At 40.4% G+C, this 452586-nt stretch overlaps 3 protein-coding genes across 3 annotated transcripts; all 3 read left to right on the forward strand.

Annotated features, from left to right (window-relative positions):
- Positions 1-13467: 13467 nt before the first annotated feature.
- Positions 13468-14364, forward strand: LOC134222275 (ras-related protein RabX-like). The gene is made up of 2 exons (XM_062701419.1): positions 13468-13799; positions 13971-14364. Exons 1-2 carry the CDS (start codon positions 13468-13470, stop codon positions 14362-14364), a joined length of 726 nt encoding a protein of 241 aa, XP_062557403.1.
- Positions 14365-87424: 73060 nt separating this feature from the next.
- LOC134219175 (potassium channel subfamily K member 10-like) lies at positions 87425-437962 on the forward strand. Its single transcript, XM_062697880.1, has 8 exons — positions 87425-88424; positions 191844-191869; positions 316508-316746; positions 378541-379178; positions 387209-387365; positions 388289-388385; positions 394761-394890; positions 434775-437962. The coding sequence occupies exons 4-8, from the start codon at positions 379004-379006 to the stop codon at positions 435521-435523; spliced, it is 1308 nt and encodes a 435-aa protein (XP_062553864.1). The 5' UTR covers positions 87425-88424; positions 191844-191869; positions 316508-316746; positions 378541-379003; the 3' UTR covers positions 435524-437962.
- On the forward strand, positions 127225-131097 carry LOC134222276 (uncharacterized). Its single transcript, XM_062701420.1, has one exon. The coding sequence runs from the start codon at positions 127225-127227 to the stop codon at positions 131095-131097; it is 3873 nt and encodes a 1290-aa protein (XP_062557404.1).
- Positions 437963-452586: the final 14624 nt, after the last annotated feature.

Below are 452586 nucleotides of genomic sequence, written 5' to 3' on the forward strand. Positions count from 1 at the left end.
TATGTCGACTTCATTTCTAGACCAACATTTGAAAAGGGCGTAACAGCCAAAATTCATTCCTTCTGATTATTTATCTACTTATATAGCTGTACATGTAGACGAGGAATCAAAAGGAATAGATTTTGGCTGTTACGCCCTTCTCAAACGTTGGTCCAGATTTGTAACTTAAGATGGGTTGCAGCAGGGCGATGTAGTCTCGGTACTTATTCAAAAGGACGTATGTGATTTTGTAAACAAAGAATCAATCGTCGATTTGTCCAATCTGATAGCACTACCACGCAAACCATTACCACATACAGGTAGGGAAAAGCTTCGGCTACCTGTTGGTGGTGTTTGTTTGCGTGGGAGTGCCATCAGATTGGACAAATCGACGTTTGAATCTTTGTTTACAAAATCACATACGTCCTTTTTAATAAGTACCCGAGTAATATCGAATTTAATTTTCAATATAGCGCTCGAGAGAGCTATTGATGATGATGATGATGATGATGATGGTCCCGCCACATACCCCTACAAAGGTTTGAGCTAGACGATTTATCTTTAAGATAATTAATAATGATCAATTTTAATCAGATTTGGCAAACAATAAACGATCCGATTATTTCCACAGATATAAATAACATTAACATATAACATCGCTATACAGCAAAAAACATAAGTTAGTAAAAAGAAACAGTTGAATTCCACCACAGAGTTTTGCAAGCATCATCAGTGGTACAACGAGTCCGATTAAGATACAAAACTTGTGATACCTCTCGCATGATGCCAAAAGTTTCGTCAAGAAGCGCGTACTCAAACTATTCTCGCTAGTACCAATCAATTTAATTTACTCGAAAAAAATCAAAACTTGTGTTACCTCTCCGTAGATACCAAAAGTCTCGATAAAATCGCGTTCTATCTGAGAGCTCACTACTTTTCATAGTATCCTTCAAACAGTTCCAAATGTTTCAAGTATTGATTATAAAATCGTAAAAAGTCATTTATACCTGTATTTCGCGCGCGATTCTCAAACATTTGTAGACTACACAAAAGAATGTAAAAATACAACTCAATAAATAAAATACCATCATCATCATCGAGGCGAACAAAATAGTCTATAAGCGCCCTAATGAAATAACAAATCATTTACATTGTTCAAGAAAAGATATCCGTTATCACAAACTTCGTCAAGATACACAATTAGTCAATACCAAAAACTTAAATATATGACTGTTTAAAAAACAGCTTTTACGTGTGAAATACAAAGTCTCTTGAACTGTGATAGTGTCCTTGCACGCTTGATGTGTATAGGCATCGAATTGAATACGTTTATTCCTTTATAAAACAATGAATTTTGTGAAGCTCCATACAAAAAATAAGGTGTTCTTATTTCATCCGCGTTTCTAGTATTATATCTATGAATGTCACTTCCTCTTTCAATTCGATTACACAAATATCGGGGTAGCAATCCATTTATTATTTTGAAAATGAACACCATAGTCAAATAAACAATTCTCTGCTTCACTGATAACCATTGTAAAGCGTCCAACAAAAAGGAGGAGGAAGTGAATCTATTACATCTCAAAATCAAACGCATAACTTTATTTTGCAAACGCTGTAACCTCGATATTTGTGTTTCATTGGCCAGAAATAAAATGGAGGCGCAAAAGTCCAGGTGAGGAGAGATGATTGATTTGTACAACTGTATTTTACTCGCAACAGTTAATTCGTTTTTTAATCGACATAAAATTCCATACTTCTTGGCTTTTTTTATGATATTGTTGATATGAGAATCAAATTTCAATTCATCATTAATAATCACGCCAAGATATTTAATTTTCCGAATGCCGCAAAGTGTTTCATCATCAATTCTAACAGAAACATTATCAATGAATCGATTTCGCGAAATTACCATGTATTTAGTTTTACTTATATTCAATTTCAACTGTTTGTACTTCAACCATCTACTTAGAGAATGCAAATCTGTATTCAAGCGTGAAACAACATCATCGATATTTCTAGCAGCAATGAATAATACTGTGTCATCCGCGAAAAGATTAATGTTGCAAAAACGTAAGACCCGTCCCATGTCATTAATATACATAATAAATAAAACGGGCCCAAATACACTTCCCTGTGGAACACCAAGATTACTCTCCATGGGATTTGAAACACAATCATTAAAAACAGTCCTTTGGATTCTGTCAAATAAATAGCTTCTGAACCATTCATACGCAGAACCCGAAATTCCAAAGTGCTTGATTTTTTCCAACAATAAGGGCCTAGAGATTGTTTCAAAGGCGCGTTTAAGATCTTTACACTCCATGTTTTCTTTCCATTTGGCTAACACTAAGTTCAATGCGGTTTCACAAGAATGTCCTTCTCGATATCCCGATTGCTCTTGTATTAACAAGTTATTATTATTCAAATATGTTACTAACTGGCCTTTCACAACAAGTTCTAATATTTTATCTAATGTGTGCAACATGTTGATGGGACGAAACTCTTCGGCTTTAATCGTTCCAGCAACTTTTTGAATAGGAATTATAAGAGATTCCTTCCAAACCTGCGGCACGTGCCCGGTTCTCAAAGATTCATTAATAAGGTCCAGCAGTTTGTGTCCAATGACATGAAAACAATCTTGTATAACTCTAGCGTTAACGTCAATTCCAGCCGTTTTGCCAAAGAAAAGCATATATTTTTAAGTTTATCAAGAGTAATTGGGTGAAAACAATCAAATCTTCATGTACTATTAACCGGCTGTTTTATTTCATCAGGCTCATCAACCAAATCGATAGACCGATTAATCGATGAAACACTATTAGGAGAGCTGGTGTGCAAAGAAGCGGTACCATTATCACGAGATCGCATATGCTCCTGAACTTTGCGGATGATATCGATATCATCGGCAGAGAACCCGGAAGTGGCCGTAGGTTTCGTATTATCGCGTACACGATGGCCTGAGGGTGACTTTTACTGAACTTCAGGGTGACTAGATAGTAATTGGGCCAGAATCGAATCCAGTGAAGAAGGATACTAGAAGGAAGGTAGGCTCATCGAAGATGAGCTGTAGCCCATCAAGTATCAAGTACCACGAGTATACTTTTTTTGGGGTCTGTGTCATTTGGCATAAAGCCATTTGGCATAACGCCATTTGGCATAAGGTCATTTAGAATACAGACCATTTGGCATAATTTAGAAGTGTGTGTGAGTGTTCTGGTAGATTTAGACTTCTGGTAGACATTTTCAAAAGGTCGGACAAACGAAACGGCAGCACTCCTTCTGAAAAAGGGATCACATCTGTCATCGCCTTATTCCAGTTAAACGCTTATATCCAAAAAAAGAATCTTAATTCCCGTTGCCTGATGCCAGACAAACACCTGCTTTCAAAGAAGGAATCACATCACCATTGCCTATATCTCTGTCCAACACCTATTTTATTTATTTATTTATTCAGACTAAGGCCGAAGTGGCCTGTGCGGTATATAAGAGTCTTCTCCATTCGGCTCGGTCCATGGCTACACGTCGCCAACCACGCAGTCTACGGAGGGTCCGCAAGTCATCTTCCACCTGATCAATCCACCTTGCCCGGTGCGCACCTCGCCTTCTTGTTCCCGTCGGATCGTTGTCGAGAACCATTTTCACCGGGTTACTGTCCGACATTCTGGCTACGTGCCCGGCCCACCGCAGTCGTCCGATTTTCGCGGTGTGAACGATGGATGGTTCTCCCAACAGCTGATGCAACTCGTGGTTCATTCGCCTCCTCCACGTACCGTCCGCCATCTGCACTCCACCATAGATGGTACGCAACACTTTCCTTTCGAAAACTCTAAGTGCGCGTTGGTCCTCCACGAGCATCGTCCAGGTCTCGTGTCCGTAGAGGACTACCGGTCTAATGAGTGTTTTGTAGATTGTCAGTTTGGTACGGCGGCGAACTCTATTCGATCCACTAAACGATTCCAGCCACTATGCGCCTATTTTAAAAGAGAGGATTAAATTCACCACAGTATTCCCGTAAAACGTCTACATCCAAAGGGTGAATTACGTCCACCATTGGCTTATTGTAGACAAACTTCTATTTTCATAAAAGGAATTACATTTACTTTTCAAGAAGGGATCAAATCCACCATTGCCTTATTCCGGGCAAACGCCAACTTTTGAAGAAGGGGTTACATCCACCATTGCCTGAATTCGGGCAAGTGCTAACTTTTAAAAAAGGGACAAATCCACCATTGCCTTCATCCGGACGAGTACCTACTTCTTAAGAAGGGATCACATCAACCATCGCCTTGATGGCCGAGCAAACACCTTCATTTAAAGAAGGGATCACACCCATTATACTTTTGAAGAAAGGATCACATTCACCATGGTCTTAATCCATGCGAGCGCCTACTTTCAAAGAAGGGATCATATCCACCATCGCCTTATGTCAGGGAAACGTCTTCTTTCTTTCTTTGCTCACATCCGCCATTGCCTTAATCCGAGCAATCGCCTATTTTTGAAAGAAGGGCTTGCATACATCATTTCCTTAATCCGTGCAATTCTAATGCACACGTTTCGGAGGCTCACATATTTTCAGTCGATTACGGCGAAGTTACGTCCTTATGGTCATGTAGGAAGAGGATGATTGTTAGTCCGAATCTCGTTGCTAGAGACCGAGTACACCCCTGCACCTCCACAATTGTCTTGGGATAGGTTATTGTTATTGTTACAGCAATGCTATCTATGGAATGAGATATAAATATGACTAATTATTATGGGATAATTTCGAATGATCGTTCGATCGTTCTGCATACTTCACGAAAACACGAACAATAAGATGATCATTATGTATGCTGGACGAAGCACGTTTGGACGTGAAATCTTTACTCACTGACCGGACAAAGCACAGCTACAAACTCGAATTTCGCGAATATTTCGCATCCCATCTGAAACACGTCCGATCGCGCACCAATCAATTAACTCACTCGAAATGTACAAAATTGTGGTGAACGAGTGAATTTTTTTTATAATACTGTTGGATTATCGAAACGCAAACTTGCCTCGTGCCTCATGGAACCACCACAACCACTAAACACAGTCCTACCAATCCTGCCAGCGATTTACAGCCGTCTCAATTTGTGTTTAAGGCCGAAAACGGGGTCTTCTGAAATCTATTCTAAAATAATTTGCCCTCTAAATCATCCTCCTTTTCTAAAAAAAGTTAAAAAAAGTCTTGCAGTGTGAAAGTGAACGAATTGTTTCTAGGCATCAATCAGAGAAAAAAAATTGAAACATTTTATTGCAATTTTTGCGCCGTATTTGACTCCCGTTCAAAATATATTGTCCCACCAAATATGTTCCCACCAGTTGCTCCATATATGAATGACGTCTCAACTGCAGGAAATGATGCTTTGGATTGCGTTTTGGCTAATTTCTATACAATTGGACGTGTGAGTATTTGTTTTGGTACTTGGACAAAATTGCACGGAAGTCTATTCTTCGGTAAAAAAAAAGCAATAATGTTGGGATAAGAGTGCCATCCAAATGTTCGATCTGTTTTTCGAACGCGAATCTGTCAAAAACGTAACAGTGTTTTGTTCACAACAGTGATGCCAGATTTGAAGAAATTTGAATCTCTGTGAAGACACTTATTTCATGAAGACATTTTGAAGACTTTCCAAAATATTTGAAAACATAAACTACTTATTTAAAGATACTTGAAGAAAATCAATAATCCAGTGAAAAGAAAATATGATTTGCGTTGCGTTGTAACGGAGTATTTCGTAAATTGCATGTTGATAGCTGTTTGATATATTCTTAAACTTCATTACCCCAATTGCTTATGGATTGCTATTTGGGATTTAATAGCAACCCAATTGGAGGTCCAAAAAGATAAAACATGAAAGCTTTGCTGAGCGAATAGAAAATAATACTTGACTACTAACTTATAAACTGCAACTTTTATTGTCTTTATTAGACTAGGTTGGTTCGTCTCGTAATTGCAACTTCTGTATGCAGATTACATAAATATTACAAAAGTTATAGATAATAGACTATTGTCTTGGGCTTAAAATCTCAAACGTAAACATATTTTCACTAAGTTTTGATTGTAGTTCCGTGGCACAGATACTGTCTCTGTTATTGTGTTTACTGTCTACGGAACTGTCACCGTGGAATGCATCTACCTCTTTCCTTCCCGTATTACTGATATGGCTGTCAGTGATGAATTTCCAATGCATTTTGAATACATCAGCATTTCCAGTAAACATTACTCCGAGTACCCGTCGAGAATTAAAATAGATTTTGAGGATCTCTTTGAATTTCCATGTATTACAAAAATAATTTTCAGTAAAAATAAAAATAAAATCGTGCAAAATAAGGAGAATTTCCCATGAAACTTCTAAGGAATTTCATTTTTCAAAATAATTTATGATAATTTTTGTATGGACAAATAAAGGAATCATGAAATTCCTCCAAACTTTTAACGGACAATTTACCGGATTTATATTTGAAATTTTTGGGATGTCTCTTCTGAATTTCCACGTAGGTACCATATTTTCAGGTAAAGTTCTATATTTCAGGAAATCATTTTCTATTTCTTCAGAAAATTTCCTTAAATTTCCTTAGAAAATTCTTATTCTTGTTCTGGTGTTAAATAGATATTTCTCAAAAAATAACATGGTAAATTCTTTTGAATTTCTACAAGAAAATCTTCTAAAAAGGAATTTAGAGCAATTCCATTATCAAATCTACTGGAACTATCATTAAAGACTCAGTAGAAAATTCAGGAGAAACTTGTTACACTTTAGTATTTTTTTTCTAGAAATACCTTTGGACACTCTTCCAGCATTTATCTGGGAATCACTCTAAGAATTTCTCCAGTAAATGCTTCTGGAACTCTTTCTGAAATTCCTCCTAAATTTCCTCCAGGAATTCGTTCGGAAATTCCTCCAGAATTTCCTTTGGATGTACCTCTAGTAGCTCATCCAAAAATTCCTTCGGAAGTTCCTCCAGCCGTTCCTACAGAAATTCCATCGATTGTTTCTTTCTCAACTCCCTCCAGCAATTCTTCCAGGAATCCCTCCGGAAGCTCCTCCAGGGATTCCTCCGAAAGCTCATCCAGTAATTCGTTCGGAAATTCCTCCAAGAATCCCATTGGAATTTTCTCCTGGAATTCCTCTTGATGATTCTCCAAGAATGTTGCCGAAAGATTCTCTATTAATGCCTCTGAAATGTCTCTATTCTTTCCTTTAGGAATTCTTTCGGAAGTCACCCAGAAGTTCCTTCAAGAACTCCTCCAGAAGTTTCTTCAGATATTTCTTCAGGAGCTCCACCGGAAATCGCTTCAGTTATTCTTTAGGAAAATACTTCAGAAATTCCTCAGGAAAATCCTCCAGCAATTTCTCCAGAATATCCCTCCGGAATTCATCCTGAAATTTCTCCAGGAATTCCTCTTAAAATTCCTCCGGAAATTCCATCAGAATTTCCCGCGGAAACTCCCTCAGAAAATCCTGTGGAAGTTTCTTTAGGTATTTTGTGGTAAATTCTTCCGAATCCTTACAGGGAATTCTTCTAAAAAGAAATTCAAAAGAATTCCGCGTGGAAATTCAGTTGAAAAATTCCGTTGGAGTTTTAATTAATTAATTGTGAAAATTTAAAAGAATATTCTCATGAATTCTAACAATTTAAGTGTTAAAGTCGGGATTCGCTGGTTGGGATCTTAATACTTGGGTCGCTTTTTAGTTGGGCCTCCGCTGGTTGGGTCATGGCCCAACTAAAAAGCAACCGAACGTCAAAATTCAATGTAAACACAGAAAACGGGATTGGGCGTCACTGGACATCATTTGTGTTGTTCAAGTAGAAATACACGTGTTCAAATGGCTATCAGTTGACCCAACTAAAACCAGAATTCGTCAGTTGGGCCGAGGTCGTGGCCCAACCAGCGAATCGCGACTGTAGTTCAACCAAGATAATGGCAGACAAAAGGAAACAAATACAAGCTGCCAGGGCAACTCCTTAAAACTTGGTTTGTGACTGTAGATCAATTTTGAGGCTATGAACAGTAAGAAACTGTAATATATTAACACATGAACATCGAACGTTAGTGTGCGCACGCCACTCATGTCAATATAGAGAAGGCGCATTCACTAGAGTGAAAGAAACAACTTTTACTCTCCGTATTATATTTTTTTGTTTTTTTTTACGGTTTTCAGGAGCCTGTTTGTAACAAAACTTACTTGATACTTGATGGGCTACAACTCTTCGATGAACCGACGCCGAATGGAGTATCCTTTTCTACTGGACTCGATGCTGGGCCAATCGCTTCCAGTTGCCCTGAACATTGAGCGCCCTCAGGTCCTCTTCAACTGCACAAAGCTATCGTGTGTACGCGGCCTTCCACGAAGCCTGTGGCCTCTTCCGGGTTCTCTACTGAACATTATCTTCACTCGACGTTCTTCCAGCATACGAACGACGTGTCCAGCCCACCGTAGTCTGCCGTGTTGTATAAGCTTAACAATATCCAGCCCTTTGTAACAATAGGGAGATTATAAAGATTAAGCGATATTGAATGACTACAACGCCACCTAGTGATAAAACAATGGAAGGGATTCATTTTCCCACATATTCAGTCGGTTTTTCCAGCTTTTCTCATGTAAACTTCATATCCGTTATGCACCCACTTTAACTTGACGGATCTGAAAAAGATCGATTATTACTGAACAAATTATTCGGCTTTAAATGATTTTGCAAGTAGAACCCCGGGTTTGAATATGTATTGAAGGTACTTTAAAAGCAAGACACGGATGCGGCTAGGGCTCCGATGTATGGCTAAATAACAGTAGGTAAGGCAGTATAATGCGCCGCACCTGGCAAAAACGCCCCTGATTGATTTCTTTAAAACTATAACTAAGGTTTTAAAATCAGTTGATAGCTTTGAATATTTGTAGGAACATCATACTATGCGAATGAAATATTTTTGTATCACATAATGGAAAAATAGCAAAATTCTAAAAGCTAAGGATTTGATGTAATTTTTAATGTTTGGCTACTTAGTATTCTCGAGCGACGCTGCTATACTGTGCGCAAAATTTGCACTGGAGCACTCAGTTAGGCAACAAAAAATCTTGCCTCAGTGGTTAATATAATATTAAAATTGCTTCCATCTCTAAAAAATGTAGCGTTTTTGAAAATATATTCCACTGGTCATTTCGCCCAATGTAGGCAGTTAACGCTTCAAAAAACATTATTCTGCCATTTTCATGATATAACAAACAAAAGAATCTCATCCTGGACACATGAACCCTGTATCACCAACGATGAAAATGACGACGACGATGGACTGGGTGGCAAGAGTCAGAAAGCAATAAGTTTGTTTACATTGTGGTTCTCTATGTGGGTTGACAAGTTCTATCTTCTCCTGGCGCCTTGAACAGCTACGTACGATAAAAACTAACATCAAAGCATAACAAACAACTGCCAACAAAACACCGCATTCAGTATGCATAGGGGTGTGGATATGAACATATTTACGGTTATAAGAGATATTTTTTCCTCTGTATTCACGTCGATACTTCGCGGTATGGCATATTCTGCAAGTGGGCAAAATCAGATTTATGATTACGAATATAATTGAATATTAATTATTTTTTAACGAATATGCTGTTTTTCCAAAATTGTGGCAACTTTTTAGTATTGAATGACAAAGTTCAACTACCAGTAATGGCAGAGATCTTGGGCCTTTTCATCTCTTGTAGACGGGACAGCCGATTCGTGATAACGTCGACTAGGTCCTGTTTCGGGATGGCAACTTTGGGTTCGCCAAAAAGAAAGTGGTCAGAAGTTTAAGCCAAACAATCGTCAGGAGACGACCGGTAGCACTGTACTACTACACGAACCAGCTAGGCAATGTCCTAAAATTGATCGAAGAAATAGATTGTTGAGTGGGCGTTAATGCTGTGCATAGAAAGGACCCCCTAGTAACATTTTGGTTGAAGAGTAAATTATGGTTTTCAAGAGCGTTATAAAACTTAAAATGTTACTTGGGCCGGGCAAGCTTCTTGCCGGCGTCAAAACCACACTAAGGCAACTGTCAACAGGACCTTTGAAGAAAATCGAACCATGTCACAACACATTGTCTTACGAGATCTGACTTGCCATCATTCCTCGAGAAATTCTATCAGCTGAATTCAGTTCCGACCTTGGTGTCATTGGACTTACACTACATCAGACATTCGACTGGGACTTCAGTCGAAACATCTGTTGTCCGTCGAAGACTGGCAGTCTGCTGACTGCCGAGCGAATCGGTACACAGCTCAAGTCGAGAATTGATGAAGATTTGAATGAAGTAGTGGAGCGACACGATATTTGGCTGTCAGTATATGACTGGGAAGCTGTTTAAATTCGTCAGTTTAGGTGACGTAGATGCAGCAGCTGTAAGCTGCTTTCGTTACATTGCAGAAGCGACGAAAGCTTTATTGCTGATTTTGAACTGCTCTGCGTACTACTGACAGGATGGATTATTTGCCAGGAGGGTGCATGTTCCTCGAATATCTGGTCTTCATAAGGTCAATATGGCCAAGGTCTTGGACAATCATTTTAGCTTTGACTTATACAGGGCCCAGAGGATCTTACAATGGCGACATTTCGGATACGACGACACGTTTAGCAAGGACATGCTGGTGCGGTATATAGAGTTGGAATCCTAAACCGGAATCGTTATTCGATCGGCTTACAAGTTATTGTTGCTCCTTATCCTTTATTGGCAGAACACAATTGAATCAAACGCTCACTAATTTACATTTTACATTTTTATCGATATGTAATTCTTTAATTAGCAGGTGCAGCTGAGCTGCATCATTGGAAAATAAAGATAGGGTAAGACGGTAAAAAGCCCCCCTTTGATTTCTAGAAATCTATATCTAACTAAGGGTAAAGATCAGTTAGTACCTTTACATATTTGTAAAACCATCATACTATGTGGGCTGCGAAATGGTGAGTTGACATCCGGGAAGGGGCGCCTAACATAGCTCTGGTCCTCACAAGTTCCAATGCTCACGCTTCCATGGGTCTTCCGATGACAATTGACCGCCAGCTAAGGGTTGCGTACTTAGCTGGTAGTGCAGCCTGGGCACTGTTGTCCTTCTGACATCCGCTAGAGTGAGAGGGTGCGTCCTGTGGGGTCTGCCTAGGATGTGGTGGGGTTCGACAGTGGGCTCTGTTGAACTTCTATAAAAAGCTGCATGTGTCCCCAAGCAGGCCCTATCAAAGCCACCGTGTGCCGCTCAAAGCGCACTAGCCTAGTCCTGGTGTTGGGTGGGACTTTAAACAAATTTGACCCGACTGATCGAGCATCTGTTCACCAAGGAGGTGCGGTTCCAACAGCGTCTGTTCTGGCATCCAGCGGCTGAGTATGAAATGCTGTTCCCCGGAAGCTATACCTAAGATGGCAGCCCCATCCCGGTGGATAGGGAACATTAGGCTAACAACCTACTGTTCCCGAAACATCAATTTGTTCGATAATCCGATAATGAAAGAATACGGACTGATTTTACGGCGACGACTCTTAGCGCGAAACAACGGACAAGAATAGGAACATGGAACGTTTTAACCCTAGCCCAGCAGGGTAAATTGGCACAACTTGCTAATGAGGCACGCCGCATGAAGCTTGAGATCCTGGGACTGAGTGAAGTCCGTTGGCCAAACTTTGGAGAACACAGAACGCCGTCGGGACAAGTTCTGCTATACTCTGGTTTACGAGGTGAACACGCTCCCCGGCATCGCGGAGTTGGCTTCCTACTAAGCGCTCAGGCACACTCTGCGCTTATGAAGTGGGAACCTATAAGTGAAAGGATAATCGTTGCCAGATTTAGGGCACGGGTCCGAAACCTTACTATAATCCAATGTTTTGCGCCAACCGATGCTGCCGATCTGCAAGACAAAGAGAACTTCTACAGTCAACTCAATGCCGTCGTGGATAGAATTCCGAAGGGTGATATCAAGATCTGTTTGGGCGACCTCAATGCGAAGATCGGATCCGACAACTCGAACCATGAGCGCATTATGGGACGCCATGGTCTCGGAGAAATGAGCGAAAACGGAGAGCTTTTCGCAAAATTTTGTGGTAATAACGACATGGTGATCGGGGGATCGCTCTTCCCTCATCGACCGGTTCACAAGGTCACGTGGGTCTCCCGTGACGGCTTTAAAGAAATTTAAATAGACCACATCTGCATCAGCCGAAAATGGAAACGCAGCCTTCTTGATGTACGGAATAAACGTAGTGCCCATATCGCGTCTGATCATCACCTCCTCATCGGCGTAATACGCCTGCGCATTGCGCGGATTCGTCGGCAGGAGGAAAGAGTTGGACGACGATTCAACACACGCCGACTGGAAGATGCCACGGTGAAACGGTCCTTCGTTGAAGAACTGGAGACGCGTGCTGCAGATATTCCGGAAGGTTAGCGTAGAAGACCAATGGACCGCCATCAAGAATGCCTTCATCACTACCAGCGAGAACAATCTGGGCGAACTACGCACTCAGAGAAAACAATGGATCACCGATGAGACCAGGAGGAAGATAGAGGAGCGAAGAGAAGCCAAAGCCGCAATAGAGCGATCGAAAACCAGAGGAGCCAAAGTCTTAGCCCGTCAACGATACGCGGTTCTTGAGAAGGAAGTAAAACGCTCATGTCGACGGGACAAGCGAGCGTGGGCAGACTCTCTGGCCGACGAAGGAGAGAGAGCCGCCGCTACCGGGGACATTTGCCTCCTCTACGATATCTCACGAAGCTTAAGCGAGGCGAAGATGAATGCAACGATGCCTGTGAAAGACGCGAATGATCAGATATTGACTGACCCAACTGACCAGCTGAAACGCTGGTTCGAGCACTTTGAACAACTTTTTCAAGTGCCAGCCAGGCCATCACCACCTCGGCATGAATTTCTTAATTAGTCACCGGCTGGGTAGCACGTATATTAATTTTGCTCCGCTTAAGTGAACCGCGCGCGTTTTAAGTAGTGTCGATTTGTTATTGCTACGTAAGTGAATCATGCCGTGCGATATCAATAACTGTACCGTGAGTGACGATAAACACGTATGGTGTTGTTTCGGGTCGTGTGGTAGAAAGTTTCACGCTGCATGCGTAGGTACCCAGAGGAATTATGAGCAACACATTCTTGCTTATATGCTGCCATTGTGCTACGAATGCCGAAAGCGCTTCGTATTGGAAGTTAATTTTGAAAAACTTCTGAGTCAGCAGCAAGAGGCGATTAAGCACAATAAGTCCCTTATGGATGCTAATCACAAGTTAGCATCCGTTCTCAACCAGCTAAACATTACTGGATGCTTTGAGAACATTGAAATGGACATTAATGAGTTAAAGAAGGAAATACAATCTTCTACTCAATATCAAAGCAATATGGGCAAAAAACTCCTGATGTTGATGAGCTAAAAATCACATCACGTCACTGATCGATTCGTCATTGCAGTCGACGAAGGAAAATATGGCCGACTATGCAAAAACACTGTCAACCGACTTCACCAAAGAATTGAACCGAATATGTAATGAATTCGATAAAGTGAGTTCGCTAACAATTGGAATGGCCAACCATTGCGAGGAACACAATTCAAGCCAGAGTGAATCTACCTCAACCGACGCCATCATGAATGAATTGAAGTTGCTATCCAGCACAGTCAACGCTCTGAAAAGTGACTTGACTCCTACGGTATCAACTCCAAATTTAATGGACGAACTGAGTTCAGAGACAGTGATACACCCGGAGCTGACTCGCAATGATCTAGATGAAGCTTCAGCTGAAAACGACACAGCAACCTGGCGTGTAATGGGGCCAAACAAAGTGTTGTGCTCTGAGTCTGAATACGTAGAACTCAAAAGAGCACAGGAGCAAAAAGCGATGTGGCGTAAAAATAAGAATAGCAACAATACAAACAATAACAAATACAAAAACAAAAACAACAATAATTTCAACAACCAAAACAAAAATAGCAACTTCAATATCAACAGAAGATACAACAACAATAATTTCAACAACAAAAACAATAATACCAGCAACAATAACTTCATCAACAAAAGACACAACAACAACGACATAAGCAGAAAAATGGTCAACAGAAGCAGAAACAACAATTTCAATGGAAACAGCGACAATAATCACAACCATAATCGCATGAACCACAATGATCGGAACAGCTTTATGAACCGGAATAAATGCGGAAATAATAGCAACAAGAATGTCAACCATAACGCGCACAACCATAATCACAATCGTAATGGATTTCTCCCCCCGGATAAGGATTTGCTTACAGCAGCAAAAGCCATGTTTTCGGGACCAGTTAAAAACCGCGGCATAAATTTTCAACGAGGAGAAACACTGAACTGAACAGAATGTGACCAACAAATAGTACTTCCGATCAACTTAACGCACTCATTGGAGGAAGTCGTAGAAAATTGTAATGGTATTGACGAACTACCAAAAACTTCATCAAACGCACAGGCAACAGAACTACTTGTATACTGTCAGAACTTCAATCGTATGAAAAGTGCTATCAAAATGAACGAAATACATAAACAAATTTTGAGTTCCTCTTTCTCGGTTATTTTAGGAACTGAAACAAGTTGGTCAGAAAGCGTTAAAAGCGAGGAAGTTTTTGGTAGTGATTATAATTTTTTAGAGATGACCGAGATCTCGTCTTAGCGCAAAGAATGTCTGGCGGAGGTGTTCTCATCGCAATTTCCTCAAAACATAATTCGGAGCTCATTGATTCTACCAAATTTAATGAATTTGAGCATGTGTGGGTAAAAACGCATATTGATGGTGAAACTCATATTTTTGCAACAGTGTACTTTCCTCCAGATCAAGCTTGTAAATCCTCATATGAAAAGTTCTTCCATAATGCCGATGAAATTATTTCCCATTTTCCTCCTGAATTCAAAGTTCACATTTACGGCGATTTCAACCAACGTAATGCAGACTTCATTCCAGATTCTGAGAATGAAAGTATTTTGCTGCCAGTTGTCGGTGAAAATGAGACTTTACAATTTATTTTTGAAAAAACTGCATGTTTAGGCTTGAATCAAATCAATCATGTGAAAAATCGACAAAATTGCTATTTGGACTTTTTATTCACTCTCGATGATTTCTGTGTAAATGAGTCTCTATCGCCGTTATGGAAAAATGAAGCATTTCACACAGCAATAGAATACTCTGTATTTGTGCATCGGAACCATGATCCTTATGGGTATGATTTCGAAAATATTCTCGATTATAAAAATGCAAATTTTGACAACATTAAACAAAAATTGAACAGAGCTAATTGGCAACAAATTTTACAAAATCAAACTGACATTGAATGTGCTGTTACAGACTTTTATGCAATTTTATTAGACATTGTTCGAAATGAAGTACCACTCGTGAGGAAACGTCGCAATTATAACTCAAAAAACCCAATATGGTTCAACAAATTAATCAAAAATTTGAAAAACCGAAAGCAAAAGGCTCATAAACTTTATAAACAATACACAAGTCAAGAAAATTTAGAAAACTATTTGAATATTTGCGATCAACTTAGTTTAGCCATGTCTTCGGCTCTTACGGAGTATAATGCTAAAACCGAAAATGAAATCAAATCATGTCCAAAAAACTTTTTCAAGTAAGCCAAAACCAAGCTAAAATCCAGCAATTTTCCATCGAAAATGACTTTAGATGAAAAATTAGGAGATAAAGCTGATGTTGGTGTAAACCAAATTAATGCAACGGAGATTTTGGCAGCTCTACAGAATTTGGATGCCTCAAAAGGATCCGGACCAGATGGAATTCCACCTATGTTTTTGAAAAAGTTGGCAAGCGAATTACGACACCTTTATTTTGGTTATTCAAGTTATCTTTAGAAACCAGTAGCTTTCCAAAAGAATGGAAGAAGTCTTTTCTAATACCAATTTTTAAATCGGGGAAAAAATCTGATATTAGAAATTATCGTGGAGTGGCCATTATTTCATGTATTCCTAAACTTTTTGAATCAATCATCAATAGAAGGATGTTCAACCAAATAAAACATATAATAACAGATGCACAACACGGGTTCTTTAAAGGACGTTCGACTACTACCAATCTTTTAGAATTTGTAAATTACTCATTGAATGCTATGGACAAAGGTAGTCATGTTGAGGCGCTTTACACAGACTTTAGCAAAGCATTTGATAGACTCGATATTCCTATGATGATTTTCAAGCTTGAGAAATTGGGAATTGAGATGAGACTCCTTAAATGGATTAAATCGTATTTAACTGACCGCCATTAAATAGTACGATTTGAAGGGAAACAGTCGCTTCCAGTCAATGTAACATCTGGAGTTCCCCAAGGCTCGCATATAGGGCCTCTTCTATTCATATTGTTTGTAAACGATATATCACTCATTCTTAAGCATCTTAAAATCCTTATTTATGCGGACGATATGAAACTATTTATGGAAATCGAAAATACTGTTGACAATGACATCTACTTGAACGAAATACGCATATTTGATAACTGGTGTAACAAAACTTACTACAACTTAATGTCAAGAAATGTAATTTGATCACTTTCAGTAGAAAACGGAGCACACCATCGATAACTGTAACTCTAGGAAATCAACCAGTAAAAAATGTGAAAGGGTTAGAGATTTGGGTGTAATCTTAGATGCTAAGCTAACCTTTACTGACCACTACAACACCATTATCCATAGAGCAACAAATATGCTCAGTTTTATTAAAAGATTTAGTTATAACTTTCAAGATCCTTATACAATTAAAACTTTGTACGTTGCGTATGTCAGATCAATTATAGAATATTGTAGTATTGTATGGTCTCCGTATATGAAATCACATGATGATCGAATAGAATCAATTCAAAAGCAATTCCTTTTATATGCCTTACGCAAATTAGGGTGGACAACATTCCCACTTCCGTCGTACGAGGCGCGATGTATGCTTATAGATATCCAATCATTGAAAAAGCGTCGTGAGTTTGCCATGATCTCATTTGTGAATGATATTGTTTCGCACCGCATTGATTCCACCAAACTATTGTCTTGTTTAAATTTTTACACTCCAACTCGGCAATTGAGAAATCGAAACTTGTTTGCCACCCGTCATCAACGAACAAATTATGCAAAATTTAGTCCAATGAATCAAATGATGTCTGTTTACAATCAGTATTGTGAAGCAATTGATTTAGCCTTGCCTCGTATGAGCCTAAGAAAATATTTTAGGAACATTAGTTACAATAGAACATAGTTATAAGTTTTTTAATGTAGTCTCATTATGTTTGACGAAATAAATAAATAAATAAGATCCGACGTATAACACGCGTCAATACCGAAGCTCCATCACTGCTAGAAATTCAAACAGCCATCCAAAGCATGAAATCGAATAAAGTCCCAGGGGTCGACTGCATATCAGCCGAGATGCTCAAAGCTGACCCCATGACATCCGCTCAACTACTGCATCGTTTATTTCGTAATATCTGGACACCGCAACTTTCCCGGTCGACTGGATGCAAGGTATCTTAGTGAAGGTGCCCAAAAGGGTGACCTGACTGTATGCGATAACTGGCAAGACATTATGTTGCTGTGTACCGTTCTCAAAGTTCTGTACAAAATTATCCTAGCCCGGATTCAGGAGAAGATCGATGCGACTCTCCGGCGGCAGCAAGCCGGATTCCGTGCCGGAAGATCCTGTGTGGACCATATTGTCACGATCCGAATCATTCTGGAGCAGGTCAACGAATTCCAAGAGGTATTCATTGACTACGAAAAAGCTTTCGACCGTCTCAATCACGAGAATATGTGGGGCGCCCTGAGACGCAAGGGAGTTCCTGAGAAAATCATCGGCCTCATCGAGGCACAGTACGAGGCCTTCTCGTGTAGAGTGCTGCACAATGGGGTCTTGTCCGACCCTATCCGGGTCGTAGCTAGTGTGAGGCAAGGATGTATTCTATCACCGTTACTGTTCCTCGTCGTAATCGACGAGATTCTGGTAGATGCGATTGACCGTGAACCAAACCGCGGTCTGTTATGGCAGCCTATAAACATGGAGCACTTAAATGACTTCGAATTGGCGGATGATGTTGCACTCCTCGCGCAACGGCGCTCTGATATGCAGAGTAAGCTCAACGACCTTGCCGAGCGCTCCTCTTCGGCAGGTTTAGTCATCAACGTCAACAAAACCAAATCGTTGGATGTAAACACGGTGACTTCTTCCAGTTTCACAGTAGCCGGGCAACCAGTGGAGAATGTTGAAAGCTTCCAATATCTTGGTAGCCAGATGGCGTCAGACGGCGGTACCAAGATCGACATAGGCGCACGGATCAAGAAAGCAAGGGCTGCCTTTGTGAGTTTAAGAAATATCTGAAAAACAGGCAGATAAGTAAACGCACCAAAATACGAATTTTCAACTCTAACGTGAAATCTGTGCTGTTATACGCTAGCGAAACATGGTGTGTATCAGTGGAAAACACTCAACGGCTGCAGGTGTTCATTAACAGATGCCTGCGGTATATAATTCGGGCCTGGTGGCCTCACAACTGGATCTCAAACAACGAGCTCCATCGTCGTTGTCACCAGAGGCCGATAGTTTCACTTTTCAAAAAAGCTTTATTACGTGTTTTGTAACATTTTTATATGACTACTCAAAGGCAATGCATTTGCGACATTTTTGGACTTCCAAAAAAACAGTTTGCAAAAATTGCGTTGAAAAGTAAAAAGTTATCATAGGCATTCCCGGGTAGAGGTGAATAACAAACAAATAACATAATAATAACTAATTTTGCTATGATATCAGATTTAGTTATTCTTATGTTATTCAAAAAAAGCATAAAATAGCATCCCAACTACAAGTTTTGTTGTAATAGTAAAATTAGTTATTCATATGTTTTTGTAAGAAAGAGCAGAATAACAAATGAAGAACACATTTTGCAATCATAGCAAAGTTTGTTATTCATTTATCTTTTGCATTTTCAGCATATCAATAATAACTGATATTGATATTTTCTTTTCTTCGAATTTTTTGCTATTGGTTTGTTATTATAATAGCAAAATGAGTTATTCGCTAGAGCAATGTCTGTTATTATTTTTACTATTTTAGCAACTATTTCAAACAAACTAATATCAGATTTTGCTATTCAGTTATTCATATATTAATAGTAAAATTTGATATTATTTTGCTGTTTTTTTCTACCCGGGTTGCCTTATGGGGGGCATATTATACCGTCTTACCCTAAATGTACGTTGTTTGTTTTGATTTATTTTTTAATTTCAATCTCATCACATATTTTCCTACTCTCATTCTTAGAAGCTCAAAATTATGTTTGTATAGTGCTAAAACTAAAGTCGATTGCTCAGCATAATTAAACAACTAATTTTTCAATGTTCACCCTCATACACGTTGTGGTTTTCTTGGCTCGAGCACTAAAAATGACTGAAAAAGCATGACCAAGATTATTGATTTGTGGCTTTGTTGTATAAGGTAACCTTAACTATATCGTAATTCAAAATTTCATCGAAGTAGAATGCGTCGTAAAATAGTAAATAGCTGATACTAAATATTTTTTTTGCAATTCCTGATCATAATACCTGGTTTACAGTTGGTGTTTGAGTGATAAAACGGCCTACTTTTCCATACCAACGATATGGGTGCTTTAATGAACATTATGCAACTCAAATGGGTTGCATAATAGTAGTTTGTGCAAAAAGATGATTTTTTCAGCACGAGTTGTACATTTATCCAACGAGGCTTGCCGAGTTGGATAAATACTACGAGTGCTGAAAAAATCGAGTTTTGCAACGAGTTGCACACGCTATTTTTTGCAATGATGAAAAATGGGCTTGAATATGATAAATCTGTACAATAATGGTACAATTTTATTTACTCAACATGATCAATCTTACCAAAAAATCATGCTGCTGCAGAAAACAAACAGATTCCATATTATCGTGCCCCATTGTGTGTTCGACAGACCATAAAGCGATAGATAAATCTGCCTTTGGAAAATTGGATGTCATGCGCATAAAATTATTTTCGATAAACGTACAACTCGTGCTGAAAAAATCATCTTTTTGCAACCAGTTACACAAACTACTATTTTTAGTTTTAGTTAAACGTCAACATTTGAATGCGAATTACAAATACGAACATTTATTACCATCCAAATTCGATCTGGATCACGGAATAACATAATCCGAAGTTTCATCATAATTAAGCTTGTCGTTGAGTAGTAGTTAATGAACATACAAACATTAATTCTAAGAAAGAGCAAGAGTGAAGAAGAAGGAAAGATTTATCAATTATATTTATTTTATGATTATTTTATGGAACGTCTGTTTCCAAAGCAATTCATCAACTCATCCTATTGTCAAGATAATGATGTCGCTCGTATTCATTGTGGGAGGCACTGTAATGAGGGTTTTCTCCTGAAAAAAGAATACCAATGATATACTACACCACAATGAGATAAGTTGAACACAATGAAAACACATACATATCTCTGAATCCAGCGACATCAACAACTTTAACGAATGTCAGCAGCTCTATCTCGTGACTCCGTGCTTGGAAGGATGGTTTGGCACCAGGAAAGCGAAAAACCGCTGCCGCCAGGGACCCAAAATCAGCCTAATAATGTTATTACCGCCTTTCCTTATTATTAAAATATTTTCGCATATCATAATGAGCTTTCCGCATGGTATTCCGCCTCGCGCGAGTACCAGCTCCATACTCGGCGCTCTGGAAAATCCTTATTTGCCCCCATACATTTGTGGTTGTCCCGCATATATGAAGGGTAGACGCACACGCAGTGGAACTTACATGCACCCAAAGTGAGTGAGTTTTATTCTCAGTTTGATAAATGTTAAATATATTTTTTCTGAAAAAAATCCAGTGAAATTTTTTTATCGCAGGAATACTTTTTCTAATAAAGCATAGCTATCACGTCATAGCTGAGTCATTAGCTGGACTCACATTGGTATCGTATTTTCGTTCTTAAATATTTATTATGATCACTTTATTAAAATCACGATTTCCTTCTGTTATATTATCGTTTTTGTATAAACTTCATTTTTAAGATACAAGATTTCAGATATTTCCATATTTAATATAATAACCCTAAATCCGTTTTCATCTAGATTCCAGTAGCACATCGCTCTGACTACATTTTGATAATGCGCATACAAGCTGAAAGAATTTTGGCGGGTTGCCTCGGTTGACGAAAACATTCGCCACCAGGAACAATCACCAGAATGTGAGTTTTTCTGCTCGTGTAGAAATATGCAAAAACTGCATCTAGCATTACGTTAAGGATGCAGCCTAATTGATCTAATTGCTTTGTACATTATTATTTTTTAGACTAAGGCCGGAATGGCCAAGTAAATAAATGTCTTCTCCATTCAAATAAATCCATGGCCCCGCAGTCTGAGGAGGGTACGCAAATCGTCTTTCACCTGATTGATCCACTTTGCTCACTGCGCACCTTCCTGTGCCCGTTGGATCGTTGCCGGAAACCATTTTCATGTTCACCCTGAGACAAATCCTTGATAAATTTCGGGAGTACAACTTGCAGACACCTCATCTGTTTATTCATTTCAAGGAGGCGTACAATTTAGTGAAACGGAATGAATTATGGTAAATTATGCTTGAACATGGTTTTCCGGCGAAACTGATACGGCTGATTCGTATAACGTTGGACGGATCGAAATCAAGTGTAAGGGTTGCGGGTGAAATATCGACGTCATTTGTTACTTTAGATGGATTAAAACATTACTATTATCACCGCGAGGTGAAAAGGCGTATTGCAGCTGCAAATACGGCTTATTATGGACTTCGTAACCAGCCGTAGTTCCGTAGTCTGCAAACTAAAACAAAACTCGCGCTGTATACTACAGTAGACGTTCGATAACTGCAAGTAATTTAACTGCAAAGCTTTTTAACTGAAATTCGATAGTTGCAATAGTTTTGCAGTTATCGGACAGCTAAACTTCAAACTGATGTCAAACTCAATGACAGCTGCATTGCGTTGCACATTTAGATGCACTGTTTTGCATCTGACGTCGATTGACAACCGTTTGACGTCTAGAATGTGTTGCAGTTATCGAACGGCATTCGTTAACTGAAAAGTAAACATTTTGCAGTTATCGAACGGCTACTGTACTCTGATTCTTCCGTTGGCTTTATACGGCCATGAAACATGGACGTTAAAGGAGGCTGAGCGGAGTGCTTTCGGAGTGTTTTAGCGTAAGGTGCTGCGGACAATACTCGGCGGTAAACAGGAGAACGGTATCTGTCAGCGTCGCATGAATCACGAATTGTACCAGGTGTATAAGGGTTGGATATTATTAAGCTTATAAAATACGGCAGACTACGGTGGGCAGGTCGCGTTGTTCGTATGCCAGAAGAACATCAAACGAAGATAATATTTAGTAGAAAACCCCGAAGAGGCCGCAGGCTTCGTGAAACGCCGCGTACACGATGGCTTTTTGCAGTTCAAGAGGACCTGAGGGCGCTCAATGTCCAGGGCGACTGGAAGCGATTGGCCCAGAATCGAGTCCAGTGGAGAAGGATACTCCATTCGGCATAGGTTCATCGAAGAGCTGTAGCCCATCAAGCCCAGTAAGTATTGTATTACATTCTGGTTTTGTGCCCGGCCCACCGCAGTCTTCCGGTTTTCGTAGTGTGAACGATGGATAGTTCTCCAAACAGCTGTTGCAACTCGTGGTTCATTCGCTTTCTCCATGTACCATTTTCCAGCTGCACCCATAGACAGTACGCAACACATTCCAACAAGTGCGCGTAGGTCCTCCACGAGCCCGCAGAGGACTACCGGTCCAATGGACGTTTTGTGAACAGTCAGTTTAGTGCGGCGGCGAACTCTATTTGATCGGAGCGTTTTGCGGAGTCTAAAGTATGTAAGATATCCTGCCATGATGCGTTTCCGTATTTCTCTGTTGGTATCAGATAGCCTTTCACGGAGATTTTCAGAAATGCCCACAGGTAATTATTGGGGAAGTAATACGGAACTTCTTCGGGATATTTTTCTTATTTTCCTAAAAAAAACCCGAAATTTCTCCAAGACATTCTATGGGAAATCTTCTGGAAAATCTTCGGAATTACCTCAGGAAATTCTCGGAATTACCTCAGGAAAATTCTAGGAATTTCCTCTGGAAATTCTCCAGGTCTTCCTTGCTGAAAATGTTTAAGATTTCCTCGGAAAATTACTCGAAATTTTCTTATAAAGTTCTTCGGGAGACCTTCGGAATTTTTTCGGGAAAGTCTTCGGAACTTCCTCGCGAAATTCTTGGGACTTTTTTTTCCTAAGCAACTCTTTGCAATTACTTCGCAGTCAGTATTTTGGAATTCCCCAGGGAAACTCTCCTAAATTTCTTCAAAAAAAAAAGTGTCGCTGAAAAATGCAAAAAACAAGCAACAAAAGAGAATAAATTCTTGTCCTCATCTGCAAAAGATAAAGACAATGTTGCGTTCCATTTTATCTGCTACAAAGTAATTGTTGTGAACTTTTCGAATTGCGATAATTTATATATTTCAGAAGTTAAATACAATTTCTGTCAACATATGACTAAGTTTATTAGACCGCTTCATGTTTTCAAAAAGTATCGAAAATTCAACTGGTCTAAAATAAGCATGCTGTCAAATTTTCAGCTCATTCGGATAAAATTCGGAGGTGGCTCAAGTCAATTTAGTGATTTTGGGCTATTTTCAATTTTGAAAAAAATCTAACAAGAGATATAAACGTCAAAAATCATCCCAACAACCTCTAAACGGAAGCTTTTGTTGTTCCGTTCACGTTTTGACCATGTTAAAGTGATTTTCAAGCATTTAAGTGCATAAAAACCTTGTTTCCCCTAAAACTTGTTTTTCTACAAAATTCCTAAATTAATTTCAAATCATTGCTAGGTATTATCCCTCTTTTTTCCCTGGACATTTGAGTAATATGGTTGCCAATGTGCAACTTACCATTAAATTCTTAACCAGAAGCTGAATTTTTGTCATAAATTTGCACGTTACGATTTCTTCATTTCTTTTTCAAAGAAGCTTTGTTTTCACTTGTAACTACGATGCACTCAATGGCAAAAACATACGTACATGTGGTGCAATAAACTAAATTTGGAAGTCGTTTGCTGCAAGCATCAAATACCATTTATGATTTATGTTTTGTTCTAATAACTTGTTTGAAGAAATCCTAAAGTGCAAATTTATGACAAATGTTCAGCTTCTGATTTTTAAGAATTTAATGGTAAGTCGCACATTGGCAATTATAATACTAAAATGTCCAGAGAAAAAGGAGAAATAACAATATAATAAATAAGCAATGATTTGTAATAAATTCAAGAACATTGTAGAACAACGACCTTCAGGGGAGACAGTATTTGTATGCACCTAAAAGCTCGAAAATCGCTTTAACATGGTCTCAAGTCGATTTAGTGATTTTGGGTTATTTTCAATTTTGAAAAAAAATCTAACAAGAGATATAAACGTCAAAAACCATCCTGTCGACGCCACCGTTCTCCTAAGGCCTTTGATTCCGTTCCTCTGGGGATGACAAGGCCTATCGAAGCTCCTGGGCCAACGTTTGTCGCCGAATGATCTCGAGTAGTTACTTGGTTTCCAAAGGAGAACACTTTCGCTACCGGCGACCTTTTGAATTGCTTTCAGCTACTTTTTTCTCCAGTCAAGGAGAGAAGTTTTCACTGACAGCAATGAACTAATTACCTTCTATTAACACTGAACTATTTACCTGCACTTAGTCGGGAGTTGTTCGGATTCATTCACGAGAACCCTGGAGTGAGTTTTGAACTTGATTTATTTGAGGCAATATGTACAATATGGGTCTTAATACTACATGGTGTAACATCGATATGTATATTAAATAATGAGTTTTATTTCAGCTGGTATTTTCCGAATCCTTTCAATACCAGCTTTTTAGTCTATTTCCTACTGTAATCTAAAAATAATACTATGGCCTCATAAGGGCTAAATTTTATTATCATTTTCCTATTTGCTTATGGCATTTCCAGATCAGGAGAAGATTGCAACACATTTGTAGAGCTTAACGTATCCTTGCTAAAGGATAAAGAGAGATGGATAATTTATGCACGCGTGTGTATTGCGTGGGCGTGTTTTCTTATCTCATGCGCTGTCTCAAACTAACATCTGCTTAGCATAGAAAATGTTATGCAAAGGAGAGGGTTCGTTTTTTCTCTACTTTTCATTTCATTTTCTTAAGAATTGTATCTGCATCTAGTCCGGACCAGAACTTGCCAGTTCGTTCTGATTTTCATTCGAAATTAATTACCTCGCGTCTACATCCCGGAGCCCGTAAACACCTAGTTTACTCAAACCCTTTCGTCAGTACGCGAGTATAATTGTGGATATAACGGTGCTAAAGGTTCCACTACTTGCGAAAGTTCTTCATCCTGATTCGGAGATTGTATATTATTTTCATGTTGCGTTGATCTTTGCATATTATTTCTATGCGAAAGAAAATTAGTTATTGAGTCCCAAAACGACGCTAGTAATTGCCAACCCAAACCATATATATCGTACAAAATGCGTCCATGTATTATTGTGTCGATCGCGAATTTTATAATCCGACCAATCATATAGATACCTATGAATGTTGACGTTATGTTTCCCAAACGCGCCGACCACGACATAAATTTATCCCAGTATTTGTCTATGACGTCTTCGACTAATTTATTGGATACAAGTGCGTCGAAACGGAAGCCTTGAAATTCTGGTTGTTGTCCAATCAAGATTTTATGCAAGACATTGGACGCAACGCGTCTGTCTCCTTGCTCGTATATCATATTCCTCATTTTATGACACTATCTGCGTCGTATACCCCACTTTGCATTAGATTAGGTAAATGTGTATATGTCCAGGAAGTTAGTATATCTGTCGAAAGTTTTAATGGTGAAGTGGTTTCCCTGATACGACTATCTGTTGTATACCATCTTCCACCTATTTGGAATTTTGCTGGTAACAGAGGTGTACAGTCAATTTGCGTACCTCTTGTCTGTAATATATGAGTTACTGGGGCAATATACACGGATTGATTATTATAGTTAACAGGTATCTCCTGATAACAATTATCATCGGATCTTGGTGTTACATATACAGGTTTACATTCTAGGATGTGTAACACCTCTCCTGCTACTACCGCTGTATATCCTGATCTCTTAATTATGCTGGTCACAAATTCCGTTGGATTGAGACGCGCCAACGTGAGTTTCGTCTCCATTAATGTCTTATCGACTTTGCACATTTCTGTCATAACTGTATTATAGAGCTCTGACATACTTTGGCCGATATAATTTTCTACAAGGGTAATTTTAGAGTTAAAATATGTGAACAAGTCAAAGTTTCTTCCTGTTATGGATTTTCTTCTAAATGGAGAATTGAAACCTATGACTTCGACAATAAGAATTCGAGGATGGTCGGTCGTAAATCCTACATGGCCACAAATTTTTGTCGGTTCTCTTGCTCGAATTGAAAACAGATGTGTATTAGAAACTGTGCTATAAACCACATTAGATTTTCTACCGTTCTCTTTGCTGTTTTCATTTTTGTCTTGTTTACTATACCCTCAAAAATTACTTCATATTCGGTATCTTCGCATTTATTATTCGGGACTATATTCCAAGTTATATACCCATCTTCTGAGTCTAGACATCTCCCTTGAGAATGAACACAAGTCAATCCATTTTTTAAATGAATTATATCATTTTCATAGTCTACAGTTGCAATGTAATCTCGAAGTGTTATTTCATATTCGTAGAACACAAGGGCGTCAACCCATGTATATACTGGTGTTCTGTATGTCCCTCCTTTGCAGTTACTTCCCCAGACTGATCCTACAATCAAAGTTTCGCCACGGGTGGTTCCATTGCGTTTTAGTTCTCGCAATTGATGATCGTGTGTCAACTTTACTATTCCTAGTTGGTGCGACAGACGACACTCTTCAGATGTAAAGTCTTTTACGATATATTCGTAACTTCTTTCATATTCTGAAGTATGAGAGTGCATCCCACAATGTTGTATACGTCGCTTTATTATTACTTTACATTGAAAGGCTGGTATTTCATTTTGACACTTCGTTGTAGAACCTGTATTTGGATCTCACTAGTAGAGAGATTATTAGTTGGGGGAATGCATGATGCAACATCCAACAATGAATAACTTGTAAGATTTACTTCAGGGTTTCCGCAATCATATGCAATCAGTCCGGATCCTTCAAATGATAATGCACTTCCAAATATTGCGCATGCTATATACAATATCGCCATCCAGTTAAACCAGTTTACTGGTCTTATCCGTGGTCCTTTCTTTATGGGCTTCGGTCTAGCCAGGGATGCGGCAATTTGCTTTACTTTATCTATGTCAATGCGTTGTCGTTTACCGTATTCGTATATTTGAACATTCCTTCTGTCTTCTTCTCGTACCATTCCCACAAAATTATTTGGTTTTGGTTCAGTGGTATTTTACCTTGTAGGTTCATCCTTCGTTTTATGGCACCGCTTTGTTTGTTAATGTTAGGCTCATGCTCTTTGCTTTTTTCCTGCTGCTTTATTTGTTTATTTTGGCTTTGGTTTTGGGAATTACCATTCTGTTGACTCAAGGCTTGTTTTATTCTACATGTTTGGTCATTAGTGCTTGCTTCCAAATCTTCATACTTCATTGGTTTTACATCCAAAACAGCTAACTTAACAACCGGACGAGTATATTCTCCGGTAGCTGTTTTTACAACAGCTGATCTTACCTGACCATCTTTTGATAAGTGTGTTTTGGTTAAAATACCCTTTTTCCATTTAGCTTTCTGATCGTCATCAGCAATCATAACGATATCTCCTTCTTTGATGTTCTTAACTTTATCATACCATTTCGATCTTTTGGCTTGAGATGGAAGATATTCATGCAACCACCGATCCCAATAATTTTTTGCCATGGATTGAACCCTTTTCCACTGATGTCTATTGGCTTCTGTTTTGGAGACATCATTCAATGATGGTTCTGCTCCTCCGGAACAACCGATCAAAAAGTGATTAGGAGTGAGTGGTTCGTCGTCCGTAGCATCTAGCGATATAGAGGTAAGTGGTCTACTGTTAATTATATTTTCGATCTCTGTTAGCAATGACCTTAGAGTATGTTCGGGTACAGTTTGGTTGGGTAATAAGCTCTTAACTTCTTGAACTAGCCTTTCCCATGCGCCTCCAAAGTGTGGTGCTGCAGGAGGATTGAAGTGCCATTCGATTCCACGTGACGCTAACCGATGTTCAATTTTCTGTAGCTCATTGTTCGCTCCTACGAAATTCGTACCGTTATCGCTATATAGGTGTTTAATTCTACCTCGCCTATTTTGTACAGAGTTCAGGCATAACAAGAACGCATCAGCACTCAAATCATGGGCTAACTCCAAATAGATTGCTCTCGTCGTCATGCAGGTGAACAGAGCCCCCCAACGTTTTTCGGTACGCCTACCGATCGAAACGTTGTATGGTCCAAAATAATCTACACCAGTATGTGTAAATGGTTTTACATATGGCTGTAGCCTACATTCGGGTAGAGGAGCCATTTTCGGAATGTTTGCCTTGGCACTCTCATTTTTACAATATTGACATGCTTTCCTAATTCGTTTCATTCCGGCATCTATATTTAATACATGATATTTCTGTTGAACCGCTGCTATCGCTGCCTTCAACTTTTTGTGTTTATATTGTTCATGTTGATTTTTTAAAATGAGATTAGTCAAGTGGTGCCGTGCTGGAAGTATATATGGATAACGTGCAGCATAAGGAACACATTTTGCATCCTTGTATCTGGTTTCTGATTTGAGCGTACCATTTGAGTCCAAAAAGGGTGTAAGTGTTCGTATTCTACTGGTTTTGTCTACCTGACGTTTAACGAGCAGTTCTGTCATTTCATCCGGAAATTCTTCCCATTGCGCCTTTTGGATCAATAGATTTTCAGCATTTTCCATGTCAATTGCGGTTACTCTCATGTCGAACGATTTATTGTTTACTTTTGCCTTAAGTTTCCTCACATAATTTACAACTAGGCTAACGGCTCTTTTAGGCGTGTCCAATCTGAACACCATTCGATGTTCATCCATTCCAGATTAGGTTTATTAATTTTCTTTATGGAGAACACAGGACGAAGCTCTTCGTGGTTACGATCTGAGACATCCTTTTCCTTTTCCATTTGTGGCCACTCCTTTTCAGGTAGTCTTAAAACGCAGGGCCTTGTATCCATATGGATTTAGTGTTGATGACTTTGGTTCCTTCATCAGCTGGATTTAATGCTGTATTTATATAGCGCCATTGAGACTGTAAGGTGCTATCAAGTATTTCACTTACTCGATATTGAACGAACTGTTTGTACTTCCTTAGCTCTGACGTAATCCAACTCAACACTGTTTTCGAGTCAGACCAGTATGTCACCTGATCTATTTTTAGTCTTAATTCTTGTTGAATCGTGTTTGACAATCTAGTCCCTAATACAGCGGCTTGCAGTTCCAAGCGAGGTATTGATATAATTTTGGTTGGAGCAACTTTTGATTTTGCGGCTACGATCGTGACATCAATACTCTTTTCACTTAGCGTCCTCATGTATATAACAGCAGCAAATGCATTTAACGAAGCATCACAGAATACGTGAATCTCCCTTTTGTCACCGCTTTCAAATAGGAATAGCATCTCGGTACTTCGAGGTAATTGAGATAATAAAGTTTTCCTATCCATTTTTCCCATCTCTCAGCTATGGCTTTGGGGATCTTCGTGTCCCAGTCTATTCCCAACCGCCAAATATCCTGCATAATGATTTTTGACTCGATCGTGAGGTGAGCGATCAATCCTAAGGGATCATAAATACTCATTATGAAAGAAAGAGCTTGTCTTTTGTAGGTGGTATTGTTATTTCATCCAAACTATTTGTTTTAAATATGAATTGATCGTTCAGAGTATTCCAATGCATTCCTAGAACCTTATGGTAAGATTCGTCTTCGTCATCAAGACTAACTTCCGATAGCAAAGAGATTCTGTCATTCGGTATTTGTTTCAGTAACGATTTGGAGTTTGAGATAAAGTTTCTCATCCTAAAGTTACCTGCATCATGTATTTGTATGACGTCCGTTGTCACCTTGATTGCTTTATCCAGATCATGAAAACTATCTAGGTAATCATCTACATAATGATTCTTGATAATTGCTTCTACTGCATCTGGGCTATCATTTCTGTATTTCTCTGCATGTGAGTTTTTCACAAACTGTGCGCAGGCTGGTGAGCATGTAGCTCCAAATGACATGACCTGCATTTCATATATATCTACTCGAATATTGGGTTGTTTCCTGTAGACGATTCTTTGCGCGAACCTGTCTTCCTCTTTAATGGCTACCCGGTGAAACATTTCCTGGATGTCTCCGGTTACTGCTATTGGGCCTTCCCGAAATCTAATTTTGATTCCTAATGATGATTCAGTCATATCTGGTCCCGAAAGCAATTGTGAATTCAATGATATTCCGTTTATTTTAGCAGCTGCATCGAACACCATTCTTGGTTTTTGCTTATTCTTGTTTATCGTTATGAAGTGTGGCAAGTAGAACGTTTTGAGGTTCTCAACCATATATTCCTCAGGGCTTAGTTTCTTTAAGTATCCTTTTGCTACGTACTCATCGATTTTATCATGATACCATTTTTCAAGTCATTCTGCTTTTCTAGCTTCTTTTCCTGCATCAAAAACCGACTTAATGCGGTTTGAAAGCTGTTAGGGAGTTCCACTTTATCATTTTTCCAAAGCAAACCTATTTCATATCCTTTCTCCTTTGGTTTCCAAGTGTCTTTCATGATTGCTAAAGCACGTTCATCAACCTTTGATATTAATTCGTTCTGAGGTATTTTAACTCCGAATGCTTCTGTGGAGAAGTAATCTGACATAATTTGTCTTATAGATTTCTCCTCGCTAACATCTTCCATTACAACCAGCAACCGTTCTGGTCGTCCGAATGGATTAGGTGGAGCTCGACTATTGCCAAACAATACCCAACCTAGTCGAGTTTTTGAAGCTATTGGTTCATTAAAACCTCTCGACCTCTCTTCTAAGCTTTTGAATAAATATGCATGCGGCAGTCCTAACAATATCGTAGGACTTGCCTCTTCGTAAGACTCCAACTCAATCCCGTCAAGATAAGGATATTGCCTTTTCAATGATTGGTAATCAATTGTTTGGGAAGGTAACGAAAGTTCTTTCATTGTACACAAATCTTTCAACTTAAATGACTTTCCTTCCGTGCTGCATATTTTCACCTCAATTGATTTGCTATTCTCCTCTTGAATGTCTCCATTCGTCCAAGCTAGGGTCAAGGATTTGTTAGTTCCAGATGCATTAAGCTGTTCCGACATATTTTATCAATCAAACTTACAGATGACCCAGAGTCAAGAAACATGTGTGTTCTTACTCGTCGATTGCCATTAATTAATGTAATGGGTAAGATTTGATAATAAACTTTGTTACAACCTTGCGAATGGTAATTAACGTTACCAGTTATTACCTTCACTTCTGACTTTTTACTTTCCCCAGAATTGGAATGTAATAAGCGATTGTGATGGTTATTACAACCTTCAATATTACAAGGTCTTTTTTCCCGACAAGTTTTCAGCGAATGATTTGGTTTGCAACACGAGAAACAAAGCTGTTTATCGGCAACAAATTGTCTTCGTTTCTCAACAGTCATTTTTCTAAATTCAAAACAAGTCGATAATTTATGGTCTTTACCACACTTCAGACACTTTCTTCGTCTTTCGTTAAGGAAGTTTTACTCTGTTTGGTTTATCATATCTTGTTGTTCTTTCGATTGGTTTACCTTTCTCTGCCAACAACATTGTTGCTAATTTTTGTTGTGGCTTCAACCAGTCGTAGAAGTCTCCTATTGTTGGTGCTCTAAATGGATTTGCTAAAGAGGAAAGTTCCTTTTGTTCGTGTAAGTTAGTTAGCCAGTTCTGATGCAAACTAGGTGGTAACTTACAAGCAAGATCTTTGAGCAATCTGGGGTCGTTTAAATATTCCTCATGGTCGAGGCATCTCATATTTATGACCAAGTTTTCAATCCCAGAAATAAAATCTATCATAGTTTGAGGAAAATCAAACTTTGGGTTTTTTAAAGCTAGAACATCTTGTAAAAGACCCGCGTATATTAACTCAATGTTACCAAATTGGTCTTCTAGTCTTTCCATAATTGAATGCACGTTACAAGAATCTATAAGGAGTGCATTCACTGAACGCAATGCTTCTCCTTTAAGACTCTTCTGTAGTCTGTTCAAATTTTCTAAATCTGAGAAATTTCCTTGCTTAGTTGTTTCGAGAAAAATCTGTTTGAATCTAGACCACACTCTGTAATTTCCGTCAAAGTAAGGCAAGTCCATTAAAGACTGTCTTACCATGTGTCTTTCCACAGTGACGTTCCCTGTTTTATCTATACTATTAACTTTGTTCACAATAGCATCTAGAGCCTTTATTTGCGAAGTTTGAGGGTCGTCGTTTGATTTAGTACTCAATAATGCGACCTTTTGTGTAAGTGCCTGATAGTCGGCTTTAATTTTACCACATTTGAAACATGTCCATGGCTCTTCTGCTGTTGGACGATGTTTTAGATTAACACAGTGTAGGTGAAACCAGCGATCACAATCATCGCAGGCCACCATACAACTCTTGTCATCTTTGTCCTGGCAAAGACGACAATGCCCATTTTGTTGATGGTAAATTTAAAATCCATCTTCTCTAAGGATACACAAACTCTAAACCAAAATGTAATTTTGTTATTCCTGATCTGGATTGAACGTGTTTGGAAACCCTATCAATTAACTTTCTTTGTGAAAAGGAAAATTTGACTATTATTCACTAGTGCTTCTCTCAAATTTTGAATATTCACAAAATATGCATAAATATATATTTTTGGAATTTTTGTTACGACTTACTTTTGTTGCATCGGCTTACGATCTCCCGGAAATGTTAACCGTGTCTGCAGCAGCGGATATTCCTCCAGATGATAGTCACCAGTTCCAGAATTTTCTCCACTTCGTCGGTGCTCGTTCCTCTGACCTCTGTGGACGCTGGTTATTTTAGCGAACCATGCGCAATCACTTTTCTCCTTCCCTTTTGTTTTCGTGAGTTGATTTTTTTTTTTCACAAGACTTCTTCTTCGTGAACTATTTTCGCGATTATTCCACGAAACAAAATCCTTCGCAAAGTTCACGCGATTTTCACTATTTGGTTTGAAGCTACACTAGAACAGTCAGATTTCAACTGACTCTGAGATCGCAATTGTTCACGCGGCTTTCACTAACTTCTTGAAGCCACACTAGAACAGTCAGATTTCTACTGACTCGAAGTTCGCGATTGTTCACGCGATTTTCACTAACAGCTTAAGCCACACTAGAACAGTCAGATTTCTACTGACTCGAAGTTCGCGATTGTTCACGCGATTTTCACTAACAGCTTAAGCCACACTAGAACAGTCAGATTTCTACTGACTCGAAGATCGCAATTGTTCACGCGATTTTCACTAACAGCTTAAGCCACACTAGAACAGTCAGATTTCTACTGACTCGAAGATCGCAATTGTTCACGCGATTTTCACTAACAGCTTAAGCCACACTAGAACAGTCAGATTTCTACTGACTCGAAGATCGCAATTGTTCACGCGATTTTCACTAACAGCTTAAGCCACACTAGAACAGTCAGATTTCTACTGACTCGAAGTTCGCGATTGTTCACGCGATTTTCACTAACAGCTTAAGCCACACTATAACAGTCAGATTTCAACTGACTGGAAGCTCGCAACTCCTAGACGGACCTCTCCTTTCGTTAATGACCGTCCTCCAAAGGTTCCTCTGCTGGAGCCACCAAAATGTCGACGCCACCGTTCTCCTAAGGCCTTTGATTCCGTTCCTCTGGGGATGACAAGGCCTATCGAAGCTCCTGGGCCAACGTTTGTCGCCGAATGATCTCGAGTAGTTACTTGGTTTCCAAAGGAGAACACTTTCGCTACCGGCGACCTTTTGAATTGCTTTCAGCTACTTTTTTCTCCAGTCAAGGAGAGAAGTTTTCACTGACAGCAATGAACTAATTACCTTCTATTAACACTGAACTATTTACCTGCACTTAGTCGGGAGTTGTTCGGATTCATTCACGAGAACCCTGGAGTGAGTTTTGAACTTGATTTATTTGAGGCAATATGTACAATATGGGTCTTAATACTACATGGTGTAACATCGATATGTATATTAAATAATGGTTTTATTTCAGCTGGTATTTTCCGAATCCCTTTCAATACCAGCTTTTTAGTCTATTTCCTACTGTAATCTAAAAATAATACTATGGCCTCATAAGGGCTAAATTTTATTATCATTTTCCTATTTGCTTATGGCATTTCCAGATCAGGAGAAGATTGCAACACATTTGTAGAGCTTAACGTATCCTTGCTAAAGGATAAAGAGAGATGGATAATTTATGCACGCGTGTGTATTGCGTGGGCGTGTTTTTCTTATCTCATGCGCTGTCTCAAACTAACATCTGCTTAGCATAGAAAATGTTATGCAAAGGAGAGGGTTCGTTTTTTCTCTACTTTTCATTTCATTTTCTTAAGAATTGTATCTTCATCTAGTCCGGACCAGAACTTGCCAGTTCGTTCTGATTTTCATTCGAAATTAATTACCTCGCGTCTACACATCCCAACAACCTCTAAACGGAAGCTTTTGGTGTGCTCTACAAGCCTTGTAAACATTGCGATTCCGTTCAACGAATCCTGATGAAATATAGTTTTTTTTTTTCAAAATTGATGTAGCCCAAAATCACTAAATCGACTTGAGCCACCTCAAAATTGTATTTGAATTAGCTGAAAATTTGACAGGAGGCTTATTTTAGCAAAAGAATTGTGATTCTGGGCTGACCGGTTGAAATTACTTTTTGAAAACATGAATAGATTTACTGGTTATGTCTAAACATTTATAACTGACACTATTTTAACCAAAAACATAATCGAAAACCGACTATTTAGATTTAAAAACAACCAAGATGTTGTATATTTAATATTTATGTATCGATCAACCAATTTTGGTGCCATAAATGTATCGACCACAAAGAGAGATCCTCTGGGAAATACCATGGTTGTCGTAATAAGACAATTGTCTTTCAATGTAGTGAACATGATCAGCATTCAGGCTTTGTTGTTGAAGCAGAAATTCTATGTGTCACTGTTTCTCTATTCGAGAACCAAAATACTTGACTTACCAACAATATTTCAATTTTGCACGACTGTTTTCACGTTATACTATAAAGAATTGTAAGGATTTGAAATTAAACCAATTTGGCTATTCATCAGACTTGAAAGAAAATATATTCAGTTCATGAAAGGATCAAATGATGTTTTTGAATTACTTATGAATTTGTTCATCAAGTCTATCTTAAATCGTATAAATCGAGAAACATCCGAAACAAAATGCTATACTAATAAAAATTGTAAATCTAATATGAATTCTAAAATAGTGTAATCCGTTTATCAAATGTGCGAAAATAGGTAAGTCCACTTAGAAAACTACTTTATTGTGCAAAAAAACTCTTACACAGCCTGCCTGCTTGAGTGGCTTCTAAAAAATCGAGTCAAAGTGATTTTTCACGTAAGTTTATTGCGTTTATGTTGAAGTGCATGAATTTATCGTAATGTAACTAAAATATGCTGCATACCCTTCTTTAAAGACGCAGACAACAACAAAACAATGTATTATCGCTGAACTATTGTTCAATTTGCCTGATAAACCAATGTTACATCGAAGGCTAACATCACCTCCCGTTATGAAATTCTAATGAAAGAAAAATTCAAGCTAAGATACCAACAACGACTAAATTGCCAAGATGTCGGTGATTGGTGACTTTGTTCTCCATGAACGACCAATAAATGATCCAGCGATAATTGACTCACCGAGCCCCAGAACCAATGTTATGAAGCACCGTGGCCCGAACGGTAGCAGTAATGGAATTGTGTTGACGAAACAAATAAAATCAAAGAGGGAGGAAAAATATGCCTAAAGGTGTCATGTTTCTCTACACAACCGTCGTCGCTCGTCGATCACTGATATGTGTGCACATTTGTTCGGGACAGATGCAAAGACAAGTCACATCAAATCCCACAAAAGTAGCATTTTATTATAACGATTTATCGAGCATCGAGTGGGCAGACGGGAAATATAATGATCGTCTTGATTGAACTGACTCAGCCGGGCTGCTGACTCTGTCGGAAATTGATACCGACGTCGCATGCGATGTAGTAAGTGGGATGATGTCCTGCTTGGTCGAGCATTTGATTCTGCCTTCACTTGTCCATTGTTGCGGACTGAAATATATGAGCATTATTGTATTATACGAATTTTCCATGAAAATTTTAAGCGGATTTCTACTGAACATAATATGCTACTGAATATAATATGTTGCAAACTGCTTACAAATCAAATATTGTTGATGTTGTCAAAATATACTGCAATGCATGGCAGCGCTAAACTCATTATCAGAAATTTCCGATGAGCAAAACTATTTTACTTAGGGACACGGTAAGTATTTCCATCCATCGTATTAGGGCAGGGTTTGCAGAAATCGCTCTCAATAGATAACGAACAACGATAAAAGAGAGGCAAAAACTGTTCCGAATCATAACAAGCCATGATAACAAATTTATCAAACTTTTATACAAGTGCGAAAAAAACAGAATCGGATAGGCAGCCCCCACAGAGAAACCGTGATTCTCGCTTTGTTTTCGCTCATTTCGTGTTGGTTACTGCAAAGCTGTGTAGAACAAGTTGAAATGCATCATCAGAACCAGTGCTCCCCGTATTTGGAGCTTTCTAAAAGAAATTTATCATGGGGTATAGCCTCCCGAATCAGTTCTTTATCATGACGACTTTTGGAAAAAAAAAGTCTCTCTTGGGATGCTACATTTCGTATATGTATACAGAGATGATAAGTGAGAGACTTGCTCATTCTCTTTAGGATTTAATCCCTGTCTTAGGGGCTAGAACCGCTAGAACCAACGCAAGCAACTCCACTATAGTAGAACGTTTCTCCTAAGCTTACGATTTGGTACGGATGAGTTTGGTAACGAAAATGCTAGCCTTATCCCTATTCAATACTCTATCAATCTATTTTCCCATTTTTGGGCAAGGAGGGGCAATATACCCTAGCAAAGCAAATCCTGCTTTAATGTCTTAGCTGTAACGATTTTCATGGGTATTTTCACCTCATGCAACAGTTAAACAATATAGCCAACTGATGCCATCTATAAATTGTAGAATAATTCAATCAAATTGATAATATTCACATTTCAAAAAAGTGGTGATATTTCGCTGCCGGAAAACTCATGAGGCAAAACGCATTCTTGTTGGCAGCTATTAAGGAACAACGCACCTCGCGTCGGTGAATCAGCATTTTGGTATGGACAATGCGTGGAGACGCGTAGTACATTGTAGGTTAGTCCTCCTAGGGCGTTTCGCCTCGCCGAAATGTTTCGAAATGTTTCATCAAAATGCGAAAAATTTCGGTTTTTCCAACCTTTCTATCTTTTATGTTGACACTTTTTTGGCCTAACCTACATAATTTTAGGTCTAGTTTTGTTGCGGGCATGCCAAATCCCGTAAATATGAGGGATTACCCGAAAGGCGTTTTGCCTCGGGGGACGTTTTGGGGCCTCTTCCCCTAACCGTATCGATATGTATGATATCAACGGGAAGATCAGATAGGACTGGAAATGGAGAACAGTTTTGTGGCAACAAAAACATGATGGTGAAGAATTCGTTTTTTTGCCGTCGACCGGTTAACAAGATTACATAAGTCTCATGTGACAGGTTCAGCAAAAATTATGCCGACCACTTTGCTAAAACGAAAAGGGAGCGTCCTTCATGTGCCGAATAAATGCCTTATCGAATATCGCGTTCGATCAACAACTCCTCATCGTTCAAAAATCTCTATTCGCTGCATGTAACTGCATTTGCTGACAGAAAGAGAGTCGGACGACGATTCACCAAACGCCGACTGCAAGCTTCCTTTTTCGATCAACAGCAAAAATGCAAACAAGACTTTCCCAGATCACTATTAAACAAGATATGTTTTGACAGTGTCTTCTTTATTTATTTTTGTTGTCTCCTTTTCTTATTGACGCCATCGTAGCAATAAGTTTGCAGCAGCCGCCTCGTCCACTCTCCATGAAATAACATTCAAACTGAGGATAAGAACCAAATCGGGAAACTGCACAATTTTAATGCCTGTACTTGCGATGGGGCCCTCCTTAGCCGTGCGGTAAGATGCGCGGCTACAAAGCAAGACCATGCTGAGGGTGGCTGGGTTCGATTCCCGGTGCCGGTCTAGACAATTTTCGGATTGGAAATTGTCTCGACTTCCCTGGGCATAAAAGTATCATCGTGTTAGCCTCATGATATACGAATGCAGAAATGGTAACTTGGCTTAGAAACCTCGCAGTTAATAACTGGAAGTGCTGAATGAACACTAAGCTGCGAGGCGGCAATGTCCCAGTGGGGGATGTAATGCCAATGAAGAAGAAGAAGAAGAAGTACTTGCGATGCACCAATGGTACATGATTAAAAACAAATATTTCAATACGTTGAAATAGATACATTGACGCTTGCTCGATCGAATCGTCTAAGAAAATTGAAATTCCATCGATAAACGACTGAGATATTAACGTTGGAATTCATATTTTCGTGACGCATTTTGGTTTTAGCAAGTGTCGTCGTCAAAAGAAAAAAAATGAAATGTGTAAAAAAGAGCGTGTGACTTACGTAATGGATCCAAATTACCAGTAATAAGTGAAGTGACTTTTTATAGTAATTGAAAAATCTCCAGTTTTCGGCATTAACGTATCCTTCTTATGTGATACGTCGGTAATAAACGATCAAACAAAACACAATAATAAAATAGTCAATCCTTTAAAATATTAACTTTATTATGGCGGATTTCAATGACTACCGTTGTTGAAAAGATAGATTTCTGGATGATTCCTTCTGATCATTTCAAGTTTGCTACCTCACTTGAGTTTCCATTCGGTTGGTCAGCAAACTTGATTATTTTGATACAGTTATTCAATGTTTCCAATCGTTTTGAGAGAATTCCCCAACAATAATGGCATGTACGATGCTGTACGATGATGATGGCATTGAATAAAAAAGCTGCTTTTCTACAAGTCCTCCCCTCGAAGGCAAGGCAAGTAGGAGAATTGAAAATTATGAGCACTGCCACCGTTCATTCATTCCTTTTCCATAATTTTTGTCACCAACCAATGTAGGAACCCGTCGCCTGTGGACCATCAACTAGCGGTATATTGCTGTCTAAGTTCTTCATACACATAGATAAAGTGTGAAGGAATGATACATTAAACTTGCAACTTTCCTGTCACATGGGAAATTAGCTTTCAGCAGAACAGAGCCCCTCATACGTCAAACGACGGCGAAAGCCACGGTTCGCGCTCTAATTTTCCTGAAATGTGTGTCGAGTGGGAAGCAAGCTGTAACTAAGCCATTTTGCACCGGCTGTAACTTACCATGTTAGCACATTCGAACATATTTCGCTACATCGGGGATTGAAAGTTTTGCGGGCCAAGATTGAATTAATTAAGCGCAGACGGTTGGGGAGAATTGATAAGCTCCACGCGGTTAAGATGGACCACATACCCAACAGCCGCCGCGTGGCGGTACTTGTTCGATGCGGCTGATTTACATGAGACCCTGTTGAGGTAACGTCTTATTCGAATATATTATTTCCTTAATTAACAGCATTAGTTTAAATCCTAGAATGAAGGGAGGATTATGAGTGAATTGAATTTTGGTATGCTACGATTTTCCGAGTCCAAGAAATTGGATGGAAGACTAAATCATAGTTTGTGAAAGATATTTGACTATGGAAAGGGTAGCAAGTTATCCATGTAGATGGATCTGGTATGAATGGGCTGACTTTATAGTAGATAAAGTCATATTAGACGGCGGTATTAGCCTGATCTATGGTATCTGGAGCCACCTCAAAGATGCTTGTGGATAACAGCTGATATCTTGCCTTGGATCAGTTAACTAAGAAGGTCATCGTCTTTGGAGTGTCGATGTTACTTTTTCATTTGAGTAATGCTGACGTTCAACCTAAAATATTGAATACTGTGATTTGCACTTTTTTTTACTAAAATCAAGAAAATTTAGCATGAAATGGGGTTAACACATAATAAGTATCATCCGATTACAGTTTTTCTTCACAAAGTAATATATAATTTCGCTAATGCATTATTAGAGATGTGCGTCTCGTGAAATTTGCAGAAAATGCACTTACATATATAAGTATACGGTAAATTTGAAGTTATTCAAATTGCATTGGGAGGGTTACTTGCAATGATAAACATATGTTCTCTCAAAAGGCAGTTTTAGATTTGTGTTTCTAACAGTTATATAATTCGAACTACCTTCCTTCTGCTTAACTTCTATTGTGAAAAGGAAAGAAACTTGGCAGAAGGAAGGTCGAAGGTAATTTTTCCTTGTTTTCCTGTTGGCAAGTATTCACACACAATATTTAGGGTTCCCCCAAACACACGCGACGCGACTCTGTCGCTTAGCGATTGTGATTTTGTCATCGTTGGTACAGAAGCGTAAATGGAATATTGCCTGCGGCGACCCAACGATAAAATCGCGGAAATTAATTGTCGCCGACGCGGCGATGAAATCGCTTAGGTATGGGGGAGCCTTTATTCATGATAGAGTGACGAGTGGTAAGCTCGTGACAAGTGAGAGCCGGCTTGCCGGATAATTTAATTTTGATCCTTCAAATTCTTCTTTTCGTAACTTCTCCAGATAAACAAGCCCATTCACAAAAATATATGGCCGCGACGGGATTTGAACCTTAACAGTTTCAGAATGTTAGAACACCCACTGTAAACACACCACCACATGAACTGATGAACAACAAAGATAAAAACTGCCGTATTGAATCTACTACCTATCGTGACACGACACATCTTCTGATTCAATTTGTTTGAAGAGGCAAAATAAGCGACATATGATTCTCGCGAAACATGGGAAGAAAGATAACAAATTTTCGCACCATCGCTGGTCACGGTGTGTTTGTTCGAAGAGGGTTATTTTCAAAAAAATCAGTATCTCTAAAACACTTACTACACGGAAGTATAGGTTTTCCTTTTTCACGTAGGTGCATTGTTAACCTTTTGTCTGTGCTCAAAAAAACTTACGTTGTCTGTGCTCTGGGGTCAAATTGACCCCAAGTTAAAATTGCTATAACTTTTTTATTGTTTGGCCGATTTTGGATTTTTGGGGCTGTTTCGAAAGATAATTTAATCATCCTCCAGGTCGTAATCAAATATTGACTAAAGGTTGGCGGGTACATCACGGGGAGGGGTTTTAGTGAACAAGAGTACAAAAACAGTGATTTTTCATGATTATTTTACTTATATCCGAAAATCCTATCGATTTTGAACTGCACCTTTTTAAAAAAGGTTATGCAGGAAGGCGAGTGCTTTGCCATGAGGCGTTGATAAGTTAAGAACTTGGTCGCCAAGTGGTGGTATATTTGAATTCATTATTTCAGACTACTCAAGATATTGAGGTATATTGGATTCTCCTCAGTGTAAATATTCTTATCGCACAAACTTGAAAGTTGTTAAAATGGCGTAATGATCAAAGGTCGTCTAGTGGGAATGGACTATCTTGTGATGGAAATAATAATTAGGGATTTTACAAATAGGCGGCAAATTGGCTGATCTTTGGTTACGCATGTAAACCTAAAGGCCTTGATTCCAGAGTTTTCTTGGATGACCTAAAACATATTCTGTGAACACATTCTATTGTTTGCAGCATCGCTGGAGCAGGTTGAATACAAAGGAAACTTTTGATGAACTCTACCACAACATTCACGTTTGCAAAAAATGGTACAAATCAAAATACATCAGATCTCACATGGAACAATACACTCAAATATAACAGCTCACTAGCGTCGCATCTTGGAAGAAGTGCTCATATAGAGCACCGCTTTGTAGTCCTGGACATCCTGAACAATGTTGCCGAATACAACTTGGATGTAGGTATTAGGGATGTCAAGCTAAAGCTTTCCTAATTATTTATTCCGTCACATGACAGTCCATTCCCATCAGACGAACTTTGTTAAAGACGTCATCTTTACAAATTTCAAATTTGTGCGATAAGAATATTTACACTGTGCAAAATTCCATATATCGGAGTTACTTGAGTAGACTAAAATAATGAATTCAAATATACCGCCACCTAGCGACTCTGATCCAAACTAATCAATGCCTCATGTGAAATCACACGCCTTCAAAAGGTGCAGTTCAAAATGGGTAGGATTTTCAGATATAAGTAATATAAGCATTAAAAATCACTGTTTTTGTACCCTTTTTTACAATCCTTTTCTCACAATCCAATCCAAATCCCTCCCCGTTATGTCCTGAAAGATGATTGAATTATCTTTCGAAACAGCCCCAAAAATCCAAAATCGGCCAAACATTAAAAAAGTTATAACAATTTCAATTTGGGGTCAATTTGACACCAGAGCACAGACAACGTAAGTTTTTCTTGAAAATAGTACACTGTAGCGCGTATTTTCAAGATTTTTCAAACAAATTTGCACCTAGGAGACAGATCTCGGCGAGTTTTACCAAACTACCAAAAATTAGGAGAATCATATTGACCCCAGAGCACAGACAAAAGGTTAAAATGTTCTATCGGGGTTAATTTTTCAATACATTTTCGGGGGGGGGGGGCCTAAATCGGCAATCATTTGAGATTTTTATGGAATTTGCACCAAAAATAGTGAAAAAAATAAAAAATAAAAATTGTTCTAGATCCCCCGATAGAACAATTTAGTTTACCCACCATATGAAAGAGGAGAGCATATACTTTCACGTGGTAGGTGTTTCAGAGATACTGATTTTTGAAAAATAATAATGTTTACCCATATACACCGTGTGGAGTCGGATTTTATAGCACTGTAAGCTTTCCGGATAAAGTGGATGGTAAAGAATTCTGTTGTAAGTGAGAAATTCAAACCCTGCCCGTGGGCATTTTTAAATCTTCGTATGGAATCTGTAAACATATCCTAATCATTAGATTGCTGATAAAGGTAAAGAACCTCCTACTGATTATGGATCGACTGTACGTTTTAATTTAATCCTTCTCCTTCTCCCCCCTTCCATCTTCCGTTTTCGTCCTCCCTTCTTCCTTCTCCCATCTTCCTTCTTCTTTCTTTCTTCTTCCTTCTTCCTTTCTTTTTTGTTCATTCTTCTTTCATAGATGTTCTTGCTCATCTATCAAATCTCACAATACCCATTTCTTATTTATCTCTTCTCACTTCTTGCTTTCCACGGAGGTAGGTCATTGGACATAACGCCGTTTGGCATGAGGCCGTTTGGTACGACGGCTGTTTGGCATAATGGTCATTTGGCATAATTGTTATGTAATTACCAATTTCGGAACTTATGCATAATATGTTCAATTATTTATAACTATCATCGCTTGAACATTATAACAGAAATTTTTTGAATTGTTTTGTTTAGAATTAAAGATTGTATCCTTTTACCTCTGGGTCAGTAATTAGATCATCGTTAACTAAGACAAACTACAAAAGAAGGAAACTCGAATAGCAAAATTGTATGTGCTCAAGAACGCTTCCTTCTTCAAAGGATGTATTGTCTCATATGACAAAGGAAGATACGATTCCTTTTTTCAAGTAATGCATTTGCCTTGCACAAAACACGGGGGAATATGTATGGTTCTTAATCTCAATGTATGCATTTATTCAGTTAAAGGAATAGGAAGATATAATTCCTTCTTTCAAAGGATGCATTTACTCGGCAAAAGGCATGAGAGGATATGATTCATTTGTTAAATAATGACAATTTCTCGGTTTATGGCAAAGGAAGATATGAGCTCTTCTTTCAAAGGATGCATTTGCCCATCAGAAGGCAAAAGACTATATGGTTCTTTCTTCTAGTTCAGGAATTTGCACGGTTCATGGCGAGGGAAGATAATGCATTTTTCCTCTCTTTGATTCTTTATTTTAAAGCATGCATCAGTCCGGCCTAGGAAGAGAACGTATGGCCTAGTCCATAGTTTCCCAAAATGGTGGGTCGTGACCCCCCAGCCTGTGTAAATCTTAAGGAGGGGGGTTGCGACCCACATCTTTGGGAAGCTATGGTCTAGTAGAAGGCTTGGAGTTTCATAATGCTATATGTCAATAGACCTAGCTTGACAAATTGTGATATCTGCATGTATGAGCGTTTTGGGAGAGCGTGAAAATATGATTTCTGTTTTCATTTTTTTTATCTTCATAGCAAATGAGGTAACTCGTACTTTCATAATAAAAGGGAGAAATGGGCAAGTTTTCTGGCATACCGTTACATGAAATACAAAACTTGCTGGTAGGGGTCAACATTTGAAACTTTCCCGTTTTTACAGGAAGCTTCTTTATTCTTAACTAGCTGACCCGTCGAGCTTGAGCTTGATTGAATGCCCGTAGTTGCTAGCTGACCCGCCGAGCACAATAATCTGTCTTGTATTCACAATTTAAGTTTTAATGTTTGCTCTGCAATTTGATTTCGTTTGGCATAGTAAACGTTAAAACTTCTTTTTTCCACATTCCAAATTGGGTTCCATTTACTTGCGGATGGGCAGAGTGCGTGTTGGCTCTTGTTTCGGACAGCAGAACGATCACAAGATTTGCCGAAATTTTGTGTTTTGCATTGCGCGGCCGTCAGTGCTTGTTTTGTCGTGTTTCTGCTCAGTAAGCAGATTGTTTGCGCGGCCGAGTGAGTAAACAATTGGTGCGTGATCGGACGTGTTTCAGGTAGGATTTAGAGCATTCGGAAAATCCGAGTTTTTGGTTCTGATTATAATGTTCGGAGAATAAGTGTGCGTGTTTTGTATATAATGCGAAACATTTGTAAAATCCAGGTTACTTTGTCCTCCTTTGGACGGTTCGTCAGTAAATTGATGAATATGTTTTATTATTTTTTCGGCATATACTGTTATTGACAAACGCTCTATATTGTCGAATAGAGCTCCCTATTATTCACCTTACACACTAACACAAATTTTCCTTCCCGAGACATCTATGAAGGTAGTATGAATTCCCTGCATCTTTACTAGTAGATGTTGAACTAACATTCCTTCCCTTCCTTCCGTGATTGTAAGGACGTGGCCAGGTATACAACTGCTACTGTATAGCAAAAGGTACTAATCTCAAGTACCAATTTGCGACAATATACAGTAGATTGCTCAATTGAGCATTGTATAGCCACCCACGATTTGTACAATCACATATGCTATTAGGGGTTCCATTCCCGGAAATGATTTCCCGGGAAATCAATTTTCCCGGGATTCCCGATTCCCGGGATGCGCACTTTAGTTTCCCGAATTTCCCGGGAAATTAATATGTTAAAGTATTTACCAATTTTTGGAGCCGACTGTGATCGGTTAAAGTATTTGGAAATCCTTTTCTTATTTTGCAAATTTGATGAGGGAGTATCAATTATATTCTTGATTAACTAACTGTTCCCATAATGAAATTTCTATTTAATAGTATATTTCGCTTTCAAAGTAGATTACTCCTCATATTATAAACAATAATTAAGTTTTAACTGTAGATGCTACAGTATTGTACGGTTCAACTCTAATGCGCGTTGAAGGTAGGCGAATCAAAGCATAACCCAAGTAACAATCTCAATGCTTCGAAGATTTTTGCTAGTTTTATAGAGGTTTTATTACGGCATGTAGAAATGCTTAAAGTTTTATTTTGGTTTTATTCAGTTGTCATTTAATTAGATCCGCAAGAGTACTTGAGAACTACGTTTTGAATTCCAATATAAAACCACAGCTCTTTATGTTTTATAATGCTCCTGTGTTCCTCCTCAGAGCTAAAAAATGGAACTGACATAAAGCCAGCAGTTAAGTTATATGTTGGTTTTGATCAAGACTTATAAAAGCTGCCAAGCTTCGTAGAGTCCTGTATAAAACCCACATATAACCTTTACTCCTGAAGAAGACCTGCATAGGAATACGAAGCTTGAAACTACTACTATGGATAGAAACTAAATTTTCAGCACAAATTGTTTGACCCACGAAAGTTTTTTCATTTTGCCTTCAGTCGAAAATGAAAAAAAAACATTAGCAGTTTTTTCTATGTCGTGAATTATGTAGGGGAACTGTTCCGATTTCCATCTCACACACTGAAAATACATTCATCTTTTCGGGAAGTAAAGAAATACGGCACCAATTTCTTCGCTTCTTTTTGTCAACATGCGAGCTCCTGCTGAAAAAAATCACAAATCCATTTACCTTTCCATTGCTCTGCTTTCAATGGGATGAACATCGGAGCCATGAGTTGAAATCCAGGAGCAGTTCCCTTATATATTCAAGTCGTTGAAAAAACTGTTCAAACAGCATTTCCTCATGAGGGGTATGAAAATATGTATTTCATCCATACATGCTTTGCCAATTTAACATGAGTAAAACACTTTGACGGTACAAAATATACCACTTAACAATTGCCACTATATGCTTTTTAATTGAAATACTTATTTTTAAAAGTACTTACATTCGATGCCGAGGGCAGAAAAAGTTTGTTTATGATTTTTTTATATCTGTCTACATTGTCATGTTGTCATTATATATAAAACTACCAAGCTTTAGGTTTGACCAAGATAAAACTTGCTAGTCGTAACATGGTCTTGAAAAAGGCCAAGATAAAACCACTAGGTGTTTGAAATGCCCAGATAGGGCCAGTTCAGGAGTGATGGTTATATAGAGGCATTTTCTATGCAATCAAAATTTTATTCGAAAAAATGTCGCCGATATGAAAAAAATAATGAATTTCATAATCTAAATATCATGCAAATTTCTGTTTCACCTTTTAAACGGTAAAATTGGACATTCTAATAAGTTTTAGGAACAATGCTTTGATTATTTGATCAACCAAAGTGGTTATTCATGGAAATTATTTTTAAAGTAATTAACTAAGGCAATTAATTGAACTTGAAAAATTCTAAATAATAACAAATTAACGAAGCGCATTGTTAAAATACTGATTATTTAGCATGGTTTCACCATAAAAAATCCCTGGCATGCCTTCAAACATGCATAGAACACTCAAAGCCAGATATGAACTTTTATTGAACTGGCTGATAATAATTCTTTTATTTTTGTTGTTGACATGTAATCCATGTATTGCAGGAAGAAAAGCATATTTTTTTTCGAGTACAAACAATAAACAAATAAGCAACTTGAGAGTTGACAACTGTTTCATTATCGGCTTATTTGTTGTTGTATCATAGTCATGAAGTGGTTGTATCATGGTTATATAGTGGTTCTCAAAACCACCAAGTCTAGAGGAGGTTTTATGTTGCATGTTTTATGTGAGACTTGAAGTATATTATAAAATCGTTGGTTCTGAACTGGAACGCATATTAGGTTTTAATGATTGCAATAAAACTGGGCCAACTAGCTGTAACATGGTTTTAGAGAAATCTACAGGAGGTTGTGAAAATTGCGAGGACTGCATGGAAGGTTTTGAGATTAGGTTTTGAAGAACGCTATAAAACTCTGATACAACCTTAATTGTTACTTGGGAAGTTTCCATCGGTCGTTTATTTATTTAGTATTTTACGGGCATTACGAAGTCGAAATAAAAATCGAGTATTTAATGAAATTTCCCAATAACAAGAATAAAGTTATTTAATTATACAGAGCGACAAATTTTCTCCAGATCGCAGATATTTAAGCAAGGGCAGTGACGGCTTTGGTAGGTTTATTGTCAGATGCTTATTTTTAAGACTTTCAATACTTTTTGATTCAAACCCCGATACGTGTACCAAACAGACTCATGTTCCGAACAATCGTTTTTGTTTGGAGAATCTCCAATGGAGTTAGTTTTTCTAAATTATTGAGAATTTTCTGTCTGGATATGTCAGAGTACCTACAAAAGTTTACATATTTTAGGTCTTTACTATAAGGTCATTACATCAGTCTAATAACAAAAACTCGCCAAACTTATGCAATTTTATGCGTTTCTGGTGCTGCTCGGAATTTCAAACAAAGTTTGACAGAAAGATTCATTTAATACTAGCAGACCCGACGAACTTCGTTTCGCCTAAAATTGATTAGTTCTCGAGTTATGCAGAAATTTCGGTTTTATTTGTATGGGAGCCCCCCTTTCTAAAGGAGGGAGGGGTCTCGAACCATCTTAAGAACCTTCCCCGACCCCAAAAACCTCTGAATATAAATTTTCACGCCGATCGGTTCAGTAGTTTCGGAGTCCATAAGGTTCAGACAGACAGAAATTCATTTTTATGTATATAGATTGAATAATGATTTGTAAGGTACGACCATGAAACGCTCGTCTGAACGTTTTTTTTTCGGTTTTGAAAAAAAAACATTCATTGCTTACATACTTCAAATGCAAAGGCGATATGTGCTCAAGTGTTCGTATCATGGTTCTTATTATACATCAGATTTGACCAGAATATTGTTTGCATTAATAAAATATACGGACGAGTACCAGAATGGTTGATGTTAGAAATCTTCCGGCAATAACAGGACAAATTCTGTCAAAGCCGTCTTCTCCTCCATATCAAGGAAGAATCGAATAATCTGGACACAGCAGATCTTTCTCTCTAATGAGGGTATATGCTGAAACTTAGCTATCTGATGCTCATGACATAGACATGACATAGACATAGACCTATGTAACGCTCTCGAACTAAACAGAGACAATTTTTCAGACTTTTCAACAACTCTTTAATCATTTTTGCACAATGTATCAAGTATCAATCCCTTGAGGTCGAGAGTATATTTCAATCTTTATTATCATAGTTATTATTTCACGTTACGATTTTGAGTTTCGCAAAATTGTTTTATTTCCCGGGATCCCGGGAAATCCCGGGAAGTTAAGGTTTTATTTCCCGTTTCCCGGGAAGTTGATTCCCGGGAAAAATGGAACCCCTATATGCTATGCTATGCTATGCTTTTCCAAATTGGGTTCCATTTACTTGATTAATTTTCAAGATATGCAGCAAAAAATAGAGTTTTACTTGTATAGGGTTTAGAACTAGCATAGAAACATTTCTTGTCTTCAAAAACCTCCACATGCCAAATTGGTTTCAGTTATGCAGAAATATGTTTTTCATTTGTATGGGAGCCCCCACTTATAGAGCAAAGAGGGGCATCGAACTATCTTAAGAACGTTCCCGGCCCCAAAAACCTCCGCATATTATCACATCGATCGGTTCTGTTGTTTCCGAGTCCAAAAGGGTCAGACAGACAGAAATTCATTTTTACGTAGGGGAACTATTCGGCACTTCATCTCATAACTCCCATTTCCATCCCATCAAAAACAAAGCAATGAAAAGGTTTTTGATTTATTATTTATTTTTGGGATTTTTTTCAGCAGAAAGCACGCATGTTAGCAAAAAGATGCGACAAGATTGGTGCTGTATTTCTCTGTTTTGTAATGAGATGAATATATGTTTAGTGAGATGGAAAACGGAACAGTTCCCTTATATAGATTTATCACGCCCTATTATCATGTATTGCCCATATGGTTGAAACAACGTAGCTGAATGGCTCGACAAATCTTACTTATTTATTAATCACACAGTTCAAATAACAAACGTCCGTTATGCCAAACGACCATTATGCCGAACGACTCTATGCCAAACGGGGTACAATCGCTTCCCACTACAAACACTTCTTACTCACACATTTAAAAAGGGATCGTATTTCAAAACCAAACGGGATTCGGCCAAATGGCGTTCGACCAAATGGCGCTGTCGACCAAATGGCATTCGGCCAAACGACATTCAGCCAAATGACCCTAAAGTCTAAACCCATTTTAGCAAGGTACATAATCACTTCTCATCGTATATTCAACAGTTCACCATTTTCCCCATTGAAATCTCCTCTTATAAGTTTCTGGTTGTCTGTTATCATGTAATTTTTGTTTCTTTATTAATGCAAATAAAGGGTCCTTTGGAATTTGGTCGCCCGACAGGTGACAGAAAGTGTCCAAAAATAAAAATTCCACAGTTTTCAAATAACTTTTTAAATAATTTTTTCACTTTTTCTTGGATCCTTGTAACCAGATCCGGAAGTCTCCGAGAAACAGAAATATCATTGACATTGAACAATTCGCACACATTCGTAGGTGCTACAAGTCTTGACTATTCATGAGAGTACAATCACTTTCATCCGTTTCCACAGATATTGATTTGGGAATAATCACTATCTCTTAGATGAAAGCTGCTCTCTAATAGACAAGATCTTTTTTGGCCACGTCCTTGTGCATGCTGAGAAACGGCAAGGATGGTTAGTGGAACACCTAGTTAAGAAAAATGCAGAGAACTCTACGACCTCTCATAGGTGCCACGGGAGGTTTGGTACCATTTTTTTCATCTGGCGATTTTTCAATAATCAATAATCGGTGTTCCTTACACGCCGTTTTTTTTTTTCTTCTGCGGTTGAGAAAATATTCCAGGTTTTATCTCTTTAACTAGCGGTATTCTTTACACGTCTTTGCTTTCCTCAACGATTTTCATTACTCGTCATTTTTTAGCGGTGTTTTTTACACGCCGGTGGTTTTCATTACCCATATTTTACATGGCGGTTTTCTAGGCTGACCATACGTACCGTATTTAACGGGACAGTCCCGTTTTTTAGGCCTTATTGTGCTGTCCCGTCGTAATCTTAAAAATTCTCAATTTGTCCCGTTTTTTCATTGATTCTTCCAAAGATTTTTGAAAACTTTATTTTCGTGATTTTTTATGGGTATAAGTAGGGTATATTCCAAAGAGATCCAAAATATTATTCCAACCAAATTCAATATTTTAGGCAGGAAATAAAACTAAATACGAAGAAAGTGGACGCAACCCATCAAAAAAGTGTGAGATGTTAAGTGTTGCTTTTAAAAGAATGCTATTTATGCCGTTATTTATTTTGCATGGATCAACTTTTCTCAAGGTTTTAGACAGTTAATGACAACGGGAGATTTTTTCATACAGTTTCATTTCAATTACTTTTTTCTGCTTATTTCGAATGCGTTAAAATTTGGCCAATTTCATGAGTGGATTGAATGCAACCAGTAACTTGGTAGGAAAGTATATCCTGAAAATCAGGTCAAATTGCGCATTGACAGACATTCTAATTTTCGAATAATTCTGAATATTTTAAAATAATTCACTGTAAAAAAACGAAGACATTCCAAAATAATGTATAGGTGAATCAGCTGAATAAAATCGTGTTTAAGGCAGTTTCACACCGAAGGAAAATTTGTTCGGATTTCGGACCTTACGTACTTTGAGGCTTAGTTTACAGATCAAGAGCTTGTCTGCAAATTTGCTTCCATATGTGTGTGCGGGATTTATTGGATTCCGTTGTAGGAAATTAGAATTTCGGCCCGATTTAAAATACAATCCGGTGGAAATCTCCGAAAGACCGAGCTGTAAACCCGTCTTTAAATTAGCCACGACTTGTTTTACTTTTCACCTCGAAATTGCACGAGTCATGCCTTTTTGGAAGCACATGAGAACAAAATCAATGGACAAAATTCCCGCGGAGTGAGGCTACTTTTAGCGTCATTTAAATTAATTTCGATCAAAAAGGACTTAGAATTGATTAGATTTGACATGTGCCAACCATATTCATGGAAATAAATAGAATTACATTTTATTAAAGTTCTTTCCTTGTTGAGATTCTTGTTATTCTTACCCGTAGATTTTACCGCACTTATATATAATTCATGAAGAAGGGTTTCAGCACGGGAAATCAATATTCCACCCTATTGCTTGTCTCGCATTTGCCTTTTGACATTTTTTCTTTTTTAAAATTATTTTTTCTTATCTCTCTAATGTCCAGACCGGCTTTAAACAGAGTTACTTTGACTTTTTTTTGTCATTTTCAATTGTTTAGAATTGGAAAAGTTTTATATTGTTCAGTTATAAAATCCATGTTTAAAAAAGAATAAATTAAAATATTTCAGAATACGGGGGATGACGACTTTGGCAGATTTTGTTCTATTATTGGCAGGGGGTTTTTATGACTGACTATGCTCAAATTTGGCCTTAACATTCTTTGCATATCAAAGAGTATTGTGGCCAAATTTCATAAAATTTGGTTGACAAAAAGCCCCCTGACAATAATAGAACAAAACCTGCCAAAGCCGTCTTTCCCCCTACCACATTTGTTTACAATTTTTTGAAAAATGCTTAATATGTTGTTTCTTTGTGTTTTTTCCGCGCCATTTTGAAGAGTGCAATATTTGTAGTTTAGAATTTTTCCACAACTGACTTAACCCTCAATTCACTCTAAAAAACTTCTTACACGAAAACTGAAAATCGAGCTCATAAGTTTTGAAATTTCTACAGCTCTTGAATTTTGTCACAAGGTTTTTTGGCATGTCCCGTTTTGCAAGTGTGTTTTGTCCCGTTTTTTCGCCGAAATGATCTGGTCAGCCTACGGTTTTCATTACTCCCCGTTTTCAATTTTTCTTTTTACCTGCTGTATTGACAGTCCCGTTTCACCCAGTTGTCCCATTGAACCATATTGCTGTTCGCCAAAAAAACACTTTAAAAATCTCCCATGTTGTCACGGTCGCCAATGTAAATATTAAGCTATGCTGAGGAATCACTCAAAATGATAAGGCACTGGACTACCAAGCGTCTGTTCTGCTAGAAAGATCTGCACTGACTGAGTGGATGCTGATGCACCCTTGAAGCTTGTCCGTGCTGACGTTTTGACGAAGAAGTATAATGACACCGTTACAATCAATCTGTCATCATCGTCATTATGTATCATTCGCGAGGGATAGGACGGCATAACAGTGAAAACCTTGTATGCACTATAAATAGTGGAAAACATAGATAAATCCTATGTCTCCAAATGAACTGTCAAACGTGTCTCCAAACGAGCATGACGTCACGATGTCAATGAAAATATTAAGGGGTGTGACGTCATATGTGCCTGGTACACGGTTAAAAAAACGCTTATCTATTCGCGAAGTCGAAGCAAATTCTGCTCTTCCCTCCTATGGGAAACCCCATTGCTATCTGTCAGAGGTTAAGTGAAACATGGCCGCCATCTCCTCCTCTCTGTTGCTCTACTGTCCCTGGTTGTGTGAAGAATTTTGCTTCGACTTCGCGAATAGATTCTACTGTCTATAGTATGCACGGTAATATTGGAATACTCATTTTAGGAGTACTTTTTAATCACTCATGAGAATATTGCCTATACGTCACATTATGCGTAATTTTTGGGAGTACTTTTTACACTTTTTCTAGTATGTGGATGAATGGGAAAATGCGTAAAAAGTAGCTTATTGCGAGAAAAGAAAATTTCCATTCTGCTGACATTAGCGAGTACGGAAATTGTTCGTAATTAAATTTAAAATTGAATTTTTAAAGGTTAATGTTATTTAATCTGAAGTTAATGAAGTTCGGGTGAGGACATTTAGCTAAACTGGTAAGTATACTCATAAAAACAAACATTTTTTTATCCGTTTTTTGCTAAATAATATTTACCTAATAGGTATTTGATTGTTATGAACGGCAATATCAGCCTGCAGACCCCCTTGTCGCCGTACCCTATTCATGGCATCAGCGACAGCGAGCTGATGTCGATATCAGTTAGAGACTTCCTCGGGAGGAGATTATCCGGAAGATGAAACGGAGTCGAACGTTAAAGAACCATGAGTACGACTCAACTTGTCGGATCAATCAGATCGAAAACAACCATTATAACCATTTTAGTTTCAAATTGATAGGATAAAAACAATCTTTGCGATGTAATTATTTAAAATTGGCAAACATAAAAAAAATACCTCGAAATCGAAAAACTGTTTACTTCTTCAGTGAGTAAAGTTCATACATATAACTAATATTAAGTTAGGGGTAAAAAGTATACATTTTTTATTTTTGTGTGAGTAAAATATACGCACTTTTTACTTTGCGAAAAGGAGTAAAAAGTATGCCTATTTTGACGTATGGGCAATATACTCATAAATGAGTAAACGAAATATACTCCTTTTAGGCGTAGTTCCACTTTTCTAGGATTATGCGTACTTTATAGTTCTAAAAGATTATATTCTGGTTACCGTGTGCACCTCACATTGTGGAGAGGGTATAACAGTAGGAATCGTTTTGATGGCACGTGATACACAGAAATACTTAGGAATTGAACCCACAAGCTCCAGCAGAAGCGGTAGCCACTATTGATAGTGGAATATGTAGATTAGCGAAGATGTTTCCAAACGAGCATGACGTCACGATTTCTATGGAAATGTTAAGGGCTGTGACGTCATACGCGCGTGTGCACGGTCAAATAAAACCGACTCAGCCATGCCTTGGCTCATCTATGGATTCTACTATCTGTAGTAGCCACTAGACCACCGTGTAACCGAAATAGCTCTCAAATAGTCTCAAATTATTTGAGATAAAATTAATATTCTGTAACTAATAAAATTGTTCTGTTTCTCATACCGTAATTCTTAGGACCCCTGAGGGTTGGCGCACTTGCCGGGGGCCAACTAGGTCAACCACATGTTACGGCGTTGCATGTAGACCACAACGGATAATTATAATATGCAGGAAAGAAAAACGACGAGAATGACAGCTTCTCATTTTTAATACGGTAGAAAATGAAAAAAAAATTTAAAGACATTTTTACGGGCCCTCCCAACTGAAATACATGCGTAAGTTGCACACCGAAATTCAAACCCTTGCCAGTCATCCATTCCTCTATGGAATCAGTAAATGACCCTATCCATCATCCGAAAGATAGCTCAGGTCAAAGAACTATTTAGTAGATTGGGTCCACCTAGCAGCCGAAGCCATTGATGAATGTATTCCTGGCTAATGAAAAAAGTCACAGCAAAATGGATCTGTTTACATAAGCAAATTGCTCCAACGAAACAGCTGACTTTGCGACGATGTCGGCGCTGCTGATAAAGGCCTCGCCTGCCTCTACGAGAAGGGTCGCCAACAACCTGGGGTGGTGCGAAACTTACCATGGCCGCCAGTGCCTTTACTGCAGCACAGCCTTTAGAGAAATCAACACAGGATGGCAATTCACCGTGATGTGTATGTTTTCCTTCACTCAGTCAGCCAAGAGCACGGCGACAGAATGGAGCATCGTTTGGAAAGTGGACGTTGACTGGTTGTTTATATTCTACAGACGCTGGGCCCTGAGGTGTGGAGATTTACCTTCGCACATTGAAACAGATGTGTTTCTAGAAACGAAACATACCGAATGGACTCATTTCAAGTACCTACATAGCAACGAGAATTGGATACAAAAACCAAATGCTGTTTAGAACAAAACAACAACAAAATGAACTGAGATGCAGTAGATGACCTAAATGGATAAACATTCTACGAACGGTTTATTTAAACGGTTTTTGCGAGGCAAAAAGATGTTTAACGATTTGGTTCAATTACACTACGTCTTGACAGGCAAGTTCAAGAACAAATTTTTAACACGACTTATCTTACACCAAAGGTGCTGATAGTTTACTTTAGAGTGAAGCAAAAGGCCTCAAAACGCCACCAGGTGAAAAACTCTTTTTCGATATTCCCTCATGTATATCGAGTTTGGGGAAGATGTAACAAAACAGAGGCTTGAATTGTGGTCAACAGTTGGAAAAAAATGGAATAACAAACAGGGAAATTGGTGAAAACCCGAAAAATTCAATATTTCATTGACTTAGATAGAAAAACCCCTCCACGGCAGTAACCATGCATCCACAACGCTTTCGCTTTCCATACCGAAATGGAAACCGAACGCGTGGTGACTTGTTCTCAAAAAGATGCTAGCTAGCAGGCGTATTGCTTTCATGAGCTTTCTTAAAATGGAACATCATCGCATTTTTACATGCTTTTGTTAGCAATATAATTGCGAATTTCAGCCATTTTGAGTTAGCTATATTTGTTAATTGTCGCATGATGTAGAAACAATCTTGAAAATTGTATTAGCTACCGGAGGAGTGACAGGAAGATGCTTTTTTTATGGATCCTGTACACCTCCGGTAGTGCAAAGGGCTGACTTGAAAGATCTCCATCCTGAGCGATGTCCAGCTATCGCTTTAACCTGTTGCCAGGTTAGATTTCGGTCGACTTCTTTTATTTCTTTATTGAGGCTTCGCCGCCATGAGCCTCTGGGTCCACCTCTGCTGCGATGTCGCGCTGGATTCCAGTCTAATGCTTGTTTACAGATTTCGTTTCCGTCCCTACGTAGAGTGTGGCCGACCCAGCCCCACTTCTGATCCCGAATTTCTGTTGCTATCGGCCTCTGGTGACAACGACGATGGAGCTCATAGTTTGAAATCCAGTTGTGAGGCCACCAGGTCTGAATTATATACCGCAGGCATCTGTTGATGAACACCTGCAGCCGTTGTTTCGCTAGCGTATAACAGCACAGATTTCACGTTAGAGTTGAAAATTCGTAGTTTGGTGCATTCACTTATCTGCCTGTTTTTCCAGATATTTCTTAAACTCGCAAAGGCAGCCCATGCTTTCCTGATCCGTGCGCCTATGTCGATCTTGGTACCGCCGTCTGACACCATCTGGCTACCAAGATATTGGAAGCATTAAACATTCTCCACTGATTGCCCGGCTACTGTGAAACTGGAAGGGGTCACCGTGTTTACATCCAACGAAACGGTTTTTTTTTACGTCGATGACTAAACCTGCCGAAGAGGAGCGCTCGGCAAGGTCGTTGAGCTTACTCTGCATATCAGAGCGCCGTTGAGCGAGGTGTGCAACGTCATCAACCAGCCCGTCAGCCCGTGGATTGGTTCACGGTCAATCGCACCTACCAGAATCTCGTCGATTACGATTACATTACATCGATACATCCTTGCCTCACACCAGCTACGACCCGGATAGGCTTAGACAAGACCCCGTTGTGCAGCACTCTACACTAGAAGGCCTCATGCTGTGCCTCGATGAGGCTGATGATTTTCTCAGGAACTTCCTTGCGTCTCAGGGCGCCCCACATATTCTCATGTTTGAGACGGTCGAAAGCTTTTTCGTAGTCAATGAATCCGTAAAACCAGTCCGCAGGGTTTGCAGAAATGGCTCTCAATAGATAATGAACAACGATAAAAGAGAGGCAAAAACTGTTCCGAATCATAACAAGCCATGACAACAAATTTATCAAACTTGTAAACAAAAAAAAGACAGGAACACCGTCTTCGACCAGAGGTCGTACAGATTGAACACTTAACACCTAGCATTAGACAACGGACAGGACACACATAACATGATAGCGATGAATGTTTAGAAAAAGCAAAGAACATGAATATTTGTAACATATTTATCCAGCAGTGAATTTAGCACAAACTTTATATTATAAAAAAAAAACTGGAACTTATTTTTGTAGAAATTTATCTTCTTTCGTTTTGAACAATGGCTGGTTTTGCTGATGAACTCTAAGTAAACTGTTGAATCCATAACACCACAATTTTCCATAATCCATAACACCAAAGTACTGCTAGAATTATAAGCTTTTGTTTAAGTCAAGTATGAAAATCAAACTGGTTGAATCAATAGGAGCAATGGTCAGATGTACTTCTGAAATAACAGATGTGCTGTTTGAACATGGCTGTTACATGACTTTCTTGCATAGGCTCGGAATTTCAAGCTTCCCGGACTATACGGAATACTTAGGTGACGTCTGAAGTAGAATCGGCGAAGCGCGCCATATCAGCATGCCCGCGATCTCAAAATTATTGAAATGCCATGCTACTTGTTAGCGGCATAGATACGACCTCGGACAAACCAGTAGAGAGGATGCAATGGACGCAAAACACACCACACACAAGAAACATACGCGGATAATCTTAGACTATTCAGTATAGTCGTAAGGAGGTCATCTCGGCTCATGGACGGCGATTGCTGCCTGAGCGCTTTCCGACCCCACACGATCTGAGATGTTTTCTCGGGCGTCTGGTTGCAGATTTTCTTTCACCTTACTCCAAGCAAAGGTACGATACACTGAAAATAACCTCGCTTATTGAGAGTTCCAGTTCCAATTGATTTTTGAAAAATTAAACATTCTTCCAAACAGTTTCAAAATAAATCTGTATTGCTTTGTGAAAATAGCTGATCGCACTACATAGGTTATATGGCAGCAAATACGAGCACGCTAGCGAGGAGAGAAGCTTTTTCACAGACGGGTCAAAAATGGATGACTCCACTGGTTTCGGTGTTTTTAACGTTTTTCATAGCGCCTACTTTAAGCTCAAAGAGCCTAGTTCCGTGTATACTGCTGAGCTAGCAGCTATACACTATTCTCTCGAGCAAATCGCATCCCTTGTTGGGTAGATGGCTGTATTCAATTCGCCCACAGGTGTCGAAGCGTCCATGGTTCAAACAATTGAATATGGGACGAGACTTCATTCGAACCATGTGTCGTCTAATGTCCAATCACTACATTTTAAATGCACACCTTTTCAGAGTGGGGCTCTCGGAAGGCAATCTCTGTGTTTGCGGCGATGATTATCAGGATATCGATCATGTCGTGTGGGCCTGCGAGGAGCACCGTGGCCCCAGATCTGCGCTAACTGAACATCTCCGGGTCCGAGGAAAACAACCGAAGCCTATTAGGGAAGTGTTGGCGGACCTTGATCTCGAATACATGTCCCTTGTACATCGATTTTTAAAAGTTGCTGATGTAAAACTGTAATCATAGTCCGCCCAGTTGTCTGTCAAACCCCATTATGAATGTCTTCCTCTTGTTGTCCATTTCAATGTCTGTCGTAATCCCTTTTGTATGTCTTCCTCTCGTTGTTATCTCCCAAGAAAAAGTTTGCTTGTCCCGTTACAGATGCGAAACATCACCAAGAATGTCAACTATGTGAACATCAGCATCGTAATTACTTATAGGGTGCTTAATTCCCTTCCTTTCCTTTACCCGTAATGCTGGGTAGACACCTTTACGTGGTGTGTTACGGGGTAAGATCTACCACGGTTACATTGCCAGCTACAGGCAAATCCTGCCCCAACGAATACCTTCCTCATTATCCAACTCCGTGGTACTTATGAGGGTGTCGCTAAGTCGGTGGCCTCTCGTTAAGTAAGTACTACATCAACACTTCCTTCCTCTCCCTAGTTACGGTGAAGATGGGCGTGGCCAGGAGTAGTAATCCTCATGCTTTTGTTATTTTTGTTTAAGACTGGAATCAAGGACCACTCCCCTTCTTGATTTCTGATAGCATTCTAGATAAGGATCTCAAAAGTAAAACATGAGTATCACTAGTGTCCAATCTACGAATTACACCGTAACAATGCTAATGCTAATGCTAATGCTAATGCTTAATTCCCTTCCTTTCCTTCTGTATTATTATATTCCCTAACCTCGACCAAACCGCGTGTCTTTCGGTTCCCCAATACTAACATTAGTGTATAAGAATCATGAAAAACTGCATGATTTCGGCTCCGTAACGCTTCACGGCAAATGAGCCTCCCAAATAAAAGTTAGATAAAAAAATAGGTTATATGGCACATTCGTTTCTGATTTTGTCGATTACTGGGCAACAAAAACAGAGACATAATACATCCAGTCTTGCCTCACTAAAGCGATTATATTGTGCTAGACTCTGGATTTTGTCTAGGCCTCCCTTGCTTCTAAGGGCGCCCCTCGATCAGTACCAAATGGAGGGACTCTTGAAATTTATTGACCTCCTCCAGGATAATGCAAAACATGACAGTATGGTTTTCACATGATCATCCGGGCGGAATCTTGCCAGTTGCCGACGGAGAATTGTCAATCTTTCCCTATATCTGAATTAGGATAAGTCGTCAAAACTCGAAGAAGTCGTTGTAAGTCAACGTTTCAGCTGATCAGTTGGATCGGTAAGTGATTGGCATGTCGCGTCTTTCTCTGGCATCCACGGATTTGTCCTTGCTCCAATCAGACATCGTGAAATATCGTAGAGGAGGCGATTATCGCCGGTTGTTGCGGCTTTCCTACCATCGTTGACCGGGGAGTCCACCCGCCCCCGCTTCTCCCGTCTGCAGCCAACAACTTCTCTAGAGCCGCTTTTAGTTGTCAGGACTAGTATTTGGCTCCTCTGGAAATGGATCACCTGAAAATGGAGACGGTGACTACTTGATTCCGTAATAAACGTGATGACATCGCGTTTGACTATCATCTTTTAATTGGCAAGAAATGACCACGCATTTCCAGAACTCAGCGGTGGGAGAATTCACTCTGGTGTCGATTCACCATAGACCGACCATAAGATCCAGCTGTGAAGAGATCGTTAGTTGAAGAATATGGAACCAGGTAGTGGATGTTCTGGAAGGTGGCAGCGTAGAATAGGAATGGTCGGCGAAGAATACTTTTATCGAAACCGGCGAGTTCAACCTGGATGAGCTGCGCACTCAGCGAATAGAATGAATTACAGATATAACCCGACTGGAGATTGAGAAGCGTATAGAATCAAAGGCTGAGGAATGGGAAGAATCAGAGGAGTAAAGTACGAGCTCCATCTACGGTATGTATCTCTGTAAGTGGGAGTCGGACGTTGCTGAAGACAGGACAGGCTGGCGTGAGTGGACATCCTGGCCGACGAAGAAAACATGGCTGCAACAACCGAAGATTATCGCCTCAATAACTCACTGACAGGTTGGATTACTTCCAACAGCATCTTCAAGTCTCAGTCAGCATTCTTCAAAAAGCAGCCATCCGAAGCAGGAAATCTAAAGGGTTCCCCAAGGTCAATCGGCAGTCGGCGGAGAAGACCCTATGCTGTCTGTTTTGTCTGTCTGAATCACAAAAATCTGTTTGGCGCCCAGGGATATAATGTATTTTCAAATAGGGTCACAGCTTTGTCTGACCTCATTCGGGTAGTCGCTGATGTGAGGCAAGGATACATTTCATCTACACTGTTACTTCTCAACGTAATTGAAAAAATCTTGGTTGGTGCGATTGGCCGTGTACCATACCTTGAGCTGCTTTGGCAGTTTATTGTTGTGGAACATCTAGACGGCTTGGCTAATGAACACGAAACACCATATTAGTACTGCGATGCTCTTTTGTGTGTGCTTAACGAGCTGACCGTATGCGGCGGGTCATCAACCCCCACAGGACCAGGTAACCACCGAGAAAAGTGTTAACGAGAAAAGCCCCTCAAACTTTGCAGTAGCCGGACCATCGGAGGACTTCAATATCTTGATAGTCTGATATCATCAGATGACGAAATTGGGAATAACATGGAACCATGAGTCAGAAAGGCTGGGGCTACCTTCGCAAGTTTTCGAAATATTTGGATTTGAATAGAAATGGGTCGGCCATATATTGCAAGGGAACTTAGACGGAATCTGTAAGGATAGGATATAGAATATTTATGCCGATAGAGATATATGCCCGTATTTTCATTTAAAATACTCTTGGGGCACATTTACAGTCTATAAATGATATATTGACTGTTTCCTTGGTAACAAAACGCGCCGACCATTTTTTAGGCACTATCAAAATCGTCGCCAACATCTTTATTCTAAAATTATGTTAGTTTTATTAGTAAATAATGTCAATCTGCATTAAAAACAGGACTCAATTTTGGGAAATAATGTGATTATTGAGTATATAAAATTTTGTTCACAGTTGATTTGGCAGATCTTATGGCCATTTCTGCTGGCGACGATTTTGGCGTCAATTTGTTTTGCGACGATTTTAAATCGTCGCAGCTGATAAGGTGGGAAATTGATAATATTTCGCATCAAGATAAAAACAGTGATGCTTAAAGTTCAAAATTTATCATTTTAAAATTTAACAAAATAAAACATAAAAAAAAAATTTTTCGCCCCCTCAATTTTTTAAAAAAAGTTGAAGGGGGGGGGGTACATAAAACAAATTTAATATTTGTATCGGTCTAATTTGAATCGATGAAAATACTGTCATGATTTATATTTTCTGGCTGCAAAACTGGAAAAAAAAATCTGTAGCGGCCAAAAAAATTCGTGTATTATCGAACTCAAAAGTTCAAAATTACATTTTCCTATTCAGAAGTAAAGGTTATATGTGGGATTGACTCTATAAAGCTTAACAGCTTATGTAAGTCTTGATCAAACCAACATATAACTTACTCGTTTGTTTTATATTAGTCTATGGATCAACGTTTAAATAAATCGATGCCACGTCCACGTCTGAAGGAAGTCTGAAGGAAGATAAGGACCAGCTCCCAAACAATATTAGTTCTATTTTAAAGTTCTGAAGAGGAATACAAGAGCATTATAGAGGCTAGAAACCGAGGTTGTATATTGGAAGTCAAAACACGGTTCTCTAGTATCTTGCGGATCTAATTAAATTACAATTGTATAAAACCTTAAGCTTTTGAGCATGCTATTATAAAACCTCCATATAACTAGCATAATGATATTTGCAGAGGATCTCAAATTATACCTCGTTATTCGAAATCTGGCGGACTGCCAAGAATTGCAGAAGCTCTTGGATTTATTCAAATGTTGGTGTGAGCGTAATATGATGGTCCTGGCTATTTCAAAGTGCTACGTAATAAACTTTCATCGCACTGGCGAAACCGTGGTTTTCGATTACAGTATCGCAGGTACAACTTTACAACGTGTGAATCATGTTAAAGATCTAGGCGTCATGTTGGATGACAGGCTAACTTTCAAACGTCATTTTTCAACTACGACGACAAAGCGAATCGCCAGCTTGGTTTTATTTTTAAAATCTCGAATGAATTCAGCGATCTTTTATGCTACAAAGCCTTATACTGCTCATTAATACGCTCTCAACTCGAATTTGCATCTGCTGTCTTGAATCCATATCAAGCTATTCGGACTGCTCGGTTTGAAGCTGTGCAACGCAAGTTCGTACGATATGCCCTGCGCCATCTTCCATGGACGAACCCGCTGAATTTACCACCGTATGCTAATCGCTGCAGTCTGCTGCAGCTAGATACTCTTGATAAGCGGATAAATATGGTGCAAGCAATTTTCATCGCCAAACTTCTGTTATTCGATTACGACGTGCCAGATTTGTTGACAAAAATTCCATTGTATGCACCCTCACGATCCCTTCGACCTCGAGATTTGCTCTTCGAAGAAAGGTATAACACCAATTATGCTGCCAATAGCTGCTTTGTCGCTATGATCCGCCATTTCAACGAGGCGTCGGACCAATTCGATTTCAACATCAGCTCATCCGAGTTTCGTCAACGGCCAAACAGATATTTCATCAACTGACCTTTAGTTTTAAGTTTTCATGTAGACGACACAATCAGTTGCAATAAGCGAAATAAATAAGTCTTCGAAGCATTGCAATTGTTACTTGGGTTACAACCGTCCACAGTGGTCTGATTCGTCGAATTTCACGACATAATTCGATAGCTCGAAAACCACCAGCACTAGAGCTTTGACGTCTTCAGATGAAATGATCTACAAGAGAAGATCTATTATTAGTGTAAGTTTTAATTAGGGTGGCCCTTTTGTGACAAATTTTGCGAAAAGATATTGTTCATTCTTTTGAGTTAGGGGATCGTACTAATGTTTAAAGTTGTAGAGAATTAATTCTAAGCATGTTTGCGTCAAAACATTAATTTTATCTCATAAAGGTAATGTTTTATGACAAAATTACTAAATTTGGATAGAACAGCAAAAAAAAACAGTTTTTAGCTTCTATGTTCTATCTACAACTTAAATTACTTTCGAAAATTGTCTTGGCATCGCTTTAGGGTCTTTGGATAGCGCATCTTTTGGTTACACAAGATGGTTGATAGCTTCATTTTCAAACATATGTTATGAACGTTTTTTTTAGTTATGTATTAGCAGAGATAAACAGACGTCTCACTCAACACATGTTCTATCGACTACTGTAGATTAATGTTTTTGTGGTAGGTCAATTGGCCACCGATGGTGCTTCAATCGATTTTGTTTGTATTGACATTTTCCCTCTACCACCGCTTATCTGCAAACAGTGATTTTAGCACTGGGCGATAATGTTTCCGTGACGGTGATTTTGATTACATTCTGTTTTAAGTAAGACGTCGGTTTCTCTGTGGTATAGCGTACCGGTCGCCTAACTCGAAAAAAAAATTAAACTTTCAAAAATGTATCACAAAATGGTTATCCTAATGGCAACTTACACCAAAAATAGATCTTCTTTTGTAGATCATTTCTTCTGACGCTAATGGTTTTTAAGCTATCGAATTATCTCGTGAAATTCGATGATTCTGACCATTGTCTGTTATGTAAATATCAATTCATTTTTATTCAAGTTTCAATGAAATCCTCTTTATTTTCACACGATCGTGTATTTTTTGATTTTATTTATAGTCAAAACTATAGCGTGATCTTTTATTTTTGTGTTTATTTTCATGCTTCAAATATGTTCATCTAAATAATCGTAAATTAACAATTCAATTTGCGATTTGGGCGCAGTCTTCAAAGAGCATCCTCTTTTGAGAATGATTCGCAAAAGCATGCTTTGAAAAAATGATTTAAATTGGGATAAATTTGCATCCTCGGTGTCAATTGCTCCTTTGCAGACTTGATTGGAAATATCGCATCATTGATTCAAATCATTTCAGGCGATGATCTACCGAATTGTGAAACGAAGCATCAAATTGCCCTTTGAAAGCTTGGAACTCAAAGGTGGCTATGTGGTTATATGGCTAGTGGTGTCAGAATTCAATTGTGTCAATCTCTTGAGTGAGAGTTTGATTCTCCCGTCGAACTTTCTCATTTTTTATACTTTATTATATGGATATGAATCGAGTGTTAGGATACACATAGTTATGCTGGGTAATGAGGGTAATAACTTTTTATTTTGACGAACAAAACTACTTGATACTGGTGATTCTATCTGTTGCATGAAATCTAATATGTAATATTTATTTTGAAACTTTCATCATGTTAGAATTGTGGCTGGGAATCGACAAAACTTAGGGAAAAATCTGGAATTACGCAAATTCATGAAAAACGGGATAGTTCGAGTGGAAAGTAATGGAATGGAATTATGTTTGACTGGTTTGAAATGCTAGTCGGCACCTGATGTACTAAATATGTTTATATTCGGGAAAATAATATCGGAAGCACCAGCAGCATATATGGAAGCTTCATATAATGTAAAATAAGTAGGGAAATTCATTTCTCAACACAATTGATTGAAGTTTTGATCTTCGAACTTCTCACTTTGCTTCTACAACCGTATGAGTTTCAAATGTAATACAAAAGCAAAATATGACATAACATCCAGTTGCTAACAACAATCGTCTTCGCGGCGTAACAACGAAGTGGAAAGCAAACTGGTTACTAATAATACGCACCACGTGTTTGCCTTTGCCTAGAATCCAATGAAAGGATTCAAATCAATGATGCAGTATTTTCCAAAATGATGCAAGTGCATCAAAGCAATGATCACTTGACAAATGGGGAGCATTAATTCTCCTGCTCCTTGGATTTTGCATCAATGCAACGAATTGCAAAAGAACTTTTGAAGACTGTATTGGGCGAACATGATTTAGTAAACGAACATTTTTAAGACAAGCTTCAAGCATTTTCTAAGAAAACTACGGTGTGTATCCAACAAAATATTCTTTCGTATATCGGATAAGGGAATCCGTTTCGGAGAAAACGCTTGCATTCTACGTAATCTTTAAACCAATGTTTGTTTACAAAATTAGTTACGCCCAAATTGCTAATCGGTCCCGATTTTTCACAACGGCAGTTTACAATGAGTTCCATGTTTTTCACTGCATTGACTTTGAAACATTTCTACCCTGGTTAGCAAACAGCGGCCGTCGTGATCGGGAGAAATTATTCCAAATTAACCGTTCACTAAAAATAGAACGGTAAAAAATCTAGTGTTAATTAAGTTGAGTGGTTTTAATTAAGAAAGTGATTTTTTATTCCACTTTGCACCAAACCGCCGATACAGTCCGCTACTCGACAGTTGAAAGGACAATAAAAAATCAAAGTTGATTTTTTTAATGCGGTTTGGCCTGAGTACAATGCTACAATTGTGACCAAATTTACTCCTACATTTTGATCGGAATGTCATAAAATAAAAAAAAATAAAAATAAAAAATTGACTTCCTTGCGCCTATTGTAAAACAAATTCAAATTAGTTAATTAAAGACAATTTCATTTCCTTTTTAAAATTCAATAGAGTACCTATCCGTCATCGAATTATACTAGTACTTTCCGCCTTATAACAATTTTTCAAAATTACAGCCCTAGGAATCGTAAGGTTACATGGATTTTTTTATAACCCGAACGTGTGAAACATTCTAGAAATTGTTTGAAATCAAAGTCAGTTCCAAAAGGTACGTACAATATGCAGGAAATCACCGGTACTTTTTGGATATATTAACGTAGAGATATTCATTCTAAACTTTCTGAAAGTATGCCACCGACCGGCAGAATTATATAAATGAATGCGCCTAACCACCAAACACTGGATGGAAAATTGAGTGAAAATGCTGATTTTATTCGCCGTTAGCTTACGCGCTAATACCAATAGCATTCACACACATACCACGACAAACAAAGCTGCACCCCTATCTGCTAGCATTATTCGCTTGATGACTTTTGCTGTTTCCAAATAGAAAAGCATATCTCTGCCCCGCTGTCATTCCATGCGATCTCAGCTGCTCTACCCGTAGGCAGCATCCAGGACACTTTCCCAAGCGCACACATGTGTGCATTTTCCGACCAGACTCCTCATCCTCCCTTTTCCGTCAACACAGAGCACACAGTCTGATTCTTCGTTGACGCTGGCCATTCTCACTAAAATAATCACCTTGTTCTTTCGCGTCCCATTATTGTGTGTTCTCTCATAGTAATTTTCTCTCACTTTCACTGAGCATAATGACTTTCTCTCACATTTTCTCAGCATGTTGCCTTTCTCTTCAGCACCGAATGATTTCCATCAGCAATGACGATTATCGCCACCAGCATCGCACCACCCACCGAGAGCTTTACATTCTGAGTACCACCGTCGAAGCGACAATGATTCAGTCATTCATGGGAAATCATCGGAAATGCCAGCAGCCAACTGAAACGTCGGTTCTCAGGCGGGGATTCATAAAGCTTTCACAGTCGGATCTTTTTGCAGCTTCCTATTTTTCACTGCATTTGGTCCGGTTGTAATTTTACCCTCATCGCCGTTTCCACTGCTTTACAGATTAGATTTTGCCCGATGACTCCGTGGCGTATAAAAATAGGACCTACGGCTGACAAAAACCATGCATACTGTATTCGCTGATATGAATGCCTGGGAACGACAAAAAAACAAACATGTAGAAGTGATTCGTATTTCGTTTGGGAAAAAATGAAGGATAATAGCTGCAGCTTGATCTATTTTCTTTTAATCGAACACAGATGCTCGTAATGGACTGAATTCTTCAAATTTGTGCTTTTTCTAGCAGATTGTGGAAACAAAAGAAGATAATGGGTTGATCTCAATCAACATAAATATTAGATTTCCTTCATAAAAACTTTATGTTCTTTGAGTTGCAAAGGTTATGGAGCGGCGTAAGGCTAAGATTTAAATATAAAGATTTAGATTTATTCCTTTGACCAAATCTTATATCAATCATGGTTCGTCTTGCCAGTATGGCAATCGTTTTGGATATCAATAGCCATATGGATTCTGCTTTGTATATGTGCAGAGACTGGAAGTCTAGACTAAGGCATTTTTCTCTTACTGATCTTACACGCATGATACCGCCATCAGAGTGATAACAGATCACAGGGATGAGAAAGGACCAAAGAAATAAAAATTAATGGTTGTCGACATCCAGAATTTTCACGAGAGATTGTATGATGCTGAGCAGCTGGACCCATTATCTCCACGATAACAGCAAATATTGCTTTCATGGGAGAGCTAAACCACGTAAATATTTTTCCCTAAAAGAAGTTGATGAACTTTAAAAAATAACTTTGAAATATTTGAGGTTTTGCGAATATTTTTACTGTAGCGAATGCAGATAAAAAGATGTTGTTCGAGATACCCTTCGTTTCAGTACAACTGTCTGCAGATGATGATGCATGACGCATCATGATGAGCCAAATACCCGATTCCTTGCTGGCAAATCTCAACCGGCAGCAAAGTTGAAAATAAAGTGAATTAACTAGCATTTGCGAGTACTATATCTTGCATTCTTCTTTATTAAATACCACGTAAAAATGGAAAATTAAAGTGAATTCATATATGTCGAGTGTAGCAATTCTTAGTATAAAACATGATCTTTTACTGTCCGTGATCTAATACTTACCTATTTCGTAGTATTGCATTGTTTCAGTAGATTACACTGGAGTTATCCTTTTATGATGAGATAGAAAATACTGAATAAGTTAATGATTAGTATTCTTACCGTTGAATGTGTATGTATGTATGTATGTAGTTAGCCACCATCCTGGCTAGAGTCTTGCTCTGCATGCGGTCCACTTGACAGTAAGGTCAAATTTCAATATGATTTTGCATTCAACACACTGCTGTATGAAGGGCTAAAAATGGGGGTGGTGGATTTTTTTTTCTTCCTAAGCAATGGAGGGGGAATCTGCTCAACAGACATCCTGGGTTGTCCAGGAAGTGCGGGGTTAGGGATCACCGAGGAAGGCAGGACTACATCCCCGACCCGCTAAACCGTTTCCATTGCCGCCAAGCCCATGCACAATAGTGCACAACGCACCCTCGGAATAAACTACGTGTCCTTGCAGCACCGAACATCGTAACGCGCTTTTTTAGAAGAACACCATGGTATCGTGCCGCGCGTTGCCGGCTTTCCAGGTGGCCTTACCACGCCGTATGTCCTCGGAAGGTGGGAAGGGTCGACTTCGCGCCTGCTTCCCTCTGCACGACTGGTATCAAGAATGATGATGCCGCGTGCACCCCAAATTGACCTTTCTGCGATAGGGCCTATTCGCCAGCACACAGAGGGACTTGCCGACGCGGTGCCTACGTCTGCCCCAGCCTTGACGAGGACCCCTTTCCGTCCTCGGGCTCGGAACCCGCCCGGTTGACCAACGCCGCGAAAGCGACGATACCATGTTGTTCTTCGCGCGGCCACTTGTTCGATAAAAGGATCGAATTCGACCACAGAGCATGACCACCGGTATGACCCATGAAGCTGACTCCGATCCCTTGGACCACCTCTTAATTGCGCCTGAACTTGATCTCGTCCAGGTCTTTAACCCTTAGATTCTCCTCCGTAGTGAGTGCGCTCACCTTGACCGTCTCGCCTAGAACTTCCTCCGCCAACTTCTTGTAGGCGGCGCCCTTGCGCAAGACGCCCCGCTTCAGCTAGAGGATCATCTCGCCCATCCGGGTACGTCTTATTCGACGTACGTCGGCGCCGAGCTCACCGAGCTTATCGTCACTCCTCATCCCCTTCAAAACGTCCGAGTACTTAGCCTCGTCCGCCGTGATGACTATGGCATCACCCCTGGAGCGTTTGGCGCCTACCCTAGACTCGTCCCTTTACGTCTTCGGTTTCCTCTTGTTCTTGACCAGGGTCCAGGAGGCGTCATCCCCTTCTATTTCCCTGGTCTGGTGCGGCTGAGAACTTTCAGCCTGCCGTAACCCCTTACCACCGTCTTTCCTGAGTGGACGGACCTTTCCAGGTCCTTCCTCCCCCGGTTTTGGAGGTACCTGGCCGGGGTTCAGCTTTCCAGCCCCACTACCCTTGTTCGGGGTAGTAACCCTCCGCGTTTTGGAGCGGCCCCCAGGGAGCTCATCCCCTGGAGACTGTCTCCCCCGTTTTTGTGTCTGCTCCGTTGGAGCAGTCACCCCCGACGTACCCGCAAATACTTGAGCCTCAGTCTGGGTAGACTTTGGCACCACCGTCCTCGCTGGCACGCCCTCGGTCGATTCGACCTTGCCCGAGTCCGGGAATCCTTGAGCCTCAGTCTGGGTAGACCTCGACTCCACCGATTTCACGGGTTTTCACTTGGCCGTCCCGACCGCCCTCTCCAGCTTAGCGTCCAGCATCGGCTTTCGAAGTTTCGGCAAGGTCCTCTTGAGGTCCTTGCTGATATTATGCTTCGATGACGCAAAGTCGATGATGGCGTCCAGTTGTTTCGTCGCCACCTCGAAGGCCGAAAGCCCATCGCGTTTGCGGTTCATCGCCTCCACAAGCCATGGGCCGTCAATAACCCCTACCGTCGTTTTTTTTTGCCGAGATGAGGGTTAAGTGACCCACGCTAGCGCTGCGCACTGAGCTGCCGACTATTGCCTTTGGCATCCTAGGCGGAGACCTGAACAACCCACCTCTTGCGAAGGGGTTGTCGCCTACACTACTAACACTAATTGAAGAATTGACTTGGTTTTCCATTTTGGTCCCACGAGTTGCTCGGGAAAAGAGGTCCACCACGCCAGAGCCCAGCATGACGCGGTAAGGGACAATTACTGTGGAGGGTGCCCAGGTACCCCACAGACTCCGTTAAAGGCCTAGCTTATTATTTCACCCCCCTGGCTATGCATCCCCTCGGCACGGGTCGCTTGACGCCTTGGGATTAGGGGTCTAACTCGCAGTGGCCATGGGGAGGGGTCGTGGACCTGTAAGCAGAGACACTTACACGAAACCCACGGGAAAATGAGAATCTCCTTCCAGCAGAATGATCCTACAAAAAGAATAATTAAATTTGCAATAATTGTCTAGCTTTCCACGGGATGGTTTGTTTGAAGAAGGGCGCGTCAACTGGTTAACAACTGTTGGAGATAAAAGTAATAGGCGCGAACGACTTATACTTTCCTTCTTTGACTCCGATTGGCTACCACTTCATTGTCCAGTTGTAACTTTCTTTGATGCCCTGATGCACCCTCCCAACCCCATCTCATATATTTACAGTCAAACCAAAAATATTGTAATTTAGGAAATTTAGGCATATGTAGAGAATGTATGAAATATTGATCTGGCAAAAATCCTGTAAAGCTACTGTGCTCCAACACTTTATTCTGAAATATCCATTTCATCGTAAATTCAGGTTATAACTACTTCCTGTAAGCACAACGTAATACGGTGGAGTTTTAGTTGAAGATCACTGGACCTCGGCCTATATCGAATTATTCCTGACGGCATACAAAGTCGTTAATCCACTGAAAAAAAATGTTTATAGTTACCTACATACAACGTATAATATAGCATATGTATTATAACTAAAATAAAATATAAAATAATAATACATATTTGGAATATAATGTATTCAATATATTTGCGACCAAAAACATAAAATGACCATTCTAATGAGTTTGATTGTTGGTCCTATGTTTGATTTATTAATTGTATATTAGGGAAAATAAGAATGATACAAGTCATCTGATGAAGCAAATAAATATGTATATGATTAAATGATTAAATATTATTATTTGTTGTTCTTCGTATCCAGACAGAAATGTATTTGGAAGCTAAAAATCTTTAAATGAGGGTAGAATGGCCGGGTTTTTGTTAAATCACATCAAGTATCGACAAAAACAACGCAAGTTTTCAAACAGTAGTTTTTGTTAATCACAATTGTTTTTCAACTCAGTAATAGCCTAATTAGATTATGAACATTTACGAGATACATTCCGAGATTTCATATGTAATAAAATTAAGATAAGTGACGTCAAGCTGCTCTTTATCATGTCGTTAAGCTCGTGATCTGAAAAGGCTATAGCAGAAGACACTTACACCCGGTTCTTTTTTTACAAGGGTTGGTTTTAGTTGATTACGACCTTCAGCGTTGATGAAACTATGAGTTAACCCCATGCAAAAAATCGAAGAAAATTCGGTTGGTATTTGAAAAGCTGTGGAAAATCGGGTTAACCGGGAAATTGAAGAATACCAACCGTGTAAAAAAATATTGGGTGTATTCTATAATAGATTTAAACATGAAAAGATATCAATATCACAAGTGAATCATAAAGGCGTTTGCTCTCGCGTTTGCTACGGTTTCACAAAACCCATACCATACATTATTTATGTTATATTTTTTGTATGACAAGGTTTGCTTTGTTAAGTATTAGCCGGTCAACGCGTCGAATCCTTATTAACTGTGGAGAAAATATTCCTTCGCAACTTCGTGATGCTTTTTCCCGAGACCTGTTTTCCAACCCAATAATATATGTATATTTATTTATATGTATGCCTAAATATAATAGAGTACAATATGATGACCAATGTAAAATATTATTATCGATTATCTAGAGTGATGATTTATTATATATGTATATAATATATAGTTCTAAATATTAGATGTTTAACAACTAGATTTGGCAATAATAATATAAAGATATCAGAAATAACATAATAAGTATAATAACAATGATGATTATGATCCATATAAGTAATACTACCAGCTGAATTGCAATGCCAAAACTGTCGACGTGTTGTTTGCTTGGTGAAAGCAGAAGATGAAAAGCACATTTATGAAACTCAGTCTACATTGCATATATTTCCTTAAAAAAGTTCAAGAAAATTGTATCGTAAAATTGTACGTTATTGTAAATATCTCGCTATCATCCTACCACGTCTCCATGAGTCCATTAAAACTGAAAAAAAAAAATGTCGTTATGTTATTTATTCTATCGAAGCCGAACACTATGCATATATGTAAGTGTCAAATAAGTAAGTTTTTCATAGCGATTCCCCATGATAACATGAATACGTGGCTGCTGATAAATTTGCGAGAATATTATGACCTCGATGCAAATTGATGGTCTCAAAGCGCATCGCATATGTTAGCCTCATGATATACGAATGCAAAAATGGTAACTTGGCTTAGAAACCTCGCAGTTAATAACTGTGGAAGTGCTTAATTAGCACTAAGCTGCGAGGCGGCTCTGTACCAGTGTGGGGATGCAATGCCAATAAGAAGAAGAAGAAAGCGCATATGGATAAATTCCTGATAATACGGGCTTCTTCTTTTATTCTTCAGCACAAGATTATTTGTCAGCAAAGTATTGTTGTAGTCCCATAGCCAACAACTCTATGTTGGTGCCGATCTACCGAACAGACGTTGATGCGAACGCCTCCGATATCATTGAAACCGGTGAAATGTAGAAAATATTCTACAAGTCTTTACTTGAAATATGGACACAAACACATGGAGACAACATAGAGTCAGCCCTTGCAACCACCGAGCGGCAATATACGCATTGCATACACCATTCATACAATGTCATATAAACAATCTCCTAAGCTCACAAAAAAAATAGAAAAAAAAATGTGCAAAACTGGTACCCAATTTTTCAAATTACGATAAAAATACATATTTAGTTGCTGAATAGTAATATGAAGATGATGAAAATGAGTTATAAGGGTCTAATTGGTTGGATCTTACTTGAATAGTCCAATTGTTGCCGTCCACTCCTCGAACGATGGTGTAGACTTGCATGGGATTCAAACAGCATCACTTCGCTTCACCGTCGGCTGCTCTTGAATAAGGCGACTCAGTTCCACAACGTAGAATCCCGCTAGATACCTCCTTAACCTTTCCCAGTACATATATGTCTCATCAATTTCGCTGAATCTTGGGCTGCATGAAATTTTTGGAATAGGTCCCTAGGGTGAGCTGATCCTTGTCTCCCATCGTTCAAAACAAATGTCGCTCGTCGCTATACTTTTTGTCCAGTTCATTTATTTTCTGAGTATTCTTACCGTTGAATGTGATCTAAACATGAATGCAATAAATTACACCTTCGTAGCATGGCAACTAACGAAACGGTGTTAGTTTCTATTACGAGAACATTCTACGCAGTTGTTCATCTTAAGTTGGATGAATGATTGTTGCAAGTTGGAAGTTCCTGCAACAGAGATGCACTTGAGAGACTGGTGCCCAACGTGGGAATCCAATCTTGAAGACGACTATTGGGATGCAGTGCGAGGTTCAAGGGTGCATTTACATCAACTAGTCTAGTAAGAATATAGTAATTGTAAATAGTCAGTCCTTCCGAAATCGTTTCATAAACTTCTTCGCGATTTTTTTTGTTAAATATCTTGGCTGTGCATATGCACAGCACATGTTTCGAAATGGACAAATTGATATGAAATTTGCGAAAAAGAATCCACGTGTCTCTGGATAGGCGTGATAACAAGGCCATTTAAAGGTCGCGTTTGCGGAAAAGCCATCAGAATCCGAGTACCAACCTCCACCGGGGTTAGCTCCTTTTTGCAAATTGAAGATCTTTCGTATACTTGATTTGTCCAATCTTCACATGTGCTTTACTGTTGTATATCCACAGTTAAGCGAGTGCACCTTGTTTATTATTCGAGAGCATCTCACTCGATGCCCCCAACAACGGGCTGGGCGGATTTGTATAGAGTGCGAATCAATCACACTCTGCTGTGCTTGGCTTGCTTGGCTATCCGAGCAACACTACAACGGGAATGATTAAAAGGAATCGGGAATCGTGGGTACACTTTCAGTGCACGGGTGGCGGTGAATCCATGTTTGGCAGATTGGGAGAACGCATTAAAGTAGAATGTATCATTCCATGAATCGTCTGTCAGTGAAAGTAGCCGTGACCGGCAGAAATTACAGTAAAGCCTAAAATGGAAGATCAATGGAAAAGAGGCGCGCGAAAAAGAAAAAAAAACAAGAAAACGAGAAGAAGCAGCCAAGCTGAAAAAAAATTGATGAAGATTAGGAGTATTTGTGTCGATGATACTGATTGCTGACGAAGCTGGGCGAAGAGGATAAGTCATCTACCAGAAAAAGAGGAGTCAGTGTGAAGAGCAGGTGCGGGTCTACGGGTATACGGACGCCGAGAACTTGGCCAGACTGCAAAGTTGCTTACTAGGTTCAGCAGTATAGCAGTTGAGGCAGTTAAAAGTTGCCTCCTTTTACCGGCATAGGTATCGTCCGCTATGGAAACACTGCATGAACTCTACGGAAGGCCAAATATACTGATAAGCTCCCTCCAAAAAGGGTAAGGAACGCTCAGCCTCCGAAATCCGATAATCTGAACACCATAGTGGTATGTTGTCCAATCAGCAACCGCATTCATCCAATCCGATGGTGGAGTTAAATTACCAACCTCTCTGAAGATGCAGTGGGGAGCCTTCTAACAAGTGTTTGAAAAGTCTAAGCAGAAAAAGAAGCTCTTCTATCACACAAAAACTTCGCCTAACGTATGAAAGCAGGGTACATTGAAAAGGTGTTCCTATTGCAACCGCGGTTCTACCCTGATTGTTATTAAATCTCCATCAAAACAAATACCTGGAACTGAATTCTGGGGATGTACTGCATCTGTGGACTCTGGTGTTGAAGTTACGCCCTTTTTAAGACGTAACTGCATGATATCGAAGAATATTAATATAATATCTCGTCAAATGCATATTTCTCAACTTCCAATGAGTCGTCAGCATTAAAAGTAGTATGCTGATATAGCACTTGTATACTGCAATCATGTACCAGCTTTTATTCAATGTATCAAAAGCTGTAGGCAAATCCTCGACGAAAATGTGTTTATTAAAATTATTATCGATAACGGAGAGAGATTATCAAAATAACACTCTCTTGGTTACAAAAATTTCAGAATAAACCAGAATTTCAAAATCTGAAACTCGTAAATTTAAGGCTAGTGGCGACAATCGGCTACAAGTGCTGTTTTTAGATCCACACTTGCCTGAAAAATTCGAACCGTTTTGATATGGAACAGCTTGTTGAAGTTGAACGATTTTAAGTACATTATTATAGATGAATTTAAGATTATAAACCTGATAATAGGAATAATGACCGAGAGAAACTCGTGAGCGGCGTTTTCAGGACTATTAGAAATATTCGTGATAACTGCGGCCACGATACAAAATGCGTCTCATTCATCTCATTCCCGGCAACGACAGTGATTCAATATTGTTGAAGTGTCTTTCACTTCACGTGAACTCTTTATTCATTAACGTCATATAAGAAGCAGTGTAAAAACGAGCTGTACAGATTTATGGATTTGTGGAGTAGAGTTATGTCTGACACCTTGAAGGTGCCTGCGTACAAACGACTTTACTGGGCATACCACTATCTTCTCGATGCTGCGCACATTACTCTTAACATTTGAGATAGTTTGTTAACGTAAGTACGGAAGGAGCTTTAGTAAAGCACAAATTGGGTCACTGCTCCTTGAACTTATTACATGAACCTATTGATATCAATCAAAAACAAAGGATTGGAGTGCAAATAGCGTTGTTTCTTATTTTTGAATTTTTTCAGCAGTAAGCATGCACAAGAGCATTAAAAAATGACACAAATCAAGTCGAAAACATCCATTTCAAGAAAGTTTTTGGTATATGAGCAGTGACGGGAAATATCATTTCGGTGTCATTGGACTAATTTGTAAATAAGTTTTTTCACATATTATGTACAAACTTTTTCTTGATTGATGACTAGTGAGGAAAGTCAGATTTTTTCTTCTTTTTTTTTGGAAAAGATGTTTAATTTTGATACACATAGTTAAATTTGCCATGCGAAAAAAGATTCGGCTGCCGGTGGGACTTGAACCCACACTATTCCATTTAGTACACGGACGTATTACCAATTAAACAACAGCTGCCCTTGCGAGAAGTTGTTCCATAACCAGCAAATAACGATGGGATATCAGTCAATTCCATAACCAGCTAATAACGATGGGATATCAGTCAATTCCCCGAATCTATCGAATCTGCTTTGACAACATTTCACACCCTTTTCTTTCTACCCAACTATGTGTATCAGAATTGATACGCAATATCTCATAAAAATACACCTTTAATGGCAAACTGAACTATGTGTATCAAAATTGAACATCTTTTCCAAAAAAGAAAAAAAACCTGACTTCCCTCAAAAGTCATCAATCAAGAAAAAGAGAAACGATGATTCCCTGCAGCAGTATCACACACCGCAGCTGGTCGGACGCTCGGTGGCAAACGAGCCTCTATTGTCGTTGCAGAAGCAAACCCGCCTCAATACGACAAATAGAAGCACATGTTTGTGATTCAAACGCAACCGACTGTTGTTCAATTCTGATACACATAGTTGGGTAGAGAGAACAGGGTGTGAAATGTTGCCAAAGCAGATTCAATAGATACGGGGAATTGACTGATATCCCATCGTTATTAGCTGGTTATGGAACAACTTCTCGCAAGGGCAGCTGTTGTATAATTGGTAATACGTCCGTGTACTAAATGGAATAGTGTGGGTTCAAGTCCCACCGGCAGCCGAATCTTTTTTCGCAATATCTCATAAAAACACCCTAAAATGGCAAACTTAACTATGTGTATCAAAATTAAACATCTTTACCAAAAAAAAATATGGTGGGGGAAATGACGGCTTTGGCAGGTTTTGTTCTATTATTATATTGGCAGGGGGGGGTTTTATGACTGACTAGGCTCAAATTTGGCCTAAACATTCTTTGCATATAAAAAAATATTGTGGCCAAATTTCATAAAATTCAGTCGACAAAAACCCCCCTGCCAATAATAGAACAAAACCTGCCAAAGCCGTCTTTCCCCCTATAAATTTGTTTTTAATATAAACATGTAGCCCTTATAGGACCTTAATTTTTTGTCTAATAGGTCATTTCTCTAAATCTAAAATTGGAGCATGTTACTAATAATGGAACAAATACCCTATGTGAATAACATCTTTATTTAAAGAGCATGTTTGCAATTCTTGCTTTTCTAATAAACTTTCACCTGGATTCTATGATATTAATTAGTTCGATGTCCCCTGGGAAAGCTTGGATCTGCCGAGGACCTTCAAATATCATATCACAATGTGCATTTAATATTTTCCATTTAATTTAAACACAAATTCATTCATTTCATTTATTTAGTTAACATCTAAACAGATAACACTGAATCAACAATTTGACGCCACAATGCACGGTTCGAGGCCGCATCTCTCCATCCTCGGATACGCCCCACGCTCGCCAAGTCGTTCTGCACCTGGTCTGCCCATCTCGCTCGCTGCGCTCCTCGCCGTCTCGTACCTGCCGGATCGGAAGCGAACACCATCTTTGCAGGGTTGCTGTCCGGCATTCTTGCAACATGTCCTGCCCATCGTACCCTTCCGGCTTTAGCTACCTTCTGGATACTGGGTTCGCCGTAGAGTTGGGCGAGCTCATGGTTCATTCTTCGCCGCCACACACCGTCTTCTTGCACACCGCCAAAGATGGTCCTAAGCACCCGTCTCTCGAATACTCCGAGTGCTTGCAAGTCCTCCTCGAGCATTGTCCATGTTTCATGTCCGTAGAGGACTACCGGTCTTATTAACGTCTTGTACATGACACATTTGGTGCGGTGGCGAATCTTTTTCGACCGCAGTTTCTTCTGGAGCCCGTAGTAGGCCCGACTTCCACAGATGATGCGCCTTCGTATTTCACGATTAACGTTGTTGTCAGCCGTTAGCAAGGATCCGAGGTAGACGAATTTCTCGACCACCTCGAAGGTATCCCCGTCTATCGTAACACTGCTTCCCAGGCGGGCCCTGTCGCGCTCAGTTCCGCCCACAAGCATGTACTTTGTCTTTGACGCATTCACCACCAGTCCAACTTTTGTTGCTTCACGTTTCAGGCGGGTGTACAGTTCTGCCACGTTTGCAAATGTTCGGCCGACAATGTCCATGTCATCCGCGAAGCAAATAAATTGACTGGATCTGTTGAAAATCGTACCCCGGCTGTTACACCCGGCTCTCCGCATGACACCTTCTATCGCAATGCTGAACAACAGGCACGAAAGTCCGTCACCTTGTCTTAGTCCCCGGCGCGATTCGAACGAACTGGAGTGTTCGCCCGAAATCTTCACACAGTTTTGCACACCATCCACCGTTGCTTTGATCAGTCTGGTAAGCTTCCCAGGGAAGCTGTTCTCGTCCATAATTTTCCATAGCTCTACGCGGTCTATACTGTCGTATGCCGCCTTGAAATCAACGAACAGATGGTGCGTTGGGACCTGGTATTCACGGCATTTTGAAGGATTTGCCGTACAGTAAAGATCTGGTCCGTTGTCGAGCGGCCGTCAACGAAGCCGGCTTGATAACTTCCCACGAACTCGTTCACTAATGGTGACATACGACGGAAGATGATCTGGGATATCACTTTGTAGGCGGCATTAAGGATGGTGATCGCTCGAAAGTTCTCACACTCCAGTTTGTCGCCTTTCTTGTAGATGGGGCATATAACCCCTTCCTTCCACTCCTCCGGTAGCTGTTCGGTTTCCCAGATTCTGACTATCAGTTTGTGCAGGCAAGTGGCCAGCTTTTCCGGGCCCATCTTGATGAGCTCAGCTCCGATACCATCCTTACCAGCTGCTTTATTGGTCTTTAGCTGTTGAATGGCATCCTTAACTTCCCTCAAGGTGGGGGCTGGTTGGCTTCCATCGTCCGCTGAACTGACGTAGTCATCTCCTCCGCTGCCTTGACTTTCACTGCCTGTACTCTCAGCGCCATTCAGATGTTCCTCGTAGTGCTGCTTCCACCTTTCGATCACCACACGTTCGTCCGTCAAGATGCTCCCATCCTTATCCCGGCACATTTCGGCTCGCGGCACGAAGCCTTTGCGGGATGCGTTGAGCTTCTGATAGAACTTGCGTGTATTTTGAGAACGGCACAGCTGTTCCATCTCCTCGCACTCCGCTTCTTCCAGGCGGCGTTTCTTCTCCTGAAAAAGGCGGGTCTGCTGTCTCCGCTTCCGTCTATAACGTTCCACGTTCTGCCGGGTACCTTGCTGCAGCGCGACCGCCCGCGCTGCGTCCTTCTCCTCCAGAATCTGTCTGCACTCTTCGTCGAACCAATCGTTCCGTCGACTTCGACCCATATACCCGATGTTGTTCTCCGCTGCGTCGTTAATGGCTGCTTTAACTGTACTCCAGCAGTCCTCAAGAGGGGCCCCATCGAGCTCACCCTCTTCCGGCAACGCTGCCTCGAGATGCTGCGCGTATGCAGTGGCGACATCAGGTTGCTTCAGTCGTTCTAGGTCGTACCGCGGCGGTCGTCGGTACCGAACATTGTTGATGACGGATAGTTTTGGGCGCAGTTTAACCATCACCAGATAGTGGTCAGAGTCGATGTTAGCGCCACGATATGTCCTGACGTCGATAATGTCGGAGAAGTGCCGTCCATCAATCAGAACGTGGTCGATTTGTGATTCTGTCTGCAGTGGTGATCTCCAGGTGTACCGATACGGGAGGCTGTGTTGGAAGTAGGTGCTACGAATGGCCATATTCTTGGAGGCGGCGAAATCAATTAGTCGTAGGCCGTTTTCGTTCGTCAGCCGGTGAGCGCTGAACTTTCCAATAGTCGGTCTAATCTCCTCCTCTTAGCCAACCTGAGCGTTCAAATCTCCTATGATGATTTTGACGTCGTGGCTTGGGCAGCTGTCGTACTCACGTTCCAGCTGCGCGTAGAATGCGTCCTTATCATCATCAGTGCTTCCGGAGTGTGGGCTGTGGACGATGATTATGCTGAAGTTGAAGAACCGGCCTTTGATCCTCAACCTGCACATTCTTTCATTGATCGGCCACCACCCGATCACGCGCCTTTGCATATCGCCCATTACTATGAAAGCTGTTCCCAGCTCGTGTGTGTTGCCGCAGCTCTGGTAGATGGTATGATTACCTCTAAACGTTCACACCATTGATCCCTTCCAACAAACCTCCTGCAGCGCTACGATGCCGAATCCACGGTCCTTGAGCACATCGGCGAGTATGCGTGTGCTCCCGATGAAGTTGAGAGATTTGCAGTTCCACGAACCGAGTTTCCAATCGCTAGTCCCTTTTCGTCGCAGTGGTCTTCGCCGATGGTTCCGGTCCGTACTCTCTTGTTGATTGTTCGTTGCTTATGATTTTTTAAAGGCTGGCTTGCAGGGCCTGACACCAAACCCCCTAAATTTCCGGAGGACCATGATCGTGTGGCTTCAATTTACGACCAAAATGTATGTAACATGTTCCTAAAACCCCTAAATAATCCAGATAAAAGTCAAATGATTATTCATATACGATAAACAATTTAGATAGGGGCAAAACTGAGAAAATGTAAATCGTGTTGAAACAGAATCCTGTGCATTTCTTCAATATATGTATATCAGTTTGTAGTCGGCGCTGGCCGATACTCACAAAATCGTGCAGCTTAAGCGACACTCCATTTTGGAGATCGCACGACGCGTTAAAATTGCCCGGTTGAGACTGCCTCTGCCGAGTCCATTTGAAAAACTCCGAAGAGGAGATCCGCCGACTAACTACGCAAAAACTCGAAATACTACACCCGACCAGAGATTGCAACATTTTATTGCAATCTCGCATTAGTTTCGTGTACAGTTAGTTTGCCATAATTTGCGACATATGCACAGATTTTATTAAGTAAACGACAGGCCCTTGCATTAGGTCTCCGGTCACGAGAAAATAAGAACTGGTTATGGGATAGTGTCTACATTGAATCTAATTTTACCTTACCCCAATCGAGAAGTGAAATGCTGTAAACTTTGACAACCTCAGCAACCATACAAAAAAATCGGTCAAAGACGGGAATTGAACCCGGACCCTCCACACTTAGCACATCTAGACTGACGCGCTAACCATCTGGACTATTTACCAGATGAGGAACGACGCGACCAAAGGCAATCATAATCCACGTTTCATGCTATGCGGATGTGACAAGTGGAAGGGTAACAGGGATAGCAATGAGTGATACGAGTGGAATAAGCACCATGCATATTTGTGTCCTTTTCCGTTATCAAGCTAAATGGAATCGGGAAGATTGTGTGGGTTAAAGTTATACTGCTGTACGGAATTCATATACTTGTTCTAGGAGGAGCCAACAAGATTCGTTTGGATGTATTGATTGAAACCAAATAAACCAACTTAATACAATGAGCCGTATTAACAAGTATGACATTCTCTGATCGGTTTGAATGCGAGAGTTGATACAAAATGCTTAATACAAAGAATGTCACACAATATTGTTTTGGGTGTACCACACATCAGCATAAATCTCAGAACTTTCAAACGATAAACGACCATTAATCATGTCACGAGTGCACCTTCCGTCAATTCCACATCTAAATTTCATGAACGCGTCCAAATTAATGATTCAGTCAGTCATCGACCTACGGTCGCCACAAAAAATGCTCCGAGGCGTCCTCACCGAACTCAACGAAAATAAGAGAAATCGCGTAGATGGCGTGGCCAATTAAACCACGTGGAGGTTTTCGGCGGTTTGGCAAACGCTGATTCCTCTCAGCGACAGTGTGTGCCACTTGGCGATCACGATCGGAAATGAGACCAACGTGTTGACGGTTGGCCTCCTTCCAGCAACGGATGCCGGGAATCTTTCGTCCCAACGATGCCGGTGTGACGCAGTTGCCAGAGTCAAACGTAGTGGGTTGCATAAAGGACAATTAATTACACATAATGCACGGGAAACAACGAGCACGCGGAGCGCATTGCCTGGAAAATTTCTTTGAGAAACGCACTAAACTGATCCTAACGCACATACTACGTTTGTTAAGCAAACTTTGTTAAACAAACTGCTTAACAAAAAGAAAAATAATTAAATTAGGAAAATCTAGCACGTTGCTTAACTTACACTTTAACAAGAAATGAACCACGCACAAAAAAATGGCGCGACACTTCTGCTTCAGTTGGCGGTTAATTGAAGCCGTTACCCTCAGATTAAGGACGGTAACCTCGGCCGAAGAGGAATTCGGCAATTCCCGCGAACTTCATTGAAATAGTTCGGAAGTCTGGAAGCTTACGCTGAGGCGTTCGCTAATGTTTCGGGTTCCGCCGCGATCTTTTCTCTGTCAACATCTTCGTCGGATTTTAGTTGAACTTGACCTTCAGAGCTGTTGGCTGAGTACTTTAGTGACACAGGTGCTTAATGACACTGCAAAATTTGTGATAACCCTCAAAATAGAATAATCCATAATAGGAACGCATGCACCAGTTGTGGCACTATTCTTAATTTTGTTTCCTTATTTGGCAAATCCCATTGGTTTCTTATGGGATTGGCCAAATTGGGACCACCACAACTGGTGCCACAACTGGTGCAAAGGACGTCAAAAATTAAGCAAAATCAATTTTTACAATTATGCTTTGCTTGTTTTGGAGGAGATCAAAGGTGTTATCGTATCATATCAATATGCTTTATCGATATCAACTTGGTTTGCAGTGATTTGATTGGCTATTTGGCATATAAAGCACTAGCGACAACTGGTGCTATAGCCACAACTGGTACATCTAGCCTAAAAGTCTGAGATCATTCGCAATTAGCTTCATAATAATGATTTTTTATCTCACCAATGAAGCGAAGGCTACAAGTTACGACTTAAAAAGGGAGTAACTCCAAAACAGGCCCTACGTTTTTTTTAATTCCGCCCAGAGATGCAGTATAGCCCCAGAATTCAGCTCCTGGTATTAGTTTCGATGGAGATCTTTTTTGTTAATAACGGTCAGAGGAGCACCGAGGCGATGAAACTAGTAATCAGATTCTGCTTGAAGTAGCTTGAAGTCGCTGAACATAGCTAGCCGATGGAAAGCAATGTGTTCGACGTGGAAAATGCTCTGCCAGTTGACTCTCCGTCAGCTTCTCGATGTACCCGCTGCGTTCGTAGTTTCAAATCTTCTGCTTCAACTCTACTGTCTACAAATGGAAACTGTGGTGTCCTGTGGAGTCCATCACTGCTTGAGCTGCTGTACAACAATGCCCGAACACAATCCAACTTAGACGGATTCTGGTAGCGAGTGATTTGCTGTCTTCTCCTTCTCTGCTATCTAGTGCATGACCCAATCGACAGTTATCCATTCCTTGACAGTTAATTTTTGATCTAGCATAAGCCCTAAATATTTAGCTTCGCCAGATCAATTAATTAAAACCCCATTCATAGTGACAATATGTCTGCTAGAATATTCAAATAAAAACCTCTCGATTATGTGGAAAAATTATAAGCTGAGTTTTAGAAGCATTCGGGGAAGTTTTCCGACAATCACTTTTTCGTCTATGCTGCGCTGCTGTATAATAAACTGTTATATTAACTGTATTAAATTGCACGACGACACACCACATCGTCCCCGACGCCAAATGACCGGATGAGCTGCTGAAATTCCTTGATTATGATGATTCCCTGATTCCCGAATCCTAATCCCCGTCCATCCTTAAACATTGTAAACCTAACCTCGAGTCACCACGAGTACGTTGGCTTATTTCCCTCTCTTACTAATTTAATAATAAGATTATGTCGATTGTACATATCTCAAAGAAACGTGGCTCCGTAAAGTGTTATACACGCCTGAGCCTACCAAATAAACGAAATTGGAACTGTATTAAATATTAAGTGAGTTACACTATGATTTTGAATATTATGAGTCCAAACACTTCAGGTTTACTTTGTCTATTAGAAATGAAATGCTTTTTCGAATATATTACCGTTACATATAGGGTAACGGTACCATGAGTGTAGGTATTATTATTATTATTATTCCTTTCTTTATTTGGTAGGCACTCTGTATTACTTAACCGCTACTGTGCCGAGATCTACTGTGGTATTCTGCTGCCAGAATCCACACAGAATCTATTTTTAGATTTTCCATTATTCATTGTTGTGGTCGTTGCTGGTCCATCTCAACGTGAGTCCATTGTGTTCATTTGTCCGTGTCGTAAATCCAATGATCGTTGCATTGTTCGGTTGCCATTTATTCGGGTAACATCCGAGAAGAACAAGTTGTCAGTCGTCAACAGGCAGCCGTGAGGATAAGGCGCGTACCCCAAACGCCACTGTATGGGCTGCAAATCCGGCGACTGACGAGGGTTTGGTGGAGGGGCTGGGAATCGAAACCATGACCATCCGCTTGTAAGGCGAACGTGTAGCCAACTACGCAACGGGACTCTCTAGAGTGTAGGTATTAGTAGATACACAAGAGATTTTTTTAATATCGATAATTATGGGAAATTTACAGTTATAATAAATTTTACTCAACAGACACACTAATAAATTTGCTAACAAAACTTAGATTGAAGTTATTCAACATTAACAACTTTCAAACATTGCTTGCGCTACTAATTGGCACACTGTTCCTTTAGGGGTGGTGAGAATTAATTTTGTTTTCCATAGTGGTGCTATCCATTGATTTCTTATGAGACTCGCTACTTTTGGTACAGTTGCAACGGTATGGATGCAAAGAAGTCAATTTTATTAAGAAAAAACCCTGATTAATCCACCTAGCGGTGTTAATGCCTTTCTTGTGCAAAAAAATACTAAAAAATATGAGTAAGTGTTTTTAGCGTGTTTTGCGCAGAATAGTATTTTGGCCATAACTTCTGATCCCATGGTCCAATCTGGCCAATTTTCAATAGCAAACAATGGGACAGGATTCTCAGTCGAATGGACTTGTTGCGAGTAATTCGGCCAATGCTAAGTTCCAAAAAATGTGTCTACAAAATTTTGTACACATACACACATACACACACATACATACCTACAAACAAACAGACATCACCCCAATTCGTCGAGCTAAGTCGATTGGTATATAACACTATGGGTCTCCGAGCCTTCTATCAAAAGTTTGGTTTTCGAGTGATCATATAGCCTTTACGTTTACTTAGTATAAGAGAAAGGCAAAAATCATTATTTTCAATAGTTTTTCAAGCGAAATCTTAGGATAAGCACGATGCATCGACTGAGCCCATCATGAAGTGTATAATTATGAAAACATCTCATCTGCTGCTACCTCTACTAAGGTTACGGTTACCCTATTCTGAAGTAGTTGAAGTATGTCTTTTAAGGTGCCAATGAAAATGATATTTTCGAATTTCAAAAAATGACATTGCTCACAAGTTTCATTAGGGGTCATCCACAAAGTACGTCACGCTCTTAGGGGGGAGGGGGGGTTCCGAGCAGCGTGACGACTCATACAAAAATTTTAGAGGTTTAATAAAAAAAGTGTGACGAAGGGGGGAGGGGGGGTCAAAAATCGCCGATTTTTGCGTGACGTACTTTATGGATCTTCCCTTACCGAAAAATATGACCCCATGCAAAATTTGAGCTCAATCGGACATGATTTAGGGGTGTCTAAAATTCTCCAAAGTTTTGAAATTTTTACCCATGAATTTTTTTCCAAGGGAGGGCTAAACGAAAAATCGAATTTTTGTTTTTGATGATTTTGAGCTCTGATGTCACCTCGAAAACATTTTTTTTTTAAACGTTTCATGCATTTTTAAGTCATCTGGCATCAAAAACAAAAATTCGATTTTCGACTCCCTTGGGAAAATTTTCATGGGTAAAAATTTCAAAACTTTAACGAATTTTAGGCACCCCTAAATCATGTCCGATTGGCTCATATTTTGCATGGGGTCATATTTTGGGGTAATGAAACTTGCAATGTCGTTTTTTGAAATTCGATGACAATTTTTTTTCCCATACATTCCATTGGCACCCTAATGTCTTTGCTTCTTTTTTGTAATCATTATCCCCTACTGAAAAGGCACATCACATTTGCAACAACACAGCTTCATAAGGATTTAGGATGCGGTTTGATTGAAAAACTGTTTACTATTTTTTTCTACGAAAGTTTAATCCACTGATTGTCCAAACCAGGGCACGAAAAAAGTTGCGTTTGGCCGAACGCCATAACTGTAGATAACATTCCGCAAAGGAGTTTCCTTTCACGGAGTTTTACGTCCATTGCAAGCGCGGTTTATTATTCAAGGACTATCAGTTGGCATGCCACGTGTTCTAGTCTTCCATAAAGGAAATATATGCTCACCGATAAACTTACGTTGGTGAATAATTCTGTGTGATATGTAAGTATGTATAGTCTTCATCTCAAGATACAATGCCGGTTTCTATTACCTTCGCAATTCAATCTAGAAAACTTCAACGAAAACAATAACTTTGAATGGCTGTTAGACTGCTGTTTCGTGTTTTTTTTTTGTAATTAGATTAAAAGGAAGCATGCGGTTGATATGATGAAAAGAATTAATGTTAGTTATTTCAACGCTGAAATCTTCCGCGAAGGACCGGCTATCTTGTCATGAATCATCTTCCACTCATTGCCTAAGTTCTTCTCCGTCACTTTCCGGCAGTAGGTAATGTAGGCCACTCGTGGTAGAATAGGGCACCGAGTCAGTGGTATGTAACCAGAAGCCTTATCGTATCTGTGAAGCATCTCATGCACAACAGCAGGGTGTCATTCCAGAACAATGCGTGTATTCAGCAGTTTTTCTCCCAATTCAGAAGGATCTCGGTGGCACTCTTGTTATGGCTCATGCGCACTTCGGATGGCTCTCCTACTCCTGGTTTGCCCATCTGGCCCAATATCAGATCCTGAATAGGCAGATAATTTTCTCACTGCATCCATTTTCCATCCTCAGTGAACCGCGAGACGTCAACCGAGAAGTAGTGTCAGGCTCTTGAAGGCTGGCCATTTCTGTCGCCGAATAGTGTTATATAGTGCTTCACAGTGTAAGCTACCATTCGATGTCAGAGGACTAGCATCTCCTATTCTGTGTGACGGATACGGCTTCTGCTGGTGGATTTTTGGTGCTTTTTTCCGGCTTTCGGGATGGTCGATTTAGCGTTTGGTAGGGGATAAATTGTGCGGCTTCTGACCTATGGTAATTGGGAGGTGTTCAATCCCGATAACCCATTTCCACGTGTGAGTGAACTACAGCGCTCGGATGCTGGGGGGAAACCTTTGAGTTTGGAATGTTTTGGAGTGAATTCAGGATCGATTCTCGCAAAATTCGGGTGATAAAAAGGTGGTCATAATAATAATAGTTCTGCATTTATGTACATAACCCCAGTCTGCACAATTCGAAAATTTGTTGTCAGTTTGGTAGCAGCGCCACCAGATGTACAAGGTGTGATTATGGAATGAGAGTTATATGCATCCCGTTGGATTATTTGTTTGCTCCAGTGCACCAGCAGCAGATGAAATAGTGAAAATCGATTCGACCGTATGTTGATCCTTGGCCACTGAACAAACACGATACCGAGTATCGCTAATTTCACGAGGCTTTAAATGTAATCCTAGTCTCGGCTGGTCTGATGCAGTAGAATGCGTATCTTGGTGATGGATCGTAAAGTGGAACAGTGTTATTAGCACTCATCGTCGGAAAGCTGTAAATGTGATTGATTATAGATAGCAGCCGCGAACGAGGGATAAATTATTAATCTTTTGGTACCAGACCGTGTGGCGACCGTGCTTTCAAAGTGTATTACATAGCGCAGTGTAACTGAGCATAGTGTTGATGTGGTGCAAGAGCGACCGAGAACTGCTTCTGGATGCTGTTTTATGGGCCACTGTCCCAGTTTGACATCGCCGGATAGCGCGGTGTGATGGTTATTTAATAGATGGGAGCTCTCTAATAAACGGCAGTGGCTAACCGAGCAGCAGGTACGAGGTAATTTATTATTTAGTAGCTTGGATTTAGTATGTTGTGAGGCCTTGAAATATATTCAAATCGCCAATATAATTGATATTCTGAGAAAAAGTAAAGAAATCATTCGGATTTTGATGATGAGAAGCAGAGATAAAGTGTTATTAAAGAAATTTGCTTGAAGAGATGTAGCATTTTTTTATTTTTACTGATGTATTTCGACTGGATAAGTTGTTTCTTGAATGTTTGACAACAATTAGTTTTGTTTTGTGCAACAACTTCTGCTTTTATGTTTGTGTTTCTCAAGGCTGTACTAAAAGGATGTAGTGTTGTCTTGGTGATTTAATTGAATAACCAATTTACCAAAATTGTATTTCCGATATTCAAAAGCACACTGTAAGTCCGAGAGTAAATATAAGGACTGTTAAGTTTATGTATGAAGAGGACACTTAGTATCGACGATATTCTTTTTAAAAACAAATAAATTTAATCTCTTTTTAGTAGAATGCATTCAACCGTCTAAGACAAGTTTAGGACTTTCCATGTTATTCCACTACGTTTTGTTATCTTTACAGATACGTATTTCGACCTCAACTGTGAGGTCGTCTTCAGTGTCTCGTACTTGACTCGACAAAGTCGAGAAAAATACTAAACTCGTCTTAGACGGTTGGATATTCTTTTTTGTTATAATCCTATTTGAAATTGCTTTTTTTTGCGATTATTAGGGAAGGTGGTTCGGTTGTGGGCATCCCCACGTATCTTTTGACAGAAAGCAGATGCTATTATTCTGACATCTGTCATTCATTTGCTATCGAAACACGATGTTTTGTGCAGACTACCGAACTAGATAGACACCTCTACCTCGAACTATGAACAATTTTTTTTCTACATAAAAATCCAAACGAAAATTTTGTTTGACCTTTTTTAAAGTGTCATAAAATGGTGTGATTGAATTAAAAAAGTGAGTTCTAATGCGCATTCATACGGTAAATTTAGTCTATTTTGTGATTCAATACCGATTGCCATCAAAACTTCAGCTCGAACATTGTTTCATCACTTTCCTGAAACGCTGCTAAATTCGGTTGTGTGCACCCTCTTTTTTATTGACAAATCGTTCAATATCACTGAGTTTATCAACAAACTTATTTTTATGCTATTTTTATGCATTTTCTTCGAATTATTCAGTCATAATTTATTGTAATAAAAAGTTTTATTATTTATTTGTTTTCTTTTTTAATTTTATTTTTTTATTTTGGCGCATCTAACCATTGTATATGCGCTTTTTGGAACTAAGCGATGACCGATTTACGCGCAACAAGTTGCATTCTACAGGGAATTGAGTCTTATTGTTTGCCATTTAAAATTGGATATTTTGGACATTGCCTTCCGAAGTTGTTGACAAATTATCATTTATTTTCATTGGGACCCCTCATTGAAAAAAAGCGAAATTTTAAAAAAATATTTTTTTGCCTGCGATGTATATAAATGAATGCAATATATGTAAATTGATGGAAAAAGTTAAATCCAACTTCCCGAAGTGCTATTTTTGACCTTTCTTAAGTGATTGTTTTCGTTACCCATGCATTGAAATAAAAAGGCATCATCATCATGAATTATTCTAGGTTTTTATTGTTTCATGACAATTAAAACTAATAAAATACTCTTTTTCTTTGAAACTGGGTGGATTTCATTTGTTATTCTTCACTATAGCCGGATTTTCAAGGGTGCCCACAACCGAACCACAAAACTAAAATGTCCAAAAATTCCAAATTTGCGAAATTGACAAAATGTGTCAAATCTATGAAATCAAACCAATTTCTTTTCTAGCAGTAAGGTTGTATGTCTAGCTTTCCATTGGTATAAAAATGTGAACATAATACCAACTAGAACCAAAGTTATGGACAAAATTCAAAAGGGTGCCCACAACCGAACCTCCTCCCCTAATCTGACTTCTATAGAAATAAAAGCCAATTATTGAAAACAGAAATCAAATTATGAAAATGATAAGTTTTACAATAATTTCAAATCAGTAATTATTTAAAAGCTTTGCAATTCGCCTATAAAATATGTTATTGTAGTTTTTTTTGTTTATTCGAAATTCTAGAAGCTTTATCCAAACGTGCCTTTTTGTTGAGTTCAACCTATGTATGCTGCGATAAAAATGGCAGTTGAATGGAAACCGTTGTCATGTTGGATATAGGCTAAAGTACGTACACTAATTACGTAACAGTTTTTAGAGAGTTTCTTCATCTTCTCCCTCCCTATAATTAAAGATTTTTTATCAAACAATTTTTTTTTCTCATTAGTAGCGTGCAAAAAATTCATCCTGAGCATGCCTCTTGCATCGAAAATGATTAAGCATTGAATCAAATCACGCATGCAAACCACTCAGAGAATGTTACATTTGTTATGCCAGCTATATGTTGTTTTATTTGCTTACACTCAATACATCTAATCAACTCTCGCTGGTTCCTCAACCAACAAGTATATGCGTCGTGTACAGCCATATAACTTTGACGACTAACACATTCTTCACGATTCCGTTCTGCTTGGTGACGGAAAAGGGCACAATAAGCATGGTGCTAATTCTACGAACATCATCCATTGCTATCTCAGTTACTCATCTACTTGAGATTGTTTGATAATTATCACATTCACATAACATATAACGTGGCATTCCACGTTTACATACTGAAACTGAAGTACTAGAGTGAAAGTGTGCTTATTTGAAGTAATCATTTGAAATGTTTTCGTCGTTTTTCGCAAAAACAGACTTTTTTTGCAAAACTCATCGGCGTCCTTCGTCACGCAGACGAAGTCTTCAACGCCGAAAGCCGACAGTCCCACCACCATCACCACTGATCGTGCGCCTCCACCAACACAGGTGCTGTTGTCCCGACATCCGCAGCTGTAGCTTCGATCGCGGCATGGGCAAGAGGCAAGGTCGGAGAAACCGAAAATTTCCACATTTTGAAGAAACATCTAACATTTTGGGGAGTCAAAACGCCCTAGTGGCAATAGCCTACAAAGTACTTGCGTCTCCACGGACTATCCATACTAGAATGCTGATTCGCCGACGCGTGGTAGGGGAAGAGGCCCCAAAACGCCCCCCCGAGGCAAAACGCCTTTTGAGGTTTCCCTCATATTTACCGTCATTAAGATGGCCGTAACAAAACTAGATTTAAAATTATGTAGGGGAAGAGGCCCCAAACCCAATTTTGAAGAAACATCTAACATTTTGGCGAGGCAAAACGTCCTAGTGACAATAACCTACAAAGTACTTGCGTCTCCACGGACTATCCATACTAGAATGCTAATTCGCCGACGCGTGGTACTTTGTTCCCTAGGAGCTGCCAGCTAAAAGGCGTTTTGCCTCATGAGTTTTCCGACAACAGAATATCACCACTTTTTTGAAATGTGAATATTATCAATATGATTGAGATTTTTAACAATTTTTGAATGGCATCAACTAGCTAAGGACTGTTCATTAAAGTAAGTGGACACCTTTTTATGAATGGTTTAAGGTTAAAACTTAACGAAAAATTGGTAATTTTCGCTCTGTGTGTAAAGAAATTGCTTACTTTTGCAGCACACCTGAACAATTTAGAAAAACCTTAGAAATTCCGAACGATAGGTCGGATCAGTTTATCAAGTCGCAGATTAATTCTGCCAAATTGGTACAGTGCATTTTGATGGACGACGAGATATACGTCAAATTGGACACCAGTACACTTCCAGGGCCACATTTTTTCAACGCTGAACAGAGGACAGATGTGCCTGATGACGTATGATATATCCGAACCGAAAAAAATTGGGAAATGTTTTGGTATGGCAAGCAATTTGCTAATGTGACTCCGTATTTCACAAACAACGGTGAAAATTGAAGAAAATAATGTATCAAAAACGACTTCTAACCATCTACCGAAAGCATGCGGATCCTCTATTGTTCTGGCCGGATCTGGCATCGGCTCACTACGTTTCTGCTACGTTGGAGATGCTGAAGAAGGAAAAAGTCGATCTTGTCGAAAAATGCCTGAATACACCACCTGCCCTGAACTGCGTCCTATCGAAAATACAGGGCAATAATTACGCGGCATCTTAAGGTAGATGGGAGAGAAGCAAGCTCTGATGACTGCTTCAAGAAAATTTGGTCTGCCGCTTGTTGATTGTCATTTATATAACGCAACCTTATGAATTTGTTCCAAAATAAACATGTTCCTTTGAAAAACCGGTGTCCACTTTCTTTAATGAACAGTCCTTATCTTGTTTAACTGATGCATAATGTAAAAATACCCATGAATAGCGTTACAAATAAGACAATAGAGCAGTGTTTGCTTAGCTAGGGCATATTCCCCCTTCCCTAGGTCAGGCGAAACAAGTTTCAAAATAGTGTATGGGAAGGATGGAAAAACCGAAAATTTCCACATTATGAAGAAACATCTAACATTTTGGCGAGGCAAAACGCCCTAGTGGCACTAACCTACAATGTACTTGCGTCTCCACGCACTATCCATACCAGAATGCTGATTCGCCGACGCATGGTGCTTTGTTCCCTAGGAGCTGCCAACTAAAAGGCGTTTTGCCTCATGAGTTTTCCGGCAACAGAATATCACCACTTTTTTGAAATGTGAATATTATCAATATGATTTAGATTTTTGACAATTTTTGAATGGCATCAACTAGCTATCTTGTTTAACTGATGCATAATGTAAAAATACCCATGAATAGCTTTACAAATAAGACAATAGAGCAGTGTTTGCTTAGCTAGGGCATATTGACCCCCCCCCCCCTTCCCCTATGTTTGATCTCTCTCTCGGTGTAACTCCTTTCTTTCCCTCTTTTGATAATTTGAACCACGTCTGTTTTTGATAATCCGTTTTCCCTGTTGTTTGTTAATTAGTTTTGTGTTTTTGTTTCCCCTGTGATAACACATTCAAAGTCGGCTCTGGACTGTCAATCTTCAGTTGAATATTAGTCATTGAATATTTATGCACATTCTACAAATTGATAAATTATCTGAAATCTGAACAGGTTTTGAATGAGTAAAGTAATTTATCATATAGAACTGAATCCCCAAATTTACCTTTCTGCGATAGGGCCTATTCGCCAGCACACAGAGGGACTTGCCGACGCGAGGCCTACGCCTGTCCCAGCCTTGACGAGGACCCCTTCCGTCCTCGGGCTCGGAACCCGCCCGGTTGACCGACGCCGCGGAAGCGACGATACCATGTTGTTCTTCGCGCGGCCACTTGTTCGATAAAAGGATCGAGTTCGACCACAGAGCATGACCACCGGTATGACCCATGAAGCCGACTCCGATCCCTTGGACCACCTCTTATTTGCGCCTGAACTAGCCATCCTTGAGTCCACGCGCCACCTTCTGTGTAGCTCCGAGACGATTTGGGCGATAGCCGATAAAACGGCATTCCAGCCAACTTCGTCTTTACACATCCTCCGAACTAGGTTGTCCGGGGTAGTGTCCAGACCACATGTGGCAAGCATGTGGTCACGCATTGCGCGAAAACGTGAGCACACGAACAACACGTGTTCCGCCGTTTCCTCTAAACCTGCGCACACCAAACCCTCGGGAGAAGCCGAGCAAGCCAGCTGCTTTACCTGCACTTTGATTTTGCAGCACGCTTAAACGCCGGGCACATTGAACCCCCCATGGGTGCTTGCTGTTCACAGCTTTGCTGGAACAAATCAAACAATTGGGAGGGTTCGTACAGCATTATGCCTTATGTCCCTCCAATCCGCAGCGTCGGCAGAGATTGCTTCTGTCAGGGCCTTTGCAGTCCCATTGCTTGTGCCCCGGTTCCAGGCACTTGAAGCAAACTGCGGGTTGCTCGTATATGCGCACAGAACACATCGACCATCCCACCTTGACGCTCCCTAACTTGACTACCTTGGAGGCGTCCGCTGCAGATAGCCGAACCAATGCTACCTGCGTCCCTGCCGGGCCTTTCCGTAGCCGAACGGCTGCGGTAGGCGTCTCCACTTCACACTGTCGCCGCAGTGCCGTGACGAGCTCTTCGACTTCAGTGATCTCGTCCAGGTCTTTAACCCTTAGATTCACCTCCGTCGTGAGTGCCCTCACCTTGACCGTCTCGCCTAGGACCTCCTCCGCCAACTTCTTGTAGGCGGCGCCCTTTTGCGAGACGCCCCGCTTCAGCTCGAGTATCATCTCGCCCATCCGGGTACGTCTTATTCGACGTACGTCGGCGCCGAGTTCACCGAGCTTGACGTCACTCCTCATCGCCTTCAAAACATCCGAGTACTTAGCCTCGCCCGCCGTGATGACTAGAGCATCGCCCCTGGAGCGATTGGCGCCTACCCTAGACTTCTTGCTACCCTCATTCGCCTGGGCCTTCTTTTCGGCCCTTGACGTCTTCGGTTTCCTCTTGTTCTTGACCAGGGTCCAGGAGGCGTCATTCCCCTCTATTTCCCTGGTCTGGTGCGGCTGAGAACTTTCAGCCTGCCGTAACCCCTTACCACCGTCTTTCCTGAGTGGACGGACCTTTCCAGGTCTTTCCTCCCCCGGTTTTGGAGGTACCTGACCGGGGTTCAGCTTCCCAGACCCACTACCCTTGTTCGGGGTAGTAACCCTCCGCGTTTTGGAGCGGCCCCCAGGGAGCTCATCCCCTGGAGACTGTCTCCCCCGATTTTGTGTCTGCTCCGTTGGAGCAGTCACCCCCGACGTACCCGCAAATACTTGAGCCTCAGTCTGGGTAGACTTTGGCACCACCGTCTTAGCTGGCACGCCTTCGGTCGATTCGACCTTGCCCGAGTCCGCGAATCCTTGGGCCTCAGTCTGGGTAGACCTCGACTCCACCGATTTCACGGGTTTACACTTGGCCGTCCCGACCGCCCTCTCCAGCTTGGCGTCCAGCATCGACTTTCGAAGTTTCTGCAAGCTCCTCTTGAGGTCCTTGCTGATATTATGCTTCGATGACGCAAAGTCGATGATGGCGTCCAGCTGTTCCGTCGCCACCTCGAAGGCCGAAAGCCCATCGCGTTTGCGGTTCATCGCCTCCACAAGCATGGGCCATCAATAACCCCTACCGGCGTTTTTATAGCCGAGAGGAAGGTTGAGTGACCCACGCTGGCGCTGCGCACTGAGCTGCCGACTATTGCCTCTGGCCTCCTAGGCGGAGACCTGAACAACCCACCTCTTGCGAAGGGGTTGTCGCCTACACTACTACCACTAATTGAAGAATTGACTTGGTTTTCCATTTTGGTCCCACGAGTTGCTCGGGAAAAGAGGTCCACCACGCCAGAGCCCAGCATAACGCGGTAAGGGACAATTACTGTGGAGGGTGCCCAGTAGGGTGGTTCAAAAAATCGATTTTGCTCCACAGTGCTCATCTGATTCTTTACCATGTTCTGAGTGTCCTCTGAAAATTTGAGCTCATTTGAATTAAAACTGGTTTAGCACAAGCCGTTGCAAGTTTGCATGCAAATTAGTATGGGGAAATTAATTTTTTCATTAAACTGTTAATGACGCTTCCCCATCAAGAGTATGTTAAAAGAAAACCTACATAGCTAAAAGGAATACTCAACAGCTTTCACTCAGTGAAAACCGCGTCTTAATTAATCGTTCCAATAATTAGTAATCGAATTTAATCTATACCGTGGTTTTCTGGAGCTAATTACATAACTCATCAACAGGCAACATTGCTGCTCGTGGCGCGAAAGATAGCACACAAAAATTCAGGCTACTATGTTGCACTGCACATTTCAGTGATGCCCTCAAAGAAGTTTAACGATCATGACTAAAGATTCGCAACCTGTCTTAAAATCGATTACTAATTATTGGGGCGATTAATCAACATGCGGTTTTCGTTGAGTGAAAGCTGTTGAGTATTCCTTTTAGCTATGTAGGTTTTCTTTTAACCTGCGCTTAATGGGGAAACGTCATTAACAGTATAATGGAAAAATAAATTTCATCATACTAATTTGCATGCAAACTTGAAACGGCTTGTGCTAAATCAGTTTTAATCCAAATGAGCTCAAATTTTCAGAGGACACTCAGAACATGGTAAAGAATCAGATGAGCACTGTGGAGCAAAATCGATTTTTTGAACCACCCTAGTGCCCAGGTACCCCACAGGCTCCGTTAAAGGCCTAGCTTATTATTTCACCCCCCTGGCCATGCATCCCCTCGGCACGGGTCGCTTGACGCCTTGGGATTAGGGGTTAGGGACGATGGTCCTGGACTAACTCGCAGTGGCCATGGGGAGGGTTCGTCAAGCCCTTGGACAAAGTCCCTGCTGCCCCCACATTACTGTCTGTTCTCGTTCATTAGGTTGTATCACACAGTATTTATTCCTATATATCTTTTTCAGAAGTTAACCATATTTTTACTGCCGAGTCACACTATTCAAGCAACTTATTTACAAAATTCCGAAGCATTTATCGAAAGAGCGTTGTCTTCGATCATAACTTATTACATAATACAAGAATTTGTGCTTTTTGTTTCAGGGCAGAGCTCAACCAAAATGATCTATAGAATATGCAATGCCTTATCATTTTAATTCATTTCGATTTCATCCATTTATAACGATCAAGGTCGCGGTCAAGGTGTAAGGCTACCAAACATACAGCAAACATTAGTGAGAAGAAAATTAAGTGACTTCAAATCTATTCCCCATCAAACTTCATGTACAGGTTGATTCGTTCCGCAGTGCATTTTAACACATCTCGGTTCTTTGCAATTAACATGTTTTTTTCGAATTCTAAAGGTCAAGAGCCAGCCTCAAATTTTCTGCAAGGATGGGAACTTTATTGAGTGCTTCCACAAGATCGCTTAAACTTAATTTTCCATAATCTGAACGTTTACTAATATCTGTTCATTTCAAGATGAACTTAAAATTGTGAGCTGTGCTGAGCTGAATCAACTTGACTGCAGCAGCCAGCACAGCAGAGATGGGCAAAACGGATCACTTTGATGAACGGATCAGATCTGGATCATTCATTCTACGGATCCGGATCTTTCAACCGGATCGGATCCGTAGAACAAAATGCAAGGAGAATGCGAAATAATGAAGCGTTAGTCATTCATTCTCATACTTTTGAACCGTATTGAAAATATATTTACCCTTTCTTGTTTACAAGCGTATGGAATACAAACAATGAACTTTTTATTTTGTCATTCACTTACAAATGATCAAATAATTTGCTAAACTGGTGAACCGGATCTTTTAAAAAATGATCCACGAATCATTCACTCACTTCAGAGATCCGGATCTTTTTAACGGTTCCGGATCTGAATGCCCATCTCTACAGCACAGTAACAGCTACCGGAAGCTGATAACCCCACAGGAAATTTGGTAGCCGTCACGTGGTTACCACGTTTTCATTGGAAGCAAAGGAGAATAACAAGTGCAAAACTTTAGGAAATTATGTGGTCTCTTCGGATATCTTTGGTGTTTGCTGTTCAAAATTGGAGCTCTTTTAAACAATCTCAATTGGTGAGCACGTTCCAGCTCATTACTTTTCTTTCTTTCATTGCTTGACCAATCTATAAAAAATATGCACTAAATACTTACAGGGCATCGTTTGTTGCTATTGCCGCGGATATTGTGGGACTCCCAGGTATCCGGTTCACGCTTTAGTTAGCAACGGTGGCTCTTCTTGACCTTCTACTCCCTGAGTAGTTAGTATGAATAAGGGCGTCCTTGAGAAGTTTTGCTGTACCTGTTATGAACAACTAGTACATCCCTTTCCCTCCACAGCCTGAACAAACTTTTCTTGCTTCAGATGTGATTCCTATTTGTCGTACTAGCTGTCATAACAAGAAGGGCACCATTAAGGAGCATGAGATCTGTTAAAATTATTCATAGTACTACGAGTACGGTTGGGTGAGGGATAGAGGATGACGCACACACACACAATCTTATTATATGTGATAAATTAGTAAAACTCATTGAGGTCGTATGTTGAATCGCGATCCAATCCTTCGGAATAACCGAATATTTTGACATCCGAACATCCGCCTCTTCAAATTTTTTAAAGTGGTTATAGACTTCATATCAACACACTCTAAGATAGAGCTTATGCAGCACGGCCGTTGCAGGTAAACTAGAAACTTTCATAGCAATAGGCGATGTTGTTTCGATAAGTTCAAATTCTAACTATGTTTCAGATTCGTTTACTACACACAACCCCATTCTTCGAGTAGGTGTTTATAGTCAGTTCTCGGTATGTTTGGTAGAGTTTGCAAAATAGACAAACGATACACTACCGGCGGCATTTTTTTACGTGCACATGTGATGCTTGGTTGTCTTGTACAACATGTAATCATTTTTTTATGTTTGTCCCGAACAACACGTGAAATCATCTCTTCGATCGAATTGATACAAAGCATGGTCGTCCCGAACAACATGCAAACGTTTTTCATGCGTGGCCGTCCCGAACATCACGCGGATTCGTCAGAACATATTGGTAAGAACTCACAATGCCATTAAATTCACAATCAAGAAACTGAAAAAATACCAAGTGCATATGAATGTTGTATTTTTAAAACTATCTCGCTGTGTATCGAAGCTATTCCGCTCGAGAAAAAAGTAAATCAGCCCGTCGTTTCCAACCAACAACTCCAACCAACAGAACTATTTCGTTTACACTTGATATTCGTTCTATCACTTACTCAGTTACCAGTTCGCCTGTTTGTTTTGTTACCAATAGAGCAACAAAACCTGGCAGGATCGCCATTGTGGGAAACTATAATGCCACTTTCGGAGAGCACTGATACTTGACGCTAACGAGATGGCTACTGCTTTCGATGTCTGTCCACTGCGCGTGTCGGTTCGACTGATGAGAGGGTTGAGAAATCCGTTGGACCCAGCCTGCTACGATAGGCTTGGAACCGACCGGTGAATGACTGCCTGTTCATTCATCCATCAGTTGGGGGATAGGACCTCATGGCTTGCATTATATGCATTACACACACTGAGGACTATGATACTAAATTATGCCTACCACACAGCGTCCCTAAAAAAAGCCTAGAAAACAGCCTCAAAGTGAGCCCCATTCCAACATGGCGGAATCAAACGCAGGTGGAACTCAAAAACGTTCAACTTTTGTGGTTTCACATCAGGATGAACAAGAGTTTCCACCGCTTTCGGGGACATCTTAAATCCCAGATGCCCCAATTTTTGCGATTAAGATTACGATTACTGCAATGCGACTCATGCAAAGAAATAGCAAAAATTATAACTGTCAAATTGCACTGTCGCATCGCATCGCATCGCGTCTATTCTGGCCTCACCCTTAGGAGCAAGCCAGAGTGAAAGCGATGAATGATGCGACGCAACGCGACTCACGGAAAAGAATAATCAATATCAACAGGCTGTAAAACTGCTCTATTTTTATTTATTTTTATTTCCACATTCATTTAACAATCTCTGTTTCAAGTGAAGACATTCCACTAAAAAGCTCAAAATAATTTTCTTATCAATCTCTGTTTGATTTACAATTTAACTGTTTTACATAAGCTTTCATTAGTTCCCTTACATTCATGAAATTAAGTTTTTCATTTTGTCATTGATTCAATTTACTGCAATCAAATTACTCGAATCATCCCGTGGTTTTCAGCATAACATTTTCCATTTAGTTCCGCAACTACTGAATAAGTATCTAAGTTCTTCACGGTGAATTGCGCCGTCTAACTGGAAATAACCCAGAAGAAATATTTTAAGCTCTTTTTAGTGGAATGTATTCAATTATTTCGATATCTTTGCAGATACGTATTTCGAGTCAAGTACGGGACACTGAAGACGACCACACAGTTATGGTTGAAATGCGTATCTGCAAAGATATCGAAATAAGTGGTGGAATTAAATGGAGTTACTTAACTCGTCTTTGACGATTGGAAAAAAAAAACTGTCACATATCTTGGCTTGCGTATGCACAGCACATGTTTCGAAATGGACAAATTGATATGCAATTTGCGAAAAATAATTCACGTGTCTTGGAGGGTCTCGAACCCTCAACCTCCTACTATCTAGATAGGCGTGATCACCCCTACACAACGCAAATTGAATATCTTTCGGATGCTTGATTTGTCCAATCTCTATTACGATGTGAACTCTTTTACATAGAAATATTTCGTTTTCGTGATAATTGTTTTCTGTTTCTGCATAAAGCTATGTCCATTTAGAATCTGGAATCATTTATTGTATTGCAGCGGCACAGCGGCACGGAAAGTGACCGCTGCAAGAATTCTTTTACAGCGGTTTGTCTACCTAGGCTCCCACTTGCTTTGATATAAATTTAAGGATGTTTCGTGAAACTTTCGTGTTACTTTCCATAAAGCCCATAAAGATCCCGTTAAGTTTTGGCCAGATTTGGCGAGTTGCCACTACAGTCGGGAAGTCATCCAGTGGTACCCCGGTAATAACGAACATTTCATCGATAAAATCCACGCTACTGCTCACAGCTCCGGCCCATCGAGACATTTTGGGCAGTAATGAAGCGGAAGCTTAAGAAAAGTGGAAAAACAGCTCGGGACGCGACTCAGAAGACAAAAATGTGGAACAAATGTGTCAAGGAAGGGTTGCACACCTTTGATGAGAGGAAAAAAGAAGAAGGTGCAAATTTTCACTAGAAACAAGAAGAAATTATTTGTATCAATAATTTTCCCTTAAAGTACAGTGAATTACCCTTGTTTTGATGTATTAACCTTATTTGTACGTCAATCCGTTACCGAGATACAGATGATTTTATTATTTCGGATTCTAAATGGACATAGCTTTACAGATTAGAAAAATATTGCAGTGCATGACTTTCAATTTGTTAGGAGCTCTCCAGAAGCTCTGCATGCTCGTTTTGCAGGCGGCTTATCGTAGATTTCTTCTTTCTCCTCTCGCCGAGCTGGAATGCCGATAGAAGTTCTCCTGCGACAAACGTTTCGTTCATTTGTGTCAACTGTGTGGGGACGAAGTGACCAAAAACCTCTGCCGTTCGGCCGTCCGAGGGTTTGCAAGCATTGTAACCGCCTTATGATTCGTAAAAGAGCAAACAAAACAAAACAAACATGGGTTTCAATAGTTCTCAATTGCCTATGAACTCCTTGATCGACGTAGAACCGATCTAGTCTGGATTCCGAATTATGCGTTATATACGTAGGGCCGTGCGTTCTCGGCTTTAGTGTCTCCCACACTACAGCTAGCTGTAGCTGTCATATGGTTGCTTGTAGAGAAGGGCTCATATTGTAGCCTGTTGCATTACATTGACGGAGTACACGATTCAAGTATCCTCTGAATATCACGTGATCGGTTCTATGCCGGAGATAGTACTTAGGCAAGTGTGCCGTGAAAAAAACGTTCTCTCTCAGCCCCCCGGCACTGCCCCGCCCCGAAGGGGCGTATATACAGGCTAGAGTGGTGTTGTTAACCCGAAGAGACGTTATTCGGCTATCCAGGCTCTTTTCTACGTGGCTGAACTGTATTGAGGGCAATCGCTGTCCCCTTTCTCGTCAGTTCGAGCTCCCGAGTAGACGAAAATAGCTAAATAATATCAAATGTTGATAAGATAGCAAAATAAGATATGGACATGATTGATATAAGAGATAAAAGATCAGACGACAATATCAATATTTTGCACTTAAATATCATGAGGAGATCAAGTTATGCTATTTGTAAGAAGTGATCAATATTATGTGCCATTAGTTTGTTCTTATTCATAGCATATCTTGCAAATTTTTGATATTGTTGCCTTTAATCTCTTATATCAATCAAATCCATATCATGTTTTGTTATTCTGTTCATGGCTTCTGCCCGGGTGGTTTGTCAAACAAGATCGTGGTTGATTCGGTAGACTATTTGATTCAAACTCCAGGACAATTTGGAAATCCTACAACATCTCATATGCCAGGATTTGAGACACAAATCGAAGGCTAATACTCGGAGGACACGATTGGATTGATTCCGGGGCTTGGAACATCATAGAATTCTTTTTCTTTTCTTTTTTTTTCTTTTCATCATAGACATCATAGAAGTCGTGCAACGCCGCACAAGGGCGAACAAGGCACGATACAAACGGGCACGGAACAGACAAAACTCGATTTTCCGGAGGAAGAAGCGCCAGCAGGTAGATCGAGGCCGTGAAGAGACAAAGCAACTATTCAGTTTTATGGTTTGAAGAAACGTGCGTTCAGTTTATTCGTGTTCGTGATAGGGTTTATATTTATTGTGGCAAGGTTGTAGCTATGATTATCCATTAGAGATTATTGTTATCAATAGTCACTCCTTCGCCGTCGTCGGGCCGCATTTTTTCCAGGATCTTCGTGTGCGTCTGCTGCTTGATGATGATGTGGAGTCGTCTGTTTCTCCACCATCATGCTTTCGGTTTGGCAGCGGTGCCGATGTTATGTCGTCGATCACTGGTTGAGGGAAAGGAAGCTGTGGTTATTTGAAGTGAGATTCGTTGTCTGCTTGCTTGCAGTGCCACCGGAGTGCGAACGTAGCTGTGATGTGATCGTCGTTGTTTTCATGGTTACTGTTTGCCACGAAGAGGAAGCCGCTAGGTCATTCGTATTCGCAGTTTGTTTGGTATCTCGTTTCTGCATCTACTCAGTATGCTTCGGTCCTAATGGTTGTCGTGTTGGTTTGGTACTTTCGGTCCAGGCGATTGTCGCGTCACGGTCGCGTACGATTTTTCATTTTGATCCGACGAAAGTTTCTGGAGCAGAAGCTTTTTGTTTTGTATACATGATATACCGGAATGTACGAACTCGGAGCAATGACGGCACCATAAAACGACGCTTTTTAGTTTTGCCATCAATTGTGATATACGTTGCGGAATATTTTGTTTCACCATCATTTTAACTCCAGTCGGGTACCCACCGAACAGGTAAGTTTCTCCCCACATTTGTTCGCGAATTGAGAGCACTTCTCCATAGTCTCTTAGGAAGTTCTCAATTTGATCGTCGGTTATGTCTATAGGGAGATCGTAGAGCTTGACATCGATAGCTCCGCCCTCCATCTTTAGCTTTAACCTGTATTTTTTATCGCATTCGATATCGTGCTTATCATCGTGTTGTTCAACCACTCTTTGTGCAACCGATAAGTCGCTAGCCGTGACGAAAGCACAACCCAGTGTCCTACTGCATTGAATACGTTTCACTTCATCACACATCCACTCGGTTTGGAAATTCAACACTAACTGTTGTGAACTAACGGGCGTCCTTTCTTAGATCCCTGAATAGTAGTGCTGTCTGGTACTGTGGATAATACTGTAATTTGCACATCACGTACATTAAGAAGCCATCCTTAATATTTGTATTAGGATGATCACGAATTATTAACATTAGGGGGCAGTTCGCAACAATTATTTTTAGAACAGCCAAAAGAAATTATGTACTAAATTGAGCTTGTAAAATGGTGTTTGCGGGGTTACGTAATGTTTTTGATTTTTGTCATTTAAAGTTTGAGGCCTACTTTCTATTTCTGAAGCAGAGAAACATTGCACCAAGCACATGCACATGATAAGTTAACAAGTTTATTGCAAATTAATCATTTCTAAACTCTTTGAATTTAATCATAAATCATCAAGTGGACAGATTTCGGTAAAAATATTTCTACTCTCCAATGGAGAGTACTAAACTCGTCTTAGACGGTCGGATTTCGGTGCTGTACGGATTTCAGTCCCTCACGGTAGGACTCTTTCTCAGTGATAATGATATTGGATCTGTGCTTGACAGCAAAACCCTCTCTTTTACGTTCGCTTAAATGATGAGCCGTTTCCGCGCTTACATCTTGCTTGCTACGTATTTGATAAACAATGTAAACAATGTGTTCAAGAAATTCGATGATATTCGGCTGGATTCACTGAGTAGTAGTTTTTCAAAACTAGAATCCTGGCCTAGAATTGATTAAGTAATGCACCATGCGTCTCCATATGCTGTGATGGACATATTGAAAGCTTGTTGACGTTAAACGCAATAAATCTCAAAATTTAACGGAACAACATTCTTGGCACTTTCGACAAAGTTTTTCAGGGGAACTTTTGCTTCATCTTTTGTGAAAACACAACCTTGTATGGTGTAAAGCGGAACATTTTTGCACTTTAGAGGGATATGTCATTGAGCCGAATGCCTCTAAATAAGCGCAATAACTTATTGATAACAGATCTGGAAAACACTATTTATCACACATGTAAGCCAACGTGCAGCAAATCTACTATTAGGGTAAAATACCCAATAGTGGACCCCCTAGTAGCGAAATTTTGCTCTTTTCGTCACAAGGAGTAGAAATTTTCAACATATTAATTCTGCTTGACATCTAACACCAAGTTCTGCATCTCCTCTTCACGATACATACATAAAACACTCAAATACACGACGTTATTCGTTGAAATTAACATTTTAAAGTCTGACTGAATTCGCCCTATAGTAGACCCCCTGGGGGTCCCTAATAGGAATTTGCTTCCCTATAGTCGACACTTCATTTGATTTTTATGTTCCGTTTCGGGACGTTCTTCTTCCCTATTATGGACCCCCCAAAATATTCCTATAATGGACACTCTCGTGTTTATTTTTTATAGAATTGCAAAAAATCATTTAAATTTACTTTCCATAGCATTTCCAATGCAAGTAATCGAATCATAGGACTGTAAGGTAGGTTCTCCCGATTGAATTTTATAGCAAAATGTTTACATTGTGCTGAAATAATGCAAAAATGGCTGGAGGGTCCACTATTGGTTGGGGGTCCACTATTGGGCACTTTACCCTATTTTTTACAATTGTGGAATGGCATCAGCTTATTATGTTTTAGCCTTTCTCGTTAACAAAGTGTACGTAATGGCTTTAAAAACACTCCAAGAACGAGCCATAAAAATAGGATGCCCGGAGATCTTCAGTGTTATATATTATTCAACTCAGCTCTACGATCTGAGGTGATGTCTTGTGGATTTCAAAGATTTTCGATGATACTCATTGTCATTGTCACTACCGTATTGTTCTGTAGTAAAATCAATAACAATATAGTTCTGAATTTTTCTTCCTTTTTATTTATTTTATTAAATCTTACGCTTCGCTTTATAGTAAGTTCCATGGTGAAAGCCTTCCAACTCACCAAGCTATGACGGCTATTTCAAACGGGTTAATTTAGATCTGCTATCCACCCGTCATATTATTTTTCGGGCGATAGTCGTTGGAGATAATGATTTCTACTGGTTTTCTAGCTAATTTTCCGTGTGGGCATTAGGACCATTTGAACATGTGTTTCTTTGTTGTTCAAGACGCACGAACAAATTATCGTAATTTGCTATCATGTGTCGTATGTGTTACAGCGTAATTTGTCATATGTTGAGATATTGAATAATCCTCAGCCTAAAGTTAGTCCTTAAGGTGAAGGTGGGTTGAGTACAAAAACAAAGCTTTGAAGGTATTGCTACAATAAAAACTGTCATATACTGTAGTAGTATTGGTGTAGTATTTAAAAAAAAGCAAAGAATATTAGTAGGGTGGTTAAAAAAACGGCCCAGCTCCACCACGCTCAATCGATTCCGTCCCATGCTCCGAGTGTCCTCCAAAAGCCAATTTGAACAAAAACTGATTGGACATAAGCCGGTTCAAGTTTGTATGAAAGCTAGTATGGGAAACTAAATCTTTCATTACACTGACTACAGTGCCTCTCCTCCAAACGCTGGCGAAAAGAGAACCCACATAGCTGAATGAAAACCGCACCTTGGGAAAGATCCATTGATTACGTAACGCAAAAATTTCATTTTATACCCCGCTCACTCCTTGGCTCACTCCCATGTCACACTTTTTGTATGAAGTATCTACTAGACTACTAGACTATTTTGTTGAACTACAAGTTTCACTGATGCTTTCTGAGAAGCCTAATTATCATGCTAAGGACTGGCAACCTCGAATAAAATCGACTCACAACTATCGGAACAACAATGCATTGTCTATGGAGTCAAAGCTCTTGAATATTTCATCCAGTCATATGGTATCCTCCCTCGCCAGGGCCCAACGACGAAGCGCCACAATCAGAATAATGTAAAATTCAACCACGCCATATCAACTGTCATACAAACCTGAAACGACCTGTACACTGTAAGCCCCAGCTTAAACCATCGGAAGACACCCAGAATATGAAACATATTCGACTGAGCGTGGCGGAGCAAAATAATTTTTGAGCCACCCTAAATATTAGTTTGCTGCTGCCGCTGCCGGTGTTTACATTCGCTCCGCGATCCGTTTTTAGTGTTTTTTTTTTCGATCAAAAATAGCAGTTTTTATTAAGTTTTCGCTTCAAACAAGTGACTGATTTCAAAAAGTGATGTTTAATTGGCATTCCATCAACATTTCGGGCTGCTCATGTGCGGAGAAGTGTGTGAAAACTTGATTCTTTCAATGCCCTTTGAGAGGAAATGAAGTGCAGTATTCAGCCCACCAAATCGCGAACGGCTATTAAATTGGCACGAAGCTGCTGATTTATGCAATAATTCAAGCCGAAATGCATAGGACTCTTTGAAGAAACATGTTAATTATCACAGGAAGTAAATAAATATGCTATGAGCAGGTTAGTAATTTGAATAATAAACTTTTGTTCAATGCTGTTCGATGCATTCGAGTGTTGGTAGGAGAGGAGTGCGGGAGGTGTGGTTACGACCCGTGGAAGGTCCGGTGCCATATTGACTGCCATCGTGGTACTCTTCCAACTATGTCCTTAACGTACCTTGAAATGGTACAATTTGGATTTTTGTACTTTGCTGCGCTAAGAATTACTCAACTCAAACCGACATTTCCCTGGTCCCATCAAAAAGCGTAAAACAATCCAGAACGATATTTACTCCATAACTCCGAAAAAATAAAATTATTGTTTTGATCCACTGAGAATTTTCGCTACGACGCGAAAGTTCGTTACCCCGTCCTGAAAGCACCTCGAGCGTTCCATTCAAATTCCGCCATAAATATTCATGCTTCCAAAGAAAATTATGAAAGTCATCAATTCTCTTCAAACGTGGTTAGTCACTGCGGATCCGCTTCGTAGCTTCTAATTAAAAACATAACCAGGAAAAATTGGGCTTCCTAATTAGAGCACCCAATGTGGTGTATAAAATCCGGTGCAGCGGAACTGGAGTGAATTTCGGCACGATACGCGAATGTTCGCCGAAGTGGCAAAAATTCCAATTTATCTTCGTTATGTACCCCCCGGCACAAAAGACACAAACGCCTGAGCAGCTTTGTGCTGATTTGGCTCCCGTGGCGATGCCATCATATAGCCTAACCGCTTTATTTACCTCATAATTTAATCATCTTCGGTTGCCGACGATCTCGTCATCATGCCCCAGTTGAAACTCGAATTCGAGCAACATCGAGCTCCATGCCACCCGGAAAGATTTGTTGGTCTTGGCTTCTGACGAAACAGCGGAATCTCCCAGGATGACAATCATTGCGCTGTTCTGAGCCTCGTGATGAAATCCGCCGAAAACAAGGTAGCAGCAAATGCACATACCATAGCGAACGACAACTGGAAAACAACCCGCGCTCTCCGGTAAGCACTTTGGAACTGTGTCACCCAACCGTGCCCCGCACATAGAGCGCGGAAGTGGCAGACTTTGAAATCGGCGACGCAACGGAAAAACAGCGGAAATTTATAATTCTGCGGTGTCATGTTCTTAATGAGTACATGGGAAGGAACTGTAAGTGCATGGGCGTGCACCGGCTTCGTTTCTTGATGATAATGACTTTTTATTGAATATAATTGAATAATCAAAATCTAACTATATTTTGAAAATCTCTTAGTGATAAACACCTTTTCAAAACAATATTCATTCAGTTTTCTAAAATAAAAATAGGAGACATTCGCTAGACATTCAAGCAAGACATTTGCACAGAACAAACGTTAGCTTAAACTATTTGCATATATCTCTGGTAGTATAACAAAATCTATGCTATAACAAGTTGACTGTATTCACACAAATAGATTTGAAGACAACGATAAAAATATTCATCTAATACTGTGGAAATCTAATCCCATTTCTCGGTTAAGGCATGTAAACATTATTATAGAATTATACAAATCGTTTATACCGTAACGACCCTTCAATCACATATTTAGTACAATGCGTGGATGAATGAAACGAGTCCTTGAATACGCTCCTGTATGCTGGCCACACAAAAAAAAGTACAAAAAGCCAGAAAAGCGTCCCGGCCCGTTAGTCTCGGTTGGTTGCGTTTTTATTTCCGCCGTTGAGCTTCAGCTCGGTGGTTCACAAAGATTCAATAAATAATACAAGAACAAAATAGAATATAATCTTTCACGCTCAGTCATCTTCCGGAGGGACCTTGTTCACAATATAGGAACAGCGCCTGAAGTACTGTCGATCCGATGTCAAAATGATGCTTACTTAACCGGAAGGAAAACATTTGAGCGTGGCCCGTACATTCCGCATCTCATCGCCTTTGAGCACAGGCCATCAGATACAAGACAAATACCGAACCGATTCCACGCCAACTCGTCTTCAGGATTGACAACACCCTCTCAAATTGTATTAAACTTTCGTAAGTAAGAAATAATTGGTGTTTTAAGCAACGTTGCCTACACGAAACAGCTCATTGAGTTTATTTTTTTTTTTTGCTCATCGTTCATTACACCCAAGTGTGAAATGAATGGAAACTTATGATTTTTATAGCAAATTCATCTGTATATATAAAAACCAATGTATGTATGTTCGTAAGCTACTTCTGAGCCGCTTGACCAATTACAATCAAATTTGATACACATTGTTTTCTATTCTACGGCGAAGATCGCAAATGGAGTAGGAAAATTGTTTGAAAAGGTTTATTCAAAGTGTGTCAACACAAGCACAAACCATAAAAATTGTTGTGTGTCAACATTCTGTTAGATAATCACCTGAATTCAGAGATTTGAAGTGGTGTTGGTTTTATCCACAGAGTCGGTTTTACCCACAGGGTCGGTTTTACCCGCAGTGTCGGTTTTACCACAATTCCCCTACTATAATCCAATGTTATGTGCTAACCAACCCCGTGGCAAGCGATATCTCTCAGCGTAGCGAACATCCTTGACAATGCATGCCAGCATACATTTTAAAAAGCGCTGCACAGAAATCGCGTGTTTACAAGCAACTAATGTTTACTACATAACACAATGCAATGGTCGGATTCGTCAAATTTCACGACATAAATCGATAACTCGAAAACTATCAGTGTCAGAGTTTTGACATCTTCAGAAGAAATGATCTGCAAGAAAAGATCTATTTTTGGTGTGAGTTGCCATTAGGGTGGCCCTTTTATGAAATTTTTTTGTAGATGTATTTTTTTAATCTTTTGAGTTAGGAGATCATATTATTCTACAAAGTTGTAGAGAATTCAATTCTAAGCATTAGACTGGCCCAGATTACTATGGGGAGAAAAAAATGTTGTCGAATTCCAAGGGGCACCCCCCAGAATTATGTCTTTGGGTGAGAAAATCAATCTCTTAAAATTTCAGCTCAATCGCTTGTTGCATAAGCTGGCGCATTTGATTTGAAGTTTGTATGGGGATTTCAGCCAAAATGTATAGGAAAATACACTTCCGTCACTCATTCGATGTATATTCTGGTTCTGATTGCTCGATTGACCTCAGAATTGCAAAAACGGCAGTTGGTATGCTACAGAACAATTTCACAGAACATTGCATGATGATTAAATGAACTTTCATATAATTTTCGGTTGATTTATTAGGAGCTGATTTGTGTATTTTTGGGTTTTTTGATCGAATCGCATCAGCCGAAACCTATATAAAAGTTCATTTAATCATCATACAATGTTCTGTGAAATTGTTCTGTAGCATACCAACTGCCGTTTTTGCAATTCTGAGGTCAATCGAGCAATCAGAACCAGAATATACATCGAATGAGTGACGGAGGTGTATTTTCCTATACATTTTGGCTGAAATCCCCATACAAACTTCAAATCAAATGCGCCAGCTTATGCTACAAGCGATTGAGCTGTAGTTTTCAGAGATTGATTTTCTCACCCAAAGACACAATCCTGGGGGGTGCCCCGTGGAATTAGACAACTTTTTGTTTCATGGCCCAGTCTACTAAGCATTTTTGCTTAATAAACATTTATTTTATCTCAGTTTACACCAAAAATAGATTTTTTCTTGCAGATCATTTCTTCTGAAGACTTCAAAACTCTAGCACTGATGGTTTTCGAGTTATCGATTTATGTCGTGAAATTTGACGAATCCGACCATTGTGCATAGGCTAGATGTACCAGTTGTGGCTATAGTACCAGTTGTCGCACTAGTGCTCTATATGCCAAATGGCAAATTAAATCACTGCAAACTAAGTTCATATCGATAAAGCATATTCATATGATACGATAACACCTTTGATTTCCTCCAAAACAAGCAAAGCATAATTGTAAAAAAAAGCATAATTGGCCAATTTGGCCAATCCCATAAGAAAACAATGGGATTTGCCAAATAAGGAACCAAAATTAAGAATAGTGCCACAACTGATGCATGCGTTCCTATTATGGATTAATCAATTTTAAGGATAATAACAAATTTTATTGTGGTTTTCACAGCTGTTCTATGGAGCAGGAAGTAAATCCTCTCGCTTGATATATAAAGTCCACCAAGAATAATCCACCTAGCATGGGGGGTCCCGTAGCGTAGTTGGTTACACGTTCGTCTTACAAACGGATGATCATGGGTTCGATTCCCAGTCCCTCCACCAAACTCTCGTCAGTCGCCGGATCCGCAGCCCATACGGTGGCGTTTAGGGTACGCGCCTTGCCGTCACGGCTGCCTGATGACGACTGACAACTTGTTCTTCTCGGAGGCAACAATGCAACGATCATTGGATGCACGGCATGGACAAACGGGCACAATGGACTCACGATGAAATGGACTGGGAACGATAACACTACATGAGTAATGGAAATCTAAGAACAGAGTCTGTGTGGATTCTGTACAGCAGAATACCACAGTATATCTCGGCATAGTAGTGGTTAAGTAACACAGAGTGCCTATCAAATAAAGAAAGGAAGACTTTCTCGTGTATTATAAAAAATAGTATTTTGGCCATAACTTTTGAGCCCATAGTCCGATACGGCCAATTTTCAAAAAGAAACAATGGGACAAGATTCTGCGTCGAATGAAACTTGTTGAGGGGCAAATCGGTTAATGATAAGTGCCTGTAAAATGAGTAAGAATTTTGTACGCGTTTCTCCGGGGCGGTAGAACAAGCAATAAAATTTGATTTTTTTGAAATTTGATTTCACCTGCCAAGTCACTCCAATTCGTTCATGCTGTCGTAGACAAAATTCCAAAGAGTGATTTCAAGACCTATATGGACGACTTCAATGCGAAGATCGGATTCGACAACTCGAACCACAAGCGCCATGATCTTGGAAACATCGCTCTTCCCCCATCGACCGGCTACGTGGGTCTCCCGCGACGTAGAAAATCAAATAGACCACATCTGTGTCAGAAGAAAATCAAAACGGAGTCTTCTTGATGTACGGAACAAACGTAGTGCTGATATCGTGTCTGATCATCACCTCCTTATCGGCGAAATACGCCTGCGCATTGCACGGATTCGTTGGCATGAGGAGAGAGATGGACGACGGTTCAACAGACGCCGACTAGCAGATGTCACGGTGAAAAGGTCGTACGACAGAAGTTCAATGGACCGCCATCAAGAACGCCTTCATCGCCACCAGCTTGAATGGTCTGGGTGAACTGCGCACCCAGAGAAATCAATGGATCACTGATGAGTAAGGCAGCGGGGAGAAGCCAAAGCCGCGATAAAGCGAACAAAAAACAGAGGAGCCAGTGACTTAGCCCGTCAACTATACTCGGCTCTGTAGAAGGAAGTGAAACGCTCATCTCGAGCACTTCGAACACCTTTTTTAGGCTGTGAACCATTCCACCGATTCATTTAACTTTTAGTTAGAATTTGACACTTCGATGGTTATTTTCCCATCGTGGTTAAAATTTTACTCCGAAGCCGACCCATTTGAGTTTTGACAGATTGATAGTTATTCGGAACAAAATGGATTTGGCGCCAATTTTCTCGCGAACAAATTTTAACTATTGAACTGTCAAATCTAACCATGCTCCGGAGCAGGGTTATTTTTAACCACGACGAAATAACCATCGAACTGTCAAAATTTAACTAAAAGTTAAACGAATCGGTGGAATGGTTCACAGCCTAAAAAAGCTGTTCGAAGTGTTCGAGATAAGCGTTTCACTTCCTTCTACAGAGCCGAGTATAGTTGACGGGCTAAGTCCTCCAATAACTCTCCAATAACTTTTTAATGCTCTTGTGATCCATAGAAAAAAAAATTAACCAAAGAAAAAATGGAAACATCATTTCAGTTCATCCAAGAATTCCCTGAAGTTAAGGTCTTAAGCTCATTGAGAGCTGATAACCTTTTTATAGTCGTTCATTCCGATTGTATTCCATAGAATTGAATTGAATGATCAACAATTGTTTACGGATACAAATTTCATCCATTTGATTCAAAAATATTCATGTTTATTCACAAACTGATAATATGTTCGAATCTTACGTAGGGGAACAGACGGCTTTGGCAGGTTTTGTTCTATTATTGGCAGGGGGGTTTTTGTCGACCGAATTTTATGAAATTTGGCCACAATATTCTTTGATATGCAAAGTATGTTTGGGCCAAATTTGAGCATAATCAGTCATAAAAAAACCCCCTGCCAATAATAGAACAAAACCTGCCAAAGCCGTCATTACCCCTATTTATTTTTAAAATAAAATTGAATGTCTGTTTGTTTTATGCGTGCACTAGTGTGTAGCTCCTCGCTCGATATTGCAAAGGTAAACAAAACCTTCAGTTCGGGTCTAGATCTGATTGGAAGCCAGCAAAGAAATGGAAGCAAGTTTTTTCTTGCTTCCAAATTGATGATGAGGATGTTTTCAGCTACAAAAAGGTGAATAAATGATGTATGAACGTTAGCAATTGTGGAATCTGTTAGTCAAATGCTACCAGAATATGAATATTGCAATAATTGATAAGAAATTTGATTTAAAAATAGTTTTCGTTTGCTTCAAATGTAACAATATTTGATTCAAACGTATTTTTGTTTGGTGCTAGAACAAATTGAACTTTTGTTTGAGTTTACCTCAAATATGTTTGTATGAAACGTTCTTTTTTCTGCGTTTTCCATTTCAGTCCATTAACAAATTTCCTGGAGTTTAGGTCCTAAGGTCTTCAGGTACTCCAAGGGCTGTTATACCTTTTTTAAAATGATCCAAGCATTTTGTAATCCATAGAACTAAAATGTCTATACTCTAAAAATTCCATTCCAGTTAATTGCATATAATTCGGAATCTAGGCCGCAAGAAAATATTTTTTTAGATATCTTGTCTTGGAGGGATTCGAACCCCGAAGTAGGAGGTTGAGGGTTCGAACACGTGGATTTTTTTTTTTCGGAATCCTCATATCAATTTGTCCATTTCGAGATATTTGCTGGGCATGTGCACAGCCAAGATATTTAATCCAAACCAGGTCATCTAACCATTGTCTTGGATTCAACGCCTTAATGATCTTTACATCTGAATAAGCATTGATTGAATAAGCATTGATTGAATAAGCATTAAACAAGTAATCCAATCCTATTTGATTCAAATCTCTATATACAGTGGGTCCAAAAAGTATTCGTCTAGCTGCATATTTTTTAGTAAAACATTCTTCTAAATTAGGTAGAAAACTTATCAGTACATGATTATTATTCAAAAACACATAAAAATTTCAATTACTTTTGTTGGCATGTAGAAAATATCAAATTTTCGTCAATTTAGCTCGCTCAAAATGTATTCGGCTATTCAAAAAATAATCGAGTAAAACACGAATATAATAGTTTTATTCGCATGTAGTTACACTAGCACACTCTAGATGTATCTAGCAACATTTTTGTCAACATTCAATGAAAGATCAAATAATGTTTTTGTTTTGTTTGAACTTGGCGTGGAAAATAGAGGCACCATTGCATTGGTGGGAAATGTAAAAAGATGAGTTTCAATGAAAGAAAAACTTATCCTTCGCCTACATAAAAGTGCAAGTTGACAAATCAAAACCTATCAAAACAAATAACGGAGTGGTCGTCCGTGATGGTAAACTGCTAATGATGAGCGATTTATTGTGCGGAAAGTCAAAAAGAAATTCTTAAAACGAATGCACCCATATAGGCAAGTGAGTTGGAGAGAAGAAGTGCTAAGATATGAATTAGTACAAACAGAAATACCTGTGAAAAGTATGGGTATAACAGGCGAGTATCACGGAAGAAATTTCAAGTGAGCCATCAAATTATCAAAAAAGGCTCGATTTTACCAAAAACTATCGCTGTAAGAAGGATGATTTTCGGATTCAAGTCATGCTATCTGACGAAAGCAAGTACAGCATATTCGGATCAAATGGCCGATGTATAAAATGGTGGGAGAGGAATATTGAGATACATCCGCAGAACCTCTTTTTAGCAGTAAAGCATGGCGGGGGCTCCGTTATGATCTCTGAGGTGCATGAGCGCAACAACAGGTGTGGGAAAATTTCACATTATTGAAGAAATTATGTATCACACAATCCGCATTTTAAACGAAAATTTGAACGCCAGTGCTGAGAAATTAGGCTTACAGGGAACATACATCTTTCGGTATGGTAATTACCCCAAGCACACAGCCCAAAATACTAAGCTGTAGCTACTCTATAATACCTCAATCAACTCAAAATGCCTCCTCAGAGCCCATATATGAATCCAATTTAACACCATTGGAAGGTGCTGGACGATAAAATTCGCAAAAGTCAAAATTCTAACAACAATGAATTGAAATTAGTGTTGAAAGAAGGATGGGAGCAAATTCTGTCCTCCGTCACGGCTAATTTGATCAGTTCCATGCCACAAGAACTACAAGCCGTCATAGATACACAGAGGAATCCAACGAAATATTGAATTCCATTCTACAACTCCAGTTTTCGTTTCAAAAGTGCGCCAAACCTGAATAGACGAATACTTTTTGAGCCCATATTTAATGAATTGTTATGTTTTGTTACCTTTGTTTTTCTTACTGTTTTGATTTTCTGTTTGATTTCTAATAATAAAGATGAATTGATTAATTCGCTACACAATGTAATCAACAGTTTTTTTTGAGCTTACTAGATTCTATCTCTGACATTTTCTACAAAACACACAACTAGACGAATACTTTTTGGACTCACTGTATATATATATAAACCAATCTATTCATTTTTGACAATGATGCCTGATAATGATTAACGATTATGAATAAAGAAAAAACCGTTGGAGTATGATTAACGATTACCGATCGTGATTAAATGTATCCTTTATTTCAAATTGGGTTATTAAAAGGTATAAAAATTATATGATTATGATTATTGAATAATTATTAAATAAACCATTATCATGATTACATCTATGATCTATCACTAATGCTCCGATATATAACTCAATGTTTGTATGTTTGTGTGTATGTTCCAGCAAAACTACTGAACCCCTTGACCGATTTCAACCAAGTTTGGAATACACATTCTTTATCTTCTTTATCTTCAGGAGATGCTCTTTGGAAATAAGGGATGGTGTGTGCTCTTTAAAAATAGACGTTTGCCCGGAATAAGACATCGGTGGATGTTTTTCCTTCTTTAGAAATAGGCATTTGCCCGGAATAAGACGATTTTGGGTTTGATCCCTTGATAAAGATGATGAATGGTAAAGTATCAATAAGAAAACACAATTATCCTGTTGACCAATTGCTTTATTCATTTTTCGATTGTGAAAAAACTGCGAATCAAACTGGCAACCTCGAGCAAGGTCGGGTACATACAGCTCGTGATCAACAAAACATGTTTAATTACTAAGAGGAGCAAATAGTTACGTTACGTAGGGTATCTGTTCCATTATTAATAACATGCTCCTATATCAATAACATTCGCAAAACAGGCAATTTAGGCTCAATTTGTGTCGTGTTTTGTTGTTTTCCGACGTGCTCACTGCTGAAAAAATCACAAAAATGAGAAACAAAACAAATAGCGCACCAATTCTTTGTTTTCGAATGGTATTGATTTGGGTACATGGTATGAATTCAAGGAGCAGTTCCCCTATATTGCGCTTTTTGCACTTTATAAGAGTTCTGCGAGATTTTTTTCTCACAGTCATCTTTTTCTCACACTCAATACACTCAAAAAAGTTTGATTTTCCGTGTATAATATTTGTGTGTGAGTGCTCAATCTGAAAACAAATAGACGTCAAATCATGGCGGGAATCGATTTAGTGTATACGCTTACATGTGACTAACGAGTAATGGGTTATAATTGGGTAAATTTCAGTAACAAAAATCGATCAACCCGAAATGAGAGTGAGTGTGAGAAAAAGAAGCGGGCAAATCACAATCTACACATAACTCTTCAAATTGGTGAAATCGGCAATATTAACCTGTACTCTAATTCTTGGAGTTCTTCAATTACCAGGAATGGAATACATGTTGAAGGCGTGCCCAATTTGGTTCAAGAATCGTTAGGAATATTAACGTATGAAACGCAGGGAGCATGTATGGTGCCAAAAGGCCGATAGATGTTAGTTTACGCGTAAATGCCTGAAAGCCTACACTCCAGCTAATTCTTGGAAGACCTAGAACATGTAATAATAACATATCCAATTTGTGTACTTGGATTGCTATGATTATGTTTCGTATTTATGAATAAAAGTGGAAAACTAGTAATTTAAGCAATTTTTTCCCAGATTCTGTTTTACTTCCTCCCAATCAGGGATTGAATCATAAAAAGAAAGAGCAAGTCTTTTACTTATCATCTCTGTATACATATACGATACAGGGGATGTCCAAAATAACTGGGATAGGCAAATTTTGGGCATAATGAGATGTGTTGTAACTATGTCAAGTATTATCCGATTTTGACAAATCAGGGATGCCTGAACTAGAAATTTAATGTAGTTTCATCATATGTCCATGGCCGACCGTGGCCATCGGATACCGGAGATATTCCGGGTTTTTCGAAGGTAGGTTTAGAACCGTGAATTTGTGGTGGGTATTAGGATAAGTTGTGGTTAAAAACAGAATAATATTAGTAACTACAAATAAGGTAGGGCTCTTTCTGATTGGAACCATATGTTGAAATTCGAAATCGGACCAGAATTAAGTGAGATATGGCCGTTTGTTTAGAATCGGTGCCGATCTGGAGTTTTAAGAGGGACCAGGCCACAAATTCATTTGAATCAAGTTTTTTGTCCGATCTTCCATTAGGATTACATTCCTAAAGTCTTCTGATACGTCAATAATGAAATACCAATTAAAAAGACAGATCCTAAAGTTGCTGGGGTGCCCCCGGGGAACCTGTAGAAGGGGACATTTCAGTTTTAGCGCCAAAACTGGTCATTCGACGGTTCGTTATCTTGGTTTTCTATCAGGAAGTGAGGTATGAATATAAAATGAACCATTGATGGCTTTTGCCGCTTCCGGGACCTACGTATTGTCCCCGGGGAACCTGTAGAAGGGGACATTTCAGTTTTAGCGCCAAAACTGGCGACTCGACGGTTCGTTTTTCATGGTTTTCTATCAGGAAGCGAGGTATGAATATAAAATGGACCACTGTCAGCGTTGACCGCTTTCGGAACCTACGGATTGTCCCCGGGGAACCTGTAGAAGGGGACATTTCAGTTTTAGCGCCAAAACTGGCCATTCAACAGTTCGTTTATTATGGTTTTCTATCAGGAAGTGAAGAATGAATATAAAATGGACCACTGACGGCTTTGAGCGCTTCTGGGGCCTACAGATTGTCCTCGGGGAACTTGTAAAAGAGGACATTTTAGTTTAAGCATCAAAGCTAATCATTCAACGGCTCGTTCCTTATGGTTTTCGATCGGGAAGCGAGGTATGAATATAAAATTGACCATTGACGACTCTGGCCACTTCCGGAACCTACGGATTGTTCGCCAGGGAACCTGTAGAAGGGGACATTTCTGTTTTAGCACCAAGGTTAATTATTCGACGCAGGGACGGGAACGGTTGGCATTTCTTTTTATCATTCAATCTGCCACGAAGTAAAAGAAAAACAAAAACACGGCAGCCGCAGCAGCAGCCACGACCAAGCAGACGACAGTCAGCATATGATTTTATTATTTTCTCTCCCCACAATTAATGTTTCTGTACGCTCATTTCACGACGTATGACCGTTTTTGGTGGTAAATGATTATTTCTTTACTACTTGCTCATTTTAAAGATTTCGAGACTAGGCTTTTCGCCACAGGAAATTAAACTCGATTCTGTTAAGTTTGCGCTGCGCACGAACCGAAACAAGAAATCTGCTGACTGCACCGACGGCTCGACTCTCACGCAGCAGCAGGCAGGAACATACAAACAGTTTGCCTCATCGGTAAAAAAAATGTCATAATGAGGCGTACATTTTTTTTTGGAAAACTGTTTCGGTTTGTGTGGTGCGTGAAATTTGACCGGATAAAATGTAAACATTCGCATAATCACAGTGTTTTACTGTACATTTCCCAACACTGATTCGACGGCTCGTAGTTCATGGTTCTCGAATAGGAAGCAAGGTATGACTATCAAATAGATCATTCACTACTTTGATTGCCCCCGGAACCAACAGATTACCCAAGGGATACCTGGGAAAGGATGAATTTTCGTTTCTTCGCCAAAGCTAGTCATTCGACGTTTCTTTTCTAATAGTTTTCTATCAGGAATCGAGGTATGAATATGCTTCTTCCGGGACCAACTGTTTTAGCGCCAAATAAAGTATGACTGACTTTACTGCTAAAGCTGAAATATCCTTTTATACAGGTTTCCCTGGGTCAATCCATAAGTCACGGAAGCGGTCAGAATCGTAAATCGTCCATTTTATATTCATACCTCGCTTGCTGATCAAAAACCATGAAAAAAAGATCCGTCGAATGATTAGTTTTGGCGTCAAAACTGAAATGTCCCCGTCTATAAGTTCACCTGGAGCAATACGGAACCCATAGTATATTATCAGAATCGCTTAAACTCCATTTTATGTTTATTCCTCGCTTCATGATCGCAAAGCATGAAAAAAGAGTCGTCGAATGACTTTTTTTGGCACTCAAACTGAAATGTCCTCTTCTACAGGCTCTCCTGGAACAATCCGTAGGTCCCGTAAGCGGTCAGAATCGTCAGTAGTCCATCTTATATTCAAACATCGCTTCCTGATCGAAAACCATGAAAAACAGCGCAAACTGGAATGCTTTCTTCTATAGGTTCCCCTGGGGCAGTTGGTAGGTCCTAGAAGTGGTCAGAGTCGTCAGTGGTCCATTTTATATTCATACTGCGCTTCCTGATAGAAAACCATGAAAAACGAACCGTCGAATGACCAGTTTTGGCGCTAAAGCTGAAATGTCCCCTTCTACAGGTTCCCCGTAATCCTAATGGAAGATCGGTCAAAAAGCTTGATTCAAATGAATTTGTGGCCTGGTCCCTTTTAAAACTCCCGATCGGCACCGATTCTAAACAAACGGCCATATCTCACTTAATTCTGGTCCGATTTCGAATTTCAACATATGGTTCCAATCAGAAAGAGCCCTACTTTATTTGTATTCACTAATATTATTTTGTTTTTAACCACAACTTATCCTAATACCCACCACAAATTCACGGTTCTAAGCCTTCCTTCGAAAACCCGGAATATCTCCGGTATACGATGGCCATGGTCGATTCCATGGACATATGATGAAACTACATTAAATTTCTAGTTCAGGCATCCCTGAATTGTCAAAATCGGATAATAATTGACATAGTTACAACACATCTAATTATGCCCAAAATTTGCATATCCCAGTTATTTTGGACATCCCCTGTATGTAGCATTTCGCAAGCTGTCATGATAGAGAACTGATTCGGGATGCTATACCTCATGATAAATTTCTTTTAGAAAGCTCCAACCAGTACTGGAATTTCTCATTTCCAATGAGAGATGTCACGCGATGTTTACATATCTACCCCTTTCAATATCTATAGAAACGTGAAGGATGAATGGCATGCTACAAAAATCTCAAAAAATATTTGTCCCGTGACAGGGCATGAAAGTGTGCAATATCTGCTTTATTTTTGTGTTTATTACGACTTTCAACCCGGTGAATTAAAGGAATATGATTCATTTATCGACTAGTCACTATTCTTTGCATATATCTATAAAAATAATTTAGAAATTTGAATTTTAAAATAAAGCACAACATTCTTTCATGACTGCCTTTCATGCGAAATTGATCAAAGAACCCACGATTCTTTCATTTGGTCGCCTGAAATAGAAAAAGGCACTTTGCTCTCTGTCTTATGACGATCACGACTTATTCCAGTACTGGCTCCAACTGCGGGTAGCACTGGCTCCGATGATGCATTTCAACTTGTTCTACACACCTGTGCAGTAACCAACACGAAAGAAGCGAAAACAAAGCAAGAATCACCATTTTCGGCTGCCTATCCGGTTCTGTTTTTTCGCACTTGTATACAAGTTTGATAAATTTGTTATCATGGCTTGTTATGATCCGGAACAGTTTTTGCCTCTCTTTTATCGTTGTTCGTTATCTATTGAGAGCGATTTCTGCAAACCCTGCTCCCAATAAGTGACGTCAAAAGAGGGTTGAGTGCAGAGCATGAAATATTCACTTTCATGAAGCACATTCACTCCTACTTTTGACATTCGTGTTTTGATTATTCAGAACATAGAATGACTTACGCAGTTTACTTCTTAATAAATTCATTCAATTGATTATCACTTAGTATGGTAACTGCGCGCGAAAAAAAAAACATAATTAGCCTTGATTATACTGACATTTGGCGCTAAGAATGCCCTCAATTGAACGTCGGGATTAGATCTATGCGTTTATTTATCTAAATCATCAGACATGTGTTCAGTTTGACGATTATTTAATAATTTGTGATATTCAAATAAATACTCACTGACCCATATTCATTCCGAAATTTGGCGGTGCAGAGCCGAATATGAATATGTTTAGAAGTGAAGTGACAAAGAAGGCCGATGGGCTTCATAAAAAAATAATCGAATATTTAAAGCTCTGGTTGAGTGTAAAAGGTGAACTGTATACAAGGACAATTCAAAATAAAATTGCATTTTATTCTAAGAATCGGTAGTACAAACATTTTAACAGAAAAAAATATCTAGGCAGTGCATATGCACAGCACATGTTTCCGAAATGGACAAATTGATACCAATTTTGCGAAAAAAATCCACGTATCTTGCAGGGACTCGAACTCCTAAAAAGCTCTTTTTTTGGAAATTGAATATCTTTTGTATGCTTGATTTGCCCAATCGTCAAGTGTGCTTCACTGTTGTATATTCACAGTCGAGCGAGCACACATTGTTTATTGTTGAGAATTTCACAGAACCCCCAGTAAGAAATGTTACATATTGTTAAGTATTCACATGTCAAAAAAACAAAAGTAATGATGTTCTGTTTCCGGAAAACTAACGGAAAAAAAGTTTTCCCCTTGGCAACTCTGAGGGAGTCATCTTTTATGGTATGGACATTGCGGAGGAGGGCGTGGAGGCGAGTGGTACATCGTAGGTTGTAGCGCTAGAGCGTTTTGCTTCGCCAAAACGTTAGATGTTTCATTCAATTAAAAAAAATCAGTTTTCACACCTTTCTGTCTATTATGTTAATACCATTTTTACCTAATCTACATACCTAGTTTTGATCCTAGTTTCGTGCCGTCCATCTCAATCACGATGAATACGAGGAAATTTCCGAAAAGGCATTTTGCCTAGGGCGGTGTTATGCAGCCTATTCTCCTGTTATGTTTCCCAGGTTGATTTGTAAGCATTTCAAGAATGTTGGAAATTATGGAGCAGCATGGTTGTGCACAGAAAACTTTCAAATTGCATAAATTAGAAGGCATTTTGTCTATCGTTATGGTTTCTTAGACTCACGTTTTAGGAATTGTTGGCGCAGAAACGTTGAAACAAATATTTAGAGGAGATGTTGCACATTATATTGTTCTCTTCTGTTATGGAAGAAATTTTCATTGCAAAAGCAATAAAATAGCTAGTCATAAAATACAAGCAGCATTAGATGCTTGGAACAATGGTTTGGAATGGTGTAGAGAAACGAAAGCATTTTTGACATGCCCTCGTCTTCTATTTAGATATGATGCCAGGTCGATGAATATTTCAATTCAATTAATCATCACTGCGCTGAAGTTGAAGTGAGTCAAAGGGTAAATTTTACACACAACAACAGACATCACCTGATACAACAGTGCCTAAAGGTATAACGTATCCCTGTCACTACTGCTTGTGATGAGTTAGACTGGAGGGATTTCATTTCAATCAGGCAGTCTTTTACAATAGTAATCCATAACGCTGTCCTTATTACCCATACATGATGTGTTATGAAGTCAGATTTGTCAAACAGAAACATAGTCCATTTTCGACCTAGAGAATAAGTCAAGACAAAATTTTCAAAACGAATTAGGGTAAAAGACCCAATAGTGGAGGAACTAAGCGCGTTCCACCACTGTTTCTTCGCTCACACCACATCTATATTTCATGTCGCTTACTTTAATTACTGATTCAACAGCTCATCAATTATATTTCAAACAAAAAGTATTCCAAACGCTGCAGAAACCATTATTGTTACCTAAAATGATACCTCCAATTATTGGTGCAGTGTTCCAATAGTTGTGGTATTTTTTAATTTGTGTTCCTGTAGTTGCGAATCCCATTGTTCTCTTATGGGACTTGCAACTATTGGAACACTACCGCAACTATTGGTGCAAAGCCGAGAAAAAAAAGGTAATTTAGTGATAGTTTACCTATTTGGATTTTCTAATCTGTTTTCTTTTATTTCGAGTAACGACAGGTCAACAAATTGATAGACAATATGGGTTGCTGCGTTAAATACGTAGATTTTGTTAAAGTAACACTACCGCAACTATAGGAACACCCACGACTATCGGATCATTTGCCCTATCTGCTTTTGTAAACAAAGATTCAAACGACGATTTAACGAATCTGATAGCACTCCCACGCAAACCAACACCACCAATAGGTAGGTGAAGGTTTCCGCTACCTGTTGATGGCATTGATTTGCGTGGGAGAGCTATCAGATTCGTCAAATCGTCGTTTGAATCCTTGTTTACAAAAGCAGATAAGTCGTTTGAAAATTTTGTCTTGAAGTGAATTAGGATCTAATTGCAGCTTCTAAGCATTCCCTGACTTAAGTCTTTTTGCACTTGGGCACTGTAGCCATCCTTAGTCTCAAGTATCAATATTTTTTTTCACTTCATTTCATTTATTCAGCTTATATCTAAACAGATAACACTGAATCAACGATTTGACGCCATAATACACGGTTCGAGGCCGCATCTCTCCATCCTCTAATACGCCTCTTCGATGCATTCACCACCAGTCCAACTTTTGTTGCTTCACGTTTTAGGCGGGTGTACAGTTTTGCCACCTTTACAAATGTTTGGCCGACAATGTCCATATCACCCGCGAAACAAATAAATTGACTGCATCTGTTGAAAATTGTACTCCGTCTGTTACACCCGGCTCTTCGCATCACATCACACAAAATCTTCACACAGTTTTACATAGTCGTCCATAATTTTCCATAGCTCTACGCGGTCTATACTGTCGTATGCCGCCTTGAAATCAATGAACAGATTTGCCCTACAGTAAAGATCTGGTCAGTTGTCGAGCGGCCGTCAACAAAGCCGGCTTGATAACCGACAACGAACTCGTTCACTAATGGTGGAAGACGACTAAAGATGATCTGGGATATCACTTTGTAGGCGGCATTAAGGATGGTGATCGCTCTAAAGTTCTCACACTCCAGCTTGTCGCCTTTTTTTTGTAGATGGGGCATATAACCCCTTCCTTCCACTTCTCCGGGAGCTGTCCAGTTTCCCAGATTCTGACTATCAGTTTGTGCAGGAGAGTGACCAGTGGAAGTAACTAAAATCAATAGGAGTATTCACGGTCAAAATAGGCAGTTACCCCATTCCGTTATGAAGCTGATGAGGCAGCTCCATTGCGGTAAACATTGAAGCAATAAACAAAACATTGCTCAAAACCATCAAATCGACAGGAAATATGCCCCCACGGACCAAATGGGTGGCATCACGCCAACCCGATATATGCAAGCGCATAGTCAGCAACAAATGTGCGCCCAGCAACATTGAGTTCGAAAAGAGTCAACTTCGATCGTACCGCCACTTGGGTGGTATCAGTTATCGTTAACCAACAACTAAGTAACAATGTGGCCGTTCTCAGACAGCAACCCAGAAGTGGAAGTGGAGAACAACATCTCCACGCACGAGGCGACCGGGTACGCGGTCGACGTACTCTTTGTAATAGCAATTGTATTAGCCTTCATTGTGTGGAAATGGAGGCGTAATGCGAGACGGCTCAAATCACTGGAGACGTCGACGAGGCTAAACAACCTCAGCGTTTGAACGGGCACCACCCGATGCCCGCTGAATCAGCGATTCCGGTGCAGCCCGCACCAGGAGGGACAAGCATGGATTGGTGCACACGGCACCACAACTCTAAAATTTCTTACCTAAACTCTGTACATGTTGAAAAATAAAAATTCAGTTCAAGTCGAAAACTTAACGAGTTCGGTCGTTATTTTATATCACTTCCCTGTATGAGGAAGTTTACAACTTACATTTGGTGACCCCGACGTGATTCGCGCCGCGCGCGAGCGATCACGGTTGCTGGTAGTTTTCTAGTGTTATTTGTGCGCTCGGAAGTGAATCCGCATGAAAAATGATCAGAAGTGAACCCCCAGAAGCATAGAAATGCCAGCAGAACATAGTGATTTGTGCGCTCGGAAGTGAATCCGCATGAAAAATGATCAGAAGTGAAACCCCAGAAGCATAGAAATGCCAGCAGAACATAGTGATTTTGTGCGCTCGGAAGTGAATCCGCATGAAAAACATCAAGAGAGGTTTGAATAAGAAAGTGATCGTCGCCTGAGACCAGCTACGACGAACAGTGCCTAAACGGGAGCGCATATAAATTACCAATTGAACAGCCACCGCGCGCGACCGTACGAAAGTGATGTGCTCGTGTGGGGGGAAAAGTGAATATGTGACGGGCAGTGTGACACATTAAAATGGAAATCGCGGATCGACAATTTGTTGATGAAACTCTATTCTAATTTGCCTTCGTAACTAGCGCCAGTAGGTGACGAATTGCTGTGTGGAGAATTCAAGTAAGTAATTAACCAACAATGCCCGACGATACAGAAGATTTAGTGGAGTCCTGGCTCCGTCAGCTGACGGCGTTAGAGGGCTCCATCAGTGAAATTGCTACATATGCCGAGGAACACGATGACGAAAATGATCCTCCCGCGCCGGAGGCCATTCTGGTCCGAAGAGAGACATTGCAGCTCCTCTTCGATCAAGCGACGAATGTACTGCTAAAAATCGAAGGCGCATCCGGCCCTTCCGCACGAAGAGCACCTCTACTAAACAAAGTAATGGGAACACAAACCAAATTGTACCGCTGGATCCGACGACGTGACGAAACGATGGAATCGCCTCCACCCCCTCAAAACGACGTGCTATTGGATGCTACCATAGCAGCTGGTACGGTGCGCGCTGACCACTTACCCCGGCTGGAATTGCCAAGATTTCATGGCAGTGTAACAGAGTGGGTGAGTTTTAAAGCACGATTCGAGAAACGAATCGCTACATTGACCGAAGATACCGAAAGGTTCGCTTTTCTCCTCAAGTGCCTGGAGAAATACGAGCCAGCACACAACATGTGCGAAGTGCTCGAAAATTCAGGTGTCTCTTTTGCTACCGTATGGCAAAAGCTTGAGGAGCGCTTCTACAAGAAGCGATTGGCCTTCGAAGGCCACTTCTCAAAGGCGTTTAGAATGAAGAAAAGCGCCAAAGCTTCGGCTAAATCGATACTAACAATTATCGATTCAATTGACAACATGAACAACTCAGCTAGGAAAATTTCAGGCGAGGAACCGCAATCGCTGAAATGCATTGCAAATGGATTACTTGTGGGCCTCGCCAAAGATAAGCTCGACGAAGTGACGCTAGGAAAAATGGAGGAAAAAATGGACCTCCAAAAAATATACTCCTGGGAGGAGTTTAAAACCGCGCTTGAGAAGTATGCCAATCAACTGGCCTGCTTAAACACAAACGAGTCCAAACCAGTTCATGCAAAAACAATGAGCGTCGCTACCCATGTGAAAAATCCCACACAGAAATCCAACAAATGCGCCGTGTGCGTTAAAGAAGGCCATAAGGTTTTTGGCTGCCCCGATTTCACGGCGCTCCCAGCCAAACAAAGGCAAGAAAAGGCTAAGTCGAACGGACTTTGTTTCAATTGTTTGCAAAAGGGACACGGAGTCTCCTCTTGCAAATCGACCTACACCTGTCGTACTTGCGCAGGAAAGCACCACTCGTTGCTACACGAGGACCGTCAGTCGGATGTTACTCCGCAAACAGTGGCCACCGCCTCCGCTTCTCCACAGCCATCAACTAGTCGCACCAATTGACTATCGCCGGGCTACGTGTTCCTGGCTACGGCAATAGTTCACATTCACACAGCCAAGGGAGGCCTCCAGCCAGTCCGTTGCCTATTGGACTCTGGGAGCCAAATTGAAACGATGACGGAAGACACTTTTAAACGATTAAAGGTGCCGCATTCTTCCGAACAAACTGTAATTCTCGGGATCGGAGGACTCGTTCAATCCAAAAGGAAAGCTAAAGTAGTACTAAGCTCAGCTAATATCAAAGCTGTTGGCAGACCAACCCACTCAATCCATCGAAATGCAAGACATGGATGTCCCACATAATATTCAACTAGCAGATCCAACGTTCAACGTGAAAGGCCCTATCGAGCTGCTTTTGGGAGCACGGATATTTTATCAGGTGATAGAGGCGCAACAGAAAAGATTTGGAAGGGGACCCACCTTCCAGAATTCCAAGTTTGGGTGGCTGGCATGTGGACTGCTTCAACAAAAGGAAAATGACTCCTGTGGCAGTCCAATATTTCAAGAATCGACTCTAGGGTGGATAGCGCAAACCCCGTCCAGCCATACGGACCCAACCACCACAACATTGAAAACGGATGACAGTGAACCAGACGAATCAACGTATCCGGAAGATGAGCTCGATAAGCTTATCAAAAAATTCTGGCAGCTGGAAGAAGCTGCAGAACCAGAATCCCAAACTACAGCATTAAATATTAACGAAGTGGAAAACCATTTCCGCAGCACAATGAAAGTGAAAACCGACGGCAGATACGTGGTACGAATACCGCTACGGGGGGAGATATCCTCTCTAGGTGAATCTCATTCGCAAGCCCATCGTAGGTTTCTTGGTCTCGAACGAAGACTTGTACGGAATCAAGAGATATATCAAGAATACAGGAAATTCATGCAGGAATACGAGAGCATGGGCCATTTGGAGCCCATTAGCGATGAAGACTTCAACAGGGCGAAGTACTTCATACCTCATTCCTGTGTCATAAAGCCTGACTCAACATCCACCAAACTAAGGGTAGTGTTTGACGCCAGCGCAAAAACGTCAAGTGGAGTGTCCCTCAATGGCATTCAAGTCATAGGACCCACGATACAAAAGGACCTGTTCGATCAGCTAATCGAATTCAAAACACACAACAAAGTGCTGATGGGAGATATTGCAAAGATGTATCGCCAGGTGGAAGTAGCTGAGGAGGACACTTGGCTACAATGTATTCTCTGGCGGAACCAGCCAAGCGAACCGATCAAAGCGTTCAGACTCACAACGGTAACATATGGGGAAGCCGCTTCCTCATTTCTGGCCTGCCGGGCCCTATATGAAGCTGGAGAAGACTATAGGGATACCGACCCTGAGATTGCAGATCTCATTCAACGCTCGTTCTATGTCGACAATTTGATGATAGGAGCCTCCACCACAGAGGAACTTCAACGAATGAAAGGAGGAATTCAAGACGCTCTCTTACGCCACGGATTCCCTCTTCGGAAATGGGCGTCCAACGACCTCGCAGTACTTGACGGAATTCCACCACAGGATCTAGAACCATTGATTCAAATGGGAGATCAAGAGATCATCAAGACGCTTGGGGTAGCATGGAACCCCACTCACGACGTGTTCCAGTTCATCAGTAGCGAGAAGGAAAGGGGCTCACCCAGAGCCCTAACCAAAAGACAAATGGTGTCAAAGGTTTTGCGCCTTTATGACCCACTCGGCCTAGTACAACCGGTAATTGTGACGGCCAAAATTCTGGTGCAGCAGTTGTGGAACTATCGATTGAATTGGGACGACGAAGTCCCAAGTGAAGCAATAAAGTCATGGAATGAGTTCGAGTCATCATTAACAGAGCTCCAATCAATTGGATTCCCAAGGATGACGACACCCAGTAGAACAATCGTATTGGATCTACATGGGTTCAGTGACGCCTCCGGCAAGGCATACGGATGTGTAATATATTTACACGCTATCAATCTTAAGGGAAATGAAAGCACAACGCTATTGTGCTCCAAATCACGCGTGGCCCCACTGAAAGGCACTACGCTTCCTCGTCTCGAGCTGCAAGCAGCCGTGCTGTTGGCAGAACTAAGTAATAGAATCAAAGGTATCTTGGAAAAAAGAATCACTTCGGAACACTACTACAGTGACTCGCAGGTAACCCTTAGTTGGATCAAATCCCACAGCTCCCGATGGGACACATTCATTAAGAATCGAGTGAACAAGATTCACAATTACACAAACCCGAACGATTGGGACTACGTATCAACGAAGGAAAATCCTGCTGACATGGTATCCAGAGGAATACCTGTCAAAAAGCTCATAAACAGCAAGCTAGACTTCTGGTTGCATGGACCAGCATACATCCAACACAGAGAATGGTATCCTCGCAACGGTTATCAATACGATGCCGCTGCGGAAACAGAACAGAAGAAAAGATCGGCAACAGCACTTGTCATATCACAAGGATCGGAATACACAGATTATATTACCGAATACCCTCACCACAACTCGTATCACAGGACGGTGAGACATTTCGCTTGGTTGTCTAGAGCAATCAACAATCTGAGGACGATAGACGCTAACACAGGCATAAACCACAGAAGGTCAGGCCCTCTGACCAAACTTGATCTTGACCAAGGTTTGGAACTCGTAATCCAAACGATGCAGAACACAATCTACCCAAATGAAATGAGAGATCTAAGAAAAACCGGAGTGATACCCACTAGAGGAGCTTTTGAACATCTTAAAGTCAAAGCTGAACGTGGGATTTTACGTGTGACAGGGCGACTTCAAAACGCCGCGATATCAGATTCAGAGAAAACTCCGATGTTGGTGCCGAAGTCGCACCCATTCGCCAGAGTGATCATAAGAAACATACATGAAAAGCGTTTTCACGCCGGAATGAATCTCGTCATGAATGAATTCCGGCTGCAATTCTGGATGCGCGACCTTCGGCGCACGGTTCAGGGAGTGATACAGCATTGTGTCTCCTGTGCGCGGGCACGACCAAGAAAACTATATCAAGAAACGGGACAACTACCAACCCCAAGAGTCAACGAATCAGCAGCATTCACCCACACCGGAGTGGACTTGTGCGGTCCATTCACAGTACTATTAAATCAACGATCGAAGTGCAAGGTCAACGCTTACGCTTGCATTTTCGTCTGCTTCGCAACGAAAGCAGTACACTTAGAAGTCGTGGAAGATCAATCTGCAGCAGCCTTCATCTCAGCACTACTCAGATTCACCTCTATACGAGGAGTACCAGAGGTCGTGTACTCCGACAACGGAAGGAACTTCGTAGGAGCCAGTAGTGAACTGAATCGCCTACGAAAGGCCTACAACAACCAAAATTTCCAAAATAAAATCATCGACACAGCAGCGAAGAATGGGATCCACTTCTCATTCATTCCCCCACGGAGCCCAAATTTTGGAGGGCTGTGGGAATCAAACATAAAAGTCGCAAAGCGACTGTTTAGTGCAGCAGCCAGAGGAGCTCAACTGAACATAATGGAACTCCAAACATTGTTTTATCAAGTCGCCGCGATAATGAATTCCCGACCCCTGACCGCAATATATGCGGCAGCAGAGATTCCGACACCACTGACACCAGGGCATTTTCTGATCGGTAGGCCCATGCAGGCAATACCAATGCCCACCCAGCCTGAAAACACCGTTAACCTCACCACAAGGTGGAAGCGCGTGCAGCATCAACTTGAACAGTTTTGGCGGAGGTGGCGTGACGAATACCTCCACCAATTGAGAGACTACGCAAAATGGACAAAGCAACAGACCAATGTTAAAATTGGTCAAATCGTACTTATCGGCGACGACCACGTCCCCATAGCAAGATGGCCCATGGGAACCGTCACGCAGGTCTATCCAGGAGAGGATGGGATCGTTCGAGTAGCAGTTGTACGAACGGCTGCTGGAGTATACAAACGCAACGTACGCACACTAGCACCTCTACCTATAGAGCATGAGGCGAACAGGGAAGATGTCAACACTATACCTACAAACGAAGAACGTAGCCGCACGGCTGACAATGAATCTCAATTGACTCCAGAAACCAATGAATGCGAAGAGGATCCCCCGCCTCAAGCACCAGCAATGATTTGGGACGGTCGACTTCGCCCTCGTCCCAAAGGGGGGAGAAAATGGAAGTAACTAAAATCAATAGGAGTATTCACGGTCAAAATAGGCAGTTACCCCATTCCGTTATGAAGCTGATGAGGCAGCTCCATTGCGGTAAACATTGAAGCAATAAACAAAACATTGCTCAAAACCATCAAATCGACAGGAAATATGCCCCCACGGACCAAATGGGTGGCATCACGCCACCGATATATGCAAGCGCATAGTCAGCAACAAATGTGCGCCCAGCAACATTGAGTTCGAAAAGAGTCAACTTCGATCGTACCGCCACTTGGGTGGTATCAGTTATCGTTAACCAACAACTAAGTAACAATGTGGCCGTTCTCAGACAGCAACCCAGAAGTGGAAGTGGAGAACAACATCTCCACGCACGAGGCGACCGGGTACGCGGTCGACGTACTCTTTGTAATAGCAATTGTATTAGCCTTCATTGTGTGGAAATGGAGGCGTAATGCGAGACAGCTCAAATCACTGGAGACGTCGACGAGGCTAAACAACCTCAGCGTTTGAACGGGCACCACCCGATGCCCGCTGAATCAGCGATTCCGGTGCAGCCCGCACCAGGAGGGACAAGCATGGATTGGTGCACACGGCACCACAAATCTAAAATTTCTTACCTAAACTCTGTGCATGTTGAAAAATAAAAATTCAGTTCAAGTCGAAAACTTAACGAGTTCGGTCGTTATTTTATATCACTTCCCTGTATGAGGAAGTTTACAACTTACAACCAGCTTTTCCGGGCCCATCTTGATGAGCTCAGCTCCGATACAATCCTTACCAGCTGCTTTATTGGGCTTTATCCATGTGTCCATAAGAACATTGAAACTGCCTCTATTGAGCATATTTTGCGTAATCATGAAATGTTACAAAATTGATCCCAGACCAGATTAAAATATGACCTTTTTTCGAGGAAACCTGGCTCCTATAGAAACGCGGAACATTCTCTACACCTTTCAAGAACTATAAAAAAGTAATATGGATTGCGTTTCTTGATATCATGAAAGATGGCACGTCGCGTCACAAGATGTTTTTCAGATTACATCAAAAAGTGGCACCTTCCCTGCCACAGCTTTAGTGGCACGCCACAAGATGAGTTTCAAAACTTCCTCTGCTTCAAAGAAAACTCACTCCGTTACACTCCGGGATTATTCTGAAACCATATGTCCAATTCCAATTTTCTCCCCAGATTTGGGAACTAGTTTTCAGAGAGATTTGACCAACAGATTTAATTGTCATGTTCATAATATTATATTATCATAATATTATATTATCATATCATAATATTATTGTGCTCTTGGAAAATACGTGTTACTATTATAGGATCTTCTTCTCATCATTAGAAGGAATAAGCCAGACACCGCATTCAATTTTACCGTAAAGACATTATTATTATTTATTTAATCAGACTAAGGCCGAAGTGGCCTGTGCGGTATATAAGAGTCTTCGCCATTCAGCTCGGTCCATGGCTGCACGTCGCCAACCACGCAGTCTACGGAGGGTCCGCAAGTTATCTTCCACCTGATCGATCCACCTTGCCCGCTGATCGTCGGATCGTTGTCGAGAACCATTTTCACCGGGTTACTGTCCGACATTCTGGCTACGTGCCCGGCCCATCGCAGTCGTCCGATTTTCGCGGTGTGAACGATGGGTGGTTCTCCCAACAGCTGATGCAATTCGTGGTTCATTCGCCTCCTCCACGTACCGTCCGCCATCTGCACCCCACCATAGATGGTACGCAGCACTTTCCTTTCGAAAACTCCAAGTGCGCGTTGGTCCTCCACGAGCATCGTCCAGGTCTCGTGTCCGTAGAGGACTACCGGTCTAATTAGCGTTTTGTAGATTGTCAGTTTGGTACGGCGGCGAATTCTATTCGATCGGAGCGTCTTGCGGAGTCCAAAGTACGTACGATTTCCAGCCACTATGCGTCTCCGAATTTCTCTGCTGGTGTCATTTTCGGCAGTCACCAGTGAGCCCAAGTACACAAATTCTTCTACCACCTCGATTTCGTCACCACCGATGCAAACTCGCGGTGGGTGGCTCACATTGTCTTCTTTTGAACCTCTTCCTATCATGTACTTCGTCTTCGACGTGTTGATGACTAGTCCGATCCGCTTAGCTTCCCTCTTTAGTCTGATGTAGGCTTCCTCCATCTTCTCAAAGTTACGTGCCATAATATCTATGTCGTCGGCGAAACCAAATAGCTGGACGGACTTATTGAAAATTGTACCACTCGTGTTAATCCCTGCTCTTCGTATTACCCCTTCCAAAGCGATGTTGAATAGCAAACACGAAAGACCATCACCTTGCCGTAACCCTCTGCGGGTTTCGAAGGGACTCGAGAATGCCCCTGAAACTCGAACTACGCACATCACCCGATCCATCGTCGCTTTGATCAACCGTGTCAGTTTATCCGGAAAACCATGTTCGTGCATTAGCTGCCATAGCTGGTCCCGATCGATTGTATCATATGCGGCTTTGAAGTCGATGAATAGATGATCTGTGGGCACGTTGTATTCGCGGCATTTCTGCAGTACTTGGCGAATGGCGAACACCTGGTCCGTGGTGTAGCGTTCGCCCATAAAACCCGCCTGGTACTGCCCCACGAACTCCCTTGCAGTTGGTGCTAGTCGACGGCATAAAATTTGGGAGAGTACCTTGTTGGCGGCGTTCAGCAATGTGATTGCGCGGTAGTTGCTACAATCCAGCTTATCGCCCCGACACCTTCCATCCACTCCTGCGGCAAAACTTCCTCCTCCCAAATCTTGGTAATGACCCAGTGCAGCGCTCTAGCCAGTGCCTCACCACCGTGTTTAAATAGCTCTCCTGGTAGTTGGTCAACCCCAGGGGCTTTGTTGTTCTTCAGCCGGCCAATCTCCTCCTGGATTTCCTGGAGATCCGGAGCCGGTAAAATTATGTCCTGCGCGCGTTCTCCCAGGTCCATCACCATACCGCCATCTTCGTCTGCCACATCGCCATTCAGGTGTTCTTCGTAGTGCTGCCGCCACCTTTGGATCACCTCACGCTCGTTCGTAAGAAGGTTCCCGTTTATGTCCTTACACATATCAGGCTGTGGCACGTGGCCCTTACGTGAACGGTTTAACTTCTTATAGAACTTTCGTGTGTTATTAGCGCGGTACAGTTGCTCCGTCTCTTCACGGTCTCGATCTTCCTGCTGGCGCTTTTTCCTCCGGAAAATCGAGTTTTGTCTGTTCCGCGCCTGTTTATATCGTGCCTCGTTCGCCCTCGTGCGGTGTTGCAGCAATCTCGCCCATGCTGCATTCTTCTCTTCCACTAACTGCTCACATTCTCCGTCATACCAGTCGTTTCTCTGATCCGGGGGCACCGTGCCAAGTGCAGCGGTTGCGGTGCTACCAATGGCGGATCGAATATCTCTCCAGCCATCTTCAAGAGACGCTGCGCCTAGCTGCTCTTCCGTTGGAAGTGCCACTTCCAGCTGCTGCGCGTATTCTTGGGCTAGTCTACCATCTTGTAGCCGCCCAATGTTAAGCCGCGGCGTCCGACTTCGACGCGTGTTGTACACCGTCGAGAGTTTTGAGCGCAGGCATACTGCAACGAGGTAGTGGTCGGATTCAATATTCGCACTACGGTAAGTGCGGATGTTCGTGATGTCGGAGAAGAATTTACCGTCGATTAGAACGTGGTCGATTTGGTTTTCCGTTTCTTGGTTAGGTGATCTCCATGTGGCCTTGTGGATATTTTTGCGGGGGAAGAAGGTGCTTCGGACTACCATTCCGCGGGAGGCTGCGAAGTTTATGCATCGTTGGCCGTTGTCATTCGATACGGTGTGCAGACTATCCGGTCCGATGACCGGTCTATACATTTCCTCCCTTCCTACCTGTGCGTTCATGTCACCGATGACGATTTTAACGTCCCGCAGTGGGCATCCATCGTATGTCTGCTCCAGCTGTGCGTAGAACGCTTCTTTCTCGTCGTCGGGTCTCCCTTCGTGTGGGCAGTGCACGTTGATGATGCTATAGTTGAAGAAACGGCCTTTAATCCTCAGCTTGCACATCCTTGCGTTGATTGGCTGCCACCCAATCACGCGTTGGCGCATCTTACCCAGCACTATGAAGCCGGTTCCCAGCTCGTTGGTGGTGCCACAGCTTTAGTAGAAGGTAGCCGCTCGATGCCCGCTTTTCCACACTTTCTGTCCTGTCCAGCAAATCTCCTGCAGCGCCACGACGTCGAAGTTGCGGGTATGTAATTCATCGTAGATCATCCTGTCGCAACCTGCGAAACCTAGCGACTTGCAATTCCATGTTCCAAGCTTCCAATCGTGATCCTGTATTCGTCGCCTAGGTCTTTGCCGATTATATCGAGTCGCATTATCTCTTATATTGTTCGTAATGATTGGTTTTCTAGGCGGCTTATTGGGCCTGCGCAAACCTCCTGTCTCGTCGGAGGGCCGTCGTGTCAGGGCTGTTTAACGTCCCACCTAACACCAGGACTTGGGCTTGTGCGCTTTGAGCGGCACACGGTCGCTTTGGTGGGGCCTACTTGCGGATACATGCAGCTTTTATAGAGGTTTAACAGGGCCCACTGTCAAACCCCACCACATCCTAGGCAAGCCCCACAACTCGCAGATGGCCTGGGGAGGGATCGTCAAGCCCTTGGACATAGTACCTGCTGCCCTCCGTAAAGACATATTAACACCGACTAATCTAGCCAAAGAATATGATGACTAAACCAAATTGAAGTGAATACGATTTTATATATGTATGTTGCGAAATATTGTCCGATTATCAATATGTATTGCAAACGTTGGAAAAAACAAATAAATCACCTCACATATGTGATACTTATCACGAAGCATGACGATCCACTTAAATGTACGGTGTTCCTATACTAAAACAAGACTGCCACATTTGGTACGACGTGACGTAATTTATTGGTATTCTCTTTATAGATGTTTTTTTTGGTTGAATCCTAGAAGTCAACGATCCTAATAACAAACCACAAAAATATATGCCTGACTTGACACACAAACAAATACGCAATTTGTCATGTTTAGTCGATTGGTAAATCAAATTAACTCAAGACATTAATCAAAAATTCGTTTAGGAGTGAACATATAGTCTTTCAGTGCCCCTCGGTGTAATAGAATGGCAATAAGATACGACAAATGGGATTTAACCCCAACATGCTCATCGTCGGGGGTGCCATTAAATATTGTCACCATCAGAAACAATCACCAGACGATATCAGCAACGCACATCGAAGGTCGATGTTAAGTACGAAATCAATCATAATTCAGAGATCAAGTCCACCAAGAGAAAAACTCATCTGAAGGGTTGTTAAAAGGATTCCATTCTCAATGAATGAATCATCGATTTTCCCATCCCTTAGGTGCTTGGTCCCTTGATTACGATGATGGCTGAAATACATCTGCACGTTTCGGTCCTAGTTAACGCGTCATTACACTCGCATTAATGAGCCAGAGGGCTGACCAAACCGCTGGCTGTGAGTAATCGGTGCGGCGGCGGCAGTTGTCGGTGTATTCGCCGATGGGAAACTTTGGTGCTAATTTGATTAGCACGGACTTCCGCACATTCGAACCACATTGTGGTTCCGAATCCGAAACGAAAAGGCTTTCCCGTCGAGAACCAAGCAACAGAGGTTCGCAAAACGTGATTGAAATAAAAAATACAATGTTGTGCTAATTTAGACGACCATCGGGTCTGAATTTGTTTTTGTTACTTATTGGGAAGGATCTCAATCAGCATGAATTATTATTTATTAAACGCATAAGTCAGAGGAATGCAATGAGCATGAAAATCACTAGAAAATCATGAGGTTCTGAAATGTTTCCTGATTGAAACGCTGAAAACCCCTCCGTACGGAAAATAATAGAGAAAGAAAAAGTGCTTTCATCCTTACAACAATAGAATGCGAACACGTTTTGTTTTACTGTCGACCAGATCGACAGTCCGTTCAGCAAAAACAGACGATAATGGAACTGAAAGCCAAAGACTCTGACAAACTGCCGGTTCCAGTCCAGCGGACGAAAGAAACTTCGAACGATAAGTGGTGCGAGTTTGTTTCAATTAGGTCCTGTGATTCCTGCATCAAAATTACCTTGTTCCATTTTGAAATATGCTGGCAAATGTCCCATGTTACCTAAGCACAATACAAAAATAATCCTAAGTAATCGCTTTGCTGATATGTTTTCTCTCCCCATCAGCAAGCCAATCATCGTACCAATACAAGATGAGATCTCGGTTCTGCCGGAAAATATACTAAAATCTCTTCGACTTCTTTTCATAGAAGGACGGACGGACGGCCACCGCAGTGGGATAGAGGACAAACATAAACATAGCTAGAAAACCGAAACTAACGACCAAAAGTTTGGTGAAAAGTGTTCCCTTATGGGACCCATATATTTTCTGGTATGAGTCTGGATAGAACAACAGCCGGAAGGAGGACCAGGTTTGTTGGAGATGTCGTTACGACTTTTGTGTCCTAGTTGTGGGGGAAAGAAATCTTAGTTTGTACTATTTTTATCTTGGAGAACGCTTTTATCCCGTAATTCCCAACGGCGCATGACCAACGGATTCCTTTCTTCCCGCTTTTGTTGCCTGTTCTATTCTATTAGTGATCAACATCCAAATCGGAAGGTTTACGAACACCACAGCAAAAGCGAGTAATAAAACAGTAAACTTTGACAATGTCACCGTCCGAATAAATCGATCCCCCACAGCAGAAAAGCCGTAAACGAGGTGATACTTTTTGCATTGGCAGTGCCGTTGTTCAACAAAATGCATTGGGGAGTGCTTAGTTTTGCTATCACGCACTAAACGAATTTATTCAACAATTTGATTACTTGCGCAACTCTTCTCAGTATTTGCTTGCTGCTATTTTAGCAAAGGCGCAACCGATGAGGATAGTGCTCTGTGAAGACCTTTTCTGTTTCGAAAATATAGATTTGAAGATTGAGAATATAATTTGATTTTTTATTGGTTAAATAACACGGATTATTTAAGCTCCATGCATAAGGAAGCAACCTGAATAAAAAAAGAATAGAATCAAGTTAGTGAGCGACACTATAAAGTTTTTGTCGAATGGAAGGTAAAAGTATGCCGAGAGCGAACAGATATTTGATTTAAGAATTATGGTTTATTTTCAGAAGCTTCTAAACATTTCTAAGCGTATTTTTTGATGAAAATCAGTTAGGTGCATAATCAATAAACAGCTAGCCTAGATGTCTAGAGTTATGGAACAAAAAGACGTAGTCAAAAGGTTCAGCCCTTGGAGACACAGAAATAAATAATGCCCAATCAGTATTACGTAGAATAATTTAAAACGACTACTTTATTCTATTCTTCTTCTTCTTCTTTTTATTGGCATTACATCCCCACACTGGGACAGAGCCGCCTCGCAGCTTAGTGTTCATTAAGCACTAAGCAGTTTTAACTGTGAGGTTTCTAATAGCCAAGTCATTTTTGCAATCGTATATTATGAGGCTAACAGAATGATACTTCTATGCCCAAGGAAGTCGAGACAATTTCCAATCCGAAAATTGCCTAGACCGGCACCGGCAATCGAACCCAGCCACCCTCAGCATTGGCTTGCTTTGTAGCCGCGTGTCTTACCGCACGACTACGGAGGGTTCCCTTTATTATATTACATAACTCTTAAAATAAGCCCAATAGGAAGTCTGTCTCCATAAACACTAGGGTGCCAATGGAAATGACAATTTTGAATTTCTGCAACCAAGCGGCTTGACTTCCGCCAATAAATATTTTCACTATTTAATTTCAAAAGTAACTACATTATCTAAGAGAGCCCCAAAATTTCAGGTCCCTACGAGTTGTAGTTACTAAGATATTTTGTATCAAAGCTGGAAAAGCAAATTATTTTGTAAAAAATATAGCTTGGAAACCGATCTTTGCACGAAACAATTATCTGAGGACGAATTGTATGGGACTAAAAAAGCCTTATGGAGAAAATATTACATTGGAAGCAATTCATGACTCGTTTTTTTTTAAATATTGACTATTTTCAAGACAACACATATATTTGACGCTGAATTTTGATTCCTTGGTCAATTTTGAACAAAAAATGTTGTTGTTTATTTTATTCCTAAATATTACCGTCTTCGATATATTTAATTTTTAAAACTGAAAATAAAATGAATTCTGCCCTTCTCAAAACTCACTCGCGATTCTTCATCACAAACACTAGTACATGAAATTGCCAAAAAATGTACAAACAAACATTTAGATGAACTGTTTGAGAGTTACATTTGAATGAATTACTGTTATTAAGCCATGAAAGGTACATATTAAAATGTTTATTATCAATTTTTATTTGTTCATGATGTATACCTGAATTACAATCATGTTAGAGGACTGCTAAAACAAGTGACTGTAAATGTTTATGGTGATGTGCAATCAGTGGAGGAGCAACAACCACCGTTATCCGAATCACACCCACCAGTAGCTGAACCAAACCCACCAGTATACCAGTATTTTATGATGGCCTTCCACGAGATGTTGAAGTCACTGGCTCTGGCTCAGCATGATAAAATTCTTCTAATTCAAATTCTGTGTCAAGCCATTCCTCATTATATGAGTCAAAGTAAGTTTTGGACCGGGATGCGGGCTGCCATTTTTTTTTTCAAATTTCAAATGCAGATTTTTCAATTTTGTATGGAGTTGACTCTTTTTTTGCTTATCCACAGCGAAGCTTTGGCAGATATAATCCAAAGCTTTTTCAACGCGATCTACCTGACGTCCCTCGTGAGCTCTAAATACTTCAATGAGTTGCCTATAATTCATGATTCACCAAATAATAAGTACAAACACTTCACACGATTTACCTTCGCAATCACAGCTCACTATGCACTCAGATAGACATTCATAAATGTTCTGTTTATTTATTTCACCTAGGTACATACCAATAATTATCGAAAGATGTCCTTAGGTACAGACATTTTTGCTTCTTGTATTCACATATTGGATTTTAATTAATATCAAAATTTTACTTTTTATGAAATAATTTCAAATGAAGCCTAGAGTATTTTCGTAACCCTCAAGAGTATATTGTTTTTTTTTCATATTTATTTGCTTGATACTTGATAGATAATGAGTTGCCTCCTCTTGGTGAGCCTACGCCAAATGGAGTATCATATAGCTGCATAAGCTATCGTGTACACGGCCTACCACGAAGCCTACGACACTTTTCGTGTTATCTACTATCTCTATTTTAACTGTTCTTGATGCTCTTTTGTCATACGCATGGGATTTGTATCCAGCCCATCACAGTCTGCCGTGTATTATGAGAATAATTACATTTAATGTTTCAAAATTAATGACTTTTTTTCGAAAAAGTGATCGGAATCGCAGATTTGCAGCCATAAGCAGCTGGAATTTGTTTTTATGCCTTCTGGGAGGTCCAAAGAAAGTCGTAGTGGTAGTCGCTAAGCGAAACTTTGAGAAACTTTTTTTGTATGGAACTTTTTGTATGAAAAAAATTTTTTTTTTTTCTTCGTGTCATTTTCGGATGTTTCACTACCTATTTTCCCATAACTAACCCGTTCTTCGCAAGTCCATGAAACAAGCTTTCAGAAACTTTTTAAAGAGTTGGAAAAGAGCTACTGTAGCCGAAGATATTGACAATTGAATAATGCATTGATTTTTCAAGAACTAAAAAGTGTCTGGCTCTAATGCCTATATCTTGATAACCATATGGCTTAGAGTGCTGATATGATGGGGTTTAATGCTCCAAAGCATTAGCATTTAGTAGGTCAACTTGAATTACGAATCAGAGAAAGTCGATTTTTTTTATTTTGGCTACCTGGTTTCCCATAGTGCAGTAGCTGAGCCACAGCCATCTGGATCAAAGAACTGTCTTGAAGAAGTACCGTCAGCAACATCAGTAGCATCAGCTTCATCTCAGGAAAGCGTTACACCGGAGCAGGGATTGAACTTATCATTTATATATCAATTAGTATTCAGCCAATAACTCATTCCAGAGGTAGTATTCCGAAAAGCGTTGTATGACAAGACATTCATAAAACGTGTCCTTCACGTCGTCGTCTCCAGTATCTATAAGAAACCTAAAAATGCAGGCTACCCCAAACGGAAATATTTGGACATACAAAAAAGTCTTCGAAAGCATATATTCGATTTTGAATCAGATGAAGATCTTGACTAATTGAAGCGCAAGGCTGCCAATTTCGATGAGATGATATCGCAGCTCCAAGAAAAGTGGCATTTGATGGCAGCTAAGCTGTTTTCAAATGACGATACCTCAATCATTTATAATGTATATGAAAAAAAAACAAACAGTGAAATAATTTGATGAATAATGTGATGTTATTTTTTTAATTTAAAGGTCAACAATTAAGGACTGAATTGGTTGATATCTTTTTATATTTGAAGGACAAAATAGGTTTGGAGAAATACTATACAATCATAGAAAATGATTATTCAACGTTGAGAATAGGTTGTATGTGCAAAAGAGAGTCTTTATTTGCACCCTTTCTTTTTCGATTATCACAAACTAAAGTTTACTTCGGATTTCTTGTTGGATATTTAAAGACAATAGCTTTGACTAGCGTGCTGAAGTGACGAAGTAGCAAAAAATCCATATCACTGGCCTATCGTGAACAAAGAGAGCCTCTCTTTTGCACATACGACCAATTCTCAAAGTAATCTAGAATTCCTTTAAGCTGATTCATTTTTTTTATCTGAGGTTTATGTTTTCAAGACCATACAGGAAACAGTGTGTACACAATTGTCTTGATGTTGATGTATGAATTTTACAAATTTCATGTAAGAATCAGGAAACTAAGTGCTGGTAATGGAGTAATCGCTAGTAAGGCTTGAAAAGGGCGGAATGCAAACTTTTTTACAGTTTTCGAAAATTCAAATTGAAATATCTCAAAAACGGCAATACTTAGGAAAAAAATAAACCACACCTTTTTTGTTCAAAATTGACCCAGGAATCATAATTCGGCGTCAAATACATGTGTTTTCTTGTAAATAGTCAATGTTTCAAAAATAAACCAAAAATAGCTTCCACTAAAACTTTTTTATTTTTAACTTCTCTATGGACCTGATGTCGTTTAAATGTGTGTTTTGCAGTCAAGTTTTTGTTGTAAAAATGGGATGGGTTTTTGGAATATATAAATTTTTACATTGAATATAAATTTTTCTTAATGAAAATATTTTTTTTGATCAGTGTAATATTTTTTTCCATAAACCCCTATTAGTTCCCTCAGTTCGTTCTCAAACAGGTTTTCTAACAATAAACACCCAAACTGCACAATCAAAGCAAATTTGGATGCTGCGACTCAATTGTAACTGAATCTGGTCAAATAACAGTTGCAGCGATCAATTTGAAACATGTGTGCTGGTCGGGCGGTTATCGAGTTGCAATTTTTGCCTTTCTCATACACTAAGTACGAGTAAAGGCTATATATTCGCTCTAAAAACAAACTTTTCATAGAAGGCCCGGAGACGCTTAGTGTTATTCGTGATTTGCCGGACAGTGCTGAGCGAATGTTAGTGATTTGCCGGAACATCTTCTCGACATCGCCTTATGAGTTCTACTTCGAAGGATGATCGACCCGAGATCTTGCTTTTCTACGAGTACAGCGTACAGCAGATCTTTGAGGGATGCTCCGAAAGAAACCTTACAGCAGGCATCGAATACCTTGGTCGTGGTGCTGTACTCCTTTATCACCGGATGACATGACAGGAAACACCATTAGGCTGCCATATCAGTGGCGTAGCCACGGGGGTGGGAATTTCAAGGTGAAACATATACGATCTTTTGTTGACTCGGGGCGAGCTTGCCGTAAGGCTACAATCAAATTGTGGAATAAGCATAGCATAGCATAGCATAGCATAGCATATGTGATTGTACAAATCGTGGGTGGCTATACAATGCTCAATTTAGCAATCTACTGTATATTGCCGCTAATTGGTACTTGGGATTAGTACCTTTTCCTATACAGTAGCAGTTGTATACCTGGCCACGTCCTTACAATCACGGAAGGAAGAGAAGAAATGTTAGTTCAACATCTACTAGTGAAGATGCAGGGAACCCATACTACCTTCATAGATGTCTCGGGAAGGAAAATATGTGTTAGTGGGTAAGGTGAATAATAGGGAGGTCTATTCGACAATTTAGAGCGTTTGTCAATAACAGTATATACTGAAAAAATATTAAAATATATTTATCAATTTACTTACGAACCGTCCAAAGGAGGACAAAGTAACCTGGATTTTACAAATGTTTCGCATTAATGCAAAACACGTTTAACTGCTCACTTATTCACCGAACATTAAAATCAGAACCAAAAACTCGGATTTTACGAATGTTCTGAATCCTACCTGAAACACGTCCGATCACGCACCAATTGTTTACTTACTCGGCCGCGCGAACTATCTGCTTACTGAGCAGAAACACGACAAAACAAGCACTGACGGCCACGCAACGCAGAACACAATATTTCGGCAAACCGCACAATCGTTCTGCTGTCCGAAACAAGAGCCAACACGCACTGAACTGATTAACTTTATTACCGGCCGCGCAATCGCTACAATCAAATTGTAGAATTAAACAAAAAAATTAATGTGCGATCTTGATTTGATTGAGTGAATTTGACCTTCAGGAACTCGCAAGATATAAAGTATCGTATGCTGGCCAATGTTGTGCCAAACAAATGCTTTTTCCGATGATGTACTTTTTTCACCGCATTGTAATGGTTCAGTTGGTTTAAATTAAAATTCACTGTAAATTTGATTTAGTTTTGCCTTAATACTGTCATGTTTCAAACATTTTTGGTGAGTGAGGGAGAAACTCGATGAAATGAAAAGAATTAATGACATTTTGATCGAAAACAAGGAATCAGGGGAAACGAATCACATACGCTCGCCTACTTTGAGCGTATGTGATTCGTTTCCCCTGATTCCTTGCAAAACTTTTCAAAAATGGGCAACTGCGGTTTCACGAATAAATAATTCAGTATGTATTAAAGTCTTAAAAAATCTCACATTCTTCATAATCAAAGGATGTAACCGTTCATCAAAAGCTCTAAATGAATTGCCGCAAACTCAGTGACTTATGCGCCACTCTCAACGTTGAGAGACCACGTGCGGTCGTGTTGTTATAAGTTGCCCGACTTAGCTTTAGGAAGCATGAGCGCAATCTACTAGGGGTTTTAGAACGGTTCCAAAGCTAGACAACGAAAATTCAGAGGTGAAGGTTTCCTGAGGTGAACGCACCGAAGCAGTAAAGTGAACGTAGGCAAAAACGCACTCTATCTGTAGCGCATGAAACGTAAACTCAACACATTACCGGGCAGACTAACACACCACAGGGCTTAGCGAGATAAATAAATTAACGCAATGAAAATTTGATTGAATTTATTTATGTGTACACTGGATTTTGTTTTTACGCGATTTACATTTTCTCAATTTTCCACTCATCCTAAATGTTTAACGTATAGGTATTAATTAGCATGTGATTTTTCTTTGATTTATTCTGGATTTTTTGAAACATGTTGCGAAGAATTTGGTGGCAAATTGAAGTCACACGATCAAAAATACGCGCCAAAAAAAATCGTGTAAAAACAAAATCCTGTGTATTCATTTTTCCAAATATTCATTTTGTGCAGTGTGAGTGTTGTTGTGTGTGTGACATGGCCATGATTAACGGCATACTTGATCAGGGTTTATGCTCTATGCTGGCAGCTGGGTACACCGGCAGGACTGTGTCGTCATCAAGCGATGATGAGGACGGCGTAAGCTACAGGGGATGTCTAATCAGTAGTGCGACGGAACACCAGAGCTCTTCGGCAGACGCATCGCCGAAATGGACACACGTGCGTTGATGGCCGATTTAGAGTTGCGAGAAGGGGCAGTGGCTGATGGTCGGATACTCTGCCGTCTCCTCTTCTCGGGAAGCGTCACGGGTCTCCAATTGGCCTTCGTCTGCGGGACACCAAACCATCGGGACTAGGGGATACTTTTCATCGGAGATTCTCGGTAGGTCGGAAGGCCTCACTTTTCGTTTGGCTACCGTAATGGCGAGTCCGCACGGCACGCGGGGTTCACACCGCGGGAACGGGAAAAAGAAAATCCATACAAAAAGCGTTGTTCGGACGCTGCTGTCCGACGTGAATTTTGGTTAGATGTTAAATTAGATAAATGAATTCAATTACGAAATTACCTTTATGTACTTTTAGAAAATGCACGAGAGTAGAGCGTTTGCTCCGTGCGATACAGAAGATTCTCGAACTATTCATATCAATAAATTGATTAAAAATAGAAAAAATCATACAATCAATCTTTTAACACGACATCAGAAGTAACGCTTTCTTCTAATTCACTTTTGGGTACACACCTTAGAAAAAATTAAATTCGCCAAGTTTCAGAAGCACATATTAGTTCCTCATAGCTTTAGAATAATTGAAATCACAAATACATTGAGGAAAGACATTTAGACGAGTTTTATAGGAAAAGTTAAAGTATGCTAAATAATTTCTCTCAAGACTCATTAATATTTAATCTGACTAAATTCCAAGCTCTGGGGCCCTCCTTAGCCGTGCGGTAAGACGCGTGGCTACAAAGCAAGACCATGCTGAGGGTGGCTGGGTTCGATTCCCGGTGCCGGTCTAGGAAATTTTCGGATTGGAAATTGTCTCGACTTCCCTGGGCATAAAAGTATCATCGTGCTAGCCTCATGATATACGAATGCAAAAATGGTAACCTGGCTTAGAAACCTCGCAGTTAATAACTGTGGAAGTGCTTAATGAACACTAAGCTGCGAGGCGGCTCTGTCCCCAGTGTGGGGACGTAATGCCAATAAGAAGAAGAAAAAGAAATTCCAAGCTTTGTCCTTAACAGCATATGAGAAATAGCAGTTTTTTATTACACAACTTTATGGCAAGCGGCAGTTGTGCAAATGGTTCATGAAATATTTAATATTCATTTAATTAATGAAAGTTATTATAATTTATTTATATAGTAGAAAGTAAACAGCTAATAGAAAGAAATTTATTTACTGAAATACTAGATAACGTTACAAGGAGAACATATGAAATTATTTATTTTCAATTTATAGCATTTTAATAAAACAGCGATGATCTTTCAGTAGGAAGAAGTGTGTCTGAGTCAGGGTTTGTAGAAATCGCTCTCAATGAATTGTTGGCAGTGGTTGATTTTCAACCCGCCGCTACCATATCCAGGCACTATCATATATAACCAATACCGCCAGAAATGTGTATGGCGAAAGACATCTATCGCGGATTTTCTCAAATTTTTTCATGAAAAACTATTTGGTACCGGTTATGTAGGAAGGCGATAGCGACTGTCCGGCGTCAGCAAGCCGGATTCCGTGCCGGAAGATCCTGTGTGGACCATATTGTCACGCTCCGCATTATTCTGGAGCAGGTCAACGAATTCCAAGAGTCCCTTTACTTGGTATTCATTAACTACGAAAAAGCTTTCGACCGTCTCAATCACGAGAATATGTGGGAAGCCCTGAGACGCAAGGGAGTTCCTGAGAAAATCATCGGTCTCATCGAGGCACAGTACGAGGCCTTCTCGTGTAGAGTGCTGCACAATGGGGTCTTGTCCGACCCTATCCGGGTCGTAGCTGGTGTGAGGCAAGGATGTATTCTATCACCGTTACTGTTCCTCATCGTAATCGACGAGATTCTGGTAGATGCGATTGACCGTGAACCAAACCGCGGGCTGTTATGGCAGCCTATAACCATGGAGCACCTAAACGACTTCGAATTGGCTGATGATGTTGCACTCCTCGCGCAACGGCGCTCTGATATGCAGAGTAAGCTCAACGACCTTGCCGAGCGCTCCTCTTCGGCAGGTTTAGTCATCAACGTCAACAAAACCAAATCGTTGGATGTAAACACGGTGACTCCTTCCAGTTTCACAGTAACCGGGCAACCAGTGGAGAATGTTGAAAGCTTCCAATATCTTGGTAGCCAAATGGCGTCAGACGGTAGTACCAAGATCGACATAGGCGCACGGATCAAGAAAGCAGGGGCTGCCTTTGCGAGTTTAAGGAATATCTGTAAAAACAGGCAGATAAGTGAACGCACCAAAATATGAATTTTCAACTCTAACGTGAAATCTGTGCTGTTATACGCTAGCGAAACATGATGTGTATCAGTGGAAAACACTCAACGGCTGCAGGTGTTCATTAACAGATGCCTGCGGTATATAATTCGGGCCTGGTGGCCTCACAACTGGATCTCAAACAACGAGCTCCATCGTCGTTGTCACCAGAGACCGATAGTAACAGAAATTCGGGATCGGAAGTGGGGCTGGGTCGGCCACACTCTACGTAGGGGCGGAAACGAAATCTGTAAACAAGCATTAGACTGGAACCCAGCGGGACATCGCAGCAGAGGCAGACCCAGAGGCTCATGGCGGCGAAGCCTCAATAAATAAATAAAAGAAGTCGACCGAAATCTAACCTGGCAACAGGTTAAAGCGATAGCCGGGCAACGCTCAGGATGGAGATCTTTCAAGTCGGCCCTTTGCACCACCGGAGGTGTACAGGATCCATAAGAAAGTAAGTATGTAGGAAGGCGTCCACTACTACGCCCACCAAATATTATTTCGATGAAGGTGCTTAATGAAAAACATGCAGTGGTTGGTTTCCTACCCGCCACTGCCGTATCCAGGCGCTAACGTATATGTAAAAATAGCCAGCATGAGTTAACTGCTTGAAGTTTGTATGGCAAAACACATCTAACGCAGGTTTTCTCAACAGCAGGAACTTTTCACGAAAATCTATTTGGTACCAGTTATGTAGGAAGGTGTCTGCTACTACGCCTACCAAATATTTTTTCGATTAAGGTGATTATTTTCGAGATATTAAACTTTAGATGCCTTTCGCCATACTGATTTCTGAAAGTTAACTCCTAGTGTGCCGCTCAAAGTAGGCGATTCATTTTGAGAAATCGAACCTTAGATGTCTTTTGCCATACTGAAAAGTTGACTCCTAGTGTGCCTCTGTAAGCACGCTCAAAGCAGGCGAGTCATAAATAACGAACAACGATAAGAGAGTTGCGAAAACCTCTTCGAATCATAACAAGCCATGAGAACAAAACTATCGCACTTGTATACAAGTTGGAAAAAAATTATTCTGATAGGCGGCCTCTACTGAGGGCTTTTGATAAAACGCTTGTTCTCGTTCATTTTATGTAGGGGACCATATTTTTTTCGCACCGCTGTGTAAAACAAGTTGAAATGCACAATCAGAACCGGTTCCCTCGCAATTGGGGCTTATTAAAATAAATTTTTCATGGGTTGTAGCCCCCCGAATCAGTTTATTGTCGTAACAGCTACCGAAAAACGTCTCTCACGGTATGCTACCTATCGAGAGTGTATACAGACATGATAAGTGAGAGATTTTCTCATTCTCGTTTAGATTCAAACCCTGGTCTGAGCTTTAAATATTCGTGAAAATTGGCACACGTTCTATGGCGTGTCATTTTACTTTCTAGAAGAAAGCTGAGAATCTGTGTCATACACAGGAGGTCGTGGGTTCAATCCCAGGCACATGCCATTCTTCTAATTTGTATCTTCCTCTATATATCTCATATTCTAGCAAGCCTTAGAACTGAAAATGGTCTTCCATACGGCTTCCATTTCTATCATCTATACTAGCAGTAACCGCTGAAGCATTCGTTGCTCTGGGCCTTGCGCTTGTGCTACTCTAGGATAGGATGTGACAACTCAATTTTGACTGCCTTGTTGTTTCCTCAGGCGGTTGCTTCAACGAGGTGGTGGCCAGTGCTTCCAAATCATTTTTATGCAAAATCCTCCGAATAATTTGTTATTAAATTTGATGCTTTCTCGTTAATTTCTTTCATCATTCATCGTAAAAGATAGTACAAACTAACAGAAACAAGTTTTTACGTGGAATTAGATGCGTTTCAGAGTAAAAATGATTAAAATGTGGTCAATGATGCTTCAAAACGTGCTTTAAATTAGCATAACATTTGAGAATCATGCATACATCATTTGCAGTCTAGCATAACTTCAATTTACCCAAAAAAAATCAAAAACAAACATTTGAATTTTATCGGTAACAACAAGCTGCCATTTTGAAAATGTGATACCGCCGATCGAAGTAATCGATTGTCATTTTCACCCAATCAGCAGCCGGTACGATTTTGACAGAAAATCGGTACGATTTTTAATGACTAATTGGCACATCCTATCCTAGGTGCTACTTAGTTTAGAGCTCCCTCCTGAAGTTGATCTCCATTTTCCTCGCTTAAAGCACAGCAAAGCGAAGCAAATTCTTGACCCCGCCAGGAAAATTTCAAGGTGCTTTCTCGAACTAAATGACCACCTTTGGGATAATTGTGGAAGAGGGATTCTGCGCACAAGAAAGACAGTCAGCTGTACATCGACATGCTCAGGTCGGCCGGCTATGTCCGAGACGAGTCACTATATGAAATTTCCCTACATCGAATAGTTCTAGCTTCTTGTGAATCAGAAATTCGTACACGTCAAAAAAATTAATGTTATTTATTATTAAGGTTTCTAATACTTTTTTGCCAAAGCAGGTGCTTAAAGATATGTATAAGAAAAAACTTATACATCGCATTAGTCACATACATTCCGAAACTTATACTTTTCATTAACTTATGAATGTTATTAGCTTTTTGATATGGGATCATTCATTAGGTGGCATAATGAAGAGTATAAGTATTTTCGAATGTTTTTTTGCCATAACATATAAGGTTATTTTTTTACGTGTATAGATCCCTGAATTTGTGCCACACAGTACTGATGAGATCAACTGATCTGCGGAGGACGACTTCGTTTACAGATAAAAAGAGATGTTGAAGTTTACACGAAAAATAATGAACATACACGCTAAAATGTACTACTCAAAATTGAGTCGAATCCGACTCATTTTCATTAGAAACGGGACACCTCCAGATTTGAGTAATATATACTACTTCGATAAAATAATGATTTCGCGAAAGTTTAGCTTGGCCTTCCATCAATTTTTAATACGACAGATGCGAATCAAGTTTATCTATCTGTCTAAATGCATTTTACGACAAACAGACTCCTAGTTTAAGTGCAATCATCATTTTATTGAAGTAGTATCTTTTACTCAAATTTTTAGTTGTCCCGTTTTTAATGAAAATGAGTGGGATTCGACTCAATTTTAAGTAGTTCATTTTTAGCGTGTAAAGAAAATGTGAGCGTAAATTAAAACAATATTATCGCCTAAATATATTCTATTTTTATTGCACTATGTCACTTTTTGTACGATTTAGTGACATAAAGCTATAGAAATTGCATATAGGACAGGGACGAACTTGTCTGAAAAGATTATTGTACGCCCAGAATACAGTAATTTTGCGCGTTTTCTTTGAGATGTGCTCGTTTAACCGAAGCTTACTGTCCAAGGTAAGGCCAATATCCTTTATGGAGATAACTCTCCTAAACGGTAACTGGTCCATCGAATAGTAAAATCTGATTGGTGAGTGAACACGGGAAAAAGTAATTACTCTGCATTTGACGGCATTGGCTTGCATTCCGTTTATCTGACACCACGATGATAAGCGCACAATGTCGACTTGAAATGCACAGCAATCTAAAATCGACTTCACGGCTAGGTAAATGTTCAGGTCATCCACAAAAAGCAGCTTGCACGAGTGTAATTTGGTGAAGTTCATCAAATTAGAGATCGTCGAATGTTTTTGCATGAATTCATACTGGAATTCTGATATAATGGAATTAACGGCTGGATAAAGCTTATCATGCAACAGTCTTTCGAGTACTTTGGCCAAACAGCTCAGGATCGAAATGGGTCGATAATTTTCCACGCTATGTATGTTGCCGGATTTGAAGATCGGTGTAATTGATGCGAGCCTCCAGGCATCAGGAAAAATTTTGAAGACATTCTTCGGGTTTTCAGCGGGACATAGTCACGAATTACATGGTAAACATAGTCATGAAAAACAGTCACAGCATCATACACACATTATGCGCGAGAAAGGCACCACACAAGCTGGGTGGATTAATCTGGGTTTTCTGTGTAGAGAAATCACCTGTCTAGCGTATTGGGGTCATGGGATCAAACCCCACCAAAGTGTTTACCGTCCAATTTATTTTTTGGACTCAGTTTTTCACATGTTGTGCTTATGCACATCGAGTTTCAGACAAACAAATTAAATGTTTATCTTGAGCATGATTTTCAGATTCACTGACCCAAATTTGGAGTTAGGCGAGCGTGGTGCGCCTTAATTTCAGTGAGATTCTCCAGTGATAGTTATAAGCAAACAGAAAATGGCACCAATACATTTCCAGAATTCAACTTTATTGGTTGGATGCTGATAAAAACATTTTCATTGCGAACAGTAGAAACTGCTATGCTCATGAAATGAATGTGATATGTTACTTTTGAATTGAAATTCCAAACTTTGTGATAACAGCTCTTATATTTAGTGAGCACCAATCATTAAGAAAGAGTGTAGAAATGTATACCCTTTGAACTTCATCCGTAAATATTGATTATTTTAGTATTTCTATCTGATAAACGATTTACATTGTTAAGAATTAGTATTTTCTCCTGATATTAACGCTTAATTTACTACTAACACCAACCAAACCTCAAGTCGCATAAGAACAGCTCCCTTGCAGCAATTTCATGCAGTATATTTGATGTAGATTTAGGAAATGCAATTATAGTAGCCTTATAAAATCGTACCGCATAAATACTTCCCGCAGTTTAATGTTCCGTGACCTACGGAGCCAGGAAAAAGTAGTGTCAATGTTCCCATGCTCGTTTGAGTTGCTCCACTACACCCCCATGGATTTTATGGGTCAATTTGCATGTAAATCAGAAGCACGTCCGACCACAAACTTCTCCCATTTGCCCAACCAAATTGATGGAACCCTTTTAATTCTCATTAGAGTTGAAATTAGTTGCACAGTAGCTGCCTGGCTGTGGGAGGTGTATTTTGGCATAGCAGGAGGTCTATAAGTCGTCGTGTCCAATTATGGTAATGTGATAGCCATGAGCTCTGATTTTATTTGGGGCTTCGGTCATATTTGTATAGGTCGAACGCATGGCGTATGTCTAGACAACTCTGAACGATGGCGAATAATTGCGTGCGTTGTTTTGTAATTTTAAGGCGTTTTGAAATCAACCTGATTTGACAAAAGCATACGGAAGATTACATTGCGGTCGCTTTATTGTTCACTTTTGTACGGTTTACTAAATCGAAGGGGACCTTCCAATATAACACTTCCGTGTGCAAATAACAATTCTGCAAAGCCAATTTAGAACTGCCACGCTCCAATTTTTAGTAACTAATAGTATCAAATATGTAACCTAACAGCATTGTTCTGTTGCATTCTTTATCAAGATGAAGTATTTGACATCGCTAATAAAATATATGCAGATTTGTAATACGGGATACTTACAGAAGATAAATCTGAACCACGTAGCCACTGGCAAAATGCGTTTCAGAAATTCCTTCAAATTTGCCATCAATATTCACGCAACAAAACTAATCCTGGAATCAAGTCATGTGTAAATTTGGCGAGAAAAACGTCTAAATTGCGATGCAAAATGCTGCCACAACACTAATTAACGACACACCACGCGTCTCCACTCTCCACACGACCTCATAGACTGGCGTTTGTGAATAGCAGAAAACGAATCACGGATGCGTTATGCGTTATCCCCTAAGAGCATTCGGTTGAAAAACGTTTACGTAAGCATATCTTTAAAAATAGCAAAGTACTATCAGCTTATCTAGGGCGTATTGCCTTGCTTTCCCCATGCAATGCTCATCTCAGTTATAGCCAAATCGATATGAAAAAGAAACATGATTTATTATCGCATTTGATCGATGCCTTCACGTGCCGGCCATGTTTATAAATGAGGTCCCCCTGTGCGGATGATGGCGATCCAATGGAGAATGAGCACATTTCAATATCGCCTGTGCGTTGGACGCAATCAATTGAGTTCCAGCCCGGATAAAGATACTGATGGATATGTTTTTCTCTGGCTGATTTACGGATCAGTGAAAACTGATGTTTCGCGATTATGCTGGGGATATAATGTTCAATATCCTTGGCATAATCACGTACAATATCATCGGCTTAATCCTGTAAGTGCTTTATTTTATCCTTGAAATCCTTTATTTTTGTACAATTAAAAGAAAATTGTAAACGATCCAGCAAGTGGTGTGAGTGCCTTTCTTGTGAATAATGAAATGAAAACGCCACTTAAATAAATGAAAATTGCACTACAAGGCTGTTAGGTTTGAGAATAATTCATAAATCATATTTATTTGTATTCCCTGCCGAGAACACAATTTTGCAAAGAAAGGTTTGAACATTCTTTTTAAATTTCACTTCGAAATGAAAAAAATGGTTTTTTACCTCTCTATCATTTCACTCTAAAAAATAAGTTTTTTTAGAAGGTTCCACGTACTGTTATATATCAATCGACTCAGCTCGACGAATTAAGCAATTGTCTGTCTGTCCGAGTATATGTGTTTATATGTGCATGCGTGTGTGATTTTCTTTTTTATAAGAGAGAATGCATCTGCACACTACTTAGCACACATGCTACCATACGTGAATGTACTGGAGAGTCGGACTCAAACAGTGACAGGTAATACCGACTACACTCAACTTGAGCTCCGCCATCATTTCCCCTAGGAACTGCCTTCCAGCATAAGACGCTCCGATCGAATAGAGTTCGCCGCCGTACCAAACTGACTATCTACAAAACGCTTATAAGACCGGTAGTTCTCTACGGACACGAGACTTGGACGATGCTCGTGGATTACCAACGCGCACTAGGAGTTTTTGAAAGGAAAGTGTTGCGTACCATCTATGGTGGGATGCAGATGGCGGACGGTACGTGGAGGAGGCGAATGAACCACGAGTTGCATCAGCTGTTGGGAGAACCATCCATCGTTCACACCGCGAAAATCGGAAGACTGCGGTGGGCCGGGCACGTAGCCAGAATGTCGGACAGTAATCCGGTGAAAATGATTCTCAACAACGATCCGACGGGAACAAGAAGGCGAGGTGCACAGCGGGCAAGGTGGATCGATCAGGTGGAGGACGATTTGCGGACCCTCAGCCACGGAAGTTGTCTGGGGCGAGTTACAAACAACTCTTTTCCCAGGGTCAGCTCTTCGCTATTCTGCTAGTCAGAGAACAAAGGAACACAACACCGTCGCCGAGATGTTCTAGTTCGAATGGGTTGGGCGGACGGATTGCTCTTCGGGTGCACTGAAGATGAAATGGCGAGGTCCTTTCGGCTAAGATGGCTGCCGGTGGACGATGTCGCTCTATGATGTGGTGTTTGCCGATTCGGTAGATGGCGACTCACCAGCGAGTGAATAGCTATGCGGGTATTACCTCTGGCGTTAACGGATAATTCACACCTCCGTACTAAGCACTGATGGGTCCTAATAAATGTTGGACAGGGCATTAAGGGTAAACGTGGCAGAGACTCAGCAGCTTACTCACAGGCTTAACTTTACTAAGCTGGTTTTTAGAACTTTCTTTAACTTTTGCGTAGCTTTGATCTGATCACTATGGCGGTTGAAGATGGAAAAAAATGATCTTCTTACCCAGTAGCTAAGACTCTTCTTCCCTTCTGCAATCTCAGCTCTCTGCATTATCTAGCTCTAGACTCAGGAAATAGAGTGAACGCACCAAAATGGTAACAGGTGCTCGTCCTTAACATACCATGTGAGGCTGACTGGGGCGCTCACTCTATACTCCTCTGCCATGCCTCGAGGTATCGATAACGATAGATACTTACAGTTCTACACTACGACCCTCTTACCTCGGCATGAGCAGTAGTTAAACCTATGCCCTCACATTTTTACCATGCCTGAAGGTGACGATCGCGGTTGCCACCCGTACAAACCACTCACTCACTTCTTCGCGCTCTTCTTTTGCTCTAACTTACCAATCACAAGTTAGTCATGCTTGTCGACTGCTGTTCGGTGCGCCTGATTATCTGCAAACTGCAGGTAATTTGACCTCAAACGTCGAAACGAGGTCATACGAACAGTATGTGCTCTGCAGTTTTGTCAACACCTAGGCAGTCTGGGCAAATATGGGACCCTCCGCGTGCCCAAACCTGTTGAGGTACTGCCGAAAGCAGCCATGGCCTGACAGGAATTGAGTAAGATGGAAGTGATCTTCTCCATGAGGTCTCCTTACCCAGCTCGATATGTTAAGGATCAGCCGGTGAGCAGACATCTTGCACGCGTACAAAAAGGATGAGATTGAGCAAAGACTGCTACGCGTACATCAAATTTAGTGCAATATTAAGGCCATCATTATGGTGCTATCAAAAAAAAAAGGTAGCCCATCATATAAAAAAATTGATTTTTTTTTATTTCTCGGAATACTGACATGTTATGTTCTACAAAGTTGTAGCGCAGCTTATTCCAATAAATTTAGCTAAAAAAGCTTTTTCTGTAGTTCTTAAGTTGGCTGATTTAGAGCAATTTTACCCAATTGGATTAGGGTGTACCTCAAAAAAAACAGTATTTTTGATCTACTTTTTTGTTTTAGATTTCTCGAAAAAGTCGTCTTCGTGTGACTTTTAGAGCTAAAGAAAATGCAACTTTTGATGGGTAAATATACTTAATATTTTTTTCCAATCAAAAGTTATAATCGTTTTCTGTCGAAATTAAATTTTTTCATAAGTTGCTATCTCCGGTTAGGGCAAACAAAAAAATATATTTATATGGCATTTGAAAGAGCAATTAATATTCTTTATTATGTCAAAAAATTGAATTATTTTTTTTATATTTTAAGTTTTACTAATTTCACTAAAATCAAAAATGTTTTTCAGGAAAATTGATATAAATCGACAATACAAGAAGTTACAGACGATATTATAATGGCAAAACACGCGTTTTGAAAAGCCAGAAGGTGACATTCATGAAAAATAAAAAATCTACATCTCCAACACTTTTTAAAGTTTTATCATTATCACCGTATTACAAGATTAACGAGGAATAACAAGATTAAAGATGTATTTTCGGCCTAAAGTATACTTTTAAGAAAAAACTCAAAGGTGCAGCCCAATCGGGTTGTACGCAAAGGTGACGTAGAACTACGTAGCTATACGAAATGGAGGGTATTTTTCATCATAATTTGTATCAATTTATTAGCATTGTGCAAACTGCTCGGAGGTCAACCGAATCAAGAAACTGAAAGTAGCTCCCAGTTGGATGAACCAGCCGTAGAAAAGGAACGACTCATCGGCCGCATAGCCACTGAAGCCACTCGTCTATCTTTCAGTGGATATCATCAGAATCCTAGAAGACATTATGCTCAAAAATGTCCGAAATAAAGGAAAAATAAGCAGAATCGGGGTGGCGCGAAACCAAACACAAATATATTAATTTGCAACGTTCGACTTCCGCCGGCGATGGAAGCGTACATGCATCGTTTTCTATAGCGCTGGTGGCAAAGTGAGCGGGACTTGAAGAATAAATTACAAACAGTCCTTTTCATGACTTAAACTATTTATCCAAGAAGAGGTTTTGACCTTTGGGAGAATTATTTACCCAGACAAACAGACTGTTCGGCTGTTTAAACGACAATGACGATTTTGGAAAGATTTATTGTTTTTAATAATGCGCCATTTAAAAAACTAAGGCAGCTAATAGTAGTTTGTGCAACAAGTTGCGAAAAAATCGAGTTTTGCAACGAGTTGCACACGCTATTTTTTGCAATGAATTTGATAAATTTGTTCCAAAATTGTAGTCTAATTTTCTCCACATGATCATTCTTGCCAATAAATTGTGTTGCTGCGGAAAAGATTCAGATTCCATGTTACCGTGCCGCATTGCAAAGTTCAATGAACCGAGAAGCGATAGATGTACTTGCCTTTGGAAATTTTGAATATCATGACCGCCAAACTATTTAATTTATCACGAAGCGCATAGAATACACTATTTAAGCACTTACCCAAGCTAATTTAGCAAAATTTAGTCACGTAACGACTGTTCTGGTGTTGGTTTTTCATTATAGCACCCAAATGAGTGTTATAATGAATATTATGCAACCCATTTGAGTTGCATAATGTTCATTAAAGCATCCATTTCGTTGGTATGGAAAAGTATGCCGTTTCATTAAACTCAAAAACGAACTGTAACCCAGCTATTATGATCAGGAATTTCAAAAACTTCATTTTTCACTAAGGTGGCGTCTTCATCGATTTGGCGGTCTTTGACGAAAAGTGAAATTTTCTGGCAAGATTCTTTGGTTTTGTTTCGTTAGTCATTAGAAATGATATCGATTTTTTCCGGGTTACCATCGTTTGGTGACGACAGAAAGTTGCTCTTTTTTAGCACAACCACAAGCGCGCGTCGGAGGGAGATGATGCAATGAGTTTGTTCAAATGGATGGCGTCAGTAGCAGTCAAATGGAATTTCCTCACAAGATTTTGATTATGTTTTGTTGTAGTTGAGGATTGAAAAGCTCCATTATTGGAAAAATATCGGTTCTTTACAGTACCATTATTTTACACAAGGGTAGTTTAATCAAAGCCCAAAATTAATAGTTTGGCGTTGGCAGAAAGTTACCTTTCGATAGCAGAATCATAAGCGCGCATCGGTGAGTTACAACGCAACAAATTTGTTTGAATGAATGGATTCGCTTACAGCAACCGAACTATCACGCCAAACGCCGATTCCACCGAAACAGTCCATTTTGCAATCAACCCTTTCTGTTCAGAAGATACTGGTCCTGAGAAGGACCAATTTTATGTCCCCAATGCACCTTTCCAATAACTAACTGCAACCCAATGCTTGTCGAAACTTTAGGGTTAGAATTCTACTTCGTGTTGTTATTGTTCGACGACCACTCGATGAGTTTTCGCTAAGACGCCACTCATCGCCAGACTAAGATCGCCACTGCATAGCACGGGATCGAAATAGACGTCATTTTTGTAATCAACCCTTTCTTCACATAAAATGCTGGTTTGTTGAAGTTGAATGACGACCATCAACGCAGACTTTCACCACCAATTCGATGATTTTCCTGCATCGGCTCTGTGTAAAATTTTATTTAACCGCTCTTTGCGAAATCCCGATCAAAATGGCTCGCGCGCGCTGGAAAGCAGCTTTCTTGTGTTCAATAAATTAAGCCCGTTAGCTCCCCCCCTTTGTGGTCTGATATAGGTGTAAATATAATGTGCACTCATAACGATTAATGAAGGGGCGGGGCTAACGGAATTACTTCATTAGATATAAGAAAGCTGCTTCTCGGCGCGCGCGAGCCATTTCGATCGGGATACCGCAGACAACGTTCGGAGAATGACAAATTCTAAGAATCCTATGAAATTTTCTCGCAAGATTCTGAATTTTGTTATGAGATGTTGTTTATTTTAGATGCGTATTGTTGCGAGGAATAACAACAGAAATTTGACACAAGACGAAGTTTCTCCGAGCGACGTTCACCGATGGGTGGTTGCTGTAGAAAGTTTCCACTGAGGTGGCGTCTTCATTGATTTTATACAAAAGAAGGTTGATCCGACTATCCGAAATAAACTTTCTTCAAAGTGCAAAACTCAATCGTAAATAGCGAATTTGATAGCGCGTCGGAGGGAGCAACCAAGGAGCAACAGCAACCAAGCTACCACGCCAAACCCAATGCCACCGAAACAGTCCATTTTCGCAATTAGCTCTTTCTTTTCGTAAATTGTTGGTCCTGAGAAAAACCAATTTTATTTTCCCAATGTTCCTTTCCAACTAACTGACACCACAATTTGTAATAAATTTTCAGCATCGGCACTGGCGGTGCGTGATCGCCACAGTGCTATTTTTATGGTCAACCTTTTCTTCATATGAAATTCTGGTTCGTTGAGGTTGAATGATCTGCAGCAACACATCGAGCACCACCACCAATGCGATGGATTTTCTTTGAAAATGTTATTAGCGCCTCCGTGATGCTGTGCCCGCTCCGCTACGATCGCTTTGATGCATCTGCTATGCGTAAAACCTTTTTCAAACTGAGGATTAGATCCAAACCCGCAAGTGATTGATTTTTTATGTCTGTGCTAGTGATGCATGTACGTCATTGGTTAATTTACCTATTTTCAAACTTTTAATCAATTATCGATGATAAATAGTTAAAAATCAGTATTTTCAAATTAATAAAATGAAGTCATCCTTGATCGAATGGTCCAAAAAAATTAAAAATCCGTCGAGAAACGGCTTAGATATTAAAGTTTAAAGTCTATCATATTTTCGTAACGGTCTCCGATTTTCGCAATCGTAAAGTGTACCCCAATATAGAAAACACAGACGTAGTCCTACGTCAAAAAAATTGTTCTACAAAGTTGTTCTGGATACTTGGGCCCTTATTATAGAGTTATCGAAAAATAAGGTGAGCCATTTTATAAAAATGTGATTGTTTTTTTTATTTTGCGGAATATTGTACAAAACTGTAGCGCAGCTTTTCCCAATCAATTTTGCTATATAAACTTTTAATGTAGCTCTTAAGCTCACTTGTTTACATACCAGGATTAGGGTGTCCCTCAAAAAACAATATTTATGATCTGCTCATTTCATTTTTATATTTCACGAATGTCACTTTCCGAAGAATTTTGGAGCTTTTCAAAACGCTTGTTTTGCTATAATAACATCGTCTGTATCTTCTTCCGTTGTTGAGTTATATCAATTTACTTGAACAAACATGGCTTTAGTAAAATTGGTGAAACTTGAGATAAAAAAATAACATATCTCCAATTTTTCGACACAATAAAAAATATTAATTGCTCTTTCAAATGCCGTGTAAACATATTTTTTTGGTCTGCCCTAACCGGAGATATCAACTTATGAAAGTTCAATCAAAGTTAATTGCCTATTTCCGGGGATTAAACCACCCGACTTGGACATTAATTTACAATGTTGTGAAAACTCATATGTGAATATGTACGTTATGTGGAAGATATTGATTTGGAAAATGTATTGGAGGTAACCACTTTCCCTTCGATGGGACTCGAACCCAACTGTAGGGTCAAGGGTTCGAGTCCCATCAAAGGGAAAGTGGTTACCTCCAATACATTTTCCAAATCAATATCTTCCACATAACGTACATATTCACATATGAGTTTTCACAACATTGTAAACTTATGAAAAAAATGTAATTATGACAGAAAAACAATTATAACTTCGGAAAAAGATATTAAGCATATTTACCCATCAAAGGTTGCATTTTTTGAGCTCTAAAGGTCACCCAAAGACGACTTTTTCGAGAAATCTAAAACAAAAAAAAAGTAGATTAAAAATACTGTTTTTTAATACTTAATACTGTTTTTTTGAGGTACACCCTAATCCAATTAGGTAAAATTGCTCTAAATCAGCTAACTTAAGAGCTACAGCAAAAGCTTCTTTAGCTAAATTTATTGGAATAAGCTGCGCTACAACTATTTTTTTTATATGATGGGCCACCCTATTTTTTGATAGCACCATAATTATGGCCTTACTATTTCTAACAATTTTGTAGAACAACATTTTTTTCTGAAAAATATCTTTCCGCGTAAATCTGTATCCTGAACCATAGTGCACTGCCCCACCACCGGCTTTACCCTAGCAGCACACTTGTTCCACATGGGTCATTGCAACTTATATGTGACCAGATTCAGTCACAATCAAGTTGCTGCAACCATTTTTGTCTGGCTTGTGCTGCTCGGGTATTGTTTTTCAGCCAGCTGATCTCCTCCTGGATTTTCTGGAGATTCGGGGCCGGAAGTCGTATGTCCTACGCACGTGCTCCCAGGTTCATTACCATGCTGCCACCATTGTCTGCAACATCGCCATTCAAGTTCCCTTCGTAGTGCTGCCGCCATCTTTGGATCACCTCACGCTTGTTCGTAAGAAGGTTCCCGTTTATGTCCTTACACATATTGGGCTGTGGCACGTGGCCCTTTCGTAAACGGTTCAACTCCTCATAAAACTTTCGTGCGTTATTAGTGCGGTACCTACAGTTTCTCCGTCTCTTCACGGTCTCGATCTTCCTGCTGGCGCTCTTTCCTCCGCCTCGTTCACCCTCGTCCGGTGTTGCAGCAATCTCGCCCATGCTGCATTCTTCTCCTCAACTAAGTGCTCACAATCGTCGTAATACCAGTCGTTTCTCTGATCCGGGGGCATAGTGCCTAGTGGAGTGGTTGCGGTCTTTCCAATGCAATGGCGGATCGAATATGTCTCCAGCCATCTTCAAGAGACGCTGTGCCTAGCTGCTCTTCCATTGGGAATGCCACTCCTTGTCTTCCCGGATGATCAGCCCGGCTGGCATCATGCTCGCTATCACGCAGGCTGCATCGTGTCATATCCTGCGTAAGCAGATAAACTTCAAGAAACATCCAGCGGTACGTGTTCTCCAACTTCCGTGCATACCTCGATCATGCGACGCAACAGCAGTCGGAACCCTCTTGCACGCATAGTCGAAGATCAATTATGACCCCAAGGAGCTTCAAACTCCGCTTTGATGTGATCGCGACTTCATCCGAGTCACTGCATGTTGTACCGACTTGCGGCTGTTGACGATAACCACCTCCGTCTTATGTTGAGCGAGCTTCAGGCATCTCCAGGCCTCCGTCAAAGTGCTGATCGCGTGTGAGGCGGTCAGTTCTACCTCAGGAATTGACTCCCCGTAGACCTGCAAGTTTACGTCATCGTCGAAGCCGACGATCTTGACACCAGCAGGGAACTTTGGTTTCAAAACCCCATCGTACATAAGGTTCCATAATACTGGGCCCAGTATTGAACCTTGGAGGACCTTGTGGAAATAGAAACCTTGTGGAAATAGCTTTCCAAAATCCAATACAGGCCATCCGGTACGCCAAGCCGATGTAACGAGAGCACGCTGGCATCCCAGCTTGCGCTGTAGAATGCATTCTTCATATCCAGTGTTCCTAACGCATAGTGTCGAATACCTCGCCTTTTTCCGTTGGATCGCTATCTCAACAGTCTTTACCACTGAGTTGATAGCATTTCACCTATGAAAACCGAACTAATTATATGTATATATATTTGTACTAGTCTACGTTGGTTGACGAAAAAAAAAGATTGCTTTACAGGCCGTCCGTACCCTCTGAGCATAGGGACAGCCTGTTAATGACGATCCTCTCCAGTAACTTGCCCGTCGTGTCAATTAGACAGATTGGCCAGTGCGCCTGGCGGCTTCCCAGCCATCGGCAACAGAACCAACTTCTGTCTTTTCCATTTATCGAGAAATCTACACTCATCGAAGCATCTCTGCATTTAAAAATAAATTTAAAAATCGTTTAAAAATCGCAGGACAGGCTTTAACAATAACTGAGGAAATGCCAATAGAATACTACGTTGACGAAGAAGAAGAAGAAGATGAAGAAGAAAAAGAAGAAGAAAATTGCGTCTTGAAGTTGGTAACCGGAATTTCAAAACACTTACAGCTACCATTCTACATGCTACCATTCTACCGTTCTACATTTATAACCACAACGGGACTCGAACCTAGAACATCAACACAAATGGCGATGGGATGCGGTCACATCGACTGCATGTAACGAATAGGTTGTTTGTTCCATAAAGGCTAATCTTTTCACAATTGATGATGGCACGAAAAGGAAAAAAGGGGTGAGAGAACGAGCAAATCAACTTTTCGCGGCACAGTTAGTGAGGGAGAAATATTTATCTCTCATCAGACCTTTTTTTCTTTTCCCGCAAAACGATTTTTCGTCGAAAATCAGAGTGGGAGAGCATTCCCTGCTGGTGGTAATGAGTGAGAATTACGATCCCTGGTATTGTAGGTAACCACTATTTAGTTAAATAATGTCTACTCAGTGATATCATTCAAGTTAGTTGCTTTTACTATTCTCGTTTATCCTACAGCCACTACCATTAAAGTTTCTGTGTAATCATTTCGGTTTCCAATGATTACAACAGCGCAGAACGGAAAGATGCCATTTCCCTTAAATGGAATTAATTTGCCTTCAGTAAACATTGGGGCTGTTTCGGCCGTAATCGAATGCCGGAAATGGAATGAGGCCAACGTTGACCCAGCGTAAACATTTCTACGAACTCCATTGTGCATTGGTATCAAAGGATCTACGCATGTGTCTCGCCAAGGGAACAGCATCGTACGCCATTTGGTCTTAACGGATCGTATTACATGTGCTGAATTTGCATTTTCGGAATTTGCATTTTCATACATACAATGATAAAGGTTCATCATTTGTCATTTTTGGGGATTTTGTGAGTCCCTGATAGCAATCCGTTTTACGAAAAATGAAACCCTTGTATTTGTGCGGAGAGCTTATTCATTTGTTTGCAACCAGCAGTTGTGAAAAAGGTAAGACACTTGACATAATTACTTTAAGCTTTGACGCAGATTTGGGTACAGTTTGGGTCGTGAATCGTGGACTGAAGAATAAAAATCTGTAATAAAGGAGGAGCACGTACCGAGAGCGAAACGCTATTTATAGATGTTTACATGTTTGTCACATTTGATCTATATGTAGCCAAACCGAATCTACATGGAAGAATAGTAAACAATCATTTTTGATAATCTCTCAATTTAAACTCAAAAATCGCCCATTTCAATATGCTAATACACAATACTAAAAACAAACATGTTTTCATAACTTCTTTTCCCTTAAGCGGCTTTGCACAGCGCGTACTTGCATTTCCTGCTTGATGACATGATTGTTTTTTTTTTCAACTTATTCCTTATATAAAATCATAAAGAAATAAAAGCGGATTATAGTTAAAGTTGCTGTTTCCCGGCAGCTTGCATGAATGTTCCCAACCTGGTTGTGATTTGCTAGTGACGGACTTTGAGGAACTCAGCACATTAGAAATTGCGCACCTTCGACCAGGGGTTTTTGAAGATGTGTACATTTTCCTACCTTGCCCTGTGGGATGCACCACAAAGATTTACCTGTGTATTTTGATTGATTGCATTTTCCTCAGAAGCTTTAGTATGATAATGCAGCAAAATAAGATTGTATTGTGATACATGGTAGCCATGCGCATCAAATCCTCTTAGTGCATGATTGTGGACATGTATCTCGAAGGATTCGAACTGGTACTTCACATGAATCTGCTTCCACAATGACTTCATTGGTATTAAAGTATACAAACATACTAAAAATAGGTCGCGTTTGTTACTGGGAATTCTGCATTGCATGAACCACAACTGCAGCATCAAAAGCTTTCCACCTTATGCAGTTTTTCTCAGCATGATTTTTTTTCCCTCTTTATTATTGTAATTTTTAAAACTCATATCGTAGGCTAGCATCGCATCTTCATCATATTTCAAAATGTATTTTCAAAAGTGTGTGTACATCAATCGCTAATTTAATTATTGAGACCATTTAAAAACAGATGTTTCTATGTCAGCCAAATATCTCGCCTGTTCATACCTACACTGGATGAAAATACTAAATAGTGATCGAATTGCTCATGTTTTACCATCAAAATAAACTATACAAAGTGTTCTTTTCCACTGTAAAATCGACTGGAGTTGTTTTTTGTGGCATTCTAAAATATCTGGATACCTAAGTAAGAATTGTTTAATTATTCCCAGCGAAATTTTAGAGCGATACCTTTCGAATGCATATTGGATGCATTTTTTTAAGAGAATAATCCCTTCAGGACACTTCCGGTATTAGAACAAACAAGGAAGCTGCATTAATTATTATGATTTACCTACCTAAAATCCTGTTCTACGCATTCGTCGAAAAATAAATTGAGCGTAATAAAATCCGTGGCTTGATTTATTGGCTCGCTATACATAATCACTCTTGGCGCATTTCCCGGCATTAGCAGCGGGATATTTTCATTCCGAAAGTTAGCTAACATGTCGCCGTCCCCAATGCATATATTGATTCCCTTTTATTAAATGTTAATTCCACTGTAAATTCCATCGGCATTGGCCCCATATACTCTCCATCGTACGTTGGCACTGGCCGATAAAATGAATTGCAATTAGAGGATTGCAGTTAGCAATCGAACAGCGTGAGTAGTTTGACAAAAAGTTTGGTTTACTACATTATTACATTTTGTGCCCATGAATACGATTATTTTTAAGAATTTGTGATTTGTACCGAAAACTGTTTCTAATTGAATTTAAACTTCATTAAGACATGGGTCAGATGAAGGTGTATACTAAAATAAATAAATCAATAAAAAAATTATCGCTCCGCTTCTGAAGATCAAATATGATATGATCATTTTACAAAACTTATTCACTGAAAATAATGTTAGATTTAGAAAACTTGTCCTGAAATTATGATCATTAATTAAACCGAGGATCCTATCTAAAGGCAGTCTGTCGGCTTCTATTTCATTCCATCCAGGCGAAATTACTCCTCATGGATGTTAAGCCCTCAGCAATATGCTCACGTGTCCCAGCATTCACTTTTACTATTTGGTAGGTACATTCGGAGTGAACACTCGTGCGTTCCATCGGTGGTGTTTGCAGAGCGAGGTTTGAATAAATGAAGCTTTCATCAAAATATGCAGAACATTGCACGGATGAATGCGTAAACACGCTTTAAGCCTATCTGCACATAAATGGTAATAAGGTTACACAACTGTGACACACATGCAGCATACGGGAAGGCCGGTCACAACTTCAATCCTGCAGGCAATGCTGACAGTAAGAGCAGCTGGTACTCGAGCGAGAGTCATATTTCAACACCGAATATGAGAAGTGAGTACGGACGAGCACGACTCGAGTACGTTTGCGGTCCGTAAGCATTGGTTGGGGGCATTTGTCTTATAAACGGCTTATTGTCCCAGCATATTTTAGCTTAGATAATAAAACAAAGCTATACGACTGGCATGTGCTGTACCACATGATTGGAAAATTATTCATGAAAAACGAAATATATTGTGCATGCGAAAATAACTGTTTTAAATATCAATCTAGCATTAGAGAGTTTCCAAATTAAATATTTTCATGTCAAATTTCAGACAGTTAAATACAACAAACCAACGGATGGTAGAAGTTATTTGAGGTTATGACGTCAGATAAAAATATAAAACCCGTTTTTGAGCATAAGAAGCCCGAAAGACATCAATTTGAACAATGATTCTACATGTCAAATGAAGTGGAAAGCTTTTGCAATCATGTTGCTGAAATATCAGAAAAATACATATAATGGAATATAGATGCAAGTTCGGAAAACTTTTTTAAAACTTTGTTTGTAGCTAATTTTTTAATTAATTTATTACCGCGATTTTTTGTTTATAAAAACTCACTACGAAAAAGTTTGCAGTTGAGAGGGCCTGCAGTTGAGAATTTGGAAAAGAATTCTAGCTTAACTTTGCAAAAGGACCTAAGTAACATTTTTATAATGAATTTATTTGAGTACTGCAATCACAATCTTTCAAGTTTTTCTGTTGATTGCGCTATTCAAATTAATTCATGAAAAAATATCACTTAGGTCCTTTTGAAAAGCTAAGCGAGAATTACTATTTAGCTAAAAACTGTGACTGATGCGACATCTGCAGTACTTGTACATAGAAGTCATATTAATTCCACTCGAACTACATATTCATATCTGGTAAAACGACTCTTCGGTGTTAATTCTTACTTATTTATTATTACTTACTTACTTATCAGGCCCAAATTTTTCTAAGCTGTATTACGCAGTAAATTTGATATGTTCCATTTGTTTTCGTGATTTATAATGGAAAACTGACAAAACAAGTTGAAAAATATTTCTTCGGGATATACAGTTTGGATGATACTGTCCTTGAGTCCGAAACTTGTGATCTACAGTTACGAGTTTTTTCGTCACTCTAGACTTGGATATGTATTCAACCATATCCATAACGTAATCCTAAGGATCAAAAGACATGGTCAGATGGTTTTAGAATATCCTGGATCATCAAAACTGTCCTTGAGTACAGAATTTGCGATCTACAGTTCCGAAACTAGATATTTTCGCCACTAGAAGCTTGGATATGTATTCAACCATGTCCATAACACACTCCAGAAGACCATGTGACATGATAAGATGGTTTTAGGATGTCCCTGGTTATCCAAACAGTTCATGAGTTCAAAACTTACGATGTACAGCCACCACTCTAGCTTTTTTCGTCGCTTCAAGCTTGGATATGTATTCAACTATATCAATAAATTACCGAAACCGTCGGATGCAGAAGTAAACTTGTTTTCGCTGCGTTACAAGACTGCTACAGCCGGAAAACTACTCGTTCCGTTATATCAATAATATATTTGTGAACATCAAGAGACATAGTTAGATGGTTTTGGGATATCCTGGGTCATCCAAACTATCCTTTAAGTCAGAACTTGCGATCAACAACCACCACTCTAACTTTTTTCGTCGCTCCACTACAGCTACGACACTAGCTTTTCTCGTCACTAGAAACTTGGATATGTATTCAAGCATATCCATCACATATTCCAGAAGACCAGGAAACATGGTAAGTTGAATGTTGGACATCCTGGGTTATCCAAACCGTCCTTGAATTCAGAGCTGTGATCTACAGCCACCACTCGAGCTTTTTTCGTCGCTTCAAGCTTAGATATGAATGTATCCATATCCATAATACATTCCTGAAAATCAAGCGACATGTTTAGATGATTTTGGGATATCTTGGGTCATCAAAACCGTCTTTGAGTTCAGAATATGCGATCTACAGGCACAGCAGTACATTTTCCAGCTAACCGTAAGCATTTAAAAATCCGTGCGTGCGACTATAACGCTGTCACAGTGCAAATATGCTTTATACTGGCTTATAGAGCCTGGCTTTAATAGTTTCATATTGCCGAAAAGGAAAAATGTAGTACTTTGGGTGTCCGTCGCTCAAAGCTCCAATATATCGGCAACAACATTTCAAATTTTCTCAAAGTTACTATATGCATGTGATTTTTATAGTTGAATATACCAGCACCAACATTTCAAAACATTTTTTTTTGCAGCTTTAGATCTCAATGACGGTTTGGATTATCCAAAATATCTCAAAACTATATTACGATATCCGTTTACCTCCCGGGGAGTGTAATGGATGTAATGGAATTCATATTGAAGCTTTGCGTACCGAAAAGAGCTTCTTGGCAGCTGTAGATCTTAAGTCCCAAACTCAATGACAGTTTGGATTGCCCAGAATATCTCATAACTATCTTACCATATCCGTGACCTCCCGAGAGGTGTAATGGATATAATTGAACGGATATTGAAGCTTTGCGTACCGAAAAAAAACTTCAGAGCAGCTGTTCTCGAACTCAAGGACACTTTGGATTGCCCAGAATATCTCAAAGCTATCTTACCATATTCGTTGTTCTCCCGAGTGGTGTAATGGGTATAATTGAATGGATATTGAAGCTTTGAGTACCGAAAAGAGCTTCTTAGCAGCTGTAGATCTCAAGTCCCAAACTCAATGACAGTTTGGATTGCCCAGAATATCTCATAACTATCTTACCATATCCGTTGACCTCCCGGGAGGTGTAATGGATATAATTGAACGGATATTGAAGCTTTGGGTATCGAAAAGAGCTTCTAAGCAGCTGTAGATCTCAAGTCCTGAACTCAAGGACAATTTGGATTGCCCAGAATAGCTCGTGACTATTTCATCATATCCGTTGACTTCCCGGGAGGTGTAATGGTTATATCTGGACGGATATTGAAGCTTTGAGTACCGAAAAGAGCTTCAGAGCAGCTGTAGATCTCAAGTCCCGAACTCAAGGATACTTTGGATTGCCCAGAATATCTCGTGACTATTTCACCATATCCGTTGACCTCCAGGGAGGTGTAATGGATATAACTGAACAGATATTGAAGCTTTGCGTACCGAAAAAAAAACTTTAGAGCAGCTGTTCTCGAACTCAAGGACTTTTTGGATTGCCCACAACATCTCATAACTATCTTACCATATCCGTTGACCTCCCGGGTATGGGTATAATTGACAGAAAATATTAAAGCTTTGAGTACCGAAAAGAGCTTCTAATCAGCTGTAGAACTTAATTCCCGAACTCAAGGCCAGTTTGGGTTGCCCAGAACATCTCAAAACTATCCTACGATATCATTTGTCCTCCCGGGAGGTGTAATGGATATAATTGAGTGCATATTGAAGCTTTCAGTACTGAAAAACGATTTTCTTGCAGCTGTAGTTTTCAAGTTCTAAATATACTCAAGAAATGTTTGAATGACATAGGACGTCCAAGGAACTTAAAATAGTAGTTTGTGCAACTAGTTGCAAAAAGATGATTTTTTCAGCACGAGTTGTACGTTTATCCAACGAGGCTTGACGAGTTGGATAAATACTTCGAGTGCTGAAAAAATCGAGTTTTGCAACGAGTTGCACACGCTATTTTTTGCAATGACGAAAAATGGGCTTTAATATGATAAATCTATACCAAAATTGTACAATCGAATCTACTCCACATGATCATTCATGCCAATAAATTATGTTGCGGCAGAGAACAATAAGATTCCATCTTATCGTGCCAAATTGCATAGCTTGAAAAGCTATGAAGCGATGGATGCAATTGCCTTTGGAAAATTGTGATGTTATGTCCAACAAACCATTTCATTTATTACGAGACGCTTAGAGTACACTATTTAAACACTCACCCAAACTAATTCAACTAAATGTAGTCAAGTAACTACTGTCCCAATGTGGGTTTTTCATTATAGCACCCAAATGAGTGCTATAATCAATATTATGCAACCCATTTGAGTTGCATAATAATCATTAAAGCACCTATTCTGTTGGTATGGAAAAGTAGGCCGTTTTATCACTCAAATGACAACTGTAAACCAGGTATTATGATCAGGAATTGCAAAAAATAGTTTTTTGTACCTCACAGTAACTCTACGGATACGTTTGAATAAAAATGTTATTTTGAAACAATACAATCCGCTGCCAATACACCTAAAATTTTCTCTTTCGTAACTTTACCGTGTTCATGACGTTCTAGGTTGTTGTAGGGTCTTGATCGCCCATGTCTGATATTTTTTCGTGATAGGGGAGTTAAATTCATGCAATTTTGCTGAAGAGAGTATTCATTTTTATCCATCGTGCGATTTTATACATCCATTTTTCTGTTGAGGTCGTATATGACCCCGTGGGCCGGACCTAAAAATGGGTAGAAAAGTTATTGAAATAACAGACAACGACAGGTGCGAAAAACTAAGATTTTCCACATTTGAGTTAGAAATGCAAAGTAACGATTTTGGGAAATAGAACGCCCGCAGTGGCGGCCCCTATACCAATGCCAGACAAAATAAGTAATTTTGGAATGCTGAATTAGTTTTAAAGTTAATATTGTTATCCGACTTATGCTATGCTATCAAAGGACTTTCGGAAGCCCGGGCCTTATTATCTGCTGCTGTAACAGCAACTTCATTCTAATTTTGAAACAAGCAATTTCCAGCATTGATACAGCTAGGCGCAATTCAACACGCGCACCACCGGAGAATAGATAAAACATCCAATAAATATTTGTTCAGGAGACTCTTTACAGTATCAACTTCAACAAGTCACTGGAAATTAAATTTAAAAGCTACAATCAACAATAGCTCTTTCAATATAAAGAAAATAAACAATAAAATTTGAAAAATATGATATTAGGTTTTGTCCGAGCTTCCGCCGCTGTACGCCCTAGGGACAGCCACCTATGATGTACCATGCGCCTCCACCCACACGCACTGTCCATATCAAAACGGGAGAAACGAAAGCGTAGATGTCATTTCCCGAAAAAATGTCCAGGTAATAGGCTGACAATGAAACAATAAAGAGATTATAGCTGCATTCGCTTTTAGTAGAATGTTTTTACTTGTCAAAAGACGAGTTCGTACAATTCCATTGAATTCCGCCACTTGAATGATAGAAACGTATTTCGATTTCAAAAGTTAGGCCGTCTTCAGTGTCTCCTATTATGTCGAGTCAAGTACGAGACATTGAAACTGGCCTTACTGTTTAGGTCGAAATTAATATTATTATTTATCCATATTCCATACTAAGGCCGAATGAGGGGCCTCTGCAGTATAAAAAAACCGTTTCGGTTCACTTCTATAACTGCACGTCGCAAATTACGCATTCTACAAAGGGTCGACAAATAATCTTGTGCCTGGTCGATCCACCTTGCTTACTGCGCAGTTCGCATTCTCATACTCGTTAAGACGCTCTCAAAAACCTTTTCCTACGGGTAGCTATCAGACATTCTGGCTACGTGCCCAGCCTACCGCCGTCGTTCAATTTTCCCGGTGAGAATGATGGATGGTTTCACAATCTAGTGCAATCCATCGCGAGCAGACGAAAACAGCTCAATAATAACAAATCGTGATTTAATAGCATAATGAGATGTGGACATGATTGATATGCGAGATAAAAGATCAGACGACAGTATCAATGTTTTTCACTGAAATATCATGAGGATATCATATTATGCTATTTGTAAGAAGATCAATCCATTCTTTCCTTCTTCTAGATATCAAGGTATTAGCTATCTTTATATTTAAATGGGAGAAGGGCCGTTCGGTCGAAAGCCATTCGGCTAAATCCCATTTTGCTGGAGGTCACTATGGCGAATATTGTTTGGCCGAAAAAACCTTAGGCCGAAACTTATTTGACCAAAATGGACACACGGTTGAAAATGTCATTCGGCCGAACTGGTAATCCGAAAATTACGTTTGGCCGAAAAGGCCATAAGTCCCGTTCTGCCCAATGATAAATTCGGTGAATTGACATTTGCCCGGCTTAACGACATTTTCGGCAAATGTGTTCCATCATCTGTGGAAGTCGGGCCTACTACGGGCTTCAGAAGAAACTGCGGTCAAGAAGGATTCATCACCGCATTTATTTCTCCAATATTTTCCACGTGCGACATCTCTTCCGTAGCGTATCACCCGAATCTGACTTATTTTTACGTAAGCTACGTCTAGGAGGAAGGCTCTGATACAGGGTGTAAAATGATAGGAATGGGCATTTGCCGGGAAAATATCGATACTGCCGAATATTTATTGTAAAAATTTCGATGCCGAAAAATATCGGCGTTGAAACATCGATATTCCGATATATCGATACTCCTGAAAAATTAAAAGCATGAGCAAAAAAAAAATGGGGAAACTTTAGATTTTACATTTCAGGTTATCGAATCACACATCAAAGTTTCGCTGCTTTTAACCGATTGTGCATAATATGCTATATCTTTATTTTTAAAATATTACGGATAATGTTTCGGAATTTAAAAAAAATCGAAATCCGATATCAGCTACAAAAAATCGATACGGTCAAATATCGAACATTAAAAAATCGATAAAAAATATCGATTAATCGGAGCGAAAATATCGATTCCCGATATATCGTATCGGCATCGCCCATTCCTAAAATGAAAATTTCCAAATTGGGTACGGTCACGTAATCATGTAATATTTTGAACTAACGACTTTATCTTTTGATGGATTTCAAGATTTATGTAAGTTGGTAAGAAAATAGATCAGAGTGCGTTTTTATTAGAATGCAGATTGTTAGCGAGAATCAGAAGCTTTTGATGTGCTTGTGTGGTCAATATGTGAATAGATTTAACTAATCGCAATGTTGTACTTGAAAACATGCCTCAGAGACGTTTAGTTAGGAGTATCAAATTTTCTGTCGGAATTGAGTGAAAAAAGTAGATGTTTGTTTGTTGCATGAAAGACAAATGTACAGCATTCAGAGTTCACTTACAGTCGTGATTTATTTAGTAGGCAGAATGATCGGCCGGTCATCACATAATTTGTTCTGCTTTGTGCGGTTAGCAGAACGATCGCCTGATCATCAAAATGTTGTTCTGCTTTGTGCAGGTGAGTAAATTAATTAGAAAGTGAAGATTCAGTTCGCGTCAGTAAGCAGAACGATCGGTCGGTCATCGAAAATGTTGTTCTGCTTTGTGCGGTTAGCAGAAAGATCGGCTGGTCATCGACAATTTTGTTCTGCTTAGTGCGGTCGGTAATTAAAATAATTAGTGTTCGTTCGACTGTGTTTTGAATTGATCAAACTACACGCTATACACGGCATACCGTTTACCAAAACGAACCCTGCCACAATACCTACCCCATATATCCAACATCCCAGTGATTTCTCGTGGAAGTGCAGATGACTCGTCGGCTTCTATCAAAGCGAGTATCACGTCAACAATTTCCTACTTATTCCTTAATTGACCTGCATTCGGACACGGCCGGCGCTGGTATTGCTTAGTTTAAAGCCACCAGTTCTTACACATTGAAGATGATGTTAGTCCCAAACTTCATCTGTTGGTTCTCTGTGTAATTACAGCTGACCTGGCAATAACGGAGTAGCAACCATGGGCGGTCAATCATGCTCATGCTCATGCTCATGGATTTCAAGATTTATATATGTATCAAACGCTTCGGAAACTCTCCACCAATTTGCAAATTTTATTGAATTTAATTGAATTGAATTTAATTAACTATTGAATCTTTTAATTCTGTCCAAACCCAGTAAAAAATCAGAACCAACCAATCCTGTTCAAGTATCCCCACCACGGACATCAGTTAGATATAAGAATATGCGGTATTTCGAAAAATTTCGTTACAGGTGGTTCGAAACGAAATTCCGCGGAATTTGGCGGAATTTGAGCATGGCGAAATCTGGTTTCTTGATTTCGTTTCAATTACAAAAATTTCGCTAGAAAAAAACTAGCTTCTAACGAAATTTAACGGAATTCCGCGGAATTTCGAAACAAATTTTAACTTAAACCATACTTTATATGATTAAAAATTTAGGCAGCACCGCTGAACTATATCGTAAAGTTGTTTTCAAAACTTTAGGTTATACATTTTTTTCTATTAACGCTTACTACATAACCCCATTGGTTCATCCCTTGTCCTGTGTGTTTTCTGCGTGACCCTCTATCTGTTTCTGCTAAATTGCATTTAAAATCAAGTAATACTGTGAGCTATCGTCGATTTTATTACATTGTTTTGTGATCTCGTATGCATCAACCATCATTGATCGTATGTTAGTTTTCGGATGCATTGTTGGCCGGTGTTTTGAGCCAGAAAAAGCAAATTGAAAATTTGCCATTGTACAGTGATTCAATCTACATACTGTCTTCATTACGATCATCTGTAAGGGATTACGTCATATGCAATGGTCTGTATCTGTAAGAGTTGCTTGATGACACCAAACTTTGGAGAAGCGGTCGTTGTATGTGAAGGATTTTGTGCCAGCACATACCATTCCAAATGTGTCGGATTGTCCACCGAAGAAACTAACAGCTATAAATTAAACCGTCATATGTTCTGGATTTGTGTTGATTGTAGCAGCTTACTGCGTGATATCCGATATAGTGATAGTATGCAAGATGAGCTCCGAAAGCGTAAACCAAATTTAGAAACTCACAAAGACAACCAAACGACCTCAAGTAATGTGCATGATGTGAGAAACGATATTGTCGATATTAAACAACAGATTGCTAAAATTCACAACAGCTTAGCTGATCTCGCCGCTCAGCGCTCTCGTGAATCCATCTCTTCTGTAGTAGATCAACCGCTAGCACATTCATCTCCTACATCGTCGTACAAACTCATTCGTGGATGCCGCAAAGTTGAAAATCGCATGAATTCTGCAGGAGGACCGACTACGGAAAATGCAACTGAAAAATTTCGGATGTTTTTTACACGATGTCACCGAACATGAAGTCTATGATATGGTGTCCGACTTGCTTGGTACTGATAGCAACATTATAGTAAAGAAACTAGTTCCTGACTGGAAGGATACATCACTAATGCCATTCGTCTCGTTCAAAATTGGAATCGATAACACCTTTCGTGATCGTGCAATGCGTTCGTCGACTTGGCCAACTGGCATTTGTTTCCGCACACTTAAATCATTTCACAGATTTCGGTGAATTTTGCTCAATTTACCGAAATCTCAACTCACAACAACAACAGCAGAACTGTTCGGTAATTATTTCACCAAATTTTCTGCGATTTTTCCTTTGTTCAACTGTCAAAACCACCGAAAATCTGTAAAACAGTTCTGCTGTTGAGATTTCGGACACACATTCTCATATGCCAAGGACACACAGACAATAGCTCAGTTCGTCGATTTGATTGTATCCAGTTTTCCGCGACCGGTAATAACCGGTCTAGCTTGCCTGCCGGTTAGTCTCTGATTTGACGTTTCTGGACTGCAGAGCATTTTGATCAATATGGTATATGAGAAGGCTTAAATTCACTGAATCAGCACCTTCTTATATGTCACATTGGTCAGAATGTTCGGAGCAGGAAAGGTATTCTACCAGGATTTGCGTAACAAATGTTTCATGTACGGAGCGGAAGGTCACCGGAAGGATGCGTGTCCATAAACGAAAAAAAATGAACGACCAAAAGGAACGATCAATCGGAAAGAAAAAGACGAATATGGCAACGCAAGGTAGGCAACCGAAATCGTATTCCGGTATCGTTATCGGATTTGATACAGCAACCCGTCAAACATCATCGGATGCAGCGCAGAACGGCGTAATTGAAGTGTCTGAGAAAGAAGTGGTTAGATTGGATACCGATTCAACTGAACGGATGGAACAATTGGAAATTCCCGATTTAATGGTGGAACGCGAAAAACTAGCAGAAACTATGACAATCAAGAATAATACAGATCGGATGTGGTTCTTGAAGAAGGGAATCATGGGCTACATGGACTCCTACAGAAAAATGAGAGAGGAAGAGGATAAAAAACAACTAGCGCAGTCTACGAGTCAGCGACGGGATCGTTTGGTTACTGAAGGATCAATGGACCAATCCCCACCAAAGAAGACCTCGCGCAAAAATGTTTCTGAAACTTCTTCGGAAAAAAAATATTCTATTATTTCTCATGTTTTCGCTCTGTAGGGTTTATTATTAAACATTCCCGATATATCGTATCGGCATCGCCCATTCCTAAAATGAAAATTTCCAAATTGAGTACGGTCACGTAATCATGTAATATTTTGAACTAACGACTTTATCTTTTGATGGATTTCAAGATTTATGTAAGTTGGTAAGAAAATAGATCAGAGTGCGTTTTTATTAGAATGCAGATTGTTTGCGAGAATCAGAAGCTTTTGATGTGCTTGTGTGGTCAATATGTGAATAGATTATATAGGTTTATTATTAAACATCTGAGCCTCATAAATAAACAGATTGGTAAAAAAAAGAGTGTGCTATATATATATATAGACGAAGAATAAGAATGAATAACTTTTGGCTGTTATGCCCTTTTCAAATATTGGGCTGATAATATCAATTCCCTATCTGCATATACGCTTGGCAGATGTGGATACATACTTAACTGAGTATACCACCAAATGAAAAAAAAACTAATCTAAGCATTAATTTCCTAATTTTGACTTAGCACGATGCTATATAACCAGACTGACAAGACAATATGAAGTATGCTTCAGCATAATTACATAATTCTTAAGTGAACTAAGGTTTTAAACGAAATTTGAATCCGTATATGAAAAATCCCACAATTTCTATATTTTTATGTACTTACTGATATAAAATTTATCAGATTCAGTATTGCTTATCGCCAATGTAATATGCGGCGAGAATGCGGCGATTTATCACAGACTGCCTCTTCTGTTATTATAACTCTAAAAACAGTTATTTGACTTCGAAAAAGTAAAATCAGAATTGCGTAAAACTATTTTAATAAAAATTCCGCGGAAAAAAAAATAAAATTTCGTTTCGAAAAATTTCGAAATAAATGAACCTTGATTTCGTTTCGTTTCGATCCGAATTAATATAGACATTTTATATTTCGTTTCGTTTCGTTAGGAAAAACTGTTTTATCGCATACCCCTAGTTAGATATAATTTACGGTCTTTTTGGAAAATCGCTCAATTACTCTAGATGAGCAATTCTCTGTGAAATCGAAGGTCGATTTATTTTTGTATTTTTTGGTTTCTCTGAAATTATGCATATAGGGGGAATGACGGCTTTGGCAGGTTTTGTTCTATTATTGGCAGGGGGTTTTTTATGACTGACTAGGCTCAAATTTGGCCTAAACATTCTTTGCATATCAAAGAATATTGTGGCCAAAATTCATAAAATTTGGTCGACAAAAACCCCCTGCCAATAATAGAACAAAACCTGCCAAAGCCGTCTTTCCCCCTTCCTTTTTTGTGATCAAAAAACATGATTTGCATCATTGGTTTCCATTTTGACTCTAGCCCAACTTTTGACAAGGGCCTAAGCCAAAACACATTGAACACTTTGAAAAAAATATGCAAATTATTTGTTTTTTTTACATATGTAAAGTATTTTATCGACAAATGCCATACCATGAAAATGACCAACCACTGCTCAATTACTAGCATTTGTCAATAAATATTAAACAAAAAATTATTCTGGGTTGAATAGAATCGAAAAATATTCGGAAAAGACTGAAAATTTTAATAAATCGGTATATTTTATCTTATAAAAGCTAAATCGAAAGTTCAAGTTTACATTATTGTAAAACCAGTTTATATGATTTAAATGTTTGTTTTGCCTGCTCCAACACTAAGTGTACGTAAAATCTATATGTTCGCCCCAAAAATTAACTTTTTATTGAAAAAATGGAACTTACAGTGTTATAAACTAATCGATATATATAAAATACAAAATTGAAATCTCGAAAAAAAACATAATTTCACAGAGCATTGTTCAGATGCATAAAAATTTTCATTTTCGTTCGAGCATTCCCGGAGAGCAAACACGATGCTCCATCGCACAGTGGTTAAAATCGTGTTTTGAGCGCGATTATTTAATAGCACCTTTATTATGTGATTTAGCGTAATGGCGTCTTCGAGACAATTTATCAGTAAGTCGACGCGCTTCTTTGGAGGTATTCAGCCTTATGATAAAACCCCCTAAAAGTGAGATGACATTTTTTTTCACTTTATTCGTGAACCAGCAAAAATACACCGTGATTCAACTTATGGATTCGGGAACACCAGTCACGTTTTCCAGAACGTTCCAGAAAACGTTCCTTAATCCGTGAATGTTATTCCCAAAAAAATACACCGTGAACTCGTTAGTTCACGAATTCTTGAACGCTTTTTTTGCGTGTATATGTCTTCGCGAGAGTTGTAGCAAAAGGTTCTCCTGAAAAACTTTGTCCAAGACACCAAGTTCACCATTTCATTACTTTTAAAGATTTATTGCATTTTATGTCAACAAGTTTTGAACATGTAACATGTTCGATGTATAACCATACAATCATATGGAGACGCATGGTACATTGGTTCATCAACTCCCTGTGGTGGGTGATTTCTACCTTGCAAAGTAGGAAATAATTTTTAATGAAACATTACTTACATTCGTTTACAACTCTACAGTTCAGGTATTAATTTAAAGTTCATTACTTGTACTGAAGCTATGCGTATGAGATTGACTGCCACAATTCGCCCGGTGTCAAGTAGCAGTTAAATCAAATATGAATACAATATCCAATAGAACTGTTATAACTTTTTTATTTTTAAGTTTTAAGTCACAATTGCCCCCAACGGCATATTTAAATATTATCTAAAAATTTAGAAATGAAAATGAAATAGATATGATAAAAAACCCTTTTTACTAATGTACAAAATTTTTACAAATGCAAATGTAACCGAAATAAAAGGTTACAATTTGCTGTAAAACCACAAAAAATCTAAAGCTGGCATCTTTCTTCTTGTCTGTCTCGAGCAACCCTTTTTCTTCTCGGGTACATTTTCGGTGTCCCTAAAAAGGGCCGTTGAATTATTGTTGGGTGGTGTGGACGAGCGCGCTCAACCTCCGAAGCCATAGAGCGTGCGACCCTGGCGCTCCAGTGTGTAGACGACATCCATGGCGTTGACCGTTTTGCGCTTGGAGTGCTCCGTGTAGATGATAGCGTCCCGGATCCCGGACCCCTCTTTTGTCGAGTCCCTTGCCTCCTTTGCCAAGGCCGGTCATTATGACTGTGCTGGACTGGTGGGTGTACGTGTGTGCTTCTATGTGTCTGGTCTATCTCTCAGACTGCCTGCCGTCCGCACGCGACGCTAGTGCGAACCGAAAAAGCGCGCGCTAGACAGCAGCTTACTTGTATCCAATAAAGTAAAACGTTACCGTCCCAGCGACAACGGTTGCCACAGTGATAGGGTTCGTGGCGTCATCGATGGTGGAATGACGCGCGCGGTGCTGATAGTTATTGGAGACATTGAGAATAAATTGGTTCTTTTCAGGACCATCATTATATAGGAAAGAAAGATAAGTTGAGAGGATTTTTCCAAGATGCGACCGCGAGTGACCAGAAAATTAAGGCGTAGCGATGGCGGTTGAACTGTAATCGAAACGATACCGTCGGTAGCGAAATCACCAGTGCGCTTAGGCGGGTGGTCGCTGCAAAATAAAATCGTTCACCATGGTGCGTCTCTAACGATTTGACGGTAATTATCATTGATTTCTGAAATTTTAATAGGTAAATACAGTAAAGAGTGCACTTTAACCTGACAAATTAAAATTTGCAAAAGAAATGTTTTATTTTGCGATAAATTCGAAAAACAACAATGAAATTGAAATTTTGAATGGAATTTTCATTAAACAAACAACACTAAACCACTCATATTATACGAAACAAAAGGATTCAACAAATTTAGCTTAATTACATAAATATATCAGTTACTTTTCAAATGTAAATTTTGAATTGTTGTGTCGAAAAAATTTCATATTTTGAATATTGCTCGAAACCAGTGTCATAAGAAATCAAAAGAGTAATTTTGTAACATTCATGCATGGATGCGATCTATGTGTGGCTAACGTCTCTTAATGAAGAGTAGATTGTAGAAGAATTTTGCAACAAATAAATATGAACCTCGACATTTTACTGCGGAACAATATAATGCTGAGCTGAGGCTTCCCTTTGTCACACTATTATATACGGCCTCCTAAAAATGTGTTTTTTTACTAGACTCCAACTTGAAATAGGAAGGGCTTAACCATGCCTATTGTAGCAAATTTTGGTTAAGGCTCTGACATTTAACCTCTATGGTTCATCCAAAATGCAAGAATTTTTTTATCGTTCCTTTGACAATCATTGCGGAAGTTTTCTTTCAAGCTGAAACTTCTCCAGGCAGATTTATTTGGCATTTTGGAAGGAAAAAAGAATTAAACGAACCGGTGAACTTGAAAATATTAAAGAAAGTGGTAGTAACTCTACTTTACATAGAAGCGATGGAAGACAGCAGTGCCTTATCTTGAAGCCGTTGTGTTCTATTTGCAATGAACAACCACAGTAGAAAATCCCAGGATAATTGACCCACACCCAGAGATAAAATTCAATTCATTCCTCCCACTTTATCTGCCTATATGTCTACAAAATAGAAAAGAAAGTAAAATTTACAATTTCCAAACACACATATGTCTTCATTTCTTCCTCACTGACACAACTTCCCGCAACTTTTGACGCTCGCTCCAGTGTTTCAAGAAGACACCACTTGTCTAGGATAGCTGGGGAGCACCATTAGCCATATACGTAATGAACACAGTTGAGCAGGAAAGAGGCAGAACCGCCTTTCCACTGGCAACGCAGAATGCTCCCATAAACCACAGGGTCCGATAAATCAACAAGACGTAGGGATACCAGCTTTAACTGTGGATACACGTTTTACCGAATGAAGCTTAAATCTAACGAAACCAACCAGCAGCGTCTTCGTTAATGGTTAGGTACACGGTGAAGGCAAGTGCAGGTGCTGGTCAAATATTGGCAACATTTGGTGCCAGCAAGCAGTACACAAAATTAAATATTTCATTCAATTTGTTACGATTCACGTCACATGGAAGGGACAACAGAATGTACTGTTATTTGACTCCAAAAATAATATGAACAGACGACAAACATTGCAAGGAGAAAAGGGCAAATGAAACGCAGGAAGTTGGCTTTTTTTTCTCACTTCTGAAGTGGAAGGATAGCAACCATGCATAATTTATCCTTGGCGATATTGATGTGCTTTGCCATTCTTCTTTTCGGATTTGGACAAAATGTCACCTTCTTGGAAGCCGGCGCTCCGGGCACCCCAATCTATCGGTTAGCAGGAATGTAGATACCTATAAAACGTCCCATCTATATCCATGCTTATTTTTTTCCGAACTTTTGCAAAAACGATTATGCTGAATGGAAAACAATTTGCTTTCAATAAAATGGATTTACAATTTCCTTGTTTCCGAAGGATAAAAGGATAATGCCTCGCCAGCTGAAATGTCCGCCATTAAGTTTTGTTTCAACGTCAATTCTGAAACAATGGCTATTGATTCGCATTTGAACATTTGAACGATGACATTAGTCAAATGTGACAATAAAAGGAATAGTGAAGGGTGGCAATTGGGTGCAGTTCAAATCATTCCAAATCCTAGTTTATTGCAAATTCACGATGGTGAACTGAAAAAAAAACAGATGCCATGCCTGTTGGAGGATTTATATCGAAAAAAAATCATGCCTTTATCAGTTGATGTCGTTGTTTTTTTTTTCCAAAGAGCCTTTTATTTTTTTAACTTTTATATTTACGATATTTACGGAAAAATAATTGCTACACAAGGATTTGAAAGGGGAAAAGGTAAGCTATTTAATGGAAATGATATTGAATTGTTGACGACCTAGCAACATGAAAATATATTTTGGAAATAAATCAGTAAACTGGTCAAAATTCGCGAAAATTAGTGTGACTCCGATCATATTTTTAATGGTTTATTTTTAATGAACCACTTGTATACATGTTGCACCTACTGTTCGATTGACTAATATAGCGGTTCTCAACCTTATTCTTAAAAAAAAATACACGGCTCAACTTTCTCTTCCCTAGAATTGTGGTTATGAAAAGAATCGAATCAATTTCCATAATGCGCCTTTCCAATCACAAACAACAACAAAACCAAAATCAGAATCTTGAAAGAAAATCTCACTTCGCAATGTGTAACTCGCCAGCTCAGGGATTGGGGATCTCGGGGTCGTTCGGAACTGACTTGTCTCTCAAATCTCGAGCTGAGGACAAACCTATTGTGCAGGACCTTTTTTGGTACACTTACTCACTGATGTTTCGCTAATAGGTCGGCTGTTTAGTACGGAAAGCATAATCATAATTTTACGTTGGGGGAGATTACCAGAAAGGCGAGGCCTGATAGCTCCGTTTGAGCTCGACAAAGCGGAATAATAACAAAAGTGGTGGAAATAGTTTAACCAAGGGCCATGCTCTTCAAATAAGCTACCACTGTGGTTGGTAGCCTTGTAGTAGAAACGGTAGGTACGATCCGACAACGAATGCCGAACTACGATGGTTTGGTGATCGGCGCCAGGCTCAACGGCGGATTACCGCAGTCGGCGATAACAAGACGCGATCAGGCGAGATTCTGCGGATTCCAACGGCGAACCTGCAGCTTTTACAATGGCGGATGGCTGCAGAGGAGCATGTCGCCGGGTGATGGGGTTCATAGACGTTCGAACCGTGGGATGCCATCGACAATGGCGCCTGGTTGCTGTCGTTGGCTTTGGTTTGTCGCTAGAGGTGGCTCGTCGTCGCTTTTTCCGGCCATTTGCTGTGAAAAAGCCCAAATAAAAGAAAAAGGCCCTTGCCTCGAACCTAACCACACATTAGACCCCTGTGACGTCACTAACACTTGTTCCACAATTTTCACAATATTACAATTAATTTTTAACTGTTTCTTATAGTTTTGTCTTTTTTGTCGATGTTTGTGCTTGAACAATTAACTTTTAATAATCGGACTGTAATATACAATTAGTTTTAGGACAATTTCAACGCTTACTAACACTGTACATACTTTTTACAATGATAACTTTTACTAACACAATTTAATTCAACGTACTACGTTTAGCCGTTTTAACTAACCGACTAACACCTAATTAAAGAAACAAAAACACAAAGTTAAAACAATTCAAGCACACGAGGATTTACTTTCTAACCTCTATTTAATAAAAAGCTATACACGCGGGCACTTCTAGACCGTTCTAGTTTCACCAGCCAAAAAGAGAGCGATTCTTAAATTTAGCGATTAAATCAATTTATGCATTTCGCATTTCCGCGGCCTGTATTTTCGCTATGACCGCTCCACCAGTGGGCTTGAACCATCATTGGCTGATGAAGGCCGGTTCACACCACACGAATAGGGGAGATGCGGTCAATATGCGCCCCCTAAGCTAATCACTTAATTTAATGATGATTTTCTCAGAAAACATGTATTTTCGAAGTGTTTATCAATAGTCTAACATATCAGTCATTATATGGTCCTAAAATTTCCATGTAAAACCAGCAATATTGCAACAAAACGATTTTATTCCAAAATTGAGAATTTTAATCCAAAATGAACGATGCAGGGCAATATGCGCCACCCAAAAATTAAAATCAAAATATTCCAATATTTTTCACCAAAATTTTCAAACTATTCCGCACAAAAAACTCTATCCTTTCAGTTAGTCAATGTCTCAGACTGATGGTAATGATGCGGAAATATTTGTTGTATCTACAGGAAAGCACTGAGGACAGAAACGCCCAAATTGCGTTGGAATGCGCCAAAATAATGTTTTATTTTTAAAAAATTTAATACAGAATTGTTGACTGAGTTTTTTGTTTGACGGTATACAAATTTGTTTTGGCTTCAGCTGCCTACGTTTTTGAGACAAAATTTTGGATAACCAAGAAAAGGGGGTGGCGCATTTTACCCAACCGGCGCATTTTATACATATCTCCCCTATGCGTTGTCACTCTAGCATGACAGATTGCCGTGAGAGTGAGATAGGCTCAGCTCACACACCAAGTCACTGCGTGAGTGTCAACAGTATCATTCGGGTGGGATATTTATTTTGATTGAGTTGTATATTGTTTTGGGGATTGAAGTGTTTTGGAATTGTGGAGGAGCCACAAGTATATAATGGAACCGACGGTTCATTTCATTTATTTAGTTAACATCTAAACAGATAACACTGAATCAACAATTTGACGCCACAATGCACGGTTCGAGGCCGCATCTCTCCATCCTCGGATATGCCCCACGCTCGCCAAGTCGTTCTGCACCTGGTCTGCCCATCTCGCTCGCTGCGCTCCACGCCGTCTCGTACCTGCCGGATCGGAAGCGAACACCATCTTTGCAGGGTTGCTGTCCGGCATTCTTGCAACATGTCCTGCCCATCGTACCCTTCCGGCTTTAGCTACCTTCTGGATACTGGGTTCGCCGTAGAGTTGGGCGAGCTCATGGTTCATTCTTCGCCGCCACACACCGTCTTCTTGCACACCGCCAAAGATGGTCCTAAGCACCCGTCTCTCGAATACTCCGAGTGCTTGCAAGTCCTCCTCGAGCATTGCCCATGTTTCATGTCCGTAGAGGACAACCGGTCTTATAAGCGTCTTGTACATGACACATTTGGTGCGGTGGCGAATCTTTTTCGACCGCAGTTTCTTCTGGAGCCCGTAGTAGGCCCGACTTCCTCAGATGATGCGCCTTCGTATTTCACGACTAACGTTGTTGTCAGCCGTTAGCAAGGATCCGAGGTAGACGAATTCCTCGACCACCTCGAAGGTATCCCCGTCTATCGTAACACTGCTTCCCAGGCGGGCCCTGTCGCGCTCGGTTCCGCCCACAAGCATGTACATTGTCTTTGACGCATTCACCACCAGTCCAGCTTTTGTTGCTTCACGTTTCAGGCGGGTGTACAGTTCTGCCACCTTTGCAAATGTTCGGCCGACAATGTCCATGTCATCCGCGAAGCAAATAAATTGACTGGATCTGTTGAAAATCGTACCCCGGCTGTTACACCCGGCTCTCCGCATGACACCTTCTAGCGCAATGTTGAACAACAGGCACGAAAGTCCATCACCTTGTCTTAGTCCCCGGCGCGATTCGAACGAACTGGAGTGTTTGCCCGAAATCTTCACACAGTTTTGCACACCATCCACCGTTGCTTTGATCAGTCTGGTAAGCTTCCCAGGGAAGCTGTTCTCGTCCATAATTTTCCATAGCTCTACGCGATCTATACTGTCGTATGCCGCCTTGAAATCTACGAACAGATGGTGCGTTGGGACCTGGTATTCACGGCATTTTTGAAGGATTTGCCGTACAGTAAAGATCTGGTCCGTTGTCGAGCGGCCGTCAACGAAGCCGGCTTGATAACTTCCCACGAACTCGTTCACTAATGGTGACAGACGACGGAAGATGATCTGGGATATCACTTTGTAGGCGGCATTAAGGATGGTGATCGCTCGAAAGTTCTCACACTCCAGTTTGTCGCCTTTCTTGTAGATGGGGCATATAACCCCTTCCTTCCACTCCTTCGGTAGCTGTTCGGTTTTCCAGATTCTGACTATCAGTTTGTACAGGCAAGTGGCCAGCTTTTCCGGGCCCATCTTGATGAGCTCAGCTCCGATACCATCCTTACCAGCTGCTTTAACCGACGGTTACAAATGCAATAAATATTTGTAGCATCTCAATACGATGCGCGCTCGTGATTCTGCCGACGACGACCACACGACCCACGCCATGAGCTGGAAATCAATTCGCTCCAGCAACTCCGCCAATGTTGAGACCGCTATCTGCTCTCCGCGACATTTCAAATGTAATGCCACGCGCGTGGGGGAAAGCAGTTTTCTTTTAATCATTAAAGAAGGTCCATTAGTCCCGCCTCTTTGTTGATCGATATGAGTGCAAATATTATGTAACCGTAGCACTCACCAAAAGGGCGTGGCTACAGGGTTAACTTTACTGATTACGATAAAGAAGCTTTTCCGCGCACAAGAGCCATTTCGATCCAGATAAATGAGGGCCAAAGAGCAGATCGCGGTCCCACTGTCGGCATCATCGGAATTCATGCCGGATATTTAATTTCAACCGATATGGTGTGAGTCATGTGGTCGTCGTCGTCGTTGTCAGCATTAGCAGCGTTCAGGATAAATTATCTTATCTGAAGTACTAACGATTGCCTATTATCAGTGAAAGCAGCTATTAAGCCACAATTTGGGGCGAGATGAATTTTCATCAAAGTACAATTTAGTCGCTTGGTGATGGCAGATAGTTTCCGTCGGTAGCAGAATCACAAGCGCGCGTCAGACAGAGACAAAGCAGAAAATTATTCACATGGATAGCAGTAGCAGTCGTAAATAGCAGTAACAGTGAAATTTCCACACAAGATTATAATTTTAGTAGGTAGTTTGCTACTTGTTTCATGTTTTATATCCATCAATGCGAATACATTTTTGCAGCTTCTGCCTCTGACGCGCGCTCGTGTTTCTATTACAGACGGCAACATTTTGCTGTCGCCAAGCGATTATAATTTGGACTTTGAACAAAATTTGTCTCGGCTAAATTTTCGCTTCTACAAAATTGTGGTCCATGAGAGAACCGATTAATTTTCAATAATCCGCCTTCCCAATCACAAACCGCAACAAAACCAAACAAAAATCTTGGGAAAATTTCATTTGGCTGCCACCAGGGTTTGCAGAAATCGCTCTCAATAGATAACGAGCAATGATAAAAGAGAGGCAATAACTGTTCCGAATCATAACAAGCCATGATAACTAATTTATCAAACTTGTATACAAATGCGAAAAAACAAATTCGAATTGGCAGCACCCACAGAAAAATGGTGATTCTCGCTTTGTTTTTGCTCATTTCGTGTTGGTTACTGCACAGCTGTGTAGAACAAGTTGAAATGCATCATCAGAACCAGTGCTCACCGCGTTTGGAGCTTTTTATAAGAAATCTATCATGAGGTATTGTACTTTGAACAAAATTCTTCACACAACAACCTTCCCTTGTATAAAATGGTGGTCCTGAATAGAGCCAATTAATTGGTCCTATAACAAAACCAGATCCACAACCATGTAAGAAAATTTCACTGGAGTGCTGACGGCGACGATATCCGCTCGATAGTTTGCCGCTAAACCGCTACAGATACAGAAACCACCATCATCGATGTAAGGAACGTTACCAACGGTATCGTTCTGTGCGTTTTTCGTTCCCGCTCTATGTGACCACTCACCGTGGACCATCAGAAATGACGCGCGAGCTCAAATGGGCCTTTTTATACCCAGAGAAATAGAAACGGTGGGTCACAAGACCCGTAACTTACATCATTTTGATATCCGTGTTGGAAATGCATGAACATAAATAATCAAAACTTTCAATAAAATTGGCAAATTGCTGGAGAGTTTCCGATATAAGTCTCGAAAATTCATATAAAAAAAAAGGTTCAAAATTTTCAAAATTTTACTTGATTTCGTGACGTTCCCCAATTTTAGATTCTGATTTGACACCCAGTACCTTCGGGTAAAACGTTGTCCAACGTCAAAAGTGCTGCAACGGTGAACCGGCCTGAAGAATTGGTCTAATGTTAGACCAGAATAAATCGGGCAAATATTAGTCTAAAATAAACAAAAATAAGGTAAGTAAAAAAAAATAAGGGTTCTTTGGGAAAGTTGACCTTAAAGAAATTAATTAATCGATTGAGCGAATATAAACTTTTGGCGCAGCTGTTGCTGCCAGGCGCGAGTGCGATTACAACGATGAGAGGATTGAATTTGCGCGATGGATACTCGAGAATGGCCGAATAGATCAACTCGTCGAGTGCAGGAACGCGGTTCTTCTTCGACAGGGACCTGGTTGGACCTGGTCAAGAACAAGAGGAAACCGAAGACGTCAAGGGCCGAAAAGAAGGGCCAGGCGAATGAGGGTAGCAAGAAATCTAGGGTAGGCGCCAATCGCTCCAGGGGCGATGCCCTAGTAATCAAAACGGACGAGGCTAAGTACTCGGACGTCTTGAAGGCGATGAGGAGTGACGTCAAGCTCGGTGAACTCGGCGCTGACGTACGTCGAATAAGACGTACCCGGATGGGCGAGATGATCCTCGAGCTAAAGCGGGACGTCTCGCAAAAGGGCACTGCCTACAAGAAGTTGGCAGAGGAAGTCCTAGGCGAGACGGTCAAGGTGAGGGCACTCACGACGTAAGTGAATCTAAGGGTTAAAGACCTGGACGAGATCACCGCCTGCCTGGAACCGGGGCACAAGCAATGGGACTGCCCTGACAGAAGCAGGCTCTGTTGACGCTGCGGATTGGAGGAACATAAGGCACAATGCTGCACGAACCCTCCCAACTGTTTGATCTGTTCCAGCAAAGCTGCGAACAGCAAGCACCCCATGGAGGGTTCAAAGTGCCCAGCGTTTAAGCGTGCTGCAAAATCACAGTGCAGGTAACGCAGCTAAACCAGAACCACTGTGATGCAGCCCAGCAACTGCTATGTCAGACAATTGCTGAATGGGGGACGGATCCTTACCGGGTACCCGCCAGGAACGGTAATTGGGTCACCGATGGGTCTAAAATGGCGGCGATATGGACAACGGGGAAATACCCAGTCCAAGAGTTGGTGTCTTCGACATACGAGGGCTTCGTCATTGCCAAAATCAACGGGGTCTTCTTCTGCAGCTGCTATGCGCCTCCTAGATGGTCGATCGAGCAGTTTGGTCGAATGCTAGATTGTTTGACGGCTAACTTGATGGGGCGTAGGCCGGTGGTGATAGCGGGGGACTTCAACGCTTGGGCCGTGGAATGGGGAAGCCGATCCACGAATCAACGGGGGCAGATCCTGCTGGAATCACTGGCCATTTTGGATGTGGACTTGGCTAATGTCGGTACCAAAAGTACCTACAGCTGGAACGGGGCCAAGTCGATTATCGACCAGACGTTCTGGAGCCCTGGCCAAACGAGTAGTTCGAACTGGAGGGTAGATGATGGCTACACTCACAGCGACCACCTGGCGGTTCGCTACAGCATCGACTATACGACCAGCATTCAGTGGACGGAAGAAGGGGCGAGGCCCAGCCCTCGTATGTGGAAGACATCATACTTCGACGACGAGGTGTTTAAGGAAGCGCTGTGCCGCGAGCACAATACTCTCGGTCTGAGCGGCGAGCAGCTGGTAACAGTACTCTCGCGTGCATGCGATGCAACCATGCCTAGGAAAATCCACCCGAGGAATGGGAGGCAACCGGCTTACTGGTGGACTCAAGCAAATGCGAACCTGCGCCGCGCTTTCCTTCGGGCAAGGAGGCGGATGCAGCGAGCACGCACAGAGGAGGAGCGTGTTGAACGACGGGTGGCGGTGGAAAAGGCAGAGCTTGCTCCTATTGCCAAAGGCGGGAAAACCACCGGGGATCCGTCGGCATATAGACCAATATCCAATACAATCTCCAAAGCCAACACTATGCTTGGCTTCCTGCGCCGCAACTCTGCACAATTCGATGATGTTTATGCTCTGAAAACATTATACTGCTCATTGGTCCGAAGCATTCTTGAGTACGGAGTTCAAATATGGGCTCCTTACCATGCGATTCATGCATCACGCATAGAAAGCATCCAGAAACGTTTCGTCAGATTCGCATTACGACAGCTGCCATGGACCAATCCCGATAACCTGCCACCGTATGAGCACAGATGTACGCTCATTGGCTTGCAAACACTCTCCAAACGCCGAACGTATTTACAACGACTTTACATTTTTGACATGATCCGTGATAACATTGACTGCAGTAGCGTGCTCCGGGAAATCAATTTTCACGCACCTAGCCGCCGATTACGCAATCCCCAATTGCTTTGGACCCCGGCGCACCGCACTGCTTACGGTTATAATAAACCACTTGACAGATGTTGTAGATTGTTTAACGATGTATGTGATATGTTTGATTATAATGTTAGTAAGCTTGTCTTCAAAAATAGGATTAAGATACTGTAGTCTGTGTGGTTTTGAACCAAAGATGAAATAAATAAATAAAAACATAAAAATAAAATATGCCTGCTTGATACGGCGGGGAAGGTGCTCGAGAAGATCGTCACCAACAGGTTGTTGATACGCATGGAGGGTGCGGATGGTCTATCGGGTAACCAGTTTGGCTCCCGAAAGGGTAAGTCGACCGTAGACGCTATCTTGTCGGTTACCAAATCCGCGGAGATAGCTATCCAGCGTAAGAGGAGGGGAGTTCGCTATTGTGCAGTAGTGACTCTCGACGTGAGGAATACTTTCAATAGTGCCAGTTGGGCAGCTATTGCAGATGCGCTCCTGCGTCTTGGAATTCCCCAGTACCTGTACAAGATTCTCGGAAGCTACTTCCAGAATCGAGTACTGGTATACGACACGGAGGCGGGTCGGAAGTGCGTTGACATAACCTCAGGGGTTCCGCAAGTTTCCATACTGGGTCCGGTGTTATGGAACGTCATGTACGACGTCATGTACGACGGTGTCTCGAGGTTGAAGTTCCCGGTGGGCGTGGTAATCGTCGGCTTCGCTGACGATATTACGCTGGAGGTCTACGGCGAATCGATCGAAGAGGTGGAGTTGACTGCAGCCCACTCGATCGCAATTGTGGAGGAGTGGATGAGTTCCAGGAAGTTAGAACTGGCTCACCACAAGACTGAGGTGGTTGTTGTTAGTTTGGTTGTTGGAGCAACAAGCGGTGATAAGGGCAGGCAACTGCACGGTCATCTCTGAACGCTCCATCAATCTCTTGGGGGTAAGGATCGACGATAAGCTCACCTTTGATAGCCACGTCAATTACGCCTGCAAGCCTGCCTCCACAGCTATAGTGGCATTGTCCCGGATGATGTCCAATAGCTCTGCGGTTTATGCCAGCAAGCGCAAGCTTCTGGCTAGCGTCGCTCTGTCCATACTGAGATATGGGGGGCCACCTTGGGACACGGCCCTGCGTATTAACTGCTACAGAACGAAGTTAGAAAGTACGTATAGGCTCACCTTTAGAGCTCAAAAAAATGCAACTTTTGATGGGTAAATATGCTCAATACCTTTTTCCGATCAAAAGTTATAATCGTTTTTCTGACAAAATTAAAAGAGAAATCTAAAACAAAAAAAGTAGATCAAAAATACTGTTTTTTTGAGGTACACCATAATCTTATTAGGTGAAGTTGCTCTAAGTCAACCAACTTAAGAGCTACAAAAAAAGCTTTTATAGCAAAATTTATTGGAATAAGCTGCGCTACAACTTTGAAGAAGATAACATGTCAGAATTCCGAGAAATAAAAAAAAAATCTATTCTTTTTTATATGATGGGCCACCCTATTTTTTGGTAGCACCATAATGATGGCCTGACCATTTCGAACAATTTTGTAGAACAACTTTTTTTTCTAAGAAATATAGTTTTGCCGTAAAATGCATCTTTCCGTGTAAATCTGTATCCTGGACCATAGTGCATTGTAGCTTAGTTCCACTAGGGCGTTTTGCCTCGCCAAAATGTTAGATGTTTCAGCAAAATGTGGAAAATTTCGGTTTTTCCTACCTTCCTATTTATTATTTTAACACTTTTTTCGCCTAACCTATTCAATTTTAGGTCTAGTTTTGTTTCAACTATTCTAAACACGGTAAATATTGAGGAATTCCCTTTGGGGGGAGTGCGTTTTGGTGTCTCTTCAACTACTACCTCTGATTTCGTTACTTTTTCCTTATCGTAAAGTTCGATTGTTCCATAAGTTTTACTGATGTTTTCAAAACAGAATAGATCTTTTATTCGACAGATATGCCTGTCATTCTGCCCGTCGGCATCGTTATTTTTTCGAATTTGTTTATCTTCTGCGGTAGAAATCTATTCCGAGTCGCCTAGCAGCACTCAGCATTGAAAGGGAAGCAACAATATTAATCATTTCAGTATCTTGTTCTAAACAAGTTTATTTTAGGCATTCCATCTAATTTCCCTCTTCACTCATTTATTTACAGACCGAGCACTGCTGTCCGCAAAACAGGTAATTTGTCATCTGATCAATATTGTTAATTAATTTCATGAAGGCGTTGCTACATCGGAGCCAAGATATGCACACAGATCCTAAGAGTGGCTTAGTAGAAAATGAGGAATTATCTCATCCGCTGAAATAAAATAACACAATTAGATTGTGTCTATCGCCTTGTCGGAAATGAACGAAATTGGAATTTGCCCCACTCACTCAAGTTTTGGAGAGCAGCTGAGCTTCGCAAAAGTGAAAAGCTTATTTTTCTCTGTAACGGCTCGGTATCTATAACGAATAGGAAACGATTTACCAACCTACCGAAAGTTGGGGGTCGACTCAGTGTTCATTGCGGAGGCTATAGGTTTTGCTTTCCACCCTGGGGAAAAGTGTACCTTGCTCAAGAGCTCGAAACAAAATATAATTAATTGTAGCGCTAAAGGTAAACATTATGTTTAGGGTTGACGGGAAACCGTTTTGAAGCTGTTAGGGCACTTGTGAAAAAATAGGGTACGTTTCGCTCAAACGGTTTCCGGTCGCTTCTTAAGTATTGATTTAATTGAGCGAAATTTTAGCCGTGATTTGAGAGCAAGTATCCCTTTTTCGAGTGAAAGCGATAATCATAGTACAATTAATCATTGCGAAAATTCATTTAAAACAGTACAACAGGTTTTACACTAGATTTGTTCCCACCCTAATCCCGCAAGTTTTTTAAAAGTAATAGCATCGGTAAAAATTAACACTTTGGCAAATACAAGTATCCCATTATTCCAATCAATTAACAGTTTTCCACATTCAATGACTGAACAAGTCATTTTTTAATGGAGTGGAATGCTTTGTTAAAATATTCCTATCTTTCTTCTTACCTTTCTCGTACAACAAAGTTGTACCGAAAGGCTATATGATTGCTTCAAAAAAAAACTTTTGATAGAAGGCCCGGAGACCCATACTGTTATATACCGATCAACTCAACTCGAACTGAGGTTATGTCTGTATGTATGTATGTTGATTTAGATATCAACGGGGTGAAGAAGAAGAATAAAACGACACGGTTCCAATTTTTTAACTATATTGGAGTATGTTAAAAAAATCCTGAAATACATTATTTCACTTAGTTTGAACATTTTTGTTTTAGGTTTACTTTACTTACGTTTAGTTCTTTGTTTTAACTTTAAGTTCTACTTCTTCCTTCCTTTTGTAGCACACGTTGGACAATTACCTATGGTTATGTTTACATATGTTTTGTGAACAAAATAATATAAACTGCTTCTTCTTATAACTTACAACAGATTAGCATGTAATGTGTCTACACCCCACTCGATCTTTCACCGGTATGGACAATTCAATACGTAGATCATCAATAGTTACCTCAATTCAATTAGTAATTACAATGGGAAAATATATAAATAATTGTGATGACTTTAGGATAATAAATTCAAGAAGTTTGCTACAAATAATCGCTACACCACATTTCTTTTTGACCAATCATCATTCTCTTGTCAACCTGCGCTTGACATTTCATCCTGTCATTGTCAAACGAGTATCTACTTATATCGAACACAGTTTTTTCAGACGCATGGTATGATAAAGCTATATCGTCGTGATGAGCCGCATCGACCAAGGGGTCGCAACACTCTCCCCCGGGTATGCCAGGTAACTGGTGTACCATTACTTCACGGTGAACATCCAGAACGGCAATCTTTGTCACCGGTCGCTCGTATATCCCCGATTTTGTCTGTACTGCTACTGATCTCACATGTCCGTCCATTGCTTGGTAAACGGCAATAACCCGCCCTTTAAGCCAACAGTTCCTTGGAAGATTTGGGTCTACTACAAGCACGACATCATTTACCGCTATTGGTTTCACGTTGGTGTACCATTTGGTGCGCTTAGTTAAATCCGGCAGGTAGTCACGGATCCAGCGTTGCCAAAATATGTCCGCTTCTCTTTGCGCCTGACGCCAGGATCGTCGTAAAATCAACGCTCTATCATCCAAACTTGTCGCGGGCTTGAGGCCGCTGGATGAACCCAGTATGAAATGATTTGGTGTTAATACCGGCGCCTCGGGGTCATCGACAGGAACATGCGTCAACGGACGTGAATTGATAAGGTTTTCAACTTCAGCTAGAGTATTACGCAGTACTTCATCGGTGGGGCGTCTCGTTGGTAGCATCCTTTGCAGGTTCACCTTCACTGTCTGAACGAGGCGCTCCCAAGCACCGCCCATGTGCGGAGAAGCAGGAGGAAGGAATGTCCACTCGGTATGTTGACTGGTAATCTCTCGAATGACTTTTTGCTGATCCATTTCGCGCAATGCCTCTCTCAGTTCCTTACTCGCTGCAATGAAGCTGGTCCCACGATCACTATATATTAGAATAGGAACTCCTCGCCTGGACATGAAGGATCGCAATACCATGATGCAAGAATCCGCGCTTAGCGAATGCGCAACTTCTAAATGTATCGCCCTTATCGTTAGGCACGTTACCAGAACGCCCCAACGTTTCTCTATTCGTCGTCCTACTGCCACACACATGGGTCCAAAATAGTCAATTCCGACATACGAAAAAGCCATTGTATAAGCTGCTAATCAAGCAGTTTTAAGATCGACCATTGAAGGAGGTTTAGCGAAAGCTCGCTGGTTTTTGCACGTTTGACATTCTGATCTAACTTTCCGTAACAATGGACGCAGCTTTGGAATCCTATACACTTGCCTTATCTCGTTCAGAACGGTCTCATGGTTACGATGGTGATACCGCAAATGGTAATCTCGCACAAGTAACTTTGTTATGTGATGGTCCCTCGGAAGTATTATCGGATTTTGGGCATCCATGGTGGCATATTCACAAGCACTAATCCGGCCATGCATTCTTAATACTCGTTTTCCATCTAAAAATGGATTCAAAGTGAATATAGAACTAGATTTTTGAATCGCCTTTTTAGACATTTCGGATTTCGATAGTATGAGTATCTCTTCGGAGAACGACGCACTTTGAGCTTCACGATAGAGTAGGTTTGATGCGTTTAGAAGCTCATGTTTGGTAAACGGCCCCGTATTGCGTTCTGTACCTTTCAGCCGAATATTACCAATAAACCTAAGTATCGCTGCTGCTGTTTTTAGCAGCCGGTTCCATTCCGAATATGTTGCTGCTTGGAACAGCGGCTGAGGTGTTGCTTTGTGATATAGAAGATTCGCCTTAATCTCTTCCTTGGTAATGTTGGTGCTGAAGGGTTCGCATGGCCATTTGTCAGAAGACTGCCACAAGAATTGAGGTCCTCTGAACCACCTACTTTGGCTATCAAGATCGACCGACCGCCTCCATTTAGTCGCCTCGTCCGCCACATTGTCCTTCGAGCTAATCCACTTCCAGTCCTTGATAGCAGTTGAATCCAGTATTTCACTGACTCGCCAACCTACGTATGGAGAATATTGGCGATGGTCGGAACGCAACCAACACAGAACGTTTCGAGCATCTGTCCAGAAAAACCTGTCTGTGATCTTAAAGGACAAAGCTTCACAAATTGAGTTCGCAAGTCTGGTACCAAAATACACTACAGCCGCATACCCCAACTCACTCACATCCACAAAAGTGTGTAACTGTATCAGCATGTCCGAGTTTATTGACGTCAGGGAACGGTAGCAACGCGGAATTGAAATGTCTTGTAATTGCGGTAGAATGTGCAACCATTGATCCCATTTTTCGTGTAGGCTGTCCGGAATTTCGTCATCCCAATTTATAGCGGACCGCCAGATTTCCTGGAACAGTATTCTGAGGCCGATAAGAACGTTGGAGAGCAGACCCAAAGGGTCAAAAATAGACATGAGTGTGCGTAGAACCTCTCTTTTTGAGGGCTTTCGCGCTCCTGTCAGGAGTTCAGGGTCGTGTTTTCGAGAGAGCTTGTAGGTGAATGTATCTGTGTCTGTACACCACCACATTCCGAGAACCTTCTCGGTTGCCAACTCAGATCCCATATTGAGACTTTTGTTTTGTGTCTTTTCTTGATTTAGAGCTTGAAGAACAGGAGAAGAATTTGAAATCCAATTTCGAATTTCAAACCCAGCTGCAGCGTGAATTAGTCGAACTTCCTCTGCTACCTGCACGGCTTCTTGCTCACTTTCGACGCTAAGTAGCATGTCGTCCACATAATGCTGCTTTGTGATAGCTTCAACTGCCCTAGGAAATTGTCCGATGTACTTTTTCGCATTCATATTTTTAATAAATTGAGCACAGGTTGGTGAGCAGCACGCTCCAAACGTCATAACTTGCGACACGTAGGTGCTCGGCGTTTCATCATCAGGTTTTTCCTTCCACAGAAATAGTTGACAATCTTGATCTTCTTTTGCGATCCTTACTTGCAGGAACATTTCCCTGATGTCACCGCTAATTCCGATCTTGTTTTCACGAAATCTATACAGCACACTGTTGAGGGGAACCAGCTGATCCGGTCCCTTGATTAACATTGAGTTCAGCGATACATTTCCGGTTTTCACTGCGCAATCCCACACAATGCGCAATTTGCATGGTTTATTTACGTTGAATACCGGAAAAATTGGAATATACCAAGAACGCTGCATTTTCTTTTGAAGTTCGGCTTCAGAAAGTTTCCTTATGTAGCCTTTTTCCAAATAATCTTCTATTTTTGCACGAAGCGCTTCAGCTAACTGTGGGTCCTTCTTCATTCTGGATTCTAGACAATGAAATCGCCGTAAAGCGACAGGTTTGCTGTTTGGTAAGCGGAATTCATCATATCTCCATAGCAGCCGTGTTTCATATCTGCCGCTAGAGGTCTGGATTACTTGATTTAGGATTTCTAACGCTCTTTGATCTTCCTGCGATAACAGAGGTTTATCCGGTTTGGTGATACCCAGGCCTTCCATGGAAAAGTAGTCCTTTACCGCCTGCTCTAGCATGCCATTCGACTCTTCGGTGCAAGAACACACTTCTACACTGTGGAAAGCTAACAATGTGTCATCTTCGTCCGAGCCACCATGAAGTACCCATCCTAATCGGGTTTTGGTAGCTATTGGTTCATGTAACTTTCCTTCTCGGCCTTTCAATGGGTGACTAAGGTTTGCATTATTTATCCCAATTAACAAACGTGGCTGGGCATTCTGATAAGACTCAACAGGTACTCCGCGCAAATGCTTATATTGACTCGAGAGCTCCTGTATATCGATTGACTGTTGAAAGAGGTCCAAAGAAGAAACCGTATGAACTCCTCGTAGAAAGTACTTTTTCTTATTATCCCCGGTACCAGAGATTTGGACATCTAGCTTAATTGAATCATCCTCTGATCGCCCCATATTTCCTGTCCACTTAAGGCAAATAGGTTCACGTTTTCCTTTTATCTCCAGCTCCTCAGCGAGTGCTGCGTCCATTAAGGTGTAAGATGATCCGTCATCAAGAAAGGCAAATGTGTTTATATATTTCTGCGGCCCATAGAGAATCACGGGAACTACTCGAAACAAGCTCTTGTTGGTAATCTGATGATGAATGTTGCACTCTTTTTCAGAAGTCCTTACGTTGCTAGCTTCTAGATTCACACGGGAAACGTTTGGTGTCACAGCAGGTTCAAGAGTAGCCTTAACATCACGTTGGTTGTTGTGAAGAAGCGGATGATGTTTGTATTCACATCCATTCTTTCCACATATTCTCTGTGACTTGCATGCTCCTTTGTGATTCTTAAGACATTTCCGGCAGAGTCCAAACTCCTTGGTGACGGCCCAACGAAAATTATAACCTAGTCCTAATTCATTGAATCGTTGACATTTCTCGACACTAACACAGTTTCCCCGACACACAAGGCATATTCCATCTGACATCCTATTATGGAGGGATTTTTTCGGTTCTTCGTCAATGTCCTCAGTGTGAGCATTCAAAAAGGCGGGATTGCTCCTTGCGGTGCGCTGAACCTTTGTATCATAAGTCAGCCCAGCGAGCGGGCAAATATCTTGTGCAAGTTCGTAGAGCCAACTTGAGAAAACAGACAGATTCACTGCGACAAAATTGCGACGATATCTCGCCCAATCAAGCTTAATCGTTGCTGGTAGTTTATCAACGAGCTCACGGAGCAGCGCAACATTATAGGAATATTCTTCAAGTTGACAGGCTTCGATGGTTGCACATAAGTTCTGCACGGCGAGGGCGAATTCGATTATCGAATCTAGTTTATCGGCCTTGGGAGCTGGTGTCGAGCTGATTTTGGCCATCAAGTTGTGCACGATGATCTCCGGGTTTCCAAAACGCATTTTTAATGTGGATATAATTTGTGTCACATTCATTGGGTGCATTAACATGCATTTAACAGCTTCAAAGGCTTTACCTGTGAGGCATTTTTGTAAACGGACGAGATTTTCTTCCGACGTATATCCGCACATATTGGTAGTGGTTGTAAACGACGAGAAAAATAGTGGCCATTCCTCCGGAGTTCCACTGAATGTCGGCAGCTCTCGTGACACGGCTTGACGAGCAACGACTTGGCTGCGTGTAAGGTTGTTACTCTCGTCCATATCGTCATCGTTATACACGTTATGTCTCAGTGAGGAACGGCCCAGTCTAGATGAACTTTCATGAATCGGTCGATGTTCGGGTAGATCATTAATGTTTAGTTGTTGCAGCCTAGTATTAAGACTGTGTGACTGAGACGCTTGCAACGAACGGGAATTTACATTTGGACGTCGCTGGGGCACCGTGGAAGAAACCGCTTGGATGGATCCTTCACGCGGATCGGGTACCATGCTAAAGAATTCAACCTGGTGAACTTTTTTCGATGGCAGTTGCATTGTTCTATTCATCGCCGGTCTTTCCAATGTATGTTCTCGTTGACCAAAAGGCTGTCCCGCAGCCATCCCATTGCTGATCCACTCATCTACTCGGGTATCCACTCTGTCAATTTCTGCTTCGGCTTCAGACGACGTTTCGCTGGCGATGTCCATTAGTATAGCATACCGCTTCTGGAGATATTCACGCTTTTTCAAATTCTCCTCCTCCTGTAGTTTCCTCTCTTCGTCAAGCATTCTTAGTTCCAGCTCCAACTGTTTTTGCTTGGTTGATCTCTTCGATGCTCCTGAGCGCTGACTCGATGTTTCCACGAAATTCTGCATCGCGTTATTTCGGGGCGACGTTGATTTCGGCAACTCATTCGAAATTCTGCTAACGCACATTCCAGTTGTTGGGATGATAGTGCTAGACGCTAGAGGGATATTTACAACTGACGGGATCGGCTGGTTCAGTCTAGAAGTCACTGTGATACATTGGTCTACACTTCTCATTGTCGAAGACGGATAGGGAGCACTTACACTCGATTGAAATAATGGTTGGGATGCCAATGGGAGAGACGGACCCGCAATGCATGCAGGCTTGAATATATTCGGGGGATGTAGCGAATTATCGTACGAATTCACCGTTTCGGTCGACAAAGGCGGAAACATCATATTTGTCGGAAAATGCATCAACAAAGATTCGTTGACATTGACATCTCTAGTTACAATTGGCAAAGCGTTTTCACTAGATGAACTTTTGGGTGCTATATTCAACGGTACGGACGTGATCCTTATTAATGGATTTTGCGTACTCACGGCCGGTTGTGTTACAGCGATCTTCGAAGTTGTTTTGCGTTTCGTTCCTGTAGCAGTAGATTGACAAGCAGAGCAGATCCAATCACGTTCCACGACATCTTGGCTCACTTCTACACATTCGAAATGGTACCAGTCATCGCATCTATCGCACTGTACCATACGAGTGTTGTCCTCATCGCCGCACGCTTTACAGTGGCGATTATCGGTATTGTTGTCAACGTCAACTCGTGTATGCTCTGTTACGATCGTTGGTCTACCAACCCCGGCCGCAGCTGCACTTCTTGTTTTTATTGGCGTGCGTCCAAGCATCGTCTATTCGAAACCGTAAACGATTTTTTTAAAGTGTTGATTTAGATATCAACGGGGTGAAGAAGAAGAATAAAACGACACGGTTCCAATTTTTTAACTATATTGGAGTATGTTAAAAAAATCCTGAAATACATTATTTCACTTAGTTTGAACATTTTTGTTTTAGGTTTACTTTACTTACGTTTAGTTCTTTGTTTTAACTTTAAGTTCTACTTCTTCCTTCCTTTTGTAGCACACGTTGGGCAATTACCTATGGTTATGTTAACATATGTTTTGTGAACGAAATAATATAAACTGCTTCTTCTTATAACTTACAACAGATTAGCATGTAATGTGTCTACACCCCACTCGATCTTTCACCGGTATGGATAATTCAATAATCTGAATGATTTAGGGTATTATTATAATTCCAATATTACGTAGATCATCAATAGTTACCTCAATTCAATTAGTAATTGCAATGGGAAAATATATAAATAATTGTGATGACTTTAGGATAATAAATTCAAGAAGTTTGCTACAAATAATCACTACACCACATTTCTTTTTGACCAATCATCCTTCTCTTGTCAACCTGCGCTTGACATTTCATCCTGTCATTGTCAAACGAGTATCTACTTATATCGAACACAGTTTACTCAGACGCATGGTGTGATAAAGCTATATCGTCGTGATGAGCCGCATCGACCACCGGGTCGCAACAATGTATGTATGTATGTGTGTGTGTGTATGTGTGTATGTGTACAAATTTTGTAGACACACTTTTTGGAACTTAGCATTATCCGATTTACTCGCAACAAGTTGCATTCGACGGAGAATACGGTCCCATTGTTTGCTATTGAAAATTGTTTCGATCGGACATTGCATTTCGGAATTATTGAAAAATCATTGTTTTTTTCCCAAGGGTCCCCCCTTGGAAAAAAAATCAAAACCGAAAAAAAAAATTTTTTTCCGAAAATGGTGGCAATGCATTTTAACTAATGCAAAAACATGCAAAACTATTGATAAAATGTGAACTATTCTCTTAAAGAGCTTTTTTGACCTTTCTAATGTGATTTTTTCAATATATTTTATAATGCACGAGAAAGGCATCGTCACTGCTAGGTGGATAAATCTGGGTTTTTTTTCTAATGACTCGCCCTTTAAGTTTATGCATAAACACCGAAAAAGTCTTTGGATAAATGCCTCTTATTGGCAGCATTTTGTCATTTTTGTTATATTTTTAATTATTACGGTCATCACGCGTATTATTGAAAATGAATAGTACATATTGAAACAAATAGATCTTACTTTTAAAATTTTCAAAATAAAAATTCAAGAAAAATTAACCTTTATGGATTTGTGTCCTCAGTAGTTTTTGAAAAAATCAAACCGTAATCAAACCATTCTAAGTTATGTGAAAGAAATTTCCTTATTTAACTCATAATAGCAAATCAAAGACTTACTTTGCTTTGGGCAGGTCAATAAATCCTCAAAATATTTTAGTCCATTAAACGATATAGAAGCCATTGTATTATGTTTCATTAGTTTTAAAATGCTGACAGAAAGGTTTGTTCTAATGGTGAGGGCGAATCATGTTTTAATTTTGAAGTGCCACCATTCCTAACTGATTATGCGCACAATTCCAATGCAAAAGGAGCTCGTTGCACGAATTAACTCATCTCTAATGACCCATCTTCCGCGAAGCACATATCTTCCCATTTTCACGCCGCTAGAATTTCCGTCTAACGGGCATGCTTATCGCGTTGAGAATGAACAGCCGCAGATTCCCCGGAATAACGACCGCAATCAAATAACAATTTTACTACTTCCCACCCACATCCACGGGACGAAGAACAAACAAGCAGCTGCTCTCTGACCGTTCGCTTGGTGTGTTGTCACGTAGAGACCGACGCCGCCAGCCCTGGAGTAGGAATGTAGGATACCCTCCAGTTGGGGGCATCCTTTTTCGCTATCCGAAATCGTATCGACGACACGGCTCCAACTTGTCGAAATTCCCCACGGTGGGGTAAGCGAAAAACTAATATATTTATCCATGGCGAACTTTGCCCTTCGCCAAATGATACCAAATAGCAAGGCGGAGATGTGGGCCAATGATACAGCAGCCCTACTGGAATCGGTAGCTTCTATCGAAATAGTGGTGTCGGTTCAGCCCTCGTGCTTTACCGATTTCACACACTCTACTTGGACGGCTGCACTGAAGTTGCAGTCGACTAAGCAGCGAACAGCGATGTGAGTGAAAATCTCGGTGTGAAAACGTGTTTATGTACTTAATTAGGACGTATAAAACGAAGAAAATACGCCTTTCTACCACCCACCAGGAAACGTTGGTAGCGCATGGCAACAAATTTAAGGTATAAATGGCAGAGCTCGAAATAATCACAAAAATCCGCTAACTTTTTGCTTCAGCCAGAATTTGAACTTTGCTACGTTGCCTGAAGATTATACCCGGGCATGGTAACCTTGAAACCCGAAAATAAAGAGAAGGAAAGCCGTTGTTTCTAGCATTAAACTATAGGAAACAGCGCAGCTAATGGAGGCGGAGACAAGTATGGAAAAGTAAAAATGAACAGGTTGAGGACTGTTCATTCTATGGAGAGGACACTTTCCAACGGCGATATTAAACATATAAAAAAGCACGTTCTGTGTGATACCGCTCGTAAAAAAGAGCATTTTCAATTGCTTGTGTAAAGCTGATAAAATCTAACTCACAATCTTCAACTGTACAAAAGGTCGGCAACAAAAAAATACAAATATGTTTCTCCTTCCTCTTTTTTACTGGCATTGCACTCCATCTGTGACTGTGCCACCTCACAGCTGTTTATTGAGCGCTTCTACAGTTATTTCCTCTTCTTCTTCATTGGCATTACATCCCCCACTGGGGACATTGTCGCCTCGCTGCTTAGTGTTCATTAAGCACTTCCATAGTTCCATTAACTGCAAGGTTTCTTAGCCAAGTTAACATGTCTGCATTCGTATATCATGAGGCTAACACGATGATACTGTTATGCCCAGGGAAGTCGAGACAATTTCCAAACTGAAAATTGCCTGGACCGGCACAAGGAATCGAACCCAGCCACCCTCAGCATGGTCTTGATTTGTAGCCGCGCATCTTGCCGCACAGCTAAGGTGGGCCCTCACAGTTATTTACTAAGTCCAAATTACCTCTTCTGAATTTGTATAGCATGAGGACATCCCGATAATAAGCTTCCAGGGATGTCGAGAAAAAATTCAGCATGGTCTTACTTTGTAGCTGTGCATTTTACCGCTAGGCTAAGACCCAAAAATTATACAGGATCAAATTATTTATTTACTCGAAACCTTTTTCTTTCTACATTTCCCTAATCAAAAAATTTGATTGTTTTCCACGAACCCCTTGCCAGATCGGCTTTCACGATATCATATAAACTCCCAATGCGTTGGAATCCAATTCTCACAAAGCAGTAAAGTTCTGGTCCATTGTCGCTTACTTCTTCACACTCACATTAAAACTTGTCATCTTTCTTGTAGATGAGGCAAGCGCTTTCTCCCCTCCACTTCTCTTGTATAGCTGTTCTGTTTCCTAGATTCTGACTATAGTCTGAGTCAAGGTCTGAGCGAATAAATGGCAAGCTTTTCCGAATCCTTCTTGTTGAATTCAGCTTCGATACAATCCTTATCAGCTGCTTCATTGTTCTTGCGTTTTTCCATGATATCCTTAAATTTTCCTTAGAAGCTTCCTTGTCGGTTGGCTTCCATCGTCGGCTATACTGACGTAGGAATTTTCTCCGCTATCTTGACTCTGCCTGTTTCTCCCACACAACGTAATTGCATCCAGCTGTTCGTCAAAGTTCTACTTTCAATTCTCGATTCCCTTACGTTCATCCGTCAAGACGATTCAACCCTTATCCTCATATGTTTTCAGGTGATGCGTTGAGCTTCTGATAGAACTTTCGTGTTTATTGAGAACGATAAAATTGCTTCATTTCTTCCACCGGAAGGGGCGTCAGTCTTCTTAAGAACCTGTATGCATCCTTCGTCGAAACCAAGGAGCTTCACATTGCGGAGGAGAACAACGGTCAATATGCACCCCCTCAGCAAATCTTCGAATTTAACGATGATAGGACTTGAAAGTATGTACTTTCAGTGTGTTTAATAGTAATTTGAATTATCATCTATAATACGGAATAAAAATGTGAGTTTCTACTCCGTTACTGCCAGGTCAGCTGTAATTAATCAAAGAACCAACAGCTGATGTTCGGGATTAACAGTATCCTCAATGTGTAAAAACTGGTGACCCATGATTGAGCAATACCAGCGCCGGCTGAATCCGAATGCAGGTCAATTAAGGAAAGGGTATAGGAACATGTTGACGTGATTCTCGCTTTGATGGAAGCCGTCGAATCATCTGCACTTCCACGAGAAATCACTGGGATATTGGATATATGGGGTAGAGAGTGTAGCGAGGTTCGTTTTGGTAAACATTATGTGGAGATTTTCTTGTTGAAACGCGGAGAATTCGTAACAGTACACGGACAGGGCTTGAAACTCAACTAATTCCTTTGCAGATTGCGATCTCTTCGAAACGAGAAGAATTAGAACTTTTAACGGATCGCAAAGGCAATTCTTTTCGGAACTGAAGTCTCTTTTACGGAATATGTACTTGCTTCTGGCTCCTTTCAAGTGTCGCATATTCGCTTAATCAAAACTAATGGCTCCTCGATCTAGCATTTGTTAACGCACCGGACCGAGAGGAAGTGATTGAGCCGCCCACACCTATTCTGAAAAACCGATGCACATCACAAGCCGTTGTTGCTGAATTTCTTTCTGTCACTAGCATGTTTCGATGATGACTTCGAAGACATGCAGTTTGATTTCCGACAAAATGATTCCAAAACTGAGTTTTTCCAAAATATTTATTAGTAAATTATTTTCAAATTTTTCACGAGAACTACTTTGAAGTTTCGAGAATTCTTTGGAATTTTCAATGGAAGCTCTTTAGAACTCGCAAGGAAAATAATTAGTGAAAAAATCTTCAGAATTTCTACGAGAAATTTATTCAAATTTCTACAAGAGAATGTTCACGATATCCACGTAAAGTTTTTCGTAGTTACTGTTTAATAAAAAACCCAGATTAATCCACCTAGCGGTGATGGTGCCTTTACGCTTACATCTCGATGATGTACAAGAAAGGCAAAACCGTTACACCGTCTAATGATATGATAGAAAATTTACACAAGTAGATGACAGATGGCGCTGCCAAAAGTTTCTCGAATTTCCTATGTTCGAATTTTGACTTCGGGACAATTTCATAGTACTATGAAACTGCACGAAGAGCATACCTACTCCGGTTGTAGGACAAAAGGTCGAAGGTCAAAAAGTCGAAGGACAAAACATCGAAGGTCAAAAGGTCGAAAGGACAAAAGGCCGAAGGGTCAAAAGGTCGAAACAAAAAATGCGTCAGAAGGTCGAAGGACAAAAGGTCGAAAGGACGAAAAGTCTTTCTTTTTTATTCCTTCTTTCTTATTACTTCTTCCATTTTCCTTCTATTCTCTTTTCCCTTTTTCCTACTTACTTCATTAATTCCTTCCTTCAATTCTTTTTCCTCTTTTCTTCTTTCTTACTTCTTTCTTCCTTCTTCCTTACATATTTCATCTTTATTTCTAACTTCTTCCTTTTTTTCCTTTTTTCTTTCTTCTTTCCTTCATCTTGCTTTCTTTTTTCTACCTTTTTTCTTCCTTATTTCTTCCTTCGTTTTCCCTGCTTTCTCTTTCTTTCTTCATTTTTCCTCCTTTCTTCCTTATTTCTTCTCTCTTTTTTCTTTCTCTCCTCACCCTTTTTTTTCTTGCTTTCCGTTTCCTGTTTTCCTTCCTTCTTTCTTGTCTTTCTTTTTTGCTTCTCTCTTCCTGTTTTTCTTTTTTCTTCCTTCTTTAATCCTTTTTTCTTCCGTATTCCTTCTTTCTTTTTCTATTTTTTTTCTTTCTTTCTTTTTTCTTCCTTCCTTCCTTCTTGTTTTTTATTTCTTTCTTCGATCTACCTTCTTCCTTTCATCTTTTTTTCTTCTTTATTTCTTCCGTCTTTATTCCTTCTTTCCACCTTCTTTCTTCTTCGTTTTTTCTTTCTTTTCTCCTTCTTTCTTCCCACTTTCTTTCTTCTTTTTTCTCCTTTCTTCCTTCTTTCTTCTCTCTTTCTTCTCTCTTTCTTCCTTCTTCTTTCTTTCTTTTTCCTTGTTTCCGGTTTTTCTTCCTACTTTCTTTTTTCTTTCTTCCTTCTTTTCTTCTTTCTTCCTTCTTTCATCCTTCTTTCTCCCTTCTTTTTTCCTTCTTACTTTCTTTCTTCTTTCATCCTTTTTTCTTCCTTCTTTCTTTTTTCTTTTTCCTTATTTCTCTCTTCTTTATTCCTTATTTCTTCCATCTTTCTTTTTTATTTTTTCTTTCTTCCTTCTTTTTCCTTATTCCCTCTTCTTTCTTCCTCATTTCTTCCATCTTTCTTCTCTTTTCCTGTTACTTCTTCTTCCTTTTTTCTTTTGTTTTGCTTCATTGTGTCTTCTCTCCTTCTTCTTCCTTCCTTCTTTTTTCCTTCTTCTATTTACCTTTTTTATTCCTTCTTTCTTTCTTCCTTCTTCGTTCTTTTTTTCTTCTTCCATCTTCCTTTTTCTTTCTTTCTTTGTTCTTTTTTCCTCTTCTGTTCTTTTTCTTTTTTCCTTTCTCTTTCATACTATATATGTTTCCTCCTTTCTTCTTTTTCCTTTTCATTTCTTATTTACTTTTCACTTGTTACTTCTCCGTTCCTCACTTCTCACATCACATTTTTCACTTGTCTTTGTGTACTTCTTATTTCTTCCTTTCCACCTCTCACTTCTCACTTTTCACTTCTCACAAAAAGTTACTACAACAGTATACTGTTTAGTTTTTCGGGGATTTGAAAGATTTTTTTTGGGTTGCTACGGGACATTCTTTGTTTTGCTCATAGGAAATTCTTCGAAGATTCTTCAGAAAATTACTAAAAAATGGGAAAGGGTCGTTTGGCCGAAAATCATTCGACGGACATTCCGTACGAAACGGTTATAAATGAAGAATGGCTTGACCAAAAATTTCATTTGGCCAAAGCGAAAATCGGCCGGAAAAATCGTTGTCTCTAACAGGTTTTTTGGCCGAAATGGTCTTTTTGCCGAATGAGTCAACAGGCCGAAAACGACGTTTGGCCATTTTGTAGAATGGATCATACGACTAAATGGCTTTTCAGCCAGACGGCCATTTCGGTCAAATAACCTATTTGGCCAAATGATTGTACGACAATTCCCCGAAAACCAATTCCCCGAATGCAATTTCCCCGAATGTAACAATTCCCCGAATGTAACATTTCCCCGAATGTAACAAATCCCCGAAAATAAAGTAGTTTTTGCAAACACATCATTGTCATCGACTATTGACGCCCGAACAGAGCAGCGTTCAAAGATTTGTTCCAGAGTGTCCCTTTGAAGATGGCGAACATGACCAAATCTTTCGATAGTATTGTATACCCTTGATCTTCTTTACTGTTAAATTATATATCTTATTGTTAAATTATATTATAATAAATATTATAATAAATATTATAGATATTATAATAAAGTGTTTTCCTATTCATTTTTTCTAAAATATTCGAACATAGGCTGAATTTATTTGGTGGAGCAGAATCGCGAACATAAATTCCTTTTGAAAGCAGCATGGTAACAAGTTGTGAAATCAAACTCCTGTCCTATGTAAGGTCTATCTCTTCTTAACAAGTTACTGTAATCGTGGATATGAATCCTTAAGAAAAATAATGCGTATGCCCGGAATAAGGCAATGGTGAATGTGATCCCTTCTTTAAAAGTAGTACATCTACTCGGAATAACGCAATGGATTAATTTGATCTCTACCTTGAAAGTAAGTGTTTTTCCAGAATAATGAAGAAGTAAATGTTATTCCTTCTTTATAAAATTGTATCTACCTAATATGTATAAAGAAACGGTAGATGTGATCTAATCATTAGAGTTGGGCGTTAGCTCGAAATAAGCCAAAGTAGAATGAAATTACCTTTTCAGAAGTAGAAATTTGCCTGCAATAAGGTTATGATAAATGTAGTCTCTTCCTTTGATGTAGACGAGTTTGGCTGGAATAGATATAATATATGAGATCGCATCTAGCAATAAATATCAATTATACTAGCTTTATGTTCCCGGCCTTGCTCGGAATTGCCAGTTTGGTTCTCAGTTTTTTTTTCACAAGCAGAAAATGATAAAACTAATTGGTTAACAGGGTAATTGTGTTTACTTATTGATACTTCATCATTTGAATAAAAGAAAGCTTTTGGAATCATTGACTGATTTTGAAGAAGGGATCATGGGTTTGAATAGCCTTATTCCGGACGAACGGCTATTTCTAAAGAAGGAAAAACATCCACCGATGCCTTATTCCGGGTAAACGCCCATTTTTAAAGAAGGGATCACACTCACCATTGTCGTATTCCGGGCAAATGCCTACTTTTCAAGAAGCAATTATATCCACCATCCAGGAGTAAACACATTAATCATTGCCCCTCATGATTCCGATGAAGAGTAACAATTATCGGTGCATGCTTTCTATGAAAGATTTTTCTGATGCTTTTCATAATTATCCCAAATGCTCTTCATGTCGAATGACCTTAGGCCAAATAGTGTTATGTTGATGGCCTGTTTTATTCAGGGATATGTAATTTTCAGGGAAATATCATTTTCGGGGAAATGTCATCTTCTAGGATATGTGTATCGGGAAGTATCATTTTTGGGAAATATCATTTTTGGTTAAATGGTATTACCGGGAAAATTTTATTTTAGAAGATTTTTCAGTTTTGAGGAACTCGGGCAATTTGTTCTCGAAGCATTTTACATGTCAAAGAACCTCGAATGAACCAAATATGAGGGATTTTAAATTAACTCGTTTTCTGAACAATACCCAACCCCAATAACCTCCCGCATTCCAAAAGACCCTCCCACCCTCTCTATAATAGTTTCCTTTGGGTAGAGAATACGTGTTTACAAATTTGGTTTGAATTCACCCATGCGATAAAAAGGTATACTAAACTGTTCGTTTAATGAATATACCCTCTCTCTAATTCAGCTATGACACTCCCACCCAGTCTGATATAGTCTTCCTTAGACAGAGAATATAGATTCCAAATTTGGTGGGCATCGGTAAATGGGTTCAAAAGTTATGCTGAAATACACCCTCCCCCTTTCAAGATAACCTACTAAAATTGTTTCCTTAGGACACACAATATTTGATACAAATTTAGTTTAAATCGGTCATGGGGATCAAGACTTACATTGAGTTGATCGTTTGCTAAACAATACCCTCCCCCCCATACCCTCCCTCTTTTCCAAAGAGCATCCCTAACTACACTAACGTCTTCTCCTTAACATGAAGAATGTGTGTTCCAAGTTTGGTTCGGCCAAGGTGTTCAGAAGTTACACTGAGTTGATTGATACCGTAACAATATACCTCCCCCACCCCCTCCCCCTTTTCCCAAGAAGATCCCTATCACACTATCGTCGTCTTCTTATAATAAAGAATGTATGTTCCAAATTTGTTTTAAATCAGCCAAGGGGTTCAGAATTTATACTGAGTTGATCGATAACTAAGCAATACCCCCCACACCCTCCCCCTTTTCAAAAGAGCAGGCTTAACCTCCCTATCGTCGTCTCCTAAAGATAAAGAATGTGTGTTCCAAATTTGGTTGAAATTGGCCAAGGGGTTCAGAATTTACACTGAGTTGATCGATAACTAAGCAATACCCCTCCCCCCACACCCTCCCCCTTTTCCAAAGAGCAGGCTTAACCTCCCTATCGTCGTCTCCTAAAGATAAAGAATGTGTGTTCCAAATTTGGTTGAAATCGGCCAAGGGGTTTAGAATTTACACTGAGCTGATGGATAACTAAGTAATACCTCTCCCCCAACCCTTCCCCTTTTCTAAAGAGCATACTTAACCCCCAATCGTCGTTTCCTAAAGATAAAGAATTTGTGTTCCAAATTTGGTTAGAATTGGCCAAGGGGTTCAGAATTTACACAGAGTTAATCGATAACTAAGTAATAACCCTCCCCCCTCTCCCTCCCCCTTTTCCAAATAGCATGCTTGACCTCACTATCGTCGTCTACTGTAGATAAAGAATTCGTGTTCCAAAATTGGTTTAAATCGGCCAAGGGGTTCAGAATTTACACTGAGTTGATCGATAACTAAGCAATACCCTTCCCCCTCACGCCTTCCCCCCCTTTTACAAAGAGCATGTTTAACCCCCTATCGTCGTCTCCTTAAGATAAAGAATATGTGTTCCAAATTTGATTGAAATCGGTCAATGGGTTCAGAAGTTATGCTGGAACATACATACAAACATTGAGTTTTATATATATATAAATAAATATAAAAAAATATAAAATATAAAATATAAAATTCTTTGAAACGATACTATGTCAGCATAAATTATCAGTACAAGCGCTTAAGTCGGTTCCTTTTCCGACGCTATCAAAGAAGGATCCAACAACGCCTAAAAACTCACCCGAAATCTTTCTGGAATTACATAAATGAACAGCGCAAGGAAAGCGGATTGCCTTCATCCATGTTTCTCAATGACGAAACTGCTGACACGCAACAGGACATTTGCAACCTTTTTTCGGCTAAATTTTCCAGTGTGTTCGAAGAAGAGCTACTGTCCGCCGACTCCATCAACTCCGCAGCCGAGAACGTCCGCTTGGCTAACCAACAGCTGGTTAGCATTGACGTGAGTGCTGAACTTATTACTAAAGCCGCATCTCAACTCAAGGGTTCATATAAGCCCGGTCCTGATGGGGTGCCATCCTGTTTTTTTTTAAAGAAGTATCGAATGGCTACTGGCTCCAGTTCAAAAGATTTTCCAGCTTTCAATCTCCAGCGGAGTATTCCTTCCTGTTGGAAAATAGCCGAAATGTTACCTGTATATAAAAAGGGTAACAAGCGCGATGTTAATAACTACAGGGAATTACATCGTTATGCGCCGTATCGAAGCTATTTGAACTTGTTATCATTGATTACGTTAGTGCACACTGCAAGCAACACATCAACACAGACCAGCATGGCTTTGTAACTGGGCGCTCCACAGCTACGAATTTACTGTGTCTAACCTCGTACATCACGGAAAGTATGAACACTCGGGCCCAAACGGATGTGATCTACACAGACCTTTCTGCTGCGTTCGATAAGCTGAATCATGACATCGCGATCGCAAAACTGGACCGATTAGGTATCGGTGGGGATCTTTTGAAATGGTTTCGCTCGTATCTTACTGACCGCCAATTAACGGTCGCATTAGGCGACAACCGATCAACGTACTTTCGTGCAACGTCGGGTATACCACAAGGCAGCCATTTAGGACCGCTGATTTTTATCATGTACTTCAATGATGTCCATCACGCTGTTAAGGGTCCACGATTATCATTTGCCGATGATCTCAAGATATTCCTACGTATCTGCTCGGTTACTGATTGCCATACTCTCCAAGGTCAAATCAATGCTTTCGCTGATTGGTGCACTACGAACCGGATGGTTGTTAATCCGACAAAATGTTCCGTTATCACATTTTCACGCAAAAAGAGCCGATTATCTTCAATTACCATTTGCTGGGAACTACACTCGAACGAGTGAATCACGTGAAGGATTTGGGTGTGGTTTTAGACTCAAAACTGACATTTTCACACCACCTTTCATACGTTGTCGACAAAGCGTCTAGAACCCTGGGCTTTGTCATGAAAACGGCGAAAAATTTTACGAACGTCTATTGTCTGAAATCGCTGTACTGTTCTTTGGTGCGCTCTACACTAGAGTATTGTTCGTCAGTATGGAGCCCGTATTACAACAACGGCGTAGAACGTATTGAATCTATTCAACGGCGTTTCCTGCGGTTTTCGCTTCGAAGACTAAACTGGAGAGACCCGCTGCATCTTCCTAGTTACGAAGAGCGCTGTCGCTTGATTGCCTTAGAGCCACTGCGTATCCGCCGGGATGTGGGCAGAGCCCTATGTGTTGCTGATGTACTTCAAGGAAGAATAGATTGCGAAAGAATTTTACAACAAGTGAACATGAACGTTCAACCAAGACCACTACGGAACAATTCGATGCTGAGGCTCCCCTTTCGTCGCACTAACTACGGTGCAGAAACTGCAATCTACGGCCTCCAGAGAACGTTTAATAGAGTTTCTTCCATGTTCGACTTCAACTTGACGCGGAATGTTCTTCGTCGTAGATTTTCTGAATTTTTTCGTTGATTGTATGTGATAAGGCTGCATTTTATTTGTTTTAATTTTTTTATCTTGACAATGCTACTATGTTATATTTTTTTTTTGACTATGTGCGTTTTTTAGTATTAATTAGTATTTAGATACATCATTAGGGCTAATTGTAGTCTGTTGATGAAATCACACAATAAATAAATAAATAAAATATAAAATATAAGATTGATAGATAATAGATAAACCGAAAAAATGACGTGTTCATTCAAAGAAGGCAATATCTCCTCCATTGTCCTTATACTGCGTAGACGCGATCATTTAAGGAAGGCATTATCTCCTTCCTTCGCTTTACTCCAGGCAAACGTGTACAATTGAAGAAGGGTCTATCTACCCTCTTTGTCTTATATCGGGCAAACGTGTTCATTTTAAGAAGGCATTATAACTCGTCTTCCCCTAATACCGGGCGAAGCGATTATAAAAAAAACATTATACCGGAAGACGCATTAATTTTCTTCCTTTATCTCTATCCTTCTTCCTAATTTTTCCATTCTCTCTTCCTACATCTCACTTCGTATTTCGCTCTTTCTCGCTCCTCACATAACACTTCTTGCATCATATTTTTCACTTCTCACTTCTTATTCCATACTTTTCACTTCTTACTATGTACTTACTTACTGTACTTACTTCTCATTTCTTACTTTTCACTTCTCACTTCTCACTTCTCACTTCCCACTACTCACTACTCACTACTCACTTCTCACTCCTCGTTCCTCACTTCTCACTTCTCACTTCTCACATCTCACTTCTCATATCTCGCTTCTCACATCTCAATTTTCACTTCTCACTTCTCACTTCTCATTTCTCACTTCTCATTACGCTCTTCTCACTTCTCATTACGCTCTTCTCACTTCTCATCGACTCATGGAAGCAAATTATGCCATATTAAAAAATATTTCCTGGGTGACTATTTCAGCTTCCAAAGGATTTTCTATTCCACATCTCGAGATTTCCATGAGTCGACGGTCCCTTCTACATCGACTCATGGAGGTTTGACTGTAATTGTCTTCGGCCCAATGTCCCAGCATCGTTTTTTTTACAATTTTTAAATGAGTTGTCCCGCAACCCTCAATTTTGTTGCAACTCAAAATTATGTCAAAGGATTGTACGACAATTCCCCGAAAACCAATACCCCGAATGCAATTTTCCCGAATGCAATTTCCCCGAATGTAACAATTCTCCGAATGCAATTTCCCCGAATGTAACAATTCCCCGAATGTAACATTTCCCCGAATGTAACAAATCCCCGAAAATAAAGTATTTTTTTGCAGACACATAATTGTCATCGACTATTGGCGCCCGAACAGAGCAGCGTTCAACGATTTGTTCCAGAGCGTCTCTTTGGGAATGCCGAACATGATCAAATCTTCGATAGTATTGTATGCCCTTGAACAGTAAGGAGTTAAATTATATATCTTATTGTTAAATTATAAAGATATTATAATAAAGCGTTTTCCTATTCATTTTTTTTTCAAAAATAGTCGAACAAAGGCTGAATTTATTTGGTGGAGCAGAATAGCGAACAGAAACTCCGTTTGAAAGCATCATGGTAAAAATTTGTGAAATCAAACTCCTGTCCTATGAAAGGTCTATCTCTTCTTAAGAAGTTACTGTAATCGTGGATATGAATCCTTAAAAAAAAAATAACGCGTATGCCCGGAATAAGGCAATGGTGAATGTGATCCCTTCTTTAAAAATAGTGCATCTACTCGGAATAACGCAATGGATTAATTTGATCTCTACTTTGAAAGTAGGTGTTTTCCCAGAATAATGAAGAAGTGAATGTTATTCCTTCTTTAAAAATCTGTATCTACCTGGTATATGGAAACGTTAGATGTGATCAATTCATTAAAGTTAGGCGTTAGCTCGAAATAAGCCAAAGTAGAATAAAAGTACCTTTTCAGAAGTAGGAGTTTGCCTGCAATAAGGTTATGATAAATGTAGTCTCTTCCTTTGATGAAGACGAGTTTGGCTGGAATAGATATAATATATGAGATCGCATCGAGCAATAAATATCAATTATATAAACCGAAAAAAATTGACGTGTTCATTCAAAGAAGGCAATATCTTCTCCATTGTCCTTATACTGCGTAGACGCGATTGTTACATTTCGCACTCTAATGAAATGATATTAAATATAAGAAAATTAAATGTACGCACCCCTAGTTATAAATCAATGGGATTTATATTTAAGAACATGACAATAGAGTTTATTATTCAGTTAGTGTGGAGGTTCTGTCGGCAGGAAGATAATCGGTTTCAGTCAAATCACCGAAATTGTAAGTAATATACTAATTTTAATCATGTAAAAATCATTAAAAGAATATATATTACAGCTTTTTAGCTAATAACTGACAAATGACGTCTTTTATTTGCTGTAAGCATCGGTGCGAGGTCGCCAGCTGACACCTTCCGCAACAGCGATCATTTAAGGAAGGCATTATCTCCTTTCTTCGCTTTACTCCAGGCAAACGTGTACAATTGAAGAAGGGTCCATCTACCCTCTTTGGCTTAGATCGGGCAAACGTGTTCATTTTAGGAAGGCATTATAACTCGTCTTCCCCTAATACCGGGCGAAGCGATTATAAAAAAAACATTATCCCTTTCCTTCGCCTTATAACGGAAGACGCATTAATTTTCTTCCTTTATCTCTATCCTTCTTCCTTATTTTTGCATTCTCTCTTCCTACATCTCACTTCGTATTTCGCCCTTTCTCGCTCCTCACATAACACTTCTTGCATCATATTTTTACTTCTCACTTCTTACTCCATACTTTTCACTTCTTACTATGTACTTCCTTCTCATTTCTTACTTTTCACTTCTCACTCCTCGCTTCTCACTTCTCACTTCTCACATCTCACTTTCTCACTTCTCACTTCTCATTACTCACTTCTCATTACGCTCTTCTCACTTCTCACGTCTCACTTTTCACTATTCACTACTCATTTCTCACTTCTTACTTCTCACTCTGCCTAATGATGGTTCGGCATAATGGTCTTCGACCCAATGACCCAGCATCTTATTTTTTACAATTTTTAATCGAGGTGTCCCACGACCCTCACTTTTGTTGCAACTCAAAATTCTGTCAAAAGCCAATTATGCGAATCTATGTTAAACGACGCAGATTCCTTTTTCAGTTTTAATTTTATCTGCCCTGTGGAAACAATTCGGGGAAATGTTACATTCGGGGAAATGTTGCATTCGGGGAATTGTTACATTCGGGGATATGTTACGTTCGGGGAATTGTTATTCGGGGAAATTTCATTCGGGGAAATTGCATTCGGGCATTGGTTTTCGGGGAATTGTCGTACAATTATGTCAAAGCCAACTTTATGTTAAACGACGCAAATTCCTTTTTCAGTTTTAGTTTTATCTGCACTGTGGAAACAATTCGGGGAAATGTTACATTCGGGGAAATGTTGCATTCGGGGAATTGTTACATTCGTGGAAATGTTACGTTCGGGAAATTGTTATTCGGGGAAATTTCATTCGGGGAAATTGCATTCGGGAAATTGTCGTACAATCGGCCAAACGCCTTTTCCGGCCAAATGACCAAACAATATTTTCGGTCGTATATCTATTTCGGCTTAATGATATTTTCGGCCAAATGGATCTATTGATTTCTATTGAAAACCATTTCTTTTGGAATCCAATTGTTCGAATGCCGCTTGGTGGAATAACACGGTAAGCCGATTTCCATTTTACGGAATTAAACGTTTGTCCGAAACGCTTGTTGTGTTTTAAATGGTTTGACTGAAAATGTTATTTGGCCGAAAGTGAAACACAACCGAAAAGGACATCCGGCCGTGCTAGTAATTTGGCCAACAAAATTGTTTGCCCCAGCAACTTTTTAGGCTTAAACTGGCGTTTGGCCGAAAATGTTGTTTTGCCGAATAGATCATTTTAGTCGAAAATGCCATTTTGTCGTTTTGCAGAAAGAGCCATTTGGCCCGAAAATGACCTTTCTGTAAAACACTCCAACACTTTATGCCAGATGTCTATTTCGTCCTAACGACCCTTTCTGTCAAACGACCATTTCGACCACCGGATTTTTCAGCCAAAGGAACTGTTCGGTCGAACGACATTCTCGACAGTATGTTCCTCTCGACCAAACGACATTTTGAACGAAATAACTTTAGGCTAGATGGATTTCGGCTAAATCGTTGGTTCGGTCAAACGCCATATTTGGCCAAACAATATTTGGCTTGCAGCATATGAAAATTTTAAATGAGCCGTCTCACTTAAGGCAGCCTCCTCACCCCTCTAAGTGTTACGTAATTTATGGATGTTGCCTGCGAACTCAATCAAATTCAATTTTAAATGAACCTGGGCACACCCCTCTTAAGTCGTAAATTAAGGAGACTATCATCAATTTTCAAGTGAGTACAACTGATTACGTTGGAGTATTGATAAAATAATATCGTTATCACTGGCTTTTGGTAATTATTTGTATCCTACATATTTATATTTCGTTGTCTTTGGTTGTTTCAAAGCTGCACTTCGTTACAAATAAAAATTTTCATTGTTCAGGTATTTGGTTTTCAACATAATGAATAAAAACTTGATTTTTCTAGAAGCTTGTGTATACTTAATCCAGGTTTGTCGCAGGTTTAATACATTAGAATTATTTTTGTCGGGCTATCATAAGAAATGTTTTGATTTCCAATTTACGTAATCTTTGAATATTTCATACTATACTTTAATGAACATCAATTAAATGTTATTAATTCTTCCAGAGCAGCACACATGTTGTTTCTGTGATTCATATGCGACGGAATTTAGTCACATTTGAGCTGCTGCAACCAAATCGGGCTGGATTGTGGTGCTAGGGTTATTTGTATAAATATATACTTAAAATACATGATTGAAAAACTGCGTACTCATACCCCACCCAATACGTACCCTTATCCCCTTGCAATAAGAGTTCTACTAAAACAAATTTCATTGATTGATTTCATATCATATTGATCATCATATTGATTATGAAGCCTGCTTCATAAGGGCCCATGTTCGATTGAAAATTAAATGCGTAGGGGAGACTGGGTAGACTTGATCCCCTTTTCTGATTTCCGATGTATCACAGCCAAAACTAAATAAACATGCGCGATTTCCACACAGACTCTCTGAGAAATATAGTGATGTATGACAGTCCTTAAATTATTGTTGTTATTGATACACAATCGATTTTTTAGAGTGCTGTCAAAAATCGACTTTTTAAATTTTCGGGGGAAATTGATCCCTCTTCAAGAACTTGCTTTGATAAAATTAGAAAGGTTCCCTCAGATTTTTAAAATATTTTTTCTTCAAAATACGCAGAATTTTCGAATTGCTGTGCATATACATGAACGATTTTTGTTATTGAATTCGACAGCAAATGCAATTTCAAAATTTGAGGAGACTTGATCCCCTTTTTATGATATCTAGGGTAAATCACTACTTGGGCCTATGGACCCGATTCCCGGCTCACTGCACAGAAAACTAAGGATTTACACTTTTTGGAAGCCGTAGGTTTATGGTTGATAATTTTAAAAAAGTCTCCCATTTATATCGCACAATACTCAATATTTTTCAACCATTTATTTCACTCCTAATTGGTCCAATTATAGAAAATAAAAATGTGCATTCCGAACAATCACTCTCCGTTGCTACACCACTGAGCCGGAGTGAATCTTTCCACTTTTACAAAACGGTATTTTCATGTAAACACCTACCTGAAAATCGTCACAGTTCTCGATACAATCATTGCTGGAAGCTGTTTATCACCACACAATAATTCTAAACTCACGCACTTTAATCTTTTCTATTTGTTTGTTTCACTAGAACTAATATAAACATATTAGAATACATTTAAAAATGTATCCTCAAACCGAACAAAAATTCACCTCGGCCTAAGAACTTCTAGCCGCACCGTGCTGCCAGAAGGCCAGGAGTCTTTTTTAGTATGAACAAAATCCTTCAACGTTCATAGGAAAACTACCTAATTAGTTGACCGTATCATATTATTTGTAATTCTATCGATTTCAAAAAGTGAAATTTATAATTCTATCGATTTCAAAAAGTGACAAAAATATAGTTTTTAAGCGTTTGGAAGTAATTTGGATTATTGAATATATCTTTTCAAACAAATAAAAATTATTATAAATAATACCATCTGGCATCATGTCGGCGTTGAACGTGCTTATTTTTGTTTACGTCGCATTTTCTACCGTCCCGAGAGAGAATGAGAGTAAGGTGTTGAGAGATTGAGCGAAATTTTGCTTGAGCCGGGAACCGGTTTGGAAGTGGGCCGGAAATGAAATCGCTATGACTGAAATTAGTGCTGGACCTCGTTAATTTAAATCAAATAGAAGCATTTTCAAACGATGTTTACCAAGAAAAGCTATTTTTAAGCAGAAGTGCACCTCATTGCAGTATTGCACGGCACACGAAATTTAGGAAAAGTTGCTTCCTGTCATAAATATCATGCATGTTAGGCCGGGAATGGGGTAAGAAACCCTACGCAATAAATATTTTTTCCTGCCAAAACTTAATCAAATCTGCCAAATCTACAAATAATTAGAAGCCTGAATACGGATTTATATTTTTTTGAATTTCTTCGCCAAATTTTTGTATGGGTGAGTAATGGGGGATCAAGTGTCCCCATATTGAGGCAATAACTGCAAATCCAAATATCCTAAAACTTTGATGGAATGTTGACATTTTCATCAGTACAGATCATTAAGCATATTTATGGCTTTGTGCTGTGAAAAAACGAAAGCATTTGGTCATTGTTATGAGAAGTTGTTCAAATTCTGCGTGGCTATTAAGAAAAATCTTTGGGAAAGTCAAAACATACAAACCGCCCTGCAGAATAAATAAGGTTGTCAATCCAAAAAATAACTCACCACATAAAGGTCATTTGTTTAGAGGATCTATACTAAAAAATACGCTAGAACAAAACTACTTTAGTTCTCGATAAAACAGGAGGTGATCAAGTCTCCCCGGGGATCAAGTCTACCCACCTTCCCCTACTCTTGCCACACTTTACTGTACTGTCTTAAAATGAAAAAAAAAAGATATTAAATAGTGAATAATTTTCCAATGTATTGTAATTTATAGATGTATAGGCTTCTGATTGTCAGAAAATAGTTTATCAGATTCTACCGAGACATTGTGAAGTCAAGAGTTTCGCAGTGTTGATTATAGATGGTCATCAGCTGATTGAGAGATCCGAATTTGGTATAATTTGTGTTACTGTGATGAATTGAAAATAAATCTCGATGAAGCAGTGGTCGAGATGGTACATTGAAATTAAATTTCGATAAAATGTTTGTTGAATCAATACGCTGTGAAACTATATGAACATGGTTCCTGATATATTCGAAGGGGTATAAGAAGTTTTTTTAAGCGAGCATATAGCCCTACCCTACAATTAGTATTCGTGAAAGGCAGAAGATAAAAACCACGTGGCTTGTTTTTTTCTTCCTATTTTTAAGACAACAATCCATAAACGTGACATCATAAAGGGAAATATCAAAAACATAACTGACAGTGGCTTATGCTTTCGCTTGCCTGTGCTATAAACGTCCTACCCATTGTTGTTGACATGTACACTAATTAACAAAGAAATTAATTCCACGGAGACATTTGTTGTCCACCGAACGGCATTTGCATACCAATTAAAAAGTACGAATTTCCGCGTGCAGTGTGAGAGTCTGAAAATAAGAGTGACAAATCCCCATTCCAGTGTTGGCAACCATTTGTGAAAACACAGAACATAGAATGTGAATGTCTTACATGTGGATACTGTTTCGGAACCACGAAGAAAACTTTTCAGAAGCAAAGTTTTCGCAACACTGTCCTATTCGTATGCTTTCCAATTTTCATTATGGATCCTCGTGGACGTGGTAGTAGCGTGTGGTACAGTTTTCTCAACCATCCCATACCATTTGCGGTAAGAACTAGGGGCCATCAGCAAACTTTCATTAAGAAAAGGGCTTCCCGCTAGGACAGTGTGTTGACGGATGCTTGGATAACGAGATTTTCGGTACAAGGAAAGGAAGTTTATTGCTGTGAAATGCTGGTCTAGGGTTCTCCCAACACTGGCTGTCATTGTTTCAAAGGCGGTAAACTAGAGGTGGGGAAAAACGAGTTCTCTGCATTCACAAAAGACTCGCCTTAAATAAGCGCAACTTTAGCGTATAAAGAGAAAATTATATCAAAGGAGCGCTCTTGGATTCATACAGAATTACAAAAGATTTCCTACTTTCCGGCCAAGCACATAAAGCAACACGATTGTTCTTTTTCTGTGCTCCCCGTAATAAAGGAAAAATTCAATGGGCCTTCCGTGAGCCGACGCAATTGAGCTTCACCCTGTTTCACTTGGATGATGCCTGGCAGCTACCGTGATGCTACTTTGCGCACAGCCGTTGAAAAGACGAATAAATATACATCAAGCGTATTTCAAAATTTGATTAAACATTCATACCTTACTTCCCGGGTGCGGAAGCGGACGGGTGGGTGGGTGTCGCAATGAGTTTTTCTTGTCACTGGCAACATCGAGAACAGCTTGTTGATGCTTTTGCCGTCTACTTTAAGTGTGCTTTGCACGTTTCAATGCTTCTAGAGAAGGAAGGTAATAATTACTGAAATTAGTTGTTTACTTGTAAATATTAATTTGTGAGACAATTTGTGACTGAAACTTCAACACGTAAGTCTGATCTTACTGAGACTTTAGCCGTATGAGAAGGTCCATTGCTGCAAGAGGAAATTACATGCAAAACACTTCAAGGATAGGAATACTTTGCCACTTCCAATGAGGTGCGTAGTAAGAATGGGGTATTTATTTTATTCATTCATTTATTTTATAGGCTCAATGTCTGTTCGATGCTACAAAGCCGTTTTTATAGTTAATTTTTTACTTGTAACTGAAATAATTATGCTAGTTTGCAGACCGACGTATTCAAGAATAATGGGCATTAAAAGGCAGCAACGGTGGCTAAAAGTCAAAGGGTGTGGTACAACTCGACTAAGGACATTTAATGAACCCACTATCTAGTATCAAGACCCCATGGAGAGCTAAACTTTGGCATGACCCAGTTCTTAACAGGTGTTGTTGGTTAGATTTTCGGACTCCTCAGGACCCTCCTGTAAATTTTGGTTGAAGCAGTAATAGGGTAGAATACGGCATTGGCAGGGTGCGACAGTTGTTGGCACCCTCAACAATATTTGCGTTTTCCAGCAAACATACACTATTTATGAACATAATTTTGATTCAATCACACAATTTCAAGTCTAAGCTTTCATTTAAATAAGTTGTTTGTGTAGAAGTAACAAGATTTGATGTGTTAATTATCGAAACAAATTTGCACCTACGAAATCCTTGCCATTATTGCATTGCCAAAGAAAGCAGCGCACGAAAAGCAAACTGTTACTTACTTTTTTGGATCGCCTGTTTCTCTTCTTTATTGCGTATGACACGACAAATTAGGTACGTAAACTACTTTTTACACTTTATCACCACTTGATTATCACCACAAAGAGCAAATTTATGCAATATTTGCTCTATGTTTCACTAAATAAAATCGGGACTGTTCGTTTTCTTTGGCAGCAGCACACTTCGGAATAGAGCGGGAGAATGTGTTTGTGAGCATATCAAACACACGCTAAAAAGATACCACGCACAATTCTTTGTGATTTGATTTTAGGAAAAATACGAACAAAAAATCCGGCAATGGCATTTAATTAAAAAAAATGTGTTAAAATACAAATGCTTCTATTCAGATTTTTACGCAGACCATGAATTATATCAAAAGTGATAGCAACACCACAGTATTGTTACCCTTATGTGGCTGACAGAACCGTTTTCCTTTTGCAACTTCAATACTTTCCAAGCTCATCAAAAAAATAATAACCATCTCCGTTCCTACATAGCGCATTTCAACCATAAATAATTTCCTACTTTTAGGGTATTATTTATTATTCAACTGTGAAACGTAGTGTAAGAATGGGGTGGCTCCAGCGGCTGGATAGGACAGTGCTGCCCATTATTCAACATATGAAGACTCACAAGGTGGAATATATTGTTAATATACTATACTACCAGAACCGACGAGCTTCGTTTCACCTAAAACTGGTTAATTATATATTTGTTACATTATTTAAAAGACGGTTAAGTATTCGAAATTCACAAATTTGGATTCCATTTTTTAGATTAATTTTCGATTAAAGCAGAAATTTATACTTCATTTGTATGGGAGTCCCCCTTCCAGAAGAGGAGGGGTCTAATAACATCATAAGAATCTTCATCGTTTCCAAAAACCTCTACATACAAAAGTTCATGCCGTTTCGTAGTCTATAAGGGCAGACAGACAAAAATTCATTCTTTTGTGTATAGATTTGGTTTTACGTATCGAGCGTCGTGTCTTGTACACAACACTAACACTAACTTGTACACAAGGCTAAAAATTCATGTTTTGCTTTAAACCAGTTTTGATAAACAATAAAGTTTGTTCCAAAATTGAGTGAAGCGAGATGAGCGTGCGGCCGATTAATATGAATGAATTTTACTACTGGAGGATATAAACAACCAGCATTTGGCACCAATACATTATCAGTTTTCTACTTCCATGTCTAGTTTCTAAAGGGAGCAAACTTATTGCTGATAATAGAAATTGCTATGCCAACAGAATAAACGTTAACCTGTTACTTTATATTAAATTTACTTAGTTTGTGGTAAAAGCTGTTATATTTAGTGAACACCAACCAACATAGAAAGAGCATACAAATGTATACCAGTTAAACTGGACCTGTTTTTTAGTGTAATTATTCATTATTTTTATCATTCAATTTGGCGAATGTCTTAGACTGCCAAGAATAGGTATTTTCCCCTATATTCATACTTATGTCAAAACTATTTATAAATTCACAGAATATGCTATCAATTCCTGGAATCACCGATAAGATACGACCCTAGCAACACACATGGTCCACGCAGGTTAGGATTCTTTCACAAATTACGTAACGCTAGATTAAATGATTTTGGACCCCCACCCTCCACCTCGTAACACTGTTTGTATGGAAATTTTAAAATTTTTGTATGGATCGTAACGCTCGGCCTGACCCACTCCCTCCACCTAAAGCTTTACGTAATTCGTGAAATGCCCCTTACTGCAACTCATATGTGAGCACATCTGGTCAAAATCAAGTTGCTGCTATTATTTTTGATCGACTTGTGCTGCTCGGGGACTGCTCGTCCAATCATTCCGTTGGTTTTCGTTAATCAAGACTAGACGCCCTCTTTTACGCTCTTTGAATCTGCAAACTACTTGAACCTGTTGGCGTCAGTCGTAACTCGTAAGTGACGTATGACTATGAGTGAGTGGGGCGCAGTTGTATGGAAAAACGCAAACTTCGTCCGATCAAGAGAGATCAAGGTTTTTCTGAATCGTTTTGGCACCCCAATCAACTGTGCAAAATATGGGCTCGATTGTTTGCAACCTCGCATGCCGCATCGCGTTTTAAATTTACGTGGAGATTAGTATGGGAAAACGTACTTTTTCACATTTTTGCTCTAAGCGGTTTCAATTTATCATCAATCACGTGACTCAATACGTTAGCATATAGTCTGGAAAATGCCGAAAGACTTTGCCGAAGAAGATACGTAGCTGGAAGGTCTACCAAAAATTGTTATTACGTTTCGAAAATTGATTGTTTAAACCATATGCAAGAAATCAATGTTTCTGCCAGCCCTACCGGACAACTTATGATTATCGAAGGGCAAAACCCATATTCCTTCTTGTCGGATTTTTTTCTTTGTGAAATAATTCCGGATAGCTCCCATTAGCTCTAAAGCCCTATAAGATCAATTATTTTGAAATAACACTCAGTTAAATTATTGGTCTACGTAGTACAACAGTGCTGGCAGAATAAACGATTTTTTGCATATGGTTTGAACACTCAATGTTCGAAGCGTTATTATTTTTTTTCGTGGACGTTCCAGCAACGTGCCTTCTTCAGCAAAGTTTTTCGGCATCCTTTGGGTTATACTTTAGCGCAATGTGCCACTTGGTTTAGGATGAACTGAAACCTCTAGTAGTAGAAATGCAAAAATATACGTTCTTCCGTACTAATTTCCATACAAACTTCAAACGGATGTCATGGGGTCAGCTTTGAGCATCTCGGCTGATATGCGGTCGACCCCTGGGGCTTTATTCGATTTCATGCTTTGGATGGCTGTTTGAATCTCTAGCAGTGATGGAGCTTCGGTATTGACGCGTGTTATACGTCGGATCCTAGGCAGATCATGCCGAGGTGGTGATGGCCTGGCAGGCACTTGGAAAAGTTGTTCGAAGTGCTCGAACCAGCGTTTCAGCTGGTCAGTTGGGTCGGTCAATAACTAATCATTCGCGTCTTTCACAGGCATCGTTGCATTCATCTTCGTAAGCTTAAGCGTCGTGAGATATCGTAGAGGAGGCGAATGTCCCCGGTTGCTGCGGCTCTCTCTCCTTCGTCGGCCAGAGAGTCTGCCCACGCTCGCTTGTCCCGTCGACATAAGCGTTTTACTTCCTTCTCAAGAGCCCCGTATCGTTGACGGGCTAAGACTTTGGCTCCTCTGGTTTTCGATCGCTTTATCGCGGCTTTGGCTTCTCTTCGCTCCTCTATCTTTCTCCAGGTGTCATCGGTGATCCATTGTTTTCTCTGGGTGCGTAGTTCGCCCAGATTGTTCTCGCTGGTGGCGATGAAGGCATTCTTGATGGCGGTCCATTGGTCTTCCACGCTGCCGCCTTCCGGAATATCTGCAGCACGCGTCTCCAGTTCTTCAACGAAGGACCGTTTCACCGTGGCATCTTCCAGTCGGCGTGTGTTGAATCGTCGTCCAACTCTTTCCTCCTGCCGACGAATCCGCGCAATGCGCAGGCGCATTTCGCCGATAAGGAGGTGATGATCAGATGCGATATCGGCACTACGTTTATTCCGTACATCAAGAAGGCTCCATTTTCGGCTGATGCAGATGTGGTCGATTTGATTTTCTGTAAAGCCGTCACGGGAGACCCACGTGACCTTGTGAACCGGTCGATGAGGGAAGAGCGATCCCCCGATCACCATGTCGTTATTACCACAAAATTCTGCGAACAGCTCTCCGTTTCCGCTCATTTCTCCGAGACCATGGCGTCCCATAATGCGCTCATGGTTCGAGTTGTCGGATCCGATCTTCGCATTGAAGTCGCCCAAACAGATCTTGATATCACCCTTCGGAATTCTATCTACGACGGCATTGAGTTGACTGTAGAAGTTCTCTTTGTCTTGCAGATCTGAAATGCAGTTGGAACAAATGAATGATTTTCTTGCACACGTTGACTGGGACGCAATTATGCACGACTTCGACGCTAATATCGCTGTATCGAGACCCAAACCTGTCAAGCCAGCATGGTCTAATGCTCTTCTTGAACATCAAGATGTTTTGGAGACTAAAAAACCGAGATGTTTTGGTGAACCGAAAAGGCCTATAATAGTTTGTAAAAGAAATTAATGCAATTCTTTCGGCTCAATGGGCCTGCTGGGATGTTTAGCGATGCACGGATACATCATTCAGGACTTCGTTGACCAGGTAGAACCTGAACTTTCGGATAAGCATAAAGGGCCTTTAGTTGCTTGTAAAAGTAATGAGTGCAATCCTATGGCTCAAAGGACCTGCTGGGATTCAAGACTTGGTTGATCTGTTAAATCATTTACAAAGTCGACTTAAGACTAACCCTTTAAGTTTTTGGCGCTACGTAAACGAACAACGAAAGGAATCAGGACTACCCTCTACAATGAAGGGCGGTTCATGCGAAGCCGAAAACACCCACGACATTGTCAATTTGTTTCGTTCTCTATTCAGTAGCGTCTTTACAAATGAGCACCTCGACCTGCAAGGTGTAACCAACGTCACCAGGAATATTGCCCGTTTTGCGGCCACTGAGCAGGCGTTCACCGTTACCAACGATAATGCAATAACGGCTAGTAAGGAATTACTCCATTGGATGCGGAACGTGACGTGTACTGGGTCTTTCCCCTTATTTTGTTGTTCCCCTTTATTACAAACCGGAAGCAGGCTGCGCAGGCGTATGTTTCCATGCTTGCATGAAAACATGAAGCTCTACACTCTAAAAAATAATGAAATTTACATATGACTGAAACGTTATTGAACTTAATTATTTGGTGACTCAAACTAAAATCTGCCCTAATTTTACGTTCCATTTGATGTGCAATTGAAATCAACTTCATTACTTTGAATAATTACTTAAATGTACGTAACCGTTTGAAATTCACATCATATTTTAAAATTAAAATCCTCAAAGCTGTGGAAATCTGTTCAGTGTGGCGTAGATTTACATGAATCTTGACCGAGGTGATGCTATGCGGCGGGATGAAGAAGTTTCGTCCTTGAATGTCAGTTCAGTTGAAAAGAATGCCAGAGCAGTTGTGTGTCAGTCGCAGTCTCCCGTATTTTTTGTTTCGTGTTATGGAAAACAAAATCACTGATTTCAAAATCTATAATGAAGCGAGCTGGACTACTTCGCAATTTCGTTTTGGATTACCACGTCCTCAATTTGTAAGTTATTTTTTAATAGAACTTCGCTAGCAGTACCAAAATAAGAATATAATTTCTTCTTCAGATACCATGTATACTTGCAGAATCTAATGTACTGCTTTGCACATGATGCATTTATGTTTGTCCTGTAAAACGGTTGCTTATGATCATGACATAAGTTGTTTGATACCGGAGCTGAAAACGTCTACAAATTAGCCTGCTTTTGGAAACAGAAAGGAACACAGGCCTGTAACATACAGACGTACAGCGCAAAGAGAAAAACCTCACAAAATCTTGGAATTTTTATTTAAAAAAGTCTAGTAATTTCAAAATAAAATAAAAATACTGTAGAAGACGTTGAAAAAATAAAACATCTAATTACAACAAGATATTTCTTTTAAACCAGAGCATGAAAGACAATTTCTGAACCATCATCGCTGCTGAAATCATGTTTACGTGACAAAAAATTGAATTTAATTTACATGTCAGACGTAAAAATAAGTAGAGCTTATTTTACATCATGGTGCATATTTTTTTGCGTGTCATGTGATTTTAAAATCAGATGTAATTATACATCGATCGGGTCGCTCCTTTTATGTGCATCTAATCAGGTGTGAATTTACATTATTTTTTCGAAGTGTGTATTGAATATATATCTGCAGCGAAGAATCCTGGAAAGAAGGCCCTATGTAAAAGCATTTACCTGGCTACATGGACAGCCTTGTCATCGTAGCCAGCGCATGCGAATTACTTCGACGACCACTTAGTCTATGACTACTTTTTGTATGTTGCTCGGCCTATTTCGAAGGATGGTCCCGGTAAAGGAACCGTTGACAATGAACATTATTATTATTATTTATTCAGACTAAGGCCGAAGTGGCCTGTGCGGTATATAAGAGTCTTCTCCATTCGGCTCGGTCCATGGCTACACGTCGCCAACCACGCAGTCTACGGAGGGTCCGCAAGTCATCTTCCACCTGATCGATCCATCTTGCCCGCAGCGCACCTCGCCTTCTTGTGCCCGTCGGATCGTTGTCGAGAACCATTTTCACCGGGTTATTGTCCGACATTCTGGCTACGTGCCCGGCCCACCGCAGTCATCCGATTTTCGCGGTGTGAACGATGGATGGTTCTCCCAACAGCTGATGCAACTCGTGGTTCATTCGCCTCCTCCACGTACCGTCCGCCATCTGCACCCCACCATAGATGGTACGCAACACTTTCCTTTCGAAAACTCCCAGTGCGTGTTGGTCCTCCACGAGCATCGTCCAGGTCCGTAGAGGACTACCGGTCTAATGAGCCTTTTGTAGATTGTCAGTTTGGTACGGCGGCGAACTCTATTCGATCGGAGCGTCTTGCGGAGTCCAAAGTATGTACGATTTCCAGCCACTATGCGTCTCCGAATTTCTCTGCTGGTATCATTATCGTCAGTCACCAGTGAGCCCAAGTACACAAATTCTTCTACCACCTCGATTTCGTCACCACCGATGCCAACTCGCGGTGGGTGGCTCACATTGTCTTCTCTTGAACCTCTTCCTATCATGAACTTCGTCTTCGACGTGTTGATGACTAGTCCGATCCGCTTGGCTTCCCTCTTCAGTCTGATGTAGGCTTCCTCCATCTTCTTAAAGTTACGTGCCATAATATCTATGTCGTCGGCGAAACCAAATAGCTGGACGGACTTATTGAAAATTGTACCACTCGTGTTAATCCCTGCTCTTCGTATTACCACTTCCAAAGCGATGTTGAATAGCAGACACAAAAGACCATCACCTTGCCGTAACCCTCTGCGGGTTTCGAAGGGACTCGAGAATGCCCCTGAAACTCGAACTACGCACATCACCCGATCCATCGTCGCTTTGATCAACCGTGTCAGTTGATCCGGAAATCCGTGTTCGTGCATTAGCTGCCATAGCTGGTCCCGATAGATTGTATCATATTCGGCTTTGAAGTCGATGAATAGATGGTGTGTGGGCACGTTGTATTCGCGGCATTTCTGCAGTACTTGGCGAATGGCGAACACCTGGTTCGTGGTAGAGCGTTCGCCCATAAAACTCGCCTGGTACTGCCCCACGAACTCTCTTGCAATTGGTGCTAGCCGACGGCATAAAATTTGGGAGAGTACCTTGTAGGCGGCGTTCAGCAATGTGATTGTGCGGTAGTTGCTACAATCCAGCTTATCGCCCTTTTTGTAGATGGGACACACGCCACCTTCCATCCACTCCTGCAGCAAAACTTCCTCCTCCCAAATCTTGGTAATGACCCAGTGCAGCGCTCTAGCCAGTGCCTCACCACCGTGTTTAAATAGCTCTCCTGGTAGTTGGTCAACCCCAGGGGCTTTGTTGTTCTTCAGCCGGCCAATCTCCTCCTGGATTTCCTGGAGGTCCGGAGCCGGTAGAATTATGTCCTGCGCGCGTTCCCCCAGGTCCATCACCATACCGCCATCTTCGTCTGCCACATCGCCATTCAGGTGCTCTTCGTAGTGCTGCCGCCACCTTTGAATCACCTCACGCTCGTTCGTAAGAAGGTTCCCGTTTATGTCCTTACACATATCAGGCTGTGGCACGTGGCCCTTACGTGAACGGTTCAACTTCTCATAGAACTTTCGTGTGTTATTAGCGCGGTACAGTTGCTCCGTCTCTTCACGGTCTCGATCTTCCTGCTGACGCTTTTTCCTCCGGAAAATCGAGTTTTGTCTGTATCCGCGCCTGTTTATATCGTGCCTCGTTCGCCCTCGTGCGGTGTTGCGGCAATCTCGCCCATGCTGCATTCTTCTCTTCTACTAACTGCTCACATTCACCGTCATACCAGTCGTTTCTCTGATCCGGGGGCACCGTGCCAAGTGCAGCGGTTGCGGTGCTACCAATGGCGGATCGAATATCTCTTCAGCCATCTTCAAGAGATGCTGCGCCTAGCTGCTCTTCCGTTGGGAGTGCCACTTCCACCGTCTTCTAGCGCGTGTTGTACACCGTCGAGAGTTTTGAGCGCAGGCAAATTGCAACGAGGTAGTGGTCGGATTCAATATTCGCACTGCGGTAAGTGCGGACGTTCGTGATGTCGGAGAAGAATTTACCGTCTATACGAACGTGGTCGATTTGGTTTTCCGTTTCTTGGTTAGGTGATCTCCACGTGGCCTTGTGGATATTTTTGCGGGGAAAGAAGGTGCTTCGGACTACCATTCCGCGGGAGACTGCGAAGTTTATGCATCGTTGGCCGTTGTCATTCGATACGGTGTGCAGACTATCCGGTCCGATGACCGCTCTATAGATTTCCTCCCTTCCTACCTGTGCGTTCATGTCACCGATGACGATTTTGACGTCCCGCAGTTGGCATTCATCGTATGTCTGCTCCAGCTGTGCGTAGAACGCTTCTTTCTCGTCGTCGGGTCTCCCTTCGTGTGGGCAGCGCACGTTGATGATGCTGTAGTTGAAGAAACGGCCTTTAATCCTCAGCTTGCACATCCTTGCGTTGATTGGCTGCCACCCAATCAAGCGTTGGCGCATCTTACCCAGCCTCACACCCTGTCCAGCAAATCTCCTGCAGCGCCACGAGATCAACACAGCACTGAAACGAGAGGAGTCAGCCTTAAAAATCACAGACAGATGAAGAGTCCGCAACTTGTACTCTCATAATTTATTAAGGTGGCTCCGCTGCTTGTCCATCATCAATCTTACCAAGTCCACCTCAATACTAGTTCTGTTTGTGTCCTCTCTGTCCGATTGTCCATTCAACAATAACTCAAAGTGCTCTTTCCATCTAGCAGGCACCCTTGCTCGATCGGTCAACATATGTCTGGAGCTGTCCTTGACTATGGCTGGCGCCGATGTGCTATTCTTGCGCATGTTGTTGTAAAGCTTCCGCGCATCGTTTCTGGCAAAGTTTCCCTCTGCCTCCGAAGGCACTTTTTCTTCATACCCCCATTTCGAACGCTGGTGGAGTTTTTTCTCAGCTGCCCTTAATTGTTCATAGTCTACTTCTTCTGCGTGTAACCACTACCGATTTTTCTCATCTGTCGCCTTTTGGAACTCCATATCAAACCAGCCTTTTCTTTGGATTCCTTGTGTGGTACAAGTCTACCTCTGTGGCTATTGTATTGACCGTCTTTTGGACTTGTTGCCCCAATGCGTTCAAATTTCCTCCAGTTGGGTGTCCTTTGTTTCTTTCGTCGAGCTTATGAGCAAATTACTCCGCAACGCCCTTGCCTGACAGTCGCTGTATGATCAGCCGCAAGGTTCTCTCACGCATAGAACCGGTGATGCTGGACAGCCTTGCACGAATCTTACATACCAACAGATTGAGTTTAGAGTCGATATTTGGGCCTTGAAAGTTCCTCACATCAATGACATCTGTCTTGGTGGGTATTTTTGTGGCGTTGCTGGCAGCCATCCAGCAAATCGCTCATATCTTACAAAAGTGTCGACCGTATTTTCCTAGGAAAATGTGACAGAGGTAATGGATTGCCTTCCAGCGACTGTTTGGGTTGTGGTGGTTATGCCCATTAGAAGCCAAGCACAGTACTCCTTTGACCTCCATCTTCTGTAACTCTTCTTCTCGTTTGCATTGATTTTTGACTAGTTCGTTGGCTGTGTGAGCGTTTGGAAAGCTCCTTTTTTCATCACGTTCTCCTCCTCGCGATTGTCCGGAATCCATTGTGACTGTAACATTTGAGCCACCTGCCACCAGCGTTCGCATGAAATCGGCAAATGTGCGTAGAACAACCGCCGCAAACTGCGCCCAGCTCAAACACTTTTGTGCAGGAACCTTGCCGATCATCTCTCGACCGAACAGTATTAATTCTTTTTGCAGATTTTTGCTGTCATAAAATCACGATCACAGAAAATCTAACAGACCAGGAATATGGTTGAAAAGTATTTCAAGCAATACAGGGTTATGTACCTCCAGCAATAAATCAATATTTTAAGCACATTTTCTTATTTTTAAGAGTGGTAAGCAAGTGGTAGAAATAATGTAAACATCTTAAATTATTAATACAGCACTCTGAAGATGAGCTCTTCTTCTCAATCCCCCCAAACTTCCGAAAAAGTTCTCAGGCATAGTCGCAACCATACAGTCTAATCAAATATAATGAGCAAAAAAGTTACACCATTCAATTGTTGACCCACGTCAAATACATTGAGAACGATACCGAATCTGAATGAGAGGAAAAAAAAGTCATCTTTTGAGCCACTTCCGACTGAACAGCTTTTTGTACCGACGCGACACAGTCCTGTTGAGGCGAACGAAATGGAAACGGAAAGAAAAGGTCTCCTCTGTTTGCCGTCTATCGTCTTTTGCCATCTTGGGAGCGTCTTGAGGGCGAAATGTACCGCAGTTGCCAACCGTCGTCGTCCCTGTGCGACACAACGAGGGTGGTAATTTGTGCGAAACTTGATCAGAAAATTAATTTTGAAATCGTTTTAGCGGCTCTTGCCGCGTGGCACAGCGAAGCGCACGGAACGGAAGCACGACAATCGTTTCGTGATTTAATTTAAGGCTAAATAATTTTGCCGCCCCATGTCAGGAAACGCGCGCTCTCGGTAGTTTGGTTGGACCCTCCTTTGGAAAACTTGTTTCGACTTATCCTAAAAGTTTTGTCTTGTCCTGTTACTGCAGTGCATCGTTGATTAGAGAATTTTATCGGATGGTTTTATATTCTGATATGAAGTTTTGTTTTTCAATGAATGACGTGACATTCTCTAATTGGGATGTTTGTGAACTGGTCTTTGGCACTGGTAACCGTGGAAGTGTTTGATGAACACTTAGCATTAAAATACACGAATTAATGATTTGAGTGTATTACTTCTACGTGAAGTTATCATTAAAATACATCCAAACAAACCATATATCCGACATTATTTACTGATAATGTTGTTGTAATGTTGTAATTATGTACTGATAATGTTGTAATCTACCGCTTATTTGCATAATTTATCTCCGTAAATACGTAAAGCGAGCGTGGTCGACCCAACCCAAATTCCAATCCAAATTTTTAGTTTTATCAGCTTCTGGCAATACGGACGAAGGCACTCGGTGTTTGAGATATAATTGTGAGGCCACCATATTCGAATTACAAACCGCAGATATCTGTTAACCTTTGCATCCCCAACCTCTTTTGTGCATCAAAATTTTGGGGATGTTTTTGCTCTAATTCATTCAATTTTTGACCGATTTGTTTGAAATTTTCAGACATGAACCGGAAATTATCATGATTTCAGAGGATCGATCGACTGGACATGTCGGTCCACCGGTTCCGGATTTATACGGAATCCCAGTGGGGTCTGTCGGGTGGCCATATCGGACATTTTTGACTTTTATGTTTGTTATTCGTACCAATATCGTCTTTTTATACCCGTATCGTAAAGAAAATTTGTTTGCGATGCTTCTGAACGAATTTGGAAACACGATGGCCACACTGGAACCGGTTCCGGGGCTCTAACTGGGGACATATATCAGATTGCTTCGAAATGTATCATGAGGCATATCAATCATCGGCATTTTTTGGTAAAAGTTGTTTTGAAATTAGATTTAGATTTCTACTATCAATTTTGATCCTTTAGATCCAGTTGATCCAAACATCCCGGGACACCTGGAACCAATCCCGAAGACCCTGTGGAAGACTTGAATCCGGTTTTTGGAAAAAAAAAAAAACAGCATGCGACATATCAAACTTCATGATTCACCATGACAAAAATGTAGGATAACATTTTTTAGATCTTGATTTTACTTCTGGCCAGTTCCGGGGTAGACCTGTGCGCCGAATGAAATTTAATCGGCGGCGGCGTGATAAAAAAAATAGCCAGCGGTGGTGGCGTCACACCGTTGGCGGTATATCGCCGTAGAAATTTCTCCGGAAGTTCCTCTAGCAGAAATCGCTCTCGAAAGATAACGAACAACGATAAAAGAGAGGCAAAAACCTCTTCGAATCATAACAAGCCATGTAAACAAAACTATCGCACTTGTATACAAGTTGAAAAAAAACTTATTCGTATAGGCGGCCCCCACCGGCCCCCACGCTTTGTTCTCGCTCATTTCAAGTTGGGGACCATATATTTTCGCACAGATGTGTAAAACAAGTTGAAATGCATCATCAGAACCGGTGCCCCCCGAAATTGGGGTTTATTGAAAAAAAAAAAAATAAATAAATCATGGGTTGTAGCACCCCGAATCAGTTCATTATCGTAACAGCTACCGAAAAACGTCTCTCGCGGTATGCCACCTATCGAGAGTATATACAGACATGATAAGTGAGAGATTTGCTCATTCTCATTTGGATTGAAACCCTGTCCTCTAGGAATTCCTCCGGAAGTTCCTCCAGGAATTCCTCCGGAAGTTCCTCCAGGAATTCCTCCGGAAGTTCCTCCAGGAATTCCTCCGGAAGTTCCTCCAGGAATTCCTCCGGAAGTTCCTCCAGGAATTCCTCCGGAAGTTCCTCCAGGAATTCCTCCGGAAGTTCCTCCAGGAATTCCTCCGGAAGTTCCTCCAGGAATTCCTTCGGAAGTTCCTCCAGGAATTCCTTCGGAAGTTCCTCCAGGAATTCCTCCGGAAGTTCCTCCAGGAATTCTTCCGGAAGTTCCTCCAGGAATTCCTCCGCAAGTTCCTCCAGGAATTCCTCCGGAAGTTCCTCCAGGAATTCCTCCGGAAGTTCCTCCAGGAATTCCTCCGGAAGTTCCTCCAGGAATTCCTCCGGAAGTTCCTCCAGGAATTCCTCCGCAAGTTCCTCCAGGAATTCCTCCGGAAGTTCCTCCAGGAATTCCTCCGGAAGTTCCTCCAGGAATTCCTCCGGAAGTTCCTCCAGGAATTCCTCCGGAAGTTCCTCCAGGAATTCCTCGGAAGTTCCTCCAGGAATTCCTCCGGAAGTTCCTCCAGGAATTCCTCCGAAGTTCCTCCAGGAATTCCTCCGGAAGTTCCTCCAGGAATTCCTCCGGAAGTTCCTCCAGGAATTCCTCCGGAAGTTCCTCCAGGAATTCCTCCGGAAGTTCCTCCAGGAATTCCTCCGGAAGTTCCTCCAGGAATTCCTCCGAAGTTCCTCCAGGAATTCCTCCGGAAGTTCCTCCAGGAATTCCTCCGGAAGTTCCTCCAGGAATTCCTCCGGAAGTTCCTCCAGGAATTCCTCCGGAAGTTCCTCCAGGAATTCCTCCGGAAGTTCCTCCAGGAATTCCTCCGGAAGTTCCTCCAGGAATTCCTCCGAAGTTCCTCCAGGAATTCCTCCGGAAGTTCCTCCAGGAATTCCTCCGAAGTTCCTCCAGGAATTCCTCCGGAAGTTCCTCCAGGAATTCCTCCGAAGTTCCTCCAGGAATTCCTCCGGAAGTTCCTCCAGGAATTCCTCCGAAGTTCCTCCAGGAATTCCTCCGGAAGTTCCTCCAGGAATTCCTCCGGAAGTTCCTCCAGGAATTCCTCCGGAAGTTCCTCCAGGAATTCCTCCGGAAGTTCCTCCAGGAATTCCTCCGGAAGTTCCTCCAGGAATTCCTCCGAAGTTCCTCCAGGAATTCCTCCGGAAGTTCCTCCAGGAATTCCTCCGGAAGTTCCTCCAGGAATTCCTCCGGAAGTTCCTCCAGGAATTCCTCCGGAAGTTCCTCCAGGAATTCCTCCGGAAGTTCCTCCAGGAATTCCTCCGGAAGTTCCTCCAGGAATTCCTCCGGAAGTTCCTCCAGGAATTCCTCCGAAGTTCCTCCAGGAATTCCTCCGGAAGTTCCTCCAGGAATTCCTCCGGAAGTTCCTCCAGGAATTCCTCCGGAAGTTCCTCCAGGAATTCCTCCGGAAGTTCCTCCAGGAATTCCTCCGGAAGTTCCTCCAGGAATTCCTCCGAAGTTCCTCCAGGAATTCCTCCGGAAGTTCCTCCAGGAATTCCTCCGGAAGTTCCTCCAGGAATTCCTCCGAAGTTCCTCCAGGAATTCCTCCGGAAGTTCCTCCAGGAATTCCTCCGGAAGTTCCTCCAGGAATTCCTCCGGAAGTTCCTCCAGGAATTCCTCCGGAAGTTCCTCCAGGAATTCCTCCGGAAGTTCCTCCAGGAATTCCTCCGGAAGTTCCTCCAGGAATTCCTCTGGAAGTTCCTCCAGGATTTCCTTCGGAAGCTCCTCCAGGAATTCCTCCGGAAGTTCCTCCAGGAATTCCTCCGGAAGTTCCTCCAGGAATTCCTCCGGAAGTTCCTCCAGGAATTCCTCCGAAAGTTCCTCCAGGAATTCCTCCGAAAGTTCCTCCAGGAATTCCTCCGAAAGTTCCTCCAGGAATTCCTCCGGAAGTTCCTCCAGGAGTTCCACCGGAAGTTCCTCCAGGAGTTCCACCGGAAGTTCCTCCAGGAATTCCTCCGAAAGTTTCTCCAGGAATTCCTCCGAAAGTTCCTCCAGGAATTCCTCCGAAAATACCTCCAGGAATTCCTCCGGAAGTTCCTCCAGGAATTCCTCCAGATGCTCCTCTGGAAATTCCTCCAGGAATTCCTCTCGAAGTTCCTCTGGAAATTCCTCCAGGAACTCCTCCGGAAATTCCTCCAGGATTTCCTCCGGAAATTCCTCCAGGAATTCCTCCGGAAGTTCCTCCAGGAATTCCTCCGGAAGTTCCTCCAGGAATTCCTCCGGAAATTCCGCCAGGAATTCCTCCGGAAATTCCGCCAGGAATTCCTCCGGAAATTCCGCCAGGAATTCCTCCGGAAATTCCGCCAGGAATTCCTCCGGAAATTCCTCCAGGAATTCCTCCGGAAATTCCTCCAGAAATTCCTCCGGAAGTTCCTCCTAGAATTTCTACAAAAATTCCTCCAGAAATTCCTCCGGAAGTTCCTCCTAGAATTTCTACAAAAATTCCTCCAGGAATTCGTCCGGAAATTACTCCGAAATTTCCTCCAGGAATTCCTCCGGAAATTCCTCTAGGAATTCCTCCAAAAATTTCTCTACGAATTCTTCCGGAAATTCCTCCAGGAATTCTTCCAAAAATTCCTCCAAGAATTCTTCCGGAAATTCCTCCAGAAATTCCTCCGGCAATTCCTCTAGGAATTCTTCCGAAAATTCCTCCAGGAATTTTTCCGATAATTCCTCTAGGAATATTTTCCGGAAGTTCCTCCAGGAATTCCTCCGGAAACTCCTCCAGAAATTTCTCCGGAAACTCCTCCAGGAATTCCTCCGGAAACTCCTCCAGGAATTCCTCCGGAAACTCCTCCAGGAATTCCTCCGGAAATTCCTCTAGAAATTCCTCCGGAAGGTCCTCCAGGAATTCCTCCGGAAGTTCCTCCAGGAAATCCTCCTGAAGTTCCTTCAAGAATTCCTTCAGAAGTTCCTTCAGTAATACCTTCGGAAGTTCGTTCAGGATTTCCTTCGGAAGATCCTTCAGAAATTCCTTCGGATGATCCTTCAAAAATTCTTCAGAAAATTGTTTCAGCAATTCCTCCGAAATTCTTCAGGAATTCCCAAGGAAGTTACTTCAGGAATTCCTCTGGAAGTTACCTTAGGGATTCCTTCGGAAGTTTCTTCAAGAATTCTATCGGCAGTTCTTTCAGTAATTCTTCCGGAAGTTCCTTCAGGGTTTTTTTGGAAACTCCTCCAGGAATTAGTCCAGGAGTTCCTTCAGGAATTCCTGGAGAAACTTCCGCAGGTATTCCTGAATGAACTTCTGGAGGAATTCCTGGATGAACTTCCGGAGGAATTGCTGGATGAAATTCCTGGAGGAACTTCCAGAGGAATTCCTGGAGGATCCTCCGTAAGAATTCCTGGAGGAATTTCCGGAGGAATTCATGGAGGAACTTCCGGAGGAATTCCAAGTTACGATAATGAATCGGGGTGCTACAACCCGATTTTTTTTTCAATTGACCTCAATTTCGGGGGGCACCGATTTTGATGATGCATTTCAACTTGTTTTACACATCTGTGCGAAAATATATGGTCCCCAACTTGAAATGAGCGAGAACAAAGCGTTTTATCTAACCCCATCGGTGGGGGCCGCTCATCCGAATAAGTTTTTTTTTCAACTTGTGTACAAGTGCGATAGTTTTGTTTTCATGGCTTGTTATGATTCGAAGAGGTTTTTGCCTCTCTTTTATCGATTTTCGTTATCTTTCGAGAGCGATTTCTGCTAGAGGAACTTCCGGAGGAATACCTGGGGGAACTTCCGGAGGAACACCTGGGGGAACTTCCGGAGAAATTTCTACGGCGATACACCGCCAATGGTGTGACGCCACCACCGCTGGCTATTTTTTTTTATCACGCCGCCGCCGATTAAATTTCATTCGGCGCACAGGTCTACCCCAGAACCAGTGCTGGCGCACAGGTCTACCCCGGAACTGGCCAGAAGTAAAATCAAGATCTAAAAAATGTTATCCTACATTTGTGTTATGGTGAATCATGAAGTTGGATATGTCGCATGCTGTTTTTTTCCAAAAACCGGATTCAAGTTTTCCACAGGGTCTTCGAGATTGGTTCCAGGTGTCCCGGGATGTTTGGATCAACTGGATCTAAAGGATCAAAATTGATAGTAGAAATCTGAATCTAGTTTCAAAACTACTTTCACCAAAAAATGCCGATGATTGATATGCCTCATGATACATTTCGAAGCAATCTGATATATGTCCCCAGTTAGAGCCCCGGAACCGGTTCCAGTGTGGCCATCGTGCTTCCAAATTCGTACAGAAGCATCGCAAACAAATTTTCTTTACAATACGGGTATAAAAAGACGATATTGGTACGAATAACAAACATAAAAGTCAAAAATGTCCGATATGGCCACCCGACAGACCCCACTGGGATTCCGTATAAATCCGGAACCGGTGGACCGACATGTCCAATCGATCGATCCTCTGAAACTATGATAATTTCCGGTTCATGTCTGAAAATTTCAAACAAATCGGTCAAAAATTGAATGAATTAGAGCAAAAACATCCCCAAAATTTGGATGCACAAAAGAGGTTGGGGATGCAAAGGTTAATGTGCACCTGCAGATGTTGAATGTTCTCCACTAATGTATACGGCATCATACACCTTCTTGCTTTTACTCAGGACTACGTCTGTGTTTTCTATACCGGGGTGTACTTTGCGATTGTGAAAATCGAGGAGCGTCACAAAAATATGATTGACTTTGACATTAATATCTCAGCCGTTTATCAATTATTTATCATTCATAATTGCTTAAAAGTTGAGAAATATGTTAACCAACCAATCGTTAACGAGCATCGTAAGCACAGACATCAAAATTAATCAACTTGCGGATTTGGCTACAGTCCACAGTTCAAACAAGATTTCGCGAAGATCGGACGTAGATCACTGCGTAGCAACAAAGGCGCCGGCTGACAATCCAACCTCAACGATGGAGTTTTAGCTTGGCTTAGCTTGATTGACTGTACCCATCGTAGTTGCTAATCGTGATTGGCCGTGAAACAACAAATAATGCACAGCTCACAAATTGAATAGTTTTCTCGGGGCTGAAAAGCTATTCTCACTGTACATGCTTCGGAGTTTCTTTAATTCAAGACCAATAACGATGCCGGCCACGTTCTCACAGTCAATTAGGATAAGGGGAGGAAAATTAGTTCGACACTCAATGCTACAAGAGACCGAGGAATTCTCTGCATCTACATGTGCGCACTGGAAAGGAATAGTATGTTAGCTGGGAAAGAAATATATTGAAAATCTCCTTGGTAAGCGACTAATTATTTCTTTTGAGCGACGCCATGTCGATACAAAAACGGAGAGCAACGCGTGTCTAACGTATTTTCTCGAAGACTGACTCGATATCTTAACTACTTCGCGACGACTGAAACACGCACTGCACTCGCTTTCCTGATGGCTACTGCAGACTATTAAAGATCGCGCTATAATATATATACAGTTAAACCTCCAAGAGTCGATATTCTATGACTCGATATCGACTCATGGAAGCAAATTATGCCATATTAAAAAATATTTTCTGGGTTACTGTGGTGGTCCCTCCAAACAGCTTTCCAAAGATTTGCTATTCCTCATCTCGATATTTCCATGAGTCGATGGTCCCTTCGATATCGACTCATGGAGGTTTGACTGTAATATCATTTTCGCAAAGACTGAAACACGCACTGTACTTACTTGTTCGATGGCTACTCCCAACCTCAACGATGGCGTTTTGCTGCACATTAGTGGGAAATCATCGTGTGATCGGCCAGCAGCAGCACTCAAGTGATATTTTCTAGAAAGATTCGAAAAAAGGTTGCCTCTCTCCATTTCACTATCACTATCTTCCTTTCCCTTGATTTTTTGTGGCTTTGATAAGAACCGATTTACTCCTAATGCATCTTTCCAATCACTAACTCAACAGCAGCCAACTATGAGTCCAAAACTAGCGAGAAAATTTCACTTGAATGCTGCTGCTGGTCAACCACACGATCGATGACCTAGTCAACACAAAATCGTATATGATGCAGCATAAGATGCTAAAGTGGAGGCGATATACGCACATTGTATGAGGAAGTACCTATATCGCCTCCACTTTAGCATCTTATATGGCATCATATACGACCTTGTGTTGACTGGGGATTTATCGCTAAATTGCAGCAGACACCGTAGTTGAGGGAAGTACGCCAAGCTGCCCTTGCAAACGGCAGAAATAAATTTTCTGCAGAATGCGATGCTGGGAAAGCTCTCTGCGGAATCTCGATCAAAATGGCTCGCGCGCATTGGAAAGCCGCTGAAGTAAGCCCATTAGCGTCCATCTGATAATCGTCATGGGTGAAAAGTTCCTTTCAACAAGAAGAATGCTGCCCGTTCAGCGCATGGATTGGCAATTAATTGATGCTCAAGAAAGTTCATGTTCAATGGCTAAAAAAGCAATGATATTCATTGAGCAGTTGCGACCGATTTTCAACAACATGTTAACATCTTTTCACTTACGATACTGCTACGACAATAAACATCAATTTTATTTTTAATCGAGTTTATTGTACCCATTAACGTTTATTCTTAAGCTAAGAATTTTAAGATAAAGCTCGGCTCAACAATAAATTACCTTGATTTTTCTATAATCTGTTTTACTTATAAAGTGTTTTTTTTAAATCGTCAGGAATTACATGTCTTGATCAACGTGATTTTTATGTGAAATTTGAAATTTACGCAGTCCGTGTCCCCCACATAAAGCAGTATTTAGTATTTTATATATTAATAATACTGAACAAAGTGATTTGTTATTGCCCATTTAATCAATACATGTTTATGAGTTGTTAAAACCAACCAAATAAAACGAATATGCCAACATGACTTAAGATTTACTCTTATAACACCACACTTAAATTCCGCTTTAAAAAATCTAAAGCAAGAAAGAGCATATTGCCTTGAAACTTTAAAAGAAGGCATACTAATGGCAATATTTTATTCGGGATACAATAATAAATGGATTAAAAGACTATTATTCTTCCATTTACTTCCACGTATCGATTAATGAAAGTAAATGGAAGAATAATAGTCTTTTAACCCGTGTAACATTTCCCCTTAGACGCTGGCAAATAATTAATCATAATAATAAAACATTCATTCTCTTCACGTACAGATAACATAGCGAAAACAGTCACAAACTGTCAACAAGAAATAACTCTCGAACAACATTCTAAATCAATAAAGATGATGAGCGTTTTTTATTCGACTTGAGTCGTTTTTCAGTGTGCTATCGAGTATCCATAATGTCAAAACATCTCGCTATTCTTCTATTCTATTCGTTTTCGAGATCGCATCGAAAGTCGTAGTATCCAACATACTCGATTAAACAGAATTTCATTCCAATCGAGATGCGCAAAACCACCCCTAACTTCATTGCGTTTGGCATTTCAGAATCTCACCTTTACACAGAACCCTAATCAGTCAGAGGGTTCAGCAGATCCACCAAATTCGAATCCGCTTCTTTCCTAATTAATTTGTCGCAGCATTCGCACATTCGGTCATTTTTAGACTTTCTGAAAAGAATTACATATTTTCGCAACATTCGGGCGATTGTTTGGTTGCTGTTAGTGATTATAAAGACAGTTGCATGCCGAAGCGTTCTTTATAGGACCACCATGCTAAACGGAAGAGAGTTGATTTGAGACGAATTTTCTGTGACAAAAAATGAATAGCAATAATATAGCTTCAGTAGCGGCGATGGCCGTTGGCGGTGATTGCGGCAGAAAATTTATAGCTAGCTAGCGTCTGTAGCCATTCCATGAAACTAAATCGAACGTAGTTTACTGGACCGCAACGACCAATTCAGAAAAACCGAAAAAACAAAATTGTAATGAGCAAGGGAAGATTAATTTTCAAGCTTTTAGTATTCTGAATTCATTTTTAATTAAGTGAAATCAATCAAAATCAGAAGATTTTTCACTTGTTCTGGTGTTTTTGAAGTCAATTATATTTTGCGGGAAGGGCCGTTTGACCGAAAACCATCCGGCCGAATGCCACATGGTCGAATTGCCACTAGGCCACAGGTCATTTGGCTGAACAGGTCATTTGGCCGAACAGGTCATTTGGCCGAACATGTTATTCAGCCAAATACGTCATTTGTTCGAATAGGACATTTGGCCGAACATGTCATTTGACGTCTCACTTCTTACTTCTCAATCATCATTTCTCACTTAACACTGCGAAAAGAGTCGTCTTGTTACTCACTTTGCACTTCTCACTTTTCACAGTGAGATGTGAGAAGTAAGAAATGGTTAGTCAAAAGTGAGAAAAGAAACCTATCACTTCTCACTTCTTACTGTGAAAAGTGAGTTGATCGAAGTGATAAGTGAGACGTCTTACTGCTCACTTCGCACTTGTCACTTTCCGCAGTGAAAAATGAGAAATGAGATGTGAGAAGTGAAACGTCTCTTTTCTTAATTCACATTAATTATTAATCACTTCTCACTGTGAAAAGTGAGAAGTGCGAAGTGAGTAGTGAGACGTCTTATTTTTCACTTGGCACTACTCACTTTTTACAGTGAGAAGTTAGAAGTGAGAAATGATTAGTGAGCAATGAGAAGTGAGACATCTCACTTCTCTTTAATCATTCCTCACTTTTCACTTTGAAAAATGAGTGGTGTGAAGTGGGAAGTAAGACGCCTTACTACTCACTTCGCATTTTTCACAGTGAGAAGTGAGGAATGATTAGTGAGATGCTAAAAGTTAGTCGTTTCACTCCTCCCTTTTCACCAATCATTTCCAGCTTCATTACTTTTTTTTGAAAAAAAATGAGAAGTGCAAAGTGAGTAGCGAGACGTCTCACTTCACACTAATCACTTTTCACAGTGAGAAGTGAGAAGCTAGAAATTATGAGTAAGAAAGTAGGAGCGAGACGTCTCACTTATCATATCTCACCAATCATTTCTTACTTCTCATTGTGAAAAGTGAGTAGTGCGAAGTGATTAGCGAGAACTCTACTCACTTCTCACTGTGAAAAGTGGAAAGAGCGAAGTAAGAAGGGAGACGCCTCTCTTCTCACTCATCGTTTCTTACTTCTTATTTCACACTTTTGCAGTGAGAAGTAAGAAATTATGATTGTGAAGTGAGAAGTGAGACGTCAAATGACCTTTTCCGCCACATGTCCTATATGTCCATATGACCTATTCGACTGTTTGACCCGTTCAGCCACATGACTTTCGGCCAGATGGGTTTCGGGGTAATGGTTTGTTCGACATTGTGGCCATTCGGCTAAATGGCTTTCGGGGCCCTCCTTAGCCGTGCGGTAAGACGCGCGGCTACAAAGCGAAACCATGCTGAGGGTGGCTGGGTTCGATTCCCGGCGCCGGTCTAGACAATTTTTGGTTTGGAAATTGTCTTGACTTCCGTGGGCATAAAGGTATCATCGTGTTAGCCTCATGTTACACGAATGCAAAAATGGTAACTTGGCTTAGAAACCTCGCAGTTAATAACTGTGGAAGTGCTTAATGAACACTAAGCTGCAAGGCGGCCCTATCCCAGTGTGGGGATGTTATGCCAATAAGAAGAAGAAGAAACTTTCTTTCCGACAAAGGAATCATAATCCAAAAAATCCATAAATAAATCAATATTAGCAATAAACAATAAAAAAAAATTCCATAACATAAATATTTGTTCCATAAAAAAAAGAAAATTATCCACGAAAAATATATTTATATAAAAACCAATCTATGTATGTATTTATGCTCGCTAACTACTTCTGAACCACTTGGTCGATTTCATCTAAATTCGGTACACACAATCTCTATCCTCAGGGGAGGTTAACAAAGGAGGGTGGGTGGTTCATTAGGAAAATTAGGAGGGTGGTGAGAGGGGTTTTATTTAAAAACGAACAATTCTGTGTAACTTTCAACTCGCAGGAACGATTTCAACCAAATTTTGTACACATATTTACTTTGAGGAGACGATCATAGGAGGAGGGAGGGGTATTGTTTGGAAAATTGAAAATTCAGTCTAACTTCTGAAACCCTTGGCCGGTTTCAACAATATTTGGTACACAAATTCTCAATCATGATGAGAAGATTACGAAGGAGGTGGGAGAGTCATCAAGAAAAGGGGGGATGTGAAGGGAGGGGTACTGAAGCGAACTATTGTGTGTTCCTTCTGAACCCGAGGACCGATTTCAACCAAATTCGGTGCACATATTCTTTGTCCTGAGTAGACGATAATGGAGGGGTTTTGAGAATAAATTAGAAAAAGAAGGAGGTTTGATGGGAGACATGTTTTCTGAATTAGGAGGACGATTATAGGGAGGGTGTTTAAGGAAAAGGGGGAAAAGCGTTTTGCAGGAAACGAGTAGTAGAGTGTAAGTGATCGCATAATGTAATTAGAAGCAATAGAAAAGGTTGAATACAGTAGAAAGATGAAAACAGAATGAGTAGAAACAGAAAAAAGAAGGAATATGTGAAAGTAGTAGAAAGAAGAAGGACATATGTAAGAGGAAAGAAGGAAAAGGCATAGAAGAAGAATGAAGATAGAAGAAGAAAGAAAGATAAAAAGAAGAAGTTAAATGGGTGGTAGAAGACGAAAAACAAAACAGATTAATTCACCTGGTGGGGATGATGCCTTTCTCGTGCATCGTAAATTGTATTGAAAAAATCTTATGTGATCAAAAAAGCACTTTTAGACCCTAGATTGTAACCTCTTACAGAGTTTCCAACCTATATTTTTGATTGGTGGAATAGTTTTGCTCGAACATTGTCGTTAAATGTAAATATCATGCCAAGAAAAGTTTCAATTATATAAAAAAACAACGATTAGTTTAAATTTGATCTGCCCCTGAATTCCGACAAACTTTGAAACGATAGCTACCATTCAAATGACTCAACCAGCCCTGCCCTGCGAGATGTTTGCTACCAACGTCTCTACGAACGTAGCGCGTAAAACCCGAACGAGATGAAGTGCACATTGGGTGGATGGTCCGATCGTGTGGAGTCCCCGAAGGTTCGCCCGCTGAGCTATAAAAGCTTCTGCACTAAGGGATGCGATCTCTTTGATCCTGTGAAGGCAACTTATATAGTTCGGCATCCAAGTATAATTCCAAAAAGTGCTAAAAGTATAGGAGTGATATCTCGCACACGTGGACTAGAGTGTAAAGGGCTAATCGTTAAGGAGCCGTTGCTCGCTAACCTCTAGTATCCTTCAATCGCGTTTGTGAACCATCTGGTTGTGAAGAAGAGTTCGAAACGCGTTACTTGCCTTCCAGAAGGCCGAAACGAACCGTCCGTCACCATACGGTTCTAGTGCTCTGTGACCGCCTACTATTAATGGTCTTTTGCCCTGAGTATTATAAGTGGTTGAACCCAAGAAAGTTGTGGTGTGCATACCCAACAGAAGCCCCAGTGTTATTTTGTTACGGAGCCCGAAGTCGCTCCAAGGTGCTGGCCTATCAGCAGGAAAACTCCCCATCCGGCAAGCACGTGCTGGAATCCGCATCGTGGCAAGTCACCAGTCCATCCGGCAGTCCGCCGGGCCTCCAAGCATCAAAATCGTGAGTCGAGTGGTTTAAGATAGAATTCCGTGAATAAAAGTCGTTCCTAAACATCCTAATTTGATTTGAGTTCGCGTACTTTCTTTGCATGCACCAATTCTTTTACAGGTTGAGAACAAATTATAGAAAGAGGTAAGTGTTCCTTAGTGCGGCATTGTGCCGGCCCTGAGATCAATAGAGGTGAGCTGGCTCGGGACGTGCGGACGTCCATGCCACAGACGCATGGGCGTCGCTGGTAGTAACAAGATCTAGACCCTAGATCGCATTTTTTCTATTATTTTGCATATCTTTGCATTAAATGCTATGCATTGCCACCATTCTTGAAAAAAAAAACATTTTTTTTATTTTGAACTTTTTGCTCTTCATTGATTTTTTCGTGGAAAGTGTTTAATATTTTTGTTGAAAAAAAAAATTTGAGGAAATTTTTTTTTATTATTTACTGCTCCGCCAGATGTGAACCAGCCAAGAGCTGAAAGCCTCTTTAATAAAGAAGAAAAAAATAAAAAATAAATTTTGTATTATTTCTGTGGAACATTTTGAAGTCTTTATGGAAAATTCTTCTTTTACAATGGCTTTTAAAAGTGCTAATTTATTTTTTATTTGTAGAAAATTCTTCGCTTAGCTTCCCTTCCACCGTATTTAAACAGCGCTCTCGGTAGTTGAGGCTTTGTTGTTTTCAACCGGCAAATCTCCTCCTGGATTTGCGCGCGTGCTCGTAGGTTCGTCACCACACCGTCATCGTCGTCTGTCGCATCATCATTCAGGTGCTCTTAGTGCTGCCGCCATCTTTGGGTCACCTCACGCTTGTTCGTATTTCCGATTATTCCCTTCATTTTTATTTCACACTTTTCCCATCCAACTTCTTATGTCCCAATTCCCAGCTCACAATTCTTGATTCCTGCTTGTCACTTGCGTATCTCACTTTTATTTTGACCTGCCATGTCCTTACCATGGATGATGATGCACTCACTCGCTCACTGCAAGCCGAGCATACTTCTGTACTTGCCAGGGTTTGGATACAAAAGAGAATGAGAAAATCTCTCACTTATCATGTCTGCATACACTCTCGATAGGTAGCATACCATGAGAGAAATTTTTCGGTAGCTGTTACGATGATGAACTGATTCTGGAGGATCCAACTCATGGAAAAATTCTTTTAATAAGCCCCAGTTGATGATGCATTTCAACTTGTGTTGCACAACAGTGCTTGTGGTACCCAACATAAAATGAGCGAGAACAAAGCCTTTTATCAAATCACCTCGGTGGGGGGCCGCATATCCGAATCAGTTTGTCTCCAACTTGTATACAAGTGTGATTGTTTTGTTTTCATGACTTGCTATGATTCGAAGAGATTTTTGCCTCTCTTCTATCGTCGTTCGTTATTTATTGAGAGCGATTTCTGCAAACCCTGGCACTTGCTTCTTCATTGGAATCTTGGGGCTTAGACAGAGGTTCGTCTTGATTAACGGATTGTTAACGCTATTTTTTAATTCTAACAGTTCTGCTAGACTAGTTAAGTAGTAAATATAGGATAGAAGATGGAAATGGTATGAAGTCCATTTCCAGTTCCAGCAATTGCTATAAATTGAAAAATATATGGAAAGAAACAAAGTAGAAGAGAAGGACCTCCTGCGTATGAAGAAAAACAGGAGCCGTATGACCACCAAACCTACCCAAGCAGCACAATTAAATCATGCAAATCTGGTTGCAAAAACAAATCATTTAAATCAAACATTCTCTAGCCAACTATCGACGGTCAATAATAAAAATAAACTTGAAAAATTTCTCAAAAAATCAATATTTTGATATATTTGAATAGGAGCTTCTCCTTACGTTCATATTGTTTGACCCAGAAAACGCTGACGTACTCCTCCGTCAACAACTCACCCAAGATAAAAAGTGGAGGGAAAACTTTGACCTCTACCTATTCGCACTAGAAAGCTGTTTCATGATGCAAAACTGCACTTTTAGTTGAATTTCAGTATAGTGAACAGCACCCGTAACTGTGTCACGAAAAACTGTAAACGGGCCTTAAGGTATTAATATTTGTTCTGTATATGTTACTCAATTTTACTTGGATCAAGCGTTCAAAACGCTTTGAGAATTGTTCCTCTCCCTTCTCGTTGCAAAGCCAACAATTCCGGAACACGATTTACGAAAAATTGTAATAATTTCCTTATACGAGAAGAGAATTGAGTATTCCGTGAAGTGACTGCTCTAAGCAGTTTATATATAGTCGTCAGTGCCGTTTCCACGAGATTGTTAGCTTCTGCCTACGAGCCATGAGCCAAGAGCCACGTGTTGTTGATGCTACATTTATTATTCCATGAGTGGTTCCAAACATTGCTCATCGTACCAGAAGTATCGATTTGCCGCCTCGTGCGATTTTTTGATCGTAGAAATTGCTTAGTCAATCAAAGCTGTTCCGCTGGATGGAAAATTGCAAAATATGTACTCCTCCCTTTTCGCCAGTAGGTATATATGATGGTGACGGTTGAGAAAATCTAGTGAAAAGGCTCATTGTGATCTATTTGTTGGGCTGTTGTTAGCAGCCAGCATGAGTAAGTACATGTGTATATATGGAGAGTGAACACTCATCGAATTTGCACAATATTTATTGTCGGTAAAAGGTCATGTCTCGATAAGTCATGCTTATGGGCTTTTGTCATACTTTTCATCTTCGATATGTTTGATTTAAAAAGCCATGATAGAGAAGTTTCACGTAATGAGGCATGAATGTTGTATACCCAATATGAAATGGTTTATGCTCTATCTTTGACAATGTATGTAGGTGACATTGTATAATTGACAGTTGATTATAGTTTTTAATTCATTGAGTACCAAGTAAAATAAAGAAAATCGTACGTAATAAAACCTTTACAATCTATGCGACGCAGTCCTGATAGGTTTAAGCTTACTTTTATCTCTCATGGTCTCTATCCTTGGTGCCCTCCACTTCAGATCAATCTCAACGTTTTTGACTCATTCAATCATCTAATGGAATGGGTAGAAGTTATGTTGGAGCTCGCCAGTTCAAATGGGAACAAAGTATTTAAATACAAATATGCAAACCCCTTCTCAGTAAAAGCCTGAGCAGATAATCGCATTAAGAGTTTGGATGTGAACGACGGGTTGAATTTTTATACTTTTTGCAGCAGAAATCGTAATCTAATCTAGTTCTACCGAAAGCAAGGTTGAGAAGGTTTTTCTTCTGTAATGGGGCCCTCCTTAGCCGTGCGGTTAGATGCCCGGCTACAAAGCAAGACCATGCTGAGGGTGGCTGGGTTCGATTCCCGGTCCAGTCTAAGAAACGTTCGTGTTTGAAATTTTCTCGACTTCCCTGGGCATAAAAGTATCATCGTGTTAGCATCATGATATACGGATGCAGAAATGGAAACTTGGCAGTTAATAACCGTGGAAGTGCCTAATGAAAAATGGGGGATGTAATGCCAATGAAGGAGAAGAAGCTTGGGCAGAAATGAAAAGCTTCAATTACTGTTTGTAGCAGTGATCTTCAATTCGTTCAAAAGAGAAAAAAAAATCTAATAACAAACAATTTTATGCAGCAGGAATGATTTTTTACTAGATGCCCGAATAAGCATTGAGATTAAATCAACAGAATTAAGACGTAAAAAACCCAACAGACACTGTCAGACAGACACTATCAGAATTATCATAAGACGCAGAGATAAATATATTTAATGAACAGCAAACTACATCTTAGCAAGAAAAATAGGTTGAAAAATAAGTTTTGTTTCACATGATTTATACAACTCTATCCAACCTACAACATGAGTTCATTTATACCAATACTAACTGAGTCAAGCCTTTCCGAGATTGAATGGAAATTAGTATGGAAACAGTTAACTCTCTAGAACAAAGTTTTATATATCTTGAAGCATTAATTTATTAAGTAAACTTCATCGTAGCAATAGACATATCTTATCATTTTTATCATCATAGCATGAAGCATTTCAGCAATACATTAACAATATAATGTTTGCTCATGACGATCCCTAACTTAAATTACCAGAAGAAAAACATAACAAATCACTGATAACTATCACTACTGGACAGCGCTTAAAATTAAACATCATTCCGTAAATTGGTTTTCCTCGCTTCCGTTCACTAAGCATGTGGCCGTGGGTCGCAAAAATTATACCATTGTGGTGGCAATAAAATGCCTTCTTTATGCTATGAGACACAAATTTCATCCCGAAAACGATTCTGCCCAGCATTGGTATGCAATGTAATTTCCTCAATCGGAGACATAACAACGGGTGGGATCAATTTCAACTGAAAAGTTGAAAACCTTTTTCCGAGAAGACAATTCAAACTTTCAAAGACGGTCGGATTCACAAATTGCGTACACGTCTTAATTGTGGATTGCCACTTCGGAGAACTACTTCAAGACCCCCGAGGACGAGAATGTGTGTGCTAATGGCTGTATGGCAGCGGCAACCTTCCCTCCGAACGACTTTATTGACACTAATGTTTTGGAAACATTATATCGCTCTTTTGAAGACGCTTGTTGTTTGCTTCACGCCGCTGCAAAATTGCCTTTGTTCTAAGGAATGGATGATGATGCCGCACATTTGCTGAAACCCTTAAGTGGAATTAAATTTCAAAAGTTACGTTTATTGGCACGCCAGTCAACACATGAAAGCACACATACAAGAAATAGGAAACATACTGAAGGCAAAAATCCTCACATTAATCAATTTGATACGGCAAAAATTAAAAAAGGAACGCTCGCTTTATTATATTAATCTGCAAAATGTGCTCCCATTGTAAACCCGGATATGGTTTTATGATCATACACCCCCGGCCTTTGAATTTAAATCGCTTCCAATAATCCATTCAAAAGCACAACTTTCACCCCCATATAGCATATGTGCGAGAATTTTCGTTTACTCTTAGCAGAAGTTCGTTCAATGGCGTAACTTTTAGGGTTCCAGGGGGTGTAATGGCTTTGCTTTATTACAAAGAACGAAATAGAATGCCAGGCTCTATTTAAAAAATACCTAATCAATTTGGTGGTTAAAAATCTCGATGGTTGTTGGTCGCTAAGCTACAAAGAAGGTGTGTGTTGAGTCTGTGAACTAAACGACAAACTACAAACAGCTCTGCAGAAGATTTCTCGGGTCAGACTAATCATCTACGTGAACACTGAATCATTACTAGATTTTAAAATAGCCGCCCGTAATATGAAATCTAACAGAGCTTCTATATACTTCTAATTCAACCTCTTTGTTACATAGCAAGCTTGCAAACACGTTCGGCCTCAACGGAACGGCCACGCACATGTCCATGCTTTGGTTCGATTGCTTTGGATGCGAGTGCTGCCAAGGTGATCCAAGAAGGATAAAAAAAGATATTGGCCGCATATTGCGGATTTTCCGAGACAAAAGCTTAGACAAACAATCACCATGCGCCTCCACCGAGTTGACAAGCACTGTCGTTGCTTTGAAAATCTCTTTCGGAGAAGCCAGAACTGACTGTGGATTTTCGTATTATTGAAATCGAAACACCTCGACACCTATTCAGAATAACCTGACAAAAATTTGAATAGGATTAGTACATTGAGATGTTCGTTAGTCACGATAATATTATGTAGGGTTAGAAGGATGCGCCGCTAACGACGTTTCTACATTGTGAGAACTTTCCTTATTCAATAACGTATTAGTAAACTTCAAATTATATTAAAACTTGCATCATCTACACTTACAGTACAATCGAATTTCATAACGAAGAGTATTATCGGAGAGATAAATAGAAAAATGTGTATGTCAAACCGAGAAACGATACTCTCGGCAAAAAAAAATTGAAGGCAATGTAACAACAATAACACGCAAAACAGATTTTAGTCTTTTCAGGTGGCGCCTTCGTTGATTGTTTTTTCTTGTTGAGAATTTACTTGTTGCGTGACGACAGTATATATTTAATTTGATGTGTAGTATCGCGAGGTACCTCCCAGATATTTTCAGCCGTCTTCATGCTAAACTGAAAACAAAATGGTGGTAGCCTCGACACTACCTAGCCAAAAATGCTACCTTGCTACTAGAATGGCTTGCACACTTAAATTATTTTGCCGAACTCAGCCAAACACTCGAAATAAATCTCTTCATCTCGACATTCGTATATTCTTCCTTGCTCGATGATCTCTTCATTAATCGAAAAAGAGATGGTTCAAATATTGAGAGTTTGCATTTGATTTTTTAAATACTTTATTTACGAGATTTTTTTATCTTGAGGGTAAGTTCATCACGAATTTGTATTTGAAATCGCCGTGAACTTCCACCCGTTCTGGGATGTTGGCGCCCACATGCCCTATTTTCACAAAGTTATTTTCTTCAGATTCCTGTTAAAATTTCCGATGTAAATGTCATTACGGCTTCATAATAATATAAAGAGAAAGTAAACAAAGAAAGGCTCTCTTTGAACATACGACGTTTCGATGTTGTCGGGATGAAGAAAATCCGGGGGCACGCTAGGAAGCGACGTGGCGTGTACCGAGGCATCCCGATGAGCTTGTAGAAATTGCAGTTCTGCACTAATTTGACGGAGGGCAGACCGGACCTCGCTCTTCGAGTACTAAAAGTTTCACAAGGCACTTTTTAAAGAATCTCAACGTTTTTTTATGCCACCTGATAAAAAAACGAATAACCATTCGTCAACGATTAGCTACGAGGATTTTGTTGTGTTGCTTCCTTATCCCGAACAATACAATCCTCTTCATCAGTGTCAGAGTCTCTCATCCCCTTCCCAAAATCTCCCTTCTCCCCATTCTCCACGCTACAGATTCTGGTGTTGCAGCCAGAGGTGAGCGCCGCCGGCAGTTTTGAGCATCACGCCGCCGACAACTTTTTTGTATTGGCGCACTCCGTTTCACGCCGCTGATCTATGATTTTCCACACCGGCCGATTCAAGTTTTGCAGAAGTCCGTCGAATTTCCCGATTGATATCCTCAAAACATCCAGTTGAAACTTCGAAAATTTTTCGTGAATGTTATTCATTTCAAATTCCCGTTGAAGTTTCAAAAACCTTCCTAATCCTAAGTCGAAGAAATTTTTCGAAATTCTGAAAAAAAATCCGTTTAACCCGAATAAATTTTCGTAAAAATTTGGAAGATTTCTCTATAGAAATTCTGGAGAATTTAACTGCACATAACGGATTTTTTTTTTCAAATAAATTCGAAGAATTGCCAACAAAAAATTTAAAAATAAATCGAATCGCTTTGTTCCCGTGGGTAATTCCGACGGGCCTGAAAGGGTTAATAGCGCGAACGCACGCGATGAGCGATGCAGCAAACGCGTTCCATTTTGTTGTTGCTCATATTTTGTATGCGTGCCTTTCGTGTATGGCGCTTTCACTACTACATTCGAACGCGCTTCCATAAGAAGCCGTGCAAATATGTACGTCACCATTTGCTGTTTACATTTTCTATCATCCACTAATACACTTGCATTTGGTCTTCTTCCTCACCTTCTATCTATGCTCATTGGTTGCTCACCGTCAACACACAGACACGAGTGAGTGTAATTGAAGCAGAAGCTGGAGAAAAACAGAATGGCCTTAACAGAATTATTGATACAGCAGCAGAAAGTATGATGATAGTATGATATCATTGCTGTTTTGATCGTTGTGAGTCAATGTATTGAAATCCCTGTTTCCTCATCGTCTTGCATAAATCATATTACCGTTCCTTACCAATCGTCCGCTAGCCTACAGAGGTAGAGAGCAGAAAGAGGCTAGTTGCTGTGGGTGAAAACTAGATTGTATGTTTATTGTATTGTTTATATGTTTAATTATTAATGTAAAATATACTTTTAGTTGAGTTCGTTCACCAACCCACTTCAGATCGTTTTCTCGCACCCGGAGATTGGTAAGTCGGGAAAGATGAAGTTGACTAAAGGACATATGACGAGGGAACTAGCGCAGGACAATGATATAGAAGACGTCGATAAAGTTGAAGATTCGACAGAAGTAGGAGATCAGGGACAGGCAGAGATAGACAAGAAGCGCGTAAGCGGAAGCGAAGTTGTCGCGGAGGATGATCTCTATGATTTGTTGCATGCGTTGTCGAACATGATCGGTCGGTATTGTAGCCGCGTGAAACGTGCCGAGTCTGTTCCGGTCAAGAATACCAGTCGCGTTCGTGGGTGCTTAAAGAAAGGTGTTAGTGTTCCGTCGGTGGAGTCGACGTGGACCCGCGCTTTGAGAGAACTCAGAGAACTCGAAGAGTGTAGCCGACTGGAGGAACTTGAAGAGCAGAATCAGCAAAGGATCTTGGAGCTAGAGCGGAAGAGAATTGCCCGCCGGAAGAAGGTGAGAGAAGATCAGCTCTGAAGATAATCATCGATCTGGACGGGAGCGATGGGGACTTCGTGCTCGACGCTGACGATTTTCTGGAATTAGGGGATGGCGCGAAGGCTGATGTGGCAGAAGGTGAACTGGAAGATCTGTTTCTGAGAAATCATCGGAGCAGTGAAGCCATCGAATCCACGCAAGCCAGAGGTAAAGCGGGGTACGGACAGATGTTATGCTGGAATACACGAGGTTAGTCTTCCCCGGCCATCGTTCGAGAGGAAAGTTATTGCTCATTCTTCGGATGATGAGTTCGATGTCGCTCCGGAGAGAGTCTCTACAAAAAATGAAAGCGGCGGAGACAGGACCATCGCGACTACAGATTACGTCGAGGCAGGTGATTCCGAGGAATTGCCAAAGTTCAACGGTGCCGACGAGGAGTGGTCAATTTTCATCAGCGCTTACGAGCAGACGAACAAGTCATGCGGCTTCACCAATGCTGAGAATTTGGTGCGACTGCAAGAGGCTTTGACAGGCAGAGCTTTGGATACGGTTCGAAATCGTCTTCTATTGCCAGAGAACGTTCCGCTGATAGTTGAGAAGTTGCGGAGGAGATTCTGGAATCCAGAAATCTTGTCGACAAGGCTGGCAAACCGGATCCAAGTATCATAAGGATGCAACGCGGAGAGCTTGGAGTCTGTAGTAGAGTTCGGAAGCGCAGTAGAAGAGTTTACGCAACACCTTAAAGCAGCAGGACTGACTGACCATCTGAAGAACCCGATTCTGATGCAGAATTTAGTTCAGAAGCTGCCTTCGTACTATGCTATGGAGTGGGTGGAATACAAGCGGCGCTCTCGGTCGGTAGACTTGGAAACATTCGGAGCATTCATGGAAAGTCTCGTCGAAAAGGCTCTGGAAGCAACCTTCGAAAAGCCGGAGGTAAAGGAGAAGAGCAAAATCGTGAACAAACGAGAACGAAAGTATTCGTTCAAGTAACGAATGATGGGCTGTCAAGTGACAAGCCTCGTCCAAGAGTGACAGAGCCCTCAACCCAACCACAATACCGAGACATGAAATGTTCTGTGTGTCAAAAGATAGGTCACTTTGGATGAAACTGTTCGGAGTTCGTGTCGCAAAACGCGGAAGAAAGATGAAAGACGGTAGAGCATTTAAGCATGTGTCCGTGTTGCATGTATGATCACGGGGAACGGCTATGCCGTATAAGGAAGTGCTGTTCGATAGCAGGCTGTCCGGAGTTTCATAATACTTTGCTGCATAGTGGACCCGAGATAGAGTCCAGACTACTGGAGGTTCAATGTTATCGGCATCTGAATCCGACGGTTTTGTTCCGAGTTGCTCCAGTAACCCTCTACCATGGATCTAGGCAAGTAAACACTCTGGCTTTGATCGACGAAGGATCAGCTGTAACCTTGCTGAGCAGTAATCTGGCGAAGTCGCTGTGAGCAGAAGGACCGATACAGCCACTGCAAATGTATTGTACGAACGGCATACAACAGAAGGAGAGACGATCGAAAATTGTAAAGATAAAGGTTTCTGCTAGAGGTTCCAGTAATCTGTTTGATCTGGTCGATGCTCGGACAGTCCAGAAGTTGGAACTTCCCTTGAATGAAGTGGAAATTTCTTTTCCGAGAGAATAGGAGCATAGTGAGACTGCTCGGAGAGCAAAGATTGCGGCGGAGTCGCAATAAAAGGAAGTGCTCGGAGAGCAACATGTCGCGGCGGAGTCGCACGAAATTTAGAAGAGTATCGCCTTCAGCCTGTACAGGGAAGGTGCCTGAAAAGGAGTGGGAGAATGATGATGGCATTTGGTTGATGAATGTCCAGTAGCACATCAGTATGTAGCGGAACTACGAGCCGAAGGCTACCGTGAATAGTTATGAGTAAACCATGCGCAGCTGAGAGCCGCCACAGGGTTTACGGGTGGGGGAATGTTGCCGTGGGTAATTCCGACGGGCCTGAAAGGGTTAATAGCGCGAACGCACGCGATGAGCGATGCAGCGAACGCGTTCCATTTTGTTGTTGCTTACCGTCAACACACAGACACGAGTGAGTGTAAAGCTTCCCCCAAACACACGCGACGCGACAGTCGCAACGCGATTCTATCGCTTGGCGACAGCGATTCTGTCGCCGTTGGTATGGAAGCGTAAATAGAACATTGCCTGCTGCGACCCAACGATAGAATCGCGGCGACTAGTTGTCGCCGTCGCGGCGATGAAATCGCTTAGGTCTGGGGGAACCTTGATTGAAGCAGAAGCTGGAGAAAAACAGAATGGCCATAACAGAATTATTGATACAGCAGCAGAAAGTATGATGATAGTATTCGCGAAGTCGAAGCAAATTCTGCTCTTCCCTCCTATGAGAAATCCCATTGCTATCTGTCAGAGTTTGAGTGAAACATGGCCGCCATCTCCTCCTCTCTGTTGCTCTACTGTAAAAACCCATAAAGAACTGTCATTGTTTGTGTGAAGAATTTTGCTTCGACTTCGCGAATGATATCATTGCTGTTTTGATCGTTGTGAGCAGAGCTTAAAATATTCATCTTCATGAAGCAACTTCGGTCCGAATTTTGACAAATATCGCATGAATATTCAAAACATAGAATGACATAGTCAGACGACTACTCCACGAACTCATTCTTTCGACTATCACTGAGTGTATTTACTATGTGCAGAAAAAAACAATTGGCATTGTTTATGTAGATGTTTACCGTTGTTTAACGTTGAAAGTGCCTCGCGGATGAAAATCGGAATCAATCCTGTGTGATAAATCACTTTACTCATTTGAAACGTGTTCATATTTCAGATAATTTATCAATTTGTAAAATGTGCATAAATATTCAATGACTAATATTCAACTGAATATTGACTCGGAAGTGAACTGACAAATGAAGAAAAATGGACTTCACCAAAAATTTTCGATTATTTTACACTCTGGTTGTGAGTCAATGTATTAAAATCCCTGCTTCGTCATCGTCTTGCATAAAGCATATTACCAATCGTCCGCTAGCTTCCTTACCAATCGTCCGCTAGCCTACTGAGGTAGAGAGCAGAAAGAGGCTAGTTGCAGTCAGACCGCATCGTGCTTTCGTGCTGTGCGGTTCTTTCTCTCTTTGCGGAAGGAAGTTTTTAATACTACCCGAAGCTATTTTAATTTCAACGGTGCTTCTTAGCGCTATTTGTACCCACTGATCCCGTTACGATCTTTGCAAGGACCCGTGCCTTCGTTTTACGTTGGACCCGTTTGCGGAAGTAAAATTCCGACAAGCGGTGGTAATCCTGCAGGGACACCGTTCTGGGAAAAAACCTCTTAGAAGGTCACGTCTCCACGCTCAGCAATGAGTATTAACAAAAACAAGAGGAAGGGGGAGTCTCTGAATTTCTCTTATTTCTGTGCAATAAAATGGACAATTAGATATCTGTTATCGGTAGTCAGTCGCAGATATGCTGTTCTTCAGTATGCGCTGATGAAAACTGGCTGAAATGGTGGTTTTCATTGATAAAAATGGCATTTTCCTTAACGTGAGCGTCCTACCCCCAGTTCCCCTATACCCATGTCCCATCGGAAAATAACGGTCATGTTGCCGATTCAGGAAGCATGACTGCTTCCGATTTTGATTTTTTAATTGAACAATTGCATCACATGATTGATGCAATGTTCAAAGCAAATACCATTCCTGAAGCTGTTCAGGTTGGTATAAAGTACACACAAAAAATTGTTATCGGACTCCGTTTCAATGGATCCAAATAATTGTGTGAAAGTTCTAAATTGGAATGCCTGCTCTCTAAAGGGTAAGGAAGATGAATTATTCAACTTCCTTTCAGTCCATAATGTACATATTGCCATTATAACTGAAACGTATTTGAAACCAGGACTCTCCATTAAAAGAGATCCAAACTATTTTATCTACAGAAATGATCGTCTTGACAGCGCCTGTGGTGGGGTCGCCATTGTCATTAATAGACGTATCAAACATAAATTATTTTCTTCGTTTGAAACCAAAGTTTTTGAAACCTTGAGAGTTTCTGTTGAAACAAATTTTGGACAATTTTCCTTCATTGCAGCCTACTTGCCTTTTCAATGCAATGGGCAGCAAAAGAATTTGTTGAAAGCTGATCTTCAAATTCTGACTCGCAACAAATCAAAATTCTTCGTAATTGGTGACTTCAATGCCAAACACCGTTCATGGAATAATGCTCAAAGCAATTCCAATGGTAAAATTTTATTTGAAGATTGTTCTGCGGGATATTATACTATTCAATATCCCAATGGACCAACTTGTTTTTCTTCCAGTCGAAATCCTTCTACAATTGATTTAGTTTTAACGGATTCAAGTCAGCTGTGTGGCCAATTGGTAACTCATGCTGACTTTGACTCTGATCACCTTCCTGTGACATTTGAAATCTCACAAGAAGCCATTTATAATCCAATCAGCTCTACTTTTAATTATCATAGAGCTGATTGGGATTTATATAAAACGTATATCGATAGGAATTTTGATGTTGATATTCCTCTCGATACCAAAAGTGATATTGATAATGCTCTCGTATCTTTGACAAATTTAATTGTCGAAGCCAGAGGCATTGCAATTCCGAAATGTGAAGTTAAATTCAACTCCATTATTATTGACGACGATCTTCAGCTACTGATCCGTCTTAAAAATGTGAGAAGAAGGCAATACCAAAGAACTCGCGATCCCGCGTTGAAAGTTATTTGGCGAGATTTGCAAAATGAAATTAAAAACGTTTCGCTATTCTGAGAAATACCAACTTTGAGAATAATGTCTCGAAGTTGGATCCCAGTTCGAAACCCTTTTGAAATTAACAAAAATTCTTAAAAACCTCAAAAGCCAATTCCAGCGCTTAAAGAGGGAAATAAAATTTTATTAACAAATGGCGAAAAGGCTCAAAAACTTGCTCAGCAGTTCGAGAGTGCCCATAATTTTAGTCTAGGTCTCACTAGTCCAATTGAGGATCAGGTTACACGGAGCTTCGAAGACATTCTCAATCAAGAGAATGTTTTGACCCTTCGTTGGGAACTAATTTGGATGAAGTGAGATCTATTACTAGAAAATTTAAAAATATGAAAGCCCCGGGTGATGATGGTATTTTCTACATACTTATCAAAAACTTCCTGAGAGCTCTTTATCCTTTTGGTTAATTTATTTAACAAATGTTTTCAATTGGCATACTTTCCAGATAAATGGAAAAACGCCAAAGTTGTTCCAATTTTGAAGCCGGACAAAAATCCAGCTGAGGCTTCTAGTTATCGCCCTATCAGTTTGCTTTGTTCAATAAGCAAACTGTTTGAAAAGATTATTTTAAATAGAATGATGGTTCATATTAATGACAATTCTATTTTTGCTGATGAGCAATTTGGTTTTCGCCATGGGCATTCAACCACTCATCAGTTATTAAGAGTTACGAACTTAACTCGGCTCAACAAATCTGAAGGATATTCGACTGGAGTTGCTCTTCTTGATATAGAGAAAGCATTTGACAGTGTTTGGCATGAAGGTTTGATTGTAAAATTGATGAATTTTAATTTTCCTCTGTACATCATTAAACTGATCCAAAATTATTTATCAGATCGCTCACTGCAGGTAAACTATCAGAATACTAAATCTGATAGATTACCTGTAAGGGCTAGTGTCCCCAAGGCAGCATACTGGGGCCCATATTGTATAACATTTTTACTTCTGACTTACCTGATTTACCACCAGGGTGTCAAAATCTTTGTTTGCAGATGACACGGGCCTTTCAGCCAAAGGGCGAAGCCTTCGTGTCATTGTAGTAGATTGCAAAAAAGTTTGGATATTTTCTCCACTTACTTGCAAAATGGAAAATTTCCCCGAATGCTTCCAAAACTCAGCTTATAATTTTCCCACATAAGCCGAGAGCTTCTTATTTGAAACCTTCTAGCAGACATATTGTCACTATGAATGGGGTTCCAACTAATTGGTCTAGTGAAGCTAAATATTTAGGACTTCAGCTAGATCAAAATTAACTTTAAAAATCACATTGAAGGCCTTCAAGCCAAATGTAACAAATATATTAAGTGCCTATATCCACTTATAAACAGAAAATCAAAACTTTGTCTTAAGAACAAACTTTTGATTTACAAACAAATTTTTAGACCTGCCATGTTGTATGCTGTGCCAATATGGGCTAGTTGCTGCAATACCAGAAAGAAGGCACTCCAGAGGATTCAAAATAAAATTTTGAAAATGATTCTGAAGTTGCCTCCGTGGTATAGTACCAATGAACTTCATAGAATTTCTAATATTGAGACATTGCAACAAATGTCCAACAAAATAATTTCCAATTTTAGACAAAAATCGTTGCAATCTTCTATTGCAACGATTAACTCCTTGTACCCTTAGTATAAAATAGGTTAAGTTTAGTTGAAGTAGAAAACATTGTAATTCCTACATGGTTCAATTCAACCAGAGGAAAAAATTCTAACTGCTAGAGGCAATTGAAATGTATTAATAATAACTAAAAGCGTAACATAGCAAATAAGGATGATAGTGTTAAGAAAACACGGAACACCTAGTCTAAGAGATGAATGCATGTATTAGATGATTAGCAAATAAAATTAGTTAAAAAAAAAATAAAAAAAAAAAAGGCTAATTGCAGTGGGAGAAAACTAGATTGTATGTTTATTGTATTGTTTATATGTTTAATTATTAATGTAAAATATACTTTTAGTTGAGTTCGTTCACCAACCCACTTGAAATCATTTTCTGTGTAACACGCTTCTTGTGGAAACTCCAAAAAAATCGTATTAAATTTGCGAAGAATTTTAAAAAGACATTACCGAGTATTTTCCATTGATTAGTATTCATTGACGTATTTCTTGACGAAATCAAATTCTTGAACAGAGAAGGGCCGGTTGATCGAAAGTTATTTTGCTGCATGCCACAAGGTCGTGAGTTGTTTGGTCGAATATGTGATTTGGCCGTATGATCCATTAGGCCGAAAGTCAATTGACCGAAGTTTCATTCGATTGAAATGGACATACAGCCTGTCTCCAGTAGCCTTGCGAGCAATGCAAAAACTTTCTCTACACCCTGAACATAGCACATGTAACATCTTCCTAAAAGCACCTTGTTTCTATTCAGTTCCATTAAAGGCATTGGAAAAACATCAAAGCACGAAAGTTGCGTCAAGATGTCAGAAACGTTAGAATTGTGATCAATGTTTCATTAAAATTGCTATGCAGTACGTGTTTGACATTTGGAAACAAACAAACAAAGAATACTGCAAACCCGAAGCAAAATCATTAAGTTGCATATTTCTTACCATGTAACTTCAATGCGTCTTTCAAAATTTAATCGTTTGTTTAAATTAAGTTGCAGATAAGTTGAATGTGTCTTCATGTTTAATTTAGCATCGTTCAACGTTTTGACAACTCAGATTTTTTTCCTGTGATGGTGCAATCAAGTAACAGGAAACCCGAGTACAAAACTTCATAATCGTATGGTTTTTATCGCGAGTCAACATGCTGTCCCTTCGAAGTGTTGAATGGTGCTGTGGTAGAGTGAAGGACTATCAATCACAAGATCCATAAATCGAATCCAGTTTTATATTTTTATTTTATTTTTTTTCCGCTGTAGTATTTTGCAACATTATTGCAATTTTACTTCAATCCAAAGATGTTTCCGTAGGCTTCACCTCTTGCGCTTTTTAGATTGCAAGAGAGTTATATTTGATGGCACATACGCAAAGATTGTTTCTTTTCGAATAGTTGCAACACAGTGAAATATTCGGCAGTGAAACAATTTGTGCTGCTTGAGCATTGTACTTGCCACACGGGATACATACTCATACAATGACGGGCATAGAAAACCTTTCAATTAATAACTGAGAAAATGCTAATAGAATACTTAGTTGAAAAGCAGGCCAAGTTCCATTTGGAATGTAGAGCCATTGTAGAAGAAAGAAGGACATACGGCCAATTGTTTGTCTATGCTGATTATTTTGCCGAAAAGTCATTTGTCCGAATTGGTCAAACGGGTCGATTTTTTTGGCCATATGGCCGTTTGGCAATGACATTTTCGGTCGTCCAATTTAGCAAAATGTAATTCGGCTTAAGTCCCGTAGTCTGCAAACGAAAACAAAACTCGCGCTGTATACTACTCTGATTCTTCCGGTGGCTTTATACGGCCATGAGACATGGACGTTAAAGGAGGCTGATCGGAGAGCTCTCGGAGTGTTTGAGCGTAAGGTGCTGCGGACAATACTCGGCGGTAAACAGGAGAACGGTATCTGGCGGCGTCGCATGAATCACGAATTGTACCAGGTGTATAAAGGGCTGTATATTATTAAGCTTATACAACACGGCAGACTACGGTGGGCTGGTCACGTTGTTCGTATGCCGGAAGAACGTCAAGCGAAGATAATATTTAGTAGAGAACCCGGAAGAGGCCGCAGGCTTCGTGGAAGGCCGCGTACACAATGGCTTTTTGCAGTTGAAGAGGACCTGAGGGCGCTTAATGTTCAGGGCGACTGGAAGCGATTGGCCCAGGATCGAGTCCAGTGGAGAAGGATACTCCATTCGGCGTAGGTTCATCGAAGAGCTGTAGCCCATCAAATTATTAATTAATTCGACTAAATGACAATCGATCAAGTGGCATTTGAACGAATGGTCTTCGCCGAATGACTTTCAATAAAACGATGGGAAGAGCCATATGGCCGAAAGATGTCATTTGGTCGAACAAACCGTTAGACTAAATCTCATCTAGTCAAAGATGTCATTTGGCCGAAATGAACCTATGGTCATTTGGTCAAGAAAAGCCATTTGGCCGTGTAGGTTTTGGCTTAAAATACCATTTGGCTAAAATGGACATATTTACACCCAACCGGTGATTGTTAGATTTTCTAACATATCTGTATAAGAACCTACCAAAGCATGTATAAGAACTTGGCGTATGCAAAAATGCTAGATTCTTATACAAATATTGTATGAGACCTTACAGTTTTGCAAGCTATTCTAGCAATATTTGTTTGTGAGCTTACATTTTTTGTATAATAATCTAACAATTTCACATATGCCCAGTTCTTATACATGTTTTGGTAGATTATTATACAGATATTTTAGAAAATTGGCCAGATCGGACTATGGGCTTAGAAGTAAAGACCAAAAAAAAGTTCTCTTAAAAAGTGCGTAAAAAGGTCTAACTCACTTTTTTTGCACTTACCCTTAACCGACCCTTAATCGATCGCCACAGACTGCATTGGACGCAGAATCCCGCCTTCTTGTTTCCTATTGAAAATTGGTCGGATCAGAATATGGGCTTGGAAGTTACATCTTAAATTTCTAGAAACAAATTAGTATGTAAGGTAGGAGATGACGAATTCTGCTTCAATCAGAGAAATTCAAAGTATCCAGTCGCCCAGTATCCGGCGTATCCCACTTCTATCGACCACTAGCTTTTCATATGTAACCGTGAAATTATCGTTAAACGAATAAATTTCATCAGTGAGCATTTGTGGTTTTAGGAAAAAATAATTAAATTTTCTACTCTTTCACTATTATTCGATGATGGCAAATAAGAGCCCTAATAATAATTTAAATAGGATGTATTTCGTCAATAATGCATACGCATATTTGTCTACATACGTTTGAACATTCTTGGTGTTCTAAATGGTGATGAAAGTAATAATTATGCTTATAGTCAGTTCAGACTACGAGATTTATAAAATGATATAATAATAAACGACAACTTTGACTTCAAGATACTCCTTAGTCCTTCATTTCATAAATGAATATGTACAAGCTACAATGATGACCCGATTTTCAACATATTTAACAAATTTGCCTACCTGCCACTGATTTCGGGTACTCCCGATCATATGACAGTTTTGATATGATTTCTTCACGATCCAATTTTGCCACATTTTTTGCACAGAATTTTATACTCAGAAATAATACTGATAACAACTAATGATTTTGGAAGTCCAAAAAAGAAGAAGAATTATTCCAAATGTTTTGGAAGTCTATAACCATTCAAAGTCAAAAACCATTAATTGCTTTATATTTGTGTTGTTTTACCTCTCAAATGAACTTTTCTCGATACATTTTATAATGAGCGGGAAAGGCATCATCACCGCTATGTGGATTAATCTGGGTTTTTCGCCATACTCTCGAAAACCAATAAAAGAGTCAGTTTTTTGCCAAACTCATTCGTACCAAATACTAGGCTCAGGAGAAACGTTCTGCCATAGTGGAGTTCTAGCAATTGGACGTTGCTTTCGTTGGTTTTAGCTTCTATGACGATGGACTGAAATACCTGCCGTATATGTCTTCAATTCGGTAAGTAGGGGAAGGGGGGGCAATATGCCCTAGCTAAGCAAACACTGCTTTATTGTATTATTTGTAACGCTATTCATGGGTATTTTTACATTATGCAACAGTTAAACAAGATAGCTAGTTGATGCCATTCAAAAATTGTCAAAAATCTCAATCATATTGATAATATACACATTTCAAAAAAGTGTTGATATTCTGTTGCCGGAAAACTCATGAGGCAAAACGCCTTTTAGTTGGCAGCTCCTAGGGAACAAAGCACCATGCGTCGGCGAATCAGCATTCTGGTATGGATAGTGCGTGGAGACGCAAGTACATTGTAGGGTAGTGCCACTAAGGCTTTTTGGCGTTTTGCCTCGCCAAAATGTTAGATGTTTCTTCAAAATGTGGAAATTTTAGGTTTTTCCGACCTTCCCATACACTATTTTGAAACTTTTTTCGCCTAACCTATATAATTTTAGATCTAGTTTTGTTACGGCCTTAATGACAGTAAACATAAGGGAAACCACAAAAAGCGTTTTGCATCGGGGGGGGGGGGGGGGGGGTTTTGGGGCCTCTTCCCTTATTAAACCACATGAGTCAAATCGGCAAGATAAAACAGATGCAAGGCTTTGTGCAAAAATTACGCAAAGTATGAATGAGGGGAAGAAGGGTTAAGCAACCGCTACGCACTGTAAAAAATGGATTATTATCGAAGTTTTGTGTCCCTCTGATTTTGTTTTCACATATGGTTGAGCAAGGTCATTAGAAATGAGATACGGAGCTTTCCTATCTTCACCTATCTTGAAACAGATCTAAAAATTTGAAAAATCATTCATTTTCTGTAATTCATCCGTTTTAAAAGTATTTTTGGTGTTATTATTGAATAATTTTTATTTTGGCGTTCATTTATTTCCGACATTTATCTTTTTCCCTGATGAACATTGTTTTTTGCAATTCTATCTTCTGACATTTGCCCACTGAAGTGCACTTTATTTTATAAGATTCATAATATTATTTCTTTGAACATATGATACTGCATGTAGTTCATGTGTATGCACCACACGTGCACACGCGTCAGTTTTCACTAAAACGTATGACAATTATTCACGTAGCCCTATTCCCTACCGATATGAACGCATTGCTACACCAGTGACTATCTTTATTATGAGCTTTCCGGCAATTAAGTATAGCACACTTGGTGAATTTGTGGAACCATCATCTGTGAACATAAATAGCACGGTCCTAGTTCACCCAATAGCAAGGCTTTCGTTGCTACCGCCAATTTCCTACAAAAATTGATTATCGTGTTTGTTCATATGATGATTGGCAACGATGGGGGCTCACTGTTTACCTTTCATAAATAGTGAGAGATCTTGGAGATCCGGTTCTCTGTTCTAGGAATAGTTGTCCCATATAATCGTCAATAGAAAATTTAACTCAGATAAGCTTCACCTTTATTTTCGAGATGCGTTCGTCTTCTTTACATTTCACTCCCTTGATTAAAGAAAGCGATCCGAAAACGAAGCGAACCGGAAATGCAACTCGATACTTACACCACGTTTACCACTAGCAAATGAAACCTAATTAATCCACCTAGCATTAGTGGTGCCTTTCTCGTGCATTATAATAGCATAATATTTCTGCCAAAACTTTTTTAAGAGTGAATCTATAGCTTTTATTTACACGTATTGCACTAGGAAAGCAAACAGATGATTGCCATAAAATTCGTTATCTAAAACTAAAATAATATATCCACAATTTCTTCGTGAAACAAGCTAAGATTGATCTCATTTGATTCACAGATTGTATAGGACTCGAATGCCTGGAACAAAGGAACAATGGCGGTTGGTTTACCTTGAGATTGAAAATTCTCCATATCTGAAGGGCCGCAAACCGCACAGTATAAAACAACCAAATAGGAACCATTGTATGTTCCTTGAGCGTGTTCAACATTGATTACATTTACATACATTACGGGGTATCGGAAGTGTGGGAATCAGTCGAGTGAGGAGATTTAATTTGGTTGTTGTTTTATAAATACGGCACGTGTTTCTCTATTCAAAGGGTGGTTTGGTGTGGTTAAAATTCACATGCGTTTCATTATGGTAATGAGTTGTATGCATAAGCACACAATCAAATTTTAAAGAACGTTTGAGAGCTTAAGCTCGTGTCACAATAAGTGTTTTTTGTGTCTGCTTTGTGTCCATTGAGTTGAATGTTTGTGGCATAGGCAGGGCCGGATCTAGGGGGGGTCCGGGGGGCCGTGGCCCCGGGCCCCCACAAATCTTATGTACCAAAACCAACCTTTTTTGTACATTTTAGGGCCCCCACTTTCGGGTATTCACTTATATTTACCATGTTTGAGATAGCCTTAATAAAACTAGACGTGAAATTATGTACGTTAGGCGAAAAAAGTGTCAAAATAATAGATACGAATGTAGGAAAAACTGAAATTTTCCACATTTTGATGAAACATCTAACATTTCGGCGAGGCAAAATGCCCAAGTGGAACTATCCTACAATGTACTCGCGTCTCCACGCACTATCCATACCAGAATGCTGATGTGCCGACGCATGGTGCTTTGTTCCCTAGAACCTGCCAGCTAAAAGGCGTTTTGCCTCATGAGTTTTCCGGCAACGAAATATCGCCACTTTTTTGAAATGTGAATATTATCAATATGATTGAGATTTTTTCTAATTTTATTATGGCATCAGCTAGCTTTGTTTAACTGTTGTCTAAGGTAGAAACACCCATGAAAATCGTTATAGCTAAGGAATAAAAGCAGTCTATGCTTAGCTAGGGCATATTGCCCCTCCTTCCCCTATCTTTGTTTATGATTCATATCTTGAAGATTGATCACCTTTTGTCAAGTTCAAAGCGCGTTTGAATTCACTAGTTTTTGAACTTTTTCGAATATGTGTAACCTGCGACTACAAATGTTATTTGCAGCTCCTCCGCAAGCGTTAGTCTCCTGTCCATCAATTTGTCCATGCTATACCTATTATCGAGACGAACCTGTAACATGTGGTGTGACTTCTTTCGAGATGTGTGAGACTTTCGCGTTTTGTGTTCCGTGTAATAAATGTATTAAACAAAATCAACAACAAATTTTAATTTGCGGTTAGCATCATAATCACCCACAGGAAAAGATGCAGCCACTACCCACACGCACAGTTCCGCTATTCACTACTAGTTGCAGGATCACGGAAAACTGAGCATGGCGTAGAATCCGCCACAGTAAGCAAAAGGCTTGGAGGCAAAATTATCTTGGTCGACGGTTCGTCGTTGCTTGGAATTCTTTTCAAAGCGATATACAAACACGACATACGTCTGAACATACAGCCAGTTTTAGTAGGCATTAATTGGAAGCAAGTGAAGCCTTGTGAGACAGTCAAAGCTGTGAATCTAAGGAAGCCATCCAGGTAAAAACCTTCGATCAGAACCCATACCCTCTCGCTACTTACTTTCCCTAAAGTGCTCGCAGGTTCCCTTTTTTATCGAGGGTTTACCATCGAAGGTGGAAGTGATTGTTCCGGTAGAGCCTAGCTTGTGAACGTTCAGTAACTACCCATCGTTCCGGCCACGAGTTCCCGAATACGTGAGTTACACCGATCGCTGTTCCAGAACACCCTAGAGAGATTAGTTCCGATCGTCATGGTAAAAGTTTCTCGTGGGCGCAGCCATTTTGCCCTGAGCTTCGCGACATCGATAATCTGGTCCGCGACTGGGAAAAGCAAGGACACCGTCAAATGATCGGTGCACCGAACCAGATCGAAGGACAAGCAAGACGGAGCAGGACAGTTACTGTAGCAGAATGGTGAAGGTGCCCCCCCAACAATCGAACATAGCAAGAAGACTTAGTCGACTAAGTCGAGTCAAGTATGAGACACTGAAGACGGCCTCACAGTTGAGGTCGAAATACGTATCTGTAAAGATAACAAAACGTAGTGGAAATTAATGTAAAGTACTAAACTCGTCTTAGACAGTTTGAGCTATTTTACTAAAAGAGCTTAAATTTTTATTTTTACACGATATATTGTTTGTTAAAAATATTGCCTTTGTGAAGATCACGAATTTGTTAGAAGATCTGTTTGTTAAACCCATTAAACTCAACAAGTAAAAGGTATACTCGATGTACAAAGGATTCAAATATACCTTAACCCTTTCAGGACGGATGGGTCACATTTGCCCAGCGCACTAGGCATATATGACCCATCTGTCCTGAAAGGGTTAACAGGGGTACTAATTATGTCGACAGGTGACCTTTTTCTTTTTCTCTTTGTGCTTGGCAGAGTGCTAGTCGTCGTTACGTAGCTCGGTGGCTTTCAGAAGCAGCGCACGTGCTTCTCTTTCGCCAAATCTAAGTCTGTGGACAGACTTTTGAGCATTCCATCGCCCTTCCAAGATGCTATCGCATCAATGTGAGCAGTACGGAAAAGTTGAACGCATGGCTCGTGAAAAGTTTCCACCAGGCTTGGGTCTAGACCATATGTTCACCGGCGTGAGGGGAGTATACATCGATGTGGAGAAGGAAATCCCTCCGTCGATTGAAATATCAGATTGGAAAGGAAGAATATTTTATCAAGACCTGCGAAACAAGTGCTTCATGTGTAGGATGGCGGCCATAAAAAAGACTCGTGTCCAGAGTAGAAAAAGAAAAGCCAGAAGGAACAGCAAGCTAGGCAAAAGCAAGATGGGCATAGGAAAACCTACTCAGGGGTCGTTATCGGTTTTGATAAAGCAGCATCCGGACAATCATCAGCGGTTACTACGGGAAACGGAGTCATCGAAGTTCCTGAGGATGATGTGGTTGAGGTAGACACCGAGATAGGTGCAAGTGAACCAACGGAAACATTTTCCATTCCCGATTCTATGGTAGAACGGGAAAAGCTGGCGGAGACAATGAGCTTTAAAAATAAGACTGATCGCATCTGGTTCGTGAAGAAAGCAGTACTGGGCTACACAGACCACGTTAAAAAATTGAAAGCGGAACAGGAAAAAAGACAACTGCAATCAACGATTCAACGACGGGAGCACTCATTTACGGTCGAATCGGGACCCATAGACCGGTCACCACCGAAGAAGACTTCACGAAGAAATCCTTCAGAAACATCTTCTGAATAAAATTTATTGTAAATATTATTTCTTTGATTCTCGGCTCTGTAGAGTTTTTCTTATTAAACAACTGAGCCTTAAAATAAACACAATGGTTAAAAAAAAAAGACCGGCCGATCTATCCGCCATCGCGTTTTCATTATTTTTTGTGGCTGAGAGGGCCGTCGACCTCCCCTCCCCCCTAAGTGGTGGAAAGATTGGACGGGTGCTGAAATGAATTCCCTTCAACATGTAAACTTTACGATCCAATCATATTCAGAAATAGGTTATTGAGATTCAAAAGAATCCCAAAAACTTATTAAGGATCCATAACATATGAAAGTTCAAAAATCGAAACATTTCGGGCTCAAGAATTGAAATCCTTCTAGAAGCTCCCTGGGAACTTCCCCGGAAAGTTATCCACAAATTCCTTCGAAAATCGTTGGAAAATCCTTCTCATGTAGTTGTGGATCCTCCTTATCTAGAAACCCCTCACTGAATCCGGAACTCCGGAATTTATTTCAGGAATGCATTCTAGAGTTCCTTCAAGAAGACGTACGGAATTTCCTTCCAAAATTCCACCAGAAGTTTCTTCAGAAATTTATGACGAAAATCCTTCGATTTTGCTCCATAATTTTCCTTGTAAATCTATAAGAAATTCCTTCGGAAATTCTTCTAGGAACTTCTCCGGGCATTCCTCCAGGAACTCTTCCTATAATTCCTCCGGAATAACTTCCAGGAATTTTTCCGGGAATACCATAAATTCAATAGCGAAATCATCTAGGATTTCATTCTGGATTTCCGCAATTACTTCAGAATGTCCTTCAAGTACTCCTCCAGAAATGTCTTTATGAATTTCTCCAGGAATTCGTCCTAGTATTTCACCGTAAATTCTTCCAGGTATTTATCCGGGAATTCCTTTAGGAACTTCTCCAGGAATTTCATCGGGAATTCCTCGGGAAATTTTTCCTCGGAATTGTCCTAGAATTCTTTCCCGACTTAACTCGGAATTTACTCCAGAATTTCATTTGAGCTTTCCTCCAGGATATCTTCCAAGAGTTCTTCCAGGAATTTCTTCAGAACAAACCTCCGGGAATTCATCCGGTATTTTTTTAAGCAATTCATCTGGGAATACTTTCAGGATTCCATCTGGGAATTTCTGCATTAATTCCTCCTGGTATTTCTCCGGTAAATCCTTCAGGAACTTCTTCAAAAAATATTTCAGGACTTCCTTGTGGGAATTCCTGCAGAAGTGCTAGTGGGAGTTCCTCCGGGAGCTTCTCCAGAAGTTTTTCCAAGAGTTCCTCCGGGAATCTCTCCAGGAATCTCTCCAGGAATCGCTCCAGGAACTTCATAGGGTATTCGTGGATGATATTTGGCAGGAGTTTCAAGGAAAATGAGATTTCGGAAGTTCCTCTAGAAATTCAACTACGGGTATTCCACCGGCTGTTCCTCTGAAAATTCCTCCGGGAATTCCACCAGTAATTCTTCTGGGAATTTATTCAGTCTTTCTCTCAGGAATTCGTTTAGGCTTTCTTTAGGAATTTATCTACAAATTCCTCCAGAAATTCCTCGGAAAATTTCACCGGGAGTTCCTCCGGAAATTCCTCCGGGAGGTCCCTTAAGAATTCTTCCAGGAGTTCCTCCTGGAATTCTTACAAAAAATCATTTGGAAGTTCATCCAGGAGTTCTTACGAGAGTTCCTCCAGGATTTCCTCCGAAAATGTTTCCTTTAGTTCTTCAAGAAATTCTTCCAGAAGTTTCACCGGCATTCCTCCGGAAATTACTCTGGGAGTTCCTCCTCAGAGGAACACCCGGAGGAACTGCCAGTGAAACTCCCGGTGGAATTCGCGTAGAAACTGCCGGTGGATCTCCCGGAAGAATTCCCGAAGAAACTGCCGGAGGAGCTCCCGTAAAAACTCCCGGAGGAATTTCAGAAGGAACTCCCGGGAGAATTTTCAAAGGAACCCCAGGAGGAACTGTTAGTGAAGCTACCAGAAGAATTCTCTTAAAGACAAATCTCTTATAGCTGAAACCTTCGTAGGGGTATGTAGCTGGACCATCATCATTATCATCAGAGGACCTCCCGGAGAATTCCCTGAGGAGCTCCCAGAGAAATTCTCGGATGAGCCTCTAGATGAATTTCTATATAAACTCCTGAAGAAGCCTAAATTAATTCCAGAAAGCAAGATTGAATGAATTTCCGGAGGAAATTCTGGAGAAATTCCCGGAAGAATGTGCAGAGGAACCCCGGTAAAAACTGCCGATAGAACTACCGGAATAATTCTCGGAGGAAATCCTGGAGGAATTCTTGGAGGTACAGCCGATGGAATTTCTGAAAGAATTCCCGGAGGAACTCCCGGAAGAATTTTCGGAGAATCTCCTGGAGGATCTCCCAGTGGAAATCTTGAAGTTTCCACCGGAATTCTTTCAGGATTTCTTTGGGAATTAATCTAGGAATTCCTCAGAAAATTCCATTGTTGATTTCATTTTCGGTATAATTTCTGTATAAATTTTCGATGGAATTCCTGGAGAAATTCTTTGAAATTTTCACAAGAAATTATTCAAAACTTTCACGTAAAATCATATCAAATTAACACAATAAATCCGAAGATTTTTTTTTTTCAAAATTCTCAGGAATGTTTACTGACAATTCTCCGGAATTTCCACGGGATATTCTAAGGGGGCCTCCTTAGCCGTGCGGTAAGACGCGCGGCTACAAAGCAAGACCATGCTGAGGGTGGCTGGGTTCGATTCCCGGTGCCGGTCTAGACAATTTTCGGATTGGAAATTGTCTCGACTTCCCTGGGCATAAAGTATCATCGTGTTAGCCTCATGATATACGAATGCAAAAATGGTAACTTGGCTTAGAAACCTCGCAGTCAATAACTGTGGAAGTGCTTAAAGAACACTAAGCTGCGAGGCGGCTCTGTCCCAGTGTGGGAATGTAATGCCAATAAGAAGAAGAAGAAGAAGAAGATTCTTTAGGAATTTCACGGTACAATTTTTCAGAATTTTTTATGAGAAACAGCACGAAAGAATTATCCCAAGAATTCCCTGCAGAACTTATAAAGGAGTTCGTGGAGGATTTCTTTGAGTAAATAATGGTGGAATTTTCGGATCAATTCCCGGTGAAATTGATGGTGGAATTCCTGAAGGCATTGCCGAAGAAGTTACTAGAAGTTATTTCAGAGAGGATTTGTTTAAAATTCAGATGTATGGTTCTAGTTTTCTAAAACTTATGGAAGAATGCAGGATTGTTATAATAATTGTTATAGCCCATTTTATTTTCTTTCTGAATACTAAGTTCGTTTATTTTTTTATTTTTATTGTGTTGTCTTTATTATTGAGACTTTCAGCCCAAGGCTGGCTCGTCTCGATAATGTTCGTTTATAATTTTCTCACTTTAGTTTAAAATATCTAAAATCTAAACATATCTAAGATCTAAAAAAAAGTTGCCCCACCCCTTCTCGAAGGCTACGTCCATGGGTGAATAAACACGGATATAAGTGAAACCTACACTCTTAAAATTGATGGAATTTACGCGTGAGCATGAGCATGAGCATTATGACCGTCAATATTTTCCCCTTGAAAAAGAAACAATATCCCGTGTTGAAACTTCGGGTAAAAACAAACTTTATGATAATAAATATAACTATCGTGAACTACCTATATCAAATGTAGAACTCTCAACACCCATTTGTTGAAAGAACTCTGCAGAGAAAAGCATGAAGATTAGAACTCTGCGGTCCTTCTTTTCTACTCTGTCGTACGGTGGTTATCAAAAGGCAATATTTTTACCCGTGTTTTTGAATTGAGGGATACAATTAAAATTTTCTTCAAAATTTAGGGAAGGAATGATTTGCTTGCCAACCTCAATGAAGAAGGATAGCAGAAATGTCTTGCTTACCTATCAGACATTGTTGACGAACTTAACTCGCTGAACTTGCAGTCAAAGGAATTTTAAACAAATCTGATTGAATTCGCAAAGTTAATGTAGGAAATATTACAAAGTTTGATAAACTGTGCAGTTTGATTGAGGAAGAATCAACTTATATGCGGATATCGAATTGGAACTCAGGGCTCATCTTAACTCACTGGAGCAATAATTTGATCGATATTTTCTTGAGCTTATTCAAGAAGATGCTTCATTAGTTCGCAATTTGTTTTCGTTTACATTGGCAAGCCTTCCAGATGAAATTCAAAATAAAATAGAATGAATATTTTGATATGCGGAGTGGTTCATCGTCTTATGAATTCGGTAAAAAAAATTAGCCAATTTTTGATGTGCATTATTCGAAGCGTCACGTTTCAAGCTTTCAAGATTCTAGCAACGTTTGCTCCTACATAATTTTGTGAGATTTTCAACACATCTCCCGATAAAGCCCAAAGCAAGAAACAGATCAAACACTGACGACGATTTGAGATTCGCTTTATCAGACGCGCAAACTCGTATATCGAAGTAAGTACCACAAATGCAAGTACAAATATCATACTGAATGAATCACTGATGAAGAATAAAATATTGTAATGAAAAAAATATATTGTAATAAAATGATTTTAGATTATATGTTGGTTCTTCATTTCAGTATGAAAAATTCAGGGGGCCTTGGGCCACTTAGCAAATCGTAAAGCGGGTCATTCCAGAACAGTTTGAAGAACCTAGAAATCCTGCATCAAACTAATTCGGACTGCTCATAATACGCAAGGGCTCTACCCAAGCAGCACACGCGCAACATCTTTCAAATAGGTGTTTGTTCCTAATAAATTGAATTGAAGACACTGGCAATACATCGAGTCACATTAAAGCCACTTGGGGGTCCCGTAGCGTAGTTGGCTACACGTTCGCCTTTCAAGCGAATGGTCATGGGTTCGATTCCCAGCCCCTCCACCAAAACCCTCGTCAGTCGCCGGATGCGCAGCCTTATGCGGTGGCGTATTGGGGTGCACGCCTCACCGTCACGGCTGCCTGATGACGACTGACAACTTGTTCTTCTCGGAGGCATTCCTCCAACGTTACCCGGATAAACGGCAACCGGACAATGCAACGATCATTGGATACACGACATGGACAAAACGAACACAATGGACTCACGACGATATGGACCAGCAACGACAACAACAATGAATAATGGAAATATCTAAAAATAGATTCTGTGTGGATTCTGGCTGCAGAATACCACAGTAGATCTCGGCACAGTAGCGGTTAAGTAACACAGAGTGCCTATAAAATAAATAAAAGCATAAAAAAAATTAAAGCCACTTTCCAGTTTCAGAAAATCACAATGTTTCATTTCCGTTTAAGTGGCGTCGCAATATTCTACCCATCTGACTTCTTGGGTGGTTTAAAATTCGATGTGTTTCATATCAGAAACAAAACAGATAAGTTGCAGAATTAATAACACTTCGGTTCATTGCTGTTACGACAATGTTTCTGATATGTTGCAAAACACTTTGAGCTCAGCTGAGCAGTATTTTATTTTTGACAGTCCCCTGCATGTTCCGTATAAAGTACAATGAAGTTACAAATGACTTTGTTGTTTATGTAGTGCACTTGTAGCAGAATCTCCAAATAGAATTGTTGGTGTGATGGTTATAGTAGCAGGTTGCAAATCTCAAGGTCCATGGTTCGATTCCCGGTTGGTTTTTGTGTTTTTATTTTCATTGTAGTCGCAAGATGTTGCAAATAGGCTCCACCTCTTGCGCTTTTTGTGTCACAAACGAGTTCCAAATACGACTCGTTGTGCATAAGTCAGACCTTCAGTAAGTCACACCACAGTTGTTGTTACTCACTGAGAAACAAGAGGTGTTGCTTGGGTAGGGTCTTGCAGGGACAAGCTGGGTTGATTTACGTTTTAAAGTTCTTCTTGATCGGTCAATTTTACTGAATATTGAATTTGGTAAATCGAAATCTTCTACATTTTGAATGAAAGCATCCGTACTCCAGATGATCTAGCAAAAAATAGGGCCTCTAGAAACATAACAAACTAGAAAACTACAAGAAACTAGATGAGGTGGATAAGACAACCGTGGAAGAAGTGTGAAAACCACTTAGAAGATGCCCGGGAACCTGCTGTTTGAAATCATGAAGGTTTAACCGATTCAATACGGATGGGTCATATATGACCCAAGACGAAAATCAGTTTTAAGAGATAGAGCCTTGCTTTCTTCAGCAAAAATGTTCAAAATTAATTGTTCCATCCAGGAAAAATATTTCCCAGGTCAGGTTACGGGCTTAAGGATGATCTAGAGCATCCAAACTCTCCTTGAGTTTTAATTTTGATGTGCTAAGGAATCAACACCATTTTTTGACATATTCTGATTAAATAATTGAGATGGAAATGCTTCATGATAATATCCGGCTCCTGTCTAGCGATATAACAGATCTTTTCCAATATCTACGATACTCCAAACAGTTCTTAAATTCAAATCTTAATATTCGAATCGGTCAACAAAAATTACAGACACACCACATAATGCGATCGACATCTGCGACACTCTAAATTATTCTTGAGTACAGGTCTTAATATTCAAATCGATCAACATGAAGATCTTCGATGTCCTCACTAGTTTTATGAGTTGGAATAGCTCCAGGGTTCCTCATTACACCATTACAGACACACTAGAGAATTCGTTCGACATCTACGACACTCCAAACTCTCCTTGAGCTCAGATCTTAATATTCAAATCGATCAACATGAAGATCTTCGATGTTCCCACTAATTTTCTAAGGTGGAATAGCTCCACGATACCTCGCAACACCATTTCAGACACACCACAGAATTCGTTCGACATCTACGGCACTCCCAACTATCCTCGAGTACAGATCTTAATATTCAAATCGATCAACATGAAGGTTGAAACCGTAACAAGATCTTCGATGTCCCTACTAGTCGTATGAGGTGGAATAGCTCCACGATACCTCGTAACACCATTACAGACACACCACAGAATTCATTCGACATCTACGATACTCCAAACTCTCTTTGAGCACAGATGTTAATATTCAAATCGATCAACAATAAGATCTTCGATGTCCCCACTAGTTTTATGAGTTGGAATAGCTCCAAGGTTCTTCATTACACCATTACAGACACACTAGAGAATTCGTTCGACATCTACGATACTCCAAACTCTACTTGAGCTCAGATCTTAATATTCAAATCGATCAACATGTAGATCTTCGATGTTCCCACTAGTTTTATGAGGTGTAATAGCTCCACGATACCTCGCAACACCACGATACCAACACCAACACCACACCACAGAATTCGTTCGACATCTACGGCACTCCCAACTATCCTTGAGTACAGATATTAATATTCAAATCGATCAACATAAAGATCTTTGATGTCCCCACTAGTTTTATGAGAAAGAAAATATCCACGATACCTCGTAACACCATTTCAACAACACCACAGTATTCATTCGCAGGGTTCGTAATGCTCACTCAATCTCAGGAGCACATGATTTTCCCTCACGAGAGTTTTCGGAGAGAAATCGCTTTTCGGGAAAGAAAAACAGCCTGGAGAGTGATAACAATTTTTCGCTCACTTCGATTGCCGCTAAACGTTGGTTTGCTATTTTTCTTTCATATTCGAGTCTTTTCGTGGCATCATAAATGCAAATTATAGTAGCTTATGTGGAACAAATAACTTAATGCTTTCATACAGATAGCGTGGATTGTGGCTAGAGTGAGCGCATCCCCACAGCTATTATTGCTACTATTCTATGTTCGAGTCCCGGCGCGTTTATACAATTTTGTGATTGTTCTGCGATAATTCTCGCGAAAAGTACGTGAGAGATAAAAGTAATGAAACGAGAAAGGATTTTCATGTAATAGGCACGATTTTCGGTTATCTTCCAATGCTTATTTTAGAAAAAAGATTGATGGATGATTAGCTGATCCTCAACATAAATAACGAAACAAGATTTTCTCTTGGCCCGAAAAACGATTGCTTTGGTCTCATTGAAATGAAAAGTCGAAACCCTGTCCATTCGACATCTACGATACTCCAAACTCTCTTTGAGCTCAGATGTTCATATTCAAATGGATTAACATGAAGATCTTTGATGCCCACACTAGTTTTATGAGGTGGAATAGCTTGACGATACCTCGCAACACCATTTCAGACACACCCAGGGCCGGATGTAGGGGGGTCCAGGTGGGTCGTGCCCCCAGGCCCCCCTAAATCTTATGTACCAAAACCAACCTTTTTTTGTACATTTTGGGGCCCCCACAAACTGTCGACTCCGGGCCCCCATTCCGGCTGAATCCGGCCCTGGACACACCACAGAATTCGTTCGACATCTACGGCACTCTCAACTATACTTGAGAACAGATCTTAATATTCAAATCAATCAACATGAAGATCTTCGATGACCACTCGTTTTATAAGTTGGAATAGCTCCAGGGTTCCTCATTACACCATTACAGACACACCACAGAATTCATTCTATATATACGATACTCCAAACTGTCCTAGAGTACAGATCTGAATATTAAAAATGATCGACATGGAGATTATCGATGTGTAAACTATTTTTATGAGTTGTAACAGGTCCACGGGAGTTCGTTACACTATTATAGACACATTATAGAATTATAGAACATGTACGACACTCCAAACTGTCCATGAGTTCAATTCTTTATATTCAAATCGATCAACAAGAAGATGTATGATGGTCTAGCATGAATTTACCGCCAAAAAATTGTATGGTGAAGGACATCTAGGGAAGAGACATATAGTACGTCATGCAGAACTATTACCACACGGTGTAAAAAAATGGATTATTATCGAAGTTTCATGTACCTCTGATTTTTTTTCACAGAAAGTTAGGCAAGGTCATCAGAAATGAGCTACGGGGTGTTTTAAAATATTTCATTGGCGATTTTTTGAAAAAAGTGATTTTTATTGGTTTCTTCTTCACTATACCATACAAAAAGTCAATTGGTAACCCAACATAGGATCAATCATTGTGATTTACCCCTCAAAATTGATTATATACATATTTTAGCCTTTTTACCTCTCTCGTATCTATATAGATAACCTATCTTGACACGGGAATAAAATTTTGAAAAACATTTTTAAAGTTCAAGCGTTCCTGAAGTATTTTAGTGTTATTTTTTATGTTTTGAAATCATTGCTGAAACAATAATCTATCTCTGGCTTCTATATTGTTCTCTGATGAATATCGTTTTTGCAATTCTATCTACTGACATTTTTACTAGATGACCTGCCCACTGAAGTGCGCCGTATTTTTTAAGATTCAGAATGTTTTTTCCTTTGATGGTAGATTTTGCTTGTAATTCATGCGTATGAGCCACATGTCTTTTTTGGCCTCTCACCGAGTATTGTACGCAGCATCTTCCGCTGGAAAAATCTGAAAGTATCCTAGGCTGCTTTTAGCGTTTCATGTCCATAATTGTCCACCCGAAGAACTGAAGAATTATAAAAAGCGAATTTAGTTTTCATCTGAGTTCTTTTTCTTCACTTATATTGTACGAGACCTAACTTAGACCTAAAACTGGTTATGTACGCCAGAGGTAACCCTATTTAAAGCAGACAATCTTCATAGGAAACGTCATTGCCAGTGTTTACAGCATTGTTAGTGTTTGTCAGTGTTTGTCAGCATTTCAAAGGTAAATTTTGTTTATACATCTTCAAACATATCCTCTTTACTTTCTTAGCACAAACAACACTAACCTTATCTCTGTCTCTGCATGTAATTATGTACTTCATTATGGCAGAGCTTATGCATTTGCTCCTAAGTTTTGCAGATGAAATTAAGCTCTTTAGGAAACAATCGCAGAGTAGTGATGGAGACTTTTGTCTCACTGAAGATTGAAATGGTGAAAAAGGACATATCCATTCACACTACCAGTATAAAGTACATTGTTACGGATAGAAATAGAAATAAGAGGATGTACAGGAGATAATTGGAGACTTTGAAGAAATAGTTCACATTGGAATGCTTGTGAAATGATATGATCCCTAGTAACATCGTTGTACTTATGTAAAATGGTTTCATAGCACACCTGACGAGTAAATCGCTATCTTCAAAACATTATAAAATCATAATTATAACTTGGGTGCAAAAGCGGTTTTTTACAGCTTACCAGATTACTGCTCATAAAAGTATGAATGACCCACACAAATATGGAATCAATCAAATGTGAGACACTTGTGCTTGTAGCAACAATATAGCTTCCGTAACATGCAACCGGAAATGAAATATGCTGTGTTTAACTCCATCCAATAGCCTATTTCGGACATGAAGCGCGGTAATTATAAGAAGCAGGCCCGTAAGGTTTTGGGGTTTTTAAGCAAAATGTGCTGCGAACAATATTCGGTAAAGTTATTGTATATGGTATGTACCCCACAAATGACGAGACACTGTTTCTAGAGGAAAATATGAACCCTTTAAAATATGACTGGCAATGGGCTGGTCTCATAGTGCGAATGAGAAATGTCTGGTCTCATAGTGCGAAGAAAGAAATGTGAATACAACATTCAATAGAGAACCATATTTGGGCTGGAAAAAGATGATAATTGCTAAAAAAAAATGAAAATAACGCAAAAAAATAAATAAAAACATAGTTTAGGAAGGCTGGAATGACAGAAATTGATATTTTTCAAATATTTAGATCTATTTAAGATAGGTTTTCTACTCAAAAAAGTCTACAAATGTGTACTTTTTCAATTTTGAGTATTAATTACAATGATTGATGCTATGTTGGGTTATCAATTGACTTTTTATACGGTATATTAGAAAAGAAAACAATAAAAATCCCTTTTTTCGAAAAATCGCCGATGAAATATTTTAAAACACCCCGTACCTCATATCTAATGACCTTGCCCTTTCTGTGAAAAAAAAATTAGAGGTACATGAAACTTCGATAATAATCCATTTTTTTACACCGCGGACCATTTTTAACACCCCTCTTCCCTTTGTCACATTTGTCTTGTAATGAACCTCTAGTTTTTCTAGTGTCTCAACAGTTTTACTAAAGCGCCTTCTGTTGACGATCTTGCAGAATCACATCAAATGGTTGCAGATGAACTGAGAGAGAGATTTTTTTTAGCAACATGTTTTAGCTATTACATTTAATTCATTTTGGGATAAGTATGGAGAAAAGCATTTGAAATGAAATTTTGTGATATTATCCATACGTAAATTACTTTACTCTTACATATAAATGTTAGTATTAGTATCATCCACTTCCGTGCAATACAGAAACCAATTATATTGTCGATTGAATGTGTTGCGAGCTTTATTCAGTTCTTGGTACGCAATCCTCATTTATTGGTTAGACTGTCATCTCATGATACCCCTTGGTGGTTTCAATAAGTATAGAAATGGTAAACACTTGGGTAAACATATCGTATAAAATATATAATATGTATAATAAGTATGAAGCAAGTAAGTATGAGAGTACCAACGCCTTCGGGTGCAACTTACTCTAATTCTGATCGATTACGAAGTAGCAATAATTCACATGTACAGCCGTTCATCAAGGTACGCTGTGATTCCCGTAGACCAAGCTTTATTCTATAACACCATTATTGACGATAAATGGACCGAAAAAAATGTGGATGCGATGTATGTGATCATAATAACACGTTTTTTTTTTGTACGTACGTACTGTGTACGTAATGATGTCCTTTGGAGCAATTTCAACTAACAAGCAAGTTTGGGAAACTATGCGTCGCTCTGTTATAGAATTCTGGAGTTCCGTAATTGTTTTGAGAATACTGTGATTTTTATATAATGGTATAATGATGTTCCATGATGGTTCTCCAACTAACAAACAAGCTTCAGAATCTATGATTCACTCTGTTGGTCTTCTCCAATATCTGAACTCATTTATGGTACCGTAGATATTCTGGGAATTTATTATTTGTATATACTGGTGTAATGATAATGATGTCCCATGGGGTTTCTACAACTGACACATACGCTCAGGATCCTATGAATCACTCTGTTGGCCTCGTAGACCTCCAATATCTGAACTCAAAAATCGTTTGGAGTACCGTAGATATTCTGGGAATGTTGAAATTTTCATATACTGGTGTAATGATGTCTCATGGGGTTTTTACAACTAACATATAAGCTGAGTAGCCTTTGAAACACTCTGTTGGTATTGTAGACCCCCAAGATTTGAATTCAAGAATGATTTGGAGTACCGTAGGTATTCTGTGAATATTGTATTTTGTATATACTGGTGTAATGATGATTCATGGGGCTTCGCCAACTAACACATAGGCTCGGAAATCAATTAATCACTCTGTTGGTCTTGAAGACCTCCAATATCTGAACTCAAGAATGGTTTGGATTACCGCAGGAACTCTGGAAATGTTGTGATTTGCATATACTGGTGAAATGATGTCCCATGGGGTTGCTCCAACTAACATACAAGCTCAGGACCCTCAGAATCACTCTGTTGGTGTTGTAGAACTTCAATATCTGAACTCAAGAATGGTTTGGAGTACCGTAGCTATTCTGGGAATGTAGATTTTTTATATATTGACTTAATCATGTCCCATGGGGTTTCTACAACTAACACACAAGCTCAGGAACCTACCAATCACTCTGTTGGTCTTGTAGGCCTCCAAGATCTGAACTCAAGAATTGTTTGGAGTGCCGTAGATATTCTGGGAATGTTGTATTTTGTATATACTGCTGTAATGATGTTCCATGGGGCTTCTCCAACTAAGACACAAGCTCGGGAACTTATGAATTACTCTGTTGATCTTGTAGACCTCCAAGATCTGAACTCAAGAATAGTTTGGAGTACCGTTGATGTTCTGGTATCACTGCGATTTGATAAAAATAGTTTAATTATGTCTCAAGTAGCATTACCAACTTCAAATTAGGATAGGGACCCCGTAAAACGTTTTGTTTTTTATGTAGATCATCAAGATCTGAACTCAAGGAAGGTTTGGAAGCCCTAGAAGAACTCAAACAAATTATTTTCCCCCATATTTCTATTGTTTCATGGTTTGCATACATTTTTGAAGCAGAATGTCCAAAGTTTATGTTGAAATACAACGAAAAAAAATCCGTATTGAATCGGTTAAGCAATAGGTTTAAGTTTCCCATAATACAAGTTCCATATAAATGCTTGCACACTTGTTCACTTATTTAATAAAATGGATGATGATTTTTTTTTATTTGAGAGGTTTTCAGCCCTAGGCTGGCTCACATCGTATTGGATGAGATGAAATTTGCATGAAAAATTTAGTACAAGATTAATCATCACACAAATGTACCACGCGTCTCCATATACTTTATGCTGCTGAACAGTTTTCATAATCCGTAACTATCGTTTCCCCTAAGAGGCCCATTTTTGCCTAAAAAACACTCATAGGGACATTCAGATATCGTAATAGCTTAGATTATCGTAATAACTTATTATTTAAACTTATCTGAACATGCATTCATGCAAACATGCAAGTGACTTCATCGCCGTTAAAGCGATGATCCCCTTCATATTTTGAGACCAAATAATCTCGGAATTTTCCCAATCAAACATCAAACGCCATTTACCAATTAGAGTTCGAGGACTACAAATTTAACACATGAGCATCGTGAATACAAACTTTATTTCTGATTTTGTCGTCACATATAATAATAAAATCCGGAGACGAGCCAGCCTAGGGCTGAAAGTCTCCTTAATAAAATCATTTTGTCAAAATGTTGAAGGAAATATTCGAAACAAGTTTTAAATCTCATTGCAAGCAGCGAATTTAGTTCAGGAAACAGCTTTTTAAATAAACATATCGATAACAAGTGCGCTAATCATTTGATTCAACAAAAGTTTGAAGAACAGCTTGTTAAATTTAGATTTGTTACGTCTCAAGCGTAAGGGAGATAAATTGCACAATAGATCAATAAGGCATAATAGTTGGAATAGGTAATAGATCGCATGGAACACATCAGGATTGAATATATTCAAAAGTAAATTAAACAGCATCAGAACAAACAAAACCCTTACCTTCCTATTCTAGCTGTAGACCTCATCAAGTTTTGCACCTTTCGGATTGTACTAGCAATTGAAAGCAATATTTGATACAGTGTTATGGTTCTCTTGGACTGCTTGTATAATCATTTTTGTGTAAAAACAGTTAAACTATTAAAAACAATCAAGTATATGCCAAAAAACTTTTTTTGTAGCATTTTCGCAAATTTGATTTCCTCCGAATGAAACATTTGAAAAAAGTAGTGAAAAACAAAGGGTTAAGGGAGTAACGGAAAATTTTGAAATCCTTACTGAAACACCGTTGTGCCAAGTCACAGTCTACAACATTTAATGGCACAATGGAAGAGTCAGAACAAATAAATGCTTGCAATTTTAGTGAAATGAATTGAACTCAATCAACTTTATCGGAGAATACGATAAATTAACGAGCAACAACCCTGGTTGTATCACTGATTATGATTGGGAAAATTTGTGTCAGAGCTTGACTATTTTTACCAAATTTTACTGGTACTTACACCTCGGGTTATAATTGGATCATTTTATTGTTTGCTAAATCTGATTAAACTAATGAAATTAGAGATCCTATAAATTTTCTATCTCAGAGCTTTGAAGGGGTGTGTGGTAGGTCCAACGAATTCGAGTTTAATGTGCGATTTCTGTCGGCGATTATCTTATTATTTCGATATTACATATGTATGAACTTTAACCTGCATGATTTTTAAGCACACATCTCGAATCACAGGAAAGGATCATTACTTATGTCACGTAAACATTAAAATTTTCTGCTCTATTACACTCTTTTTATGAAAACTTCCAAATTTTGTATGGTAGGACCCCTCTCTCTGAAAGCGTTTCGTAAATCATTGACGTCATGAAAATTGGCATGTTACATTCGCATTCACATCAATCCACAGCTTACGAGTACATATTTTATCTATTGTCTATAGACTATATTTATCATCCATCCAAACATCAAATTCGAGTACAAACCAGCTGAACGGATTATTACCGAAGGGATTTGCAAACTAATAACAATCAGCTGTGATGGAAATCTGAGGGAAACGATAATATCTCGGCCCAAGAGTAAAATACAACAGTAAAGCAGCTCGATCATAACATTTTCCCGGGACGAAACCTATTTCTGGATCCAATCACTTTTTCGATATGATATTTCACTTTTACACCGTTCCGGATCAGTGATAAAATGAGCTCATTCATTTCGTTATGGCCCTGTCGGTGCTGTTTCTCCCCTTCGCATAATCGACATCCCTTCTATCAATAATCAGGTTGTTGGCGTATAACAACACGACCAAAAGCATTTTAATGGCAAATAAAAAACACTTTCCCACCTCTCTCGAAAGCTGAGAAGCATCGCCTTTCCTCGAAAGGCCAAAAGCAAAAAGCTCCTTCATGACACGGCAGCGAAGGCTGTCTGTCACCTTGAGCAAGCGTTGGCAAATGTAATCAAGATTATTCTCGTCCGCTCGCCCACACTTCACTGCTTCGGCAATGGTAAACTTGTGTTGACTTTTCCCCTGGCTGAAACATGCTGGGATGGCAAGCAAGTAGTTGCCAAAGATGGAAATCTCCAACAGTGACTAAGTGGAAATCCAGCTTTTCTCACGGATTCGGAAAAATAATCCAAAGTAACCGGGTCATGTCTCTACCGTTAAGTGGACAGTTTGTGCATATAAAATGTACAGTAATAAACACATTTGGGTTCGCAGTTGAAAAATTTAAAAAAAATTAGATCTGTTGAAGCAAACTACTGTCAGTCAAATTTCGTCGCAAGATTTCTTAACAATAGGGCTATTTCACCTTTCACCTGTATATTCACACTGCATGCGCTAAATATAATTCTGTTGCAAAAGACAAAGAATTTGATCTGAGCCCATGATTACTTCCAGAATATCGTCTAAGTGGGCAACAACTTGTTCCATGTATAAAACACACTACAGAACCTTTTGCATTTTCAAATCACGATACATGCATTGTACTGCAATTTTCATAAACCATGATCATGCATATGTATAATCATAAATGTACAAATTAATTGCATAAATATACTTTTATTTTTTCCTCAAACTATGAGGCGAGCCTATCAGAGTAATGGATGAATGCGGTCACAAAGTTCAACTCAAATCAAAGCTCAACAGCACCGAAGAAGTATATCAAGGGGTCGTGAGGTAGATATTCTTGTCGAAGACAGAATCGTTGCTGGCACTGTTGTTAGTGATGTGGTTTGGGGGAATTGGCATGTTTTGGAAGCACTAGGAAATTGGACCCACCACAAGTGCTTTGCACAAAAAGTTCCATGACCAGTTATTCTTTCCAAGTGCTCCAGCTCTGTTCTGTAGCATCCAATGTTATTTGCCAAACAAAGAAGCATTTGACTTGAACATCGAACGGCGACTTGTATTCAAAACCACAAATGAAAAGTGACTATCAAAGTAAAATGAATTTTGAAACATGGCATAATTGTTCTAATGGACTTTCCATTTGAGGCTCAAAACCCATTTGAAGGTTAAATATTTACAAGATTATTTGTGGCATTCCTTTATTCTCGAAAGCCAAAGTTTTTGCCAGAAGGCGAAAAGCTCACATCGGAAGTAAGCATTATTTGAGTTATGTTTCGCCAAGCCACGTGTCCACTCTTCACAGCAAATTCTCCAGCTGTTGGAAATTGCTTGCAATAAAACCTCAATCGCCTTCTGACTTGTCGAAGGGTTTCGTTCTTTCAGTACAACACAACTCAATGGAAAGGAATCAATCATCGGAAATGGGCGAATCACGCATGTATACCTTTGATAGCCAACATTATAGTCGGAACCTGCCGCACAACATACCACAGTCACGCACATTTATGAACATTTACGTGTTAATATCTCTTGCAAACAGTTTTTCTGCCTGATATCTTCCCATAAGAGCGTTTTGTCTTTTTCGTAAAACAAAAGTAACATGCAAGGCAGTCACTTCGCTACAAAAAATGAACATATTCATAAAAATGACAGAGGGTGAAGCCATCATTGCACTATGGTCCAGGATACAGATTTACGCGGAAAGATGCATTTTACTCCAGAACTATATTTTTTAGAAAAAACTGTTGTTCTACAAAATTGTTCGAAATAGTAAGGCCATCATTATCGTTCTATCAAAAAATAGGGTGGCCCATCATCTAAAAAAAATTAGAAAATACTTTTTTTATTTCTCGGAATATTCACATGTTATGTTTTACAAAGTTGTAGCGTAGCTTATTCCAATCAATTTCGCTAAAAAACTTTTTCTGTAGCTCTTAAGTTGGCTGATTTAGAGCAATTTTACCTAATTGGATTAAAGTGTACCTTAAAAAAACAGTATTTTTGATCTACTTTTTTTGTTGTAGATTTCTCGAAAAAGTCGTCTTCAGGTGACTTTTAGAGCTCAAAAAAATGCAACTTTTGATGGGTGAATATGCTCAATATCTTTTTCCCACCAAAAGTTATAATCGTTTTTCTGTCAAAATTACATTTTTTTCATAAGTTGATATCTCCGGTTAGGGCAGACCAAAAAAATATATTTACACGGCATTTAAAAGAGAAATTAATATTCTTTATTATGACAAAAATTGGGGATATGTTATTTTTTTATCTCAAGTTTTATCAATTTTACTAAAATCATGTTTTTTCAAATAAATTATTATAACTCTTCAACGGAAGAAGATACAGACGATATTCTTATAGCAAAACACGCGTTTTGAAAAGCCCCAAACGCACAGACCATTAGGCCGAATAGGACATTTGACCGAAGTTGAAATTTGGCCCAATAGGACATTTGGCCGAAAAGGACATTTGGCGAAATAGGACATTTGGCCGAATAGCATATTTGAAAAGTGAGAAATGAGGTGTGAAATGTGAAACGTCTCTACTTGTTTCCCATTTCTCAAGTGATTATTGTGAAGGGACAAGTGAAACCTCATTTCTCACTTCTCACTATAAAAAGTGAGAAGCGCGAAGTGAGACGTCTCACCATCACTTAACGCTTCTTACTTTTTAGGGTGAGAAGTGAGAAATGAGGAGTGAGAATTGAGACGTCTCACTTCTCACTCCTTAATTCTTACTTCTAACTTTTTACAGTGAGCAGTGATTAGTTCGAAGTGAGAAGTGAGATGTCCTACTACTCACTTCTCATTTCTCACTGCTCACTGTAAAAAGTGAGAAGTGAGTAATGAGACGTCTCACTTCTCACTTTGCACTACTCACGTCTCATGAGACGTCTCACTGTTTGAAAGGGTTATGTCAGTGTCCAACTAATCATCCTTCTCCTTCCTCACGATTCGAAAGGACGTGGCCGAAAACGATCTCAACTTGTACCATCTACGATTTTGTGCGAATCGCTAAATGCTAATGCTAAAAGGCGAAAGGCTCATATACTTGCTTAGCAGTTAGAGAGTGCATGCATATAGTTTTGGTCTAGGTCTCACTAGTCTTATTGAGTATCAGGTTATGCGGAGGTTTGAAAACATTATCAATAAAGAGAATTGTTTTGATCCATCACGGGGTTTGGATGAAGGGAGATTTATTACAAGAAAATTAAAAAATACGAAAGCCCAGTGTGATGATGATATTTTCTACATAGGTACTTATCAAAAAAACTTCCTAAGAGCTCTTTATCATTTTTGGTCAATTTATTGAACAAATGTTTCCAATTGGCATACTTCTCAATTAGATTTGATATGTTTTCTTAAATAAGCAAACTGTTTAAAAAAGATTATTTTAAATAGAATGATGGATCATATTAATAACAATTCAATTTTTGCTGATGAGCAATTTGGTTTTCGCCATAGGCATTCAACCACTCATCAGTTATTGAGTGTTATGTTTTTAATTTATCTTAACAAATCTGAAAGATATTCAACTGGTTTTGCTTTTCTTTGCTTTCTTGGTATGGTTGTAAAATTGATAAAATTTAATTTTCTTTAAACTGTTCCAAAATTATTTATCAGCTGCTCACTGCAGCTAAACTATCAGAATTCGAAATCTGTTTGGTTACCTGTAAGAGCTGGTGTTCCGCAAGGCAGCATACCGGGGTCCATATTGTATAACATTTTCACTTTGACTTACACTTTGACAAAAATCGTTGTTTGCAGATGACACGGGCCTTTTCACCAAAGGGCGAAGCCTTGGTGTCATGTGTAGTAGAATGCAAAAAAAATCTGGATAATTTATCCATTTACCTTCAAAAATAACTTACAATTTTCCTACATATTTTTCTTATTTGACACCTTCCAGCAGCAGTATTGTCACTATGAATGGGGTTTCAATTAATTGGTCTAAGGAAGGTAAATGTTTAGGACTTACGCTAGATCAAAAATTTACTTCTAAAAAACACATTGAAGATATTCAAGCCAAAAGTAACAAAAATATCTTCTCAAAAAATATAAGAATTATTTTCTGTGTTGTTTCGAGACCCCTCCCCCTTCTGGAAAAAGAGACTCTGATATAACTCGTGAATCAAGAAAATGAAACCAAATTTAGCATGTGAAAATGAAACGAAATATTGACGTTTACACTGTGATTATATTTATTCCTTCAAAATACTTCATCGTCTCATTCAAGTGTAACTAATGGGGTAGCCCTCACTTCGGCATACATGAGACTCCCCTCCTCATAACCTCAGGGTCGACATACGCGCTTCACTCTTCGCGACCAAGAAAACACTTGAATACCGTTTTGCAGTTTAACCCACTTTATTTTACGTAGCACACAGGTACCTTCTTTCTCACTTTCTTAATCAGCTACCTCCTACCTTCTCACTATCCTTCTTCGGTCCGCTGACACTCTACGCTGTTCCGCACTTTCTCCTTCCGATCGCTGTCTTGTTCCGGCTAACAATCTGCGCCTACTCCTCCGTACTGCTTCCGACTATACGACGGTGTTTAGCCGCTTGTCCTTCACCGCCGAGCTATTCGCTAACGAAATTGACGGCGTCGTGAAGCTCCGAACAAAATGGCGGGGCCCACGAACAATTGGTAATGGGATGCCGGGACTGGTCCCTTGCTGAACGGTTCGGACAGCGTTTGGAGAAGTTAACGAATCTTGATAGGCGTGGTCAGAACAACTGGTTCAACCGGAACAATCACGGGCAGCACCAACGCACATAGGGGTATTTCGCCATTCTAGCCGGAATAAAGTTAAATTTTCAAAATTGTCCTAGAGCAGTCTGAATATGTCTCAAACTTCTCTGAATAGTAGACGAGCCACTCCTAGTACTAGGTTTTCTATTTAGATTTAAAGTTTTACCACTACACTTCTAGAAAGTTAGAGGTTTTTCATTGAGGAAATTACCGGTTTTCTCTGTTGAATTTGATTACGTTCGGTATGTTTTATTGTGGTCAAATATTTGTCACAGTAATCCACAGATCAGTACATACCATGAAAAAGTAGACAAAATAGTATCATGTAAACGTGTTTTTGACAAGAATAAATGATTCTGAACAGAAATACAAAAGAGTAATTCGAGGTCCATTTTCGAGCAAAAACTATTTTATGTTCCTCATATTTTCAATAAGAATAAAACACTTATTCGATGATATTCGGTAATATTTCAGTATAGAGAGGACGCATTTGTCTATATTTTAGGATCCCGAAGAAAAATCTTGCGCAAATTTGCGCCATTTTGAAAGCGAATGTTTTTAGTGTGGTACTGTATTTAAGGCATTTATGACCTATATCATACATTCAACATCCCTATGAATAGAGGAAGAGTCATAGAGCAATTTCCATGACACCATCTTTTAGCTCTATGTTTCCCCTTGCAAACACATATAGTTGAACTGATTTCGGTAGAAGCGATGACGAGAACGAATTAAATGAAATTATCAATGTTTTTCAGGGCTTTAAAGGGTAAAGCACATGGGTCAACAAGTGGAAATTAAGAAAACTGATATTTCAGCTAAATTATCATCACAGTATCATAAAATAAGGTGAAATATAGCAGTTTGAGAGATAAAATAATTTATTCCGGCTAGATTGCGAAAATACTCCTATGTGCAACGTTAAACCCGCAAGAGGGGTCCTGAGTGGTCTCTTCAATTTCGCCACTTACACTTTTTCACAAGGCTTCACTTAACTTTTACCTTCGAATTGGTCACTCGTCATAAGACGAGTTTGTACAATCCCCTTGAATTCCACCACTTAATTGTATCTTGTCAGATACGTATTTGGACCTCAACAGTAAGGCCGTCTTCAGTGTCTCGTACTTGACTTATAATTCGAATTGGTGTTTAAGGTCACTCCTCACGGAATCCAAATTTCAAAGTGCTCGCGTTTTCGGGGGCACACCACTCGTCTCCGTATCGAGTGGTGTGCCCCCAAAAACGCGAGCACTTTGAAACTTGGATTCCGTGAGGAGTGACCTTAATTCAACTAGCTGTACTATTGGACGTCTGTCGTATCTGGATATTGCTTATCATGACGCCTACTACGCCACCCCCCAATGGTCGCCCCACGGCATACAAAAACAAGGCATTATCGTCATGTACGTAAACATCAATTTTCACTGTAAACAATTGACGTCACTGCTATCGCTGCTAGGGACGAAGCAAGCTAACGCTCTACGATTGAGTTTGGCCTTCTTTTGCACTCGTTCATACTGCGATAGCAATCACGTAACTTTTGAACTGTCATTTTCTTTACGAGCCTACCTTGATCCTGTATACCGTGGGTCGCCCAGTTTTCCAGGATGCTGCAACTGGTGGTGAATAGCGGGAATGGTGTGTTGTGTGGCTGCATCCTTTCTGGTGGGCGGAGGGTGGTTGTGAATTCAGAGCAATATTCACTTTCATGAAGCACATTCGCTCCGGTTTTGTCCGGTTTGCTGCCAAACTCCCGTATGAAGGGGGATGGAAGAATATCAGTGTGAAAGCTGATATATCTCCACTGGCACATTCCCTGTGTCGCATCGGAACGAGTCAGACGCATTTAGTTTGGATCTCTTCACGCGAACTCGATCAAGTGCTTTTTAAGTTTACTTTGCCACCGCACCGGCACCGAAGTTTCGCAAGGTGAATTCCTGGCGACCAGAAGGAAGCGGGCTGTAATTGGTAAATTACCAACCGGTAATCATTACAGCGCCGTGAATATCAGCATTCGGACAGAGCATCATCCATCCCCGTACGACGTTCGTAGGCACCTACAAAGGCAGCAACAAAACGGCTAAGTACCTATTCGCTTTGTATTGTTTGCATGCGGTGGAGCTGGGTACACTTTTTTCTCGACAGAAAGAATCGGACAGTGCAGAAAGAGTGGGCATTAGCCTGGTCCAAAAAAATATTTTTTTCTTTAATAAATTTATTTAAGTTTTTTTTATCTTTGATACATGGACGAAGTGAGTGGAGGCGAAACGCCTCCCAAAGACAATGTCGTTCGCACGCGATTTTACCAGGCCACATCACCTGGTCCCTGGGTTGTTTACTTTCGGCAGAAAGTGAAAAGTATTGATTTCTTAGGAATCAAACGTGACTTGACGCGTCGTTTTTTGAAAACTGATTTTCATCAGATCAATCAGAACAAACTACGTGTAACCGCACCTACATACCAGGATGCAAATGCTATCGCAAAAGACCAGAACTATAATGTTGAATATTTGGTTTACGTCCCCTCGCGGGAGGTCGAGATTGAAGGCGTAATTACCGCAGCGAGCCTGACTTGCAAGGATGTACTTGCAGGAAAAGGCCGTTTAAAGAATGCCCTGCAGTCTACTGTGGATATTCTGGACTGCAAGGAATTGCATTCAGCAGCTATGGTAGATGGTAAAAAAGTATATTCGAAGTCAGGTTCGCTACGGGTAACGTTTGCCGGTTCGATACTCCCAAAATATGTAGATATCGAAAATATGTTGTTTCCGGTGCGTCTTTTTGTACCCAGAGTTTTCAATTGTACCAACTGCAAACAGTTGGGGCACACTGCCGAGTTTTGCGACAACAAGCCCCGTTGGGGCAAATGTTTTGAAAAGCATAGGGAAGAGTCCTGCCAACAACAAGTTACAAAGTGCGCTTATTGTGGCATGGACCCTCCCCATGGTTTGCAAGATTGCCCGGTGTACAAAAAGCGCACCCAAAAAGTTAAGCGTTCGTTAGTACAGCGCTCTAAGCAGTCGTATGCAGAAATGGTGAAGTCGCAAGACACATCCGCAACTGCCAACGCAACGGCTGCTATTTCAGCTGCCGTTCAAGTAAGTGATTTTTAGGATGTCATTTCCATAGACGAATCGGACTCTGACGTAGCCGATATGGATGATTCTGCGGAGGTACACGTACCTGAAAAGAAGAAGAAACTGTCTTCTCCGGGATTACGCCGTAAGAAAACAAAAATCGTCCCTAAAAGCTTGCAAAAATTTGATGGTAATGTGGGATTATTCAAAATCCCGAAGCAGCCTGTCTACACTGCTCCTTTTGACCCACGTTGCAGTAAGACATTCCCGCCATTGCCTAAAACTGATGTTACAAAGAAACATCAGTCAAGGAGTATCTCTGAGCAGAAAACTGCTACTCGCACTTCCAAGAAAAGAATCTCGTCCAAGCGAGGATTGATAACCTTTAAGGACCTTGTGGATCGTATTTTGAATTTATTCAATATTCCGAATTCATTGAGGCCAATCATTGACCTCTTTATTCCAACAGTTGAAAGTTATTTGAAGCAATTGACTGTTTCATGGCCTCTTCTTGCATTTCGATGGATAATACGGCCATATAAGATACAATCACTGTGCTGCAGTGGAACTGTCATAGTCTGAAACATAAATTGAACGTGTTTAGGTTTTCAATTCGCAACGCCAAGCGCCAATTTTCTATGATTTGTGCGACGATTTCAACTTGAATATCTTGAACACAGGTGAAGTAACTCGAATAGGACCTCAAGGTCAAGAAAGTCGATTAGATCTGTCTTTATGCTCAAACTCACTATCATTAGGTTGTACTTGGAAGGTAATCCAAGATCCCCATGGTAGTGACCACATGCCGATAGTCACCACAATCAAAAATGACTATCAACGATCAGAGCCAGTTCAGGTTCCTTTCGACCTCACGAGGAACATTGACTTGCAAAAATTTGCATCGGCGGTACAAATTGGTATTGAATCAACTGATATTCTTTCACCACTGGATGAATATCGATTCCTCTCCGAATTGATTCATAAATGCGCACTAGAAGCTCAGAAACGACGCGTTCCAAGTACATCTGTCATAAGAAGACCAACCACTCCTGGATGGGATGATGAATGTACTAAGTTGTATTCTGAGAAATCTGATGCCTTCTCAAGGCTAAAAAACGTAGCTACTGGCGACGTTTTGTCGAGGGACTATCGCGAGAAACCTCAATGACAACACTTTGGAAAACGGTCCGCAACATGCGGAACCGCACTTCCACCAACGAGAGTGAAGAATACTCCAATCGATGGATATTCAACTTCGCAAAAAAGGTCTGTCTAGATTCCGTACCAGCAGAACCGCTATTTCGAGAATCAATCAATGATCCCGGTCCTTTGGGTGGACCATTCTCAATGCTGGAACTTTCAATGTCTCTTCTTTCATCGAATAACTCTGCTCCGGTATGCGATAACATCAAATTCAATCTTCTTAAAAACCTTCCAGATATCGCAAAAATACGATTACTTGACCTGTACAACTATTTCATGGAGTACAACATTGTGCCACCAGAATGGCGGCAGGTGAAAGTAATAGCTATTCAAAAGCCTGGAAAACCAGCGTCTGATCACAATTCATACCGTCCGATTGCCATGCTATCGTGCATGATGAAATTATTGGAGAAAATGATCCTGTCAAGAATTGATCATTGGGTTGAGCATTGCATTACTATCAAATACTCAGTTCGGTTTTCGAAAAGGTAAAGGAACAAATTATTGTCCAGCGTTGCTCTCTTCAGATATACAGCTGGCCTATGCGCACAAGGGGCAATTGGCTTCAGTATTCTTGGATATTAAGGGCGCTTTTGATTCAGTTTCCATTGAAGTACTGTCAGACAATCTGCACAGTAGTGGATTACCCGTAATTTTGAATAATTTCTTGTACAATTTGTTGTCAGAAAAACAAATGAACTTTACACTCGGCACTCTGACAACTTCCAGAAATAGCTACATGAGCCTCCCCCAAGGATCATGTTTAAGTCCCTTGCTTTATAATTTCTATGTTAAAGATATTGATCATTGTTTGGAAGAACAATACACGCTTAGCAGTGGCGTAGCCAGAAAATTGGTCTGGGGGGGGGGGGTTTTCTGAATATTATTTTTCTCGAAAAAAAATTTTTTTTCCAATAATTTTGTCTCTGGGGGGGGTTTTGTACCCAAAACCACCCCCGTGGCTACGCCACTGACGCTTAGACAACTTGCAGATGATGCCATGATCTCCCTAAGAGGTTCATGTGCAGAAGTCCTGCAAGGACCATTGCATAGTTCCCTAAATAATCTGACTGTTTGGGCCAGACATTTAGGGATCGAGTTCTCTCCGTAAAAAAACTCAATTGGTTATGTTTACCAAGAAGCGGTACCCAGCTTAACTGATACTAAAGCTGTTGAAAGATGACATCAACCAATCATTATCTTCAAAATACCTTGGAGTCTGGTTTGATTCTAAGTGTACCTGGAAAACCCATATTGATTATTTGATAGAGAAATGCCGAAAAAGGTTTCATTTTCTACGTTCTATCTCCGGAACTTGGTGGGGCGCTCACCCGGAAGATCTCATCAAACTCTATAGAACGACTATTCTCTCTGTTTTAGAGTATGGCTCTTTCTGCTTCCTCTCAGCAGCTGATTGCCACCTGATCAAATTGGAACGAATTCAATATCGTTGTTTGCGTATTGCTCTTGGCTGTATGCATTCAACGCATAACATGAGCCTGGAGGTGCTTGCTGGAGTCACTCCTTTAAAGCACCGTTACTGGGAGCTCTCACTCAGAATACTGATCAAATGTGGAACAAGTAACACACTTGTATTAGAAAACTTCGATAATATGCTTGAACTGGCTCATCGTTCAAGATACCTGCGAGTCTATCTCAACTACATATCGTCATATCTCTGTCTTCCATGTTATAATCCACCTCGAGTTCACTTCGTCAACGACAGTTCCTCAATTGAATACGATCTGTCCATGAAACACGTTATTCAAGGAATACCAGATCATCTTCGACAAATATCTATCCCTTCCATTTTTTCTGAAAAATATGAACATGTCAATTGCAATAACAGATATTTCACTGATGGTTCTCGCATTAACGGATCCACTGGCTTCGGTGTTTTCAACGTAAATTCAACCACCTTCCGAAAACTTCAAGAACCGTGTTCGGTTTATGATGCTGAGCTGGCAGCAATTAATTTCGCTTTGGGGATAATTTCCGATCAGCCCGTAGACCATTATTTCATCTTCTCGGATAGTCTTAGTTCTATCGAGGCACTCCGGTCGATGAAACCTGTTAAGCACGCATCTTACTTTCTTACAACTATAAGAGAGCAGATGTGTGATTTGGTCGAAAGATCATTCAAGATTACCTTTGTATGGGTCCCATCCCATTGCCTAATCTATGGCAATGAGAAGGCGGACTCGCTAGCAAAGGTGGGCGCACAGGAAGGTGAAGTTTATGATAGACAAATCTCGAATAACGAGTTTTTCCCATTAGTTCGTCAGAGTACTCTTCGAAATTGGCAAATGATTTGGTCACACAATGAACTTGGACGGTGGCTATTTTCCATAGTTCCTAAAGTTTCTGCGCGAGCGTGGTTCAGAGGTGAGGACTTAAGTCGAGGCTTCATTCGCACGATGTCGAGGCTTATGTCCAATCACTATTCACTAAACACACATCTCTACAGAATAAACCTGGTCGATAGCAACCTATGTAGGTGCGGAGCCGGTTACGATGACATCGATCACGTAGTTTGGTATTGCTCGGAAAATGACGCCTCCAGAGAGCAACTATTGGATACCCTTGTGGCCCGAGGTAAACAACCCTTCCGGGATATAAGAGGTGTTTTGGGAGATCGCGATGTGATATATATGCAGGCCATCTATGCCTTCCTTTGTTTGGCTGACATCAAAGTTTAATGCCTATATTCTTCTCTTTCTCAGTTTTCCGATTCTGTTTCTCTGTACCATGTACCCCGAAGCTCTGGCCATCCGGAAGATGCTCCCTGACGAACCAAAATCGAGCACGACGCCACGCAAAACCGTTTTCAACGTTCAACGTCAAACGCCCGGATGAGCAGCTGAAATAACCTAAACCCAAATCCCTACCCCGTCCGTCCTGTATTAAGTTTTTCTAACCTTGAGTCGCCACGAGTATTATGGTCTATGTCCCCTCCCAACTAACTGTTAAGATAAGATGATATACCTGTAAAAATATCATACTTGAGAATTGCGGCTCCGCAAAGTGTCACACACGACTGAGCCTACAAAATAAATGAACTGGTTAAAAAAATAAAAAAAAAAATATCTCCACTGGCAAAAGGAAGGTGGTTTGATTTGCTCATATACCATCGCGTGCGGAAGGGTTTTCTATCGACGAGTACTGTCTCTAAATTTCTAATATGCTGCCTCGGAGGGAACAAAGCAGAGAAAGGCCCTGCTGCTGTACCTTTAATCAATAACAGCTGAATTGATGGATGCCCCCACCAGGGGCTTGTTAGTTTGTTAGCCCACCAGGATTAGATGCATTTAATCATCAAACATGTGTTCAGTTTTACGATTATTTAATAATTTGTGAAATTCAAAAAAATATTCTTTTTTTGCTTTTAGTTTTAAAATGCATATATAATACGAAACATAAAAACATTGCTAACTATTTTTAATTTGGGACAATACAAAATTCGACGGTACAGCCAGTAGATCATAGTTGTGATTAATTGCTGAAATAAATATTTCTATTCAATCAACAATGAGTAAAAATTTCAATACATTATGGAAGAAAAACCAAAAGCCCATCTCAATCAGATTTAATATTGTCTCTTGAATTACAGTAATATTAAAATATGTATACCATGTTCAGTATTTTTTGTTAAATATTACAGAAACATAACATAACATTTAAAACATAACATATGAAAATATGTCATATGGATGTGATATAAAAATATCGCTTACTCTCATTTTGATCATATTTCTAAAGCGATCTCGCTTTCTAAAGCGAAGTTCGCTTCTAACAAAATATGATGAAATCCAATAGATTTCAATTAATCATTTTAACCTTTCTCGTTAAGGATGCAATAATATTATACGATTCTTATGATGTTCTTTCGCCTACATCGTTATTGAAAAGAAAATTACATTTCACCGAAAGGCACTAAACGACTTCTTGTTGGAAAATGCGGGCCAACACGCACCTTTCATCAAATAAAAATTGATGGCTCATTCAATCACTCAAAACTTGGCAGGATGGCTTTAATAACTCTTCTGTGTTCGCATTCTTCCACAAACAATTCCTCTGTTCAACCCAAGTTTCCGCCTACAAAAGCAACTTACTCACAGCCATGAGAAGGAAAAGCTTAGGCTTCGCCGAAAAACGAAATGTATAAAATACACCTGCGGATGGATAATGTACGGCATATACATCACTTTCGCTGACAAGCACAGAAATGACTGCCGCCATCCATCCGTCGAGTCCTACGAGTACGCGGAGTCTGCCTCGCTACCAGAAACCAGAAAACAAGAGCCGTACCGACTTGCACGAGCATAATTAAATTTAATGCGGCAAACAGAACACTCGCATTTTGGGAATTAAAATTTGTCACCGTAATGAGCCCTGTAGGCTGCAGGGATCGAATAAAAACGGGGTGTTTCTCGAGACACCATAAAATGTTCATGGTTCAAGAGCCTCAAGGGACGCCATGATTAACCGTTACGAAAAATTATCTGATTATGTAAATAAAATTCATTAGCCTGACGCAAACTCTAGCTGGCGGAATTACATATTGAATTTTGTATTTGGTGGATGATGATTTTAGGTGAGTAACACGTCATTATAATTCGCGGATATCCATTTACTGTTCTAAACTTTCAGCTTCAATGAAACAAGAAGGACAAAGCATACACTTCAATCACGTGCAGGATCTCCAATTTATTCACTGCTGGAAAACTCCGGTATGGTTAGTTAGATGAATAAATCGAATTACTATTATTAGTGTAGTGAACCAAGCAGCTATTAGTGCATTCACTTGTTACACATACTCTAGAGCAGGTAATGCATGACAATTTAATCTGTACTAGGGATATTATCTTCATTAGTTCAAAGGTATTATCTCTATTTAAAAAATGCTCCGGAAAGATATTATCTTTTGAGCATATAATGATGATCTGATGACCAGCACAGTGCAGGTTTTATTTCGGTTACGAAGACTTTTCTAAAACAAAAGCAATGCAACATTTAGTTTATTCTGTTCTGAGTAGTACTTTTTATTGAGTAGAAAGAGACCTTGAAGAAATATCTCGTCATTTTATCGACATTAAAAGAACAAGTGTTGAAATGGTTTGCAGTGTCTTAGGGCTCATTAACAAATTACATAACGCATCAAGGGGTGGGTGGGTACACAACATTGCGTTACAAAATGTTACGGTTTGGCTAGGGGGTGGGTGGGTTTGTTTAGTTTTGTTACGGGTAACAATAATAATAAAATAATATAAAAAACGAAATTTCTAATTAAATTCAAAATTTGACAGTATTATTATGTACTATGAAGGAAGCTGAGGAAGAGTTCGCTAAAAATACAAATTCATAATTTTTGAGAAATTTTAGTAAGGCGTTATGCGTCACTGATTGGGGTGGGTGGGTATGAAGGAAATATTACAAACAAATATATATATATAAACCTGTGTTTTTTTGCGTTATATAATTTGTGGATGAGCCCTTATGCAGACAAATTGTGGAAATTTGCTGGGGGTTTTGCTAAACCGCACCAAGCGGCTTTTTGACTGACTTTTGCAAAATACCAGAAGGAAAGGAAAACGGAAATCATTTCATATCAACATATACGTACATTTGTATCCTCAGTTATGAGGTCTAGGTATATCCGATACGATTTCGGATCAACTAAATCTGCTAAACGAAAGCTTGAGCAGAAAAATGGGTAATTTTTTGAGGCGCTTGGTGCAATTTGGCAGAACCCCGATCATTTACCCTCCGAAAGTTTGCGTAAATAAGGTCTGTTTTGTGGTATTTGTAGTTGAATGTTCCAATAATATGACCTCGTGATTCATGATAAAAAAAAGTGCCCAATAACCACTTTTCTACTGCAAATACTGAAGGTAGCCTGATATTGACTTAATAATCAACTATTCTCTATGATTGCTCTGTCGGATACCACAACAGCATAAAACTGTGTAGGAAGGAAATCCCAACACACGCTCCAATGTTTATTTTGAATAAACTCCGTATCTCACAAGGGTCCGTATCATATCTCTTTTGCATCGCTCAAACATCGGACCGGCAGCACTAGGGCTAGGAAATAGGAGTTGTGTACTTGAACCCGTCTGCATTACACGTGTTTGTGTGCTGTTTTCCACAGATCTTCACACGGTCGTCCGCGCTTGATGATAACGATATCTTGTTTGATTTATTATTTCCCTGTACTTTCATCGTTGCTTGCACTTGCACAGGGCAACCGTCACCGGAAATATGGAAAGAGCTAGAATGCCTCCCAGCGAGAAAGGACGAATAGATGATGAAAAAATGAAGTTGAATCACCAATGACGACATGAAATCGTGCTTGCATCTACGCTGATTTGAATACACGAGAAAAGTCATAGAAAATTGATATCACTCGTTACTAAATATTTGATCAAATTTCTAATTCTTTACAAATTAATAGAGGACAATTATTAGCCATTATTTGTGAACATCACTTCACGGGAAATAATCAAAAGTCTATTTCCGGTATTATAATAAGCATTATTCCTTAACAACCTGATTTGGATTTTGATATGACATCAATACCCTTCCTCATGAAAAACATAGACGGAATGAAGCCCGGAATTGGCGTAGCAATCGTACGGTGTTGATTTATGTTCGGTTGCAGAAAGATGCTGAGGATTCAATATTTCATGTTTTGCCTGTCATGACGGAAGCACCGCAGCCTCCGTCGGTCGCTCTATTTTTGCATTGAAGAGGCAGCGCACGGTGAAAGAAGTAATGCTCTTTGGACCTCCGGATCATGACTCTATGCATGCAATGCCGTGCTGACTCGATTACTTGCGAGCCCGTTGTCGAAACGAACCTTCCACACATGGATTTGCTTTCCTCTCTAACGAACTGTTCGGCATAGGTTGAACCTGAGTCCGGACCCAAATACGAAAACTAGAGGTGGAGTGTTGATGAAGTTTGCACTTGATTGGATATCAATTTGCTCAATATTTACTCCACGTTACGTGCAGCAGGGAGCGGAGCTCAGCTCAATTCCTGTGGCAAACCCTAACTCGAAGGGAGAAAAAGTGAATTGGTATGGAGATCACATTTGTACCTTTTGACGCCTGTTTGCGTGACGACAATCTAAAACGGACCACCTACATACTGATTTATGTTGTAAATACATCAAATGCATAAACAAAGAATGAGCCTGCCATTTTAACAATGACGAGTTCCTGAGAGAAAACCAGGAATGACGAATCTAATTTATTGCGACCCATGAATTACTGCATGAATATTGTAAATTAAAAATCTTCACATATAATTGGGATCTATTATTGAAGCATCGTAACATAAGAAAGCGTGCAATTGAGTTTAACTTTTAAACCCCTTGACCGATTTCCAGCAAATTCGGAACGCATAATCTTTGTATTAATGAGACGACAATAAGGAGTTAGGGATTGTTTGTATTGTTTAGTTATCGATCAACTCAGTGTAACTTCTGAACCCCTTGGCCGATTCCAACCAAATTTGTAACACACATTCTTTATATTAAGGAGACGACGATAGTGGGTTAGGGATGGAAAAAGGGAGGGTGAGGAGGAAAGGTATTAATTGGTTATCGATCAACTCAACCCTTCATCGAAATCATGGTTTGCCCAGTGAAAAGCAATGATTAATGTGTTTCCTTCTGGATGGTGAATGTGATCCCTTCTTTAAAAATATACGTTTGCCCGGAATAAGGCATCGGTGGATGTTTTTACTTCTTTAGAAATAGACGCTTGCTCGGAGTAAGGCGATTATGGGTTAGAACCCGTCTCCAAAATCAGTCAATGTTTTCAAATGAAATCTGCCTTCTTTTAATCAAATGATGAAGTATCAATAAGAAAACACAACACAATGTTAGAGTGAAGCGTGAGTAGTCAGAAGTATAAATTGAGAACTGAGATGGGAGAAACTCGAAAGCGAATAAAATAAAACCAAATAAAGCCCTAGGGGGTGCCCGGACAAAAATGCATAATGGCGGACGTATTACAATTCCAATCGGAGCTTATTGATAAAGTTTTGGTAATTGTGAATTTTCAAAACTTTGTCTTGTATATGCATGGCGATCAGTAGATCAAAGCCAATTGAACCCCACCCTCCTCAACCAGAGCAGCGTATGAGGGGCTGCTAAACAAAAGATCAAAAGGACAAAACGTCGAATGATCAAGTTTAAAAAATCTTAAATGCAATCTACCTGATCTAAACAAAATGTTGAATAATGTGTTGGAAACATGCTTTTGAACTAAAATCTAGGACAGTAACTTTATAGTGACTAAATCTGGCCACATATACGCGGAATACGCGTGCTGCTAGGGAAGGTTCGGAAGCCTCCTTTCAGGAGGTCTATGTATCCTTCCAAGAGGCCCGGAAGCCCCATTTTAAGAAAGTCAGAAGCCATTTTTAAAAAAGCTCGGAAGCCTCCTTCCAAGAGGCTCCTTCAAGAGGCTCGGAAGCCTCCTTTCAAGAGGCTCAGAAGTCTCCTTTCAAGAGGCTCGGATGCCTTCTTTCAAGAGGATCGGAAGCCTCCTTTCAAAAGGCTCGAAGGCCTCCTACAAAAGACTCAGAAGCCTCTTATCAAGAGACTCGGAAGCCTCAAGACAAGAGTTGAGAACCGCTGCTCTGAACAGATGCTGCAGATTGTTCAATGATGTATGTGCTATTATGTATAATTTTAATGTTAGTTAACTTGTCTTCAAAGATAGGATTAGAATACTTTAGTCTGTGCGGTATTGAACCAGAGATGAACAATAAAAGGACTGTATAAATGTGTCTAGTTTCTTCCTTCCTATTTCTTCCATCTTCTCTTTTTCATCTACCACTACCTGTTTTCTCTTCTTCTGTCTTCCTTTTGTCTTCTTTCATCTTTGTTCTTCCTCTGTTCTTCTACCTTTCTATTCCTTCTTAAAATTTTTTCTTCATTTTTCCTTCTCTCTTCTTCCATACTTATTTTCCTACCATTCTTCTTCATTCTTCCTTCTCTTTTCTTCCTCCACTCATTATTCTTCTTCTTCTTTTGTCTTCCTTTTCTTCCTTTTCCATCATACTGCTTCCTTCATCCATTATACTTTTTCATGCTTCCTTCTTCCTTCTTCCTTCTTCCTTCTTCTTTCTTCCTTCTTCCTTCTTCCTTCATCCTTCTTCCTTCTTCCTACTTCCATCTTCCTTCTTCCTTCTTCCTTCTTCCTTCTTCCTTCTTCCTTCTTCCTTCTTCCTTCTTCTTTGTTCCTTCTTCCTTCTTCCTTCTTCCTTCTCCCTTCTTCCTTCTTCCTTCTTCCTTCTTCCTTCTTCCTTCTTCCTTCTTCGTTCTTCCTTCTTCCTTCTTCCTTCTTCCTTCTTCCTTCTTCCTTCTTCCTTCTTCCTTCTTGCTTCTTTCTTCTTCCTTCTTCCTTCTTCCTTCTTCGTTCTTCTTTCTTCCTTCTTTCTTTTCCTTGTTCCTTCTTCCTTCTTCCTTCTTCCTTCTTCTTTCTTACTTCTTCCTTCTTCCTTCTTCCTTCTTCCTTCTTCCTTCTTCCTTCTTGGTGTTGGCGTAGCCGAACACAAAAGTGCCTATCTAGGCAATGTCTTCATTGGTATGATTAGTTTGATAAGCTTCGCAGCAAAACCTGTTCTCGTCCATAATTTTCTATAGCTCTACGCGGTCCATTCTATCATATACTTATCTCCTTGTAGACGACATTTTGGATGGTGATCGCTCATAAGCTCTCACACTCCTGCAAGTTGCCTTTCTTGTAGATGGGGCATATGATCTCTCCCTATTCTCCCTACTCCCTGGTAGCTATTCAGTTTACCAGATTCTGACTATCAGTTTGTGAAAGCAAGTTGCCAGCTGTTTCGGACCCATCTTAATGAACTCAACTCTTACACCATCCTTACCAGCTGCTTTATTGGTCATCAGCTGTTGGATGGCATCCTTAACTTGCTTCGAGTTTTCACTTCCATTGTCCGCTGAACCGACGTAGTCACCATCTTCGCTGCCTTGACGCTCACTGCCTATACCATCAGCGCCATTTAAGTGTTCCTCGTAGTGCTGCTTCCACATTTCGATCACCACACGTCCGTCCATTCACATCTCGGCTCACGGCACGAAGCCTTTGCGGGATGTGTTTAGCAGGCGACAGGATAGTCACACAAATGTGTTTCGAGTTGCGGGTCTCCAATAGCCTTGCGAGCAAAGACGGAAGATTGCCAATCCGGAGATGTCGAGTTCGATTCTCGAGTTCGAGTTCGATACACTGGGCATAGTGTATCCATTCTACTTGTCACACAAGATACATACTAATGCAATGGCGGGCATAGCTTTCAAGCTTTCAATTAATAACTGAGGAAATGCTATAATAGAATACTAAGTTGAAAAGCAGGCCAAGCTCCAGTTGGAATGTAGAGCCATTGAAGAAGAAGATGTTTCGAGTTTCAGAGAAAATGGATCATCTCGAGACACCAACAGTTGGGTGTCGCTGAGTCGGGGGCCTCTCGTTAAGTAAGTACTACACCAACACTTCCATACCTCCCAAGTTACGGTGAAGATGGGTGTGGCCAGGAGTAGTAATCCTCATGCTTTTGTGATTTTTATCCTAGATTAAAATCAAGGACCACACCCACCTTGATTTCTGATAGCAATCTGAATAAGGATTTCAAAAGAAAAACATGAGTATCACTAGTGTCCAATCTACGAAGTACGCCATAACTATGCTATGCTATGCATCTCGAAACACCAACAGTTGTAGGTCGCTATGGCACTGGCAAAACGTGTCGTAGAACTCCCATTGCTGGAAAATTTTCTGTCGGGATAGGATGCATCCAGTAAAAGTTCTTGAAAAGTTCAATTTTGGAGTGATTCTATAACCTTTACGTACCTAATATACGAGAATGGCAAAAACTTTATTTTTTAGAAACAGCGATACTGCACTTAAATGCATGCGCACAAATATTAATTATTGGAAATAATAACATTTATCCTCCTTAAGTGAAATTTTATCCTCTCTGATGTGCTTCTCTTGATACATTTCATAACGAACGAGAAAGTCATCATCACCGCTGTTTTTTTTTATGTGATCTATTACGTCATCGGTGATCTATACTCTTAATCCAATAATAGAACTCAACTGCTTCTCACAAATGCTCAGCTTCTACAATAAAATCATATATGGAATAGACAGACTATTGCGAGGAAAAAATCGCACAAAATTGGTTGCCTGGCACTTCCCGCCGACTTTTATTTCTCATGAAATATAGATTGGAGCCTGTCAATTGAATCATCTCGACTATCATATCATCGCAAAACACTAACACATACCAACACAGGAAAATAGCGGTGCTACAGAACGCAACCGCTCATAGGATTGAGCATGTTGTGCCACGAAGTATATATCAGTGCCTTGCAGACGTTGGCTCTGAAGTGGGAAATAAAGTTTTTAGAATAAATTTTTCTCGCACCGTTTCTCCCACTTTACCCAACTATCGCAGCATGTTGAACAGCGGTATGCTTCCTTCAAGAAGATTTTTCTTTATCCTTTAAATGTTCTACACGGAATTTCATCATCAAAACTTTTTCTTCTTGGGCTATATAGCTACCCTCATTTTTTTCCATTCCGGGAGCGGACGCCCAAAGCAGCAATCATTTTTTGATTACGGAAAAATGTGATATAATAGTGATATAATAATCGATTGGAAAGTTACTAGAGTGTGTTTAATTGCTGTTGAATGAATTTGATTAGGAAAACTGAAGCGTTTTTATTGTAAGGGAAAACACCTTTCCATAATCAAACAAACCTTGATTTCAAAGCAAAAAAATACCATAAGTATCATCGACTGTTTCGCAAAACAGTATCAGAGCATGAAAAATGATATTTTTTTTCCACACATCAATGACAATCTGTATCACACAACCCGTCCCTTGTGAAAAATGCGGCTGAAAATACATTCCTACTCATGGTCGTCATAAAAAACACACACAATATCCCAGAACCGATACGCTATGAAAAAGAAAACGGAAGGTTCCTCAAATGTATCATATCCATTCGGCATTAGGTATATGTGACAAAGCGTGCCACATTTCCACGAACACGAGCAGCATAAACTGTCCGGAAATACCTGAACCGAAAAGCAATTCCACAAATCTGCAAAGTGAAAAAGTTAAAATCCATTTTTTTTCGTTTTCCATTTCGGCTTGTCGCCGCTATCAGAAGGCACAGCTGGATTGAGGGCGGAATTACTGGAAAAAAAATCAAAACGTTGTTTGCGATATGTGAGTGGTAGAGTGCGAACAAAACCAAAATGATAGGGTCACGTGAGGTAATGTTAGCTTTGGATGTAACTGATGTAACATATGAATCAATAATTCAGCGAAAATCATTGGCTTAACTAGCCCCGATGCCAGGGGGGGGGGGGGAGGTGATTGTAGCCCTTTCATCTATTTTCTCTATTTTGAGTTTCTTTTAAAAAATCTAATCTTGAACATTTTACCACTTCATTAAGTTATCCTAGTGGTAATGTGATGAATACGGTCCAACCACCTAAAGCAATTGCGTATCAATCACACTCATCCATATTTTTCTTCTCAAGCACGTGCTTTCTGTCGTATCCCACTGTTTCGAAGTGTGTTTGTTTAAACTGTCCGATATTTGCTACAACGACTCAAATTGATAGCGTATGGCTATTGCGTCTAAGTGTAGTAGCGCTCGGCCTTGTCCTGCACACTCAAAGAACAATATGTGACGGATCGCCGTCAAGTTCCCACCGGTAAACAGTGGATATTTTGCATATTTCATAAATATTTTATCTATCCCGAAAAAAAGCAACATTCCTCCAGAGATTTCGACAGGAATCCTCCCAGCATACCGAAGGGAATTGTGTGAGGCAAGATAGCCCTGTTAAATACCACTCTATATTATATACTGTCTTGGTGTTGATTATGAGCAAGCAGCCAAGCATCGCTCTCCCTCAGTCAGAGTTCAACATTGACCCGAGCAAGACGTACACTCCGCCGAGTGCAGTGATGCGTAATGGGTGATTTCCAGGCATTGCAATATCATCTGAGCACAGGATATCATCTTTGCTTGCGCAAAGATATTATCTCTAATCAAAGAGCACTCTGGAAAGATATTATCATTTGAACATTTCATGATGATCCTGATAGCCAGCGTGGTTCGGGGTTTGTTCACGTTGCGAGGGCGTTGCCACTACAAAAGCAGTGAAAAAACTTTTCTCCATGACGAACATTGCACTTTGTTTACTGAGCAGATAGATAACTAAGATCGATATCCCAGCATATCATCAGTATCTTTGCTCAGAAGATCAAATGATGGGATAAATTGCAATGCCTGGTGATTTCTTGGCGCAGATGAATGTTACATATTTGACGACAGTGGCAGGTTTTACTGCTATCGTTTTAGTATCAAATGTAATTTCCTAACTTGAAAAACGACTGTATCATCTGATAACTTTGGGATTTGCGGCTTTTCAGTCTCACAAAAATCGATTTAAATTCCTGAGGAAGGCCAAGACCAAGGGCCGAAACGTAGGAAACTAAACCAACGTGTCGTTTCGATTTTTGTGAGACTGAAAAGCCGCTAATCCCAAAGTTATCAAATGTAATTCTCCATTTCTCGTGGTATTTGAGAAGCTTCAGTAAGCTACCTTACCGGGTCGCGTTACCTACATCGCACTGGTGGAGCTGCCACCCTAGGTATAACTACACCCTGACGCGATACAGCATTCCGTTAATCACCCGCTGGGTACCAGACAGATGCTGTTTGAGCCGCACCTCCTGGTGAACGAACGCTCAAGGCGTACCTTCTCACTCTAGCTGATGTCAGAAGGACAACAGTGCATAGGCTGCACTACCAGCTAAGTACACAACCCTTAGCTGGCGGTCTTTTGTCATCGGACGACCCGTGGAAGCGTGAGATAGGAACTTGTGGGGACCAGAGCTATGTTGGGCGCTCCTTCCTTGATGTCAACCCACCGTTTTGCAGCCCAACAGAGAAAGACAGCGCCATCTCCCGTCATGTGCAACGACCAGGAAGGGAATTTGCTGACAGATGGAAGTAATACTTCGAGACTTTGTTGAATAGTGGAAATGACGGTGCATCGGTGAACAGAATAAATATTAGTGACGATTAGTGACGAAGCTATTAAAGAGCTGAAATACAATAAGGCTGCGGGGGAAGACCAGCTCCCAGCTGAGCTTCTCAAACAGTGGAGTGAGCAGCTTTATGAAGTTCTTCATCATATTATGTCGCAAATATGGGAAGACGAGGAGGAATTGCCTGCTAGCTAGTTGGACGGCCTCATTCGCCCTCTCTTTAAGACAGGGCACAGACTGGAGTGCGCCAATTACCGAGGAATAACCCTCCTTAATTCGGCATACAAAATTATGTCCCGTATTCTGTTCAACAGATTGAGATCGCTTGAAGAGTCCTTCGTCGGCGACTAGCAAGCAGGTTTTCGTGAGGGCCGATCAACGACGGATCAAATGTTTACCCTGAGACAAATCCTTGAAAAATTCCAGGAGTACAATGACGTAGGTTCATCTAAGAGCTGTAGCCCATCAAGCATCTAGTAAGTAAGTAATTATTGTTGAAACTCATATTTTTAGTAATAATACTGAGCCATGGAAATCACCCACAGCACAGTATTAGCATTAGCATTAGCATTGCCCAAGTTGCACAATATCGTAGGTGGTACTACTCAAGACCATTGTTAAGAGCAAAGCAAACGATCCACCCGTTTTTGATAGGTAATAATTTGGGATTAATTATTAACACTTAGGAGAAGACATTGCTTGTTCCAACAGCCCTGAATAGTCCTGGCCACGTCCTTGCAACTGGATGGGAAGGATGGGAAAGGAATGTTAGTTCAACATTTACTTGAGAGAGATGCAGAGAACTCTACGACCTCTCATAAATGTTACGGGAAAACAGGGATTGTATTAGTAGGGTAGGGATTCAGAGTAAACATATATCAGGTGCAGCAGGACCGACGTAAAGATGAATCAGATGAACTGCGTCTCCTTGTTGCTCGTTGGCGGTTGAATCAATGCACCGTAGGTATGAGAAACACCTGTCATAAGACGAGTATTAAACAATCCCATTGAATTCCACCACTTAATTGTATCCTGACAGATACGTATTTCGACCTCAACAGTAAGGCCGTCTTCAGTGTCTTGTACTTGACTCGACTTCTGTCGAGTCGAGTCGAGTCAAGTACAAGACACTGAAGACGGCCTTACTGTTGAGGTCGAAATACGTATCTGTCAGGATACAATTAAGTGGTGGAATTCAATGGGATTGTTTAATACTCGTCTTATGACAGGTGAAAACATTCCACTAAAAAGCTCAAAATAATTTTCTTATCAAAATGAGAAACACACTTGTTGTTGTCTTGTCTTCCGAATCCAGACATGTTGGCATTGAATCACATCAGGTTGATGAGCAACGATCTAAAAAGAGTCTTTATATGGACCGAAAACAGTGCGAGTAAATACCTTGGAATAAATACGTCAACGTCACCAAAGAGAGAAAAACAAACACATTTTAAATGTTTAGTATTTACGGCCTAGCTTTTAATAATCTTTATACAGTTTAACATTGACATAAAGGACATAAAGCTTCTAGGATTAAAAATAATTCACCATAACTGAATCATTATATAAAATCTATCGATACTCATTCACCCTTTTTTTTTTATTCCTTTATTTATTTGATAGGCACTCTGTGTTACTTGACCGCTACTGTGCCGAGATCTACTGTGGTATTCTGCAGCCAGAATCCACACAGAATCTATTTTTAGACTTTTTCCATTATTCATTGTTGTTGTCGTTGCCGGTCCATCTCGTCGTGGAGTCCATTGTGTTCGTTTTGTCCATGTCGTGTGTATCCAATGATCGTTGCATTGTCCGGTTGCCATTTATCCGGGTAACGTTGGAGGAATGCCTCCGAGAAGAACAAGTTGTCAGTCGTCATCAGGCAGCCGTGACGGTGAGGCGTGCACCCCAATACGCCACCGCATAGACTGCGCATCCGGCGACTGACGAGGGTTTTGGTGGAGGGGCTGGGAATCGAACCCATGACCATTCGCTTGAAAGGCGAACGTGTAGCCAATTACGCTACGGGACCCCCCACACTCATTCATCCTCTGATTCTGACTCTGACAAGTTGTATAATTCTTTCAGTTTATTTTCAAATCGTTCTTTATTTTCGGCCAACTCATACCATTCATCCACACTTATGTTTTCGAACCTCCACATACTGTCGGCGATGGAGTCCCACCACGTGAAAGCTGGTCGACCACGTTTCTTGTGAGGTAGTTTATATTCAGCTGCAAGCTTGAGCAGATGATTATCTGGTCTTCGTACTATGTGTCCCCAATACCTGAGCTGAAGAATTCGAATCCATTTTGTAATAGATCTTGGTCCGTCACAGGTATTTGAAGAATTGTCTTCCTTGCACATTCCCTCTATTTGACCATATATTTGCTTCTGATATCTTCGTAGAGATTGCCGGGAACGTTTTGTAAGTACTGTTGCTTGTATTCCGTAAACCATTGTTGGGGCTACCACAGTTTCGAATAGAATGGTTCCAAGTTTTCTAGATGGTTTCCTTTCCTTAATAAACTCTAAGATGACTCTAAGATGATGCAATGACTGCATCTTTGGAACGCTTCCTCGTTGTCAACTGGCGATTTAACTTCTCCGTGATTGGAATACCCAAATAGTTCAAGCAGGATGATGTCTTCAAAACGCGTTCGCCGATCTTTATTTCTGTAGGCGCTTTTCCAAGAGGTGTTCTCACCATTATTTGACTTTTTTCCATGTTCAGATGAAGGTTCACTTCCCCCAAGTAATTTTCCAACACAGGCAGCAGCTTGTTTAGCTCTTCCATTGATTTACAATGATCAAGACGTCGTCTGCATATACCAGAATTATTGGAAACTTGAGTCGTCCTGTTTGGTTGAGTCTTAAAAATCCGTCCAACTCGTCTTCCACCGTGATCAACACTTCTTCAATTAGTAGGTCAAACACCTAAGGCGAAAGAGGACATCCCTGTTTCACTCCTTTTGATCTGAATTAAGGTGCTTTTTTCTGGCCGTTCCATAAGATCTGTTGTTCTTCCGAATTTAGACAATTGATACCTCTGTTGGCAATTTCTATTGGCGCCCCTTTAGCTAATAATATTTCAGGGAGTGCCGTTAAGCTTACATTATCAAAAGCTTTTTCTAAATCCAAAGCCATCACAATAGGATCATCTCCGGAATTCCACTTTTCTTCAAGAATTCTGCGCGCTGTGAAAATGTGATCCATTGTGGAACGCTGATTAAGAAAGCCTGCCTGATGTGTTCCTATAGGCATCGTGTTTTGTGTCAGGATACCCAGTAGCCAGCTCGCATAAATTTTATAACCTACACTAGCTAACACTATTTTTCGGAAATCTTTAACATTCCTCGGTTGCCTTTTTTTAGGAATAGGAACGACGAGAGTTTTTCTCCAGCCATCTGGGATACTGTTTTCAATCCACACTCGTTTCAGCAGATTTTTAAATTCTTCCAGAGTTCCTTCGTCTGCGTATTTCAGCAATTCACCTTGGATTCCATCCAGTCCTGCCGCTTTTCCGTTCTTACAGCCCTTTAGAATCGTGTCTATATATGCAGTGTCTGGTATATATTCTTGATCACATTCTTGACTTGTATTTTCTATCAACTGTGGGAGCAGGTTAATGGATGGTGGTTCCAGAAAATGGTTCAATGAGATGTCTATGTTCCTTGAAGGTTTCTTTTTCTTGAACTTTTTTATGTACTTGAATGTTCTGTTAATCCTTTCTCCAGGTTTGAAACGCCTCAGATTATCGAAAAAATCGAATTCTTCTTCCTTTTCCTTTTCTTCACAAACGATCCTGTAGTTGCGTACTGCGTCGTAAAAGTTCTGGAGCTTACGTTGATTTTTTTCGATTTTTCCAGAATAGACACTTTTTCAGTTTAGCCAAAGCTAATCTCTGTCTTTGAGAGTTTGGAATTTTTGCATATTTGTGAATCGAATTTTTTGCAGCCGATTGTAATTTGCATGCAAGACGATCCCACACTTCTGAGGTTGATATTGTCGGGTCTTCAATATCGATCCTTACACTTGCCAATTGCTCTTGGTATTTCTTCCTGAAGACAGCATCTTGTAATAATTTCACGTCCCAAGTGATCGGCAAATTCGTATTATTCTCACCGACCCGTAAAGCTCTTTGTTCGACAGTAGAAAGAGGATTTTTCCTAATATGAATCCTAAATGTAATTAGCTTATGATCACTTGGAAATTCCTCTATCAGCTGCCCTCTCAATTTCTTTACGAAAACTTTGGAGGAGATGGTATTCAATATGTGATGATGCCTTGAAATCGATAAACAGATAGTGCGCAAGGACCTGATATCACGCATATTTGTAGAACTTTTCGTTTGTCAAAATCTAGTCCGTTGTCGAGTGACCGTCAACGGATCCGGCTTAATAACTTCCCAGAAACTCATTCACTATTAATTTCAGACGCCGGAATATGATCTGGGATAACACTTTGTATACGGCATTTAGGATGATGATCGCTCGAAAGTTGGCCGCCTTTTTTATAGATGGGGCATATGACTCCTTCCTTCTACTACTCCGGTAGCTGTCTTATAGACTATCAGTCAACGAGCTTTTCAACGTTTTTGTGTAATGAAAGCATTTCCTTAACATTTTGTAAAGGTTACATACATGTTTATGAAAGATATTTTGAAAAATAAATAAAATTTCCCAAATACTACTCTGATTCTATATTATATTATGATATAAACATCAATAAGTGACGTGCAATTGGTCCAATTTTAATATTTTTCAAGGAAGATCTCAAGGATAAACTATTTCAAATAGCTGTGAAATAAAGGTTGTAATTTGAGTCGAATCCGGTGTTTGAAAGCCGAATAGGACATTTGGCCGAATGGGACGTTTGGTCGAATAGTTTGGAGAAGTTTGGACGTTCGGAGAAGTGAGTAGTGAGACGTCGCACTACTCACTTTTCACAATGAGAAGTGAGAAATGACCTATTCGGCCAATTGTCCTATTTGTCCAAACATCCTATTCAGCCAAACGTCCTATTCGGCCAAATTTCCTATTTGGCCAAATGGTATGTTCGGCCAAATGACCCTTTCGGTCTAATGGTCTGTTCGGCCAAATGGTATATTCGGCTCGGCTAAACGGCCCTTCCCCGTTGGACATCTACCATAGAAAAAATGCAGAGAACTATACGACCTGTCACATGTGCCACGGGAGGTTTCGAAATCGTTAGTGTGGAAAGTACAACCGTAGGAATCGTCTCGGTAGAACTTGAAACACAGAAAAACTAATATTGAGAATAAAAAGTAGGAAATGGGATGAGCTACTATGTATTATTGTTATAAATCATGTTTTGTGGCTCCGCAAGTGTATAATAACACGACTGAGCCTACCAAATAAACAAATTGAAAAAAAATGGGATGAGCCCAACCCTAGTAACTTTTTGTTTTTATTTTGGTTTTATAAACTCTTGTAAGGTACACCGGGGCAAGTTGAAATGCGGGGTAAGTTGAAACGAAAGCTGTAATTAATGTAGGAAATGACCGAATGCTCTAATTATTTTTTTCAACAAACTACTCCCCTAAACGCATCTTCTGACTGCCATTCCCGGAAGATTGCAGCGTTCAAAAGCAATCCCTGCCATTGTTTATTTTTCAGCCTTTGCTAAATCCAAACCAACTATTTGACGTGCCAATGAAACAGGTCTCAAAACGATGTTTGGGAGAGTTTTTTCATCAAATTTTCACGGTGGGTAATCATTCAATGTTGAATAAGCATAATGATTATGAAAAATCGATGAAAGACCCGTTTGAATTTTTGTATTTTGGTTGTTTGATATTGCTCCACATGTTCAACTCATCGGGGCAAATAGAAATGCGTGGTGCGGGGCAAGTTGAAACAACGATTCAAAAAGTCACCCTCGCAATTAAAAGTAATATTTTTTCCAGAATTCAACATGGTCCGTAAATACATTTGGAAAACATAAATTTATAAAAACATGTTAACTTCTGGAAATAAATTTAATAAATTTCCGCCTATTCCGTCATAAATGCAACCTTCCATGTTCAAACTGCAGTTTTGAGATTCTTAATCTACTGAGCAGACTCTCAGAAAAATAAAACATAGAGTATGTAAACATTTCGTTAACTCCACCTTTCACTTCCCCAGCTGTCCATTTCTCCAATCGAAGAATTTATGAGAGATATGCTGACTGGTTAAATAATGGCGAATTAATCAAGTGCACAATATACAAGTAAACCAAATAATGAACCATCTTGAATAATAATCTGAGTGGTAACCAGTAGGAGGAAATCAATTTGATAAATTTTCAGCATAGTGCGTGCTCCAGAATTTGGTCTCCGAAAATACGCTTGTGATTCTGTTGTACACTGCTCTTATTCGCATAAGAGTCCCATGTCATTTCCTCCGACTTGAGCAATTTGCTGTTGAATTTTTCAAGCTTGTTTTGCATGGAGAAATACAAAAAAATCTAATAAATTGAAAAAAAAATTGCTATCTTTCCAAAAATTTGACTTAAATTTCTATTGCTGTGGGACAATTAAATGGGCCATACTTTGTGTAAAAGAAATCCGTACAGCACCGAATTTCGTCAACTTTGTAAGATATCACTAAATTAAAAGGGGTTTAAGGGAATACATTTATAAATCATTTATTTTATCCTGATATTATACTTGACAGTAAGCTTTCTGGCCGTTGAAATGGAATTTATGCTCTGAAATTAAAATATCACAATTGAAAAACAAATCGCCTACTATTTTATCAGTTTTTATTAAACAGGAGATAACTTTAACCTAATTTCTGAAAAAAAAAACAAAATCTTCAAAAACCTACATGGGACTCTTATGCGAATCCTGGCAGTATTATAGTCACCTTTACAACCTCGTGCTTCTTGAGTCTTACTGAGTACATACATTTTGTTATTAATACGGCAGAATTAGCTTATGTCTGTATATAACGCAGTGTTTCAACTTGCCCCGATACGCGGGGTAAGTTGAAACGATGCATACAAAAAAATAATTCAAATATACAAAATATTTATAAAAAAGTTTGTTAAGGTTGCTTATTTTTTATGTATAATCTTTGACCCGAACTAGCAAACACCGCAAACGGATTCAAAATATATCAAAGGGTGATTTTTTTATAGCACTTCGGATTTCAACTTTGAAAAAACCGTTTCAACTTGCCCCGGTGTACCTTAGAGTAAATTATGCTTTTCAAGAGCGTTATAAAACTTAAAATGTTACTTGAGACATTTTCCTTCTTATACGATAGGAAGGAATATGAGCAGTGGCCACTAGACCACCGAGCTTGCCCTGGATCCACGACAACTAAAATCATCCAAACTGACAGAGTTATGATCATTCCAACCATTCCTTTTTTTAGGGAGGGCGCCGAACGATCATTCGATGTGCATAAATAGTGTAGAAGTTCTCATATAACAAAATATTTATAATAGCGGTATTCACTTGAGAGCGTAATTATTGATTATTGATTATTGAAATGTTTCATACACAATCACAAAAGACAAATCGCATGAAACATTTCTATAAACAGCAAGCTACACGGAAGAATAAAAGTACCCAGTGTTGAGTTTTTTTAAGCTTACTTTTGAGTTATTTTTTCTCTTCTCTTTCATCCACTCTTTCATCTGTTGTCAAAAACAAAAGAGCGAAACAATCCAACGACGCCAGTTCAATACGAGAAGCCAATTTTGAGTTTTATTACCTGAGGTCGAAATTGAGTGAAATAAACCTCCATTTGGGTAAATAAATGTTCAGTTGAGTACTTTTTTAGCTGACTGCAATCAGGACAGTGGCCACTATAAACTGAATTTGAATTAACTTTAATATATTGTCTATCCGGATAAAAGCTAGACCGCTTTTTATACCGAAGTTGGATTTTTCTCCTCTCTTTACAGGCAACTTTCCCAACTTCGGAAATAGTGCGCTAGATTCGCCTAAAGATGCGCTAAACAACGCATCAATTAGTTTGACAGATAAAACTTCGGAAGAAAGTTCGGTTCGGAAGTCCCGACTTCCGAATTCTAAGTTGGTGCTACGCCGACAATATTCAAATTTAGGACTTTAGGCAAATCAAAGAGGACCCGACCAGTTGGTCATAACAAAACTATATACAATTATATCAATATGTGTTACTAATAACAATATCTGGAATAACTACTCTGTCCCGGATTAAGAAAAGAAAATTCCATCACTGTCAAAAAAAGATTAAAACAATAAGTGATATAATTAATACGAATAGCAATACTTGTAACACAACTAGTGATAAATCTGTTGTTTTCCATAGCATAATTTGTAATAATTTAAGTTAAACACTTTTGATGTAACACATTTTTACACTTCACTTGTAACACATAGAGTTACATTTTTGTTCAATTGAAAACATATTTAGTGAAGTTTTGTTAAAACTAGAAGAAATTTTGTTACAATTTTTGATATTTTAACTACTTTGTTCATGTGTTGTTACAACATTTGTTATGAAAAAAATGCTGTCACAGGTAAACAAGGTCAGATATAAATCTATTACCATCCACTGGTCGGGGATTGAATTGTTTTCTGCCAAACATATGTTATCAGATTTATTCGGACCAAATTTTACTATATTTTACAAATTTTATCTCACCGTGCTTCTATCGGGGGAAGACGATTTACTTACTTCCCGCTTACTGTATAAGGGGGAAACATCAGAGGTTGTGTGGTCGACCATCCTTTTAGCCCGTCGTCTTATACGACGGGCTAGCCTCCGAATAAATCACCATAAATCATTTTTCTCAATAGCTCTTACTTCCTTTTTTGTTCTTTTTCCTTGCCACAGATTCTTCTCAGAATTCCATTGGACGGATATGGAAAGGAAGGGACTGTCCTAAAACGCTACGCAATCACGTTCACCATTACGCCCACGACCCCCCTTCGTCAGGCTCACATACAAACTGACTGACTGGGGAGTTGGCGAAAGAGCCGTTACGACGGCATTAATTCCCAGCGAAAAGGATTATAACAGTTGAAAGCCAGGAAAGCGACCGAAGTGAAATCATCCGGAACTGCTTCCTAAAGGTAAGAAGCCGTATACCGTGCGGGACCGAAATCCGTACAGCACCGAAATCCGTCCACTTCATGAGATATCAATAAATTAAAGGAGGTTAAAGGTAATTAATGTAGGAATAATTAATCTTATCCTGTTCAGATACTTGACAGTAAGCTTCTACGGCATAGAATTGGAAAAAGGGCTTTGAATTTAAAACATCAAAAATCAAAAACAAATCTCCACCTACCAAACGCGGAGTTTGTGCCGCCATTTTGTTTTCGGGTAGAGCATAATTGCACCAAAAGTAACTGTGTTTTAATTGCTAATTGCAAATCATCACATAAGATAAGCGGAATACAAATCGAAGGGATCGCTTCTCAAGGTGCATATTGAACTACTTACAGTGGTAGTTTAGTCAATCAGACTGTTTCAATTTAAATATTTAGTGAAGAAATAGCTGTACGGATTTTGATCCTTTGATTCGAAATCCGTCCACGGTGGACGGATTTCGAGTCAGGAGTAGTTGATTTAATTCATTATTTTATCATGTTTTTCGGAGTTTTTAATGAGTAAATGTGAAACACTTCAAAAGAAGAAGCCTTCATGCGCCTGTGTCAATAACAAACGTTTTATTTACATTCGATTCCTATTTTCTAATGACTTTTTCATATACTAAGGTGCTTAAGTGTACGGATTTCGATGCCCCACGGTAATGATGCGTTTATCATGGGAAAATGTTTTTGCACTTAGTCTGTCATTTTTGGGGAAATATTGCGGCATCGCATGTCCGTGTAGATAGAAGAAAAGATAAAGAGTGCTACTTTGAGGCTAAAAGTGGCATGAATGAATTCCTTGCTAGTCGGATTTACATTGCGCTTACGGTAATTGTGCTTCAAATGCTTGTATGTATCGTATAAAAGGAATAAATGGAAATTTTATGTGCAAAATAAAAGGCTATTTTACATTTTTCTATGCGATTTTCCGAGCTTAAGAGGGCTTTTAAGGAGAAATCTTCCAATTTATCGTCATTTGCATTTAGCCTGCTATGCCTTTCATTATATGAATTCGTACTTCATATATCTATCACAACGCTACACCCTGAGAAAGGTCCTCGACCAGAACTACCGTCTCTGGATATAATCGCTAGGCTAACTGGAGATACCTCACAAAAAGTTTCGCAAATTTTCACATAGCAGCCAATTTATGGTCCCATTACACTGATTGAGTTAATTAATTAGGGCAAAATAAATTCCTTCAATGACACCCAAAGCCGGCCGAAAGAGCCTTTTTTCCAGACTCTCAGGGTCAAAGGCGAAAGGGATATTTAATTCAATTATGTCACTTCCTACAAATTCTATGTTTCTTGTGCTCCTTATTAGGCTCTTTTGCCAGTTCCTTATGCCAGGTAACCGAACGGCATCGAGTAATGTTATACACAATCAGTGTAACGATGGACATAATTCGGTATATAAATTACTGAATCTTACAGCCTATTCCGAACTCCAACACAGCGCAGAAGGAAAAACAATGGCAAAACGGTACCGAATAATTGAGGCACCCACGAACTTTCTATGGAAAATATATTTGTCCCATCTGTGCAGTAAGGACTTGATTAGTTTATTTATAGCATATCCATGGATATATCGTCAGAGCTTCAGGACTGGACGGTGTTGTTTTGAGGCTGGGACGACTCGCAGCGCAGCTGTTATCCACGGCATTACATTTTATGCGGCCATGAGAAGCGGCAGTAAATGCAACCCATTACCGGCTAAATAAAAGTCTTGTCAATCATTCAACGCTATTTAATTGAGCGGTGTTCACATTGAACGATAGTGATTGGAAAGTACTTTGTAATGTTCTCTGCGAATTACAGCAGAGGATCGGGAATGCACTTTGCAGTACCATTAATGATAAAAGGACGCACAGGTGTGCTTTTGAGTGAGAAGGTACAGAGCCTACCAGCCTACCTGAAGTTTACAGCAAATACAATAAGTTTTTTTTTCTTCTTTGATTTAACTGCGAAAAAAACAGAACACTAGACTTCAAATATGAACAGTGATTCAATCTTTGTTGTTGAGTGTGTTGGATTTTAAACGTGTTCCATATGTTTACGCTGAAGTCGCTCTTTTCGAAAGTCTTTGAAATATCCACTAGAAATTGAATTGAATGATTTATCCAACTGCAAAATTGTCCCATATTTGCTGTGATTCTTTATATACATGGGAAAATTATGCGTCCACCGACAGTATATCCCGGGGTTGTAAAAAAACTTAATACAGTTAGATTCATTTCTGCAAAAGATTTTGTAACACTAATATAGATAAGACCTCATATATTTACGTGATGTAGTCATATGTCATAGAATGAGCTCAAAAAACGAAACATTCCGACGTCAACACCATGCACGCCATTCGTTCTCTCGGTTTAATTGAGCGGAAAAACGATCATGAGCACACATTGCAATACTCGTACCGGGTACCATTGCCCCCTTCTCTTGAGGTCGTACACAGTCTATTTTCTATGTGCATGTGTCTGGGACAGCGAAACATCCGAGGTCCATCCGAAGACATTGTATACGGCAAAATTTATACTTCGTACGTATTCCATAAATAATGATTATTTTTAATGAACTAAAAAATATGCTCACGATGCCAGGACTAAAGGCACCCCAACAACAAGAGCAGCTTCACCAATAGAAAGATGGGTTGGATACTGATACTAAGGAAACGGGACGCTCCTACATCGTATTAAAAGGCACACAGTGAATCATTGCTCCGATTCTGTTTGAACAACAGCAGCAAAGCTTTTTCCCTGGCTGTAATAAAATACTCCTGGCCTGGCGCGCGCGTTCGGACGGCGGAGGAAAACAACTTGTTTTCCCACTATGGTTGCAACCTTGTACGAGCTGGGGAAATACCCAACATGCCACACCCCACCACCACAGGAATCCGAAGGTGATGTTACGGTGCTTCCAAGCCAAACTAGCCTCAGTTTAAAGCATTTTCGACTGGAAAACTCTTAACGAATGTACGCTGATGGCAGCTTTTTTCGAACTTGCCTACTAAAAGTTGGTAAACATTTTTTAGTACGTACTATCTTTGCCTGTTCATCCTCATCAGGACTTTAACAATAAGGCTTCCCACCTAAGAAGAAACACACAAACTTTGAAAAGTTGCAAAGTACCAGCGCCAGCACCATAATGCAATAAAACCATTTCCGCTACGTTGTATAAATTTTGTAGCTATGTTGGTAACGGGACCTTGAGTGAACTGAGTTTTGTATGGGAGTGCGCTGCAATGTAGCTGAATCTTTGATGATGTCTGCTACGAATCGCCTAAATCAAGTTGGATTTCTATTGCATCCATGGAAAATGTAAGGTTAGAAACCCTAAAATAATCCGAGGATTTTGATTACCCTTCTTGCGTGAATCTACGTTCCTACTGTGACTTTATCAGCTTTTAAACTGAGCATCTCAACAATTATACCTTTATGCTTGACACTTATTCATGAGGCTCATAATAAACTATTCCACGATTTTTTAGGCACTTGTTCCTGAAGGAGCCAACGAAAGTCATTTCGAAACCATATAAACCGACTTAATGTAATGAGCTGGCATAACAAATATAACATTCTCTGAGTGGTTTAAATTCGAGAATTGATACAAAACGCTTAATGCAAAGAATGTCACAACTTATTGTTTTGGGTGTCCATTAAGTGCGGGTGCGAATCTTTTTTAACCGCAGTTTCTTCTGGAGCCCATAGCAGGCTTGACTTCCACAGATTCAGGCGAGTGCTACGATCTGCCACCTTTTCAAGTGTTAGGCCGACAATGTCCATATCGGGCGTCGAAAAAGCCGGCTTAATAATTTCCCACGAACTCATTTCACAGCTGGCGACAGATGGCGATGTAGTGAATACGATTGACCGTCTGATTATTTAAAATATTTTTAAACCATGTATGTGAATTTCTCTGAGTGTTAGAAAATCCATTGTTTCAGAGCTTTCAATTTTGAAAAGCTTAGACAGAAATAGAACAAGTTGTTGCGCAGATTGACGAATGCGACAAACGTTATTCAATCGTGAGTAGTGCGACTTGTCAGTGAAGGAATGAAGGGAAGTAGAATTAAGGTATGAAAGAGATTAAATGTGGATGTGACGATCTGAGCCAGAAGACGATCTGAGACGGAAGCTTAAGAAATCAGAAATGTGCATGATAGGTTCAGTCTATTGGCGGTGTTTTAATCGATCGGATGTATTTGTTGATTCGTGTTCTTCGGCAAGTGCGTCAATTGCGTATACGACAGCCGGGAGATGATCTGAGATATCAATTTACATGGCATTCGGAAGTTTTCACACTCCAACTTGTTGCCTTTCTTGTAGATGGAGCATCCAGGCCCATCTTGATGAGTTCATAATTATCCGACATCATGGAGGAATTCATGGAGGAACTTCCGGAGGAATTCCTGGAGGAACTTCCGGAGGAATTCCTGGAGGAACTTCCGGAGGAATTCCTGGAGGAACTTCCGGAGGAATTCCTGGAGGAACTTCCGGAGGAATTCCTGGAGGAACTTCCGGAGGAATTCCTGGAGGAACTTCCGGAGGAATTCCTGGAGGAACTTCCGGAGGAATTCCTGAAGGAAAATCCGGAGGAATTTCTAGGGGACTTCCGGAGGTATTCCTGGTAGAACTTCCGGAGGAATTCCTGGGGGAACTTCTGGAGGAACTCTTGGAGGAACTTCTGGAACAATTCCTGGAGGAACTTCCGGAGGAATTTCTTGGGGAACTTCCGAAGGAATGCCTAGGGGAACTTCCAGAGGAATATCTGGGGGAACTTCCGGAGGAATTCCTGGAGGAACTTCCGGAGGAATTCCTGGAGGAACTTCCGGAGGAATTCCTGGAGGAACTTCCGGAGGAATTCCTGGAGGAACTTCCGGAGGAATTCCTGGAGGAACTTCCGGAGGAATTCCTGGAGGAACTTCCGGAGGAATTCCTGGAGGAACTTCCGGAGGAATTCCTGGAGGAACTTCCGGAGGAATTCCTGGAGGAACTGGAGGAACTTCCGGAGGAATTCCTGGAGGAACTTCCGGAGGAATTCCTGGAGGAACTTCCGGAGGAATTCCTGGAGGAATTACCGGAGGAATTCCTGGAGGAACTTCCGTAGAAATTCCTGGAGGAACTTCCGGAGAAATTCCTGGAGGAACTTCCGGAGAAATTCCTGGAGGAACTTCCGGAGAAATACCTGGAGGAACTTCCGGAGGAATTCCTGGAGGAACTTCCGGAGGAATTCCTGGAGGAACTTCCGGAGGAATTCCTGGAGGAACTTTCGGAGGAATTCCTGGAGGTACTTCCGGAGGAATTCCTGGAGGAACTTCCGAAGGAATTCCTGGAGGAACTTCCGGAGGAATTCCTGGAGGAACTTCCGGAGGAATTCCTGGAGGAACTTCCGGAGGAATTCCTGGAGGAACTTCCGGAGGAATTCCTGGAGGAACTTCCGGAGGAATTCCTGGAGGAACTTCCGGAGGAATTCCTGGAGGAACTTCCGGAGGAATTCCTAGAGGAACTTCTGGAGGAAATCCTGGAGGGACTTCTGCTAACAACAATTCACGGCTTCTACACATGGAGTCCATTCCGGCTATAGGGGTAGATCTATCAATTACGTAACGCAAAAATTGGCCATTTTCAACCACTACCCCCCCTCCCCCCTCCTTCTATGTCACACTTTTTATATGAATCATAGAATTTTTTTATATGAATCATAGAATTTTTTTATACGGATTGTCACATCGACCAACGCACCCCCCCCCCTGTTAGTGTTACGTAATTTATGGATGCTTAGCCATATTGCATGGGTTTTCAGTCGATTCAACTAACCGGATGTCAGCCATCTTGAATACCAAAATGAAGCCATCTTCATTCATTAGCGGCTGTTCGGCAGTGCAATGTATAGAGATTCCCAAGCGTTTAATTGGGAATACTTCCTTACGCACTTTTTTAACTTTGCCGGCTTCCAATCTATAGTATGGTCAAGTTCAACAATGTCCACTGCCACACTCTAGTCGTGGAAACGGCCATTCTCTGCCGCGTTTCTGTAGATGGGCAGAAAAACGAAAAACAAAACTCTAGACTCTGGAAAAACGCCGAAAAACTCTGGACCTTCAAACCAACGACTTGAATAGTTGAGATCTGGCTGGCGCGTCCATTACGTTCCTTTATCGGCCAAGTTCTGTTTCGTAGGGACTCATTACCAGTCATTTTTGTCAGTTACCTCCAGTATCTCTACATCGGCTGTATGTATTCGGAGTTGAGCCAGCAGAGAACTCTTTTGAATCGGTCCAGAAGTACCGCCTCGTGATCCCAACGTTTAGTGATTATGCAACACTTTTGGCCAAACACATTCCAAGCACGCTGACTTGCAGTTCAAAACGGAGAATGGAAAGGAATCCCAGCGGTACTACCTTTATTTTTGCACTGACGAACGCTATTTCTATATTACACGAGCAGCAGACAAGTTGTAAACAAGTTTCTGCTACTCATATACGACCAAATTCAATCATATATGAGTTACTGCAACCAAATCGGTTTGAATTGTGCTAAGGGTATCTCCTTCCTCAAATCGAAAATACACTACTGCCGCAAATCCATTTTCACTCACATCAACAAATGAATGCAGCTGAACGTTCTGGCAGCCCTTCAAGTCGTTGGTTCAAAGGTCCAGAGTTTCCTCGGCGATCCAAAACTGAATGGCCTTAGAGTCGTCAATGTGGCACAACGGACACGTAACTGCGTGTGCAAGTGTTAGTTAATGCATGTCTCCGCAACAGAATCCGTCGTCGATCCACAGAACTTTTGTAGAATCCTGCGTTTGCAAAACTTTCGCTGGAGCCTTGGAATAATTTGGTTGTTAAGACGCCCATCTCGACCGCTGCTGCATTCGTTGCCCGTGTAGTTATGGAAGGGCTGTTGGTAGGAACTACTGCAGTTTTGTCGCCAGCCGAATCAGCTACTTCGATCGAGATATCCACTGCTTCAACAGGACCACCCTTACTGGATCCAAACTTCGATCCATTCCCAGCAAACACAAGATCGTATATCATAGCGAATAAGAGTATAAAGTGGAGGCCATATACTCACACTTTACATGCAGTCAAATGGAAGAATACGCATATATCGCCTCCAACTTGTACACTTATTCGTTAACATATGCGATTTTGTGTCTGCTGGGTTGCCAGACATAGTTTAGTTCTGTAAGAAGCGGCTAGCTCAGGGGTTCTTTCCAACAGACAGGTGAAGGTGGCAGGCTTGTGAATGAAGGGGCTGTCGCACTGGGTAGTGGCGTCCATCTTGGTGGGGACATGCAGTCGATAGAGAGAGTGGGAATCTGGCTACCTTGGTCATTGGAGGTATGCTGCAGCTGACGATGTGTCGTTCGGGGGGGATTCGTGAGCTTCCCGAGCAGCACAAGTCAGACAAAAATGGTTGCAGCAACTTGATTGTGACTAAATCTGGTTACATATGAGTTGCAGCAACCTATGTGAAGCATGTGTGCTGCTAGGGTTTATCCCGACGTTCCACGGGCTCGAACACGGTGTAGTGGCTCATCGGATATTGGGTACTAGTGAGCGGGGAAGCCCACGGACCTCACAAGCCCTTCACCTCCAAAACGTCCACCACTACTATCCGTGCCGTGTGGCCTGGCAATGACGTACGGCTCTAGGACCACCAGCTCGGGACTCGCCGGAACCTCCCATAAAATTGTCCTCACTTGTGATTCTGGTGATTGTCGAACTCTATTCCCGGCACGAAAATTCACTCTTCTCCTCGCAGCTTTAATTCCTTCGCCCTCTTTTCTCCCGATCTTCTCCCTCACCCTCCTCTTGTCCTCCTTCCTCTCCTTCCTCGCTTTCTCATCCTGTCATCATTGTTTTTTTTCTCATCCCTCTTGCATCCAGACAGGCAACATTTACGAATAATCGTGGAAGGGATAGGAGTGGATGGGATGCGAATCGTTTTAATTTAAAAGGACAGTTTTTTTGAATCGATCGTTTTTTTGTTTTAGAGTATATTATTTAAAGTAAAGTTATTAAGTTAATCTAAATAATTATAATTTCAAATATCATGATATCTAAGATCACATTGTTTACCAGTTGTTGGTAACAATTACCCCACGTCTCATTCTTTAAAATTTCATTATGTACAATTAATACAATATTTACACTCATTCACACTTTAAGGGCCCTTTCATTAAACCTTCCATTCATATGCTAAGCTGTTTTAATTAATTCTATATTTACAATTTTCTGTGATAGTAATCCAAGAAAATAGTGGCTTCATCCTGGCACAATTACTTCAGTAGGGATTTTAACCTAAATTGTTTAAGTTATTACTAAGAAAAAACTCAAGAAGACAATGCCAATCTTCTTGAGATTCGAAGAGGCCAAAACTACCTCGACGAAAGATCCAATCCGGTTCAGTTAACTACTCTAGGAAACAATCTCCATCTCCTAGAGATCCGTAGATGCAAAGATGATAACCACCTCTACGAAGAGTGAATATATAAATATGCACTCATTCTAGTTTTATTTTTGAACTAGCATCCTTTCTCCAAGAAAAGTGATGTTCTGCAGAAAACTTCAATTTTAATGTGGTCTCTAAGAGTTTTCATTGTTTGGAAACTCTCGAACCTGTGAATACTTGTTTCACCTTAATTATGCCACTATCACAAAAAAGATGTGAGCAATTATTTGTATCTCAGCATTTCTACTTGGACGCACGGTTAAAGGCTCCCCCAGACCTAAGCGATTTCATCGCCGCGACGGCGACAACTAGTCTAGAACTCTAATAATATGAAAGTAAGAGAAAATATAAATGTTTACCATTAAATTAAAACTAAATCTGAGCTCCAGAAAAATAAAGAAATTTATATTTTTCTGGCAAAATGTTTATATTTTGTATGAAACTAAAGAAGGATGCTATGTACACAATATTATTTTTCTAAATTATTCCATCTTAAATTCTACCAAGTTTTAGCTTAATTCAGTTTGTACAAAATGATAACTATAACTATAGTTTTTCCGATAAATACTCAAACACTTTTACAGGATCAAGCAGACTTTTGCCTTAGAAAAACAGAAATATAACAAACAATAAACATTCACAATCGATAGAAACGAGATCGTGAGTCTCCCCGAGCAAGCAGGAAAATAGGGGGAAGCCAGAATATTTTCCAGATAATAATTTAGTTGGATCGCCAATTGTAAGAAAGGATGAATGGAAGGGCCTTAAAGATTGAGTGAGTGTAAATATTTTATTTTAAAGAAAATTAATATCGAAGGAAAACGCTATTTAATTTGAACACAATCTTATCGAAGAACAAATTAAAAACAAAACATACACTAAAAAAAATTGTCAAAGCTACACTTTGTGTAACTTCAACAATTTTTCTGTGAGAGGTGAGATAATTGTTACCGACAAATCGAAAACAAATGTTTCCCAAAACGTTAAATTGATACCACAAATATTCTTGAAAACCAGTAACAAAATAAATTAATCTGAATACTTTTCCCTTAAAAAGATTTAAATTTAAAAACATACAGTATATTATATACCCCTTAAATACTGACATCCATATCTCACATCTCACCGTTCATAATCTTCAATTACCCAATGTTGGTACACATGTTTCTCAAATGCGAAAAAAAAGGAGAGGAGTGAGAGGATAGCCTCCGGAAGGGAGTGATGGTTTGTCGATGGAGCGAAGAAGACGTTTTTTTGGTCTGAAACAGCCTGATAGTGGAAACACCGTAAATTGTGCTCCGGGACCTGATTCCATCACGACGCAGTAAGCTGGCGAGCCCTCTGGTGCCGGTGGTCAACGAGCCCCAATCGTTATCGTTGTGCCACACGCCGCGGAAGTGCCATAGCCATAGTCTTGGAGGTGCGGGTCAAGTGAGGTCCGAGGGCTATGCCCCGCTCACTAGGCCCAATATACGATGCGCTATTGGCCCCGCTCACGAGAGTGGGACGTCAGACACGGAGCGAGACTATCGGACGAAGCTGTCTCGGCGAGCCGGCTGCGAGACTGTCGAAAACAACCTGGCATCTAGAAAATCCCCACCATCCACTTTTATGGAATGTACCGAACGACTGTCGCCACGGTCGGAAATCCCACCAAAACAGAATGGCAAGTACCCACGAACGATCCATTATCTGTACTCGCATGTCAACCTCAACAATGAGCTCCAACGATCGCGGAATGGCCACAACAAACACAAAACACACACACTACCAAACCCCCTTTAAACGCTAGATATTTTGTACTAAATAAATAGTTTTAAGTGAAAAGTGCATACTCCTTCATGTTAGATTTATTCTTGAAAGATCCTCATATTATTGTAATGAAATCCAGTAAGAACTGCTTGTTCGTGAGTCCTCCTGAAAAAGGTGAAATCGACCTTGAGAATAGACGCCCTTAGCTAGCCGTTCGTAACAGTTCGACACAAAAGAAACTAACGTATCCACACGCAAACCATACAAACAGGGTTGGCTACTGCACGAAAGGTCAGAAGACGAGACAGCGATCATCGCATTGGATCTGATGGTAAACAAAATATCCGTTGTTGAAGATCTATACTGCCGTCACAAGACTAGTTGTCACATGTCGTTTTTAGTTGATGGCCTTCTTGCTTCCCTGATGGCCAACAAAAGAATCCATCAATGGATTTAAGAAGAAGAAAGGAATGCTGGCAAGCCTAGCCATGATGTCTGATAGAGAAATAACTTGTCTGAGCAAATGCGACACAACCAGCACAGTGGGAATGGCATCGTAAAAAAACTACATGGGACAACTATGCTTGACACGGCAGCATAGTGCTCAATCAATAATGTTAAAACTTATTCATAGCTTTCTAAAATCATTGAATCAAGGAAATCAGATTAACTTGTATTCTTAAATCTATTCTTTACATTCTAGTATACTAAAACGACCATACTTAACTAGTTGTTGTATAGTTGAAGACATCTGGCAGAATGATTTGGCCAAATTACCGGTTCGTTTGCATCCATAGATTGCCGCCGAATGACTTTCGGACAAACAACCCTAGTCCCTTTTTAAAAATTTCCCGTGGAATATCGAAGAAAAAACCGTTGGAATTCCATTGAAAACAGGTTTTCGTGAAACTTAAAATTTCACGTAGAGGCTGGAAGAATTTCAGGGAAAATTTCGAAGATTTTCGCATAGAAATTAAAAAAATCCTTGCAAATTACGGAAAAGTTCTTGTGTCGATTTCAGAGTTTTCCTGAATATTTGTAACAGCTTCCCGTGGAAATTCTGAACGATTTTCTTAACAATCTGAGGAATCGCCCTTCAAACATTTTCATTTCGAAATTTCAAACAATTTTCTTTGGGATTCTAAAAAGCTTCCCGAAGCAGATTCAAAGAATTTTCCGTGGAATTTTAAATTTCACGTTGAAAATCAAAAATTCAAAATGAATATTTTGGGATTTTCCTGGGGTATAGTTTTTTTGTCGGCAAAAATTAAAAGATTCTCCTATTTTAAGAAACGATCGCAATAAAAAATGCCACCGTCAACTATTTTCGGTCCGGTGATCGCCCGCGCTTCGTCCTTCTCATCCAGAAGTTATCTGCACTTAGTGGTCAAGGTCTATATTAGCGCCACGAGAGATCCTGACGTCGTTTACAGATACAAGTATGCGAGGAACGCTTAATTCACGGCAGACTTCAGTGGGCTGATCACTTAGAAGAAAGAATTGTGAAAACAACATTTAACAGGGAACCAGATAAGGATCGATGTCTTCATGGAGACCCCCGAACATGCTGGCTGTACGCGGCGTGGAAACTAGAGAAAGATCACTCAAGACCGACGATAATATAACACTGCTAGGTAGATCTATTGGGATTATTTTATAGGCTATTACGCATCATTGCAATGTAACCATATTCCATATTCCAAGCCGTTTCCGTTAGTGCATTATTTTAGACGAAGAATTGCAATAGACAGAAATATATTGCAAGCCAGAGTGCTATAAACTTCATGTCTAATTTATTTGCCTCTATAGTATTCCTCACTTCAATGCCTTCACATGGTTGCTGAAATATGAAACTGGTAAGTTATGCTTCATTTTTAGAACAGTAAAGTCGGAAAACGCATACCATTCGAACCTAATCCAGGTGTTGGTAATAAATTTCTCAATAAAATGATCCCTGCTGCAATTCATAGGTTTCCTGCCATCCGGCAAAGAGGAAGTCATTTTCCTTCAGCCGCACATTGCATATTAGGCGCCAACGAAGGATATAACATCTTGCCCATACGAGCTCTTACGTTGAGGGCATATTGAATGGGAACTGCACTCTGAATGTTACCGCTAGAAATGATTTCGGAGGAAGGAAACGACTCTCAAGTGGTTTCGACAGAATAAGTGAGCTTCAGGAATGCATCGCACGGTGGATGATGACGATGGCGATGTTCGCAAATCACGAGGAACCCTAACAAATTGATTGATAATCGAAATGTTCCGAGATCGGCACTGACTGAATCATCGTCATATTTCCTCTGCATGGGCAAAGTTTCCACCTCGCTTTTATAGAGATCTAGCAGCTTTCAACACGCGACCATTCAAGCGGGTAACCGGAGCGATGCTATAGTGGTAATTGATGAAATATAGGTCACGGTGGGTAGAAAGCTATGAATCATCTTCTACGGTATCTATCGGGACATACCGGCGGGCGTTTTCGTTGAAAAATAATGCGGGTTCAAGCTACTGAACTACGGAAAATGGAAAAATAACGAGCTTCTGGCAAGACTCGATACATCATATTGTTTCATTTTGAAGTGCCGTTCGCAGTTTTATTTATGTGCTGTTTTTGTGAGAAATTATATCAATTAATCATACGACTGAAAATACAGTCATGGAAACTAAGCTTTTGTTCTGAGAATAAATGTCCCATGTTAGCGATAATAAAATTATTGAAGATTCTTATGTAGATTTTTGGGTGCGCAACCCACTTCGCAGTTAGCTATCAGAGAAAATTGAAGATGTTTTAGAAATTATATGGAAATATGACTTTAATTTCGCAAACAGTGTTGTTCATGTTCGGTGGAATACAACTGCAGAAACATAACCTCTTTCAGTTGTACTGAAAAAGTATTTAGAAATTATTTCTTTATAAAGCACAATATTGAAGAGACAGATGAAACACTAGATTGGGTTAAGGCTCTATAAACCGTAATCAATCCGATCATGACGATGATTTTATTCGAATCCGCACTAATACTAATAATGTTTTGAACTAAATTCAATATTTTGGGGCTCTTCACGGACTTACCCTTCATCATAATATATTCATGGCATTTCCATATTAATTTTTCACTTATCAAAACTAGCAAATACTAAGGAATTGCTGGAAAAACGCTGAAAACTGCGTTTTTCCTAGACCGATATTCGTATGTTCATCGAACGCATAATAACGTTCGAACGTTCGGATCAAACACATACACACTCACTTGATTTTCCACATGATTTTTTCCCATTGTTTCCCTGATTTTATCACTCCTAAAACATATTCACTAACTAAGTTTCACATTTTTCTTCAATCTTGAGTACAAATTAATTCACTTCACGCCCAAAAACTATCGAAAACGCTTTCCAAAAATCGAAGTGAGAGACAAATTTGACGACCGTATTGTGAATGCAATAAAATGCGGAAGACTCAAATTAATTAACGCAATAAGTGAAGTGGTGAGTACAAAATCTACGCGATGAAACTTTATTCAATCCGAACAATACAACGTATACGCCAGCCAACACGCAAACAAAGATGTGCATACACAAGAAAATAATCATCTCTTCACCGTTGCCAGATTTATTTATTAGAAAAAACCATTGCTGTTTGTCGGATTGAACAATAAAAGCAAAAATAAATATTTAAACATGTTATGTAAGCTTCTATTACATTCCAAGTGGTGTATAACAAATTTTAAATCTATTAATACCCATATATTTGATACACCATGAACATGTCTTATGATATTAAATAAACAATTTGTCAAGTCTGGCAACATTATGCATCAGCTGGTCTATTTTTACCACCCCATTTCCACCTATCCCAGTTGTAAACAATATTTGTTTATCGCTGCTGCACTTTTCCGTACCAATTGCATCACTATTACAAACATTGTCATTAATTTTCAAAACATTGTGATGGAGTCTTGAGCCACAAACTTGAGCCTTAATCATTGAATTGCAGCATTTTTTTGCGTTTCAACGGAAACTGTTTTCCAAGACATCGTTCCTCGACTGCGAGATGGTCTTTTAGTGTCTGGTACTTCCTTGACTTCGCGTGTCACTTAAACCAAATTAGTTTCTTTCAAACTAATTCATCGAATCCTTATGTGCAAGAAACCTTCATTAACTTCTAAAGTTTTTTACTTATTTTTTAAAATGGAATCCATGGTTAGTACTTTTGACTAATCAGTTGAGGTTGAAATACGTATCTGTCAAAGGTACAATCAAGTGGTGGAATTTAATGGGATAGTACGAACTTGTCTTATGACAAAAGAAGGCATTCCACTAGAAGCTCAAACTAATTTTCTTAACAAAATACTGATTGATAACCAAAATAAATATGTAGTATTGAAATAGATCACACTCCTATAAAATGTAGCTTATTGGTTAGAAACAATATACGAAAAATTGGCTTATGTTTCTGCATTTTCACCCGTAACGCTGGATAGACATGGTGTCTACGTGATATGATAAAGAATAAGATCTACCATGGTCACATTTTTAGGGTACGTTTCTATCATCCAACTTCTGGGTCACTGTTCAAAAATTACCCCAAGATCTGGGTGATAATTCAAGAAGCGGAAGGGAAATGTCGATTAATAGATGTATAGAATTTAAGTCCGAAACTTCCAACCACCAACCAACTTCAGCTCAACAACAATTTCTACATTTTTAGTAAGAGCTTATTTCAACTATTCATCGCTATAAGCAGCTGTCATGTTACAATATATGTTATTCACCATCATCGTACATGACCTCATTTCTGATTCGATGGGAAATTGAAAGTGGGCCTCATACTTGTTTTTGAGTGAATTTGCATTCTTTCAATAGGAAACGTGCGAGGATGGTAAAAAAATTAAACCCCTCAACAGCGCAGCCCTGTAGCCTCGTAGAACGAAACGGAGAAGAAAATGACCAGAGTAGCGAGAAAATGTTCTTTTGGAATGAGGAACGTTGAGTACATTTTAATTACAGCGATGAAATTTTATTCGTGATAGTCGTTTTGTAGAAGTAGAAATTGTACGCAAATTATACAGCATTAAATTCTCACAGGAAAAGAATCATTCCACAGGCGCCGGTGACCCAACCAGGCACAATCGAGTCTCTTTTTGTACTGTGCACCACATAAATGGTAGGTAAATAACACCCAGCTGCCTTGCTTTTAATCGACCTGATTAGCTCGATTTTTTTTGCGTGTTGTTGAAAAATGATGGCGTTTCGACTGAAGCTGGCTAAGAGTGTGATGTTTATGTTGGTCAAATTTTCCTACAATGTGAATGTGTTGAATACCTCCATAGTTGTATAGATGACATTGGAATAAGAGCATAAGCACACAAAAATCAAATTTTGAACGTTGCCAAAAACACCTGAGGGGATTTTATTATTCGACGATGTCACGAGTAGCAGTACGGGTAGGGAAATAGGTGGTAAAATGAACACGTTAAGAACTTGCGTTGAATTCAATCATAAAACGAGGATAATTTGCTAGTTTTACCACTAATTACCACTAATAAAAATTGTTTCACATAGTTGTTTTTTCGAAATAAGGAAAATCGAAACTTCGTTTGTAAAGGTAAAACGAACACAGCATGGTGGTAAAATGAACATCGCTTTTTAAACAATTTCGAAACATTTAATTTTCATTTTTGTTAACTCCAGCACCATAAATGTTACCAATTAAGATTACGAGAACCTTTTGAAAAATCTAGTGTATTTATCTTTTGAAAAGCTTTGAATTATAAAAATAATAAAAAGAAGAAGAAAAAAAGTAGTAGTGCCGCTGTAGTTTGAACCAATGTTATGATAAATTTATTAAGAATTAAAACTTACGGAAAAATGATTAAAAATTTCATAAGACCCAATTTTAAGGCCTCGTTTGATATTTTAGATAGTAATAGCTATTCGTAATAGTAATAGCTACTCTGAATAAAACCAACTGTTCATTTTACCACCTCTTCCCCTATGCAGTGGCAGAGAGCCAAAGACAGTTGACTCGGTGGAGGCCAGAAAAGTATTTCCATCTGGTAAAAGGAACAATGAAACGCCGCACCGGGCCGGCATCTACATCAGCAAGGTTTGGAAGGAATCGGAACGAAAGATAAACAAATTTTGCGTAGGCGTTACAATCTTCAACGATATAACAGAAATGGTTAACAGGCAACAAAGACTTGACGAGTCGTTTATCTGCTAAACCTTTAACAACTGAAGGAACAACAACACTGTAAACGACGAGCAGGCACGAGTGATCGATTTTTATATACGAATGCATGAAAATTCTAAATCAATAAATAAATGAATAAATAAAATTTTGAAATGGAATTTTCCATAAATGGAACCAACATTAAGAATAATGCCACAACTGGTACATGTTTATTTGTATGTTTATTTGTATACATTCATCTGACACTTTGGTGGCCTTAATGAACAATTAGGGCTTAATATACTAACTAACTAAAACATACAACATATAAAAACACCTTTAAAAAATGTATGCCTAGAAACTAGTTATCGTCTTAATGAGAGGTGTTCTTGAAAGGTCTGTGTGGATAAGTTGAAATCAAACAATTCAAAAACGTCATTGAAAATACTACACATAAATCTAATAGGATCATGCTGACCATACTCAACGTTTCGCGTTTCAAGGTGGAGGAAATTCCGCTGGCGTAGAATTCTTGTAAGAGCGTAAATATTGATCTCAGTTAGAACAGATGGGGCGTCAATTTCTCCTTTTAAATTTTTTGCTACAAATACAGCTTGAGCGATGGATCGTCGTCGTTCTAGTGTTTGTAGTCCAAGAAGTTGGAAACGTTCTTCATATGGAGGCAGGTTTGTGGCATAATTCCACGGGAGGAAGCGATGAGCATATCGTAAGAATGATTCGATTCGATCCTAGCAATCCAGTTGGCGTGGTATGGACACCAGGAAACTACACTTGACTCCAAAATGGATCGTACCAGCCAGCAATACAGTGACCGCAGGCAGAATGGATCATGGTATTCTGAAGAAATTTTGAGTATGAATCCAAGCTGTCTATTTGCTTTAGAAATTACATCAGAGTAGTGGACTTAAAATGTGAGGCCACTATCCAGCATAACGCCCAAGTCTCGTACTTGCGTTACTCTTTGCAACGGCTGGTCTGCGATGGTATAGTCAAAGACAAATGGTTTGATCTTTCGATGAAACGAGATGACACTGCATTTAGCAATGCTAACTGTCATGAAGTTTCTGGAATACCACATTACAAAGCAATCTACCATCTTCTGAAACTCCATGCAATCTTGTAGACTCCTAATAATCATGTAGATCTTGACATCATCTGCGAAAAACGATCGGCATCCGGGTGGCAACAATATATAGATTTCATTTATGAATAGCACAAAAAGCAATGGGCCCAGATTGCTTCCTTGAGGAACTCCGGAAATGTTACAAAACGTTTCAGACTGTTCAGTTCCTATTTTGACACATAGTGTGCGATTAGACAGGTACTTAACTATGAGACAAATGCGGGGGAAACGCCAATTTTCTCCAATCTATCTAGTAATATTCCATGGTCAACACGATCAAAGGCTGCTTTGAGGTCCGTATAGACAGCATCAACCTGAGCACCAGAATCCATGCTACGTAGGCATGTGGAAAGGAATTGAACTAAGTTCGTTGAAACAGATCTCTTTGGAAAGAATCCGTGTTGATCAGAGGAAATGTAACGCCGGCATCTAGCAAACAGAGCATCATTGACAATAATCTCGAACACCTTCGAGCTAGCACGCGAAGTAATGCTAGGATAGTTTTGAATGGCTGCTTTGTCACCTTTCTTATGGACAGGGAACATAACCGATGATTTCCAACAAGTAGGGAATTTACGTTGCGCCAAGGAATTATTGAATATAACAGTGAGTGGATATACAAAAGCATCAGCGCATTTTTTCAATACACAGGCAGGAATTCCGTCAGGACCAATAGAGCTGAACTGTTTCAATTTATCGATTGCTGCATTAACAAGATGCGTAGAGATTTCGAAGCAACTTAACTCCATCGTATTCCTAGGAGTGTCATGAAGTGCTGCGATTATTTGCGATTCCGATGCCACAGAACTGTTGAATGAAGTCTTGAAATGTTCCACGAACAGGTTGCATTTACCTTGCAGCGTACTGGCGCGCTTGTCCTTAAGGTGCATTTCCACCGGCAATCAATTTTCTTTCCTTTTGGAATTAACGAAAGACCAAAACTGCTTCGCGTTCCTACGGAGGTTGGACTGTGTACGGATCATGTATCGCTTGTAGAGAAAACGGTTGTACAGACGATAACTGTTACAAAGAGATCAACAGTAACTACGTAAAGCTTTTGACCTCGCTCGTTTCAACTGACGTAATCGGGAATTCGACCATGGTGGTTTAGGGGCAGGTCGACGGAGAGGAACGCAGTCAAGGATGGCTTGATTCACCTGCTCATTGAAGTAATCCACCGCGTCATCCACGCATATTGCCGTATCAAGAGCTCGCCAGTCAATGACAGAGATTGTCTCAAACAAAGTAGTGTAATCGGCGCGATGAAAATCCAGGCTATGTAGATCCGCGACTTCTTCGTACACCGTTGGGAGTTTCAGTTGAATGGGCCGGATGGTTCAGATCGAGGTCGATCAAAGGTTCCGTAGCATTAGAAACAGAAGATTCACTTTCGATGTTGTCATTGACTAGAACCAAGTCCAGTATACGAGAATTGTGATTAGCAATCGGGTTGATTTGCGTAAGGCCGTTTAAACTGAATCCGTCTAACAAAATTGAAGCAGAGGGCGGGAGGTACGATTGCTGCACATCCAAGACCGGGAACGTATTATGCGCAGTAGACCAAACCAGATTGAATTGATTGTAATCTCCAAGCTGAATTGCGACGTCCAATTCATCCAAATCTGAATGGATTGCCCGAATAGGTTCGACATGATTATTAATATCAGTGACATTTGTTCGCCGATCTGGCGGTAGGTAAAGAACTCCGATGCTAGCAGTACCAGTGGGCATTTTAATCCTGATCCATAGTTGTTCGAGGGAGTCACAGACCGGTGTAGGATCTATGCAACAACTTAAACGTGTCGAAACGGCAATTAGGACGCCGCCGCCTCTTGATTTAGTGCTGTTTCGTTGGTTGCGATCATTTCGAAAAACTGTATACGAGGTATCGAACAGTTGCGTAGACAAAATCCGGTCATCAAGCCATGTCTCTTCAAGGACTATGACATCGTATAATGCATCCGAAGCAGTTAAGAAGAAGTCATCAATCTTAGTGCGTAAGCCTCCAACGTTCTGATAGTATATTTTAAGATGACAGTCGGCTGGATCCGTACTATTACTGACAGGAAACCGGTGGACATCAAAGTTGACGGCGTCGGATGTTGTACTGCTACAATGTAAGGGTGCATCAGGTAGAGAGAATGAAGGACAGCTTGGGTACTTGCCTGCGAGGAGATTTCGGAATACCCCTTCCCTATCCACGAGAACAGGGCCGGGGTGACTCTGATGACAGGAATCGGTGGCGTCATGAAAATGGCTGCTGATGTTGAATGGCGCAACTGTTTCGGGAGGGTTGGGGACTTCCTTACGGCTATCGCAGGTGCACTTCGGTTGGTGTAAATCGCAAATAGGACTTGTGCTGGAGCATACTGATACACTGCTTTCTTCAAAATGTGATCGGCTTCAAAATGTGAAATAGGGCTGGTGCTGGAACATACTGCTATACTGCTTTCTTCAAAATGTGATCGTTCTTGGACAGGGACGAAAGCCGTAGCTTTCACATTTGAAAAGGTTGGATGAGTGACGGAGTATATGGCGTTTAAGTTGATGTTCCTGCAATCCGAAAGAGCATCAAGCAGATAATAAGAAGAACAGCTACGGTACTTGCCTGCGAGGAGATTTCGTAAGACCCCTTCCCTATCCACGAGAACAGGGCCGGGTGACTCTGATGACAGGAATCAGTGGCGTAATGAAAAAGGCTACTGATGTTGGATGGCGCGACTGTTTCGGGAGGGTTGGGGACTTCCTTACGGCTTTCGCAGGTGCACCCCGGTTTAGTGCGTCGTCGGTTTGGAGCGATAATGGAGTCTTCTTTAGAGTTATGGTGAGCAAAAGTTAGTCCGTTGCTATTGTAGGTGACGGTACAACAGGTGATAGAACCAGGTTGGTTGAGGGGGGTTTCCGAATTTTTTTTGAGCTGTAGTCGTCAAACTCCCGGAACATTACTCCTTCAGGCCAGGAACGGAAATAACGTTTTGACTTAGCTGCTTTGAGCCGGTCAAATTGAGCCGGGGAATCGACTATATCGGTTCATACATGGTCAAGATCGGCTGGAGTCAAGTGAAGCGTTGGGTAGCACTTTTTATTTGCTTGATAGTAAGAGCTTTAAGGATCTGTCTCTTTTGGAGAATTAAACTTAAAAGTTCGAAAATTAAAAAAAAACATTACCCAGTAATTCCAATAAGACATCGATGAAAAATGGTTCGATATCTGTTAAAAATAATCTTGCTCTGCGAGCAGGGTTATCCCATAATTACTGAATTGTCACTTCAATTTTAGTTTAATTTTCCAAATGAGACAGACCCTAAAGAGCCATGTAAGCTGGTCTTGCGATGATTCATCGCATGACGGAGTACTTCTACACAGATTTATACGGTCCACGAAACAAACTTTATGGGTACCAGCCGAGAATCAGCCAGTCAAGTAGGCGCAATGAATCAGGAGCTAGCGAAGACCTTCACCGGTCAATCCCAGACCTTTGACTCAAGTGCCGTTTTAGATGCTGGATCACGAACCACTTTATTACCCTTAATGTAGCCTACACACGATCAAGTAGTTTGACCAACATAAACTACACCCCTTGTTCAGTCAAGCATCCACCATGCTCCACCAACAGCGGCAAGAACATTCTATTTATTCGACTAACAATATCATACTACTAGAACGACTGACGCGCCAACTTGGGAGTTTGTGCGACCTCACAAACGACAACTCAAACCACAATTAAACAAACCGAGCTGTTAAGTGTCAAACGGCAGTTCGAACAGCTTCACACACGACCTAACAAAGCAGCAACCGAAGCAATTTTTTAGCTAAATAATGTAGCGTACGTTGAATCAACATTGACTTCGCTTTCAAAAAATGCTTCGCTTGCTGTGTTGTTGACCATGTGTGAAGTTGTTCGAGTAACCATTTGACAGATGGCGGAAAAAATCGGTTGGAAAAAATCAAAGTCGTTTAATTTTTGTTTGGCTTGGGCGAAAACACCGTTTATTAAGAACTAGCTGTATGTACCCGGCGTTACTTGGATTTGTCAGTTTAATTCGCAGTTTTTTTACAATCGGAAAATGATAAAACCAATTGTTCAACAGGGTAATTGTGTTTTCTTATTGATACTTCATCATTTGATTAAAAGAAGCTAGATCTTACTTTTGAAAACATTGACTGATTTTGAAGACGGGATAAAGCCACAATCGCCTTATTCCTGGCAAACGTCTATTTCTAAAGAAGGAAAAACATCTTCAGATGCCTTATTCCAGGCAAACGCTTATTTTTAAGAAAGGATCACACCCACCAGTTTGCACTGGACAAACTGTGATTCCGATGGAGCGGTAGCAATTACCATTGTTGTGTACCCAACTAACGCATCACTCAGTCAAATAACTATTTCAGTTAACAAAAATTTTTCGCTAAGTGATGAACTTCATACCAATTTAAAAATCACTAGAATGAAGAAATTTAAAAAAGTTATCACAAAAAAAAATATATCAAACGTACGTTATGTCAAATGGCCATCACTTTTGATGCTGTTCATAATTATCCCAAATGTCCTTTAGGCCAAATGGCGTTATGCCAAATAGCTTTATGCCAAATGACTTTATGCCAATGGCCCATTCCTTTAAGCTCCAAACACAATGTCAGCGGAACGGTAACGGAAACGGCAAATTTGACAGAAAATATATGGGCTAGCTGTCAAATTTGCCGTTTCCGTCGCCGTTCCACTGACATTGCGTTTGGGGCTTTAGGGATATGTCATTTTCAGGGAAATGTCATATTCGGGGAAATGTGTTTGAAGGAAGCATCGTTTTAGGGGAAATATAATTGTCGTTTAAGGTGAAACGGTGAAACTGTCCAGAATCCAACTGAATTATGCCTCGTGTTTTCAGAGGTACCAATCTCGATAGTGAAAATAAATAAAAATAAATAAACAATCTTGATAAATAAGCAACGGATAACTGACATCTTCTTATTTTGGTTTGGTGCGTCGCAGCAAGCGTAGAATATAAAGATGACAACTGCTCGTTGCTTCAGTATGGATAGTGGTGCCATTAAAAACGCGAGGTGAAACAAATTTGGATCCCGAAAAGTTCATCCTTACATACCTATTTTTTTTACCAGGATCTCAGCATTTTGTTCAACTTTTACCGAAATTTGCACAACCGAGCCCCAGCAAACATGTTTTTTGCCGAGATATCTGTCAAAATTCCTTTAAAATCAGCAAAAAATTTGCCGAAACCCAGCTAAAGGTAGCCTCACACCTCGGGAATTTGGTCCGCGGATTTTTTCCCCATGCATTTTTGCATATGCGATGTTTTCGGGATTTGGATGCGGAAAATCAAAATCCCGGTCCCATTTAAAATGCACGAGGACCAAAATCCGGTGGAAAATTTCCCCGAGGTGTAATGTAGCCAAACCTAATTTTTGACGGGATATCAGTTTTTATTTTGCTGGACACACGGCTGTGCGGATTTTGCCGAGCGGCAAATATCAGGTCATTTTTGGAGAAATGTTATTTCCGGGAAAATTTTATTGTCGAGGATTTACTATTTTTGAGGAATTTGGGCAATTGGTTTTCGGGGATTGTACAATCTCAAAGAACCTCGGATGAACTAAATAATAGGACATTTAAACTATGTCTAAAGGGTTGAGAAGTTATACTGAATTGTTCGTTTTCTAAAGAATCTTCTTCTTCTTATTGGCATTACATCCCCACACTGGGACAGAGCCGCCTCGCAGCTTAGTGTTCATTAAGCACTTCCACAGTTATTTCCTGCAAGGTTTCTAAGCCAAGTTACCATTTTTGCATTCGTATATCATGAGGCTAGCGCGATGATACTTTTATGCCCAGGGAAGCCGAAACAATTTCCAATCCGAAAATTGTTCTTTGGATAGAGAACACGTGTTACAATTTTGGTGTAAATTGACCCTTGCGATAAAAAAAAAACTGTTCATTCTGTTCACTCCCATCATACAAAGCATGCTGCATGCTTATTGACATACAGACTTTGAAAAAGCGGCATGAAATATCAATGGTTTCCTTCGTAAATGATATCGTCTCGCAACGTGTTGATTCACCTGAAATCTCAAAGTTAAAATTTTATATTCCTTCAAGGTAACTTCGAAATCGTACCTTATTTATAACAAACTATCATCGAAAAAATTATGCCAAATTTGGAACTTTGAATAGAATAATTACAATCAACACTGTGAAGCTGTTCAATCAAAGTTAATTGCATATTTCCGGGGACTTAGACATTAATTTACAATGTTGTGAAAACTCATATGTGAATATGTATGTTATGTGGAAAATATTGATTTGGAAAATGTATTGAAGGTAAGGGGCCATCCAGAAACCACGTGGTCATATTTTTGAAGATTTTCAACCCCCCCTCCCCCCATGTGGTCTATCGTGGTCATTTGGCAGACCCCCCCTCCCCCCCCCCTTTGACCACGTGGTTTTTTTTTCAAGCACAAAAATTAAAAAAAACCTATGTAACTAAAACATATGGTTAATCCGATCAATTTTGAAGATGGACAATTTCAACTGATTCAAAATCAAACTAAAACCCAGCATGGAAATTATAAATTTTCATTATTTCGAAGATTCTATTTTTTCTCTAATAAATAATCTAGAGCTGGCTCATCTCTTAAAATTTCTAATTCTTCATTGAAATTTTATTTTGATATTGACTCGTGGAATCCAATGATGCCATACTAAATAAATTTTTTCGTTCACTCTGATGTCTTTCGAATAATTTCCCAAGGAACTTCTATTCCATATCTCGAATATGCTTCAGTCAATGGTGGACTCATAGAAGAATGAATGTATTATAGATCAATTATCATTTTGGAGTTCGGATCATTCGATTTATCCAATTAACCAAATTATGAATGATGTATGATATAATATCTCATTAGGTCCATTGGGTTGATATGGCAATTGTTATTTGTACAAGCTACTACAGACTTTTTAGTTAAAAAAATTATGTTGGAATGGAATGTCTTTACTTGTCATAAGACGAGTTTGTACCTTCCCATTTAATTCCACCACTTGATTGTACCTTGACAGATACGTATTTCGACCTCAACAGTAAGGTCGTCTTCAGTGGTTCGTACTTGACTCGACTTAGGTTATACAAAACTTTTAGGTTTCAAAAACGTCCTGGAAGTCGTAATGTTTGAACTCCTATTCATTCAAGTCCGTGAACCCAGTGCTTCTAAGGCCCTACAAAAAGGCATAGTCATTGTGCAGCTTGATGTTGACTCAAGATAATTTTGGGTACCTTGTCTCTTAGATCTCATGTTAATGGAAATTAGGATCATATGCTTATTTCATCGGATTGGGTACATACCGATGATGAGGACATTACAAATGTCATGATTGATCACCCGAGAAGTCGTGGGCTGAACTTGAGAGCAATCACTGGCTTAACGTTCAGGATGACCCATCTTATCTGAGTGTTCAGAATGATTCAAACATTTCAACTTCATTTGCATGCTCTTAGAATCGAAATCTTCCCAAAGTTTCGGATAACTGAGTTTTCAGGGTCAGTCAAATTTGAGCTCCCATATTTTTTTCTGTAAAACCAATATCTAGATGAACAATTTTACTGAAGAAAATGGTGGTCTAGCTCTCTTTTGTGGAAAAAAATATATTAAGCTCTTTTTAGTGGAATGTATTAAACCGTCTAAGACGAATTAAGTACTGTCCATTTAATTCCACCAGTTAATTTTCGTTATCTTTGCAGATACGTATTTCGACCACAACTGTGTGGTCGTCTTCAGTGTCTTGTACTTGACTCGACTTGAAGAAAACAATCGCAACTTACACTATTTATACTACGCTAGGTACCTAATCTAATCTTATTTGCCTACTTTATTTACCTATACAGTAAATTACTTTATTGTTTAGGTAGAAACTTGAAGAGCCAAGAGCTGCCGTTTCCCTGATCCTTATTCAACAGCGTTGTTTGTACCTGTCGGTGGATTTCCAAACTCTCAGCAACATCGAGTTTCCATGGGGAAGAGACATTTCTTAAGATTTTAATATTTGATGCCGTAATTGGGTGATTTTCCTTATACACATGCTCTGCTACCTTAGATCTAAATTCGTAATGTAATCCCTTATCGATACTAAACGATCCCTAAACGATAAGGGATTACATTGCACGTAAACTAAAAAATTAGACAATTCTCTTAATGATTTAATAGACAATCTAAAACGCTGGGCATATATGACCCATCCGTCCAGAAAGGGTTGAGATTTGTTTTGGAATTCAATGTCAATAGTTATTATAACACTATTAATTACCCTAGATTGTTTTAGGAATAGGAGTGTTTTTCTGGAACACTGCCACTTTTTTCATATCGCCGGACTCTTCTTAGTTCTAAGACCCTTTTATGAATTTAAAAGCATTTTATTTAGAATTTCATGTTGATTTTTAAATGCAAACTTCTCTATGTCATAACCTTTTTCATACGTACTACTAGAATTTTGTGCATTATTGATCGAAAATTTAAAAATGCACCTAAATGTTCTAATTAGGTGCATTATTAAATTTTTCGATCAATTAGCCTAATTATTCAATATCATAAGAACTAGGCTTCTTAATCCTAAATAATTGCCTACATGTATTGCTTGGATGAATTTTAAATTCCAAGATCTTCCTAATTTTCAAGAATAATTATTCTGGAGTTGCAAGGAAACCCTTCAGAATAGTTAGAAGAAATTCTTCGAGTCTCCACGGAAAAATCTTCAGTATTTCAACGATTTTTTCGGTATTCTGTGGAAAAGTTCCTAAAAAGGTTCGGTAGAAATTTTGAAGAACTAGAAGAATCCGTAGAAGGATCCTAAATGCATGAAAATTCCAATAAACATCAAATTCCGAAGAACTTCCGGCATAAATTAGAAAAAAATCCAGCTTACTTTTTTACAGAATCTCTAAAGATTTTTTCAAAATCCTGGGCAAATTTAATGAATCTTCAAAGGAAATTCTTCTAAATTTCCAATGGAAATTTTTCGTTTTCAAAAAAATCTTAGAAATTTTCAGCAGTTTTTTATTTCCAAAAGAAATTATTTGAAGTATACCAAAATATTTCCGATGGAAATTCCTAAGATTTTCAGTAGAAAATCGAAAAAAGTTCATCTAAAACACCAATAATGAATTTCGAGGATATTTCGATGTTTTTACAAGTGGAAATAACGAAAAAATTGCACTTTTGTAGTACTTGTGAAGGTTGTACTTTAGAAGCAATTCCAATAGGAATTCCTTAGAAAATTAAATCAAAATTTTAAAGATTTTCTGATGTGAAAATTCCTTAAAATTTTTAAATCATTTCTTGTGCTTCTTTGCATGGTAAAGTTTTAAAGCAATGTTTCGCTGAACCTACAAAGAAATCAAAATGACTTTCCGAAGAAGAATGAATTTCAATGAAATTTTGGAAGAATTTATAATGCAAATTAAAAAAAACGAACCTTGAGAATTCTAAAGATTTATTCTTTGAAAATCCAAAGTATTTTTGAAGATAATCCATAGACTCTTCCGTGGAAATTCTAAATAATGCCTAGAATAAAAAAATATTTGGAAAATTTAAAAATGTGATAGAACTCACAAAGAGCGTAAAAAATTTCATTTCAAAATTCCAAATTTGAAAACAAAAATCCAAAAACAAAAATCAACGGTAATATCAAAGTGTTTCATGTGGCATTGGCTATTTAATTTCTCATGAAAATTCAGAAGATTTTTCTTGAAAAATTTAGAAGTCTTCTTCTTCTTCTATGGCTCCATATTCCAACTGGAAGTTGGTCTGCTTTTCAACTTAGTTTATTCTATTAGCATTTCCTCAGTTATAAATTGAAAGTTTTAAATGCCAGCAATTGTACGATTATATATCTTGTGTAGCAAGTACGAAGGATACATTATGCCTAGGGTGTCGACAATGTTTGACACCCGAAAACATCCTAGACAGGAACGAGAATCGAACTCGTCATCTCCGGATTGGCAATCCTATGCCTTTGCTCGTAAGGCTAACTGGAGACTAAACATTTTGAAGTGCACTCCCTAAAATGCTCGAAAAACTTATTTTGGAAATGAAATAGAATTTCTGGTGAAGATTCGGAAGAACTTGTCGAAGAAATTCATTAGAATGTAAAAAATATGAAAATATGAACATTTTTTCCACCAAAATTATATGTATTTCCCACGAGACTGTTTTGAATTTTCAGACAGAATTCACATGGAATTTTTTCGGCATTTACACTGGCGATATTTTGTTTTTTCATGACCAATTTGTAGCAAAATTTTCCAGAGAGAATTGTTCAAAAAACATTCTGAATGCTAGCACTTTATCAGGATTGTATGAAGTAAGGTCAAAGTTTTTACAGGAAATTTTTTTACTGGATTTTTCCTGAATATCCACAAGACATTCTTTTGAAGATTTTTCTTGAATTATTGTAAAAACATGAACAGTTTTCAAAATTGTAGCTGTAGTCCGCTGATGCAAAAGTGTCGGCGGCGTGATGCCAAAAACCATCTGCGGCGGAATTTAAAAAAAATATTTTTTCATTTTTCTTTCCCAATTTTTTTTGTGAAAATTGAGACTGAAACGCAACCTGCTTCTTCGTTTATTTTTTTTTATGGAAATAGGATCTAACTCAGATATGCATCGGCGTTGCGACCGACGCTGCGTTACCGGGTTTTCTCGATGCTTAATGCTAAATTCATTTTAACACTGAATTGAAAGACGCTACGTGGGCATCGGCCCTAAGATGCGCTTTGCGTTTAATGATTAAATCATTAAATTTTGATGATTTGTATTTTTTACACCGCTATTGTTATTTACCAAAAATTTTCGTGTTAAAAAAAACCACGTGGTTCGAGAGCAACACCCCCCCTCCCCCCATGTGGCTTATCGTGGTCATTTTCCAAACCCCCCTCCCCCCCTATATGACCACGTGGTTTCTGGACGGCCCCTAACCACTTTCCCTTCGATGGGACTCGAACCCATGACCCTACAGTACGCTAGACTGGTGCTTTAACCAACTAAGCTACGAAGAACCTCAGTCGGCCTTCGCAACCTAGTAGCTACTGTGAAGCTGTCGACTTTACAATGTTTCGGCAGAATTCGAAAAAAGAAAATGTCATAATAGAATTCGAAATCGCAACCCGTAAGAAAAAAAATATAACATTTTTTATCTGCACTGTTTAATCTCTAGTTAATTTTTATTAGGCCGATAAAAATATTTAAACACTATTTCGTCTCCCTCTCCCTCGGATTTTTTTGCCAAAAAATAATATTTTGAGGAGGCAACAAAGTAATGTTCGGATAATTTTGAAAATTTTCAAAACATTATTTAACAAATCCGAGGAGTTTTTTGATTTTTTTCATTTGAATATTTATTTTTTATTATCCCCCCTTGACCTTTCGGAAACCAGTAGGACAAAATCTTCTATATAATAAAAATGAAATGGTCTGTGTTCGTATCCGCATAACTCAAAAACAGCTAAATGGATTTTCTTCATTCCTTCAGCAGGTATGTTGGTTATCGTTTCCGACGGGTTTATATGATATTTCCTCATGCGAAAATCACGAATAAAGTTGATTAATCGTGAAAACTAAAATTAAGATTCGTATGTAAATTTCGCATGAGCAGTTTACAACGCCTACTATGCAGGACAACGTCTGCCGGGTCGACTAGTGTTAAATAAATATTTGTAACGGCCTTAGAAATATATGTTGAATATTTCACAATCTTTGTATATTAGCATTAAGAAATGGAAAAATATGTATATTTATATGTATTAGTCAACGACGGTTGACAAAATTAATAAATAAATAATTTTCATGAATAAAGCCTGTCCACGTTAAATTTTGGACACCCATCGTATAGAACGATTTTTGAAAATTTTCACAAACCACTGAGACGATCAATTTACATGACAGCTGAATCTGTCCGCTTTATGTGCTGCTTTCAGCATTTTTTAAACACGCCCAAATTGATTAAATGACAACAGATCGATTGGACATTAGCTAAGTGTCCAAAATTTAACGTGGACAGGCTTTATACCCTTCCTCCCATTCATCAATGATTATTCTTCTTCTTCTTCTTATTGGCATTACATCCACACTGGGACAGAGCCGCCTTGCAGCTTAGTGTTCACTAAGCACTTCCACAGTTATTAACTGCGAGGTTTCTAAGTCAGGTTACCATTTTTGCAATCGTATATCATGAGGCTAGCACGATGATATTTTTATGTCCAAAGTCGAGACAATTTCCAATCCGAAAATTGACTAGACCGGCATTGGGAATCGAACCCAGCCACCCTCAGCATGGTCTTGCTTTGTAGCCGCGCTTCTTACCGCACGGATAAGGAGGGCTCAATGATACTCCTACCCAGTCTGATATCGTCTTACTTAGACATAGAATATAGGTTCCAAATTTGCTGGAAATCGTTAAATGGGTTCAGAAGGTACACTGAATTTATCAATAACTAAACCTCCTTTTCGAATGACCTACCGACCGACACTAAACCCATTTTCTTAGGACAGACAATGTTTGATCCAAATTCAGTTGAAATCGGCCAAGGGGTTCAGAAGGCACACTTAGTTGATCGATAACAAAACAATTAATGTTCGCAAATTCACTAAAACTGTATAAATCGTGTGGGCCTTTCATGGAAATATTACAATTTAAAATATTTCCTATTGGTATCTTATTGCTATTCGCTTTTGTGGATGCCATAATTTGAAGTAAATGGGTTGGCAAAGTATCATAAATTGGAAGCTGTTTAATGATTGAAGTTCTCCTGCGATGTTTTGTGCAAGTTCTAACATATTTTTGGCGACGTGTGGAGATAGGTTCTGCCACCGGAATACGTAATTTGGCGTAAAAGTTATGGCAGGGAGCAGGGGTAAAATATATGCAAAATAAGCACACTTCGCCAAGGGAATACTGTCCAGGCGAACGCAACGGTTCGTAAATAATAAATTTCTTCGGCCCGAATCCTTCAGCCTTTTATCATTCGTGTTCGGTGGGAACGTTGAGAGTAATGATTTTTTATGGATGTCAGATCATTTATCACGCAGACGTTGTAGTCCCCACGGTCTATCTAATTTTGATGGGACAACATTTGTAAAGTTATGCATGATATGGTGTAATGGCAACCACCATTGTGTACTTTCTGAGACTGCCGAAGTGGATTGTTGATTCGTTGATGGTAAGACGTGTTGGCGTACTTATATTAAACAATCCACGTTACGTTTGTATATGCAACAACTAGGGTTACTGCTCCTGTTACTGCTTGCTGTTATTTCATCGCAAAGCTCCGATATTCATTCGATCGTATTCCATGAAAAACATGTGGATTTTTTTAGCAGTGAACACGCAGGTTAGCAAAAAGAAGCGACTAAATTGGTCCTGTATTTCTTTATTTCACGAAGAGGTGAATATATGTTTAGTGAGATAGAAAACGGTACAGTTCCCCTGCATGGCTTTCGGATTTCAATTTGATAAGTGATGGAGACAAGCAATATAAAAACCAGAGACCTGTGTAGTGAAAATTGACAAACTGATGGCATGATAAAATCCATCTTATGTTTAAAAGACGTTGAAAGGAAACATGATATGAATCTTTCTCAGAAGGTCGAAATTGGATAGTATGGAAAATGAACCAAATGTTACAACACACACCGTACTCATCATACATTGGAATGCTGACTAAAAGCAACCTAGTTAGTTTTTTAAGCCATCACCATTTTTTCTTGTAGATAGCTTTATATGATGAAGGTTTCTTCTACCTAATTGACGAGTGCATTTATGTTTGCTAAGATTTATAAATGATTTGAAGCCCAATCATTCAAGAATCAAGAATCATGGTGAATCACAAAGCCCTTTATTCGCTATCAAAACATATGCATATTCTGGCTAATTCAGAATAGCACGTGTTCTTTGATTGAAACGTATAATAATTACGGAGTGTTGTATAGTTTGTGTGTAACCTATGCTCAGGATGATGCATTATGTGGGTAACAGTGTATATAGATACACATATGCAATGTTGGAGAAATCTAGTCAAGGCATCAACAATTCTATATCAGAAGACACTTGCCCTTGAATGCACACAGCAGTACAGCACCAGCAGCAGCTGCAGAGCACTCCATGTAGATGAAGGCCCTCTTATAGGATCACCTAACAATGCAAACTTGACACACATTATTCGAGCTTTGGGGACCCCATACTCACAGTATAGTGCCTATGGCATATTATGCTTCCCAATGCCTTCTATATGAATGTGCAATCCATACACATTTTCCTTTGTGAACATGCAGGATGTTATTCAGTCGAGCCAATCTCACATGTGCTTAGCAGACGTACTTTGTAAATTATCCGAGCATAGTTGTACCCAAGGTTGCAAACTCAACAACGACCATCGTCAGCGCCCAGTAGGAGCGTTTGTTCACAATTTCTAAGTTGGGTACGTTATATAATGTGCTTATACAATGTTCATCCGTATAATGATGTCATAAAATACCGAAAATGTTCACATGCAGAGCGAATATTGATTTTTTGCTCCAAAGCGGAAAAATAACGATTCTCAAATACCAGCAATATCAGCTTTTATGTCAAAAGTTGTATCTTCCTCCTCGGAATAGGATACGGTTGGGATAACAAAACTATCATTGCATTTATGCATTTTTTGCGCGATATAATAATGGAAACAGATGGAACTAAAAATGTGAAAATAGCTGAACAGATGCGGAGATTGAAAATTTGATTATCACTTTAATACAAAAATGTTCAGCTCATGAGCAAGCAAATACCCTCAAGATTTAAAAGGGAGATCATCGCTTTTTCGCTTGCATATGCAAGAATATCCATTAGGGTGGCTCAAATTAGTATGGGAAAAACTTTGTTCAATTTTTTTGATGGGCCGCCCTCTCATTCGGTTCTATTTGATGCCCTGATGCTCTGGACAAAATTTCATCCAAATCGGTCAATGTTTGGGCAGTGCAAAACTCCTTGGAAGTTTATAAGGAAAAATGTATGCAGAAACATCCAAAAACAGTAAATTGCAGCTGGACTACACAACTTACGATGAAGAACTATGATACTCATTCAGATCTTGAAGAATTTAATACAGAATGTTATGCAAAAAACCGCGAGAAGATTCGAGTTTGCCTGGCTAAGTTATTAGCATTTCTCTGCAGTGGGGTTTGAGCAAATTTCGTTTCTTTTACCTTTGAAAAGAAATAAATTCACCCCTACAACACTCCAGTAAAATGCTAATATCTGTGCGTAACAAACTCTAATCTTCTCGCGGTTTTCAGCATAACATTCTGTATTTTATTTTACAAGAACTGAATGAGTATCATGGTTCTTGATCGTAAATTGTGCCGTTCAACTGCAAATCACTGTTTTTGGATGTTTCTGCATACATTTTTCCATATAAACTTCCAACGAGTTTAGCACCGCCCAAACGTTGACCGATTTGGCTGAAATTTTGTCCAGAGCATCAGGGCAGATCCTGTACGGCCCATAAAAAATATGAAAAAGTGCTTTTTGAGCCACCCTAATATCCATGGTTATTTTGCAAAGAACGTCTATTCACTGTTTTCAACAAAGTAGAACACAACAAATCCTGCAATGATTCCAACGGATGATTTGGTTCCTAAATGATAATTTGGGAAATAAGTTAAAAACAATACAATAGAACAATATTTATCTTGTTTTATTACATTTTTTTTCTCTATGAACTACTCTGCCATTAAACGCATGATTGTCCCATGTCTGCTAGAATTCCTACGTACAAGGAGCAGTTATGCATGTAATGGTAGCACCAGTACTATGCGAATTTGGGACTGTTCGTCGAATGACGTTTAGTCGAATGACATTTATTCGGAAGGATATTTGGTCGAGGGGACATTTAGTCGAATGGACATTTGGTCGAATAGACATTTAGTAGAATGTTGAAAGCGAATTTAAGGCGGTATTAGATAATTAGTAAAATGGATAATCGTCTATAGATTTTTGGTTAAATTTGAATATTGAAAGAAAAATTGGAAACCTGCAGAAATAGCAAAATATTAGACACTACTAAATACAGCAGGAGCATAAGTACTAGAACGCTAGTGGTGCTGGTTCACTAAAATTATTTTGCCAAATTCTGCTTCAATAAGCTTTGATTGACCATAATCTATGCATCATGTTGTAGTGCATGTTTGGCTTCATCGCCAACATCGTTTTGACACTTGTAGTATCGGTACTTTGGCTGCCAGGTCGAAGTTACCTAGATGTTAGTCACGCGAACAGGAACGACATTAGTAATCTTATATTTTTGAATCAACTCTAAATACATTTCATTTATTTAGCTTGCATCTAAGCAGAAAAATAACACTGAATCAACAATTTGACGCCACAATACATGGTTCGATGTCGCATAAAATTCTCTTTCAACCATCATTCGTTAATTATTGGATGAAAATCCAATTTCGACCAAATGTTCATAAGACCTAATGTCTATTTGACATAATGCCTAATGATGAAACATAATTTGACTTAAAAATTTTTGACCAGGTAGCAAGCCAGGTTGTATATATTCATCGTAGTCGGCTAGAGGGGTTCGCCAAGGGCAATATCCAGTGGGAAAAATTAACCGTTTTCGTATTTTTTATTCTTTTAATGAACCCATCATTCTTTGGGCAATATTGGAGCAATAATTATGTGACTCTTTGAAACACCGCATTATTCATTTTTTTTTTCATTTTTTTTTATGAAAGCTCCTTTTTTTCAAATATCCATTCGACGGAACGTCATTCGACTAGATATACCAAGATGATTCATTCTAAAATCCGCTTTCGACCAAACGTCGTTCGACCAAATGTTCGAAGATTACTTACTTACTTATGGATCCTGTACACCTCCGGTGGTGCAAAAGGCCGACTTGAAAGATCTCCATACTGAGCGTTGCCCGGCTATCGCTTTAACCTGTTGCCAGGTTAGATTTCGGTCGACTTCTTGTTCGAAGATTCTTCATTTTAAAATCTGATTTCGACAAAATGTTCATTCGATGAAATGTACATACGACGTTGTGTCGTTTCGACCAAACGTCATTCGACAAAATGGACTATTCTTTTCGACTAAATTTCCTTTTGACCAAATGTCCATTCGACCGAATGTCATTCAACGAAATATAGATTCGTATAGATGTTTTAGATTAGTTCGGGTATACCCCGTTAGGCATAAGTACGTTAGGCATAATGGTCGTTAGGCCTAGAGGTGTGCGCCGCCGCCGTTCAAAATTTGTCACGCCGCTGATCTATATTTTTCCATGCTGATTCAAATTTGAAGAAGTCCGCAGAATTTTTCGTGGAAAAATACCAATGATTTCCATGAAAATTACCGTTGAAATTCTGAAAAAACTCAAAGGTGCAGCCCAATCGGTTTGTACGCAAAGGTGACGTAGGACTACGTAGCTATTCGAAATTGATGGTATTAGCCATAATAATGTGTGTCGTTTTATTAACATTGAGCGAACTGCTCGGAGGCCAACTGAATCAAGAAGTCGAATAGTTGTTCCCTGTTGGATGGACTTTGAGACTCTAACCGTGGAATTAACATGACCCATCGGCTTTCAGTCGGGGACATCACAATCCTTACTTTGCCACGTACGCTTACATCGCGGGCGAAAACCAAACGTTGCAAAAAAATATATTTGCATTTGGTTTCACGCCACTTCTGATTCTGCTTATTTCTTCTTTATTTCGGCCATTTTTGAGGATGGTGTCCTCCAAAAAGGTCTTCATACAAAAGAAGGTTGTTCCGACTATCCGAAATAATCTTTCTTCAAAGTACAAAACTCAATCGTGAATAGCGAATTTGATAGCGCGTCAGAGGGAGATAATGCAGTAAATTTGAATGAATAGGATCACTAACAGCAACCAAGCTACCACGCCAAACCCGATGCCACCGAAACAGTCCATTAACGCAATTAACTCTTTCTTTCCATAAAATGTTGGTCCTGATAAGAACTAATTTTCTTTTCCCAATTCCCATTCCAATAACTAACTGCATCCAATCGCCTGTCGACACCTTGCGTTGCAACTGTCCCACCGCCACTTGATGATTTTTCACTCAGCCTCCAAAATTTTAAATACATTTTCAGCATTGCCACACTGCCACCCACTCCTTCGTGCTGCTGTGTCCGCTCCGCTGCATCGAATGTCAAACCGCTCGAATCAAAATGGTTCGCGCGCGCCGAACAGCAGCTTTATTGTATTTAATAAATTAAGCCCGTTAGCCCCGCCCCTTTGGGAGCTGATATGGGTGCAGAAATATAATGTGCACTCATAACGATTAATGAAGGGGCGGGGCTAATGGAATTACTTCATTAGATATAAGAAAGCAGTTTCTCGGCGCGCCCGAGTCATTTCGATCAGGATTCCACAGACATCGGATCGTTCTGAGAATGACAAATTCTAAGAATCTTATGAAATTTTCTCGATTCTGAATTTGGTTATGAGATGTTGTTTATCTTAGACGCGTATTGTTGCGAGGAATAACAGCAGAAATTTGACTCAAGACGAAGTTTCCCCAATTACCAAACATTATCTCTTGGCATCTGTCTGTCCGAGCGACGTTCACCGATGGGTGGTTGCTGTAGAAAGTTTCCACTGAGGTGGCGTCTTCATTGATTTTATACAAAAGAATGTTGATCCGACTATCCGAAATAAATTTTCTTCAAAGTGCAAAACTCAATCGTAAGTAGCGAATTTGATAGCGCGTCGGAGGGAGATGATGTAGTGAATTTTAATGGATGGAATCACTAACAGCAACCAAGCTACCACGCCAAACCCAATGCCACCGAAACAGTCCATTTTCGCAATTAACTCTTTCTTTTCATAAAATGTTGGTCCTGAGAAGAACCAATTTTCTTTTCCCAATTCCCATTCCAATAACTAACTGCATCCGATCGCTTGTCGACACCTTGCGTTGCAACTGTCCGACCGCCACTTGATGATTTTTCGCTAAGCCTCCAAAGGTTGAAATAAATTTACAGCATTGCCACACTGCCACCCACTTCGTGCTGCTGTGTCCGCTCCGCTGCATCGAATGTCGAAACGCTCTCTGTGGAATCCCGATCATAATGGCTCGCGCGCGCCGAACAGCAGCTTTCTTGTATTTAATAAATTAAGCCCGTTAGCCCCGCCCCTTTGTGAGCTGATATGGGTGTAAATTTAATGTGCACTCATAACGATTAATGAAGGGGCGGGGCTAATGGAATTACTTCATTAGATATAAGAAAGCTGCTTTTCGGCGCGCGCGAGCCATTTCGATCGGGATTCAACAGACAACGAACCGTTCGGAGAATGATAAATTCTAAGAATCCAATGAAACTTTCTCTCAAGATTCTGAATTTGGTTATGAGTTGTTGTTTATCTGAGATGCGTATTGTTGCGAGGATTGACAACAGAAATTTGACCCAAGACGAAGTTTCTTCATTGATTTTATACAAAAGAAGGTTGATCCGATTTTCCGAAATAAACTTTCTTCATTGCACTCAATCGTAAATAGCGAATTTGATAGCGCGTCGGAGGGAGATGATGCAATAAATTTGAATGGATGGGATCACTAACAGCAACCAAGCTACCACGTCAAACCCGATGCCACCGAAACAGTCCATTTTCGCAATTAACTCCTGTGTTAATTGTTGGTCCTGAGAAGAACCAATTTTATTTTCCCAATGCTCCTTTCCAACTGACACCACGATTTGTAATAAATTTTCAGCATCGGCACTGTCGGTGTGGGATCGCCACAGTGCTATTTTTATGGTCAACCCTTTCTTTATATGAAATGCTGGTTTGTTGAGGTTGAATGATCTGCAGCAACACATCGAGCACCACCACCAATGTGATGGATTTCCGTTGAAAATGTTACCAGCGCCTCCGTGATGCTGTGTCCGCTCCGCTGCGATCGCTTTGGTGCGTCCGCTATGCGTGAAATCTTGATCAAACTGAGGATTAGATCCAAACCCGCAAGTGATTGATTTTTGATGTCTGTGGTAGTGATGCATGTACGTGATTGGTTAGTTTACCTATTGCTAAACATTTTATCAATTATCGATAATAAATAGTTGAAAAATAGTATTTTCATATAAATACAAAGAAGCGTTAACTTATCGTTGATCGAATGGTCCAAAAAAATTGAAAATCCATCGAGAAACGGCTTAGATATTAAAGTTTAAAGTCTATCATATTTTCGTGACGGTCCCCGATTTTCGCAATCGTAAAGTGTACCCCAATATAGAAAAGACAGACGTAGTCACTCCTATCCCTACCTCCCCGCGGTGCTGGCCGAGATACGAGCAACCTTAGGGAAGATCGGGTAACCAACCCCGGTTGGAACTATGGTCGTATGCTGACAGGGAAGGGGGGTTTGCTCCTCTCCGGAGGTGCAAATCTTATTGAGCGTCTGTTCTCCATGTCAGGATCGGCTCACAACAGCGTCTGTTCTCCATGTTAGGGGCGGCTGATCATCGTCCGAGTGCCAGCGAGGGACTCTAAGTGAAACTGTGCACCATGGTCCACCGGAAATAAGGAGGAATGGTCCTCCGGAAATTTAGGGGGTTTGGTGTCAGGCCCTGCAAGCCAGCCTTTAAAAACCATCGGAACCATCGGCGAAGACCACTGCGACGAAAAGGGACTAGCGATTGGAAACTCGGTTCGTGGAACTGCAAATCTCTCAACTTCATCGGGAGCACACGCATACTCGCCGATGTGCTCAAGGACCGTGGATTCGACATCGTAGCGCTGCAGGAGGTTTGTTGGAAGGGATCAATGGTGCGAACGTTTAGAGGTAATCATACCATCTACCAGAGCTGCGGCAACACACATGAGCTGGGAACAGCTTTCATAGTGATGGGCGATATGCAAAGGCGCGTGATCGGGTGTTGGCCGATCAATGAAAGAATGTGCAGGTTGAGGATCAAAGGCCGGTTCTTCAACTTCAGCATAATCAACGTCCATATCCCACACTTCGGAAGCACTGATGATGATAAGGACGCATTCTACGCGCAGCTGGAACGTGAGTACGACAGCTGCCCAAGCCACGACGTCAAAATCATCATAGGAGATTTGAACGCTCAGGTTGGCCAAGAGGAGGAGTTTAGACCGACTATTGGAAAGTTCAGCGCTAACCGGCTGACGAACGAAATCGGTCTACGACTAATTGATTTCGCCGCCTCCAAGAATATGGCCATTCGTAGCACCTACTTCCAACACAGCCTCCCGTATCGGTACACCTGGAGATCACCACTGCTGACAGAATCACAAATCGACCACGTTCTGATTGATGGACGGCACTTCTCCGACATTATCGACGTCAGGACATATCGTGGCGCTAGCATCGACTCTGACCACTATCTGGTGATGGTTAAACTGCGCCCAAAACTATCCGTCATCAACAATGTTCGGTACCGACGACCGCCGTGGTACGACCTAGAGCGACTGAAGCAACCTGATGTCGCCACTGCATACGCGCAGCATCTCGAGGCAGCGTTGCCGGAAGAGGGTGAGCTCGATAGGGCCCCTCTTGAGGACTGCTGGAGTACAGTTAAAGCAGCCATTAACGACGCAGCGGAGAACAACGTCGGGTATATGGGTCGAAGTCGACGGATCGATTGGTTCGACGAAGAGTGCAGACAGATTCTGGAGGAGAAGGACGCAGCGCGGACGGTCGCGCTGCAGCAAGGTACCCGGCAGAACGTGGAACGTTATAGACGGAAGCGGAGACAGCAGACCCGCCTTTTTCAGGAGAAGAAACGCCGCCTGGAAGAAGCGGAGTGCGAGGAGATGGAACAGCTGTGCCGTTCTCAAGATACACGCAAGTTCTATCAGAAGCTCAACGCATCCCGCAAAGGCTTCGTGCCGCGAGCCGAAATGTGCCGGGATAAGGATGGGAGCATCTTGACGGACGAACGTGTGGTGATCGAAAGGTGGAAGCAGCACTACGAGGAACATCTGAATGGCGCTGAGAGTACAGGCAGTGAAAGTCAAGGCAGCGGAGGAGATGACTACGTCAGTTCAGCGGACGATGGAAGGCAACCAGCCCCCACCTTGAGGGAAGTTAAGGATACCATTCAACAGCTAAAGACCAATAAAGCAGCTGGTAAGGATGGTATCGGAGCTGAGCTCATAAAGATGGGCCCGGAAAAGCTGGCCACTTGCCTGCACAAACTGATAGTCAGAATCTGGGAAACCGAACAGCTACCGAAGGAGTGGAAGGAAGGGGTTTTATGCCCCATCTTCAAGAAAGGCGATAAACTGGAGTGTGAGAACTTTCGAGCGATCACCATCCTTAATGCCGCCTACAAAGTGATATCCCAGATCATCTTCCGTCGTCTGTCACCATTAGTGAACGAGTTCGTGGGAAGTTATCAAGCCGGCTTCGTTGACGGCCGCTCGACAACGGACCAGATCTTTACTGTACGGCAAATCCTTAAAAAATGCCGTGAATACCAGGTCCCAACGCACCATCTGTTCGTTGATTTCAAGGCGGCATACGACAGTATAGACCCCGTAAAGCTATGGAAAATTATTGACGAGAACAGCCAAATTGATCAAAGCAACGGTGGATGGTGTGCAAAACTGTATGAAGATTTCGGGCGAACACTCCAGTTCGTTCGAATAGCGCCGAGGACTAAGACAAGGTGATGGACTTTCGTGCCTGTTGTTCAACATTGTGCTAGAAGGTGTCATGCGGAGAGCCGGGTGTAACAGCCGGGGTACGATTTTCAACAGATCCAGTCAATTTATTTGCTTCGCGGATGACATGGACATTGTCGGCCGAACATTTGCAAAGGTGGCAGAACTGTACACCCGCCTGAAACGTGAAGCAACAAAAGTTGGACTGGTGGTGAATGCGTCAAAGACAAAGTACATGCTTGTGGGCAGAACCGAGCGCGACAGGGCCCGCCTGGGAAGCAGTGTTACGATAGACGGGGATACCTTCGAGGTGGTCGAGGAATTCGTCTACCTCGGATCCTTGCTAACGGCTGACAACAACGTTAGTCGTGAAATACGAAGGCGCATCATCTGTGGAAGTCGGGCCTACTACGGGCTCCAGAAGAAACTGCGGTCGAAAAAGATTCGCCACCGCACCAAATGTGTCATGTACAAGACGCTTATAAGACCGGTTGTCCTCTACGGACATGAAACATGGACAATGCTCGAAGAGGACTTGCAAGCACTCGGAGTATTCGAGAGACGGGTGCTTAGGACCATCTTTGGCGGTGTGCAAGAAGACGGTGTGTGGCGGCGAAGAATGAACCATGAGCTCGCCCAACTCTACGGCGAACCCAGTATCCAGAAGGTAGCTAAAGCCGGAAGGGTACGATGGGCAGGACATGTTGCAAGAATGCCGGACATCAACCCTGCAAAGATGGTGTTCGCTTCCGATCCGGCAGGTACGAGACGGCGTGGAGCGCAGCGAGCGAGATGGGCAGACCAGGTGCAGAACGACTTGGCGAGCGTGGGGCGTATCCGAGGATGGAGAGATGCGGCCTCGAACCGTGCATTGTGGCGTCAAATTGTTGATTCAGTGTTATCTGTTTAGATGTTAACTAAATAAATGAAATGAAATGAATTTTGCCGGATGTTCCGGATTTTCCAGAGGGCTTCCCGATGATCGTTCAATAGATGAAATTGTCAAAAAATGTTGTATTCAAGAAAGTTAATAGAATTGGAATCACCAAAGCACATACTTCTAAGTAGTTCTAGGCTTCAAAGCTCGAAACTCGAAAATTAGGTGCCAAATTGAGAGGGTCATGCGAGGTTAGATCTTTTTCCTTTACCTTATGGGATCTCCACGCACTATCCACGCCAGAACGTCTTCCTCATCAAAGTCATAATCGATTACTCTCTTCATAGTCACAGTTTCCTGGCGTGGTGTGGTACTGCGGACGTTTTATACAATCGCTCATCACTCATCCTTACATGTTTCCGTGTTTTTCGCATACTAAATGACATTATGTAAATTTTTCTGCAAACCAAAATGTAATAGAAGCCCAAAGACCCTAATTGCTTATCTTTACGAACTGATGCGATGTCAGTTAAAAAGGAGGAATGAGGTGAAAAATACTCATTTCAGGAAGAACAACCTGCAATTAACATTCACTAACAATAATTAAAATAAAACGGTATTATGTTGTTGAACCAATTTTACATCAATGTTGCCAATTTCAAACGAAATCAGATGTTTTCCCTGAGCTGCACAAAATAATAAATTGGGAATTATCTCTTCGTGGTATCAATACGTCAACCTCAAAATGAATGTGTTGAAATCGGCGCGTGGAAAGATAAAACAGCACCATGTTGCCTCCGTTTATCGTACATCACGGAGGGTTTTTAACATCACAGCACTGGCTCAACACCACACTCATTAATTACTTGCTCGGAAATTAAATTGGCCCACCGCAATGCCCAAAATTGATAAGAGTACATCCGAATGCATTTATGACGATAAAACCCTGATTGTGCTGGTTTTTCTGGATCGCTTCCAAAATGTGCCTCTGGATTGGTAGTTTTGACGTAGGACTTACGTCTCTCTTTACTATACCGGGTGTCATTTCAAAATATTCAAATCGAACGCGTTACGCTGTGTTGAAAGATTTTAAACGTTAATAGCGTTCGTCTCAGTGGACGAATTTCTGCGGTAAGCCCCTCAATCGACAGATTTCAAGTATGCCTTTCATGTCCATGCTTGATAAGACCCGAAAAACTTGTGTCAATAGGCATGAAACTGTTTTCAACCTATAAATATGGGTACCGCATAATTCTTGCATCATTCCATTGCCACGTTCTGATTGGTGTAGACACCAGCGAATGAGCAGCCGCTGGGTCTGCTGAGCAGCCATAAAATAGCGCAACGCATTTTTTCCGTTCATTCTGACCGGGACAAGCGAAGCAACCGCATCATCGATTGAACAGCACTCACACCTTTCAACAGGGAATGAAGTCTGCACCGACCCGGCTAGGTGTTTCAATCTGCTCAATTTATGGACGAGAAGAAGGCGGGAGTGAAAAATTCATTTTCGGTTGCAAAACATAAACAAACCGGTGGCTCTCCATGGTCCAATGCACCGAGTTCATCATTGACGTTTGAGCGGTGCGCTCTTTACTAAGAATGAATACTTTTTCATTCATCGAGTTCATGCAAGTGTTCATTTTTAGTAAACAGCGCCCGTCTCAAACGTCATTGTGTTCATTCGGTGCATTGGACCATACTAAAATCCAAGATGGCTGAATCGTGAATTTGGCAGTTTGGAACACCTAGTGGTGTATTCATTTTGGTCCACCCTACAGACCGGACAAAGCAGCAATGCTGAGCAGATACCGGAAGCAGCAGCAGAGTCGTGCCGAGACCGGCCGGCATCGGTGCTGAGCCGAGACAGGCTGAAGAAAAGCCACATGATGCAGCATGTATGTCCAAAAAACAAACGGTTCTTCAGAGAGCCAATGATAGAGATCAATATCAAAGCTTTCAATACCCTTCGGGATAGAAATTGTACTTGGATGCCAAATCCAATATTCTAGAGATAAAATTTTATGCGTGATTTTCATAAATAGCGTCAAAACTAACAGTGGATAATTTTTCTGATTTAACCGCGAAATGAACGAAGGACTTCGCTTGGCCATGCCTTTAAAGATTCATAAGATGTGCAAATCTCTCACATAATCTTATTTGGATAAAAAACACCAATAACAGCTTAAACATTAATAAACTATCAATCGATTTTTCATCAAATGTTGGATTTTTTGGCATTGATAAAAAAAAATATTTAGATAAACATTGTTTGATACTGACCACACACAAAGCGAACGTGACTGAATGATCGTCCCATGTTACCAATTCTAAATCTTATCACCCGAAATCCCATGTCCGGGTGTTTCCTTCTTTCCACTACTAACAATGTTGTCTCAGAAAAGAACACGTACTTCCCACCTGAACTGCAATTCTAAGCTCGCTTGCCCGGCTTATTGGCCTGTATCTAGCGAAAGGTCCCGTTAGGAAATAGACGCCAGCAGCGAGCAACAAGCGTAAAAAAGAAGAAACCCTTCTCAAACGCGTTGATGATGATGACGCTTTGGCTGACAAAGAAACGGGATACAAGACACTAGCTGATTGGCCCACCAATTGGGAAGCAGAGAAGATTCAAAATAAGGTATAAAAGAAAAGTGCATTCGCTCGCAGAGCATTCAGTCTTTTTTATACCATCACTAGAAATTCGCAGTTATTTGAAAAGATCGTTTTGTTACTTTTTGCACTTAGCCTTTTTCAAGGCTCTAAGAGTTAAAAATAATGTTCTCCTTCGGTCGCTATCGCACGGATTAGAAGGCTCTTCAGTGCAAGGGCTGAGATACAGTCTACATCCCCTGCTGAGCCAACTTGTGTTTTATTTCAGGCAGTCCTTCAGTGGGAAGGTTGCCACTGGCTAATATTTCGTGACCGGACAGATACTTCCTGAATTTTTTTTTGATGATTCTTGTTCGAGGTAGATTTGATTTCTGTGTCGGTTTGATGAGAAGATTTTGCCAAGGAATGGTATGCAACGCCGAATACTTATCCAAAATAGTTGATGTGAGAAATTTAGACATATTATGTATCTTAAAGGCATGGTCAAGTCAAGTCCTACGTCCACTTAGCGGTTATGTCACAGACATTACCCACTGTTCGTTTTTGAATAGAAATTTATGCATGCAATCAATATTGAATTTCTTCCCAACAAGCGCTTTCCGGTGTTTTCGACATGAGCAAAACTTTTCACCGCTTTGAGCACACAAATGTGGAAAAAGGAAACAAAGCCCACACGCTGCTGCCAAACGACAACCGCAGCCGCAATCCTGTGTGGCAAAGGTGGAGAGACAGATAAGAACTTTCCTAGCTTCTTCAACGTGGAGGCTCGTACAAAATCGAAAGTTCATTGTATATAAGTGTAGCTTTTCAGCAGAATTTGGGAGGCCATGAACTGTTGGAGCTACCGGAGGAAAAACTTTTCTTTAAGTCATAACCATTCAAAACTGGTTGAAAGGACTAAAAATCTCATCGATAAATAAATAGATTTTTGATTGTTTTTACCGCCATTAATAAAATTGAAAACATTGTGGGAGTGGGCTTAAAAATATATCATAATCATATAAATTGTCAGTGATTGTTAATCAATCACGGAACAGACAAGTAGTTTTCATATTACTGAACACCAAAGGCCTGATTTACTGTGTGGAACGCTACACAAAGTTCAAGTACGAATCTAAATATATGAAAGTTCTATGTGACCCACATTTCTCATTTCTCAATATTGCCATTATATTTTGTCAGAACATGGAGTCGACACCCCTCCTACTGCCAACGCTATTGTGAAACAGAAACATTTTTTTTACTGATCCGTTTTCAAAATTTTCCGCTCCGATAGGTACTCACATAATCATACGAAACGGTGGCATCCAAGGACAAAAAAGGATGTATAGCGAAAGATCCGTAACAACCGAATGTATGTCGTGGCCATTGAAGAAATACGAAAGCACGCCAAACTTCCAGCAGCCAATTCTCGGAAAACTTCAAGGCAACAGTGAGGATTAGGGCTCAAGCGATATTCCATTACGAGTTGTGCGAGGCACGGACCGTACCTTTTTCTTGTTTTCCTCACATTCGAGCGAACGTGTTTTCGATTCTCGAGGCGTAAGAAATTCGCCAATTGCCATAAGCTTTTGTTTCAAGTGACTTTGAATTGGGCTTCGTGTGTAGGAGTCAAACAGTACGTGTGGAAATATCTTTATTTCGTGGTAAATTGAACGCACATAAGCCCTAACCGTAAATCGTGGCTGTAAGATAAGGGAATTTGGGTAATTGTTTGAATCAAAATGTCATTATGAAATTAGAGTTAAGCATTAGAAGTATGTACTTGATTGAAATTGTTACGCAACTTTTAATTTTTGTTTGGAACTACAGAACGCAAACTTCAATAATAATTGTAGTGAGGTAAAGATTGTCACTTTTTCGATAGAGATGAAGTAGGGTTACAAATGGTATTTCCAGTCGGGTCCAATTCCCAGCACATGTTCAAAAACAAAGGATAGAAACATTGTTTTGCCAAAACATCTCTGTAATCGTGTGTGCTCAGTCGAGAATTTACGATGCAACTAGTTGAAATTGATCTTAAAGATGCAATTACGGCTTTAAAGGAGTGTGCCGAAGCGCAATCGTCTGCCAGGAATACCTACCGATACCCTATTTTTCCGGAATCTTTTACAGATGTCCAACTTTGTTCGGATCATCATTGAAAACAACTTCAAGTTTTTGTCCCATTGCTACGCATATTTTTCATGCTAACTAGCTATTTTTATGATGATCGCAAATTCCATTGACGAATGGAAAATAAGAATGATTTCAATGAAAATTGGTTGAGTTCAATTAAAATGTATTGCCTAATCTCAGAATATTGGAATATTCCCCAGTTGGTAATTGATTGCTATGTTTGAATCTCATCTCGATTTGTGAATATGCACAACATGTGAAGGATTTAGTTCGAAAAATGTATTGGAGGAAACCACTTTATTCGGGAGTTTGAACCCACGACCCTAGTATTCTATGAGATACATATTATTACTACTAAGCTACGAAAGACATCTATTGTCCTACGCAGCTAAGCGGGTCTGATGAGTAGGAAAAGCACCTGTCTACCAGACAGGTCAATAATATTTCGACACAACAATAAGGCTTATAACAAGCTTGGAAATTAAGCTATAGCTTCATTAACAAGCTTGTTAAAAGCCTTATTTTTGTGTCAAAATATTATTTTTCTGAGCATTCTACTACAATTAGTAGCTTATGTTGGCGAAAAATTCAATCGTATTCATATATTATGCACTCAGACCCATCAATTCCATGATATCCCATTTGTCCGCCTTTTTCAATATTTGTTTTATTTCCATTTTATTTTCATTTGAAACATATATTCCATCATTTGGATTTTCGTAATATTTGGTAATATTTGGATTTCAAGAATAAATAAACCCATCGTTTAGTTTTACTGTTCGGATGACAAATTTCGATATAGGGTGGCCGAAAATATCTACATTTTGGATAAATAAATTTATTTTTAATTTTAATCAATCATTTACGGAAAGCACTGGCACCTAGCACCTATTAAATAGGACAACGAGCTAGCTAGCCTGTAATGCAAGTTCAACATATATGTATGTATACGACGATCTTAGCTAAACCACTGCCACTAAACCGCAATCATTTCAAACGACGCCTTTTCGGCACTCAAATTATTGACTTGTATAACTATAATTCAATCTTTTATATCTAAAACATTTTGAAAATGTATGCATATTAAATCTGTATCCTGCATACCCTAGTAACATTTTGGTTTTCTACTGATTTTATAACACTCTTGAAGAGTAAATTATGGTCTTCAAGAGTGTTATAAAACCTAAAACATTACTCGGGTATGAATCCTATCACTTCTAACAGCATCTACAACCTATTGTTGCTTCGTAGCGATGAGTGTATCGTTCGTTGGCTCTGCTTCGGAGCAGTTGTCTCCTGCTGGCCAAATTTGAAGCGGCGTCGTCAACATCCATATCATTTAGAAAGCGTTTAACTTCACGTAACACACGCATATCATTTTTGTAGAGACCAAATAGCTGAATGGACATCGTATTCTTCAACTTTAGCATAATCATCGTCCATAGCCCACACTCCAGAAGCACTGTCGATGATTCATCGCCCACCGGCTGACGGACGAAAACGGCCTACGACTAACTGATTTAGCTGCCTCCACGAATATTGCCATTCGCAGTACCTACTTCCAACACAGCCTTCCGTATCGGTACACCTGGAGATAAAACCTGAAGACAAAATCACAAATCGACCACGTTCTGATTGATGAACGGTACTTCTCCGACATTATTGACGTCAGAACATATCGTGGCGCCAACATCGACTCTGATCACTAACTGGTGATGTTTAAATTGCGCCAAAAACTATCCGTCATCGACAATGTTCCATACCGCAGCCGCCGCGGTATATGTACAGCATCTCGTGAAGACTTCTGGAATATTGTTCAAGCAGCCATTAACGACGCAGTGGAAGGAAACGTCGGGTATGTGGGACGAAGTCGACGGAACGGATGGTTCGACGAAGAATGCAGACAGTTTCTGGAGCAGAAGGACGCAGCGGTTGCACTGCAGTAAGGGACCCTGCAGAACGTGCAATGCTACAGACGGAAGCGGAGACAGTATACCCACCTCTTTTTATGAGATGAAACGCCGACTGGTAGAAGGGGGTGCGGGGAGATGAAACACCTGTGCCGTTCTGAAGAAACTCGCAAGTTCTATCAAAAGATCAACGCCAGTGACGGGAAATGTCATTTCGATTAGACTTGTGCGCCGATTAAAATTTTTCCTCCCAATGTTCCTCCAGGAATTCCTCCCGCAGTTCCTCCAGGAATTGCTCTGGAAGTTCCTCCGGAAGTTCCTCCGGGAATTCCCCCTGAAGTTCCTCCGGGAATTCCTCCGGAAGTTCCTCCGGGAATTCCTCCGGAAGTTCCTCCGAGAATTCCTCCGGAAGTTCCTCCGGGAATTCCTCCGGAAGTACCTCCGGGAATTCCTCCGGAAGTTCCTCCGGGAATTCCTCCAGAAGTTCCTCCGGAAGTTCCTCCGGGAATTCCACCGGACTTCGGGTTGGATGTCCTCCGGAAGTTCCTCCGGGAATTCCTCCGGAAGTTCCTCCGGGAATTCCTCCAGAAAATCCTCAAGGTATTCGTCTGGAAGATCCTCCAGGAATTCATCTGAAAGTTCCTAAAGGAATTCTTCCGCAAGTTCCTTCAAGAACTTCTTCGAGAGAGCCTCCAAGAGTTCCTCCGGAAGGTCATCCGTGAATTTATGCGGAAGTTCTTCCGAGAATTTCTGCGGAAGTTCCTCCAGGAACTCCTGCGGGAGTTTCTCCAGGAATTCCTGCGGATGCTCCTCCAGGAATTCTTCCGAAAGTTCCTCCAGAAATTCCAGGAACTAGTTGGAAAATTCCTATAGAATTTCCTCGGAAAGTTCCTCCAGGATTTTCAGGATTTAGTTGGGAAGTTCCTACAGTTATTACTCCGGAAGTTCCTTCAGGAATTCCTCCGAAAGTTCCTCCAGAAATTCTTCCGAAAGTTTGGTTAGAAATTTCCACGGAAGTTTCTCTAGGATTTTTTCCGGAAGTTCATTCCTAGTTCTTCATGGGTTTTCTCCATAGGTTCCTCCAGGATTTTCTCCAAATTCGTCCGAAATTTTTCCAAGAAATTGTACGAAAGTTTCTGCAGGAATTTCTCCGGAGGTTCCACCAGGGATTTCTCTTCTGTCGCAAAGGGAACGACAAAGCGATCTCCAAACAAAAGTCTTTGTTCAAATCCGTCCCTTTTATCGACGGTCAAGGAATATTACGGATGAAAGGCAAAACGAGGCATGCAAATATGCGTCACAGGCAGTTGTTCCAACATGTACAACAATACGCGCTGTCCTTGATGTATGCGCATAGCTCTCAAACCACTAACTTGTGAAAACTGACAATATGCAATTTAATTTTCCGTAGGAACAATTGACATTTTGATGAAAGCCTTAGCTTGATCTCTAATCTAGTACTCCCATAGACAGATCCGTACAAAAAATACTGCAATATCGCGGAAGAATCTAGAATCTAGTAAACTATATAACTCTAACAATGGTAACAGTAGCCATCCTATGTAACCTTGAGATGAATGATGTGTATCAAAACCGAGTTACAGTTTGCTTTCATACGCCGTTAGAAGCGAATGCAGAATATTTCTCTCATCTCTGTGTGCCGAAAGAGTTTGCTGTACTGCTTACAGTAGCCTGTCTTGCGGAACGTAACAATAGAAGTTCATCTCGAAATGGTTGAAATTAAAAACAGCGTGAGGTTCGCATTTCCCAAAGATGCTCCACGACCATCGTATAGAGAATTGGCTAAGTTTGTTAAATCGCTGAATAGAGACGTCACGGAAATAGAGACTGTGTACAAACGGGCAGAGCATCAAAGCGTTTATGTCAAATTCAAGAGTGAGAAGGCTTTCAAGAACATGTTGTCGAACAATGCCCAGCAAAGTATTTTTCGGTATGATAATGGAACAACAATAGCAGTGGAGATGACTGATGCAGAGGGGAATTTTCAATACGTACGAGTGTGTGAGCTTCCACCGGAGCTACCTTATCGAAAAATAGCAACGGTTCTAGGAAAGTATGGAAAAGTTAAGCGTTTAGTGCGGGAAAAATTCGGGAAATAAGGACAAATGTTTCATATGCCGTGGAAAGGTCACCAGATGAATGTTTGTCCCAAGAAAACACAGCGCAACCAACCAAGACGGAAGTTGGGCAGTCTGGGACTTACGCTGGTATGATAGAAGGAACCACTTCCAGGCACGACTGTTTAAACGAAACGGAGGTTCTAGAAGATACACAGGAGACGAACATCGATGAACCGGTGCTTGAACAAAAACAAGATCCCAAAGTTCAACTAATCCCAATAACATGTTGGAAGTCTGATGGAAAGGTATACACGCAATACGCAGGGATCAATCAGATTAAAGCTGAAGACAAGGACGGCGCGAAAAAGCCGCGACGCCGAAGCAAGGGCAGCCAGGAGCTTTTCACCATTGAAGGAAAAAACTAAAAAAAAATCTCAACCAATTTCCATTGGTTCACAATCTGACATGTCAGACTAGCCTTTTGTCATATATTTTTCTTTCAGTTTTTCTTCAAACGAAAAAAAAAGTTACAAATCACCTAATTGTTTCAATGCCAAACTTTAGTTTTGCCAAATTGAGAAAAAAAAACTTCGTCATTGCGAGCAAAACGTTCATTTCGAGCAGTTTGTGCCAAGGTTTGTGCTATGTCACCCAACCAGCGGTTACCAGTTTACCTTTTCATTTTCAAGACCTTTGTTCTGCAGTCTGAGAAGAGACAACCAACCGTTAAATTCATGGATAACATTTATACTACGGCATCAACCCATTCACAAAGCTCGTTCTACGAATACGCATTCCCACGTGTGACGGAACGCGTTTCAGGAAAGAAAAATTACAAAGCAATTTCTCACTAGTTATCGCAGCTCAGATGGTTGGTGGCATCCAAATAATGCGGCATCATACCTATCGTATGGAGCATTCGCCTCAAGCCTTATCTGCAGTCAAAAACACATGTTTCCTTTGCATAAAAGGCAATGCGCTGATGTTCTAGACGCAGTTATCGTTAAAGCCGCACAGAGAGTTAAGTTAGGAAAATCAAGGTCAATTGTCGTCTAAATATTAATTTGATGTTAACAAATGAAGAAATTGTTCATCAAGGCTCAAATTTTGAACGCAAAACTTTTTTTTTCTTCTGGGTCAGCAAACCTCAGATTAAACTATTTTGCAAAACTTATCACTACCATCAAATTATTTTGATTTTTAGCGCATTCTTTATTATTTACCACACTGTGCATTCTGAGTAATCGTAGAAACGCTGCATCCGAATCAACAGAAACCCGGATACGATCCCAATTTCCCGACACAAGTCACTATTTCTCCTCTGTTGGAACTATGCTGGAAGTATGCACAACAACGTTTCATGTAAAATTTAGAAAGGTAATTTATTTCCAAATTGCGGGTCCGTGAAACTTGTTTTTTCCTTAGTGGAATTTCAAGCACTCACTACACTGGAAGGAAGATGGACTTGTGGAATGCTGGCTGAGCTCCGGCACTGACTGACTGCCTGCTACATTTTTGGTGTAGGTACGAGAGAAAGCAATCCGCTCACTCACTGAGGAAGGAAATGATAAATGTTTTCTGCTTCACGGCGGATGGTTCATCGCCTTTTGCGATGCAGTTATTCGTCCTCGGTCATATGCAACTGTGTTTCGTGCGATAGAGAAATCGTATGGGACGGTTTTGGAACGGTCATGGCAATTACTATCCACGAACGAGCGCCACTAGTAGCTCTACTAACGTATATGCGGATTAACAGCCATGCTGCTAGTGCTGTAGAAATATGTGTGCAAAAATATGAACTGGCTTTTTATTTTACTCGTTCCAAAAAGAGGTGTTCTAAAAACGATCCTGATATAGTTAAACTTAACAAAATCCTTGTTATGATGCTAAACCATTAGAATATGTCTACGACATTGCCGTTTCCGGAGACGAATGGTGCATCCCTAGCAGCACACATGTTCCACAAAGGTTACTGTAACTCAAATGTGACCAGAATTAGTCACAATCAAGTTGCTGCAACCATTTTTGTCTGACTTGTGCTGCTCGGGATAGGAAAAGCATCCGGATAACGTTGAGCTAACAAGATGATTTTTTTCAAGAGCTTTGATGATGACTGGTTCTCCTTGGTATCTTGAGCTTGAGCTTAATTGACTGCTCGTAGTTGCTACTCCATTATGACCAGATTAGCTGTTCTTGCACAGGGAACCAACAGATGTTTGCTTGGGACTAGCACTCATCTTCAATGTACAAGTACTGGTGATCTCATTTGTTAGGTCATACTGGCGCCTGCCACGTCAGAATGCAAGTCAATGTAGGGAAGGGGGAGGAAATGATTATGCAATCACTCGCCCACTGCAAGCCGAATATACCTCTGCACTTGCCACGAGTTCAAGCGGAATTTGTTGAAATTTTTGGGTTAGGTTCGAGAGACAGAGGTCCATCTTGGTTAACGAGCTGACAATGTGATAGATAGGAGAAAGCAACTGATGGAATTTCTAATTGAATGTAGGAAACGAACTAGTTCATTTCCAATTCTAGCAGATTACTGTTAGAATACTCAAGTTGAAGGTATAGGAATAGTAATGGTAACGGTATGGAAGTCCATTTCCAGTTCTAGCGATTGCTAGAACATGAGAAATATAGAGAAAGCTACAAAGTAGGAGAATGGAACGGACCTGGGATTGAACCCACGACCTCCTGCATATGAGGCAGAAGCAGTAGCCATATGACTACCAAGCCCGTTGATGACTGGTTCTCCTTGGTATCATCGAGAAACTCGTTTTACGAGTAACCTTTGGCATATCGGGTCGCCTCTCGACACAATCGGCAAGAACTCTCTCTGGATGATCATCAGGAAGTTTTTTTTTATTAACGTCTTGTTTGGCAGTTTTTATTGTATTTTAGTGCAAGCTTTAGTCGTGAACTAAGACAAATGGTCCAGTTTGCTTGGACGTACAACGTCCATCGAGATCTCGCGGCGTTGTTCGGGTGGTTACGTGGTTTCCAGCGTCAACATGATCGGGATCTGATCACTTCCCCGGGGCTCGATGTCGATCGACCAAAGACATCGCAATCGAGGGGTTCACCGATGTAAACTTAACGAAAACATATCGATTTTTGAAGTGTGCACTTTTTTTGTCACTGTTTTTTTTTCAACCAATTCAAATTGTATTTGCTTTTTGTTTAGAAAAACTCATTTTTAATAGTATTCTGTGAATGAAACTCAAAAAGTATATACAAAACAAGATATTAAAAAAGACCGCAGTGTGTTTACTTCAAATTGAACGAAATAATTGAGGGAGATTTAAAAAAAATGAAGTGGGCACTTTATTTTACCTACCAGTGTACGTGTATTGTGGGACTGCAGGTTCAGACTTTGCTTTTTGTCCGATTATGAAATTTAAGCGATATCTTTTACAGTAAAACTTTACTTGACAGAAAAATCACCCCAAAATTTATTGCGCTCTACCATTTGAATACTTGATGTCAGCACTTAAAGTATTTCTGTTATGTGTGTGTGTGTATCTTCAATCTAACCCCCACTGTCCGGCAGTGGTATTATGGAAGAAAGCTGTCTTTAATAAAGTCAGCTTTAGCCCGGGAGTTAGAAGGTGCTAGCTCTACTACAGCTCCAGTGACCCATTTCAGACTGCCTGGTAACTCACGTCCAGTCCGAGGTCACTTTCACTAGCAATAAGCCCCGCCTGTTTATGCTACCATTATCAATTGGATAAATGGATCCATAAACAAACTTCCGGATTTTTTTAATCCAGCGCGCATTTAATTTTGGAATCATATAAAAACATATTGAAACAATCTCACCAAATTGATCCAATCACTTCCACGAACAATTTACTTCACACATCCCCGTATACACAAACGACTTCGCACACTCAATTAAGAAATACACTTTATTAGAGGTAAATTCTAAACTTCAAAACACTAAAGTATTTCTGTTATCTCCAAAATCATTTAAAAATTTCATAATTCTCAGTTTTGTATTGGAACGAGAAATTTAATCTTAGTGCATATTATTTCTTTCTAATAATAGTTTCTTTCTCTGTTAAGTCGTTAAGAACAATTGAATGATGTATAATTATTTTGTACAAGTGAAATAATGAAATAAAAGCTACTTGTAAATTAAATTACAGCACCATGCATACTTGTAAAAGAAACTACAAGCCAATGCTAATAATTTCTACTTGTATTTTCTTTATGCAACAGTTAGTTGTAAATTCCACACATATTATTAGTGCGGTTTACTTGTAATATTTGACTATTTGACGTAAATTCATACTTGTAGATTCATCATGCAACGGAAAAATTCAAGTTACAAGCTACTTTACTAATATTATTAGTAAAATTTCGATTCTGCTACAGGCCCCAGATCGGATTAAAAGATCAGCTGTTTCCCTCTATGGAAGAACCATACGGGAGAGCGCCTGTCTGTCAAGAGGTGCTTCGGATATTTTTGTTAGAAACTGTTTACTTTTACCCATTCACACCGTGTTCCACGCTGGAGGTCTGAAACACCATCCGTCTCCATCAATCGTTGTCCTAAAGATTCTGCATTCAGCTTTTTACCTTGCGGGAAACAGCGTCTCCTATTAGATTCTAGCAACGAAGATCAATCAAAGCTATATGGGTCCGGAAAAAAGCCACGGTGAACGGCACTTACTACGGATGAGCGGTAAGAACGATGCACCGCTACCAAATATTCTTTTTGTCATTCGGAAATCCATTGAGGTCTTTGCAGGAAAAATAGAAGGAGCGTTCAGCGGATCTGGCGGTAAATCCTACGCCCTAAAGGTGCGGAGATTAGCTCAGGTTAAGCGGTTGTTTGGAATGCAAATGCTGCTAGATAACACCACCATCACCATATGCGAGCATCCGACCCTCAACACTGCCCGATGTGTGGTCAACTGCCAGGATGTCATAAATAAGACCAAGGATAAATTAGCAGCCGAATTAGCTCCACAGGTAATTATGGAGGTTTGCCGAATTACCCGCCAAAGTGAAGAAGGGCGTGAAAACACGCCGGTTATAATCCTATCATGTCACGGAACATGTTTTCCGGAGTGCGTTAATTTTGGCTATATTCGCGGCAAGGCTAGGCCTTACTACCCAAACCGAATGCAGTGCTTTAATTGCAGAACTTTTGCCACACTAAGGCCAGATGTCAACAAAAGTCCCCTACTTGCGGTTAATGCTCATAAGACTACCCAATCCCTGAAGACCTTTCGTGCTCCCGCATCAATTACTGCAAAAACTGTGATACAAACGATCACAGCAACCCGAGCCGAGCTTGTCCTTCCTACAAACGTGAGAACAACATTCAGCGGATTAAAGTAGACCAGGGCCTGTATTATCCGGTGGCTAGGAGGGTCTATGATCTAAACCATGGTCCAAGATCATACGCCAGAATTATTTAAGAAGCCAATAACGACGAATTGAACCGTAAATTTGATGACTTAACACGAGTCGTCAAAGAAAATGATAAGGGATAGCGGAATTGAAAATTACACTTGCCACTCGCTCTCTACCACTTCCCGATACACAAAACACACCATTCAACGATACATTCAAACTAGTTGATGAACAGTTGTTGCGGGAGGCGTTACGAACGTCAGTGCTGCATCCGAAAACTTCCACGGGGATGCTGAGTAGATCTGACAGAGCGCTTGTCATCCGACAGCTCTGACGGTGTCAGCGAAATCAACAATTCCATCAACGAAACGAAACGATGTTGTTAGTTGAAGTGCGGTGATGATGATTATGCAGCCTGTTTTTCTCAGTAATACTAAATATAAACTAAATTGAAATATTCCTAATTGTTACCTAAACTACAAAGTTGAATTATATTAGTTACTTACATGCAGAAATTTTTGTAACTAATCTATATTGAGTGCACTTTAGTAGACTAAATTAGATTCTATCTTAAACGAATACGAAATCAAATACTGACTGAAGTGATCACTGGACGGTAGCTAGGACGTGGAAACTATAGACTAGAGTCACTAAATTCTTTAAAGAATATTGGCGCGGCACACGACGGCACAATTTAACTCGTTATTCTTTGTCGCGTTGCTGAAGACGAAACGGTCAAGAAGGTCATTTGGAGGACGAATACATGATGCCCACTACTACGCGAGCGGCGGCCAAAGCCAACGCTGAAAGACCACAGTGCGTTTGCGAGAGATGCAAAATCCCTAATCACGTAGCAGACATGATAGCTTGCGATCGGTGTCATCGTTGGTATCATCGTGCGTGCAAGGAGATGACTGAGAGTCTGGACGGTAAGTGGAAGTGCAATGTTTGTCATTCAATGGCGACCGCAAGTGGTGATTCCATATCTGGAGGAACCAACACTACCTCACGGTCAACACGGCTCCAGTTACAACTCATGCGACTGGAGGAAGAGAAAAGGGCACAGGAGAAACTAATTCTAGAGCAGCAGGAGCAGGATCGTATTCGCCAGGAGAAAGCTCTAGAAGCCAAAGCAGCACTTGATAGAAGGTATCTAGACGAGAAGTATGCTCTGCTAGTTGCCGAAGTAGAGGAGGATGAAGCATCGCAAGCAGTTTTCGAAACTCCACCACAATGTGTGGGTATTCTCAAGCAGAAAACTTAATGCGACTGCAAAAATGCCTCAAGGGCAAAGCATTGGAGTCCGTTCAGAGCAACCTTCTGCTACCTTCATCGGTCCCGAAAGTAATGGAAACATTGGAATCTTTGTTCGGGAGCCCAGAGCGAATAGTACAGTCACTGCTCGTAAAGGTACGAAGTGTCCCCACCCCGAAAGCGGATAGACTTGAGACGCTTGTTAATTTTGGTCTCGTCGTTCAGAACCTCGTTGGTCATCTGATGGCAGCAAATCAGCAAGCACATCTAACAAACCCAACCCTTCTTCAGGAGCTCGTAGACAAACTGCCACCAAATATTCGGCTCGATTGGGCATTGTACAAAAGAAACGTAGGACTGGTTGATTTGGGAACATTTTGCGAGTATATGAGTGCAATTACATCAGCCGCGAGCGACGTAGCTCACTTCAGCGACTTCGACGGAGCTAGGATCGGTGGAGCAGAGAAGCCAAAAAGAGAGAAAGCGTTCATCCACAGTCACGCGATTGTTGAACCGCGAAAATTCGTTCAGCAGGGAAGGAAAGCGGACACCCAAGGAAAGCCTTGTTACATCTGTCAGAGTGTGAAACACCGAATCAAGGACTGCAACAAATTTAAATCTTTGAGTCTGAGAGATCGTTTGAAAGCCGTGGAAACGTACCAACTTTGTAACAGTTGTCTAGTGCCGCACGGACGATGGTCCTGCAAGTCAACTCGTACCTGTGGAATCGCAGATTGCACTATGAGACATCATTCATCTTTGCACCCATACCAAGCATACGCCGTTAAACCAACAACATCCGAAAGCACTGACTCAGAATCAAAATTACGTACCGTCGTCAACATTCACAATCGAAGTCGAAGCACTACGATATTCCGAATAATCCCAGTAGTATTGTACGGTAGAGGAGTTCAAATATCAACCTTCGCCTTCCTAGATGAAGGATCATCATCAACATTGATCGATAAAGAACTGGCAGATCTGCTGAATTTGGAAGGAAAATTGCAACCTCTATGTTTGACCTGGACAGCGAAAGTTACGCGACATGAAGCCAATTCTCGTCAGGTTGATTTGAAAATATCAGGAACACAAAGCGGAAGAACCTTCGCCTTAACAGATGTTAGCACGGTAAGCCGGTTGGAGCTTCCAATTCAGTCTCTACGGTACGCAGAGCTGTCATCACAGTTTCCATATTTGACAGGACTACCGATCGAAAGTTACGAAGAAGCGATTCCACGAATCCTAATTGGTCTAGACAACATTAAATTGTCCCTGCCTCTCAAGACACGGGAAGGAGGATCGGATGGACCTGTTGCAGCGAAAACGAGATTGGGATGGTCACTGTTTGGTAATACCGGTGGATCGAAGCTGGATAAAATGTTTCCAATTTTGCACATCTGCAAAAACGCTGAGGAAAGCGACATACACGACCTTGTGAAAGGATATTTCGCGATGGAGAACCGTATCCGTCACATGCGGTCCAGAGGCAGAAGAGGACCGGAGAGCGAGAGAAATTTTGCAGCGAACGACGATCAGATGTACAGACGGTCACTACGAAACCGGGTTATTGTGGCGCTATGATGTAGTTGAACTGCCGGCTAGTTTCAGCATGGCCGAACGGCGTTTAGTTTGCCTTGAGCGCAAATTGCGGAAATATCCGGAGTTAAAAATGAGCTTGGAGAAACAGATATCTGAATACCAGAGCAAAGGATATGCTCACAAAGCGACGTCGAAGGAGCTGCAGGATAGTAATCCGAAGCGAATCTGGTATCTCCCATTGGGAGTAGTCACAAATCCACGCAAGCCCTCCCTAGCAACACAATTCACCTTGATTTGGTTGCAGTAACTCATATATAACCTAATTTGGTCTTATATGAGTATCAGAAACTGATTTACAACATGTGTGCTGCTCGGGCGGAAATAAACTGGGACGCTGCAGCCAAAGTGAAAGGAGTATCTCTTAACGACATGTTGCTGAAGGGCCCGGACTTGCTAACTTCCTTACCATCGGTCTTGTGTCGTTTTCGCCAACGGAAGATAGCGATAGCGGGTGACATCCGCGAGATGTATCACCAGTTGAAGATTCGAAGTGAGGATCGACAAGTTCAACGGTTTCTTTACAGAAGCGATCCAACCAGTAATCCCGACGTTTACGTCATGGACGTAGCCATTTTTGGATCGACTTGTTCGCCTTGTTCAGCAAACTACGTAAAAAACACGAACGCAATGCAATGGAAAGACCAATTTCCAGAAGCAGCAAAGGCGGTGGTTGAGAACCACTATGTAGACGATTTTTTGGATAGTCGAGACACCGAAGAACAAATGGCTAAATTGGCAGAGGAAGTACGGAGAATTCAAGAAAAAGCTGGATTCGACATACGACGTTGGCGTTCGAATTCGAAGAAGGTGCTACAAGCATTGGGAGAAGACGCTATGGAAACGATGAAGGACTTCAGTGTCGACAAAGATAAGCAAGTGGAACGTGTCTTGGGAATGGCCTGGGTACCAGACGAGGACGTCTTCGTATACTCTGTGAATATACCAAACGAACTGGATGGTTCGGAGTCATCGAGAGCCGTAACAACTAAGCGAAGTATTCTCAAATTTGTTATGAGCGTATTTGATCCACTCGGATTAATATCAAACGTGCTCATCCATGGTAAAATAATTATTCAAGATCTTTGGAGGGTTCAAATTGGATGGGATGAAGCTATTCCAGTAAATATTCTCGAACTTTGGATACGCTGGATCGAACAAATCTCGAAACTGAATCAGATTCGTATTCCGCGTTGCTATTTTCCGGAATATGATCACGAAAGTTTTCAAACATTGCAACTCCATGTTTTTGTTGATGCAAGTGAATCAGCATTTGCCTGTGTCGCATACTTCCGGATAATCGATCGTGGAATACGAATACGAAATCAAATACTGACTGAAGTGATCACTGGACGGTAGCTAGGACGTGGAAACTATAGACTAGAGTCACTAAATTCTTTAAAGAATATTGGCGCGGCACACGACGCAGAAAAAAAGAGAAGACATTGACTTCTCTTTTTTTCTGCGTCGTGTGCCGCGCCAATAACAGTCGAAATGAATTGAATCGCTCACAACACAAGTAAAATGTTTTCTCCAAGCAGTCATGCCAGCTAAATCGACTTCTGCAACAAAGCAAACAAATATATCCTTACATACTGAACAAATAAGTGCCGGAACCACTGAACAAAATGTATCCGAACCAACACAATAGACCAAAAACACAAGAATGATTCAACCAAGGGAATCAACGCATCGTCTACGCTTTCATCGAACTCTATAAGCAGAAGGAAAATAGTTTATAGTTGAAGAAAAAACTCAATTTTCTACCAGCCGTTTTCCGCTGGCTTGTCTGTCCTCATTATCCCATACCTACTGATTGAAAACTCGCCGTCTCCGTGCCCATCCAAAGAACCAGGTGGTATCTGAAAACCAAAAAAACTGCCTAAACTCTACACATACCTACCATACAAAACTGCCTAAAATTTCCAACCAACTGATTTTTTACGCCTTGCCCACCACTGCAGATGCGTCAAATACCGTGCGGCAAAATATAAATATGTGATAGGTGAAACCTAAATCATACCTAATTGATTACCAATATCTGGTAGCTAACTAAATTATTTGTTAAACTTATCAAAACCCATTGCCATCGCATTTCGGTTATTTACGAGTACCTACAATTTAATGTATTTGTTACAATAGAACCAAACAGGCTCCAATAACTCTGCCTGGCATAAAAGAAGAGCAAATTGATCAATAGTAACATTGTAACGAATTCTACTCATCATATGCATGTACATCGAATGTTTTACAGTGTAAATAGAAGTTTCTGCTGAAAAAAACTCATCTTCAACGATAACACTTCTCCTACGATATCCCTTTGCGGGGATTCAAAATTGAACGCTTGAAACTAAGCCACAAGATCCGGAATAAATTAATACACATCAAAAGAGCTGAATAATTTATTGCTGAACTTTCCCGGTGCGTTTCGGTCCACTAGGCACTATTTCCCGTTCTCCCAAGGCTCTTTGCGGATGAATACACTCACATACCACATATCGATTTCCCATTTCCTAATTCATATCTGTGCTTTCGATTCCGAGCAGGATAACTAGATTCATCATGGCAAAACCAAGAATCTCTCCTCTACCGTTCGGTAATAACTAATCTCGCCAGTCGAAATCGAAGGAGTGGGTCTAGTCAGTCTAAATGTATCCCTCGCCTTGCGTCATTGTCTCGACTTTGCCTCGATATTTCTGATAAGGATAAAGCCATTATACGAGCTGTGAGGAAAGTGGAGCTATTATTCTTTGGTCTGAAAGTTGAAATGATGTTGGCTTGGTTCATGCCGCGTTCAAATGCTAGATCCGATCTGTATGCATGAGGCACATCGATATTAAGTGCGCTCTGCCGAGACCAGGGTGCTCTTCCGTAGTCCGACACCAACAGAAAGAACATTTCCAACAGTCTCCAATGGGAAATGGATCTGCCTTGATCCCTCGTGGATGTAACCCTTTGTCAAACACAATGGCACGAGGTGTGATATTAGTGTCGGACTGTGCGTCCAGAGTGAGTGATTATCTGACTGGGAATGAAACGATTCAAAAATCTTCATACGTAATGGAGAATCGAATATCCGTAAAATTAAGGCACCATCAATCTGTTTGATTGATGGAGGATAGATTGTGTTTTAAATGATACGTATCAGCCTTTCCGTAATATGCTGCACGATGGTTCACTTGACCTTATTTAGTGAACGACTGATAGAGCAAGTTTTACTTACGATATTTTCCTCAAATTTGCATTTTAGCAAATCATTCGACTAAAATATTCTAAATGATGCATCGAAACCAAACAACAATGTCTATGATTTAATGGTTATGATCAGGCGGAATTGCCAGACAACGAAATGGCGGAGGGCTTTGGAGAAAATGAAGATATGAATAAATTTATCTAAATCTGTTTGTGTTTGTGATATACCAAATCAACATTAGCTTTACCGCGAACAGCAAACATCTCGACGTATCGTTTGGGCTTCTGGCCATATACGTGGAAGTATGTAGTACTTTAGTGCATAAATTTTAGTCCATCGCTGGCTTGCGTACATGTGATACGTGAACGATCTAGTTTCAATTAATCCTAAAACTTTTCCTATCTCACTATGAATTTTCACGACGTTGTTATTCAAACTCCCAAAGTTTCACGTCAAATATTCATCGAAATAACATTGAAAGCACCATTTCCCAAAACCACTACATTTTTTTTCTCCGTGTTCTCCCTACAGGTTAAACTTTGTCTTTTGTCCATCGTTCTGGTGAATGGAGATCCGACACGGCAAATATGAATATTCAATACAGATTTACAAAAAAGTAGCTGGAGACGAGTCCATCAGGAAGTGGTTGCAGATTGCAATTAGTCACATCGTGCTTGAGAAGCATGAAGCAATCCAGACGGCAACAGGACCAACGCCATCACCAGCTTCGCCTGATCTTGGAGCGAACGAAAGAGGTTGTGAATATAAAGTAGTTAGTGGAAATCGAGTTAGACAACTGATTAAATCGAATTAGCCATGTTTATTTGATAAGCCCGTTTTACGCCCGTTTTGCGCTTCCTGTTAAACGAAGCAAACCCAAAAACCATATTGCAAAACCAGAAAGTGAACAAACATCCATCAGTGCAGAAGTGTGAATCAGGACGAGTAACGAAGCAAAGAACGAAAATTAACCCCCAGCGCCCTTGAGACAAATATGAACACAAAGCCACCGCTCCAAGTTCCTAACTTTATCGGTAGTAGCACCTCATCGAGACCACAAAGTCCTTCCCTGTGTTTTTCGACCGCCTCGTCGAAGGCAGAAAAAAATGAACCGGTGACGCTGTGTGGCTGCCGTCGAGCATCTAAATCACAATGCTTCTCTGCTATAGGTAAGTCTCCTAAAATCTAAATGAACTATAAATTTTCTTCTCGTTAGTAATGCTGGCGAACAGATTCGATTTTTTCTTTCTTTTTTAAGCCCGAGCATAATGGGCAAGTGAATTTATTGCTCGGTTGTATACAATTAATTTGTCGAAAGTAGAACATGTTCAACTTTCTTTTCATTCAAGTAAATTGAATAAAGATGTTTACATATATTCAATTCACGTTCACATTATTACAACTGTGATGTAATTTAAAAGACTTTTTTAATATGTTAGACTTCCATAAAATTTCTTTCTGAACAACATAAGCCTAAGTGGGATTTTTTAATTACACCCAATTAACCACCCAGTAGTTCACTGGAAGATCCGGAACATCCGTGAAAACGAAATTCGAAAATATCATCGTATGGCGCCGGGATTTTTGGAACCATTTCTCGCCGAACCCTGACAAACACACGGGCCATTGTGTCCACCGGGTGTTCCACTGAAAACATTCCATACTCAGGGTTCGACAACAATCTTCTTCTTCTTCTTCTTATTGGCATTACATCCCCACACTGGGACAGAGCCGCCTCGCAGCTTAGTGTTCCATTAAGCACTTCCACAGTTATTAACTGCGAGGTTTCTAAGCCAGGTTACCATTTTTGCATTCGTATATCATGAGGCTAGCACGATGATACTTTTATGCCCAAGGAAATCGAGACAATTTCCAATCCGAAAATTGCCTAGACCGGCACCGGGAATCGAACCCAGCCACCCTCAGCATGGTCTTGCTTTGTAGCCGCGCGTCTTACCGCACGGCTAAGGAGGGCCCGACAACAATACATTTTAAAAATCCCGCCGATCTACGATGAAATCAATTTACCATTTTTACTGATGCTCCAAATCTACCAGGAGACCCTGGTACATGTGTGGATCACAACATAAATTGCTTACTCAGGATTATACAAAATAGATTCTAAAAAATTCCGATGCACTACGATGCTATTTTCAAATTGACTACCGTCATCGGGGGTGAGAATGGGTCACTGTTTCAACTACTTAGAATGTTTGAAGAGTGGATTGAATGTATCTGAGGGCAAAAAGGCTAAAATATAAGAGATCTTTTTGAACGATTTTGCACTACGACCTCCAGGCTGCCGATGAGAGCGATGACTTATTCTCACCCCCCAGACCCATTGTCACCCCCGATGACGGTATTTTTACGGATATTCCGGATCTTCCAAGGGATCACCCGTTTTCAACAATGGTCAGTGTGTGGTCGAAACATCAATTACATATTCAGGGTTCGACATTGACAGGTTAAACATCATTTTGCAAAATTTATGGCGAATACCCTGTCAGCCCTTTAAAGGGATACATACAAATAGTATTTGACCCCGCTCCCGAAAAAACGTTCCAATCGCGACATCAATCTCAAACTTTAACCGTCGCTTCATTCTAGCATTTTAAGAGATGTCATTTGAACTACCTACAAACGATTATTCAAGTTTAAATATCAGAATGGATTCCCGGGTAACCCATCACCCTTCTTCTTCTTATTGGCATTACATCCCCACGCTGGAACAGAGCTGCCTGGCAGTGTTCATTAAGCACTTTCACAGTTTTTAACTGCAAGGTTTCTAAGCCAGGTTACCATTTTTGCATTCGCATATCATGAGGCTAACACGATGATACTTTTATGCCCAGGGAAGTCAAGACAGTTTCCAATCCGAATATTGTCTAGACCAGCACCGGGAATCGAACCCTGCCACCCTCAGCATGGTCTTGCTTTGTAGCCGTGCGTCTTACCGCACGACTAAGGAGGGCCCCATCACCCACATAAGGGTTAATTACTACTAGAGACGCTTTCAAGCGGTTGAGCATTAGCATGATGACCGTGCATTCCGTAGTTGCTACTCCGTGATTCACCAGAACAATCGTAATTGCACATGGAACCAAGTACTTGTTCTCCAACATCAATGTGCACGGAGGTTTTATGGCGATGCGGATGTTTTATGAGTCAGTCAATGGCGTGCGGAGAAAGACAGCGCCATCTCCCGTCGTGTACAACGACCAACAAGGGAATTTGCTGACAGATAAAACCGAAGTGGCTGCCAGGTGGAAGCAACACTTCAAGACTTTGTTGAATATGGAACTGACGGTGCATCGGTGAACAGAATAAATATTAGCGACGATGGACAAGCTGTGGAGTCGCCTACAATAGATGAGGCTAAAAAGGCTGTTAAAGAGCTGAAGAAAATATAAGCCTGCGGGGAAGGACCAGCTCCCGGCTGAACTTCTCAAACATGGCAGTGAGCAGCTTTATGAAGCTCTGCACCATATTCTGTTGAAAACATAGGAAAACGAGGAAATGCCTGCTAGCTGGTTGGACGGCCTCATTTGCCCTCTCTTTAAGAAAGGGCACAGACTGGAGTGCGACAATTACCGAGGAATAACCCTCCTTAATTCGGAGTACCAAATTATGTCCCGTATTCTGCTCCAGATTCAGACCGCTTGAAGAGTCCTTCGTCGGCAAATATCAAGCCGGTTTTCGTGAGGGCCGATCAACGACGGATCAAATGTTTACCCTGAGAAAAATCCTTGATAAATTGCGGGAGTACAACTTGCAGACACATCATCTGTTTATTAATTTGAAGGCGACGTACGATTCAGTGGAACGGAATGAATTATGGCAAATTATGCTTGAACATGGTTTTCCAGCGAAACTGATACAACCGATTGGTATAACGCTGGACGGATCGAAATCATGTGTTAGGGTTGCGGATGAAATGTCGACGTCATTTGTTACCTTAGATGGATTAAAGCAGGATGATGCACTCTCTTATCTACTGTTCAATATAGCGCTCGAGGGAGCGATTAGGATAGCTGGTGTGCAAAGAAGCGGTACCATTATCGATATTATCGGGATTGATCGCCGTGCCGTGGAATAGGCTTTTGCGCCTTTTGAGATTAAGATAGCGTGGATTGGACTCACGATCAATACCAGCAAAACGAAATACATGATCGCTGGCAATCAACGTAGGTTCATTAGTGGTGGTTGTAGTGCAATAGTGGATGGTGGAAAGATGTGGTGGTGGTAGAAGAATTTGTGTATCTTGGAACATTAGTGACGTGCGATAATGATGTTACCCGCGAGGTGAAAAGGCGTATTGCAGCTGCAAATAGGGCTTATTACGGACTTCGTAACCAGTCCCGTAGTCTGCAAATGAAAATAAAACTCGCGCTGTATACTACTCTGCTTCTTCCGGTGGCTTTATACGGCCATGAGACATGGACGTTGAAGGAGGCTGATACTGTGGATATTATTCGACTGTAAACAGGAGAACGGTATCCGGCGGCGTCGCATGAATCACTTATACAACACGGCAGACTACGGTGGGCTGGTCACATTGTTCGTATGCTGGAAGAACGTCAAGCGAAGATAATAGAACCCGGAAGAGGCCGCAGGCCTCATGGAAGGACGCGTACACGATGGCTTTTGCAGTTAAAGAGGACCTGAGGGCGCTCAATGTTCAAGGTGAGTCCTGTGGAGAAGGATACTCCATTCGGCGTAAGTTCATCGAAGAGCTATAGCCCATCAAATATCAAGTAAGTAACGGGTTGTCCAGCCCGGCTGGGTCTAATGCTACAGATTTCAATCTCGCCACAACGTAAGGTGTGACCGACCCAGCTCACTTCCGTTCCCGAATTCCAGTTGCCATCGGCCTCTGGTTGCAACAACGATGGAGCTCGTTGTTTGAGATCAAGTTGTGGGGCCACCAGGCATCAACAATGAACTGGATGCATGTGTTGATGAACACCTGCTGCCGTTGAGTGCTCTCCTCTGATACACACCATATTTCGTAGGCATATAGCAGCGACGGTTTCACGTTAACACGGTAGTTGGATTTTGATACGTTCACTTATCTGCCCGTTTCTTCAGATATTTCTAAAGCTAGCAAAGGCAGCCTTGGCTTTCTTAATCCGTGCCGCTATATCGATCTTGATACCGCCGTATGATGCCATTTGGCTACCAATATATTGGAAGCTTTCAACATGCTCCACTGATTGCCCTGCTACTATGAAGCGGGAAGGGGTCGCCGTGTTCAAATGCGACGATTTGGTATTATTGACATTGATGGCTGAACCTGCCGAAGAGGAGCTCTCGGCAAGGTCGTTGAGCTTACTCCACATGAGCGTGACAGTATGGTCCATACAAAATCTTCCAGCATGAAATCCGGTCTGCTGCCACCGGAGAGTCTAATCGATCTTCTCGTTATTTCGGGATAACTTTGCATAGGGCTTTCAGAATGGTACACAGCAACATAATGGCTCACAAGCATACATGCAGGTCACCTTTACCAAGATATCCAGTATAGCCAACTCAAGGGCCCCGTACGCCTTTCATTGGCGAACAAAGTTCATGTACTCTGCATCGAAGCTTAGAACCGGTAGTAGGGCACAATCGTTAATGCGAACATATTTATATTCGGTTAATTACTGCAAATAAATTCTTTTTCGAGTCGCTATAATCCAGCAGGTATCTCAAGCATACCACATCGTTACATTTCTGCATGATTGAGTGTTTGGTTTTGATGAAATATTGAAAACAAAAGTGTGCATAAAAATTGCCTCGCCATAACAAAGCCATAACAATGAAGTTTCTGTGGAGTTTTCCGATTGATGTACTCACCCCATCGATGGATATGCAACAGTAAAGCACATGTGGCGATTAAGAAAATCAAGCATCCAAGGTTGGTTGGGATTATGATGGCTTTTCCGCAAAGTGGACCATTAAATGGTCTTGTTATGTAGCGGTTATCGGCTTTTCTTGAGAGTAAGAGGTTGAGTGTTCGAGTCCCCCTAAGACACGTGGATTCTTTTTCGCAAAAAAAAATAATAACAGTTTGTTCATTTCGATAACATGCGCTGTGCCTATGCACGCACAGTCAAGATATTCAACAAAAAAAGAAGAGAGATTGTTTGTCGGAAAGCCATTTGACCAAAGTCCACAATTGGCCGAAAATGTCGTTCGGCCGAACAGTTCCTTTGGCTGAAACAGTCGGTTGGCCGAATAGCTTATTTGGCCGAAATGGTCGTTTGGCAGAAAGGGCCATTTGGTGGAAATTAACATTCAACCGAAAGTGTCGTTAGGCTGAACTTGTCAGTGGTCATTTTGGCGAAAACATCGTTTAGTCGGAAAGGTAATGTTTAGCCAACTGGTTGTTTGGCAGAAAAAACATTTTCGAGCCAAATGGCTCTACCTGCCAAAATACTCGCTGTACCAAATGGCATTTTCAGCCAAACTGCCATTCTGGCTAAATGGCATTTTCAGCGAACAACTTTTCTGGCCAAAATACTGGTTTGAATCAATGTCTAATAAAAGTTTCGGGTAAATGGACCTCGGCCAGATGACTTCCGGCTTAACGTGCTATCGGCCAAGGGGCATTCGAACAAATGGCTTTCCGCCAAATGAACTTTCGGTCAAACGATGGGAAGGGACGATTGGGTGGAGGCCACATGGTAGAATTGGTCATTTGGTCGAAAAAGTAGTTCAAATAAATAGATCACTGGACCACAAATACCGTTTGCCGAAATGGGTCTTTAGCAGAAATGGTCGCTGGATCGCCTCTGATCTGACAGAATGGTAATGTTACCAAAAAGTCATTTGGCCAAACGGGTCACATTCTCAATCATATGGCATCAAGCAAATGGCATTTTCGGCCAATATGAGGTGAACCGGTCAAGGGCCGAAAACCTCATTAATAAAGACAATAAAAAAAAAATATTTTCGGCCGTATGACTCATTCGGACAAATGGCCATTTCTGTCAAACGACCATTTCAGTCGAACGGCATATTCGGCAAGATGATTTATTCGGTCAACTGACCTGTTAGGACAAACGCTTTTGCCAAATGAAATTTCCAACCAAACCGTTTCGATATAATAACCGTTTCACCCGAACGTTCATTTCGGCGCAACGACTTTCGGCTTAACGTGGAATTGTAAAAGAATTTAATATGAACAATGAAAACTCCAAAAAAAAATGTATTTATAGTTTTTATTTTTATTCCTTTCTTTATTTGTTAGGCACTCTGTGTTACTTAACCGCTACTGTGCCGAGATCTACTGTGGTATTCTGCTGTACAGAGTCCACACAGAATCTATTTTTAGATTTCCATTACCATTATCGTTTTGTTGCCAGTCCACCTTATCGTGAGTCAATTGTGTCCGTTTGTCCATGTCGTGCATCCAGTGATCATTGCATTGTTCGGTTGCCATTTATCCGGGTACGTTGAAGGAATGCCTCCGAGAAGAACAAGTTGTCAGTCGTCATCAGGCAGCCGTGACGATAAGGCGCGTCTCCCAATTTTGGTGGAGGGGCTGGTAATCGAACCCATGACCATTCGCTTGTAAGGCGAACGTGTAGCCAACTACGCTACGGGACCCCCCAATCACGTTCAAATACCGAAAAGTTTTCCGTGAAAATTTTAGAATTTCACGTAGATTCCGAATAATTTCTTGTGAAAATTCTTTAGAGTTGCCCATGGATATTCCGAAGATTTCTTTTTTGGGTAAATTCAGAATAATAATCAACAGAAATTTCGAAAAACTTTCCGCGCATTTTCTGAACAATTTCATATAGAAATTAAAAACAATTTCCTGTGAAAATTCTGAACAATGTCTCATGAAAATGTCAAAAAATTATCCACAAAAATGCCAAACAATTTTCCGGAAACTCCAAGCTTCTATTGAAAATTCCAAGAAAACTCTCGTGAAAACTTCAAAGTAGTTGCTGTTGCGAAATCTTCAAACAAATATTTTGGGAAAACTATGAATTCTTTATGTGGAAGTTCAAAAGATTATCCCGGTAATCTCTTGAAAATGTCCCGAAAAAATCAAAAAAAAAATATAAGAAACGAACGCAATAAAAAAATCCCCACGCCGATTCACGCCGCCACTGCCAAATTTATGACAAATGCCGCCGCCGACGATTTTTTGGACCGGCGCACAACTTTTTGTGTGGCTCTCTCTTTAGTCGGCGAAAGAGTCCAACCACGCTCGCTTGTCCTGGAGCCGAGTATCGTTGACGGGCTAAGACCCTGCCACCATGGCTCTGTTTTTTTGTTCGCTCCATCGCGGCTTTGACTTTTCTTCGCTCCACTATCTTCCTTCAGGTCTCATCTGGGATCCATTGTTTTCTCTGGGTGTGCAGTTTGCCCAGAATATTCTCGCTGGTGACGATGAAGGCGTTCTTGATGGCGGTCCATTGGTCTTCCACGCTGCCACCTTCCGGAATATTTACAGCACTAGTGGTCCAAAATATCTGCAGTGGATGTTTTCGGATATTTTTCGAAAGATAAATTGAACAAATATAAAGAGCTATGCATTTCAACCATTTTTTGGTAAGTTTATTAAGCCTGCTTTGTTCTACAGAATTATTCATAAGCTACGCCATTTTGCTGATTGAATTTATTTAAAAAAAAAACAGATTAATCCACCTAGCGTTGGTGGTGCCTTTCTCGAATTTTACATTTTCGTACCATTTTCTTCATAACTTTTGAACGCAATGACCGATCGCTATAAAATTCAATAGTGATCAACAAGGCTTTGTCCCCTGTCGAATGAAACTTGTTGCGAGAAATTCGGTTAAGGATTACTATACCAAAAGTTGTCTAATGTTTTTTATAGCTTTTGTGCACACATATACACACACACATACACACACACACATACACACATACATACACACGGACAGACAGACATGTGCTAAACTCGTCGAGCTGAGTCGATTGGTATATAATACTATGGGTCTCAGAGGCTTCTATAAAAAGTTCGTTTTCGGAGTGAACTTAGTTGTACGAGAAAGGCAAAAAATGATGGAAGCGCCAAAAAATATGACTTCTTGGGAGAGTTGACTTTAAATCGATAAAAATATTTGTCGGAAAAGAATAATTGAGAAAACTATATATCAGTTCCTGCAACACTTCTTTCGTCAATTTCATTAACCATGTTGAATTAAGCTAAAATACAGACGTTTCATTCTCTTCGCAGGTGTGCTGTTGTTGGTGCTAGCGTACACAGCAGTCGGCTCAGTGCTGTTCGTGACATTGGAAGGAGACGCCGACGAAAGCGACATGATTGAAACCTCGGTGGCAGCATCGAAACCATATCCTAGACATGATGTAGTTAGTTCAGAGCTAAGATTAAAGTAAGTACATATTTGAGTTCTAATATGTGAATATCAATCAGTCCAAAAAAATCATGAGACGATTTAAACGATGGAAGAATTTTGGTATTTTAGCAACCTTTTAATTTTCACTTTGTTACTGTGAGCCAAAATAGTGTTTTTGACATTGCTTATATAGGAAAGCAATGATCGATTTGGTTCATGTTTATTTCCTTTAAAAAAAATCGTTAAAACGGATAATGCTAACATTGTTAAAATACCTTTTTGAAGTTGTTTAGCGAAAGTCTAACCGTGTCAACGAGTTAGTACAATCCACTCAAATTCAATTCACCATCAAAATATCGTTGAAACTTCAGTTCTAACATTTATCGTATGATAAACCATTTTAAGTTCAATTGAAGAAAATACGGTCAAAATTCTGGAAATGGCTTTTTTCTCTCAGTTTGCTCACATAGAAGAAACTAAACCAATTTGGTCCTCAGTCACGAAACAGTTTTATCGTGCATACAATGATTAGCACTCTGTAACAATTCACACGAGCTCTTTATAAATTTTTTCAACCGATTCGAGCACAAGTCGAGCTGATAACGATTCCGTTTTTAATTGCTCCCCAAGTCTTTTTCCATCCCCGTTCGGTGACGCTCACACTTTGTATAGTTTTGTCAATTGCTGGATGGAGCAGGTCTGTTGGAAAGTTTCAGTTTAATTGAGTTTTCCGCCAGGGCAAGTTTGTGCTGCTCAGAGTTTTTCGCTAAACAGATAATGAAAATCTGTAAGAAGCACAAATAAAAAACCAGAGGAATGCATTTTTCAACAATTAGAGTTAAGGGTTCTCGTTTGCGTCCTTCCGAAATTTCTTACCAAAAACTATCGCCAACTACAAACAACAACTTTCGAACACAGTTTTGACCGAGTTTTTCCATTTCTCTTTTCTTTTATTGCAGAACTGTAGATCGGCTGTGGTCCATTACGGAAGATCTAAACATATTATACAAGGAAAATTGGACGCGACTGGCGGCTCAGGAAGTGCAACATTTTCAGGTATTTGCAACACAACTTTCCAATTACATACCCTCCCTAAATGCTTTCGAACAAAAAGGAGTAAAAACTTACACTCACCAGCCAGCAAAGAAGGTGTTCATCAAACCGGTCCGGTTTAGATTTTGCTTTGGATTTGTGGAAAAGGATTTCTTCAACATACCTAATTAATAGTTTCTGAATACGCGTACAGAACTATTTCAATGCTGAAGCGTTAAGAAAATGATAATTTTCATTGAAAATCATCAAACTACTTATTGAAATTCTGCCCGATTTTTTTTACACTTTTGCATAATTGTTTTCCTATTTTCTATTGACGGATGTTTTAAATTTCAAAATAAAACCCACTTTCATTCAGTCAATCTTTATTTGAGAACCGCGCCCGACGGAATTCAAAAAATGCCATCAGGCATAAATCTCGATAAAGTGATTTTGAAATTCGATGGCGGGATTTACTTGAAATTGAATCAATACGGTCGAGTCGATTGAATCACCTTGTCATCATATTGAACCAGTCTGATACAAATACTTTTCCTTCCATCAACTCGAACAACGTCCAGTGGGAGCTAAACAAAAATCACACGAAGATATTGGAATAAGTTGCTCCCAAGGGGAACCCACGTACCACTTTTCCATTTCCGGTCCTGCTAATGGCTTCATTTCTTTTTCAAGTTTACATTAGCGCGTCCATCCGTTAATGTTGTTGTCGGGCGAAGAATCAGACCTCCGTACCCTTGGAGCTCGGGGTGTTATTGACCACGTCGCCGGAGTCGTGACTGTGCGCTTACCGGATCGCCCCGTACTGATAACTACGCGATGACCAAGGAGCGGGAAAATGTTTAGTTGTGCTCACAGCTCACCAATCGACGGTGATGATGGTGGTGATGATGATGGCGACGGTATTGCAAATGCCTCCAGCAGCATTGCAGCGTGTTTCTCTTTCCGAGCACGATTTTGGTATAAAATAAATTTTACGCTCCGATAGCTACAGACTTTTTCGTTATCAAAATCCACTATATGGGGATTTGCAGCATAAAACTAACTGGCTGCGAAACTGTATCCGAGAGTGTGATAAAAATGCTGTTTACTGCAAATGAATATTTAAAAATTTATGCTTTGCAGATACATACATACATGATAAAATCATAGAGGGAAAAAAACTGGGGATCATCCAAGTGTTACAACACGCTGAATATAGATTTACGGTAGCTAAGTCGAAATGAAAAAAGCCTTTCAATGTCATGTACTAAATGAAAATTGAGTATTCGAGAAATCTTGATAATTGGCCTCTTTGAAACAAAAATTGATTTTTCACGGATCCGGAGGTGTTCCAAAAACCTTATTAAGCATTATAAAAATCACTTCAATGGCCGATAACTTACTTACAACTTACCGAGTGCGTGGTGCAAAGGGCCGACTACAAAGATACTCATCATGGGCGATGTCCAGCTATTACTGCTTTTATCTTTGATGCAGGCTGCGCTGATATGAAACTTTGGGACTACATCTGCTGCGATGTCCTGCTGGGTTCCAGTATAATGTTTGTTAACAGATTTGTTTCCGCCCCTGAGTAACGTGTGGCCGACCCGGTCCCTACGCACCCTCAGTTTTTATTTCTACAACTCGGCAAACTTCGCACAGCCGTGTGCCCAGCATAATTAAAAACTGATATACCGTCAAAAATAAGGTTTGTTAGCTGTGTTTCGGCAAGCTTCCAGAAACATTGACATTTATTATTTATTTATTCAGACTAAGGCCGAAGTGGCCTGTGCAGTATATAAGAGTCTTCTCCATTCCGCTCGGTCCATGGCTACACGTCGCCAACCACGCAGTCTACTGAGGGTCCACAAGTCATCTTCCACCTGATCGATCCACCTTGCCCGCTGCGCACCTCGCCTTCTTGTGCCCGTCGGATCGTTGTAGATAACCATTTTCACCAGGTTATTGTCCGACATTCTAGCTACGTGCCCGGCCCACCGCAGTCGTCCGATTTTCGCGGTGTGAACGATGGATGGTTCTCCCAACAACTGATGCAACTCGTGGTTCATACGCCTCCTCCACGTACCGTCCGCCATCTGCACCCCACCATAGATGGTACGCAGCACTTTCCTATCGAAAACTCCAAGTGCACGTTGGTCCTCCAACGAGCATCGAGCCAGGTCTCGTGTCCGTAGAGGACTACCGGTCGAATGAGCGTTTTGCAGATTGTCAGTTTGGTACGGCGGCGAACTCTATTCGATCGGAGCGTCTTGCGGAGTCCAAAGTATGTACGATTTCCAGCCACTATGCGTCTCCGAATTTCTCTGCTGGTATCATTTTCGGCAGTCACCAGTGAGCCCAAGTACACAAATTCTACCACCTCAATTTCGTCACCACCGATGCCAACTCGCGGTGGGTGGTTCACATTGTCTTCTCTTGAACCTCTTTCTATCATGTACTTAGTCCGATCCGCTTGGCTTCCCTCTTCAGTCTGATGTAGGCTTCCTCCATCTTCTCAAAGTTACGTGCCATAATATCTATGTCGTCGGCGAAGCCAAATAGCTGGACGGTCTTATTGAAAATTGTACCACTCATGTTAATCCCTGCTCTTCGTATTACCCCTTCCAAAGCGATGTTGAATAGCAGATACGAAAGACTATCACCTTGCCGTAACCCTCTGCGGGTTTCGAAGGGACTCGAGAATGCCCCTGAAACTCGAACTACGCTCATCATCCGATCCATCGTCGCTTTGATCAACCGTGTCAGTTTATCCGGAAATCCGTTTTCGTGCATTAGCTGCCATAGCTGGTCCCGATCGATTGTATCATATGCGGCTTTGAAGTCGATGAATAGATGATGGCACGTTGTATTCGCGGCATTTCTGCAGTACTTGGCGAATGGCGAACACCTGGTCCGTGGTGGAGCGTTCGCCCATAAAACCCGCATGGTACTGCCCCACGAACTCCCTTGCAATTGGTGCTAGTCGACGGCATAAAATTTGGGAGAGTACCTTGTAGGCGGCGTTCAGCAATGTGATTGCCCGGTAGTTGCTACAATCCAGCTTATCGCCCTTTTTGTAGATGGGACACACGACACCTTCCATCCACTCCTGCGGCAAAACTTCCTCCTCCCAAATCTTGGTAATGACCCAGTGCAGCGCTCTAGCCAGTGCCTCACCTTCTTCTTCTTCTTATTGGCATTACATCCCCACACTGGGACAGAGCCGCCTCGCAGCTTAATGTTCATCAAGCACTTCCACACAGTTATTAACTGCGAGGTTTCTAAGCCAGGTTACCATTTTTGCATTCATATATCATGAGGCTAACACGATGATACATTTATGCTCAGGGAAGTCGAGACAATTTCCAATCCGAAAACTGCCTAGACCGGCACCGGGAATCGAACCCAGCCACCCTCAGCATGGTCTTGCTTTGTAGCCGCGCGTCTTACCGCACGGCTAAGGAGGGCCCCATAACCTCACCTCGGTGCCTCATCACCGTGTTTAAATAGCTCACCTGGTAGTTGGTCAACCCCAGGGGCTTTGTTGTTCTTCAGCCGGCCAATCTCCTCCTGGATTTCCTGGAGATCCGGAGACGGTAGAAATATGTCCTGCGCGCGTTCCCCCAGGTCCATCACCATACCGCCATCTTCGTCTGCCACATCGCCATTCAGGTACTCTTCGTAGTGCTGCCGCCACCTTTGGACTTTGCAACTTTGACATAACGAAAAAACATTTTTGTAAGGGCTCGGTTGTGCGAATCTCAGTGAAAGTTGAACAAATTGCTGAAATCCCGGTAAAAAGTGAGCACTTTCATTGCCGAGTTCCAGTTGCTCTCGGCCTCTGGTGACAACGACAATGGAGCTCGCTGCTTGAGATCCAGTTGTGAGGCCAACATGAACGAATTATGTTCCGAAGGCATCCGTTGATGATCTCCTGCCTGCAGCTATCGAGTGTTCTCCACTGATGCACATCAAGCTAAAGCTAAGCTAAAGCTAAGCTAAAGCTAAGCTAAAGCTAAGCTAAAGCTAAGCTAAAGCTAAGCTAAAGCTAAGCTAAAGCTAAGCTAAAGCTAAGCTAAAGCTAAGCTAAAGCTAAGCTAAGCTAAAGCTAAGCTAAAGCTAAGCTAAAGCTAAGCTAAAGCTAAGCTAAAGCTAAGCTAAAGCTAAGCTAAGCTAAAGCTAAGCTAAAGTTAAGCTAAAGCTTAAGCTAAGCCAAAGCTAAGCTAAAGCTAAGTTAAAGCTAGCTTAAAGCTAAGCTAAAGCTAAGCTTAAAGCTAAGCTAAAGCTAGCTGGTGGGGTGAGTGAGCTGGTGGAACAGTGAGTGGGCAGCTGCAGCTGGCTGAGCTGGTGGGAGCTGGGAGTGGGGTGGAGCTGGGCTGGTGGTGGGTGAGACTGGGAACAGAACAGGCTGGTGGGGTGGAGCTGGAGCTGGGGAACAGGAGTGGTGGGAACAGGGGTGGGTGGGAGCTGGTGGTGGCTGGGAACAGCCTGGGGGTGGAACAGGAACAGGAACAGGTGGGTGGGAACAGGTGGGCTGTGGGTGGGAACAGGGAACAGTGGGGAACAGGTGGGCTCAGGCTGGGAACAGGAACAGGTGGGGTGGAACAGTGGGAACAGACAGAACAGGAACAGGGCAGTGCTGGGGAACAGCTGGGCTGGTGGGGCAGCTGAACAGGAAAGCTGGGCTAAGCTGGTCAGCTAAGCTAACAGCTGCTGGGGCTAACAGCTAGCTAACTAAAAGCTAAGCTGCTAAAGCTTGCTAAAGCTAAGCTAAAGCTAGCTAAAGCTAAGCTAAAGCTGCTAAGCTAAGCCAAAGCTAGCTAAGCTAAGCTAAAGCTAAGCTAAAGCCAAGCTAACGCTAGCTAAGCTAAAGCTAAGCTCTAAAGCTAAGCTAAAGCTAAGCTAAAGCTAAGCTAAAGCTAAGCTAAAGCTAAGCTAAAGCTAAGCTAAAGCTAAGCTAAAGCTAAGCTAAAGCTAAGCTAAAGCTAAGCTAAAGCTAAGCTAAAGCTAAGCTAAAGCTAAGCTAAAGCTAAGCTAAAGCTAAGCTAAAGCTAAGCTAAAGCTAAACCAAAGCCAAGCTAAAGCTAAGCTATTCCGAAAAAAACTGAATAAATTTCAAAGAATTTTTAAATTAAAAAAAAATCGATTATAATCAACTAAATTCTAGAAAACAAATCCCGATAAAACATGAAAAAATTCTCGGGAATTAAATGCGGTCAAAATATTATCACTCTGATTTACACCGCCATTGACTAAAATAGCTTTTGGCGTGACGCTAAAAACGCCATCGCCACCATGTCTCGCGCTAAGCATCATAAGTTCATAACTGCATTAATCGATTTTTATTCTTCAATGATTTATTCTTACCAATAATGCAATGAACTTCGTCAGGTCAGGTGCTCTTGCGTGATAAATTATGGTTACATGCGTGATAAACAAAAAAAAATCTATGCAGTTACGACCTCATGATTATTATTTAACACATTCATATCCAATATCTAATGTTATAAAAAAATGCTTAGATTACCGGTTTGGCAAGTATATATCCGAAAAAGGCATACCGCTGACAATATCTTGTAAGTAGGTAGTACGATTCGATTGTATAAAAACTTCCAATCAGTTCATAATTTATTACAAACGGAAGCCCAAGTTAGGTACGTCTCTCTGGACCAGCTCCGCAGAAAGAGTGCTGTTCTAAGTAACGAGCCGCGCCGAGCGTGAATCTTCCTTACGTAAACGGCAATGTTTCACTGTCCCATAAAACTTTTCACCAAAATTCGCCCAGCGCTTTCATTACGACTGTGCACTGAACGAGGAACCGCAACGGAACATAAAATCATCATGCAAAACCCCACCGGCTGCCTTCACAGAGCAGCGGCAGCAGCCGCAATGGCAACCAGCCTGAGCGTGATAGATCTGGAATTTATGCTACTAGCCATTATCCATAAAACATGTAATCCATTAACTTTTTTGTTCCGATGGACCTTTTTATGTCGGGTTGCCAGGCCTTCACCGACGATGCATGCTAACCCCTATCCCGCGGTAAGCAACTTATCCTCTGCAAGCCCGACGGGCCGCATTTAAATAGTTTCACTCCCACTTCGATCTCCATAACAAACGATATGATTCCACTAAATATGTACGTAGGGCCCAAGCATAATCTAAATCCGTAATAACGATAAACAACTCCTAGCTCAAGGATGTGCAGATATGGGGGGAAGATAACAACATCGATACTCTAGTTTTATTTTTATTACCATATTTACATCGCCATACATTGGTACTGCGGTGGCCCAATAAAAGGCAGACTATTTCCTAATAAATATGTCCCTCCACTACATTTTCCGAACCACATTCGACAGTATGTTACTAAGCGCCCGTCTTCTCTGTATTTGGCAGGACACCATCTTGAGAGCAGTGAGGGCCTCCAAAGCGCAGCAAGTGACAAATGTCCAGAGCAACGCCAAACCCTACAAATGGACATACGCTTCGGCATTTCTATATTCGCTGACGCTGATCACCACGATTGGTAAGTTTTCCATATCAAACCATTTTTTTTTTTGGGAGATGGGGTTTCATATCACTGGGTTCGGTCTATTAGGATGCAAAGCCCTGCCAAATGGAATTCCAAAGCAGATAATAACAAAGTGTGAATAATCCGTAAAATATGCCTTCTAGCAAATATTATGTATATGGAAGAATATTTTCAATGAAACATCATTAGAATAGGTGATGATTTGAATTTTTAATAACTATTTATTCAAACATATAGGGGAACGGTTCGGCACTTCATCTCATAGCTTCCATTTTCATCCCATCAAAAACAAGGCAATGGGGAAAAATTAGATTTTTTTTATTTTTGTGATTTTTTGCAGCTGTGAGCACACGTGTTAGCGAAAATAAGCAGCGTTATTGGTGCTGAATTTCTTTGTTTTGCTATGAAATGAATATATGTTCAGTGAGATGGGAAACGGAACATATGATCTCAAAAGGTCGAGCTAAGCTATGAGTTTTTTAACCTACCAAGGTATGACAAAAGCGACGAAAGCCGGCTTCTATCTTCATTTCGTCTACAGCTTGAGCTTGAGCTTGATTGACTGCTCGTAGTTGCTTTTCCATTATGACCAGATCAGCTGTTCTTGCACAGGGAACCAACAGATGTTTGCTTGGGACTAGCACACATCTTCAATGTACAAGTACTGGTGATCTCATTTGTTAGGTCATACTGGCGCCTGCCACGTCAGAATGCAAGTCAATGTAGGGAAGGGGGAGGAAATGATGATGCAATCACTTGCCCCCTGCAAGCCGAATATACCTCTGCACTTGCCACGAGTTCATGCGGAATTTGTTGGAATTTCTGGGTTAGGTTGGAGAGGCAGAGGTCCGTCTTGGTTAACGAGCTGCCAATGTGATAGATAGGAGAAGGTAACTGATGGAATTTCTAATTGGATGTAGGAAACGAGCTCTATAGTTCATTTCCAATTCTAGCAGATTACTGATAGAATACTCAAGTTGAACATATAGGAATAGTAATGGAAACGGTATGGAAGTCCATTTCCAGTTCTAGCGATTGCTAGAACATGAGAAATAAAGAGAAAGATACAAAGTAGGAGAATGGAACGGACCTGGGATTGAACCCACGACCTCCTGCGTATGAGGCAGAAGCAGTAGCCATATGACTACCAAACCCGCTTCGCTTCTATCTTCATTTCGTCTACAATTGAAAAACTCCTTTTGAAGCTGTCAAGTGTTGCACGTAATCAACTTCGCCGGAAAACTATATTTAGACATTATTTGTTAGTGCTATTTTCTGCGAACTGAATCGTATGCTGCCCTAAAATCACTGAAGGGATGTTGATCCTTTTGTCAGGTATCCAGTAGCAAACGATCACTTTTATATTTGCGAGGCAGCTCAAATCCACTGGCAAAGACACAACTTGACACAATCAAACTACTTATATTATCTTCAAAGCCTATTGTCCATGCATCGAATGCTGCCAATAAAATCAAAAATTATCGTCACAAGTATACTTCGCCATGGATTATGGCACGTGCTTGGATACAGTATAAAATAAACAGGGAAGCAATATAACCGAGCAGCGCCCAATACACTCTTAGTTATCAACTGAGCGTGTTACTAACAAACAATTCACAACAAGTTTTATCAGAGCACGAACACATCATTTGAAACCATTTCCCTTGCATGCTCTTATATTTTCGGTAATACGATTCTATTTTTGCAATCAAGGTTGGATTCCCGAATATTTTCATAAAAGCGGAAACAACGAAAACGAAGAACCGACATTTGCTTGCGAAATAATACGAAATAACGACATGAAAAACTCGCAAAGAAAATTTCTTCTATTTGTGGCTGATTTGTCGTAGATTCTCCTTTCACGCTTGTTTTGCATGCGTATCGATGAAGTTTTGATTCTCTGAAAATGGGTAAACATGAAAGGGAAAATCGTGTGCCGTTTAATTTTCTCATCAGTCGGGGCCACCGTACAAAGTAATTATAACTGTCGTTCGTTGGTTAATTGGCATCATATTGAGATTGTTTGTTCACACTGCTGATTTTCTTGTGAATCCGTTGACAGCGTGTGTGTATATGGTACATCATATCAAGCGATCAACATCCATGTATGTTCCTGTCCATAGAACAGTTCAAGACAAAATTTTCAAAACGACTTATCTGCTTTTGTAAACAAAGATTCAAACGACGATTTGACGAATCTGATAGCTCTTCCACGCAAACCAATACCATCAATAGGTAGGTGAAGGATTCCGCTACCTGTTGATGATGTTGGTTTGCGTGGGAGGGAGGGCTATCAAATTCGTCAAATCGTCGTTTGAATCTTTGTTTACAAAAGCAGATAAGTCGTTTTGAAAATTTTGTCTTGAATTGTTTTTTTTTTAAATTAACGCCGAAATGACCTGTGCCGTCCTATATAACACATTCCTTCTTTATGGGCTTCGTGGCTGTGCGGTTAGCAGAGTCAGTCGTCTAAACTCATTTGCGTGCTGTGGTGCCTGTGGAGTAGGGTGCCAATGGAATGTATGGGAAAAATTTTGTCATCGAATCTCAAAAAGACATTGCTCACGAGTTTCATTACCCCAAAATATGACCCCATTCAAAATTTGAGCTCATTCCGACATGATTTAGGGGTGCCTAAAATTCATCAGTTTTGAAATTTTTACCCATGAAAATTTTCCCAAGGAGGGACCAAAGGAAAAGTGGAAAATCGATTTTTTGTTTTTGATGCCAAATGACTCAGGATCGCGGTCAGATGATCGATCCTCCTAGAAGTGAGTTGTATTTTTACATTGAAAAGTTCTATGTTGCTTTTTTCTGTGTTAACCATTTTGAAAGGTGATGATGACCCAAGCAAATCAGAAATGTTGAAGATGCACCTTTCTGTTGTTTTTTACTCTACGTTTCTACTGGAACGTGGTCTGTTTTCAACTTTTTATTTACTTACTTGATACTTGATACTTGATGGGCTACAGCTCTTCGATGAACCTACTTTTTATTTATACCCTTTCAAAGACATTGGTGTATGTTTCATGCCTCAACAAATGTTCATTACAAGAGAGTGCACTACTTGCGTGCATTTTAAATCTTTACGCTCTACACGGAAGAAACAAACTACCCAATAGTGAGTTTAATTCACCCAACCTCGAACATCCATACTGGAAGCCAAAATTGAGTAAGTAGGGTCGAAGTAGTTTGCCTTTTTTTCCCCTGTTGGGTATCTTAATCACTGCAACCATTTGTTAGATCTATTGTGCCTTTACTCCCATGTTGAAAAAGTACCCAACGGAAAATTTATTTACCCAAATGTAAGTTTAATTCACTCAATTTCGACTTCAGGTAATAAAACTCAAAATTGGCTTCCCGTATTGAACTGGCGTCGTTGGATTGTTTGGCTCTTTTGTTTTTGACAACAAAAGAAAGAGTGGATGAAAGAGAAGAGAAAAAATAACTCAAAAGTAAGTTTAAAAATACTCAATTTTGAGTACTTTTTTTCTTCCGTGTAGAGTCAATATTTTAAGTAAAATGAGAATTGCCGATACCTCCCATTTAAATTACACGGTCTGTCACGTGAGACGTGTCAGATTTGACAATTCTCGAGTCATTCAAGACGCATAATTGTTGTATATTCAAGATCAAAGTGAAATTCATTCCAACGTCTAATATAATATGTCTTTATTAAGGACATTCCTCAAGGAATCCAAAATTAAATGCACTCGCGTTTACAAGGGCACCCCACTCAGCAATAAAGCAACGCACAACTGCCATGTCCGTGAAATGGTAGAAGGAAACCGTGTTCAGGAGCAAATTGTTCGTTACGTATACTCTTATGAGTACCTGATGATGTTGAGTGCGAAGATGTGCGAGAGATGTTTAAAAAAGCCTCTAGTCCTCTAAAGCCGATCTATTCAAACAAAAAATAATTGAGCCCTAGTTTTACGGGGGCTATTTATGGACGACCCCTATGAGTTCTACGAAACAACCAAATTTGCAATTTCAATTTTTCGTAACATTTCTTATGGGGGAACTCATTTTTTTAGTATGAACAGTTACCAAATGACACACCCCGTTCCACCCCCTATTTTGTTATGCTATTCATGTACAAACCCTTAGATATAAAATAGATTTTTTTCTTTTTTTGATCCATTAATTGTGATACTGTATATTATCAATTTCCCACCTTATCGGCCGCGACGATTTGAAATCGTCGCAAAGAAAATCGTCGCCAGCAAAAATGGCCATAAAATCTGTCAGATCAACTGTGAACAAAATTGTTTGATTTAAATAATCACACTATTTCCCGAAATTGAGTACTATTTTTCATGCATATTTTCATGATTTGGCTTTGAATTAACAAAGATTTAAATTAAAGATTTTGGCGACGATTTTAAAGGTGCTTAAAAAGTGATCGGCGCGTTTTGTTACCAGCAAAACTGACAATACATAAACCTAAACGTCGCGTAACGCGACTCCATATTTTTGTACCTAGTGTAACCACATAAATAATTATCCGATTTTGGATCTTAATATATGAAAAGAAAGCTTTGGACGAGTACTAAGAGAATCCGAAATATTACTTTTCCAATATGTGTACTTTTTGTATAGTATCAATAATACGACTATTTTCGTAACGTGACACCTTTTCAATGTCACTGTTTAAAAAATATAAATATTTCATGAAAACAAAAATGTTCGGAACAATATAATTGGTACAAAAAAATGTCATTATCAGCTCTACTTTATCATGTATTCATTAATACATTTGAACCCAAATAGGTGCGATGGAGCACATTTGTAAACTAATGATTACGAAGTCTCTTTCTCATGCTAAAAGTCTAGTACTTTGATTGGCTGATAAACTATGTTCCTAAACCAATTCTCAGTGGAAAAATGTTTTTTCTTATAATTCAATATATATGTTTTCGTGTCCTATTGATACTGGACCCTAATTTTCAGTTTGAAATGTTGGTCCTTTGGCGTAGAAGTGCGTGGAATGTGTCAATGTAGTTTTTTGAAATTCGAAAATGTCATTTTCATTGGCACCCTACTGTGGAGTTTGGGTTCGATTCCCGCCCTAATAAGAAGAAAATTTTCCGTAAAGCGAAAAATTCTCCGCTGGTCCACTAGCTTATTAGACCGGTAGTTCTCTACGGACACGAGACCTGTACGATGCTCGTGGAGGATCAACGTGCACTGGGAGTTTTCGAAAGGAAAGTGCTACGTATCATCTAAGTGGGATGCAGATTGGCGGACGGTACGTGGAGGAGGCGAATGAACTCCTATTGCATCAGCTATTGGAAGAACCATCCATCGTTCACACCGCGAAAATCGGAAAACTGCGGTGGGCCAGGCACGTAGAATATCGGATAGTAATCGGGTGAAAATGGTTTACGACAACGATCGGACGGGAACAAGAAGGTGAGGTGCACAGTGAGCAAGGTGGATTGATCAAGTGGAGGACGATTTGCGGCATCATTGAATGCTTAAATTTTTATCTAAAGCAAATATAATTTTGAAAAAGTATCACCGGCGCGTGCTTACTCGCAATCTACATGCTGATACATTTACAGTAACTGTAAACCGCAACTTTGGAGCGGCGTATTTCGGTTTTCAGTTGTTTAATGTAACTGTAAATGTATCAGCATGTAGATTGCGAGTAAGCACGCGCCGATGATACTTTTTCAAAATCATATTTGTTAAAGTTAAGCATTCAATGAAGAAGATTTGATGATTGTTAGTGCTTCCCGTGTCACCTTAAAGTATTCAGTCTGTGCGACCTGTGCTCTTGTCGAAGACGGTGATCCTGTCTTTTGGTAGTTGCACGTTGTCAATCATGCAGTCCGCAAATCGTTTTCCGCCTTATAGATCTACGATATCGAAAACCGTTTGTTTTATTTCCATTTATTTTAATATTTATTTATTTTATTCTATGGTATTGGAGCAGGGAAAAGCTCTATTGAGTTAAAATTATTAAACTTTTATGCAAAAGAGCCCAAAACCTCCTCAGATATTTTACCAACAGAATAATACATTCCTAATGACAGATTTACCTAAAATCTAAATACATTGATACATACTTGACAAAATATAATAATCTACCACGAGACAGTAGACGCATAACAGTTTTCTTAATTGTATACTTGACAAATTAAAATAAAAAACATTGAAACACTTAATAAAATTCAACACATGCTCAAAAAAGGTAAATAGTAGCCATAGTAGCTTGTAAGCGCAAACATTCATAAATATTCTTCTTCCATCTTAACTCTAAATCGCTCATACAGCACAGTGAGCGAACGATTGGAATCTTTTTTGAAGGAAATGGCCTGTGCGTTCAAGGAAAACCTCCAAAACCAAACATCGGAATTAAGAAGAAACTCAGTGAATACATTCTCCAGCAAAACTAATCTGAACTGCTGTGTGAATCATGCAAGCGTCTTGTTTGTGATAAATACATAAACATGTTGATGAAAGGGGAATTGAAATTACTGAACAATAATTTGAAAAACCACGTTCCCGCAAGAGAATAAAAACAACTGAAACAGAAAAGGCCGGGAAGTTAAATATTGTAAGTAACATTTTTTCATCAAAAGACATGTCGGATATTTTTTTAGGTATGAAGCTAACAAGGCCGGTGCTCTTGGTTTTCTGAGGTATGAGGTGATTATCTTCTGTCTTCTTCATCTAGCTGCTAGTACACCATTTGTCATAACGACACATACATGTCTGAGTGTTGAATTTACTTTCCAAATATTTTGCAAGGAAGTCTACCGAATCTGCAGAACAGACTAGAGTGAAGGAAAGCACAAGGTAGAAACTAATTTCCGTTATCAATTTGCAAGGTATGCTAGCAGCATTTATTGCGTCTGGAGAATTCAATTTAATTTGTATGGATACATTAAATGTATTCCAAAAGAATGAGAAAAAAAGCTGAGTAACGAAAACGCCCGATAGCCCCATTGAGTACCGTCGTTCGGGGTGACATTGGGCCTAGGGGGTAAGATTGGGCCAAAAATGGAAAATGTTTCCACTCCTAATATCTCACAACTGTTACGAATTTTGATGAAAACTTCAAACGGTTCGAAATTATATTAAAATTCACGTCTAGAAAATCACAAAACATATTCCAAGAACTAATTGTGCTCGTACCATAATGCTTGGAATTTGAATGTAAAACTATTGATCGAATGAACCTGTATTAAAATAGTGTCAGTAATGCCCCACAAATCTATTACATAACTAGTTTTTAGATTGATGGATACCTGGTTTTCATGTTACGATAATCTGTTGTTGTTTTATCGAATTTTATGAATATTTATATAACGGTTCTGGTTTTTCGTAGCAACGAGCAATGCACGCTAAAAAGGGGTGAGATTGGGCCAAGCCTTTAGTTGATTTGCTATACATAGTTGATAAGAGCCGTAATGTAGGCAATTATTTTTAATGAACGATTGAATCGTTGCATCGTCACCGCTGAACTTTATCTCATTTGTCCCAATGTCACCCCTTGTGAGGGGTGAGAATGGGCCAATTTTGAACAACATAAACTGGATTTTGTTTTTACACGATTTACACTTTCCTTATTTTTCACCCATCCTAAATGCTTAACGCATATTAATTACCATGTGATTTTTCTTTGAATTATTTAGGATTTTTTGAAACATGTTGCAAAGATTTTGGTGGCAAATTGAAGTCACACGAACAAAAATACGAGCGAAAAAAAATCGTGTAAAAACAAAATCCTGTGTATAACATAACAAGAATTTCCCTCATTTATTATTGTTTTCCCCACACAGCGGTAAATTTATTATTCAAGCTTGTACGAAACTAATTAAAACTTGATTCCAATGTTAACTACTAGAGTTTTGTAACATTTACTTGGAGCATACCACATTTTGGCCCAATGACACCCCCGTTGACGGTTCCTAAATATATATCCGAAGACACCAAAACGATCGAACAAATCCATTTCTGAGTTATAATTTATTGAAAATTCAAAGCTACTTTTGCTAAGGCTTAAGTCAAAATGGCGAAACAATGATGATTAATTAATATTGAGCGTCTTAGGGGGAAATGTTACAAGGTTCAAATACTTCACTATTCCATTTACTTCCACTATATTCCACGAATATTTTAACCTTGTTGTAAACTATATTATAGCATGTAAACTGTATTAAATGTTGTAAATTTTATTATAGCCAAACCAAAAACACATTATTGAAATCATAGAAAAAAATGCCATTTCCGGGGAAACCGATCATAAAGCCTGTCCACGTTTGATTTCGGACACCCATCTTCCAATGCGATTTTTTTTAATTTTCACAAACCACTGAGAAGATCAATTTACACACAGCTGAATCTCTTCGCTTTATGTGATACTTTCAACATGTTTTTATTTTCGTTCAAATTGATAAAATTGCTAAAAAATTTGGACATTATCCTCATGTCCGAAATTTAACGTTGAACCATATAAGCTTGGTTAGTTGATTCGCTATACAGCGTTTGCAATAGCCGTAATGTAGGCAAATGTATTTGCGTGTATTTCACTGGCGCCGCATTTTCTACAGTTTCAAGAAGTTGAGACGTTGAGAGATTGAGTGAAATATTGCTTATGCCGAGGTGAATTGAGGTATGCCGGAAATGCCATCGCTGTGACTGAAATGAGTGCTGCACCTCGTTAATTTAAATCATTAAAAAGCTGTTCAAACGACGTTTCCTGTGCTTCCAGTCATAAATATCAATTAAATAATGCAGCCGTACGCATGTTAGGCCAGGAATGAGGTGAGAAACCGTACCTTCCTAAAGACAAATTAAATACACCGATACATACCTGACATACCTGACAAGCAACCTTAGGGAAGATCGGGTAACCAACCCCGGTGGGAACTATGGTCGTATGCTGACAGGGAAGGGGGGGTTTGCTCCTCTCCGGAGGTGCAAATCTTATTGAGCGTCTGTTCTCCATGTCAGGATCGGCTTACAACAGCGTCTGTTCTCCATGTTAGGGGCGGCTGATCATCGTCCGAGTGCCAGCGAGGGACTCTAAGTGAAACTGTGCACCATGGTCCACCGGAAATAAGGAGGAATGGTCCTCCGGAAATTTAGGGGGTTTGGTGTCATGCCCTGCAAGCCAGCCTTCAAAAATCATAAGCAACGAACAATCAACTAGAGAGTACGGACCGGAACCATCGGCGAAGACCACTGCAACGAAAAGGGACTAGCGATTGGGAACTCGATTCATGGAACTGCAAATCTCTCATCTTCATCGGGAGCACACGCATACTCGCCGATGTGCTCAAGTACCGTGGATTTGGCATCGTAGCGCTGCAGGAGGTTTGCTGGAAGGGGTCAATGGTCATACCATCTACAAGAGCTGCTACAACACACACGAGCTGGGAATAGCATTCATAGTGATTGGCGATATGCAAAGGCGCGTGCTCGGGTGGTGGCCGATCAATGAAAGAATGTGCAGGTTGAGGATCAAAGGCCGGTTCTTCAACTTCAGCATAATCAACGTCCATAGCCCACACTCCGGAAGCACTGATGATGATAAGGACGCATTCTACGCGCAGCTGGAACGTGAGTACGACAGCTGCCCAAGCCACGACGTCAAAATCATCATAGGAGATTTGAACGCTCAGGTTGGCCAAGAGGAGGAGTTTAGACCGACTATTGGAAAGTTCAGCGCTCACCGGCTGACGAACGAAAACGGCCTACGACTAATTGATTTCGCCGCCTCCAAGAATATGGCCATTCGTAGCACCTACTTCCAACACAGCCTCCCGTATCGGTACACCTGGAGATCACCACTGCAGACAGAATCACAAATCGACCACGTTCTGATTGATGGACGGCACTTCTCCGACATTATCGACGTCAGGACATATCGTGGCGCTAACATCGACTCTGACCACTATCTGGTGATGGTTAAACTGCGACCAAAACTATCCGTCATCAACAATGTTCGCTACCGACGACCGCCGCGGTACGACCTAGAGCGACTGAAGCAACCTGATGTCGCCACTGCATACGCGCAGCATCTCGAGGCAGCGTTGCCGGAAGAGGGTGAGCTCGATGGGGCCCCTCTTGAGGACTGCTGGAGTAAAGTTAAAGCAGCCATTAACGACGCAGCGGAGAACAACGTCGGGTATATGGGTCGAAGTCGACGGAACGATTGGTTCGACGAAGAGTGCAGACAGATACTGGAGGAGGAGGACGCAGCGCGGGCGGTCGCGCTGCAGCAAGGTACCCGGCAGAACGTGGAACGTAATAGACGGAAGCGGAGACAGCAGACTCGCCTTTTTCAGGAGAAGAAACGCCGCCTGGAAGAAGCGGAGTGCGAGGAGATGGAACAGCTGTGCCGTTCTCAAGATACACGCAAGTTCTATCAGAAGCTCAACGCATCCCGCAAAGGCTTCGTGCCGCGAGCCGAAATGTGCCGAGATAAGGATGGGAGCATCGTGACGGACGAACGTGTGGTGATCGAAAGGTGGAAGCAGCACTACGAGGAACATCTGAATGGCGCTGAGAGTACAGGCAGTGAAAGTCAAGGCAGCGGAGGAGATGACTACGTCAGTTCAGCGGACGATGGAAGCCAACCAGCCCCCACCTTGAGGGAAGTTAAGGATGCCATTCAACAGCTAGAGACCAATAAAGCAGCTGGTAAGGATGGTATCGGAGCTGAGCTCATCAAGATGGGCCCGGAAAAGCTGGCCACTTGCCTGCACAAACTGATAGTCAGAATCTGGGAAACCGAACAGCTACCGGAGAAGTGGAAGGAAGGGGTTATATGCCCCATCTACAAGAAAGGCGACAAACTGGAGTGTGAGAACTTTCGAGCGATCACCATCCTTAATGCCGCCTACAAAGTGATATCCCAGATCATCTTCCGTCGTCTGTCACCATTAGTGAACGAGTTCGTGGGAATTTATCCAGCCGGCTTCGTTGACGGCCGCTCGACAACGGACCAGATCTTTACTGTACGGCAAATCCTTGAAAAATGCCGTGAATACCAGGTCCCAACGCACCATCTGTTCGTTGATTTCAAGGCGGCATACGACAGTATAGACCGCGTAGAGCTATGGAAAATTATGGACGAGAACAGCTTCCCTGGGAAGCTTACCAGACTGATCAAAGCAACGGTGGATGGTGTGCAGAACTGTGTGAAGATTTCGGGCGAACACTCCAGTTCGTTCGAATCGCGCCGGGGACTAAGACAAGGTGATGGACTTTCGTGCCTGTTGTTCAACATTGTGCTAGACGGTGTCATGCGGAGAGCCGGGTGTAACAGCCGGGGTACGATTTTCAACAGATCCAGTCAATTTATTTGCTTCGCGGATGACATGGACATTGTCGGCCGAACATTTGCAAAGGTGGCAGAACTGTACACCCGCCTGAAACGTGAAGCAACAAAAGTTGAACTGGTGGTGAATGCATCAAAGACAAAGTACATGCTTGTGGGCGGAACCGAGCGCGACAGGGCCCGCCTGGGAAGCAGTGTTACGATAGACGGGGATACCTTCGAGGTGGTCGAGGAATTCGTCTACCTCGGATCCTTGCTAACGGCTGACAACAACGTTAGTCGTGAAATACGAAGGCGCATCATCTGTGGAAGTCGGGCCTACTACGGGCTCCAGAAGAAACTGCGGTCGAAAAAGATTCGCCACCGCACCAAATGTGTCATGTACAAGACGTTAATAAGACCGGTAGTCCTCTACGGACATGAAACATGGACAATGGTCGAGGAGGACTTGCAAGCACTCGGAGTATTCGAGAGACGGGTGCTTAGGACCATCTTTGGCGGTGTGCAAGAAGACGGTGTGTGGCGGCGAAGAATGAACCATGAGCTCGCCCAACTCTACGGCGAACCCAGTATCCAGAAGGTAGCTAAAGCCGGAAGGGTACGATGGGCAGGACATGTTGCAAGAATGCCGGACAGCAACCCTGCAAAGATGGTGTTCGCTTCCGATCCGGCAGGTACGAGACGGCGTGGAGCGCAGCGAGCGAGATGGGCAGACCAGGTGCAGAACGACTTGGCGAGCGTGGGGCGTATCCGAGGATGGAGAGATGCGGCCTCGAACCGTGCATTGTGGCGTCAAATTGTTGATTCAGTGTTATCTGTTTAGATGTTAACTAAATAAATGAATTGATGGATGTTCAGATGCAAATACACCAACATGTAATACACGCCGGTGTATTTGCTGAGCGCGCCTGCGTGCATTTGGCGTGCACCAACCATTTTGACAGATCGAAGGGACATTTAGAAAACTCAAACATCCATTTAATAATTGCACTCACTGAATGAATTTTATTAAATTGCTTAACATTGTGAAATATAAAATATAAGATTTGTTGCCAACTGTGTTGGACGACTCTGATCTTTCCAAGTTGAAAATAAAGAAGTTAAAGAAACAAAAACTAATTTTTCAGGGCCACCCTTATTTAAAATTCAAAATGTAAGTGTGTTGTATTGCGATTTGCAAATAAAATTAGCATCGCAGACAACCTGCAAGCAACTTGCACATGAACAAGCTGTCAAAATTTATGCTGATGTATCTGTTTTAGGCGTGTTATTCATTGGATTCTCGTTAGTTTTAGTTTGATGTGCACATCGGAGCCGTGATGCTAAAATACTTCACTAACTTATTAGTGGAAGTATGTCGATTATTGGCACTTTATTTATTAGTTTTATCATATTTTCATTTAAAAAATAACTTTTTATCATAATACCTTTAATATGGAATATATTTCGCTTAAATAGCATGACAAATCATTACTCCTTCGATTATCACATAATCTGCTTGAAAGATGAAATAGCCAGCAACACTGTATGCAAGATCTTTTGCATGTTTGCTGCAACTTCTTGCATTTGGTGAACTCAACGCAAACTGCAATATAAATGGCGCCTTTCGGCAAAGTTTTTCGAAATAAGGCTTTCTACAAATATGCTGAAGAGTTCAACCACATAAGATCTTGATTAAATAAAAATTTCACTCCAATTTTTAACTTAAATAGGCACCACTCCATTCAACTTTCTGCCATAAAAATGTTTTTTTGCCTTTCTAGTACAACAAAGTTATACCGAAAGGCTATCAGTTCACTCCAAAATAGAACTTTTTATAGAAGGCTCAGATACCCATAGTGTTATATACTAATCGACTCAACTTGACGAACTGAGCAAATGTCTGTCTATCCGTGTGTATGTGTGTGTGTACACATGTGCCATAAAAAACATTAGCCAATTTTTCACATAGTAATTCTTAACCGATTAACTGAAAATTTCAATGTAGGCTTTTTGTGTACCAACAATCGACAAACGGAGCTCCCGTATATCAGAAGCGAAAGGAAGAGCAAAGCATGCGATGCTGCTCTGTCTAATGCACGTTGTTCAGTAAAGCTTGACTTCCACCGCTAGGTTCGCTAGCGTTCCAAAATCATGGAAGGACCACATTCCACGGCAAAGATGCATATATGTTATGTGATGGATGATACATAGTGAATAAGTCATGACATGCTATGCCTTGTAGAATCCACCCATGTATGTTCTTCTATTCGATTCATTACACGACTTTAGTACAACAAATGCAACTCAAGTTTCGATAGCATGCGAGTTATGATGCATAACGCCATAACGCTTCTGCAGCTTTAAAATACACTTGCAAATAATTGACCATTTCAACTAATTTTTCGGGTTGGATTGTTGAATAATGTACGAGAAAGGCATAATCACTGCTAAGTGGATCAATCTGGATATTTTTCTCATTAAAAACAAATTCGCCGAAGCCACCGAATATTTAAAATAAATGAGATTGGAGAAAGGCATTTTTTCTGCTAAACTGTTGGATCGGAGCATTGTACAGTGGGGTATGTAACACCAATAAGAAGCCGAGGAAAATGCAGCAAATATCTTTGCATTTTTCATTGAAATTTGTGATTTATGTGTGAAAAGTTCGATAATCTCCGGGAAATGTTTATTCAATCTATGAAAACTTCATATTTCTCGCACATAGTATCATAAGGACGTAACTGCGTTGAACGATTGTCTTTTACCAATGTTCTGGTTCACGGTAGTTTGCCGAAGATTTAATGATTTATTGTGATCAAGAAGGATGCATTTAGCACAAGAACAACAATCACGGTTGTAACTTTTGAAACAGTCGAACTATTAACGAGAACTAAAATCGATGCAGAGAAATGGATCAATGCAGTATCACCCTCATGATACTGAGAACGAGATTTATTTATTGCTTTCACCATATTTTCCTTATTGCCAATTTAAGTTTGGAAAATTACAAATTTTTCATGGAAGTTCATTTAGCTGCCCAACACCATTCATGCTCCGACTAAGTAGCATTAGCAAGAAACTTTGCACAGCTACCTAGTTTCATACCGAGCGACGGAGGAAAAATGTTGTCTGCTCAGGAGGAGACACTAGCATGGCTAATCCACAAAACCCGTGGCAGCACAGGAAAACTTTTATTTCAAGCTTCACACTCAACTTTCACACGACAGCGACGAAGCCTGTCATCGTGGGGATCAAAATAAGCAGCCGCAAGGCAAGGAACATTCTTCAGCAGTGAAAACAAGTGCAGGGACGCGCATCAGCATTTCTAATGAAACGGAAATGGATGGGGAAGAAGGAAAGTCTCTTGCCATCTTCTTACATAAGAGGCTTATCTTTAGCTCTCGTACACGATACACAACAACCAGCAGGGAGGATGGTCGAGACACGATCTCAAACCGTCAACATCCCGGATTCCGGACCACCTACCCGCGGGATAACTGCACCTACACCAAAACCAATTCAACCAAGATACTTTTACTTGGACAGGGATTGTTCCGGTAGGCGTTAAGATTTATGGCATTTTACCAAGCTATCAGCATTCCAATGTGCATACCAAGATGTACTACACTAAGCCTTACACGGAAACTTATCACGTGTATTTGCACGTTCTGCCGTGGAAAGAAAATTAATTATGTAGGGCCATCACCGTGGTCTGGAGCATGAAAACTTATCCTTGTTATCAATAGCGCTTTATGAAGACACTGCATGTTCAGAAGACCAAAATTCCACTCTTTTCCAATGGATGCTTTTTGCTTTTCATGTACTACAAAGATGCAGTAAAGACTCTCCTCAAAGTATTATAAGAACATCCAATGTAACGTGTTCACAAACTTAACCAACATCAATTTAAGCGCAACAAGCTGTATCCGACGGGGAAATTTGGGGCATCGATGGCTATTGAATTTAATTACGTACGGAGAGTATGGTAAAGCTTGTTCTCTGTTTCAGCATTACGTGGAATGAGAACGGTCTCTTCGACCCCATCTATTCGGTTTATTCTGTCAATTGAGTGTGGCGATTGAATCGTTGCAGGTGAAAACTTTCTCATAGAACTTTCTCCATCAACGCGAATTCGGTGTATAGCATTCATGCACAAGTATAAAGTATGGTAGACATCCGTGCAATCTTGTACAAATTGCTCTTCATTCCATATATTGGTGCAATTGATGATAGGTAGTATAATATCAAACCAATCAATCAAAAAGATCTTGCTTAGTCTGTCTCTGACTGTATGTTCCGATTTGTTGTATACCAAAGAGTGAAACGGCTGAACAATGTGATTGGAGACCCAACAATTATCCATACAATCTACTACAAATGACACTTACTTCCATTACCTTGTAACCGGAACGCTTAAAGTACGCTTCGTACATCCAATCTGATTCTTCCACTGTCGTAATTCTGGATGAGTGCATATCGAGAAAAGCATTTTTGAGCCAAATATTTTTATTCATCAACTAGCAGACCCGACGAACTTCGTTTCGCCTGAAATTGATTAGTTCTCGAGTTATGCAGAAATTTCGGTTTCATTTGTATGGGAGCCCCCCTTTCCAAAGGAGGGAGGGGTCTCGAACCATCTTAAGAACCTTCCCCGACCCCAAAAACCTCTGCATATAAATTTTTACGCCGATCGGTTCAGTAGTTTCAGAGTCTATAAGGTTCAGACAGACAAAAATTCATTTTTATGTATATAGATTAAGATTATTTACCCATTCGAATGAGTCAGATGTATTAAGATATCAGATAGATATGAGTATCAACAAATAATAATAAACGTGCTCAGATATGGGTACTAATGTTCCTGATCATATATCTGCCAAACTGTTACAAAATGTGTTCCATGGCAATTTTATCGATCAAATAGCAGAGCGAAAACATAATTGGTAAAAAGTGAAATTTAATAACGGTAATGGTGGTAAAAGCCGATTTAGCATGCCAGCATGGCGACCCACACAAGAGCAGCGACGTTGGGTGCCCTCAGGGAACGAAGCGTAACAAATTAGTGTTGCACCAAAATCCTTTTAGCAGCAACGGGTCCAGGCAAAGGGGGGTTGGTCTGCGGGATGGTTGTTGGTGTGCTGAGAGACGCAGCCGACTGATTTGATTCACCAGAATAGGCAGGTAGTGCTTGGGCAGGCAGGCACAAAGGCACGTCTGTGTGCATGATGTACGTGTGTAGGGCCAGATGAGTAAGGAGGTGGCATCGTCCTGTCGTTGATTGTATGTTGAATGTATAAAAACTACAGACGTATGCTTACAGGATGTACTTATAATAAAATAGAAAAAAAAATGTCTCCTTCTTTTTTTGCTAAGAGCTACAAAAGTGTTCTAATAGTTATGCAAAACAACTTTGGAGTTCTTAGCCAGTACTGACAAAAGTCATGACCATCTTGATAAAATTTGTATTTTTTTTCTAAATAAAGTGATTTTTAGCAAGAAGCAAGTTCTTCACTAACATGAATTAGAGAAAAAAAAGAGGCTTCACATTCTCAAGCGACCAAATTAATCCGCTACGCATGACAAGCATTCGTAGATTAAATGCTTTCCGATGCTTTAGGTCGTTCAGAGACGGCCGCCCGGACCAAGCATTGCGGCGAAAAGTTTGGGGCACAGTTCAACCATACCCAGATAGTGGTCAGAGTCGACGTTATCGCCACGATAGATCCTGAAGTCGGTAATGTCGGAAAATATCGTCCATCAATCAGGACGTGGTCTATTTGTGATTCTGTGTGCTCTAGTAACCTTCAGGTGTACCGAAATGGAATGTTGAGCTGCAAGTTGATGCGTAGGTTAGTCGCAGGCGGTTTTAGTTCATCAACCGTCAGCGCATAGAACATATCCTTATTATCATCAATGCTTCTGAATTGTGGGCTATGTACATTGATTTAGCTAAAGTTAAAGAACCGGCCTTTGATCCTCAGCCTGCCCGCATTAATTAATCGACCCGATCTCGCGCCTCAACATGGTTTTAAGCGCAGTTCAACATCACCAACCCGATAATTCTGAAGAAGTGCAGTCTATCAATCAGAACGTAAGCAATATATGATGCTGTCTGCAGGGATGATCTCCAGGTGTACCGATACGGAAGGCAGTGCAGGAAGTGAATGCTGTGAATGGCAACGTGCATCTTATTCTTCTTTGTTGGAATTCCATCCCCGCTGGGACATTGTCGCATCGCAGCTTAGTATTCATTGAGCACTTCCACATGGTCAAGCCAAGGTAGTCGGCCTCATTGGCCCATTCCACAGTCGTGCCATTGACGACGATTTAAAATCCCCAGGTGGAACATGCTTAGCGGATATGGAGTGGGGGAAAATGATGACCTGGGTCTTCGCCGTGTTGATACAGATCTTCTAGCTGGTTAGGTACTCTATCAGGACATCCAGGCCTCGTTGGAGTTTTTCCATTAGCGCTCTGATCACTTTACCATTGTAGACGATGAAGGTATCATCTGTCGGAGGGGAACAGGTTAAACAGCAGGGGCCCGAGGATACTACCGTGGAATACGCCTGCGATGACATCATGCGCTTCGGAACTCGCTCCGCTGATTGAGACCCGGAATGTCCTTGCCGACAGGTGATTGTTGATGATTTTTACAATTCCATACATCGTCGAACGTTGTCTCGATATCGAGTAAGGCTATGGAGGAGGTTCTTAAGACAAGCTTGTTCCGTCTGGGGACGTTGATAACTCGGATCAGTTGGTGAACGGTTGATCGACTGCGTCGGAAACCAAACTGTTCCTCGATAACTTTAGGAAAAGGAAAAATCCTTCCTAGGCTTCCAGATGGGGATAACTGTTGCTTACTTCCATGACGATGGTAAGCAGCTGAGAGAGATACAGACACTGATTGAAGAGCAGAGAAAGATGCTCGAAAAACGTTTGAGTTTGAGATTCAGGATGTTGTCGTAACCTGGAGCTTTCATATTATCGATGATTTGATATACTAGACTAGGGCCGTCAATTCGCCAGCGGAGATCTCCAACTACTGCTTCGTGTGGACCGACAATGTTGTGTCCAAGATTGTGCGAGTTGACGAAGTGATGACCTATTCCGGTAACCTTCTATGCAGGAGTTATCGAGCGATCCTTAGAGCCATTGCTGTCTAATGGGATCAAAAGTGGAATGGCCCGAGGCTTAGATTTTAGAATTTTGATTATTTTCCAGAACGGGTCACCACAGTCTGGAAAAGCGCGGATCTTATTGGAAGAATCATTATTCCTGAGGTCCACCTTTCTGGCCTGGATAGTTTTAGTTAAGCGATTGCAACGTGTCTTAAGGACAGGCAGTCCGGTACGCTGGTACTGTCTTCGCGTGACATCCCGAGTAGCACACTTGTCATATACCAGTCAGTGTGAATCATATGCGACCAAATCTTGTCACATTAGAGTTGCTGCAACTAAATCGAACTGAATTGTGTTACTAGGGATTTCGTAACGGATCAAATCTTTGGTGAGTGTATCTATGGTTAGGGTGTTGCTTACCAGTCGAACAGTTGGCACATGTTGTGTGGGACAGCGCCTATTGAATAGCATACAGCTGCTCATCGATTTCTTTAGGTGTGGTCGGATGTCGCTGGTAGTTGATGTTGTCATCCACCCCCTTTGCAACCGGCCCCAGTCGACTCGATGATAGTTTCGCCTGAACACCTGATGCCGATTAACCGAGGAACCCACTTCAGCCACCACCGGGTAGTGATCCGCGCTATGCTTCTGATAGACGACCAGCAGGGTGATGTGATCGTTCATGTTTGTGATGTACAAGTTGATTCTGGAATGGACGCCGGACTGACTCAGGCGAGTGGGGGAATCCGTGACATATGATGACCTTTGGGATCATATAGTGACCTTCCTCCATGTCGTTGCTCCATATGATTCCGTTTTGATTGCAGCGACTATTTTCCCAGGCTTGATGCTTGGCATTCACGTTGCCGGCAATGATGTACTGACCTTGCCTCCGCGTTAGCTTGACGATGTCCCTCCGGAGGGTGGCCGATGAACCATCGCCGGCTTTGGCTTGAGTTGGACAGTAAGCCGCGATGAGTGTGATCGTGCCGACATAAATGATAACTTCCACACCGATGGCCTCGATGACACTCAGCTGTAAGCTTGGCAGCAGGCGACAGTTGAAGCGAAGAGCGATGGCCACACCACCTCTCCTGGTCGGCCGGTCAATACGCGAAAGTCCGGAATGTTGACGTTCACCTCCGAATTAAGGTGCGTTTTGGTGATGAACGCCACGTTTATATCCTTCTCCTCAAGGAAATCCTTCAGCTCGATGGTTTTGCTCTTGAGCTAGCAAGCGTTCCAGTTGACCAGGCCCACCCTAGCAGCCATTTTCAATGATGAACATACCAAGAGTGAAGACCTGGTCGAAACGGATTTTACATCAGAGTGGCGAACTGCGCGAAGATCGGCATCAGTTGCTCCGGGGTGTAGAGCAGATCAGATTCTTCCGGTGAGATATTTTCATTCTCCGGCTCCCGGCGGAATCCAGGACGAGGGAACGGGGGCCATTCGCTGAAGGATGGAGCTGGAGCTTGAACCGACGCAGCTGCTGCTGCCAGTCGCTTGTGCGGTTGTAACGGTGGGAGGATTGGAATCGCTCGACGGACAGCCGCGATCAGTTGGCGAATTTTCCGGCCCAAATCCGGCGAATCGCCCTTCACAAACACAGGCAGGCACTTCTCCTTCCGCTCTGTTTGTACCTGCGGCAGCCGCAGTTGCTGTTTCTTGTGCTTCTTCGACGGATGGCCGGCGTCGTCAAGTGGCAACGACGAGATCACGTTGTTTGTCAGAATATTCTTGGAGGGGGTTCCCGCACCTTCATTTGTGGTGCGTTTTAACACCTTGTCAGCCACCGAGTCATAACGCCAAAGCGACGAAGCGAAAACGTAAACACAGCGAACGAAAGAGAAACACAAAAATGTGCGAGCAAAACGGAATTAATTTTATTGAGTCACAAATCGCCACTTCTTGAATACTAGTTTCTACTCGTTTTCCACGACGGCTCACTCAAACAATATTGCCATAGCTTGTATAGGATTCATCGTTGCATACAACATTCCTGTTTTGTCTCTCCATCTAGCTTGTCAGAAGTAGTAATGAACGGCAATTTGATATTGTGTACATTTCTAGACCAACATTTGAAAAGGGCGTAACAGCCCAAATTTATTCCATCTGATTCTTCGTCTACATATAAAGCTATATACGTGGACGAAGAATCAGAAGGAATACATTTTGGCTGTTACGCCCTTTCCAAATGTTGGTCTAGATTTCACTCTTCAGTGATCGACTAAATATCGACTAAAAATGTTATTCTCTATAATCATGTAGCTAACATGATGATACTATTATACATTTTTTCGCCAGTTAGGTATCACTGAGCTGGCCATGTATACACTACTATCACAGACAAACATACATAACACATTAAACGATCACTCATCAAATTCATCGTCGTAGAAACACTAACTACATCTGCTGTTTTCACTGAATTGGGCAAATCCAAACCAGGCGGCGGTAGTAAGCAAACGTAAAACTCGAGCAAACCCTACGCGTGCGCCACAAATGATTGATTGGCCAACTATAAATTAATCAGTAAATCAGTGAATGATGAAGAATGAACATTTCACTATTTGTCTGTGCAACTATTCTAATTCAATTAGAACAGCGTATTTTTTATTTCCATTGATTCCTTGGTACTTTTATACCATTTGATCGAAACACATTTAGTCGAATGATATTTCGTCGAAGGGGCATTAGGTCGATTGGCCACTTGGTCCATTATGGTTGGAAGTAAATTTTATGCTAAGCTAATCACTCATTTCGTTAATATTATGAGTGAAATATTAAGTGAAAGAAAAATTATCCATGAGAAGAATAAAAAAATCTATCGACTAAATGTCTATTCGACCAAATGTCCTTTTGAGAAAATGACATTCGATCAAACTTCACTCAACTAAATGACATTTCGGGACTGATTTGCGATTTGGGCGTAACTTATTTCGTAAACAAACATTGGAATGCAAATACCTGATAAAGCAAGCATTTCATGAGAAAACTATAGTATGTATTCGACAGATTAAGCTTTCCTCTACCAGATAAGGGAATTAGTTCTGAATAAAAACGCTTGCATTCTACGGAATTCATGAAACAATGTTTGTTTACAAAATAAGTTACGCCCAAATCGCAAATCGGTCCCGATTTGACGAAATGTCCCAAATGCCAAAGCCCATTGGTACATATACTTATTTGGTGCTGTCATCGTGCCAAATGATTCATTGCTACTTTATAGGCCTTCTAGAAGTGATCATCAGGCTGCCGCAGTCCGGTTGTTCCTTTAAGAGTAGTCCAATTTGTAGAGCCATGGTTCGCTTTCTGTTGTTCGTATCTGTGAACTAATGGATCCGAAGAAGGTCATATGTCGCAGCTTCTGGTTGACGGTCGAGCGTTGGAAGGGCGTCCCCAATTGGCGATTAACCTTAGTAAGATGTTGGGGTCAATATGACCCAAAACGAAACTTCAAAGTAGAATAACTTTTTACCTGATAATCCGATCGTTCTGAAATTTCTTGACTTTTAATATTTTGTGGAAATGAAGCATCTGACATGAAAAAAGTATTTTAAGGTGCAACAGGAACGACCCCACAAAAAAAGTTACGAATAAGATGTTAGGGTCATGTTGACCCAGAAATGTAAATGCTTATAAAACAGTCAAATTTTAACCGATTTACAAAGTTTATATACCGTTCGAAAGATAAACTCATCAATTTTATGGCTATGTGGTGATATGCTGGTTCTGGAGATAATGGCCACCGGGAAACGACTTCCACGGGGACCTTGTCGGTCATATAAGGGAAACATAAAAATCGCTCCATATATGACATTCGATCGCTAATTTTTCATAGATTCTCTTAAAACGGTAATGTATGGTCTATGAGAGGGCTTCCGACGAAAGTGGTCACTCCTGGTACATGCAAGGTGCCCCCGGGGAACCCGAAAGAGGGGACATTTCCGTTTTAGCACCAAAATATGCCGTGCGGCGGCTCTGTCGTCATGATTTTCCACAAAATAGATGATAATGCGCTTGAAATCGATAAGTGACCACATTTGCCACTCCTGGTACATGCAAGGTGCCCCCGGGGAACCCGCAGGAGGGGACATTTCCGTTTTAGCACCACAATATGCCGTGCGGCGGCTCTTTCGTCACGATTTTCCACAAAATAAATGATTATGCGCTTGAAATCGATAATTGATCAAATTGGCCACTCTTGGAGCCTATGAGGTGCCCCGGGGAACCCGTAAAAGAGAACATTTTCGTTTTAGCACCAAAATATGCCGTCCGGCGGCTCTTTAGTCATGATTTTCCACAAAATAGATGATTATGCGCTCGAGATCGATAACTGACCACACAGGCCACTCTTGGAGCCTATGAGGTGCCCTCGAGAAACCTGTAAAAGAGGACATTTCCGTTTTAGCACCAAAATATACCGTGCGGCGGCTCTGTCGTCATGATTTTCCACAAAATAGATGATAATGCGCTTGAAATCGATAAGTGACCACATTGGCCACTCCATTGGCCGCAGTCCGGTTGTTCCTTTAAGAGTAGTCCAATTTGTAGAGCCATGGTTCGCTTTCTGTTGTTTGTATCTGTGAACTAATATATCCGAAGAAGGTCATATGTCGCAGCTTCTGGTTGATGGTCGAGCGTTGGAAGGGCGTCCCCCATTGGCAATTATAGGTTACATGAAACAGAACAAGTCGAAGGATAAAAGGATTTGAAAAAAAATCCAAGGGGAAGCACACGGGATTTTTTTTAAAACTCTTCTCAAACATTCTAGCAGCAATTTAATTAAAAGCGGAAAGCAGTACGGGGTTGGACTTTTCTTAAAATGTATCAAGTGTGATATCACAAAATAAAATTTTAAATTTTTCCTTTTTTTCAAAGAATTTAATAATTAAAATATAACACAATGGAGAATATGTATGGTTCTTATTCTCAATGTATGCATTTATTCAGTTAAAGGAAAGGGAAGATATAATTCCTTCTTTTAAAGGATGCATTTACTCTGACAAGGACGAGAAAGGATATGATTTATTTGTTCAATTATGGCAATTGCTCGGTTTAAGACAATGGAAAATATGAACCCTTCTTTTAAAGGATGCAGGTGCCCACAGGGGGCTAATATGCGGTGCATCGCGCCTTCTCTGCATGTAGTATGAAGCAAATGTAAATAAACAATCCCACAATTTTTTTTTGTTAGTCAGCAGTAGTGTAGATTAACCAATATCCTATAAGATTCCAATTCGAACACTGTTACACTTGCCTTTTCCAAGCGGCGTGGGCCAAATAATACATTTTAGGTAGGCTTGATTTGTTCGTGGATGACAGGCTCACTCCCCCCTGGTTGCATAAAGGCATTCGCTTGGTTAAAGGCAAGATAGAATATGATCCTTTCTTTCAAAGGATGCATTTGCCGGGAGATGGCAAAAGATGATAAGGACCCTTTTTCTAACTCAGGAATTTGCTCGGTTTAAGGATAGGATAGGGAAGATATGACCCTTGATGGATAGATATGACAGATATGACAAATGATGGCAAAAGGTTAAGCAGAAGGCAAAAGATGATATAGTTCCCTCTTTCAATTCAAGTATTTGCTCAATTCAATGCAAAGGAAGATATAATCCCTTCTTACGAAGAACGTATCTCTTGTATTCTTTATTTTAAATCATGTATCAGTCCAGTCTAGGAAGAGAACATATGGTCTAATAGAAAAAAAAGACAGTAACACCGTCTTCGACCGAGGGTCCTACAGACTGAATTCTTAACACCTAGTATGAGACAACGGACAAGGACACATAACACCCAGTGGACCAGTGCAGCATTTTTCTATCACGAAAAGTTTCCTCCTTATCGGGGCGGGAATCGAACCCACACTCCGTAGCACATGCGAAGCTTACTGGTTGCCGAAGGGCTAAAACCGGCCGAGAATCGAACCCAGCCGTCCTTAGCACGGCCTTGCTATGTAGCGGCGCGTCTGACCGCTAGGCTAAAGAGGGCCATATTCTTGTAGACAGCGAAATCAAGAAGCCGCAGGCCATTTTCGTTAATCAGGCGTTGAACTTCCCAACAGTTGGTCACCTCCTCTTGGCTGACCTGTGTGTGTACGTTAGTGATGTTATGGAAGAAAGCTGTTTTACAGTCAGATTTTGTCCGCAAGTGCTAGCGCTACTGCAGTCCGGTGACTCATTTCAGAATGCCTGATATCTCACCAGCCGGAGGTCACTTTTGCTCACAATAAGCCTCGCCTGTTTATGCTACCATTATCAATTGAATAAGCTTCTGGATTTTTTTTAATCTAACGCGTTTTGTTTAAAATATAGTAAAACAACATTTGAAAACAATTTCACCAAATTAATGAATATCCGGAGGACTGAGACTTCACCTCGAATCTATTAGCTTGACATTATCTTCAAAAGACACACTGTCTACAGCAGACACACCAAAACAATATATTGTTGTTACAAGATGAATATTGTCGCAGTCGTCGCTGTCTTTGTGACAGTTCGGTACCCAACATATTTCGAACAGCAGAACAAAGGGAACCGAAGCGACAACCTTTATCTTGTAACTAAAATATCTTTTCACCAAAAATGAATACCTTTCGCGGAATTTCACATTTGAAATATCGCTCAAACTGCCGAAAGATCCGGAACTAAGTCGAACACGTAATAGTTAATAGTTAATTGCTAAGAAAAAGTTCACACTTCATTCAAAAATTAACACCGAAATTTTATAATTTATAAAAATTTTACTGAAGCAAAAAATTAGAGCGAAAAAAACACGTTTGCTTCTCAGAGCGCAGCACACTTCGATCCTTCATCTCCTCCTCTTGGTCGACGTGGGTGTTTAAATCTCTTATGATTATTTTGAGGTTACAGCTTCGGAGATATCTTACACATATGCATGGGCTGAAGAATGAAAATGTTGAAAGAATGAAAAAGTTGAAAAACCGACATTTTGATCCCCAATCTGCAAATTTTCTCACTAATTGATCGATCGCCACCCGATCACCCAGCTCTGCGTATCGCCCTTCACAAGCCGAACAATCGCGAATATTCGACTTCGAATGAGCTCAATACGACGAAGCGAAATATTCTAAGATTTGTTATAAGCAGGTTATATGTAAGTGTCTTCGATACTCTCGGGTTGATCTCGGACTTGCTCGTTCACCGTAAAATGATTGTTCAGGATCTTTTAAGAACTCAAGTAGGATGGGACGAGCCAATCCCAGCAGAAATACTCGTACACTGGCAAATTTGAGTGCAGCAACTGTCCATGTTGAACCATATGAGAACATTGAAGAACCAAGAAAGATGCTGGAAACTTTTATTTAACAAATCGGGACCTGACAAATGAGAACAGAGTTCCCATCTAATGCGGAAGTGTGAAAGTTATCAACATCGCACCCTGTACCTGTGGCGTTCCCCGAGTGCCTCTGGGAAGCAGTCCAAAGTTTTTTTTTTCGCCCCATCCCAGTGGTCGGCGTGCTCTCTCCCTTCCGGAAGCATGACAGTCGATTTTGCAGCCTGATGTGATATGCTGGCCTCCGTTTGCTCACATGGCCAAATGAATGTCTACATGTGCGGCGGTGTGGTGATTCTGCCTGCAAAAAGATATAACTTTCCGCAAGCGGAATGTTGATTAAAATTTAATTTAATTCCACTCTGAAACCTTCATTTTTGGGGTTCCAATCGTCTCTTCCAACGTACATATATACACCACCTTCAGCTTTGCACGTTTCTACATCACCTGCTGTTATGATTCCGGAAATTTTCAGCGCTCATGTTTCAAGAAAATTGATTGCGGTTGGATTGTCGGGGCCCAACCGCAGCATTAAATGTTGCCACGTTGCCATATATTGTATGTAGTTTCATCATATTAATCCTATTCTTTGGGATCGCACTTTAATTTGTTTGCACCTTTGTGGAATTTGAAAAGGAATAAATATTTCGATCATAATGAAGTTATTATTTATACATTGTTTTGTTCCAGTAGTGTTGGAAGCACAAACAATAAAATAACATAAAACACAATAATATATCTTGGCGTTACATTCAAGACAGTTTTCGTAACACATATTCTAGTTCTTATTGGTATTACATCCCCTATAAAGACATTGCCGCCTCGCACCTTAGTGTTTATTTAGCACTTCCACAGTTATTACCTGCGAGGTTTCTAAGCCAAGTTACATTTTTGTATTCGTATATCAGGAGGCTAACACGATGATACTTTTATGCCCAGGGAAGTCAATAAAAATATGGTATCGGTTTTGTTACTCACTCTATGGCTCACATAATTCTGACTCGAAAAGCCAAAAGGTTGTCAGCTATCGCTACACATTCCATATTTCAATTATCAAACCTTATGAAAAAAATTCATCGTCAATTAACGAGTGCGCAGAGTAGAAAGGCAAGCCCAACTGCGGCAACTGTGCATCCCATGGAGTTTGGTAAAATGAAAAGCATTTTGAAACAAACATGAAAAGTCAAACAGATTAAACGCAAATAGCACATGCATAAGCTCAAGCTGGGCGAATATGTTTTTGCGATGGCAAAATCTGCTGAAGGCAATCACTGCATATCTGCGGATAAGCTCGTTTATGGTTTATACTGGAAGCTTTTCCCAGCGCGCTGGCTCCAGAACTCATCCACACAATATATGATCTGCATAGCTAGTAAGGGTTGACGAAAGTTTGATTTTGGTGAAGTCTAGACCAACATTTGAAAAGGACATAACAGCCTAAATTTATTCTTTCCACTGATAGCTATCTAATAAACGAGAAAGCGAAAAGAATAAGTTTTAGCTGTTACGCCCTCTTCAAATGTTGGTCTAGAAATATCAATCCATTTTGAGTCGTGTGAATAATAAAAGTAATATGGTGTTGTATACTAGTTGATTGAATCTAATAGAGCACAGGGATATCTTTTCTATTGTACTCTCCTTCTTCGATGGCTCTACATTCCTACTAAGGCTTAACCAGCTTTTTCAATTTACTATTCTGTTAGCATTTTCTCAAATATTAATTGAAAGCTTTTCTATGCCCGCCATTGCATGAGTATGTATGTATTGTACTCTCTATTGTACATCTTTTTCAGCAAACATCAGCTTTGAAACGTCAATGTCCCAGTTGGAGGGTGTGACGACAAAAAAAAACTAGAAAAATTAAAATCTTAATCACACATAATAATTAGAATAAATTATATTGAAACCCGTAACATTTATCTTGTGTTTCAAACATACTGCGGCTAAAAAACCACGATTATAAAATAATGAACTAGAAAAAAAATTATAAATCAGCTACCAGTAGCCCTAGCATTGCGACTCAATTAGCGTGGTTTGAAGGTTTTGTGTTATTAGTGCTTTATTAGTTTCGCATATGTGGACGGTCGGTCAGTCGGTCGGTTTGGCGGTATGCATGCACATAGGCTCATCCACGCTGCCCACTGACTGGTGAGGCGTTCGCTAAATAGTGGCGTGTCCGCCAGTCCTCTCGCAGGGGTCTTTTTCAAAATAGGATATTTTGCACGGTTCCCGCACAAACAATGAGTTGGGTATTATATGGTATTAGAGGTTTGTGATATGTTAATTATTTCAATTCATGTGAACCCAGTCCAAACATGATTCTTGTTTATTTTTGCATGTCATGTTGTACAACCGAAATATGTAGTAGAGCTTCATGTCTAACTTTTTTAATATATACAAAAGTTACGCCTCTTCCGAGATAAATATTTATAATTGTTTTAGAGTTATACATTGTTTTTTTATGAGTTTGCTTTGTTCAGGTGTTTTAGCATAGCTGAGCTTAGTGTAGCTTGATTATTTGTACACACCGTTGCTACATAGTGATTGAACAAATTCAACAAAAATGTAAATTTAAACAGCTGTGATAATCATTGCGATATTCTCAACACTTAATGTTAAGCCAAAAGGCCAAGGAATTTCTCTACATCTGTGCATTACAGTAAGAGCATATTTTCCCATTTCATTTCGGGATAAGGTATCTGTGTGGCCCTAAATAGCCGAAACGAAATTCTGTGACAGCGACTCTCCGTTGATGCGTGTGCACGCCACGGAGATCTGACTAGAAGAGGCTTGCTGAGCGCCGATTGACACAATAAAGTGTGAATCCACAGACAAACAGACGTAACAGTTTGAACATTTTTAAGATAAATCCATTGCCCATTTCCTCTACCACCATCTTGCGAGTATGTTACACGAAACAATGTTTCGTATGACATTGTCACCAGAGGGCGCTGGAGTGAAATGTCAAACTCAAAGAATTACGACGCTAGCGCCTCTATTTGTGAAACGCGCAATCGATCAAATGTAAATTGATCGTTTAAGTCATGGTCGATGGAAATTTTTCTAGTGTTACGTCTGTTTGTCTGTGGTGAATCTATAAACACAATAGAGGTAATAAACTATAGAGGACGATTGTCGCTGCGGTTCCCTTTGTTAACGTCCCCAAACATGTTGGGTACCTATCTGTCAAAACGTACTGATTTTTCCTTTGTTGACATTTAGTGCCCTATCCTCGCCAGCAAAAGATGTTTCGCCAGGGACGACAGCGACAAGCGTCCTCTATAGTTTATTACCTCTATTATAAACACACGCTGAAGGCATCTTACTCAACCCCCACATTCCCCTTCTTCTCTTATTGAAAAACGCAAAAAAAATCTTCTAGCTTAGGATGCAATGCTTGTTTATCTCCTGGGTTATTTGAATGATATGAAGGTGCATTTGAGAAGCCGGTTAACTCCATTGAAAACTACACACCAAAATAAACTTGTCTCAACATCACGGTTTTAATACCAAAACAAATATAGAGAATATGGGCTCCCAAACTGTGGGTCGTGAAAGATTAAACGTGATTCACACTTTCGTTCCTATTCTGTGCCACAAATCTATTATACAAGCTTACGAAGTCAATGGCCTCCTTTTATTATCCGAGATTGTAGCAAATACAATTCAAATTCAATTCAAATCCAATTCACATTCAATCCGAATGCGTTCCAAATACAATCCAAATTCGTACATTTAATCCAACTTTTAGTCTCGCGTATTATAGTACAGCATTAATCTGAACTTCAGCATATTGATGTTGACCTTCCGAGCAAACTCCTTGCAAATGACGTTTATCTGAGATATTATACATACCGAAATGAGAGACGCGTAAAGTAGTAGTGCTACCCAATATCTCCAAACTAAACTTATGCATAATAAATTCGAACTTTCGAATAGGTTTGTGAAATCCGGCAACCTTATTAATTTAGCAAACTCCAAAATATCTGATCCTATAGGTAATCCCGCAATGGGAATTAGTTTAATTAATCACTCTTTTTCGTACCAGTCACTGTTTTCGGCTATCAATTTGTTTGCTGTATTCCGCACCGGTGACGTTTGACGTTTGACCGTTCATTAAATAGCAGCGCTCTTACCGTGCTTTCAAATTTGGTACGTCAGTTGCGCTACTGATTTAGCAGAGCGTTTAGTAGCGACCTGTAAAGTGTCCAGTAATGATACTGCGCTGCCAAACGGTTTATACTCAACACCGGTAATCTTGCTCTTAGTCGCAAGGCGCTAGACTCATGCCCCAGATAACCCGAATAAAAAATATAGTAGAATAATAATAGAATTTATTGTAACACTACTATTAATAACATTAAATTGACAATAGATTATATTGTAAATAAAACCTTTAGAATGCATTGTTATGAACCATTTACTCAAATGTAAATGAAGTTTTCGCAATAGAACGTACGGGTTGTTAAGTATCGTAACTATACAAAATCTGAGATTTTTCCATACATTTTTTTCGTCACACAATAGAGTGTATGGTTAATATATTGTTGAAATATCCGAACAAAACTGTTCAAAATACAATGGATTGTATTGTATTTGTATAGTAAAACAATACGATTTTTGATTTCTCAGTTGTGACAGCTTTATTGTTCAACAATGCAATTTAAAGGGACAAAATGCATATTTAGCGCTATGAGTCAAATATTGTTATATAGTTTATATGCAATGTAAAGAAACGTTTCAAAAGTTATCAATGTATGAATCTTATGTACAAAAACGTTTCAAAAACAAATGCAAGTATCGTTACATTAGAGAAATATGTTAATGTATTGTATCTTCAGTGTTGATACAATCTGTGCAACCATCCAGAAACAATGTCTCCTATTGTATACCGTACATTGTATGATAATTCAATTGTTTACACGATTGAACCAATAGTACATTTTTATCCGGGAATCGTTCATAATTTGACTCACGATTTGTATCATTATATTGTCTCTGCAGATAAAAACCGAAATAAGAGCGCAAATTATTCGGCAACACGGTACCGTGGACCCCCGGTAATATGACCGTTTTTAATCTGAACACTTTTTAATTTGAAACCCATTCGTTTGAACATCGTTCAAATTAAAAATGGTTCAAACGTCATTTAGCACGTGGAATCGATGGAAGAAAAATGGAACATCGTAAAACGGAATGCAGAATCAAAACAAACCAGCAAAGAGAGCAGCCAGAAACCAGTTTTTCTGATGTAAATAGAGTAACCAGAAGTTCAAATTAGAAATGAACCCCGTTAATTTGAATGAGGTACCGTTCAAATTATCGGGGGTCCACGGTACATTTCCGAAAGTTGTTTATGAAAAAAAAAATATCTTGGCAACACTGACCTTATTGATAAACCCGAGCTGGTGACAAGCGCGCTGTCATCATCATCAATAGACATAGACCGCTGTCATCATTGAAACCCAGTATGAAAAAAAATATAGCCCGGGACATCCTGGCTACGTTCTGGCGATGAGCTAAACAATAGGATGTCAATAGCCTGGATAAACCGTAAACAGTCATGGTAAACAAACATCGCCGTGTTTACAAAACGAAATATTTAGTTTCTCTGGTGCTATGTATGTATGTTAAAAGCGAATGTGGAAGTATACAATTGTATGGCAAAAAAAGGAGGTGTTGGAGTTGCGTGCAGAAAGTGATGCGTAAATATTTCCAGCAATGTAATCTGTAACTCAGCCCGAAGAGACTGAGATTAGTCGACAACTTTCAGCGAAGATTGTAGATTGTACGGATGTGGATCACCAATAAAAAGGCAGAAATGAAATAATGCTCCGTCACTTTTTATATATCGGACATGTTTGAGCTTTGAATTTTCGACAATATAATCCTTACTTCTCATATCTTAGAAAAAGGAACTGTCATAACAGATTTGTTGATGGTTCTGTACAGAAGGAATGAAGGAAGATAGTGTTTCGTTCCAGCACAATGAAATTAGTGCGTGCACATATGTAGTTTCTTAAACAAACAAACAAAACTAATACATTCCTGAACAAAAATGGTCGATCCATCTTCGAGCTTCGTTAAGTGCCCCAGGCAACACAGCCATCTCCCGAGTGGTTGTCACAGGAACTTCAAGAGAAGAACCAGCGAAGGATGTTGGAACTAGAGCGAAAGAGAATTGCTCGCCGGAAGAAGATGTTGGAGAAAAGATAAGCACTGAAGAAGATCATCGATCTGGATGGAAGTTCCGTAAATTTCGTGTTCAACGATGATGAATTTTTGGAATTAGGGGATACTGCGAAGGCTGATGTGGAAGAAAGTGCATTAGAAGATCTGTTTCCAAAAAATAAGCATTGAAGCAACGTGAAGCCGCTGAAGCCACGCAAACCGGAAACGAAGAGGGATTTGGACAGCCGTTTGTGGAAACGTGCTCAGATAACCGGTAGCAGACTTCCCCGGCCATCGTAAGAAAAAGAAGTTCTTCGGATGATGAGTTCAATGACGTTCCAGAGAAAATCACTACAAGAGTGGAAGCGATGTGGACAGGTGCATCGCGATTGCAGATTGCTTCAAATTACGTGGCCCGAAGCCAACTGCCACGGTTCAATGGTGCCGCCGAAGAGTGACCAATGTTTATTAGTGCATATGAGCAGGCGAACAAGTCGTGTGGTTTTACCTTTGCCGAGATCCTAGTCCATCTGCAAGAAGCTCTCCAAGGCAATGCGTTGGACGCAGTACGAAACCGCCTTCTTCTACCTGGGAATATACTGTCGAGAGATTCGGAAATCCAGAGATTCTATCAACAACATTGGGTAACAGAACCCAGGAATTGGAAGGACCGAACACTGAGAGCTTAGAGTCGGTGAAAGAGTTTTGGGAGTACCGTTGAAGAATTCACTCAGCATCTCAACGCGGCAGGATTGGCCGATCACCTTAGAAATCCTATTCTAATGCAAAGCTTGATCAAGAAGTTACCTTCGTACTACGCAATGGAGTGGGTGGAGTACAAGCGACGAGCACAGTCGGTTCATTTGGAAACCGTCGGGGGCTTTATGGAAGATCTTGTGGGAAAGGCACTTGAAGCTACCTTGGAAAGGCGGAGGTACAAGAAAAACGATAAGCGGAAAGTAAAAGGATTCGTCCAAGTGACAGACGGAGGAAATATTTCGTTCAGCAGTCAGCCATGTCTGGTGGATGCAGTGAGGAAACCGGAGCAATCGTTTGATTTGAGGTAGAATGCTCCGTGTGGCGAAAATCAGGACATTTCGGGCGAAACTGTCCGGACTTCGTGCAGCAAAGTGTCGATAAACGGTGGAAGACGGTAGAGTGGCTGAATCTGTGTCCATGTTGCATGGACGATTACCGGGAACGCCCATGTCGTATAAAGAAGCGCTGTACGGTAGAAAGTTCCCCAGAATTTCACAATCATTTGCTGCACAGTGGATCTGGGTCAGATTTTAGAACGCTGGAGGTTCAATGCTACAGTCATCGTCAACTGAATCCAACGGTGTTCTTCCGAATAGCTCCAGTGACCCTGTACAACGGATAGAGAAAAGTCAATACCCTAGCTTTGATCGACGAAGGATCATCTGTTACCTTAGTGAGCAGGAATCTGGCAAAATTGTTACGAGCAGAGGGAGCGATACAACCACTGCAAATGTTTTGGACGAACGGCATACAGCAGAAGGAGAAACAATCGAAGATTGTATAGATCAAGATTTCTGCCAGAGGTTCCTTGAAGCTAGTCGATGCTCGGACAGTCCATCTGTAAATTCCTTGCTACGGAGAAGCATCTCCACAGTTACTCATAGGAATTGACAACTTGCACCTAATAGCTCCGCTTGTGTCGAAGGTTGGAAAACCGGGAGAGCCCGTAGCTGTTCGTTCCCAACTCGACTGGATTGAGTATGGTCCTCGTCCGATAGAATAGGAGCAAAAGTGAGACTGCTCGGAGAGCAAAGATTGCGGCGGAATCGCATTGAAGAGGAGAGCTCGGAGAGTAAATATCGCGGCAGAGTCGCACAAAGTCTAATTGACGTGCGGCAGGGTCTTTAGCATGCGTAGGGGAGCCACCGGGCAAAGCAGTGGGTGAAAGTTCTGGAGAAGGATGAAGGTATTTGGATGGCGATTGTCCAGTACCACAGAATGACGTACCGGAGGTACAGTAAGTCGAAGGCTAAGACGAGAAGTTAGGAGTAAACCATGTGTAGCTAGGGCCACTACAGGATTACAGATGAGTAATTCCGACGGGCCTGAAAGGGTTGACGATGATGAGCAATTCTACTATGACAGATTTTACAAAAGATCATAAACTATGGATCTTAATGTTTCATCCTAATTTTAAGATAATTGAAACCAGAGTCAATCAATCCACTGTTTCCCTTAATGCATAAGTTGGTCACGCTTATCATATTTCAAACCGTGACATGTATTCAATAGCTTTTCTAGAGCACATCATTTCACAGACTCATTCCCATATTTTCAAAACACCCAAGTACCGCAATAAATTCTAGAACACTTGTGTTCCCAGGCATCGAAGTGCTAGCTTATAAATGAAAATCCTTGTTGCACCATTCAATAATAAATCACAAGGCATCATATTTCATATAACCCATTGATGCACCATGAAACTACCCTTCTCGCTTATGCTGACCTAACTGAACAACGCGCAGCTTAAGTATACCACTATGCACGTGCCTGCCTCCTATCTGCCTCCTGATTGAATGATTACTCATAGGCCATGTCCAAGCTTCTCCCACTCCTAGATGTAGTACTTTCCTGTAAGAACCAAAGATGAAAATAAAGAGATTGATTCGAACCTTCAACTAAGTATGTTCTTTGACTTAGCAAAGAAAGTCCCTAGCATTAGAAATAAGTAACAAAAGTTATACAAAGTAGCGAACGCGTTCCGTTTTGTTGTTGCTCACAGTCGACACACATGTGTACATAAACGAGCTAATCAGTGGCGCCGGGAGTGGGTGGGACAAGTAGGACATGTCCTACGTATGAATTTTTCTGGGTGGGACAGTCAAAGCATTGTCCTTCCCATGATTGTGGTAAGAACATATGAAGTCATTTAATGGCAAGAATCCAAACAATAATTATAGATGTTTTTGGGATCCTAAAGCAATAGACTATTGATTGTTGATCAGGACTTCAGGCACTTTAAAATCCCTAAAGCGCTAAAAGATGTCTAGGTTTTACAGAGGTGAAATAGAAGTTGTAGAAATCTGCAAATGCGATTAATTAAATATTTTAGAAGTAATGATAAAGCACGATTGAATGGATTATTAAAAGCAAACGGAAAAAGTCTTCTTAAAATCTCAAAAGATCTAGTGAAATCTGAGGAACCAGAAACATACCGAAGACCGCTCTTAAAGGGTTCTGAGCTTCAAAAACAGAAGCTTGTAAATTTATTCGATAATCGATAATGGAAAAGCAATATTTCTCCTAAAAATCGAGGAAATTTTATCAAATTACCTATATAAATATTCAGGCCACAAGAACTTTTCAAGTTCTGATTATTTTTAGAATTGATTGTATTGCAAGCATAACTTTTCCATTTTGAAATGGATTTCATATCAACATGGTACAGTTATGCTTTCAGCGGCAGTATAGGTAAAATTTGCATTGATTTCTCAATATCAGAACTGTAGCCCAAATCGGAGACATGATCGGTGGTCTAGCGGCTATCGTTTCTGCCTATGATCGGGAGATCATGGGTTCGATCACAGACTCGCCCTTTCCTATTCTGTATACCTTAGTTCTTTCTGTGTTTCACCTTCTACCAGAACCATTCCTACCGTTACAGCTTTCACACTAACAGTTCCAAAACCTCCCGTGGCATCGATGGGAGGACGTAGAGTTCTCTGCTCCTTTATTAAGTATAGGTTTCCCAATTACCCATTCTTTTCCCTCCAGCATTCACAAGAACGGGGTCAGGATAGATCTCGACCGTTGAAGAGTGCCTTGCTCCCAGTGATCAGTCCAAAATTATTATTTGTGTTAACGGATGTAAGTGACAAAAAAGTCTTGTAACGCCTGCGAATCGTTGCCCAACTGTTGCCCAAATCGACATTTTCTATTTGTCCTACCCACGACTCGGAACGTGGATGCGCCTCTGGAGCTAATTGAAGCAAAAGCGGTAGAAAAGCAACGACCATAATAGATTTGTTGATAATTCTGTACAGAAGGAATTAAGGAAGATAGTTTTTCTTTCCAGCGCAATGAAATTTGTGTATCTAGGCCAACATTTAAAAAGGGCGTAACAGCCAAACTTTATTCCTTCAGATTCTTTGTCTACATATATTGCTTTATATGTGGACGCACAATCAGAAGGAATACATTTTGGCGGTTACGCCCTTTTCAAATGTTGGTCTAGGTATGATAATTGTGAAATATTGAATGTGAGAATTTGTTGAGTATTGTGAATATTGTAAGTGTCGAAGCGGGCTTGGTAGTCATATGGCTACTGCTTCTGCCTCATACGCAGGAGGTCGTGGGATCAATCCCAGGTCCGTTCCATTCTCCTACTTTGTATATTTCTCTTTATTTCTCATGTTCTAGCAATCGCTAGAACTGGAAATGGACTTCCCATACCGTTTCCATTACTATTCCTATACCTTCAACTTGAGTATTCTAACAGTAATGTGCTAGAATTGGAAATGAACTATAGAGCTTGTTTCCTACATCCAATTAGAAATTCCATCAGTTTCCTTCTCCTATCTATCACATTGGCAGCTTGTTAACCAAGACGGACCTCTGCCTCTCCAACCTAACCCAGAAATTCCAACAAATTCTGCATGAACTCGTGGCAAGTGCAGAGGTATATTCGGCTTGCAGTGGGCGAGTGATTGCATCATCATTTCCTCCCCCTTCCCTACATTGACTTGCATTCTGACGTGGCAGGCGCCAGTATGACCTAACAAATGAGATCACCAGTACCTTTACATTGAATATGTGTGCTAGTCCCAAGCAAACATCTGTTGGTTCCCTGTGCAAGAACAGCTGATCTGGTCATAATGGAGTAGCAACTACGAGCAGTCAATCAAGCTCAAGCTCAAGCTCAAGTATTGTGAATATTGTAAGTGTAGTGTAGATTATGTGTTCATTGTGTTATTAATAGATCATTGCTGTAACGAGCTTTGGAAGTCTTTGTATTGAAGCCCCTGTTTCGTTATCGTTTTGCATAAATCATATTACCGTTCCTTACCGTAAGTTTGTTTCTTGATAGTTTTTAGATTTGTTTTTACTAATTAAATTGTTCAGTCTTCTTCGACGATACGTTCTCTATATGACATCTTTAGAACAGGATTTTTATTGCACAGTTCTGTTTTCTCATTGCGTCCTGTGCAATAAAAATCCTATTCGACTAAATGCTGATGTCATATTAGAAATTTGGAGACAGTACTCGTCGATAGCAAATCCTTCCGCACGCGATGGCATATGAGCAAGTCAAACCACCTTCCTTTTGCCAGTGGAGATATATCAGCTTCCACACTGATATTCTTCCTCCCCTTCATAAGGGAACTTGGCAGAAGGAAGGTCGCGATATGTGCCATCACAAATATTGCCCTCCGCTCGCTTTCAAATCGACTTCTATAAAAAACATTCTTCATGCCTGCCGTATCCTAACGGAACTATCAATTCTATACTTTCGCCTCTAATGCTATCATGAACATGTACGTCCAAGTTTGGAAGATGATATTAGCATTTCCATATCATTGTAAATCGTTTAACTTCACGTAGAAGTAACACATACGAAATCATTAATTTAGTAAATTAAACTATTTATTTAGAATCGTCCGCCAGCCTATAGAGGTAGAGAGCATGCAGAAATCGAACCTTCACCTCATAATACACAACGTACTACCTGCAAAACGTGACCATCAACGGATTTACAGTTCAAGACAGTATATTTTAATGCACTTATTGGGTCTGGTCCAGTGAATGTAAAATCGAACAATTTCACATAATATCTCAATTGTTTCTCTTCATACACGTCGATGCTAACTCGTCTTCCCTATTTTTTTAAATAGGACTAGTAGAAAATTTAATTGTAACTTGTTTTTGGAATTTTCAACTCCTTGTTCACATTTTCTCGGAAATGTATCGCAACGATCGCCTTAAATCCTACACAGCCTTTTCCAGGAATATCCAGGAACTCACTTCAGGAGTTTTCCGATGGTTTTACCAGGAATATCTAACTGGCTGATTTGCTAGGAATCACTAACATCTGCAGTATCTTATTCCAGGAATCTACAAATAACAATCGGTTGATATGTATAACATAACAATGTTATACATGATATTTGCACAACGCATCTACCAGGCCAATAAACCAGTTCATGGAGCACTCTCTTAAAACAATTTACTAAACGCATGAGTGCATATTTTCAGCAGTCAAACCAACACTCCACATAAAAAGTCACCAGAAGAAAGCGACACTCTTGATATTCAGAATTAGCAATCATCACCAACAAAGAGAACTTCGTTCTGCATTCGTTGAGTTATTTGTGAAATATAGAAGGGAAATGAAGTGGACTGTTGTGGAAGAGGAATTTTTAAATTAAATGAAAACAATTCTGCTATCTTGCATATCTTGCCACGGAGCTACTCCCTTGCTTTTCAATTACTTTACAGTTTACATGCATAGGAGAAAGCGCGCACTTGCCATGGGGTGAGCTTAACTTCTCCGGTGTGGTGGATGGGCGCTAGCCGATGGGTGTGTCTCGGTCTGATTCCACTGAAAGAGGAGCAGCCAGTTGCTAAACAGAAGAACTGTAGCATCAGGATGGAAGCTTCATTCAAACTCTTTTGCATGACTCCCGTTGAATCGTTGGTTCATACAACGGTAAGATACGCAGAACGAATTGAACTGAGACTACGTGTGAGAACGCACTTGCATGAGCTGAGTATTCGGAACAGAATCACGAACAGGTAGCGCGAAGAATCAGAAATAAAGAATTTGAAAACTTTCTAATATTAAATGATTTGAGCAATGTAGATTGCAGACTAGCAACATATTTCTCGCATATTGCTCCTACGCAATGATTCTAGACCGAACAAATAATTCGACACTGTTCTTTCATAGATGGCAAAATGGTAAACTTAAATATTGATTGTTTTTGCTGATTTTATGAATATTAAAGACATTTCGCAATATCATCCACTTCAATTTGGTAGAAGACGAGAAGCTCTACCAGTACCTAATGATTTTTGCCTAGGGGTCCTAGCTATTGAGCAATGTATGGGAATATAAACTTTCGCCTTTATGAAATGAATGTCAAATTAAGTTCGCTTTCTGCTCGCAAGACTAACTAAGAGTGGGTTGAAATATATCAATTCTTATGTGAGATAAATGGAATGTGGCAACACTTCACTGAAATTTAAAGAATAACGATTCTTTCACTTCACCCGTAAGATTTTCATTCATTCCACTAAAATTAACAAACTACCATGCGTTCACCATTATTGAGTTGACATGCAATTGAGTAATTTTTCACCATCATTTGGGCGTTTTGAACCAAGCTCATTTTAACATACATTGTAAAAGCGTCAGAAAGTCACAAAAACCTTGTTGTTTTGAATAGGAGATAATTGTGAAATGTAGCAAGTTTTGTAAATTTTGCATCTGCACGTTGAAGTGGTTCGGTATTCCTGTTTGTGTTGGTGAAAACTTCGAAAAAGCTTAAGGGATGCATTTTGGAATGTTTTGCCCTACCTATTTGAACTGTTGTGCTGATAGCAAACCAGTTCGATCAAATATAACATCTTTATTCTTGATTTTTCGTGTATAGTAGCATCGATCCACCAGTTCGAACAACTCTGCTAAGAATGCGTACAGCCCTGGGGTTAACCCTTTAATAATCCATCTGAAGACATGTATCGAGTTAATAATCCTACAACATTTCATCGCGAAAAAAACAACGAGCTACCGAAAAGATGAACCTCATTTAATATAGCGATTCGCATGAAAACTCACCTTCAAAAAGTAACTCTAACTACCAGGTGCCGCCAACTTTGCCTATTCAAATTCCACGCTTCTTGTCAAGTCTCTAATGAGGGTGCCATTAAGCCAAAAAACACGAAAAATCTTTTTCCGGATTACGCTTTCTGCAGCCTAGTTCTAAACATTTTTCTTTTTTCTTTTCCCGCTTTTTTTTCAGGATACGGAGGAATTTCCCCGCGGACGCAATGGGGCAGAATAGCGGCGCTAATTTATGCTCTGTTTGGAATACCGATTATCCTGCTGTACCTCTCGGCAATGGGTGAAGGTCTTTCGGGGGCCATGCGGTGCCTGTTTCGGCGCATTCGTCCGTCGTCGCAGTCGTCGTCATCGAATAGCGCCAGCACCAGTTCGAGTCTTAGTGGCAACTCGGCTATAAACAGTAAATCATCTAGCTCTGAGCTACAGAAACGCTCCCAACAGCAAAGCACAAGTTACCATCAAACTTGGACTGGAATTCACGACCCACATGGTTACGGCGGAGTTGGAGCGCTAAGCAGTAGTAACATGGGAAACAACGGGGGAAGTCACACGGGCGGTAGCGGGAGCAAACATAATCAATCAGTCGTACCAATATCAATCTGTATTATGATACTGATTTGTTACGTCACTTTGGGCGCCGTTCTGTTTCACAAAATTCAGCCTTGGGGGGTGCTAGAGAGTTTATACTTCTGCTTCACGTCGCTCGGAACAATCGGCTTCGGTGATCTGATGCCGGTCGGGAATATTGCTCAGTATGCTGCATCGGCATACATCGTAGTCGGAATGGCCGTTGTGGCCATGTGTTTTAGTCTGATACAAACCGAGCTGATAGTATGGCTGAAGAAGTTTGCCACCCCGGAATCGATTCCCTCGTCGACGGAGGACGTAGCGCTGGTATCGGTAGCAATGACTCCAATAAAATCCTGACAAAGACCCAGCGACATCCTGCCTAATGAGTACAACTCATTGCCACGTCGTTCAAGTGCATTCCAGCGAAACACACCGGCCCGACGCTCGACAGGAATAATGGAAAACCATGTGGAGTACTTTGTACCGAGGAGTGTGAGCGAATTCAATCTATCCGGGGTGGGCGATCTGGCCCTGCCGCCAACCAAACGCAGTATGATAACACACGCCGGCAGTTCCACAATGATTGCAATTTCAACGAAGCCACGGGAAAAAATGGTAACGTTTGAGGATGAATCCAAATGCCCCCACGGGCTGCCAACCACGCCCAGGAAGTCCACCATGGCGAACGACGTGTTCATGTGACGGGAGGGTTCCTGAGACGAAACAATTCAATGCCCGGGAGACATCATCAAAGTCTGATAGTAAATGTCATCTGTACCCCATTAGTTCATTTTCCTCATCGCATGGTTGGGCATTGATAGATCATCCAATTCATCAGGGTGTTTTAAAACTTTCTATTATACTTAGGGCTTCATGACACTCAACCAAATATGCAGACGTTTTGTATGAGTTCAAGCGTTTCAGGTTTTTTTTCAGTGGGCAGAATTAATTTAATTGAAGATGATTGTACCACGTTTAGAAACAGGAGAATTTTCAGACGTTTAAGAATAGAACAATCTTTCACGGAGAAATAAACAACATACGAAATTTTCATCAACATATCAATATAACAAAAATTTTCACATTTTTTTTGCATGCAAAATTTGAAACATTCCATAGAAAAATTCTTTATGGACAATAAGAAAATTTCAATTTACGAACAATAAAGCAAAAAGGCTAAGTGAATTTTCCAAGCTTTTAAAGAATGAGTAGCTTCTAGAAGTTCAATAGGATTTTTTATGGATTTTTATTGATTTCTTGTGTAAAATTTTTTTATGGAAAAAATATTCATTTTGTGAAAAACTCAGCAATACGCCAGTACGCTAGACAGGTGCTTTCCCTACTTCTTTCGTGGGATCAAACCCCATCGAAGGAAGTAGTTACCCTCCAATACATTTTTCGAAATAAATCTATCACATGTTGTGCATATGCATAATTCGAGTTTCAGACATAGTAATTAATAACTACTGCGGGTGGCTCCATACCCGGAATATAGGTACCGTCAAACGGGGTGACTTGCAACGATTTTCAAGTTTCTCACTCAATAATTCTGAACTAAAAGAATTTATTCATTCTACTAGTGCATGCTACTTTTAATGTGTCCTAATATTAGTAACTGGACATATAATCAGATATGCAACAATAATAAAAATATGAAAACAATATCAAAATGATGGGTGACTTGCAACACTTCATCGAATTCAATCATTACATGTTTTTGAAACAACTTAATCATAGTAATTCTTCATCCTGACTCATTCTTCACCACTACACTGTCAATGCGGGGGCCTTACTTGAGGGATCCCCCTCCTCTCATTTCGTTTTTTTACGATTTCAACGTATCGATTGATATTTTCAAGTCATCGGTTTAAGTGCTTTATGTCGATTTAAGAATGGGGTGCACCATCAGTCATTCCCAGGATAGTTGTTTTCAAAACGGTTTTCCTTTCTTTCCCCGCCATCCAAATTACCACGATTATTTTAAGATCATTATTTTGAAAAGGCATTTCCGCAGCAAGCAGCAAACCATCCACAAGTGTTGGATCTTCTTGGGTATTCAACACTGTTTGACCACCGTAAGTCTTAGTTTTACTGTTTTCTGTATTAAAATAATGTGAAATTAATGTTGGGGGCAAATCGTACCGCCAAGCAGCTTTCCAGGTAAACAATTTATTTTTTAACTTCTAGCGCTCCCTTCATCAAAGTTTCCTTTGAAAAATTAGCATACATGCGACTTCTTCCAGATTTTTATATAGTTTCGCTTTCTTGAAGTTAAAACTATCGAGTATCAGCTGTTGCAAGTCACCCCTCAGGAGGGCAAATTTCAAAAAAAAGTTGATATTACAAAAACAAATTATTTTATTATTTTACAGTTTTTGCGGAATTACATAACTAATTAAATACTGTAACTGGAGAGGGGATCGATTTTAGTGAAATTATTTTCAATTTGCTACACGAACTTACGATTTACGACGTTCGACTTTCAATTGACGAAACAGTTTCACAAAATAATACAAAAAAAACAATAGTGAGTTATATTTTCACCTGAATACCAACTAGCCACAACAAATACAATGTAAACTAGGGATGCGTGATGACATTAGTCGATATTTGGGTATATTTTTTATCGTGAAAAAACAAAATTGAGTGTTGCAAGTCACCCCACTGTTGCAAGTCACCCCGTTTGACGGTAATTAACTTTGAATGAACTATTTATGGTTAATTTTAATTTTTTATGGAAGTCGCTTTAATGTTTTTATGAAAATTTTGATTTATTTTTTTAAAAAGTTCTTTTATAATTGCCATTTTCACGTTAAAAATTGTTAATATTTCTTTGGTTTTTCGAAAACTGTTTTATGGAATACTCGGAAGTTGACTTTCTCAGTCTGGATAATCAGGACGATGGTTTTTTACTTGCCTGACGTTTCGACCGACGGGTTGTGGCCCTTTTCAAGGGTCGTATAATCTACCGTCTATCGTTAATGATTGTAAACCATGTGCAATTAGTTAACCTCCGAGTATTACATCTTATCCAGAAGAAAAACAATCTTCCAAATCCAAACATGACTATTTTATTTTTATGGAAATTTTGTTTTATTCAGAGAAATTTTATATTTATTTATATTTATTTATTGGATGGCTGTTTGAATCTCTAGCTCTGGAGCTTCGGTATTGACACGTGTTATACGTCGGATCCTAGGCAGATCATGCCGAGGTGGTGATGGCCTGGTTGGCACTTGAAAAAGTTGTTCGAAGTGTGTTACGGTTCATTTTATTTTACCTGTAAGTGACAAATGTCTGAATGGAATTTTGTATGTTCAAATCCTGCATGTTCTGTGTTTGGGCCTAAAGATAGGCAATTAAAATTTTAAATAGAGAGATTCCCAGACACAGACTTTATATTACTGGTGCTACATGGTACAGAATTATCGAGGTGCCCAAATAGGATCTGAATCCTACACCAAATAGAGCTATGTATACAACGGGCTGTTGTAGACAAAATGCAAAACGCAATGAAAACACATTTGCGGGATTTGACTGATGGACCAAAATCTTATAAGGAAACCTCGTCATATCTCGCAATAGGTAACAAATTGGACGTTTCTCTCGGGGCACAGAGAGATCGTGAATCATTTCAATTTGTTGAATGTATTATAAACTATTTATATTTGTATGTATGTAAAATAGTTTTATTGTAATATGGCTACACGGCGAAAAGTTGTAACTCAGGTGTTGAGGACAAGATTCTTCACTTACCTAGATGTAAGTAAAGTAATTTTAAGTTCTGTCACCAAGTTTGGTGTTGTCTTCCTGTTTTCTGGCATCTATGTGTGATGCGTCAGGAATTATTTTTCGTTTATCATCTTTCGTTACCGTACCGCTAGCAATACTCGAAGTTCCATTATTGCATGGAGTATTTGTTTGAGATTGCGTAATTTAAGGTCACTCCTGACGGAATCCAAGATTAAAAGTGCTCGCGTTTTCGGGGGCACACCACACGATACGGAAGCAACGCACAACTGTCATTTTTATTATTTCACGCATGCTGCGACGCAGCAAAGCTAAATTAACAAAAATGACAGTTGTGCGCCGCCTCTGAATCGAGTGGTGTGCCCCCGAAAACGCGAGCACTTTTAATCTTGGATTCCGTCAGGAGTGACCTTAAGTTAGATTAGGAAGTAATCGTCCTCCTCAACACCTTTCCTCCAATCAAATTGACGAAATTTTTGTGGATGCTTCTAGACCATCCACAAAAATTTCGTTCCCGTTGGTTGAAGGTTGTGTTACGGTTTATTTTATCTTTCTTGTAAGTGACAAATGTCTGATTGGATTTGTGTATGTTCCATTCCTGAATGTTCTGTGTTTGGGCCTGAAGATAGGCAATTAAAAGTATGTTGAGTGTGTAACTAATTGTTTATTTTGTATGTCTTTAAATTTTGTATTGTAATATTTTTTATTGCGTTTTGCATTTTGTCTACAACAGCCAGGCCGTTATATACATAGCTCAATTTGGTGCAGGATTCAGATCCTATTTGGGCACCCTCAATTTATTTGTGCCAAGTGGCACCAGCAATATAAAGTCTGTGTCTGGGAATTCCTCTATTCATACTTTTAATTGCCTATCTTCAGGCCCAAACACAGAACATTCAGGAATGGAACATACACAAATCCAATCAGACATTTGTCACTTACAAGAAAGATAAAATAAACCGTAACAAGTGCTCGAACCAGCGTTTCAGCTGGTCAGTTGGGTCGGTCAATAACTGTTCATTCGCGTCTTTCAAAGGCATCGTTGCATTCATCTTCGCCCGTAGCGGAGGTGAATGTCCCCGGTTGCGGCGGCTCTATCTCATTCGTCGGCCAGAGAGTCTGGCCACGCTCGCTTGTCCCGTCGACATGAGCGTTTTACTTCCTTCTCAAGAGCCAAGTATCGTTAACGGGCTAGGACTTTGGCTCCTCTGGTTTTTGTTCGCTCTATCTTTGGCTTCTCTTCGCTCCTCTATCTTCCTCCAGGTCTCATCGGTGATCCATTGTTTTCTCTGGGTGCGTAGTTCACCCAGATTGTTCTCGCTGGTGGCGATGAAGGCATTCTTGATTGCGGTCCATTGGTCTTCCACGCTGCCACCTTCCGGAATATCTGCAGCACGCGTCACCAGTTCTTCAACGAAGGACCGTTTCACCGTGGCATCTTCCAGTCGGCGTGTGTTGAATCGTCGTCCAACTCTTTCCTCCTGCCGACGAATCCGCGCAATGCGCAGGCGTATTTCGCCGATGAGGAGGTGATGATCAGACGCGATATCGGCACTACGTTTATTCCGTACATCAAGAAGGCTCCGTTTCCATTTTCGGCTGATGCAGATGTGGTCGATTTGATTTTCTGTAAAGCCGTCACGGGAGACCCACGTGACCTTGTGAACCGGTCGATGAGGAAGAGCGATCCCCGATCACCATGTCGTTATTACCACAAAATTCTGCGAACAGCTCTCCGTTTTCGCTCATTTCTCCGAGACCATGGCGTCCCATAATGCGCTCATGGTTCGAGTTGTCGGATCCGATCTTCGCATTGAAGTCGCCCAAACAGATCTTGATATCACCCTTCGGAATTCTATCTACGACGGCATTGAGTTGACTGTAGAAGCTCTCTTTGTCTTGCAGATCGGCAGCATCGGTTGGCGCATAACATTGGATTATAGTAAGGTTTCGGACCCGTGTTCTAAATCTGGCAACGATTATCCTTTCACTTATAGGTTCCCACTTCATAAGCGCAGAGTGTGCCTGAGCGCTTAGTAGGAAGCCAAATCCGCTATGAGTATAGCAGAACTTGTTCTGACGGCGTTCTGTGTTCTCCAAAGTTTGGCCAACGGACTTCACTCAGTCCCAGGATCTCAAGCTTCATGCGGCGTGCCTCATTGGCAAGTTGTGCCAATTTACCCTGCTGGGCTAGGGTTAAAACGTTCCATGTTCCTATTCGTGTCCGTTGTTTCGCGCTAAGAGTCGTCGCCGTAAAATCAGTCCGTATTCTTTCATTATCGGATTCTCGAACAAATTGATGTTTCGGGAACAGTAGGTTGTTGGCCCAAGGTTCCCTATCCACCGGGATGGGGCTGCCATCTTAGGTATAGCTTCCGGGGAATAGCATTTCATACTCAGCCGCTGGATGCCAGAACAGACGCTGTTGGAGCCGCACCTCCTTGGTGGGCAGACGCTCGATCGGTCGGGTCAAATTTGTTTAAAGTCTCACCCAACACCAGGACTAGGCTAGAGCGTCTTGAGCGGCACACGATCGCTTTGATAGGGCCTGCTTGGGTACACATGCAGCTGTTTAAAGAAGCTCAACAGAGCCCACTGTCGAACCCCACCACATCCTAGGCAGACCCCACAGTACGCACCCTCTCACTCTAGCTGATGTCAGAAGGACAACAGTGCCCAGGCTGCACTACCAGCTAAGTACGCAACCCTTAGCTGGCGGTCAATTGTCATCGGAAGACCCGTGGAAGCGTGAGTATTGGAACTTGTGAGGACCAGAGCTATGTTAGGCGCCCCTTCCCGGATGTCAACTCACCATTTCGCAGCCCACTGCAGACGTTGGTTGCGTTTAATTGTCTACAAACAATCCGAGAGTAATTTTATTAGAGTCCTCATGTCTCTTCTCTGCGCTACTATCATAGTTATAGCTATTGCATATCATATTAAGCCTTTGCAAGATATGCGACTATTAGCTATGACCACTATGTCCGATTTTATTCAAATCATCTTTTTGTAACCAAAAAGTCACGTTTAGTAATTCACTAACATCGGCCTGACGTATGCCTGTTTGAGCCTTTTAACCGAGCTTCGGATAACAAAATGATAGGTTGTTTATCCATTTAAAAAGTCCAGCTAGTTTGATCCACTTGCTGAGATCCAATCAAAGCATATTATCGAGCTGTAAGCTGAGCAAATCCAGGCATATTTTGGCCGAGATTGCAGTAAACTCCTTTGACGCCCTTACGTGGACGTACAGCCGTCCATAACTAGCTCACCGTTCTGTCGTTCTCGTACAACAAAGTTGTACCGAAAGGCTATCATTTTACGCAGAAAAACATTTTTTATAAAAGGCTCGGAAACCCATAGTATTATGTACCAATCGACTCAGCTCGACGAACTGAGCATATGTCTGTCTGTCTGTGTGTATGTATGTATGTGCACAGAAGCTAGGAAAAACATTAGCCAACTTTTCGTATAGTCATCCTTAACTGATTTTCTCGCAACAAGTTGCATTCGAAAGATGGTAACCGTTGCATTGAAAAGTTATGAAGAAAATGGTGCATCGAACCATATAAAGTTGGTGTCTTAGCTAAATGCGAGAAAGACAGTGTCACTACTCGATGGGTTTTTTTCTCAAGGTCGACTAGCAACCTGCTTAACTTAGCACAGGTGTGGTGTGGTCCTGGAACCCTCATGCAGGCTTGTTCGTGTACCACGAGCACGGTTTTTTTTGCTGGTGTTGTACAAAATACAACAGCGCGCGTGCTCGAGTGCTAAGGGGCCTACGACACCAACGCGGCAGAAACGGACATACAGACTGCATACGGCTGAATACGGGAAAATGACGCGGGTGTAGGTTTTGGTTAGACGCGGAGAACGACCCTGGTATTGGGGGCTCACCGAAGACAGACCGAACATGGCGATGAGCCGCAGATATGGTTAAAGTTGGACAGGAAGGATTTCGCCGGGTATGTGGGCCCTGCTAATGGCAGGCCGAGCACGGCGATGAGCCGCAGGTATGGTTAAGGTTAGACACGCGGAGTTTCCTGGCACTTCCCCCCGGAAACATTCGTCGGATGACGGATGACGAACTACCCCGGCCGGACGACGGAAGTATTTTTGGTGCATGATTTATCGCCGGATGTCTACTAGACACGGGTTGAAGCTGGCCACTTTTGGCTTAAAGCCACAAGAGTGGATAACGTCCAGATTAAAGCCCACTAAAGCCACCATGTAGGACATCGGCTTAACGAAGCCTCGAAAAGCCTTGGAAAAAGTTGAACACTGGGTTTATGTACGACCAAATCTAGTCATATAAGTTGCTGCAAACAAATCGGTTTAAATTGTGTTCCTCGGGCTCTCGTCTCGGATCTCAATAGCAGAGGTTTCCCGGTGCCCATGTTCCGTTCACGCAGACCGTTCCACACGTGGTTTTTATAGAAGTTTTCAAATAGCGGTTTTTTTACGTCCTGACCGTAGTTTTGTCTTGAATCAACTGACTACGATCTCACCCCGTCCTCGTTGATCGTACTTGTCTCCTCTTTTTATGACATCGTATAAATCTGGACCCGAAGGTGTTCCAATTGCGTTTATCAAGAAAAACATTGCTTTGCTTCAAGAGCTGCTCCACTCTATCTTCCAGCTCTCCCTTTGTAGTGGAATTTTTCCAAGCAAACGAGACATCAATAACTACCGGGGTATAACCACAGACAAACAGACATAACACATTAAGCATTCACTCATCAAATTCATCGTCGTTTAAACGCTAACGACATCAGTTGATTTCAGTTAGTTTGGCAAATCACGAACCAGATGGCGGTAGCGAGCAAATGTCAAACTAGAGCAAATCCGATGTGTGCGCCACAAGTGATCGATTGGCCAACTAATAATTATTTGAATTGACCAGTAAATTAGTGAACGATGGAAATTTGACGAGTGTTATGTCTGTCTGTGGTATATTTTCGCTATGCGCTTTTTCCCAGCTATTCGAGATGGTTGTCATGGAGTCGCTTAACGCACATTGTAAGCAAGTTGTAAGTGTCGATCAGCATGGTTTCACTGCAGGACGCTCAACGGCCACTAACCTGCTTTGTTTCACATGTTACGTAACTGAAAGTATGAATACAAGGGCTCAGACGGACGTAATATGCACGGATCTCTCGGCAGCATTTGATAAACTCAACCACGACATTGCGATCGCAAAGCTCGATAAGTTAGGAGTTTATGGTAGCCTTCTTAATTGGTTCCGTTCATACCTCTCGGATCGTCAATTGATGGTTAACCAAGGCGACTTCCGATCGGCCGGCTTTTGCGCTACATTAGGTATTCCTCAAGGCAGTCACTTAGGACCGTTGATATTCCTCCTGTATTTTAACGACGTTCACTGCATCATCAAAACATCATGATTATCGTTCGCGGATGACCTTTCAATATTTCTACGTGTTTGCTCATGCCATTCATGCCTTTTCCAACTGGTGTTCCCTCAACCGAATGGTGGTCAATCCGGCCAAATGCTCGATAATTACCTTCTCTAGAAAGAAACAGCCGATTATTTTTGACTACAATCTCCATAATACGATTATCGAGCGAGTACACTGCGTGAAAGATTTGGGTGTTCTACTGGATTCGCAATTAACCTATAGTAACCATCTAACTTATGTAATTGACAAAGCATCAAGAGCTCTCGGATTTGTATTTAGAGTAACAAAGAAGTTTACGGGTATCTACTGCCTAAAATCGCTATATTGCTCTCTCGTACGATCCACACTGGAGTACTGTTCAGCTGTTTGGTGTCCTAACTACAATGACGGTACCGAGCGAATCGAATCAGTCCAGCGTCGCTTCCTTCGTTTTGCTCTCAGAGGGCTACCTTGGAGGGACCCCCATCGTTTACCTGACTACGAAAGCCGTTGTCAGCTGCAACCCCTGCATATCCGCAGAGATGTTTGCCGAGCATTGACCGTAGCCGACATGCTGCAAGAAAAGACGGATTGTGAAAAAATCTTGCAGGAAATAAATATAAACGTGCAACTCCGGCCGTTGCGTAATAATTCAATGCTACGACCACAGACAAACAGACATAACACATTAAACATTCACTCATCAAATTCATCGTCGTTTAAACACTAACGACATCTGTTGATTTCAGTTAGTTGGGCAAATCACGAACCAGATGGCGGTAGTGAGCAAATGTCAAACTAGAGCATACACGCAAAAAAAAGCGTTCCCGAATTCGTGAACCAGCAAAAATACACCGTGATTTAATTCATGGAATCGGGAACACCAGTCACGTTTTTCAGAACGTTCCAGAAAACGTGACTGTATTCTCGAATCCGTGACTGTTGTTCCCGAAAAAATACACCATGAACTCGTTAGTTCACGAATTCATGAACGCTTTTTTTGCGTGTATCCGAGGTGTGAACCACGAGTGATCGATTGGCCAACTAATGATTATTTGAATTGACCAGTAAATCAGTAAACGATGGAAATTTAACAAGTGTTATGTCTGTTTGTCTGTGCTATGACTTTCTCATCGCCGTACTAATTATGGATCATGGAGTGCCATTCATGGTTTACAACGTGTATTCAACAGAGTGGCATCAGTTTTTGATTTCCATTTGACCCGTGACAAACTTCGACGGAACTTCTATAGAGTTTTTGCTGACCGCAATAATCGACGAGGGAATTCTTGAGTTAACTTTGGATCACATGTTTTATTCTTATATTTTATATTTTGACTATTTCTAATTTTATGTGTGCATTTTGTCATCTAAACTTTACTTTAGCTTTAGTTTAGTATACAACACATCATTGGGACTCATGTTGTCTGTTGATGTTAAACAACATAAATAAATAAATAAATAAATACGCGGCCTAAGAAAAAACAGCGAGTGAAGTCTTAAGTAGGTAATGTAGTGCCAAAGCAATTGACGTGGTGCTTTCTTCCGACTTTCACACTAAGTTACCAGCCCCCTGAGGTCTGCAGATTTTTATACGATTTACAATATTTCCATCTTTTGTTTTCCAGGTAGACAATCGGACTGATAGTTTTTCTTGGTAGAGTTAATGGTTAAGCCTCGCCGTCTCCCTCTTCAGAGGAACAAAATCCAAATCCTGCAGATCTCCTAATCGTACCCTTGAGTGCATTGTTGAACAGCAATTTCAAAACCACGTCACCCTGATTCAATCTATCTAAGGTCACAAACATATTTGACACTTCTACTATCCGAATAGTTTATTTTGAGCTGTCATGCGTTGCATGTATCAGTCCAATCAGTTTCGCTAGTAAACCATGGTCGTAGATTATCTGCCACTGCTGATTTCTTTTCGCTGAATCGTACGCTGCTTTAAAATCAACGACGAAGGGCTCTGTCTGTTAAACAGAATACACGGCAGTATTTTGATCGCCAAGCTCAGAAGAGTAACCCCTGTAGTTGGCGCATTCTATTCTGTACCGAAAGGCAGCTCTTCCTCTTCAGATATTGGTGACATAATGTGGTTTATCATGCGATACAGCTGCTCTTCCTTCCCAGCCGGATTACTGTTTTCGGCTCATGAATAGCCCTCTAAACCTCATACAGCGTGGATGCTTTCACACCTTGACCATCCGGTATTTCAATCGTTATCTTTATGTGTCGGCCGGTCCGTTGCCGCTAAGTTCATCCGTTTGCTCTACTTTTGCCTTTCTAAGTAATTGTGAAAATTTCGGAAGGCTATCATGTCCGAGTTGCGCTATCTACATTGTGTTGAAGGGAATACTTTCTCGATTCAAGAAAATACTAGATGCAGCACAGAGCGCACAGTAAAGGTGGCTCAAAAACACATTTTCCATTTTTTTTGTTGGGTAGCCCTCTTATTCCTCATTTCTTAGAAGTGTTGTATTGGTGAAATTATTACTTTTCCAGTGGAAAAACGAAATTTGCTCAATCTATCTCAAAATAAAACGGAATGAACGGGCAGCCCAATTTGAAATAAGTTTTTTCCATACTAATTTGAGCCACCTCGCTGGCCCGTATACGATTATTAGCCGCTCCTAACATGGGAAATAGACAAGGAGAGGAGTCGACCCCACCTTCCCTGTCGTCCCACGTGGAGGTAGGAATTTAGGGGTTGCAGGGTAGGAGGCTAAAAACCGCGAAATGGGGTCTATTCTATTCCTTCCTTATTTCCGAATATATAGACCTTTTGCTAAATTATTATTTTTTTTGTTTCTAAACTTGGATTCAGAATTATGCTATGTGGGGATGGGGACTATATTTAAAATTTGTCATGTGAACTGGAAAAAATAATTTACAATGAATATTATTTTCAAACAACCGCTTAAGTCTATGATCGCCCATAGTTAGAAAGATTTTTAAAACACCCTACCGTTAGAAAAATCAAAATCAAGACAGTAAAAACAAAACGGAACCCACATATGAAAAAAGGCAAAAACATAAACTTTTGATATCCTACCAGTGTGAGGTAGAAGAAAATATGCAACTCATAATACCATAAACAACATACGAACAAAAAAAAAAGACGATTTCCATTCCTTCATGGCTTTTTTATTGTAGTGAAATGAAAGGCGTTCATGATGTTTTGATATGTGACACTAGATTTTAAAACAAAGCCAAAAATAATGGTAAATTGTAAAAATATTGTATAAAACGAACTCGGCATATTTAGTTAAATCAACAACGGAAAGGAACAAACAGACATATTGTACACTTGACGCTTCGTCAATCGAAAAAAAAGAAACATTTATAGGGTAGCAGTTTATGAGTTTCTTTATAACGTATAATTTTCGAACTACTGTCAGCTACTGGTAAAAGCTATTTCCAGCTAGATTCTCAGTGCAGTGGATCCAGTGTGAAGATCACGTGTTTGGAGTATACATATAATAGTCAAAAGAATAACATCTTTGAATAAATTGAAACTGACAACAAAAAATCATTTTGCTTTACTTTCACTGAACTTCTTTGATCGAATACGTATCCGAAAAATCCTATTTTATTTTATCTGAGCTATTTTAGACCCTACGCAGTGTGATCTAATCATGAAAAATCGATGGGCTACTCATTGCTATTGTATATTGTACTATTGCAGTTAAGGAGGTCTGGCCAGGGGGTTCGTTGATTGTATTTTTACTTCTAGTACGTGGATGGAATCAGATGAAAAGACTCTGGAACCATGACCTTGGGAGGTCTTATCACAATAGATCTAACAAATGGTTGCAGTGATTAAAATACCCAACAGGGAAAAAAAAGGTTAATTTGTTAAGGTGGTTATACAACAAAGCCACAAATCGGCCATCTTGGAAACCACGTGCTTTTTCTAGTGATTTTTCAAGAGCACGAATTGAGAGAACAACAACGCCCATGGGGATCACAACATCTGTAGATCGTTTGATTACTCATGCTAAGCAATCGACTTTGATTTCAGCATTGTACAAAAAATATTTCGCTGGTTTTGAACTTTTGTTAATAGGAGTAGAAAACCGTGTGGTGAATTTGAAATTCACCACATGGCTTGATTGTATAATCACCTTAAGGATGCATACTAATAAATGGAGACGCATGGTAAGGCAGCTACAAAACTCCCTTGCCTCATGCTTCGAGTATCAATTTACTTCTCAGTTCAACGATGTGCTTCTCTCTCATATTCGGTCTTTTTTCTTCGTTCTTCTTCGGATCTGGTAATGCCACGACGAAGATTTTGCCCTCACAATTTCTGATAATCGTCTTCATATGTTTATGTTTATTCTGAAAAGTTGGTACACAGTTCTATTCTAACTATCATGAGGCTGAAGCAGCAATAAATACATATTGAAATCATATATGAAGCCAGTGCAAAATTCAAATCCACCATAAAAGTTAAATTATAGCTAGGTTTTTACATGCCTGTAAGAATTGGTATATATAAAAAGAGATCGCGCAGAAAATGCAAGTAATAATCAACTGAGGTCTACGTTTTATATTTTTGTACGATTCAATCACCAACCGATATCAACCGAAATTCAGGAACATAAATAGAGGTAAGTTACATTACTAAAGAGCGGAGACGAGACAGGACATTACATCACAGCAGAGGCAGACCAAGGGCCTCCTGGCGACGATGCATTAACAAAGAAATCAAGAAAGTTGATACATGGGTGGGTATCTTCTGCGTTGGCCCTATGTACCTCTAAGGATGCTCAGGACCCATGAGTGAGTGAGAAAATGCTCAAAATCGATACGCTGGAATGGAATGGAATATGTACTATCCTTGGTGGAAGTGAATAATAAACTAATAACATCACAATAACATTTTTTGCTGCAATATCGGATTTTGTTATTTTTATGTTATTTGCGAACACCATGAAATAGCATACCAACAACATTTTTTTTTATGATTGCATTAGTTACTTAAATGTTATTGTAAGGAAGAGTAAAACAACAAATAGAGAACGAATTTTGCAATCACAACAAGTTTTGTTAGCGATTTATCATTTGTCTGGCTTTGATATCTTCTTTTTTTTTTAAATATTTTGCTAAAGTTTTGCTATTATAATGGCAAACTGAGTTTGATGCAGCTCAAACCAAAACAACCGATTGGTTGACGATCAGCAACCGCGAGTGACCAGACATGATCCACATTCGGCTTGAATATTAACGCATTTGCAACAAAAGTTGCAACAAAAGTTGGACTGGTGGTGAATGCGTCAAAGACAAAGTACATGCTTGTGGGCGGAACCGAGCGTGACAGGGCCCGCCTGGAAAGCAGTGTTACGATAGACGGGGATACCTTCGAGGTGGTCGAGGAATTCGTCTACCTCGGATCCTTGCTAACGGCTGACAACAACGTTAGTCGTGAAATACGAAGGCGCATCATCTGAGGAAGTCGGGACTACTACGGGCTCCAGAAGAAACTGAGGTCGAAAAAGATTCGCCACCACACCAAATGTGTCATGTACAAAACGCTAATAAGGCCGGTTGTCCTCTACGGACATGAAACATGGACAATGCTCGAGGAGGACTTGCAAGCACTCGGAGTATTCGAGAGACGGGTGCTTAGGACAATCTTTGGCGGTGTGCAATAAGACGGTGTGTGGCGGCGAAGAATGAACCATGAGCTCGCCCAACTCTAAGGCGAACCCAGTATCCAGAAGGTAGCTAAAGCCGGAAGGGTACGATGGGCAGGACATGTTGCAAGAATGCCGGACAGCAACCCTGCAAAGATGGTGTTCGCTTCCGATCCAGCAGGTACGAGACGGCGTGGAGCGCAGCGAGCAAGATGGGCAGACCAGGTGCAAAACGACTTGGCGAGCGTGGGGCGTATCCGAGGATGGAGAGATGCGGCCTCGAACCGTGTATTGTGGCGTCAAATTGTATATTCAGTGTTATCTGTTTACATGTAAACTAAATAAATGAAATGAATTAACGTATTTGCCCAAAAGTACACACGGCGCTCCCCATCAGAGGAAACGACGCACCGCGATTTTTGCTGACCATACTCGATTCTTATGGGCAGATAATATTGCGGCGTTTCCTAGAGTGCGGTTGTTCCTTTCGAATGGGAAACGTCGCGAGGAATCTTGTGCAAATGCGCTTCTGGAAACATTACAACAGCCGCGCGGTGTATCGTATTGACAGCACCCTACAATATCTTTCATGCAACTTTCACACCAACATTTCAAAAGGGCGATACTGTTTTAGAAAGTAAAAGCTTCTCCGGTCGCTTGTGGACTAATTTGTAAAGAAAACCAGCGGCATTCAATGAAAGAAGTGTATTCGCTGCTTCCATCAGTGGCGTTGGATTGCGTGGATGGGCTCAAATAAGCCCACAAGCGACGTGAGAAACACTTGTTTACAAAACAGTATCGCCCTTATGAAATCTTGGAGTTGGGTGGGACATGACTCGATAGCCCCCCCGCTTATAAAACCAACAACCGTTATTTATTTATTGGGATATTTCCATCTGGCTTGAAGCGGTTAAATTTTAAGCGACGAGCACTGCCTGAGCGATAGATCGCCTTTTTCGAGGGTCTCCAGACCGAGCAGCTGGCAGCGTTCTTCATAAGGTGGAAGGTTTGTTGGATCGTTTGTTAGGCGTACCGCACGAATCTTCTTTTCACGGCCTCTAACATATTGATTCAGAAAAAAATTGCACGGGCACCAGATTACCGAGCCGAATTCTAATATTAACCGAACAATTGAGCAATGTAGAGCCTTGAGGCAAAGAGGATCACTAAACTCGTCAGCAATTCTAAAAAATAAAACCAAGTTGTCTGTTGGCTTTAGCTACGATATCTACATAATGTTGTTTGAAGAATAAACTAGAATCCAGAGTTATACTAAGGTCACGTACACTGTTGATACGTTTGCAGACTTATATCATGCATCACGTATTGGTAGAGTATGGGCACAGACAAACAGCCATAACACTCGTCAAATTTCCATCGTTCACTGATCACTCGTGGTGTGCGCATCGGATTTGCTCTAGTTCGTGATTTGGGCCATCTGGTTCGTGATTTGCCCAACTACCTGAAATCAACAGATGTCGTTAGTGTTTGAACGACGATGAATTTGATGAGTGAATGTTCAATGTGTTATGTCTGTTTGTCTGTGGTATAGGGTTATTTTCGTGGTGAAAGGTAATTACATTACACTTATGTACACTCAGTGGTAGCAAATTTGTGGAGCACCATTTCTCGAACTTTTGCACCAGATTTTGGAGTAGTGGACAATCTTGAAAACAGCGAATAATCATGAAGATTTTAACGTCGCCGGCATAAAAATAACGGAATCCAGCTGGAATAGTCAGTCCGGCATCGTTCATGAATATGGAAAACCAAAACAGTTAGGGTCCTAGGTTGCTGCCTTATGGTACGCCTGATGGGTTCGTGAATTCAAACGCCTTTGCTGTGCCGATTTTAATGCAGAGCCCGCGGCTGGTAAGGTAGGATTTGAACAAACGAATTAAACAGCCTTTGATCCGTATATATCACATCAACCTGTGCTCCGAAGTCAATATTTCGAAAACAAGCAGACGTGAATGGAATGAGGTTGGTGGATGTCGATCTCCTTGGATAAAAGCCGTGTTGGTCAGGTGATATGTAGTGTTTACTGGCTGCGAATAATGCGTCGTTGACAATGACTTCAAATACTTTGGAACAAGCACAAAGTGAAGTAATTCCACGGTAATTTTCAATGTTGCGTTTATCTCCTTTTTTATGGATCGGGAACATGTATGTTGATTTCCACCCTTTTGGGAATACACCCTGTTCCAGGGGCAGGTTGAATTCCTATTTTAGTAAAAGGATGGATAAGTTCCGATGAACATTTTTTAGCAGGGAAGAAGGAAAGCCATCGGGTGCAGGTGAATTGGAGAACTTTAGCTTCTTTATAGCTGAATCGACCAGTTCTGGAGTGATGGAGATAATGTTGAGGTTGGTCATATCTCTGGGCATATTCAGAATCGCTAAATCTACTTGTGACGCTGAAGGCGAGAGGTTGCTGAAGGTATGCAAGAAATGGTCAGCTAGGAGATTACTTCTTGCGGGCTTGACGTTCACTAAGGACAATTTCAGTAGGTAAGCCATCTTCATTCTTTTTCGTTTTGACAAATGACCAGAATTTATTTGGGATTAAGCGAAGATTGTTCTGAATGCGTTTGGTGTAGCGTCGTTTGGTGTAGACACCGATTGTACAGAC

This window comes from Armigeres subalbatus, chromosome 3 (genome assembly GCF_024139115.2).
Source record: "Armigeres subalbatus isolate Guangzhou_Male chromosome 3, GZ_Asu_2, whole genome shotgun sequence".
NCBI classification, from domain to species: Eukaryota; Metazoa; Arthropoda; class Insecta; order Diptera; family Culicidae; genus Armigeres; species Armigeres subalbatus.

Bases quoted from the DNA above. Each gene is read 5' to 3' on its own strand.
- LOC134219175 (XM_062697880.1), top strand. From the start codon at position 379,004: ATGAACACAAAGCCACCGCTCCAAGTTCCTAACTTTATCGGTAGTAGC. The intron at 379,179-387,208 runs GTAAGTCTCCTA...TTCTCTTCGCAG, and splicing joins ACAATGCTTCTCTGCTATAG to GTGTGCTGTTGTTGGTGCTA. The intron at 394,891-434,774 runs GTAAGTTTTCCA...CTTTTTTTTCAG, and splicing joins GACGCTGATCACCACGATTG to GATACGGAGGAATTTCCCCG.
- LOC134222276 (XM_062701420.1), top strand. From the start codon at position 127,225: ATGCAAGACATGGATGTCCCACATAATATTCAACTAGCAGATCCAACG.
- LOC134222275 (XM_062701419.1), top strand. From the start codon at position 13,468: ATGGCCGACTATGCAAAAACACTGTCAACCGACTTCACCAAAGAATTG. The intron at 13,800-13,970 runs GCGTGTAATGGG...AAACAAAAATAG, and splicing joins GAAAACGACACAGCAACCTG to CAACTTCAATATCAACAGAA.